At 42.8% G+C, this 575758-nt stretch overlaps 1 protein-coding gene across 2 annotated transcripts; it reads left to right on the top strand.

Moving 5' to 3' along the window:
- The first annotated feature begins 89662 nt into the window (after nt 1-89662).
- On the top strand, nt 89663-560386 carry PDE7B (phosphodiesterase 7B). Of its 2 annotated transcripts, XM_075862499.1 has the most exons (13): nt 89663-89932; nt 263125-263185; nt 487960-488043; nt 534685-534836; nt 544128-544191; nt 548743-548838; nt 549486-549586; nt 550349-550480; nt 553210-553301; nt 554613-554757; nt 555325-555421; nt 556725-556805; nt 558369-560386. In XM_075862499.1, the coding sequence occupies exons 1-13, from the start codon at nt 89912-89914 to the stop codon at nt 558581-558583; spliced, it is 1341 nt and encodes a 446-aa protein (XP_075718614.1). In that variant the 5' UTR covers nt 89663-89911; the 3' UTR covers nt 558584-560386. The 2 variants fall into 2 exon arrangements, with proteins under 2 accessions (XP_075718614.1, XP_075718613.1); XM_075862498.1 differs by lacking the exons at nt 89663-89932; nt 263125-263185 and adding an exon at nt 422990-423733.
- Nucleotides 560387-575758: the final 15372 nt, after the last annotated feature.

The raw sequence follows: 575758 nt of genomic DNA, 5'->3' as shown, positions 1-575758 counted from the left end.
TATTATTATTATTATTGTCTGTCCCTCAAAGGTCAAAAAAGACCTTTGGGGAACATTATATTTTTTTTTTACACCATCTTTTCCACTGTAACTGGAGCTGCACAGCAGCCCCAGTTACAGGGGAAATCAGCCCTCTCATAGTGACGATTGTCACTAATAGGGCTGTGCTGGGTCTTGTAAGACCCAGCAACAGTCTGCCACTAACGGTACCCGGTGATCATGTGACCAGTCACATGATCACCGGGAGGAATAGAGACAGCGCCGCTGCTGCTGTCTCTATTCCTATACACAGCGTTCATTGAACGCTGTGTAAGAAGACATCTGAGAAGACAGAAGCAGCGAAAGCTGCTTCTATCTTCTCCTCCGGGTCCCCGGCAGTCACTGACAGCCGGAGACCCGACATTCCCGCAGGTGCCGTCCCTCTTCACTTTTTTCACTGTGAACACGCATAGGCGCGCTCACAGTGAAAAAAAGCTGCATAGGCTGGGCGGGCACCCGCAGAAACGACACGTCTCCAGTGACGTGTCGTGTCCCATCCGAGGTCTCGCTGGGGCGAGACCATGTGATCGGGACACGACACGACAGTGGAGGAGGAAGAAAACGTGACGTCAGAAGACAGGTGATCGGAAGAAAAGAGCTGCCAGAACGGAGAACAGAAGCAAGATTGCACAGGTAAGTATATTAGGGAATATTTAATGTGTGTATTGTGTGTTTAACTTTTAAATAAAAATTTATCTCGGACAACCCCTTTAACATTAACTGATAAGCAGTGGCGTAGCTATAGGTGTCGCAGCGGTTGCAATTGCGACCGGGCCCTGAAGCTAGGTGGGCCCGTGGCCCCCCGCACCACTTCAATAAAAAGTTACTGTAGTAACTCGGCCCGTGGGCCCCTGTTACTCAAGTAACTGACAGTACTTACCTTCCTGGTTCCGGAGCTCAGCGGAGGTCATGACGTCACAACGCTATGCGCCGCGCACAACATTGTGATCCCGGATAGAGTCAGGACAGAACTTCAACCGCGGCTGAAGAGGAGGGTAAGATTAATATCCCTGTCTGCTGAAGCTGATTGGCGGGGTCCGACTCCAAGGAGCCGGCCAATCAGCTGTTTTGAAGGGGTCGCAGCACTCGTATGAGAGCTGCTTCCCCTTCATTCCGGTCACTTGCACACACTGTGAATACTTGTCGAAGATTCACAGTAAGAGTAAGAGAAATGAAGGGGAAGCAGCTGTCGTAGGAGGGCTGCGGCCCCTTCAAAACAGCTGTTTGGCCAGCTCACGGTAGACGGACCCCGACACATCAGCTATTGATGGCCTATCCAGAGGATAGGCCATCAATGTTTAGGGACTGGACAACCCCTTTAAGCCTACGATGTAGCAGGCTTAGAGGGCCCATGAGACAGGATCACAGATTGTGTGATGCTGTCTGCTCGGCCCTGTATCTAAGCCAACCACATGGTAGGCTTAGATACATGGCCCATGTGTGATCCTGCCTGATGGGCCCTGTATATAAGCCTCCCACACGGTAGGTTTAGATACAGGGCCCAGCACACAGTAATCTTATACTGTATAAGATTACTGTCTGCTGGACACTGTATCTAAGCCTACCTACTGGCCAATTCGCTTTAAAGGCTATGTACACCTTCGTGCGCTAAGACCTGAATCTGTCAGGTCCGCAGGACTGACTGGTTCAGTGTCAGCGGGTCCTGCGTGTCCCTGATACGCAGGATCCACCTGTAATCTATCACATTTAACTTTTCAACTTAGTTGTGATCGTTAACAGCTCGATCCTGCATGTCAGAGACACACAGGACCCGCTGACATCGAACCCGCCAGTCCTGCATACCTGACGGGTACAGGATTCCACGTAAATACAGCTGCCCTGTATACAGAATACAAAGCAGCTATATCTCAAAAAGTAAAAATAATTTTTTATAAAAACGAATTATAAAGTTGCATAAAACACACTGATAGACATTTATATACTGTGCCCATCAAAAGTGGGCACAATTCCTCTTTTTTTTTGCAGCGTTTTTTGTGTGCGCTTTTTGCAAATTTTTGGTCACGTAGTTAGAACTCCCACTGACTCTGTGAACATTTGGCGCATTTTATGCACCAAAGAATTGATCCAACTATTTTTTTACGCCACACCTTTTGTAAAAACGCTTGCATAAAAAACTAACGGCGCACTTTCCCATTGATGTAAATGGGAACCTTAATCAAGCTTTTGTGTGTGCTTTTTGCACATTTTTTGGCGCATAATTAGGACTCCCATTGACTATGGGAACATTTGGCGTGTTTTACGTGCAAAGGAATTGACTGATCATTTCTTTATTTACACGACGCATTTTTTAAAAACGTGTGTGTAAAAAAGAGCGTTGTATGTACTAACAGCGCGCTTTCGCATTTATGTAAATTAAAAGCATAATCAAGCGTTTTTTGATGAGGTTTTCGGCACGTGAAATGCGACAAAAAACGCGTCAAATAAACGCCGTGTGAACCTGTCAACTGAAAAGTCATTTACCACAGGGTCTCCCTCTTGACTTCTTAGCCATTTGGTGTGTCCTATAGCTTCTACAAGCTGCCATTGTAAAAGGACTCCCAAAATGGGAGCTGGACAATGCTCAGCAATTTGAAGACACCTTTTCCTGGCTTGAAGCCAAAAATAGGGAGGGGGTGAGATTCCCTCCCACATTTACAGTAGTTGTAGGTCAGGCTGCTCTGCCTGATTCACCGTGCTGTAATTCTGAGAAATGCTCCCTCTGGTGGCCAACATAGGAAAACGTCAAATTATTATTATTATTATTATATTTTTTTGTAAATTTTTATTAACAAGAACAGTAATAATACATTAGCAGTCATGCGTCAACAGTAACAGCATTATATACAGCATTTCCAATATAACATCATACAGAAATATCCCAACATTGCATCCCAACCCCTGCACAGCCCCCTATCAGTATCAGTCATTTGTACTGATTATCACAAGACCCCACAAATCCCTATCTATTCTCCATATATGCAAGCAACCTGATTACCATGTCCTACCCCTCTCTTTGCCACCTCCTGCCTGAATGTATCTCCCTTGGCCACCTCGCCCTTTGTATCCAACTTTAGTTTTTTCAATGGGAAGAGGGTCATGTGACACATCAAACTTATCGAGAATTTCACAAGAAAAACAATGGTGTGCTTGGTTTTAACATTACTTTATTCTTTCATGAGTTATTTACAAGTTATGGGTGACATTATGGGTGTCAGGTCCGAGCATTCCTAGATGAACAGTTTCCTGGAAAGTGGATTGATCATCGTGGGCCAGTTGAATGGCCCCCTAGGTCTCCCGATCTGACCCCCTTAGACTTTTATCTTTGGGGTCATCTGAAGGCAATTGTCTATGCTGTGAAGATACGAGATGTGCAGCAACTGAAACTACGGATACTGGAAGCCTGTGCTAGCATTTCTTCTGCGCTGTTGCTATCAGTGTGTGAAGAGTGGGAGAAGAGGGTTGCATTGACAATCCAACACAATGGGCAGCACTTTGAACACATTTTATAAGTGGTCAGAAACTTGTAAATAACTCATGAAAGAATAAAGTAACGTTAAAACAAAGACACCATTGTTTTTCTTGTGAAATTCTCGATAAGTTTGATGTGTCACATGACCCTCTTCCCATTGAAAAAACTAAAGTTGGATACAAAATGGCCGGCTTCAAAATGGCCGCCATGGTCAATACCCAGCTTGAAAAGTTTCCCCCCTCCCATATACTAATGTGCCACAAACAGGAAGTTAATATCACCAACCATTCCCATTTTATTTAGGTGTATCCATATAAATGGCCCACCCTGTATATTAGAAACCCCCAAAAAGTCACCCTATTTTAAAAACTTCACCCCTCAAAGTATTCAAAACAGCATTTAGAAAATTTCTTAACCCTTTAGACTTTTCACAGGAATTAAAGCAAAGTAGAGGTGAAATTTACAAATTTCATATTTTTTTGCAGAAATTTATTTTTAATCCAATTTTCTTTATAACACAGAAAGCTTTACCAGAGAAATGCAACTCAATATTTATTGCCCAGGTTCTGCAGTTTTAGGAAATATCCCACATGTGGCCCTAGCGTGTTACTGGACTGAAGCACCGGCCTCAGAAGCAAAGGAGCACCTAGTGGATTTTGGGGCCTTATTTTTATTACAATATATTTTAGGCATCATGTCAGGTTTGAAGGGCTCTTGCGGTGCCAAAACAGTGGAAATCCCCCAAAAGTGACCCCATTTGGGAAACTACACACCTCAAGGAAATTATCTAGAGGTGTAGTGAGCATTTTGACTGCACAGGTTTTTTACAGAAATTATTGGAATTAGGCCGTGAAAATTAATATCTACATTTTTTCATTTACACAAGGACTAAAGGAGAAAAAGCACCACCAAATTTGTAAACCAATTTCTCCCGAGTAAAACAATACCCCACATGTGGTAATAAACGGCTGTTTGGACACACGGCAGGGCTCAAAAGGCATGGAGCACCATTTGGTTTTTGGAGTTCACATTTAGCAGGAATGGTTTGCGGAGGCCATGTCACATTTACAAAGCACCTGAGGGGACAAAACAGTGGAAACCCCCCACAAGTGACCCCATTTTGGAAACTACACCCATTGATGAAATTATCTAGGGGGATAGTGAGCGTTTTGACCCCACAGGTTTTTTGCAGAAATTATTGGAATTAGGCCCGGAAAAAAAAAATCTACATTTTTTCAAAGAAAATGTAGGTTTAGCTAATTTTTTCTCATTTCCACAAGGACTGAAGGAGAAAAAGCACTGCAAAATTTGTAAAGCAATTTCTCCTGAGTAAAACAATACCCCACATGTGGTCATAAACAGCTGTTTGGACACACGGCGGGGCTTAGAAGTGAAAGAGCGCTATTTGGCTTTTGGAGATCACATTTAGCAGGAATGGTTTGCGGAGGCCATGTCACATTTGCAATGCCCCTGAGAGGACAAAACAATGAAAATTCCCAAAAAGTGATTCCATTTAGGAAACTACAACCCTTGAGGAATTCATCTAGGGGTGTAGTAAGCATTTAGACCCCATAGATGTTTCATAGAATTTATTAGAATTGGGCAGTGAAAATAAAAACAATCCTTTTTCTTCATTAAAACGTAGCTTTAGCGCCAAATTTTTCATTTTCTCAACAAATAAAGGAAAAAAAAGAACCCAACATTTGTAAAGCAACTTCTCCCGAGTACGGCAATACCCCATATGTGGTCAGAAACTGCTATTTGGGCACATGGCAGGGCTCAGAAGGGAAGGAGCGCCATTTGGAGTGCAGATTTTGCTGGATTGGTTTCTGGGCACCTGTGGGACCAAAACAGTGGAAACCCCCCAGAAGTGACCCCATTTTGGAAACTACACCCCTCAATGCATTTACCTAGTGGTGTAGTGAGCATGTTAACCCCGCTGGTGTTTTGTAGAAATTAGTGTGCACTCCATGTTGCAGAGTGAAAATGGGATTTTTTCCATACATATGCCAATATGTGGTGCCCGGCTTGTGCCACATAACAAGACAGCCCTCTAATTATTATGCGGTGTTTCCCGGTTTTAGAAACACCCTACATGTGGCCCTAATCTTTTGCCTGGACATACGACAGGGCTCAGGAGTGAGAGAGTACCATGCGAAATTGAGGCCTAATTTGGCGATTTACAATGTATTGGTTCACAATTGCAGAAGCTCTGATGTGAAATAATAAAAAGAAATCCCTGAGAAGTGACCCCATTTGGAATCTGCACCCCTCAAGGCATTTATTGAGGGGTGTAGTGAGCATTTCACCCCACAGGTCTTTTCCATAAATGAATGTGCTGCAGATGGTGCAAATTAAAAATGTATATTTTTCCCTAGATATGCCATTTCAGTGGCAAATATGTAATGCCCAGCTTATGCCACTGGAGACACACACCCCAAAAATTGTTAAAAGGGTTTTCCCGGGTATGACGATGCCATATATGTGGAAGGAAACTGCTGTTTGGGCACGCTGTAGGGTTCAGAGCGGAGGGAGCGCCATTTGGCTTTTGGAGAGCGGATATTGCTTGGTAGTGTAATGAAGGGGGTAGGAAAACAGACAAGTGAGCCCTAATCTACCCGCCACTCAGTCCCTGCCTACTTGCAACGACCCGCCCTAGGCGATGGGGTACAACTGGGTGACGTTCCCTACGCTCAGTAAGTGCACGACAGACAAACAGACAAGGGTACACAAAGCTAAGGGAAATGGGGCAGTTGCCCACGGCAACACCGTGAGCAACAAGAGTGGTGAACGAGCCGAGTCAAACCAGGAGTGTACGAGGTACCAAACGCAGAGCAGGAGAGTAGTGAACAAGCCGAGTCAAACCAGGAGTGTACGAGGTACCAAACGCAGAGCAGGAGAGTAGTCAGTAAGCCAGGGTCAGTATGAAGCAGGGTCAAATAGTTCAGAAGCTGCAGCAGGGCCAGGAAACCAAACGAGAAGAATCACAAGCACGGAGGAACAGGAAAGGCAGGTATAAATAGACATAAATGGCCAGGCTGTGATAGGCTCTCCCACTCCTAAGCCTGCCATCCTGAGTGGTGGAAGATGGAGTCAGTCTCACAGACATAGAAGCAGGTGCAGACTGATTACCTATGGGCGTTGACACAGAAGCTGTGCCTGGCAGATCCTTTACAGTACCCCCCCTTTTATGAGGGGCCACCGGACCCTTTCTAGGTGGACCTGGTTTATTGGGGAAACGAAGGTGGAACCTCCAGACCAATACCCCAGCGTGAACATCCCGGGCGGGTACCCAAGTCCTCTCCTCAGGCCCGTATCCTCTCCAATGGACCAGGTACTGGAGGGAGCCTTGGACCATCTTGCTGTCCACAATCTTGGCCACTTCGAATTCCACCCCCTCAGGGGTGAGAGGTTTCCTCGAGGGAGCCAAGGACGGGGAGCAGCGTTTAAGGAGGGAGGCATGAAACACGTCGTGTACTCGAAAAGATGGGGGCAACTCCAGTCGGAAGGAGACAGGATTGAGGACTTCAATGACCTTGTACGGCCCTATAAATCGGGGAGCAAACTTCTTGGACGGGACCTTAAGGCGCAAGTTCTTAGACGATAGCCACACCAGATCCCCGACCATAAACAAGGGGTTAGCAGAACGTCTTCTATCTGCCTGAGTTTTTTGTATGCTCTGGGACGCCTCTAGGTTCTTCTGAACCTGAGCCCAGACTGTGCACAGTTCCCGATGAACGACCTCTACCTCGGGATTGTTGGAACTACCAGGTGAAACGGAGGAGAACCGTGGATTAAACCCAAAATTACAGAAAAAGGGGGAGACCCCTGACGAGTTACTGACCCGGTTATTAAGGGAAAATTCAGCGAGGGGAATGAATGAGACCCAATCATATTGACAGTCAGAGATAAAACACCTTAAATATTGTTCTAGAGACTGATTAGTCCTCTCAGTTTGGCCATTAGTTTCAGGATGGAAGGCAGAGGAGAAGGACAGATCAATCTCCAACTTTTTACAGAAGGCTCTCCAAAACAATAAAACAAATTGTACACCTCTGTCCGAAACCATATTGACAGGGACCCCATGGAGACGCAGGATGTGTTTGACAAACAAGGTAGCTAACGTCTTAGCATTGGGTAGTTTCTTGAGGGGCACAAAGTGGCACAACTTACTGAAGCGGTCTACTACAACCCACACCACCGACTTGCCTTGAGATGGAGGCAAATCGGTGATAAAATCCATGGAGATATGGGTCCAAGGTCTCTGGGGAATGGGCAAAGAACGTAGTAAGCCCGCTGGTCGGGACCTGGGAGTCTTGGACCTAGCACAAACCTCACAAGCGGCGACGTAGGCCCTAACGTCCTTAGGCAACCCAGGCCACCAATAGTTTCTGGCAATGAGGTGCTTGGTACCCAGGATGCCTGGATGACCAGATAGTGCGGAGTCATGATTTTCCCTAAGTACCCTTAGCCGGAATTGCAGGGGAACAAACAGCTTGTTCTCAGGAAGGCTCCCGGGAGCTGAACCTTTATCAGCCGCAATTTCAGAGACTAAATCAGAATCAATAGAAGAAATGATTATACCTGGAGGCAAAATACAAGCAGGATCTTCCTCCGAAGGAGGGCTGGCCATGAAGCTACGCGACAGTGCATCAGCCTTAATATTTTTAGACCCAGCCCTATAGGTAACCAAAAAGTTGAATCTGGTAAAAAATAACGCCCATCGAGCTTGTCTCGGGTTTAGCCTCCGGGCAGATTCTAGGAAAACCAGATTCTTGTGGTCGGTAAGGACCGTTACCTGGTGCCTAGCCCCCTCCAGGAAGTGGCGCCACTTTTCAAATGCCCATTTAATGGCTAAAGAGTTCGCGGTTGCCAATATCATAGTTACTCTCAGTGGGCGAAAACTTCCTGGAGAAGTAGGCACAGGGACGGAGATGGGTGAGGTACCTGGTACCCTGGGACAAGACAGCCCCCACTCCCACCTCGGATGCATCAACCTCCACGATAAATGGCTCCATTTGGTTGGGCTGAACCAGCACCGGGGCCGAGGTAAAGCACTTCTTAAGGACCTCAAAAGCCTGGACAGCCTCAGGAGGCCAGTGGAGGAGATCAGCACCTTTGCGAGTGAGGTCCGTAAGAGGCTTAGCGATGACCGAGAAGTTAGCAATAAATCTCCTGTAATAATTAGCGAACCCCAAGAAACACTGTAACGCCTTCAGGGAGGCAGGTTGGACCCATTCCGCCACAGCCTGGACCTTGGCGGGGTCCATGCGGAATTCATGAGGAGTGAGGATTTGACCCAAAAATGGTATCTCCTGCAACCCAAACACACATTTTTCGGTCTTCGCAAACAGTTTGTTTTCCCGAAGGACCTGGAGCACCTTCCTGACATGCTCAATGTGGGAGGACCAGTCCTTGGAAAACACAAGTATGTCATCAAGGTACACTACAAGAAATACACCCAGGTAATCTCTTAAAATCTAATTTATGAAATTCTGGAAGACCGCGGGAGCATTTCACAACCCAAAGGGCATGACGAGGTATTCGAAATGACCTTCGGGCGTGTTAAACGCAGTCTTCCACTCATCCCCCTCTTTGATACGGATAAGGTTATACGCCCCCCGTAGATCAAACTTAGAGAACCATTGGGCCCCCTGAACCTGATTAAAGAGATCAGGAATCAAAGGAAGGGGATACTGATTCCTTACAGTGACCTTATTCAAGTTACGGTAGTCAATGCATGGCCTAAGACCACCATCCTTCTTCCCTACGAAGAAGAAGCCAGCACCTACCGGAGGAGTAGAGGGGCGAATGTAACCCTTGGCCAGGCATTCCTGGATATACTGTCTCATCGCTTCACGTTCGGGACAAGAGAGATTAAATATCCTACCCTTAGGGAGCTTAGCTCCTGGTACCAAATCGATAGCGCAATCGTATTCTCTATGAGGAGGTAACACTTCGGAGGCCTCCTTAGAGAAAACATCAGCGAAGTCCTGAACAAACTCAGGTAGCGTGTTCACCTCCTCAGGGGGAGAAATAGAATTAACAGAAAAACATGACGTCAAGCATTCATTACCCCATCTGGTAAGCTCCCCAGTATTCCAGTCAAACGTGGGATTATGCAACTGCAACCAGGGAAGGCCTAAAACCAAATCGGACGATAATCCCTGCATCAACAGTACAGAGCACTGCTCCAAATGCATGGAGCCAACAAGGAGTTAAAAAAACAGGGGTATGCTGTGTAAAATAACAACGTTATAAAAACGTTCAAGTTGTCGTTCCCTGAGACTTCGGTCAAGTCGTACCGCTAAAGCCATAACCTGGTCTAGGGAGTCAGAAGAGGGATAGCTAACTAGCAGGTCTTTCAGGGCGTTCGACAGACCCAACCTTAACTGGCACCTTAAGGCAGGGTCATTCCACCGAGAAGCTACGCACCACTTCCTAAAATCAGAACAATACTCCTCAACAGGTCTCTTACCCTGACGTAAGGTCACCAGCTGACTCTCGGCAAAGGCAGTCCTGTCAGTCTCGTCATAAATGAGTCCGAGAGCAGAAAAGAAAAGATCAACGGCGGAAAGTTCAGGGGTGTCAGGAGCCATTGAGAAGGCCCATTCTTGGGGCCTTTCCTGGAGCCGGGACATAATTATACCCACCCGCTGGCTCTCAGAACCTGAGGAGTGAGGCTTTAAGCGAAAATAGAGCCTACAACTCTCCCGAAAGGAGAAAAAAGTCTTCCGGTCCCCTGAGAACCGGTCAGGCAACTTGAGGTGGGGTTCAAGAGGTGAGGTGAGGGGCACTACCATGGTAGCATCAGACTGGTTGACCCTCTGAGCCAGGGCCTGGACTTGTAGGGAGAGACCCTGCATTTGCTGAGCCAGGGTCTCAAGGGGTTCCATAGTAGTGTGAGGGACCAGGGTAGACTAGGTATATAGGCTTGTGATTATGTAATGAAGGGGGTAGGAAAACAGACAAGTGAGCCCTAATCTACCCGCCACTCAGTCCCTGCCTACTTGCAATGACCCGCCTTAGGCGACGGGGTGCAACTGGGCGACGGTCCCTACGCTCAGTAAGTGCATGACAGACAAGGGTACACAAAGCTAAGGGAAATGGGGCAGTTTCCCACGGCAACACCGTGAGCAACAAGAGTGGTGAACGAGCCGAGTCAAACCAGGAGTGTACGAGGTACCAAACGCAGAGCAGGAGAGTAGTGAACAAGCCGAGTCAAACCAGGAGTGTACGAGGTACCAAACGCAGAGCAGGAGAGTAGTCAGTAAGCCAGGGTCAGTATGAAGCAGGGTCAAATAGTTCAGAAGCTGCAGCAGGGCCAGGAAACCAAACGAGAAGAATCACAAGCAAGGAGGAGCAGGAAAGGCAGGTATAAATAGAGGGCGGGAGCTAGCTCCGTCTGGCCAGGCTGTGATAGGCTCTCCCACTCCTAAGCCTGCCATCCTGAGTGGTGGAAGATGGAGTCAGTCTCACAGACATAGAAGCAGGTGCAGACTGATTCCCTATGGGCGTTGACACAGAAGCTGTGCCTGGCAGATCCTTTACAGGTAGTAGTTTTGTTTGAGTATTGCTGGTGTTTCTGTTTATAATGTGGGGGTACATGTAAGCTGGGCAGAGTACATCAGGCGCATAGTCAGGTGGTATAATAATGGGGTAAAAAAACAATATAATGATCCATAGATGTGTGTTACGATGTGAAGCAATCCTTTCTGCACAGGCCGGTGTCACACTGATATATGGCGTCCTTTCTTATCCCCCTTTTGGTCCACACTCCGCACCTTTGCAGTTTGGGGAATTTTGCTGGGAAAGTGTTGTCCTGGTATAATGCGGGCACCGGCGCTTCCAGCTTGTTTGGGCCCTCCCTTTCCTGGTTCCCTAATTTTTGGTCCTTGATAAATCGCCTCTTCAATCAACTTCATATTTTTTATTTCCTGACTTATTGGAGCCATAACTAATTTTATGTTTTCATAGACGTAGTTGTATGAGGGCTTTTTTTTGCGGGACAAGCTGTAGTTATTATTGGTACCATTTTGGGGTACATGCGACTTTTGGATCACCTTTTAAATTATTTTTTGGGAGCCTAGGTAAACAAAAAAACGCAATTCTAGCATAGTTTTATTTAGTTTTTTTTTATACAGCGTTCACCATGCGTTATAAATTACATGTTAACTTTATTCTGCGGGTAAGTACGATTCCGGCGATTCCTATTTTATAGGACCTTTTTATGTTTTGCAACTTTTTGCACAATAAAACTACTTTTGTAAAAATAATGTATTTTTTCTGTCGCCAAGTTGTGAGAACCATAACTTTTTAATTTTTTTGTCGATGCAGCTGTATGAGGGCTTGTTTTTTGCGAGACGAGCTATAGTTTTATAGGTACCATTTTTGGAATACGTGCGACTTTTTGATCATTTTTTATTCCAATATTTATAGGTCAAAGTGACCAAAAAACAGAAACTCTGGTATAGTTTTTTACGTTTTTTTTATGTGGTTCACTGTGTGCAATAAATAATATAATATTTTGATACCTCAGGTCATTACGGTCGTGGCGATACCAAATACGTATGGTTTATTATTTTTTTTCAATAATAAAAGGACTTGATAAAACTCAATCCCCCTTTTACTCTTATTTTATTACTTGCAACTTTTATTGTTTTCAAACTTTTATTTTTTTCACTTTTTTTTTACACTTTTTTTATACTTTTTTTACACTTTTTCTCAAGTCCCACTAGGGGACTTGAAGGTGCAGCTGTCAGATTAATTTTTTTCTAATACATTGCACTACCTACGTAGTGCAATGTATTAGATCTGTCAGTTATTCACTGACAGCAAGCCGGGCGGATCTTGACCGGTTTCCGTGCTAGGCAGACCAGGAGGCCAGTATTAGGCCTCCGGTCGCCATTGCAGCCACTGGAACCCCGGCAATTTCATTGCTGGGGTTCCGATGAGCTGCAAACACCTTAAGAGCAGCGATCGTGTTTGAGCGCTGCACTTAAGGGGTTAATGGCGGGGATCTAAGCTAATTTCCGTCCCCGCCGTTACAGTCGGATGTCAGCTGTAAGATACAGCTGAGAACCGACGATGATGGCACCGGAGCCGGTGCCAAACATTTGGCATATGGGTACGGCAAAATGCGGGAAGTCAATGCTTTCCATGGCGTACCCATACAGCAAATGTCGGGAAGGGGTTAAGAAATAATCTCTTATTATCAGCTTTCTCCAGTTGGTGATTTCTCAACAGTGTCTGAGCCTCAACCCAATTTCTAAGTGAGTCCTCTGAACTCTCTTCCTCATGTCTCCCTTCCGTTTCTGCCACCCGTTCCAGCAGTTTTTAAAATGGGTTGATTTATAGGGGTTTTCTGATATATATGGCTCTTAAAGCTACTTCAGAACTGAACTGGTCCATAAAAAAAAGGCTTTTTAAATTTTTTCTTGAAAATGGGAGACATTGGTGCTAAAGTTCTGAGCCTTGTAACGTCCTAAAAAAATAAAAGAATGTTTAAAAAACTATGGCAATCTAAAGTAGACATATGGGAAATGTTAATTAGCAACTATTTTATGTGGTATTACTATATGTCTTACAAGCAGATACACTTAAATTTATAAAACGGCAAATTTTTGCACATTTTGGTGTTTTCCCACAAATAAACACTGACTGTATCGACCAAATTTTACCACTAACTTTTAAAGTACAATGTGTCACGAGAAAACAATCTCAGAATCGCTTGAAACAATAAAAGCATTACAAAGTTATTACCCCAAAAAGTGACACATGTCGGATTTGAAAAAAATGGCCTGGTTCATTAAGCGAAAACAGGCTGTGTCCTTAAAGAGGCTCTGTCACCACATTATAAGTGACAACAGGGCGTGTTTTCACTTTTTAACCAAGTGGGCGTTGTCAAGAGAAGTGTATGACGCTGACCAATCAGCGTCATACACTTCTCTCCATTCATGTACTCAGACATCATGATCTGTCACTTACGCACACATTAACGTTACTGAAGTGTCTCGAGAGTGAATAGACATCACCTCCAGCGAGGACGCGATGTCTATTCACAATCCCGACACTTCAGTAACGCTTGTGTGGGACTTACAGCACAGCACATCGAGATCACACTTGCTGTCATTAAGTCCCACACAAATGTTACCGAAGTGTCGGGATTGTGAATAGATATTGCGTCCTGGCTGGAGGTGATGTCTATTCACTCTCAAGACACTTCAGTAATGTTAATGTGTGAGTAAGAGAGAGATCACGATGTCTGAGTACATGAATGGAGAGAAGTGTATGATGCTGATTGGTCACTGATTGGTCAGCATCATACACTCCTCTGTACAACACCCACTTGGTCAAAAAGTAAAAACACGCCCAGTTGCCTATTATGAAAGTCATTGGCATAAATCTAAAATAGGTCATAACTCTGTCAAAATTGATCGTTTTCTAAATAAAAACCACTGCTGTGATCTACATTACAGCGCCGATCACATTATGTAGAAGATAGGGCACTTATAATCTGGTGACAGATCCTCTTTGTGGGGTTAAATGTCTCCTGAATTGTCCTTCTGCACCTTAACAATTTTAATATTTTTTTGAACATAAAAAAAACTATTATTAATAGGTCTAATAAGTTCAGAATCTTGGAAATTTTATTATTTTTAACTGTACTTTCTATTGGCAGAAAAATAGTGCGTAATTGAATTAGTGAACCAAAAAGTAAACAGAAACATGGAAAATCTAATGTTTGCCAAATCTGATTGCTGAAACATTCCTAAGGTGACAGAGATGAAGGGATTTTCTTATCTATTTTCTTGGGTATTTATATCATAATAATCTACAAGAAGAAGCCAATTTATTTTGCAAGCCTGTCTGGGCAGAAATAGATCCTTACATTCATAATGAAAAAAATCCATATTTAACCAACATGTAGCCCTTCAAAAAAGTCAGGAACTAAACTAGGACTCAGATCACATGATACAAAAAGATCAGTTGTCGGAAATATTGCTATAAATGTCACCGGGATTCATTGAGAATCTATAAAGTCTATCGGGGAGATCAACTGGCCCTCAACTCCCACCAGTAGATATCTGGGCAAACAAGGATTTCATGACGGATTTTAACATGCCTGATTCTTTTTCCCCCGGGATATAAGCAGCTTATGACCTTCTCCCTGGCAGTAGACATGCACGCTCGGCTGTCACAGAACAGTTGAAATCAGAACTGATGTGCTACAGAACTTGTATATGTGTGTAGCTCCAGCCTAAAGCTGCGACTGGAGAAGCACCTGGGCAGTGTTTATTGTATGGACAGTCTCAGACAAGTAAGCTTGCAATACTATCATAGTTGTCATAGACCTCTTAGTGGCTTTGCTCACTAGGATCCTCCATGCATGATAACTAACTGATTATGATTACTCCGCATACATTTGTTTACTTTGACCTTATAAGGCTTTTTCTGATCAGAGTCAAAAGTTTAATAAAATACACTGTTTTTCAATCTTGTCAAAGAACAGAAGATGAAAAAGTACAGGAAAAGTCATGGAGGTTAAATACTTTCTATAGCTATGGCATACTTTGCAGGTGTCCCAGATCTGGCCAGACAGTTACATATTTCAGGAAGCCTCCCCATCCTACCGATCCTCACCCATCCTACTATGAAGGTCCTGATTGCCAGGAGGACTCAGACACCTTCTCTATAGTAATAAAAATTTATGTCCATGAAACTTACTAGCTTTTCTGACTGCTGCCAGCAGAGGGTAGTATCACTCTCCTCCACAGTGCGGAAGTGTGCATTTTCGTGTGATAGCAATGAGACCCAAGTAAGTGCTGGCTACTCTGCGCTGGAGTCAAATGCACCAAATCTATTAAGACATCTCTTAATAAATTTGGCGCATCTTTGCTGGTCCATGCACCAGAAAATTAAATCTACACCTGCTATATGCTCATTTCTGGTGTATATTATAGTAAATCTGGAAGTCTGTGGAAAGCCATGGCCCTCCCGCTAAACCCCACCCAATCGAAAATGGCAAAAAAAGTCACAAATTATTGAGCAACTCTGGCATGCACCATAATTTGCAACTTTTTAACGCCGTAAAACTGTCAATAAATTCCTTCCTGTTTTTTTTCTAAACCCTTTGTCCTATGATTCAAATGAATATGCTGTAAAGTAGAGATTTTCTAATATGATATAGACCAATGTGATTTCCAGTTTATTTAATACTGGAGAGACAAATAATTTTTCTCCATGGTGAAAGCAGGTAAGCATCAGAAATGATTTGTTCACCATGTATAATTAATTAGATTATTTAACCAATTTTGATGGTCTATCAGTTTTTTTTCTAAAACATGCTTTTCATTTTCAAACTGCATTTATCCAAAATGCACAGTTTGAAAATGATCCCAGTCGTTACCCGGAAGTGTCGGCTGTAACACACAGCCGACACAGTCATCCTCAGCCCGTGAGCCTGCTCCATACTCCCCCACCCGACGTGTGCCGTATATATTACTGAAATGAAACAATTTCAACAATAACAGTTCAAAAACTTGAACAGGCTGCAAAATATGTTGTGAAAAATGATTAGAACAGACGCGCACTGCACCGACTGCACATGAAGAATTGATTTTACAAATACTTTGCTCTTTGTCCTTCAGCTAAATCAGTGAAAAGGTTTAGAGGAGTTTTCAAAAACAAAAACTGCTGTCTAACAAGATGTGGCGACCCAAGGAAAAAGCCTTGAGACATAACATTTCAATCAGTAAAAATGGTCAATGTGTTCAACGTTATCTGACCCTGATTTATATATAACACCCGTATTCTGTAATCAGTTACTGCTTTGATGTAGATATGTTTGGTTAGGTAATCTCACAGTGGTGGTTAATGCTAAAAAGTCTACTATATCACAAGGATGAAAAGAAAATTAGTTGTTTTTTTACCAGCCTTTGCATGGCCACAGTAAGTGGTAACCAACTACTTATGGGGTAGTATATTCATATATATTTTAGTTTTAAATATTCACTTGCAAAACTTTTGCAGCACATAACTTTAATCCCTCCAGGACAGAGCCTGTTTTGGCCTTGAGGACGAAGCCGATTTTTTCAAATCTGACGTGTCACTTTATGTGGTAATAACTTGGGAATGCTTTTACCTATCGAAGTGATTCTGAGATTGTTTTCGCATGACATATTGTACTTTATGTTAGTAAAAATTTGGTCGATAAATTCAATATTTGCGTGTGAAAAAGACAAAAATTTTGCGAAAATTGTATGTATCTGCTTGTAAGACAGATAGTAACACCACACAAAATATTTACAATTTCATATATCCCATATGTCTACTTCATGTCTGCATAATTTTTTGTACATTCTTTTATCTTTCCAGGACGTTACAAGGTTTAGAACTGTAGCAGCAATTTCTCATATTTTCAAGAAAATTTCAAAAGGCTATTTATTCAGGGACCAGTTCAGTTCTGAAGTGGCTTTGAGGGACTTATATATTAGAAAGTTTCCATGAATCACCGCATTTTGAAAATGACACCCCTAAAAATATCCAAAACAGTATTCAGAAAGTGTTTTAAACCTTTAGGCGTTTCTCAGGAATTAAAGCAATGTAGAGGTGAAATTTACAAATGTCATTTTTTTTTACCAAAATTAATTTGTAATACAGTTTTTTCTGTAACACAGAAGGTCTTACCAGACAAACAAAACTCAGTATTTATTGCCCAGATTCTGCAGTTTTAGAACCATGTCAGGTTTGAAGAGGTCTTGTTGTCACGTTGGGTTCGTGGACCAACTGGACCGTACCGCCTTGGCGGTATGGCAGCTGGCCAACAGGGCGCATGAAACAGTCTATAGTTCATAAAGGGTACCTGTGGCAGCTCGGACAGTAGCAAGGCAGGCTCGGCTGGGACTAGGCAACAGGCAGACGTCGGGTGTGGGGTAGCAGGACAGGCGTGGTATGCAGCACAGCACGATTACGGCTCAGCACGGCACTTGACCAGGATTGCACGGGATACAGGATACAGGTGCAGGAAACACTGGGAACTGGAAGACACTAGGAGACCATTTTCATAGACAAACTAGGATACGAAAAACAACGCTCAGGCATGGGAGGAAGGGGCAGGGACCTTCTTATAGCCCAGGGTGCTCTGGGAGCAATCAGCTCAATCTCCCACCTGTGTGCACTTTGGCTTCTTAAGTCTGGACTGAGCTCGCGAGCGCACCCTGACGGTCAATGTGGAAGAGGACGGCCGTATGTGCAGACATCTCTGGAGAGAAGGGCGTCGACTGGATGGAAGAAGTTCGCGACCACGGACGTTACAGTATCCCCCCTCTTACGCCCCCTCCTCTTGGGACCAGAACGAGAGGGAGACCTCTTAATGAGAATAGGAGCATTGAGGTTCTCTTCTGGCTCCCAGGACCTCTCTTCTGGACCAAACTCCTTCCAATCTACTAAATAAAAGGTTCTTCCTCTTAATTTTTTAAGGTCCAGGATCTCCTTAACCTCGAAGGTGTCTGAAGGACCACTGGAGGCAACCGCAGGGCTAGGAGTCTTGTTCAAGCGGTTTAGAACTACCGGCTTCAGGAGGGAGACGTGGAAGGAGTTCGGGATCTTGAGGGTAGGAGGCATCCGATTCTTGTAGGTGACAGGGTTGATCTGCTGTAGGATCTCGAAGGGTCCAAGGAACCTGGGAGCACATTTGTATGATGGCGCCCACAGTCGAATATTCCTGGAGGACAGCCAGACCTTCGTGCCAGGGAGAAACTGAGGAGGTTCTCTTCTCCTTGTGTCCACCAGTTTCATCCTTGTTTTCATCCTCCTTGTGTCCATCTTCCATTTCATCGAGTCTGCTGCCAGATCTGCAGAAAGTCCCTAAAAGCAGTGTTAAAGCTGCTGGTACCTCGGATGTATCAGGCAACGGGAGAGGAATTCGTGGGAGTTGGCCATAGACAATAAAGAACAGTGTATTCCTTGTGGACTGGCTGGTGTGATTATTGTATGAGAATTCAGCCCACGGGATCAACTGCAACCAGTCATCATGCTGCTTGGAGATGAAGTGGCGTAGGTAGTTCTCCAAGATCTGATTGATCCCCTCGACCTGACCATTGGACTGAGGATGGTAGGCAGAGGAAAAGTCCAACTTTACACCTAGTAGTCCGCAGAGGGCTCTCCAGAACTTTGAGGTGAACTGAACCCCCTGATCAGACACAATATTCTGCGGAAAACAGTGCAGGCGGAAGAGGTTTTGGAAGAAAAGCTTGGCCAGTTGAGGAGCAGAAGGAAGACCAGTCAGAGGAACGAAGTGGGCCATCTTCGAAAATCGATCCACCGCCACCCAGACAGTACTGCATCCAGCAGAGAGAGGCAAGTCAGTGATAAAGTCCATAGCTATATGCTGCCAGGGAGCATCGGGAACAGGCAATGGCTGGAGGAGGGCAGCAGGTCTGGAGTGAGCAACTTTGTTAGCTACACACACTGAGCAGCAAGAAACAAAGTCCATAATGTCCTTGGGAAGCGTGGGCCACCAGAAATGACGGGCAAACAGATCTTGGGTCTTACAGGTGCCCGCATGACCTGCCAGTCTAGAGGAGTGTTCCCAGTGGAGGATTCTCCCTCTGTCAGCCAGGCGCACAAAAGTCCTCCATGGAGGAATGTCACAAACTTGCAGGGGGTTGACAGAGACAATGCAAGACAGATCAATAATGTTCTGTGGAATTTCCATGGTGTCTTCTGTCTCGAAAGACCTGGACAAGGCATCGGCCCTCACATTTTTGTCAGCCGGGCGATAATGGAGCTCAAACTGGAACCTGGTAAAGAACAGCGACCACCTTGCCTGATGAGGATTCAGACATTGGGCTGTCTGGAAATAGGTGAGATTCTTGTGGTCCTTAAAAATTAGGATGGGATGATCTGCGCCCTCTAGTAGATGTCTCCACTTCTCTAGGGCCAATTTGATGGCCAGTAACTCTCGATCCCCAATCGAGTAGTTGTGTTCTGCGGAAGAGAAGAGCTTAGAGAAATATCCACATATTGACTTGCCCTTGGAACCTCTCTGGAAAAGGAGGGCACCAGCACCGACAGAGGAGACATCCACCTCCAACGAGAACTGTAGAGAAACATCTGGATCATGGAGGATAGAGGCTGACGTGAAGGCACTCTTCAGGCTACTGAATGCGGACTCTGCCTCAGGAGTCCACACCTTGGCGTTCATGTCCTTCTTGGTGAGGTTAGAGATAGGAGATGTCAGTTAGGAGAAGTTTCGGATGAACTGTCTGCGAAAGTTGGCGGATCCCAGAAAGCGCTGTATGGCCCTAAAGCCTTGAGGGCGTGGCAATTCCAGAACGGACTTTACCTTTTCAGGATCCATCTTGAGACCCCTATTCGAGACAGGGTAGCCGAGGAAGGGTAGGGCATCCTTTTCAAACACGCACTTCTCCAACTTGGTGTACAGACGATTCTCTCTTAACCGCAGCAAAACTTGACGGACATGTCTCTGATGAGTCACAGGATCTGGAGAAAAAATCAAGATGTCATCAAGATAGACCACAACACAAACATAGAGGAGGTCACGGAAAATGTTATTAACGAACTCCTGGAAGACCGCGGGAGCATTACACAGGCCGAAGGGTATTACTAGATATTCATAGTGCAGTCTTCCATTCATCACCCCGGCGAATCCGGATTAGGTTGTAAGCCCCACACAGGTCTAGTTTGGAAAAAATCTTGGCACCACATATACGATCAAATAGTTCTGAGATCAATGGCAATGGATACTTATTTTTCACCGTGATCTGTTTGAGACCCCGGTAGTCGATACAGGGACGCATAAAACCATCCTTTTTCTTGATGAAAAAGGAAGATCCCCATATGAAGCCCCTCTCCAAGTTCTCTTTAACATAGGTGGACATGGACAGTGTCTCTGGTAAGGAGAGAGGATATACCCTACCATGGGGAAGGAATGCACCAGGAATCAGCTCGATAGGGTAGTCATACGCCCGGTGTGGGGGCTACATCTCCGCCTCCGTCTTGCTGAAGATGTCCGAAAATGCAGCATAATGACCAGGCAATCCTGCCAATGACTAAGGCAGAGGAGGCGGAGCCGAACGAATCTGTCCCAGGCAACGGTTGTGACACTTGCGGCCCCACTGGAGAACCTCTCCAGAGTTCCAGTCCAGGACTGGGGCAGGTTATCGGAGCCAAGGCAGGCCCAGCAGCACGGGGTTAACGGCCTTGGACAAGACAAAGAACGATAACAGCTTGGAGTGGAGAGCTCCCACTTGGAGCCTCAGCTATCACTGGGTCTGGCAGAGGTAGTCCATTTACCGATGCAAGCGTCAACGTCCTCTCCAGAGTGGTAGTAGGTAATTGAAGAAGATCCACCAGGTCTCTAAAAATGAAATTAGCAGCGGATCCAGAGTCCAGATACGCAGAGACCCAATGCGTTTTCTTGCCAGACACTATGGTCACGGGTATGGACAATTTAGACAGAAGTCCTTTTTTACCCAAGGTTGTCTCTCCTAGCAACCCTAGGCTTTGGGACTTTTGGGGACACAGACGCACAAGATGGCTTCCGAGGCCGCAATACAGACAGAGTCGCGAAGTGCGTCTACGTTGTCTCTCCTGGGTACGAAATAGGAAGAAGAGGCAGTCTCTCCTGGGTAGATAGCTTACAGTGGTCCATCATCACAGACTCCTAAGGAGGATCGACATCTGAGGACAGCAGGGGTTGCTGCAAAGTAGGGGCCAGACTAGGAAGGCCTCCCTCCCGACGAGCTGGGTAGACGGTAAGTTCATCCTTAATCTTAGGCCACAGTCCCTGCCTGAATATAGCCAGCAGGGCCTCATTGTTCCACAACAGTTCTCCCGCCAGGGTGCGGAAGTGGATGGCATACTCGCCCACAGAGGTGTCTCCTTGGCGTATGCTTTGCAGGGAAGCTAAGATGCAGATGAGACTCGTCCAGGCTCCTCAAACACCATGCAAAAAGTCCGGTGGAAGCCCTGGAAGTCACGGGTCTCTGGTCCTTGTCTCTCCAAAATAGGATTCGCCCATGCAAGGGCCTTGCCAGTGAGGAGAGAGATGATGAAAGCGACCCTTGCGTGATCAGACGAAAATGCCCTTGCATACAGGGTGAAGTGGATCTGGCACTGGTTCAAAAATGCACGACAGGTACCTGCGTCTCCATCATAGCGGTCAGGATGTGGCAAAGAAAAATGGGGATCAACACTGCTAGGAGGTGTAGTCTGAAGATCAACACTGCCAAGTGGTGTAGTAAGAGGAACGGCAGCTTGTGCCTCCTGCCGATGTGCGAGAATGTTCAAGGCTTGGTGGAGTTGGTCCTGTCGAGACCGGAGGTCCAGCATATCCGCCCGCATCTCTTGTGACGTCTTGGATCGACCAGCGAGGTTCATGAAGTGAGCGTACTGTCACGTTGGGTTCGTGGACCTACTGGACCGTACCGCCTTGGCGGTATGGCATCTGGCCAACAGGGCGCATGAAACAGTCTATAGTTAATATAGGGTACCTGTGGCAGCTCGGACAGTAGCAAGGCAGGCTCGGCTGGGACTAGGCAACAGGCAGACGTCAGGCGTGGTGTAGCAGGACAGGCGTGGTATACAGCACAGCACGACTACAGCTCAGCACGGCACTTGACCAGGATAGCGCGGGATACAGGTACAGGAAACACTGGGAACTGGAAGACACTAGGAGACCATTTGCATAAACTAGGATGCGACAAACAAAGCTCAGGAGTGGGAGGAAGGGGCTGGGACCTTCTTATAGCCCAGGGTGCTCTGGGAGCAATCAGCTTAATCTCCCACCTGCGTGCGCTTTGGCTTCTTAAGTCTGGACTGAGCACGCGAGCACACCTTGGTGGTCACTGTGGAACAGGACGGCCGTATGTGCAGACATCTCTGGAGAGAAGGGCGTCGACTGGATGGAAGGAGTTCATGGTCCGCGACCATGGACGTTACACTTATGGTGCCAAAGCAGTAAAAAAAAACATTTTGGAAGCTACACCCCTCAAGGAATTTATCTAGGAGTATAGTTAGCATTCTGACCCCACAGTTTTTGTGCTAAATGTATTTTAATTAGTGTGTGAAGATGAAAATCTACTTTTTTTCTGAAAAAACTTAGAACAAACAACAACATTTGTAAAGCAATTTCTCCTGATTACGGCAATACCCCATATGTGGTAATAAACTGCTGTTTGGACCCACAGCAGGGCTCAGAAGAGAAGGAACACCATTTGGATTTTGGAGTGCTTATTTTGCTGGAATAGTTTTCGGTGCCATGTCGAATTTGCAATGCACTGGAGGGACCAAAACAGTGGAAATCCCACAAAAGTGACCCCATTTTGGAAACTACACCCCTCAAGGAATTTATCTAGGGGTATAGTAAGCATTTAGAACCCACAGGTCTTTTGCAGAATTTATTAGAATTAGGCCGTGAAAACTAATATCAACATTATTTCCACTAAAATGTTGATTTTTGTTTATTTTCACACAGATCAAAGGAGGAAAAAGCACCCCAACATTTGTAAAGCAATTTCTCCCGAGTACGGCTATACCCTACATGTAACCATAATTTTTTTCACCACAGAATGTCGTGAGCTGCGGGCCCCCCTCTCGTCATGGGGGCCGTCGAACCTCCCGCGCGCGCGCACAAGGAACCTCCCGCGCGCGCGCACAAGGAACCTCCCGCGCGTGCGCACTCGCGAGCGTCCGCGAGCACGCACCCACGAAAGCCCGCACTCGAGACCGCCCGCGCGCGCACCCGCGAAAGAACGGAAGCGCGCACCCGCGATCGCCAGCGCGCGCAGCCGCGGACACACACATGGACACAACTTACCTGGAGCCTGGAGGTGAAGGACTGGACGTCTGGACCGAAGACATCGCCTGAAGAGGACTGGAGTGGGAGCAGCTCTTCAGACATAGTGAGTAAAGTGTCTGAGAGTGCTGTTTCTGTATGGCCCTGTTCACACAGAGTATTTTGCAGGCAGAAAAAAATCTTACAGAAAAATTCCTTACAGAATTTTGAGGCAGATTTTTGACCTGCCCACACTATCTTGCCGCGTTTTTTTGCTGCGTTTTTTGCCCGCGGCGATTGAGGACAGCAGACAAAAAACGCAGCGAAAAATGCATTTTCTGCCTCCCATTGATTTCGATGGGAGGTCAGAGGCGGAACCGCGGCAAGAAAGGACGTGCTGCTTTTTCTTTTTTCCGCGACTGGCTCCCATTGATTTCAGATTAAATCAATGGGAGGCGGTTTTGGAAGTTGTTTGGTGCGGATTCTGACGCAGTGTCCGAGTCAATATCAAGGCCCAAAAGCTGCGTAAAACTCACGACATGTCCTATATTTGTGCATTGTTCGCGCATCACGCACCCATTCAAGTCAATGGGTGCGTGAAAATCACGCCCAACACTTCCGCAGCAGTATAAACTATGAATGAAAACAGAAAAGCACCACGTGCTACAAACATACAAACAGAGTGTCATAATGATGGTGGCTGCGCGAAAATCACGCAGCCGCACATCATATGCTGCTGACACACGGAGCTGTTATGGACCTTTTGATCTCAATGGTGACGGAAACATCGCTAATGGTTTCCGTTCGTCACCATTCCGGCTGGTTTTCGGACGGAATCAATAGCGCAGTCGACTTCGCTAATGGTGACGGAAACGGAAGCTGTGCTGTCACTTTCACTTTCCGTTGCGGGGTTCACCCGACGGAAACCTCAGACGGAACCCCGGAACGGAAGTGAACGGTGATGTGAACAGGCCCTAACACAAAAGTTTTGTATTTTTTTAAGCTGGTTCACAAAAAAAAATAATTCCAAATTCTACTGGACCAACTGCCTATTTAGAGACCGGCAGCAGCTCCAGGAGCGACATCATAAGGAACACACTAGGCGGATATGCTGAGTAAAACTACACAGTTTATCCGCCCCGGTAGCCGCAGGGAATTCTGCCAGCAAAATTGCACCAAATAGTGGAGCAGGTTTGGTGAGGCATGTCCGCTGCGGGAATCCTGCAGGGGAAAAAAAGTTTAGACTTGCCCCGGCCGTAGTCCTGGTGACGCATCTCTCTCTTCTGAACGTAGCCCCGCCTCCTGGGATGACGCTGTAGACCATGTGACCGCTGCAGCAGTCACATGGGATGAAACGTCATGACTGGAGGCCGAGCTGCGCTAAGAATAGAGGATCGCGTCACCAGGACTACGGCCTGGGCAAGTCTAAACTTTTTTATAAATTTAAAAAAGTGCCTCTTTTTTGTTTTCTCATTTGTGATTTTTGCGGCAGAACCGCAGCATTTCCGCAACAGAGGAGCAGCGATTCCACAGAATACATTGACATGCTGTGGCTTAAAAAGCCGCACTGCAGGTCCATTTTTTTTGCAGCGTGTGGATGAGATTTGTTCACATCTCATCCACTCTGCTGTGACTGTGATACGCTGCGGATTTTCCACAATAAAATGTGTTGCATAAAATCTGCAGTGTTCATGTCTAGTGTGTTCCTACCCTAAGGCCGGATTTACACGAGCGTGTGCTTTTTGCGCGCGCAAAAACGTGGCGTTTTGCGCATGCAAAAGGTCCATAACAGCTCCGTGTGTCAGCAGCGTATGATGCGTGGCTGCGTGATTTTCGCGCAGCCGCCATCATTATGACACTCTGTTTGTATGTTTGTAGCACGTGGTGCTTTTCTGTTTTCATTCATAGTTTATACGGCTGCGGAAGTGCTGGGCATGATTTTCACGCACCCATTGACTTCCATGGGTGCGTGATGCGTGAACAATGCACAAATATCGGACATGTCGTGAGTTTTACGCAGCGGACTCACGCTGCATGAAAATCACTGACAGTCCGCACGGCCCCATAGACTAACATAGGTCCGTGCGAGGCGGGTGAAAATCACGCGCGTTGCACGGATGTATTACACGTTCGTCTGAACAAGCCCTAACAATAAGGCCCAGTTCACAGAGGTTTTGGGCCTTGATATTGACTCGGACACTGCGTCAGAATCAGCACCAAAAAACTTCCAAAACCGCCTCCCATTGATTTAATCTGAAATCAATGGGAGCCAGTCGCGGAAAAAAGAAAAAGCAGCACGTCCTTTCTTGCCGCGGTTCTGCCTCTGACCTCCCATCTAAATCAATGGGAGGCAGAAAATGCATTTTTCGCTGCGTTTTTTGTCTGCTGTCCTCAATCGCCGCGGGCAAAAAACGCGGCAAGATAGTGTGGGCAGGTCAAAATCTGCCTCAAAATTCGGGAGTTTTCGAGTGCGCGCGATCGGTCGCACGGGCGGCGGTGTTTGACGGCCCCCATGACGACCCCCATGCTACCCAGGGCCGCCATCAGGGGGGGTATTAGGGGTACTGATGTGAGAGGCCCGGCCAAACCTAATTGAAAGGGGGGCCCGCAGCTCATGACATTCTTTTGGTGAAAAAAACAGGCCCCATTGCAGGGGCCTGTTTTTTTTCTACCAAAGGCAAGTCGCGGCAGTTTGCCGGGCCCCCCTTTCAATTAGGTTTGGCCGGGCCTCTCACATCAGTACCCCTAATACCCCCCCTGATGGCGGTCCTGGGTACCATGATATAGTGCTGGACGGAGTACCGTTAACAGGCGGTGCCACGGTAGGGGGGCCCAGAAAATTTAGCTGTAGGGGGCCCTGAAATTCCTGATGGCGGCCCTGCCTATGTGCACCGCCCCCAGTTGGTGTTTAGTAACCTCGTATGCACCGCAGATGCACACTAAAATGTTTAGTTAAGAATTGTTTTAGGTCACATATACGTGGTAACAGTTTGTATTATAGGACTTTCATGTTTGCATTGCACACTGAGCACTTCATAATTGATTTTCTTTTATCGGCACACCATACAAAAAAGGTTGCCTACCCCTGTCAAAATGCATCTTAATGCCATCTGTTCCCCAGGTGAGTGACGTACATACGCCCAGTTGTCCACATGATGCTCATGTGCCCTTTGTAGGTGCTTTTTGCGGTGGACATGGGTCAGCATGGGAACTCTGGTCTGCAGGTATTTAGCACCAAATACAGAAAGCTGTGATGCACAGTGTGTTCTGACACTGTTCTATCATAGCCATAATTTACTTTTATAACAATTTGTGCTACAGTAGCACTTCTGTGGAGTCGGACCAAAATGGGCTAGCCTTCGCTCCCCATGCACATCAATGAGCCTTGGGCGCTTACGACTCTGTCGCCGGTTCACCAGTTCTTCTTTGAATCACTTTAGTATGTATCAACTACTGCATACTGGAAACAAGGCCGCTCAAATCCTTGCCCATTTTTCTTGCTTCCAACATATCAACTTCAAGAATTGACTGGTCACTTGCTGCCTAATATATCCAGCCCCTTGACAGGTACTATTGTAGGGAGATAATTAACCCCTTGGCAGTGGCGTCACTAGGCATTTAGAACTAAAAAGTCAACTGCCCCGAAACTCTGGCAAGCGCCTTAAAAAAGAAAAAAAATTATATATATTTTCCTCTAACGCACTGGTGCTTCCGACTTGTGGCAGCAGTGCGTACCTCCTCTCCGGCGCTTGAGGTGCCACGGCTCACCGCATAACACGCAGGCTGCAGTGATGGGAACAAGCGTCCACTCCAGTCACAGGCAGCATTCTTCCTTGAAAAAGAGAGGACAGTACTACTTGCTTGGTACTTTAGATTATATTTTTTTGTGTGACCTCATCTATGTCTATCCGCTGCCCATGCACAGCTGAATAAAATGATGGCATAATAAATGTTCATGAGCTAATTACTGGTTAATAAAAAAAAAATTGAAGCATACTGAAACTGAATATGAAAGGGGTTATTCAGTCCCTAAAAATTAATGGCCTTTCCTCAGGATAGGCCATCAATAGCTGATGGGTCGGGGTCCGACTGCCGGGACCCCCACTGATCTGCTGTTTTGAAGGGGGTGCAGCGCTCGTTTCTAGTTGCTCACTGTAAATCGTCGTCGACAGACATGTAGCAGGGATTCACAGTATTACAGCCTTCTCCTGGACCCCGCACCGATCGGCTGCTCTGGCTGCCTCCGGGCACCGGATGTCCATGCCGGAAGCTGATGGAATAGCAGCCGAGCTATTCACGGAATAGCGGCTGAGCTTCAGTACTGCTGCTCTGCTCCTGTTCAAGTGAATAGGAGCATACCTGCAGTTTTGCAGCATGGCCGCTATTCAGTGTACGGAGCCATCTCCGGAGCCGGCTCCGTCCGTACACTGCATACTGTGCAATAACATCCTGTGCCCGCAGGCAGCAGGAGCAGCTGATCGTGCGGGGTCCAAGTGTCGGATCCACACGATCATATCCTGTGGATAGGTCATCATTTGTCCGTTCGTGGACAATCCCTTTAAATGTTATCCCCTAACCACAGAATAGGTGATAACATGCTGATCGGTGGGGGTCCAACTGCTGGGACCCCATCGATCACAAAAGTCTGTTCCTCCAAATGGAGCTGCGGTCGAGCATGCGCACTGCTGCTCCATTCATTCTCTATGGACTCGGCTATCTCCAGGAGTCCCACAGACAGTGAATGGAGCGGCAGTGCGCATGCTAGACCGCTGCTCCCTTCGGAGGAACGGTCCCACATAGCCGGGTCTCTATGCGGCCGAAGCCCTGCTCATTTGCTGTGGTCAATGGTTGCACCATTTTGCCTGGTTTTGCTGGCAAAAACATGCTGCCATTGACCACAGCAAGTGAACAGGGCTTCGGATGCATGTAGACGCCGCTATGTGGGACTTTGCCATTAGGGCTCCCACACACGTAGCAGATTTGTTGCGGATTTCAGCAGTTTTACATTGAAAAGCGTGAACTCGTCAGTGAACATCCGGAACAGAATGAGCAAATCCGCAGCATGCTCTGTTTAATGTGCGGAAAATGTTCAGCAGCATGTGGAGGACATTTTTCATATCTCCTTGCCTGCAACAGTCTTTCACTGCGGATTTTCCTCCCTCTAAATCCAGATGAAAAATACGCAACAAATTTGCTACATGTGGAGGGGACCTTACTGTTTTTGGGGTAATATTGTCCTGACCTTATAGACAGAAAGTGTCATGTTGGGATTATATGAGGTGAAGATGTCATTGAATAAAGTGTGTAACTCATCACTAAAACACGTCTAAACATACATGTCTTTCTTCACATCAGCGCTGAATTGGAGCCCCTTCTTTTGTGTTTCCATAGTGATGTGACGGCAAAAATAGCATAGTTTGCAGCGTTATTCTTGCCGTCAAGCAAAATCTGATACATGATGGAACATTACATGTTAAGTACAAAAGACATGCCCCTAATGTGAATAGCGTTTAAGGCTCTGCTCACACTGGTTTCATGGCTACTGTGTTTACAAGATATATCTTTTATATTGGATGAGTCAGTTTTTAACAGATCGAATAATGCAGCATTCCACACTACACGAAAACCTAATGGAAAAGAGCTAAGGCACATATGAACAGAGCCAAACGCTAGACCCACTATATATTTTTTTTAAACGAAACACAGTTTTTCCCATTGAATTCAATGGGCAGATGTTTGTAGGTGTTTAGCTAGCCTTTACACCCCGAAATATGCCTGAAAACTCTGCCTGTGAACATACCCTAAGCCTATCATGTATGATACAGTCTGCTGATACAATTTATCCAATTCTATCCAGTGGTGTAACTATAGGGGCCTCAGTCTTATGGATATGCTATCTCCGGTATGTATGTAAAAATATTTTTTCGGGGGGGGGGGCGGAGTCTCAGGGCTTGTGCCCCATATCTTTTAAGACCCTAGCAAGGCCCTTGCCCTTTGGAGCCGCAACCATTTTTAGTTTTCATTTTTCACTCCCCACATTCCAAGAGCCATAACTTTTTTATTTTTTCGTCAGTGGAGTGGTGAGAAGGCTTATTTTTTCCAAGAGAAGTTGTAGATTCTATTGCCACTATTTAAAGTAACATATAATGTACTGGGAAACTGAACAAAAATTATTTGTGGGGAGAAATAAAAAAAATAAAAAAAGGCGTTTGTTTTTTGGGTTTACGTCTTTCACCGTGTGGTAAAAACAACATTATTACGTTTATTCTGCTGGTCAACACGATGACAGCGATACCAAATTTATGTTGTTTTTATTACGTTTTACTACTTTTATAGAGAGGAACTGTTTGTTAAAAAAAAAATTGTTTGGTGTCGCCACAATCTGAAAGCCGTAACTTTTTTATTTTCGTCGATTGATCAGTGTGAGGGCTTATTGTTTTGCATGACGAGCTGTAGTTTTTATTGGTACTATATGGTATATATGACTTTTTGATCACTTTTTGTTACATTTTTTTAGAGCTCAGGTGACGAAAAAAACAGCTTTTCTGGCGGTTCAATTTTTTTCTATGACTTTCCCAGTTAAATAATGTTACATTGTAATAGTTTAGTGTTTTATGTATGCGGCGATACCAATTTTGTTTGATTTTTTCATTACTTTAGAGGGAAAATGGGAAAAGGGAGTTTTTTTTTACTTTTAATATTATTTTTTTTTTTGTAACACTACTGAAAACTTTAACCCCTTCCCGCTCCTGGACGTACTATTAGGTCATGGTAACTATAGCGTTCGCGCTCCATGACCTAATAGTACGTCTCGGGAGTAACGGCCGTTTCGGCCGTCCTCCCGACACATACAGGAGCTGTGACAGCTGCTGTCTTGTTTAGCAGCTGTCACAGCTCCTACAGCGTGGACCGATCGCTGTGTCCCCGCTGATTAACCCCTTAAAAGCCGTGTTCTATAGAGATCGCGGCTTTTTAGGGGTTAAGCTGCCATCGCCGGCCTGCTACACGATAGCGGCCGGCGATGGTGACTATGGCAACCGGACACCAAACAATGGCGTCCGGCTATGCCATAGACGGAAGCCTAGTGGGTCCTAACAACGTCAGGACCCACTATGCTTGCTGTCAGTGAGTAGCTGACAGTTCTAATACACTGCACTACGCATGTAGTACAGTGTATTAGAATAGCGATCAGGGCCTCCTGTCCTCAAGTCCCCTAGTGGGACAAAGTAATACAGTAAAAAAAAAGTTAAAAAAAGATGTGTAAAAATAAGAAAATAAAAGTTTTAAAAGTATTAAAAGTAAAAATCCCCCTTTTTACCTTATCAGTCATTTATTATTAAAAAAAAAATATATAAACAAACAAATAAACTATACATAATTGGTATCGCCGCGTCCGTAACGGCCTTAACTACAAAATTATTTCGTTATTTATCCCGCACGGTGAACGCCGTAAAAGAAAATAATAATAAACCGTACCACAATTACAATTGTTTGGTCACTTCACCTCCCAAAAAATTGAATAAAAAGAGATCAAAAAGTGGCATGTACCTAAAAATGGTCCTGATCGAAACTACAGTTCGTTACGCAAAAAAAATGTCCTCGCACGGCTTTATTGATTGAAAAATAAAAAAGTTCTGGCGCTTAGAATAAGGTAACACAAAAAGTGAATGATTGTTTACCAAACGTATTTTATTGTGCAAACGCCATAAGACATAAAAAAAAACTATAAACATCTGGTATCGCCGTAATCGTATCGCCCCGCAGAATAAAGTGAATATGTCATTTATAGCACACGGTGAATGCTGTAAAAAAAACAGAATAAAAAAATCAATAGTAGAATTGCTGTTTTTTAGTCACCACGCCACCTAAAAATAGAATAAAAACTGATCAAAAAGTCGCATGCACCCCAAGAAAACTACAATGGATTCCTCAAGGGGTCTAGTTTCCAAATTGGGGTCACTTTTGGGGTGTTTCCAATGTTTTGGCACCACAAGACCTCTTCAAACCGGACATGGTGCCTAATAAAAAAGAGGCCTCAAAATCTACTAGGTGCTCCTTTGCTTCGGAGGCCGGTGCTTCAGTCCATTACCGCCCGAGGTCCACATGTGGGATATTTCTCTAAACTGCAGAATCTGGGGCGATAAGTATTAAGTTGCGTTTCTCTGATAAATCCAATTGTGTTGTAAAAAAAAATGGAAAAAAGAGGATTTTCTGACAAAAAAAAAATGTAAACTTCACCTCTACTTTGCTCTAAATTTCTGTGAAACACCTAAAGGGTTCATAAACTTTCTATATGCTGTTGTGAATACTTTGTACAATGTGTACGTGCTACGTTGATGTGCAGGCCAGACGGGAACTTTCCTGGAATTTCAAGAGGTGATTATCAAGAACCTAATCTTTAGGGACCAAGAAGGGGGGCACCCAGTACTTCTGGAAGCTGGGCCACACGCATCGTACCAGGGCGGCAACACTTTCCAGGAGAAGTTCCCCAAACTGGCAAGAAGGGAAAAAGTCAAAAGAGGTGCAAAGTCTGCTATAAGGGATGACACAATATATCAATGTGACACGTGTCCCGAATAACCAGAGCTCTGTATGAAAGAGTGTTTTAAAATGTATCATACATCCCTTGGTTTATAATTTACCCCAATTTTACTTACCCTGATGCACTCCGCACAGCTTATCCCCCCTCGTCTTTCCCCTCTGAGCCCTGCTGTGTGCCCAGGCAGCTGATGACAGCCACATGTAGGGTATTGCCATACCCGGGAGAACCCACATTACAGTTTATGGGGTGTAGGTCTCCGGTCAAAATGCTCACTACACCTCTAGATGAATGCCTTAAGGGTGTCGTTTTTAAAACGGGGTCACTTCTTGCGGGTTTCAACTGTACTGGTACATCAGGGGCTTCTGCATACATGACTTCGCACTAGAAAATCCCCAGTAGGCCAAATGGTGGTCCTTTCCTTCTGAGCCCTCCCATGGGCCCAAACGGCAGTTTATCACCACAAATGGGGTATTGCGGCACTCAGAACAAATTGCGCAACAGAATGGCGTATTTTGTTTCTTGTGAAAATAAGAAATTTTCAGCCAAAACTACATATTATTTGAAAAAAATAATTTTGTTTTCATTCCCAGCCCAATTTAAATAAGTTCTGTTAAAAAACTATGGGGTCAAAATGGTCACAACACCCATAAATGAATTCCTTGAGGGGTGTAGTTTCCAAAATGGGGTCACTTCTGGTGGGTTTCCATTGCTTTGATACCTCTGGGGCTCTGCAAATGCGACATGGCACCCGAAAAACAATCCTGCAAAATCTAGACTCCAAAGAACAAATAGCGCTCCTTTGCTTCTGAGCCCTCCCATGGGCCCAAACAGCAGTTTATCACCACAAATGGGGTATTGCCGCACTCAGGACAAATTGGGCAACAAAATGGAGTATCTTATTTCTTGTGAAAATAAGAATTTTTGAGCTAAAATGACATATTATTGGAAAAAATATATTTTTTTTCCATTCCCAGCCCAATTCAAATAAGTTCTGTGAAGAAACTGTGGGGTCTAAATGGTCACATTACCCATAAATGAATTCCTTGAGGGGTGTAGTTTCCAAAATGGGGTCACATCTGGTGGGTTTCCATTGCTTTGATACCTCTGGGGCTCTGCAAATGTGACATGGCACCCGAAAACCAAACCAGCAAAATCTGCACTTCAAAGAACACACAGCGCTCCTTCCCTTCCAACAAAATGGGGTATTTGGTTCCCTGTGAAAATAAGACATTTTGATCACAAATGACATTTTATTGGAAAAAATGACATTTTTTTCATTTCACAGCCCAATTCAAATACGTGCTGTGAAAAAACTGTGCGGTCAAAATGGTAACAACAACCATAAATTAATTCCTTGAGGGGTGTAGTTTCCAAAATGGGGTCACTATTGGGGGATTCCTACTGTTTTGGCACCTCAACACCTCTTCAAACCTGGCATGCTGCCTAAAATATATTCTAATAAAAAAGAGGACTCAAAATGCACTAGGTGCTACTTTGCTTCTAGGGCTTGTGTTTTATTCCACGAGCACAGTAGAGCCACATGTGGGACATTTCTAAAAACTGCAGAATCTGGACAATACATATTTAGTAGTGTTTCTCTGGTAAAACCTTCTGTGTTACAGAAAAAAAATGAATAAAATTGAAATTCAGCAAGAAAAATGAAATTTGCAAATTTCACCTCCACTTTTCTTTAATTCCTGTGAAATGCCTGAAGGGTTAAAAAACTTTCTAAATGCTGTTTTGAATACTTTGAGGGGTCTAGTTTTTAAAATGGGGTGTTTTATCAGGGTTTCTAATACATAGGCCCCTCAAAGCCACTTCAGAACTCAAGATGTACCTTAAAAAAAAGGCTTTTGAAATTTTCTTAAAAATATGAGAAATTGCTGTTTATGTTCTAAGCCTTGTAACGTCCAAGAAAAATAAAATAATGTTCAAAAAACGATGCCAATCCAAAGTAGACATATGGGAAATGTGAACCAGTAACTATTTTGGGTGGTATAACCGTCTGTTTTACAAGCAGATGCATTTAAATTCTGAAAAATGCTATTTTTTCAAAATTTTCTCTAATTTGTGCAATTTTTCACCAATAAACACTAAATATATCGACCAAATTTTACCACAAACATGAAGCCCAATGTGTCACGAGAAAACAATCTCAGAATCTCTTGGGTAGGTTTAAGCATTCCGACGTTATTACCACATAAAGTGAAATATGTCAGATTTGAAAAATGGGCTCTGAGCCTTAAGGCCAAAACTAGGCTGCGTCCTTAAGGGGTTAAAGAGGCTCTGTCACTACATTATAAGTGGCCTATATTGTACATAATGTGATCGGCGCTGTAATGTAGATTTTTATTTAGAAAAACGATCAATTTTGACGGTTATGACCTATATTAGCTTTATGCTAATGAGTTTCTTAATGGACAACTGGGCGTGTTTTACTTTTTGACCAAGTGGGCATTGTGGAGAGAGGTCTATGACGCTGACCAATCAGTGATCAATCAGCGTCATACACTTCTCCCCATTCATTTACACGGCATATAGTGATATTATTACATCACTATGTGCAGCCATATAAACACACTATAACGTTACTCAAGTGTCCTGACAGTGAATATACATTACCTCCAGCCAGGACGTGATCTCTATTCAGAATCCTGACACTTCTGTAGCGTCTGTGTGAGATTTACAGCAAGGCAAACGTAATCTCGTTTTAAATGACAGGTTGCATCGTAATCTCGCGAGATTACCCTTGCCTTGCTGTATATCTCACAGAAACGCTACAGAAGTGTTAGGATTCTGAATAGACATCACGACCTGGCTGGAGGTAATGTATATTCACTGTCAGGACACTTGAGTAACGTTATTGTAATGATGGGGGTAGGGAACAGACAAGTGAGCCCTAATCTACCCGCCACTCAGTCCCTGCCTACGTGCAACGACCCGCCCTAGGCGACGGGGTACAACTGGGCGACGGTCCCTACGCTCAATAAGTGCATAACAGACAAACAGACAAGGGTACACAGAAGCTAAGAGAAATGGGTCAAACCAGGAGTGTACGAGGTACCAAAACGCAGAGCAGGAGAGTAGTGAACAAGCCGAGTCAAACCAGGAGTGTACAAGGTACCAAACGCAGAGCAGGAGAGTAGTCAGTAAGCCAGGGTCAATATGAAGCAGGGTCAAATAGTTCAAAAGCTGCAGCAGGGCCAGGAAACCAAATGAGAAGAATCACAAGCAAGGAGGAACAGGAAAGGCAGGTATAAATAGACAGAGGGTGGGAGCTAGCTCCGTCTGGCCAGGCTGTGATAGGCTCTCCCACTCCTAAGCCTGCCATCCTGAGTGGTGGAAGATGGAGTCAGTCTCACAGACATAGAAGCAGGTGCAGACTGATTACCTATGGGCGTTGACACAGAAGCTGTGCCTGGCAAATCCTTTACAGTACCCCCCCTTTTATGAGGGGCCACCGGACCCTTTCTAGGTGGACCTGGTTTATTGGGGAAACGAAGGTGGAACCTCCTGACCAATACCCCAGCATGAACATCCCGGGCGGGTACCAAAGTCCTCTCCTCAGGCCCGTATCCTCTCCAATGGACCAGGTACTGGAGGGAGCCTTGAACCATCTTGCTCTCCACCTGCTTGGCCACCTCGAATTCCACCCCCTCAGGGGTGAGAACGGGGACAGGAGGTTTCCTCGAGGGAGCAGCGTTTAAGGAGGGAGGCATGAAACACGTCGTGTACTCGAAAAGATGGGGGCAACTCCAGTCGGAAGGAGACAGGATTAAGGACTACAATGACCTTGTATGGCCCTATAAACCGGGGAGCAAACTTCTTGGACGGGACTTTAAGGCGCAAGTTCTTTGACGATAGCCACACCAGATCCCTGACCTTATGGGGTTAGCAGAACGTCTTCTATCTGCCTGAGTTTTCTGTATGCTCTGGGACGCCTCTAGGTTCTTCTGAACCTGGGCCCAGACTGTGCACAGTTCCCGATGAATGACCTCTACCTCGGGATTGTTGGAACTACCAGGTGAAACGGAGGAGAACCGTGGATTAAACCCAAAATTACAGAAAAAGGGGGAGACCCCTGACGAGTTACTGACACGGTTATTAAGGGAAAATTTGTCGAGGGGAATGAAGGAGACCCAATCATATTGATAGTCAGAGATGAAACACCTTAAATATTGTTCTAGAGACTGATTAGTCCTCTCAGTTTGGCCATTAGTTTCAGGATGGAAGGCAGAGGAGAAGGACAGATCAATCTCCAACTTTTTACAGAAGGCTCTCCAAAACAATGAAACAAATTGTACCCCTCTGTCAGAAACAATATTGACAGGGACCCCATGGAGACGCAGGATGTGTTTGACAAATAAGGTAGCTAACGTCTTAGCATTGGGTAGTTTCTTGAGGGGCACAAAGTGGCACATCTTACTGAAGCGGTCTACTACAACACACACCACCGACTTGCCTTGAGATGGAGGCAAATCGGTGATAAAATCAATGGAGATATGGGTCCAAGGTCTCTGGGGAATGGGCAAAGAACGTAGTAAGCCCGCTGGTCGGGACCTGGGAGTCTTGGACCTAGCACAAACCTCACAAGCGGCGACGTAGGCCTTAACGTCTTTAGGCAACCCAGGCCACCAATAGTTTCTGGCAATGAGGTGCTTTGTACCCAGGATGCCTGGATGACCAGATAGTGCGGAGTCATGTTTTTCCCTAAGTACCCTTAGCCGGAATTGCAGGGGAACAAACAGCTTGTCCTCAGGAAGGTTCCCGGGAGCTGAACCTTGATCAGCCGCAATTTCAGAGACTAAATCAGAATCAATAGAGGAAATGATTATACCTGGAGGCAAAATACAAGCAGGATCTTCCTCCGAAGGAGGGCTGGCCATGAAGCTACGCGACAGTGCATCAGCCTTAATATCTTTAGACCCAGCCCTATAGGTAACCAAAAAGTTGAATCTGGTAAAAAATAACGCCCATCGAGCTTGTCTCGGGTTTAGCCTCCGGGCAGATTCTAGGAAAACCAGATTCTTGTAGTCGGTAAGGACCGATACCTGGTGCCTAGCCCCCTCCAGGAAGTGGCGCCACTCTTCAAATGCCCATTTAATGGCTAAGAGTTTGCGGTTGCCAATATCATAGTTACTCTCAGTGGGCGAAAACTTCCTGGAGAAGTAGGCACAGGGACGGAGATGGGTGAGGGACCTGGTACCCTGGGACAAGACAGCCCCCACTCCCACCTCGGACGCGTCAAACTCCATGATAAATGGCTCCATTTGGTTGGGCTGAACCAGCACCGGGGCCGATATAAAGAACTTCTTAAGGACCTCAAAAGCCTGGACAGCCTCAGGAGGCCAGTGGAGGAGATCAGCACCTTTGCGAGTGAGGTCCGTAAGAGGCTTAGCGATGACCGAGAAGTTAGCAATAAATCTCCTGTAATAATTAGCGAACCCCAAGAAGCACTGTAACGCCTTCAGGGAGGCAGGTTGGACCCATTCCGCCACAGCCTGGACCTTGGCGGGGTCCATGCGGAATTCATGAGGAGTGAGGATTTGACCCAAAAATGGTATCAACTGCACCCCAAACACACATTTTTCGGTCTTCGCAAACAGTTTGTTTTCCCGAAGGACCTGGAGCACCTTCCTGACATGCTCAATGTGGGAGGACCAGTCCTTGGAAAACACAAGTATGTCATCAAGGTACACCACAAGAAATACCCCCAGGTAATCTCTTAAAATCTCATTTATGAAATTCTGGAAGACCGCGGGAGCATTACACAACCCAAAGGGCATGACGAGGTATTCGAAATGACCTTCGGGCGTGTTAAACGCAGTCTTCCACTCATCCCCCTCTTTGATGCAGATAAGGTTATACGCCCCCCGTAGATAAAACTTAGAGAACCATTGGGCCCCCTGAACCTGATTAAAGAGATCAGGAATCAAAGGAAGGGGATACTGGTTCCTTACATTGACCTTATTCAAGTTACGGTAGTCAATGCATGGCCTAAGACCACCATCCTTCTTCCCTACGAAGAAGAAGCCAGCACCTACTGGAGAAGTAGAGGGGCAAATGTAACCCTTGGCCAGGCATTCCTGGATATACTCTCTCATGGCTTCACGTTCAGGACAAGCGAGTTTAAATTAGGGAGCTTAGCTCCTGGTACCAAATCGATTGCGCAATCGTATTCTCTATGAGGAGGTAACACTTCAGAGGCCTCCTTAGAGAAAACATCAGCGAAGTCCTGAACAAACTCAGGTAGCGTGTTCACCTCCTCAGGGGGAGAAATAGAATTAACAGAAAAACCTGACGTCAAGCATTCATTACCCCATTTGGTAAGATCCCCAATATTCCAGTCAAACGTGGGATTATGCAACTGCAACCAGGGAAGGCCTAAAACCAAATCGGATTATAATCCCTGCATAAACAGTACAGAGCACTGCTCCAAATGCATGGAGCCAACAAGGAGTTCAAAAACAGGGGTATGCTGTGTAAAATAACCATTAGCAAGAGGAGTGGAGTCGATACCCACTACCGGGACAGGTTTAGGCAAATCAATGAATGGCATAGCTAGAGACACAGCAAATTCCACAGACATAATATTAGCAGAAGACCCTGAATCTATGAAGGCACTGCCGGTAGCAGACCTACCACCAAAAGAAACCTGAAAGGGAAGCAAGATTTTATTACGTTTCATATTTACGGGAAATACCTGTGCGCCCAAGTGACCTCCCCGATGATCACTTAGGCGCGGAAGTTTTCCGGCTGCTTATTCTTACGCCTAGGACAGGTGTTCACTTGATGCTTGTCATCCCCACAATAGAAGCAGAGACCATTCTTCCTGCGGAACTCTCTACGTTGTCGGGGGGACACGGAGGCCCCGAGTTGCATAGGTACATCCGAGTTTTCCGTGGAAGAGCGAAGCAACGGAACCTCGAGAGGCATCATGGGGGAGTCAGAGGGGAAAACACAAAAACGTTCAAGTTGTCGTTCCCTGAGACGTCGGTCAAGTCGTACCGCTAAAGCATTAACCTGGTCTAGGGAGTCAGAAGAGGGATAGCTAACTAGCAGGTCTTTCAGGGCGTTCGACAAACCCAACCTAAACTGGCACTTCCTAAAGTCAGAGCAATACTCCTCAACAGGTCTCTTACCCTGACGTAAGGTCACCAGCTGACTCTCGGCAAAGGCAGTCCTGTCAGTTTTGTCATAAATGAGTCCGAGTGCAGAAAAGAAAATATCAACGAAGGAAAGTTCAGGGGCGTCAGGATCCAGGGAGAAGGCCCATTCTTGGGGCCCTTCCTGGAGCCGGGACATAATTATACCCACCCGCTGGCTCTCAGAACCTGAGGAGTGGGGCTTTAAGCGAAAATAGAGCCTACAACTCTCCCGAAAGGAGAGAAAAGTCTTCCGGTCCCCTAAGAACCGGTCAGGCAACTTGAGGTGGGGGTTCAAGAGGTGAGGTGAGGGGCACTACCATGGTAGCATCAGGCTGGTTGACCCTCTGAGCCAGGGCTTGGACCTGTAGGGAGAGACCCTGCATTTGCTGAGCCAGGGTCTCAAGGGGGTCCATAGTAGTGTGAGGGACCAGGGTAGACTAGGTATATAGGCTTGTGATTATGTAATGATGGGGGTAGGGAACAGACAAGTGAGCCCTAATCTACCCGCCACTCAGTCCCTGCCTACTTGCAACGACCCGCCCTAGGCGACGGGGTACAATTGGGCGACGGTCCCTACGCTCAATAAGTGCACGACAGACAAACAGACAAGGGTACACAGAAGCTAAGGGAAATGGGCCAGTTGCCCACGGCAACACCGTGAGCAACAAGAGTGGTGAACGAGCCGAGTCAAACCAGGAGTGTACGAGGTACCAAAACGCAGAGCAGGAGAGTATTGAACAAGCCGAGTCAAACCAGGAGTGTACGAGGTACCAAACGCAGAGCAGGAGAGTAGTCAGTAAGCCAGGGTCAATATGAAGCAGGGTCAAATAGTTCAGAAGCTGCAGCAGGGCCAGGAAACCAAACGAGAAGAATCACAAGCAAGGAGGAACAGGAAAGGCAGGTATAAATAGACAGAGGGCGGGAGCTAGCTCCGTCTGGCCTGGCTGTGATAGGCTCTCCCACTCCTAAGCCTGCCATCCTGAGTGGTGGAAGATGGAGTCAGTCTGACAGACATAGAAGCAGGTGCAGACTGATTACCTATGGGCGTTGACACAGAAGCTTTGCCTGGCAGATCCTTTACAGTTATAGTGTGTTTATGTGGCTGCACATAGAGATATAGCTATATCGCTATGTGCTGTGTAAATGAATGGGGAGAAGTGTATGACGCTGATTGGTCACTGATTGATCAGCATCATACACTTCTCTACACAATGCCCACTTTGTCAAAAAAGTGGGCATTGTTGAGAGAAGTGTATGACGCTGATTGGTCACTGATTGGTCACTGATTGGTCAGCGTCATACACTTCTCTCCACAATGCCCACTTGGTCAAAAAGTAAAACACACCCAGTTGTCCATTAAGAAACTCATTAGCATAAAGCTAATAGAGGTCATAACTCCGTCAAAAATGATAGTTTTTCTAAATAAAAAACACTGCTGTAATCTACATTACAGCGCAGATCACATTATGTACAAGATAGGCCACTTATAATCTGGTGACAGAGCCTCTTTAACTACTTTAAATACTTTTTATCAGTCCCCTTAGGGGATTTGAATTAGCGATCATGAGATCACTGGTACAATACACTACAATACTATTGCATCGCAGTGTATTAGGGCACGTTCAGACATGGCGGAATTGCTGTGGAATTCCGCTGTGGACAGTCCGCAGTGGAATTCTCTAGCGGCCGTTTTTTTCATTTCTTTCTATACATTTTTACGAAAGTTAGTTCAGACGTTGCAGAAAATTACTTTGAGTAAATTAGGCTGTGGTGCAGATTTTTCCCTCTGCAGCATGCTCATTACATTGCGGAGAAGAAGTGGAATTTCGCTGCAGATTTCAGCCTTTGCACTGCAAAAATTGAAATCTGTGGCGAGTCCGCTGTGATATCTGCAACGTCTGAACATAGCCTTATAATTTTTACAGGCTCCTGTTAAGCCCTGCCAGAGGGCTTAACAGGAGACGTTGTGGATATCACTGCAGACTTACAGCAGATTTCAGTTTTTGTATTGCAAGGGCTGAAATCTGCATTAAAAATCCGCTGCTTCTCCGCTGGTGGCCATGCATGCTGCGGAATGAAAATTCTGCACCGCAGCCTAAATTCTGCACTGTTATTTTCCGCAGCATCTGAAATAAGTTACCTAAAAGGTATAGGAAACAATGGAAAAAAACGGCTGCTGCAGATTTTAATTTGGGTATATAATTATAACGGTTCTCACCGGTTTGTTCGTGGATCCTCGGTGTCATCTGGGAGATGATGCTTGGAACCCAGGCAATGCTTGGCACAGCGGGCAGAGGCGGTCGGATGGATAGGTAGAAGTCAGGACAGGCAGCAGACGTCGTAACGGGTATGGAAGCAATAGGTCAAGGCAGGCGGCAGGCAAGGATAGTCAAGTTCAGGCAGAGGTCAGCAACGGGAAATGCAGACAAGGCAGAAGGGAAGGAAACAGAGACCCAGGGCACAGGGAAACTCACGGGGAAATTGGTTGAACAAGCATGGATACAAGGAAGGAGGAACCTTAAATAGGAAGTCTTGGAATTAAGGCACGCGCTGGCCCTTCAAAACAGAACGAGTCCGCGCGCGCGCCCACTAGAGACTGCAGCCGCACATCGAGGATAACGGCCATGAAGGGAGGTAAGGGAGGTAAGGGATGCACCTACCTGACGCCGTCCAGGGCGTTTTGCGTGTACTATTTAATGAAGCTGCCAGTTGAGGACCTGTGAGGCGTCTATTTCTCAAACTAGAGACTCTAATGTACTTGTCTTGTTACTCAGTTGTGCAGCAGGGCCTCCCACTTCTCTTTCTACTCTGGTTAGAGCCTGTGTGTGCCGTCCTCTGAAGGGAGTAGTACTGTAATGGCAGGAAGGAGGTGAAGGGAACAAGTGAGCCCTAATCTACCCACCGCCCTGTCCCTGCCTACTTGCAATGACCCGCCCTAGGCGACGGGGTACAACTTGGCGGCGGTCCCTACGCTGTCTAAGTGCAAGGGAGTACAAACAGGGAACACGCAAGGGAAGGGGCAGTAGCCCACGGAACGCCGCGATGAAACGGAGCGGTGAATGAGTCAGTCAGGATTAGGATGAAGTGGAGTATACCAACGAGAGCACGGAGCAGGAAGCAAGCCAGGGGCAAAGCGAAGCAGGATAAACGGAACTGAAGCAAGGCAGAAGCACGGCAGAAGCAGGCTGGAGCAAGGCAGCAGTGGGGCCAGGAATCCAAGACGAATAACAAGCACTGAGGAAGAGAACACGGCAGGTATAAATGGACAGGGGGCGGAGCTAACTCCGACTGACCAGGCCGCGATAGGCTCTCCCACTCCTGAGCCTGCCACCCTGGTTGGTGGGAGCCGGTGTCAGTCTAAGAGGTCTGGCCTCAGGTGTCGACTGATTAATCCCGGGAGTATACCCAGACGTAGTACCTGGCAGATCCTTTACAGTACTCCCCCTTTTATGAGGGGCCACCGGACCCTTACTAAGAGGACCCGGTTTAGTGGGAAAGAGAAGGTGGAACCTCCTGATCAATACCCCAGCGTGAACATCACGAGCAGGTACCCAAGTCCTCTCCTCCGGCCCGTATCCTCTCCAATGGACCAGGTACTGGAGGGAGCCCTGGATCATCCTACTGTCCATAATCTTGGCCACCTCGAATTCCACCCCCTCAGGGGTGAGAACGGGAACAGGAGGTTTCCTCGAGGGGGACCAGGACGGGGAGCAGCGTTTAAGGAGAGAGGCATGGAAGACGTCATGTATGCGAAAGGATGGGGGCAGCTCCAGACGGAAGGATACAGGGTTGAGGACTTCAATGATCTTATAAGGTCCAATAAATCGGGGAGCAAACTTCCTGGACGGGACCTTAAGGCGCAAGTTCCTGGACGACAACCAGACCAGATCCCCGACGACAAACCGGGGGTTAGCAGAACGTCTACTATCAGCCTGAATCTTTTGTACGCTCTGGGACGCCTCTAGGTTCTTCTGAACCTGGGCCCAGACTGTGCACAGTTCCCGATGAACGTCCTCTACCTCGGGATTATTGGAACAACCAGGAGAAATGGAGGAGAACCTTGGGTTAAACCCGAAATTACAGAAAAACGGGGAGACCCCTGACGAGTTACTGACCCGGTTATTCAGGGAAAATTCGGCAAGGGGAAGGAATGAGACCCAATCAAATTGACAGTCAGAGATGAAACACCTTAAATATTGTTCCAGGGATTGGTTAGTCCTTTCCGTTTGGCCATTAGTTTCGGGATGGAAGGCGGATGAGAAGGACAGATCAATCTCCAACTTTTTACAAAAAGCTCTCCAAAATAAGGAAACAAATTGTACCCCTCTGTCAGAAACGATATTGACTGGGGCCCCATGGAGACGCAGGATGTGTTTAACAAACAACGAAGCTAACGTCTTGGCGTTAGGTAGTTTCTTAAGGGGCACAAAGTGGCACATCTTGCTGAAGCGGTCTACTACCACCCACACCACCGACTTGCCCTGAGATGGAGGCAAATCGGTGATAAAATCCATGGAGATATGGGTCCAAGGTCTCTGGGGAATGGGCAAGGAACGTAGTAAGCCCGCAGGTCGGGACCTAGGGGTCTTGGACCTAGCACAAACCTCACAAGCGGCGACGTAAGCCCTAACGTCTTTAGGCAACCCAGGCCACCAATAGTTTCTGGTAATGAGGTGTTTGGTACCCAAGATGCCAGGATGACCAGATAGTGCGGAGTCATGGTTTTCCCTGAGTACCCTTAGCCGGTATTGCAGGGGGACAAACAGTTTGTCCCCAGGGAGGTTCCCGGGAGCTGAACCTTGATCAGCCGCGATGTCAGAAGCGAAATCAGAATCAGTGGCAGAAACGATTATACCAGGGGGTAAAATACAAGCAGGATCCTTCTCGGAAGGAGGATTGGCCATGAAACTACGTGACAGTGCATCAGCCTTAATATTTTTGGACCCAGCCCTATATGAAACCAAGAAATTAAATCTGGTAAAGAATAGTGCCCAACGAGCTTGTCTAGGATTAAGCCTCCGGGCAGATTCTAGGAAAACCAGATTTTTGTGGTCAGTAAGGACCGTTACCTGTTGTCTGGCCCCCTCCAGGAAGTGACGCCACTCTTCAAAAGCCCATTTAATGGCTAAAAGTTCGCGGTTGCCAATATCATAGTTACTCTCCGTGGGCGAAAACTTCCTAGAGAAGTAAGCACAGGGGCGGAGATGGTTGGTGGGAGCCGGTGTCAGTCTAAGAGGTCTGGCCTCAGGTGTCGACTGATTAATCCCGGGAGTATACCCAAACGTAGTACCTGGCAGATCCTTTACAAGTACAGACCGTTGTAAGAAATCTTCAGTTTCTTGGCAATTTCTTGCATGGAATAGCCTTCATTTCTAAGAACAAGAATAGACTGTCGAGTTTCACATGAAAGCTCTCTTTTTCTAGCCATTTTGAGAGTTTAATCAAACCCACAAATGTAATGCTCCAGATTCTCAACTAGCTCAAAGGAAGGTCAGTTTTATAGCTCCTCTAAACAGCAAAACTGTTTACAGTGGTGCTAACATAATTGCACAAGGGTTTTCAAGTGTTTTCTAATCATCCATTAGCCTTCTAACACAGTTAGCAAACACAAAGTACCATTAGAACACTGGAGTTATGGTTGCTGGAAATGGGCCTCTATACACCAATGTAGATATTGCATTAAAAACCAGATGTTTGCAGCTAGAATAGTCATTTAGCACATTAACAATGTATAGAGTGTATTTCTGATTAATTTAATGTTATCTTCATTGAAAAAAACTGTGCTTTTCTTTCAAAAATAAGGAAATTTCTAAGTGACCCTAAACTTTTGAACGGTAGTGTATGTACCAGGTGGACAACCAGACTTTATCCCCAGGAAGGAGCTGCGGCAGTATCCTGCGTCTTTTATCCGTGTTTCTCTTAAACCTGGCTACGACTTTGTGGATGGCATCCTTGGCCCTTTGCCAAATTCGTACAAAGTCGCGGTGGACTGTGTTAGCAGCTGGAACCTCAGAGGGCACAGAGACTGGTAGGGGAATTCCGGGGTGCTGGCCATATACCAAGAAGAAAGGATAAGAGCGGGTAGATTCCCCCGTATGGTTGTTGTAGGCAAATTCGGCCCATGGAAGTAGACTTGCCCAGTTGTCTTGTCGCGGAGACACGAAATTCCTGAGGAAACTTTCAAGTATTTGGTTTATCCGCTCTACTTGTGTAAAGGATCTGCCAGACACAGCTTCTGTGTCGACGCCCGTGGGTAATCAGTCTGCACCTGCTCCTATGTCTGTGAGACTGACTCCATCTTCCACCACTCAGGATGGCAGGCTTAGGAGTGGGAGAGCCTATCACAGTCTGGCCAGACGGAGCTAGCTCCCGCCCACTGTCTATTTATACCTGCCTTTCCTGTTCCTCCTTTGCCTGTGATTCTGCTCTGCTTGTTTTCTGGCTCTGCTGCTGCTTGAACTACTGATCCTCTGCTTGTTATTGACCTTGGCTTACTGACCACTCTCCTGCTCAACGTTTTGTACCTCGTGCACTCCTGGTTTGACTCGGCTCGTTCACTACTCTTGTTGCTCACGGTGTCTCCGTGGGCAGCTGCCCCATTTCACTTGCTTCTGTGTACCCTTGTCTGTTTGTCTGTCGTGCACTTACTGAGCATAGGGACCGTCACCCAGTTGTACCCCGTCGCCTAGGACGGGTCGTTGCAAGTAGGCAGGGACTGAGTGGCGGGTAGATTAGGGCTCACCTGTCTGTCTCCCTACCCCGCCATTACATAATCACAGGACCATATACCTAGTCTACCCTGGTCCCTGACACAACTATGGACCCCCTTGAGACCCTGGCTCAGCAAATGCAGGGCCTCTCCCTACAGGTCCAAGCCCTGGCTCAGATGGACAACCAGCATGATGCTACCCTGGTAGTGCCCCCCACCTCACCTCTTGAACCCCACCTCAAGTTGCCTGACCGGTTCTCAGGGGACCGGAAGACTTTTTTCTCCTTTCGGGAGAGTTGTAGGCTCTATTTTCGCTTAAAGCCCCACTCCTCAGGTTCTGAGAGCCAGCGGGTGGGTATAATTATGTCCCGGCTCCAGGACGGGCCCCAAGAATGGGCCTTATCCTTGGCTCCTGACGCCCCTGAACTTTCCTCCATTGATCTTTTCTTTTCTGCTCTCGGGCTCATTTATGACGAGACTGACAAGACTGCCTTTGCCGAGAGTCAGCTGGTGACCTTACGTCAGGGTAAGAGACCTGTTGAGGAGTATTGTTCTGACTTTAGGAAGTGGTGTGTAGCTTCTCAGTGGAATGACCCTGCCTTAAGGTGCCAGTTTAGATTGGGTCTGTCGAACGCCCTGAAAGGCCTGCTAGTTAGCTATCCCTCTTCTGACTCCCTAGATCAGGTTATGGCTTTAGCTGTACGACTTGACCGACGTCTCAGGGAACGACGACTTGAACGTTTTTGTGCCTTCTCCTCTGACTCCCCCATGATGCCTCCCGAGGTTCCGTTGCTTCGTTCTTCCACGGAAGACTCGGATGTACCTATGCAACTCGGGGCCTCCATGTCCCCCCGACAACGTAGAGAGTTCCGCAGGAAGAATGGTCTCTGCTTCTACTGTGAGGATGACAAGCATCAAGTGAACAACTGTCCTAGGCGTAAGAATAAGCAGCCGGAAAACTTCCGCGCCTAAGTGATCATCGGGGAGGTCACTTGGGCACACAGGTAAATATGAAACCTAATAAAATCTTGCTTCCCTTTCAGGTCTCTTTTGGTGGTAGGTCAGCTACCGGCAGTGCCTTCGTGGATTCAGGGTCTTCTGCTAATATTATGTCTGTGGAATTTGCTGTGTCTCTAGCTATGCCATTGATTGATTTGCCTTAACCTGTCCCGGTAGTGGGTATCGACTCCACTCTTGCTAATGGTTATTTTACACAGCATACCCCTGTTTTTGAACTCCTTGTTGGCTCCATGCATTTGGAGCAGTGCTCTGTACTGGTGATCCAGGGATTATCATCCGATTTGGTTTTAGGCCTTCCCTGGTTGCAGTTGCATAATCCCACGTTTAACTGGAGTACTGGGGATCTTACCAAATGGGGTAATGAATGCATGACATCGTGTTTTTCTGTTAATTCTATTTCTCTCCCTGAGGAGGTGAACACTCTACCTGAGTTTGTTCAGGACTTCGCTGATGTTTTCTCTAAAGAGGCCTCCGAAGTGTTACCTCCTCATAGAGAATACGATTGCGCAATCGATTTGGTACCAGGAGCTAAGCTCCCTAAGGGTAGGATATTTAATCTCTCTTGTCCCGAACGTGAAGCCATGAGAGAGTATATCCAGGAATGCCTGGCCAAGGGTTGCATTCGCCCCTCTACTTCTCCGGTAGGTGCTGGCTTCTTCTTCGTAGGGAAGAAGGATGTTGGTCTTAGGCCGTGCATTGACTACCAGAACTTGAATAAGGTCACTGTAAGGAACCAGTACCCCCTTCCTTTGATTCCTGATCTCTTCAATCAGGTTCAGGGGGCCCAATGGTTCTCTAAGTTTGATCTATGGGGGGCTTATAACCTTATCCGCATCAAAGACGGGGATGAGTGGAAGACTGCGTTTAACACGCCCGAAGGTCATTTCGAATACCTCGTCATGCCCTTTGGATTGTGTAATGCTCCCGCGGTCTTCCAGAATTTCATAAATGAGATTTTAAGAGACTACCTGGGGGTATTTCTTGAAGTGTACCTTGATGACATACTTGTGTTTTCCAAGGACTGGTCCTCCCACATTGAGCATGTCAGGAAGGTGCTCCAGGCAAACTGTTTGCGAAGACCGAAAAATGTGTGTTTGGGGTGCAGGAGATACCATTTCTTACTCCTCATGATTTCCGCATGGACCACGCCAAGGTTAGCAGCTGGAACCTGAGAAGGCACAGAGACTGGTAGGGGAATTCCGGGGTGCTGGCCATATACCAAGAAGAAAGGAGAAGAGCGGGTAGATTCCCCCGTATGGTTGTTGTAGGCAAATTCGGCCCATGGAAGTAGACTTGCCCAGTTGTCTTGTCGCGGAGACACGAAATTCCTGAGGAAACTTTCAAGTATTTGGTTTATCCGCTCTACTTGTGTAAAGGATCTGCCAGACACAGCTTCTGTGTCGACGCCCATGGGTAATCAGTCTGCCCCTGCTCCTATGTCTGTGAGACTGACTCCATCTTCCACCACTCAGGATGGCAGCCTTAGGAGAGGGAGAGCCTATCACAGCCTGGCCAGACGGAGCTAGCTCCCGCCCACTGTCTATTTATACCTGCCTTTCCTGTTCCTCCTTGCTTGTGATTCTGCTCTGCTTGTTTCCTGGCTCTGCTGCTTGAACTACTGATCCTCTGCTTGTTATTGATCTTGGCTTACTGACCACTCTCCTGCTCAGCGTTTTGTACCTCGTGCACTCCTGGTTTGACTCGGCTCGTTCACTACTCTCGTTGCTCATGGTGTCTCCGTGGGCAGCTGCCCCGTTTACCTTGCTTCTGTGTACCCTTGTCTGTTTGTCTGTCGAGCACTTACTGAGCATAGGGACCGTCGCCCAGTTGTACCCCGTCGCCTAGGATGGGTCGTTGCAAGTAGTCAGGGACTGAGTGGCGGGTAGATTAGGGCTCACCTGTCTGTCTCCCTACCCCGCCATTACAACTTGACCATTGGACTGAGGATGGTACGTGGAAGAGAAGTCTAGTTTGACCTCCAGCAGTTTGCACAAGGCTTTCCAGAACTTGGGTGTGAACTGAACTCCTCTGTCAGAAACAATATGCTTAGGAAGTCCTTGCAGGCGAAAGATGTGCTTGATGAACAGCATTGCCAGTTGGGAGGATGAGGAAAGGCCTGAGAGTGGTACGAAGTGCGCCATCTTGGAAAAGCGATCCACTACAACCCAGATCACGGTACACCCAGCAGAACTAGGCAGATCGGTGATGAAGTCAATGGCAATGTGCGACCAGGGAGAGTCAGGCACGGGTAGAGGATGTAAAAGGCCAGCAGGTCTTAAATGGGAGACTTTATTCTGAGAGCAGGTGGAGCAGGCTGAAACAAAGTCTTTAGTGTCTTGGGACATGGAAGGCCACCAGTACTGACGGCCAATCAAATTGAGAGTCTTTTTGATGCCAGCGTGCCCAGAAACCCTGGAGGCATGACCCCAACGAAGAACACAATCCCTTTGTTTAGGGGGTACGTAGGTCTTTCCTCAGGGAATGTGTACCACTTCAGCAATACATTTAGGATCTATAATAAACTGTGGGCTGGGCTCTTGGTCTGTGGGGTCAAAACAGCGGGATAAAGCGTCAGCCTTGGTATTCTTTCCAGCGAGTCTGTAGTGAAGCTGAAAAGTGAATATCGAGAAGAATAATGCCCAGCGAGCTTGACAAGAGTTTAGGCGTTGAGCAGTCTGTAAGTATAGGAGGTTCTTATGATCTGTGTAAATGATGATGGGATGTCGAGCAAATGTCTCCATTCCTCCAGGGCCATTTTAATAGCTAAAAGGTCTTTATCTCCAATTCCAGAATTTTTTTCAGCAGATGTGAATGATTTGGAGAAAAAAACCACAGGCCACCAGTCTCCCTCTACAAGTCTTTTGTGAAAGAATGGCTCAGACTCCCACAGATGAAGCATCGACCTCCAGAACAAAGGGTTTGGTAGAATCCGGTCTATGTAGGACTGAAGCAGAAGAGAAGGCAATTTTAAGACCTTGGAATGCAGCTTCAGCCTCCGTGGTCCAGTCTTTGGCATTAACCCCCTTTTTGGTCAGAGCAGAAATAGGAGCTGTCATAGAGGAGAAATGAGGAATAAACTGGCGGTAATAATTTGCAAATCCCAGCAGGCGTTGGACAGTTTTGAGTTCTTGTGGACGAGGCCAGTTGATAATAGAAGATTGCTTGACTGGATCCATTTGAAGTCCCTGGTCGGAAATTATATACCCCAAGAAAGGCAGGCTGGTTTTCTCAAAGAGGCATTTCTCTAGTTTGGCAAACAGAGTGTTCTCTCGCAGACGCTGTAACACTTGGCGCACATGCACACGATGAGTTTGAATATTGGGAGAAAAGATTAAAATGACATCTAGGTATACCACCACACAGCTGTACAACAGATCTCGAAAAATTTAATTAACAAAGGCCTGGAAAACCACAGGAGCATTACAAAGTCCAAAAGGCATGACGAGGTATTCAAAGTTCCCATCACAAGTGTTTCCATTCGTCTCCCTCGCGGATACGGATGAGGTTAAAATCGCCAGGAAGGTCTAGTTTGGTGAAAATTTTTGCCCCCTGTAGGCGGTCAAAGAGTTCTGAGATCAACGGTAACGGGTACTTGTTCTTTAGCGTGATATTATTCAATCCTCGGTAATCAATACAAGGACGCAGGGAGCCGTCTTTTTTCCCACAAAGATAAACCCTGCGCCAGCAGGATTGGAGGACTTACGGAGGAATCCTTCCTCCAGATTCTCTTGGATATACCGAGACATGGCCTCCATCTCTGGCAAGGACAAAGGGTAGACTCTACCTCTGGGAGGCGTGGCATTGGGGACGAGGTCTATGGCACAGTCGTATGGCCTGTGAGGAGGCAGCAATTCAGCTTGTTGTTTACAGAAAACATCCGAGAAGCTTTTGTATGGAGTAGGAAGTCCTGCTGAGTTAGGTTCTGTAGGCTGAGGCATGGGTGGGCGAATAGATTGTAGACAATGCTGGTGACAGAAGTCATTCCAGCAGGTTATTTGACCTCCAGTCCAGTCAATAACAGGAGAGTGCTTCTGCAACCAAGGTAGACCTAGTAGCAAAGGGTGCAGAGAGTTCTTTAAAACATAGAAGGAGATACGTTCCTGGTGCAGTGCCCCTGTAAACAAGAGAATGGGCTCAGTGACGAGATAGATAGTCTTCTGTAGAAGCTACCCATCTACAGAAGCAATGGACAACGTTTTAGTTAGTTTTTGCACTGGGATTTGGTAACGATTTAACAAGGACTGGCACAGAAAATTCCCAGCGGATCCGGAATCTAGGAAGGCTTGAACGCAGAAAGCGGTTCCTGCAAAGGACAGCTTAGCTGGTATGGTCATCTTCTGAGAGGAAGGTATTCCACCTAGGGTAGCCTCTCCTACTTGCCCTAGGTGTTGGAGTTTTCCGGCCTCATTGGACAGTCCTTGAGGAAGTGCGTTTTACCACCACAATACAAATATAAATTAAACTTGCTTCTATTCTGGCGCTCCTCAGGCGTGAGTCCTGTTCTCTCCACCTGCATGGGTTCATCCGAACGAGAGGAAGATGAGGCCAGAAGAGGTCTTTAGAAGGTTGGTGCCAACCGTGATGTCCGATTGCCTCAAGCAGATTCTTGTTGTCTCTCACGGAAACGTATATCTATACGATTAGCAAGAGAGATCAAGTCGTCCAAGGACGGCGGAAGTTCTCGGCCAGCAATTTCATCCTTGATTCGGCCCGCCAGACTCTCCCAGAAGGTCAATACCAAAGTCTCATTATTCCACTGGAGTTCAGTAGCCAGGGTGCGAAATTGAATGGCGTATTGGCCTACTGTGGAGGTTCCTTGCCGGAGCTTGAGTAGAGAGGAAGCTGCAGAAGCGGCTCGACCCGGTTCTTCAAACACCCTTTTAAACGTGGAGAGAAAGTTCTGAATGTTGTACATGATGGGGTCGTTTCTCTCCCACAAGGGCGATGCCCAAGCCAGCGCTTCACCAGACAGCAGGGACAGGATGTAGGCCACCTTAGCCCGGTCTGAGGAAAAATTATGCGCCATGACCTTAAAGTGGATGGTACATTGGTTAACAAATCCCTTGCAGGTCTTGGGGTCTCCCTCATAGCGGGCAAGCATAGGTAAATGTAGTCCCGGACTGTAGACAGGAGCTTGCGGTGGTGCTGGTGGTATTGGAGGCGCCGGAGGCGCTAGTTCGTTCAAACGAGTGGACACATTCTGCAGTAGCTCAAACAGCTGATCTTAGCGGACTCGTTGTCTGGAAAGCTCCTGAGCCATATCAGCTATATCAGGCAAGGCTGTGTCAAGGGGATCCATGGCTTGTTCAACCTATAACGGTTATCACCGGTTTGTTCGTGGTTCCTTGGTTTCGTCTGGGAGATGGTTCTTGGAACCCAGGCAACGCTTGGCACAGCGGGTAGAGGCAGTCGGATGGATAGGCAGAAGTCAGGACAGGCAGCAGACGTCATAACGGGTATGGAAGCAATAGGTCAAGGCAGGCGGCAGGCGGCGTAACCAGTGGCGTAACTACCGCCGTAGCAGCAGTAGCGGCTGCTATGGGGCCCGCGGCATGAGAGGGCCCGTGTCACCCGCCGGCACGGGCCCCCGCTATGGCTGCTACAGCGGGACGCCACTGAACACTACGGCAGAGCAGGGAGGTATCTCCCCGCTCTGCCATTAACTGGTTCCCGACCGCTGGCTGTATTTTTACGGCTAGCGGTCAGGGTCCTTAAAACCCGAGCCATAGACTTTCTACGGCTCGGGTTTTAACTTGCTGCCCGCGCGATCGGGCAGCTGAATGTCGGGTCTCCGGCTGTCAGTGACTGCCGGGGACCCTGAGGAGAGGATAGAAGCAGCTTTCGCTGCTTCTGTCTTCTCTGATCACTTGTACACAGCGCTGAATGCGCGCTGTGTACAGGAATAGAGACAGCAGCAGCGGCGCTGTCTCTATTCCTCCCGATGATCATGTGACTGGTCACATGATCGCCGGGTGCCGTTAGTGGCAGACTGTTGCTGGGTCTTACTAGACCCAGCACAGCCCTATTAGTGACAATAGTCACTATGAGAGGGCTGATTTCCCCTGTAACTGGGGCTGCTGTGCAGCTCCAGTTACAGTGGAAAAACATGGTGTAAAAGAAAGCAAAAATATATAAAGTTCCCCAAAGGTCTTATTTGACCTTTGGGGGACAGACCATAGTAATAAAAAAATAATAAAGTAAAGTGCAAAAAAAATGTCAATAATAAATACACATAAAATACCCACCCCCAAAATAAAAGCGCTGACCCAATTACCCTAATATAGACATGTAATATATAAAAATTTACGGTAGATCACAAATAAAAGGTCTATTTTAGGGTAAAACTATGTTATTACCAAAAAAAAAATAGCTGAAATGTAAAAAAGCTTATTTTTTTACTATTATTTTCAAACTTTATGAATAAAAATTCTAAAATAGCAAAAAAGGTGTGTATAAAAACGATAAAAAATTAAACCTGCATTGTCTACGGAAAAAACGTTGCAAAAATCACGTCGTTAGCCCAACAAATAAAAAAGTTATAGCCATTTAACTAACACGTGCTAAAAATGGCTAAACGGTGTTTGGTCCTGAAGGCGCAAAATAGAGCAAAAGACATGTATCCCCTCTCCACAGGACATGTATCCCCTCTCCACAGGACATGTATCCCCTCTCCACAGGATCTCCACAGGACAGGGGATACATGTGTGATCGCTGGCATTGATAGGGAGAACGGGGGACTGAAAGTCCCCTGACGTTCTCCATCACAAACCTCGGACTTCCGGGGTCTGTGTCGGCAGCTCCGTAGAAATGAATGGAGCGCCGGTCGTGCTTGTGCGCATGCGTGACCAGCGCTCCTTTCATTTTTATTGAGCTGCGCAGACGCCGGAAGTCAGAGGTTTGTCATGGAGAAGTTCAGGGGACTTTCAGTCCCCCGTTCTCCCTATCGCTGCCAGCGATCACTCATGTATCCCCTATCCTGTGGAGATCCTGTGGAGAGGGGGGGGGGGTGGCTGTATGGCATTCCCTACAGGGGGGGAGCTGTATGGCGTTCCCTACAGGGGGGGTGTATGGCGTTCTTTACAGGGGGGGGCTGTATGGCGTTCTCTACAGGGGGGGCTGTATGGCGGTCTCTACGGGGGCTGTATAGCGTTCTCTACAGGGGGGCTGTATGGCGTTCTCTGCAGGGGGGCTGTATGGCGTTATCTACAGGGGGGCTGTATGGCGTTATCTACAGTGGGCTGTATGGCGTTCTCTACAGGGGGATGTATGGCGCTATCTACAGAGGGCGGCTATATGGCGTTATCTACAGGGGGGGGGGCTGTAAAAAAGGCACTATCTACAAGGGGGGGGGGTTGTGTGACACCCAGAGGAGGGGGGGCCCCAGTCAAAAGTTTGCTATGGGGCCCAGTATTTCCTAGTTACGCCCCTGGGCGTAACGGATATGGAAGCAATAGGTCAAGGCAGGCGGCGTAACGGGTATGGAATAAATAGGTCAAGGCAGACAGCAGGCAAGGATAGTCAAGTTCAGGCAGAGGTCAGCAACGGGAAATCCAGACAAGGCAGAAGGGAAGGAAACAGAGGGGGTATGCTCAGTTTTTCGCAGGCAGACTACGCTATTACTTCCAGCAAAACGACGAGTCCAGTGCACAACATACACAAACGGAAACCACGGGCACCGGCTCCGTCACCATTGAAATCCTCTGGTTTCCGTCGATGTCAGTTTGTGTGTGCTCAGGGTCCCGTTCTGACGGAAATCTCCGATGGAACGTCAGAACGGGAGCCTTAATGATATGTTCTGAGATATAATGAACCTTGATTTTAAAATGTACATACAATATTATTATACAAAAAGGATTATACACAATACTCTATTGTTCATACGTGCACCATTAGAAAAACAATACATTAAATAAACAGCAATCATTTATTATGTAGAAAGAAAAAGTTATTTGAGGACATTCAAATCCAAGAAAACATTGTTTAAAATGCAAACCACCAAGCACTGAATAAGAATTTATAGTATTTGGTAATAAATGCTAGGCCTATCCTAATGCTGGACTACAGTGAAGACTTTAACAGGTTACTGGGTTTACGTTTTGTAACTTGGCATCCAGGCAGTTCGCCTTCCTTTCGCACTTAAGTAAACTGTGTCCAGGAAATGGGATGTAACAGGAGAGGAAGGCAACAAAGATTCATACACCCAATAAGAATTGTGCATCTTCTGCCATGAGGTTTCTGATGTTTATGTTCCGTTCAGTACATCCAAAGCTTCCATGAAAATCTAATCCTATGTTTAGTCGATGCTTGGCAACACAAGCGAATCTAAAAGCTTTTCACCCACAGACATTCAATGATGTTTGTTTAAATGTTTAAGGACTGAAGGCCCACACATTGTGATCTGATAAACACTTTATCTGAGGGGGAGCAGTATAAATATCATGTAAGCAATGCAGCTGATAAGTACCACCAATGTTTTATACTCTGCTTTTTTATACTTTTTTTCCACACTGACAAAGAGAATTTTTTGCAAACGTATTTCCTGCTTTACATATTATAGATCAGTATTGCACAACATCCCGAAGACAAGTGCCACCCACTCAAAAAAATTATATAAAAGTATTCTCAAGTCTATGAAACCCCCTAGAGACGTGGCGTGATCCACCTGGGGTACACATACTACACATTGAGTACCTAGGTTATAGATCGCATATTATTTCCTCATTGGCTGGAATTTTTTTTTATCTATAGTTAATAAAATACATTCAAAGAAAAGAAGTTGCCTTGTGTAAAATAGAAGTGGTATATAGAATTATCATCATTATCATAATATTGCAAACATGGTGAGGCCAGAAACATACTGTACAGTTTTTTTATGCCTTTTTTTTAATGCCAAAACAGGGGGCAGACAAAAAAAAAAAGTCCTTCCTGTAGGCCAGAATCCCACACAGAGTTTTGATGCCGTTTTTAGTGCAATATGAGAGTCAAACACAGATTCTTTTGGATCTACTTCTGGCTTTGGCTCAAAAATCGGCATAATCGGTGTTTGTGTATATATGGGTGTGTTTGTGTACATGTGTATGTGTATATGTTTGTGTGTATATTTTTGTGTGTGTGTATATCTGTGTGTTTGTGTATATGTGTGTGTGTTTGTGTGTTTATGTGTGTGTGTTTGTGTATAGATGGGTGTGTTTGTGTATATGTGTTTGTGTATATGTTTGTGTGTATATGTGTGTATATGTGTGTGTTTGTGTATATGTGTGTGTTTGTGTATATGTGTGTGTTTGTCTATATGTGTGTGTTTGTGTACGTGTGTTTTTGTTTGTATATGTGTGTTTGTGTATATGTGTGAGTTCGTGTATATGTGTGTATATGTGTGTGTTTGTCTGCAGTGTGTTTTTTTTTAAACCACAGCATGTCAATTTATGCTGTGGAATCGCTGCTCCTCTGTTGAGGAAATGCTGCGGTTCTGCCGCAAAAATCACAAATGAGAAAAAAATAAGTTTTTATTTTTATTTTAAATTTATAAAAAAGTTTAGACTTACCCTGGCCGTAGTCTAGGCGACGCGGTCTTCTATTCTTAGCGCAGCCCGTCCTCCTATCATGATGTTTCATCCCGTGTGACTGCTGCAGGGGTCACATGGTCTACAGCATCATCCCAGGAGCGGGCTACGTTCAGAAGAGAGAGACACGTCGCCTAGACTACGGCCGGGGTAAGTCTAAACTTTATTTTTCCCTGCAGGATTTCCGCAGCGGACATGCCTCACGAAACCTGCACCACTATTTGGTGCGGTTTTGCTGGCGGAATTCCCTGCGGCTACGGGGGCGGATAAGCTGTGTAGTTTTACTCAGCGTATCCGCCTAGTGTGTTCCTACCCTTATGATGCGCTCCTGAAGCTGCTGCCTGTCTCTAAATATGAGGTGGGTCCAGTCTGACTGACACCTCTCCATTACAATCGCTAGGGCTTGGCGTCAGTCAGAGGTGTGCTATGTCCACTTTTGGCTGACACCAACCCCTCCAATCTATTACCCCAGTACCCAATGCACCAGGGGTACTGGGAAGAGCCTAGGACTATCAGGAGCGGCCCATCTAATGTGATGGGCAGCCGCAGGCTCGTGTTTTGCCCTTAGGATCACAACATATATTAAAAACTACACCAAACTTTCTTGTGTGAACCTAGCTTAATACTAGTTTAATCTTGAGAGGGTAAAACACTTTTGTAGCTGTCAACACTTTTTTGGTTGCTAATTGGTCATACTTCTTTATAGAGAAGACTTGCATCAGTGACATCTGGTGGATAATACACAATAATGCAGTAGTGTATTCTAGACAACTAACCTAATACTAAGAAACTAAATATTAAAAACAAAAACAATTGTAAGATGCTTGAGAATATAAAGATATATGCAGATCATTACATGAAACCTTGACACATTGACTTGTAACAAAGTTAATCCGGGGTATATTGTGTGGCATTGCAGCACTTAGGCCATGGGTTTAAATGCAAATGTTTACATTCGGCGAATACGTCCGAAAAATCTCCAAACTTCAGTAAAACCCCACACATATGCAACTGTATGCCATAGAGTTGTTTACATCATCCATAGGCTGCTTGTTTTTTTGGCCAACATAAATCTTCACAGCAGATTTTAAAAGGACACTATTTTTGACATCCGTGGGGGCTATAGAGGTATATATATATTTATATATACGGCAAAAAGAGTAGAGGCAGCACTCCAATTATGTGAAAAAAAGTGGTGTGTTTAATTCACCCCAGTAGCAACGTCTCAATCTGTCTTGATAAAGATCCCACTGAGATGGAATTGAAATGTTGCTACTGGAATGAAATAAACACAACACTTTTTTCACCTCATTGGAGTTCTGCCTCAAATTCTTTTTGTCATTGGAATCTTTGTTAACTCGTAGTCTGGGAGGATTAACTCGCACCTGACCACCGAAGCTGTTCTGCTTTCTTTTTTTTTTTCTTCTTTCTTTATATATATATATATATATATATACACATCTGAATAGGGAATAAACTGATGAAAGTCCACTGTTTTTAGGGGCAACGTTATGCGCTGATTGATTTCTTAACCCCTTAGTGACCAGCCTATTTTAGGCCCTAATGACCACGCTTTTTTTTTTGTTTTTCTATAGTCGCATTTAAAGAGCTATAACTTTTTAATTTTTTCGTCTACATAGCTGTATGAGGACTTGTTTTCTGCGGGATTAGTTGTACTTTTTAATAGCACAATTTTAGGGTACATATCATTTATTTATTAACCTTTATTAACTTTTTTGTGGGGATTATAAAAAAAACCTGAAATTCCACCATTGTTCTATGCATTTTAAATTGACGCCGTTCTCTGTGCAGCATAAATAACATGTTACCTTTATTCTATAGGTCGGTACGATTACGGCGATACCACATATGTAGAGGTTTTTTATGTTTTACGACTTTTGCACAATTAAAACACTTTTGAACTAAAATTATTTGTTTTTGCATCGTCGCTTTCCAAGAGCCGTAATTTTTTTATTTTTCCATCAATGTAGTGATTTTTTGGGCTTGTTTTTTGCGGTACGAGACGTAGTTTTGATTGGTACTATTTTGGGGTGCATGGGACTTATTGATTCATTTTTATTATGACTTTTTTGGGGGGCAATGGAAAAAAATTGCAATTTTGTCATGGTTTTTTGCGTTTTTTTTTTACGGTGTTCCCATTGCGGTTTAATTTACATATTAACTATATTAATTGAGTCACTATGGTCGCGGCGATACCATATATGTGTACTTTTATTTCTTTTTTACACTTTTACTAAATAAAACCACTTTTTATGGAAAAAAATGGTTTTATTTATTTATTTACTGTAATTATTATTAATAATCTTTATTTCACATTAATTACTTATTTTTATAGTCCTACTAGGGGACTTTACTATGCAATCTTCAGATTGCTGCAATAATGCTTTGGTATACTTCGTATACCAGAGCATTATTGCCTGTCAGTGTAAATCTGACAGGCAATCTATTAGGACGTGCCTCCGGCGCGTCCTAATAGGCATATGTCCAGGGCAGACCTGGGGGTTTTATTAGGCCCCCGGCTGCCATGACATCCCATCAGAGACCCACGATTGCATTTGCGGGCCGCCGATGGGTGACAGAGGGAGCTCACTCCCTCTGTAAACAAGTTAAATGCCGCGGTCGCTGTTGACGGGGCATTTAACGGGTTAAACGGTCACGATCGAAGTAAACTTCGATCGCGGGTGTTGGAGCAGGAGCCTGGCTGTCATCAGACAGCCGAGCCCCGGTTCCAGTCCGCATGGGACGCCCGTGCAGGACTTAGACTGGGTCACCGTGAAAAGGCACGGCCTAGCCTAAGGCCCCTTAGTGACCAACGTGAAAAGGCGTATTGGTGGTCACTAAGGGGTTAATATATCTTTATAGTCACAGCTCAATTTTTGTGATGCAGAGCTCCAAATCCCCTTGATAGCCATACAATTAAATTATAAAATTCTGCCACCTCTAAGGGGGGGGGGGGGGGGCTTACTGCTTACTGATATACATTAAAATCTGTTTTAAAACAGTATTAAAGAGGCTCTGTCACCAGATTTTCAAACCCCTATCTCCTATTGCAGGTGATCGGCGCTGCAATGTAGATTACAGTAACGTTTGTTTTTTTCAAAAACTAGCATTTTTGGCCAAGTTATGACCATTTTTATATTTATGCAAATGAGCCTTTCTTAAGTACAACTGGGCGTGTTTAAAGTTATGTCCAAGTGGGCGTGTATTGTGTGTGTAGATCTGAGCGTTTTTACTTGTTTTACTAGCTGGGCGTTGTGAATAGAAGTGTATGATGCTGACGAATCAGCATCATCCACTTCTCTTCGTTACCACCCAGCTTCTGGCAGTTCAGACACACAGCGTGTAATCGCTCATCCGACGCGATGAAGTTCCTGTGGGAGGAAGTGAGTGACGTCACAGCGTGATCTCGCGAGGACATGCTGTGTGTCTGTGCACTGCCAGAAGCTGGACGTTGTGAAGAGAAGTGGATGGTGCTGATTTGTCAGCATCATACACTTCTATTCACAACGCCCAGCTAGTAAAACAAGTAAAAACGCCCAGATGCACACACACACAATACACGCCCACTTGGACATAACTTTAAATACGCCCAGTTGTACTTAAGAAAGGCTCATTTGCATAAATATAAAAATGGTCATAACTTGGCCAAAAATGCTTGTTTTTGAAAAAAACAAAACGTTACTGTTATCTACATTGCAGCGCCGATCTGCTGCAATAGGAGATAGGGGTTTGAAAATCTGGTGACAGAGCCTCTTTAAGAAAGGCCCTTAAGCTTCCGCTATAATTATATATCATGACATGAAAGAGCACAAAATTTGGGACCTTATAAGATTTTTTTAAAAAGTATTGTCATTCAAAGGACAATCACTTTAAGGCAGGAAAAGTTGCATCATGAATACGTGAAGGAAGGGCTCATTCAACTTAAATGAGGCAACCCCTTTAACCTTGTTAGATCATACTTTGGGCTATTTCCCATCACTAAACTAAGAGAATTATTATCAGGCATGGTAGGATGACCGCTGGCTGGTGCTTTACTTTTCTTCCAACCACACATGTGATCATGGGTGAAATCAATATATCTTTTGTTCAAATTGAGCATTAATACTATTACATCATCTTTGGGATGAGTTCTGGGGCTGACTAGTTTATGACCAGGTAAGTAGGACAATAAATAACTGCAGATAAATGAACAAAGCAGAAATTAGATTGGTAACAGAAGTATACATAAAAAGAAATATGTATAATGCAAAAAAAAAACCTGTATTAAATAGTGACATTAAAGTTTTTCTCCAGCCAGAAACTGTAAACTTGAAGGTTCTTTACATTTATCAGCTATGAACTTCTTAAGTACAATAAATTGTGCTTAGGACTTGGAATTGTAAATGGAAAACCATTTTAAAGCATATAAAACGCATTACAAACTGTACAAACATATCCACAGCTGCTGCATAATAAAAAAGGTTAAGAATTTTCTGAAAACGTTATTGTTATGTAGAAGGCATGATCCAACAGGATGAGGCAACACAAATGTCATCTATGAATACTAAATAAAAATATAAAATGTAAACATAAATGTCATGTTAGAAAATGCATATTAAAAGGTAGACAAATGGTAAGATAAGGCATACGGCACATGTTCTTTCATTTGAGGCATACGTGCTTCAGCCCACGTTCAAGATAGGTAAAATGAACAAGAGGACTTGTTAAATTAGGCCCGATCAAAAGATTGTAAGAGTTATTTTTTATGTACATGTAGTATCTGCCGTCCCCTTCAGAATCAGCTTCCTCTGCTGATTCACACTTCTTCCAACATGTTTGCCATTTTCGGAAGCAGCGTGTGAAGGCATTTTGTCAGGATACGGGAACCAGTGACCATTCTTTGTCACCTTTGATACCTCTATGGTACATCTGCCCTTGTTCTGGGCTTAGTTTTTTTTGGGGATCTTTGTGGCAGTCAGATGCATGAGCCCTAACAATTTCCTAAACTACAAATTCTTTAGAAAAAAAAGCTTTTGTAGACCAAGCTAAGAAAACAAAGCGACCACTAATTTGGACAATGTTTAAATACAGCAATGATAAATATTTGTATATAATTGCTACAATAGATTTTACTACTAATGATAACATTTGAAGTGTAAACCATAATTGTTCCGACCGATGGTGGAACCATCCGCCTAATGTACCATAGACATGATAATTATCATTAATAAGAAGTAATAATAGTTTTTTATGAGGGATCATTAATTATAATCTTTATGTCTATGACCAGACTTAGGCCTCATGCACACGACCGGCCATGATTTCCGGGTCGGCCGAGCGTCGGAGTATTCTATGAGCCTAGACCGCAGAAAACGGCCATATTAAGACATGTTCATTCTTTCTGCGGTCCAGGCTCCTGGGCCATGCATGGACCATGGAAACCACGGTCGTGTGTATGGGCCCATAGAAATGAATGGGGCCGCAATTCTCCCGTGGATTTTCGGGGGAATTGCGGCCGCAAAAGCACGTTCGTGTGCATGTGGCCTTACTGTTTTGCAGTCAAGGATGTACTTAATATGTCATGGAAGGACAAAAGTATTGGGACACCTACACATTACACCTACAGGAGTTTTATGACATCCCATTCTTAATCCATATGCAATAATATGGAGTTGGTCTCTCTTTGCAGTACTACCATTTCCACTCTACTGGGAAGGCTTAATATAAGGTTTTGGAGTGTGTCTGTGTAAATGTTTGCCTATTCATCCAGAAGAACATTTGTGAGGTCAGACAATGATGTTAAACGAGAGGGCCTGGATCACAATCTCCATTCTAGTTCATCCCAAAGGTGTTTAATGGAGTTGAGGTCAGGGCTCTGTGCGGGACAGTCAAGTTCTTCTACACCAAACTTACCCAGCCATGGACCTTGCTTTGTGCACTGGGGCACAGTCATGCTGGAACAGAAAAGGCCTTCCTCAAACTGTTCCCACAGAGTTAGAAGCACGCAATTGTCTAAAATGTCTTGGTATGCTGAAGCATTAAGGTTTCCCTACAGTAGAACTAAGGGGCTTAGGCCGACCCCGTAGCATTATCCCTCGTCCACCAAACTTTACAGTTGGCACGATGCAGTCAGGCAGGTAACGTTCTCCTGGCATTCTCCAAACTCAGACTCATCCATCAGACTGTCAGAGAGAGAAGCGAGATTCGTCACTCCACACAAAGTGTTTCCACTGCTCTAGAGTCCAGTAGCAGCGTGCTTTACACCACTTCACTCGCCACTTGGCATTATGCTTGGTGATGTAAGGCTTGCATGCAGCTGATTGGCCATGGAAACCCATGCCATGAAGCTCCCAGTGCACAGTTTTTGTGCTGATCTTAATGCCAAAGAAGGTTTGGAACTCTGCAGTTATTGAGTCAGCAGAGCGTTGCAGACTTTTATTCATGATGCGTCTCAGCACTCAATGTCACTGCTCTGTAACTTTACGTGGTCTGCCACCTCGTGACTGAGTTGTTGACTGAGTTGTTGACTGAGTTGTTGTGGTTCCTAAACGCTTTCACTTTGCAAAAATACCACTCACAGTTGATCGTGGAATATCTAGGATAGAAGAAGATTCACAAACTGACTTGTTGCAACGGTGGCATCATATTACAGTACTACGTTCGAATTCAGTGAGGTCTTCAGAGTGACCCGTTCTTTCACAAATGTTTGTAAACGCAGACTGCATGGCTAGTGATTGATTTTATACAACTGCCAGAATACATTGTGCCAATTGTAAAGTTTGGTGGAGGAGGGATAATGCTATCGGATTGTTTTTCAGGGGTTGGCCTAGTCATCTTAGTTTCATTGAATGGAAATTTTAATGCTTCAGCGTACCAAAATATTCTGGACAATTGCATGCTTCCAACTTTGTGGGAACAGTTTGGAGAAGGCCCATTTCTGTTCCAGCATGACTGTGCCCAAGTACACAAAGCAAGATCCATAAAGGCATGGCTGCGTAACTTTGACGTGGAAGTACTTGCAGGGGCAGATTAAGGGTACCATGGGCCCCGGGCACTTTTTCAAGTATGGCCCCCCCCCCCGAACTCTGAAGACAGAACTCTGAAGACGCTGTACCATATATATTTGCAAATTTCTGTTCAGGCGGCCGCAGATCTAGCATGGTTTTGAATTTGCTGTAAAAGCAAAATGAGCCATACCGAAGAGGGAAAGCAGAATATTTTGAGACACTAAAGTGTTCAGGAGCTTTATAACTTTTTTATTTTTGCGTCAATAAAGTGGTGTGTGAAGGATTCTTTTTTTGCGGGAGGAGTTGTAGTTTTTATTGGCACCGTGTACAGTACCATATAATGGGTGAATTGGAGAAAACTGAGACTCCTCCATGGTTTTTTGGGTTTAGTTTTTACTGTATATATTTACCTTCTCAGACCCAGAACCAAGCTCAGTACATAAATACATCTCCAGAACCAAGCTCAGTACGTACATACAGCCCCACAACCAAGCTCAGTACATATATACCACACCAGAACCAAGCTCAGTACATATATACCACCCCAGAACCAAGCTAAGTACATATATACAGCCCCAGAACCAAGCTCAGTACAAATATACAAACCCAGAACTAAGCTCAGAACATATATGCAGCAACAGAACCGAGCTCAGTAAATATATACAGCACCAGAACAACTACAGTTCAGTACAGAGATCATTTTCAAATTCAGTTTAACCCCTGCTGTATAAATTTGTACGACATAAAACAACAGCTCCCAGTATAGCCTGAACAATGGTTAGGATATGCTGGGAGTTGCTATTTAACAAAAAAGAATGCTACCATCTGTCATCTCGCTGCAGATCATACAGTGACTACAGTACTGATCAGTCACAGGGAGAATAAATATTTACATTGTGTGACTCACAGGTGATGTCTCAGATTCTTTTTCTCCATCCGCTCCAGACTTCTTCCAGGCACGGCCCATTTCTGCAGTTTGCAGCTCAGATTTCTTCAGCTCCTCACTTTTCCAACATTTCCGCACCTATAAATGAAGATTAAATTTCTCATGATGCCACACTCTATGCTTTTAAATATAATAGTATCATAAACTGTGCCCCTGAATATAATAGTACTATACACTGTACTCCTGAAAATAATAGCACTATACACTGTACTCCTGATTATAATAGTACTATGCACTGCACTCCTGAATATAATAGTACTATACACTTTGCTCCTGAATATAATAGTACTATACACTGTGCTCCTGAATGTAATAGTACTATACACTGTGCCCCTGAATATAATACTATTATACACTGCGCCCCTGAATATAATAGTACTATACGCTGTACTCCTGAATATAATAATACTATACACTGTAATCCTGAATATAATAGTACTATACACTGTGCTCCTGAATGTAATAGTACTATACACTGTGCCCCTGAATATAATACTATTATACACTGCGCCCCTGAATATAATAGTACTATACGCTGTACTCCTGAATATAATAATACTATACATTGTAATCCTGAATATAATAGTACTATACACTGTGCTCCTGAATATAATAGTACTATACACTGCGCCCCTGAATATAATAGTACTATACACTGTACTCCTGATTATAATAGTACTATGCACTGCACTCCTGAATATAATAGTACTATACACTGTAATCCTGAATATAATAGTACTATACACTGTGCTCCTGAATATAATAGTACTATACACTGTACTCCTGAATATAATAGTACTATACACTGTACTCCTGATTATAATAGTACTATGCACTGCACTCCTGAATATAATAGTTCTATACACTGCTCTCCTGAATATAATAGTACTATACACTGTGCTCCTGAATATAATAGTACTATACACTGCACTCATGAATATAATAGTACTATATATTATGCTTCTGATTATAATAGTACTATACACTCCACTCCTGAATATAATAGTACTATACACTGTACTCCTGAATATAATAGTACAATACACTGTACTCCTGAATATAATAGTACTATACACTGTACTCCTGAATATAATATTACTATACACTCCACTCCTGAATATAATAGTACCATACACTGTACTCCTGAATATAATAGTACTATATATTGTGCTCCTGATTATAATAGTACTATACACTCCACTCCTGAATATAATAGTACTATACACTGTACTCCTGAATATAATAGTACTATACACTGTACTCCTGAATATAATATTACTATACACTCCACTCCTGAATATAATAGTACTATACACTGTACTCCTGAATATAATAGTACTATACACTGTACTCCTGAATATAATATTACTATACACTACGCTCCTGAATATAATAGTATTATACACTGCACTCCTGAATATAATAGTACTATACACTGTGCTCCTGAATATAATAGTACTATACACTGTGCTCCTGAATATAATAGTACTATACACTGTACTCCTGAATATAATAGTATTATACACTGTGCTCCTGAATATAATAGTACTATACACTGTGCCCTGAATATAATAGTACTATACACTGTAATCCTGAATATAATAGTACTATACACTGTACTCCTGAATATAATAGTACTATACACTGTGCTCCTGAATATAATAGTACTATACACTGTACTCCTGAATATAATAGTACTATACACTGCACTCCTGAATATAATAGTATTATACACTGCACTCCTGAATATAATAGTACTATACACTGTGCTCCTGAATATAATAGTACTATACACTGTACTCCTGAATATAATAGTACTATACACTGTACTCCTGAATATAATAGTATTATACACTGTACTCCTGAATATAATAGTACTATACACTGTACTCCTGAATATAATAGTACTATACACTGTGCTCCTGAATATAATAGTACTATACACTGCTCTCCTGAATATAATAGTACTATACACTGCGCCCCTGAATATAATAGTACTATACACTCCACTCCTGAATATGAGTACTATACACTGTGCTCCTGAATATAATAGTACTATACACTGCGCCCCTGAATATAGTACTATACACTCCACTCCTGAATATGAGTACTATACACTGTGCTCCTGAATATAATAGAACTATACACTGCTCTCTTGAATATAATAGTACTATACACTGCGCTCCTGAATATAATAGTACTATACACTGTGCTCCTGAATATAATAGTACTATACACTGCGCCCCTGAATATAATAGTACTATACACTGTCCTCCTGAATATAATATTACTATACACTGTACTCCTGCATATAATAGTACTATACACTGTACTCCTGAATATAATATTACTATACACTGTACTCCTGAATATAATAGTACTATACACTGTTCTCCTGAATATAAAAGTACTATACACTGTACTCCTGAATATAATAGTACTATACACTGTACTCCTGAATATAACAGTACTATACACTCCGCCCCTGAATATAATAGTACTATACACTGTTCTCCTGAATATAAAAGTACTATACACTGTACTCCTGAATATAATAGTACTATACACTGTACTCCTGAATATAACAGTACTATACACTGTACTCCTGAATATAACAGTACTATACACTCCGCCCCTGAATATAATAGTACTATACACTGCGCTCCTGAATATAATAGTACTATACACTGCACTCCTGAATATAACAGTACTATACACTGTACTCCTCAATATAATAGTACTATACACTGTGCAGAATATAATAGTATTTTACACTGTGCCCCTGAATTAAAATGTGTCAAACACTGTAAAGTAAAACACCACACACACTAACAATGCCCCCTGTAGATAGCGCCAGTTACAATGCCCTTTTTAGATAATGTCCCCTGTAGATAGCGCTAGTTACAACGCCCTATGTAGATAATGCCCCCTGTAGATAGCGCCACTTACAATGCCCTATGTAGATAGCGTCCCCTGTAGATTGTGCCAGTCACAATGCCCTATGTAGATAACGTCCCCTGTAGATTGTGCCAGTTACAATGCCCTATGTAGATAATGACCCCTGTAGATTGTGCCAGCTACAATGCCCTATGTAGATAACGTCCCCTATAGATTGTGCCAGTTACAATGTCCTCTGTAGATAATGTCCCCTGTAGATAGCGCCACTTACAATACCCTATGTAGATAACGTCCCCTGTAGATTGTGCCACTTACAATGTTCTCTGTAGATAATGCCCCCTGTAGATAGGCCACTAACAATGTCCTCTGTAGATAATGCCCCCTGCATCTTTTACCCCCAACGCTGCGCTTCTTCCCCCAGCGACGCAGGACTGGTCAGAGAGGGGCGTCATCCAGCGTAATGGCGCAGTCGACATGATGACATCATCGCGCTGACTATGTCATTAGTAAGGTTGTGTTCAGATGGCACTGGTTTCTTTGGGTGCTCGAGGTAGGGTCCCAACCCGGGTGTAGGTTAAGAATTTGTACTCGGCACACCTTGCTTGTGTTACAAAAATATATATTTTTATTATGGATGCCAGAGGCTGCATGTGCGACGTCGACGTTTCGGTCAGACAGACCTTCGTCGGGCACTAGAGAAATGTACAATTGATTAGATCATGGCATGGGTATAGGAGAACTATCACTTAAGATTTACATGATAACATCATAAAATATGTCATATAGGTGAAAAAACAGAGCGTGTAACTGGGTCAATTCAAATATAGTATACCTAACACATAGGACTATGAAATAAACGTGAAAATTAAAATCAACGATTCGTATCGTCCAAATTATGAGTTTCCTAGACAAAAGATTTCTCTCCATAGCCATATGGTACATTCCCTGATGTGTTGCATGTACCTGGGATCTAGGTCTCTGTTTCCTCCTTTTTGTTTTCGTTCTTGATTTTAATTTTCACGTTTATTTCATAGTCCTATGTGTTAGGTATACTATATTTGAATTGACCCAGTTACACGCTCTGTTTTTTCACCTATATGACATATTTTATGATGTTATCATGTAAATCTTAAGTGATAGTTCTCCTATACCCATGCCATGATCTAATCAATTGTACATTTCTCTAGTGCCCGACGAAGGTCTGTCTGACCGAAACGTCGACGTCGCACATGCAGCCTCTGGCATCCATAATACAAATATATATTTTTGTAACACAAGCAAGGTGTGCCGAGTACAAATTCTTAACCTATGTCATTAGTAAAGCGCCGAATGGGAGAAAGGGAACGGATAGTTCCCTGTCTCGCCAGCGATACAGTAAGCAATTATATCCGCATCCTAAGGATGCAGATATAATTGGGTGAGAGGTCCCGCTTTACTTCAGTTCTCTGAACCGACTGTAAATTTAACAGCCGGTACGGGAGAACTGGGCCCCCTTCCAGCCTCGGGCCCCGGGCACTTGCCCAGATTGCCCTCATTATAATCCACCCATGAGTACTTGACTGTCCCGCACAGAGCCCTGACCTCAACCCCATCCAAACCCTTGGGCTGTACTAGAACGGAGATTGTGAGCCCGGCACTCTCATCCAACATCAGTGTCTGACGTCACAAATGCTCTTTTGGATGAATGGGCAAAAATTCCCACAGACACGCTACAAAATCTTGTAGAAAGTCTTCTTTGAAGAGTGGAAGATGTTTTAGCTGCAAAGGGGGGACCAACTTCATATTAATGCCTATGGATTTAGAATGGAATGTTATAAAAGCTCCTGTAGGTGTACTGCGTAGGTGTCCCAATACTTTTACAATATAGTGTATGTAGGTCTAAGGCACATGAGAAGCTGCAGACTGTGCTCTGTGCAGCAGCATACATGTCACAGGAAATGTGAAAACTCTATTTCACTGCAGGGAGGAGCAGAGATGATTAGTTTTCAATACCCTCACATCATACTATAGGAAAAAGGAGGATTAGGGACAACAACAGAATACACAGGGAATTTCTGGTTGTCAGTGCAATCTAGACAGTTCCTGTGCAATAGCCCACGAACATATTTAGTTATTCAGCAACCTATAAAAGATAGCAGTGACATAAGACATCAGAATTGAATTGAAAGGGAATGTGTTGCCAGCAAAACATGTTTTTTTTTTTTTTAGTTAAACAATTAGTGTATAGGTGATTAAACATTGTTCTAATTTTATTTTATTTTTTTCAATTGGATTCTAATTTATAATATTTCCCATTGCTGGTCACTAGATGGAGCCATTCCCAAAATTGCAGCATTGCATGTGGTAAAGCAACCACATTGCTTTATGCTGCAAAATTGGGTAAAAAGCCCTCGCTCTAGTGAGCTCTCAGCATCCCCCCCTCCTTTATCCTGGCTAGTGCCGGGAGAAACGAGGGGTTTGAACGGTCTAACCTCCTACACTGTGTGTCGCCATTTTTTGAGCTAACTCACAGTGTATAAGGTTTACATACAGTAGTAAACACACACTGAAACACAAACATACATAGAAATCCCTTACCTGCTCCAGTCGCCGCCGCTCCCTCCGGTCCATCCGCTCCGTCTGCTGCCGCTGCTCCATGTGCACAAGTCCGGAAGCCGCGACCGGAAGTAGTAATCTTACTGTCCGGCCGCGACTTCCGGTCCACAGGAAAATGGCGCCGGACGGCGCGCATTTCAAATTGAACTGTGTGGGAGCGGCGCATGCGCCGTTCCCACACAGCGGCGTACATGTTAGTGGATGGAACGGGCCCCGTTCGCAGTCCCTATGGGACTGGAGCTGCCGTATTCCATGTCTGTATGTGTCGTTAATCGACACATACAGAAATGGAAAAAAAAATGGCAGCCCCCATAGGGAAGAAAAAGTGTAAAAATAAGAAAAAGTAACACACAAACACACAAATTAATCCAAACGTTTTTAATAAAGCACTAACATCTTTAACATATTTAAAAAAAAATTGTGGTGACACTGTTCCTTTAAAGAGGATCTGTCACTAGTTTATTAATGCCCTATCTCCTAGCTAATCTAATGGGCGCTATGATGCTGACAACTACAGTGTGATTTGTTTTCAAAAACATTTATTATTTGCAAAGTTATGTACTTTTTTCTAAATATGCTAATGTGGCTATATTTGCCAAATGGGAGTATACTCTTTCTTTTCACTCTGGGCGGTGTAATGTTTTTTGTATGACGCCGTCTAATCGTCTTACAGCTTCTCCTCCTTCCCTGCCCAGCAACACAGCGTGATCATATAGTATACGGCTTCCATTACCGACTGTGTTTTCAACTGGTGATACCTCCGGTTGTTTCACAGCTAGAACTGCGATCTTTGTGTCACATGAAAGATTAGAATCTCACTGTTCTAGGTGATCCACAGCCAGAGATATGGCTGTTTTAGGTGATCCCCCTTCCCTCCAGCCTCAGTCTCTCACACTGTGTGAAGCAGCTTCATGTTGATAGGACAGTGTCAGAGGCTGCGAGGAGGCTCCACCTCAGGAGAATCCCTGGTGTTGTCGCCCATTTGTCAAGTATAGGCTCATTTGCATATTTACAAAAAAGCTCATAACTTTTAAAATAATAATAGTTTTGGGACACAATTTTCACTAGCATTATCAGTGTGGCAGCGCCTATTAAATTAGCTAGGAGACCGGCTATTACTAAACTAGACAGATCCACTTTAAGCATGTTATCATTTTTACTATTTTTGCTGCTGAGAAAAGTGCATATGCGGTTTATATTTACTTCACACAATATTCACTTCTGTTTAAAAAAAAAAAAGTCTAAGTCTACAATCACACAGGACGGATGCGCTGCGTAGAGGTACACAGCATATCCGCCCAGGTGGCGGCAAGTAATTCCGGCCTAAAAACCGCATCCAATGTCCGCTGTGGAAAACTGTACGTTTAAATAAAACCCCCAAAAAAACACATACTTACGCTCTGACATTCTGCAGACTGTCTTTCTGGAATGACGTTTAATCCCATATGACCACTGCAGCCTTGATTGGCTGCAGCGGTCACATGGGATGAAACGTAATTCCAGGTGGCCGGCCTGGACGAAGAAGCACAGAATTCTGGGTAATTATAAGGCCTTATTCACACGAGCGTATTTCATGTCCGTGTTACGCGCGTTAAAACAATGGACATCACACGGACCTATGCAATTCAACGGGGCCATTCAGACATTCAGTGTTTTTCATGCAGCGTGTGCCCGCTGCGTGAAACTCACTGCATGTCCTATTCTTGTGTGTTTTTTGTGCATCACGCACCCATTGAAGTCAAAGGGGGGGGGGGGGGATCACAGACAGCCCACGGACACACATCCGTGCGCTGTCCGTGATTCACGCAACAGTTGCTAAAGAAATGATGAGAAAAAGAAATACACCTTCAGGTTTTTTTGCTGATGTAAAAACGTGTGAGATACGGATGACATACGCGCGTAAAAAACACAGACTTGCCCCGTACACGGATGTGACACGGAACTGCAATGCAGGAAAAACTCTGTGTTTTTTACACGCGCAAAACAGACACGTTCGTGTGAATGAGACCTAAGATTTTTTTCTGAGATGCATTTTTTGCGTCAGAATCAGCTTTTCCGCTTAAAAAAAACGCAATATCTGCTATTTGTCGGGGGTTTTACCTTTCCATTGAATAGGGAAAGCCCGCAACACAAAAGCAGAGATTACGCAAATACAGTTGATATGCTGCGATTTAAATAAACGTCCTGGAGGTCAATTTATGGGAGTTTTTCTGCTCATTATTTACGCAGTGTGTGGATGAGACCACTTTGCTGCTACTGTATTATGCTGCGGATTTTCCGCAACGAAATCTAGTGCAGAAAATCTGCAGTATTTGCGCTACGTATGAACTTACCCTAAGGCCTCATTCAGACCAGCGTATCATATGTCCGTGTGCTGCCCGTTAAATGGACTGCACACGGACTCATGCAGATGGATGGGGCTATTTACATATCCGTGATTTGTCACACAGCGTATGTCCGTTGCGTGAAACTCACTGCATGTTCTATTTTGGTCTGTTTTTGTGGACCACGTTGCCCATTGAAGTCAATGGGTGCGTGAAACACACGGACAGAACACGGACGACATCTGTGTGCTGTCCGTGTTTTTCACGCACCAGTTGCTAAAGAAATGATGAGAGAAAACAAAACAAAACAGGAACACTGATGCCACATGAAAAGCACACTGATACCACACAGAACTGAAATGCATGAAATACAATCTGTTTTTGAGGACGCAAAACAGACACGCTCGTCTGAATCAGGCTTAAGGGGTTATTCCCAAGTTGAGTCAAATTTTTCTTTTTTTACATTCTAAGCTGGAATTTAATATTAAAACATTTTCTGTGAAAATGTTTAAAAAATTAATTCCCTAACGACCTTTTTTTTACACTTGATAACTCAGCTAGTGCTGGTTATCTTTTGTAAAAAGGGGCGTGAGCGGCTCGATGTCAATCAAGCCGCTCTGAAGTGTGCGCGCTCCCGACGTTGCTAGATACTGTAGTTCTAGCAACATCGGGAGAATGTTCGTCTCAACCGGGCACGGTAAGCCTGGTTGAGACGAACACAACGTAAATGTCAACAACACTACACTATATTCACCCCGTTTCGTCAAGCCGTTTCGGCAAGTCACTCCCCCCCCCCCCCCACCCTCTCACTACATGTAATTTCTCTAGCCACCGCACGGGTGCTGCATCAGCACCCGGCGTACAACATAAAATATATATAAAAAAATAAACTCACCTAAGACGTTCCTACGGAGTTCTGACCGGTCCCGTCACTTGCCAGCTTACTGCTACTTGGCGCCGCTGGCATTCATAGTAACAATGCGGTGTGGCACAAATTACGTAATGATATCACGCTCACGTGATTACTTCAACTGCGCCCACCGCTTTATTATTGTGAATGGGAGCAGTAAGAAGAAAAGTGACGGGACCGTTCAGAACTTCGTGGGAACATCTTAGGTGAGTTTATTTATGTTTGTATGTATCTATGTGCATGTATGTATGTATGTATGTATGTTTTCATGTATGTGTGTTTGCATGTATGTATGTATATATGTGTGTGTGTGTGTGTATGCATGTATATATGTGTGTATGTATGTATGTATGTATGTATGCATGTATGTATGTATGTATGTTTGCATGCATGTATGTATGTATATATGTGTGTGTGTGTGTGTGTGTGTGTGTGTATGTATGTATATATGTGTGTATGTTTGTATGTATGTGTAATGATGGGGGTAGGGAAACGGACAAGTGAGCCCTAATCTACCCGCCACTCTGTCCCTGCCTACTTGCAACGACGTATCCTCTCCAATGGACCAGGTACTGGAGGGAGCCTTGGACCATCTTGCTGTCCACAATCTTGGCCACCTCGAATTCCACCCCCTCAGGGGTGAGAATGGGAACAGGAGGTTTCCTCGAGGGAGCCAAGGATGGGGAGCAGCGTTTAAGGAGGGAGGCATGAAACACGTCGTGTATTCGAAAAGATGGGGGCAATTCCAGTCGGAAGGAGACAGGATTGAGGACTTCAATGACCTTATACGGCCCAATAAACCGGGGAGCAAACTTCTTCGACGGGACCTTAAGGCGCAAGTTCCTAGACGATAACCACACCAGATCCCCGACCATAAACAAGGGGTTAGCAGAACGTCTTCTATCAGCCTGAGTTTTTTGTACGCTCTGGGACGCCTCTAGGTTCTTCTGAACCTGGGCCCAGACTGTGCACAGTTCCCGATGAACGACCTCTACCTCGGGATTGTTGGAACTACCAGGTGAAACGGAGGAGAACCGTGGATTAAACCCAAAATTACAGAAAAAGGGGGAGACCCCTGACGAGTTACTGACCCGGTTATTAAGGGAAAATTCGGCGAGGGGAATGAATGAGACCCAATCATATTGACAGTCAGAGATAAAACACCTTAAATATTGTTCTAGAGACTGATTAGTCCTCTCAGTTTAGCCATTAGTTTCAGGATGGAAGGCAGAGGAGAAGGACAGATCAATCTCCAACTTTTTACAGAAGGCTCTCCAAAACAATGAAACAAATTGTACCCCTCTGTCCGAAACAATATTGACAGGGACCCCATGGAGACGCAGGATGTGTTTGACAAACAAGGTGGCTAACGTCTTGGCATTGGGTAGTTTCTTGAGGGGCACACAGTGGCACATTTTACTGAAGCGGTCTACTACAACCCACACCACCGACTTGCCTTGAGATGGAGGCAAATCGGTGATAAAATCCATGGAGATATGGGTCCAAGGTCTCTGGGGAATGGGCAAAGAACGTAGTAAGCCCGCTGGTCGGGACCTGGGAGTCTTGGACCTAGCACAAACCTCACAAGCGGCGACGTAGGCCTTAACGTCTTTAGGCAACCCAGGCCACCAATAGTTTCTGGCAATGAGGTGTTTGGTACCCAGGACGCCTGGATGGCCAGATAGTGCGGAGTCATGATTTTCCCTAAGTACCCTTAGCCGGAATTGCAGCGGAACAAACAGCTTGTCCTCAGGAAGGTTCCCGGGAGCTGAACCTTGATCAGCCGCAATTTCAGAGACTAAATCAGAATCAATAGAAGAAATGATTATACCAGGAGGCAAAATACAAGCAGGATCTTCCTCCGAAGGAGGGCTGGCCATGAAGCTACGCGACAGTGCATCGGCCTTAATATTTTTAGACCCAGCCCTATAGGTAACCAAAAAGTTGGATCTGGTAAAAAATAGCGCCCATCAAGCTTGTCTCGGGTTTAGCCTCCGGGCAGATTCTAGGAAAACCAGATTCTTGTCGTCGGTAAGGACCGTTACCTGGTGCCTAGCCCCCTCCAGGAAGTGGCGCCACTCTTCAAATGCCCATTTAATGGCTAAGAGTTCGCGGTTGCCAATATCGTAGTTACTCTCAGTGGGCGAAAACTTCCTGGAGAAGTAGGCACAGGGACGGAGATGGGTGAGGGACCTGGTACCCTGGGACAAGACAGCCCCCACTCCCACCTCGGATGCGTCAACTTCCACGATAAATGGCTCCATTTTGTTGGGCTGAACCAGTACCGGGGCCGAGATAAAGCACTTCTTAAGGACCTCAAAAGCCTGGACAGCCTCAGGAGGCCAGTGGAGGAGATCATCACCTTTGCGAGTGAGGTCCGTAAGAGGCTTAGCGATGACCGAGAAGTTAGCAATAAACCTCCTGTAATAATTAGCGAACCCCAAGAAACACTGTAATGCCTTCAGGGAGGCAGGTTGGACCCATTCCGCCACAGCCTGGACCTTGGCGGGGTCCATGCGGAATTCATGAGGAGTGAGGATTTGACCCAAAAATTGTATCTCCTGTACCCCAAACACACATTTTTCAGTTTTCGCAAACAGATTATTTTCCCGAAGGACCTGGAGCACCTTCCTGACATGCTCAATGTGGGAGGACAAGTCCTTGGAAAACACCAGTATGTCATCAAGGTACACTACAAGAAATACCCCCAGGTAATCTCTTAAAATCTCATTTATGAAATTCTGGAAGACCACAGGAGTATTACACTACCCAAAGAGCATGACGAGGTATTCGAAATGACCTTCGGGCGTGTTAAACGCAGTCTTCCACTCATCCCCCTCTTTGATGCGGATAAGGTTATACGCCCCCCGTAGATCAAACTTAGAGAACCATTGGGCCCCCTGAACCTGATTAAAGAGATCAGGAATCAAAGGAAGGGGATACTGGTTCCTTACAGTGACCTTATTCAAGTTACGGTAGTCAATACATGGCCTAAGACCACCATCCTTCTTCCCTACGAAGAAGAAGCCAGCACCTACCGGAGAAGTAGAGGGGCGAATGTAACCCTTGGCCAGGCATTCCTGGATATACTCTCTCATGGCTTCATGTTCGGGACAAGAAAGATTAAATATCCTACCCTTAGGGAGCTTAGCTCCTGGTACCAATTCGATAGCGCAATCGTATTCTCTATGAGGAGGTAACACTTCGGAGGCCTCCTTAGAGAAAACATCAGCGAAGTCCTGAACAAACTCAGGTAGCGTGTTCACCTCCTCAGGGGGAGAAATAGAATTAACAGAAAAACATGACGTCAAGCATTCATTACCCCATTTGGTAAGCTCCCCAGTATTCCAGTCAAACGTGGGATTATGCAACTGCAACCAGGGTAGGCCTAAAACTAAATCGGACGATAATCCCTGCATAAACAGTACAGAGCACTGCTCCAAATGCATGGAGCCAACAAGGAGTTCAAAAACAGGGGTATGCTGTGTAAAATAACCATTAGCAAGAGGAGTGGAGTCGATACCCACTACAGGGACAGGTTTAGGCAAATCAATCAAAGGCATAGCTAGAGACATAGCAAATTCCACAGACATGATATTAGCAGAAGACCCTGAATCCACGAAGGCACTGCCGGTAGCAGACCTACCACCAAAAGAGACCTGAAAGGGAAGCCAGATTTTATTATGTTTCATATTTACGGGAAATACCTGTGCGCCCAAGTGACCTCCACGATGATCACTTAGGCGCGGAAGTTTTCCGGCTGCTTATTCTTACGCCTAGGACAGGTGTTCACTTGATGCTTGTCATCCCCACAATAGAAGCAGAGACCATTCTTCCTGCGGAACTCTCTACGTTGTCGGGGGGACACGGAGGCCCCGAGTTGCATAGGTACCTCCGAGTCTTCCGTGGAAGAGCGAAGCAACGGGACCTTGGGAGGCATCATGGGGGAGTCAGAGGGGAAAACACAAAAACGTTCAAGTTGTCGTTCCCTGAGACGTCGGTCAAGTCGTACAGCTAAAGCCATAACCTGGTCAAGGGAGTCAGAAGAGGGATAGCTAACTAGCAGGTCTTTCAGGGCGTTGGACAGACCCAACCTAAACTGGCACCTTAAGGCAGGGTCATTCCACCGGGAAGCTACGCACCACTTCCTAAAGTCAGCACAATACTCCTCAACAGGTCTCTTACCTTGACGTAAGGTCACCAGCTGACTCTCGGCAAAGGCAGTCCTGTCAGTCTCGTCATAAATGAGTCCGAGAGCAGAAAAGAAATGATCAACGGAGCAAAGTTCAGGGGCGTCAGGAGCCAAGGACAAGGTCCACTCTTGGGGCCCTTCCTGGAGCCGGGACATAATTATACCCACCCGCTGGCTCTCAGAACCTGAGGAGTGAGGCTTTAAGCGAAAGTAGAGCCTACAACTCTCCCCAAAGGAGAGAAAAGTCCTCCGGTCCCCTGAGAACCGGTCAGGCAACTTGAGGTGGGGTTCAAGAGGTGAGGTGAGGGGCACTACCATGGTAGCGTCAGGCTGGTTGACCCTCTGAGCCAGGGCCTGGACCTGTAGGGAGAGACCCTGCATTTGCTGGGCCAGGGTCTCAAGGGGGTCCATAGTAGTGTCAGGGACCAGGGTAGAGTAGGTATTGGGCTTGTGATTATGTAATGATGGGGGTAGGGAAACGAACAAGTGAGCCCTAATCTACCCGCCACTCTGTCCCTGCCTACTTGCAACGACCCGCCCTAGGCGACGGGGTACAACTGGGCGGCGGTCCCTACGCTCAGTAAGTGCACGAGACAAACAGACAAGGGTACACAAAGCTAAGGGAAATGGGGCAGTTGCCCACGGCAACACCGTGAGCAAAAAGAGTGGTGAACGAGCCGAGTCAAACCAGGAGTGAACGAGGTACCAAACGCAGAGCAGGAGAGTAGTCAGTAAGCCAGGGTCAGTATGGAGCAGGATCAAATAGTAAGAAGCTGTAGCTGGGCCAGGAAACCACACGAGAAGAATCACAAGCAAAGGAGGAACAGGAAAGGCAGGTATAAATAGACAGAGGGCGGGAGCTAGCTCCGTCTGGCCAGTCTGCGATAGGCTCTCCCGCTCCTAAGCCTGCTATCCTGAGTGGTGGAAGACGGAGTCAGTCCCAGAGACACAGACTCAGGTGCAGACTGATTACCTATGGGCGTATACACAGAAGTTGTGCCTGGCAGATCCTTTACAGTATGTATGTATGTATGTATGTATGTATGTATGTTTGTAAGTAAGTATGTATGTATGTATGTATGTATGTTTGTATGTATGCATGTATGTATGCATGTATGTATATATGTGCATGTATGTAAGTATGTTTGCATCTATGTATGTTTGCATGTATATATGTGCATGCTTGTATATATGTATGTATGTATGTATGTTTGTTTGTATGTACGTACGTATGTTTTCGTGTATGTAAGCATGTATGTATGTATGTATGTATGTTTGCATCTATGTATGTATGTTTGCATGTATGTATATATGTATGTGTATGTATATATGTGTGTATGTTTGTATGTTTGTAAGTATGTATGTTTGCATGTATGTATGTATGTATGCATGTATATATGCATGTATGTATGCATGTATGTATATATGTGCATGTATGTAAGTATGTTTGCATGTATGTATGTTTGCATGTATGTAAGTATGTTTGCATGTATGAATGTTTGCATGTATATATTTGCATGCTTGTATATATGTATGTATGTTTGCTTGTTTGTATGTTTGCATGTATGTATGTTTGCATCTATGTATGTATGTTTGCATGTATGTATGTATATATGTGTATGTATATATATGTGTGTGTGTGTATGCTTGTATGTATGTATGTATGCATGTATGTATGTTTGCATGTATGTATGTTTGCATGTATGTATATATGTGCATGTATGTTTGCATATATGTATGTATGTATGTTTGCATGTATGTATGTTTGCATGTATGTATGTTTGCATGTATGTATGTTGGCATGTATGTATGTTGGCATGTATGTATATATGTGCATGTACACTACCGTTCAAAAGTTTAGGGTCACTTAGAAATTTCCTTAGTTTTGAAAGAAAAGCACAGTTTTTTTCAATGAAGATAACATTAAATTAATCAAAAATACACTCTATACATTGTTAATGTGCTAAATGACTATTCTAGCTGCAAACGTCTGGTTTTTAATGCAATATCTACATAGGTTATAGAGGCCCATTTCCAGCAACCATCACTCCAGTGTTCTAATGGTACATTGTGTTTGCTAACCGTGTTAGAAGGCTAATGGATGATTAGAAAACACTTGAAAACCCTTGTGCAATTATGTTAGCACCGCTGTAAACAGTTTTGCTGTTTAGAGGAGCTATAAAACTGACCTTCCTTTGAGCTAGTTGAGAATCTGGAGTATTACATTTGTGGGTTCGATTAAACTCTCAAAATTGCTAGATAAAGAGAGCTTTCATGTGAAACTCGACAGTCTATTCTTGTTCTTAGAAATGAAGGCTATTCCATGCAAGAAATTACCAAGAAACTGAAGATTTCCTTCAACAGTGTGTACTACTCCCTTCAGAGGACAGCACAAACAGGCTCTAACCAGAGTAGAAAGAGAAGTGGGAGGCTCCGCGGCACAACAGAGTAACAAGACAAGTACATTAGAGTCTCTAGTTTGAGAAATAGACGCCTCACAGGTCCTCAACTGGCAGCTTCATGAAATAGTACCCGCAAAACGCCAGTGTCAACGTCTACAGTGAAGAGGCGACTCCGGGATGCTGGCCTTTAGGGCAGAGTGGCAAAGAAAAAGCCATATCTGAGACTGGCTAATAAAAGGAAAAGATTAATATGGGCAAAAGCACACAGACATTGGACAGAGGAAGAGTGGAAAAAAGTGTCATGGACAGACGAATCGAAGTTTGAGGTGTTTGGATCACACAGAAGAACATTTGTGAGACGCAGAACAACTGAAAAGATGCTGGAAGAGTGCCCGACGCCATCTGTCAAGCATGGTGGAGGTAATGTGATGGTCTGGGGTTGCTTTGGTGCTGGTAAAGTGGGAGATTTGTACAAGGTAAAAGGGATTTTGAATAAGGAAGGCTATCACTCCATTTTGCAACACCATGCCATACCCTGTGGACAGCGCTTGATTGGAGCCAATTTCATCCTACAACAGGACAATGACCCAAAGCACACCTCCAAATTATGCAAGAACTATTTAGGGAAGAAGCAGGCAGCTGGTATTCTATCTGTAATGGAGTGGCCAGCACAGCCACCAGATCTCAACCCCATAGAGCTGTTGTGGGAGCAGCTTGACCGTATGGTACGCAAAAAGTGCCCATCAAGCCAATCCAACTTGTGGGAGGGGCTTCTGGAAGCATGGGGTGAAATTTCTCCCGATTACCTCAGCAAATTAACAGCTAGAATGCCAAAGGTCTGCAATGCTGTAATTGCTGCAAATGGAGCATTCTTTGAAGAAAGCAAAGTTTGAAGGAGAAAATTATTATTTCAAATAAAAATCATTATTTCTAACCTTGTCAATGTCTTGACTATATTTTCTAGTCATTTTGCAACTCATTTGATAAATATAAGTGTGAGTTTTCATGGAAAACACAAAATTGTCTGGGTGACCCCAAACTTTTGAACGGTAGTATATGTATGTATGTTTGCATGTATGTATGTTGGCATGTATGTATATATGTGCATGTATGTTGGCATGTATGTATGTCTGCATGTATGTATGTTTGCATGTATATATGTGCATGCATGTTTGTATGTATGTTTGTATATATGTTTGTATGTATGTATGTTTGCATGTATGTATGTTTGTTTGTATATATGTCTGTATGGCCATGTATGATACTGTCAGCTGGCGCACTGTATCTAAGCCAACTTTACGGCAAGCTTCTATACATGGTATAACAGTCAGTATCACACATGAAACTGAAACTAAGCCTACGACATGTTTTATTCACTTTTTTTGTAGTGTTTTTTTTACAGGTTTGGTCGTTGGACTACGTCGGTTTCGAGGACTACTTTGATGACGCCTTTTTTTTCAACAATAAAATGGTTAATGAGGGTTGTGTTGGGGGTGCTCTATTTCAATAAAATACTTTATCTATATCTTTGTCTTTTCTTTTCAACTTTTATTACTACCACTTTAGTAATGGCCGCTGTCTGAGTGACAACATCCATTACTAAGGCGAGGCTTAGTGTTAGCTGGTGCAGAGGTTAACACTAACCACCATTGGAGAGAAGCAAGATGGGTCCAGCGCTGTGGTCAGTAAACTGGAAGCAAGTACCAAGTTTAATGGTCCTGGTTAAAAGAAATCCAAGTGTTTGGAGTCCTGGTGTGAGAAAGTGGGGGGATAGTATCCTCAGAGCCTACGCGTTTCGGACGGCTTCGGCGTCCTTAGACTTGGCTGTAATATTACAGCCAAGTCTAAGGACGCCGAAGCCGTCCGAAACGCGTAGGCTCTGAGGATACTATCCCCCCACTTTCTCACACCAGGACTCCAAACACTTGGATTTCTTTTACCAGGACCATTAAACTTGGAACTTGCTTCCATTTTACTAACCACAGCGCTGGACCCATGTTGCTTCTCTCCTGTATTTCTCTATCGTGTGCCGACACGAGGATCCGGGCGCTATCTACGACACGCTCCATAGTGTCAGGTGAGCTGGAGGATTCCTCCCTACCTCTGTTTTTTTTACTAACCACCATTATTACCCCGGTACCCACCACCACCAGGGGTGCCGGGAAGAGCCAGGTACGATCCAGTACCCGACCATCTGTTGTGATGGTCGGGCACTGGGGCGGCCGCAGGCTGGTATTATGAGGCCGGGAAGGGCCAAAAACAGTGGACCTTCCCACCCTTGTAATGCTAGGCTGCTGCTGCTGTGTTGTATCTGGCTGGTTATAAAAATAGGGGGTTGGGTACCGGGGTAATAATGGTGGTTAGTGTTAGCCTCTGCACCGGCTAACACTAAGTACCGCCTTAATAATGGATGCTGTCAATCAGCCAATTGCCATTATCTAGGCACTAATAAAGTTTAAAAAAAAAACACAAATACAATTTTTTTTTTATTGAAATAAGAAATCCCCAACAAAACCCTCGTTAACCATTTTATTAAAATGTGAAAAAACTTAGATCTACGCAGTAGTCCAAAGAATCGAAGATGTAGTCCAATCGGTACATCAAAATCTGCAACAACATCAAAAAAGAGTTATCAATGTGAACAATACCAATACTTATACTCACCTACACACATATATACACGCACACACAAACAAACAACCATACACAAACACACACACATATACACAAACACACACACACATATACACAAAGACAACAAGATATACACAAACACACACACACAAAACAGACAAACACACACACATATACACACATATAAACGAACTCACACATATACACAAACACCCATATACAAACAAAAAAACACGTACACAAACACACACATATACACAAACACACACATATACACAAACACACACATATACACAAACACACACATATACACAAGCACACACATATACACAAACACACACATATACACACATATACACACAAACATATAAACAAACACATATACACAAACACACCCATCTATACACAAACACACACATATACACACAAACACACACCCACACACAAACATATACACAAACACATATAAACAAACACACCCATATATACACAAACACAGACATAAACACACAAACACATACACAAACACACACATATACACACAAACATACACAAACACATGTACACAAACACACACACACACACACACACACACACACACACACACATATACACAAAGACAACAAGATATACACAAACACACACACACACACACACACACACACACACACACACACACACACACATAAACAGACAAACACACACACACATATACACACATATACACAAACTCACACATATACACAAACACCCATATACAAACAAAAACACACGTACACAAACACACACATATACACAAACACACACATATACACAAACACACACATATACACAAACACACACATATACACAAACACACACATATACACATATATACACACAAACATATACACAAACACACCCATCTATACACAAACACACACATATACACACAAATACACACCAACACACAAACATATAAACAAACAGATATAAACAAACACACCCATATATACACAAACACAGACATAAACACACAAACACATACACAAACACACACATATACACACAAACATACACAAACACATGTACACAAACATCCCCATATATACACAAACACACACACATAAACACACAAACACATACACAGACACACACATATACACACAAACACACACACAAACATATACACAAACACATATACACAAACACACCCATATATACACAAACACACACACATAAACACACAAACACACACATATATACACACATATACACAAACACACACATATACAAAAACACACACACACAAACATATACACACAAACATATACACAAACACATATGCACAAACACACCCATATATACACAAACACACACACATAAACATAAAAACGCACACATATATACACACATATACACAAACACACACATTTACAAAAACACACACACACAAACATATACACACAAACATATACACAAACACATATGCACAAACACACCCATATATACACAAACACACACACATAAACACACAAACACACACACATATACACCAACACACAGATATACACACACACAAAAATATACACACAAACATATACACATACACATGTACACAAACACACCCATATATACACAAACACTTACACAAACACACACATATACACACAAACACACACACAAACATATACACAAACACATATACACAAACACATCCATATATACAGAAACACATACACAAACACACACATATACACACAAACACACACACTCAAACACACACACACACACACACACACACACACAAACACAAACATATATACACAAACACATACACAAACACACACATATACACACAAACACACACACACAAACATATACACAAACAAACACATATACACACAAACACACACACACACAAACATATACACAAACACATATACACAAACACACCCATATATACACAAACACACACACATAAACACACACACATACATATAAAAACAAAAACACACAAAGACACATACCCAAACACACATATATATACCCAAACACACACATACACAAACACACACATATATATATATATATATATATATATATATATATATATATATATATATATATACACATACCTTTAGCGGTGCACAGACTTCTCCTCGCGACTGGTGTCTCGCCCTGCATCTACTGCGCATGCGCCGAGATGCGCGTTCACTAGATAAATGACATCTTCTGCTCAGGACGGAGAGGATGTCATTATGCATGCGCGGCCACCGCTAAAGGTAAATAGCGGTGCCCGGAAATCTAGACAACGCGCAAGAAACAAAGAGGGACTGACGTGGACTTCAATCAAGAATCGCAAGAAAACGACATCGCTGGGCGACGGACAGGTAATTAGAAAAATTCTTAACTTTACATGGGGGAGCTTCCTAGCTACATTTATGAAGATGGGAATAACCCTTTAAGTTTGATACAAAATTGCATGCAAGTGCTTGTTACAATGTGTGGTGCTTTTACAATCTACAAGGTTTCTGCTGTCAGAAAATATATAGGTTTTGCGTGTTCACTCACTATTGGCAGGTAGCAGAGGCATAACTTGAAGCACCTTGGCCGCAGTGTAAAATCTATAAGGCCATGATCACACGCACAGTTTTGATGCAGTTTTTTGAGCCAATCACATTAGTGGACACAAAAGAAAGGAGATGTATCAGTATTTGCTTTATATCTTTCTTGCCTTTTGTATTCACTTCCGGCTTTGACTCAAAAATATGTACCAAAAACTGCATTAAATATTGTGTGTGATTTTGCATACCTCCCAGCTTTTGAATTTGGAAAAGAGGGACATTTTAAGCCACGCCCCTAACTACGCCCAATATCCGGCATAAACACATCAAATCGCGGCCAGAACCTTCTGCAAAAAACACGCGCACATTCTCACTGCGGATCTCTAGACTGTCTGGATATCACAGATATTATGGATCCGGTTATATCGTCTTTATGTTACTTTTCCTAACTTGGAGATAACATTTGCTCATCACAACGGCAGCTGCAGGACAAACCAAAAGGCTGAGAACAATGAAAGTCAAGAGGGAGACCCTGTGGTGGATGACTTTTCAATTGACAGGTAGCAGAGTTACATGATGGGGATTTTTTTTTTCCAGTTGTGTAACTCTGCTACCGGTCAATGGAAAAATCATCCACCTGAGACCCCTGCAGATAGTGCCACACACAGCCCCCCTGTAGATAGCTCCAGATACAGCCCCCCTGTACATAGCGCCAGATACAGCCCCCCTGTAGATTGCTCCACACACAGCCCCCTGTACATAGCGCCAGACAGAGCCCCCCTGTAGATAGCTCCAGATACAGCTCCCCTGTAGATAGCTCCAGATACAGCCGACCTGGACATAGTGCCACACACAGCCCCCCTGTAGATAGCTCCACACACAGCCCCCCTGTAGATAGTTCCAGATACAGCCCCCTGTAGATAGCTCCAGATACAGCCCCCCTGCAGATAGCTCCAGATACAGCCCCCTGTACATAGCTCCAGATACAGGCCCCCTGTACATAGCGCCAGATACAGCCCCCCTGTAAATAGCTCCACACACAGCCCCCCTGTAGATAGCTCCAGACACAACCCCCCTGTACATAGTGCCAGATACAGCCCCCTGTAGATAGCTCCACACACAGCCCCCCTGTAGATAGCTCCAGACACAGCCCCCCTGTAGATAGCGCCAGATACAGCCCCCCTATAGATTGCTCCAGACACAGCCCCCCTGTACATAGCGCCAGATACAACCCTCCTGAAGATAGCTCCAGACACAGCCCTCCTGTAGGTAGCGCAACACACAGCCCCTTAGGCCTTATTCATACGACAGGGTCCGCGTATCGGCCGATAAAAACAGCCGTTTTGGGCCATTTTTCCTGGCCATTTTGCATCCGTTCCGATTCCGTTCCGGGCCGTGTTGCCGTTTTTAACAGCCGATTTTGACCCGTTTTGCATCCTTTTTTTCCCTGTCCATTTTAAAATCGGATGAATTTCATTTAAATTTGTTGCCACACATTTCCCTCTGTAGATAATGCCACAGCCCCCCTGGTAGGTAATGCAACCCAGCCCACTGTGGGTAATGCCACACAGTCCCCTGTAGATAATGCCACCCAGCCCGCTGCAGGTAATGCCACCCAGCCCCCTGCAGGTAATGCCACCCAGCCCCCCTGTATGTAATGTCACCCAGCCCCCTGTATGTAATGCCACCCAGCCCCCTGAAGGTAATGCCCCCCAGCCCCCCTGTATGTAATGCCACACAGCCCCCTGTATGCAATGCCACCCAGCCCCTGCAGGTAATGCCACCCAGCCCCCTGCAGGTAATGCCACCCAGCCCCCGGCAGGTAATGCCACCCAGCCCCCTGTATGTAATGCCACCCAGCCCTCTGCAGGTAATGCCATCCAGCACCCTGTATGTAATGCCACCCAGCCCCCTGCAGGTAATGCCAACCAGCCCCCTGTAGGTAATGCCACCTAGCTCCCTGTATGTAATGCCACCAAGTCCCCTGTAGGTAATGCCACACAGCCCCCTGTAGGTTACACCCTTCCCCCCCTTCCAGGAGATCACTGACTTCAATGTCCATATATGGACAGTGTAGTCACTGACTTCTCCTGGAGAGGAATTCCCGGCCACAGGGTCGGGGATTCCGCTTCAGAAGTGAGTGACGTCACTGTGTCCATATACGGACAGTTTAGTCCCTCACTTCTTCTGTAGCGAAATCCCCGGCCACAGGGTCGGGGATTCCGCTTCAGAAGTGAGTGACATCAGTGTATCCATATATGGACAGTGTAGTCACTCACTTCTCCTGTAGCGGAATCCCCGGCCATAGGGTCGGGGATTTCGCTTCAGAAGTGAGTGACGTCGCTGTGTCCATATATGGACAGTGTAGTCACTCACTTCTCCTGTAGCGGAATCCCCAATCCCCGGCAGGTATTTGGGGAAATCTGACTCCTACAGGGAGCAAAAAAAGACCCTCCTCCTCCTCCTCCTCACATGCACTCTGCTTTCACTCAATGTCAGAAGAAGGCAGGAGTCTTGCAGCAGCGTTCTCACTGGTGTCGATGCCAGCCCGGGAGTGGACCAGTCCAGTCACCTGACTGGTGAAGTCAGATGACAGGTCAGGTGACTGGATTGGTCCACTCCCGGGCCGGCATCGATCCCAGTGAGAACACCGCCGCAAGACTCCTGCCTTCTTCTGATCTCTGCTGCAGTCAACAGCGTTCAGCTGTTTTGATGCAGCGCCCAGCGGGACATTTTGAAGACCGATCGGTATGGCGGGACATCGGTGAGAAACCGGGACTGTCCCGCCGGAATCGGGACGGTTGGGACGTATGGATTTTGGCCTAACAGGGCCTACTTACCATGTACAATTTATATCACTGGTGTTTTCTTATGTGGCAGAAAGTCCTCTCCTAGCCCCTGCTAGGTAGTTATCCATGTATTATGATAAAGCTTTTCTAAATTTGCTATTGATTTTGAGATTATGTGCACATGTTCTCACTTGGACCTGTAAGCCAAACAATTTAATTACGCATTTTTATTCAATTATTGAGAGGAAAAAATAATAATTACTGTTGAACACAATGTTGTATGAAGCTTATTGTGACTACAAATGACAATGGTTCTTTTACAATATGGAAGATGTATATTGTCAGGTATTGTGTCGTATGCTCGTGCCCATGTTTGAGAGTAAGATATGCACGGTCTAACCATGTTTGCCCTTTTTGGAATTTTGATACTGAAAACCAGATTTTGAGTCCCTGTGATTTTTTCAAATTTGTATGAATTTGCTTTTCTGAAGCTGCACCTATATGGCGTTTATGTAGTTACCCTCTATTTTTGTATATTTTGATCACACTTTTGAATATATGTGTCATTTATTATTATTCTTTTTAACAATTTCTATAAATACAGTATATGTCAAGATACTAGGATTTAAATGTCTTAGAATGTCTTCTTTCATAAAATTGATGGTGACGGGATGGTGGCCAAATTGTGAAAATTGCCCGTCACTATATGTCAAATTATCAGAAGTTTCTGGCAGCGAAAGAGTTACAAACATTTACTGGGTATAGAAACAAAAAGTCAGTCACGAAATAAAAGAATTGCATAGTGGTGATAAGAAAGGACGTAGAGCATATAAAGAAGAGGCTGGACGCAGCTGCAGGCTTAAGGGAAGCCGACATGACCGTCCTGGTAGGGAAAGGGTTAATGTTACGAGGTCAGGGAAAGTTGAAGGAGCTGAAGGAGGGACGGGGAGGAGTTAAGGGGGGCGGGGGGGCCGTTACTGCGCTTCCCGCTGTTTCTCGGCATTGAGCCGGAAGCAGCGGGAGGAGTAACACACAGTAAGCAAAGCTCCCACCCTCCCACCCTTGTTTTGTTACTCCTTAGGTCTTATGTACGTCTGGCTATGAGCGTTGTGTTTTATTTTGTGTGCTTATTTAACATGTTTTTCTTTTTTCCGGAGTAGGTTCTGTTGTCATGGCAGCTGGCGGGGGGAGTCCTTGAGGCCAGTCAGTACAAAATGGTGGGGGGGTCGCATCGGGGGTATGCGTCCCCCAAAAAAGGTACATGGTTGAAGACTTCATCGGGTGTTATCCCTTTGAAGTGGTCTTCTGGTAGAAGGTATGTCACTTGAAGGCTTCATCGGGTGTTATCCCTTTGAAGTGGACTTCTAGTGGTCGGTATATCACTTGAGGGCTTCATCGGGTGTTATCCCCTTGAAGTGGACTTCTAGTGGTTGGAGCCATCTGCAGAGGTGAACGGTGCTTCCGAGCTGGTTTACGGCTGGAGGTAATTAGTGGTTTGCAGATGGCTAATTCGGTGTGTTCTTGAAAGGAACATCTGAAGGGGCTTCAAGGACTTCCTCTGCTCGGGTTAATGTTAACGTTTAATTGTTATTTATGATTCTGACCCATGTTGGGTCATGTGAATTATTAGGAGGAATTCTCTGGTGGATTCCTAACTAGTTATCCGAATGTTTCGGATTTAAATTGTTTTTATAAAACTGTGAAATTAATAAACGGCTGCTGTGGCCATTTCACATCCAACCTCGGTGTCATGTGTCGTTACTAAATGGGGATGGGGGATAGTATGGTTTAAGGTTAACACACGACTCTACCTAGGCAGGTCATGGCTGGTTCTTGGAAGTCTGTGAAGCAGTGGGCTCACCATGCGGGTGATAGTAAGGTATGTACAGGACACCCATAGCCGGTGTGAGAGAACATTCCTCTCATAGCCACTCTGTGAAATGAATTGTGCAGGCAGCAAGGGAGAAGAGGAAAAACTCCAAGCTGTTTGACGTCACTTTGGAAATGAGGAAACCAGCACAGAAAGGGGAGCTCAGTGCTGGGAGCTGACAGTGTTCAAGCTCATTGGTCTGCTGCTGTCTGCCAGTGGGGACTGACTCCAGCACCTCCCAGCTGTACAGCCTTCACCAATACACAGTCCTATATAGTCACTCACACTGCAGCAGCCTCAAACTAAAGTAGAACCCCCACATCTACCACAAGCTGGGACCCTCCTCTTTCTTTACTCTTTTAACCCCCTCCTTCCCATTACTATTGAATCACTCCGACACCTAATCCTGGATGCTGTGGCTGGACTCTGCAGCACATATCTACATGTACAAGCAGCATCGATCACACGTTTCAAGGCAATCGGAGGTCACCGAGCTGCAACTATGGTTAAATGTCTTGTTTAATGGTTGAGGTAGGTAGCACTTCTTGCGTTTACAGAAATATCAGGCTTCGGCAGCAAGTGATAAAAATGGATGGCATTAGTATCATTAGTTTTGTTTTTTTACATGTTGCTTTGGTCTTGCGATTTGATGTGATACAATTATATTTCCATGGTAACAGGTTTGTAGTATCTGCTGCCTTCATGTTGTCCCTATAGCAGGCAGGTTGGATTTGCCTTAATGGGAGATTTGCTTACAAGTGTGTAGACGAAATAAAAAAGTGACATAAAATGACTTCAGAGCACACACATATTACATTTAGCTATTTTTATATATATGATATATATTTTATAACAGTTAAAGATGTATTTGGCAAATATTTAGTCATTGTATATATTTCATCTTGATTTATGTGGCTAACTATATACCTGGTAAGCAATGAGTTATGTGCATGGCTAAAAGGAAAGTGATTCATCTCGTGCCCAGAATGGCTTGATTTGCCCGTCAGCCTATTTTATACAGATAACAGCGCTATTTTTATAATACTTTGAGTGGTCACGTCTGAATATGACAGTAAACATGTACTGGCCGAGTCAATGGCAGACAACACACTGGTACGTTGTGGATGAATTATGTGGGAAGTTACAGGTTTTATATATATATATATATATATATATATATATATACATATATATATATGAGAATACCACAGATACTGTTTCTACAGGCTTCAGAATGTTACTTGTTGCAACATAAAAAAAAAGACATCAAAATGACCAATTCTCCGTTATATTGCTATATTTTATTTTACTGTATTTATACATATTTAGGATGCTTTCTTTGGATCAAGTTTAGAAGATTAATCGATCCGGTCTAAATTAAAACAAAATATTATTCTTTATCCATTTTTTAATAATCTGTTTCCAGCCGATGAAAATGGTGAAATGGAATAGTAAAAATAAGAATGAATCCTTTGTGGCCTAGACAGCAATACAACATTCATCCCCCTCATGCAATGCAGAGCTTGTGGGGAGATTGCTGCAGTGTGTGAATGTACGAGGCACTGCATAGCATTAGTGAATGAGTACAACAGGTATTGGCAACTGTATACAGTATATGTGGCTTATCTATTATCTATCTATTTATCTATCTATCTATCTATCTATCTATCTATCTATCTATCTATCTATCTATCTATCTATCTATCTATCTATCTATCTATCTATCTATCTATCTATCTATCTATCTATCATCTATCTGTCTGTCTGTCTGTCTGTCTATCTATCTATCTATCTATCTATCTATCTATCTATCTATCTATCTATCTATCTATCTATCTATCTATCTATCTATCATCTATCTGTCTGTCTATCTATCTATCTATCTATCTATCTATCTATCTATCTATCTATCTATCTATCTATCTATCTATCTATCTATCTATCTATCTATCTATCTATCTATCTCTCACTATCTATCTATCTCTCATATCTATCTATCTATCATCTATCTATCTATCTATCTATCTATCTATCTATCTATCTATCTATCTATCTATCTATCTATCTATCTATCTATCTATCTATCTATCTATCTATCTATCTATCTCATATCTATCTATCTATCTATCTATCTATCTATCTATCTATCTATCTATCTATCTATCTATCTATCTATCTATCTATCTATCTATCTATCTATCTATCTATCTATCTCATATCTATCTATCTCATATCTATCTATCTATCTATCTATCTATCTATCTATCTATCTATCTATCTATCTATCTATCTATCTATCTATCTATCTATCTATCTATCTATCTATCTATCTATCTATCTATCTATCTATCTATCTATCGTCTATCTATCTATCTATCTATCTATCTATCTATCTATCTATCTATCTATCTATCTATCTATCTATCTATCTATCTATCTATCTATCTATCTATCTATCTATCTATCTATCTATCTTGTATTGTTAGAAATTATTTAATAGGATGGATGTACATTCATAACCACAGGAAGGATTGTTTTCCAACTTAACCTATTACATGATGGTACAGCAGCTGGCCCTACTGTTTTGTCTATTCTCACACTACAAATACTGTATGAAACATGTCATCATTTGCAGCATCTGCTCTTTCAACCTTTTGAGATGTGCATTTAAAAGAAGACATATCTTGGAAATCATAGAAGCATGATATTTACAGCAGAATACCAGGATAAACAACATCTATAGTGCCAGCAAAAGGCCTGTTTCTCTAAACTATAATATGGGATAATAATGACCTACAATACATTATATTATGCCAAAGGCAGTGGCCGGCCTTGAAATGCCAAGCGCTGTATTTTAGCGGAGGGCATGAAATAGCTGTTTTATCAGAAAAAGGGTTAAATCATATTTTGCTTGGAAAGGGCAATACTCTGGACTTAAAGTACTTAGAAACATGAATGAATTGTAAATGTGATGTATAATGTAATAAGAATTGTGAAAGGTGTTACGTTGCAATGCGCTGCAGTGTTTCCAAGTAGCCTTGGAGTTAAGGACTGTACATATATTATCAGGGAAAAATGCAGAGGATGTGGTATGTGCTGTGAATGGACAATTGCTATTCTGCAGTGCTTGGTAGCAAAACAGGGACTTTGTGTGTTGCTTACACATGACGGAGACTTTTACATTTCCTTGGCTCTATCTGGTGGGCTGTGTTTTTGATGAAATAATATGCTCTTTATTATTAGACTTTATATGACCTAGATGGCTGCAGATTCTATTAATCATTTGGGCTGGCGTTGTAATCTAGCATGCAGCGCCATTTTTGCGGCTCTTTGTGGTCACAGTATACCTGTCGCCTACTATAAATCATAGTCAGCCATTCTGTGGCCTAGGCTGATGTCAGTGAGAATGCAATGTGTTCACTCTCAATGAGCTAAAGATTTCACAATGGTTTATTGATGTAAAAAAAAAAAAATGAAAGGAAATCGTTATTGAAGCTAGACATTAGTTTGTCTACTAAAAGTAACCTGTCACCAGGCAGACCATTTTACTTTATGGAATCTTATAGATGCCATATAATGTTGAACTAGAGAGCACCATTGCACTCATAAGACTGAATTCACACATCGTGTATTGGTTGCAGATGTTGATGCAGTTTTAACCAAAGTCAGTATTGGACCCACAATGAAAGCGAAGTTTACGTTTTTTTATTTATATTTCCCAATTGTTTTGAAACCACTTCTGGCTTTGGCTCAAAAATCTGCAACAAATATGCAATGTGTGAATCCAGCCTTACTGATGAGGCAATTATGAGGCTGGAGAATAGCTTGCCAAATGTGCCCTCCATTCTGTAAGCCGTCTCAGTCATTCAATAGCACTTCTCTGCAGCCCTGACAACTTAGAAATAGGACAAAACTTATTTTAAAGAAATAAAGGAAAGGGATGCACGTTCTCTGGCACGGTGACGGGCAGTTCATTATTATTATTATTTATTTCCTGTTACTTGCAGTATATAGCACCAACATAACCCCGCAGCCCTTTACAGAGATTGGCACAATTCATATCAGTGCCACTCCACAATGGGGCCCACTATGTAAATTCTCTGTCTCAGTAACACACATACAAACTAAGATATTTCATAAAAAAACACAATTAACCTATGAGTATGTTTTTGGCATGTGGGAGGAACTCTAGAGTACCTAGAGGAAACCCACACAAACACTTGTAGTAATTAAGTGGGTAACCCGAATAGCCCACACTGGTTCAGCATTCATATAGAATCTTAAGAGAATATTTGTTGTCTCCACTGAAAGAAGGTGAACTGTATACTTTAACCATTTAAGGAAACAACCGAGTTTAAGCCGAAAGGATGCAGTGATTTTTTTTATATTTTTCATCATGAAAGCATCCTTTCAAAGCACAACTTTTTTTTTTCTTTTGACGTTGCCGTATGAGGGCTTTTTTTTATGGGACGAGTTGTGTTTTTTAATGGCATCACTTTTTGGGTACATATAATCTATTGAATAACTTAATTTTTTTTAAGTGAAAGGAAAAAAAAACCATTATTTTTGGGATTTGTTCTTATGGCACTCACCATGCAATATAAGTAACATGCTAACTTTATTTTGCGATTTGTCGTTATGATTATGGTGATACCAAATGTTTATAGTTTTTTTTGTTTTACTACTTTTGCACAAAGAAATACTTCTTAAAAACAAATATTAGTTTTTGTGTTGCCACAGTCCGAGAGCCTTAACTTTTTCTTTTTCCGTGGATAGACAGTGGATATAAAAAGTCTACACACCCTGTTAAAATGCCCGGTTTTTGTGATGCTACAAAATTAGTCCAAGAACTTTTTCGACCTTTAACCCCTTAGTGACCAGCCTATTTTAGGCCCTAACGACCAAGCTATTTTTTTCGTTTTTCTATAGTCGCATTCAAAGAGCTATAACTTTTTTATTTTTTCGTAGACATAGCTGGATGAGGACTTGTTTTTTGCGGAATTAGTTGTACTTTTTAATGGCACAATTTTGGGGTACATATAATTTTTTTATTAACTTTTATTAACTTTTTTGGGTGGGGGAAGAAAAAAACCCTGAATTTCTGACATGGTTCTATGCGTTTTAAATTCACGCCGTTCACTGTGCGGCCTAAATAATATGTTAGCTTTATTCTATGGGTCGGTACGATTACGACGATACTACATATGTAGAGGTTTTACAACATTTACACAGTAAAAACACTTTTGAACTAAAATTATTGGTTTTTGCATCGTCTCTTTCCAAGAGCCATAATTTTTTTCTTTTTCTGTCAATGTAGTTATATAAGGGCTTGTTTTTTGCGGGACAAGACGTAGTTTTGAATAGTACTGTTTTGGGGTACATGGAACTTACTGATTAACTTTTATTATGACTTTTTTGGGGGGCAATGGAAAAAAATAGCAATTTCGCCATTGTTTTTCGCTTTTTTTTTTACGGTGTAAATTACATATTAACTTTATGGTTTGGGACATTACGGTAGCAGCAATACCATATATGTGTACTTTTATTTATTTTATACACTTTTACAAAATAAAACCACTTTTTTTACTGTCATTTTTATTAATAATTTTTATTTCACATTACTTACTTACTTTTTTAGTCCCACTAGGGGACTTTACTATGTGAACTTTAGATCGCTGCTATAATGCTTAGTATACCAAAGCAATATTGCCTGTCAGTGTAAAACTGACAGGCAATCTATTAGGACGTGCCTCTGGCGTGTCCTAATAGGCATATGCGCAGGGCAGAGCTGGGGCTTTTATCAGGCCGATGAGTGACAGAGGGAGCTAAATGCTGCGGTCGCTATTGACTGCGGCATTTAATGGGTAAAACGGCCGCGATCAAAGTAACGTTCGATCGCGGCCGTTGGAGCAGGAGCCCGGCTGCCATCAGACAGCCCAGCACTCGCTCCATCCTGCACGGAACACCTGTGCAGGACTTAGACTGGGCCGCCGTGAAAAGGCGACAACCTAGCCTAAGGCCCCTTAGTGACCGCCGTGAAAAGGCGTATTGGTGGTCAGTAAGGGGTTAATGTCACCTATAATCTGTACAATTGTATTGAAAATTAAAACTTAAATCTTTTAGGGTGGAAAAATAAAAATAAAGAACAAAAATAATGTGGTTGAATAAATATGCACACCCTTAAATTAATAATTTGTTGAATTACCCTTTGACTTTATGACAGCATTTAGTCTTTTTTGGGTAGAAGTCTATCAGCATGGCACATTTTGACTTCGCAATTGTTGCCCACTCTTCCTTGCAAAAGCGCTCCAAATCTGTCAGATGTCGAGGGCATCTCCTGTGTACAGCCCTCTTCAAGTCCCCACAGAATTTTCATTGGGATTCAGGTCTGGGCTCTGGCTGGGCCATTCCAAAACGTTGATCCTCTTCTGGTGAAGCCATTCTTTTGTTGATTTGGAGGTTTGCTTTGGGTCGTTGTTGTGCTGAAAGGTGAAATTCCTCTTTATCTTCAGCTTTTTAGCACAGTCCTGCAAGTTTTGTGCTAATATTGACTGATATTTGGAACTGTTCATAATTCCCTCCACCTTGACTAAAGCCCCAGTTCCAGCTGCAGAAAAACAGCCCCAAAGCATAATGCTGCCTCCACCATGCGTCACTGTGGGGATGGTGCTCTTTTGGTGATGTGCAGTGTTGGCTTTGAGCCGAACATACATTTTGGAATTATGGCCAAACAGTTCAAACTTTGTCTCATCAGACCAGAACACGTTTTCCCACATGCTTTTGGCAGACTTGATATAGGTCTTTGCAAAACATAGCCGGTCTTGGATGTTTTTATTTGTTAGAAAAGGCTTCCGTCTTGCCACCTTACTCAACAGCCCAGACATATGAAGAATACAGGAGATTGTTGTCACATGCTCTACACAACCAGTACCTTCCTAGAAAGTCCTGCAGCTCCTTTAATGTTGCTGTAGGCCTCTTGGTAGCCTCCCGGACCAATTTTCGTCTTGTCTTTTCATCATGTTTTGGGGGACGTCCAGTTCTTGGTAATGTCACTGTTGTGCCAAATGTAATTCACTTCTTGATGACCGTCTTCACTGTGTTCCGTGGTAAATCTAATGCCTTGGAAATTCTTTGGTACCCTTCTCCTGACTGATGCCTTTCAACAATCAGATCCCTTTGATGTGTTGTAAGCTCTTTACGAACCATGGCTTTTGCTGTCACATGCAACAAAGAAAATGTCAGGAAAATCCTAATAGAACAGCTGAACTTTATATGGGGTTACTCGGAATCACTTTAAATAATGACAGCTGTGTACTGACTACTATTTAATATGAGTTTAAATGTAATTGGCTAATTCTGCACACAACCACATCTCCAATTATAACAGGGTGTTTACACTTATGCAACCACTTTATTGTAGTTTTGTTATATTTATTTTTCCCTTCTGAATGATTTCAGTTTGTTTTTCAATGGAATTGTGCAGATTATGGGTCACATTAACCCCTTAATGACCAGCCTATTTTAGACCTTAATGACCAAGCCATTTTTTACGTTTTTCCATCGTCGCATTCCAAGAGCTATAACCTTTTTATTTTTGCGTCGACATAGCTATATAAGGTCTTGTTTTTTGCGGGACAAGTTGTACTTTTTAATAGCACCATTTTGGGGGACATATTATTTATTTATTAACTTTTATTAACTTTTTTTGGGGGGGAATAGAAAAAAACCTGAAATTTTGCGTTTACCGTGTGATATAAATAACACAATAACTTTACTCAGCGGGTTGTTACGATTGCAACGATACCAAATTTGTATAGTTTTTATATGTTTTACTACTTTTACACAGTAAAAACGCTTTGTTTTCAAAATTATTTGTTTTTGGGTCTCCATATTTGAAGAGCCGTAACGTTTTTATTTTTTCGCCGATGCGGTTTTATGAGGGCTTTTTTTTTGCGGGAAGACTTGTAGTTTTTATTGGTACCATTTTTGAGTAGATGCGGCTTTTTGATCACTTTTTATCACATTTTTTTAAAGTCAGGATTCACAGAAAACAGCAATTTTTCCATAGTTTTTTATTAAAAATTTTTTACGGCGTTCACCGTGCGGGTTAAATAATGGAATACATTTATAGTCGGGGTCGTTACGGACGCGGCGATACTGAATATGTGTAACTTTTTAACTTTATTTTGTTTTTTTAATAGTAAAGCATTTTGTAAGGGGAAAAGCTGTGTTTTTCATTTTTTTTCACATTTTTTTTTAAATTAACTTTATTAAACTTTTTTTTAACTTTTTTACTAGTCCCATTAGGGGACTTTAATATGCGATTCTCCGATCGCTATTATAATACACTGCAATACTTTTGTATTGCAGTGTATTACTGCCTGTCCGTTTAAAACGGACAGGCATCTGCTAGGTCATGCCTCCGGCATGATCTAGCAGGCATTCGCTCCAGGTGTCAGTGGGATGAGAGGGAGCTCCCTCCCTCTCTCCAAAACCACTCAGATGCGGTGCACGCTATTGCGCACCGCATCTGAAGGGTAAAACGGGTGAGATCGATACTAATATCGATCTCACCCGGCAGAGCAGGGACGCTCCCAGCCCTCAGCTGCCTCTAGCAGCTGAGAGCAGGGAGATTTGACGCTCCCTGCTCTGTTTACTTTATCCTGATGCAGTGCCGTAAAAAGGCATATGCATCAGAATAAAGCCCGTTAGTGGCCGCCGTTAAAAGGCGTATTGGCGGTCACTAACGTTATTCATTTTGTACAGATTTTTTGACATGACAAAACCTGGCATTTTAACGGGTGTGTAGACTTTTTAAATCCTCTATAGCTTTCTGAGAGCTTGTTTTTTGCAGGATGAGTTGTGGTTTTCATTGGCACCATTTTGGGGTACCTAGAACTTATCGATTAACTGTTATTTATTTTTTGGTTGAAAGGATGAGCAAAAAACAGAATTTCTTACATAGTTACTTAGGTTGAAAAATTGCTAAATTATCTATAACCCTCAATGCCACTTGCCATTAGATAAGCTTATAGCCCTTTTTTGAATGATGTAATTGTATCTGCCATTACTACCTCTTGGGGGTAGGGAATTCCATTGTTTAACTACTCTAACTGTAAAGAACCCTTTCCTATATTGATGTCAGAAACGCCTTTCCTTCACACGCAAAGATTGTTCTTTGCTGGAAAGAACAAATCATGTGCCGGTCCTTTGTATTGACCACAAATACAGTATACACCGATCAGCCATAACATTAAAACCACTGACAGGTGAAGCGAATACCATTGGTTATCTGGTTCCAATGGCACCTGTCAAGGGTTGGGATATTTTAGGGTATGTACACATATTTTTGTCAAGCTGCGCTATTGTTTCTGGTAAAACCACAGACACACTGACAAAAACTCGAAGGAACTCATTAAAGTCAATGGGTTCCATCGGCCGCCAGTGGTATCCATTATGCATCAGAACTGGTGCTTTGGTTTTTCCATTGTTCTGTTCCGCTGAAAGAGTAGAATGATGGAAAGAGCAACGCAGGTGCGAACCCAGCCTAAGACTGACAATGTAAGTTTAAGAAACTTGGCACAAAATGTGCCTAATTTATTAAGAGGAGCACGCCTCATAATAATTAATGCCTATATCCTGCTGTCTGTGCTCTAGAAAGTGAAATCTATTAGCTCCTGGCGTAAATTCTGATAAATTTGTCGGGCTGTGGATGGCCCCATCCCGTCTGTTGAGCCCCACCCACTATTTAGAAAAAAGGTTTTTACCTCAAATTGTGATTTCTGTGAAATCTGTAACTTGAAATGTATATAAATTCCCCCCTCTGACTTTCCCTGCAGTTCTAGGGAAAAATAATGACAACTCATTGTTGTGGTCACAATATGATGTGCCAAACAACAAAATCAACACTGCTACATTAATCAAAGAGTTCAAGTGCTTAGAAATGTACTATATCTGGCTTGCCTAGAAATACCAACTTTTCCATTGCCATAAATGACAGTATTTGGATCTTCAATGACATCACCATAGAAGTTGCATCAGACCTCACTGTTTGATAGCTGGAAGGACACATCTGTTTAGACAGAAAGGCAGAACTTGAACCAAGTCAAATAACTACAGGTACAAGAATGACTAAGGCATGATCTGAGACTTGGATTCTTGATAATTCTTAAATTACAAATAACCTCTTTCCAACAGTTGGCGAAACATTGAGCAGGCTACTAACTAATGAAACAACCCAAGACAGGTCCAAAAACAGGAATATCAGAACTTTTATGATAAAAAAAGTAAATTTTTCTAAACATATTACAATATATTGATTGGTAAATATGCTTTTGGACATTTGTCATTCTTAAATGTGGCATGTCTGTTTTAGTAAATACTGTGAATATTACTACATATTGTATTCTTCATGAAATAACAATGCTGGAGTATCTTTTCTCAGTTCAGCCTCATGCACACGACCGTATTTTTTCCCACCCGTAAATACTGGCGTAAATACGGGTCCGGTGTCACACGTATTCCACCCGTTTTGCACCAGTATTTACGAACCCGTGCCCGTAAATATGGGTCCGGTGTCACACGTATTCCACCCGTATTTACGAGCACGTTTTTGGCGGCAAAATAGCACTGCACTAATCGGCAGCCCCTTCTCTCTATCAGTGCAGGATAGAGAGAAGGGACAGCCCTTTCTGTAATAAAAGTTAAAGAAATTCATACTTACCCGGCCGTTGTCTTGGTGACGCGTCCCTCCCTTCACATCCAGCCCGACATCCCTGGATGACGCGGCAGTCCATGTGACCGCTGCAGCCTGTGATTGACCTGTGATTGGCTGCAGCGGTCACATGGCCTGAAACGTCATCCAGGACGTCGGGCCGGATGTCGAGAGGGACGCGTCACCAAGGCAACGGGCGGGAGACCGGACTGGAGGAAGCAGGAAGTTGTCGGTAAGTATGAACGTCTTTTATTTTTATTTTTTACAGGTTTATACTGATCGGTAGTCACTGTCCAGGGTGCTGAAAGAGTTACTGCCGATCAGTTAACTCTTTCAGCTCCCTGGACAGTGACTATTTACTGACGTCGCTTAGCAACGCTGCCGTAATGACGGGTGCACACATGTAGCCACCCGTCATTACGAGAGCTCCATAGACTTCTATGGACTGTCCGTGCCATTATTACGGCCTGAAATAGGACATGTTCTATCTTTTTCAACGGCACGGGCACCTTCCCGTGAGAAAACGGGAAGGCACCCGTCGCCAATAGAAGTCTATGAGCCCGTTATTACGGGTCGTAATTACGACCCGTAATAACGGGAGTTTTTACGGTCGTGTGCATGAGGCCTTCCTCTGTTATTTCTCCTGGAAATGGCTGAATAAATTGGCAACTGGACGTTACCATTCCCCTTGTCAATAGGGTGTGTCCCTACACAGTCATACCTTACAGAGTATTTCCAGTTGAAATATGATTAGCCCTCCCCTCTGAAGGTGATGATGAGGGATGCGTACAAAGAGGTTTGTGAATGTATATGTATCCATGGAGATGCTGGATGTAAACATTTCAGCATCCTTACCCTCAATCTTGAGAGAGTTCTGTGTACATACTGTATATCATCTATTAATGCAATGAGCATAAAAAAAACTACTACATTTAGCTGAATCCCTATATTACAACCTATATTACAGACTGCGAGCACATTCTGTTCTTTGTTTAGTTAGCTGTAATTTTGCTATCCTAGAGATCCAGACACAACCAAAAAATAATGCAGCAATGAGATATAATTCTTTGGAGATTTTGACAAGGACACAAAGTCTAAAAAAACTCCATTAATAACCAGACTACACATAAAAGGTTATAATACTCCTTATTGTTAAAATACACAGTTTACCGCCATTACATGGAGATAACCAATACTCCATTAAGATGCCATATGAAAAATAAACTAGTGTGGGCTGGTTATGTGTTATTGTAGGTTTCCTCCAGCTACTCCCAAAGCCCAAAAACATACAGGTTAATTGGCTTTCAATGAAATTGGCTCTAGTTTGTATGTGTGAGATAGAGAGTTTAAATAGTGGGCCCCATTGTGGAGAGGAACTGATGTGAATTGTGCCAATCTCCCTGCAGGACTGATATATAAGCAACCGAAAATAATAACCTTTTTAGGTGACTGCTCAGAATAAGCTGTCATATGTGTGTACGTGAGGAATAACACTATTTCTGACTATTATATGACTTGTACATGAAATTATTCAGCAGTTTTCTCCTCTGCAGGCTCTATCTTTCTCTGAACTAGTGGATGGAGCCTAAAAACTATAATGTATTCTATATACTGCACACAGATAGAGATAGCAGAGCAGGATTCTCTTTTTCTCTATCATGTATATATAGAAGCTGCAGCAGCAGAATGGAGGACATTATACAGCAGTAAGTAGCAGTGTATCTGAGAATCCAGCACTGGGGTGATGCAGACAGAGATAGTAAGATTTCTGTTTGTTTCTCTCTGCTCTTGATTCCTCCTCCTGCTCCCCTCCCCTCTCTATAGACTTTCATGTATCGTGTCTATGTGACTCACACTCTCTCTGCTCCCTCCTCTTGCTCCCCATCCCCTCACCATATACTGTTATAGCCAGGAAGTGAAGTAACACACCCCCACCTTCTGCAGCCTGTTTGTAACCAGGGATGACCAATGCGTGACAACAGGTGGTGGAGAGCAGATTTCAGGAAGGGAGACACCTAGTGGCAGTAATTACCCACAGAATTTGCATGGATAAATTAATTACAAAGTTGCTCCGTATCAGCATACTTGCCAACTGTCCCTAATTTGCCGGGACTGTCCCGAATTTACAGAAACAGTCCCGACAAATTACTGTCCCGGGACTTGCCCGGCAACTGCTACATTCAATTGTATCTGCGTCCTCAGGGTCCCATCCCATAACAATCATGGGCCAGGTGGCACGGGACCCCTCACGCCTGGTGGAATCGCTTGCACCGGATGGGGCCCCGGTGCTAGCTACAACCATATTCACTTGTATCTGCATCCTCAGGACGCAGATACAAATGGATACTATAGGCTGCAGGCCACGTTAGGCCTGCAGCCTATAAGGCGCTTGTAAGACTCCCTGTGCAGGCCGGCATGAGGACGTTACTGCATCACGCTGGTCTACGCATGCGTCCCGCCCAGAAGTAGTGCATCACTCCGTCCTTCGTGGTACATTTGTATATTTTTTTGGGGAGGCTGTGTGGCAATATATACAAGCTATTTTTTAGGGCACTTTCTATAGGGGTGGGCTATATGTGGGACACTATATACAGGGGTGGGTTACCTGTGGGGTACCAGCAACAGGGTGGCTATATGTAGGGCACTGTCTACAGAGGTGGGCTATACATGGAGCACTACCTATAGGGGAAGCTATATGTAGGGGAGCACGGTGGCTATGGGAGCACTATCTACAGGGGGCACGGTGTGTGTGTGTGTGTGTGTGTGTGTGTGTGACAGTGTATGGTACTATTATAATAAGGGACACAGTGTATGGCGCTATTATAGTTAGAGGTGCAAGAGGTGCTGAGAATTTTAACTTCGTTTATAGGTGCAGAAATGTTTTAAAAGTGAGAAGCTGAAGACATCTGAGCGGAAAACTGCAGAAATGGGTCATGGCCGGTAGAAATCCACCATAGATGTCTGGACCGGAGGGAGAAGAAAAGAACTAGAATCTGAGACGTCACCAGTGAGTCACTTAATGTAAATGTTTATTCTGCCTCTAATCAGCACTGTAGTCACTGTATGATCTGCATCGAGATGATTATGATATGATTTATTTTTTGTGAAACAGCATCTCCCAGCATATCCTCACCATTGTTCGGGCCATGCTGGGAGCTGTAGTTTTACGCCATACAAAGCTATACGCCAGGGATTGCACTAAATTGATCTGTATTTGTCCTGGTGTTGTATATATGATTTGATCTTGCTTCTGATGCTGTATGTAAGTACTGACCTTGGTTCTGGTGCTGTATATATACGTATGAGATTGGTTTTGGTTCTGTGTATATATGTACAGAGCTTGGTTCTGGGGATGTATTTATGTACTGAGGTTGGTTTTGGTGCTGTATTTATGTACTGAGGTTGGTTCTATAGCAGGGCTATACAGCACTGTCTACAGGGGGGCTGTATGACACATTCTACAGGGGGCACTATTTATAAGGGGGGCTGCTTGTGGCACCCGGGGGGGGGGCCCGGTCAAGAGTTTGCTATGGGGCCCAGTGTTTCCTAGTTACGCCCCTGGGATGGGGTATAGATGGGGAGAGTGCTTGAAAAGCGAGAAACCAACATGTCTGTGTGTCAAATTCTACAGAGACGAGTCGTGGCTGGAATAAGTCGTCACAGTGTTCTAGACCGGAGAAAAAAAGGGGAAAGTGAACGACTCCAAGCAGAGAAAATATCACGTGTCAGTCAGTAGATATAAATGTGCTGGAATCACTTATATTGTCTGCAGAGCTCCTGTGTATAACTGGCATCTACCACTATATGGTCACTGTATGGTGGTAATATTATCTGGTCTGCAGAGCTCCTGTTCATAACTTGCATCTAACACTATATGGTCACTACATGGTGGTAATATTGGTCTTTGTATAGTGGTTTTTATTATTAGTAACAGTATGGGGGTATTATTCTGTCACTATGTGGTTATGGTGTGGAAGTATTATTCAGTATCAGTATGGGGGTATTATTCAGTGACAGTATGGGGGCATTATACAGTAACAGTATGGGGGTATTATTCAGTTACTATCTGGGTATGGTGTGGCGGTATTATTTAGTAACAGTATGGGGTATTATTCAGTCACTATGTAGTTATGATGTGGCGGTATTATTCAGTAACAGTATGGGGGTATTATTCAGTCACTATGTGGTTATGGTGTGGAGGTATTATTCAGTAACAGTATGGGGGTATTATTCAGTCACTATGTGGTTATGGTGTGGCGGTATTATTCAGTAACAGTATGGGGGTATTATTCAGTCACTATGTGGTTATGGTGTGTCTGTATTATTCAGTAACAGTATGCAGGTAATATTTAATCGGGTTTAGTGGTACGAATTAATAACTGTATATGTATATAAATAATTTTTTTGGTGTGAGAGGGGGGGACATATGCTTATATGCTTTGGGTCTTCAACACTCCTAGATGCACTAGAAATCAGTGATGCAGTTCTCTGCACATCGCCTTCTGAATTGACTGCATTATTGATTCAGTAAGGGTGTGTTCACATCTGCGTCAGGGTTCCATTGATGGCTTCCGTCAGACCTTTCCGTCAGCGGATCCCATGAACCAGAGGCCCCATAGCAACTTTTGACTGGGCCCCCCTCCCCTAAGTTCCACACACAGCCCGTCCTTGTAGATAGTGCCCCCCTGTAAATTGTGCCATATAGCCCCCTCCTGTAGACAGTGCTATACAGCCCCCCCTGTAAACAGTACTATACACCCCCCCTGTAGTTCTATACAGCCCCCCCTGTAGACAGGGCTATACAACCTCCCCATACAGTGCTATATAGCCCTCCCTGTAGACAGTGCTATACTTTCAAGTATCACAAAGAGGTACAATCGATGCGGCACGCAGCGGCAATTTTTTTTTACTTTTAAGCTATGCCTCTAATCCCACCCAATCCCCGCCCATACACACCCAGTTCAGCCCACACAGTATCATGCTCCCATAGCTACCACCAAATAGTATAATGCCCCCATACAGTATACTGACCCATAGATGCCCCCATAGTATTATTCCCACACAGATGCCCCATACAGTATAATGTCCACACAATAGCCACATACAGTATAATGCCCACACAGATGCCACCATACAGTAAAATGCCCACACAGATTCCCCAATGCAGTACAATGCCTAAACAAATTCCCCCATGCAGCATAATACCCCCATAGCTGCCCCATACAGTATAATGCCACCTATAGCTGACCACCACAGTATAATGCCCTCCGAAGCTGGCCCTGCACAATATAATGCCTCCCATAGCTGCCCCCAAACAGTATAATACCTCCCATAACTACGCCCACAGTATATTGCCCCCATAGCAGCCCCCACAGTATAATGCCTCATACAGTATAATGCCCCGCATAGCTGCCCTATACAGTATAATCTCTCATAGTTGCCCCAAACAGTATAATGCCCCAATAGTTGCCCCCACATTATAATGCCACCCATAGTTCCCCCCCACAGTATAATGCCCCCATAGCTGCCCCCACTATAATGCCCCCCTTTAGATGCCCCCACTATAATGCCCGCATAACTGCCCCCACAGTATGCCATCCGTAGTTGTCCCCACAGTATATTGATCCCCATACAGTATAATGCCCCCAATAGCTGTCCCCACAGTATAATGCCGCCCATACAGTATAATGCTCCTATAGCTGCTGCTTTATCAGCCCCCCTTCCCTACCCAGTATAATACCCCATAGTAATTACTTACCTATCCCTGTCCCCACTATGGGTGGAGGATCCTTCTCCTCCAGTCTGTGCTGTGAGTGACTCGGCGCAGACAGGAGCGATGATGTCACAACATCGCTCCTGCCTGCGCCGAGCCGCTCACGGCAGAGTGAATGCTAGAGAAAGCTCCATGCTCCAGCATTAAATCCAACTATATCAGGAAGCGGGACCAGTACGGTCAGCACTGTGTAGATACGGGGCCCCCCTGGCTTAAGGACCGGTCGCAATTGCGACCGTTGCGATCCCTAGGGCTACGCCACGGTGTACAGTAGCCTATGGCAGCTCTATCATAGAGTTCAATAGCATCTGCGTCCGAAGGATGCAGACGCTATTGAATGTGTCATCGCTACCGCTGTAGCAGTCATAGCGCTTCTAGCGGAGCCTCCAGGCATGGGGGGGGCGGTGAGGGCTGACGGCATGGGCCCCCTCATGCAGCGGGCCCTGTAGCAGCCGCTATGGCTGCTTCAGCGGTAGTTACGCCACTGCCATGAACGCAAACCAAACGGAAACCATAGCTTCTGTTTGCATTACCATTGATTTCAATTGTAATGCTTCCGTTGCAAATGGTTTCCGTTTGTCTCCGTTCCGTAAGGTTTCCATTTTTTGGACAGAATCAATAGCACAGTCGGAGACAAACGTAAACCATTTGCAACGGAAGCATTACCATTGATATCAATGGTAATGCAAACGGAAGCTATGGTTTCGGTTTGGTTTGCGTTCCTGGGTTCCTCCAACGGATCGGTCTGATGGAAGCCATCAATGGAACCCCCAATTCAGATGTGAACAGGCCCAAATTCAGCATTTAGGGCCCCACTTTTAACCTTGCCCTGGGCCACACTATGTCTAACACCAGCCCTGCCTCCTGGAGCGCCTGAATCCCCGCCCAAAGCATTGCTGACGCCTGGCTGGGGATTCCGCTGATAGAGGGAGCCACAATGGCTCTATCTACAGGGAGGGGGGGTGAGGTATATCTACAGGGGGAACATAAGGCACTATTTACAGGGGGAACATGTGGCACTATCTACAGGGGAGCATGTGGCACTATCTACAGGGCGAGCATGTGGCACTGTCTACAGGGGGAGCCTGTGGCACTATCTACAGGGGAAGCCTGTGGCACTATCTATAGGTGGAGCATGTGGCACTATCTACAGGGGGAGCCTGTGGCACTATCTACAGGGGGAGCCTGTGGCACTATCTACAGGGGGAGCCTGTGGCACTATCTTCTGGGGGAGCATGTGGCTCTAGCTACAGGGGGAGCATGTGGCACTATCTACAGGGGGGCTGTGTGTGGCATCATCTAAAGGGGGGCTGTGTGTGGCATCATCTACAGGGGGTTGTATGGCATCATCTTTAGGGGAGTGTATGGCATCATCTACAGGGGTCTGTGTGGCATCATCATTAGGGGGTCTTTGTAGCATCTATAAGGGCTCTGTGTGACATCTACAGGGGGTCTGTCTGGCATCATCAATAGGGGGTCTGTGTGGCATCATCTACAGGGGTCTGTGTATCATCTACAGGGGGGCTGCGTGGCACTATTGTCAGAGGACATTGTGATATTATCTACAGAGGGCACTGTGGCACTATCTACAGTGGGGCCATGTGGCACTATCTACAGGGGGCACTCTGATAACATCTAGAGGGAGCAGTGTGTGGTAATATCTACAGGGAGCAGTGTGTGGCAATATCTACTGGGGGCAGTGTGGAGCACCATCTACAAGGGGCTTTGAGTGTGGCACTATCTACGCTGGTTTTTACACTACCAGTAGTGGTCAGCACATATTGCCTAGCCCTAGTGATAAAGTGAGACATCAGCTGCCTGTAAAAAATCAGATAACCAGAGACATAGTGGCCACCATAGTAGTTTTCAGCTAAGTAGTGCAGAAACTTTGTTTATTTTTTTGTATGCAGAAACCCTGGAAAGCCACGCCCAATTAACCACACCCACCACATAAACCACACCCCATAAGGCACACTCACAAAAGATGACACACCTTAAGTGTCCCTGGAAAATAAATTCAAATCTTTGCAACTCTGTATCAGGAATACTATTAGATCAGCATAAGTTGTTTGAAAAGTTAGTGTCCATTTAATTTCAGTTCTATTTTTAAGTTGTAAGGGCTGCAGAGAACTGCTATTGAATGGAAGGCACATTTGGCCAGCTATTTTACTGCCTCCTGATTGTCACAACAGTAGTGAGTGGAACGGTGCCCTGTAGTTAGTTCAGCATTATACGGCACCTGTAAACCTCCACAAAGTAAAAGGGTCTCCCTGGAGAGGGGTTCCTTTTAATAGATGAACAAATATTTAGATTTATTAAAGAATTCATTTTAAGTTCTTTACATCAATAAACCATTGGTCAATCTTTAGTTCATAGTGAGTGAATAAATTGCATTCTCATGGATATTAGCCTAGGCCACAGAATGGCTGACAGTGAGCTGCAAAAATGGTGCTGCATTCTAGATTACAACGCAAGCCCAAATGATTAATACAATACGCTTCCATCGATCATCCATAGTCAGATATTGAAGAGCATATTATTTAATCAAAATTGCATCCCACGAGATACAGCCAAGGAAGCGTAAGAATCTCGTAGTGCACACAGAAGGCCCAAAAACGACGCATCCGTCTTATTCCTAATTTCTTGCAGCCTTCCTCCTTCCTTATTCCTTGCAGAACACTTCTAGTTCATTAATATTATTTAGTTATCCTACATGTGTGAGTGCAAGTGGCAAGACTAGAGGTCTCTGTCCCCAAGAAAAAAGTCGACAACCAACTTTGTGAATTAACCCCAGTTTTACTGGAAGACTTCTCTTTCTGAGAGGTACAGTGGCTTTAAACCACAACTCAGAAAACAGTAAGGCTGGGTTCACACGACCTATTTTCAGGCGTAAACGAGGCGTATTATGCCTCGATTTACGCCTGAAAATATGGCTCCAATACGTCGGCAAACATCTGCCCATTCATTTGAATGGGTTTGCCGACGTACTGTGCCGACGACCTGTAATTTTACGCGTCGCTGTCAAAAGACGGCGCGTAAAATATCAGCCTCGTCAAAGAAGTGCAGGACACTTCTTTGGACGTAATTTGAGACGTTTTTCATTGAATCCAAAGAAAGAACAGCTCCAAATTACGGCCGTCAAAGACGCCTCGCAAAATGCGAGTACGAGCAATTACGTCTGAAATGACGGAGCTGTTTTCTCCTGAAAACAGCTCTGTAATTTCAGCCGTAAAGGCAGTTAGCGTGTGCATATACCCTTAAAGTCCAAATATTTCTTGTTAAGATGGCTTTCTCAGTTTTGCCTGCCGACCACTAGTTCTGCTTTTTTCCCTGATACATGTATGTACGATCTGGGGTTTTTTTTCGCACGCAGGGAGCTTCCCCTCACCTGCTCTGGTATTGCTGCGGCTTTCTGTATCACAACTACTCACGTTTAGATTTCCCCTACAGCACTCTTTATGTAGCTGGGATCGCAGTCGAGTCACGCGACCCCTCTCCCCCATGACATGTGCTCACGCTTAAAGGGGTTGTCCCAAGATTAAATGTTACCCTTAACCACAGGATAGGTAATAACATGCTGATCGATGTGGGTCCGACTGCTGGGACCCCCACCGATTATGAGAATTGGGGTCCCATTCTTCTGAATGAATGGAGTGGCAGGTCGCGCATGCGCCCTGCTGCTCCATTTATTCTCTATGGCACTGCCGGAGACCGCCGAACGCTGTACTCGGCTATCTCTGGCAGTCCCATGGACCGTAAATGGAGTGGCAGTGCGCATGTGCGACCTGCCGATCCACTCATTAGGAGGAACGGGACCCCTGTTCTCGTGATCAGTAGGAGTTTTAGATTTAAAGCAAAACATAACTGAACACACAAATTTTGGGCAGTGTCCCCCCCTCAGAGCCTTACACATGCACAGCATGTTTGAGATCTACCTTCAGATTTTCTCGTTGATCGGCGCTCGTTTACACAGCCCACGTCAGGAGCTTTAAGTGAAATCATACTGCTTGTTAAGCCACGCCACAGCCACTCCTCCATCTCCCATGCCGTTATTTTTTGGGAATAATCTAAATTCTGTATCAGTAAAGTTTTGGAGAGTGGGAGGAAACCAGAGTACCTGGAGGAAGCCCACGTAAACTAGGGGAGAACATACAAACTTAAAGAGGCTCTGTCACCACATTATAAGTGCCCTATATTGTACATGATGTGATCGGCGCTGTAATGTAGATTACCGCAGTGTTTTTTATTTAGAAAAACAATCATTTTTGACAGAGTTATGACCTATTTTAGCTTTATGCTAATGACTTTCTTAATGGACAACAGGGCGTGTTTTACTTTTTGACCACGTGGGCATTGGGGAGAGAAGTGTATGACGCTGACCAATCAGTGACCAATCAGCGTCATACACTTCTGCCCATTAATTTACTCTGCACATAGCGATATAGCTATATTGCTATGTGCAGCCACATAAACACACTATAACGTTACTGCAGTGTCCTGACAATGAATATACATTACCTCCAGCCAGGACGTGATGTGTATTCAGAATCCTGACACTTCGCTAACACAATCCCGACACTACAGCATAATCTCGTTTGAAATGACAGTTTACAGCGTAATCTCGCGAGATTACGCTTGCTGTGCTGTAGTGTCGGGATTGTGTTAGCGAAGTGTCAGGATTCTGAATACACATCACGTCCTGGCTGGAGGTAATGTATATTCATTGTCAGGACACTGCAGTAACGTTATAGTGTGTTTATGTGGCTGCACATAGCGATATAGCTATATCGCTATGTGCTGTGTAAATGAATAAGGAGAAGTTTATGACGCTGATTGGTCACTGAATGGTCAGCGTCATATATTTCTTACCACAACGCCCACTTGGTCAAAAAGTAAAACACGTCCAGTTGTCCACTAAGAAACTCATTAGCATAAAGCTAATATAGGTCAGAACGCTGTAAAAAATGATAGTTTTTCTAAATAAAAAACACTGCTGTAATCTACATTACAGCGCCGATCACATCAAGTACAATATAGGCCACTTATAATCTGGTGACAGAGCCTCTTTAATGCAGATGTTGGCCTTGGATGGAATCCAGGTCATTTTAATATTTTAAATCTTGGACAACCCCTTTAAATTCCATTTTTTATTTATTTTTGGACAGTAAAAATTGCAAGCAGAAAGTGCCTAGATATCTTGTTTTTTTTCAATATAAATTTTTATTAAAGTTTTAACAAAGCAAAATGAAAATATAATGAATTGACAAACATAGGTTTGTAGCTTACAAGGATACACACAGGAATCCCAATAGGCAGAAATGACTTGCATATAATGTACAAGTAAAATAGATTACAAAGAAATAAACAAAGAGAACAAAAGTCATGTAGAACAGTACAGTTGCCATCTCAGTCTGAACCAACAGAGCCAATCTAATCATATACATACATATAATAGGGGGTAAAGACACATCATACTGGACCAGAGAGGTGATAGCTTGAAATAGTTCTTGGCAGGGTGTGACATAATGAAGTAAAAAATCGCATGATAGTTTAGGGATACTTATTCGAGTAGAATGATATCCATACATAGTTAGGTCCAGAATTATTTGGATAGTGACACAATCTTCATGATTTGGGCTCTGCATGCCACCACATTGGATTTGAAATGAAACAACTGACATGCAATTGAAGTGCAGACTTTCAGGTTTAATTCAAGGGGTTGAACAAAAATACCCTGTGAAACGTTTAGGAATTGCAACCATTTTTCTACACAGCCTCCTCATTTCAGGGGCTCAAAAGTAATTGGACAAATTAACATTACCAGAAATAAAATGTTTTTTTTAATACTTTGTAGAGAATCCTTTGCAGGCAATGACTGCCTGAAGTCTGGAACCCATGGACATTAGCAAACACCGTGTTTGCTCCTGTGTGATGATTTGCCAGGCCTTTACTGCAGCTGTCTTCAGTTGTTGCTTGTTTGTGGGTCTTTCTGCCTTAAGTTTTGTCTTAAAGAGGCTCTGTCACCAGATTTTGCAACCCCTATCTGCTATTGCAGCAGATAGGCGCTGCAATGTAGATTACAGTAACGTTTTTATTTTTAAAAAACGAGCATTTTTGGACAAGTTATGACCATTTTCGTATTTATGCAAATGAGGCTTGCAAAAGTACAACTGGGCATGTTGAAAAGTAAAAGTACAACTGGGCGTGTATTATGTGCGTACATCTGGGCGTGTTTACTGATAGGGGTTGCAAAATCTGGTGACAGAGCCTCTTTAAGCAAGTGAAATGCATGCTCGATCAGGTTGGGATCTGGGGATTGACTTGGCCATTGCAGAATATTCCACATCTTTGCCTTAAAAAACTCCTGGGTTGCTTTCGGAGTATGTTTTAGGTCATTGTCCATCTGTACTGTGAAGCGACGTCCAATCAACCTTGCTGCATTTGGTTGAATCTGAGCAGAAAGTATATCCCTGTACACTTCAGAATTCATCCGGCTGCTTCTGTCTTCAGTCACATCATCAATAAACACTAGTGACCCAGTGCCTTTGGCAGCCATGCATGCCCATGCCGTCACACTGCCTCCACCATGTTTTACAGAGGATGTGGTGTGCTTTGGATCATGAGCCGTTCACAGCCTTCTCCATACTTTCTTCCTTCCATTATTCTGGTACAGGTTGGTCTTTGTTTCACCATGGAAAGGATTCTGCGTTTATCCACCACTGTTGTCTGAGATCACCAGTGCGCTTTTTTTTCAAGAATGTACCAAACTGTTGATTTGGCCACTCCTAACATTTGTGCTCTCTCTCTGATGGATTTCTTCAGGGTTTTTTTCAGCCTAACGATGGTCTGTTTCACTGGCATTGAGAGATTCTTTGACCTCATGTTGTGGGTTCACAGCAACAGCTTCCAAATGCAAATGCCACACCTGGAATCAACTCCAGACCTTTTACCTGCTTAATTGATGATGGATTAACGAGGGAATAGCCCATGCAGCCCCCTTTGGTCCCTTGAAAAAGAGGCAGACATATTAAAGAGCTGTAATTTCTAAACCCTTCCTCAAATTAGGATGTGAATACCCTCGAATTAAACCTGAGAGTCTGTACTTTAAGCCCATATTGATTATATAACAGTATATGGAATGTCACGATCTGTGGGTGTGTGGACCCACTGGGACGCACCGCCGTAGCGGGATGACAGCTGGCCAAACTAAAGTGTACCAAGTCAATATACATATAGTCCAAGCACAAGGGTACCTGTGATAGTCCAGGCAGTAGCAACGGCTAGGCACAGATGGGATCTTAACGGCAGGTGATGCAGACGAGGCAGATGACACCAGACGTGGTGTAACACAGCAGACGTGGCAGAACTCGACTTCAAGACTATAGCAGGCACAGGGACAACTACAGCACGGGATACAGGATACAGGTAGCAGGGCACGGGAACAGGATAACACTAAAGGACCATTTGCAAGACTAACAGAGAAATACTAACAATGCTAAGGCAAAGAGGCAAAGAGCAAAGGGGCAGGGCCCTTCTTAGAGTCCAGGGTGATCATGGGCTAATTAATGATGTTTTACATGTGTGTGCACTGGCCCATTAAGGCCGGGCGAGAGCGTGCGCGCGCACCCTACGGGACACAGCAGATTGGAGCCGGAGTGAGTGCTGGCGTCTCCAGGGGAGGAGATGTGGGCCAGCGCTCACCAGACCATGGCTGCGGCCGTTGAGGGGTGATAATCCCGACTGTCTGCAGCCATGGACGTAACGTTGGCCCAAATTCAGTATGTTTTTGTAAACAGCTAAAATGGCAAAACTATTGCCACTGTCCAAATAATTCTGGACCTAACTGTAGACCATCTGAGATTTAAAGAGGCTCTGTCACCAGATTTTGCAACCCCTATCTGCTATTGCAGCAGATAGGCGCTGCAATGTAGATTACAGTAACGTCTTTATTTTTAAAAAACTAGCATTTTTGGCCAAGTTATGACCATTTTCGTATTTATGCAAATGAGGCTTGCAAAAGTCCAAGTGGGCGTGTTTAAAAGTAAAAGTCCAAGTGGGCGTGTTGAAAAGTAAAAGTACAACTGGGCGTGTATTATGTGCGTACATCGGGGCGTGTTTACTACTTTTACTAGCTGGGCGTTGTGTATAGAAGTATCATCCACTTCTCTTCACAACGCCCAGCTTCTGGCAGTGCAGACACAGCCGTGTTCTCCAGAGATCACGCTGTGTCGTCACTCACAGGTCCTGCATCGTGTCAGACGAGCAAGGACACATCGGCACCAGAGGCTACAGATGATTCTGCAGCAGCATCGGCGTTTGCAGGTAAGTCGATGTAGCTACTTACCTGCAAATGCTGATGCTGCTGCAGAATCAACTGTAGCCTCTGGTGCCGACACGATGCAGGACCTGTGAGTGACGTCACAGATCTGCACTGCCAGAAGCTGGGTGTTGTGAAGAGAAGTGGATGATACTTCTCATCAGAACGCCCAGCTAGTAAAAGAAGTAAAAACGCCCCGATGTACGCACATAATACACGCCCAGTTGTACTTTTACTTTTCAACACGCCCAGTTGTACTTTTGCAAGCCTCATTTGCATAAATACGAAAATGGTCATAACTTGGCCAAAAATGCTCGTTTTTTAAAAATAGAAACGTTACTGTAATCTACATTGCAGCGCCTATCTGCTGCAATAGCAGATAGGGGTTGCAAAATCTGGTGACAGAGCCTCTTTAAGCGGGATATGGAATGATTGCACAAGGCTACAATTCTTTCCATGCTATAAGCAAATTGCACAGTATGGAAAAGTTCCACAATAGTGGAGAGCTAGATTTTCAGGTTTTTGCAATCATGGATCTGTGCTTAGATATCTTTATATGGCCTTCTCTAACTTTGTGAGAGTCAGTTATCTTTTTTTTTCAGTTCTTCATTCAGCGACTTAGAAGATTTTATGGCTGTTGAGTGTAAGCACAAAACTCTGAGGGGCTTGAAGGTCAAAGAAATTATAAATTTTTGGAACGGTCTACACCTGACTTGGCTTCAGGTCTAAGGGTATGTTCACACGGCAGCGTCCGTAACGGCTGAAATTACGGGGCTGTTTTCAGGAGAAAACAGCCCCGTCATTTCAGCCATAACAGCATGTGCAGGCGCTTGAACGCCGCGTCCATTATGGACGTAACTGGAGCTGGTTTTCCATGGAGTCCATGGAAAACGGCTCCATTTACGTCTGAAGAAGTGACATGACACTTCTTTGGCGCGGGCGTCTATTTACGCGCCGTCTTTTGACAGCGACGCGTAAATATACGCCTCGTGTGAACAGACAAACGTCAGCCCATTGCTTTCAATGAAACCTAGAAGCACTCCAATGATTTTTTCGAGATATTTTCAAGATAATTTTATTATGAATAATTCATACACGATATTCCTTTTCAAGCGATATTTCTTGGACGTTTCGACCTCACCTAGGTCTTTATCACAATCGCTGTAATAACATAACATGTATAACGTATGTAATGACATAATAAAATATAACGGACAACTGAAAAGACTAAACTAATGATATAAAATAGAAAAAAACCACACATAATAAACAATGTAAAGAGCAGACTAAGTCAGCAAAGCATATATATTGAAGCATATATATTGATCAATAAATCACCATATGAAGTAATGCATCAACCATGAGGGTTGTACAGACATGTATATATATTCATGCAATACAGTACTATCGCATACAGGTAAGAATAAATTTTAGATTAGAACTGTCACCTAAGCAACATGTAATGAGATACTAAAGATATTACTATGTCAGGTATATTTATAAAAGTAAGCCTTCACAGGAACTGATGATATCAATAGGGGCTAAGAAATATATCATTATCAGACCATGACCTAAACCGGTAATATTAGTCGGTGCACAGAATAAAGGTTTAATGAAGAAAGAATAGCCATTGAGTTGTAACAAGAAAGTGAGCATACCTGATAATCGTTAGGATGTGGTGTGGACGGCGTCTACCAGACGCTCTCAGATTGCAGTCTGAAAAAAGTAACCCCGAGAAGGTATTTAAATAGCGCGCGACACTGCCGGATATCCGGTGTTTGGAACACACTCGGAGTCCTGCGCAAGCGCACTACGCTCAGCTGTAAACTTGGCACGCAAACAAGGAACAAGTGTCAATATTGACATAATCGCTAATGGAAAGAAACGAAGACGCTAGCGCTGGGATACCCTAACTGGTATGTTAAATAACTCACATGATTTAGAAGAGAAATAGATACACCAAGTCTAGCTGTACTATAATATTTGAAATGAAGAAATTAAGGATGTAGGTACATTCCAATGCTCTATTAGGATGGTAATAATAAGGACTAAACAATATACAGGTAGAGTATCGTAATGAATTGGCTTGATCATAATCTATATTATGCAAAGGTGAAAAAACGAAGAAAAGAGAGGAAAAGAAAAGTAAGAAAAGTGAACCGGTTTTTAGGTACCTGTATCTGGTCATAATCGATCTCATGTTTCCTATCGTGCCTGGAAGAAATGAACATGGGTATTATATATGGAAATAAGAGAATAGACAGGGATGTAAATACTGTTCAAAACAGAAGATCATATTCCCTATTAAGACCTTTTGGTGCAAGAGTCTCCAGTGTATGTATCCAATACGATTCTCTTGTTTTTAGTAATTTAATGTGGTTACCACCCCTTCTAGGTCTGTGTACCTGCTCTATGACCTGAAATTTTAATTGGGAAAGATTGTGATTAAATTTCTCAAAATGATCAGGAAGCGGTAACCAAGTTTTTTTGCATCGTATAGTGGATTTGTGGCTGGATAGCCGATCCTTAATATGTTGTGTGGTCTCGCCTACATAGACCAGGCCACATGGACATTTGATAAGATAAACCACAAAATTAGAATTGCATGTAAAGTAGCCTTTTACCGGAAAGGTCTTATTGTGATGTGGGTGTTGAATCTTATCGCCCTTAATGATGTTGGAACAACATGCACAATGCAAGCAAGGGAAGGTACCATGACGTTTAGTTTGCAAAAAAGATTGTCGAGGAACCCTCATAGAGCTGCCAATGTCAGCTCTAATGAGGCGATCCCGAATGTTGAATGATCTTTTGGAACACATCATCACTGGACTAGAAAATTCTGAAATATCGGGATAGGCCGTGTGTAGTGTTGGCCAATGTTTCCGGATACTCTGATATAATTTGGGTATAATCGGATGGTACGTAAGTATTAATGGAAATCTGTTTTGTTTAGGTTTAACAGTAGATGATGTGGTCCTGTTGGTCATAATTGATCTATCCAGTTCCTTTGATAAAAGTGATGGAGGATACCCTCTCTCCTCAAATTTAGTGGACATTTGCTCTAATCTTGTAGTTCTTCTATCAATATTGGATACAATCCTGGACACTCGAGTAAATTGTGATCTTGGTAAAGATCGTATCATATTGCTTGGATGACTGCTATTGTAATATAGTAAACTATTCTTGTCTGTTGGTTTAGAATAAAGATCAGTAGTAAGTAATCCATCTTGGTCCTTCATGATAGTAGTGTCTAAAAAACAGATGTTGTCTTCACTATAATTCAATGTAAATTTTAGTTCCTCTCTAACCTGATTTATCTGATGAAAAAAATCGTCAAGAGATACTTGTGGACCATCCCATATACAAAAAATATCATCGATATATCTGTGCCAGCAAATTGCATGTTGTAGAAATAGAGAATTGGTATAGATGTGTTCTTCCTCAAAAAGAGCCATGTAGGCGTTGGCGTAAGGAGGTGCTACATTAGAGCCCATGGCTGTACCGCAAACTTGAACATAATAGTCATCGCCAAATAGGAAGAAATTCTCATGCAGGATTAAGTGGAGTAGTTGAAGGCACAGAGATATTGAATCGGTGTTCATCGTAGTTAAATTGAGTAAATGAGTAACTGCCTGTATGCCCCTATGATGGGTTATCGAGGTGTAGAGGCTATTAACATCTAGAGTAACTAGAATGCATGTGGGATTAACCCTTGAAAGCTCATTTACATTTCGTAAAAAATGGCCTGTGTCTAAGATGAAGGATCTAGTAGATTTAATTAGAGGTGTTAGTATTTTCTCCAAAAAAATAGATAATGGTGAGAGGATAGAATCCGTGGATGCTACTATAGGTCTGCCTGGTGGATTTTTTAAGGACTTGTGGATTTTGGGTAAGACGTAAAAGACAGGTGTTATAGGATAAGGGTTCAAGAGAAATTTATGTGTCTTATCGTCAATTGTTCCCCGTTCTTTGAAGTCATCTAGGATCACAGAGATTTTGGCCTGGATTTTCATAGTTGGATCGCTATCTATTTTAATATAGGTGTTGTTATCAGATAGTTGTCTCTCTATTTCTGTAATGTAATCCTTCTTATCCCAAACCACTATCGCCCCGCCTTTGTCGGCTGGTTTGATGACAATTTCCTTATTATCACTCAAAGTTCTGAGAGCATCCAATTCGAGTTTAGACAAATTATATTTATGAGGAAAACGTCCCAATCTATATTGGGCCAGAAGAGATGCAGTATCTCTCTTGACCAGGTCTATGAACGCCTCAGTGGCATGATAGATTTTAGGAGGAGAAAAACGACTACGGTTACGTAAGCCTAATTTGTCGATAGTTAGTGGTGTGGGACTGACTACGGATACAAGCGGATTAGTATTGACATCTGATAAACCAAAATATGTTTTCAGTCTAAGGCTTCTATAGAACCTATTGAGTTCCCGATCCAAAGTGAATGTATTGCATGAAGCAGTTGGACAAAAGGATAAACCTTTTTGTAAAACCGAAAGTTCAAACACCGGATATCCGGCAGTGTCGCGCGCTATTTAAATACCTTCTCGGGGTTACTTTTTTCAGACTGCAATCTGAGAGCGTCTGGTAGACGCCGTCCACACCACATCCTAACGATTATCAGGTATGCTCACTTTCTTGTTACAACTCAATGGCTATTCTTTCTTCATTAAACCTTTATTCTGTGCACCGACTAATATTACCGGTTTAGGTCATGGTCTGATAATGATATATTTCTTAGCCCCTATTGATATCATCAGTTCCTGTGAAGGCTTACTTTTATAAATATACCTGACATAGTAATATCTTTAGTATCTCATTACATGTTGCTTAGGTGACAGTTCTAATCTAAAATTTATTCTTACCTGTATGCGATAGTACTGTATTGCATGAATATATATACATGTCTGTACAACCCTCATGGTTGATGCATTACTTCATATGGTGATTTATTGATCAATATATATGCTTCAATATATATGCTTTGCTGACTTAGTCTGCTCTTTACATTGTTTATTATGTGTGGTTTTTTTCTATTTTATATCATTAGTTTAGTCTTTTCAGTTGTCCGTTATATTTTATTATGTCATTACATACGTTATACATGTTATGTTATTACAGCGATTGTGATAAAGACCTAGGTGAGGTCGAAATGTCCAAGAAATATCGCTTGAAAAGGAATATCGTGTATGAATTATTCATAATAAAATTATCTTGAAAATATCTCGAAAAAATCATTGGAGTGCTTCTAGGTTTTATTGATCACTATTGTGGGTCATCCAGCCCGAACCTTCATAGCACCAATACTACGTTTATAGAAGGTGTGCATCCTTACATATTTGAGAATATTCATTGCTTTCAATGGGCAGATGTTTGTCAACGCTTTCAAGCCGTATTTTCGGACGTAATTCCAGGCGTAAAACGCCCGAATTACGTCCGTAAATAAGCCGTGTGAACATACCCTAACAATTAATTAAGTTATGAAATCTTACAAAAAAAAGTAAAATCATTTGATCAACTAGAAAGGTTTCCAAGGATGTGCACATGATAAATTATATGTTTGATGTTTCTTTTCACTTTGATATATTGAACAAATAAACAGGAATGATACATAAAAATTTGCATAAGTGTCATATTTAAGCTGGTTCCCTGCAGAGTTTGTTGAAACTTCTTTTCATTTAGGAAATCAATAGAACATGTAATGTAATGATTTAATGACTGTAGGTCCCCCCTGCTAAATCACTAAAAAAATTGGATATGTTGACTACATTTAAAATTAATACAATTCATATTCCTGCTTTGTTAATGATGACAAATGTCTACAAACACAGTATAACTAGAGTATTTATCCAAGGATTTGGCAGACACATTGAAAAACTCATGTATAATTTGAGGTTTGATGTTTTGCCATTGCTTGAGGAGTTTTAGATATTAATTGTAGAAGTCTTATTAGGGGATTTCCACAGAAGATACAGTACACAACGTGCAGAACAGGTCCCTCTTATTGTTTGAAGCAAGACAAGAATAAGTGCACAAGTCAAATAATGACGCTCTTCAGGAGCAAATAAAGCATAGCAATGTCGTGCTTCAGTATAGGACTTGAAAGGTGTAACAGAAAATGATCTGGGTATTGGAAAATAAATGTTTGTTGTTATGATACAAAGCACTATAATTAGAATTCAGGATACCTGGAAATGTCATATCCTGCCCTAGTTTACACTCAGTATTAAACAGGTGTGTTTTATTGAAAAGGACTAAGGTTAACTTTGAACTCACAACATAAAGGGTAAATAAAATATTATAGAATAACTGATACATCTACCTCATGAGGGACATACTTCCAGTAAGAATGAGGGATGATGCCAATCTAATGAACCCCATCCACCTGGGAATTACAGCAATTGCAAAAGAGGCCTCTATTGCATATATGCTCTTGTCTCCTGATATTGGACGTACCGTGATAAAGAGGTATTTGCCAACTTTAGCAGCGACTCTTCTCTGCTCAGGAGCCCTAGCATCATGGGCAACCATAAATTCAATATAATCCTCAATACGATCCTATCTAGAGACAAATATTGGAGTGCGACCCTGAAGAACTTCCATAAGGAACCAATTAGTCTGCTCAAATTGAGATTGAAGTCTTTGCCTCAAGTTTAGTGATGATAAGTGGTGACCAGACCTCAAAAAACCTCTGAGTAAGCCTCTCTTTGTCTGTGAGAGCATTCAACCAATCCATTTTAAATAGAAATTAAATTTTAGGCTGAATTAAGGATAATGGTGGTAATATTGGGTGTATCCAATGTTGTAATATGCTTTTCTTAATGGCTACCGTCCAAAAACATAGAAACTTGGCTAGTCTGCTTAGACATTCGGTAACCCGCAGAATTCCATATATTAAATAAAACCCACTCCGGGGGAAGGGGAAGCGATAAGTTAAAAGTGGTATGTAAATAAATTGGTACCTCCTCTTATAAATCTTAAATTTTTGGGCAGTTCCAAAGATTATGGAACATATTAACATTGGGAACACCCCACTTAGAAACTTAAAAATAGATTCATGTGCTATCAAAAAATACTTTGCTAATCTATTTGCAAGCTTTATATGAGGCCAGTGTATTAGTTAGCTGAGAAATTCTTCACTCTTCAATCCCTTCAATCGGAATTCTGGAAACAGTCTAGCACACTTACTTGGCTATTTCCATAACTCCCATAGAACACAATGGAGAGAGAGGCACATGCGCAGCCACTTCTCCATGTATTCACTGGCTGCATGCGACGGCCAGCGGCAGGACAGGGGTCTGGGGACCCCGTGTTTTCAAAATAGGTACGGGTCCAAGAGCTGGGACCAAATGGCATATCCGATGGATATGCCATAAATGTCTAATATGGGAATAACCCTTTAATCCCGCTAATCAACTTGTATTATGATATACTGTAGGTAAATGTGCTAAAAATTCAGTATGGGTATTGCAATAAGGGTACCCAAGCATATGGTGGTTTTTCTGCAGCAAATCCACACCATTATGTTAGGTGCAGATTTTACAGCGGATTTCACCCCTTATATATTCAAACGACTGAAATCCACTGTGAAAATCCGTAACAGAATGTGCATGCTGCGATCCGCAGCATGCTCTAATTTCCATGTGGAAAATGTTCCGCAGCATGTGGATGAAGTTTCTTCATATCTTATCCACATGGCTGGTACTGTAATCCGCTACAAATTTTCTGTGTGCAAATCCACACAGAAAATCTAGAGAATTTCCATCTTGTGTTACCATGAATATATAGGACAAAAACTAGAACTTTGTAACTAGAACAGTAGAAAAGTACTCATAGATACTATACACTTAGGTCTTCATCTAACACTCGTGCCATTGTAGAACACCATGGAATTGATTAAATACTACTAAAAGGCTGAAATATTGCTTCTAAGACATCAAAACAAAGCAATCTAAAGCTATTTCTATTATTCCAACTGTCAAGAATGGGACAGTTATAAAAATCTATGTTGCTGCTAATGTAATAACCAAGGACACTTAGTGGCAGCCAAAAGTAAGATCATGTCTTTAAATGGCACTTCACGTATAACAGTTAATAATTAAAACCGTTGAAAACATTATTAATAATCTATCTTCTCTAAAGTGTCCTGTTTACAGAAACATATAGTTCTATCAAGAAACATTTCCAGTCATTAGATACATTAATACTGTAACCTTGTACTCACTAAAAAGAGATAACATACCAAAAAAATCTAAGTACAGTAACAACACCAATTTGGAAATCCCATTTATAAACCTCATTTGACCACAGATGCCTCTTTCGGAAACATCTAGATTGTTTTCCTTAACTTCCTTACTTATTTAATTGCTGAAATATTATAATCATCCTGCTCACACAGAGGTCTACAGTAAACTTCGACTACACTATCAAAGTGAAAATGAAGGAAATACAGACTAACAATGAAGAGAATAGAATAGCTACTTGTATACTTCACATAGTGGTTGGGAAGTTCAATTAATATTAGACTAGGTTGTGACGGCCCCAACAAAAATAAAATAAAAAATACCCACCACAGACATCTATTAGGCATCAACTTGCCACTTCTCTGTTGGAATAGCAGTCAGGCACAGGATTGTTGTTGGACAGAACCCCAACATCTGTGATGAGAAACGTTCTCTGAAGGTCCTCTCACCACAGAGAGAGAAAAGTGAAAGCGCTAAGCTGGGATCTTTCCCAGATTTAAAATGTTAAAGTGGTTCTCTGAAACTTTAACATTGAGGCCATGATGAAGTGGCCGCTGCTCTCCTTTCAGCGTCATGTCCCCTTTATTGTTTACATAGGTGCTGTGGCTCATCCATACAAGCAGCTGAGCGCAGGGTTTGGATTCAAATTGTTAACAACAGGTTCCCTACCTAGCCATGAATGGTATGGTTGCAGTGTACAAAACATGACAAAGAAAATGATTTCCTGTACAAGACACCGAGCAAAACAATTAAAATGCTCCAAATATACCACAAACTATGCAATTATATTTCATAGTTGTATAGTTTGTGGTATATTTGGAGCATTTTAATTGTCAGGGGCCTTGAAAGTCTGATCCCCATTCTCAAACATTGATAGTCTATCCTAAGGAAAGGTCATTAATGTTCGAGCCCGAGATAATCCCTTTAATAAAGTGAAGTTAAAGTTTTGCTATAACACCCCGTATTAGATTCTAAGCCCAAGTGCGTACCTGGTCAGTTAATTTGGGCTTAGAATCCTAGACTTGGGCTTAGAATCTTTTGTATTTATCTTTTTATGTGTAGAGAGTTGTTTGTCTGACATTTTTATCTCTTTAAAGGCAATGTAAACCTTTGAAAGTGATTTTTGTTTTAATAAAAATGTCAAGTCAGTTTGTTTGGGTCAACTTTAAAATGTATTTTTATTATAAAAAAAATGAGATACAGCTGCTCTGTATTCTGTATACAGAGCAGTTTTATCGTTCACTGAATCCTGTACCCGTCAGCTCCGTGGGACTGACAGCTTCAGTGAAAGCGGGTCAGGATCCATCTGTTATCCATCACATGTAAGTTCATAACTTAGATGTGATCAATTACAGGTGGATCCTGCATGTCACTGAACCTGCCAGTCCCGCGAAACTGATGGATTCAGGTCTTAGCGAATGATACAGCTGCTCGCTATACAGGATACAGAGCAGCTGTAACTCAAAAAATAAGAGAAAGGTGATTTAACCCCTTAAGGACGCAGCCTAGTTTGGGCCTTAAGGCTCAGAGCTCATTTTTCAAATCTGACATATTTCACTTTATGTGGTAATAACGTCGGAATGCTTAAACCTATCCAAGTGATTCTGAGATTGTTTTCTCGTGACACATTGGGCTTCATGTTAGTGGTAAAATTTGGTCGATATATTCAGTGTTTATTTGTGAAAAATTGCCAAATTTAGAGAAAATTTAGAAAAAATAGCATTTTTCAGAATTTAAATGCATCTGCTTGTAAAACAGACGGTTATACCACCCAAAATAGTTACTAGTTCACATTTCCCATATGTCTACTTTAGATTGGCATCGTTTTTTGAACATTCTTTTATTTTTCTTGGACGTTACAAGGCTTAGAACATAAACAGCAATTTCTCATATTTTTAAGAAAATTTCAAAAGCCTTATTTTTAAGGTACCTCTTGAGTTTTGAAGTGGCTTTGAGGGGCCTATGTATTAGAAACCCCCATAAAACACCCCATTTTAAAAACTAGACCCCTCAAAGTATTCAAAACAGCATTTAGAAGTTTTTTTTTAACCCTTCAGGCATTTCACAGGAATTAAATCAAAGTGGATGTGAAATTTGCAAATTTCATTTTTCTTGCTGAATTTAATATTTTTTCCATTTTTTTCTGTATTACAGAAGGTTTTACCAGAGAAACACTACTAAATATGTATTGTCCAGATTCTGCAGTTTTTAGAAATGTCCCACATGTGGCTCTAGTGCGCTCGTGGAATAAAACACAAGCCCTAGAAGCAAAGAAGCACCTAGTGCATTTTGAGGCCTCTTTTTTATTAGAATATATTTTAGGCAGCATGCCAGGTTTAAAGAGGTGTTGAGGTGCCAAAACAATGGGAATCCTCCAAAAGTGACCCCATTTTGGAAACTACACCCCTCAAGGAATTCATTTATGGTTGTTGTTACCATTTTGACCCTACGGTTTTTACTCAGCACGTATTTGAATTGGGCTGTGAAATAAAAAAAATGAATTTTTTCCAAAAAAATGTAATTTTTCATCATCATTTCTTATTTTCACATGGAACAAACCTCATTTTGTTGCCCAATTTCTCCTGAATGCAGCTATACCCCATTTGTGGCAATAAACTGCCGTTTGGGCCCATGGGAGGCCTCAGAAGGGAAGGAGCGCTGTGTGTTCTTTAGAGTGCAGATTGTGCTGGATTGGTTTTCGGTGCCATGTCGCATTTGCAGAGCCCCAGAGGTATCAAAGCAATGGAAACCCACCAGAAGTGACCCCATTTTGGAAACTACACCCCTCAAGGAATTCATTTATGGGTGTTGTGACCATTTAGACCCCACAGTTTCTACACAGAATTTATTTGAATTGGGCTGTGAATTAAATAAAATGTAATTTTTTCCAATACGATGTAGTTTTGGCTCAAAATATCTTATTTTCACAAGGAATAAAATACCCCATTTTGTTGCCCAATTTGTCCTGAGTGCCGCAATACCCCATTTGTGGTGAGAAACTGCCATTTGGGCCCATGGGAGAGCTCAGAAGGAAAGGAGCGCTGTGTGTTCTTTGGAGTCCAGATTTTGCTGGATTGGTTTTCGGGTGCTGTGTCGCATTTGCAGAGCCCCAGAGGTATGAAAGCAATGGAAACCCACGAGAAGTGACCCCATTTTGGAAACTACTCCCCTCAAGGAATTCATTTATGAGTGTTGTGACCATTTAGACACCATAGTTTTTACACAGAACTTATTTGAAATGGGCTGTGAATTAAAAAAAATGTAATTTTTTTCCAATGAGATATAGTTTGGGCTCAAAATGTCTTATTTTCACAAGGAATAAAATACCCCATTTTGTTGCCCAATTTCTCCTGAGTGCAGCAATACCCCATTCGTGGCGATAAACTGCCGTTTGGGCCAATGGGAGGGTTCAGAAGGAAATGAGCGCTGTGTGTTCTTTGGAGTCCACATTTTGCTGGATTGGTTTTCGGGTGCCGTATCGCATTTGCAGAGCCCCAGAGGTATCAAAGCAATGGAAACCCACCAGAAGTGACCCCATTTTGGAAACTACACTCTTAAAGAAATTAATTTATGAGTGTTGTGACCATTTAGACCCCACAGTTGTTTCACAGAATTTATTTGAATTGGGCTGTGAATTGACAAAAATGTAATTTTTTCCAATGAGATGTCGTTTTGGCTAAAAATTTATTATTTTCACAAGGAATAAAATACCCCATTTTGTTGCTCAATTTGTCCTGAGTGCGGCAATATCCCAGTTGTGGTGATAAACTGCCGTTTGGACCCATGGGGGGACTCAAAAGGAAAGGACCACCATTTTGCCTACTGGGGATTTCATGGTGCTAAGTCACGTATGCAGAAGCCCCTGAGGTACCAGTACAGTTGAAACCCGCAAGAAGTGACCCCATTTTAAAAACTACACCCTTGAGGCATTCATCTAGAGGTGTGGTGAGCATTTTGACCGGAGACATACACCCCATAAACTGTAATGTGGGTTCTCACGGGTATGGCAATACCCTCCATGTGGCTGTTATCAGCTGCCTGGGCACATGGCAGGGCTCAGAAGGGAAAGATGAGGGGGATAAGCTGTGCGGAGTGTATTAGGGTAAGTAAAATTGGGGTAAATTATAAACCAAGGGATGTATGATAAATTGTAAAACACTCTTTCATACAGAGCCTTAGTTTTTCGGGACACGCGTCACATTGGTATATTGTGTCCTTCCTTATCCCCCTCTTATAGAAGACTTTGCACCTCTTTTGACTTTTTCCCTTCTTGCCAGTTTGGGGAACTTCTCGGTATGATGTGCACGGCCAGCTTCTTATACCACACCGCATGGCGCTGTAGGGCTTCAGGACTTGATCTGACAAGTCCACCCCTCCTATGTACCTATTGTAGTCCAGGATGCAGTCTGGTTTGGGGGTCTCTGTACTGGTACCTCGTACAGGTACATGGGTGCCGGTGTGGCATCTCTCTTGTCCTTATACGTGACACACAATATGTTGCTGCTAGATTGTGCCCTGCTCTCACCCCTTCTCAGTGTTTGCCCTGCAGAGTCTTAGGGAGGCCTATCAGATTTCTTCTAGCAGTGCCGCATGCCACAGGATTTCTGGAAGCGAGGCACTTGAAGAGTGGGACGCTGGTATAAAAATTATCCAGGTAGAGGTGGTGCTGGGGGCTGAATACTGCTGTCCTTCCCTTCATATATCCTAAATCTGTAGGTATACCCTGATACACTCTCGCACAGCTCATACATCTTCACGCCATACCTTGCCCTCTTACCCGGCAGGTACTGGCGGAATTGAAGCCTCTGTCTAAAATGTACCAAGGACTCATCAATAGAAATACACTTCTCGGGGGTGTATGCTTGGGAAAACCGGGCACTGAAACGGTCTAATAGGGGTCTCCGTTTATACAAACGGTTAAAATTGGGGTCATCTCGGGGTGGGCACGGCTCATTATCAGTATAATGTAAGAAGCAAAGTATTGCCTAATTTATTTTTATTTTTTTTAGGTTCCAGTTCAGTTCTGAAGTTGCTTTGAGGGGCCTATATATTAGACACCCCTATCAAACACCCCATTTTATAAACTAGACCCCTCAAAGTATTCACAACAGCATATAGAAAGTTTATTAACCCCTTAGGTGTTTCACAGGAATTTAGAGCAACGTAGAGGTGAAATTAACTTTTTTTTTTTTGTCAGAAAATCCTTTTTATTCCATTTTGTTCTGTAAAACAGAAGGTTTTACCAGAGAAATGCAACTCAATACTTATTGCCCAGATTCTGCAGTTTTGAGAAATATCCCACATGTGGCCCTAGTGCGGTAATGGACTGAAGCACCGGCCTCCGAATCAATGGAGCACCTAGTGGATTTTGAACCCTCCTTTTTATTAGGCACCATGTCCGGTTTGAAGAGGTCTTGTGGTGCCAAAACAGTGGAAACCCCCCAAAAGTGACCCCAATTTGGAAACTAGACCCCTTGAGGAATCCATTGTAGTTTTCATGGGGGGCATGCAGCTTTTTGATCAGTTTTTATTCTATTTTTAGGTGGCGTGGTGACTAAAAAACAGCAATTCTACTATTGTTTTTTATTCTATTTTTTTTACAGCGTTCACTGTGCGCTATAAATGACATATTCACTTTATTCTGTGGGGCGATACGATTACGTGATACCAGATGTTTATAGGTTTTTTATGTCTTATGGCGTTTGCACAATAAAATACTTTTTGTAATAAATCATTTACTTTTTGTGTTACCATATTCTAAGCGCCAGAACTTTTTTATTTTTCCATCAATAAAGCCGTGCGAGGACTTATTCTTTGCGTAACGAACTCTAGTTTCCATCAGTACCATTTTTAGGTACATGCGACTTTTTGATCTGTTTTTATTACATTTTTTATGAGGTGAAGTGACCAAACAATTGTGATTCTGGTACGGTTTATTATTATTTTCTTTTACGGCGTTCACCGCGCGGGATAAATAACAAAAGAATTTTGTAGTTCAGGCCGTTACGGACGCGGCGATACCAATTATGTATAGTTTATTTGTTTATTTATTTATTTATTTTAATAATAAATACTGATAAGGGAAAAGGGGGGATTTTTACTTTTATCACTTTTAAAACTTTTATTTTCTTATTTTTACACAACTTTTTTTTACTTTTTTTTTACTTTATTACTTTGTCCCACTAGGGGACATGAGGGCAGGAGGCCCTGATCGCTATTCTAATACACTGCACTACATGCGTAGTGCAGTGTATTAGAACTGTCAGCTACTCACTGACAGCAAGCATAGTGGGTCCTGACTCTGTCGATGGCAGAGCCGGACGCCACTGTTTGGTGTCCGGTTGCCATAGTCACCATCCCGGCCGCTATCGTGTAGCAGGCCGGCGATGGCGGATTAACCCCTAAGAAGCCGCGATCGCTATTGAACGCGGCTTCTGAAGGGTTAATCTGCGGGGACCACCGCGATCGGTCCCTGCACATTGAGCTGTGATAGCCTGCTGTCGGAAACAGCAGCTATCACAGCTCATGAACGCGCCCCGCGTGTGTTTACTCCATGACCTACTATTAGGTTACTGAGCGCGAACGCTACAGTTAGCATGACCTAATAGTAGGTCATGGAGCGTTATGCTACAATGAAGACAGCTATGTAATGTTGTTAAAGACAAGCAGATGGAGAAATAGGCATGGTAATCCTTGGCCACGTTGAGAATGTATCAGAATTCTTTCAATACCTGGGAATTGTAAGGATCACTCTACCACTCAATAAAACATACAGTATCTGTCTACCCGATAATCTGCTCAATCTATAAATTTGTCCAATGCACGTCTATGTTTATAAACTGTCAGAATTGTAACTTGCTGTGAACGTGTCATGTAAACGCAATTTTCTCCGCTGGTATAAAGTATTACAGCTGGAGTTCAATAAGTCTCGTTGTTACCATAGTCTCAGTATTGTGGAAAACATTTATAAATTCTACAAATTATAGATAGACTATTGATCGTGTATCAACAAAATCATTGGGGCAGATTAACTAAGCTGTGTAAGGTTTAGACAGTGTAAACTTAGACCCGATATTCAGAAGATACACCAAATTTATCACAGTAGCGCATGCTGTATGATAAATTTGGCGCATCTTGCTAGACATGTTACAAACTTTTCTCTTCCTTATACCACATCACAGTTGGCTTTATTTACAACAGGTTTTTGGTGCAATTTTGGTGCACTTTCGCACATTTTAAGACATTCCCGCTTTTGAAAAAGCGTCTAGTGAGGCACAAACATCTGTTATTTTTGCCACATTTTCTTCATAAATTTGTCTAAAACTTGTTGTGACAAGAAATGCGTTACATTTTGGAGCTTTTTACAACGTCTAGACACAATCACATTAGTAAATCTGTCCTATTATCTTTAATGTGTCCCAAAGTATAAATCAAGCTGTTGTACTGTATGTATTCCATACGGTCAATCCACAAACCTAGTCCAGCCAAGCAATAGCATAGCTAAGTCTAATGCTTAGATGATGCCAATGCATGCTTCACATGCCAGCTAGGTTGCCCTTGTCTAGTTAGGTCCAGAATTATTTGGACAGTGACACAATCTTCATGATTTGGGCTCTGCATGCCACCACATTGGATTTAAAATGAAAAAAACTGAGATGCAATTGAAGTGTAAACTTTCAGATTTAATTCAAGGGGTTGAACAAAAATATCCTGTGAAACATTTAGGAATTGCAACCATTTTTCTACACAGCCTTCTCAATTTCAGGGGCTCAAGCAATTGGACAGTTTAACATTACCATAAATAAAATGGTTTTTTTTTAATACTTTTGTAGAGACTCCTTTGTAGGCAATGACTGTCTGAAGTCTGGAACCGATGGACATCACCAAACGCTGGGTTTCCTCCTTTGTGATGCTTTGCCAGGCCTTTACGGCAGCTGTCTTCAGTTGTTGCTTGTTTGTGGGTCTTTCTGCCTTAAGTTTTGTCTTAAGCAAGTGAAATGCATGCTTGATCGGGTTGAGATCTGGTGATTGACTTGGCCATTGCAGAATATTCCACTTCTTTGCCTTAAAAAACTCCTGGGTTGCTTTTGCAGTATGTTTTGGGTCAATGTCCATCGGTACTGTGAAGCGACGTCCAATCAACCTTGCTGCATTTGGTTGAATCTGACCAGAAAGTATATCCCTGAACACTTCAGAATTCATCCGGCTGCTTCTGTCTTCAGTCACATCATCAATAAACACTAGTGACCCAGTGCCTTTGGCAGCCATGCCTGCCCATGCCATCCCACTGCCTCCACCATGTTTTACAGAGGATGTGGTGTGCTTTGGATCATGAGCCGTTCCAAGCCTACTCCATACTTTCTTCCTCCCATCATTCTGGTATGGGTTGATCTTAGTTTCATCTGTCAAAAGAATGCTGTTCCAGAACTGGGCTGGCTTCTTTACATGTTCTTTGGCAAAGTCTAATCTGGCCTTTCTATTTTTGAGGCTGATTAATGGTTTGCACCTTGTGGTGAACCCTCTGTATTTGCCCTCATTAAGTCTTCTCTTTATGGTAGACTTAGATACTGATACAGCTACTTCCAGGAGAGTGTTCTTCACTTGGGTAGATGTTGTGAAGTTTTTTTTTCTTCACCATGGAAAGGATTCTGCGATCCTTTACCACTGTTGTCTTCCGTGGACTTCCAGGTCTTTTGGAGTTTACAAGATGACCAGTGCACTCTTTTTTTTTCAAGAATGTACCAATGGCCACTCCTAGCATTGAAAAAAAAAGGGCTTGCAAGTGTGTGAAAAACACATGCCACACACAAAGCACATTGATGAAAAAACGCAATGCACACGGACAGATTTAGGATTCGTTCACATCTACGTCAGGGTCCCGTTCTGACGGAAAGCTCCAATGCAACGTTACCCTGGCACAGATGTGAACGAAGCCTCATGTGCGTTTTTTACTCGTGTATATCTGTCACGCTCGTGTGAATGTAGCCTTAGACTCTGCTCCCCAGTTTAGCCCTACACCAAATCCTCTTCATCTTCTGTAGGCTGCGTCACTGCATGACAGTAACAAACTCTACGTGGCTCGTGACACACAGTTTGCACATATGGTATGCCAGTTCCTGGTACAATCTGTTACTGCTAGTGTTCCTGCCTTCTATAGACTAGGTGCTAATCTTGAGCCCTGACAGAAATTGATGAGTTAAGCTTTCCCCCAGTGTCCTGTGCACGAGAAATTACACAGGCTGAAGAAAGACAACATTAGCGGGTGCTGACGCCAGTCTTGCTATTTACTATATTACTTCTCTGTACTGTTTTTTGTTTAAAAATTACAAATGACGAACTTATAAAATAAAATGAGCGAATAGCACGATGCATCTGCTGTATTCTAGTCACATTTGATATTAGCACCAGTTATACAGACACGTTCCTAGATTAAGCCTTATTAACAAAGGGGCACCCGACGAATCTCATTGACTTATGGTTTTTGTATCACCATGGGATAGGGGATAAATGTTTGATTGCTGGGGGCCCTACCGCTAAGACCCCCACCGATCACAGCTGTTCATCGGTTGTCTCCATAACTATCATAGTGTTAGAATAGAGCGGTAGCGTGCATTGCTCGACCGCAGCTCCATTCAAACTCCTCCTCACCACTGTCAAGTGGTTTTAATGGCTGGAGCTGACAGCTCATGTGACAGCAAGGTGGCCACCTTCTCTGCTCTTATGTTTCAGTAGTGGTCCTCTTAGAAAGAACAGCCATACATCCAGTTATTTACAAAATGATCTAGGATCAGTTACATAGTTGATAAGGTTGAAAAAAGACTCCAACCTTTAAACCTACCGCGTTAATCCGGATGAAGGCAAAAACCCTCATGAGGTTGATGCCTATTGCCTCATTAGGAAAAAATTCCTCCTCGAATCCAAATATGGCAATCTGAATAATTCCCTGGATCAACGTCCCATCTCCAGAATCTAGTACTCATAACTTGTAATATTATATTTTTCATGAAAGGCATCAAGGCCTTTCATGAACTTGTTCAAAGAATCATCCATCACAACATCCTGTGGCAGAGAGTTCCACAGTCTCACTGCTCTTACGGTAAAGAATCCCCATCTGTGATGATGGTGAAACCTTTTCTCCTCTGCACGTAGAGCATACCCCCTTGTCCTTGTTACAGGCCAAGATGTAAAAAGATCATTAGAACAATCTCTGTACTGTCCAATTATAGATTTGTACATTGTTATTATATTGCCCATAAGCCGTCTTTTTTCGAAACTGAATAGCCCCAAGTTTGATAACCTTTCTTGGTACTGCAATCCACACATTCCCTTAATTACCTTGGTCGCCTTTCTTTTCACCCGTTCTAGTTCAGTCATGTCCTTCTTATACATAGTTGCCCAAAGTTGTACACAATATTCAATATGTGGTCTGATTAGTGATTTGTATAGAGGCAAAACTATGTTCTTGCTATGAGCATGTATGCCTCTTTTGATGCATCCCATGATATTTACTTAACTTCTTATGCTGCAGTCTGTTATTTATTCACACAGCACTAACTAAGCAATGGAAATAGAAAATTCCTGATAGAGACGTCAGGGAGAAAAACATGGATGCTAGATAAGAAAGATCAGAGGATTGTATTTGAAAATCTGTTGACTAAGGCCTCATGCACACTTCCTTCACCATTTTATCGGCCGTTTGTGACGGATCCGTGTGCCCGTTTTGTTATCCGTGTGGTTTCCGTGTGCACTCCCATGTGCACTCCGTGTTTCCGTTTCCAAGCGCCGAGCATGGTAGTGTCCAGGGTGCTGAAAGAGCATGGGTGTTCAGCGCTAGTCACTGTACAGGGTGCTGAAAGAGTTAATGGGCTGCATTGATCGGGAGTAACTCTTTCAGCACCCTGGATAGTGACTAGCGCTGAAGTATGACCATGCTCGGCGCTCGCAAAATACAATTCTAATGAAATAAAAAATAAAAAAATCAGTTCATACTTACCCAGAACTCCCTGCTTTTTCCTCCTGTCCGGCCTCCTGGGATGACGTTTCATCCCATGTCACCGCTGCAGCCAATCACTCGTCACCAAGACAATGACCGGGGTACGTATGAACTGCTTTTTATTTTATTTTTATCAGCAGCCTCTTCTCTCTATCAGAGCTGGATAGAGAGAAGTGGCTGCCGATTAGTGTAATATCTCTAATGTACTTCTGCCTGCCTGGCCGTTGCTAGACAACGACTCTGTCACACACGGACGGCACACGGATGCCTTCCGTGAGCCTTCAGTTTTTTTGATGGCCCCATTGACTTGCATGGGTCCCACGGTCACGGAATCTCGCACCAGAGTAGGACATGCTCTACATTTGTCGGAACAAAGCAACGGGACCGTCAAAAAAACTGAAGTGTGCATGGCCCCATTGAAATAAATGGGTCAGGTGCTAGCCGTCAGAAAAACGGTTAGCACCCTGAAGGAAAAGACTGAAGTGGGCATGAAGCCTTACGGAATTACAGGCAGGAGCTGGCGGGTTTCTTCAATTACATAGCATTTGCAATGGAACTTGAATTAACTCCACCATGTTGGATAGGAGTAATGTTATTTATCCCAGTCTTTTCTAAAATAAATTGGGGTTAAAAAAAAATATATATATATCTCATTATGCAGAGTAAGGTGAAGAAAAAAAGTTCCTATGTGGGTCGCTCCCGTTGGAGATTTATGCACAATCACGATAATAGAGGATCCATTTTATATCAGTGTTTGTCATACTATATGTTCGTTCAGGATAAATAAGAAAAAGAAACTCATCCTCTATTCTCGTGATTGTGCATATATCACCAACAGGAGCGCCCCACATAGGAGATTTTTTTTCTTTACCTTACTCTGCATTCATTGGATGCTGGGAGGATCCCTATTCCTAGGGAACAGACACCCAGAGTCAGCTCCGGAGGCCATCAAACCACGGTGAACAGAGGTCCACTACGACCCGATAGGGGAAAAAGTTGAGTTGTGCCGACCATCCAGCACAAGCTCATCAGGTGAGCCTTTATGTTTCACCACTCACCAATTGCACCCACGTTTCAAACGTTAATACCCTAGGGGAGCACCGTATTTGTCCCATTTTTTTGTCTTTACTAAGCTCAATGTTCATTATGCATTGGGAATATGCGGAGCCTTGTGAATTCACAGTGTTCAAAGTTACAAACTTAAGAGTGTTGCTATTGATCGCCATACTCAGCTAAGCATGAATGATTTATGGGAAAAGCTACTTGTACTGTCATAGATGAAACAGATGGAAGGAATTAGCTTTTTTCTATCGTATCGAGCCTGGTCCAGACTGCGGACAACAACATCATTTTTTTTCCTCATGACAAAACTTTCAGCACAAAATGTGTTGTGGATGTTGTGGATGTGTTGCTGTGATTTGCAGAACTGGAGACACAAATATTCCCTGACGTGCAAAATATTGAGTGAGAACACTTAGATTTCTTTATCTTTTTCTGACCTTATGTAGCTAAAGATTTCCAGTTTATTGTAGTTTTAGTTTAGATATGGGCACTCTGGAATAACATGTTCTATATTATGCAATGAAGCAGGCTGGGCTAAAAAAAAAAATATTTTGATTTCTTTCTTTGGACATACATTTTACCAATGTAACTGAATGGGAGTAAGTTAAAATTTAAAGTCGCCAGATTCCTTGATATGATATTTTATGGAATAATTATAGACACTTTGCTGTATTTAAAAAAGAAAAAAAAAAAAGTAATAAAATTATGAGGAGAATAATTAAGATAAATCATTAGTCTGTATGGTACTTGGTGCACTGTAACATACTGTGCCCTAGAATCATAACACTGGAACTCCTAATGGTCCTGGCTGGGTAACAGTCTGTATCACAGCCCAGAGCTGTATTCACTGTCTTGCTGGTTGTTTTTGCAAACAGCCAACAAGCTTATCAATAGTCATTTAATTCCTAACAGGTTAGCTGAGCTAATGTAATACAATTGGACAATTCATTTTTCCTATATCAGATGACTGTACAGTTTCTGGAGCAAAGATAACATTTCAGAAATTATGAATTACCAGAGCAAGCTCTGTGCAATCAATTGTTAACCCATCTAGCAGATTTCAGCTCTGAAGTCAGCAACATTGTGAATGCAGTTTAGGACTATAATACAAGCTTTAACTTTGGATCAGTTCAAGATAAGTAAATCAATATTACAAAATTACTCAACTTTATGTAGCCTACGAGTAAATTTTAGAATAGTGCTAAATGTAGTCAAACAGCAGCAGGAATTTTTGTTCAGGTGGTATAGGCTAGATAAACACTGAAGTAGCCTGTGAACCGCGGTAAAGCGTCAATTTTACCGCAAAATGCGGGTGACTCAATATGTGTTGCCATGTGGCTCCCACCTGAACAAGCAATTACATGGAAAAATGCAGATAGGGCAGCCCTATATGTTCTGTGTGAAGTAGTATAACCTCCATAACTTTATAGCTTTTGAGTTGCCTAACACAGAGTGAATAGTTAATGAAATAAGACTAAAAAAAACAAAAACATGTGATATCCTTGGAATTGCAGCGAATGCTTAAACGGACAAGGTTACTGAGGATATAAAGATAATGGATATTGTGTAAATGGTACGGTCCTTGAAACATTCTGGAAAAAGTTCTAACCTCTTCCATATTTACTCTGGACTTTAATGTGATCACTGGCTTTAAAGCAGTCCATAGTTAAAGAGTGCTATACTTTTTAACCCCTTCCCGCTGGATCACGTACAGTAACGTCATTAAAACTGGTGTCTTACCGCATTTTCACGTTACTGTACGTCATGGAGATGAAGCTGGCTCAGGAGCTGAGCCAGCGGCATCACCGCCGGGTGACAGCTGTATGTTACAGCTGGCACCCTGAGGTATCGGGCAGGACCGGAGCTAGCCTCCGATCCGACCGATTAACCCCTCACATGCTGCGTTCAATAGAGATCGCAGCATGTGAGGAGTTTATAGCCATCGGCACCCCAGCAACGTGATCGCTGGGTTGCTGGTGGCTGCAAAGTCGATCGGAGGGCTAATGCTTACCTCCCGGTCCGGCAGTAACGGAATCCTCCTATGCCCCGTCGTCCACGGGGCCCAGGAGGCTTCCGGTACCATCGGCAAGATGGCGCCGTCTCAGCTTCCGGCTCAGAAGCTGAGCCGGCGTCATCAGCAGTGGGTGTCCGCTGTATGTTACCCACATGTGGGGTATTGTTTTACTCGGGAAAAATTGCTTTACAAATGTTGTGGTGCTTTTTCTCCTTTAGTCCTCGTGGAAATTAGAAAAAATTAGCTAAACCTACATTATCTTTGAAAGAATGACGATTTTAATTTTCTCGGCCTACTTCCAATAATTTCTGCAAAAAACCTGCGGGGTCAAAATGCTCACTATACCCCTAGATAATTTCCTCAAGGGGTGTAGTTTCCCAAATGGGGTCACTTTTGGTGGATTTCCACTGTTTTGGCACCGAAAGAGCCCTTGAAACCTGACATGGTGCCTAAAATATTTTCTAATAAAAAGGAGGCCCAAAATCCCCTAGGTGCTCCTTTGCTTCTGAGGCCGGTGTTTCAGTCCATTGCCACACTAGGGCCACGTGTGGAATATTTCTAAAAACTGCAGAATCTGGGCAATAAATATTGAGTTGCGTTTCTCTGGTAAAACCTTCAGTGTTACAAAAAAAATAGATTAAATATGAATTTCTGCAAAAAAAAAATGAAATGTGAAAATTTCACCTCTACGTTGCTTTAATTCCTGTGAAACGTTTAAAGGGTTAAGAAACTTTCTAAATGCTGTTTTGAATACTGTGAGGGGTGAAGTTTTTAAAATGGGGTGACTTTTTGGGGGTTTCTAATATATAAGGCCCTAAAAGCCGCTTCACAACTGAACTGGCCCCTGTAAAAATAGCCTTTTGAAATTTTCTTGAAAATGTTAGAAATTGCTGCTAAAGTTCTAAGCCTTGTGATGTCATAGAAAAATAAAAGGACGTTCAAAAAACGATGCCAATCTAAAGTAGACATGTGGGGGATGTTAATTAGCAACAATTTTGTGTGGTATAACTGGCTGTCTTACAAGCAGATACATTTACATTTAGAAAAATGCAAATTTTTGCAATTTTTCACAAAATTTTGGTGTTTTTCACTGGTAAATATTGCATTTATCGACCACATTTTTCCACTATCATAAAGTCCAATGTGTCACGAGAAAACAATCTCAGAATCGCTTTGATAGGTAAAAGCATTCCGGAGTTATTACCACATAAAGTGAAATATGTCAGATTTGAAAAAATGGGTCTGGTCCTGAAGGACAAAATGAGCTTGGTCCTGAAGGGGTTAAACAAAGTTGCCTAGACGGTTTTTGCATCAGATGATGTAAATGACTCATCCAGAACACAATATAAATTCTTGCATATTTATTATTGTGAGCACTTTATTATTTGCTTAAAAATATTTAGAAGAACTATAAAACTAGAGCTTTTCTTTTGACGTGCTATGAATTAATTTTGTACAGATGTAGCAGAGCTAAGCTTGTGTTTTGGCCACAGCTAATCACAATGTATTATTTGTTGTTCACAATAGAACTGCTGGTACACTGACTGATAATCATAAAGGGGTTCTCCGGGAATTTTGTATAGATGGCCTATCCTTAGGATAGGTCATCAATATCAGATCTGTGGTGGTCTCAATCCTGGCACCCCCACAAATCAGCTGGCTGAAGGGGACATGGTGACAAACGCTGCGCTGTATTGGCTGTGCCTGGGATTGCAGCTTAGTTCTATTCACTTGTGTGGGAGTATCAGGGGTAAATCCACTCAAACACAGCAAGAAAATACAAATACCTTTTAGATATTGGCACTGGGTGGCTTCAAACCTAAAACCCCAGTGCTATAAGGTAAGAGTGCTAACCACTAAACCACCACGCTGCACCGATGCATCTCTATATTGATTCGGATTTGTTCACATCTGCGTAGAAGTCCGGAGCCTCCGTGGCAGATTCCATCAAGTTTGACTATAAAAATGTTGCTGCATGCTGCACTATTTTCATCATCAATACAACGGACACCTCGGTGTAACCCCATGGACACCACTGGTCCAATGTTAACAAAGCCTAACAGCTATATTAAAAATGTGTTTTTTAATTTATTTTTTATTAATCCCTAAACACTTTTTAGGCAGCTAAAAATTTCCCTTCTTCTTTGGTCTCTTTCCTAAAATGGCCTGACTGCTTAGGTTGGGAGAAATTACATTGCTGACCTGGAGATTGCATAGATCCACCAATTCTGCATTTCAGTTGTCCGCTCGTGACCCTTCGGGTATGTTCACACGTTTTTTTTTTTCCGGCCGTTTTTCGGGCTGTAAACGCCGAAAAACACCTGAAAAATCAGAAGCAGAACGCCTCCAAACATCTGCTTATTGATTTTAATGGGCAAAACGGCGTTCTGTTCCGACAGGCCGTTTTTTTCCGCAGCCTTTTTTAAAAATGGCCGCGTAAAAAAAATGCCCGCAAAAAAGAAGTGCATGTCACTTCTTGAGCTGCTTTTGGAGATGTTTTTCACTGACTCTATAGAAAGACAGCTCCAAAAACGGCTGTAAAAAACGCATCAAAAAACGCGAGTTGCTAACAAAACGGCTGAAAATCAGGAGCTGTTTTCCCTTGAAAACAGCTCCGTATTTTCAGACTTTTTTGCTAAGCGTGTGAACATACCCTTCCTCTGACATCCCTTCTAACCACATTTATTATTTTAACTAAGAAACAAAACATCTTTCCACTGACCCTCTTGATCCCACTCATTTCATTCCTGCCATCAACATTTCTATTCATCATATTCTTCTCTCCTGGTACCTGCCATGCCATTTACAAAACCAACAATCAAAAATCCCCCCACACAGATTTATGTGGGCTATAGTCACAGTGGGACCCCTTATGCCTCTACTTCTTTAACACACCTAGTGTACTATGCACTAATATTGCCGCCACTGTAACAGAAAGTATGTTTTTCCTTTTTTTTTTTTAAATGATATATATTTTTCTGTTATTTTTACCAAATGATATATATTTTTCTGTTATTTTTACCAAAGAATGCCATAAAACCCTGGCGAAAACCCAAATCTGGCATTTTTATTGAATCATTTACACATCACTATAAATAATAATTTGTACAAATTGTTACAGATATATATATATATATATACATATATATATATATATATATATATATATATATATATATATATATATATATATACATATATATATATATATATATATATATATATATATATATATATATTATAACACGTTTTTTAAAAAGATGTTTGACTTAAGGCATGGTTTACACTAACCAATCTTCCTTGAGAAGAACAGATTTGTCAGTAACCAGGCTTTGTGTGCCTTTATGTAATAGGCAAAAAAACAAGTGAAACCCACACTTCCAATTTCAACTCCTTAATTAAAACACCTTTTCCAATAAGCTCTTTGAGAAGTCATAAACCTCTTCGCGCACCACAACGTACTATTGCATCGTGGTGATGTTTGGACTGTGCTCACCCACTGAGCTCGCTCTGTGCCCAGCGGGTGTCAGTTGTGTTTTACAGCTGACACCCGGGACTAATGGCCAGGAACAGCGATCGCACTGTACCTGGCCTTTTGACCCCTTAGATGCTGCGATGAAGCACAATCGTAGCATTTAAGATGTTAGAAAGAGGGAGGTGCCCCCGTCTGACAGCTCATCGGCCCCGCCAAAATGCAATCGGGTGGCGCCAATGGTTGTCATGGCAGCCCAGGGGCCTAAGAAAGGCCCCCAGGGCTGCCTTTCTTCATCTCCTGTTAAGCCCATCCTCTGGCAGGGCTTAACAGGAGCTTGTAAAAATGGCAATATACTGCAATACATTAGTCCCTAGGGGGACTAATGAAATGTGTAAAAAAAAGTTAAATAAAGTTTTAGTAGTGTAAAAAACTTTTAAAAAAATTAAAAGTTAAAAAAAAAAACTTTTCCCATTTTTCCTCTGAAGCAATGTAAAAAATAAAAAAAATATACAAAATTGGTATCGCTGTGTCTGTAAAAGTCGGAACTATTACAATATGCCATTATTTACCGCGCATGGTGAACGTCGTAAAAAGAAAAATATATAAAACGCCAGTATCGCTGTTTTTCGGTCACTTCATATCCCACAAAAAATTTAATAAAAAGTGATCAAGAAGTTTCATGTAGCCCAAAATGGTACCAATAGGGACAACAGCTTGTCCCGCAAAAATAAAGCCCTCATATTGATGGATTTCATTGCGTAATTTTGCAACTCCATTGAAGTCAATGGAGAAATTACGCCACAAGTCCGCAACAAGTCCAGTGTATGCTGCGGACACCAAATTCCGCACCGCAGCCTATGGTCCGCAGCGGAGTTGTCCGCAACGTCTGCACGAAGATAACTAAAAAGATGTGGAAACCAATGGACAGACTGTCTGCTGCGGATTTCCAGTGCGGACTGTCCGCAGCGGAATTCCACAGCAATTCCGCCACGTGTGAACGTGCCCTCATAGTCCACCACTGCGATTGGTTTCTAATCAGAAACATTGTCGTTGATTAATTTATTTGGTCATGTCATTTGGGTTCTACAGTATATAAGAGCAGACATGTTTCTTTTCTTCCCTGTAATGCTATATGCAGTAGATTCCACCATGTATGCTGATTCAGATAATGTTTTATGACTTCACTCCAATAAACAGGCACACCTGCAGCGTCTATTAAAATAATACACATTTTTTATGCCTTTGTGCAACCCTTCAGGGGGCATAGAATGCAATTTCTCAAGCACCAGGCTGTATCCTATTTATTTAAATCCACATTCCCATGAGACACAATGAGATGTTTGGCTTTAATAAGTATGCTGCAGATGTCCTGGATGCTTGACTCTATGTTCCACATCTGCTCTGTATTTGTAAAGTGAAAGATAGAAAATAAATCTCAGTGTATTATAGCCAGATATGCCTGTAGCCTGAGGTAAGATGAAGACAACCTTTAGAAAATCGAGTAGGAGAAGAAATGGTAAAATAACAAGTTTGCCAAAATCTAGAATGGGCAAGTTGTGCCTCTGGCATTCTTACATATGATTCCTACAGGTTACAATAAGCGCGAAACAAAGTTGCTTTCTTAAAGGGGATGTTCGCAGTGTACAATGCCTTTTTGTTACAAGGGTTCGTCAAAGATAAGCGATCAAAACAGGTCTGGCTGCTGGATCCCGCAGTGATCAGCAGTAATCTGTGTGGGAACATAAAGGCAGGTGTTCAATGCAGGTGCAGTACTACCACAGGGAAGATAAGGCTTTAGAGGGTAACTAAACTTTCAAAAAACTAGTCGCATGCCAGAATTTTTGATCGGTGGGGGTCTGAGCGCTGAGCCACATGTTTTCTAATCGGCTTTTCTCGGAAAGCCGTGCAATTGGTGTACGGCCTAAATAGAAAGTATATGAGCCCGTACACCAATTGCTCGGCTTTCCGAGCGGCTGTGAAAGGTATTGCCCCACCGTACCACACAGCATGCAAATATACTACTTCTTTTGAACTGAAAAAAAAAATTGTTGTCCTTCAACATTACATTCTTTTCTGGGCTACTTTGGCTTACAGCGTCAATATCCTAAGTCAGAAGTACTATAAACTAGGGCACTTATAAGGTGGCCATAAATTGTTAAGGTGGCTGTCTAGTTTGGACTAACTCTATCTAACTGGTCCATGACTATGTGCTGATTGCAGGTCGTCCTGTTTTATTCCTTGCTGTGGGTGTATGGCAAAAATTTTCGTTACATCCAGTGCCTAAAATCACATACAGACCCAAGGTCTCATTCACACATTCCTAACTTCCTCACTGCTGATCCTCAGTCTGCCCAGAGCACAAACTTTGCGGCACTTCTTGTTTAAAGAGGCTCTGTCACCACATTATAAGTGCCTTATCTCCTACATAAGGAGATCGGCGCTGTAATGTAGGTGACAGTAATGCCTTTTATTTAGAAAAACAATCTATTTTAAACCACTTTATGAGCGATTTCTAGCTTTATGCTAATGAGTTTCTTAATGCCCAAGTGGGCGTGTTTTACGTTAGACCAAGTGGGCGTTGTACAGAGGAGTGTATGACTCTGACCAATCATTGTCATACACTTCTCTCCATTCATTTACACTGCACTAGCGATATAGTTATATCACTATGTGCAGCCACATACACAAACACTAACATTACTGCAGTGTCCTGATAATGAATATACATCACTACCAGCATGGACGTGATGTTTATTCAGAATCCTGACACTTCTGTAGCGTCTCTGTGAGATTCCAGCAAGGCAAGCGTAATCTCGCGAGATTACGATGTAACCTGTCATTTCAAACGAGATTACGCTTGCCTTACTGGTAATCTCACAGAAAAGATTCAGAAGAGTCAGGATTCTGAATAAACATCACGTCCTGACTGGTAGTAATGTATATTCATTATCAGGACACTGCAGTAATGTTAGTGTGTGTATGTAGCTGCACATAAAGATATAACTATATCGCTAGTACAGTGTAAATGAATGGAGAGAAATGCATGACGCTGACTGGTCAGCGTCATACACTCCTCTGTACAACGCCCACTTGGTCTAAAGTAAAAACACGCCCTCTTGGGCATTAAGAAACTAATTAGCATAAAGCTAAAAATCGCTCATAAAGTGGTTTAAAATAGATACTTTTTCTAAATAAAAAGCATTACTGTCACCTACATTACAGCGCCCATCTCCTTATATAGGAGATAGGGCACTTATAATGTGGTGACAGAGCCTGATTAAGCTTTCTTCCAGTTAGGCTATGTTCACACACTAGACTAAAAACGTCTGAAAATACAGAGCTGTTTTCAAGGGAAAAACAGCTCCTGATTTTCAGACGTTTTTTTAAGCCACTCGCGAGTTTCGCGGCATTCTTCACAGCGTTTTTTACGGCCGTTTTTGGAGCTTTTTTCAATAGAGTCTGTGAAAAACAGCTCCAAAAACGTCCCAAGAAGTGTCCTGCACTTCTTTTTCGCTGCCGTTTTTTTATGCGGCTGTTTTTCAAAACAGCTGCATAAAAAAATGGCCCATCAGAACAGAAGGCCGTTTTTCCCATTGATTTCAATGGGAAGATGTTTGTAGGCGTTCCGCTTCCGATTTTTCTGACGTTTTTCAAACGTTTACGGCCCGAAAAACATACGAAAACACTCTGTGTGAACATACCCTTAGGGTATAAACAGCTCCTGATTTTCAGACGTTTTTGTAGCAACTCGCGTTTTTCGCAGCGTGTTTTACGGACGTTATTGGAGCTATTTTTTCAATGGAGTCAATGAAAAACGTCTCCAAAAACGTCCCAAGAAGTAACATGCACTTCTTTTTCAAAGGCGTCTTTTTAAGCGCCGTAATTTGACAGCGACGCGTAAAATTACACCCCGTGGGAACAGAACACCGTAAAACCCATTGCAAGCAATGGGCAGATGTTTGTAGGCGTAATGGAGCCGTTTTTTGAGGCGTAATTTGAGGCGTGTGAACATACCCTAACTATGCACAGACTTCCCTGTGATCATGGCACCCGGGAAGATGGGCAAATCTGTGTAAAGTAGCTGGCAATGGTTCTAACCCCATAGTCTACATATGTTTTTAGCCTTAGGGTATGTTCACACGCTTAATAAAAAACGTCTGAAAATACGGAGCTTTTTTCAAGGGAAAACAGCCCCTCATTTTCAGACGTTCTTTGAGCAACTCGTGTTTTTCGCAGCGTTTTTCGCAGCGTTTTTTACGGCCGTTTTTGGAGCTGTTTTCATTGGAGTCTATGAGAAAACGGCTCCAAAAACGTCCCAAGAAGTGTCCTGCACTTCTTTTGACGAGGCTGTAATTTGACAGGTCATCGGCACGGTACATCGTAAGACCCATTGAAAGTAATGGGCAGATGTTTGCCGATGTATTAGAGCCGTTTTTTCAGACGTAATTGGAGGCGTAAAACGCCTCCATTACGTCTGAAAATAGGTCGTGTGAACCCAGCCTTAGGCCTCGTGTACACGAGCGTGTGCGTTTTGCGCACGCAAAAAACGCTGCGTTTTGCGTGCGCAAAAGGCCCTTAACAGCTCCGTGTGTCATCACCATATGATGCGTGGCTGCGTGATTTTCGCGCAGCCGCCATCATTATGACACTCCGTTTGGATATTTGTAAACAGAAAAGCACGTGGTGCTTTACTATTTTCATTCATCCTTTTCACTGCGGTTGCGCGAATCACGCTGTTCGCACGGCAGTGCTTCCGTGTGACATGCGTGGTTTTCATGCACCCATTGACTTCAATGGGTGCGTGATGCGCGAACAGCGCACAAATATAGAACATGTCATGAGTTTTTTGCAATGGACTCACGTTGCACAAAATTCACGGACTGTCTGAACGGCCTATAGACTATTATAGGTCCGTACGACACGCGTGAAAATCACGTGCGTCGCACGGACAAATAACACACTCGTCTAAACAAGCCCTTAGGGTGTAAACATAAATGTTCCCATTCATCACAGCAAGCAGATGCCTTGAAAATAAAAAAATCTTTTTTTTTAGAAAGTTGCAGAACATTGATTAAAGAGACTCTGTCACCACATTATAAGTGCCCTGTCTCCTACATAAGGAGATGGGCACTATAATGTATGTGACAGTAATGCTTTTTATTTAGAAAAACTATCTATTTTCACCACTTTATTAGCGATTTTTAGCTTTATGCTAATGAGTTCTTAATGCCCAACTGGGCGTGTTTTTACTTTCGACCAAGTGGGCGTTGTACAGGGGAGTGTATGATGCTGACCAATTAGTGACCAGTCAGCGTCATGCACTCCTCTCTATTCATTTACACAGCAGCATCGCGTTCTTACTAGAACACAATGTGCAGCCGCATACACAGACATTAACGTTAATCAAGTGTCCTGATAATGAATATACATGACCTCCAGCCTGGACATCATGTGTATTCAGAATTCTGACACTTCTGAACCTTTTCTGTGAGAAAAATGCTCATAAACATATGATTCAAAGGTGTTTAAAGGTGTACATATCCTTTAAAGGCTTTGTAAACCTTTGAAGTGAATAGTTTTTGGGATAAATCAATGTTTTATTTGATTTTAAACAACTTTTAGGCCACGTTCACACGTGGTAGAATTTTTCCGCTGCAAATATTGGTGCAGATTCGGGGCAATTAGGGCATGACCACACATGGCGGAATTCCTCCGCAACTGTCCGCATCAATGCCGCACAGAATCTGCGTTGCAGATTCTGCAGCGGATCTGCACAAAATGTGCAGAAAATTGATGCGGACTGGCCGCTGCGGACTGCAGGAAAAGTGCTTCCCTTCTCCCTATCAGTGCAGGATAGAGAGAAGGGACAGCACTTTCCCTAGTGAAAGTAAACGACTTTCATACTTACCGGCCGTTGTCTTGGTGACGCGTCCCTCTTTCGGCATCCAGCCCGACCTCCCTGGATGACGCGCCAGTCCATGTGACCGCTGCAGCCTGTGCTTGGCCTGTGATTGGCTGCAGCCGTCACTTACACTGAATCGTCATCCTGGGAGGCCGGACTGGAGACAGACCCAGGGAGTTCTCGGTAAGTATGAACTTATATATTTTTTTACAGATACATGTATATTGAGATCGGTAGTCACTGTCCCGGGTGCAGAAACAGTTACTGCCGATCGCTTAACTCTTTCAGCACCCTGGACAGTGACTATTTACTGACGTCTCCTAGCAACGCTCCCGTCATTACGGGAGCCCCATTGACTTCCTCAGTCTGGCTGTAGACCTAGAAATACATAGGTCCAGCCAGAATGAAGAAATGTCAAGTTAAAAAAGCAAGACGCATCCGCAGCACACATAACATGTGCATGACAGCTGCGGACTTCATTGCGGAACTTTGAATCTCCATTGAAGTCAATGGAGAAATTCCGCCATGAGTCCGCCACTGCTCCGCAACAGACAGAGCATGCTGCGGACACCAAATTCCGCTCCGCAGCCTATGCTCCGCAGCGGAATTGTACGCATCGTGTAAACGAACACTGCTAAATTAAAGTGAAAGTCAATGGAGAAACGGCTCCGCTGCGGATTAACGCTGCGGAGTGTCCGCAGCGGAATTTAAGTGAAATTCCGCTATGTGTGAACCCGCCCTTACACAATAAATCTGCAGCAACATTTGCATATCTGACAGGTAATTCAGACGTTGCAGGTATAACAGCGGACTTGCCACAGATTTCAGTTTCTGCATTGCAAAGGCTGAAATCTGCAGTGAAATTCCGCTTCTTCTCCGCAACATAATGAGCATGCTGCGGAGGGAAAATTTTCGGCAACGTCTGAACTAACTTTCCTAAAAATTTATAGAAACAAATGTAAAAAATGGCTACTGCAGAATTTCACTGTGGACTGCCCGCAGCGGAATTCAACAGAAATTCCGCCACGTTTGAACGTGGCCTTAAATACATTTAAAAAAAAAAAAATGTTTTACTTTTTAAGATACCGCTTCTATGTATCCTGTATACATAGAAACTGTATCCTTACATCAAAGCTGATTCTTGCTGATGCAGGATCCAGCTAATAATGATCACATTTAAGTTCATGTGATCTTTATTATCTAGATCCTGCATGTCAGACTAAGGCCATATTCACACAAATGTGTTTAACGTCCATGATACGCGCGTGAAAATCACGCACGTTGCACGGACCTATGTTAGTCAATGGGGCCGTTCAGACATTCCGGGATTTTCACGCAGCATATGTCCGCTGCGTAAAACTCACGACATGTCCTATACTTGGCCGTTTATCGCGCATCACGCACCCATTGAAGTCAATGGGTGCGTGAAAATCACGCACGGCACACGGAAGCATTTCCCTGTGTCACGCGTGATTCACGCAACAGTAGATAAAGAAATGAAGGAAAAAATAAAAGCACTTCCTTCATTTCTTTTTCTAAACCACAAAACCGCGTGTCATAGGGATGGCATATGCGTGAAAATCACGCAGCCACGCACCATTCACTGATGACACACGGAAGTGCAACACGCGCAAAACACAGCATTTTTTGCGCGCGCAAAACGCACATGTTCGTGTGAATAAGGACTAAGATAGGACCTGCTATCAGCGGGGCCAAATCGTTTTTTACAGAAGGATACAGCTTCTTTGTATACAGGATACATAGAAGCTGTATCTTAAAAAGTAAATTGTTTTAAAATAAAAATCTATTTAACCCCTAGGCGCACCACGACGTAACTGTACGTCCTGTTGGCCAGTGTCTTAGCGTACCAGGACGTACAGTTACTGCGTGGTTCACGGTGCACACTGTTGGTGACAGTGTGCATCGGGGACCGGGAGGTTAGCTGTCTCTGACAGCTGACACTCCACTCTTGCCGGCCATCGGTCCTTTGCCGCTGATTTTGGCAATTATCCCCTCAAATGCGACGATCGATTGCGAACGCCTCATTTTTGGGGCTTCTAGCACATCGATAGACCCAGCGATTTAGGTTTGCCGCAGGGTTTGTCCTCCGTTTCTGCTATGTACAGAAGCCTATCAGGGTGACAAGAAGTCACTGAGTCGTTCCCGACAGTGTGCATCGGGAACCTGGTGCTGACACTCCACTGTTGCCGATCAGTGGCTAATCGCCGCTGATTTTGTCAATTAACCCTTTAAATGCGGCCGCATTTAGGGGGTTTGTAGCACATCGGCAGCCCCCATGCAATTGTGGGGGTTGCCAATGGTTGTCATGGCAACCGGAGGCCAGACAGGCCAGACAACAGCCTCCGGGTCTGCCATGTACGGAAGCCTATAGGGAACAGCCTCTGGCTGGTCCTCATAGGCTTACTGGCAGTGACTATGACATCACACTGACAGTTGCAATACATTTATAAAAGTGTAAAAATAAGTTTTTTTCCCCTAAAAAATGTCATTTATTATAGGAAAAAAATGAAAACGTTAAAAAAAGTACACATATTTGGTATCGCTGCGTCTGTAACGACCCAAACTATAAAGCTATAATGTTATTTTTCCTGCACGGTGAACACCGCAAAAAAAATAGACAAAAAACAATGCCAGAATCACTATTTTTTGGTCACCACCCCTCCCAAAATATAGAATTAAAAGTGATCAAAAACTCACATGTATCCCAAAATAGTACCAAAAAAACCTACAAACCGTCCCACAAAAAACAAGCCCTTACACAGCTTTGTCGATGCAAAAATAAAAAGTTATGGCTCTCAGAATATGGTGACACAAAAAATAAATCATTTTATAAAAAAAGTGATTTTATTGTGCAAACGCTGCAAAACAGAAACAAAAACTATATACATATGGTATCGCCGTAATCGTACCGACCCGCAGAATAAAGTAAAATGTAATTTATAGCGCACAGTAAACGCCGTAAGAAATAGAGCATTTAAAATGCCAGAATCACTGTTTTTTGGTCACCTTAGCTCTAAAGAAAATTTAATAAAAAATGATCAAAAAGTTGTATGTACCAATAAACTACAGCTCGTCCCGCCAAAAATAAGCCCTCACACCACTCAATCGACCAAAAAATAAAAAAGTTATGGCTCTCAGAATGTGTTGATACAAAACAATTTTTTTTTTCTAACAAATTGTTTTTTGTTTGTAAAAGTACTTGTAAAGGATCTGCCAGACACAGCTTCTGTGTCGACGCCCGTGGGTAATCAGTCTGCACCTGCCCCTATGTCTGTGAGACTCACTCCATCTTCCACCACTCAGGATGGCAGGCTTAGGAGTGGGAGAGCCTATCACAGCCTGGCCAGACGGAGCTAGCTTCCGCCCACTGTCTATTTATACCTGCCTTTCCTGTTCCTCCTTTGCCTGTGATTCTGCTCTGCTTGTTTCCTGGCTCTGCTGCTGCTGCTTGAACTACTGATCCTCTGCTTGTTATTGACCTTGGCTTACTGACCACTCTCCTGCTCAGCGTTTTGTACCTCGTGCACTCCTGGTTTGACTGGGCTCGTTCAGTTTTTACTGCACGGTGAAAGCGGTAAAAATGAAACCCAAAAAACAATGGAAGTATCGCAGTTTTTTCCAATTTCACCCCGCAAAGAATTTTATTTTCAGTTTCCCAGTACATTATATGGTACTTTAAATGGTGTCAATAGTAACTCCTCCCGCGAAAAATAAACCCTCACACCACTCTATTGACGGAAAAATAAAAAAGTTATTGCTCTTGGAAGGCGGGGAGTGAAAAACAAAAATGAAAAAGCTAAAAAAAGTTCAGTCCTGAAAGGGTTATTTAATTTCTCATAAAAAAAAATGTATTACCACATATGGGGTATTACCATACTCGGGAGAAATAGCTTTACAAATGTTGTGCGGCTTTTTCTCCTTTATCCTTTGTGAAAATGAAAAAAATGCAACATTTTATTGAACAAAAATGTTCATATTCATTTTAACAGCCTAATAAAATGAAAAAATAGGACATGTCCTATTTTTACAGAAACTTTCTACGGCCCGGACACCTTCCCGTAAATATACGGGAAGGGGTCCGACGGCCATAGAAATGAATGGGACCATAATTACAGACCGTAATTACAGATGAAGTCTATGGTCATGTGCATGGGGCCTAAGGCCTTATTCAGACGAACAAAATGGTCAGACACCAGTGCCGTCACTATGATCCACACAAGAGGGGGACTTGATATGTGCACTCAAGTGTATGCTAGGTGCCCCTGCTGTGAATGAATGTACACCTCTGAAGATACATCTACATAACTAAGGGATGTTGAAACGCGTTAGGTGTCTCACAGTAATTACATTAGAGAAATCACTTTCTCAACTCTAATCCAGACAGGGTACAGCCGGATTCGTTCTGTTAATCTAGGTAGGGATAGTGCAATACTGTGGCAGGCTGTATATAGCACTCTAACCTTGCTGAACTGTGCCTAGATTGTTCCCTGCGTGGTTAGCCTGATTTTATGAGGTTTTGGCTATGTTAGCCCATTTTTAAATATTAACCTAATTAAAGAAATTTTAGCACACTGACCCATTCATTTCTATGGGGCCATGCACACATCCGTTTTGTTTTGCAGATCCGTGTGTCCGTTCCGCAAATTATAGAACAGGTCATGTCCGTTTTTGCGGATCAGTCTCGGCCATTCTATTCATTGGTCCGTTAAAACTACGGACCACACACAGGAGCCATCCGTGTGCGGTCCGTGTTTTTCGGCCTTATAAAAGGCCATGAATGTGTGCTTGAGGCCTTATTATTTTATCTTACCATCTCTTTGCATAGGCTCCCTGTTTGTTTTTAGTGAGTGTTCTATTATTACATAAACAGACTATATTATATGATTGAAGGTCATGAAAGTATTTACTAAGCAGTGGGAAGATGTTATAGCATATTAGGTCAGTTACAGATTAGACTTGGATAATACCATTACTGAGTGTTTGTAAAATGGACGGTAGGAATGTACATAGTGTACAGAATGATGATGTCCCATATTAGTAGTTGAAAATTCTGGCCTGTCACTAGTAAACTATACTAGCCCTAAATCCAAATATCCTGGCCAAGGCAGAGTAAAGTGTTGGCACCCACTGGCACTCAGGGCACATGAACTTCCAGCTATGCCCCTGCATAGAGCAGTTTTCTTTGGATCTCCAATTTGTATATTTACCACTGCAATTTGTCCTAAAGGCAGGCCATGTGATGTATCTTTTCACACTGCATTGTTGTCTCTGTTTTGATGTATACTTCGTTTAACGTATTTTGACATGCCCCTGACGTATACGTTAAAACGAGGCTGTGATGAATGCCTAACAGTGGCGTCTGTCACTCATGAGCTATAATGATATCCGTTTAATGAATAATTTATGAACTGTCAAAACCCTTTTCATGACGTGTCCGTTAAACCTTATAGCCTATGGGTGACGGATGCCGCTGTTATGCATCCTCAGAAAAAGCATGGTTGAACAGCAGCACACGTCTCCCAAATTTCAATCAATATGTTCTTTTATTGGTCAAACATCCAGTAAAAAATGGCAACCTTTCGACCCTTGAGAATTGGAGGGTCTTTCTCAAGGCTTGACTAAGTCTCCTGCCAGATATGAATAAATATCATAAAAGAAGAATTGGCTGCAGGGACCTGAGTCATGGCTGGCACAGGAAGAGGAACTCGAGGATGCTGGCTGTACTCGATGTAGAAGGGAGACGAGGCAGTAGACTCACTTGTGTAATTATTGTACGAGAACTCCGCCCAAGGCAGAAGTTGCACACAATTGTAGTGTTGGGCAGAAACAAAATGGCGGAAATAGTTCTCCAAAACTTGATTGGTCCTCTCCACTTGACCATTGGACTGCGGGTGATAGGCAGAGGAGAAGTCCAGATTTACATCTAACAGGTTGCACAGGGCTCTCCAGAACTTGAATGTAAACTGTACTCCCCGGTCCGACACAATATACAGGGGAAGACCATGCAGGCGGAAGATGTGTAGAATAAATAAATTTGCCAGGCGAAGGGCAGACGGAAGACCAGTTAGTGTGAACGAAATGTGCCATCTTTGAGAAACTATCCACTACTACCCAGATTGTATTACATCCAGCAGAAGAAGGAAGGTCAGTGAAGAAGTCCATCGTAATATGCTGCCAAGGAGCATCAGGGACAGTCAGAGTTAGTAGCAGACCAGCAGATTTGGAGAGGGTAGATTTGTTCGAGGCACAATTCGTACAAGAAGAGACCTAGTCCGAAACATCACCACGCAGAATGGGCCACCAATAGTGACTAGCTATCAAATCCTGTGTCTTCCAGACACAAGAGTGCCCAGCTAGTTTAGAGTTGTGGCCCCAGCAGAGAATTTTCCTCCTGTCAGCAAGACGGACAAAAGTCTTTCCAGGCAGAATGTCTTGGATTTGAAGCAATAATCCTAGAAGGATCTATGATGTATTGAGGGATCTCCTCAAAGTCATTGGTTTAGAAGGAGCGAGATAGGGCATCTGCCTTCACATTCTTGTCTGAAGGACGGAAGTGAAGCAAAAACTGAAATCGGGCAAAGAACAACGACCATCTGGCCTGGCGTGGATTTAACCGTTGAGCCGACTGTAGGTATGTGATGTTCTTGTGGTCAGTATAGATGATAATCAGATGACTAGCACCCTCCAGCAAGTGTCTCCACTCCTCTAAGGCCAACTTGACGGCCAGCAATTCCCGATGGAATAGTTGCGATCTGCTGGGGAGAATAATTTTGAGAAGAAGCCACAAGCCACCATCTTGCCTTTGGAACTCTTTTGGCACAGTAGTGCTCCCGCTCCATGCATGAAAAAGACCCATTCATGGGTTGAAACGTTGCAAGTCTTTTTATGCTTGGTGAATAAATCAAATACACTTAATTGGATTATCTTGAGTGCTGCAGTTCATTTCTTTGATTGCATATTGATTGTCTCCCTTGGACCTGAGATTATTTACTGCGCACACCACCCATGTTTGGGGAGTTGTCCTTTCCCATTTTTTTATGGCTCTGCTGCTGTTTTCCTGAATAGCACCTACGGAAGAGGCGTCCACCTCCAGAAGAAATTGCTGAGAAGCATCAGGGTGATGGAGAACAGATGCTGAGGGAAAAGCGCTCTTGAGCTCAGTAAACGCTTATTCTGCCTCCGGAGTTCAGACCTTGGCATTCACCCTCTTTTTAGTGAGGGCCGAGATTGGACCAGTCAGAGATGAGACGTTTGGGATGAACTGCCGATAGAAGTTTGCAAATCCCAGAAATCGTTCTATGGAATGAAGACCCTGAGGTAGTGGCCACTCTAAGACGTATCTCACCTTCTCTGGATCCATCTTGAGACCCCAGTCAGACATGATGTAGCCCAGGAAGGGCAAAGAGTTTCTCTCGAATACACATTTCTCGAGTTTAGCATATAGACGGTTTGCCCTTAACCGCAAGAGGATTTGGCGAACGTGCTTCTGATGTGTGAACAAATCAGGTAAGTAAATCAGGATGTCGTCCAGATAGACCACCACACAGACATACAGTAGGTGTTAAGGATCTGCCAGGCACAGCTTCTGTATCCACGCCCATAGGTAATCAGTCTGCACCTGCTTCTATGTCTGTGAGACTGACTCCATCTTCCACCACTCAGGATGGCAGGCTTAGGAGTGGGAGAGCCTATCACAGCCTGGCCAGACGGAGCTAGCTTCCGCCCTCTGTCTATTTATACCTGCCTTTCCTGTTCCTCCTTGCTTGTGATTCTTTGTTGGTTTCCTGGCCCTGCTGCAGCTTCTTGAACTACTTGTTCCTGCTTCGTATTGACCCTGGCTTACTGACTACTCTCCTGCTCTGCGTTTGGTACCTTGTACACTCCTGGTTTGACTCGGCTCATTTACTACTCTTGTTGCTCACGGTGTTGCCGTGGGCAACTGCCCCGTTTCCCTTTGTTCTGTGTTTCCTTGTCTGGTTGTCTGTCGTGCACTTACTGAGTGTAGGGACCGTCGCCCAGTTGTACCCCGTCGCCTAGGGCGGGTCGTTGCAAGTAGGCAGGGACTGAGTGGCGGGTAGATTAGGGCTCACTTGTCTGTTTCCCTATCCCTGTCATTACATAATCACAAGCCCATATACCTACTCTACCCTGGTCCCTCACACCACTATGGACCCCCTTGAGACCCAGGTCCAGGCCATGGCTCAGAGGGTCAACCAGCCTGATGCTACCATGGTAGTGTCCCTCACCTCACCTCTTGAACCCCACCTCAAGTTGCCTGACCGGTTATCAGGGGACCGGAAGACTTTTCTCTCCTTTCGGGAGAGTTGTAGGCTCTATTTTCATTTAAAGCCCCACTCCTCAGGTTCTGAGAGCCAGCGGGTGGGTATAATTATGTCCCGGCTGCAGGAAGGGCCCCAAGAATAGGCCTTCTCCTTGGCTCCTGACACCCCTGAACTTTCCTCCGTTGATCTTTTCTTTTCTGCTCTCGGACTCATTTATGACGAGACTGACAGGACTGCCTTTGCCGAGAGTCAGATGGTGACCTTACGTCAGGGTAAGAGACCTGTTGAGGAGTATTGCTCTGACTTTAGGAAGTGGTGCGTAGCTTCTCGGTGGAATGACCCTTCCTTAAGGTGCCAGTTTGGGTTGGGTCTGTCGAACGCCCTGAAAGACCTGCTAGTTAGCTATCCCTCTTCTGACTCCCTAGACCAGGTTATGGCTTTAGCGGTACGACTTGACCGATGTCTCAGGGAACGACAACGTGAATGTTTATGTGTTTTCTCCTCTGACTCCCCCATGATGCCTCCCGAGGTACCGTTGCTTCGTTCTTCCACGGAAGACTCGGAGGTACCTATGCAACTCGGGGCCTCCGTGTCCCCCCAACAACGTAGAGAGTACTGCAGGAAGAATGGTCTCTGCTTCTATTGTGGGGATGACAAGCATCAAGTGAACACCTGTCCTAGGCGTAAGAATAAGCAGCCGGAAAACTTCCGCTCCTAAGTGATCATCGGGGAGGTCACTTGGGCGCACAGGTATTTCCCGTAAATATGAAACGTAATAAAATCTTGCTTCCCTTTCAGGTCTCTTTTGGTGGTAGGTCTGCTACCGGCAGTGCATTCGTGGATTCAGGGTCTTCTGCTAATATCATGTCTGTGGAATTTGCTATGTCTCTAGCTATGCCTTTGATTGATTTGCCTAAACCTGTCCCGGTAGTGGGTATCGACTCCACTCTTCTTGCTAATGGTTATTTTACACAGCATACCCCTGTTTTTGAACTCCTTGTTGGCTCCATGCATTTGGAGCAGTGCTCTGTACTGTTGATGCAGGGATTATCGTCCGATTTGGTTTTAGGCCTTCCCTGGTTGCAGTTGCATAATCCCACGTTTGACTGGAATACTGGGGAGCTTACCAAATGGGGTAATGAATGTTTGACATCATGTTTTTCTGTTAATTCTATTTCTCCCCCTGAGGAGGTGAACACGCTACCTGAGTTTGTTCAGGACTTCGCTGATGTTTTCTCTAAGGAGGCCTCCGAAGTGTTACCTCCTCATAGAGAATACAATTGCGCTATCGATTTGGTACCAGGAGCTAAGCTCCCTAAGGGTAGGATATTTAATCTCTCTTGTCCCGAACGTGAAGCCATGAGAGAGTATATCCAGGAATGCCTGGCCAAGGGTTACATTCGCCCCTCTACTTCTCCGGTAGGTGCTGGCTTCTTCTTCGTAGGGAAGAAGGATGGTGGTCTTAGGCCATGCATTGACTACCGTAACTTGAATAAGGTCACTGTAAGGAACCAGTATCGCCTTCCTTTGATTCCTGATCTCTTTAATCAGGTTCAGGGGGCCCAATGGTTCTCTAAGTTTGATCTACGGGGGGCGTATAACCTTATCCGCATCAAAGAGGGGGATGAGTGGAAGAATGCGTTTAACACGCCCGAAGGTCATTTCGAATACCTCGTCATGCCCTTTGGGTTGTGTAATGCTCCCGCGGTCTTCCAGAATTTCATAAATGAGATTTTAAGAGATTACCTGGGGGTATTTCTTGTAGTGTGCCTTGAAGACATACTTGTGTTTTCCAAGGACTGGTCCTCCCACATTGAGCATGTCAGGAAGGTGCTCCAGGTCCTTCGGGAAAACAAACTGTTTGCGAAGACTGAAAAATGTGTGTTTGGGGTGCAGGAGATACCATTTTTGGGTCAAATCCTCACTCCTCATGAATTCCGCATGGGCCCCGCCAAGGTCCAGGCTGTGGCGGAATGGGTCCAACCTGCCTCCCTGAAGGCGTTACAGTGCTTCTTGGGGTTCGCTAATTATTACAGGAGATTTATTGCTAACTTCTCGGTCATCGCTAAGCCTCTTACGGACCTCACTCGGAAGGGTGCTGATCTCCTCCACTGGCCTCCTGAGGCTGTCCAGGCTTTTGAGGCCCTTAAGAAGTGCTTTATCTCGGCCCGGTGTTGGTTCAGCCCAACCAAATGGAGCCATTTATCGTGGAGGTTGACGCGTCCGAGGTGGGAGTGGGGGCTGTCTTGTCCCAGGGTACCAGGTTCCTCACCCATCTCCGTCCCTGTGCCTACTTCTCCAGGAAGTTTTCGCCCACTGAGAGTAACTATGATATTGGCAACCGCAAACTCTTAGCCATTAAATGGGCATTTGAAGAGTGGCGCCACTTCCTGGAGGGGGCTAGGCACCAGGTAACGGTCCTTACCGACCACAAGAATCTGGTTTTCCTAGAATCTGCCCGGAGGCTAAACCCGCGACAAGCTCGATGGGCGTTATTTTTTACCAGATTCAATTTTTGGGTTACCTATAGGGCTGGGTATAAAAATATTAAGGCTGATGCACTGTCTCCATGGGGTCCCTGTCAATATTGTTTCTGACAGAGGGGTACAATTTGTTTCTTTGTTTTGGAGAGCCTTCTGTAAAAAGTTGGAGATTGATCTGTCCTTCTCCTCTGCCTTCCATCCTGAAACTAATGGCCAAACCGAGAGGACTAATCAGTCTCTAGAACAATATTTAAGGTGTTTTATCTCTGACTGTCAATATGATTGGGTCTCATTCATTCTCCTCGCCGAATTTTCCCTTAATAACCGGGTCAGTAACTCGTCAGGGGTCTCCCCCCTTTTCTGTAATTTTGGGTTTAATCCACGGTTCTCCTCCGTTTCACCTGGTAGTTCCAACAATCCCGAGGTAGAGGTCGTTCATCAGGAACTGTGCACAGTCTGGGCCCAGGTTCAGAAGTACCTAGAGGCGTCCCAGAGCATACAAAAAACTCAGGCAGATAGAAGACGTTCTGCTAACCCCTTGTTTATGGTCGGGGATCTGGTGTAGCTATCGTCAAAGAACTTGCGCCTTAAAGTCCCGTCCAAGAAGTTTGCTCCCCGGTTTATAGGGCCGTACAAGGTCATTGAAGTCCTCAATCCTGTCTCCTTCCGACTGGAGTTGCCCCCATCTTTTCGAGTACACGACGTGTTTCATGCCTCCCTCCTTAAACGCTGCTCCCCGTCCTTGGCTCCCTCGAGGAAACCTCCTTCCCCCGTTCTCACCCCTGAGGGGGTAGAATTCGAGGTGGCCAAGATTGTGGACAGCAAGATGGTCCAAGGCTCCCTCCAGTACCTGGTCCATTGGAGAGGATACGGGCCTGAGGAGAGGACTTGGGTACCCGCCCGGGATGTTCACGCTGGGGTATTGGTCAGGAGGTTCCACCTTCGTTTCCCCAATAAACCAGGTCCACTTAGTAAGGGTCCGGTGGCCCCTCATAAAAGGGGGGGTACTGTAAAGGATCTGCCAGGCACAGCTTCTGTATCCACGCCCATAGGTAATCAGTCTGCACCTGCTTCTATGTCTGTGAGACTGACTCCATCTTCCACCACTCAGGATGGCAGGCTTAGGAGTGGGAGAGCCTATCACAGCCTGGCCAGACGGAGCTAGCTTCCGCCCTCTGTCTATTTATACCTGCCTTTCCTGTTCCTCCTTGCTTGTGATTCTTCTTGATTGGTTTCCTGGCCCTGCTGCAGCTTCTTGAACTACTTGTTCCTGCTTCGTATTGACCCTGGCTTACTGACTACTCTCCTGCTCTGCGTTTGGTACCTCGTACACTCCTGGTTTGACTCGGCTGGTTTACTACTCTTGTTGCTCACGGTGTTGCCGTGGGCAACTGCCCCGTTTCCCCTTGTTCTGTGTTTCCTTGTCTGGTTGTCTGTCGTGCAATTACTGAGTGTAGGGACCGTCGCCCAGTTGTACCCCGTCGCCTAGGGCGGATCGTTGCAAGTAGACAGGGGCTGAGTGGCGGGTAGATTAGGGCTCACTTGTCTATTTCCCTATCCCTGTCATTACAGTAGGTCTCGGGAAATGTCATTCACAAATTCCTGGAACAGCTGGAGCGTTACATAGTCCAAAAGGCATCACAAGGTATTCATAATGGCCATCTCGAGTGTTAAACGCGGTTTTCCACTTGCCACCCTTGCGAATACGGATCAAGTTATAAGCTCCGCGTAGATCCAGCTTTGTGAACACCTTGGCCCCACGAATTCTATCAAAAAGTGCGGAGATGAGTGGTAGGGGGTACTTATACTTGACCGTAATTTGGTTCAAACTCTGGTAGTCTATACATGGGCGGAGATCCTTTTTCCGTCTTTTTTTTTAACTAAGAAGTATCCGGCTCCTGCCAGGGAGGATGATTACCGAATGAACCCTCTTTAGAGGTTCTCCTTAACGTAGGTGTTACGCCCATGGCCAGGGGTCGTCGTTCAAACTCACCCCTTGACGATCCCGGCCATGAACAGCTCTCTTCTCGGCGTCCCGCACGTGCACGGCCTCAAAGGGCCAGTACGCGTTTAGCTGTCTAATATAAATTATCAGTCCAAATGGCTGCTGGACTATAAAAAGGGGCTCTGCCCACTGGTTACTTGCCTGAGCGTTGTTGTATACCCTAGTTTGTCTTGCAAAAGGTCTCCCAGTGTGTTCCAGTTCCCAGTGTTACCCGTTCCTGCTGCCTGTACCCTGTATCCCGTGCTATTGTATCTACAAGTGAAAGTCAAGTTGTGCCTTCCCGCTGTATCCGCAGCGTCACCTGCTGTGAAAGTCAAGTCAAGTCATGCTCCCGCTACTGTCTACATTGCCTCAGGTACCCGTTCTGAACTATAGACATTGTTTTGTACCTTGTTGGCCAGCTGCTACTCCGCTACGCGGTTCTACCTAGTAGGTCAACACCCCATGCCGTGACAGTACGCTCAGGCCATGGACCCCGCTGGCCAACTCAATAGCCTGTCATTCTCCCAAGCCATGCAGGCAGACCTGCAGGATCTATAAGCACGACAGGTTCAACTCATTGTGGCAGTAGACTCCATGGCACAGCATCTTGGTGCGCTAGTTACTTCCGTCACCACTCCAATTCAAGATCCTCCGATCGACCCACCTGCTACACCTCCTGGCAGCCCCAGTTCAGACTCTCGGTTCTCGCTGCCATTGCCACCTCGGTTTCATGGAGACGCAAGTTCGTACAGGGGGTTTCTGAATCAATGCCAAATCCACTTCACTCTGCACGCCCGAGCATTTCCTTCGGACGGAGCCAGGATCGCCTTCATCATATCCCTACGCGCCAGCAAAGCCCTGGCGTGGGCGAATCCAATCTGGGAACGACAGGGATCCGAGACCAGAGACTTCCAGGGGTTTGTGCGGTTGTTCCGTTCCGTATTTGAGGAGCCTGGACGAGTCTCATCGGCAGCCACTGCTATCTTTAACCTGCGTCTGGAGGTCACCTCCGTGGGCGAATACACCATCCTGTTCCGTACTCTGGCAGGAGAATTATCCTGGAACAATGAGGCCTTGGTAGAATCCTTCTGGCATGGCCTATCGCCTGAGTTCAAAGACGAACTGGCTGCTCGAGATCTCCCAGCTGCTCTGGACGACCTGATTCTACTGGCTACCTGTGTGGACATAAGGCTCAGAGAGAGATCCCAAGAGATTCTTCAGGAGAAACGGCTTCCTAGACTGGCGCCCAACTTCCAGCAATCCCTCTTGCCTTGTTCTTCTGCTGCGCCTGAGGTTTCGTTGCAGGTGGATCGGCTTAAACTGTCCAATCAAGAAAAACAGCGCAGGCGCACCTCTGGACTCTGCCTATATTGCGACCACGCTGGCCATGTCGTGCGTCTGTGTCCCCAGAGGCCACAGAAACCCCAATGCCTGGGATTGGTTGGAGAGACAACCCTGGCGCTACTGCACTTAATAGAGAACTCTCTTCCAAGCTGTTTATTCCTGTGACCATCATCGCTGGCGAGAGACCTCATCCAGTCTCTGCCTACCTGGACTCTGGCTCCGCAGCCAATTTCATCTGTCAAGACCTCGTGGATCTTCTTCAATTGCCTACTGTTTTGTTGGAGAGACCATTGATCATTGCCTCGGTAGATGGACTGCCTTTGCCTGACCCAGTATTGTCTGTGACCAAACCTTTGAGGCTCCAAGTGGGAGCTCTTCATTCCGAGTTCATCTCCCTGTATGTCCTGTCCAAGGCCGTCAACCCCTTGCTGCTAGGTTTGCCTTGGCTCCGTCTTCATGCCCCAGTTCTGGATTGGAACTCCGGAGAGGTTCTTCAGTGGGGTCCCAAGTGTCTAGACCGCTGTCTGGGTCATGTCCATCCATCCCAGCCTTCTCCGCATCAGTCATTGACAGGGTTGCCTCCTTGTTACTCTCAGTTCACTGATGTCTTTGACAAAAAGTAGGCAGACATATTGCCACCACATCGAGAATAAGACTGTCCTATCGACTTGGTTCCTGATTCGTCCCCTCCTCGCGGTAGAGTATACCCTCTCTCCTTGCCAGAGACCCAGTCTATGTCGGCCTACATTAAAGAGAATCTGGAAAGGGGCTTCATATGAAAGTCCTCATCCCCGGCCGGAGCCGGGTTTTTCTTTGTCAAAAAGAAGTATGGATCTCTTCGACCCTGCATTGACTACCGGAGTCTCAATCAGATCACGGTGAAGAACAGGTACCCTTTGCCATTCATTTCTGAGCTCTTTGATCGTAAGGCGAAATTGTTTTCCAAGCTTGACCTGCAGGGGGCTTACAATCTAATCCGGATCCGTCACGGAGACGAGTGGAAGACTGCATTTAATGGACACTACGAATATTTGGTCATGCCCTTCGGCCTGTGTAACGCTCCCGCAGTATTTCAAGAATTTGTGAATGACATTTTTCGTGACCTCCTCTATGTCTGTGTTGTGGTGTATCTCGATGATATCTTGATTTTTTCCCCAGATCTTTTGACTCATCAGGGACATGTCCGCCTGGTGTTGCTTAGATTAAGAGAGAATCATCTTTACGCCAAGTTGGAGAAGTGCGTGTTCCAAGAGAAGTCTCTACCCTTCCTGGGCTACATCATCTCTGATCAAGGTCTCAAGATGGACCCTGAAAAGGTTAAGGCTGTCCTGGAGTGGCCACGTCCCCAGGGCTCGAGCGCCACACAACGCTTCCTGGGATTCGCCAACTTCTACAGACTGTTCATTCCCAACTTCTCTTCTCTGACAGCCCCATCTCCACCCTCACTAAGAAGGGTATGAATGCCAAGGTATGGACTCCAGAGGCGGAAATCGCATTTGAAACCTTAAAAAAGGCCTTCACATCTGCCTCCATTCTGCACCATCCTGATGTATCCCTACAGTTTTCATTAGAGGTGGACGCCTCCTCTGTTGGTGCCGGTGCACTATTGTTCCAGAGGGGTTTGAAAGGCAAGACGGTTGTATGTGGTTACTACTCCAAGCTGTTTTCTTCTGCAGAGCGCAACTACTCGATTGGAGATCGGGAGTTACTGACCATCAAGCTAGCCCTGCAGGAGTGGAGACACCTACTGGAGAGCGCAGCCCATCCTATCCTGGTCTTCACGGAACACAAGAACTTGACCTACCTACAGACGGCTCAACGGCTGAACCCTCTGCAGGTTAGAGACATTCCCCCAGGTAATACTTTCGTACGGCTGGCAGGCAGAGGAAGAATCCTACGCTGGGGTCACAATTCCAAGCTGGCAGGACACGCGGGTGCCCGTAAGACCCGAGACCTAATTGCCCGTTATTTCTGGTGGCCCACGCTGCCCAAAGACATCATGGACTTTGTCTCCTCCTGTACGGTGTGTGCAGCCAACAAAGTTGCCCACTCCAGACCAGCCTGTCTGCTCCAACCACTGCCTGTGCCCGATGCCTCCTGGCGGCATATTGCTATGGATTTTGTTACAGATCTGCCTCTCTCTGTGGGATGCAGTGTGATCTGGGTGGTGGTGGATCGTTTTTCTAAAATGGCTCATTTTGTTCCTCTGACTGGCCTGCCTTCTGCCGCTCGACTAGCTGATCTCTTCATGCAACACATCTTCCGTCTGCACGGATTACCCCTGCATATTGTCTCGGATCGAGGGGTCCAGTTCAACTCAAAGTTCTGGAGAGCACTCTGCGGCCGACACGGTGTAAAGTTGGACTTCTCCTCAGCTTACCACCCTCAGTCCAATGGACAAGTTGAAAGATTAACCAAATTATGGAGAACTACCTGCGGCACTTTGTCTCCAGAAGACATGATGACTGGGTGCAGCTGCTCCCGTGGGGCGGAGTTCTCTCATAATAACCATACCAGTGAGTTCACCACCTCCAGTCCGTTTTTCATAGTCTACGGCCAACATCCTCGAATACCCCTGCCCGGCTCTACTATGTCTCAGGTGTCTGCAGCTGACTCTACCTTCAGGAACTTTCTGCAATTATGGCAGCCACGATCTTCTATTCTGCTGGCGGTGGACCGCATGAAGAGAAAGGCAGACACTAGAAGACGAGAACCTCCCCAGTTTCTTCCAGGTACTAAGGTCTGGCTGTCTTCCAGGAATATCCTGCTCCGGGTGACATCTTGCAAATTTGCTCCCAGGTTCCTTGGACCCTTCGAGATTCTGCTGCATATCAATCCTGTGTCGTACAAGCTTCGACTACCTCCTACCCTCAAGATCCCTAACTCCTTCCAAGTCTCCTTGCTAAAACCTGTGGTTCTGAACCGCTACTCCAGAACTCCTAGTTCCGCAGTGGCTCCTGGCGGTTCATCCGGAACTTTCGAAGTGAGGGAGATCCTGGCCACCAAGAAAGTAGGAGGCAGGACGTTTTACTTGGTGGATTCGAGGGGATTTGGTCCAGAGGAGAGGCCTTGGGAGCCAGAGGAGAACATCGATGCTCCTGTCCTCGTGAAGAAATTTGTTTCCCGCTCTGCTTCCAAGAAGAGGGGGCGTAAGAGGGGGATACTGTTACGCCCATGGCCGGGGGTCGTCATTCAAACTCACCCCTTGATGATCCCAGCCATGGACAGCTCTCTTCTCGGCATCCACTCCCTCCAGGGAGACGCCAGCACTCTCTTCTGGGTCCTCGTACTGTTTCCCGCAGGGCGCGCGCACGGCCTTAAAGGGCCAGTACGCTTCCAGCTGTCTAATATCAATTATCAGCCCAAATGGCTGCTGGACTATAAAAAGGGGCTCTGCCCACTGGTTCCTTGCCTGAGCGTTGTTGTATACCCTAGTTTGTCTTGCAAAAGGTCTCCCAGTGTTTTCCAGTTCCCAGTGTTACCCGCTCCTGCTGCCTGTACCCTGTATCCCGTGCTATTGTATCTACAAGTGAAAGTCAAGTTGTGCCTTCCCGCTACATCCGCAGCGTTACCTGCTGTGAAAGTCAAGTTGTGCCTTCCCTGTGCATCCGCGGCGTCTCCTGCTGTGAAAGTCAAGTTGTGCTCCCGCTACTGTCTACATTGCCTCAGGTACCCGTTCTGAACTATAGACAATGTTTTGTACCTTGTTGGCCAGCTGCTACTCTGCTACGCGGTACGGCCCAGTGGGTCCACACCCCGCGCGATGACAGTAGGCAGACATGGCAAGAGTCTCTGGCAGGGAGAGAGGATACACTCGACCTCGAGCTGGCGAGGCGTCAGGAAGTAATTCAACAGGGCAGTCATAGATGCGATGGGGGGGGGAGCCTCCTTACTGAAGACCTCTGCAAAACTGCCATATTGTTACGGAAGATCGGAAAGTGACTGAGGCAGTGGAGGCAAAACAGGACGAACCTGTGGGAGGCAGCAGGCAAGGCATTTGAGGCCCCATTGGAGGACCTCTCTGGAACTCCAGTCCAGCACCGGAGCATGTAGGCGGAGCCAAGGCAGGCCCAGTAAGACAGGGTTGGACTAGGAAGGTGAACTGTTCCGAGTGAAGGACTCCGATTTGTAAGGTCAACGGTTTAGTGATAGACACAATAGGATCGGGCATTGGCAGTCCATTCACAGAGGCAACAGCCAGGGGTCTCTCCAGAAGAACTGTGGGTAGGTGTAGATGATCCACTAAATTCTGCTGGATGAAAGTTGCATCTGCCCCGGAATCAAGATAGGCAAAAGGAGGAATGTGATGTCTCTCCAGAGATGAGGGTTACATGTATAGATAATTTGTAAGAGGTTTTGACATTTGGCGTTGTCCCCCCTAGAGTTGCCTCTCCAACCAACCCTAGGTGCTGGAGTTTCCCGGCTTCTCTGAACATTGGCACACGAAATGGCCCTTAAGGCCACAATACAGGCATAAACCAGAAGAGCGTCTGCGCTGTTGCTCCTGCTTAGACAACTTGACTCTGTCTACCTGCATCGGTTCTTCAGATAGCGCAACATGGGAAGGCAATAGTGGTCTCTGGGCCGAGGGTGCCAGTCTGTGAAACAGCCTCTCCTGCCAAACTTCCTGAGTGTGTTCCTGAATTCTCATGTCGACCCGGGTGGCTAACAGAATTAGAGCATCCAGGGTAGAAGGAAGGTCGCGGGCTGCTAGCTAGTCCTAGATGTGAGAGGACAATCCCTGCCAAAAGGCCGCCACCAACGCCTCGTTGTTCCATGCCAACTCTGCTGCCAGGTTACGAAAAGAGATAGCTTATTCTCCTACTGTGGAGCCTCCTTGTTTGAGGGTTAGCAGAGTGGCTGCTGCAGAAGATGTTCAGCCCGGCTCCTCGAACACGGCACGGAAAGACTGCAGGAACAAGGCTGGGTCTGAGGATTCAGGTCCCTGTTGTTCTAAGATGGGGTTCGCCCATGGGAGGGCCTTGCCAGTGAGGAGGGAGAAAATAAATGCCACTTTGGCCTCCTCAGAGGGGAAGAGATGAGCTTGTAGTCTAAAATGAATGGTGCATTGATTGATGAACCCCCTACAGGCTCTAGGGTCACCATCATAGTGAGGAGGAAGAGGCAGTGAACTGTGAATCCAGAAAAAATAGGAGGAGTAACGGACAGTGGAACGGCAGCAGTCTCTGGTAGAGGAACCGGGGGTGGAACAGGGAGTTGATCCAGTCGGACCATGATGGAGTTTACAGCCTCAAGGAGTTGATCCTGATGTGCCTGTAAGTCATGCATATCCGTCTGTATCCTCTGAACTGCGGTCTTAGGCTGGCCAGCGGGTTCGATGGCCTGAGCATACTGTCACAATCCAGGGGTATGTGGACCCACTAGGGCGCTCCGCCGTAGCGGAGAGGCAGCTGACAAACTCACAGTCTACGCACAAAATCTATGGTAGGAGTGCAGCACATGGGTACCTGGGATAGTCCGGATGGTGGCAAGGGCTCTGGCACAGATGGGGCTGGACGGTATCCAGAAGGACAGGCAACAGCCGATGTGGAAAATTCCAGCAGGCAAGGTAAGATACGGCTCAGGTACTACACAGGCTCGGAACAAGGCACAGCACTTGGATACAGGATATAGGAGGCAGGACAAGGAAACACTGGGAGCAGGAAAACACTAAGGGACCGTTTGCAATACAGACATGGGAAAACGACAACAACGCTCAGGAAGGGAATGGAAGGGCAGAGCCCTTCTTATAGTCTAGGATGGGCAGGGCCCTTTAAGGCCGGGACCGTGCACGTGCTCACCTTTTCAGTGGGAGCAGGTCCAGCCGGCCGCGAGTGCTGCCGTTTCCTAGGAGGGAGACGCCGGCAGAAGGACAACGGACTGTGGTCGCAGGCGTCGCCAGGTAAGGAACGGCGGCGGTCCGTGACCACGGCCGGGACACAACGTAGGAACCTTAGGATGTTTCCAATGCAGGAGTATAGTTTTTTAACATAAAATAATAGGAGAATCATGAGAGATCTAACAGCCACAGTTTTTATAACTTCATCCACAAGTAATAAAAGACAAGTTCTGGGTTCAAGTAAACGAGGGAGTCCTACTTTAAGCTCAAGAAATTCCACCACTTTAGTCCAGAAAGTATTAATAATCGAACACTCCCAGAACATATGTAGGAAGGAGCCCTCAGCCCCTTGGCAATGTGGACAGACAGGAGTAGATATACGTCCCGTCCTAAATAATTTGGAAGATGTGTAATAGATTTGGTGGAAAATTTTAATTGAATAAGCTAGACTCTTGTAGATATTAAGGGACCTGTTAGAGCGGATAGCATTTCCTTATGATCGCCTGTAGATACAGAGGAAAGAGTCTGAGACCCAGGGCTCATTGGTCCAGGGCTCTATCAAGTTTATTGGAAGATACAGTTAATAGTGGTCTATAAAGTATGGAAAATGGTTTAGCCAATGTCTACTGCGTCAACTAATCCTCCACCAGGGATGTACATAGTCTGACATTATATACTGCAAATTACGACCAACGAGCGTGTTTAAGTTGGAAATAACGGAACCTGAGATGGGTCGGGATCTGGTTATTGGACCGGAGTTGTGCAAAAGTAGCTACTTTATCTTCCACTACCACATCCTCCAAGGTCAATAAAACCCAGGGTTGCCCACTCACAAGGGTTAGGAATTCTTCGTAACTGTGGCAGGCCGTAAGGGGCCAGTGCACGCACATAAAAATAATAATCTAATAGCCCATGATCATCCTGGACTATGAGAAGGGCCCTAACCCTTTACTCCTTGCCTGAGCATTGTTGTGTTTACCCATGTTAGTCTTGCAAATGGTCCCTTAGTGTTATCCTGTTCCCAGTATTCCCGTAACCCACTATCTGTTTCCTGTATCCCGTGCTACCTTTGTTCCTGTGCCTTAGAAATTTGGAGTGATGTTGTGCCGCCGGTCACGCCTGCTGTGTTACACAACGCCGGGTGTCTGCTGCCAAGGTCGGATCTGAGCCTAGCCGTTGCTACTGTCTGAAATACTACAGGTACCCTTGTGCTTAGACTATATATACATTGACTTGGTACACTGTTTGTCCAGCTGCTATTCCGCTACGGCGGCATGGCCCAGTGGGTCCACATACCCACAGATCGTGACACATACGCATCGCCAGAATTTTGGCAAATATTATTATATCACAATTAAGGAGTGAGACCAGAGTCTCTAGGATCTTTACAGGGCTTGGGGATCAGCACTATAAGAGCCTCTCTCATAGAAGGGGGAGGGTAGTACCACCACTGAAAGATTGAAAAAGGGTAAGCAAATGTGGGGCTGTCAGGTCAACATGCAATTTATACCATTCTATTGGCAGACCGTCCAGACTCAGGGTTTTCCTGTTTGGAAAGGAGCTCTGTAATTTCCCCTATGGTCAGATCAGCTTCCAAAAAATATGCCCCCTTTTGGAATTATTAGCTACAGTACTCTCTTTACAGAACAACATAGTTAGGAACATGTTCCATGATAAGGAGTAATTTATTTTGGTTATATTTTCTTACAGCATAGGGAGATACATCCATGACGTTCTAAGCAGGCAAAGACGTTTTCCGGTTTGTCCAGGAATATTGCTGAGCCATTGTGCACCAATCTGAGCTTTGTGGGGTAAACCATAGAATACACGATATGTTTCTCCCTCAAACATTTCTTGGCCTCCGTTTTTGTACTTACGGCGAATAGTCGGGAAAGACTCACATCTTAGTTGGTGTGTTTCAAAGGCCCCTGTTTTCTCGCAAGTTCAAGCAGTTTGTCTCTGCCTTTGAAATTCAGAAACTTGGCAATGAAAGTACGTGGCGGTGCCCCAGGTGGAGGAGCTCTGGTCGGAAGCCGATGTGCACGTTCCACACAGAACATAGCAGAAAAGGCAGTATCCCCAAATGTTGATTTAAGCTAATTCTCCAAGAATGTAGAAGACCTTCAGGCAGACCAACAAAACGGATATTACATCTACGCAGATCGTTTTCCATGTTGTCGAGTTTAGGCCACCATGCAGACTGTTGTGTTTCTAAGGAGTCGACCCTCGATCTCAGGGTGGTCACCACATCTTCCAAGTCAGAAATACGCCTCTCAGACTCAGTGACTCTTTCACGTAACGTGTGTACATCAGCCCTGAGTAGACCAGTAGTCCTTCTGAATTTTCTTAGATAGAACAGTACGGGATTCCATAATAGCCTTCAGCACTTCCAACATGGATAGTTTAGGAGGGAAGTCAACAGGTGTGGAAGGAGAGGTGGAGGCCTCAGAAGGCCACGATGCGCAGGGCCCAGATGCAGAACCAGTGGATTTATCCATTTTGTCCATAATTTTAGATTGTTTGAAGGGGGCCATTGTGGGATTACCCGAATTAGCAAATTTATGTAAGAGCAGATAGATAACTCAGACTAGTACACAGCCAAACATACGTTACAGAATTATAGGCATAGGGAAGGGTAGAGATCTGCCATGTGTCACATTATATCCAGATTACATTTGCGCTGTATATGGAGGGACAGCAGGGAGGTTGTAGCATACCTACAATGTCATCAGCAGCCAGCTGCTAAAGTCACTCACCACTTGTAGCGCCAACGAGGAGATGCAGATGAAACATGGAACCCTCAGGAAAATCTTTCTTAAAATGGCGGCTGTGTTCTCTAGAGCAGAGCCGTAGCTAAAGGCTCATGGGCCCGGGTGCAAGAATTCAGCTTGGGCTCCCCTACCTCCCCAACACCACCATCACCAGACCCCTGCGCACGCCTATGTCCAGCCACCTTGCCCAACCGCCCCATAGTATAATTCCCCCATACAGTATAATGCTCCCTTAGCTGCCCCACACAGTATAATGCCCCCATAACTGACCCATACAGTATAATGCTCCACATAGCTGCCCCCATACAGTATAGTGCCCCTCATATCAGCCCCATACAGTATAATGCCCCCATATCATCTCCCCATACAGTAGAATACCCCCCCATATCAGCTCCCCATACAGTATAATGCCCCCATATCAGCTCTCCATACAGTATAATGCCCCTCCATATCAGCTCCCCATACAGTATAATGCCCCCCATACCAGCCTCCCATACAGTATAATGCCCCATATCAGCTCCCCATACAGTATAATGCCCCTCCATATTAGCTTCCCATACTGTATAATGCCCCCATATCAGCTCCCATGCAGTATAAAGCCCCCCATATGAGCTCCCCATACAGTATAATGCCCCAAATATCTGCTCCCCATACAGTATAATGCCCCCCATATCAGCTCCCCATACAGTTTAATGCCCCCCATATCAGCCCCATACAGTATAATTCCCCCATATCAGCTCCCCATACAGTATAATTCCCCCCATATCAGCCCTATACAGTATAATTCCCCCATGCAGTATAATGCCCCCCACCTTATCAGCCCCATGCCATATTAGTCCCCCATACAGTTCAATGCCCCCACCATATCAGCCCCCATACAGTATAATGCCCCCCACCATATCAGCCCCCCATACAATATAATGCCCCCCGCCATATCAGCCCCCCATTCAGTATAATAGTATATAGCTGCCCCATAAAGGATAAATCCTTCTTAGCTGTCCCCATACAGTATAATGCCTCCTCAGCAGCCCCCATACAGTATAATGCCCCCTTAGCTGCGCATAGTGCCAGTGCCCACATATAAAGTGCCAGTGCCCACATAGATAGTGCCGCACTGCCCTTATAGATAGTGCCACACACAGTGCCGCTGTAGATAGCGCCACAGTGTCCCTTGTAGATAGTGCCACAGTGCCAATTTAGATAGTGCCACATCCCCTTAAAGATAGTGCCACAGCCCCTGTAGATAGCGCTACCCACCCCTGTAGCCATTGGGACTCCCTCTAAGGACGGAATCCCCAGCCAGAGAATCTGCCACATTGTGGTCAGGGATTCTGCTCCAGTAGAAGCCCCTGACGTCACTGCCCATATATGGACAGTGACGTCAGGGGTTCCCTCTAGGTGCGGAATCCCCGACCAGAACATCGGCAACACTCTGGTCATGGATTCCACTCCAGGAGTAGCCACTGATGTCACTGTCTGTATATGGACAGCGACGTCAGGGATTTCCTCTAGGAGCGGAATCCCAAGCCAGAGCGTCTATATATATGAACAGTGACGTCAAGGGCTTCCCCGGCCTTAGCGCTTAAATTAGCACTGTGCCCGGGGACACAACTGTACTAATGCTGAAGCAGCGAGCTCCCTGCTTCAGCATTGGGTCCAACTTTATCTCCGTCCTGAGGACGCAGATACAGTTGACACCGGTGAGTATGGGACATACCACCGGCTGCCCGATACAGCGGGACACTGCCCGAAATCCGGGACTGTCCCACTGAATCCAGGATGGTTGGGAGGTATGTGTGGACTTGCTGTCCTCCTTCACATACACTATAGTAACAAATACTGAATTTTTCAAGATTTCAATAACTCTTTTTATTTTTCTTGGTAAAATAGAGAGATGTCACGCCAAACCTTTAACGTTCAACCTTAGTTTTTATTTCAAGTCTTATACTCAGTCATACAATACTAAGGTTTGTCATGAATGGGCAGCATGTAAACTTTTTCTGCATGTTGGAAACTCAAGTACAATACCAATCTCCTCTTACAATTGAAATGTATTTTCTCTTCAAACAGACAAGTATCTATGTGTAAAGTTTTTATATATATATAACAGCGAATGTGGTTCCGGTGCCGACATGTGAAGACTCAGGAGACGAGTGCTCCGTCGCGGCCTCCCTGAATCTCAAGCTCCTGTGACTTACAACGCAGAGATAACCACTGGGGTTGCTTACCCCAATCCTGCAGAGGAAGACATCGATATCTACCGGAGGGATATCCACATCTCGGGGGAGACATGTCTCCGATGACCCGCATTGACAAGATGGCAGCAAGCCGCTCGTCTGCCAGTAAGGAAGAGTCTGAAGACTCCAAATCCAGTGTGCAGCATCTTCACATAGATTATAAAAAAACTGGCTATAAAAGTCGCTAGACGGATTTTTCCGGATTTACAATCTACATTGGCTAAGACTATAACTGATTCTCTTCAGACTTTGCAATCGGAAGTTACTGTACATGCCACTAGACTAGATGAGGCAGAGCATCGCATTTCAGCCGCTGAAGATGATATGGCGAAAGCACATACGCATATTAGAGATCTGCTGAGGGACAAAAGCCGTATCATGGAAAAGCTTGATGACCTAGAAAATAGGTCCAGACACAGTAATTTAAGACTCGTGGTTCTTCCGGAATCTGTGCCTGCCAGTGCACTGTTTCACATATGTGCGGTACAAATACCTCTCCTTCTCGATTTAGAGGGACCATTTAAAGTTGAACGAGCACATCGCCTGGGACCTGACACTTTGCAGTGAACCAACACGCTGCAGACTAGGAGTCAACTTGACAGACCTCGCCAAGTCATCATCAAATATCTGGACTACTCTGAAAAGGAGGCCAACTTGAGAGCTTATAAAAGAGAGGCACATCCCCTACACATTGAGGGGGTCAATGCACTTATTTTTGGAGATTACTCTATTGAACGCACACGCAAACGCTGAGCGTTCAGTAGGAATTGTACAGTGCTCCATCACAATAAATGACACTTCCAGCTTCAGTATCCTGCAACATTCCACATTACCAGACCGGATGGCGCAACACAGACCTTCAGATCCTGAAGAAGCGGAGACACTGCTATCGGATCTTTTGGCCGCTCCATCATCTGGAACTTACGCTACGGCTGCAAGAAGTAGAACGCGGTCCACAACTGCCGCCATTACAGCAGCGAAGACACCCTTGAAACAGCGCTGATTTTAGGACTTTAGGATTTCTTCCACTGCCATATCTTTCCTCACTCCCCCCACTATCTGGAGGACTGGTTCGGCTGTTTAATTGCCTTATGACACTATATCCGATGTATAGTCGTCCTCCGCTCTGTCGTTATTACAGGGTACGCGACTGAGTATGGCTGTTACACAAAATGGATACTGTAGTGTCTTACCTTTTATTCTACATAAATACGGGTCTGGGAAATTATCATACCTGCTTTATTTCATTGTTTGATTGGTAATTGTAAGAGTAGACATGTCGGGTTCTGTTTAACAATTGCTGGTATGACTCTCTCTTCATTACAAATGGCCGCATGGGTACTCCGCATGTTGGAAAAAAGTGAAGTCCATTCATGATAATTTCTCTTCTACAGGAGATTTGCAGACTTACTGTTATGGTTAATGTTTATTATTTTATGTTTCAAATGATTGTATGTATTCATGGACAAATTAGTCAAGATCGCAGATTCTTATATTTTTGCCTATACCTCATGTTATGCTGGGAATGGACAAGACTCATGAGCATTAAAACGTGTATCACTATATTCCCCCCATGAAGATTGTGACATGTAATGTTAAGGGGTTACTGTCTCCGCACAAACGCTCTATGGCACTTAAATACTTAAGGTATCTGGGGGCAGACATTGCCCTTCTCCAGGAGACTCACTTACGTGAAAGTGATTTTTTTAGGGTGAAAAAATTATGGGTGGGAGAGGTTTCAGGCTCAGCTTCTGCTGATAGAAAAGGTGGAGTTCTTACACTTATGAGCAAATCACTATCTTTCCAGGTGAAATAACAACATGCAGACACAGAGGGTAGGCTTCTCCATACTCTTTTAGAGACCTCAGCGGGGGAACTTAGCATTTACAACATTTATGGACCGAACGGGGATAACAAACATTTCTATGTGGCTTTAGGGTATGTTCACACGAGGTCATTACGTCCGTAATTGACGGACGTATTTCGGCCGCAAGTACCGGACCGAACACAGTACAGGGAGCCGGGCTCCTAGCATCATAGTTATGTACGACGCTAGGAGTCCCTGCCTCGATGCCGGACAACTGTCCCGTATTGTAATCATGTTTTCAGTACGGGACAGTTGTCCCGCAGCGAGGCAGGGACTCCTAGCGTCGTACATAACTATGATGCTAGGAGCCCGGCTCCCTGCACTGTGTTCGGTCCGGTACTTGCGGCCGAAATACGTCCGTCAATTACGGACGTAATGACCTCGTGTGAACATACCCTGACAGATCCAAATTGCCCTTGACAATGTCCAAAACAAAATTGTTGCGGGAGATTTCAATACTGTGTTGTCACACATGGAGGATAGGAAGTGTATGAGAACTTCTGCATTGACAGTGAGAGCATCGGATAAAATATTGCAATCTTCCACCTCAGATCTGCAGCTAGTTAATATATGGCGGTCCTTCTATCCGGGTGGGCGGGAATATACGCACTACTCCCATGCTCATGGGTCTTGGAAGAGGATTGATTACATCTTGGCGGGGACCTCACTACTACCTCGCAAAACAAAAATTATAGAAAAAAAATTACTCAGAAACAATATCAGGACAGTAGTGCAGCACTTAGAGAAGCATACAATAATTATATTTTACAACCTTCATTGACCACGTTACAGGAATGGAAAGTCACTAGGTCGAAATTTGAGTTATGGCTCGATCGCAGGGAGCGTTTTAATCGTTCAGTAATGGAGGCGGAGTGGTTTACATTTGGTAACAAATCTGGGAGGTTGCTTGCTAACCTGGCTAAGGGAACTAGACCCTACTCCCATATAACCAAGCTAAAGGATAACACTGGCACGGTTCACACTGACCCATCACAAATAATGCAAACTTTTGAGCAGTTTTATAAACAACTATATACTGATGACACCCCGTTTCATAAAGATCTTAGTTGTCAATACCTCCAATCCTTAGACCTACCAGTTACCTCTCCCGCACAGCTAGATACTTTAAATGCAGATATCATAGAAGAAGAAGTCTTGTGGACAATCCAAGCCCTTAAAAACAATAAGTCGCCGGGACCTGAGGGATACTCAGCTAAGTTCTTCAAGGCCCTTCGACAACACATCACACCTGTGCTAGTAGCTTATTTTAATTCCATTTTGCATGGAGCAGTTATACCTCCAGCAGCTAAATTGGCTGTAATGCCCGGGTAGGGAGACAGATAGGTGAGCCCTAATCTACCCGCGACTCAGTCCCTGCCTACTTGCAACGGCCCGTCCTAGGCGATGGCGTACAACTGGGCGACGGTCCCTACTCTCACTATGTGCACGACAGACAAACAGACAAGGGTACACAGAAGCTAGGGGAACGGGGCAGTTGCCCACGACAACACCGTGAGCAACAAGAGTAGTGAACGAGCCGAGTCAAACCAGGATTGTACGAGGTACCAAATGCAGAGCAGGAGAGTAGTCAGTAAGCCAGGGTCTATATGGAGCAGAGGACAAAAGTACAAGCAGCAGAGCCAGGAAACAGACAGAATCACAGGCAAAGGAGGAGCAGGAAGTGAAGGTATAAATAGACAGAGGGCGGGAGCTATCTCCGTCTGGCCAGGCTGTGATAGGCTCTCCCACTCCTCAGCCTCCCTGCCTGATTGGTAGAAGGAGGGGTCACTCGATCAGACTTAGGAGCAGGTGCAGACTGACTAACCACGGGCGTCGACACAGAAGCTGTGTCTGGCAGATCCTTTACATTGGCATACATAAGAGTGCTTCCTAAACCTGGCAAGGACCTCTTATTACCCTCATCCTATCGCCAAATATGCTTAATTAAACAAGACCTAAAACTCAATGCAAAAATATTTGCCAAGCAACTTTCACATATACTCCCTAACCTAATATATCCAACCCAAGTGAGCTTTGTACATGGCAGGGCAGCAGTTGCTAACATCAGAAGAGTCTTGACAGTTCACAAAAATCCAGCATCGATCAACCAAACAATATGCATTGATAGCTTTAGATTCCGAAAAGGCCTTTGATAAAGTTAGATGGAAATGGCTGGATCTAGTGTTTGACAAATTTGGCCTAACTGGTAGTTTTAGAACATTTCTCTCATCACTCTACAAAGAGCCGCGAGAAGCTATATATTCCTCGGAATGTAGATCATCCTTCTTTCCTTTACAGAAAGGTACCAGACAGGGCTGCCCCTTATCCCCTTTGTTGTTCAATTTGGCTCTGTAACCTTTGGCATATAATCTGGAGAGAACTTCCTTATTTCAAGGCATACAAGTGGGATCTCAAGTGGTGCGTACTGCCCTATTCGCTGATGATATTTTACTATTCATGTTGAATCCTGCTAAACATTTACAGAACGTGTTCCAACATCTTGGTGATTTCGGAAATGTCTCAGGATTCAAAATGAATCCCGAAAAATGTGAATTTCTTCATTTATTCCCCATTACAAACTTGGATTGACAGGCTATTGAGTTGGAGGGTCTGAAACTTGCTCATACTCACCTAACTAACCTGGGGATTAAAATAGGTAAAACCCCTACTTCCATATTGTAGCGCCCATGGCCGCGGGCCGTCGGGTTCACTCACCTCCCGACGCCCGCAGCCATGGATCTGTGAGCGCTGGCCTCCGTCTCCCTCCTAGGAGATGCCAGCGCTCACTTCCGCTCCGTCCGGCCGGGTCCCGTAGGGTGCGCGCGCACGCTCGCGCCCCTGCTCTTAAAGGGCCAGCGCGCGCACATGAAATCAATGATTATTAACCCACGTGATTCCCTGCTCTATAAGAATGCCCCAGCCCTTCTGATCCTTGCCTGAGCGTTGTTAGTCTTTCCCTGTCTGTCTCGCAAATGGTCCCTTAGTGTCTCCCGTTCCTGCTGTTACCCGTGCCCTGTTACCGTTCCTGTATTCCGCATTGTTCCTGTGCCTACCCGTGTTCAAGTGTCATCTGCCACGTCAAGTGCCATCTGCCACGTCAAGTGTCATCTGCCACGTCAAGTGCCATCTGCCACGTCAAGTGCCATCTGCCACGTCAAGTGTCATCTGCCACGTCAAGTGCCATCTGCCACGTCAAGTACCATCGGCTCATCGGATACTGCCCGCCACGTCTGGCGCCACTTTCCGCACCTGTCTCCATCCGTGCTGAGGCAACAGTCACCGTCCGGACTATTACAGGTACCTAAACATTACTGTCTGCTATCTACTTTCACATAGACTGTGACCTGGTCAACTGCCTCCCCGCTACGGCGGAGCGGCCCAGTGGATTTTGGGGCCTCCTTTTTTTTAGAATGTATTTTAGGCACCATGTCAAGTTTGAAAGGGTCTTGTGGTGCCAAAACAGTGGAAACCCCCCAAAAGTGACCCCATTTAGGAAACTACACCCTCAAGGAATTTATCTAGAGGTATAGTTAGCATTTTGACCCTACAGGTTTTTTTGCTAAATTTATTAGAATTAGGCCGTGAAAATTAATATCAAAAATGTTTTTCACTAAAAAGTTGATTTTTTTTCATCCTCACAAGGGATTAAAGAGAAAAAGCACCCCAACATTTCTAAAGCAATTTCTCCTGAGTGCGGCAATATCCCACATGTGGTCATAAATGTTTTGTTTTTTTTCCATTAGAAATTAATTAACCCCTTCAGGACTGATCCATTTTTTGTTTTTTCATTTTTGTTTTTCACTCCCTGTCTTCCAAGTGCCATAACGTTTTTATTTTTCTGTCAATAGAGTGGTGTGAGGACTTATTTTTTGTGGGAGGAGTTGTAATTTCTATTGACACCATTTAAAGTACCATATAATGTACTGGGAAACTGAAACAAAATTCTTTGCGGGCTGAAATTGAAAAAAACTGTGATCCCTCCATTGTTTTTTAGGTTTAATTTCTACGACTTTTACCGTGCGGTAAAAATGACAACTTAACTTTATTCTGCGGCTCAATACAATTACGGCGACACCAAATTTATCTATTTTTTTTTTATATTTTACTACTTTTACAAAGAAAAAACTATTTTTAAAAAAAACAATGTTTTGTTTCACCACATTTTTTGGTCGATTGAGCGGGTGTGAGGGCTTATTTTGCATGACAAGCTGTAGTTTTTATTCGTACCATTTTTTGGCACATACAATTTTTTTATCACTTTTTATGACTTTTTTGAGAGCTAAGGTGACAAAAAAAAAAGCGAATTTGGCGTTTTAAATTCTTTATTTATTACGGTGTTCACCATGTGAGTTAAATAATGAAATATTGTAATAGTTCTGACTTTTACGGACGCAGCGATACAAATTTTGTATATTTTTTTATTTTTTACATTACTTTAGAGGAAAAGTGTTTTTTTTAACATTGAATGTTTTTTTTCACTACTAATAACTTTATTTAACTTTTTTCAGTCCCACTTGGGCACTTAAACCAGCGATCGTTAGATTGCTGGTGCAATACACTGCAATACTAATCTATTGCCGTATATTGTCATTTTTACAGGCTTCTGTAACAGCGCGATTGCTGTTCCTGTCCGTTAGTCCCGTGTGTCGGCTGTAATACACAGCTGACACCCGCAGCATATGGAGCAGGCTCAGTGCGTGAGCCTGCTCCATACATCACCTCCCGCACCACGACGTGCTATTTTCCACGGATATACCATTTTAGTGCACAATATGTTGTGCCAGTTTGTGCCACTGAAAACAAATACCTCATAAAATGTTAAGCTGGTTCTCCCGGGTATGGCGATGCCATATACGTGGACATAAACTGCTGTTTGGGCACGCCATTTGGCTTTTGGAGTGCAGATTTTGTTTGGTACTAGTTCTGTTTGGGGTTTTACTGGTATTTCAGTGTATAATGTGGGGGCATATGTAAGCTGTGTATATCAGGGTATAATAAGAGGGTACAATAATGCGGTAAATAAATAAAAAAAAAAAAAAAAATTTCTCCAACGAAGCGGTGTTAGGGCTTATTTTTTGCAGGACAATCTGTAGTTTTCATTGGTACCATTTTGGGGTGCATGCGATTTTCTTTTTGGCAAGCAACATGACCAAAAACAAACAATTCTGACAATGTTTTTTATTCTTTTTTTCACAGTGTTCATCGTGGACTTTAAATGACAATATTACTTTATTCTGCGGGTTGATACGATTACGGCGATACCATATGTATATAGTTTTTTTATGTTTTGCAGCGTTTGCACAATAAAATCACTTTTTTTAAAAAAGAATTTATTTTTTGTGTCACTATATTCTGAGAGCCGTAACTTTTTTATTTTTCAGTCAAAAAAAGCTGTGTAAGGGCTTGTTTTTTACGGGACGGGTTGTAGTTTTTATACATACTATTTTGGGGGACTTTTTTTTATCACTTTTTATTCTGTATTTTGGGAGTGGTGGTGACTAAAAAAATAGCAATTCTGGCATTGTTTTTTATTTATTTTTTGCTGTGTTCACAGTGCGGGAAAAATAACATTATAGTTTTATAGTTTGGGTCGTTACGAACGTTGTGATACCAAATATGTGTACTTTTTTTAATGTCTTTTTTTCCTATAATAAAATACTTATTCTAGGAAAAAAAGCAGTTTTTCTTTTTTAACTTATAACTGTTATTTTTACACTTTTATAGACCGTTTTTATTAACTTTTTTTTTCCGTCCCACTAGGGGCCTTGAAGACCTGCAGCACTGATCGCTGCTAAAATACATTACACTACCTAACTGTATTCTAACTGTCATTGTGACACTGATAGCAATGCTGATAGGCTTCCGTACATGGCAAACCCGGCGGCCATTGTCTGGCCTTCAGTTGCCATGCTAACCATCGGCACCCCCCGTGATCTTATCGTGGGGTCTGCAGATCTGCTACAAACCCCTTAAATACGGCAATTGCAATCGATCACCACATTTGCAGAACGACACACTACCGTGGAGCAGCTCACCAGGAAAATCAACCAGGGGGCTACCAGACCTGTGTCTAAAACAACAATTCAGCGAACCCTACTGCGTATGGGGCTTTGAAGCGGACGGACGGTCACTATGCTAACAAAGGTGCATCGGAAAAAAAGGCTTCAATTTGCTTGGCAGTATCGGAATTGGACCACCGATGATTGGCAAAGGGTTGCTTCTCCGATGAGTCACGTTTTCTGCTTCATCAACAGATGGACGTTGGCTTGTCAGGTGAGAAACATCAGAGAACAAACACCCAGAAGAGGCTGGACGCAGCCGCAGGGTTAAGGGAAGCCGGCATGACCGTCCTGGTAGGGAAAGGGTTAATGAGGTGAGGGAAAGTTGGGTTGGAAGGAGCTGAAGGAGGGACGGGGAGGAGTTAAGGGGGACGGGGGGGGGGCTGTTACTGCGCTTCCCGCTGTTTCTCGGCATTGAGCCGGAAGCAGCGGGAGGAGTAACATAGAGTAAGCAAGCTCCCCGTTGCCCGGTTTTTAGAAATGGCAGAAGCCATTATGTTAGAGCGGCTGCGGGCCGCTGCTGTGCACCACGGTCCCGGATGGCTAGAGGAGACCGTGGCTGCAATAACGAGGATCCCGGACGCCGTTTCGCCACGTCGGGCACGGCGTTCGGGGTCTGTTGAAAGGGACAGGCTCCCCTCCCCCGGCCCCCTTACGAGCATGGCTATGGCGGCGGGGGGGGAGTCGGCAACAACCGCTCCTGCGCTGGGCAGGCAGAGAGCGGTGCCAGGGGTGACGGCGATGCAGGCTGGGTCGACCCGTCCCTCTCGGCGGTCCCGACCTCCAGAGCGCCTCAGTCCGGAGGTAGTCCCGCGGACACGGCGTCGCAGAGGGAGCCCGATCCCGGACGCTGCAGGCCAGGCAGCTGGGAGGACCGCCCCTTCCCAGGCCCTGCGTCCTGGCAGGAATCCCAGGCCGCGACGGGGTCCGGCGGTAAGCAGGGAGTCGCAGGCTGGGCTCCCTGTCACCCCTCCCCCATCAGATGGAAGACGTGGAGAGCAAGGTACGGCCGCCCCGCATGGTGATGTTCCGGCCAGGGGGCAGGCTTCGTCAGGATCGTCTAGACGGACGCCTAGAGCTGCAGCGACGTCGAGGCAACAGGTCCGGTCGGAAGTCTGGGTCCCGGCGGTCGGGCGGCAGGTTGCCGGCCCATTGGTCAGCGCGTCCTCGTTGGGAGGGACAGTCGTCGGCGAGAGAAGAACTGGAGGAAGGTGAACTGGACGTGTATCGTCGAGGTCAGGATGGTCCGGCTGACGGGAACACAGCGCCTGTGCAGCCCGGTGAGTGTATAACTCCATCATTGTCTTATCCAGCGATTTTTATGTCGGGTGTCAGCGGGGGGGGCCGCTAGCATTGCATCGGGGGCTGGTAGTGGCGCGGGCGGACGCGACGGAGCGGGTTTGGCAGATTTAGTGTGTTGCTTACGGGAGCTGGGGGGCGCCTGGATAGGGCCGCGGCGCCGGTAGTAACGGAAGTGTCTCCTGCGATAGTTTGGGAAGGCCCCAGGGACGTGGGATCGTTACAGGCGCGTCCTGCGGTGGCGGTTAGAGAGGCGGTCGCGGTGTCGGTACAGACCGAGGCACAGAAGGACGGCGATCGAGTGCGTATGGACGATCGTGCTCGGGGGGAGGTGTATGTTTGTTTTGAGGGTCCGTTGGGTGCGCATTTAAAGCAGGAGGTGCGCGATCGGATCTGGAAAGACGAATATGTTGAAATTTTTTCTCTCTTGCCGCTGGCTAAATTTAATTTGGATAAGAGCAAGCGGGAGGAGAGTAAAAAGGACGAGGAGGAACGGCGGCGGTATAGGCTGATCCCGCAGACGTTCGTTAATTGGTCGCAGGCGTTCGCCATATTGGCTAGTGTGATAGGGGAAAAGGCGCCGGAAAATTGTTCGGCGCTGTTTTGTTATTTTGATGCCATTGGGGAGGCTCATAGGGCGTATGGGGGTCAGGCGTGGCTGCGATATGATGAGCAATTCCGTCAGCGGAAGGCGGTTCGGCCGGCGATTCGGTGGGACCAGAAGGATATTGCTCTCTGGTTACGGGTTACGGCTCCGGTTAGGCAGCCCTTTCCCGGGAGCGGTGGCCAGGGAGGCCAGTCTAGTCAGAGTGGACAAAGCGGCGGGGGAAAGGCGGGGTTTTGCTGGCAATTTAATGAAGGTCAGTGCAAGTTCGGGGCCACGTGCAAGTTCAAGCACGTGTGCTCCGAGTGTAATGGTGCATCACACGGGGCGGCAAAATGCCTGCGAAAAAAGAGGTCAGGGAACCAGCACGGGACTGGTCAAGGGGGTGTCGCCGGTGAGGGTGGAAAGGATGGCCCCTTATCTAAATGAGTATCCGGATAGGGCGGCAGCTAAGTTGCTTTATGAAGGGTTTCGTGTTGGGTTTGTTATTCCTCCACCTCCTTATGAGGTTCCGGTTACGCGGAGGAATTTAAAATCGGCTTACTTGCATGCGGAAGTCGTGTCGGAAAAGTTGTTAAAAGAAGTTTCGTTGGGTCGCATGTCGGGGCCATTTGTTGAGTCGCCGGTAAAAGATTTAGTTGTGTCCCCTTTGGGTATTGTCCCTAAACGCGAGCCCGGAAAGTTTCGTTTGATTCAACATTTATCGTATCCCAAAGGTTCGTCGGTAAATGACGGGATTGATCACGAGTTGTGTTCCGTAGTTTATACCTCATTCGATAAGGCGGTGGGGTTAGTGCGGGCTGCGGGCCCTGGGGCGCTGCTAGCAAAAACTGACATCGAGGCGGCGTTCAGGTTGTTGCCGGTTCATCCAGAAAGCCAACGGCTGTTGGGTTGTTTTTGGAATGGGGCTTTTTACGTGGATCGGTGCCTTCCGATGGGGTGTTCCCTTTCTTGTGCATACTTCGAGGCGTTTAGTAGCTTCGTGGAGTGGGTAACGAGGGGGGCATCCGGGGTCGACTCGTTGATCCATTACTTGGATGATTTTTTGTGCGTTGGCCCGGGGGGTTCGCCGGTTTGCGGTAATCTGCTTCATGCTCTACAGAAGGTGGCGAGGGATTTTGGGATTCCTTTGGCGCCGGAAAAAACGGAGGGCCCGGTAGCGACGATTTGTTTTTTGGGAATCGAAATAGACTCGGTGGCAATGGAGTGTCGTCTCCCGGCGGATAAGTTGGGTGCTTTGAGGCTGGAGGTTCGACGGGCTTGTAGAAGGAAGAAAATGTCGCTGAGGGAGCTTCAGTCGCTGCTGGGGAAGTTGAACTTCGCTTGCCGGATTATGCCGATGGGAAGGGTGTTTGGTAGAAGGTTGGCGGCGGCAACGGCGGGAGTGCGTGCGCCGCATCATTTTGTGCGGCTCAAGGAGGAGCACCGAGCTGATCTTCAGGTTTGGGATGACTTCTTGGGCCAGTACAATGGTCGCTCGCTATGGATGGCCCCAGCGCAGGATACGAGTGATTTGAATATTTTCACGGATGCGGCTGGGGCGGGTGGCTTTGGAGCTTACGGGGGAGGTCCGTGGTGCGCAGGTCAATGGCCGGCTAGCTGGGTGTCCAGTGGACTCACGCGGAATCTGGCCCTGCTCGAGCTGTTTCCCATCGTGGTGGCGGCTACCATTTGGGGGGACAGGCTCAGGGATAAGAAGGTCCGTTTTTACTGCGACAACATGGGGGTGGTGCTTGCCATTAACAACATCACGGCGTCTTCTCCTCCGGTAGTTCAATTGTTGCGACATTTAGTGTTGGTGTGTTTGTCGTTGAACGCGTGGGTGGTGGCGGTGCATGTCCCGGGTGTACGGAATTGTATTGCTGATGCTCTTTCTCGCTCGCAGTGGGACCGGTTTCGGCAATTGGCCCCGGGAGCGGAACGTCTCGGTTTGGCTTGTCCGGAGCATCTTTGGGATCTGGTATCGGTCCCGTAGAGCAGCTGTTACAAAGGTCTTTGGCGCGCACGACGTGGAGTGCTTATGCTGCTTGTTGGAGGCAGTGGGAGGAGTGGGTAAGAGAGTTGGGTGACGTCAATACGGATAGAGACAGGTTGGTGGCACTTTTGTATTGGTTAGGGGATGCCTGGGAGGCGGGGTTTTCAGTAGCGAAGGTGAACCGGTTCATATCTGCTGTGGCGTTTGGGCTTAAGTTGCGGGGCTTGCGGGATGTATCGAAGGAATTTCTGGTATCGCAGGCTTTGAAGGGGTTGCGCAGAGGTAGGGTGGAGGCGGATAGTAGAAGGCCGGTGTCGTTTGCTTTGCTTGGCTCGTTGGGGGGGTTCATTAGCATCGGTATGTCGTTCTTCAGATGAAATGGATCTGTTCCGGTTGGCTTTTTCGTTAGCGTTCTTCGGAGCATTTAGAATAGGTGAGTTGGTGTCGCCAAGTACTAAACAGGCAGGGGGGCTGAGATCTGGGGAGGTGAGCCTTTTTGCAGATCGGCTGGAGGTATGGTTGCGTAGATCTAAAACTGACCAAGTAGGGAAGGGTAAACTGATAGTTTTGTTCGCTCTCCCGGGGTCGGTCATGTGTCCAGTGGAGTGCATGCAGGGTTTTACGAGAAACAGGGGGTCTCCAGATTTGCCTTTGTTACGTCATGAGGACGGGTCGTTTTTGTCCAGGTTTCAGTTTGGAGCTGTATTTAAAAAATGTTTGACGGCAGTGGGGGTTGCGGCAGGCTCATATTCATCTCATTCCTTCCGGATTGGCGCAGCAACGGAAGCGGGGCGCTGGGGGTTGGATGACGAGGGGGTGAGGCGTATTGGTCGTTGGGAGTCTAAAAGGTTTAAGTCCTATGTCCGCCCCCATATGTTGTAATTTTGTTGTTTATGTTTGAAAATGTTATATGGTGGTGCCTAACTGTGTTTTCCGTTTCAGATTCGCCTCCTTGTCTGGTGTGGTTGATGGGTCATTCGTACGTGCACTGGGGGGCTTTGAGGGCGGACGTCCGCCCGGATGGTCGCCAGTTGCGCATTCCGCGACAGGATGCGGTTGTGCATTGGCTGGGTTTTAGAGGTATGTCTTGGAACAGGGTGTTGGCGGAATTCCAGACATATGTGCGGCTTGATAGGGTTCCGGAGGTTCTAGTGTTGCACGTGGGTGGGAATGATTTAGGAGTCCGCCCTTTTCGTGAGTTGGTGCGGGATATCAAACATGATATGTTGTGTTTGTGGGTATCTTATCCCAAGTTGGTGATAGTGTGGTTCGGACATAGTCCCAAGAAAGCTTTGGCGGTTAGCTAGATCGGTGGAGAGAGTCAATAAGGCTCGCATAAAAGTTAACCGGGCGGTGTCTCGTTTTGTGGCAAAGAACGGGGGCATTTGCGTGAGGCATAGGGATTTGGAGTCAGGAGTGGGGAATTTCTGGAGAAGTGACGGGGTTCATCTGACCGAGGTTGGCATTGATCTTTGGAGTTTGGCGATAGCAGAAGGCATAGAAAGGGCGGTGGTGGTGTGGAGGAACTCACAGGCTTAAGGTGGTCAAGGCCTGTTTCGCGGTGGCGGGGGGAGTCCTTGAGGCCAGTCAGTACAAAATGGTGGGGGGGTCGCATCGGGGGTATGCGTCCCCCAAAAAAGGTACATGGTTGAAGACTTCATCGGGTGTTATCCCTTTGAAGTGGTCTTCTGGTAGAAGGTATATCACTTGAAGGCTTCATCGGGTGTTATCCCTTTGAAGTGGACTTCTAGTGGTCGGTATATCACTTGAGGGCTTCATCGGGTGTTATCCCCTTGAAGTGGACTTCTAGTGGTTGGAGCCATCTGCAGAGGTGAACGGTGCTTCCGAGCTGGTTTACGGCTGGAGGTAATTGGTGGTTTGCAGATGGCTAATTCGGTGTGTTCTTGAAAGGAACATCTGAAGGGGCTTCAAGGACTTCCTCTGCTCGGGTTAATGTTAACGTTTAATTGTTATTTATGATTCTGACCCATGTTGGGTCATGTGAATTATTAGGAGGAATTCTCTGGTGGATTCCTAACTAGTTATCCGAATGTTTCGGATTTAAATTGTTTTTATAAAACTGTGAAATTAATAAACGGCTGCTGTGGCCATTTCACATCCAACCTCGGTGTCATGTGTCTTTACTAAATGGGGGTGGGGGGATAGTATGGTCTAAGGTTAACACACGACTCTACCTAGGCAGGTCAAGAAGAGGCTGGACGCAGCCGCAGGGTTAAGGGAAGCCGGCATGACCGTCCTGGTAGGGAAAGGGTTAATGAGGTGAGGGAAAGTTGGGTTGGAAGGAGCTGAAGGAGGGACGGGGAGGAGTTAAGGGGGACGGGGGGGGGCTGTTACTGCGCTTCCCGCTGTTTCTCGGCATTGAGCCGGAAGCAGCGGGAGGAGTAACATAGAGTAAGCAAGCTCCCACCCTCCCACCCTTGGTTTGTTACTCCTTAGGTCTTATGTACGTCCGTCTATGAGTGTTGTGTGTTATTTTGTGTGCTTATTTAACTTGTTTTTCTTTTTTCCGGAGTAGGTTCTGTTGTCATGGCAGCTGGCGGGGGGAGTCCTTGAGGCCAGTCAGTACAAAATGGTGGGGGGGTCGCATCGGGGGTATGCGTCCCCCAAAAAAGGTACATGGTTGAAGACTTCATCGGGTGTTATCCCTTTGAAGTGGTCTTCTGGTAGAAGGTATATCACTTGAAGGCTTCATCGGGTGTTATCCCTTTGAAGTGGACTTCTAGTGGTCGGTATATCACTTGAGGGCTTCATCGGGTGTTATCCCCTTGAAGTGGACTTCTAGTGGTTGGAGCCATCTGCAGAGGTGAACGGTGCTTCCGAGCTGGTTTACGGCTGGAGGTAATTGGTGGTTTGCAGATGGCTAATTCGGTGTGTTCTTGAAAGGAACATCTGAAGGGGCTTCAAGGACTTCCTCTGCTCGGGTTAATGTTAACGTTTAATTGTTATTTATGATTCTGACCCATGTTGGGTCATGTGAATTATTAGGAGGAATTCTCTGGTGGATTCCTAACTAGTTATCCGAATGTTTCGGATTTAAATTGTTTTTATAAAACTGTGAAATTAATAAACGGCTGCTGTGGCCATTTCACATCCAACCTCGGTGTCATGTGTCTTTACTAAATGGGGGTGGGGGGATAGTATGGTCTAAGGTTAACACACGACTCTACCTAGGCAGGTCAAGAAGAGGCTGGACGCAGCCGCAGGGTTAAGGGAAGCCGGCATGACCGTCCTGGTAGGGAAAGGGTTAATGAGGTGAGGGAAAGTTGGGTTGGAAGGAGCTGAAGGAGGGACGGGGAGGAGTTAAGGGGGACGGGGGGGGGCTGTTACTGCGCTTCCCGCTGTTTCTCGGCATTGAGCCGGAAGCAGCGGGAGGAGTAACATAGAGTAAGCAAGCTCCCACCCTCCCACCCTTGGTTTGTTACTCCTTAGGTCTTATGTACGTCCGTCTATGAGTGTTGTGTGTTATTTTGTGTGCTTATTTAACTTGTTTTTCTTTTTTCCGGAGTAGGTTCTGTTGTCATGGCAGCTGGCGGGGGGAGTCCTTGAGGCCAGTCAGTACAAAATGGTGGGGGGGTCGCATCGGGGGTATGCGTCCCCCAAAAAAGGTACATGGTTGAAGACTTCATCGGGTGTTATCCCTTTGAAGTGGTCTTCTGGTAGAAGGTATATCACTTGAAGGCTTCATCGGGTGTTATCCCTTTGAAGTGGACTTCTAGTGGTCGGTATATCACTTGAGGGCTTCATCGGGTGTTATCCCCTTGAAGTGGACTTCTAGTGGTTGGAGCCATCTGCAGAGGTGAACGGTGCTTCCGAGCTGGTTTACGGCTGGAGGTAATTGGTGGTTTGCAGATGGCTAATTCGGTGTGTTCTTGAAAGGAACATCTGAAGGGGCTTCAAGGACTTCCTCTGCTCGGGTTAATGTTAACGTTTAATTGTTATTTATGATTCTGACCCATGTTGGGTCATGTGAATTATTAGGAGGAATTCTCTGGTGGATTCCTAACTAGTTATCCGAATGTTTCGGATTTAAATTGTTTTTATAAAACTGTGAAATTAATAAACGGCTGCTGTGGCCATTTCACATCCAACCTCGGTGTCATGTGTCTTTACTAAATGGGGGTGGGGGGATAGTATGGTCTAAGGTTAACACACGACTCTACCTAGGCAGGTCAAGAAGAGGCTGGACGCAGCCGCAGGGTTAAGGGAAGCCGGCATGACCGTCCTGGTAGGGAAAGGGTTAATGAGGTGAGGGAAAGTTGGGTTGGAAGGAGCTGAAGGAGGGACGGGGAGGAGTTAAGGGGGACGGGGGGGGGCTGTTACTGCGCTTCCCGCTGTTTCTCGGCATTGAGCCGGAAGCAGCGGGAGGAGTAACATAGAGTAAGCAAGCTCCCACCCTCCCACCCTTGGTTTGTTACTCCTTAGGTCTTATGTACGTCCGTCTATGAGTGTTGTGTGTTATTTTGTGTGCTTATTTAACTTGTTTTTCTTTTTTCCGGAGTAGGTTCTGTTGTCATGGCAGCTGGCGGGGGGAGTCCTTGAGGCCAGTCAGTACAAAATGGTGGGGGGGTCGCATCGGGGGTATGCGTCCCCCAAAAAAGGTACATGGTTGAAGACTTCATCGGGTGTTATCCCTTTGAAGTGGTCTTCTGGTAGAAGGTATATCACTTGAAGGCTTCATCGGGTGTTATCCCTTTGAAGTGGACTTCTAGTGGTCGGTATATCACTTGAGGGCTTCATCGGGTGTTATCCCCTTGAAGTGGACTTCTAGTGGTTGGAGCCATCTGCAGAGGTGAACGGTGCTTCCGAGCTGGTTTACGGCTGGAGGTAATTGGTGGTTTGCAGATGGCTAATTCGGTGTGTTCTTGAAAGGAACATCTGAAGGGGCTTCAAGGACTTCCTCTGCTCGGGTTAATGTTAACGTTTAATTGTTATTTATGATTCTGACCCATGTTGGGTCATGTGAATTATTAGGAGGAATTCTCTGGTGGATTCCTAACTAGTTATCCGAATGTTTCGGATTTAAATTGTTTTTATAAAACTGTGAAATTAATAAACGGCTGCTGTGGCCATTTCACATCCAACCTCGGTGTCATGTGTCTTTACTAAATGGGGGTGGGGGGATAGTATGGTCTAAGGTTAACACACGACTCTACCTAGGCAGGTCATGCAACAATTGCCAGAAGAACACAAGCTGGTGGTTTCAGTGTTATGGTCTGGGGATTTTTTTCATGGCATTCTCTGGGCCCACTCATCCATGTGGAAGGCGCTCTGAACCAATTTGGGTATGAATCCATCGTTGCAGATCACATCCACCCATACATGCTGTTTATCTTCCCTGGGGCAGATGGAATCTTCCAGCAAGACAATGCGACATGTCACACGGCTAGAAACGTCCGACAGTGGTTGCAAGAGCACAACCAAGACTTACAAGTACTTCGCTGGCGCCCTAATTCCCCAGACTTGAACCCAATTGAGCATCTGTGGGACCACCTCGATTAGCTTGTTCGCTCTATGGATCCTCCCCCACGCATCCTCCAGCAAATGAGGGATGCACTGCAGTCAGCATGGCTTCAGATATCGCAGACAACCTACCAGCACCTTATGGAGTTACTCCCAGCCCGTCTAGCTGCTATTCGTGCTGCACACGGTGGTTACTCTGGATATTATCTGGAGGTCAGAATAATGTGATTTGACTGTGTGTGTGTGTGTATATATATATATATATATATATATATATATATATATATATAGAGATAGAGAGAGAGAGAGAGAGAGAGAGAGAGAGAGAGAGAGAGAGAGACAAAAAAATGTTAACCGCACAGTCAGTTCATAAAGATGAAGGTGCAAGCCCGCGAGGGACACGACCAAAGTCACCCAAAATGTATATTCCAAGAATCAGGCAGCACTCCAGGGATGTAGCAAAGATAGAAAAATGTGCTTTAGTCCATCTGTCAAAACAGCAAAGTTTCAACTCTACCATAGAGCCTTTCTCAAGCTTGAGCTGAAACGTTGCTGTTTTGACTGATGGAATAAAGCACATTTTTCTATTTTTGCTACATCTCTGGAGTACTGCCTGATTCTTGGAATAGAGAGAGAGAGAGAGAGAGAGAGAGAGAGAGAGAGAGAATAATCCCTTTCAAGCCATGCCTCTTACCCCGCCCACACACACCCAGTTCAGCCCACACAGTTTACTTCTCCCATAGTGCCTCCCACAGTATAATGCACCATAGAACCCCACACACAGTATAATGTCCTATAGCTGCCCCCTACACAGCATAATACCCCATAAATGCACCCATACATTGTAAAGGCAACACAGATGCCCCCATACTGTATAATGCCTACAAAATTTCCCCCATACAGCATAATGCCCCATAGCTGCCCCATACAGCATAATGCCCCCCATAGCTGCATCCATACAGTATAATGCCCCCCATAGAGTATAATACCCACACAGATGCCCCCATACAGTGCAATGCCCACACAGATACCCCCATATGGTATAATACCCCCATAGAGTATAATGCCCCCTTAGCTACCACCATACAGTATAATGCCATATAGTGCCTAATAAAAAATAATAATAATAAATTCATGGGCTACATTCTGACGATGGTTTTTCATGGCTGTTTTGCATCATCCTGTTTCCAAATATTCATCCTTTTTCAGTCAGTCTGTCCGTTTTTAATGGCCGTTTGCTATCCGTTTTTCATGGCAGATAAAAATCGGGATATATTTAGTTCAGGGGTTTTCGTCCCAACCCCCCGAAAACACCACAATGTCCATGTAGATAGTGCCGCAATGCCCCTGTAGATAGTGTGACAGTGTACATTGTAGGTGGTGCCCACATAGATAGTGCCAGTGCCCACATAATGCCACAGTGCCCACTGTAGATCGTGCCACAGTGCAAACATAGTGCCAAAGTGCCTACATAAAAAGTCCCAGTGCCCACTTATAAAGTGCCACAGTGCCCATGTAGATAGTGCCACACACAGTGCCCATTTAGATGGTGCCACAGTGTGCCCTGTATATAGTATCCATATAGTGCCACAGTGTCCATGTAGATAGTGCCACACACCCCTTGAAGATAGTGTCGGCAACGCTCTGGACAGGGATTCTACTCCAGGAGGAGCCCCTGACATCACTGCCTTATATGGACAGAGATTTTAGAGGCTTTGAGATGCCGGAATCCACTCCTGAAGGAGCCACTGAAATTACTGTCCATATATGAAGAGTGACATCAAAGACTTTCCCAAGTCTGGAGTCCCCGGCCAGAGAGCTTGCAATGCTCTGGCCAGGGACTACATAGTTGAAAGCCCGAAGGCACTGTCCATATGTATACAGTGACATCAAGGGCTTTCCCAGCCTCAGCCCTCAAAGTAGCGCTGTACTCGGGGAGTCCTAGATGAGTGGATGAGATCCCCCTGCTCCACCGCACTGTACTATGAGTGGCTGAGCACATACAGGAGTGATGACGTCAATGCATCGCGCCTATCTGTGTCGAGCGGCACATGGCCACTTTACACAGTCAATGCAGAAGCAGGGAGCTGACGGTTCCTTGCTTCAGCATTGGGTTCAAATGTATCTGCGTTCTGAGGACGCAGATACAGTCGACACCGGGACATATCATGGGCCGCCCGGGACAGTGGAACACTGCCCAGAATCTGGGACTGTCCTGCTGACTCTGGGTCAGTTGGGAGGTATGCAGGATCCACTATTCATAATAGACTGACACTCATAATAGCAGTCATCTCATTATCATCACTTGCAGGATTACACTGAAAGGTAACTCCTTTTTATAGATAACATAGGATCCACCTATCATAATAAACTGACCCTTCCTGTTCTGTAGAGATCACTTCTCAATAGTCATCTCATTATCATCACAGCCAGGATTACAATGAAAGGTAACACCTCCCTATATATATTACTCAGGATCCACTATTCATAATAGACTCACACTTCCTGTTCTGTAGAGATCACTTCTCCGCAGACATCTCATTATCATCACAGCCAGGATTACAATGAAAGGTAACACCTCTCTATATATATTACTCAGGATCCACTATTCATAATAGACTGACACGTTCTGTAGAGATCACTTCTCAGCAGTCATGTCATTATTACCACAGGCAGGATTACAATGAAAGGTAACACCTCTCTCTCTCTCTCTCTCTCTCTCTATCTCTCTTTCTCTTTCTCTTTCTCTCTCTCTCTTTCTCTCTCTCTTTCCCTCTCTCTCTCTTTCTCTCTCTCTCTCTTTCTCTTTCTCTCTCTCTTTCTCTCTCTCTTTCTCTCTCTCTTTCTCTCTCTCTTTCTCTCTCTCTCTCTCTCTCTCCGGATCCACCATTCATAATAGACTTACACTTCCTGTTCTGTAGAGATCACTTCTCAGCAGTCATCTCATTATCATCACCGGCAGGATTACAATGATATGTTACATCTATATATAGATAACTTAGGGTCCACCTATCATAATAGACTGACACTTCCTGTTCTGTAGAGATCACTTCTCAGCAGTCATCTCATTATCATCACATGCAGGATTACAATGATATGTTACACCTATATATAGATAACACAGGATCCACCTATCATAATAGACTTACATTTCCTGTTCTGTAGAGATCACTTCTCAACAGTCATCTCATTATCATCACAGGCAGGATTACAGCGAAAGGTTACACACACACACACACACACACACACACACACACGCGAATTACAATAAAAGATAACACTTTACAGTATATATAGAAAAACAGGATTCAAAATTGACAATAGGTGATTGACACAGCTCCCCTCCTATCTCTTCCTGCCCTATGACCTCTGCACAGGTCACAGAAAACTCTCCTATAGAAGTCAATGGATCCCCTCCTGATCACATATTCCTATTATGGTTCATGTGGCTGCTGTAAAGCATATGGGCGGGTTCACACATAGCGGAATTTCACTTAAATTCCGCTGCGGACACTCCGCAGCGTTAATCCGCAGCGGAGCCGTTTCTCCATTGACTTTCACTTTAATTTAGCAGTGTTCGTTTACACGATGCGTACAATTCCGCTGCGGAGCATAGGCTGCGGAGCGGAATTTGGTGTCCGCAGCATGCTCTGTCTGTTGCGGAGCAGTGGCGGACTCATGGCGGAATTTCTCCATTGACTTCAATGGAGATTCAAAGTTCCGCAATGAAGTCCGCAGCTGTCATGCACATGTCATGTGTGCTGCGGATGCGTCTTGCTTTTTTAACTTGACATTTCTTCATTCTGGCTGGACCTATGTATTTCTAGGTCTACAGCCAGACTGAGGAAGTCAATGGGGCTCCCGTAATGACGGGAGCGTTGCTAGGAGACGTCAGTAAATAGTCACTGTCCAGGGTGCTGAAAGAGTTAAGCGATCGGCAGTAACTGTTTCTGCACCCGGGACAGTGACTACCGATCTCAATATACATGTATCTGTAAAAAAAGATATAAGTTCATACTTACCGAGAACTCCCTGGGTCTGTCTCCAGTCCGGCCTCCCAGGATGACGATTCAGTGTAAGTGACGGCTGCAGCCAATCACAGGCCAAGCACAGGCTGCAGCGGTCACATGGACTGGCGCGTCATCCAGGGAGGTCGGGCTGGATGCCGAAAGAGGGACGCGTCACCAAGACAACGGCCGGTAAGTATGAAAGTCGTTTACTTTCACTAGGGAAAGTGCTGTCCCTTCTCTCTATCCTGCACTGATAGGGAGAAGGGAAGCACTTTTCCCGCAGTCCGCAGCAGCTAGTCCGCATCAATGTACTGCACATTTTGTGCAGATCCGCAGCAGAATCTGCAACGCAGATTCTGTGCGGCATGGATGCGGACAGTTGCGGAGGAATTCCGCCATGTGTGGTCATGCCCTATCTCTAAATGCTGTTAACAGCAGCTCAGGCAAGATGTCTGCCCCTATAATCCTGTACAGGAAATAAAATATCTGACATTCGATTTTTCCATATTCCCAAAAAATTTTATGCATTGTTTCTGCTTCATAGCAATTCCAGCTATACTGCTTTTTCCCTTTCCGACAGTCAGTGTTTGTGGGGGATGTTAGCTTTGATGCAGTCCAGATGTTGTCCTGTTTATGCTTATGAAACACTAAGGCAATATTTGCTTTTCAGAAGCATTCGTAAATACACTGAATCTTCTCAAAGTTTCATCAAGTACAATTGACTAGAATATTTAAATTACAGCAGTTTAAGAGGTTTTACCATAGTAAATATTTATCACCTATCCACAAGACAGGTGAATATTTGATCGGTGGGGGCCAATCACTAGGACCCCCACCGATCACGAGAAGGGGGTTACCTTGCTGTTCCTGTGAGACCTCTATAAATTCAGCGGCATTCCGCATACTGGGGCACTGCTCCATTCATTTTTATCAGGCTGCCGAGCACTATCTTCGGAAGCTCCAAATAAATAATTGGGGGGGCGGCCGAGCATGGGCATCTGCACCAATAGGTGATAAATATTGGTGCAGATGACCTGTCCTGACATACAAGCTGTATCTTAAAAAGTAAAACAATTGAATAAAAATCTATTTAAATGTTGTTTAAAATCAGATAAAACATTTATTTTAAAAAAAAATTACTTCAAACGTTGCCTTTAAAGAAGTTTGTCACTATAGTTTCTATAAGAGGGTCAAACAATGTTATTTTCTCATGTTAGCCCAATCACCATGCAGTTTATTTATTTGTCCTAACTTTAATTTTTTTTCTTTGATTGAGCAGTGGGAGGGCTTATTTTTTTGGTACATATGACTTTTTAACCACTTTTTAAAAATAAAAAAAAAAGTTGTAGCACTAAGTTGACCAAAAAACAGCGATTCTGGCCTTTAATGATTTTTTTTTACTGCATCCACCGTGTGAGTTGAATAATGTTATATTGTAATAGTTCAGACTTTTATGGACGTAGCAATAAGGCAATGCAGAAGTAAAAAAATAAAATAAAAATCTTTAAACTTTATTTAACTTTCTTTTTTTTAAGCTTTTTATTAGTCCCCCTAGGGGACTTGAACCAGCTATCGTCGTCGCTGGTTCAATACACTTAACAGAGGGCTTAACAGAGGCAGAGAGAATTCTGGAAAGCCACGCCCACTAGTCACATCCACCAGAAAAATCATGCCCCCATAAGACACACCCACGAAAGACACCACACCCTAAGTGTCCCTGAAAAAAAAATTCAAATGTTGGCAACTATGTTCGCTGTGTCTTTAAGTGTGCTGTTATGCTGCCTATATTTTGTGCCTTTGTTCTGCCCCCTCTAAAGGAGGAAAGGCCTGCCTGGGCTATTACTCCAGTCTGGTCTGTGTACATTATGGTGTGCTGCTGTTTAGTCCCTTGCAGCCGCAGCAATTTTCCCTTTTCGTTTTTCCTCCTTATCTTTTAAAAACCATAACTTTTTTATTTTTCCATCAACATAGCCCTATACCAAATTTACATTGTTTTTGTTTTTTGTAAATTTGTTTAAAAAAGTGTGGCGTTATATTCTGAGACCCATAACTTTAATTTTTGCATTGATAGGGCGGTGTGTGGGCTTGTTTTTTTGCGGGGCGAGATGTAGTGTTTATTGTTATTGGTATTTTGCAGCGCATATGACTTTTTGATCACTTCTTACTCCATTTCTTGCAGAGCTAAGGTGACTAAAAAACAGCAATTTTGGCTTCTTTTTTTTTTTTTTAAAGCGTTCACCGTCGGAATAAATAATATTATGTTGTAATAGTTAAGACTTTTACTATAGCGACAATAACAATTATGTTTATTTTTTACATTACTTTAGTGGAAAAAATTAGAAAAGCGAGGTCTTTTGAACTTTTAATATTTTTTTTGTACATTGCTCAAAACTTTATTAAACATTTTTTTTACATTAGTCGGTCTAGGGGACTTGAAAAAGCGAATGTTATATTGCTGGTACAATACACTGCAATACTTATGTATGATGGAGCGTTATAGAGCTGTGTGATAAGCTGCACGATGATGATGGTTGCTCCTGGGTCTTTTGACCTAAGGCAAGTTGCGGGTGACAGACAGGAGCCTCTCCGTGGTTGAGTGCAAGAGTCGTGTGAGCAGTGGTGGCTACGGACAGAAGCCTTGCTACTAGTACTGCAAAAAGCAGGCAGTAAGCCAGTAGTGGCCTACTAGGTCCAGTATAACCAGACCAACCCCTGTATTAGGGAGGGCTACCCTTGCCCCTGTCCGTTACAGCAAGCAAGCCAGACATCATCTGGCTGAATTGTGTCTAAAAATATGACTCGCATATTGAGAAGTGAACTTTGTATTTTTCCTACTGTGGCCGTTTATGCTAAAAACTCCGGCAGAGTAAAGTTTGAGTTTTGCAACCAATCTCCTACTTCATACCACCTTTGCCGTGACACAGCTGCAAGGGTCTTACATCATCCAAGCCCCCACCGTACAAGCGAATATACAAAGTTTATATTATTTTCCTAAATTGGTTGGGCCTGTTATATTAGGATCAGTTTGTAATGCTATCTCCAGTGGTTCCATCGCCAAGCCGAATAGTGCAGGAGAAATAGGGCAACCCTGATGCATTCTTTGCTTTATTGCGATGTGAGTGCCGGCTGAGGAGGAGTCACATTTATTAAGTATAAAGTATGTAAATTGTTCAAATGTTGCCACAAATCTACACCTGCTTATAACAGGTATAGCTTTGTTTTTCTGCCTCCCTGCAGAATGCGCCAAATTTAAAGAGGCTCTGTCACCAGAATAAAAATGCTCTATCTCCTACATCAGTTTATCGTCACTGGAATGTAGTTACTAGCAATGTGTTTTTATTTTAAAAACGATGTTTTTTAACAAAGTTATGGCGTTTAGAACATTTATGCAAATGAGGTCCTTAATGCCCAACTGGGCGTTTTTTAATTTTCAACCAAGTGGGCGTATGACAAAGAGGTGTATGACGCTGGCCAATACGCATCATGCACCTCTCTGCCTTACACCCAAGCTAGATTCACTGAGCAGCGCGGTCTCGCAAGACCGCGCTGTGACGTCACTTCTGCCCACAGGTCCTTCATCCCTGCGTCTGAAGACAACATCTTTCGTCTCCCTCCAGGCCGATGAGAAGTCCCAGTCGTCTGATCGGTAGTAGCAGCAGCCTGGAGGGAGACGAAAGATGTTGTCTTCAGACGCAGGGATGAAGGACCTGTGGGCAGAAGTGACGTCACAGCGCGGTCTCGCGAGACCGCGCTGCTATGTGAATCTAGCTTGGGTGTAAGGCAGAGAGGTGCATGATGCGTATTGGCCAGCGTCATACACCTCTTTGTCATACGCCCACTTGGTTGAAAATTAAAAAACGCCCAGTTGGGCATTAAGGACCTCATTTGCATAAATGTTCTAAACGCCATAACTTTGTTAAAAAACATCGTTTTTAAAATAAAAACACATTGCTAGTAACTACATTCCAGCGCCGATAAACTGATGTAGGAGATAGAGCATTTTTATTCTGGTGACAGAGCCTCTTTAATAAGAGGCGTGCACCTTTTAATAAATTTTGTGAAAATAACGGCAACTATCTCCTTTACTAAGACTGGCATTAGATATGCCAGTCTTACTAAATGTAGGCCAGTGAGTCATGTAAATTTCTGTTTTTTTGAGTCAGATTTCAATATTTGTCATGGTTGCACCAGGTTTAAATAGTTTTCTTTTGCAACAACAAAAAAATTTGGTCAGCAAGACAATCTCTGATGCTGGCCATACACAGGAAATAAGGTTTGTTCAGCTGACCGCTATCTCTCTGAACGCTCACAAAAACATACAAGCTTGGCTGGGCCGAGCATCATGTTAATTTCAGCGGGGAGAAAGCCACTCCCAGACAGTTATGGCAGCGGCTTATCTAGTACAGGATCAAGGCATCAGAATTTCAATCAAAATGTGGTCAAGAGACAATCTGCTCCCATTCACATTAGATCATCGGACAATGCCCATGGCAGGTTCTCCCGACTTTTATTTCACGTGGACAGCTTTAGATCAGTTTTAGATGGTTATAATAAAGTCCAATTTTGGCGTCCAAATTATGACAGCAACACATGGATCACTTGCAGTTGTACTGAATGCACTTAGATCACCTTAGAACGCTGGCTGATGAACCACCAAAATTTGGATGTGGACACACTGACCGATAGGTCTGTTAACCAATATAGTCACTTTGTTACAGCAACAAATAACTGTCAATGTAAAATATCCTTTTATAGCAATTGCTGCTGCATATATGTGTGTCTACCTTTATTTTTAGTTGGATTTTTTATTAAATATGTTGCTGTTGGAATTACCTAATATTTCTCTTGATATCCCTCCAAGTTTTTTGTTAGATTGCTCACAAGCAGTACAAAATTTGCATGAATACTGCCAGTCCTCCTTGGGGACTGAATGAGTCTATACTGAAACATCTCCAATTGCTTTCTCAACTAACCAAATAACGACTGTTTAAATCCAGACTGGACACATCAGCGGGGATCTCCTGAACTGGTATTGCTGCACACATGAAAAGGACTTCTCTGGTTCTTTATAAAAGAAGTTTAATCAACTACTCAAAAATGCAACTTTATAATATACATTGGGGAAGATTTACTATTGGTGTTATGCCAGATTTTTGGCCTGAGTTGTACCTTCTTTGAGGCGCAAGTCAATTTAGACACATTTAACAATTAAATTAGCCAAGAAAATAATGAACAGGTGTGTGCTACACATTTGGCAAAGGGGCGTGGCTTGGCGAGAAATGGGGCGTGATTCCAGACCCATTTATTTGATCTTTCTACATTCCGCAAATCCCCCACAATCAGTATTCGTTCCTCTGCAATTAACTTAATTCATTTCGGCAGCCGATATGCTATTTCACAAATAAATTGACAACTGGGTGATCTCCACCTCCTGGCGTCAACTGGGCATGAACCTAAGCTCCTCTGTCAGGGGTTCCCATTAAAAAGAAAAATACAATTGTTGCAGGAGATGTTGCGTCTTAGAATTAAGGCTGATATTTAGAGCCGTACTCTAGGAGAGATCAATTTTAAAGATGCTGTGGGCACTAAAACAATGCAGGGAAATATGGGAGTCTGTTAGATACAACTGAAGGTCACATGCAAAGGCCGAATATTTGTAGTGGCAGCCCCCTAATTCTAGACCTAAAAAATTTTGGATTCAGTCAGATCAAGTTCAAGAGGTGCTCCATCAGTAGAACATAAAGGGGAAGAATGGAGACAACCCCATCTGGTGACTGAGATTCATATAGAGAACAAGGAGGCGGCCAAGCATTGCAGGGTCTAAGAAGATGTGTGTCATGGTGATCCTCATATCGCACGAGTCCACCCAATCGAAAGCCTACTCGACATCAAGCAAAAGAAGCATCAGAGAAATGCGTTTTTTTTTGTGCATGATGTATGACAGAGAATGTCTTCAAAGTATTATCTCTGGCTTCCCTCGATGGATCGAAGTCCACTTGATCAGGGTAAATAGCTCCAACCAGAACACCCCCCAATTTGGCATCTGTATTGATCAGAGATATGGTGCAGTACTGAAGCTCGCAACAGAGAAGCGGATCATTGACCTGATTCAAAAATGACCGTAATGTGCTATAACAAAGAGGGGAAATGGAGTCCCCGGAAAAAGTGTTGAAAATGAAAAGGAGAAGTGGAGCTAGGTACCAGATAGGACATTATAAAATTGTGAAGTAAATCCAAAAGTACCAGGACTTTTACCAGAATGGGAGTTTTTAATAGAATCACCTCTGAAGCTAAATAGGCCTCTGTAGTGGTCAATAAATCAGGTGCAAGTCTGGGCAGAACAGAATCTGCAAGGTAGTAGGTAACGTCTCAATTATTTTGGATATCAAAATGGATGTAGAATCTGAGGGTGTCTTATCTCATGTGTGACCTCTGTTAACCGATTCGAAAAGAGATTCTTTATGCCTCCTTTCCTACAATTTTGGGCGCAACAAGAGGAACACAATTCCGTGGTGCTTACGATGGGAGACTAAAGTGTGATTGGTGGAGGTATTAAGCAGAGAATTAAGAGATAGATTAAAATCCCCACATAGAATGAGCAAGCCTTGCATAAACTGCGTAAGGTCACCCGACTTTTTAAGCAAGAATAGGACCTGGTTGTTGTTCTAAGAACAAACATTGGCTTTAGTTTATATCTGTTCTCAAATTTTGCTCTTTACATTAAGATAGCACGTATCTGAGTCTGAATTCACATGAAGATAGTATATGGCAAAGATTACCTTCAGGATTAGAAGATTACTTTTGCATTGATTTCTCTTTAGAATTGAAATGCTATTATTTAGATAGTATAGATTGGGGGAATTTTACACTTCGCATATAAAGACTAGTGAATGTGGAAGGACACAGGGGTAATGTTCGCAGACCTACTGTAAATAATGCAGCAGTTGCGTTCCTTTATCATCTTCATGTGCCCAGGTAATTATTGCATGCCATCTACTACTGCTGCACACTTCCAATGCTTATCCAGAAACATTATGATTGACAACTTGAGATTTCCTGCAGTTGGCAAACTAAATAATATCTTTTAATATCTCTGCAATGATGTGACTAGGTAGTTGTGACCCCTACTCATTTGCATGTGTGTAGGCTGACTTGGCCTCTTTGAAGAGATGGGAAGATATGGTGAGTGGGAGTTAGAAATGATAGACAATAGATAAATGCTTACCACACAGAGGCAGAAATATGATTAATACTTTTAATATGTCATTCAGAGAATGGGTATTCATAGCTATGTAGTTTTCTTTGCCTATCTGTCACACTGCAAAATGTGCTGGGTCTAAAATGTTAAAGCTAGAAAGTCATTTTTGCATTTCTTGAAAAGATTTCATGTTTTAATTGTGCATTGAATCGACATATACTCAAATAAATGAATGCATGAATTAATAAATTATTTAATGTATTTATTTTACATTTTTTTACAAAAAAAAATATCTTTCTCACCGCAGCTGAACAAAACAAGTCAAAGTACAAAAGTTGGGCTTACTCAAGAATTTACAATGGAAAGGAGTGGCACTCTTTGTTTTATTAATCTTGGCCAACCCAATAATTGTTAGGGTATGTGCACACGCTAGCTGGCTTTTACGGCTGAAATTACAGCCTGTTTTCAGAAGAAAACAGCTGCGTCGTTTCAGCCGTAAAAGCTCCTCCTCGTAATATACGAGGCGTCTGTGACGCTCGTATATCTTGAGCTGCTCTTCATTGAGTTCAATGAAGACCGGCTCAAATTACGTTGCAAAGAAGTGCCCTGCACTTCTTTGCCGAAGCAGTCAGTTTACGCGTCGTCGTTTGACAGCTGTCAAACAACGACGCGTAAATTACAGGTCGTCTGCACAATACGTCGGCAAACCCATTCAAATGAATGGGCAGATGTTTGCCGACGTATTGTAGCCCTATTTTCAGACGTAAAACGAGGCATAATACGCCTCGTTTACGTCTGAAAATAGGTCGTGTGAACCCAGCCTTAGGGTATGTTCACACGACCTATTTTTAGACGTAATTCAGGCGTTTTACACCTCGAATTACGCCTGAAAAGACGGCTCTATTACGCCTGCAAACATCTCTCGATTGCCTGCAATGAGTTTTACGGTGTTCTGTTCCCACGAGCCTTTAATTTACGCTTCGCTGTCAAATACGACACGTAAAATGATGGCTCGTCAAAAGATGTGCAGGACACTTCTTGGGATGTTTTTGGGCCCGTTTTCTCATAGACTATTGAAAACAGCTCGAAAACGTCCGTAAAAAATGCAACGAAAACTCAGCGAAAAACGCAGTGAAAAACGCGAGTTGCTCAAAAAACGTCTGAAAATCAGGAGCTGTTTTCCCTTGAAAGCAGCACCATAATTGCAGATGTTTTTTGTTAAGCGTGTGAACATACCCTTATAGTATTATGTTAGAGTAGTAGTCGAGCAAAACTATTCCCAGTTATACAATACAGTTTTAACAAGTAACAGGAAAACATTAATTTAGTCATTTATCTTTCAATCTATTTACACAATGGTTTTTGCTACATTTGATAGTTTTTGTTCATATTTTGCCAACAATCTCTGCATGTAAATGAGCCTTAGGTCTCCTTCACATGGACGTGTTACAGCGCCGTGCATGAGCCACATATATCTAGAGTCAAGGAAGGTATCGGATTCTGTCTGAGGAGATCAGAAAAGCCTCTTGCATAGAGCCATAATATGCCAAATGCAGATATTGTAGAAATGCTGTACAAATACTTAAAGAGGCTCTGTCACCAGATTTTGCAACCCCTATCTGCTATTGCAGCAGATAGGCGCTGCAATGTAGATTACAGTAACGTTTTTATTTTTAAAAAACGAGCATTTTTGGCCAAGTTATGACCATTTTTGTATTTATGCAAATGAGGCTTGCTAAAGTCCAACTGGGCGTGTTTAAAGTAAAAGTACAACTGGGCGTGTATTATGTGCGTACATCGGGGCGTTTTTACTTCTTTTACTAGCTGGGCGTTAGGAATGGGAGTGTATGATGCTGACGAATCAGCATCATCCACTTCTGTTCGTTAACACCTAGCTTCTGGCAGTGCAGACACACAGCGTGTTCTCGAGAGATCACGCTGTGACGTCACTCACTTCCTGCCCCAGGTCCTGCATCGTGTCGGCCACATCGGCACCAGAGGCTACAGTTGATTCTGCAGCAGCATCAGCGTTTGCAGGTAAGTAGCTACATCGACTTACCTGCAAACGCCGATGCTGCTGCAGAATCAACTGTAGCCTCTGGTGCCGATGTGTCCTCGCTCGTCCGATACGATGTAGGACCTGGGGCAAGAAGTGAGTGACGACACAGCGTGATCTCTTGAGAACAAGCTGTGTCTGCACTGCCAGAAGCTGGGCGTTCTGAAGAGAAGTGGATGATACTTCTCTTCAGAACGCCCAGCTAGTAAAAGAAGTAAACACGCCCAGATGTAACACACATAATACACGCCCAGTTGGACTTTTACTTTAAACACGCCCAGTTGGACTTTAGCAAGCCTCATTTGCATAAATACAAAAATGGTCATAACTTGGCCAAAAATGCTCGTTTTAAAAAAATAAAAACGTTACTCTTATCTACATTGCAGCGCCGATCTGCTGCAATAGCAGATAGGGGTTGCAAAATCTGGTGACAGAGCCTCTTTAAATTGCTATGTGTTAACATGTGCCGAGATTTTAAGGTGCAGTACAGTATTCTGCACCGAAATATGTGACAGATCTCACAATAATCCCCATCCCATGCATGTGAATAGGGTTCTCGCAACCCCATTCACATGCTGTGGAAAGTTTCTGCGCATATTTTCGTCTGCGACGCAGAAAAAAATAAATCAGCTGCGGAAAGTAGCATGCTACTTATGTCCTCGAATTTCACACTGAAAATCCGAGGATTTGCCTCCATTGAATGACAATGTGGCTAATCCTTATGTGGATTTGCTGCACAATACATGTGGGATTTTAAAGTATTGTGTGTGCGCGGGGCCTTCATAGATGGGCTTTATATGGAGAGATAAATTAAACACCAACATAAAATTAAATTAATTAATTAATTTACCACGGTTGACAGGTTTTGAGCTTGGGTATTTCTATGAGAAAATAAAAAAAAATGAACCTGGAGAATATTGCTTTACATTTAGACGCAATTTTGTTTTGCTGTTGCCGGTTGCATAACTGTAATGCCACATGATAGGACGTAACCATGGATAATACTTGGAATTTTGGTGCACAACACCATCTTTACTGTTGGGTAAGCCATGGATACCAATAGTGCATGCTGCATCCATCCAAGTTGACTACTGTGGCTGTAGGAAGCGCACGGATTCATGGGTGGAACAGAAAATCAGTAAATTTGTTGCATTTAGCAGAGTTCTTAGTTCACTTTGCATTTCGGTCATTCTACAAATAAAACCTTTGAGTTGTTTAAAGATTTTTGAGTGGTCGTGGAACGGAATGTTTCTATCCCTTTAAAGAGGTTTTCTCACAATGACAACCCATGTCCATATGCCCTCTTAGGGATATAGAAGTCTGCTTTGGCAGACCTGGCCTGTACATTCACTACATGGACAGCCATTGGAATGTAGTTCTACAATTCCCTTGCAGTGGCTACAAAATGTACAGTATGCTCAGATACAGCTTCCTCCTACGATCACAGTCGGATTCTGCTGCGTTCACATCTGCGTCAGGGCTCCGTTCCGATGTTCCGTCTGAGCTTTCCTTCGGAACGGAGCCCTGACTGACACAAAAGGGAAACCATAGGTTTCCGTTTCCATCACTATTGATTTCACGAATAACTCTATTTGTAACAAGTTGTACTATTCTGTGCAGACCATTCCTAATGACAAGAATTAATCATAAGTATTTTTTTTTAAACCTTTGCTTGATTTAATTGTTTTGACAGAAAGCCAGACTGAGACATCATTTTAGAGGTAAAGGAAACAGATTTTATATATTGTAAACAACAGCTCTTCGGTTAATATAAGTAGCAGACAAAGGCGTGATACTCCGTGTTGTATTAGGGATCCTTACCACATGGTATCACTCCACATCTGTGGGCCCATACTGTACCTCTGTGTGCCTCGGATTTTACACGGAGGCAGATGGATTTTTTTTCGAACGGATTCCATGAGAAAAAATATTGTGACATACATCATCGCATGCCATATTACAGAAGTATTATCCCATAGAAGCATTGCTACTAAGGAACACAGTGTGCTTATGGGTCCGTAATAGGAGTACAGTGGTAGGTTTTGTTCTGTTTTGCATGCATTTTTAGTGCATTTTTGGAGGGAGAACATCTCAGCATGTGTGGCTGCCGCACTAAGGAAACAAACTCAAAGACGCAGCAGCCCTCTGCTGGCACTAAAAGAAAATGCAAACATTAAATATATGGATTATTTATTACAATATTGCTATATTTACTATGCTTATAAATGTAGAGTAAATTATTATATATTGTACAGGTATAATGCTTAGTGTAGAGACCCATGTGTATGAAGTAGCCTTGTCGTGGCAGATGGGCTCACAAAATTTGATCAAAATATGCGCTAAGAACCTCACATTTACAGGTATAGTAAATATAGCAGTAATGCAATTTAAAATAATCCATATATTCAATATTTGCATATATCTTATATTATATATATATATCTTTGTGTTTATTTGCTATAGCATTGCAATCACAGCAGATTAGCAATTGCACATTTATTTCACTTTGTTAGGCCCCATGCACACGACCGTAAAAATCGCCCGTAATTGCGGAACACAATTACGGTCCGCAATTACAGACCCATTCACTTCTATTGTCCATGGACACCTTCCCGTTTATTTACGGGCAGGTGTCCGGGCCATAGAAGTGTACTGCAAAATATAGGACATGTGCTATCTTTTGCTTTTTATGCTTTGTTTGGGAGCATTGGCCGAAAATGCGGGCGCTACTCGCAGCCACCCGTGCCCGCAATCGCGGCCCGTGATTATGGGCACAACCATGTGCATGAGGCCTTAGGCTTCATTCACATCTGCGTTGGGACTCAGTTCATGGGTTCCATCTGAGCTTTCTGTCAGGGGAGCCAATGAACGGAATTCAAACTCAAACAACTGGAAACCATAGGTTTTTATTTGCATCACCGTTGATTTTAAAGGTGACGAATCCAGTGCAAATGGTTTCCTTTATGTAAGGGTTCCATTGTTTTGACGGAATCAATACTGTAGTCGACTGCGCTATTTATTCTGTCAAAACGACGGAACCCTTACACAATGGTGATGCAAACGGAAACCTTTGGTTTCCATTTGTTTCAGTTTGAATTCCATTCATGGGTTCCCCTGAAAGAAAGCTCAGACGGAACCCAGGAACGGAGTCCCGACGCAGATGTGAACAAAGCCTTAGGAGGTGCTGACTAACTTTATCTTTTGTACTTTACACAGGCCTCATGCACACATCAGTATTCTGGTCAGTATTCTGGTCAGTATTTTGCTTCAGTATTTGGAAGCCAAAACCAGTAGTGGAACATAAACAGAGAAAACCTATAATTGAACGTTTTGCACCTCTTCCGTGTTTTGGACCCACTCCTGGTTTTAGCTTCCAAATACTAAATCAAAATAGTGACCAGAATACTGATGTGTGCATGAGGCATAAGGAGCCATAAAGCCTCCGTGCACTCCTGTACAGGTAAGTTATACTTACCTGGTCCCCACCATTCTGTAGATTCATGGGGATTTTCCACAGAGGTGGCTTCTACCCCACATCTGCGTATTGAAGTCCCAAGCAGCGGTTGTAATGAGCTGCCTGGGAACCTGTACAGGAAATAGCTCTCTGCACTTGTATCATTTTATTTCTACCTAGATTTCCCCCTTAATTTTTTTTTACCAAAATATAGCAAAGCAGACTAAAAATATAGCCATTTAAAAAATGTGTGTGTGTTCCTGGTAGGAGGTGAGCGGAGCCAGCCACAGCTCTTCCATAACAGTGCCAACCATAGTGCTCTCATAATCAGTGGCAGTCACAGTTAAGCTTCTCTAAGGTTGATTTGAAAGAATGAAGAAGAGACAGACCGGCATCACCATTTATGGCTCATCTCAACCTTTTCCAACTGAAGCCGAGAGAACTCAACAGAAGCTGAAGGAGCACAGTGCTCTGCCAAGCACTTCAGGCCACCATTTTAGATATTGGTTGGGGTCCCCAAGTCCAGATCCCCTCCAATTAGAACTTCCTTATGATCTGTATAACTTGAGGTGTGCTTTGAAACCTCTCCAGATACCGGTATGATTTGCCACTCATGCGAGGGGTGGTATAGAGTCAAATATACTTTTTCTGTGCCCTCATAGCGCAAGAACATTGCTTCCTTTTACCAGCACAGTAAATGTAGAGAAAAGGTCAAGAATTAAAAAAACCATTTAATATATAATATGTTTACATGATATGCATTGCTGCAGTCACAATTGGATACTACTATGGCATTCTACAGTTTTGATTCTTGGATTTTTATTTGAGTTTGAGATTTTTAGAGAATGCCAGATCATTCTGGAGAATTCTGAACCTGATTGTATTAATAAACTTGTACTTAATAAAACAAACCTATTCAGTTATAACTTATATGGTATTTCTACGTTCAATTATCCATTTACAGCGCAGTCATTTTCATGTAGGAATCTAGTTCATAGTATCTTGGTTAAAAGTTGCCTTGGATACAGAATTATTGTTTTGGAACAACATGGAGTTCATACAGTCAGTTTAACAAGATATCCTCAATACCTATCTGGGTAGTTTTAGAGAGAAATAGGCACCTGTTTGAGAAGATTCATGTGACTGTATCTGGTTACCATGGAACTTTCAGCAGTAGGACAATAACTACTTTTAACTAGTATGGTGTTCACAATATAGTTCCAGTAGTATGGAATGAGTTCCCGGAACAGTCCCTAATATCAATTTTGAAAAAACCTGCACATATAAAGCACCAGAAACGTTAGCTCAGTAGTGAGGAAGTCTAAGATCAGTGCAAGCGGAAATAAGTGCTAGTCTTAGGGATGTGGTATGTACAGTTCTGCTGAACTTGGCGCCACAGATCCTCTGGAACCTGAAGCTTGTGACCACCATGAATATTGTCATGGCACGGGGTGTGGACCCACTGGGCCATACCGCGTAGCGGGCCAGCAGATGGCCAAACAGGTAGAGTACAAAGTCTATAGTCCAGAAAGGGTACCTGAGACAATGTAGACAGTAGCGGTGATTCAGGCTGAAGATAAGGCTCCGGCAGTAGACGGACACCCGGCGGGGTGTGACCCAGTAGATGCAGCGGAAGACACAACTCGACTTCAACTCTAGACGGCACGGTAGCACGGAATACAGGGTACAGGCGCAGGAAAGGGTAACACTGGGAACTGGAAAACACTAGGAGACCATTTGCAAGACAAACTTTAGGTACACAACAATGCTCAGGCAATGATCAAGAGGGCAGAGCCCTTTTTATAGTCCAGCAGCATTCTGGACTGATTGTAGACTTCCTGCAATTGTGCGTGCACTGGCCCTTTAAGGTACGTAGCCAGGAAGTGAGTGCCGGGGTCTCACAGGAGGGAGATGCCGCAGAGAACTCACGTGTCCATGGCCGTGGCGGGTAAGTGAGAACGACGGGCCGCGGCCATAGATGTAACAAATATTAATTGTATAGGAGAATTATTTAGACATTATAAAGCATTATTATATATTAGTTTAAAGCTGTTATTTGGTCTCTGTATGTTGTTATTATGCCAATTTTTACACCGTATGACGGTACACCGTATGTAGGATATCGTACAGGACACCAACAAAACTAAGGCCTGCCTTGGTAGAAATAAAACCATACAATTGGTAACTGACCAGTGTTGATTTTCAGTGACCAAGTCATTTCCTTTACTAAAATTATACAATCTTCTCCACTCGCCCCCCCCCCCCCCCCATTCTTTAGCCCTCATTGTGTAAAAAAAACAACTTTGTACACTGGTAAGTAATGATTAAATTGTACCAATAGTTATGTTAGTGGCCACCTCTTAACGGTGACGGCAGGAATGCAACTGAGAAAGATAACCATGCTGAAGTCACCAGTCTTGTCATGTTGAACTGAGCTTTTGATTTTAAACTTATTTTATTTCAATGCTGCTGTTCTTTATTTCACACCTTATAGTGTTACTCATGCTTTTTACTTTGTACACCTATTGATTGAATGATCAGAGAGCATTTACACAAGCAAATTAAATTGGAGGTCTATCCTATGCTTACGGTTTTAAAGTAGTAGGGTGTATATAATCCATAAAGCCTAAATATTGCTGATGTACGGATAAGATTCACACCAGAAGCAGTGACTTGGATTTTCCGTAACTCAATACCTCATGTCAGAAACCGGACTTGAAAGCTGCTATGACTTAACGGATCTGTAGCATATAAATTTACACACACATTATGCAATATATATGTAGATGTCCGTCCTTTCCGAATCAACAAAGCTGACATGAGAATTGTAGTATTTATAGTGCTAGTGTATGTACATGCAGCATGGCATAATGTATTCATGGAAATTAAATTCACCCTGGACGACAAAATACGCATTCGTCTGATTTATACAATAAAGACACTTGATTTTTATTTATATGTCATTTACATTTCCATGTCCACAGAAGCATAACTTGAAGTTCCTGGGCCCCAATCCAAAATTTATAACAGAGCCCCACCTACCATATATCATTTATAATACTAGTGTCTTCGTATGCAACTTTTGGTCCCCCTCAGGCTCAGGGCCTGGGTGCGACTGCTACCTCTATAGTTACGCCCTGGCATATCCATGAATACATAATTCCTGCCACATAAACATTCACTTGCACTGTAAATACTACAATTATCATGTTAGCTTTGTTGATTTTAAGCTCGAATCTGGAAAATATGGACATGTACATATGTTTGTAAAACGTGTGTGTATATTTATATGCTCCATATCCGTTAAAACCTGTTTGCTCACCACGACATACTATTGCGTCATTGTACGAAGGGTGATGTTTGGAGTGGGCTCACCCACTGAACCCACTCCGTACACAGATGTAGGTGTTACAGCTGATACCAGGGACTAACGGCCAGGAACAGCTATCGCACTGTTCCTGGCCGTTTAACCATTTAAATGCTGCGATCAAGCATGATCGCAGCATCCAAGACGTTAGAAAGACAACTCACTGCCCCCCAAGACGCGATCGTCGGGGGGGGGGGATATGCTGCTGGTTGTCATGGCAGCCCAGGGGCCTATTGAAGGCTGCCTTTCTTCATCTCCTGTCAAGCCCTGCCTCTGTATACTGCAATACATTAGTATTGCAGGGTATTGTACCAGCGAACTAACAATCGCTGGTTCAAGTCCTCTAGGGGGACTAATGGGATGTGTAAAAAAAAAAGATGTATAAAAAAAATAAAAAAATAAAAAAATACACAAAATTGAAATTGCTGCGTCTGTAAAAGTCAGAACTATTACAATATAGCATTATTTAACTTTTACGGTGAACGCCGTAGAAAAAAATATATAAACCGCCAGAATTGACAGAGTTTTTTGGGTAACTTCATATCCCACAAAAAATTTCATATAAAGTGATCAAAAAGTCTCATGTAGACCAAAATGGTACCAATAGAAAATACAGCTTGCCCTGCAAAAAATAAGCCCTAGTAGAATAGAGTTAACATGCCATTTTCACCATATGGTGAAAGCCGTAAAAACAAAACCCCTCAAAAAAATTTAGGAATCAAAGTTTTTTACCTATTCCACCCCACAACTATTTTTTTTCCTGTTTCCCGATACATTATATGGTACAATATATGTAAAAAACTACAACTCATCCCGCAAAAAACAAGCCCTCATATGGCTATATTGAAAGAAAAAGAAAAAAGTTATGGCATTTGGAACGTGGAAGGAAACAAATTCAAACGAAAATCCCAAAAATGGCTGCGTCCTAAAAGGGTTAAGTCATGGCAGCTTTCAAGTACAGTTTCTGACGTGAGGAATTAAGTAAGTGGAGCAAGGTACCAGGACGAAGTGAAAAGTTTGTTAAGAGTCAACAGGGGGAAATATTCAAGTCTCCAGTATGATCTATTCTGCTGCGGATTCCCTTTGGAAATGCCAAAGATTTCGCACATTGTATAAAACGGTCGCAAAAATTGCAATATGTTATTTGTTGAGAGTCTTCCCTCCACATTGAATTCAAGGGGAAACCCGCAACAGAAAAACATTGATTCTGTAGCAAAAATTTACCTGCTGCAGATGAAAAAACTGCACCGCAGGTCAATTTATGAACGTTTTTCGGTGGATTTTTTTTATGCAGCATGTGGTTTGTTCAAATCTCATCCACTTTGCTGCTACTGTAATACGCTGCAGGTTTTGTGCAATGAAATCCGTTGCGGAAAATCCGCCGTGTTTATGGTACCTGTAAACCGGCCTTAGGATGGATTTTTTTTATGCAGATTTACTGCACATTTTTCAGAGGTGATTCACAGGTGGAACTATTTTGTCAAAGAGCTAAGTGCTCCTAATACATTCCTAACTACTGCATATTGATCGTAGCCACATATCCACATTTATTCAGATCAGTGACCTAACCAATTGTACTGGTCAGATTTCCATTTACAACTTTGATGTATGACTTTCCCATTTACGGGCCAGGTAGCCATAGGCTTAATCTTTTTGCCGAATACAAAGCATCTTCCCAGCATCTTTATTTGCTCTTATTAGTGGCGGTACACCATTTCCTCATTCTTTCAGCCATGACTAAGGACGAGGACTCCGTCTGAAACGCGTAGGCTACACACCTATTTCTTCTTCAATACATCCACCTCACCCGTTGTGGGAAGTCTGTCTCCCGGTTTTTACATTTATTCAAATAAAATTGGAACCAGATTCCATTTTAAACCTACTATTGGATTATTTTGCATAAATTGTGCGCTGGATCTCATCCACTATTTTCTACTACACCATTTCCTGATTGGTCCTTTTTGGTGCCCTCTAAAGCTTGCTAGGATGTGGAGAGCATGTATTGGTCATCAATAAAAAAAAACTTGGTATACCATTGGTAACTCCATAAATTATAGACTTGCCAGTGATATAGCAAGGTTTGTTTATTTTTCCTATTGATGACTACTTTATGAGGTGGTCTTGGTTAACAGTTTCTGGTCCTACCATTGCTGTAAACTTTGATATTTAACCCTTTATTGGGTAGTGGATAACTAATCAAGTAACATTGGCTTTTTATCCATCCTATCTATGTATGAAATGATGTGTCTTTGTCTTTTCAAAACTCTAATTCTGATGATACATGTGAATTAATAATACAGAATATAAGATGGTTTGTTGACTCTTTAAGCAAACTTCTCAGTTCTTCCAATATTTCATTTGGTAGAATCAGAAACTTATTTCTATCTGCTATTCCCTTGAAATTAGCAGTGACATTGCCATCATCTAGTTGCTTGAAAATCTCATAAAAATTGTTCTATTTAAGCAATTTCTTTTTTTAATTTCAACTTTATGGAAATTCTGAGCAAATTTAATAAGTAGTACCTACTTTTTTCCTCCATAGAGTAACATCAAGATCTCTTGAAGGAGATAATTTTCTGATTATTAAAAAAGTCTCACTTCAAAAAAGTCTGTATGGCCCTAGTTATGCAACCTCGGTGTGTTGCCATGCAGGCTCCTTCAGGTGCCATATGTACCGAGCTATACTCCCCTATATTCAATGCTTCTAAGGGGGAATACTATACCTCTGTACATACGGTGTTTAATGTGAAATGTGGCCTTAATATTTTTTACTGTCAGATTAAGTTGAAGATTAAAGGCTATGTACATGTATAGAAGATATATTGTTCCGCCAAAGCCGATTCCGTCAGTTCAGCTGAAATGACGGCTGGTCCTGCTTTTTTCTGACACTCAGGATTCATCTAATAATGATAACATCTAAGTTCATCCAGTTCACCAGCTTTTATCCAAGATTTCAGCTCAGCTTAACTGGTGGCCGTGGCCTTATAAGAAATATACAGCTTTTTTTTATACAGGATACATAGAAGCTGTTTCTAAACCCCTTACCGACATACCGCGTACTAGTATGCGGTAGCCATTATGGAGATGTACTCAGCGGGTGATGGCTGTGTTATACAGCCGACACCTCACTGCAACGGGAGGATTCAAAGATTACTTTCATTCCACCAGTGTAACACCTTAAATGCCACTGTAAGGCCTCATTTACACGAGCGTGTGCGTTTTGCGCGCGCAAAAAACGCAGCGTGTTGCGCGCGTTGGCATTGCGTTTTGCCTGCGTATACGCAGCGTTGTTGCGTTTTAAACGCGCGCACGACTAGCGTTTGCAACGCGCGTCAAAAACGCAGAGGAGATTCATGGCAAGCCAGCCTACAAATAGGCCAGCTGGCCCAACCCCTCCTTGCTGGGAGAAGCAGGTTTAGCACCTTAATCTCCGCCTCTGCCGAGCTCGTCGATGTGTGGAATGTGGCTTTGGCATTATGTCGCGCAGGTGGCGTGTCTTTGGGACGACAATGCAATTGTCCATGCAGAATGTGACACGTGTTATAGAATTGTGTGTTGGTCTGCATAACTTCTGCTGCATTAATGATGCTACCTTTGATGCAGCAAATATCCTTACAGATGCAGGCAGCAGCCTCAGTGTCCCGGTTATTCCTCTCGGCCGATCTCTCTCATCCTGCCTTCGCATGAGGGATACTTTGGCGGCATATTTTGAATGTCGATCTGGAGCCGCACCGTGGGTGCGTGATGACCTTTGAAGGGTTCTCTGTTGTTTGTCGGCTTCCCTACACACGTCACATGTGGGCTGGGGTTTTTCTTTTTTTCGTGGTTGTTGTTGGGTTAGGGACTTGCAAAACAAGAGGAGTCTTGACGCGGGCTGCGACCTTACATCTGTCGGGGTTTGAGCAGGACTTTCGAAAGTTGGCAACCTTCTTTCTGGAGATAGAATGTTGTGTGGGCTAAAGTTTGGAAAGGCCAATTGCTAGTGTACATAGTTTGCCTCGGGGCCCATGACAGCACCTAAACGTCCGCACCTCTTGCAAACCATATCAAACCCCGAGTGATTAACTAAAACCTCATATCACGTGTGTATGCATTGTACCCAAATCCCAGAGGTTTGCGAGGGTATAGGCCAAGGAAATGTGGCCCAAACATTGTGTGGAGGGGTATCAATGAAAAACAACACGAAATATAACCATTCAACATTCAAGTTTTTAATACAGGGTTTTGCAAAAGCCCAAAAATGTATCATCAAACAAAAAACACCAACATGGTGTATAATATAGATCCAACAAAAAAAGAGGACGGCGAGTTGGCATCCCTGCACCAAAAAAGACTGTGGCGTCACAAATTCTGGCCTCCAACACACTTAAAGGTGTTGGTACTGGTGGCCCGGGGATGAATAGGCCTGCATTTCAGCACCACTATGCTGGACCTGGAGCTGTGTAGGTTGTTCCTCGGCAGCATAGTGGTGCTGATGTTGCCCGGGGTATGTTGGGCCAGGGAAGTGGGGAGCCATAGGGCGCATATACGGATGCGGGCGTTGCATCTGGGGGCCTGGGTGGAATGGGCCCGGCACCTGGGGCGTGGTGGCCGGCATGGCTGAACTGCGCCACTGTTCAATGGCCGTGAAGCACACGTTCGGATTGTGGGGCGGTCTGGAAGCGTCGATCAACGTCACGATCGACGCTTGCAGACGGCCCATACGGTCCATGGGGACCAGCCGGAGGAGGGGAACGATGCTTCGGCCAAAGGCGTCGTTCCCGTCCTCATCAGCGGCTCGCCTTAGATACTCCAGGACCCGGGCATCTACTTGCCCCGCTGCGGAGGCCTGTTGAGCACGGGCCCGGCGAGTGCGGGCACGCACGGGGCGCTCCTCTGCCGGAGAGGCGACGGCCCGTGCAGACTGGCCAGGGGCGGGCTCCAGGGGTGTCGGCTCTGGGCTAGGGGGCAGGACAGGGGCAGCAGGAGGTTCCGGCCGAGACTCGCCCACGTCTGTCTCTTCTGCGGTATCCTCCAAATTGTCTGTGGTTCTAGAATGAGGAAATTACGTTTTAACAGAATATATAACAATGCCTACAACAACACGATGGCAAACAGGACATGGGCGAACACACATTAGACACATGCAATGGCAGAAACTCTTACGTGCGCATCTCCATGATGTCCTTCAAGAACATCAGCTGTTGGGTATACATATAGGGTCGCTTGCGAGATGCGCCATCCCCGCTGCGTCCCCTTTCACCCATTTCACGCCGGAATTGGTCACGGCAGCTCCGCCACCGTGTTTTGATCTCTTGGACTGTTGGAGTTAAAAAACAGATATCATGCCATCAGAACTATGACCTCTCACTTAAATGAAGGGCCCTGCACTGCCAATTACGTGGTACACGGTGATGCGCCTGCTCCACAAAAGTTTCTCGTGAAAATGCGCAGAAGACACATACAGGGCCCCAGTTCTTCAAAAGGGATGACATGCTTTGCCAGAAAATGCCTGGTACTCACCCAACCGACTGCGGTCACGGGTTCGGCCACTCTCCCACTCCTGGCCGAACAGCTCCTTTGCCACCTCCTCCCAGGCGTCCTCCTTGGCCGTCCGGTTGTGGTACGCCTCCGAGCGAGTGTCCCAAATTTCTGGATGTCCCTGGACCAGGACGAGGAGGCGCTCCACGTCCATCCCACGCGGCATGGCAGCAGATGTTCACAGTGGAAGATACCTTCACAGTCTCCAGTCACTAGCCCTGCCCACTCGCAGTGGAAACTCAAGCACTTCCTGGTTTTTGTTTGCTTTGTCCAGCTTTATAGACTGTTTTTCATGGACATAACAAGTGATGCGTGATTTTCGCGCATGCAACGCAGGAGCGTCCGTGTGTCATGCGTTGTTTTCACGCACCCATTGACTTCAATGGGTGCGTGATGCGCGAAAAACGCACGATTATAGAACATGTCGTGAGTTTTACGCAACGCACGCGCACTGCGCAAAAATCACGCATCGTCTAAACTGCCCCATAGAGTAATATAGGTGCGTACGACACGCGTGAAAAGCACGCGCGTCGCACGCGCGTATATTACGCTCGTGTAAATGAGGCCTCAGTATTAGTATTGCAGTATTAGTTACATTAGTATTGCAGTATATCATGCAAGCTATCCAACGATCGCCGGTTCAAGTCCCCTAGGGGGACTTTTAAAAAAGTAAAATGCTGTTAAAGTGTAGCTAAACGCTTGACAAACTTCTGACATGTCATAGTTACATGTCAGAAGTTTGGATTGGTGGGGGTCCGAGCACTGAGACCCCCACCAATCGCTAGAACGAAGCAGCTTCATGTCTGTTCGGCTTTTTCCGGAAAGCCGATGTATCGTAGTATGAGCTCATAGACTTTCTATTGAGTCTGTACACCGATACATTTATTTCTGGAAAAAGCTGAACAGACACGAAGCGGCTGAGCGCTCACACGAGCGCTTCAGCTGCTTAGTTCTAGTGATTGGTGGGGGTCTCAGTGCTTGGACTCCCACCAATCCAAACTTCTGACACGTCACTATAACATGTCAGAAGTTTGTCAAACATTTAGCTACACTTTAAATAAAGATTTTTATAATGTTCCAAAAAAAATAATAATATTAAAATATAAAAAAAAAAAAACATTTTTTCCCTTAAGCAATGTTAAAAAAAGAAAAGTTAACATAACTGGTATCTTCGCGTCCGTAAAAGTCCAAACTATCACAATATAGCTTTGTTTAACCCGCTCGGTAAACGCCGGGAAAAAAAAATATATAAAACATGAAAATTGCCGTTTTTTTGGTCACCTTAGCTCTCCAACAAAAAGTAATAAAAGGTGATCAAAAAGTCGCATGAATCCCAAAATGGTATGGGTGAAAACTACAGCTCGTCCGGCAAAATTTAAGCCCACACACCTATACATTGATGGAGAAATAAAAAAAAGTTATGGCTTTCAGAATATGGCAGCACCAAATTTATATTTTTCTTAGCAAATAGACTTATTTTTTAAAAAAATGGTTAAACATAAAACAAAACATAAAAAATTTGGTATCGCCATAATCATATCTTACCTGTAGATTAAGGTGAATATGTAGTTTTTACCGCCTGATGGACGGCGTACAAACAAAACCCCCCAAAATATGGTGTAATCACAGTTTTTTGCCCATTTCACCCCACAAATATTTTTTTTTCAGATTCCCAGTACATTATTCAGTGCAATAAGTCATGCCATGAAAAGCGACAACTTGTTCCGCAAAAAACAAGCCTTCATATGGCTATGTTGACAAAGAAATAGAAAAGTTATGGCTTTTGGAAAGCAGGGAGGAATGAATGAAAATGAAAGAACTCAAATAGGCCTGGTCTTTATGGGGTTAAAAAGTAAAAAAAGTTTCAATAATCAATTAAAAAATGGTTTCAGATCACATAGACATTGTTGAAAAAAAAATGCTTCAAAACGTATACTTAGCCTTTAAGCTTTATTTAAATAAACCAAGAAAACTCTTTTAACAGCCTTTTTTTATTGATAATTTAGATTTTAATTTAACTTTATAATCATTACCTGATTTTGATATAATATTTAAAACAGTCCTCAAAATGATACTTTTGCAACAGAAAATTTGTGTCACAACTCTGGGGGTATGTGGACCCACTAGGCCACTCCGCCTGAGCGGAGTAGCAGCTGGCCAAACCACAGTCAATGTAAGTCTTTAGAAGTAGAGTACCTGTATAGCAGTCCTGACAGACACATGGCATAGAAGACACTTAAGCACAAATTTCTCTTGGTGTGGCAGATGACGCTTGGCATGGCAGATGACATTTGGCGTGGCACAGAGGAAGAACTCGACTCCAAAACCAGACTTCGCTCAGGAACAAAAACAATTACTGGACACGGGATACAGGAAACAGGATACGGGAACACTGGGAACAGGATAGAGCTAAGGGACCATTTGCTGACGAATATGGGTAAACACAACAACGCTCAGGCAAGGAGAGGAAGTGCAGAGCCCTTTTTATACTCGAGGGTGAAAGGGATTGAGTAGGAAACTTTTTACATGTGCACGCTGGCCCTTTAAGGCTGGGGACGAGCGCGTGAGCACACCGTAGTGGAGACAGAGGAACAGTGCAGTAACCAACAATGCAGTCAACTCTGACTTGCGGTCGCGGCTGCCGGTGAGTATAACGTGCCAGTGGTCAGTGACCTCGGGCCCAACAGTACCCCCCCTTACACCCTCTCTTCTTATGTCCAGAGTGTAAGAGGAACTTCTTGATGAGAGCTGGGGCATTGACGTTTTCTTCTGGCTCCCAACACATCTCCTCAGGACAAAACCCTTTCCAGTCCACCAGATAAAATGTCTTTCCTCCTACCCTTTTGCAGTCCAGGATTTCCTTCACCTCGAAAAGGTCAAAAGAACCGCTGAGAGCAACTGTAGAACCATGAGATTTGCTGTAGCGGTTCAGGACGACAGGCTTTAAGAGGGACACATGGAACAAATTGGGGATTTTGAGATTAGGAGGCAGCCTAAGCTTATAGGACACAGGGTTGAGTTATTGTAACACCTCGAAGGGGCCGAGGAACCTGGGAGCAAATTTGTGCGAAGGGATCTTCAGATGAATGTTCCTAGAAGAGAGCCAGACCTTGACTCCGGGGAGAAACTGAGGAGAAACCCTTCTCTTTTTATCGGCATATGCTTTAATGCTATCCACTGCATGAAGAATCGCGGACTTTGTTTGCTGCCAGATGTGAAGAATAGTCCCGAAAGAAGAATTGGTTGCAGGCACTTGAGACATAGTTGGCACTGGGAGAGGAACTCATGGGTGCTGACTGTAGACAATATAGAACGGTGAGGAAACAGTAGACTCACTAGTATGGCTATTGTAAGAGAATTCCGCCCAAGGCAGATGCTGTATCCAATTGTCATGTTGGGCAGAGACATAATGACAGATATAATTCTCTAGTATTTGGTTGATCCTTTCCACTTGATCCAAAATATTACACAGGGCTCTCCAGAATTTAGCCGTGAACTGTACACCCCGGTCAGAAACAATATGAAGAAGTAGTCCATGTAGACGAAAGATGTGTTGGATTAACAGATCTGCCAGACAAGGAGCTGAGGGAAGGCCCGTTAAAGGAATACAATTTACCATTTTAAAGAAACCATATACTACTATCCAGATCGTAGTACATCCAGCAGAAGGAGGAAGATCAGTGATGAAGTCCATAGCAATGTTTTGCCAGGGGGCATCAGGCACCGACAGAGGTTAGAGCAGACCAGCAGGTTTAGATGAGAGGACTTGTTTAGGGCACAATTAGCACAGGAGGAAACAAAGTCCAAGACATTTCTAGGTAGTAACGGCCACCAATAATGACGGGCAAGTCCCAAGTCTTGCGGGCACCAGAATGCCTGGCCAGTTTTGAATTATGCCCCCAGCAGAGAATTATTTTTCGGTCAGCAGGATGGCCAAAAATCTTTCCAGGAGGAATGTCCTTGATCTGCAGAGGATTGACAGCATTAATATGTTGAGGTTTTTCTTCTGAGTCGTCAGTTTCAAATGACTGAGACAGGGCATCGGCCTTAATGTTTTTGTCCGCAGGGCGGAAATGAAGAAGAAATGTGGCAAACAACAGTGACCATCTAGCCAGACGAGGGTTCAGTAGCTGTGCAGACTGCAGATATGTAAGATTTTTGTGATCGGTGTAGATAATGATGGGGTGAGCAGACCCTTTTAGTAGGGGCCTGTAGTAAGATACTGTCTTACCCTTAGAATTCTTTTGGAACAGGAGTGCTTCAGCACCAATGGAAGAGGCATCAACCTCCACAGAAAACTGTTGCGTAACATCAGGATGATGATGAAGAACAGAGGCAGATGTGAAGGCACTCTTCAGGTTGGAAAATGCTGACTCTGCCTCAGGGGTTCAGTCCTTAGTGTTCACTCCCGTTCTGGTAAGAGCCGAGATGGGAGCGATAAGGGACGAGAAATTTGGGATGAACTGACGGTAGAAATTAGTCCAAAAAAATGTTTGTATAGCTCAGAGACCCTGAGGACATGGCCACTCCAAGATGCGCTTCACCTTTTACGGATCCATTTCAAGACCACGATCGGAGACAGTATAGCCCAGAAAGGTCAATGACCTCTTTTCAAATACGCACTTCTCCAGTTTGCGTATAATTTATTCCCCCTTAGCCACAGCAAGACTTTGCGTACATGCTTCCAATGCGTCTTCAGATGGGGTAAATCAAGATGTCATTCAGATCACCACCACACAGACATACAGAAGATCACGGAAGATGTCGTTCACGAATTCTTGAAATACTGCTGGAGCATTACACAGTCCAAAGGGCATGAGAGGATACTAGTTGTGACCGTCTCTGGTGTTAAATGCTTTGTCACCCTTTGTGTATTCAAATGAGGTTATAGGCCCTGTGTAGATCCAACTTAGTAAAAACCTTGGCTCCACAAAACCTGGTCAAGAGCTTGCAGATAAGTGGCAGCAGGAGGTACTTGTTTTTTACCATGACTTGGTTTAACCCATGGTAATCAAGGCATGGTCGGAGTGACCCATCCTTTTCCTCCACGAAGAAGAATCTGGCTCAGGCTGGTGAAGAAGACTTCCTGATGAACCCTCTCAACAGGTTCTCCTTGACATACTCTGACATGACCTGGGTTTCAGGCAAGAAAGCGGGTACACCCATCCACAAGGGATTGAGGCTCCAGGGAGCAATTCTATAGGGCAGTCATATGAACGATGAGGATGAAGAACCTTTGCCTCGTTCTTGCTAAAGACATCAGCGTAGCTGGCATACTGTGGAGGCAATCCTGAGAATGACTGACTGAGGTAGTGGAGAAAGGACGGGACGAAAATGAGGCAGGCAGCGGTGCAGACATCAGGATCCCCACTGGAGTTCCTGTCTGGAATTCCAATCAAGGACTAAGGCATGCTGGCAAAGCCATGGCAATCCTAGAAGGAGAGGGTAAATAGCTTTAGTTAAGATGTAGAAGGCAATTAGCTCCGAATGAAGAATGCCTATCTGTAGTGGCTTAGTAATGGACAGAATAGGGTCCAGCAGGGCCTTTCCATCAAATGAAGCAACCGCCAGAGGTTTCTCCAGAGTTACAGTGGCCAAGTGAAGACGATCTACCAGGTTCTGCTGGATAAAATTTGCAGCCGCTCCGGAATCCAAGTAAGCAGGCACACTGTTCGATCCTTCACTGGTGACAACTGACACAGAAATAGAAAGTTTGGGAGAGAATTTAGTGGTAGAGGGAGATTCACCTAGGATTGTCTCTCCAATCAAACCTAGGTGCTGGAGTTTCCCGGCTTTTGAGCGCATTGGCACACAAAATGTCCCTTGTGGCCACAGTACAGACACAGTCCAGTCGATCGTCTGCATTGCCATTCCTGGTCGGATAATCGGAGCCTATCGACCTGTATAGGCTCCTCTGAAGGTGCAGTAGGAGACGGTAGTAGCGGCCTTTGATATTTTGGTGCCAGTCGACAAGACCTCCTCTCCCGATGGACTTCCAGAGTTTGCTCTGTGATTCGCATATCGATCTGGGTTGCCAGAAGTATTCAGGCATCCAAGGTAGCAGGAAGTTCTCAAGCTGCCGGTTTATCCTTCATATGAGGAGCAAGACCCTGCCAAGAAGTCGCCACCAAGGCCTCATTATTCCACGCAAGCTCCGTCGCCAGCGTACGGGAGATGGTTTACTCCCCCTACAGTTGACTCCCCTTGTTTGAGGGTCAGCAGTGAGGCACTTTTGGAGAATGTTCGACCCGGTTCCTCGAACACTGTATGGAAAGTCTCTAGAAACAATGGTAGATCAGAGAATTATGGGCCTTCTCGTTCTAAGATGGGGTTCGCTTTGCCAGCGAGGAGAGAAATAATAAAAGCTACCTTGTCCTCATCTTAGGGGAAGAGACTGGCACATAACCTAAAGTGGATTTTACATTGATTGATGAAGCCTCTACAGGCCTTAGGATCCCCATCGTAGCGAGGCAGGAGAGGTAGTGAAATTGTAGACCCAGGGCAGGCAGGAGGGGTAACAGGTAGCGGAACAGCGGAAGCAGCAGAGGAGATGCAGTAGGATGATCCAAACGGGTGATTATCGAATTTACTGCCTGAAGGAGCTGATCCTGGAGTGCCTGGAGGTCACGCATGTCCGTTTGCATCACCTGGTCCGCCGTCTTGGGTTGACTAGCGGGATCCATGGCCTGAGCATACAGTCTCGACTCTGGGGGTATGTGGACCCACTCGGCCGCTCTGCCGTAGCGCAGTAGCAGCCCGCCAAACCACAGTCAATCTAAGTCTTTAGAAGTAGAGTACCTGTATAGCAGTCCTGACAGACACGTGGCGTAGTAGATACTTTGGAAAGATGACACTTGGCGTGACAGGTGACGCTTGGCGTGACAGATGACGCTTGGCGTGACAGGTGACACTTGGCGTAACAGGAAACACTTGGCATGGCAGATTAAGTACTCGACTCATACACTAGACTTTTCCCAGGAACAAGGGGATTGGGTAGGGAACATTTCACATGTCCGCGCGCTGGCTCTTTAAGGTCGGGGACGAGAGCGCACCCTAGTGGAGACGCCAGCAAGCTCTCTATGTCCTGCGGCTGCCGGTGAGTATAACGTGCCGGCGGTCAGCGACCACGGGCACAGCAATTTGTCTAAGTATCAATAATTTTTAATATTAGTTTTTTTATTATTATTATTATTAATATTATTATTAATATTATTAGAATCTAGTGTAGGTAATTTGAAGATTACAAATCCATTTAGAACATGGTGTGGCATTAATTTGGCACTTTGAGTCTTGGACCTGCAGCAAACATTTTGTACAGCATGTTATTCTTGAGATCCTATTATATGAAATATAAACACAGCCAGAGGTACTGCATGTTCCCAATATTCTTTCTTTTTATAAATGCTTGTTAAAAAATGTGGAGTCAGTAACTTGTAATGATTAATATACTTGGTATTTTTTTTACTAAAATGTAAAGCTAGCATGGTTGCTTACATTTATACAACTCTATGGAATGTAATTACATGGCCTGTTGAAATTATGTTAAAATCAATTAAAAATGTTTTATACATATTCATTCTCAGTACTTTAAGGGTGAGTTCACACAGAGTTTCTTGACACATTTTTTTTGACATGGAAACCGCGTCGGAAAACACGCCAAAAAAAGGCCAAAAATGTCCCCCATTGATTTCAATAGCAGACGGGAATAAGAAGCGACATGCCCTATCTTCGGGCATTTAAGTCTCTGACCTCCCGTTGACATCAATGGGACGCAGAGAAACCATATTTCGTGGCATTTTTTCCCATCGGCGCTCAATGGCCGCGGGTGAAAAATGCAGCGAAAAACGGGGCAAACGGCATGCAGGCAGATCAAAATCTGCCTCAAAATTCTAAACGGAATTTTGAGGCAGAATTTTAATCCTGCAAAAAAACTCTGTGTAAACAGGCCAAGTGGATTTGTTGGGTCTACTATGCTATCCTGAGGGATTTATAGTTTTCTATTATTTGATTCAGTATTTTCATGTAAAAAGCTGTCTAAATGCAGCCAGATTTCAAAGAGAAAGTCTGAGTCCTGCTTCTCGCTGCTCACACAATGATTGACAGCTTTCTCTGTACACAACTCACACAAAAGTAGTCTGTATGGGCGAGGGAAAGCAGTTTCATTCATAAAGGAACATTAAAATGTATAGCTATGTGTTTGGAAGGGTCATTTTTTATTAAAGTGACCATGCCCATGCCATCTAAACTTGCCAGAAACTTGATATGCCCTGTTTACACTTAGATTTTTTGCAGGCAGATCAAATTCTGCCTCAAAATTCCAAACGGAATTTTGAGGCAGAATTTGATCTGCCTGCACACCGTTTGCCGGGTTTTTCACGTACTTTTTTCGCTCGTGCCCGTTGAGCGCCACGGGCAAAAACGCTGCGAAGTATGCTTTCTCTGCCTCCCATTAATGTCAATGGGAGGTCAGAAACGTAAACGCCTAGAGATAGGGCATGTCGCTTCTTTTTCCCGTGAACGTTTTTTTTGCTCGCGGGGAAAAAAAACGCCTCCGCCTCCCATTGAAATCAATGGGGGGCAATTTTGCACGTTTTTTGATGCATTTTCCGACGCTTTCATGTTTGCTTGAGTAAGTTAAACAGACATAACTCAAAATTAGCATTTTTCTAAATTTAAATGTATCTACTTGTAAAAAAGGAATAAAGAAGAAAAAACACCCCAACATTTATAAAGCAATTTCTCCCGATTACGGCAATACCTCATATGTGGTAATAAACTGCTGTTTGGATTCACAGCGGGGCTCAGAAGCAAAGGAGCGCCTTTTGGATTTTGGAGCACAGATTTTGCTGGAATAGTTTTTGGTGCCATGTCATGTTTGCAATGCCCTGGAGGGACCAAAACAGTGGAAACCCCCCAAAAGTCACCCCATTCTGGAAACTAAACCCCTCAAGGAATTTTTATAATGGTAAAGTTAGCATTTTGTCCCAACAGTTTTTTTACAGAATTTAGTGGAATTAGTCTGTGAAGATGAAAATCTGCTTTTTTTCGTAAAAAGCAAAATAATTTTTTCATTTTTACAAGGAATAAAGGAGAAAAAACACCCCAACATTTGTAAAGCAATTTCTTCTGATTACGGCAATACCCCATATGTGGTAATAAACTGCTGTTTAGACCCACGGCAGGGCTCAGAATGGAAGGAGAACCATTTGAAGCACAGCTTTTGCTGGGAAGGTTTTCGGGTACCATGTCACATTTTCAGAGTTCCTGAGGTACCAGTACAGTGGAAACACCAAAGAAGTGACCCCATTTTGGAAACTGCCCCCTCAAAGAATTTATCTAGGTGTGTGATCACTTTTATGACCTCATATTTTTTGGGGCTGAATTTAGTAGAAATCTGCCATTAAAAATAAAATGTTCAATTTTTCAGAAATGCGTCATTTCTAGGACAGATTTTTCAGACACAGCATGTAAGTGTAGGAAGACACCTCAATGTTTATTGGGATTTTTCTTCTGAGTTTAGAAATAGCCCCAAAGTGGTCTAAATATTTTGCCTCGACACTAAGCAGTGCCTGGAAGTGAAGAAGCACCACAAGGGTTTTGAGGCCTTATTTTTAGCCACAAGCATAGGCCTGAAAAAATTGTGCAGATCATACACATTTGTTAGAGTATCAGGTATTCATCTAGGGGGTATATTGAGGTTTTTTTTTAGAGTGTCCAATGATAAAAATGGATAAAAGACCAGAATGATAAAGGAAGGGGTGGGGGTTTTAAAATGATAAAATTTTTAATCCAGGGAGGTGTGGTAGATGCGGAAGCTCTCCTTCATGCACATTCTGGGTTTAGATGGGCAAGTGTCGCACTGATATGTGGTATCCTTACGGATACCCCTTTTTGTGCAGACACGGCACCTTTTCTGTGCCCTGCCTTTTTTTTGCTGTAGCAGGCACTTCAAAAGGAAAGTGCTGCCTAGGAACAATTTGGCAAACATTACTTGGAGCAGCAGACGTGTCCTCCACCTCGTCTCCAAATAAAACAAAAATGTTATAATTTTCTCTTGGTACTCCAAGTATGTACCCGGATTGCCAGCTTTCCTAAAAATTAAAAAGGAGTTATATAGTGCCAGCTGGACAAGGTACACTGCCGATTTCTTTTACCAGATTTTACTCTCTCATGGCACTATATTTGTTTCAACACCTGATCATTCAGGTCAACCCCCCCCCCCCCCCATGAATTTATTGTATGCCTGAATGCAGGGGCGTAGCTAAAGGCTCATGGGCCCCGATGCAAAAGTTCTTATTGGGGCCCCCCCCCCCGCAAACTCCTCATGGCCGACGGTCCGCAGCTTTCAGCTGCATCGCTGGGTCTCCTAAGTGACCCAACAATGCAGCACTAGCAGCCGGGGCGTCACTAATGTTGGGTTCACACACCCTATTTACGGACGTAATTCTGGCATTTTAGCATTGAATTACGTCGAAAAATGCGGCTCAAAAGCGTTGGCAAACATCTGCCCATTCATTTGAATGGGTTTTACGATGTTCTGTGCCGACGGTCTTAAAAAAGAGGCCCGCATCAAAGAAGTGCCTGTCACTTCTTCAGACGTAAATGGAGCCGTTTTCCATGGAAAAACAGCTCCAATTACGTCCGTAATGGACGCAGCGAAAGACACCTGCACATGCCATTACGGCTGAAATTTCCGGAGCTGTTTTCTCCTGAAAACAGCACCGTAATTTCAGCCGTAATGGACGCTGCCGTGTGAACATACCCTCAGGGCTTAAAATATCAGGGGAAATAGCCCCAATACATATGTGTCCACCCCCAAAAAAAAGTGTGTATAGGAGACAGCATAGCATATCTATAGCACTACGACCCTATAAACTATGGATAGGATTAGATACATTGGCTCAGCAGACAGTATCACACATGATAGGATTAGATACAGTGGCTGAGCAGACAGTATCACACATGATAGGATTAGATACAGTGGCTGAGCAGACAGTATCACACATGATAGGATTAGATACAGTGGCCGAGCAGACAGTATCATACATGATAGGATTAGATGCAGTGGCCCAGCAGACAGTATCACACATGATAGGATTACATACAATGACTCAGCAGACAGTATCACACATGATAGGATTAGATACAGTGGCTCAGCAGACAGCATCACACATGATAGGATTAGATAGTGGCTCAGTAGACAGTATCACACATGATCGGATTAGATATATTGGCTCAGCAGACAGTATCACACATGATAGGATTAGATACAGTGGCTCAGCAGACAGTATCACACATGATAGGATTAGATATAGGGCCCAGCAGACAGTATCACACATGATTGGATTAGATACAGGGCTCAGCAGAGAGTGTCACACATGATAGGATTAGATACAGTGGCTCAGCAGACAGTATCACACATGATTGGATTAGATACAGGGCTAAGCTCGCTGACATTGCGGCTCCAGCGCTGGACCCAGGAAAGGTAAGAATAATAATTTTGCTTCTTTATGTGTTACTGATTATTTTTGTGTGTTTGTGTTTTTTTTACAGGTTCGGTTTTTGGACTTCGGATACGAGGACTTCAATGACGGCGTTTATTTTATTCTCAATAAAATGGTTAATGAGGGTTGTGTTTTTATTTCAATAAAATATTTTTTCTATGTGCTTGTATCTTTTTAAACTTTATTATCACCGCCTTAGTAATGGCCACTGGCTGATTGACAACCTCCATTACTAAGGCGGGGCTTAATGTTAGCAGGTGCAGAGGCCAACACTAACCCCCATTATTACCCCGGTACCCACCGCCACCAGGGGTTCTGGGAAGAGCCGGGTACGAATCAGTACCCGTCCATCTGTAGTGACGGTCAGGCATCGGGGTGGCCGCAGGCTGGTAGTATTAGGCTGGGGAAGGCCAAAAACAGTGGCCCTTCCCACCCTGGTAATGCTGCCTGCTACTGCTGTGTTGTATCTGGCTGGTTATGAAAATTGGGGGGGACCCCACATCGTTCTTTCCAATTATTTTTTATTTCATTTTTTTTTAAATGACGTGGGGTCCCCCCCATTTTTCATAACCAGCCAGATACAATAAAGCAGCAGCAGCCTAGCATTACCAGGGTGGGAAGGGCCACTGTATCTGGCCTTTCCCCTCCTGATAATACCAGCCTGCGGCCACCCCAGTGCCCGGCCATCACTACAGATGGTCAAGTACTGGATCGTACCCGGCTCTTCCCAGTACCCCTGGTGGCGGTGGGTACCGGGGTAATAATGGGGGTCAGTATTGGCCTCTGCACTGGCTAACACTAAGCCCCACCTTAGCAATGGATGCTGTCAATCAGCCGGTGGCCATTACTAAGGCGGTAGTAATATAGTTTAAAAAAAAACACAAAGACATAGAAAAAATATTTTATTGAAATAAGAAAACCCACACAACCCTCATTAACCATTTTATTGATAATAAAAAAAAGTCGTCATCGAAGTAGTCCTGGAATCTGCCGTAGTCCAACGACCGAACCTGTAAGAAAGCACACAAGAAAAACCGATTAGTAACACGTGTTAGGCTTAGATACAGGGCCCATGTGTGATACTGTCTGTGGGACCCTGTATCTAAGCCTACCACAACGTAGGCTTAGATACAGGGTCCAGCAGACAGTAATCTTATACAGTATAAGATTACTGTGTGCTGGGGCCCTGTATCTAAACCTACAGTGTGGTAGGCTTATATACAGGGCCCAGCAGACAGGATCACGCATGGGCCATGTATCTAAGCCTACCATGTGATTGGCTTAGATACAGGGCCCAGCAGACAGCATCACACAATCTGTGATCCTGTCTCATGGGCCCCCTAAGCCTGCTATATCGTAGGCTTAGGGGTTGTGCAGTCCCTAAACATTGATGGCCTATCCACAGGATAGGCCATCAATAGCTGATGTGTCTCCCGGGACCCGCAAATCAGCTGGGATGTGTCTCCCATCAGACAGGATCACACATGGGCCATGTATCTAAGCCTACCATGTGATTGGCTTATATACAGGGCCCAGCAGACAGGATCACGCATGGGCCATGTATCTAAGCCTACCATGTGATTGGCTTAGATACAGGGCCCAGCAGACAGCATCACACAATCTGTGATCCTGTCTCATGGGCCCCCTAAGCCTGCTATATCGTAGGCTTAGGGGTTGTGCAGTCCCTAAACATTGATGGCCTATCCACAGGATAGGCCATCAATAGCTGATGTGTCTCCCGGGACCCGCAAATCAGCTGTTTTGAAGGGGCCGCAGCACTCGTACGAGAGCTGCTTCCCCTTCATTTCACTAGTCGCACACGCTGTGAATCGCCGACACCGATTCACAGTGTGACTGGAATGAAGTGACCGGAATGAAGGGGAGCAGCTCTCGCACGAGTGCTGCGGCCCCTTCAAAACAGCTGATTGGCGGGTCCCGGGAGTCGGACCCCGCCAGTCAGGGTAAGCTTACCTTCCTCTTCAGCCGCGGCAGTAGTTCTGTCGTCTCGATGCTGTGCGCGGCGCATAGCGCTGTGACGTCATGCGCTGCGCACAGCGCTTGACGTCAGGACCTCCGCTGCGATCCGGAACCAGGAAGGTAAGTAAAGTCTGTTACTATAGTAACAGGGGCCCGCGGCCCGAGTTACTATAGTAACTTTTTATTGATGTGGTGCGGGGGGCTGTGGGCCCCCCTGGCTTCGGGGCCCGGTCGCAATTGCGACCGCTGCGACCCCAAGAGCTACGCCAGTGCCTGAATGCACACAGGCTTTATCGTGGATGATGTGAATCCACGTGTGGGGACAGGGGTGCAGCTGGCGTCATGTATAGATGTCAGCATACAGACCTCTTGTTTGTCTGTAAATTTGAGACACATGATCCCATCCTGCAGCAATGCCCTGCTTTCGCCAATTTGCAGGGATTGGCTGATGAGGGTCTTGGGAAGGTGCCTCTGATTTTTTTGTCCCACATGCCACTGTTTTTTTGTCTTTTAGACAGTTGTCCAAGTACAAGTTGTACCCCTGATCAAGCAGTGGGTGCAGGAGGTCCCACAATATCTTCCCTGTTGTGGACAGGACGGGGGGGGACAATTTGGGGGCTGTATTGTCCTGTTCTTCCCCTCATAAATCCGGAAAGCGTGTGTGTATCCGGTGTCCGATTCACACAGCTTGTACATTTTTATCCCGTAACTGGCGTGCTAATTTGGTAAATATTGGCTAAACTTCAGCCTGCCCTTCAAGTGCACCAGGGATTCATCTATATTTTGGGACAAAATGTTAATGAGGGGCCTAATTTTAAATAGTCGATCGAAGTTTAGGTCATCCGCAGGGGGGCATTGTGAATTGTCACTAAAGTGAAGAAATTTATGGAGGGCCTCAAAGCGGGATCTGGTCATAGTATTGCGGTATAGCGGACAATATTAGAGAATGTCCGTGGACCAGTAGGATCTCACTTCAGGCTTTTTAGTGAGACCCATGTTGAGGACTAACCCCCAATACTTGTGCATTTCTTCACAATTAGTCGGTTGCTACCGATTGGCCTGGGCATGAAAGGCGTTGGGGTGTTCCGAAATATACTGCTGGGCGTAAATGTTAGTTTGATCAACCATGAGCTGGATCAAGAATAATTTGAAAAATTTGTCAAGAATAATTTGAAAAATCCAATAATAGGCAGCCCTTCTGTCTGTATGTGAATGCCTGCCGCAGCAGTAAATTCTGGGATTTGGGGGGTGTAATTGACCTGTACCAGGGTCAGGCAGATCTGCAGTTTCAGAGTCAGGCAGAACCTGGGCACTAACCCTCCTGCGACTACGAGGAGGTTCCTCACTGTCACTGGAGGAGGAGGATGAGAGAAAGAACTGTGGTTCCTCACCACTCGCTGAGTCCGTATCGGACGCCATCATGGCATACGCCACTTTAGCGGTGTAAAGTCTCGCTGCCATTTTGGGTATGTGTGTGTGCGTGTATATATATATATATATATATATATATATATATATACGTAGTGTTTACACACACGTAGCTCAGAGAACTGTAACAAAGTCTAACAAAGATTATTTTTTTTCTTTTATAGCACTTAGTAAAACTTACTAACGGACACTGAGGCTGACTGACTCGGACGCTACGTATTGACACGGACAATGGATTGACGCTGACTAACTAGTGACGTGACTGACAGTAATGGATTGACGCTGACTAACTGATGCTGACTAACTGACACTTACTGACAAGTGATGCGACTGACAGTAATGGATTGACGCTGACAACGGATTGACGAGACTGACAACGGACACTGACTGAAACTGCCTAACTGACGCGACAAATTGGCGTAGACGAGCAACTACCTACGAACTAAATCAAATTATTATTTGTGATCAAAAAAGAAAAAATATCTCCGTAATACACTGGGAGGCGGTGGGGAACAGGGGAAGTGAAAATTATGGGTTATTCACTATTTTCACTAACTACACGATACAGGCTCTGATCTCTCCAACTACTAAACACCAACTAAGAGATCAGAGCCTGTATCCTGTATTTTTCACCCACCCTGCAAGAAAACTCACTCTGATTCGTGGGTCTGAACAGACCCACCAATCACAGCTCTCGCCGGCAATGGACCAATAGCAGCAGTCCATTGCCGGTCACATGGGACATGGGGGAGGGGTACAGGAACAGTTTTGAAAACTTTTCATAACTTTTCCTAACTTTTATGGAGGATGGGTGGATCATTTTTTACCCCTCCCCGGCTAAAAGTGCACTGTGATTGGTGGGTCTGAACAGACCCACCAATCACAGCTCTCGCCTGCAATGGATCAATAGCAGCAGTCCATTGCTGGTCACATGGGACATGGGGGAAGGGAGGGGGCTTTTGTAACCGTTCCCGGACTTAACTACGAGTCCCGGGAACGGTTTTTAAAACTTTTTACAGTTAAAACAATGTGATCGGTGGATCTGTACAAATCCACCGACCACATCGATCGCCGGCATCGGACCGCTAATCGGGGTCCATTGCCGGTGACTCGGGAGTGTTAGCTGTCAGGGACAGCTTCTATCCCGGTTGCCGGTGCACACAGCCACCGGCTGTGTACACCGAGAACCATTCAGTAACTGTACGTCCTCGTGCGGGAAGTATCCTCCCGCAACGACGTACAGTTACTTACTCGTGCGGGTAGGGGTTAAAGTCTGTTCCACGCTGCCAACATTTATATACAAGGCATCAGCAGTTGGAACGTATATAGCCATATGGCTGTTGTGAAGGGGTTAAGGAATAACATAGGGACTCTTGTTTAAGCCTTGTGTATACCGGTTTTAGTTAATGTAATATTTATGGGATGTCTGCCATCTTGGTTCTTTCTTCCCCTCTGATACAGTTCCCCTAATGCAGCCCACATTTCCCGATCATGCCTCTGGCTTTGCAGAAGCAGAGGGGGAGGAGTCTAATCACACTGCACTTGCTCTACTCTTAGTCCTATCTAAGTGCAGCAAGGCATAGATCAGTGACAGACCTTCTGTCCCGCAACTACAGAGTGTATCCTATGTGATGCAGCTCAGCCTGTCTCCTGCTTGTGTCAGTTTTTACACAGGAGACAGTGGGAAGCAGCATCTCATAGAAATACACTAGACTCTCTGCACACAGCACACATAGATATTATAGACAGTTACTGTGAGCCAAAGGAGATTTATAGCTTTGCAGCTAATAATTGTATGGACTAAGAGTAGAGCAAGTGCTAATATATCACTGTACTTTTGCTCCCTTAGATAGGGCATAAATAATCTTTTTAATCATGGAAAAATCTAGCAGTTTTGCCGCTATTTTTTTAAAAAGCACAGCAATAAAATAGAGCTTTGACCACAACATGAGAACACAGCATTAGAGTTTGTGTAGGTGGATGGAAAATTATATATCTATATACGGTAATCCCCAATCTAATTTGCATGCAAAAATTGGTTGGTACATTGCTGTAGTTTTGACGTTTCCTTAACATATCCACCTGTCAACGTAGACATGTGCAGTATGCATAAACTCATCACATTTTGCAGAGCACATTTTGTTGGCATAAGGGGTCTGCTAAAGCATGCATTTTAGTTGCAAATTTGAATTTATGCTATTTTTGTTTATAGTCACAGTTTGATGCAAAGTCGTGTGAAGTTGGCTGTGTGTATAAAAGTGGACAAAGTTAATTGAAAGCGGACAGGGTTGCTAACAGCTCGTGAAGACAACTGCAATCGTCAGGTTGTCTGCTTTCAGGAAATATATAGCGTTTGGGGGGTGCACGCACAATAAAAGGTGTGTAATCCCTGTATTTTACATAACGTTGGTCTCTTTAATTCTGGTGATTTTAGGAAGATATGTCTATGTAGACATAGGCATAAGTGGTATGTATTCACTCTGCACATTTTGAACTTTTATTAAGGATGTGTGGGAATCTAATTTTCTGCTTGGGTCACACTTTTAGCCACAAATATAAAAAAATTACACTTTGACACAAAATTGTATTATGGTGCCTGTGTGTATAAAGTGCTGAGTGGCATTATGACAATTTGCCAGGTGTCTACTTTCAGAAAATGTATAGGCATGGGGTTTATTATGATTTTTTTTATTTTGTAATTTAGGTTTTATTTTGACCTCAATCCTAGCTGCACAAAATGTTGTGACATCATGTCCAAGCAATTACGTGACATTATCAAGTGAATGTATCATCCATGTCCTCTTGCTCGGTATATACATGAATATGCAAAAATATGTTATTTCCATATGGGACAAGTCAGTAACAACACAGATCATGTTAAACCACAAAATGCTTTCAGAAACCTGAAAGAATGCATTTTGCACGGGAATTATGCGCTCATTCAATGTGTCACCATCATGCAGAATGGTTGTTATTTCAAATCCATGGAAATTGTGTCTTTCTCCTAATTTCTATATGCCTATACTTATCTGCTGTTACACCTACCCTAAACAATTCTGTACACTAAGGGAGAAAGATCATCTTGAAGCTAAAACAGGGACCTTTGTATTATGTCATTATTATATGTTACACGTTGGATAAAGTACACATTTTGGTATCACTTTATAAAAAAAAGTTTAGATTGATTTTTATACTATAGAAATTATTATGATGAGGATTATTATGGTGACAAACAACCAATTAGGAAACTTTTTTCAATTGATCAATACTTTAACTGCTATCATAACCAACTGACCTCTCCTGGTTATAGTACAGTATATACAGTACCTGTTCACATGGTTATTTCAAGTAATGATTCAGAATCCCAACTTATTTTCTCACATTTGCTACCATTAAAGTCTAGCTAAATGTTCGACAAACTTCTGACATGTCATAGTGACATGTCAGAAGTTTGTATTCGGTGGGGGTCCGAGCACGGAGACCCCCACCAATCACTAGATCGAAGCAGCGAAGCATTCATGTAAGCGCTCAGCTGCTTTGTTTCTGTTCGGCTTTTTCCGGAAAGCCAATGTATTGGAGTACGGGCTCATTGTCTTTCTATTGAGTCTGTACACAATACATTGGCTTTCCGGAAAAAGCCAAACAGACACGAAGCAGCTGAGCGCTCACAGTAGTGCTTCAGCTGCTTCGTTCTAGCGATTGGTGGGGGTCTCCATGCTCGGACCCCCACCAATCCGAACTTCTGACATCTCACTATAACATGTCAGAAGTTTGTCGAACGTTTAGCTACACTTTAAGTTAAAAAATAACTATAAAAAATATCTCCTGACTTCCAGACACTTTCTTTGGCTCATATAACAATCATTTCTCGAATCGCCCAGCATAAAGCAATTATTGGCAACAGTTTATGCTTCACAGGTCCAATTGCTGCCATTTTTACACAAATGAGAACAAAAGTGAAATCCTAAATCGTCCTGTTTTGTAAAGAAACTTTTTTTGATATCTTGTATATTTGCTTTAGATGATACAATTTGTATGGCAATAACTGCATAGAATGTTCTGAAACTTAAATGTACAATGTTTAAAAAACAGGTATATGGTGACAGCTGCCTATAAAGTTTCAGGGTTTCAGATGAAGACATCCCACAGTGCAAAATGCGTAATGGAATCTGAGTTGTTGCAATGTATATAGCGTTGTTATGGTCAAGTAAAAAAAGACTGAAAATGGTTATTCAAGTTTGTCCTGTATACATAATATAAAAGAAGTGCAGTATAGATATATATGTTAGGAAACGTCTGTCACTTTTAGGTTGCCATGACTACTAGCCAAGCTTCTCGTGGCTCTGGTTTGAGACGCAGAGATATCTTATTTCTCTTTCTGCAACCTATCAGGGCCAAGGGTGGAGTATTTGAGTCTGTTCAATTTATTCTTTGTTGCTTTTGATTTTCTTGTGAATGCATGTGTCTGATCAAGCTCCTGGTTACACCCTGAATCACCTTGACTACTTGGACTTTGGCTTTGTCTTTGGATTTACCCCCTGCTCACTGATTTGGATATTCTGCTCACGGCTGGTTTCGACCTATGCAACTCTTTTAGTTTCTCCTGGTTTGAACTCTACTTGTTGACCACCCCTCTGGCTTTTCTGGTCGTCCGTTCTGGTAATGCCTGCAAGTGAACGTCCTGTCCAACACCTTATTCTGTAAAAGCAACCTGGGTTCTATGCGGCCAAATCCAACCTGCCTTAGACTCTGCTGACCTCTGGTGACGGACTTGAGGTAGCGGATTTACTTTTGTGCTTGATCCAGACAGTCACCAGCTGCCTTTGGGGAATTATTCGTATAGCAATTGCATAAACTTTCACTCTGGGAAATTGCTCAAGTAGTGGTTCCTTGACAATATATGTATAGACGTGATAGATTGATAGTTCTGCATAGTAGTAATATAAATGACATAGACTATACCAGCACACCACATAAAAGTAAGTGAACATACTGTATGATTCCCAAACCCTTTTTACCAATGGTGCGGTCCTCTAATTCTACCACAATAAATGTGTCAAACAAAAAGAAGTCTTTAACCTATTCCGGACATCCTCATATATATATATATATATATATATATATATATATATATTCTAAACAGTCAGTAGGAATACTGGTAGAGGGTAGGTATGTGCCACTGAGATTTCTTATCTCAGTGGTGTAAATCTCTGGGAAGTTCGTTGCTCAGCAAGGTTAGTTGGTGAGCAGGAGTTTTTTTAGGCTGGATTTCAGGGTCCGGGATTTAGGAATGGCTGTAGAGATTCTGGGTGGGATGGCCATTCCCATACCTCCACTCCAGGTTTTGATTTCTAGGTTCTGAGTCTCAGCTGGCCCTGATTAAAAGGGAAGCTGACAGTGTGAAGAGAGAGAGTGTGTTATTCCTCCAGGGAGACTGCTATGACCGAAGCACCTAACAAAGGGGATTTGCACACAAAGGTGGTGGCTGCTACAGGGTGAGAACTTTAACCCCTAGGCGCACCAGGACGCAACTGTACGTCCCTGCTGCCAGTGTCTTAGCACACAAGAATGTACAGTTACTGAGTTTTTCCCGGTGTACACTGTTGGCGACAGCTGACACTCCACTCTTGCCGACCAGCGGTCCTTTGCCGCTGGTTTCGGCGAATTAAGCCCTTAAATTCGGCGATCGGGTGCGATCACCGAATTTTGGGGGTTTCTAACATATCGGCAGACCCCGGTCCGAAATCGCAGGGTTTGCCGATAGTTACTATGGCAAACGGGAGCCAAACAATGGCTTCCGTGTCTGCCATGGACGGAAGCCCATCAGGACCAACCTTCGGCTGGTCCTGATAGGCTTCCTGTCAGAGTGACAGGAAGTCACTGTGTCGTTCCCGATGCACACTGTCGGCGACAGTTTGCATCGGGAACTTGGAGATCAGCTGTCCCCGACAGCTGACACTCCAGTGTTGCCGATCAGCGGCTCATCACCTCTGATTTCGGCAATTAACCCGTTACATGCGGGGCTCGATTGTAGGGGGTTTGTAGCACATGCTTGTGATGGCACCCGGGGGCCAGACAACGGCCCTCGGGTCTGCCATGTATGCCAGCCTATGAGGATCAGCCTCTGCTGATCCTCGTAGACCAACTGTCAGAGTGACTGTGACGTCACACTGACAGTTGGAATACGTTACACTACCTAGGTAGTGTAATGTATTCTAGCAGCGATTAGAGCTGCAGGTCAAAAAAAGAAAGTGTAAAAAGTAAAAGAAAAGTTAATAAACAAAAAAAGAAAGTGTAAAAAGTAAAAAAAAGTTAATAAAAATGTTTTATAAAAGTGTAAAAATACGTTTTTGTTTTCCTATAATAAGTCATTTATTATAGGGAAAAAATGAAAACGTTAAAAAAAAACAAGACCTCCCACCGCTTTTTTGACGAAAAAAATTAAAAAAGTTACGGCTCAGAATAGCGTGCCCCAGAAAATAAAATTGTTTTATAGAAACGTCATTTTATTGTGCAAACGCTGCAAAAAACTATACACATATGGTATCGGCGTAATCGTACCGACCGGCAGAATAAACTAAAACATAATTTATTGCGCACGGTGAACGCTGTAAGAAATAAAGAATTGAAAGTGCCAAAATCGTTGTTTTTTGGTCACCTTAGCTCTAAAAAAGATCTTGTGGGGTCAAAATGCTCACTATACCCCTAGAAAAATTCCTTCAGGGGTGTAGTTTCCAAAATAGGGTCACTTTTGGGGGGTTTCCACTGTTTTGGTCCCTCTGGGGCGTTGCAAACCCGACATGGCACTGAAAACCATTCCAGCAAAATCTGCGCTCCAAAATCCAAAAAGCGCTCCTTCCCTCCTGAGCCCTGCTGTGGGTCCAAACATCAGTTTACGACCACATATGGGGTATTGCCATAATCGGGAGAAATTGCTTTACAAATGTTGGGGTGCTTTTTCTCCTTTATTCCTTGTAAAAATGAAAAAATTCTATGTTTCCACAGAAAAATAGGTGATTTTCATCTACACAGACTAATTCCACTAAATTCAGCAAAAAAACTGTGTGGTCAAAATGCTAACTATACCCCTAGAAAAATGCCTTGAGGGGTGTAGTTTCCAAAATGTGGTCACTTTTGGGGGGTTTTGACTGTTTAGGTACCACAAGACCTCCTCAAACCTGAAATGGTGCCTAAAATATATTCCTAAAAAAAGGAGGCCCCAAAATCCACTAGCTGCTCCTTTGCTTCTGAGGCCGGTGCTTCAGTCCATTAGGACACTAGGGCCACATGTGGGATATTTCAAAAATCTGCAGAATCTGGGCAATAAATATTGAGTTGCGTTTCTCTGGTAAAACCTTTTGTGTTACAGATTTTTTTTTATTATTAAAAATGAATTGCGGCAAAAAAAATGAAATTTGTAAATTTCACCTCTACTTTGCCTTAATTCCTGTGAAACACCTAAAGGGTTAAAATACTTTCTGAATGTGGTTTTGAATACTTTGAGGGGTGCAGTTTTCAAAATGGGGTGATTTATGGGGACTTTCTAATATATAAGGCCCTCAAAACCAATTTAGAACTGAACGGGTCCCTGAAAAAATGGCCTATTGACATTTTCTTGAAAATATGAGAAATTACTGCTAAAGTTCTAAGCCTTGTAACGTCCTAGAAAAATAAAAGTACGTGAAAAAAAAATTATGCAAACATAAAAGAGACATATGGGGATGTTAACTAGTAACTATTTTGTGTGGTATTACTATCTGTTTTACAAGCAAACACATTTAAATTTAGAATAATTGTAAGTTTTTCACAAATAAATATTGAATTTATCGACCAAATTTTTTCACTAACATAAAGAACAATATGTCACGAGAAAACAATCTCAGAATCGCTTGGATAGGTAAAAGCGTTCCGGAGTTATTACCACATAAAGTGACACATGTCAGATTTGAAAAAATTATCTGTGCCACAAGGCCAAAACAGGCTGTGTCCTAAAGGGATTAAAGACTGTTTTTCAACAAAGTAATATTGTTATGTTGGTTGCTTTACCCAGTGGATGCAAACTCTGTACAAAAAGGATCTGTTTGTTTGGTGCAAATAAAAAGTACCCGCTGTATCTATTTTACCCTGTTTCCGTGTGTGTGACTGCCCAATACAGCAACCCAAGGGGGACGCCAGCTCACAATATATATATACACACGGTGGAGGGAAAGTATGGAGCAGGCTCACGGCCTAAGCCCACTCTATAAGTTGCACGTGTTGGCTGTATGTTACAGTCGACACTTTAGTGCAACGAGAGGAATGCTGCAGTAAATAGCGACACCGGCATCTAAGCCATTAGAAAAAAGGGGGTGGCCCCGTTCAACAGTTAAGCGCCCCGCAATGTGATCATGAGGTGCCGGTGGTTGTCATGGCTGCCTAGGGGCCTAATAAAGGCTCCCAGGTCTGCCATCTTTTTGCTCCTATTAAGACCTGGGCTTAATAGGAGCCTCTAAAAATCACAATTTACTGCAATATATTAGTCTCCTAGGGGGACTAATTAAAAAAAGTAAAATACAGATTAGATAGATAGATTATAAATTTCCACACGGTGAGCGCAGTAAAAATATAAAAAATGCCAGAATCGCTGTTTTTTTAGTCACTTCATCTGCCACAAAAAAATTAAAAAAGTGATCAAAAAGTCTAATGTACCCCAAAATGGTACCAATAAACAACTACAGCTCGCCCTGCAAAAAATAAGCCCCCACACCACCCATCACTGTGTCGACACAAAATGTTATTTTTAATAATGACTTTTTCCTTGTAAAAGTAGTAAAACATAAAAATAACTATAGAAATTTGGTATCCCCTTAAACGTATTGGCCACAGAATAAAGTTAACATGGAATCTTTTTTCCAATTCCACTCCACAAAGAATCTTTTTCCAGTTCTCAGTACATTATATGGTTCAATAAATTGTGCCCTGAAAAACTACAACTCATCCTGCAAAAAACAAGTCGTCATATTTCGACTAAAAAATAAAACTATATAGACAAAAAAAATAAAAACGATGTGGCTTTTGAAGGCGGGGAGGATAAATGAAAATGGAAAAATTAAAAATGAGGCAGAAGGGGTTAAACTTGTACTCAAAAGGGTATTAAAACAAATCTATATAGTGACCTATCAGCATATATGGATGACAATAAACTACTTGTCATCTTATTTATATACCATATTGCCATATTTAACGTGAGCCAGGCCTTCAAACGCATGACATTTTTAAATCCTACAAAAAAAAAAAACAATAGGTTGACCTTTGTAGAACCGATATTTATATATTATGGAATCTTACAAACAGCAATTCCATACATTATTCTTATCAGAATCATTCCCTTTACAAATGGAAACATTCTAATAATACTATAGGGATGCCACAAGCAACTCATATTCCAATATACTTTCTTGTCAATCCATCAGACAACACAAGGCTGCTCTATAGTCACAAACAGGCAGCCTGCATTCTGTAATGAAGAGATTCTTATAATAGAGTGTGTAATATGCTTTTGCAATTCCCTAATATATGGGTACGATGATCAAACATCAGCTTTCATATATAGAGTCATAAAAATGTTGGGAACACAATTGATAATATAAGACATTCACCCAGAGTACCTAGGGCAGTACAAAAGTTACATATAAAGCGACCCTCCAGTCCCGGGACAACATTTTAAATATGGTGTATATGGAGTAGTAATATCTGATGTGCTGCAGTTGCCCCCCTCTGCCATGGATCTGCCATATTAGGGTCCCTACTGTGCTGCCCCAAACGGGCCACAGCGCTTCTTAGACTACGAGTCTAAGACACTCCCTCTGTTCTTGGATTGGCCAGAGCTGCTAATTTGATCAGTTCTGTCCAATCTGCGATCAGAAGGAGTTTCTTAGACTCAATCGGAAAAGTCCTGGGACAATTTTGAGACAACATAGAGGGAATCCTAAAACGGCGGATCCATGGCAGAGGGGGGCAACTGGAGGGCACCAGGTAATATTACTCCATATACCCAATCAAATTTATATATTTGTCTTGAGACCGGAGGGTCGCTTTAAGCACCTTCCCCTTATTAAATGTATCCTTACTTTTTGTTCTATATATAACCTATACATATATTTTCTTCTGTGTTTTTAGTCATATGGGGGTGTGTTCTCCACGAGTATGCCCTTCTTTTTATATATAGTATGTAACCTTTCCAGTTGAAAGGCTATGCAAGATATTTTTGTCACATAAACATTTACCTCTTGCCATTCCTTATGTTTTCTTTCAATAGTTTGACTCTCTTCTGAAATAACTTTCTGAATACCCCCCCCCCCCCCCCCCCCAGGTACCTTTAAGTAAGAGAAGATTCTTGTTTGAAATAATACACTAGCTTGGTTTATATCCTGCATCTGATGCAATGCAGCATAACAAAACTTCCCCTCCTGATCAATATATTGCCAATACAAAAACAGATACAGGGGTAAATTGTTAAAAAGCATTTCCATGCAAAACATATGTATAGATGGATGTAATTAACTCCTCTACAGAAATACAATGTTAGGGACTATAAACTATATCTATCTGTATCTTAGATACTGCAGCCTTCATCTACTAGTGATATACTGTACATTGTACAGAATTAAAGAGCTACGGTATTTGAAAGAACCGCTACCTAGAAGTTATTGGCATTTTGTGTTCCAATTCAAAATGTGTGCTTAATATGTGTGCAAAATGTGTGCTTCCGGCTTAATGTACACTATTGTAGCCACATTTCAAAAAAAATCAAAAAAAATCAAGGTTTTATGTGGTTTTGCTTTTCAGATACAGCTTATATGTATCCTGTATAAAAAGAAGCTATATCTTGCCATCAGGTCAGCAGGACTGACGGCTTTGGTTAAAGCTGGTCCATATGGAATCCAGCTAATAACTATCACATTTAAGATGATGAACGTAGGACAAGCTTTCTGCCGAGCCATCAGTCCCGCTGACCTGACAAAATTAGCTTCGTAGGCAAGATACAGCTTCTATGTATACAGGATACATAGAAGCTGTATATGAAAAAGTAAAAAATCTTTTAATAAAAATCTATTTAAAAGTCGCATTTAATCAAATAAAATTCAGTGACTGCAGAAAATGCCCTAAAACAACAAAATAACCTATACTCACCTGATAGACCCGCTGCGCACCACTCTTTGTTGCACCGCTGAGGCCAGTGATTGGCTGCAGTGGTCACATGGGGGTTTACAGGCACGTCTTTGCTGCATTTAGATAAATAAAGAGCACCCGGGACCACCGGAGTCGCGGAGCTGGAGTGGCAGTGGGTCTATCAGGTTTGCATATGTTATTTTATAAGTTTATGGCATTGTCTGCATCTGTTATTGTATAGATTGAGAATATGTTAACATAGCAGGGGCGGACATCGACCGCAATGGGCTCCTATGCAAGTGTGTTGGCCCCCTCCCTTCAATTCCGGCAAAAAACACCCTAAGGAATATACAGTATGCACCAATCAGCCATAACATTAAGACTACCCGCTCGGGAAAGGAAAAAAGGCTGGGCCCCATATCAGTCTTTTGAGTCCTATCCCCCCTCGAGAAAGAACATTTACCAGCTCTATGTAAAAGTCTTTCATTGCATTTCATTATCAGACCAGACAATATAAAAAAAACAAGACCCCAGATCTCAATATACCAGTCTCTGGTTTTCTTGGTCCTCCTCAATTCTGGGCACCAGAAGATCAGAATTACAAGTCCAAGGGCATATCCACCCCACCCCACAATTTTTTTTTTATTGCAGACAGTATAGCTAAAAGTCAACTTATAGAACATATGAAGGGTTTTCGATACAATGTCTCAGCAGTACACTGTCCCTGAAAATTGCTTAAATGATTAAAATCAGCATTATGGTACCTGATGCCTGCATTAGCCCTGCCCCCAAATAATCTGCCCATCATAATCTGCAATGTATATATATGATATTTTACCTCTCATTAATACAGTAATGTGCGTACCAAATAATACCACTATACAAGGACCAAATACCTCCATACCATGACTACATATATCTACCACAAAGACGAATACCAATAATGTTACAATACAGTGCCCATATATCAGTTCCATGCCAGTTTTACACAGTCGCTCTATGGGAATGTCTTCTCTTGTTGTAGTTATTTACTTTTCCTTTTCTCTCCATTCAACCCAGACTGCCATGACAACTTCTCCCGACCACGACTCCTCTTCCCTTTTCCAGCGCATCCTTACCCTGTTCAGAATCTTCCTATCCTGCTACTGTCTGTCCTACTGCTGCAAAAATAGTACCACACTCAAACAAATTGTACTCCACACTGTAATAGTGCCCCCTTAGTACCCCACACAGTAATAGTGCCCTCTTAGTGCAGTACTCAGTAATAGTGGCCCTCACATATTTATGATGCCCCTTAGGGCTCCCTTACAGTGATAATGCCCCCTTAGTATCCATCGCACAGTAAGGATGCCCACTCACAGTAATTATGACTTTTTAGTGCTCCACACATAGTAAGGATTCTCCTTAATGCCCGCACATAGTATGGATGCCACCTTACGGCCCCCACATAGAAATAATGCACTCTTCGTTCCTCCTTCACAGTAATGATACCCAAAGTGCTCCCTTCACAGTAGTGATACCCCTTTAGTACCCCTGTGCCCACCACACAGTAGTAGTGACCCCAACAGTAGTGATACCCTTAAGTTTCCTTCACACAGTAATGATGCCCCTTAGTGTCTCCTCACATATAAATAGTGCCCCGTAAAATAATACTCACCTAGCCCCGTTCCCACAAAAAATGGAAACGCTCACTCTTCAAGCCCCTTCTGTGCAGTGTAGTCAGCTGCTAGGCACAGATAGGCATGATGTCACTGTATCGCGCCAGCCTGCACCGACATCAGGGCTCAGCAGGGGTGGGATTCAATTTTTAACAACAGGTTCCCTGTTTTGTGGACAAAGACATACGCGCAGCGGGGGGTTCACAGTGTTTTGTGGTGTATCGCGCCATTGAAAATTATTCTAATAATAAAATAAAACAGTTACGATATTCCAAATACCCCCTACATTAAAGTGAACTCTAAATAAAGAAAATTCCCTGTCCAGAATGTTTTAGTGTGGATTGCCACACTATGCATATAATAACATAAGCGTACAGACCTATAGCTTATAGACATATATGCGCACATTCAATATCTTAAGCGTGCTCAGCCCATTTAGTTAGGCTGTGCACATGAGAAGGTTGGACGACCGTGTGGCATGCACAGTAAGCCACGACGGATCTGGGAGCTAATGCACAGATATGGTGCCAGGACCAAGCTCAATACATATATGCTGCACCAGAACCAAGCTCAGTACATATATACAACACCAGAACCAAGGTCAGTACATATATACAGGACCAGTACAAAGCTAGGAACATATATACAGCACCAGAACCAAGCTCAGTACATATATACAGCACCAGAACAAAGTGAAGTACATATATACAGCACCAAAACAAAGCTCAGTACATATATACAACATCAGAACCAAGCTTAGTACCTAAATACATATATACAGGACCAGAACAAAGCTAGGGACTTATATACAACACCAGAACCAAGCTCAGTACATATATACAGCACCAGAGAAAAGCTCAGTACATCTATCTATCTATCTATCTATCTATATATACATATACGTTTTGAGCTTGGTTGTTCTGATATATATGTACCGAGCTTTGTTCTGGTGCTGTATATATGTACTGAGCTTGGTTTTGGTGTTGTATTTATGTACTGAGCTTTGTTGTAGTGCTGTATATATGTAATAAGCTTGGTTATGATGCTGTATATATGTACTAAGCTTTGTTTTGTTGTTGTATTTATGTACTGAGCTTGGTTCTGGTGTTGTATATATGTACTCAGCTTCGTTCTGGTGTTGTATATATGTACTGAGCTTGGTTCTGGTTCTGTATATATGTACTAAGCTGTGTTGTGGTGCTGTATATATGTACTGAGCTTTGTTCTGGTGCTGTATTTATATGCGGAGCTTGGTTCTGGAGTTGTATATATGTTCTGAGCTTTTCTTTGGGGTGGTATATATGTATTGAGCTTGGTTGGTATGATGAATATAACTCCAGAACCAAACTCAGTACATATATATACAGCACCAGAACCAAGCTCAGTACAGAGATAATTAGCAAATTTAGTTTAACTCCTGCCATATAAGTTTGTACAGCATAAAACTACAGCTCCCAGTATAGCCAGAACGATGGTAAGGATATGCTAAGAGTTGTGGTTTCACAAAAAACAACGATACACACATCATCTCGCTGCAGAACATACAGCACTGAGCACTCACAGGGAGAACATTTACATTTAGTGACTCACCGGTGATGACTTCTCAGATTCGTTCTCCTTACTTTTCCATCTGGTCCAGAACTCCATGATGCCTCCTGGCCATGACACGTTTCTGCAGAAATGGGTGAATTTGCTGCTCAGATGTCTTCAGAAGCTCACTTTTTCAACATTTCTGCACCTATAAACGAAGGGCAAATTCTTATGGTACCACACTCTATGCCCCCAAATATAATAGTATCATACATTTTGTCCCCGAATATAATAGCGCTACACACTGTGCCCATGAATATAATAGTACCATACACTGTGCCCCTGAATATAATAGTACCATACACTGTGCCCCTGAATAAAACTGTGTCAAACACTGTAAAGTAATGCACCACACACAGTGCCCCCTGTAGATAGTGCTCCCAGTAGAGCCCTATATAGATAGTTCTCCCAGTAGAGCCTTCTGTAGGTAGTAGCATTCCCTGTAGATAGTGCCCCCTGTACTGTTCCCTGCAGACAGGGCCCCCTGTAGCATTCCCTGTAGATAGAGCCCCCTGTGGCATTCACTGTAGCGTTCCCTGTAGATAGTTCACCTTGTGGCATTCACTGTAGCGTTCCCTGTATAGTGCCCCCTGTGGCGTTCCCTGTAGATAGAGCCCCCTGTGGCGTTCCCTGTAGATAGAGCCCCGTGGTGGTCCCTGTAGATATGGCCCCATGTCGCGTTCCCTATAGTTAGGGCCCCCTGTGGCATTCCCTTTAAATAAGGGCCCCTATATAGTCCCCTGTAGTTAGTGTTCCCTATATAGTCCCCTGTAGTTAGTGTTCCCTATATAGTCCTCTGTAGTTAGTTCCCTATATAGTCCCCTGTAGTTACGGTTCCCTATATAGTCCCCTGTAATTACGGTTCCCTATATAGTCCCCTGTAATTACTGTTCCCTATATAGTCCCCTGTAGTTAGTGTTCCCTATATAGTCCCCTGTAGTTACTGTACCCTAAATAGTCCCCTGTAGTTACTGTTCCCTATATAGTCCCTTGTAGTTACTGTTCCCTACATAGTCTCCTGTAGTTACTGTTCCCTACATAGTCCCCTGTAGTTACTGTTCCCTATAATGTCCCCTGTAGTTACTGTTCCCTATAATGTCCCCTGTCGTTACTGTTCCCTATAATGTCCCCTGTAGTTACTGGCATTCACTGTAGCGTTCCCTGTATAGTGCCCCCTGTGGTGTTCCCTGTAGATAGAGCCCCCTGTGGCGTTCCCTGTAGATAGAGCCCCCTGTGGCGTTCCCTGTAGATAGAGCCCCGTGGTGGTCCCTGTAGATATGGCCCCATGTCGCGTTCCCTATAGTTAGGGCCGCCTGTGGCATTCCCTGTAAATAAGGGCCCCTATATAGTCCCCTGTAGTTAGTGTTCCCTATATAGTCCCCTCTAGTTAGTGTTCCCTATATAGTCCCCTGTAGTTAGTTCCCTACAGTCCCCTGTAGTTACTGTTCCTTATATAGTCCCCTGTAGTAAGTTCCCTATATAGTCCCCTGTAGTTACTGTTCCCTATATAGTCCCCTGTAGTAAGTTCCCTATATAGTCCCCTGTAGTTACTGTTCCCTATATAGTCCCCTGTCGTTAGTGTTCCCTATATAGTCCCCTGTAGTTAGTTCCCTATATATTCCCCTATAGTTACTATTTGCTATATAGTCCCCTGTAGTTACTGTTCCCTATATAGTCCCCTGTAGTTAGTTCCATATATAGTCCCCTGTATTTACTGTTCCCTATATAGTCCCCTGTAGTTAGTGTTCCCTATATAGTCCCCTGTAGATAGTATTCCCTATATAGTCCCCTGTAGTTACTGTTCCCTATATAGTCCTCTGTAGTTACTGTTCCCTGTATAGTCCTCTATAGAGAAGGCCCCCAATGCTGCCCACAGTAGAAGGAAAAGGGAAAAAAAACACATTATATTGTTACCCGTCCTGTTCCCTCGCCATCCTCCAGCAACACCAGTCCTCCTCCAGCGGAACGGTGCAGTGGCGTGATGAAGTCATGTCGCCGACTGCATCATCTCAAAAGCGCCGAATGCCGAAGCATCATGTGCCTCGCCAAGGCAGCGCTAGGCTACTCAAGTGTATCCGTGTCCTATGGACGTGGATACAATCGAGTGCAGAGGACCGGTTCCGGCTTCCCGCTTCACCCGGGACTGCGAACCAGATGTAATTATAACAACCGGTTCAGGAGAACCGGCCGAATCCCACCTCTGCTCAGTAAGTGAATGGTGGAGCAGGGAGCTAACGGTTCCCTGCTCCACCATTTGATTCAATTGTATCTGTGTTCTGTACTTTTTACTGATTCACTCTTCATAATACAAAATGCGTTAGAGTATTGAATTTGTGAATAACAGATAGTAGAATAGATGCAGAAACATTTAATATGAATGTTGTACTTAGACGGTCCTAATAAGACTATTGTTGGTCAAGTTGAGATATACCGTAAGTCTCACTCAGATTCCCCCCTTGTCCACATAAAACAAAATAATTTATTATATTCTTTTTTTTACAGTGTTCTACGGTTATAGCGCATAACTGTTTATATTACGTAAATTTCAAAGTTCAAACACATAGCAATGGACCTCTAAAGTTAGGATACCGTCCAGAGGCGATTATAGCATCTTAATCAGTGGTTGATAATGAAAATCCTCCTTAATGCGGAGTGAAAGCCGAACCGACCTCATTGTCTTGTAACATAGATGTAGGTAAGGTTTCTAACAATGTCTTACAAAATGGAGATTGCGGTATGTGGTTTTCCTGTGATGTTCCACACATTTTTTAAGTAGAGTTATATGAATATTTAATTACATTACCTATAAGCAGTGGATATGTCTGCTATAATGTGCATTTCAATGAATAATTAAAATAAAGCCTATTAAGCTTTGTTTTTGAAAAATGACATAAATTACCCCTGTTGTATTCCTTTACATATTTACAAAAGATTGTTATATAATGTAATGCCTACTCTGTTTTACCCAATAGGTGTATCCCTGCAAGCATCGAACAATAAATATTTGTGTCTCATCTTAGCCTAACTTTAAGAAATGCTAATATTTGTTTCACTTTTATTAAAAAGCAATTGAGTCGAACAGTTAATGTATTCAAACACGTGTCACACGCGTATCGGACAAATGTCTCACACGCGGCACTCACACATAGGATGGGTAATACTCGTGCACCACTCACACATAAGACACATGCCGCACATGAATCTCTCACACATAGGACACAAGTTAGATATGCGCCACACATCATACAATACTAGCCGTGTACTCACCACTCACACATGGGACACATGCCGCACACGTGCCATTCATACATACAGTGGGACACATGCCTTAAATGCACATAGAACACAAGTCTCACAAACACCACTCACACACTGCTACACATTTACAAATCACACATTCATGTCACCCATGCCCCAGTCAAAAACTGGACACGTCACATTACATTTAAATTACTTTAACCATTGGAGTACAGGTTTCTAATTTATTTTGGTCACTGCCCTCATGATTGCCTTCCAGAGATACTCACAAGTACTTATTGGCTTCTAGGCTGGCCTCTAACATTTATTGAACTGGTCATTTGTTCTTTTTTTTTTATACCCCAGTGCATAGCTGTAACTATTTCAAAACGGAGTTCAGCCATATTTGTCTAGCTGAAATTACCCTAGAATTATCATTGTACGTACGTGCACCTCCTTGTAAATCCTGAACTATGCTTGTCATTGTATGACTTTTGAACTAAAAGCATGATGGTTCTGCTTTTTTGTATGTTGTACAGTGTCACTGTCTGTCATGTGGTAGCTGCCAACTGCCCATCCAGTCCCATCACACTAAAATCACCAAGTATCCCTATGAACCTTATCACATGGGTAGCATTGCCTACTAAAATGTCTAGGAAAAGATGCTATGACTTTTGTACTGAAGTAAAACACTTCAAATCAATTCTTAAAGGGTTATTTCCATCTTATAAAGTGATGGCATATCGCTAGGATATGACATCACTTTATAATCGGTAGAGATCCGACCTCTGGGACCCCACCAAACCTGAGAATGAAGGGGCCACAATTCTGCAACCGTTGGCTTATTTTTCCTGCACAACAGCGCTCCTGGCCACAAAGCTGTGCAGGGAATTGTAGCTGATCCCATTCACTTGAAGCTAATTTCACACAACTTTCTAGAGCTGTTAAAAAACAAATATACATTGGACAAGATGTAATTATCAGTTACGTAACTAGGCGGAGACTGGTGAGGCATGTGGACCAGGCGCTGGGTACCAGGGAAGGCACCAACAAGCCAGTCTTCCTTGATCAGGGTATTTAGACTGAATTTTTGCCCCAGGAGAAGGAAAGCCTAGCTCCAACATTGACTAATTACTATAAAAGGAGCCTGGATGTTGCTGCCTTCAATGTAAATGCATAAAACTATTTCTGGACTGATCAACATCTTTAGATGTCGGGCTGGTCCGCATAAGACTCTGCAAAGATGGAAAAATTCAAACGTTCTGGCACTTGAAATGCGATAGTTAAAAAAAAAAAAAACACTGCGACCTAAAGGCCAAAATACGCCTCTGTCTCTAAGGTGTTAATGTCGAAGTTTGTTTTCTTATTTAGACTTTGAGTAGATATATTGTTGAGTAGATAGTGAAACATTAGCCCTTTTCTTAATGATTATATCAGTAAATATGTATGCATAAACATTGAATATATTTTAGTTACAACATTATAATATATCCAAAATAAATATCATGACCTAATGGGTAACCTTAGTGTTTCAGATGAATACAATGTGTTAGTAAATGTAAAATGAAGCATGGGCTTATTTTATCCGATCAAACCAGTATTTTTGGAAGTTCAGTGTAATTCCTTTATAACAAAGCTCAATTTGTTTTCCATATTTTATACTGACATCATATTATTTTGTGCTACGTTTAAAAATACAATAGTTTTTGTGCTTCATAATAGTTGGATAAAAAATGTATATATTAAATAAATACTAGTTCTAGGTTGCCTGATGTGTTCTAAGCTTACTTGCCTAGAAATATTTCTGCAGGCTATGCTTACAATTTACCTATGCTTAGTCATTGTTCTGCTGTTTGCGCACTTTATTTTATACTGCACCTGAACTTTCCAGTGGATAGAGAAGTTCAGAGAGGACTCTCAACAACAGTCATGATACTGTAGCTAAGTAATAGGCATACCAATTGAGTAATTTCCTACAGTCAATTATAGTTTAGTCATTGTAAACAGACTGTACAAGATATAAGTAAGTTATGCATAGGCAAAATAACACATTATAAATGTTTTTATGTGGCTATATGCCATAGGAAAATTACAATTCTACAAGGGTGTGTTCAGTGTAAGATTATACGATGGCTTGTTGATATTGGATATAACATATCAGAAGTAGTTTAGTATGAATACGTAGAAGCGTGTTTCCATTGTAAGAAATAATGTATTGTGAAAAGGATACCTGTAAATTGCTAGACTGCTGATAGCGGATCTCCACCATGATCTTTTTGTCTCATAACACTTCCCTTTTAACCAAACCTCGTAAATAAGCTAAAAACAGTAATTGGTGGGTAAAGGTCGGCCATAAATTTAATTAAAGATTTCTCATACAACCATTAGTTGGTAAAGATTGTAAATCCATTACACAACAAAACTTGAAGCATTATGGCGGCCACCAAACTCCCAGCAGACTAGTCTACCTGCAAATATTCTCCAGCTTTATGACCACCACGGGTCGTCGGTTGTGGTTTAAATTTTTCAGAAGAAGTGTGACATCACAAAGTAATATGAATATAAGGGTATGTTCACACGCTTAACAAAAAATGGCTGTAAATATAGAGCTGTTTTCAAGGGAAAACAGCTCCTTATATTCAGCCATTTTTAAATTAGCTAACGTTTTTCGCTGCGTTTTTTACGGCCGTTTTTGGAGCTGTTTTTCTATTGAGTCAATGAAAAACGGCTTCAAAAACAACTCAAGAAGTGACATGCACTTCTTTCTCGCTGGAGTTTTTTAACGCAGCCATTTTTCAAAACGGCCACGTAAAAAAACGCCCTGTATGAACAGAACGCTGTTTTTCCCATTGAAATCAATAGGCAGATGTTTGGAGGCGTTCTACTTCCAATTTTCGGCTGTTTTTCGACCATTTACGCCCCGAAAATCGGCCGGAAAATAAGCCGTGTGAACATACCCTAAGGGAGGGTGGGCAGTAAGCTTTACTGAGGTACCTGTAGAAGAGTAAGAGGAGGACCAATCCCTTTAAGTATATACCCTCCTGTAACAACCAAATTGTGGATGGGGAGGAAGGTGTCTAGAAACACAGAATGCACAGCACCATCTAGAGGAGTAGGACCCACTAATACACTGGTAACAGGGAGGGTTGGAATACATAGAAACCTAAAGTCATACATAATTTTTAAATGCAGTAATTATTTAATTTAAATGTTCCCCATCTGGCCACATAAGGCAACTGTTGTCCCCCTCTAATTGCCTGTGACGGATGACTATGTATGACTACGCCCGCCATGCCTGAACAAAGCATGATAGCCTGAAATTCTCTACTGCCCACAGTCCTAAGCACCCTCCAAAACAAGCCTAGGGACTCTTCTCGTACCAAACTAACTCAACACAAGCTCCGGAAAAAAAATAGGAATCCATTCCAAATAGGTTTTCATTAGAGTAAGTAACTCTGCCATACGGAGGAAGCAGATGTCATTTTTCCCCAGCATGAATGACCAACGCCCCTGGAAACCCTGTTAATGCCGATAGCTTCGGGAAAAACTGAGACCAGCATGGATTCCTGGTTCCTCTCCACTGGACATTGACATTCTGAAAACCAATACTCCAGGTACCAGGTCTGCAATCTGAACGGTTTAAAAGACATATTAGTGACCTACCAATCAAATGGATGGGCGGAATCTGAAAAGAAAAGGCACTAGAGCAACAACTCAGGAGAGATATGCAACAAATAACAGGTAGACCACCCATCTATCAAAAATGTAAACCTCGGCATTAGATTAACCTCCTCTGGCTGTTTCTGTGTCAGCACCAATACGTAATAAATGGGTTCCAGACTCTGGAAGAGGAAATCCAGCCACAGAATAATACTGATAGACAGATTAAAATTTGTATCTGGTAAACAGAGATCCATCAATGTAGGATAAAAAAAAAAAAACATGCTTATGCACCCCCAAAAACTCAGACACAAACTTTTCCAGACAAATAGGGCCACAGAAAGTATGCAGGGAAAACAAGGGCCTCTGCCAAAACAATCTGTCTTAGAGCAGCGAACCCAGAGGTGAACAGACCCATGGGCCAAAACCATATCATCCAATAGAAGCCCTACAGTCCTTGTGTGGGATGCCGGAACCAATTCTTCAATCCCAATGCAGAAAAAAAGGCTAGACTGAAACATGTACTGAATAAAGTAGTCCCAAATTTGGAAAAGACCCGAGCAGTAGCTTAAAGTGAAAACTAAACCCTGCCAGCCGTCTCTCTGCCACTACACTAGAAATACCTGATTCCCGCTGGCAAACCAGGTTATCCAACGCTTCAAATGCGCATGATCCTCTTCAGCAACTCTCTGACAATCTGTAAAACAAGGAAACACCTAGAGCAGCAATCGGGCATAGTCACTAGACTTGAAACCAGGAGATGCCAGGAACAGAGTCCAAGAGTAGCCAGTCAGAACCAGGAGATATCAGGAGCAGCATCCAAGAGCAGGTGGATTCACTTCACATTATAGAGGTCTTTGCACAGGCAGGTACAGGTGACATGAAGCAGGACTGGTACAAAAGCACAGCAGGAGATCCAACACATTAACCAGGGGTAAATACCAGAAGCACTGGTATCAGGATCTAGAGGCAAAAGGCAGAATAAACCAGACTGACCAGGGCCACATTCATGAACAATACACGATCCTCAAGTAGGCTGATAGGACACATAGGGTTTAAATATCAGAGTTTATCAGCAGCATACAATGGAACAGCAAGAAGTTCCAAAGCAAAAGAGTACAGCATAGGAGGGGTTAATGACTTTAGCTGCTGCAGGGTGTGGTTGTATAATGTACCTGAGTATAGCTGAGGCAAAACAGGTAATGTAGCAGAGCTGACCTTAAAATGAACACTCAATCCTGCCAGGGAAAAAACAATGTTGCCAGCAGGGAAAAGGTGAGCAAGAACGCATTTTGTCTTTTGCTGGGCATGCGCAACGGAGGGCCACATGAGGACAATCGCAGGATGAGCATTCGTGTTTATAGTTACACAAGCCATAGGATTTACAGTGCCCTTCATTAAATAACCAGCAGGCCCCGGGGCGCCGGATGACCTCTGACCACGGGGATGCCAGGGCATTGGAGACAAGCCATTGACAAAGTAAAAAAGTAAAATTAAGGTTTCCTGAGACTTTGTATTTAATCCGTTAAAAGTCAAGATAAAGATGGCTACATCTGTATCTAATTTCCATAGTTCCCTTTTTTGCCTCAGGTTATAACTTGTAAATCCATAGTAAGTACACCTAATGCATTATATATACTGTACTGTGATCAACACCTTAGTGACCACATATTTTAGGCCTTAACCCCTTCCCGCTTTGGCCACTTTTGACCTTTCAAATCTGACATGTTTCACTTTATGTGGTAATAACCTCGGAATGCTTGTACCTATTCAAGCGATTCTGAGATTGTTTTCTCGTGACACATTGGACTTTATGATACTGGCAAAATTTGCTCGATATATTCAGTATTTAATTGTGAAAAACACAAAAATGTAGTGAAAAATTTCCAAAATTAGCATTTTTCTACATTTAAATGTATCTGCTTGTAAAACAGACAGTTATACCACACAAAAGTGTTGCTAATTAACATCCCCATATGTCTGCTTTAGATTGGCATAGTTTTTTTTAACGTCCTTTTATTTTTCTAGGGCGTTACAAGGCTTAGAACTTTAGCAGCAATTTCTCACATTTTCAAGAAAATTTCAAAAGGCTATTTCTACAGGGGTCAGTTCAGTTGTGAAGTGGCTTTTAGGGCCTTATATATTAGAAACCCCTAATAAGTCATCCAATTTTAAAAACTTCACCCCTCAAAATATTCAAAAAAGCATTTAGAAAGTTTCTTAACCCTTTAGACGTTTCACATGAATTAAAGCAATGTAGAGGTGAAATTTACAAATTAAATATTTTTTATTTTTTTTGCAGAAATTCATTTTTAATCAATTTTTTTGTAACACAGAAAATTTTACCAGGGAAATGCAACTCAATATTTATTGCCCAGATTCTACAGTTTTTAGAAATATTCCACATGTGGGTAATGGGCTGAAGCACTGGCCTCAGAAGCAAAGGGATACCTAGTGGATCTTGGGGCCTCCTTTTTATTATAAAATATTTTAGGCACCATATCAGGTTTGAAGGCCTCTTGCGGTACCAAAACAGTGGAGATCCCCCAAAAGTGACCCAATTTGGGAAACTAGACCCCGCAAGGAAATTGTCAAGGGGTATAGTGAGCATTTTGACCCCACAGGTTTATTGCAGAAATTATTGTAAGTAGGACGTGAAAATTAAAATCTACATTCTTTCAAAGAAAATGTAGGTTTAGCTTGCTTTTTTTCATTTCCACAAGTACTAAAGAAGAAAAAGCCCTGCAACCTTTCTAAAGCCATTTCTCCCGAGTAAAACAATACCCCACATGTGTAACTAAATGGCTGTTTGGACGCACGGCAGGGTTTAGAAGGGAAAGAGCACCATTTGGCTTTTGGAGCTCAAATTTAGCAGGAATAGTTTGCGGAGGCATTGTCGCATTTGCAAAGCCCCTGAAGGACCAAAACAGAGAAAACGCCCAAAAAGTGACTCCATTCACAAAACTACACCCCTTGAAGAATTCATCTACAGGTGTAGTGAGCATTTTGACCCCACAGATGTTTCATAGATTTTATTAGAATTGGGCAGTGAAAATAAAAAAAATCCTTTTTCTTCAATAAGACGTAGGTTTAGCTCAAAATGTTTCATTTTTTTCAACAAATAAAGGAAAAAAAAAACGCAACGTTTGTAAAGCAATTTCTCCCGAGTACGGCAATACCCCATATGTGGTCATAAACTGCTGTTTGTGCACACAGTAGGTCTCAGAAGGGAAGGAGCGCGATTTGGCTTTTGGAGTACAGATTTTGCTGGATTGGTTTTTGGGCGCTATGTCGCATTTGCAAAGCCCCTGTGGGACCAAAACAGTAGAAACCTCCCAGAAGTGACCCCATTTTGTAAACTAGACCCCTCAAGGTATTCACCCAGGAGTGTAGTAAGTATAACTTTTTCATGTTTTACAACTTTTTGCACAATAAAATAACTTTTGTAAAAAGAATGTATTTTTTCTGTCGCCATGTTGTAAGAGCCATAACTTTTAAATTTTTTCATCTACGGAGCTATAAGAGGACTTGTTTTTTGCGAGACAAGCTATAGTTTTTATGGGTACCATTTTGGGATACATGTGACTTTTTGATCACTTTTTATTTAAATTTTTGGAAGACATAATGACCAAAAAAACAGCAATTCTGGCAGTATTTTTTAGGGTTTTTTACGGCGTTCACTGCACAGGACAAATAACATAATATTTTTATTGTTCAGGTCGTTACCGACGTGGTGATACCAAATATGTATGGTTTTATTATTTTTTTCAATAATAAATGTCTTGATAAGGGAAAAAGAGTGATTTTATTTTATTACTTGAAACTTTTATTTTATTTTTTACAACTTTTGTTTTTACTTTTTTTACACTTTTCTTTAGTCCCACTAGGGGACCTGAAGGTCTAACTGTTTGATTGATGTTCTATTACATTGCGCTACCTATGTAGTTCAATGTATTAGAACTGTCAGTTGTTCAATAACAGCCAGCCAATCAGGCTCCGCCTCTGGTCGGGGCATAATCGGCTTCCGTAATGGCAGAAATAAGGCCATTGTTAGGCCTCCTGTTGCCATAGTAGCAGTCGGCAGCCTTGCCATTGCATGGCAGGGCTGCCGATTTGCTACAAACCACTAAGATGCAGCGATCGCTTTGGATCGCTGCATCTATGGGGTTAATGGCAGTGATCGGAGCTAGCTAGTAACATACAGCGAACACCCACTGCTGATGAAGCCAGCTCAGCTTCTGAGCTGGAAGCTGACCCAGCACCATCTTGCAGATGGTACCAGAAGCCTTTTAGGCTCTTCCGTTGCTGGCAGACCAGATCTGAGGCTATCTCCGGTCCTAGCCGTTACATACAGCTGCCACCCGGCGGTGATCATGCGGGCTCAGCTCCTGAGCCCGCACTATCACCGCGACGTAATGGTACTGCGCTTTGTGGGAAGCCCTGCCCGACAGCGCTGTATATAAACCGCGTATGTCGGGAAGGGGTTAGTGTCCAAACGATTTTTTATTTTTGTTTTTCAATCGTCGCATTCAAAGAGCTACAAATATTTTTTTCAGTCAACATACTGTAGCTGTATGAGGACTGTTTTTTTCATGAAAAGTTGTATTTTTTAAGGGCACCATTTTAGGATACATATAATTTATAAACTTTTTTAAACTTTTTGGCGAGTTATGAAAAACCCCAGAAATTTCACCATTGTTTCTTGCGTCTTTATGCCATATACCATGTGGTATGAATAACATAAGAATTTTATTCAGCGGATCGTTACGATTACGGCAATACCAAATGTATATCTTTTTTTATGTTTTACTACTTTTGTACAATAAAAACTTTTTTTTAATTATTTGTTTTTTTTGTTGCCATATTTTAAAAGCTATTACTTTTTTATTTTCCCGCTGATGAAGCATAAGTGCTTATTTTTTTGCAGGACAACTCGTAGTTTTAATTGGTACCATTTTGAGATAGTCTTTTTGATCGGTTTTTATCACATTTTTTGGAAGGCAAGAAGGACAGAAAATTCTGGCATTGTTTTTAATTTATTTTTTACAGCATTTACCGTGCGGGTAATACAACATAATAGTTATATTGTTCAGGTCGTTACAGGCGTGGTAATACCAATCATGTGTAGTTTTTGTTTTTTTAAATCGTTTTTTTAGAATACAAAAATTGACATCCCAACAATCGTGTCGCCGGTGTGTCGATGGGGTGAGGGAGGGAACACCCTACCTCTAAACCCACTTAGATGCAGTGTCACTATTGCCTGTGACATCTAATGGGTTAAACAGGCGGTATCTCGTTGGCTAGAGCAGGTGCCCGGCTGCCTTTAGACAGCCTGACACGGCTCTAGCTTGCAAAGTAAACCCGTGCTCGTGCTAGGCTTATGTCACAACGCGGTGAAAAGGTGGCGCTGTGGCGTACGTACCCTTAATGACCACTGTGGAAACACGTAGTGGCGGTCACTAAGGGGTTAAAGGGTCCCACACTATATTTTGCTTTGTATGTCGGACAAAGGATCAAGAACTGAATCCCCTGTTATAGTGCTCTTGATACAAATTGTTCTCTCCTGGGTCTATAGTAACCCATTTTTTTACTTTGTATACAAGGCATAATACAAGGCAGATGAAATACAGTTTGGGACCTAGTCACTGCCCCTTTAAGATTAGCATAGCAATTTCTGCATTCTTATTTTTTCATTTTAGAATGTACGTGTACAAATATTAGGTAAAACCCTTGATATAGTCTTTAAATGATTATAGTATTGCTATTCTAAACCGTTAAAAGTGGCATACTGACGTATACCAGCCTGACGAAGGCCATAAAGATGCTCTTTGGCCTCTGTCAGGTGAATAGGGGTCTATGGATACATTTGGCATATACGCATACACCAAGCGAACACTGCAAACGCTGGGTGAATTCAGCCTTAGGGTATGTGCACACGACCTATTTTCAGACGTAATGGAGGCGTTTTAGGCCTTGAATAACGCCTGAAGAGACGACTCTAATACGTCTGCAAACATCTGCCCATTGCTTGCATCTTACGATGTTCTGTGCAGACGAGCTGTCATTTTACGGGTCGCTGTCAAAAGACAGCGCGTAAAATGTGCAGGACACTTCTTGGGACGTAATTGGAGCCATTTTTCATTGACTCCATTGAAAAACAGCTCCAATTACGTCCGAAATGGACGTTGGGAAAAACGCGTGCACTTGTAAAAACGTCTGAAATTCAGGAGCTGTTTTCGCCTGAAAACCGCTCCGTAATTTCAGACGTATTTTGCGTTGCCGTGTGAACATACCCTTACTTTATCCTGTACTGTTTTGTAGTGTTAATGCAAAATCTCACAAGCTGTTTGGGGTATTAGGAGAAAAACTATTTCTCTACTGTCTGTAAATTGGCACTTCTACACGTTTCCTTCAAATCCCTATACATGTTATTTTTTGCACTAGCTATGCTATTTTGCATTTAAAACGTAATAAATACAAATTTCAAGCAAAGTTTTTGCACTGACTGCTTTGGTTTAATGGATAAAAGTTTCTGTTGCAGGGGTTAAATCTGTGGTATTTTATTTGGTATTTTGTGGCCATGAAAAATACATCCTAAGAAGCTTTGTTCTGTTTAAAGCCTTTCAGTTTTATGTGTGTTTTTTTTTATGGGGGCATGGATTAAATGTCCCTTTGAAACGGCTTTAGTATGAAATTGCATATAATTAATAGTTATGGATTCAGAAGCATCACGAAATACTAAAAGTCTAACATAAACAGTATTTTGTTCCGTATAAATATCGATTTGACCACAGGCTGGATGACTTCCAACAGATTCCTTATACAAGGATGTGTTGAAGGTTTGTGATACCAGGTTGTGTGTTGTGTTGACATTAACAACAAAATAGCCTTACATTGCTGTATAACATCATATTTGATATATGATGGTGACATATTTATGTAGATAATCACCAATGAGATAATACAGTCATGAATGTCAGTCCTGAGAGGATTTTTTATTTTTTTTTCATATTCAAAGTTTTTATTGGTTTTGAAACAAACAAGTATAAAACACATTTGGAGGGAGGGTCTCCACACAGTGAAAATTAAAATAAAATAACAAGGGCAAAGCCCAAACAAGAGGGTGGACATCACATCCCATGATTAGCGGCGGTATACATCAGCAGCAAGTGTAAACATAGTGCACAGGAGCATTGCATAAATATGAGACAGAACATTTCGGTCTCCAACATAACATAAAGTATAACTGCATCCTATAAGCGTTATCACAGGGAGCGAGGCACCCCACACACTTAGACAAGAGAAGGGAGAGATAGTAGGGATATGGTAAGGCCCAAGTCACGGCGAGCCTGGACTCAATCTCCGGAATATTATGAGAAAGAAGCAGCGAGAGCAGCTAACCACACAGAACCTCAAGTGCTACCACCACAGGCGAAAGCACATAAGCAGGGGGGGGGGGGGATTAGGTTTCAGGTCACAACATTCAAATATGTGGGAGAAGAGAGGAATGTGATCCAATGAGACCATGTAGACGTGTATCGTGTAGAAGCGGCTGGAGAATGTGACAGCAGCTGTTCCATTCTCTGTATCAGAGCAACCTCCTGGAACCACTCATCCAGCGTTGGGGGGGACCACCTTTTTCCACTTGCGTGGGATAACCGATTTTGCAGCCTGAAGGAGGTTGCAGATGATTTTTTATCAGCTACACTCAGGGTCATAACTTAAAACTAACAGGCTCATAAAGAGATGTTGTGTACTACGCGTCTCACCACTAAAATCCAGTCACAAAGGACTTTTAATATATTTTATATGGCACATATACGATATTATGGACCAGAATTGCATGATAATCTACAAAAACAGCATTGTGTAATCACTATGTCGACTTAGGCCATGTTCAGACGTGGCAGAATTTTTCCGCTGCTAATGTTGGTGCAGATTACGCAACAAATCTGCACCAACATTTGCATATCTAACAGGTAACTCAGACGTTGCAGATATCACAGCGGACTTGCCACAGATTTCAGTTTTTGCATTGCAAAGGCTGAAATCCGCAGTGAAATTCCGCTTCTTCTCCGCAATGTAATGAGCATGCTACGGAGGGAAAATTCTGCACCGCAGGCTAATTTCCACACAGTTATTTTCTGCAACGTCTGAACTAAGCTTCCTAAAAATGTATAGAAACAAATGTAAAAAACGGCTGCCGCAGAATTCCACTGCGGACTGTCCGCAGCGGAATTCAACAGCAATTCCGCCACGTCTGAATGTGGCCTTAGTATTAACATAATCCCCACTGATAACCAGCAAGCAATAGCAATGAGTAAAAGGACTGCAGGCAATGCTCAGTCTGAAACTGCACAGATGAGAGCATTTAGGGCATGACCACACATGGCGGAATTCCTCCGCAACTGTCCGCATCCATGCCGCACAGAATCTGCGTTGCAGATTCTGCTGCGGATCTGCACAAAATGTGCAGTACATTGATGCGGACTAGCTGCTGCGGACTGCGGGAAAAGTGCTTCCCTTCTCCCTATCAGTGCAGGATAGAGAGAAGGGACAGCACTTTCCCTAGTGAAAGTAAACGACTTTCATACTTACCGGCCGTTGTCTTGGTGACGCGTCCCTCTTTCGGCATCCAGCCCGACCTCCCTGGATGACGCGCCAGTCCATGTGACCGCTGCAGCCTGTGCTTGGCCTGTGATTGGCTGCAGCCGTCACTTACACTGAATCGTCATCCTGGGAGGCCGGACTGGAGACAGACCCAGGGAGTTCTCGGTAAGTATGAACTTATATATTTTTTTACAGATACATGTATATTGAGATCGGTAGTCACTGTCCCGGGTGCAGAAACAGTTACTGCCGATCGCTTAACTCTTTCAGCACCCTGGACAGTGACTATTTACTGACGTCTCCTAGCAACGCTCCCGTCATTACGGGAGCCCCATTGACTTCCTCAGTCTGGCTGTAGACCTAGAAATACATAGGTCCAGCCAGAATGAAGAAATGTCAAGTTAAAAAAGCAAGACGCATCCGCAGCACACATGACATGTGCATGACAGCTGCGGACTTCATTGCGGAACTTTGAATCTCCATTGAAGTCAATGGAGAAATTCCGCCATGAGTCCGCCACTGCTCCGCAACAGACAGAGCATGCTGCGGACACCAAATTCCGCTCCGCAGCCTATGCTCCGCAGCGGAATTGTACGCATCGTGTAAACGAACACTGCTAAATTAAAGTGAAAGTCAATGGAGAAACGGCTCCGCTGCGGATTAACGCTGCGGAGTGTCCGCAGCGGAATTTAAGTGAAATTCCGCTATGTGTGAACCCGCCCTTAGAGCCATGCATCTGCGCTGCAATAGATATGAAATTGCCGTACTGCAATATCACATCCCGAGTTACCCATAGTTACAGCATTGTGTTACAACTCTCTGCATAAGTTTACATATGAAATGGCCAAAAAGTAATATTGCCCACACCCTGCTATAGAGGTGGTGAGATGACAGGTAGACAGAGCCTCTGTAAAATCCAAATCTGACAATGTACACCTGTAGTTCTCATCTATACTCCAATAATAAAAAATAATTTAATAAGTTAATTGGCTTGCTATGAAATTTGCTCTACTGTGTGTGTCCTTAATATGGCATCAATAAAAAACTATCCCTCCGATTTGAGACGAAAAATTGTTGGATGCTCGATTGGATGCAATATTACAGAGGTATTCCCCCTAGAATCAAAGTTTCCAGGATATAAAAGCTCCATAACATGTTGCTGTACAGAGACACAATATGGCAGCACACAGAGTACCTATGGCCCCATAGAGTAGGCTCTGCTATATGTATGAGAACAAATAGGTACAAATCCAATTCCTAAATATGCAACCATGATGTTTTATATGCAATTTACAATTTATTTATTTCAGCGGTATATATAACATACAATTCTACATTGTATACATTTCTATGCTTTGTCATATATAAGTGATAATGATAATCATCAAATACAGACAAGTATTCAATGCTTGAAAACTATCGTATGAAAGACAATTAAAAATAAAGGAGAATATACAATCAATGGTGGCTAACCAAATTCCACCATGTATTGAAGGATAATATACAGTCTGGCATATATCTCCAGATGTACAATAAAGGAGAACATTTCACGAGAAAATGTAAAAATTTGTTGTTTTTTTTCAATTTGTCACACTTATTTCATGCTTTGTGTTTTTCATAGTGTAAATTAACTTTTCATACAGTATATTTTCATTTCTTAACCGCATCAGATTACTGATTAGCAAGTCAAAATTATAATATACTTGGCAAAAACAATTAAAATGATTTGATTTTGAAATTGTAGATTTGTTTCCAGTTGATAATAAAAATACTGCACTGTCTTGAGGAGGAAATAGCGATACTTTTGAACTGTGAATATATGCAGTAGTTGTTTCATTCCTTTAATGTTGTTGTTTCCATTGATGAAATACTTAAAGGGGACTAGAAAAAAGGGTCTGCTGTTTTTCCATTTCAATGAATGAAGCTGAACTGCAATGCCACACACAGCCCATGGACGGATGTGGTACTGATTCTGGAAAAACAAACGATTCTTTTTACTAGTCCTAGTCCAAGAACTCTTGTAAAGCCTCATGAAAAAGTAAGAGAAATTAGGATATATTCACATGTGGCAGATTTGTTGAAGAAATTTCTGCGACTCAAAATCCATTCCGTATACAGTATTTGAATGGAGTTATTTCTGCAAACTTAATTCAAATGAATGGTACGGTGACAGAAACGTATGCAACAAATCTGCAGTTTGTGAACATAACCTAACATTAAGAATTAACAAAATGAGATGTATAATGGTTAGTGAACATTTTCAATACAAACAATTATTTGTGTAATCATTTTAAAAAAATGTTTAAATAAAAATATGTATCAGTGTGTTTGGTGCAACTTTCTAATTACTTTTATTTTAAAAAAAAAAATCTTTTTGAGATACAGTTGCTTTGTATCCTGTATACGTCACTAGCACCAGGTTTTCGGGGCCCAAGCCCGGATCTTTGGCATGGTTCCCCAGATCCCCGGGCGACTGCCACATAATGACGTAGCTATAGGGGTTGAAATTGCAACCGGGCCCCCGAAGCCAGGGAGCCCCCCGCACTACATCTATAAACAGTTACTATAGTAACTGGGGCCTATGTAATAAACTAACAGTATACTTATCCTCCTCGTTCCCGAGCTCAGCGGAGGTCCTGACGTCTTCTCGCGTTATGACGCTGTGCGTGTGATCCTGTGAGCTGTGCCCTGTATTTAAGTCTATCACATGGTAGATGTAGATACAGGGCCCATGTGTGATCCTGTCTGATGGGCCCCGGATCTAAGCCTACCACATGTTAGGCTTAGATACAGGGCCCCAGCAAGCAGTAATCTTATACTGTATAAGATTACTGTCTTCTAGGGACCTGTATCTAAGCCTAACATATGATAGGCTTAGATACAGGGTCCAACACACAGTGCCACACATGGACCCTGTATCTAAGCCTACCACAAATGTTACTAATGGTTTGTTTTTTGTGTTTGTGCTTTTTTAACAGGTTCGGTTGTTGGGCTACATCATATTTGAGGACTATTTCAATGACAGATTTTTTTCATTTTCAATGAAATGGTTAACCAGGGTTGTGTGTTTTTTTTAATTTCAATAAAATATTTTTTCTATGTCTTTTGTATTTGTCTTATTTTTAAAACTTTATTACTAAAAAAAACAAAAAAATAACCATGTGGGGTCCCCGCCATTTTTCATAGCCAGCCAGATACAACATAGCAGCAGCAGGCGAGCATTAGCAGGGGGGTAGGCCCACTGTTTTTGGTCCTTCCCAGTCTAATAATACCAGCCTGCGGCCGCCCCCGTCCCCGGCCATTACTGCAGATGGTAGGGTACTGAATCGCATCCTTGGTGGCGGTTGGTACCGGGGTAATAATGGGGGTTTGTGTTAGCCTTTTCACTGGCTAACATTAAGCCCCGCCTTAATAATGGATGCTGTCAACCAGCCCGCGGCCATTACTAAGTCGGTAGTAATAAAGTTTAAAAAAATACAAGGACATAGAAAAAACTATTTATTGAAATAAAAACCCACCACACAATCCTCGTTAACCATTTTATTGAGAGTAAAAAAAGACCGTCATTGAAGTCCTCGAATCCGAAGCAGTCCAACAACTGAACCTGTAAAAAACACAAACACACACAAAAAATTTGTAACACATAAAAAAGCAAAGCAATTATTATACTGGGTCCAGCGCTGGAGCAGCAATGTCAGCAAGCTGGGCCCTATATCTAAGCCTATCCTGTGTGATACTGTCTGCTGAGCCACTGTATCTAAGCTTATCATATGTGATAAAGTCTGCTTAGACACAGCATCCAGTTCTGACGAGCGGTGTAGCTATAGGGGCCTTAGTCTTATAGATATGCTATCTCCAATATGTATGTAGAAATATTTTTTCTTTTGGGGTGGGAATAAACATGTCTTGGGGCTTGTGCCCCTGATCTTTTAAGACCCTAGCAACGCCCCTGTCTAGCGCTGTGACCTGAATCTGTCAAGTTTGCGGGACTGACGGGTTCAGTTACAGCCGAGCCTGCGTGTCTCTGACACACAGGATCAAGCTGTTACCGATCACATCTGACGTATACAAGAACCTCTCTATTGTAAGTAGATTTAGCAGTAATGCATATTTATTTATATTTAGTGGCTTAGGTGGCATTAGTGTTCGCAGTGTGCTGTCGGCATTTTCTTGTGTGCTATATCACTAGTATACGCCACCACTTTAAGATCGCGCGGGATCGACTCGGGGCCCATCACCAATCCTGAGAATGAAGAGGCTGCAGTTCTGAATTAGTGCCGTTAGTTTACGGGATCTTCACTGTTTTTCAAAATAAATAGGGTTGTGCTGCTGTTCCCTGCACAGCAGCGCTGCAGCACCTTTATTCTCAGGTAGGGGGGGGGGGTAGGGGGCTGATCAGAAAGAGATAGCATGTTTTAGTGACGAGATGGAAAAACCCTGTTACTATATATATATATATATATATATATATATATATATATATATATGTATGTATAATATATATGTGTATAGAGCATTTTATAACAGACATACTCTTTTGTCCTTTCAGAGGTCTGGAGAAATCCCGTTTGATAACCAAGATCAGAATGCCAAATGTGTGTGCATGCTAGGTAAGAGGTCTTTATTTGTCTAATGTAAATGCTGAATGTCATGGAGCTTCACCACTGTATTTCTGGTGAGTGTGAAACGAATACAGTAATTATGTTGCTCAGTTTTCATTCACAAAATAATCCTATTAGTTTTGGCTGGAAACACAAAGTTTAAATATTTTTATATACTGAAATACTGTTTCTAAAAAATATGTATATACAATAAAATTTGAATTAGGCCATTAAATTGATGTCAAAAGTGCTTTTTTTCATGTGCCTAGAATCTTGTTGAATATTGGGCTGGAAGATATTTGTGGTTTGAATCCCAATTCCCATAAGCCACGTGAAAATAGTTTCTTGGCGTCCTCTGTACAGCAACCATTGCAAGGACGTTCACAGCGAAGACATTATTGGCATGAAGCAATAAAGCAAACATTGCAAGAAAATAAACTCCTTATTATGACTTTAGCTGCTTCTTACAGAATGTCATTCCATGAAAAAGCTACCGTCTTATTCTCTTACTGTCTTGTTCACAGACATGTCTACAAGTTGTAGACACATCAATATTGTCTTTTGGCAAGAAACCGCCTGCCTAAATTGTTAACATAAAAAATCGGCATGTTTAAATGAATAGATATAGCTATTCGGTACTATGCTATCTAGGTTAAGGGTGGAAAGCTTTTTGGGGTTTAATGATCACATTGTTAGATCACTACTTAAAGGGATATTCTCATCTTCAACAACTATGGCATATCCGCAGGATATGTCATAATTGCCTGATAGATGCGGATCCCAACGCTGGGACCCTCACCTATCGGGAGAGGGGGGATCCTGCACCACTCAGGAAATCATGGCTAATCCTGGTGATATACCATAAATGAAGTCAAAGGACCAAATATGCTAGGCGCTGCTGTACTAATTTTGTGTATTGAATGAATTGAGAAACAGACTACGCGTTTCGACGCAGGACATGCGTCTTCATCAGGCCATAAATATACAATGTTTTTTTCTCCTCCTCTAGTATAAACCATAAATGTTCATGGTGGGAATATCAATTTAGAAAGTCCTTAATAAAGCATAAGTCACTTAAAGTACAGTTCATAAACGTAGTTTACTATAAAAACATGCATCACATCCTATCATAGCCAAAGCATTATAACACAACTTACTGTAAACAAGTATTGCACGTTATAAGAAAGAACAGCTAGCAGACTATCCCACTTCTGTGATCGCACCACATGCTGCCTATGCTACAGCACCAATACTTTCAGCAGGGGTGCAGCAAAAGGCATCTGTAAAAGATCTGGCAGACACAACTTCTGTGTCGACGCCCATAGGTAATCAGTCTGCACCTGCTTCTATGTCTGTGAGACTGACTCCATCTCCCACCACCCAGGATGGCAGGCTTAGCAGTGGGAGAGCCTATCGCAGCCTGGCCAGACGGAGCTAGCTCCCGCCCTCTGTCTATTTATACCTGCCTTTCCTGTTCCTCCTTTGCTTGTGATTCTTCTCTGTTGGTTTCCTGGCCCTGCTGCAGCTTCTTGAACTACTGATCCTCTGCTTGTGATTGACCTTGGCTTTTCTGACCACTATTCTGCTCTGCGTTTTTGTACCTCGCTCATCTCCTGGTTTGACTCGGCTCGTTCACCTCGCTTGTTGCTCAAGGTGTTCCCGTGGGCAACTTCCCCATTTCCCTGGCTACTTTGTACCCTTGTCTGTTTGTCTGTCGTGCACCTATTGAGTGTAGGGACCGTCGCCCAGTTGTACCCCGTCGTCTAGGGCGGGTCGTTGCAAGTAGGCAGGGACTGAGTGGCGGGTAGATTAGGGCTCACTTGTCTGTTTCCCTACCCCGACATTACAGCATCACTACAGAACCTTTACATGTGGAGAGACCTCCTTAGCTTAGATGCCCAGAAAAACTATGCTGATGCACCCATTGAATACCTCATTCAGGGAGCCAATTGTCATTAGTGTATAACTTTATGGTGCTCTTATAATAATAAGGTTATAAAGATACTCCATGATTCCTCTGGGCCAATCAGCTGAGCTTAGTAGACTCTCTGGTGGGTACAACAGCTTTTGGTTAAAGAGATCTTTCTCCATGACAGATTTTCTTTAATGCTTTAGGAGCTACAAAGGCAGTATTCATATGCCGCAGATTTGGTCAGTATTTAGCATCAGTATATTAACCCCTTCCTGACATCCACCGTATAAATACGGAGGGGGCTGGGACTGGGGTGGAACGTATGGAGCTGGCTCAACCCTGAGCCTGCTAAATAAGTTACGTGTCTTGGCTGCATGTTATAGTGGACACATCACTGCAACGAGTAGTATTCCGCTTGTTTAACCCTTTAGATGCCGTGGTCAATAGTGATCATGCCATTTAAGCCATTTAAAAGAGAGGAGGTGGCCCTATCTGGCGGCCCATCGCTATCACGCCCCCCCCCCCTCTCCCCGTGGCAAGATTACGGGGTGACGATGGTTGTCAGTATGCGTGTTCTGAGCTGATGGCACTGATGGACATCTTCTGATTTCGAAGGGAAGTAAGCATGATGTGTCTTTGATCTGTTGCACTAAGTTTCTTTGGCCGATCGCTGCGTCTACGGTTTTCAATGTTGCCTGTTTCTTTGTGCTTCTTCAAAAGAGCCTGAACAGCACATCTTGAAACCCCAGTGTGCTTTGAAATCTTTGCCTAGGAGAGACCTTGCCGATTCAGTATAATTACCTTGTGTCTTGTTGCTGTGCTTAGTCTTGCCATGGTGGACCTGTGACTGAGTTTTTCCATGGTCGTGTGCAGGTGGCCTAAAGGTATCAGAAAAAGATGGATACATTTCCTTTCTTAGGCTCATTTCACACTGAATTTTTTGGCACTGATTTTGATGTGGAAACCGCATTGGAGTCGAGGTAAAAAAAAAATGGTTGAAACCGCCTCCTATTGATTTCAATGGGAGCCATTTTTTCCCCTGAGTGGCCTTTAGCCGCCTCATGGGGAAAAAAAAGCAGCATGTTCCACCTCTGACCTCCCAATGAAATCAATGGTAAGCAGAAAAAGCGAATAACGGCTGCGGCAAGAAAGTGCAGGCAGGTCAAAATCTGCCTCAAAATACCTGAAGCAATTTTGAGGGAGATTTTTTCTGCCTGCAAAATCCTCTGTGTGAACAGGGCCTTATTTGTCAACTCAAAAAAACTGAGCCAAAAGCTGCTTTAAGGCGGGGTTCAAACGGGTTGGATACGCTGCGTAAAAACTGTGCAGCGTATCCAACCTGGAACCCGCAGCACCTTCCGTCTGAAAAATCTCGATGTGGTGCTGTTTTTCAGACGGAATTCCCGCTGCGGAAAGTAGCGCTTGAATAAAAAAAAATACCATCGATACTTACCCCCTCCCTCTTCTCTGCTGCTGCAGCCTGTGATTGGCGGCAGCAGTCCCATGGGATGAAACGTCATCCCAGGAAGCCGGACTGCAGGAAGCAGAGCGCTATGGGTAAATATGATTTTTTTTTCATATAATCTAAATCTCATCCACTTTGCTGCTACTGTAAATGCTGCAAATTCCATTATGGAAATTCCGCAGCGTTTACGCTACGTGGGAACCCGGCCTAAAACTGTGTGTGATCCTGGCTTTATACAATTAAAGAACTCTGTTAATTACCTAAATCTCATTTTTGTCCTCTCACTATCCACATTTAAAGCCAATATATAAAAATAAATAATTTCTGCCATATCCAAACTCCACTGCTCTTTTTATCGCTGGAAACAGAAGTGCACAGATGACAGTCACTGAATGTCTACACCAGCAGATACGTCACCTGCTCACTGTGGTATCTGTTTCTTAACAAAAGCTTGAACACATTCAGGCCGTGTTTAGAAAAACAGTTTATTAAAAAAATATTCATCATAGTGTGTGAGGGCTCCATATTGAATAAAGTAATGGGTTGCTGTTTAGATTAATAGTTGCTTATAGAGATTGTATTAGTTGTTTTATTGTAAATTACTTCTAATTATTGTTTTAATATGTTGTTGTTCACATGTAAATTCTTCAAAGATCAAAACAAATGCTCTGAATTGCTTTTGGCTTTCTTTTTTGATTATACTTATCCGTAGTATTTTAAGTTTTGTTTCACTAGATCTTTTATCATTTACTTACTTAGTCTATTTCAACTTTTATAAGATGACACGGTTTTATTTTCACTGTAACTTCAACAGGTGCTCCTCGTTCCAGGAGCGGAGTCCAAGAGAGTGCTCTGGCTGGGGACTCCGCTCCTAGAGAGATTCCCTGACGTCACTGTCCATATATATACAGAGACGTCAGGGGCTCGCTCTAGCAGCGGAATCCCTGGCTAGAGCGCTCTTATTGAGAATTCTGCTCCTATTGCGAGCTTAGGGGGCACTAGCTATGAAGGGGGGGGGGGGGTCTGGTCCTATCTAAAGGGGGATGATGCTATCGACAGAGGGTGATGCTATCTACAAGGGGGTTGCGCTATCTACAGGTATGGCGCTAACTACAGGGCGGATTGTGCTTTTCTACACGGGGGATGGTGCTATCTATAGGGTTGATGGTGCTATCTACAGGAGGGGATGGTGGTATCTACAGGGGGTAGTGCTATCTAGAGGGGGTGTTAAATCACTGTCAGTAATTCTCAATTTCCGTTAGTTTTCCCCAACATGTGTAGTTAAGATTATTTTCACTGATTTTCTGACCTGTTTAAGGGATATATAAATTGTCAGTCAACGCTTCACTGCCAATGTTTGTATCATAAGTATGTCGGCTTATACAAGATAAATTATACAATGTATCAAGAATATGTGTCTAGTGTTTTCGCACTTTGCATTGACACAAAATAAATTAATCTAGTGTGGTAGGTAATAATGCTAAAAAAAATAATATATCACATATATTTATGTCCAGTTTGTACCTTAGTTACTATCTATTTTTATTTGTTTTTATATATGTTTGTAAACTGGACATAGAATATCAGAGATATAGGTGGGGCCCAATAGCCACACCTATAGAGATCTGCACAAGGTAGATAGATTCAATCCAAGTCCAGCACATCCAAGTTAGGTGCAAGGAATATTGTTCAAGTGCTAAGACCCTTAATTCCTATCCTACCCACTATTAGCCCTATGCGTTTCTTTGCTATCTATTTCTGCCACAAATCTTCAGGGGCCTACAGCAATCATTCTATTAGATCTTCTAGCATTCTAGAAGTCTAAGTGTACAATGCACTGAAGGCAATCATGCTAGGAGCCCGGATGCCTGCACTGAGTTCGGTCCGGGACTTCCGGCCGAAATACGTCCGTCCATTACGGACTTTAATGTGCTCGTGTGAACCCAGCCTTACAGGAGCAGATCACCTTAACCAAATGGATCAATACATCAGTTGTACTGTAGATATATATTTGTGAACTTCCTTTTCAGAGCACGGACAGTGACAGCACATAATATAAAGCTCACAATATAAACCAGCAATCCAAGTTGCTATAAAAGTACTCTGTTTTTTATTTATAGGATATCTTTTATAACCAGAACTTCCCCCAAAAATCATGTTTATATACTGAACTGTGAAGATGCTCTGGGTAGGAATCTTGAAATCAGTAAAAGTTATGGAATGTACAAGTGCTCTCACTCATAGATTTCCATAACCATTGACTTCTTCGGGAAGGTGGCTGAGCAATTTACAGTTATTTTTGAAAACTGAGGTCCGTGACCCTCTTATCCTTGAAATTGGGGGGATCTTGGCTGCCAGATTCCCACTGATTTTACTATTATGACATGTCTAATTGACATTAAGTCGAGCAGAAGTCTATCGCAACCAATCAGATCAGTGTTATAATTTCATAAATTGTGCTAGAAATATAAAATCAGAATTTTGACTTACTTTGTCTGCAATAGTTTTCATAAAACAAGTCTATAGAATGATCAAACATCTCAATATTAATCTTAATAAGTACAGTATGTAATTTAAAGAGGCTCTGTCACCAGATTTTGCAACCCCTATCTGCTATTGCAGCAGATAGGCGCTGCAATGTAGATTACAGTAACGTTTTTATTTTTAAAAAACGAGCATTTTTGGCCAAGTTATGACCATTTTTGTAGTTATGCAAATGAGGCTTGCAAAAAGTCCAAGTGGGTGTGTTTAAAAGTAAAAGTCCAAGTGGGTGTGTATTATGTGCGTATATCGGGGCGTTTTTAATACTTTCACTAGCTGGGCGCTCTGAAGAGAAGTAACATCCTCTTCTCTTCAGAACGCCCAGCTTCTGACAGTGCAGATCTGTGACGTCACTCACAGGTCCTGCATCGTGACGGCCACATCGGCACCAGAGGCTACAGTTGATTCTGCAGCAGCATCAGCGTTTGCAGGTAAGTCGATCTTAGCTGGGCGTTCTGAAGAGAAGAGGATGTTACTTCTCTTCAGACCGCCCAGCTAGTGAAAGTATTAAAAACGCCCAGTTGTACGCACATAATACACACCCACTTGGACTTTTACTTTTAAACACACCCACTTGGACTTTTGCAAGCCTCATTTGCATAACTACAAAAATGGTCATAACTTGGCCAAAAATGCTCGTTTTTTAAAAATAAAAACGTTACTGTAATCTACATTGCAGCGCCTATCTGCTGCAATAGCAGATAGGGGTTGCAAAATCTGGTGACAGAGCCTCTTTAAGCCTTACTTGGACTTGAAATGGGCTAGTATCATAATGACCGTGGCTATGTTCGGCCCATACTTATGAGAATGTTGAAATGGAACAGTAGACTGAGATTAACTTACAGGCCAAGCCTTTTCACATGATACACAGTATAATATGGCAGTCAACCAAACCACAGGTCTTTGGGTGAACAAGGGACAGGGTTATTTAGGCTACTCATATTTTGTACTTAATAAATAATTAGGCTCTAATACTAAGTCCACAAGCATATGTACATTGCAAATTAGGGTTAGAAGCATTAAGAAGTGTGTGTGTGTGTGTGTGTGTGTGTGTGTGTGTGTGTGCGTGCGTGCGTGCGTGCGTGTGTGTGTGTGTGTGTTGCTTTGCCTTGCTACGCTTGCTTTATCCCCCTGACATGGCAAGTAGGTGGATAATATAGAATGATGCTATCATTAGTTGTGACATATCAAAACCATGCATTGTTATGAATACTGAGACAGACCACAAAATGACTGTGGAGCGTAAAGTAAGGCTCCTCTTCTTCTATAGTCAGTAAATGTAAAATCTACCATATTTGTAGCATATATTTATTACCATTTCTGCTGCTATTACTTATTTTGACATTTTGTTTTACTCTGTTTTATTCAGAAAAAAAACTTGCAACACGGAAACCATCAACAGGCATGTTAGCTGATGACAGCTGATTTTATTATTTGTTACTTTTTTGTATTTTGGTTACATGAATGTCTGTTTAGCCTAACAATATCAGATATCTGTATGTTAATGAGCCAAGCTATTGTAGATATTCAAGCATTAACAGTAAGGCCACACAGCAGCGTTGACACGGTCGTGATGTGGGTGACAGGCAACCCTAAGCCCTATTTGGCATGGCTGTGAAATTAGTCGTTAACGGCCAGGCGTTGGTGCAGGTAAAAAGGCTGTTTACCTGCAAAATCGTGTGGCCGTAAAGCGTAAATTTAATGTCCACACGATTTTGTTGACAGTTTCCAGGTAGTAACAGTAATCTGAACTGAATAGAGTAAAAATGGACTAAAAGACATATATATATATATAAATAGTAAAAGACGATACATTACACAAAAGCTAGATTTTGCTTATGCCACACACAATATCCTAAATGTCTGTGTACTCAGTAAAATGGCTATAAGTTATGGCAATGTACTATTCTTTGCTTCTTTTTCATTTAAGATGATGCACTCTGCTTGGGTATGCAGCTTCTATTTCCTCGAGCATCTGATGATTCTGTAAAATAGCTTATATTGTGCTAATAATGTAACATGTAGGTTTGCTGCTCTATTTTATTTTGCTTCTCTTCACAGAAGGAAGAGGTGGATTTAATGTGTGTATGGGTTTCTGACGTCAGTAAAGGAATGTGGGAATCCATTGCTTCCCACATTGTTAGTGCAGACTAGAAGCAAGCAGCAAGCGCAAACGCTGGTCTAATGAAGAGTTCTTTGTGTGTCAGTGTTGCCCTTGCAGTGAACTGATATTAGTGGGCTGTTGTTTAATTGTTATCCTCTTTGGCAATGAACAGAACTGCAGTACCTCCTACAACTAAGATAACACCACGATTACATTATTGCCTCATTAAATACGGTTATTGTAGTTTTGTCTATAGCATTATATGTAACTGTAAATAATATGCTTATAATATTCCATATAATAATTTAGTCCAAACACAGTTTCAGATTCGAAGGTCATATAACACATGCACAGGGCCGATTCTAGCTTTTCTGCTGCCTCAGGCGCCCCCCAGATGTTGATTGACATCCCTCTGGCTGTTCTACATCACTAGCAGCCTCTTCCAACTCTTGTGGATGCAACATTGCCTTGTACTCCATTGGCATACGTGGTGCAGCAATGAAGTCAGGCAGAGTACATCTCGCTGCACGGTGCATGCCAAAGTAGTACAAGGCAATGGCGCATCCTAGAAAGTTGGAGGAGACTGGTACTGAGGTTTAACAGCCAGGGGGATGTCAATCAAGCATGGAAAGTTAGGTTTAGAGGCAGGACTATGTGACTCTTCAGGATAATGGCACCGCCCTGTGAGCATTTAATGAGTAATTAACATGCAGCGTGCAACGTTTTAAAAGTTGATTTTATAGATTTTGCTGCATCTGAAAAAAAACATACAGGGGAATGTTTGGAAATATTGTCAGATCATGTATTACCGCATGGTTTCGGTTCAAGGGGTTAAAACTACCAGACAGGTTCCCATTAAATATACAATGAATTGAAAAGAATTCCATCTTCCCTGCAATTTTGTTATTAAAAATATATCATATATAATTACAGCTCCAGAACCAAGCTCATACATATATACACCACCAGAACCAAGCTCAATACTTATATACAACCCCAGAACCCATCTCAGTACATGAATACAGCACCAAAATCAAGGTCAGTACATAAATACAGCACCACAACCAAGCTCAGTACATAAATACACCACCAGAACCAAGCTCAGTACATAAATACAACACCAGAACCAAGCTCAGTACATAAATACAACAGCAGAACCAAGCTAATACATAAATACAGCATCAGAACCAAGCTCAGTACATAAATATAGCTCCAGAACAAAGCTCATACATATATACAACACCAGAACAAAGCTCAATACTTATATACAGCACCAGAACCAAGCTCAGTGTAGCGTCTATGGCTGCGGACCGTCGGGTTTACTCACCCCTGGCGGCCGCAGCCATGGATCTGTAAGCACTGGCTCGCATCTCCTTCCCAGGAGACGCCAGTGCTCACTTCCGCTCCGGTCCGCTTGGTCCGGTAGGGTGCGCGCGCACACTCGTGCCTTAAAGGGCCAGCGCGCACACAATTGGAATCATCATCATCAACTCCTCATGATTCTCTGGGCTATAAAAAGGGCCCTGCCCTTCTGATCCTTGCCTGAGCGTTGTTAGTATTCCCATGTCAGTCTTGCAAATGGCCCCTTAGTGTTATCTCGTTCCTGTTGTTACCCGTGCCCTGTTACCTGTATCCTGTATCCCGTGCTGTTTTCTTGTTCCTGAGCCTGTTAGTGTTGGAGTTGTGTCCCACTGCATCTGCTGTCGTCTGCCACGTCCTTTGTGTCCTGCCACGTCCAGTGTCATCTGCCACATCCAGTATCATCTTCCACGTCCAGTGTGATCCGCCACGTCTGACGCAACCTGCTGCACTTGCTATCATCTGGTACGTCTGGTATAACCTGCTGCACCCACCTCCAACCATGCCAAAGCCTCTGCGACTGTCTGGACTATTCAAATACGTTAGTGCGGGACTTTGTATTGCTGGGGTGCTCTGTTGCTTGGCCAGCTGCCTCCCCGCTACGGCAGTGCGGCCTAGTGGGTCCACATACCCACAGACCGTAACAGCATGCTCAGGCCATGGACCCCGCTGGTCAACCTGAGACCTTGATGACACAATCCATGCTGGCCGAGATGCAGGATCTTCAGTCACGGCAAGACCAACTCCTCCTGTCGGTGAACGCCATTGCACATCGGCTGGTTGCTCAAACCACAGTCGTCACCGCACCTATTCCTGCTGTTACTCCTGCTACACTTCCTGTCTATACCAGTGCTGATCCCCTATGCGTCTTGCCGCCACCTCCTCACTATGATGGAGACACGAGGACCTGCAGAGGATTTCTGAATCCGTGCCAGATTCACTTCAGACTACATACCAGGGACTTCTCTTCTGATGACACCAGGATCGCCTTCATAATTCTCTCTCCTTACTGGAAAAGCCCTGGCATGGGCAAATCCTCTGTGGGAACATCAGGTACCAGAGACCCGTGACTTGCAGTGCGATTTATGGACTTTCTGTTCGATATTTGAAGAACCTGGGAGAGTTTCTTCTGTTGCTGCATCCCTCCTGACCCCACACCAGGGAGACCTCTCCGTGGGCGACTATGCCATACAGTTTTGTACCCTGGCTGCTGAATTAACTTGGAACAATGAGGCTTTGGTGGCCACATTCTGGCAGGGACTGTCTTCTGGGATTAAAGATGAGCTGGCCGCTGGCGATATGCCACCTATCCTGGACGATCTCATCCTACTAGCCACCAGGGTTGACATTAGGATCCGGGAGCGTTCCTAAGAGGTTCTCCGGGAGAGAGGATTTCCTAGGCTGGCTTCTACTTTCCAGCAATCCCTACTGTCCTCTTCATTCGTCCTACCAGAGTATCCTATGCAGATGAACCAAGTCAAATTGTCTACCCTGGAGAGACAACGCAGACGCACTTCTGGACTTTGTCTGTATTGAGGCCTTCGAGGCCATATTGTTCGTTTGTGTCCCCAGAGGCCAGAGAGACCCCAGTGCCTAGGATTGGTTGGAGAGACAACCCTAGGTGGAACGGTACCAAATAAAGCATTCAGTTCGGCGAGAAAACATATCGGGTTTCTGCCTATCTGGACTCTGGGTCCGCGGCAAACTTCATCCAATAGAAGCTAGTGGATCATCTCCAGTTGCCCACAGTTCCCATGGAGACCTCTTTGGCTGTTGCCTTGTTCAATGGACTGCCTCTGCCCGATCCGATTGTATCTAAGACCAAGCCGCTGAAACTTCAAGTTGGAGCGCTTCATTCAGAACTAATTTTGTTTCCTGTTTTGCCCAAAGCCATCAATCCTGTTCTGCTGGGCCTGCCTTGACTTCGACTGCATGCCCCTGTCCTGGACTGGAGTTCCAGAGAGGTTCTCCAACGGGGCTCCAAGTGCCTCGGTCACTGTCTGTTGCAGATCAATCCTGTCCAGCCTCCTCTGCCTCAGTCATTGCCTCAGTCATTGCGGAATTGCCCCCCATTTCGCTCAGTTTGCAGATGTCTTCAGCAAGAGGGAGGCTGAGACGCTGCCTCCACATCAGACATCCCCATTGAACTGGTTCCAAATGCCTCTCTCCCCCATGGATGGGTATATCCTTTCTCCTTGCCAGAGACTATATCAATGTCGGCCTATATCAAGGAGAATTTGGAGAGGGGTTTCATACTAAAGTCTTCCTTCCCTTCTTCGTTAAAAAGAAAGACAGATACCCGTTGCAACTTATATCCGAACTGTTTGAGTGTGTACGAGGAGCCAGGATTTTTTCAAAATTAGACTTGCGTGGGGCTTATAATTTGATCCGAATCCATCAAGGTGAGGAGTGGAAGACGGCGTTCAACACCCGAGACGAGCACTACGAATACCTGGTGATGTCCTTCGGACTGTGAAACGCACCCACGGTCTTCCAGGAATTCGTCAATGATATCTTCTGAGATCTCCTCTATGTCTGTGTTATAGTCTATCTCGATGATATTTTGATTTTCTTCCCAGATCCGAAGACTCATCAGAGCTATGTCCGTCAGGTTCTACTGCAATTAAGGGAGAATCGTTTATATGCCAAGATGGAGAAGTGCGTCGTTGAAAATAATTCTCTGCCCTTCCTGGGCTACATCATCTCGGATCAAGGTCTCAAGATGGATCATGAGAAAGTAAAGTCTGACCTGGAATGGCCACGTCCTCAAGGCCTAAGGTCCATACAGCGTTTCCTGGGATTTGCCAATTTCTACAGGCATTTTATCCCAAACTTCTCATCACTGACAGCTCCCATCTCTACCCTTACCAAGAAGTGTGTGAACGCCAAGGTGTGGACTCCAGAGGCAGAGTCCGCATTTATTAGCCTCAAGAAAGCCTTCACTTCAGCCTCGATCCTCCATCATCCTGACGTGTCTCGGCAGTTTTCATTGGAGGTGGATGCTTCTTTTGTTGGTGCAGGTGCACTTCTGTTCCAGAGGAGCTCCAAAAGAAAGGCAGTAGTATGTGGCTATTACTCGAGACTTTTTTCTTCTGTAGAGCGCAACTACTCTATTGGGGATCGGGAGCTACTGGCCATCAAATTGGCTCTGTAGGAGTGGAGACATTTGAGACGGATGACACAATTGAGGGCCTTCAAAGTATCATAGACCCGTCCTGCATCGTCACTGCCAATCCTTTGCAGGTTAGAGACAATTCTCTCTGAATAAAATCATACTATACGCTGTACTCCTGAATATAATAGTACTATACACTGTACTCCTGAATATAATAGTACTATACACTGCGCTCTTGAATATAATAGTACTATACACTGTGCTCCTGAATATAATAGTATTATACACTGTGCTCCTGAATATAATAGTACTATACACTGTACTCCTGAATATAATAGTACTATACACTGTAGATAGTGCCAGTTACAATGCACTCTGTAGATAATGCCCCTTGTAGATGGAGCCAGTCACAATGCTCCCTGTAGATAGTGCCAGTTACAATGCCCACTGTAGACAATGCCCCCTGTAGATAGTGCCAGTTACAATGCACTCTGTAGATAATGCCCCTTGTAGATGGGGCCAGTCACAATGCCCCCTGTAGATAGTGCCAGTTACAATGCCCACTGTAGACAATGCCCCCTGTAGATAGTGCCAGTTACAATGCACTCTGTAGATAATGCCCCTTGTAGATGGGGCCAGTCACAATGCCCCCTGTAGATAGTGCCAGTTACAATGCCCTCTGTAGATAATGCACTCTGTAGATAGTGCCAGTTACAATGCCCCTTGTAGATAGTGCCAGTTACAATGCCTCCTGTAGATAATGTCCCCTGTAGATAGCGCCAGTTACAATGCCCACTGTAGATAATGCCCCCTATAGTTATTGCCTCCAACGCTGCCGAGAAAAAAACAAAACATTCTCACCTGTACCCGCGTCTTCTTCCAGTGGCGCAGGAGTGGTCAGAGAGCAGACGGCGTCATCCAGCGTAATGGCGCAGTCGACACGATGACATCATCGCGCCGACTGTGTCATTCGTAAAGCTCTGAAATGGGAGGAAGGGAACGGATAGTTACATTTCTCGCCAGCGCTAATGTAAGCAATTGTATCCGCATCCTAAGGATGCGAATACAATTGGGTGAGAGGTCCCGCTCACCGGTTCTCTGAACCAGGTGAACAGGGCCCCCTTCCAGTCTCGGGCCCCGGGCACTTGCCCAGTTTGCCCTTTTTATTATCCGCCCCTGTATACAGCGTATATTTGTAGGACACATAGAACAAAGAGCATGACTCATAGGGGGTAGTCTGGGAAGGGAGAATCCCTCCCTCTGATTACTGATAAGTACAGAAGAAGGTTGATTCTCTCGTGCTAAGCACGTGATCACTGAATGTTACTTGCGTAAACTGTTTTACTGCCAAAAGGAAAGACTAAGCAATCTGCAGAACAAACTGAAGGACAAAAATGAATATCATACTGTGCAGTGTATACTGACACAAAATACAAAACATGGAAATTTGAATTTATTCCTTCACAAATCCCACCTTTTGTGATAAATTAGGTTACTGAATTACCCACAAATGGAACTTTAGCTACTTCCTTCGGCGAAGGCAGAGCTTACGGAAGTGGTTTCCTTCACCTGATTCACCATAGATCAGTGACCTAATATCTCACAACAATCTTTTAATATAGGGTAGAGCTCTTCTACCAAAAGCCATTCTTATTTTACAAAAAGCATAACAATTAAAACATGTTAGTATCACAAACAAAATTATTAAACACATAAGTGGTTGAAACACATTACTTAATATTCTTGAGGCCGTGTGTGAGAACCCTGTAAAGATGTCATACCAATGATGTGTAGTGACATCCTGAAGTTGTGATGCCAAATGTGTTAAATGGCCTCCAGTAATAGTGGCTGCCATTTTTATTGTTTGTAAAGTCACATTGTATGCTGTCATCATTTTCCTCACTTGGTCAGACTCTAGTAATATTTCTCTAAGTTTATTCAGGGGCAAAGTAAGACTGTCATAGGGTAACGGTTGTGGTACCCATACTGTACTAATAATTTCTTCTAGATTAGGAAGAAACACAAGGGTTTGGTTGTTTATTTGTATGTGTGTAGTATTATACATGCATCCTGAAAAGGCACCGGTTTTACAGAAGGGTGTTTAGAGTTTCTGGTTTGTTTGTTAGTTATTTTATATATACATATATATATATATATATATGTTGTGGACTCATTTCAACATATACATGTAGGTATTCACTAGGTATTACTGTGAATGCACATATGTTGTCTACATTTTCCATTAAACAGGGTTCATACATAGAAGATTGTTGGTATACCTCTGGTCTGTTAACTGACATAAGTCTATGTTATGTGTCTTGTTGTTAACCCCTTCCCCCTGCTTGCATTCTGGGCCCTAATGTCCAAGCCATTTTTTAGATTTTTCCATTGTCACATTCGAAGAGCTGTAACTTTTTTATTTTTGCGTCGGCATAGCTGTATAAGGTCTTGTTTTTTTGCGGGACAACTTGCAGTTTTTATTGGTACCATTTGAGAGTAGATGCGACTTTTTGATCACTTTCTATCACATTTTTTTAAAGTCAGGATTAACAGAAAACAGCAATTTTTCCATTGTTTTTTATTTTATTTTTTACGGCGTTCACAGTGCGGGTTAAATAATGTAACAGCTTTATAGTCGGGGTCGTTACGGACGCGGCGATACCAAATATGTGTAACTTTTTTGCTTTATTGTAGTTTTTTTTAATAGTAAAGCATTTTGTAAGGGGAAAAGCTGGGTTTTTCATTATTTTTTTTTTCACTTTTTTTTTTTAATTAACTTTATTAAACTTTTTTTACTTTTTTACTAGTCCCACTAGGGGACTTCACTATCCTCCGATCGCTATTATAATACACTGCAATACTTTTGTATTGCAGTGTATTACTGCCTGTCCGTTTAAAACGGACAGGCATCTGCTAGGTCATGCCTGCGGCATGATCTAGCAGGCATTCGCTGCAGGCAGACCTGGGGGTCTTTATTAGGCCCCCGGCTGCCATAGAAGACACAGACACTCGGCGATTTTATCGCCGGGTGTCAGTGAGATGAGAGGGAGCTCCCTCCCTCTCTCCAAAACCATTCAGATGCGGTGCTCACTATTGTGCACCGCATCTGAGGGGTTAAACAGGTGAGATCGATACTAATATCGATCTCACCCGGCAGAGCAGGGACGCCCCCAGCCCTCAGCTGCTTCTGGCAGCTGAGAGCAGGGAGATTTCACGGCTCCCTGCTCTGTTTACTTTATTCTACAGCAGCGACGTAGTTTGGCGGCGCTCTAGAATAAAGCCCACTAATGACCGCCGTAAAAAGACGTATCGGCGGTCATTAAGGGGTTAATGGTTGGCATCAATATTGAAGTTTTCCTGTGATCTCACTACTCAACACGAGGGGCATAATTATATATTTACACAACAGAGTGGGTATTTTGACTGAATATACTGTCATTCTCCCGGTGCACCATGAGTCTTTACAGAAAGAATGGTCGGGTTCACACCCATGTAGTGTTATGTGAACTAAAAGGTAAAACTTCCATCCACTGTCTTGCATTTGTACTGAATAATTGGCTTTGAAAATCATTTTTCTGTTTCCTTCTTCCCGGGATGTAGAACCTTTTTACAGTGGCTGGCGTGAGTCCAGTTGGGTTTTCCTTCAAGTTTCACCGAGGTACTTGTGGTTAGCAACACCTTGAAAGGACCATCATATCTGGGGTCATTACTTTTTTCCTCACGTGTCTCTTTATCACAACCCACTCTCCAGGCTGAAGCTTATGAGAGCTTTCACAATTGTCTGGATCTGGAATCGAAAAGAAAACTCGAGAATGTATTTGAGTAAGGTGCCCACGTAAAGCTTGTACATAATCGGCTAACCTACCATTCTGCATTTGGAGCAACTGTGGAAAATAACATCCTAGCCTAGGAACCAAGCCAAATAAAACTTCATAGGGACTCAACCCTGTCCTTTTGTTGGGTGTATATCTCACCGAAAAGAGGGCTAATGGTAAAAAACACTCGGTCCATGGTTTCCCGGTTTCCACCATTGCTTTTTGTATTTTTCATTTTAGAGTCCCATTAAACCTTTCGACCTTGCCAATACTTTGTGGATGGTATGGTGCATGGAATGCTTGATCTTTTCCTTAAGCTGTCATGATCTGAGTCATTACCTCTCCTGTAAAGTGAGAGCCTCTGTCACTCTCAATTTCCTTGGGTACTCCATACAGGCATACCCCATCAGCCATAATTTTCTTGGCAGTGGATATTGCAGTAGCTTTGGCCACTGGGAAAGCTTCTGGCCAACCTGAAAACAAGTCAATGCACACAAGTACATATTTATAAATTCCCACCTTTGGTAATTGGATGTAATCGATCTGTAGTCTCTAAAATGGATACAAAGGTCTTGGGGTATGTTTCTGGGGTATTTTTACAGTTCTTCCGACATTATTGTGAGCGCATATCCTACATCCCTGGGTGTATATTGAGGCCATCAAGCTGAAACCAGGGGCGAACCAATTCGCTTATTTACCAAGTCACTCATGGCTATTTTTGACTGATGTGTCTTACCGTGAGTTACCTGGTGCCTAGCTCCCTCCAAAAAGTGGCGCCACTCTTCAAATGCCCATTTAATGGCTAAGAGTTTGCGGTTGCCCACGTCATAGTTACTCTCAGTGGGCGAGAACTTCCTGGAGAAGTAGGTACAGGGACGGAGATGGGTGAGGGACATGGTACCCTGGGACAAGACAGCACCCACTCCCACCTCGGAGGCGTCAACCTCCACGATGAATGGCTCCATTTGGTTATGCTGAATCAGCACTGGGGCAGAAATAAAGCACTTCTTAGGGATCTCAAAAGCCTGGACCGCCTCCAGAGGCCAGTGAAGATCAGCACCTTTGCGAGTAAGATCCGTAAGAGTCTTAGCGATGACCGAGAAGTTAGCAATAAACCTCCTGTAATAATTAGCAAGCCCCAGGAAGCACTGTAATGCCTTCAGGGAGGCAGGTTGGACCCATTCAGCCACAGCCTGAACCTTGGCAGGGTCCATGCGGAATTCATTAGGAGTGAGGATTTGACCCAAAAATTGTATCTCCTGCACCCCAAACACATATTTTTCGGATTTAGCAAAGAGTTTTGTTTTCCCGAAGGGCCTGGAGCACCTTCCTGACATGCTCAATGTGGGAGGACCAGTCCTTGGAAAACACAAGTATGTCATCAACGTACACTACAAGAAATACCCCCAGGTAGTCTCTTAAAATCAAATTTATGAAATTCTGGAAGACCGCGGGAGCATTACACAACCCAAAGGTCATGACGAAGTATTCGAAATGAAGTTCGGGCGTGTTAAACGCAGTCTTCCACTCATCCCCTTCTCTGACTCGGATAAGGTTATAAGCCCCCCGAAGATCAAACTTAGAGAACCATTGGGCCCCCTGAACCTGATTGTAGAGATCAGGAATCAAAGGAAGGGGATACTGGTTCCTTACAGTGACCTTATTCAAGTTTCGGTAATCGATGCACGGCCTAAGACCACCATCCTTCTTCCCTACGAAGAAGAAGCCAGCACCTACCGGAGAAGTAGAGGGGCGAATGTAACCCTTGGCCAGGCTTTCCTGGATATATTCTCTCGTGGCCTCACGTTCGGGACAAGAGAGATTAAATATCCTACCCTTAGGGAGCTTAGCTCCTGGTATCAAATCGATTGCGAAATCGTATTCTCTATGAGGAGGTAACGCTTCAGAGGCCTTTTTAGAAAAAACATCAGCGAAGTCCTGAATAAACTCAGGTAGAGTGTTTATCTCCTCAGGGAGAGAAATAAAATTAACAGAAAAACAGGACGTCATGCATTCATTACCCTATTTAGTAAGATCCCCAGTATTCCAGTTAAACGTGGGATTATGCATCTGCAACCAGGGAAGGCCTAAAACCAAATCTGACGATAATCCCTGCATCACCAGTACAGAACACTGCTCCAAATGAATGGAGCCAACAATGATTTCAAAAACAGGGGTATGCTGCGTAAAATAACCATTAGCAAATGGAGTGGAGTCAATACCCACTACCGGGACAGGTTTAGGCAAATCAATCAATGGCATAGCTAGAGACATAACAAATTCCACAGACATAATATTAGCAGAAGACCCTGAATCCACTAAGGCACTGCCGGTGGCAGACCTACCCTCATAAGAGACCTGAAAGGGAAGCAAGATCTTATTAGGTTTCATATTTACGGGAAATACCTGTGCGCCCAAGCGACTTCCCCGATGGTCACTTAGGCGCGGAAGTTTTCCGGCTGCTTATTCTTACAACTAGGACAGTTGTTCACTTGATGCTTGTCATCCCCACAGTAGAAGCAGAGACAATTCTTCCTGCGGAGCTCTCTACATTGTTGGGGAGACACGGAGGCCCCGAGTTGCATTGGTTCATCCGAGTTTTCCGTGGAAGAACGAAGCAACGGAACCTCGGGAGCCATCATGGGGGAGCCAGAGGAGAAGGCAGAGGAACGTTCAAGTCGTCGTTCCCTGAGACGTCGGTCAAGACGTACCGCTAAAGGCATAACCTGATCTAGGTCAACAGAGGAAAGTTCAGGGGCGTCAGGAGCCAAGGAGAAGGCCCACTCTTGGGGGTCGTCCTGGAGCTGGGAGACAATTATACCCACTCGCTGGCTCTCAGAAACTGAGGAGTGGGGCCTTAGACGGAAATAGAGCCTACAACTCTCCCGAAAGGAGAAAAAGTCTTCTGGTCCCCTGAGAACCGGTCAGGCAACTTGAGATGGGGTTCAAGAGGTGAGGTGGAGGGCATTACCTGGTTAGCATCACGCTGGTCGCACCTCTGAGCCAGGGCTTGGACCTGTAGGGAGAGAACCTGCATTTGCTGAGCCAGGGTCTCAAGGGGGTCCATAGTTGTGTAGGAACCAGGGTAAAAAAGGTATATGGGCCTGTGATTATGTAGTTCTGGGGTAGGGAGAGAGACAGGTGAGCCATAATCTACCCGCCACTCAGTCCCTGCCTACTTGCACGGCCCGTCCTAGGCGACGGCGTACAACTGGGCGACGGTCCCTATGCTCTATATGTGCACGACAGACAAACAGACAAGGGTACACAGAAGCTAAGGGAAATGGGGCAGTTGCCCACGGCAACACTGTGAGCAACAAGAGTAGTGAACGAACCCAGTCAAACCATTAGTGTACGAGGTACCAAGCGCAGAGCAGGAGCGTAGTCAGTAAAGCCAGGGTCAATATGAAGCAGAGGTCAATAGTAATAGCTGGAACAGCAGAGCCAGGAAACAAGAGAGAATCACAGGCAAAGACAAGAAGCAAATGAAGGTATAAATAGACCGAGGGCGGGAGCTACAACCGTCTGGCCAGGCTGTGATAGGTTCTCCCACTCCTCAGCCTACCAGCCTGAGTGGTAGCAGATCGAGTCACTCTATCAGACCTAGGAGCAGATGCAGACTGATTAACCACGGGCGTCGACACAGAAGCTGTGTCTGGCAGATCCTTTACATCTTTCCTGCCATGTCCGCTGTTCCTCTAAGCTGGCTTGCTTCTGTAGAACTTGTAACATTTTAGGATTAACAAAGTCACGCACATCCTCCGGGTGTAGAACAGTCATTGTGGTAGAAAGGGGGGCAGATGTTTTGGCTGCTACTTTTGCTGCTCTATCTGGTAAATCATTACCCTTGGTTTCCATGTTGTTTACCTTAGTGTGTGCTTTTATTTTTATAATGGTTACCTGAGTAGGTTCCATTAGTGCTTCCATTAAGACTTTTACCAGGTCTGAGTTTTTGATAGGTGTGCCTACTGACGTGCGGAATGCTCTAGCTTTCCATATAGAGCCATAATCATGAGCAATGCCAAAAGCATACCTTGAATCCGTATATATTTTAGCTGTCTTATCTTTTGCTAATCTACAGGCTTCTGCGAGAGCTTTTAACTCCGTTTCCTGTGCTGACATGTATGATGGTAGTGCCTCAGCTTTGTGTACTACTTGTGTAACTACTACTGCATATCCTGTATGGAAATTACCATCCTCAAAGTACCTTGAACCATCCACAAAGAGAATAAAGTCAGGGTTATGTAATGGTGAATGCTTGAAATGTGAAAAGTCCACAGTCTACTGGGCCATAAGGGCCATGCAATCATGATCTTCCATAGAAGGAAGAAATTTAGACCAAATACCTGTATCTTCTACCCCTTGCTCCAAAAGCAGTAAGGTAGCTGGATTCAGGGTGGTACATCTCTGGATGGTCACCTGCTCAGGAAGAAGCAAAGATGTCTCAGATAATCTCAGATGTAAGGTGTTTCGGCTGAACCTGTGTGAGTACTGCTGAAATGTCATGGAGGGTGAAAACAGTCACAGGGTGGTTGAGTACAAGATCAGCTGCCTTGTCCAGGACTGCCTGCACTGCTGCTATCGCCCTGATACAAGCTGGGGCCCCTCTGGCTACTGGGTCGAATCTGACAGAGTAGTAGGCAACAGGACGATGTTGTTGACCATGCAACTGTGTAAGGACAGCGCTGGCATGTCCTTGCAATTCAGTGCAGTAAAGCTTAAAAGGTTAGGCATAATCTGGAGTGCCTATGGCGGGGACTGTTTATATGGCTATTTTAAGAGAATAAAAATTGCCTATTGCCTCCCCTGTCAGAGAAAAAAGTTCAGTTTTGAGACAAAATTATTTAGTGGTTGCATGAGAGACGAAGCACTGCGGACCCAGGGTCGACAATATGATACTAGCCCTAAAAAGGTACGTAGGTCACTGAAAGATTGAGGTGGGGGTGTTGTTGAGATCACTTGCACCCTTTCAAGTGTTAGTTGTCTAATCCCTTGCGACACACAGTGGCCCAAAAATATCACTGCGGTACAACAAAACTAAAGTTCGGCTCGTGATAATTTGCAGCCTTTTTTTCGCCAAAACTGCAGTAATGACAAGGATGTTTGGATACACTGATCCTGATTGGGGCAACATAATAAATGATCGTATACATATTGAAGAAGGACCACATCGGAGTCAAGATTCCAATGTTCAAGAGCTAGGCCCATTGCAGCCGTATACATGCTATTGGCATTCTGGGCGCCTTGTTGGAGCACCTTCCATGCATACTCTTTGCCGAAATGAGTGGAGGCAAACAAGTACCAACAGTCAGGATGTAATGGTACAGAAAATAATGCATTTGCCATATCAATTACAGTAAAATGTGTGCCATTGTGAGGAATTTGGGCCAACATGGTATGGGGATTTGGCACAATCGGGGTATTAAATACAGTAGCAGTATTGACAGCTCTAAGATCATGTACCATACGATATTTGGCTGGTTCCCCTTTGTCCGTCTTCTTTTTGACTGGGTACAATGGGGTATTACATGGTATAAAGGGAAGTGTCCCTATTTGTGAATATATATATGTGTATGTATATATATAAATATAAATATATGTGTATATATATATATATATATATATATATGTGTATGTATATATATAAATATATGTGTATGTATATATATATATGTGTGTGTGTGTATGTATATATATGTATGTGTGTATGTATATATATGTATATGTGTATGTATATATATATATGTGTATGTATATATATATATATGTATATGTGTATGTATATATATATATATATGTGTATGTATATATGTATATGTGTATTTATATAAATATATATGTATGTATACATATATATATATATGTATGTATATGTATATATATATATGTATATGTATGTGTATATATATATATATATATATATATATGTGTGTGTATATATATATATATATATATATATATATATATATATATATATATATATATATGATGTGTATGTATATATATGTGTATGATGTGTATGTATATACACTACCGTTCAAAAGTTTGGGGTCGCCCAGACAATTTTGTGTTTTCCATGAAAACTCACACTTATATTTATCAAATGAGTTGCAAAATGACTAGAAAACATAGTCAAGACATTGACAAGGTTAGAAATAATGATTTTTATTTGAAATAATAATTTTCTCCTTCAAACTTTGCTTTCGTCAAAGAATGCTCCATTTGCAGCAATTACAGCATTGCAGACCTTTGGCATTCTAGCTGTTAATTTGCTGAGGTAATCGGGAGAAATTTCACCCCATGCTTCCAGAAGGCCCTCCCACAAGTTGCATTGGCTTGATGGGCACTTCTTGCATACCATACGGTCAAGCTGCTCCCACAACAGCTCTATGGGGTTGAGATCTGGTGACTGCGCTGGCCACTCCATTACAGATAGAATATCAGCTGCCTGCTTCTTCCCTAAATAGTTCTTGCATAATTTGGAGGTGTGCTTCGGGTCATTGTCCTGTTGTAGGATGAAATTGGCTCCAATCAAGCGCTGTCCACAGGGTATGGCATGGCGTTGCAAAATGGAGTGATAGCCTTCCTTATTCAAAATCCCTTTTACCTTGTACAAATCTCCCACTTTACCAGCACCAAAGCAACCCCAGACCATCACATTACCTCCACCATGCTTGACAGATGGCGTCAGGCACTCTTCCAGCATCTTTTCAGTTATTCTGCGTCTCACAAATGTTCTTCTGTGTGATCCAAACACCTCAAACTTCGATTCGTCTGTCCATAACACTTTTTTCCAATCTTCCTCTGTCCAATGTCTGTATGCTTTTGCCCATATTAATCTTTTCCTTTTATTAGCCAGTCTCATATATGGCTTTTTCTTTGCCACTCTGCCCTGAAGGCCAGCATCCCGGAGTCGCCTCTTCACTGTAGACGTTGACACTGGCGTTTTGCGGGTACTATTTAATGAAGCTGCCAGTTGAGGACCTGTGAGGCGTCTATTTCTCAAACTAGAGACTCTAATGTACTTGTCTTGTTGCTCAGTTGTGCAGCGGGGCTTCCCACTTCTCTTTCTACTCTGGTTAGAGCCTGTTTGTGCTGTCCTCTGAAGGGAGTAGTACACACCGTTGTAGGAAATCTTCAGTTTTTTGGCAATTTCTCACATGGAATAGCCTTAATTTTTAAGAAAAAGAATAGACTGTCGAGTTTCACATGAAAGCTCTCTTTTTCTAGCCATTTTGAGAGTTTAATCGAACCCACAAATGTAATGCTCCAGATTCTCAACTTGCTCAAAGGAAGTTCAGTTTTATAGCTCCTCTAAACAGCAAAACTGTTTACAGCTGTGCTAACATAATTGCACAAGTGTTTTCAAGTGTTTTCTAATCATCCATTAGCCTTCTAACACAGTTAGCAAACACAATGTACCATTAGAACACTGAAGTGATGGTTGCTGGAAATGGGCCTCTATACACCTATGTAGATATTGCATTAAAATCCAGACGTTTGCAGCTAGAATAGTCATTTAGCACATTAACAATGTATAGAGTGTATTTATGATTAATTTAATGTTATCTTCATTGAAAAAAACTGTGCTTTTCTTTCAAAAATAAGGAAATTTCTAAGTGACCCTAAACTTTTGAAAGGTAGTGTATGTATGTGTGTATATATATATATATATATATATATATATATATATATATATATGTGTGTGTATGTATGTGTATATATGTAATGTGTATGTGTACAGTATATATAATACATATAATGTATCATGAGCCAGGGCTGTAGAAACACAGCCCTGGTCATGAATACGGTTGTAAACAAAGCAGGACAATTAGCATTGCCCTGCTTTGTTTGGAAACCATGGAGACAGGAGATAGTAAGATCTTCTGACTCCATTTCAAATCTCCCGCGCGCACGGACGGTCTCGCGCACGTGCACTCTCGCGGGATTACGCGCGGGCGCTCATGGGTCGGCTGGTGATACATTATCACCATGTTAACCCATGCTAGCCGGGGGTAAGCGTCACTTGTCCCCCGCTACGAGCGTACTGGCAGGGTTAAATAGCCATGCGTCGGTATGCTCAGCAGCTGAAGCTAGCTGGGTCCGGCCACGACACCACCAATGAAGCTCACCTCTCCAGCTGGGACCTCACCTCTCTCCTCCAACGACCTGCTCCTGCTACGGCTCCTGCCTCTACTCCCATGTTCCACCAATGACTAGCTAAGTATCAGTGTAGCTATGGCTACACTTTAAACTCTCCCTATCTATCCCTGTTAACCCTTGCTTCCCCTATCCCTGAGTAATCCTTGCTGTCCCTAAGTTAACCCTTGCTTCCCCTGAGTCCCTGAGTTAACCCTGTCTAACCCTTGCGGTCCCTGAGTAACCATTGCTCTCCCTCAGTACTGTCCCTAAGTTAACCCTTGCTTAACCCATTACTGCCCTGAGTTAACCCTTACTACCCCTTGCAGTCCCTGAGTTAACCCCTTGCTGAAAGCTTGCAGTCCCTGTGAGCCCTTGCTGCCCTAAGTACCCTACAGTGACCCTTGACCTGCACATCCTCAGGTACACAGAAACCCATTCCCCTTGTTCCTCCTTATCCCGTATTAACCCTTAGTGTATAGGGAAAGTTATATTAGGAGGGAGTAGGACAGAGATAGTGAGCGTGTGAGAATTACAAGTAACTTATGTGTATTGTAACGTAACGTAACTGTATTCACATGTATGTTTAGGTAAGTGGGTGGCGGTATAATTAGGATTGTGATACCGTGTTTATACTGTACTGTGATTAGTTACTGTATTTTATATATGAGAGTGATTACTGTATGTTAATAAATATGACCTTTATTTACTATACGGTCTTATTCCCATGAGTAGCAGCAAAAGCAATTAGATCGACATTAGTATAAGGAAAAGGTAGTGGAACTAGGCATAACCCTAGTGACCCTGATTATAAAGGCGGTAGTAATAGTGGGTGTCACTAACCAGCGAATCCCGCTACTACCCCACCCACTTTAACACATGGGGAAACTATTTAAGTGAGGATTCCTGCCCGCAGAAAACCCTGAACACTAGCAGAAATGGCTTCTGACTGAGCCATGCTCAACGGGTATTGTTTCTTTTGTGGGAGTGGGTGGCCAGGTTTGAGACTAACAGTCACTGGTGGGACTGGAAGAACTCCTACATCCGTAGGACCAGCTTCCCATAGGCTAACTTGTATCATGCTAAGGAGTGTCTCCACTTCTGATGGGAACAGACATAGCATTAGAGACGACGGCCGTTCATTCCAAGGGTTAAGATCACATGAGGCAATAAGACATAATTCTTCCTCTCCCCAGTGTCCTGTCAGCTGCACTGTCCTATCTTTTAAATATTCTATACTGGCCCTGAGCCTCTGTAACAAGTCTGCTCCTAGTAAATTTACAGGGGTGGATTCGCTAGTAACGATGCGAGTGACTACAGATTTGTGAAGACCGAACGAAAGGACAACTGGCATTGTGAGGGGGTTCTGAACTACTTTCCCCTCTACGTCCACACATAGTTTTGTTTCATTAGAGATAAAATTAGTGGGTATTTGACTGGCACTTACTACAGCTCTGGCTGCTTCAGTATGAATGAGAAAAGGAATTGGCCTCTGCCCTTCTATGGATAGAGATACTAACGGGGCGGGTCCTAATTTAATGGGCAGGATTGAAATTATGGTGCCAGCTCCTGGATTGCCAATTTTTCATGATTGATACCCATAATCCTGCTCATTCGGGCGATGCCTGCCCGAGTGCTGCAGAGGAGGTTGTTTTTGAGCTCCTTCCTGTGACTGAGCTCGTGGCTGCCAATTTGGGGTCTCTAGCTCTCTTTGGGGCTTTACAATTTCTGGAAATATATCCAGGCTTATCACAATTGTAACAAATTAGCTGTTTTCGGGGTCCCCTGCCCTGTCCCCCTTGATTCTGATTCTGGGGGTAGTAGGGAGCCACTCCCGCTACAGGATTTTTCTGACTTTGTTCTACTCCTTGCGCTACTTTCATGTGGTCTCGTGGGTCTAGGCTCCTCCATTCAGGGTGGGCTACTCCTACAGCTTCTATTATGGGTTTCTGTAACCTTCCATAAAGGATAAATCCCTTTTTCTCTTCCAGTTTCTCATTACTGTTCCCGTCATCATAACATTTATAATAGAACTTTCCTCCACATTCGATTTCCCTAGCCCCTCCTCTCTGTACTTCCTTGGACACATTTTCCCAGGCATTCGCTTGCTCTGTATACTTTTTATCTTTCAACCATACTCTATGGGTTCTACATACCTCACCCCATTCATAAATATCCTCAGGTTTTTGACTGCATCTCTCCCTTCCCTTTGTTTTACTATATCCACCGGAGAAACTCCAGGTTTCTTCTTCTGGGGTGGCGGTGTCACTAAATTTCCCATCTTGGTCACGATACGTGTCCCAGCATCACCTTGCCTACTGGGAGAGGGCACACTGATAGATAATCACTTACTATCTATTTTCTAGAGTCACCCACACACATCTCTGGCCAGAGCTATAAAAGGTGGACCGGGGTAATTTTAAGAAAAATGTCTTTGACTTTCCTTCTTTCGTCTGTGAGACTCACCCACACACAAACGAATCCAATATAGCAACAAAACTCCAAAAAATAGCAATCAAAAACAACAATCCTAGCATGAGTGAGGCATGATCAAAACTCATTCTTTACTTAAAACACATTCACACCACCGTTACAGAAATCAGGCACTTTTCCTGAGGGAACAAGGATTCATGGACCGGAAAGCATTTAAGTCCCTCTTAGCAGGGGCGTAACTAGGAAAAACTGGGCCCCATAGCAAACTTTTGACTGGGGACCCCCTCCCCTGGGTGTCACACAACCCCCCCTTGTAGATAGTGCCTTTTTTACAGCCCCCCCTGTAGATAACGCCATACAGCCCCCCCTGTAGATAACGCCATACAGCCCCCCTGTAGATAACGCCATACAGCCCCCCCTGTAGATAACGCCATACAGCCCCCTGTAGATAACTCCATACAGCCACCTCTGTAGAGAACGCCATGCAGAGTCCCCCCCCTGTAGGTAACGCCATGCAGAGTCCCCACCCTGTAGGTAAAGCCATGCAGAGTCCCCCCCTGTAGGTAACGCCATGCAGAGTCCCTCCCCTGTAGGTAACGCCATGCAGAGTCCCCCCCCTGTAGGTAACGCCATGCAGAGTCCCCCCGACTGTAGGTAACGCCATGCAGAGTCCCCCCCTGTAGGTAACACCATGCAGAGTCCCCCCCCTGTAGGTAACGCCATGCAGAGTCCTCCCCTGTAGGTAACGCCATGGCGTCCCCCCTGTAGGTAACGCCATGCAGTCCCCCCCTGTAGGTAACGCCATGCAGAGTCCCCCCCCCTGTAGGTAACGCCATGCAGAGTCCCCCCCCTGTAGGTAACGCCATGCAGAGTCCCCCCCCCCTGTAGGTAACGCCATGCAGACTCCCCCTGTAGGTAACGCCATGCAGAGTCCCCCCCTGTAGGTAACGCCATGCAGAGTCCCCCCCTGTAGGTAACGCCATGCAGAGTCCCCCCCTGTAGGTAACGCCATGCAGAGTCCCCCCGTAGGTAACGCCATGCATTCCCCCCTGCAGGCAATGCCATGCAGAGTCCCCCCTGTAGGTAACGCCATGCAGAGTCCCCCACCTGTAGGTAACGCCATGCAGAGTCCCCCCCCCCATAGGTAACGCCATGCAGAGTCCCCCCCTGTAGGTAACGCCATGCAGAGTCCCCCCCCTGTAGGTAACGCCATGCAGAGTCCCCCACCTGTAGGTAACGCCATGCAGTCCCCCCTGTAGCCTGTAGGTAACGCCATGCAGAGTCCCCCCCCTGTAGGTAACGCCATGCAGAGTCCCCCCCTGTAGGTAACGCCATGCAGAGTCCCCCCCTGTAGGTAACGCCATGCAGAGTCCCCCCCTGTAGGTAACGCCATGCAGAGTCCCCCCCCAGGTAACGCCATGCAGAGTCCCCCCTGTAGGTAACGCCATGCAGAGTCCCCCCACCTGTAGGTAATGCCATGCAGAGTCCCCCCCCCCTGTAGGTAACGCCATGCAGAGTCCCCCCCCGTAGGTAACGCCATGCAGAGTCCCCCCTGTAGGTAACGCCATGCAGAGTCCCCCCCTGTAGGTAACGCCATGCAGAGTCCCCCCCTGTAGGTAATGCAATGCAGAGTCCCCCCCATGTAGGTAACGCCATGCAGAGTCCCCCCTGTAGGTAACGCCATGCAGAGTCCCGTCCCCCCTGTAGGTAACGCCATGCAGAGTCCCCCCCTGTAGGTAACGCCATGCAGCGTCCCCCCCCCTGTAGGTAACGCCATGCAGAGTCCCCCCCCATAGGTAACGCCATGCAGAGTCCCCCCCTGTAGGTAACGCCATGCAGAGTCCCCCCCTGTAGGTAATGCCATGCAGAGTCCCCCCCCCTGTAGGTAATGCCATGCAGAGTCCCCCACCTGTAGGTAACGCCATGCAGTCCCCCCCTGTAGCCTGTAGGTAACGCCATGCAGAGTCCCCCCCCTGTAGGTAACGCCATGCAGAGTCCCCCCCCTGTAGGTAACGCCATGCAGAGTCCCCCCCTGTAGGTAACGCCATGCAGAGTCCCCCCCCTGTAGGTAACGCCGTGCAGAGTCCCCCCCCTGTAGGTAACGCCATGCAGAGTCCCCCCCTGTAGGTAACGCCATGCAGAGTCCCCCCCTGTAGGTAACGCCGTGCAGAGTCCCCCCCTGTAGGTAGCGCCATGCAGAGTGCCCCCCTGTAGGTAACGCCATGCAGACTCCCCCCCCTGTAGGTAATGCCATGCAGAGTTCCCCCCTGTAGGTAACGCCATGCAGAGTCCCCCCTGTAGCCTGTAGGTAACGCCATGCAGAGTCCCCCCCTGTAGCCTGTAGGTAACGCCATGCAGAGTCCCCCCCCTGTAGGTAACGCCATGCAGAGTCCCCCCCCTGTAGGTAACGCCGTGCAGAGTCGTCCCCCCTGTAGGTAACGCCGTGCAGAGTCGTCCCCTGTAGGTAACGCCGTGCAGAGTCCCCCCTGTAGGTAACGCCGTGCAGAGTCCCCCCCTGTAGGTAACGCCGTGCAGAGTCCCTCCCCCTGTAGGTAACGCCATGCAGAGTTCCCCCCCCTGTAGGTAACGCCATGCAGAGTCCCCCCCCTGTAGGTAAAGCCATACAGACTCCCCCCCTGTAGGTAACGCCATGCAGAGTCCCCCCTGTAGGTAACGCCATGCAGAGTCCCCCACCCTGTAGGTAACGCCATGCAGAGTCCCCCCCCTGTAGATAACGCCATGCAGAGTCCCCCCCCTGTAGGTAACGCCATGCAGAGTCCCCCCCCTGTAGGTAACGCCATGCACAGTGCCCCCCCCCCTGTAGGTAACGCCATGCAGAGTCCCCCCCTGTAGGTAACGCCATGCAGAGTCCCCCCTGTAGGTAACGCCATGCAGAGTCCCCCCCTGTAGGTAACGCCATGCAGAGTGCCCCCCCCTGTAGGTAACGCCATGCAGAGTCCCCCCCTGTAGGTAACGCCATGCAGAGTCCCCCCCTGTAGGTAACGCCATGCAGAGTCCCCCCCAGGTAACGCCATGCAGAGTCCCCCCCTGTAGGTAACGCCATGCAGAGTCCCCCCCCCTGTAGGTAATGCCATGCAGAGTCCCCCCCCCCTGTAGGTAACGCCATGCAGAGTCCCCCCCCGTAGGTAACGCCATGCAGAGTCCCCCCCTGTAGGTAACGCCATGCAGAGTCCCCCCCTGTAGGTAACGCCATGCAGAGTCCCCCCCTGTAGGTAACGCAATGCAGAGTCCCCCCCCATGTAGGTAACGCCATGCAGAGTCCCCCCCTGTAGGTAACGCCATGCAGAGTCCCGTCCCCCCCTGTAGGTAACGCCATGCAGAGTCCCCCCCTGTAGGTAACGCCATGCAGAGTCCCCCCCTGTAGGTAACGCCATGCAGAGTCCCCCCCCCGTAGGTAACGCCATGCCGTTCCCCCCTTGTAGGCAACGCCATGCAGAGTCCCCCCTGTAGGTAACGCCATGCAGAGTCCCCCCCCCTGTAGGTAACGCCATGCAGAGTCCCCCCCCGTAGGTAACGCCATGCAGAGTCCCCCCCTGTAGGTAACGCCATGCAGAGTCCCCCCCCTGTAGGTAATGCCATGCAGAGTCCCCCCCCTGTAGGTAATGCCATGCAGAGTCCCCCACCTGTAGGTAACGCCATGCAGTTCCCCCCTGTAGCCTGTAGGTAACGCCATGCAGAGTCCCCCCCTGTAGGTAACGCCATGCAGAGTCCCCCCCCTGTAGGTAACGCCATGCAGAGTCCCCCCCTGTAGGTAACGCCATGCAGAGTCCCCCCCTGTAGGTAACGCCGTGCAGAGTCCCCCCCCTGTAGGTAACGCCATGCAGAGTCCCCCCCTGTAGGTAACGCCATGCAGAGTCCCCCCCTGTAGGTAACGCCGTGCAGAGTCCCCCCCTGTAGGTAGCGCCATGCAGAGTGCCCCCCTGTAGGTAACGCCATGCAGACTCCCCCCCCTGTAGGTAATGCCATGCAGAGTTCCCCCCTGTAGGTAACGCCATGCAGAGTCCCCCCCTGTAGCCTGTAGGTAACGCCATGCAGAGTCCCCCCCTGTAGCCTGTAGGTAACGCCATGCAGAGTCCCCCCCCTGTAGGTAACGCCATGCAGAGTCCCCCCCCTGTAGGTAACGCCGTGCAGAGTCGTCCCCCCTGTAGGTAACGCCGTGCAGAGTCGTCCCTGTAGGTAACGCCGTGCAGAGTCCCCCCTGTAGGTAACGCCGTGCAGAGTCCCCCCCTGTAGGTAACGCCGTGCAGAGTCCCTCCCCCTGTAGGTAACGCCATGCAGAGTTCCCCCCCCTGTAGGTAACGCCATGCAGAGTCCCCCCCCTGTAGGTAAAGCCATACAGACTCCCCCCCTGTAGGTAACGCCATGCAGAGTCCCCCCCTGTAGGTAACGCCATGCAGAGTCCCCCACCCTGTAGGTAACGCCATGCAGAGTCCCCCCCCCTGTAGATAACGCCATGCAGAGTCCCCCCCCTGTAGGTAACGCCATGCAGAGTCCCCCCCCTGTAGGTAACGCCATGCAGAGTGCCCCCCCCCAGTAGGTAACGCCATGCAGAGTCCCCCCCTGTAGGTAACGCCATGCAGAGTCCCCCCTGTAGGTAACGCCATGCAGAGTCCCCCCCTGTAGGTAATGCCATGCAGAGTGCCCCCCCCTGTAGGTAACGCCATGCAGAGTCCCCCCCTGTAGGTAACGCCATGCAGAGTCCCCCCCTGTAGGTAACGCCATGCAGAGTCCCCCCCCAGGTAACGCCATGCAGAGTCCCCCCCTGTAGGTAACGCCATGCAGAGTCCCCCCCCCCTGTAGGTAATGCCATGCAGAGTCCCCCCCCCCCTGTAGGTAACGCCATGCAGAGTCCCCCCCCGTAGGTAACGCCATGCAGAGTCCCCCCCTGTAGGTAACGCCATGCAGAGTCCCCCCCTGTAGGTAACGCCATGCAGAGTCCCCCCCTGTAGGTAACGCAATGCAGAGTCCCCCCCCATGTAGGTAACGCCATGCAGAGTCCCCCCCTGTAGGTAACGCCATGCAGAGTCCCGTCCCCCCCTGTAGGTAACGCCATGCAGAGTCCCCCCCTGTAGGTAACGCCATGCAGAGTCCCCCCCTGTAGGTAACGCCATGCAGAGTCCCCCCCCCCGTAGGTAACGCCATGCCGTTCCCCCCTTGTAGGCAACGCCATGCAGAGTCCCCCCTGTAGGTAACGCCATGCAGAGTCCCCCCCCCTGTAGGTAACGCCATGCAGAGTCCCCCCCCGTAGGTAACGCCATGCAGAGTCCCCCCCTGTAGGTAACGCCATGCAGAGTCCCCCCCCTGTAGGTAATGCCATGCAGAGTCCCCCCCCTGTAGGTAATGCCATGCAGAGTCCCCCACCTGTAGGTAACGCCATGCAGTTCCCCCCTGTAGCCTGTAGGTAACGCCATGCAGAGTCCCTCCCTGTAGGTAACGCCATGCAGAGTCCCCCCCCTGTAGGTAACGCCATGCAGAGTCCCCCCCTGTAGGTAACGCCGTGCAGAGTCCCCCCCTGTAGGTAGCGCCATGCAGAGTGCCCCCCTGTAGGTAACGCCATGCAGAGTCCCCCCCCTGTAGGTAATGCCATGCAGAGTTCCCCCCTGTAGGTAACGCCATGCAGAGTCCCCCCCTGTAGGTAACGCCATGCAGAGTCCCCCACCTGTAGGTAACGCCATGCAGAGTCCCCCCCTGTAGCCTGTAGGTAACGCCATGCAGAGTCCCCCCCTGTAGCCTGTAGGTAACGCCATGCAGAGTCCCCCCCCTGTAGGTAACGCCATGCAGAGTCCCCCCCCTGTAGGTAACGCCATGCAGAGTCGTCCCCCCTGTAGGTAACGCCGTGCAGAGTCCCCCCCTGTAGGTAACGCCGTGCAGAGTCCCCCCCTGTAGGTAACGCCGTGCAGAGTCCCCCCCTGTAGGTAACGCCGTGCAGAGTCCCTCCCCCTGTAGGTAACGCCATGCAGAGTTCCCCCCCCCTGTAGGTAACGCCATGCAGAGTCCCCCTCCTGTAGGTAAAGCCATACAGACTCCCCCCCTGTAGGTAACGCCATGCAGTCCCCCCCCCCCTGTAGGTAACGCCATGCAGAGTCCCCCACCCTGTAGGTAACGCCATGCAGAGTCCCCCCCCTGTAGATAACGCCATGCAGAGTCCCCCCCCTGTAGGTAACGCCATGCAGAGTCCCCCCTGTAGGTAACGCCATGCAGAGTCCCCCCCTGTAGGTAATGCCATGCAAAGTCCCCCCCCCTGTAGGTAACGCCATGCAGAGTCCTCCCCTGTAGGTAACGCCATGCAGAGTCCCCCCTGTAGGTAACGTCATGCAGAGTCCTCCCCCTGTAGGTAACGCCATGCAGAGTCCTCCCCCTATAGGTAACGCCATGCAGAGTCCCCACTCCCTGTAGGTAACGCCCTGCAGAGTTGTGCCCCCTGTAGGTAACGCCATGCATCCCCTATCCACAGGATAGGGGATACATGTGTGATCGCTGGCAGCGATAGGGAGAACGGGGGACTGAAAGTCCCCCGAAGTTCTCCATGACTAACCTCTGACTTCCGGCGTCTGCGCAGCTCAATAAAAATGAAAGGAGCGCTGGTCACGCATGCGCACAAGCGCGACCGGCGCTCCATTCATTTCTACAGAGCTGCCGACACAGACCCCGGAAGTCCGAGGTTTCTCATGGAGAACTTCAGGGGACTTTCAGTCTCCCGTTCTCCCTATTAATGCCAGCGATCACACATGTATCCCCTATCCTGAGGATAGGGGATACATGTCTTTTGTTTAATGGCAGAGCAGGGAGATACCTCCCTGATCTGCCGTAGTGTTCAGTGGTGTCGCGCTGTAGCAGCCATAGCGGCTGCTAGCGGAGCCTCCGGCCATGGTGGGGGCCCGTGCCGGTGGGCGACACGGGCCCCCTCATGCCGCGGACTCCGTAGCAGCCGCTATGGCTGCTACGGCGGTAGTTACGCCACTGCCTCTTAGCTTATGTCTCCCACTTGTCCCCGAACTTAGTGTAAGACAGAGAAGTTGCAGAGCAAAGTTGGAAGAATAAAGGCTTCTTACCTTATGCTGCAGCAATGGTCTGCAAGTTCCTGGCTAGCCACTGAAGGGTGTTTGGAGAGTCAGGGGAGCACTAAGGTGCAGTTGCCGGTCCCTGTTAGGGCGCCAATTTCTGTGATCGCAACGGTACCACTACGCCTTAATTTCTGTGGGTTCCAAATTAGAAGAAGGTATATACGTGCTCGGAGAGTCAATCACGCTAAGACCAAGTTCTCAAAAGGAAAGACTCCACTTTATTATTATATACAGCGTATATTTATAGGACGCATAGTACAAAGAGCATGACTCATAGGGGGTAGTCTGGGAAGAGAGAATCCCTCCCTCTGATTCTGATAAGTACAGAAGATGGATTCTCTCGCACGTGATCACTGAATGTTACTTGCATAAACTGTTTTACTGCCAAAAGGAAAGACTAAGCAATCTGCAGATCTTTTGCAAAACAAACTGAAGGAAAAAAATTAATATCATACTGTGCAGTGCATACTGACACAAAATACAAAACATGGAATTTAGATTTTTTTTTTTTCCCTTACAAAGTCCGGGGAATCTGAAAATATGCGCCGAGCCACACAGACCGGAGGAGAAGAGGGATCTCCTCCACTTGTCGTTGGAACAGGGTTAGAGGAGTATGTATTTTATTATTTTTATTATGCACTATTGGGGCTGTGAGGGTGCATTATACTGCGTGGGGGCAGCAATAAGGAGATTATACTGTGTGGGGCCAGCTATAGGGGCATTATAATGTGTGGGGGCAGCTATGGGGGCATTATACTGTGTGAGGGGCAGTGTCAGGGGATATATTATATACAGTAGTATACAGCAGGCTCAGGGGATCTACAGGGTGGGCCATTTATATGGATACACCTAAATAAAATGGGAATGGTTGGTGATATTAACTTCCTGTTTGTGGCACATTAGTATATGGGAGGGGGGAAACTTTTCAAGCTGGGTGTTGACCATGGTGGCCATTTTGAAGTCGGCCATTTTGTATCCAACTTTAGTTTTTTCAATGGGAAAAGGGTCATGTGACACATCAAACTTATCGAGAATTTCACAAGAAAAACAATGGTGTGCTTGGTTTTAACGTTACTTTATTCTTTCATGAGTTATTTACAAGTTTCTGACCACTTATAAAATGTGTTCAAAGTGCTGCCCATTGTGTTGGATTGTCAATGCAACCCTCTTCTCCCACTCTTCACACACTGATAGCAACACCGCAGTAGAAATGCCTCCCGATCTGACCCCCTTAAACTTTTATCTTTGGGGTCATCTGAAGGCAATTGTCTATGCTGTGAAGATACGAGATGTGCAGCAACTGAAACTACGGATACTGGAAGCCTGTGCTAGCATTTCTTCTGCGGTGTTGCTATCAGTGTGTGAAGATCCGTCTGATTCTCTTCCTGATGATCTAGCAAACATCATCTATCCAAACAGTATTCTGGTCACTACCCTTGTTACTCCTGAAATTCCTCCCAGACGACTTTCCTTTGCACCTCCTAACATTCGGCGGAAGGTGTTATTTTGGGCTCATTCGTCACAGTTTTCGGGACATCCTAGAGTCAAATTTAACAGTGAATTACTCTCACAATAACTCCTGCTCAGGGATTTACTACCATCTGGTAGTGGTGGATCGCTTCTCTAAAATAGTTCATTTTGTACCACTGTCCAGTTTACCCTCAGCTTTTTGGCTGGCTAAGATATTTTTCAAGAAAATATTTAGTTTCTATGGATTTCAAGTTCACGTTGTCTTCAACCATGGAACACAGACTGTTTCCATATTCTGGCGGGCACTACGTAAGGCCTTGAAGATCTCCTTGAACTTTTCCTCTGGGTATCATCCTCAGAGCAACACTGAGATGAAACAGATCAACCAGGTGCACAAGCAGTATCTCTGATCTAATGCTAATGCTCATCAGGATAATTGGTTATTGCTGATTTAGCGCTGCATCCCCTTCAATGTTTTTCTCTGACAGCGGCACCCTGGCCACCCGCTGTGTAGGGAACTGCAGCATGGCCCCATTCAAACATAGAAAGGGTTGCAGCTCTAAACTAGTACTGCGGCCCCTTTATTCTGAATGGGAACAGAATCCACCGGTCAACTAAAGATATGTGTAGAAAAGGGCTTTAGACTGCAATTATTGCAGTGACATGAATGGTCAAATACAATGCATCCAATTATATATACCTTTATTGTAGTCAGTTCTTAGGTATAATTAGGTGACAATCATTTAATAGATATGCAATATCTATATGTGACATTATTCATTATACACATTTAGTCATATTAGTGACTTTCGTATTCATAAGGTCCAATGTTGCTATAATAAAAAATAATGCATAATCCTAATAATGCTACCGTGTTTCCCCGATAGTAAGACACCCCCGATTGTAAGACGTATCGGGGGTTTCAGGGGGGGTCGGCTAATATAAGCCGTACCCCGAAAGTAAGACATATGTCTTACTTTCGGGGAAACACGGGGGTATTGCCGCCTCCTGCCCACTTCCGCGCCGCCCCCCTCTCCATACGTCACCGCGCCGAAATACGGTAATGCAGGATAAAAGTTAAAGAAATTCATACTTACCCGGCCGTTGTCTTGGTGACGCGTCCCTCTCTTCACATCCAGCCCGACATCCCTGGATGACGCGGCAGTCCATGTGACCGCTGCAGCCTGTGATTGACCTGTGATTGGCTGCAGCGGTCACATGGCCTGAAACGTCATCCAGGGATGTCAGGCCGGATGTCGAGAGGGACGCGTCACCAAGGCAACGGCCGGGAGACCGGACTGGAGGAAGCAGGAAGTTCTTGGTAAGTATGAACGTCTTTTCTTTTTTTTCCAATATAAGACATACCCCGAAAGCAAGACATAGTGGGGCTTTTGGGGATAAAAAGAAAGTAAGACACTGTCTTCAGTGTTTTATTATGGGAAACTTGGCAAATAGGGAAGTATTGAGGTTACCATAATCCTGCAATTTTGCTGTGGTGAGAACCTAGCCTAACACACATATATCAAAGCATCCACTAATAAATAGGCTGAACTTCCTAGTTTATTTTCCTATGCGCAGGTGTAACCCCTATATTTATTGGCTATGTGTGCATTGAAACGGTAAAGGGTGATCATTTATCCATATGCATGGGGATGATCTTTTCTTACATTGTAGTTCATTTTTAAACCATTCATGCTTATTGAAAGTAGATCATTTATGCATACATACATACATACATACATACATACATACATACATACATACATACATACATACATACATACATATTATAAATTGCTCCCTGATTTCTGTTATTTCAAGTCTCCAGCTATGCTAAAAACTTACACCAAGATCACAGAAGTGGTAAATGCTGCCTAACTCAAGCAAAAGCTAGACAGTGTGTGACTTAAAAATTATATAACCTAAGAAAACAAACCAATGTGAACAACATAATGGGTTCCTTTATGTCTTGCTTCTTACTTGACCTTAAAATAACAGGCGATAATTTGAGATATACTGGAAGTACCCACAAATGGTAGTCCAAAGACAGGAATAAAGAAAAAACGTAAAGGTGGCATAGGTTGAATAGATTGGGCATCAAAAAGAGTGTGTTATAATATGACAGGATGAATTTGTACTGAAGGAAATATTCTCAAGGGTGTTACTTCCTTTAGAGTCACCAAGCATAACTAACAACTGAGTATAGAAAGCCTAGATTTAAGATTAGCTAAGGCTGAAAGTTTTCTGGTCTAGAAAATACAAACAAGGAAGAGTAAGTAAACAGTTGAACAAGTCTAACAGCACAGATCATTTTTGAATAAGTAAAACATTTCCAGTAAATCATGTCACAGATCATAGTAAAGGTATGTTCACACGCACTGTTTTCAGACGTAATTCGGGCGTTTTGCGCTTCGAATTACGCCTGTGAAAACAGCTCTATTACGCCTACAAACATCTGCCCATTGCTTTCAATGGTTTTTACGATGTTCTGTTCCCACGAGGTGTTATTATACGCATCGCTGTCAAAAGACGGCGCGTAAAAAGACGCCCGCAAAAAAGAAGTGCATGTCACTTCTTGGGACATTTTTGGAGCCGTTTTTCATTGACTCCATTGAAAAACAGCTCCAATAACGTCCGTAAAATACGCTGCGAAAAACGCGAGTAGTTACAAAAACGTCTGAAAATCAGGAGCTGTTTTCGCCTGATTTTCAGACTTATTTTGCTAAGCCGTGTGAACATTCCCTTACTGTATTTTTATATAATACTACTTTCTATCTAAAAATTCTTAGAAGTACTGCCTGTAGATGGAATTTAAGTTGAAAGACATTTCAGAAATTAAACTACTTACATAAATAACCCCTTAAAATCAGATATTGAAAGTTAAATTAATGTAATTTAGACTTTTTTTTAGTTATCGCTTGTGCCCGACACATTACTATCCTCCGCAGTCCAGAGAGCCAACTGATGTAAAAAATAAATAAATTACTCATCAGACTAGGCCAATTTCTTTTATTGCTCCATGGTTTCTTTCTAATGCTCACATGCCCATTGTAGGCACTTTGGGCATTCTGACCGGTCTGTGGCTATGCAGCACCAAATTTCAGCAAGCTGCGATTCACTGTGTATTCTGATACCTTTCATAGCTAGCTTTAAATTATTCAGCATTTTGTGATACAGTACCTCTTCTGTGGAATTTAACCAGATAGGCTAGCCTTCGATCTCCCACGTATCAATGAGCCTTGGGCACCCATGACCCTCCAGTTGGATTACCGATTGTCCTTCCTTGGACCAATTTTGGTAAGTACTAACCACTGCATACCGGAAACACTGCACAAGACCTCTGGAGATGCTCTGACCCAGTCAAGCCTTCACAATTTTGCCCTTGTCAAAGTCACTTAGGCTTACCCATTTTTCCTGCTTCCAACACATCAGGGGAAATTTATTAAACAATCTAGGTGTAAGAAATGTTGAAATTTAAGCGGAAAATAGCTTTTTGCAGAAATCTTTTTTCAGCTTTTTGGTTTTTCCTCCTCCACCGCTACTTTCAATAAAGTGGGGGGAGGTTAGCTGAAGGGGCGGGGCCACCACAGCCCAACTCATTTACTATAATTTATGCCAGAAGCTGGCGTAAATTATAGCGGTAATCTACGTCAGTGAAAGTGATAAAAAATGATCAAAAAGTCGCATGTGCTCCAAAATTGTACCGATACAAATTACAAGTCGTTATGCAAACAAAAAACCCTCATACAGCTGCATCGGCAGAAAAATAAAAAAGTTATGGCTCTTCAAACATGACACAAGAACACAAAACACATAATTTTGAAAAAAAAAAAAGTGGTTTTACTGTATAAAAGTAGTAAGACATAAGAAAACCATATGAATTTGGTATCATCGCAATCATAATGACCCTCTGAATAAAGTTATTATGTTATTTATACCACACGGTAAACGACGTATATTAAAGACGCAAAAAAAGAGTGGCAAAATTGCTGGGGTTTTTCCTATTACGCCCCAAAATGGTGCTATTAAAAAATACAACTTATCCTGCAACAAACAAGTCCTTATACAACTATATCGATGCAAAAATAAAAAAGTTATAGCTCTTTAAATGTGACGATGGAAAAAACTTAAAAAATAGCTTGTCATCAAGGTTTAAAATAGGCTGGTCACTAAGGGGTTAAGCCCTAATAAACAAAGCCCTGTAAGTACTTCTAGAACCATTATAATGTTATAAAATTTATTTTTTGATGTGTAAAACGCATAAAAATTATGTTTATTGATAAGATACACCTGTTTGGTCCTTTAACCATCACTGTTTATGAGGGCTATGCTGGATTTATAAGTTAAATGTGCATTTTAGAATTAATTTAACCATATTTTTCCATTCCACAGGAAACCAAAGCTTGAAGTAATATGATTTAGACTCTAATTGGTAAGAATAAATGCAGCAGCAGCAAGTTTGTGGGTCTAAATGACCCACGTCCAGGCCGCACATTATTGTGTATAGAATATAACGATCTATTAGAAGTGGCTAGAAAAGTATGAGGTTAGGTAAGGATAAAAGTGTAGGAGGGAAAGAGACTCTCAGTCACAGAATTTACAGTAAATAATGTTGCCAACCAACTCAATAAAGAAAAAATTACTATTTACATGTAAAAAGGGCTTAGTTTATAAAGTAAGTAGTATGGATAAAAGAGCACCTGGCATTTGACACTATTAAAATAAATGATTTCTCTAAGTTGTTCAGTATTGCATTGAGTTGTTTCTTCAAAAAATTGAGACTGTAATGAAAATGTCTAAGGCTGTGCAATATTGTCCCATATTTTTGGTGTCATGAGCATTCCAGGTACCTGTTCATAATTTGGAATAGTTCACGAGAGTCCATGATTGGGTAGCAGGGGAAATAAAAAGGTTATAGACACAAAACTCCAGTACCCTCTGATGAAGGGAAACTAAATGGGCACGGGGTTTGCTGCACATGGGACGTATACTACATGTGGTATCACAGCATTTTTGCTTGAAATATAATTGATGGTAATACCGTTGTTCTGCACTTGTACTTTACTTTCGCTATAGTATGTGGGTAGAGATGAGTTAAATTGTACTGGCACTTAATAATTATATATTGATGGCTATATATATATATATATATATATATGTGTGTATATATATATGTGTATATATATATATGTGTGTATATATATATGTGTGTATATATATATATATATGTATATATATATATATATATATATATATATATATATTATTTTTTTTTGCAGCATGGAATGAATTTATATTTATGCAAACTGCACTTGTACTTTCATTACTTCTCCTTTATAGATATATTTCCTCCATTGTATGGCATAGTTTTAATGAATTGGTCAGCATTTTTAATTATGAATTTTTCATTTATAATGAATAATGAAGAGGAAATATGATTTACAATTTGTGATGGTGCTGCTGATTTTTCTAGATATTATACATTTTTGGTGCAGATTTCCACACTGTGGTTACAATTTCCATTCACACAATGCAGAAAGAGTCTGCACAGATTTTATATTAGGGTAAACTGATTTTATTTGAAAATATTGAGATTTTCATACATTAACTTGAAATAGAAAAACACAACTGTGATGAAAACTGCAAGCAATAGTTAAGCTCCCTAAACACTTTAGATAGCTGCGGGCCGAACTATTCCTCCCAAATCCGCTATATACATGGACGCTCAGCTCGACCTAGCTTGCATGTATTGTCAGTGGGGAGAGAGGAATACATTTTCAGAGTAAGTCTATACCCCTATTTACAGTGAATCTCTGGGAAATGTATTTTTTACGCAAATATATATTTTGGTAACAGATGCTTTTTTAAAGAAAGATTTTTTAAAGGGTTTGTCCAGTTTAGGAAACCCATTTTCATATAACCTTTTAGGAAATTCGGAGATATGGAGTTGGTCCTATGTTCAGGATTCTCATCTCTTGGCCAGAGTGGCGAGCAGTCACAAAGAGTGTCTCTCACTCTGGAGGAGCTGTCCGGTCCTGCATTACACAGACAGCACAATAAATTAATGGGCACTATGTAACACCTAATTTCCCCTGTGGTGGCACTGCAGTGAAATCAAACACTTCCTGCCATGTCTCCTTACAGATAACCGCTGATTACTGAGGATCCCAGCAGGGGGACAGTCTTTGATCCGCATATTGTCAAGAGATCCTTTTAATAAGTAGGGATTGTCAACAGTGGACATCTCCAATAATAGTGTTAATTTTGTTAATGGAGAACTAAGATATTACCTGTACTGTATTGTGTATTTTTATATACACTTTATTGGAATTTTAGGATTGGCTTGAATTTGACCTTGTAACAGCGGGGCCCTATACATTTGGAATTTAGCCCAACTCCACTTCAGCAGTATATACATTCTGTTACTTCAGAAGTACATACATTCAGTTCATTAAAAGCTTAACGTTGTTTTTTTTACTCCGCTTGTCCATGGTACATTATCATCCTTATTTTGGTCTCCCTGAGATGCCCATTCAACTTTCCCCTTTTTCTTTCCCTATACCCCTTTTATCATCCATAATGATCAGTAACTGACCCTCACCTTGAGTGCAAGTGGGCCAGCTTGTCATATCTCTTCCCCAGAGCAACTGCTATGCCTGCTACCCTGGTAGCTGCTCCCCATGATTTCAACATTTGGTGTATCTAACATTAGAGCCAGCCAGGGGCATAGCTAGGGGGGGGCAGGCGGGGCATGTGCCCCGGGCGCAACTAGTTTGTAGGGAAGGGGGGGGCGCCGAAGAGCAGCTGATCGCTGCTGATAGGCGCCCCGTATGTCGGACACCTGCAGCAGCTTTAGGAAGAGCCAGGAAATTACACAGCGGCGTTCTGACTGGGGTCTGTGACGGCCAGGGAGTGGACCAGTCCAGTCACCTTACCTGTCACCTGACCTCAGTCAGTGACATGAGGTCAGATGACTCAGGTCAGGGGACAGGTCCACTCCCGTGCTGCAGCCTTCCAGCTCTGCCTCTACTCTGTGCTCTGCTGTTACAGCCGACAAGCAGAAGAGGAAGCTCCGCCCACAGCCCGTCCTGACCTGTCAGCAAGGAGACATGGTGAGTGTCTGTGTGTATATGTGTGTGTAGTGTGTATACAGTGTGTGTCTCTGTCTTAGTATGTGTATATGTTACAGTGTGTGTGTGTGTGTGTGTGTGTGTGTGTGTGTGTGTGTGTGTGTGTGTGTGTGTGTGTGTGTGTCTCTGCATGTGTTTGTCTCTTACATCTACTACATTATCTGTACTCGGAGAGTTATCAGTGTGTTACCTGTGGTGTTACATAGGACTGCAGGTAACACTACTACATTATCTGTACTCAGAGTGTTATCACTGTGTGTTATCTGTGGTGTTACATAGGACTGCAGGTAACAATACCATCTATATTTAGAGAGTTATCACTGTGTTATCTGTGGTGTTACATAGGACTGCAGGTAACACTATCATCTGTATTTAGAGAGTTATCACTGTGTTATCTGTGGTCTTACATAGGACTGCAGGCAACATCTACCACATTATCGGTAATCAGGGAGCTATCACTGTGTTATCTGTGGTGTTACATAGAACTGCAGGTAACATCTACTACATTATCTGTACTCGGAGAGTTATCACTGTGTTATCTGTGGTGTTACATAGGACTACAGGTAACATCTACTAAATTATCTGTGCTGTGTACATATGTGCCTGTGTGCGTATATATGGGTCTTTTTGTGAATGTGTCTTTGTGCTTGTATATTTGTGCCTTTTATTTATTTGTATATGTTCCTGTCTGTGTATTTCTGTGCCGGTGTGTGTGTGTGTGTGTGTGTGTGTGTGTTTGTATATGTCTGTATTTCTATATATTTACCTGTATGTATATATTCCAGAATGTGTGTATGTATATTTGCCTGCATGTCTAAATATCTGTCTTTATGTATGTACAGTATATATGTTACAGCGTGTCCATATATGTGGTTAATTTTTGGTTTGTGTAGGGGGCGGCAATAGAGAGTCCCGCACAGGGCGCCATCCAAACTAAGGCCCGCCCTGGCTGTCACCAACCCTAGTCAGAAGGAACTCCGCCACTGCCTGCGCCGCATGACCTCCTCGGCTCCTCCGGTAAGTCACATCAGGCAGAGCGGAGAGTGGTAGCGGTAGGCTACCGCTCACCGCTCTGTTCACAGTGTGGCGCTAAGTACAAGGGGGGGGGAGTGTGGTACTATTTAAAAGGTGGGGAATGCGGCACTTTTTACAAGAGGGGGGAAATGTGGCGCTATTTATAAAGGGGCAGCGGGCTGTGTGTGGCACTATTTACAAGGGGGGCTGTGTGGCACTATTTACAAGGGGGGCTGTGTGGCGCTATTTACAAGGGGGGCTGTGGCACTATTTACAAGGGGGCTGTGTGTGCGCTATCTACAAGGGGGGATGTGTGTGGCACTATCTACAAGAGAGGGGCTGTGTGCAGCGCTATCTACAAGGGGGGATGTGTGTGGCACAATCTACAGGGGACTGTGTGTGGCCTCTTTAATTTATTTTCTTTTAATTTATTTTTATGTTAATTACATTATAGAACTAGATCGCTTGTAAAATGTAGAAATGCTTTTATACTCGAGTTACATTAAAAAAATTGTGAAAACCAATTACACCTCGTTGATTGGTAGAGAAAGCAAACATGGCGAGGGAGAAGGAGATGTCGGGAAATAAGTTGGGGGGGGGGCCAATCTGAATCTTTCCCCCCGGGTGCAGGAGAACCTAGCTACGCCTCTGGAGCCAGCTATGATGATGATATAGAGGCTGGCATGAGTTGACGCTTTCAGAAACACAGCTTCTTCTTCTTATTCATGTTGGATATAATAGGATGTGATGAGTTCTACATTACTCCATTCAAGGAACATAGAATGTGTATGCAATATGTATCTCTTCAGATAAACCCAACCCCTGCCACCTTGACTAAAATGGTTAGAATAAGCAATATCATCAATAGTATTCATAGAATTCATAGTTTCATTACAAGAGGTCAAATATGCTGATAGCTGTGACTCTCTGTGGTTAGAGTTGAATTCCCAGTAATCCAAATTACATTTAATGGAGCATGATTATTTCTCCAAATATTTCCAGGAATGTGGTTTCATTCAAATGTGTTTCTTATGTCAGCAATATTACTGCTACACCAAAGCAAATGTTTTCCTAAACTTTCTTAGCATATTGATGTGCACTTTTCATGTCTCTAAATAAGAAATGTAACTTATTAGTAAGAGGCAATGATTAGTAAATTGTTTGGGAAACATCCTTATTTAGCTGTTCACATATAAAGTAGGGAAATGTTTTAAATTGGTTTACATCAAGGAGATTTCAAAATATAGCAATTTAGACTGGAGACAGCAGGACATTCCAGGCAAAACAGGTAGCAAAATCTTGGAGTTTTTCTTAAAATTGAAGTAACTTACATAAGATAGAGTGTTCCAAATGTAATATACAGTATATTGGTGGAATACTTGAAAAAAAATATAAGGAAAACTTACACTTACATTTTCATGGCTGGGTTCACTCAGTAGTACCCCAAATTTAATAATATACATTTCTATAAAGATTTCAATATACATTTCTATAAAGATTTCAAACCTAAATGCTGTTGTTCTTGCTGTTTACCACCCAGAAATAGTACTTTGAAATTACATATTTTATTTTGTATAAAATCCTGCCATTTTCCCAGGCTGTGAGGGGCTTAAAGGCATTGTGTTGCCAGAAAAACATGTTTTTTTTTTAAAAATTAAACATTTAGTGTGTGGGTGATTAAACATTGTTCAAATTTTTTTTATTTTTTTCACGAGTCAGGAAATATTATAAATTATTTCAAATTTATAATACTACCCATTTTTGGTCACTAGATGGAGCTATTTCCCAAAATTGCAGCATTGCAACATTGGGTTAAAAGCCCTCGCTCTAGTGAGCTCTCAGCATCCCCCCCTCCTTTATCCTGGCTAGTGCCGGGATAAACGAGGGGTTTGAACGGTGTAACCTCCTACACTGTGTGTCGCCATTTTTTGAGCTAACACACAGCGTAGTAGGTTTACATACAGTAGTAAACACACACAAACACGAACATACATTGAAATCTCTTACCTGCTCCTGCCGCCGCGGCTCCCTCCGGCCCGTCCGCTCCGTTTGCTGCCGCTGGTCCAAGTGCACAAATCCGGAAGCCGCGACCGGAAGTAGTAATATTACTGTCCGGCCGCGACTTCCGGTCCACAGGACGGCGCCAATTTCGAATTGGACTGTGTGGGAGCGGCGCATGCGCAGTTCCCACACAGACACCGTACACGGAAGTCAATGGGACGGGAGCCGTTCGCAGTCCCTATGGGACTGTGGCTGCCGTATTCCATGTCTGTATGTGTCGTTAATCGACACAGACAGAAATGGAACAAAAAATGGCAGCCCCCATAGGGAAGAAAAAGTGTAAAAATAAGAAAAAGTAAAACACAAACACACAAATGAATATAAACGTTTTTAATAAAGCACTAACATCTTTAACATATAAAAAAATAATTTGTGATGACACTGTTCCTTTAAGGCCCTCTTACGCGGCCAGTCCTGGGCTGTGTAAATGAGGGCCGATCAACGAGACAGCTCGTTCATCGGCGCTCGTTTGGTTCTGTCACACGGAGCTATGTATGGGGATGAGCGCTCATCCCCATATATTATTATCATGTTGGCAGCGCGTCTCCCTGTTTATACAGGGAGATGTGCTGCCGACAACGATAATATTTTACTTTTTTAAAACGATACGATCAGCAGATGAACGAGCGTTTGCACGTTCATCTGCTGATCGCTGCCCTTTTACACAGGGCAACTATCGGCAACGAGCGTTCTATAGGTATGACCGTTTGCCTGATAATTGCCCAGTGTAAAAGGGCCATTAGTTGTGTGCCCCATGTTAATTACCTCTCTTTACATAGATATCAGTGTGCCCCTGCCCACTGATATCTATGTAAAGAGAGGTAATTAACATGCGGCTGACTGAATTACTGGCCTAAAAAAATTTGCAGTATTACTGTAAGTGTCTGCTATCTCAATGTAGAAAATATGTAGTAACCGCAATTAACAGGAAGCACAAAGATGTTTGTAAAAGTAAGGCCTAATTCACACGAACATGTCTGTTTTGCGTGCGTAAAAAAAAGCAGCATTTTGCGTGCGTTGCAGTTCCGTGTGTGTTTGGTGCATTTTTGCGTTATTTTCGCGCGTATGCCATCCTTATGTCAAGCGGTTTTGACGTTTACAAAATAAAATGAAGGAGGTGGTTTTCTTTTTCCCATAATTTCTTGAGCAACTGTTGCACGAATCACGCATAGCACACGGATGTCTGCAATGGGTGTGTTATGCGTAAAAAACGCTTAAGTATAGGACATACAGTGAGTTTCACTCAGTGGACACACGCTGCGTGAAAAACACGGAATGTCTGAATGGCCCTATTGACTTGCATAGGTCCGTGCGATGTGAGTGATTTTCACGCGCGTATCACGGACGTGAAATACGCTCGTGTAAATAAGGCCTAATTCAAACTGCTGTTTTTCATGTCTGATGTGCATCCGTGCTCAGCGCTGCGGGATACGATGTCTCGCTTCCCCCATAGTTGAGAGTCAATGGAGGGATGCGTGATGCGTGAAAAGAACAGACAAGGGGGGTGCTTCTCCTCCTCTGCACTGTCCCGTGAGTGACTCGGTGCAGACAGGCGCGATGGCGTCACTACATCGCGCCTGCCTGCGTGAGCCTCTCACGGCAGAATGAATGCTGGAGCGAGGCTTCAGCATTCAACCCAATTGAGGTTCAGTTGGAAGCGGGACCAGCACGGTCCACAGCGGCAGTTAGTAGCGCTAGAGCGCTGCATAGTTTTTTAAGATTATGTGCGGCCCATATGATAATCCGCCATTGATGGAGGGCGTTATACTGTGGGGACAGCTAAGGGCAAAATTATACTGTGTAGAGGCAGCTATGGAGGGCATTATACTGTGTAGCAGCTATGGGGGCATTATACTGTATAGGATAGCTAAGGGGAACATTATACTGTGTAGAGGCAGCTATGGAGGGCATTATACTGTGGGGACAGCTAAGGAGAACATTATACTGTGTAGAGGCAGCTATGGATGGCATTATACTTTGTAGCAGCTATGGTGGCATTATACTGTATAGGACAGCTAAGGGGAACATTATACTGTGTAGAGGCAGCTATGGAGGGCATTATACTGTGGGGACAGCTAAGGAGAGCATTATACTGTGTAGAGGCAGCTATGGATGGCATTATACTTTGTAGCAGCTATGGTGGCATTATACTGTATAGGACAGCTAAGGGGAACATTATACTGTGTAGAGGCAGCTATGGAGGGCATTATACTGTGTAGCAGCTATGGGGGCATTATACTGTATAGGATAGCTAAGGGGAACATTATACTGTGTAGAGGCAGCTATGGAGGGCATTATACTGTGGGGACAGCTAAGGAGAACATTATACTGTGTAGAGGCAGCTATGGATGGCATTATACTTTGTAGCAGCTATGGTGACATTATACTGTATAGGACAGCTAAGGGGAACATTATACTGTGTAGAGGCAGCTATGGAGGGCATTATACTGTGTAGCAGCTATGGGGGCATTATACTGTATAGGACAGCTAAAGGGAACATTATACTGTGTAGAGGCAGCTATGGATGGCATTATACTTTGTAGCAGCTATGGTGGCATTATACTGTATAGGACAGCTAAGGGGAACATTATACTGTGTAGAGGCAGCTATGGAGGGCATTATACTGTGGGGACAGCTAAGGAGAACATTATACTGTGTAGAGGCAGCTATGGATGGCATTATACTTTGTAGCAGCTATGGTGGCATTATACTGTATAGGACAGCTAAGGGGAACATTATACTGTGTAGAGGCAGCTATGGAGGGCATTATACTGTGTAGCAGCTATGGGGGCATTATACTGTATAGGATAGCTAAGGGGAACATTATACTGTGTAGAGGCAGCTATGGAGGGCATTATACTGTGGGGACAGCTAAGGAGAACATTATACTGTGTAGAGGCAGCTATGGATGGCATTATACTTTGTAGCAGCTATGGTGACATTATACTGTATAGGACAGCTAAGGGGAACATTATACTGTGTAGAGGCAGCTATGGAGGGCATTATACTGTGTAGCAGCTATGGGGGCATTATACTGTATAGGACAGCTAAAGGGAACATTATACTGTGTAGAGGCAGCTATGGAGGGCATTATACTGTGTAGAAGCTATGGGGCCTTATACTGTATAGGACAGCTAAGGGGAGAATTATACTGTATAGAGGCAGCTATGGAGGGCATTATACTGTGTAGCAGCTATGGGGGTATTATACTGTATAGGACAGCTAAGGGGAACATTATACTATGTAGAGGCAGCTATGGAGGGCATTATACTGTGTAGCAGCTATGGGGGCATTATACTATATAGGACAGCTAAGGGGAACATTCTACTGTGGGGACAGCTAAGGGGAACATTATACTGTGTAGAGGCAGCTATGGAGGGCATTATACTGTGTAGGAGCTATGGGGGCATTATACTGTATGGGGCAGCTATGGGTGGCAATATACTGTGGGGGCAGCTATGGGGGACATTATACTGAGCAATTACAAGAGCTGCAGGTCCAAGGGGGAGGAGCTGTGTAGCACAATATACAAGGGGGGTGGCGCTATGTGGCACTATATACAAGGGGGGATTGCGGTATAGCACTATATAGAAGGGGGGAGCACGGTGTATCACTATATCTAAGGGGGTTTGCTGTGTACCACTATATACAAGAGGGGGAGGGCTATGTGATGCTATTTACAGAGGGGGGGCTGTGTAGCGCTATTTACAGGGGTTAGTGTGTAGCGCTATCTACAGGGGGCTGTGTGTGGCTCTATTTACAGGGGTCTGTGTGTGGTGCTATCTACAGGGGCTGTGTGTTTGTGGTGCTTTACTCTACAGTGTTTGACACAATTATATTCAGGGGTACAGTCTATGGTGCTATAATATTTAAGGGCCCAGTGTTTGGTACTATTTTATTCAGGGGCGCAGTGTTTGGTGCTATTATGTTTAGGGGCACAGTGTCTGGCACCATGATAATTTTATCTTTGTTTATAGGTGTGGAAATGTTGGAAAAGTGAGGAGCCAAAGACATCTGAGTGGCAAATTCAGCAGAAATGGGTCATGGCCGGGAAAAGTCGTCATGAAGTCTGGACCGGATGGAGTAGAAAAGAGGAAAAAAACTACGTCGTCACCTGTGAGTCACTAGATTTATAGACAATCTGTCATCTCTCCTGACATGTTTATTATAGGAAATCCTTGTATTTCACAAAAAGTCTTTGTGCAGTCTAGGACTGATAGACAAATAAGGGTTACTATTTCCCTTTGTCAGGAGAATGTGTCCCTACACAGTGCGATACTGTCAGCGTTGGTTGGAGACTGTCAGCCATAACTGTTTTATTTTTTCATTGACGTGGCCCTATGAGGCCTTGTTTTATGCGGGAGAAATTGTATTATTTTTTTTCATAGTTTGGAGGTATAAAAAATTTTTTTTTACAGCGTGAATATAAAAAAAAACCGATTCTCGAGGTTTTTCTTGTTTCTTTTTTAACCCGTTTACGTTTCACGCTAAATAACCCGCTAGATAAATTTTTCCGGTTAGTATGGTCTTTTACATACCTAATATGTGTAGTTTTTTTGTTTTTATTTAATGTAGCGGCAATAAAATATATTTTATACAAAATAATGACTTTTTTTTTGGACTTTTTTTTAATGCCATTATGGGATAACTTTATTTATAACTTGACACAGGCTGACACTATGACACAGGCTGCTGGTAGGGCAGCACATAGTGTGCCCGAACAGCAGGCTTACTGAACAGACAGCCCTGGGGTCCTTTGTAGGTCCCCAGGGCTGACTGCAGAGGGATTCCCCGGTGTTTGATCACGTCACCGGGTTTCCAGTGATGCGATCAAAGACGGAAGTTCCCTTTGATCATGCCGCGGTCTCAGCTCGCTGATGATCAAAGGGTTAAACAGCTGGGATCTGAATGTTTTCCGACCCCAGCTGTATTCAGCAGGCTCCTCTAAGATCAGGAGCTGTTAGTTACAGCTCCTGCTTAGAGGATGAGCGCTCACACGTGCGCTGATCAGCCTCAACTACAGCGACGCCAAAAGATGTCACTGTAGACTTAAGACATGCACCGCCTGCCATCAAAAGACGGTGGGCGGTCATTAAGGAGTTAAAGGCTATGTACATCTTTGAAATTATTATTTTATTTTATTTTTTAAATACAAATGTCTATCAGTGTGATTGGTGCAACTTTCAAAACACTTTTTATTTAAAATAGTTTTTTCTTTTTGAGATACAGCTGTATCTTGTGCTGAATCCTGTAGCTGTCAGGTTCAGTAGCTGACGGGTTCAGTGTCAGCGGGTCATACACGTAGGATCGAGCTGCTATTGATCACATCTAAGTTCATCACTTAGATGTGATAGGTTACAGGTGGATCCTGTGTGTCAGAGACACTCAGGACCTGCTGACTCTGAACCCGTCATGCCCACTGACCTAACGGATTTAGCTCTTAACGCACGATACAGCTGCTCTGTATACAGGATACAGAGCAACTGTATATCAAAAAGTAAAAATACAAAAATAAATTATACAGAAAATGATGATAAAAAATAATGATACAGAAAATAAATTATAGACGCACACTTTTGAAAAAACTATTGCTAAGAATAGCACAAGAGTATAAGAGAAGTAAAACCCAGACTCGCACTATACTTAACAAATAATTGTGTGACAGTGATTAATGGCCGGGCACCATAAAAACCAACATCCTTTATTATACATTGCACTATGCTATAATAAAATAGTAAATATACATTTTATGGAGTTGATGGCGATACACAAATCAAGAAATATATGACTATTGGTTATATAAGAACATAAGAACATGTCCTTCAAATGCTTTGAGATGAAAGTTGTGCAGATCATTGTTTGCTATAAATCTGGAATAAGAACATGTATAAAATGTATAGGATTACCCTATAAAAGCTTGAATTGTGCCTGCGATTTACACAGTTGTTGTCAGAACATTGAACTAAAACAGTGATGTTCGCATATTCGTACACATTACATATGGTGCTGCTGAAGACCCCCCACAAACCAAATAGATTAATCAGATTGGTTTTCATATTTATATTATATTATAAATCCCCATCTTAAAGGCATTTATGACAGATCCAAAGGACTCTGTTCCACCAATTTATGTCTCCCTTCCTATGGGAGTAATGGAAATAGCATAGCACAGCAAGCTTGGCTGTTTATGAAATTCCCAGCAACCTCTGGACTGATTCTGCACCTGGCTGGTCAGCCAGCGACCTCACTAGGCAGGATGGGGTTGGGGGAACCTCGTTCTGGGAATAGATGCGGGTCCCAGAGGTGAGACGCATCTATCAGACATTTATGGCATATCCTGTGTATGTCTATATGTCATAAATGTCTATGATAAGAATACCCCTTTAATTATACTGTATATATGTCTGTGTGCCTAGCAGTGACTTCAGAATAAATTTTCTATTATTTTAGAACCACTCCTATTAAGAGAAACTCTAATCAATATAGAGGAAAGCTGCATAAATAGCAATATTCTACTATAAAGCTCCACGAACTGTACACTGGGGTAAAATTCTCACTTAGGTAAGCAAGTGCTTACCTTCCTACCTACTTTTCGTTTTGTTTTTTTCTGTTTCGCCACTGCTCTTATTTACAGTCCTATTTGTTTTGATTTTTTTCATAGATTTGCCACAGATTTTCCACTAGCTTTAATAGGGAAAAGTGCAACATTAAATTAGTAGTTCAGCAGCTCAAGCATAGGCCTGCGAAGCCCCGGTATAGCAGCTGCTGGGTGACCTCACTTATAATGCAAAGTGTCTACTGCTAAAATAGTATGTGTCCCTATAATTATTAAACATTAATTACTAAAATAATTCTATCATGCTGGAAAAACTGTCCTATCTGTGGGCTTAATGTGTTAGAGCAAGAGGAGCGCAGTATATTGATATATAGTTATGTGGGAAAAGATTCAGTAGTAATTTATTGATGTAAAGTACTACTCATTCTGGGCTTAGAAGAACAGAGGGCAGTAAGTGTGCATACAGAGATAGCTGTCAATCATTAAGTAGGACCACCCACTGGACTCATAAGCCCAGAATGAGCAGAGGTTTAGATCAATCATTTACAAGTCCTACTTAATCGTTCCCCTCAAAACTATATATCAATCTGCTCAGCTTCTACCGCTCTATAATATGATGCCTGCAGATCAGACTTCCTTTAAGGCCAAGTTCAGACGTGGCAGAATTGTTCCGCTGCAAATGTTGGTGCAGATTCGGGGGGAACTACGCAACGAATCTGCAGCAACATTTGCATATTTGACAGGTAATTCAGACGTTGCAGGTGTCACAGCGGACTTGCCACAGATTTCAGTTTTTGCATTGCAAAGGCTGAAATACGCAGTGAAATTCCGCTTTTTCTCCGCAACATAATGAGCATGCTGCGGAGGGGAAATTCTGCACCGCAGACTAATTTCCGCACAGTTATTTTCCGCAACGTCTGGACTAAGTTTCCTAAAAATGTATAGAAACAAATGTAAAAAACAACTGCTGCAGAATTCCACTGCGGACTCTCCACAGCGGAATTCAACTGCAATTCCGCCACGTCTGAATGTGCCCTAAGTCTTGCTGCTGGGTGCTAGTGGCGCTGTCTCTACATCCAGCACCTGGGGCACAAGCCCCCCAAAGCTGTATCCCTGTTTTTTTTCTATTGTCTCTTGCATCGCTACCGCTACGTGTGAGTGACATATTAGCGACAACAAACTTCTAAGCACAAGAGGACTGATGTATATAATACATCTTACTTCTAACTGGGTTAATACCTAAAACTGCTTGGCATGATTAGCCGACCATATTCCTGCCTATTAGTGATTGAAGATCAGAATAGTCACAGATTGAAACTCTTCTTACATGCTACAATTTTTTATGTGATCCAATTATTTCCTAATGTATCTAGGTTTAATATCTGTATGTAAATGACCTGTAGAGATAATTTCCAGTTAATGATAATTGAAATTAATCTGACTTATTAAAAAATATGTTGTCATACAAGCCAAACAGTGGTGATCTATTTTAGTCATCAACATAGGAATGACTGACCTCCTAATGTCAGACCATAATCAACGCTATAAAAGAATGGTTTGCATCCTATAGAGAAACTCACTCTTTGTACAATAATTTGCAATCTGCATGAGAATCAGAGTTGTAATCCAAGCCTTCATACAACCTTAATATTAGATACAGTAGTTCTCCGCTAAGCAAGCTCATTAGGCTGACAGCAATTTCTCCCAGCTCCACAATTAACATGTACACTCGACAGAGTGTATATGGTGTTTTCAAGTGGGGAGAGGGGAAAAATCCACTGCCAGACATCTCTGGAGATGGCATATCTCCCACAGGAACAAATGAATGGGCATGTCTGCCTCTGGGGGGAGGAAATCGGGAGGCTCCCATACACATTAGATCGTCAGCCGATTCCGACCAAATTGGCAGGTTCAGCCAACTTTTATCCAACCTATATGGCCAGCTTTACACATTGCACCCTGCTTCAATTAGCTACACATTTTCATTATTGAATGGTTTTCTTTCATTGGGTGGACACAAGATTCATATTGTGCTGTCCATAGAATGCTTGTAGGCATTTTACTGCCTGAGGTATAACCTTAAAGGACTCCCCTCTGCCATTTTGTTATAGAAAAGTTGCATGGACGTACTTGTCGGCAGTGTGCTGTTCATTTTAACGACATAAAGCACACTAACCAATATAATTCAATGGGGCTATTCACTCATCCATTTTTTTTCACAGAGCATGTGTCCATTGTGAGTTCTCATCTCACCTCATGGATGGTGTACCCTAAGCATAGAGAGTAACACTGGAAGTATATCACATTATATGCAGCATTGATATAACAACTAGCAGTAAGTTTCTGAATTTTATGGAAAGAAATCACATTGGTGAGATAATGGAAACAAAACATCTTGATTGAACACAGTTAATTAGTAAGTTTGATAACTTTTAGCCTTTTTATGTCATGGTTTCCATTTATAGCCGAGACATGACAGGTATTACAGATCCGTTTTCAAACAGATCTCAACTAAGACTTCGTTCACATCTGAGTTGGGACTCCGTTCATGTGTTCTGTCTGTGCTTTCCGTCAGGGGAACCCATGAACGAAATCCAAACTGAAACAAACGGAAACCATTGGTTTCCGTTTGCATCACCATTGATTTCAATGGTGACGATCCGGTGCAAATGGTTTCCGTTTGTCACCGTTGCTTAAGCGTTCCGTCATTTTGACAGAAATCAATACCGAAGTCGACTACACTATTCATTCCGTCAAAACAACGGAACCCTGAAGCAACAGAGATAAATGGAAACCATGGTGATGCAAACCGAAACTTATGTTTTCCGTTTGTTTCAGTTTGGATTCCCCTGAAGGAAAGCTCAGACGGAACCCATGAACAGCGCCCCAATGCAGATGGGAACGAAGCCTTATTCTGAATCCCACTGACCTATAATTAATGGGGTCTGACGGATTTCTCTCTGGATTTCTGGTATTTTGGACAGCAAGAAAACCACTGCAGACTACTCTACACTGTCAAAAAGCAATAGAACCCAGGCGTAACAGGAAAAATGTCAATGTGAATAGAGTCTTACTTTAGGATCAGATTAGATTTATTTACTATGATAAAAGGGTGGTTAGGCTTTACTTTTTTTTGTTACAATACTTCACTGTCTTGCAAAAATGTAATAAAAGTTGTATTTTAGTCTGTGCCCCTGGAACTTTCAAAGTCAATTGGAAAATTAACATACCCAGAGGACTTAATAAACCTCTCTCTTTTATTCTGCATTTGAAACAGATCCAAATGATTTGGCATTAGAAATAAGATGTTCTAACAGGATTATGACATCATGTGGGAAGAATATATGAGCAGCTGTTGCATAAGCATTCTTGCTCAGCGGGGTCTTCACTTATCCTCACTCCTCTCTTTACAGTACTAACTCATTGGAGAGGTGTAAATAGTTGTACATGTGTATTCTTACCACAAAGAAAGCAGCTGATGCCCTCCAATATTTCCATGAAAGCATACAGTCATTATAATATTATACATTATACTAAGAGAAGCTACAATTAACATCTACATTGGTTTAACTGTTTAAATGCAAAGAAAGGAACTAAGTCCTTTCACTAGAACTTTAGTGCATTACAATTTATATTATATATGGCAACACTGTGATTTATTATACAGCTTTCCTGGTTGTAAAATAATAATTTCATAATTTAACATGTCACCACATATCTATGTACAGTATATGCAAATGTTGCATATATTCTTAGCAATAATATAACCACTGTAAAGGCAAGCAGAAGCGCAATGCCTAACTAGATTGAGTCGGACAAAGACTTTTTATGACAAAACAGAGAAATTCTTTCATGATCTGGTACTAAACCATACCTATAGTCTTAAAGAGCTGATAACCAAATACAGCCAGTCCTGTTATGAGATTCAATTGGAAAACTGATGCCGTTACACCCTAGATATAAGTTGGCCACAATGACCACTTTTTTAGCCAACAGTTGGTAGGAAATATTATATGTTTAATGATTCATAATGCCAGGCACCAGATAGATATTGTCCAAATGTGAATTTAATGTACGTAGGAAGCCAGAACTGAAAGATATAGGGTTAACTGCTCAGGTACCAGGCATAACATCTGCTATGGGGAACAGCAGCGAAGAGGGCCAACTTCCATTTAGAGACAAGGTGCAATGAGTGATCAGTGTGGATGATGGAAAAATTACAGTACCCCCCATAGTGTTGTATACAGTGGCGGTGCATATGCTTGCCCTCTATTTTATTCAACTCCTTTAAATCACAGCTGTACTGATGCGGAGGGATGGGGGACTGGGGGTGCCACATTATAGCGATTGATGAGAGTTCCAGTAGTCAGATCCCCACCTAACATTTATCACCTATTTCATGGATAACTGGAATTCTCTTTTACTGCAGGTGACTAGGAGACCAATGAAAAAAGTCAGAGGAGATGAAAATAAGTATAAGCTTTCCATGTCCTGAACTCACTTGCTTCTGAATGTAATTGTAGTAGAGTGGGACCCCATTCCAAGTTTTTCTAAGGGGGCCTATGGTTACCTCTTACTCCCCTACTGGTAGACTAGGGACTTTTTATTGATTTAGAAGCCCAGGATGTATTTCTTCTTTGTCTTGGTATATTTACCTTTCTGACAAACGTCCAACGTCGCCTTATTACCTTTTCGGTTGGATATATGGCAACCAACCAAACAGTCAATGTATGTAATTGTCAAAATGACAGTACACATTATTTTTGTCACAGTCTTCAGTAATTGCCCCAATATAATGATATGAGGAACACTCAGCTCTCAATCTCACCTAAAAGGTTGCTAAATTGCTGCCCAACCTCCTTCCTGGCACCAAGTTGATCATATTATTGTCTCTAGGCATGTATCTATGCCACGTACAAAACAAAATAAGAAATATGGCATAAGGTATGTCCAAGTATGCCTGTTCCTGTACTAAGAGTCAGGTTTTAAATTCTGACTTTCCATGGCTTATGTTCTTGTCACCATTTTGAGTCTGCCCTATATATGAGCTAGCCTTCTACCTGCTTTTTTGTATGTCACAGTTTGGGGATGTCACATAGTAATGTTCATTCTCTCTGTTAAATGGAGTCCCTTAGCCACGTAAGCAAAGACACAGGGTCCATAGAACTGTGAACAAAGCCCTGGTTTGCCCAACTGAGGGTCTGTTTACATACCCGTTTGTGATGTTCATTTAGCGTGTATGCCAAAAGAAGCTCCTGACATACACGCTAAACATGTCCAAAGGGCTCCATTAGCCCGATGGAGGCCACAAGAGTGTCCAACAGTTTATGCAGGTCTTATTTATTTTGGAATCTTTAAGTCATTTGTCCATGCTATCACAGGCTGTCAACTTGATTTTGTTTAGATCAGTTTGATGGAGTCTCAGTCAAATAACATTTATCACCTATGCACAAGATAATTATTGGTGGGAATAGCCCTTTAGACCTACTTCATAGAGTGTTTTTTGTTGTGTTTTAAAATGTATGTTAAAACGCCTGAGAATTGAAGCATTATTTTTATGGTGTGTTTTTTACATGCGTTTTTAGTGGCATTTGTCTGTAATTGTATAAAGGTTTTTTGTCAAGAGTCCTATTCTGTCCATCTTCTGTACCATAAGATTTGTTTGGCTTAGGGCTAACAATAGACTTGTATGCCTATAAGGCCTACTTTTTTTAATAAGGCAAAACTATAAGCCTGATTTTTCTTCCACTTAATTCAGACTCTTAATGCATCTGGGTTGGAAGGATTTAGCAAGATTACAAGAATTCAGGTCAGAATTACAACTAGAAGGTATCAACATACTTAGGAATTTTAGACTCACCCTGAGACTTGAGTTCTTTAGAAACAACTCGGAATAAGACTACTGAGATCTGAAATATATGTATCCTTTGCTTTTATTTGTTTTAAAGCATGTACACCTTTGGGGGTAATTTTTTTTTTATAAATACTTATATTTATTTATTGATTAAAATGTTTTGAAATTTACTTTTATTTTTTTTAAAAATCACAGTTTGGCTTCTGCAGCTTCTAAGTATCGCACGCAGAACATAGAATCTGCAGAGAGCGGTTCTGAGCCGAATCCATCAGCAACCAACAGCTCGGCTGACAGCAGCTCCTGTGAGCTCCTGATTGGTTTTTTAAGCTCCGTTTCAATCAAGTCAAAAGTGTATCCCGAGCTCACTGACGGATTCGGCTCAGAACCGTTTGCTGCAGCTTCTACGTACTGTGATACAGAGAAGCTGCAAAAGTGAAACTGACAATTTGTTTTATAAATAAAAGCCAATTATAAAAGGGATTTTAATCACTAAATAAATATATTTCAATAACAAAAATATTTTTTTCCTATTTAATATTCTAATAAATTTAAAGGGATTCAATTTGATGCATTCTAAATGAGAAAAATTAACAGAACTGAGAGAATTTAGTTATTCGAGTTACCTACATCTACTGTTTTGCTGAGGACAAATCGGGCATCATGTACAAATGCAATTTCTTCAGTTATTTATTCTGCACGACACAAGGCTAAGGCTCTGCCACTTCTGTGCTGTCATGGGGAATACATTGCACGCTACGTTGCTCTGTCAGTCTTGTGTACTGCTCAGTCTGCATAGTCTGACCACTAACAATTGTTTATAGGTGTCCCATCCAGCAGCAGGTTGAAGAACAATGAAGAAAAAACATGCAATCATGCTATGTCTCCCCTGCAGCTGTGGCCCAGGGACTGAAATTAAATAGGAAAGATATTAATAATATTAAGTACTACCGTATTTTTCGAACTATAAGACGCACCTGACTATAAGACGCACCCAGGTTTTAGACAACAGAAAATAGGAAAAAATTTCATATTTTACTTCTTTTACAAAGAAAAAACTATCGGTTAAAAAAAATAATTTGTTCAGTTTCACCACATTCTGAGAGCCATAACTTCTATTTTTCCATCATTTGAGCAGTGTGAGGGCTTATTTTTTGCGGGACGAGCTGTAGTATTTATTAGCACCAGTTTTTTGGTACATACGATTTTTTTATCACTATTTATTTCATTCTTTTTAGCGCTATGGTGACCAAAAGACCATGATACTGGGGTTCTAAAATTATTATTTTTTACGCCGTTCACTGCGTGAGTCACATAATGATATATTGTAATATTTTTGGACTTTTACGGATGTAGCGATACCAATTTATTTTATTTTTACATTGTGCTTGGGGAAAAATGGGAAAAGGTTTTTGTTTTTTTTTTACTTTTAAAAAAAATTGACACTCCTGAAAATGTATCTAACTTTTATTTATTTTTTTTACACATTTTATTAGTTCCCCTAGGGGACTTGAACCAGCAATCATTAGATCGCTGGTACAATACACTGCAATACATGGATGAGTTACGGAAACAGCGTAACTCGCTGAGCTACGATATTTCTGTAACTCCCATAGTAGTGAATGGCAGTTACAGATGCAGCGTAGCATGCTATGCTTTTTCCGTAACTACTATTGAGTTCTATGTGAGTCACGGAAACTGCGTAGCTCAGCGAGTTACGCTGTTTCCGTAATTCGACCATGTAACCAGGAAGTGGCCGGAAGACAGCGGAGCCGGGTAAGATAGAATTGGGTTTAGGGGGCCCTGTTCTAGAGATAGACCCACATCTATCTGACATTTATGACATATACTGTGGATATGTCATAAATGTCCTTAATGGGAAAACCACTATAAATGCCACGGTCGCTATTGACCGTGGCATGTAACTAGTTAAACGACCAGGAACAGCGCCATTGCTGTTCCAGGCCATTAGAGCAGCGTATGGAGTGGGCTCAGCACATGAGCCCGCTCCATACATCATCCCCTCCCCGCTCCAAGATGTGCCAGCACATCACGGGTCGAGAAGGGGTTAAGTAAGGAGCAGTCAGGGGGCCCGACTATAAGACGCAGGGACTTTTTAGCAAGATTTATTCTTGCTAAAAACTGATTCTTATAGTCCGAAAAATACTATTTTTGCATTATTATTTATACAATCAAAATTTGCTGTTAATTCCAATTCTGAAACATAATTTCAAGAAAACATTAAAGTTTTTGTTATGCTCAACTTAGTAACTTACGTCCTAGAAATAGCCATCAATAGGCCTTTGAAGGGGTAAATTGAACTAATAACAAATCAGTGCAGTAAGGTCTTTAGATCCTCCTAGTGAAAGGCTGTAGGTAGTCTGAATATTACTATTTAATGAGGTTGTATGAGATTAGGAAAAAGGTCTGCTTTTTTCCAGAAACAGCCAAACTCTTGTTGAAGGACTGTGTCTAGAATTGAAGCTTAGCTTGATAGCCATTTCTAAACTGGGCGCATCAATATGTGATGCCCATTAAACTGGTGACAGATCGTCGTTTAGATGTGATCAAGCTATGTGACCAGTGGCGTAGCTATAGGGGTCGCAGCGGTTGCAATTGCGACCGGGCCCCGAAGCCAGGGGGCCCCCAGCTCCTCGCACCACATCAACAAAACGTTACTATAATAACTCGGGCCGTGGGCCCCTGTTACTATAGTAACTGACAGTACTTACCTTCCTGGTTCCGGAGCGCAGCGGAGGTCCTGACGTCACAGCGCTGTGCGCAGCGCATGACGTCACAACGCTATGCACCGCGCACAACATCGTGATCCTGGATACAGTCAGGACAGGACTTCCGCCGCGGCTGAAGAGGAGGGTAAGATTAATATCCCTGTCTGTTGAAGCTGATTCCCGGAAGCACGCCAATCAGCTGTTTTGAAGGGGCCGCAACACTCGTACGAGAGCTGCTTCCCCATCATTCCGGTCACTTCATTCCGGTCACACTGTGAATCCGTGTCGGCGATTCACAGTGTGAGCGAGTAAGGGAAATGAAGGGGAAACAGCTCTCGTACGAGTGCTGCGGCCCCTTCAAAACAGCTGTTTGGCCAGCTCCCGGGAGTCGGACCCCGACACATCAGCTATTGATGGCCTATCCTGAGGATAGGCCATCAATGTTTAGGGACTGGACAACCCCTTTAAGCCTACGATGTAGCAGGCTTAGAGGGCCCATGAGACAGGATCAAAGATTGTGTGATGCTTTCTGCTGGGCCCTGTATCTAAGCCAATCACATGGTAGGCTTAGATACATGGCCCATGTGTGATCCTGTCTGATGGGCCCTGTATGTAAGCCTACCACACGTTAGGTTTAGATACAGGGCCCCAGCACACAGTAATCGTAAACTGTATAAGATTACTGTTTGCTGGACCCTGTATCTAAGCCTAATGGTTAATGAGGGTTGTGTGTTTTTTTTTTTATTTCAATAAAATATTTTTTCTTTGTCTTTGTGGTTTTTTTTAAAACTATATTACTACCGCCTTACTAATGGCCGCCGGGTGATTGACAGCGTCCATTGCTAAGGCGGGGCTTAGTGTTAGCCGGTGCAGAGGCAAACACTAAGCCCCTTTATTAGCCCGGTACCCACCGCCACCAGGGGTGCTGGGAAGAGCCGGGTATGATCCAGTACTTGACATCTGTAGTGATGGTCGGGCAATGGGGCGGCCACAGGCTGGTATTATCAGGCTGGGAAAGGCCATAAATAGCGGCCCTTCCCATTCTGGTAATGCTGCCTGCTGCTGCTTTATTGTATCTGGCTGGTTATGAAAAATGGGGGGGACTCCTCGTCATTTAAAAAAATAAATAAATAATTGGAAAGAACGATGTGGGGTCCCCTCCAATTTTCATGACCAGCCAGATACAACACAGCAGCAGCAGGAAGCATTACCAGGGTGGGAAGGGCCACTGTTTTTGGCCTTCGCCAGCCTAATACTACCAGCCTGCAGCCGCCCCGGTGCCTGACCGTCACTACAGATGGTCGGGTACTGGTTCGTACCCGGCTCTTCCCAGTACCCCTGGTGGCGGTGGGTACCGGGATAATAATAGGGGTTAGTGTTAGCCTCTGCACCTGCTAACATTAAGCCCCGCCTTAGTAATGGAGGTTGTCAATCAGCCAGCGGCTATTAATAAGGCGGTAATAATAAAGTTTAAAAAAATACAAGCACATAGAAAAAATATTTTATTGAAATAAAAAAACACACACATCCCTCATTAACCATTTTATTGAGAATAAAAAAAATGCTGTTATTGAAGTAGTCCTTGAATCCGAAGTAGTCAAACAGCCGAACTTGTAAAATAACACAAACACGCAAAAATAATTAGTAACACATAAAGAAGCAAAACAATTATTAATCTTACCTTTCCTGGGTCCAGCGCTGGAGCCGCAATGTCAGCGAGCTGGGCCGTATATCTACTCCAATCATGTGTGATACTGTCTGCTATGCCCTGTATCTAATCCAATCATGTGTGATACTGTTTGCTGGGCCCTGTATCTAATCCAATCATGTGTGATTCTGCCTGCTAAGCTGTGTATCTAATTCTATCATGTTGTGATACTGTCTGCTGGGCCACTGTGTCTAATCCTATCATGTGTGATACTGTCTGCTGAGCCAATGTATCTAATCCTATCCATAGTTTATAGGGTCGTAGTGCTATAGATATAGATACACACACACATTTTTTTTTAGGGGGACACATATGTATTGTGGCTATTTCCCCTGACATTTTAAGTCCTTAGTGACGCCCCCAGCTGCTAGTGCTGCATTGTTGGGTCACGTAGGAGACCCAGCGATGCAGCTGAAAGCTGCGGACCGTCGGCCATGAGAAGTTTGCGCGGGGGGGGGGGGCAATAAGAACTTTTATATAACATCACAGTTATATCCAGCTAAAAGGAAAACATTCTGTGGAATAAGCCAGGTAATTCTCTTTATGACTATGACTATGTAACTAAGCTACTGAAATACAGTAAGTACAAAGGTCATGTTAGTCTGCTACTGATAGTTTTATGAATATTTTAGGCAACATTCATATAATGTGTCAAATGTGATTCGTGTAAATCTCTGAGGTTTTACCCATGTAGGCATATGCCCACACTGTTCCCAAACACACCATGTAAGATTTAAGCTGGCTTTGTGTGCAAGTGATAGAAAAAATCCAAAGAAATATACTCTGCAAAAATTAAAATAAGTCTCCTACCACTTTATTATCATTAATTACAATTAAAAAAAAGGTTTCTAATTTCCTCAAGATGAACTGAAGAGATTAATAATAACAGCTAATAAATAAAAGATGCTACTGTTATGTGTTTATGTGAAGGTCCCACGTCCAGGAACCACACCTCTCGGGAGAAAGGGGGTCCCCTGATCCCTGTTGTGGAAGTCAAGGTGTCTGCATACAGTAGTAGACCAACTAGGAGTACATGTTCTTGCAAGTGGTGGACCCACTGATCAAACATATATGGCATATCCCATGGATAAGTCATAAATATCTAAAGTGGGAAAGTCCCTTTTAATGTGTTCCTAGAGGTACCTTTTCATGAAAGGGCAGATTGATGGGCCACAACTGGACCCTAATAAAACTGTAGGGAAAAGAACCATAAGTTTGCATTTTAAGGTAATTCAAAAATTAATTAGTTGAGTAAATCATGAAATTATTCATACTCCCATTAATGTTAATCTAAAGGAATTATTCAAATGCAATTGTGTTTCCTTAGAGCTTTTACACAAATGATGCTGTTACATTTTTTTCGCTCCATCTGTAAATATACTATCTGACCAAAAGTATGTGGACTCCTGAACATTACACCTACGGTACATGAGCTTATTGGGGATTCAATTCAAGAACAATGGGTGTTAAGTGGGAGTTGTGCCCCCTTTTGTGGCTTTGAAGGCTTTCCAGAAGATTGGAAAGTGTGTGGGTGGGAATTTGTGCCCATTCAGCCAAAAGAGCATTTCTGAAGTCAGGCACTGATGTTGGGTAAAAAGGTCTGGCTCACAATCGACATGCCAATTTATCTAAAGGTGTTTGAAGGGATTAGGGTCAGGGCTTTGTGCATGCCACTCGTGTTCCTCCACACCAAACTTATCAAACCATACATTTATGGACCTCGCTTTGTCTACAAAGGCACAGTCATGCTGACCTGAGGCGGCTTAGGGCTGAGCTGTTGTTATTACTAGACGCTTCCATTTCACCAAAAATAATGCTTACAGTTGACCGAAGAAAATCTAGCAGATCAGAAATTTCACTTTTTGACTAGAATCAAAGATAGAATCCTATGACAGCGCCAAGTTTAAATTCACTGAGCTCTGCAGTATGACCCATACCACTACTAATGTTTGTCTATGGAGATTACATGGTTGTGTGCTTGATATTATGTATCTGTGTGCAATGAATGTGGATGAAACACCATAACTCAATAATTAGGAGAGGTGTCCACATACTTTTGGCCATGTAGAAGGACATGTCGATATACTACTCTTAATAGCCAGTGCTTGCTTGTGAACCTGGCCCTTTCTATACTGGATGTCACGTTGGGTACGTGGACCCACTGGGCAAGTTGCAGGTCACAGTCTATAGTTTGTATAGTGTACCTGTGGCAGCTCGGACAGTAGCGAGACCGGCCCGGCTGGGACTAGACAGCATGTAGACGTCAGGAGTGGTGTAGCAGGACAGTGATATATAGCAAAGAATGACTTTAGCTCAGAACGGCACTTAACCAGGATAGCACGGGATACAGGATACAGGTACAGGAACGGGGAACACTGGGAACTGGGAAACACTAGGAGACCATTTGCTTAGACAAACTTTGGGTACGACAACAATGCTCAGGCATGGGAGGAAGGGGCTGAGCCCTTGTTATAGTCCAGGTGTAATGGCAGGAAGGAGGTGAAGGGAAAGTGAGCCCTAATCTACCCACCGCCCTGTCCCTGCCTACTTGCAACGACCCGCCCTAGGCGACGGGGTACAACTGGGCGGCGGTCCCTACGCTGTCTAAGTGCATGGGAGAACAAACAGGGAACACGCAAGGGAAGGGACAGTAGCCCACGGAACGCCGCGAGGAAACGGAGCGGTGAATGAATAGTCAGGACCAGGATGAAGTGGAGTATACCAACGTGAGCACGGAGAAGGAAGCAAGCCAGGGGCAAAGCGATGCTGGTTAAGCAGAACTGCAGCAAGGCAGAAGCACGGCAGAAGCAGGCTGGAGCAAGCAGCAGTGGGGCCAGGAATCCAGAAGAATTACAAGCACTGAGGAAGAGAACACGGCAGGTAATAAAGGACAGGGGGCGGAGCTAACTCCGACTGACCAGGCCGCGATAGGCTCTCCCACTCCTCAGCCTGACACCCTGGTTGGTGGGAGACGGTGTCAGTCTAACAGGTCTGGCCTCAGGTGTGGATTGATTAATCCCAGGAGTATACCTAGACGTAGTACCTGGCAGATCCCTAACAGTACTCCCCCTTTTATGAGGGGCCACCGGACCCTTACTAAGAGGACCCGGTTTAGTAGGGAAGAGAAGGTGGAACCTCCTGATCAATACCCCAGCGTGAACATCACGGGCAGGTACCCAAGTCCTCTCCTCCGGCCCGTATCCTCTCCAATGGACCAGGTACTGGAGGGAGCCCTGGACAATCCTACTGTCCATAATCATGGCCACCTCGAATTCCACCCCCTCAGGGGTGAGAACGGGAACAGGAGGTTTCCTCGAGGGGGACCAGGACGGGGAGCAGCGTTTGAGGAGGGAGGCATGGAAAACGTCATGTATGCGAAAGGATGGGGGCAGCTCCAGACGGAAGGATACAGGGTTGAGGACTTCAATGATCTTATAAGGTCCAATAAATCGGGGAGCAAACTTCCTGGACGGGACCTTAAGGCGCAAGTTCCTGGACGACAATCAGACCAAATCCCCGACGACAAACCGGGGGTTAGCAGAACGTCTACTATCAGCCTGAATCTTTTGTGCGCTCTGGGACGCCTCTAGTTTCTTCTGAACCTGGGCCCAGACTGTGCACAGTTCCCGATGAACATCCTCTACCTCAGGATTATTGGAACAACCAGGGGAAACGGAGGAGAACCTTGGGTTAAACCCGAAATTACAGAAAAACGGGGAGACCCCTGACGAGTTACTGACCCGGTTATTCAGGGAAAATTCAGCAAGGGGAAGGAATGAGACCCAATCGAATTGACAGTCAGAGATGAAACACCTTAAATATTGTTCCAGGGATTGGTTAGTCCTTTCCGTTTGGCCATTAGTTTCGGGATGGAAGGCGGAGGAGAAGGACAGATCAATCTCCAACTTTTTACAAAAAGCTCTCCAAAATAAGGAAACAAATTGTACCCCTCTGTCAGAAACGATATTGACTGGGGCCCCATGGAGACGCAGGATGTGTTTCACAAACAAAGAAGCTAACGTCTTGGCGTTAGGTAGCTTCTTAAGGGGCACAAAGTGGCACATCTTGCTGAAGCGGTCTACTACCACCCACACCACCGACTTGCCCTGAGATGGGGGCAAATCGGTGATAAAATCCATGGAGATATGGGTCCAAGGTCTCTGGGGAATGGTCAAGGAACGTAGTAGGCCCGCAGGTCGGGACCTAGGGGTTTTGGACCTAGCGCAAACCTCACAAGCGGCGACGTAAGCCCTAACGTCTTTAGGCAACCCAGGCCACCAATAGTTTCTGGTAATGAGGTGTTTGGTGCCCAAGATGCCAGGATGACCAGATAGAGCGGAGTCATGGTTTTCCCTGAGTACCCTTAGCCGGTATTGCAGGGGAACAAACAGTTTGTCCCCAGGGACGTTCCCGGGAGCTGAACCCTGATCAGCCGCAATATCAGAAGCTAAATCAGAATCCGTGGCAGAAACGATTATACCAGGGGGTAAAATACAAGCAGGATCCTTCTCGGAAGGAGGATTGGCCATGAAACTACGTGACAGAGCATCAGCCTTAATATTCTTGGACCCAGCCCTATAGGTAACCAAGAAATTAAATCTGGTAAAGAATAGTGCCCACCGAGCTTGTCTAGGATTAAGCCTCCGGGCCGATTCTAGGAAAACCAGATTCTTGTGATCCGTAAGGACCGTTACCTGGTGTCTGGCCCCCTCCAGGAAGTGCCGCCACTCTTCAAAAGCCCATTTAATGGCTAGAAGTTCGCGGTTGCCAATATCATAGTTACTCTCCGTGGGCGAAAACTTCCTAGAGAAGTAAGCACAGGGGCGGAGATGGGTGAGGGAGCTGGTACCCTGGGACAAGACGGCCCCCACTCCCACCTCGGATGCGTCAACCTCCACAATAAATGGCTCCTCTTGGTTGGGCTGAATCAGCACGGGGGCCGAGATAAAGCACTTCTTGAGGGTCTCAAAGGCCTGGACGGCCTCAGGGGGCCAATGGAGGACATCAGCACCCTTGCGAGTAAGGTCCGTAAGAGGCTTAGCGACGACCGAGAAGTTGGCAATAAATCTCCTGTAATAGTTGGCGAACCCTAAAAAACACTGTAACGCCTTAAGGGAGGCAGGTTGGACCCATTCCGCCACAGCCTGAACCTTGGCAGGGTCCATGCGGAATTCATGAGGAGTGAGGATTTGCCCTAAAAATGGTATCTCCTGTACCCCAAAGACACATTTTTCAGTCTTAGCAAACAGATTATTCTCCCGAAGGACCTGGAGCACCTTCCTGACATGCTCCACGTGGGAGGACCAGTCCTTGGAAAACACCAGTATGTCATCAAGGTACACAACAAGAAAATTACCCAGGTAATCTCTCAGGATTTCATTAATAAAATTCTGGAAGACAGCAGGGGCATTACACAACCCAAAGGGCATGACCAGGTATTCGAAATGACCCTCGGGTGTGTTGAACGCAGTTTTCCACTCATCACCCTCTTTGATACGGATAAGGTTATATGCCCCCCGTAGATCGAACTTAGAAAACCATTGGGCTCCCTGAACCTGATTAAAAAGATCCGGAATCAAAGGAAGAGGGTACTGGTTCCTTACGGTGACCTTATTCAGGTTACGACAATCAATGCATGGCCTAAGACCACCATCCTTCTTCCCCACGAAGAAGAAGCCAGCACCTACAGGAGAAGTCGAGGGGCGAATGAAACCCTTGGCCAGGCATTCTTGGATATACACCCTCATAGCTTCACGTTCAGGACATGAAAGATTAAATATCCTACCCTTAGGAAGCTTGGCACCAGGCACCAAATCGATGGCGCAATCGTAATCTCTATGGGGGGGCAACACCTCGGAGGCCTCCTTAGAAAACACATCGGCGAAGTCCTGAACAAACTCCGGAAGCGTGTTTACCTCCTCCCGGGGAGAAATAGAGTTAACAGAAAGACATGACATAAGACATTCATTACCCCATTTGGTAAGCTCCCCAGTATTCCAATCAAACGTGGGATTATGCAACTGCAACCAGGGAAGACCTAACACCAGATCAGACGATAATCCCTGCATCACCAGTACAGAGCACTGCTCCAAATGCATGGAGCCAACCAGGAGTTCAAAAACAGGAGTATGCTGGGTAAAATAACCATTAGCAAGGGGGGTTGAGTCGATACCTACTACAGGGATAGGATAAGGTAAATCAATAAAAGGCCTCTTTAGAGACATAGCAAATTCCACAGACATGATATTAGCAGATGAGCCAGAATCCACGAAAGCACTGCCCGTGGCAGACCGGCCAGCAAACGAGACCTGAAAGGGAAGCAAAATGTTATTGCGTTTCACATTAACGGGAAATACCTGTGCGCCCAAGTGACCTCCCGGATGATCACTTAGGCACGGAAGTTTTCCGGCTTTTTATTCTTGCGCCTGGGACAGGTGTTCAGTAGATGCTTGTCGTCCCCACAGTAGAAGCAGAGACCATTCATTCTGCGTAACTCCCTACGTTGTCGAGGGGACATGGAGGCCCCGAGTTGCATAGGTACCTCCGAGTCCTCCGTGGAGGGGCGAGGAGACGGGACCTCGGGGGGAATCGCAGGGAAGTCAGAGGGGAGCACATTGAAACGTTCAAGCTGACGTTCCCTGAGACGTCGGTCAAGTCGTACTGCTAGGGCCATAACCTGGTCAAGGGAGTCAGAAGAGGGGTAGCTAACCAGCAGATCCTTCAGGGCGTCAGATAATCCTAACCTAAACTGGCACCTTAGGGCCGGATCGTTCCACCGAGAAGCTACGCACCACTTTCTAAAATCAGAACAGTATTCCTCAACCGGTCTCCTACCCTGACGTAAGGTCACCAGCTGACTCTCGGCTAAAGGAGTCCTGTCAGTCTCGTCGTAAATGAGTCCGAGGGCAGAGAAAAAACGATCAACAGAGGAAAGTTCAGGGGCGTCAGGAGCCAAGGAGAAGGCCCACTCTTGGGGCCCTTCCTGGAGTCGGGATATGATGATACCCACCCGCTGGTTCTCGGAACCTGAGGAGTGGGGTTTTAGGCGGAAATACAGTCTGCAACTGTCCCGGAAGGAGAGAAACGTCTTACGGTCCCCTGAGAACCGGTCAGGTAACTTGAGGTCAGGTTCTAGAGGTGAGGTGAGGGGTACTACTAAGGCAGCGTCACCCTGGTTGACCCTCTGGGCCAGGGCCTGGACCTGTAGGGAGAGGCCCTGCATCTGCTGGGTCAGGGTCTCAAGGGGGTCCATGATAGCGTCAGCGTAGGAGAATGGTAGACTAGGTATGGGCTTGTAATTATGTAATGGCAGGAAGGAGGTGAAGGGAAAGTGAGCCCTAATCTACCCACCGCCCTGTCCCTGCCTACTTGCAACGACCCGCCCTAGGCGACGGGGTACAACTGGGCGGCGGTCCCTACGCTGTCTAAGTGCACGGGAGAACAAACAGGGAACACGCAAGGGAAGGGGCAGTAGCCCATGGAACGCCGCGAGGAAACGGAGCGGTGAATGAATAGTCAGGACCAGGATGAAGTGGAGTATACCAACGTGAGCACGGAGAAGGAAGCAAGCCAGGGGCAAAGCGAAGCAGGTTAAGCAGAACTGCAGCAAGGCAGAAGCACGGCAGAAGCAGGCTGGAGCAAGCAGCAGTGGGGCCAGGAATCCAGAAGAATTACAAGCACTGAGGAAGAGAACACGGCAGGTAATAAAGGACAGGGGGCGGAGCTAACTCCGACTGACCAGGCCGCGATAGGCTCTCCCACTCCTGAGCCTGCCACCCTGGTTGGTGGGAGACGGTGTCAGTCTAACAGGTCTGGCCTCAGGTGTGGATTGATTAATCCCAGGAGTATACCTAGACGTAGTACCTGGCAGATCCCTAACACCAGGGTACTCCAGGGCTAATTTTGAAATTTCAGGTGCACACGCTGGCCCTTTAATAGCGGGCACGAGCGTGCGCGGGCACCCTACGGGACCTGGCTGAGGTAAGCGAAAGTGAGCGCTGGCGTCTGCTGAGGAGGAGACTGGGGCCAGCAATCGCAGACCCATGGCTGCGGCCGACAGGAGGTGAGTGAGCCTGATGGCCCGTGGCCATGGACATGATACTGGATATGCTGAAATGTAAGCCACACATATAATTGTTAGGCTGGGTTCACACGCCCTATGTACGGACGTAATTCTGGCGTTTTAGCCCCGAATTACATCCGAAAATACGGCTCCAAAGCGTCGGCACACATCTGCCCATTCATTTGAATGGGTTTTACGATGTACTGTGCCGACGGTCAAAGAAGTGCCTGTCACTTCTTGAGACGTAATTGGCGCCGTTTTCCATTGACACAATGGAAAAACAGCTCCAATTACGTCCGTAATGGACGCAGCGAAAAGCGCCTGCACTTGCCATTACGTCTGAAAATGCGGAGCTGTTTTCTCCTAAAAACAGCTCCGTGATTTCAGCCGTTACGGACGTGTACATGTGAACATACCCTTAGAGTCAGCAAACCAAACACACATATGGTATTTTCACAGCTTGTAATAAACATTCTTTAATCCATTTAATATCACAATAAGGCCTGATTCACACGAGCTCTGCGCATCAATGGAAGTTTTTCACCTCCGAGGTACATCCGTGTTCAGCGCTGCGGGACACGATGTCAAGCATTCCCCATTGTTGAGAGTCTATGGAGGGATGCGTGATGCGTGAAAAGATAGGACATGTCCTATTTTCGCATGGACCCTTCACACGGTCCGTTGAAACAACGGCTGTGTGAACGGCCACATTGAATTACATAGGTCCGTGGGACGGCCGCTGTTTCAACGGTCGTCCCACGGACGTTTAACACATTCATGTGAATAAGGCCTTAGCCAGCAACTTTCATTCCATAACCACTGCCCTCCACATCACAATCAAACCATGTCTGCATTCTAAAGTTGCACAATTTGTTTTACAAATAAAAAGATGTTGTAAAATAAATGTGAAAATAAGGACATAGAGACAGAATCATTAGTAATCATGTTTCCCAGATTTGACGTTATTTTGTAGCCATATGTACACTATGACACATTCAGTAAATCAATGAAAACTTTTCAAGGCAATCACCCAATATTCTGCTACTCAGGGTGAAGTAATAGGTCTTATATGGAGATCATACCCTCTAGCATTCTCCCAGCTGCATGGGTGCAATATGTCAACGGTTATGTGTTCTGTCACATATGTTTGTCAGGCCATTGCTTCAGTGATAGTGAGAAATGTTGAACTTCGTACCCGAGTTGGTGGAGCCTTTCTTATACATTCATTATTTTCAGTGATATTATTATTTCACAGTGACGGAGAGATACTGTGTCTTAGGCTGGCCATACACATGAGATAAAAGTCAAATTCATGTGTATGGGGGCCTCATGAGGCCAGACACCAGGGGGAAGAATTGGATTTCACGAGATGGATCCTTTGTTCCTGCAGAAGATAAGCTACTGCAAGAAGTTTCTGGCAGCAACGTATTCTCCTCTCCCTATTGAAATAAACATGCTTACTTCACTTGTCAGAGTTGAGAGAAATAGCTATCAACTGAACAGCTATGTCATGCATATAGCCAGCGTTAGATTACAAAAGATGATGGTATTCAATTAATTAATAAAAACCTTTTTATATTTGCATCCCCAACCAAAAGCTGTCAAAAAACTGAAAATTGCTATTTTATAAAGTAAGTAAACACGTCTGAATACAGCATTACAGGATTTACATGAGCCTGATACACGACCATGAACTAATGTGCTAAATTCAACAATTTGCTCTCACGGTAGGTCTTCTACCTGCACTCACATGACTGTTAGGAAACTGTATCTTTCTGAATGCATGATCTGCGTTGATCTGTATTGTACAGATGAAAAAAACTGCTGGAATTGGGAGAAGAAAAAAGCAGAAGCAAGTTAAAAAAGGAAACACTGCCCATGCCGGTATCAGAACGGAGTGATACACAAACTGGTACACAGAATATATTTAACAATTTGACCGGAGAGGCAACTCAACTACTTACTTTACCTATTTTTTTTAATTTAGGGAAAAATGTTCTTTACTGAACACGGCACTGGGGCATATACAAGCGTAACCGTCAATAAAATCTATCAACGTCTTCCGCCCCGTGAAGTACCGGTATGTCATAGCAGGAGGAGGGCAGCATGGAGAAGGCTCATGGGCTGAGCCCGCTCCATACGCTGCAGGAGAAAGCTGTGTATTACAGCTGATACCTCGCACCAATGACATCGCCCCCTTCAACCGTGCCAGAGGCTGGGCTTAATAATTATAATAACAAACATAATCAGTATTGCCGTGTCCATAAATGTCTGAACTAGTACAATATAACAGTATTTATCCTGCACAGGAAAGCCAGAATTGCTGTTTTTGGTCACCTCACCTCCAAAATAAATTGAAATAAAAAGTGATGAAAAAGTCGTAAGTACCCCAAAATGATGCCAATAAAAACTACAGCTGGATCGCAAAAAACAAGCCCTCACACCTCTTCTTTGATGAAAAAATTAAAAAAAGATATGGCGACTCAAAGCAATATTATTTTGAACAATTTGTTTTTGTTTTGAAAAAGTAGTAAACCATAAAATATTTGGTATAGCCGGAATCATATTAACCAGCAGAATAAAGTTAACGATGAAGAATGTTTTACTGCATTGTAAACTTTGTAAATTCAAAACCCAAAAGACAATTGTGGAATTACTATATTATGTCCAGTCCACCCCACAAAATAATTTTTCAACGTTTTTCAGTACAATATATGGTACAGTAAAGGGTACCATTAAAAAAAGACAACTTGTCCTGCAAAAAACAAAAAGCCAGCTTTACTCCCGATGCTGCTAGTCCAACAGTATCTAGCAGCGTCGGGAGTGCTCACAGAGAGAGCAGGGTGGCTTGATTGACATCAAGCTTGTCACACCCACATTTAGAAAAGAGAAGAGGAAGTAGCTGTGTTGAAAAGATTAGCAAAAAGACACTTCTACAATGAATATAAAGGAATTATTTAGATGATTAAACTTATATTTAGGAGTATATTTAATATTGAGGAGAAAAAAAATAACACTTCGCTTGTGAAAAACCCCTCAAGGGGTTAAATAATTAGATCCTTTTCATTTATATAAATTTGGATTTCCACTCAAAACATTAAATTGGCCCTATATTAGTTAATAGCAAGTTAGAGCAGTAGCCAAAGTGTGGTTATTAGTTTCTTACTCAGATATTGGTATTTTTTCAAAAAACATTTTTTATTGCAGTGGTCATTTTTGCAAATGTGACAACAGGAATTACAGCCATAGTTTGTTACATAGTAAATGTGCTCCTTAGAAACTAATGGTAAAACTTTCATTCTGTCAATATGTTCGAACAATAACAAAGTGACAGTTCTGAAATTCAAAAGTGACAACCAATATGGCCGCACTTCCTGTTGTCACTACTGCAAACATGAGGTTGTATTGCTCTAAACCAATCCAAGTCACAGTCATAGAGACTTCTATCGTTTAAGGTCTGGATTTATGTTTAATAAGAAAAGAGTAGTAAAAGGATAAAAACAGATTGTCAGTTAATATTAGAAAAATATTGATTTCTGGCATAAAATATTTTTGGATAAATATCCGTTTTCAAAACAGTCTATCCTTAGCATAATAACATAATAAATCAAATCTGAAAAATTGTACAGTCATGATTCATGATTGGCATTCCCACCATCACAACGTTTTGTTTAAGGCAATAATTCATACCACTGCAGGACTGTCTTTTCTACTCATTGCTGTTGAGACAGGATTATGTAACTAATAAACTACACGTTCTCTCCAGTTAATTCAGTGAATATTAATTTAAGGTTGAAAATAATATGCATTCTTTTCTTGTTTTTAGCTAATTTAAGGGGTATTTAAATATACACCCTGCACCAGACATGTTCAATACGTAGATCAAGCAATCTCCAAAACTTAAAGTGGTGAAGATGATGATGACCGAATAATAATAATAATAATAATGATAATAATAATAATAATTTATTGTAGGGCATTCCGTGTGCTTTTAAATCGTATGCTCAATTACTATCCCCCTCATGCTATACCTTTACATGACAAGGAGTTCTGCCAAGAAAGCAAAAAGCTAAGCTACCTGGAGTTTTAACATCCCTCATAGTCACCTATGGTGTGTATGTGTTCTACCAAGGGAAAGTCGGTGTCATATTTCTTGACAGCTTGATACTTTATTGATAATAATTGATCTAATTAGTATTTCTTCTAACTTCTTCTTTTGTGTCTTCACTATTTTTTCCTAAGTTAACTTTCTTTTGTCATAAACTTTCTTCATATTTAACTAAAGTCCACTTGTTCTTCCCTTATAAGGGTCCTTAAGGCTTTTTTTATTTTTAATTCTGAATGGAATGTAATATATGAATCGAAGGTTAGATTTTACATGCGCTAAGTATATAGCCACTGGCTTAGTTTCTAAACTTTATGCATGTTTTATTAAAGAATCTAAAATTTCACAGCCTAGTTATCTGAGATGGCGAAGAGCTCTAGGGGATCTATCCATTAGACAAATAGAAGATTCTCTGAATATGATTATGAAGATGACTGGAAATTAGTCTTATAGAATGTTACAAATATTTCATGTTCTTTTGACTTATTATACAATGGCGCAGATGTACTAGATATAAAAATCTAAATGCTGATTTAATCCATAAGATGTGGCAATGTCCCAAGCTTCATCGATACTGGGCCCAAATAATTAAAAAGATTCATTCGTTTTTTACTAATTCATTCAATTGGAGTTGTAAATATTGTAGTAGGCAGTGAATTTGTATGAGTTTTAGCGGGGCTTAAAAGTCTGCGGATTGCCAGAAGATTAATTATTAAACATTGGAAAGAAGTGGACCCTCCTAGCATTGAGGCTTGGGTACATTCTATGAACAATTGGAGCGTGCTGGAAAATGTATGATGGAAAAACAGGGGAAAGTACAAAAAGTATCAAAAATTGTTGGTTTGACAAACATGGGAAATAGTACTACTGCCATTGAGAGGATACCCAACCCTATGAGCTTTACTACAGGCTGGGGTTACATGGAGAATTTTTGTAGTGCATTTTTCCAATTTCAACTTAAATCATGTTATAGCTGCAGTCCCCAGGAGTGTCATACAACTCAAAGTTTTCCTCTGGGATATAGCTGTCGTGCTGGTAGGTCCACAGCGCCGCTATATAGCTATAAAGTCAAGGGACTAAGGTCTGGCTACCTGCAGCCACCACTAGGCAAAGCTTAAGGCCTCATGAACACGACCGCCTGCAAATCACGGGCCATGCACATGGCTGTGTACATTCAATTCAATGAGCGTGGACCACAATATGCGGGCATAATAAGACATGTCCTATCTTTTTGCAGACCAGGCTCCCAGGCAATGCACGTTTTCGAGAATTTGTAGCATTGCTTTGAAAATTCTGTAATTTTCCTGATTTTACATTTCACAAGTTATCTTTGTATTTTCCAAGGCACAAACTGTGTGTGCCAATGTATTCTCACAATATCAGTGTATATACCTATATACAATGGTTCTCCTTGTCTGATATGCTCATTCTGTTGATATTTCTAATCATAATGTCTTCTATGATGTTCAGATTTGTATTAATAAAATTATATTACCAGTCACTGAGATTAGAGGCCTATGATATGTCACTTGGTAAAAGATTATACGGTAAAGACATGAGGTATAACCCTTTTCTAACGTGTTGACTTTCCTATGATAGCTTTAGAGCATTTTCAAATTTATCAAAACTAGGGGTAAAGGAAGAGTAGTTGCCCATAGGAACCAATCAGATTCCACCTTTCATTAAGCAGAGGTCCTTTGCAAAATAAAAGCAGAAACCGCATTGGTTGCTATGGGCAGCTACCCCAGTTTTGATAAATCACCCTCATTGTCTTGTTTTTCAGTGACAATATTCAAATCTAATTTAATAGAATAATGGAGGATGAAGGCTTAGATTATATGACTAAGTAAAACGTTATTAGAAAACCACCTGGTCCACCTGTATTGCAGGCATAGCTCTGTTCCAACATGTTGTACTTATTAATGACTACTTTTTAGGTCGGCTTTAGGGCATGGAAATTCCCATTCTAGTCTGTGGACATGTCTGTCCTTTCTTGCGCTCTTACAAACATGATCCCTCTAGTTTGCACAGTTCAAGAGTTTCTGTTTAGTAGCAACCACTTAGCAACCTGCAACTTGTATTTGCCAGTTGTCACATGGTCTATGTCTGGTGATCTTATCAACATAACTTTATAGAGGTTTCTGCATTACTTTACAAGTTAATGTTGACACCTATCCTAACATATTTTCAACAGCTTACACATGACACTATTCTTGATGACTTATCTAAGCATTTGCTTATGAGCAACTTCATCCCGTTAGCCATATATAGCAGAGCTTCTTCTGCTGAATAAAGCAAAACAACCTATAACCTACAGTAAAATGCTGATTCCGGAAAAGTATTACAATATAAATGTAAAGGAAGGTGTGCAAAGTATTATGGCTTTTTTAAAGCATTGATGGAAGAACTGAAAAATATGAGCATCAAAAATGTCTCCCCTTATATCTTTGATTAAGAAAAGCTGAAGTATCTGTTTTTGGACAAATGGTGAAGATTAATTTATTATGCCTAATTTTTGGATGGTTTTAGTCATAAAAAGAATAAAAAATGATCACCCTTCGAATGTAGCATTTCGAAATTTATGTTGGTTATTAGACCTGGTTAGTCAGATCATCTTATTGACCCAGGCAGCACATATACAGTATATAAACTGGTGACCTTTGCACTTTTCAAAAGAATACACATCATTGCAATAGATGATGGTACAAGTAAAAAATAAAAAACTAAGTGTCTGGCTATGTTTTAGAGATTTTGAAAAGTATCTGTCTCCTACATGAGATGCTGTCTTAAACTTATTATATCTATGATGGGACACCATAGGAGGCTGATTTCAAATGAAGTATTTTAATATTTATAGCTTGTAGAACATGAAAAATATATGCATAAGGATCTAGTCTAAAGTCTATGCAATGGCAGATAAACTTAAAGGAACACTCTGGTAAAAAAAAAAAAAATGAAGAATCAGCCATTGCATGGTGTTTATATGAATTCCTTACTTTTACATTGTATAGTCTTTGTGCTTTCTGTTATTTGCAGTTACTCCATATTTTTTTACATTTCAGCATCACATGACTTCTTTCTCCATTTTTTTTTAAAGCCAGTAATTGAGTCAGCCGTATGTCAGTTACCTCTCCCTACATAGATATCAGTTGGCAGGTACGCACAACTAATCCCCTTCAAGGGGAAATTAAAAGCAGCAGTTAGAAGCAATGCGTCATAGGCCAAACTCACAAAAAAATGTATTAGCAGCGGCCTAGTAGGGAACATTGTAATGGCACCATCCCCCAGTAGGGGATCTTTGTAAAGGCACCATTCAGGTAAGTGAAACTTTGGGGTTTTGTATAGTTCCATTGATGAAGCTAAAAGCTAAAAAAAAAATTTTTAAGTGACAGTTTGACATTCACAGTATTTTGGTCAGTATTTTGCATCGGTATTTGTATGACAAAACCAGGAGTTGAACCTAGATATAGAAAAAGTATGAAAGATTTGCACCTTTTCCATGTTATGGACCAACTCCTAGTTTGGCTTACTAAAGCAAAAATACTGACGACAATACTGCCATGTGAAAGAAACCTAAAGAAAGTGAATGTCTATCTAGCTGGAAACATAATGCGAACCTGGCTGTCTGCTCCATGTGACATTTAACAAGTCATTTTATCTCCATATGACCATAAAAACACATTTGTGATTTAGACTGGGATGTTAATTTTCAATAGTTAGATAAATACAATTGTAGCAATTTGATTTAGAAATTGTCTCTTTTAAAAAATATTGTATTGTTAAAGGATCCATCAAGTGAATGGGGATGGGTACAGTTCCTTGCACCGCTGGGTCCAGGAGCGCTGCTGTGCAGGGAAAATAAAAGGGGATGCAACGCTAAATCAGAACTGCGGCCCCTTCATTTTCAGGACCAGTGGGGGTCCCAGGGGTTAAACCCCACTGATCACTCACTTGATAAAATGGGAAATAACTATTTAATAGATTTAGAAAATTGTGGTTTGGGAAGGGAAATGTTGGGGGTAGGACTGCATTATAGTTTGGTCAAAATTGAAGTTCTCAATTTTGCCAACTGTAACCGTTTATGTTTGTGGTCTAGTCTATTATATTAAGGAACTACTGAAGTGCAAATTGCATAAATATGCATTCAATATATAAAATATTACCGAATGAAATTGGCAAGCTGGCAGTCCTGGCAGGTTAATGGGAAATGAAATTTAATGTTAATAAATGTTACATAATGCACCTAAACTGCTGTAGTATTATGCTTGTGTTTATTCTAAGGAATGCAACGTGGGATAACCGAGCTAGAGAAGGATTTGTATATATAGGTTACCAGTAAGCTAAGCCACAGCACACAATGCCAAGCAGCAGCAACAAAAGTATGGCTGGATTCACACGAGCATGTTCGGTCCGTAAAGGACGGAACGTATTTCGGCCACAAGTCCCGGACCGAACACACTGCAGGGAGCCAGGCTCCTGTCTCCCCGTGGAACTACTGTCCCGTACTGAAAACATGATTACAGTATGGGACAGTTGTCCTGCAGCGAGGCAGGGACTCCTAGCGTCGTACATAACTATGATGCTAGGAGCCCGGCTCCTTAATTTTTGTAAAAATGCATGTGCTCTGTAGCAGATAGCGCAGATACATTTAGTCTTTTGTTTGAGGCAGTTGCTAAGATACAATTTTTTATGTTCACCAATCTTTGGAAATTGTATAAAATGTATCCTTGTTTGTTTTGGTCAAGTCAGCTTCATATGGGTACCGAAGTTTAAATGTTTGTAATTATTATTCATATCATGTGACTCTGAACATTTGCTAAGATAATATGTTTAGTCACCAGAGTGATTACTAAAGGGATTGAACAAAACGCTTTTGCCTTCTGCATGCTTACCAGCAATTGAATTCTAAGTTGTAGGACATTTTGAACCCCACTCAAACTTCACCTTGGTAAGCCCTCAAAATTGCCTGAAAAATGGCCCTCGCAATGCAAATTAGCATAAACCCCCATCCGTTCGTGATCTGGTTCACGTAACAGCCCGGTGAAAATCGTGACTGTTGCCAAGTATGCTTCTGCATAGACATATCATGTGTTGAAATACTACTATTCTTATTTCTATTGAATACTTTTAAAGGGATTTAACATGACATTATTATAAGGCATAAACCATTCAATTTTGGATTATTAAGCAAACGGTACTTTAAAGAATAATTACTTTCACAATGATTCATATGTTTTCAGTTTTTAACCATTTTAATCCATTTATTTTAGTTGAAGAGGTCAATGTTTTAAGAAAGCATATTGTTGCAATGCCTTGAATATTGATGGAAGAAGCAGATATTATACAAATTAAAAGAGTCGAGTCCAAAAAGATGCTAAACCGTATAAAGCTTGCCTGTAAGAAATACATTCTTAATACTTTAATCTAGACAATGTGGAGAAAGTTACTGTACACTAAGAGAATATTAATGTAATATTCTTGAAGCATATGATATTACCAAGAAAATGTTACTGTAGTCTGAGTTATGGTAAACGGGCTTATCGTATGATGTCTCCAGCCACATTTTAAGCCCTAATGTGCAATGTGTCTTAGTTCAAAGGCTTGATAATATTCCTAGAACTTGCGTTACTATAGCAGCACAAATAGAACTTAAATGAATTATGAACAGTTTCCAAAGCTTTTGCAAACCAGGTAAACTTGACTGTGCCAGATGCTGAATAAGAGAAACCCCAAGTCACAATATATTAGTGGCCATGGGCAAACACAGACAACTGAGAGTTCCTTGTGGCTCCCCCATCAGTATACTTGCCACTGACATCTCATATTTAAAATTAATGATTTTCAAAGAAAATAATGGTTTGCTTATATCTCTCTGTAAAATGGCTGCAACGTCTATATTTACCCTGTACTGATGAGTAACATCCCTGGTGGTCTAGGGTGGTAAAGACGTTCGGGTAACATTCCTTGTGATGTAAAGCAGTAAAGGTGTTTATGGTTACATTCCTGGTGGTCTAGGGCAGTGAAGGGGTTTTTGGTTACATTCTTAGGGGTCTAGGGCAGTGAAGGGGTTAATGGTAACATCCCTGGTAAGATAGGGCAGTGATAGGTTAACTATACAGAAACTCCCAACATTTGCCTCCTGATTGGCGGTTCACTTTAAGCCCTGCCCCTGATCCACCCGGCAATGCCCAAAAAACATTCAGAGAATGCCCACTTTTCAGTAAATTTGCAAAAACCCTGCCCACTTTGTGACGCACGGAAAATGGGATGGTTGGGAGGTATGGGTTAACTCTGTAAAGCAGTTAGCTAACTGAGTTACTGACAGCTGCATAACTCTGTCCTAGTTCTCCTCCATTTGTGGTTAAAAACTGGTTAAAGACTGCTCAGACACAAAAGATGCTGCATCATCAGCTTTCAGCCAATCACAGAGCAGCTGAGACAATGACAGAGTCTCTGTGATTGGCTGACTGGGGTGATGCAGTGTCTGCATAATCTATGAGAGACCCATGAAGAGTGTGAGCGGGCGAGTGGGTTAGAGAAACAAAATACTTGTTTTAAAAACTGCTGTGGCAAGAACTGGCCTCTACTGCCTCTGAACCCCTGTTCAGCTGCGCAGGCTACATGTCAGCTCCTGTTCAAAACAATACCACATGCCTTTTGTAACATATCCTCCCAACGTATACCTCTGACAGAAAGCAGAAATGAGATGTCAGACATTTCTGACATATCCACAGGAGATGTCATAAATGTCAGATTGATGCGGGTCCCACCACTGGGACCCTCACCTATCTCTAGAACGGGACCCCTAAACCCCATTCTGCTGCTCTGTTTTGTCGCTGAATCATGTGATTTCCGACCATGAATTATGGAAACAGCGTAGCTCACATGCTATGCTGCTTCCGTAACTGCCATTCTCTACTATGGTAGTTACGGAAACAGCGTAGCTCAGCGAGCTACACTGTTTCTGTATTTCATGGTCAGAAATCACACACTTCAGCCACAACACATAGCAGTAGAACGGGGTTTAGGGGGCCCCATTCTAGAGATAGGTGAGGGTCCCAGAGGTGGGACCCGCATCTATTTGGCATTTATGACATCTGCTGTGGACATGTCACAAATGTTTCTGATGGGAAAACCCCTTAAAAAAAATTTAAAAAAATGCAGCGGAATTGTCTTTTTTCTGCTTTTTTGTCATAATAAAAATGAATATATATTAAATGCTATAGAATACTGTATGTACCAAAAAATTGCACATAAACAAAATAAAACTCATCCCCAAAGGGGTTAACTGGGTATTACAGTTTCATTATTTTTATAATGACAAGTTATAACATTTTCCAAAATACTTTCTGTATCAGTCCCTTATGGTTTTCAAGATCTCTGCTTGCAGTCATTTTTTTTATATAAACCTTAATTGTTTACTACCAGTGGATAAAAATCTGCCCTGATCATGTGATGGGCACACAGGTGCATGGCTTGCTAAAAGACACAGCTCTGATAACTGTACTGTAAGGCTATGTTCACATTTGCGTAGGAGGCTCTGAAGAAACGACGGACACCACTACAGAACCATGTTAAAAATCCATGGGGTCTTGCCGGTGATATTCGTCGTACAATGGATGCCGCACTCTGCTGTGGTTTTAGATATAAACAGAGCCACAATTCAGATGTTTACAGAGCTTAACCCTGAGGAGCCGCGCACCTCTGTGTCCACCACATCACCAGGACATATTTATATTTACTGGAATGACTGCAAGCTGAGATCTTGAAAACTGTGAGGAATTGATACTGAAAGTATTTTACAAAATTGCATAACTTTGCATTATGAAATGAATATGTTTTATTTACTGAAACCATAGTGCTGTTTCAGCTGGCATGCATTGCGCCCTGACAACAAATTCATCATATACTTTGTGAGCCCTTGCCTTATTACCCAACATCCTTTCCATGTTCCAATCTAGTTGAAAGCCTTTCCATCTCCACACTAATGCCGATGGTTATGGAATGAAATGCTCAATTATTACATAAGGATATGATGTTCACATGTCTACATACTTTAAGCCATACAGTGTGTGTGTGTAAGCTGTACTCTACTGTAATGATCAGGGCTGGATTATCATTTGAGCTCGAAGAGGTTCAGCTCCAAGTCCTGCTCTCCCCCTGGCTCAGAGGGGCCCCTGACTGGCCCCAGTCCGGTCCATGCTCTCCCGCTGGATCAGGAATGGCCCGCCATCTGACATGCAACGTTTAGCCAGTGGCTGCAGGCTAGCTGTGACGGAAAACCACACAGAATTGATGCTGTGACGCAGGCAGCGTGATTATATCATCACACCACCTGCATCGTTCCGAAGAAGAAGCCAAGGCAGTGACTAGAAGATGTCGCGGGAACATCGAGAGGGGAGTATTATTTACTAGGGAGGTGGCCTGGACATCATTTACTATGGGGGCATAGACATTGTGGGCATTATTAACAAAGGGGGCACAGAATTGGCATTATTTACTAAGGTGGCACAGAGTGGGTATTATTTACTAAAGGGGCAAAGTGTGGGCATTATTTACACAAGGGGCACTGCGGGGCATTATTTACTAGGGGGCACACTGTGGCCATTATTTTTTATGGGGAACAGTGTAGGTGTTATTAATTATTAAAAGGGTTTATGTGGGTTTGTTTATTATAAGGGGGCACAATGTGGACATTATTAATAAAAGGCCACTGTGAGGGCATTATTCATTATTGAGGGGGTACAGTTTGGGCATGATTTATTATTAGGGGGCACAGTATGAACATTAATTATTATTACCTCTGCTCTGGTCAGCTCTTAAAGGGGCAGAGCGTGCATAGCAAAATTCCACAAACCAATCCTTGATTGCTCCTGGACTATTTAAGGCGCCTCCTCAGTTAACCTGGTGCCTGAGAAGCTTTGGTGCAACCTGGTTGTGTCCTGCAAAGTTTCCTGTTTGCATCCTGATTCCAGTCCGCACTTGCTACCTGTTATCAGCCTGTATCCCGCTATCTGTTACCAGCCTGTATCCAGCTATTCGTTGCCAGCCTTTGTCCAGCTATCCGCTATCAGTCCGTGTCCAGCTATATGCTAACAGCAGTGGCGTAGCTATAGAGGTTGCAAAGGTCGCAACCTCTGCTGACACCCTGCTATAACGGTAGGTTACTGGAGTAAGCTCCGATCTCCACCATTAACTCTTTAGCTTTTGACTGCGGCATCTAAGGAGTTTGAAGCCGATCGTCATCCCTTGCGACGCGATTGCAGGGGTGTAAATAGCTGCTATGGAAACCAGAGGCCTAAAAATGGCAAATACGGAAGCCTATTAAGTCCCGTCCGGAGCTTAATATATCCTGTGCAGTGAGCACAGTAAAAAAAAAAACAACAACAAAACAATGTCAGAAATGCTGTTCCAAAGATTGGAATAAAAAGTAATCAAAAAGTCGCATGTATACAAAAATGGCGACAGAAAAAATACATTATTTTTACAAAAAGGTAATTCTATTGTGCAAAATGCTGTAAAACATAAAAAAGCGATATAGCGCCAGAGTCATACTGACCCGCAGAATAAAATTAACATGTCATTGGTACGGTGAACGCTGTATATAAAAAAAAAAAAAAAACTATGCCAGAATTGCCATATTTTTGTCACCTTGCCTCCCAAAAAATTGTATAAAAAGTGATCAAAACGTCACAAGTACCCCAAAATGGTCTAATTAAAAACCACAACTTGTCTCACAAAACACAAGCCCGCCCACAGCTCCGTAGACAGAAAAGCAAAAAAGTTATGACATTCAGAATATGGCGACGCAAAAACATGTTGTTTTTTTAAATATATTTTATTTTTAAAAAGTAGTAAAACATAAAAACTATACAGATTTGGTATAGCCATAATCGTACTGACTCACAGAGTAAAGTTAAGATATCATTTATACAGCACGGTGAACGCCATATTAAAAAAACTATACAGGAATTGATTTTATTTGATCACTTTGCTTCCTAAAATTTAAAAAAAAAAATTATCAAAAAGTGGCATGTACCCCAAAATGATACTAATAAAAACTACAGGTCGTCCCGCAAAAAACAGCCCTCATACATTTATGAAAAAAAATAAATTAAGTTATGGCTCCCATAAGTAAGGAAGGAAAAAAAATGCAGATATGCATGCCCGAGGGGAACATTTCATCTATTTCAAGAGGCGATTATCAAGGCCCTAATATTAGGGAATCAGGAAGGGAAGGGCTCAAACATATCCGCTGGAAGCAAGGGTGCCCGTATTATACCAGGACAACACTTTCCCAGCAAAATTCCCGAAACTTTAAGGGTGCAGATTGTGTATCAAAAGGGGAATAAGAAACAACACCATTTATCAGTGCGACACTGTGTGCAGAAAGGATTGCTACAAAGCATAACAAACATCATTCTATTATTTTATTACGCCATTAATATAGCACCTGATTATGCCCAGATATACTCTGCCCAGCTTACCTATACACCCTCAATATAAATTTAAATACCTGTAAAACAACAAACAAAACTACTACCAATCTGCGCTCCAAAAGCAAATGGTGCTCTCTTCTGAGCCCTATACTGTGCCCAAACAGCAGTTTACTTCCATATAATTAGCATCGGCATACTCCCTTTTACCAATTTTTTAAAACTGCAAATTCTACTTTGCACCATTCGCATCGCATTCATTTCTGGAAAACACCTGCTGTGTCAAAATGCTCACTACACCCCTTGATAAATGCATTGGGGTGTACTTTCCAAAATGAGGTCTCTTCTCAGGTGTTTATTTTATTATTTCACATCTGAGCCTCTGCAATTGTGAACCAAGACTTTGTAAATCGCCAAATTAGGCCTCAATTTTGCATGGTACTCTTTCACTTCTGAGCCCTGTCGTATGTCCAGGCAAAAGATTAGTGCCACATGTAGGGTGATTCTAAAACCAGGAAGCACAGCATAATAATTAATCCCTTAAGGACACAGCCATTTTTTGATTTTTAATTTTCGTTTTTTACTTCCTGCCTTCCAAGAGCCATAACGTCTTTATTTTTCCGTCACTAGAGTGGTGTGAGGGCTTATATTTTGCGGGAGGAGTTGTAGTTTTTATAATATTTAAAGTAACATATAAGTTTGTCAGGGTTCCTTTCCCTGTGATTTCACACCGAATAACCACCTCTGTAAATTTGAAACTGAGTGCATGCGTAGAAGAAATACACCAGCCAGAGAAGTGTTGTTTAACCCTTTGATCACCGCGGTCCGTGACCGTATCATGATCAAAGGGAATTCCTCTCTTTGATCGCATCACCGGGTCTCCGGTGATGTAATCAAAGACCAGGGAATCCCTCTGCAGTCAGCCCTAGTGACCTACAAAGGACCCCAGGGCTGTCTGTTCCATTTGCCTGCTGTTCGGGCAAACCACGTGCTGCCCTAACAGCAGCCTGTGTCAAAGTTACACAGTGTAATGTATTAGCATACAAGAGTATGCTAATAAATTATTAGTAAAAAAATAAAGTTATAAATAAAGTTACTCCTTAACCCCTTCAGGACTGAGCCACTTTTGGACCAAATGACAGAGCCTCATTTTTTAAATCTGACGTGTGTTACTTTATGTGGTAATAACTCGGGAATGCTTTTACCTATCCAAGCGATTCTGAGATCGTTTTCTCGTGACATATTGTACTTTAAGTTAGTGAAAAAATTTGGTTGATATATTCAATATTTTTGTGTGAAAAACACCAAAATTTAGAGAAAATTTGCAAAAAATTTGCATTTTCTAAATTCAAATGTATCTGCTTGTAAGACAGATAGTAATACCACACAAAATAGTTACTAGCTAACTTTTCCAATATGTCTACTTTAGATTGCCGACATTTTTTGAACATACATTTATTTTTCTAGGACATTACAAGGCTTATAAGTTTAGCAGCAATTTCTCACATTTTCAAGAAAATGTCAAAAGCCCATTTTTTTAGGGAACAGTTCAGTTGTTAAGTGGCTTTGAGGGCCTTATATATTAGAAACCCCCACAAATCACCCCACTTTAAAAACTTCACCCCTCAAAGTATTCAAAACAGCATTCAGAAAGTTTTTTAACCCTTTACAGGAATTAAAGCAATGTAGCGGGGAAATCTACAAATTTCATTTTTTGGGCAGAAATTCAATTTTAATCCATTTTTCCTGTAATACTGAAGGTTTTTACCGGAGAAGCACAACTGAATATTTATTGCCCTGATTCTGAAGTTTTTATAAATATCCCACATGTGGCCCTAGTGCTCTACTGGACTTAAATACCGGCCTCAGAAGCAAAGGAGCACCTAGAGCCTTTTAGGGCCTTCCTTTTCTAAGATTATATTTCAGGCACCATGTCAGGTTAGAAGAGGTCTTGTGGTGCCGAAACAAAGGAAACACCCCAAAAAATACCCCATTTTGGAAACTAAACTCCTTGAGGAATTCATCTAGGGGTGTAGTGAGCATTTTGACCTCACAGGTGTTTCATAGAATTCATTAGAATTGGGCAGTGAAAATGATAAATGACATTATTTTCCAATACCATGTATTTTTACCTCCAAATTTTTATTTTTTTCAACAAATAAATGAGGAAAAGCACCCCAACATTTGTAAAGCAACTTCTCCAGAGTACGGAAATACCAAATATGTGGTCATAAACTGTTGTTTGGGCAAGCGGCAGGACTCGGAAGGGAAGGCACGCCATTTAGCTTTTGGAGCGCTGATTTTGCTGGATTCATTTCTCGGCACCATGTCGCATTTGTAAAGCCCCTGAGGTACCAGTACAGTGAAAACCCCCCAAAAGTGACTCCATTTAGGAAACTATACCCCTTGAGGAATTCATCTAGGGGTGTAGTGAGCATTTTGACCCCACAGGTGTTTCATAGATTTCATTAGAATTGGGCAGTGAAAATGAAAAATTACATTATTTTCCAATAAGATGTAGCTTTACCTCAAAATTTTTTTTTTTTTCAACAAATAAATGATGAAAAACACCCCAACATTTGTAAAGCAACTTCTCCAGAGTACAGAAATACCCAACATGTGGTCATGAACTGCTGTTTGGGGAAGCGGCAGGACTCAGAAGGGAAGGCACACCATTTAGCTTTTGAAGTACAGATTTTGCTGGTTTGATTTCTCGGCACCATGTCGCATTTGTAAAGCTCCTAAGGTACCAGTACAGTGGAAACCCCCCAAAAGTGACTCCATTTGGGAAACTACACCCCTAGAGGAATTAATCTAGGGGTGTAGTGAGCATTTTGACCCCCCAGGTGTTTCATAGATTTCATTAGAATTGGGCAGTAAACATGAAAAAAATCATTTTTTTCCACAAAGACATAGCTTTAGGTAAAAATTTTTAATTTTCTCATCACATAAAGGAGAAAAATCACCGTAACATTTGTAAGCAACTTCTCCAGAGTACGGAAATACCCCATATGTGGTAATAAAGTACTGTATGAATACACATCCGGGCTCAGAAGGGAAGGAGCGCCATTTGGCTTTTGGAGAGCAGATTTTGCTGGATTGGTTTTTCTGCGCTATGTCGCTTTTGCAAAGCCCCTTAGGTAGCAGTACAGTGGAAACTACCCAAAAGTGACTCAGTTTGGCAAACACCCATTGAGGAATTCATCTAGGGGTGTAGTGAGCATTTTGACCCCACAGGTGTTTCATATATTTTATTAGAAATGGGCAGTGAAAATGAAAAATTACATTATTTTCCAATAAGACGCAGCATTAGTTAAAAATGTTTCATTTTCTCAACAAATAAAGGAGAAAAAGCATTTGTAATGTAACTTCTTGAGAGTAGGGAAATACCCCACACGTGGTCATAAACTGCTATTTGGACACACAGCAAGGCTCTAAAGGGAAGGAGTGCCATTTAGTATTTGGAGTGGAGATTTTATAAGATTCGTTTTTTGACACCATGTTGCATTGAGCTATAGTACCAGTACAGTGGTACCCCCAAAAAATTACCCCATTTTGGAAACTAGATCCCTCAAAGAATTGATCTAGGGGTGTAGTAAGCATTTTGACCGCACAAGTGTTTTGCAAAAATGAGTAAACAATAGATGTTGCAGATTGAAAATTGCAGTTTTCCACAAATATGCCATTTCAGTGCCCAATGTGTTGTGCCCAGCTTGCACCACCGTAGACACACATGCCATAAATTGTTAAGCGGGTTCTCCAGAATACCCCATATGTGGTCATAAATTGCCGTTTGGGTACACTGTCAGGCTCAGTTGGACCACCATTTGGCTTTTGAAGCGCAGATTTTGCTTGGTGTATTAGTGGTATTTCAGCTTATAATGTGGGGGCATATGTGAGCTGGGCAGAGTACATCAGGGTATATGTAAGCTGGGCGGAGTACATCAGGGTATATGTAAGCTGGGCGGAGTACATCAGGGTATATATAAGCTGTGCGGAGTACATCACGGTATATGTAATATGCCCAGAGTACATCAGGATAAATGTAAGCTGTGCGTAGTACATCAGGATATATGTCATCTGTGGAGTACATCAGGGTATATGTAAACTGTGGAGTACATCAGGGTATATGTAATATGTGCGGGTACATCAGGCTATATGTAAGCTGGGAGGAGTACCTCAGGCTATATGTAAGCTGTGCGGAGTACATCAGGGTATATGTAAACTGGGCGGAGTACATCAGGGTATATGTAAGCTGGGCGGAGTACATCAGGTTATATGTAAGCTGGGCGGAGTACATCAGGGTATATGTAAGCTGTGCGGAGTACATCAGGGTATATGTAAACTGGGCGGAGTGCAACAGGTCATAATAGGATGATGTAATAAATGGGGTGAATGAAGAATCCATGGATTGGTGTGGTACGCTTGGAACCAATCCTTTATACACAGGCTGGGTTTATTGGGTATTATACAAAATATCTGCGCTCCAGTGTTGCCTTATATTTGACTTCTTCACTAGCCCTATAAGCCGCACAAGGCCCTAAAGTTTCCTCATCTCTGCTGCGTCTACAGGGTCCAGCAAATGACAATGTGGGGTATTTAGGGAAATTCTACTGGACCTAAAAATTAGTCTGGGTCGTCATTTAGCATCATTTTGCACCATTGCGTTTTGAGAGTGATAACGTGTTATTTTTCCGTTAGGGCGTGTGTGAGGGCGCCTTTTTTGTGGAACGAGCTGTAATTTTTATTGGTTCCATTTTGGGTTACATGCGATTTTTTTTTTATCACTATTTATTAAATTTTTGGGGAGATGAGGAAACCAAAAAACAGCCATTCCAGCACGTTTCTTTTTAGTTTTTTTTTACAGTGTTCACCGTGCAGTATAAACAACATGTTAACTTTATTCTGCGGGGCGATACGATTACAGCGACACCAAATTTATATCGTTTTTTTAAGTTTCACTACGTTCCCACAATAATAATACTCTTTTCTAAAAAAATCATGTTTTAGTGTCGCCATATTCTGAGAGCCGTAACTTTTTAATTTTTTCGTTGATATCGCTGTGGGAGGGCTTGTTTTATGCGTGGCGAACTGTAGTTTCTATTGGTACCATTTTGCGTTACTTGCAACTTTTTGATCACTTTTTATTAAATTTTTTTTGAGACAAGATGACCAAAAAATAAAATGCGGTCATTGTTTTTTATTACAATTTTTTACGGTGTTCACCGTGCGGTAAAAATAATGTGATATTTTTATAGATCAGGCCGTTCCGAACGCAGCGATACCTATTATGTATAGTTTTTTTTCATATTTTCATGTTTTTTTAATAATAAAGGAGTTGATCAGGGAAACAGGACAAGTGTTATTTTTATTATTTATTTATTATTTATTAACTTTTATTTATTTATTTTTCTTTCACATTTTTTTTACATTTTTTACTTTTTCTTTTACACTGACCTGGGGACTTGAAGATCTGGTCTTCTGATCCCCGCTACGATGCACTGCACTACTTATGTAATGCAGTGCATCGTAACTGTCATTTTTCATTTGACAGTTAGAGTATTAGGTCCTGCCCCTGGCAGGACCTAATAGGCTACCATACCTGGGCAACCAGGAAGCCTAGTAACGGCTTCCTGGTTGCCATAGCAACAATCGCCACCCGCGATCCACCGCGAGGGGGCCCGGGGGTTACAGAGGGAGCTCCCTCCCTCTGTAAACCACTTCAATGCGGCGGACGTCATTGACAGCCACATTGAAGGGGTTAAATGGCTGCGATCGGCGGTAACAGCCATCGCAGCCATTGCAGCGGCATGTCAGCTGTGTATAACAGCTGACAGCCGCTGAAGATAAAGCGCGCAAAGCTCCTGTGCTCGCTTTATCTGCAGGGCGTAACTGTACACCCGTCTGCGGGAAATCACTTTGATTTCGGACGTACAGTTACGCCCAATCGTGGGAAAGGGTTAATGGGATTTTTAAAAAAAGAAACAAAATAAATAAATAAAAAAAGTCCCAAAAAAGTCATTATTTTGCATTAAATATATTTTATTGCCCCTACATTACATAATAACAAAAAACCTACACATATTAGGTATCTACATGACCGTAATAACCTGAAGAATTAATTTAATGGGTTATTTAGCGTGAAATGTAAACAGGATAAAAAATAAACAAGAAAAACTATGCCAAGAATCGCTTTTTCCCCCAAACTGTGGGGGGGGGGGGGGGAACCAATTTCTCTCGCATAAAACAAGGCCTCATACAGCCGCATCAATGAAAAAATAAAAAAGTTATGGCTGCTGAAAGGCAGAGAGGCAAAAACAGAAAAAATTAGCTGGTCATTAAAGAGGCTCTGTCACCAGATTTTGCAACCCCTATCTGCTATTGCAGCAGATAGGCGCTGCAATGTAGATTACAGTAACGTTTTTATTTTTAAAAAACGAGCATTTTTGGCCAAGTTATGACCATTTTTGTAATTATGCAAATGAGGCTTGCAAAAGTCCAAGTGGGTGTGTTTAAAAGTAAAAGTCCAAGTGGGCGTGTATTAGGTGCGTACATCGGGGCGTTTTTAATACTTTTACTAGCTGGGCGCTGTGAAGAGAAGTAACATCCTCTTCTCTTCAGAACGCCCAGCTTCTGACAGTGCAGATCTGTGACGTCACTCACAGGTCCTGCATCGTGACGGCCACATCGGCACCAGAGGCTACAGTTGATTCTGCAGCAGCATCAGCGTTTGCAGGTAAGATCGACTTACCTGCAAACGCTGATGCTGCTGCAGAATCAACTGTAGCCTCTGGTGCCGATGTGGCCGTCACGATGCAGGACCTGTGAGTGACGTCACAGATCTGCACTGTCAGAAGCTGGGCGTTCTGAAGAGAAGAGGATGTTACTTCTCTTCACAGCGCCCAGCTAGTAAAAGTATTAAAAACGCCCCGATGTACGCACCTAATACACGCCCACTTGGACTTTTACTTTTAAACACACCCACTTGGACTTTTGCAAGCCTCATTTGCATAATTACAAAAATGGTCATAACTTGGCCAAAAATGCTCGTTTTTTAAAAATAAAAACGTTACTGTAATCTACATTGCAGCGCCTATCTGCTGCAATAGCAGATAGGGGTTGCAAAATCTGGTGACAGAGCCTCTTTAAGGTCTTTTCAGGCCCGGTCATTAAGGTAGCAATATATGTTTGTGGTAGCAATATATGTTTAAGAACTCTGTATATCACAGTACTAGAGATAGATATTTAGGATTATACTTACCTTTTCCAAGATGGCGACGAAGGTCTCAGTTCAACCAGACGCGCTGCATCAGATGACCTTTCTTCCACAGTTTTTCCAATCTATCGTATGATTGGTGAGTAGTGGAACCCGGAAATGAGGATGTGATCATGCGCTGTGGGTTTTCAACAATGCCGAGATCTCGGCGCGTCATGACGGTAATATTATATTACCTTTAACTTTAAAACCTGAACAGGTGTGTTGCTCGTAGCGACATGGGGTGAGTGCCAGCTATAACTCATAATATGATGATTGACACTTTATTGCACATGCATGTATTTTTTGTGACTATTGCGATATATGCTTATTTTTTATTGAACTATTGATTCACATGACTATTTTATTAATTACAGTATTTGTATGTTGTACTACTACATTAGACTTTGCACTTTAAAACTAATCATGTTTGATTATCATACATTGCCAATTTGTACTTTTGCACACTATTTGAATGCTTGAAGCACACATATTCATAGCTTGAAAATGCCTTCAATGGGAAGGTGAAACGTTGCCTGTATGCTGGGTGAATACATTTTAGAATTTTATACCACTGGAGTGCTGCCTCTTCTTTTGGATTGTGGTTGAACTTGTGAGGGATCATTAGCATAAATAGAACCAATGGGGCTTAAGCACGTCCCACATTTTTACAGAGAAAACTTGTAACTCTTGTGTAATAAAGGGCAGTTGCATTTCCTATTTCACTGAGAGAGGAACTGTACCAGCTGGGGTCCGAATGTTTTCCGACCCCACCTGTGTTCAGGAGCCTGCTCTGAGATCAGAAGCTGTTCGTTACAGCTCCTGCTTAGAGGATGAGTGCTCACACGAGCGCTCATCAGCCTCATCTACAGCGACACAAAAGACGTCGTAGACTGGGGACCTGCACCGCCTGACGTCAAAAGATGGGGTTAAAAAAACAAAAAACTTTTTGTTAAAAAAAAATCGTTTTGTTTCACCACATTCTGAGAGCCATAACTTGTTTATTTTTCCGTTCATTGAGCGGTGTGAGGGCTTATTTTTTGCGGGACTAGCTGTAGTTTTTATTGGCACCATTTGTTGGTACATATGACTTTTTGATCGGTTTACAATTTCAATTTTTACGGCGTTCACCGTGCGCGTTAAATAACGCTATATTGTAATAGTTCAGACATTTACGGACGCAGCAATACCAATTTTGTTAACTTTACTTAAGAGGAAAAATGGGAAAAGGTTTTTTTTTGAACTTCTTCTTTTTTTTTCACTACTAAAAACTTTATTTAACTTCTTTTTACACATTTTATTAGTCCCCCTAAGGGACTTGAACCACCAATCGTTAGATCGCTGGTACAATATACTGCAATACTAATGTATTGCAGTATATAGTCATTTTTACAGGCATCTGTTAAGCCCTGCCACAGGCAGGGCTTAACAGAAGCAGAGTGAAGGCAGACCTGGGGGCCTTCATTAGGCCCCTGGGCTGACATAACAACCATCGCCACCCCCAGATCTCGTTGCGCCTCAGATGCTGCGTTCGTGATTGACTGCAGCATTTGAGGGGTTAAACAGCAAGGAAGAGCGCGATCGCTGCTCCTGGTTGTTAGTCCTGGGTGTCGGCTGTGAAACACAGCCGACACCAGAAGCATATGGAGCGCGCTCCAAACATCACCCCCTGCACCAGTATGTGCCGGTGCATCATAGTGCGCTAAGGGGTTAAAGAGCTTTCTTTTCATGGTGGCACAAGCTGGGCACAACATATTGGAGACTGAAATGGCATATTTATGTAAAAATTGCTATTTTCACTCTGCAAGATCGAGTGCACACTAATTTCTGGAAAACACCTGTGGGGTTAACATGCTCACTATACACCTAGGTGAATACCTTGAGGGGTGTAGTTTCCAAAATGGGGTCACTTCTGGGGGGTTTCCACAGGGACTTTGCAAATGAGGCATAGCTTCCAGAAACCAATCCAGCAGAACCTGCACTCATAGCCAAATGGCGCTCCTTCCCTTCTGAGCCCTACTGTGTGCCCAAACAGAAGTTTATGACCAAATATGGGGTATTTCCGTATTTTGTACTAAAGCTACATCTTTGTGTCTTTGTGTCAAAATGCTCACTACATCCCTAGATGAATTCCTCGAAGGGTGTGGTTTCCCAAATAGAGTGACTTTTGGGGAGTTTCCACTGTACTAGCACCTTAGGAGCTTTGCAATAGCGACACGGTGCTGAGAAACCAATTCAGCAAAATCTGCGCTCCAAAAGCCAAATGGTGCCCCTTCCCTTCTGAGCCCTACCGTGTGCCCAAACAGTAGTTTATGACCACATATGGTGTATTGCCATACTCTGGAGAAGTTGCTTTATAAATGTTGGGGTACTTTTTCTTCTTTATTTGTTGAAAAAAGGAAAAGTGTTTGTTTTTTTTAACTTCCCAATTCTAATAAAATCTATGAAACACCCATGGGGTCAAAATGCTCACTACAACCCTAGATGAATTCCTCAAGGGGTGTAGTTTCCAAAATGTCACATTTGAGGAGTTTCCACTGTACTGTTACCTCAGGGGCTTTGCAAAAGCGATATGGTGCCAAGAAACCAATCCAGCAAAATCTGCCCTTGAAAAGCTAAATGGCGCTCCTTCACTTGTGAGCCCAAATAGCCCTACCGTGTGCCCAAATAGCAGTTTATGACCATATATGGGATATTACCTTTAAAAATGTTGTGTAAATTATATTTTTTTCAGCTACAACAATATCATGTTGGAAAAAAGTTAAACCTTTTAATTTTTACGGCAAAATTCCAATAAAATCTATGAAACAGTGTGGGGTCAAAATGCTCACTACACCCCTAGATGAATTCCTTGTGGGTGTAGTTTGCAAAATGGGGTATTTTTGGGGTGCTTCCTTCGATTTGGCACCACAAGACCTCTTTAAGCCTGATATGGTGCCTAAAATATAATCGAATAAAAATCTAGGTGCATTTTTGCTTCCAAGAACATTTTTTTAATCCATTAGCACACTAAGGCCACATGTGGGATATTTCTAAAAACTGCAGAATCTGGGTGATAAATATTGATTTGTGTTTCTCTGGTAAAATCTTCTGTGTAAGGCCCCATGCACACGACAGCAAAAAACCTCCGTTTTTGCGGACCGCAATTGCGGTCCGCAAAAACGGAGCCATTCACTTTCATTGAACACTGACACCTTTCCGTAGCACTACGGAAGGGTGTCAGTGCCGTGGAAATGTTCCGGGAATTATGGAACATGTCCGTTCTTTCGCATTTTGCGGGCCGTGCTCCCATACTTTTTATGGGAGCACGGCCCGAAAATGCGGCTGTCAGTCAGCGGCCGGCCGTGCCCGCAATCGCGGGCCGTGATTGCGGGCACGATCGTGTGCATGGGGCCTTACAGAAAAATATGGATTAAAATGGAATTTCTAAATTTGTACATTTCATCTCCCTTTTGTTTTAATTCCTGTAAAACTTTGTTAGGAAACTTTGTAAATGCTGTTTTGAAAACTTTGAGTAGTGCAGACTTTAAAATACGGTGATTTATGGGGGTTTCTAATATAGGCTCTTCAAAGCCACTTCAGAACTGAACTGGTCCCTAACAATAAGGGCATGACCACACATGGCGGAATTCCTCCGCAACTGTCCGCATCAATGCCGCACAGAATCTGCGTTGCAGATTCTGCAGCGGATCTGCACAAAATGTGCAGAAAATTGATGCGGACTGGCCGCTGCGGACTGCAGGAAAAGTGCTTCTCTTCTCCCTATTCAGTGCAGGATAGAGAGAAGGGACAGCACTTTCCCTAGTGAAAGTCAAAGAAATTCATACTTACCGCCCGTTGTCTTGGTGACGCGTCCCTCTTTCGGCATCCGGCCCGACCTCCCTGGATGACGCTCCAGTCCATGTGACCGCTGCAGCCTGTGCTTGGCCTGTGATTGGCTGCAGCCGTCACTTACACTGAAACGTCATCCTGGGAGGCCGGACTGGAGACAGACGCAGGGAGTTCTCGGTAAGTATGAACTTATATTTTTTTTTACAGATACTTGTATATTGAGATCGGTAGTCACTGTCCCGGGTGCAGAAACAGTTACTGCCGATCGCGTAACTCTTTCAGCACCCTGGACAGTGACTATTTACAGACGTCTCCTAGCAACGCTCCCGTCATTACGGGAGCCCCATTGACTTCCTCAGTCTGGCTGTAGACCTAGAAATACATAGGTCCAGCCAGAATGAAGAAATGTCATGGTAGTAAAAACAATACGCTCCGCAGCACACATAAGATCTGCGGACTTCATTGCGGAATATTGACTCTCCATTGAAGTCAATGGAGAAATTCCGCCATGAGTCCGCAACCAGTCCGCCACTGCTCCGCAACAGACAGAGCATGCTGCGGACACCAAATTCCGCTCCGCAGCCTATGCTCCGCAGCGGAATTGTACGCATCGTGTAAACGAACACTGCTAAATTAAAGTGAAAGTCAATGGAGAAACGGCTCCGCTGCGGATTAACGCTGCGGAGTGTCCGCAGCGGAATTTAAGTGAAATTCCGCTATGTGTGAACCCGCCCTAAAGGCTTTTGACATTTTCTTGAAAATGTGAGAAATTTCTGCTAAACTTATAAGCCTTTTTGCATCCTAGAAAAATAAAAGGATGTTCAAAAAACAATGTCAACATAAAGACATAGACATATGGGGAATGTTAATTAGTAAGTATTTTGTGTGGTATAACTATCTGTCTTACAAGCAGAGAAATAACAATTTAGGAAAATGCTAATTTTTGCACATTTTCTCTAACTTTGGGTGTTTTTCACAAATAAGCAATGAATGTATCGACCAAATTTTAAAAAAATGAGACTTTCAGGAAGGTCAAAAGTGTCTGCAGCGGGGAGGGTTTAACTCATTCAGGACCGAGCTCATTTTGGCCTTCAGGACCAGACCCATTTTTTCAAATCTGACATATTTCACTTTATGTGGTAATAACTCCGGAATATTTTTACCTATCAAAGCGATTCTGAGATTGTTTTCTCGTGACACATTGGACTTTATGATAGTGGAAAAATTTGGTCGATAAATTCAATATTTACCACCCAAAATTGTTGCTAATTAACATCCCCCACATGTCTACTTTAGATTGGCATCGTTTTTTGAACGTCCTTTTATTTTTCTATGACATCACAAGGCTTAGAACTTTAGCAGCAATTTCTCACATTTTCAAGAAAATTTAAAAACGCTATTTTTACAGGGGCCAGTTCAGTTGTGAAGCGGCTTTTAGGGCCTTATATATTAGAAACCGCCAAAAAGTCACCCCATTTTAAAATCTTCACCCCTCAAAGTATTCAAAACAGCATTTAGAAAGTTTCTTAACATTTTAAACGTTTCACAGGAATTAAAGCAACGTAGAGGTGAAAATTTCATTTTTAATCTATTTTCTTTGTAACACAAAGTTTTTACCAGAGAAATGCAACTCAATATTTATTGTCCAGATTCTGCAGTTTTTAGAAATATCCCACATGTGGCCCTAGTGCGTTAATGGACTGAAACACAGGCCTCAGAAGCAAAGGAGCACCTAGAGGATTTTGGGGCCTCCTTTTTATTAGAATATATTTTAGGCACCATGTCAGGTTTGAAGGGCTCTTTTGGTGCCAAAACAGTGGAAATCCACCAAAAGTGACCCCCATTTGGGAAACTACACCCCTTGAGGAAATCATCTAGGGGTATAGTGAGCATTTTGACCCCCCAGGTTTTTTGCAGAAATTATTGGAAGTAGGCCGTGAAAATGAAAATCTACATTCTTTCAAAGAAAATGTAGGTTTAGCTAATTTTTTCTAATTTCACAAGGACTAAAGGAGAAAAAGCACTGCAACATTTGTAAAGCAATTTCTCCCGAGTAAAACAATACCCCACATGTGGTAATAAATGGCAGGGCTTAGAAGGGAAAGAGCGCCATTTGGCTTTTGGAGCTCAAATTTAGCAGGAATGGTTTGCGGAGGCCATGTCACATTTGCAAAGCCCCTGAGGGACAAAAACAGTGAAAACGCCAAAAAAATGACTCCATTGAGAAAACTACACCCCTTGAGGAATCCATTTAGGGGTGTAGTGAGCATTTTGACCCCACAGGTGTTTCATAGATTTTATTAGAATTGGGCAGTGAAAATAAAAAAAATCCTTTTTCTTCAATAAGACGTAGCTTTAGCTCCACATTTTTAATTTTCTCAACAAATAAAGGAAAAAAAGAACCCCAACATTTGTAAAGCAACTTCTCTGGAGTACGGCAATACCCCACGTGTGGTCATAAACTGCTGTTTGGGCACACGGCAGGGCTCAGAAGGGTCGCTATGTTGCATTTGCAAAGTCCCTGTGGGACCAAAACAGTGGATCCCCCCCAGAAGTGACCCCATTTTGGAAACAACACCCTCAAGGTATTCACCTAGGGGTGTAGTGAGCATGTTAACCCCACAGGTGTTTTGCAGAAATTAGTGTGCACTCGATGTTGCAGAGTGAAAATGGGAATTTTTTCATAGATACGCCAATATGTGGTGCCCGGCTTGTGCCACCATAACAAGACAGCTCTCAATTATTATGCAGTGTTTCCCTGTTTTAGAATCACCCTACATGTGGCGCTAATCTTTTGCCTGGACATTCGACAGGGCTCAGGAGTGAAAGAGTACCATGTAAAATTGAGGCCTAATTTGGTGACATATAAAGTATTGGTTCACAATTGCAGAGGCTTTGATGTGCAATAATAAAAGAAACCCCTGAGAAGTGACCCCATTTTGGAAACTGTACCCCTCAAGGCATTTATTAAGGGGTGTAGTGAGTATTTTCACCCCACGTGTCTTTTCCATAAATGATTGCGCTGCGGAAGGTACAAATTAATTTTTTTTCCCTAGATATGCCAATTCAGTGTCAAATATGTCGTGCCCAGCTTGTGCCACTGGGGACACACACCCAAAAATTGTTAAAAGGATTCTCCTGGGTATGGCGATGCCATATATGCGGAAGTAAACTGCTGTTTGGGCACACTGTAGGGCTCAGATGGGTGGGAGCACCATTTGGCTTTTGGAGCGTGGAATTTGCTTGGTAATAGTTTTGTTTGGAGTATCACTGGTGTTTCCGTTTATAATGTGGGGCATATTTGAGCTCGGCCGAGTACATCAGGGGCATAGTTAGGTGGTATAATAATAAGGTAAAAAAAATAATAAAATGATCCATAGATGTGTGTTACGCTGTGACACAATCCTTTCTGCACAAGCCGGTGTCGCACTGATAAATGTCCTTCCTTATCCCCCTTTTGGTCCACACTTCGCACCTTTGCAGTTTGGGGAATTTTGCTGGGAAAGTGTTGTCCTGGTATAATACGGGCACCCTCGCTTCCAGCAGATATGTTTGGGCCCTCCCCTTCCTGGTTCCCTAATTTTAGTGCCTTGATACATCGCCTTTTGAAACAGAAGAAATGTTCCCCTCGGGCCGGCACAACTGGATATTTTTCTTTCCTGACTTATTGTGGCCTTAACTTATTTTATTTTTTCATAAACGTAGTGGTATGAGGGCTCTTTTTTTAGAGGACGAGCTGTAGCTTTTATTGGTACCATATTGGGGTACATGCAACTTTTTGATCACTTGTTATCCTTTTTTTGGGAGGCAAGGTGACAAAAAAACAGCAATTCTGGCATCGTTTTTTAGGGTTTTTTTAAGGTTTTTTGGAAAGAGAATGTATTTTTTCTGTCGCCAAGTTGTGAGAGCCATAACTTTTAAATTTTTTCGTCGATGGAGCTGCGTGAGGGCTTGTTTTTTGCGAGACGAGATAGATTTTATAGGTACCATTTTTGGATACATGCGACTTTTTGATCACTTTTTATTTCAATTTTTGGAAGACAGTGACCAAAAAAACAGTAATTATGGCAGTGTTTTTGAGTTGTTGTTTTTTACGGCGTTCACTGCGCTGGATAAATAACATAATATTTTATAGTTCAGGTCGTTACGGTCGCAGCGATACCAAATATGTATGGTTTATTATTTTTTAAAATAATAAATGACTTGATAAGGGAAAAAGGGCGATTGTGTTTTATTTTATTACTTTTATTGTATGTTTTACAACTTTTATTTTTACTTTTTTTTTACTTTTTTTTTTACACTTTTCTTTAGTCCCACTAGGGGACTTGAATGTCCAACTGTTTGTTTGATGTTCTAATACATTGCACTACCTATGTAGTGCAATGTATTGGAACTGTCAGTTGTTCACTGACAGCAAGCCGAAAAGGCTCCGCCTCTGGGCGGGGCCTAATCAGCTTACGTAATGGCAGACAGGAGTCCATTGTTAGGGCTCCTGTTGCCATAGTAGCAGTCGCCAGCCTTGCCATCGCATGGCAAGGCTGCCGATTTGCTACAAACCTCTAGGATGCACTGATCGCAATGGATTGCTGCATCGAAGGGGTTAATGCCAGGAATCGGAGCTAGCTCCGGTTCCTGGCGATAGATCGGGGGGTCCGCTGTAACATACAGCGGACACCCACTGCTGATGACGCCGGCTCAGCTTCTGAGCCGGAAGCTGAGCCGGCGCCATCTTGCCGATGGTACCGGAAGCCTCCTGGGCCCCGCCGACGACGGGGCATAGGAGGATTCCGTTACTGACGGACCGGGAGGTAAGTATTAGCCCTACGATCGCCTTTGCAGCCACCGGCAACCCAGCGATCACGTTGCTGGGGTGCCGGTGGCTAAAAACTCCTCACATGCTGCGATCTCTATTGAACGCCGCATCTGAGGGGTTAATCGGCCGGATCGGATGCTAGCTCCGGTCCTGGCCGATACCTCAGGGTGACAGCTGTAACATACAGCTGTCACCCGGCGGTGATGTCGCTGGCTCAGCTCCTGAGCCAGCTTCATCTCCATCACGTACAGTTACGTGAAAAGGCGGTAAGACACCAGTTTTAATCACGTAACTGTACGTGATTGGACGGGAAGGGGTTAAAGGTTGTCGCGTAGGTGTGTATGTTTATTTACAAACTCTGCTCTATTAGTGTGATGCCACAGTAGTGTTTATATATTTATAGACTGCGGTCTATTTTGATGATGTTACAATGCTAAGTGTGTATTTGTCACGATCTGTGGGTGTGTGGACCCACAGGGCCGCACTGCCGTAGCGGGATGGCAGCTGGCCAAACTACAGTGTACCAAGTTAACAACATATATATAGTCCAAGCACAAGAGTACCTGTGATATTCGAGACAGTAGCAAAGGCTAGGCACAGATGGGGTCTTGACGGCAGTAATGCAGATGAGACAGATGACACCAGACGTGGTGTAATACAGCAGACATGGCATATGGCAGAACTCGACTCCAACACTATAGCGGGCACAGGAACAACTACAAAACGGGATACAGGATACAGCTAACAGGGCACGGGAACAACGGAAACAGGATAACACTAAGGGACCAATTGCAAGACTAACAAAGGAATACGAACAACGCTCAGACAATGAGCAAAAGGGCAGGGCCCTACTTAAAGAGGCTCTGTCACCACATTATAAGTGCCCTATCTCCTAAATAAGGAGATCGGCGTTTTAATGTAGATGACAGTGATGCTTTTTATTTAGAAAAACTATCTATTTTAAACCACTTTATTAGCGATTTTTAGCTTTATGCTAATGAGCTTTCTTAATGCCCAAGTGGGCGTGTTTTTACTTTCGACCAAGTGGGCGTTGTACAGAGTAGTGTATGACGCTGACCAATCGGCGTCATGCACTCCTCTCCATTCATTTACACAGCAGCATCGCGTTCTTACTAGAACACGATGTGCAGTCACATACACAGACATTAATGTTAATCAAGTGTCCTGATAATGAATATACATTACCTCCAGCCAGGACGTCATGTGTATTCAGAATCCTGACACTTCTGAACCTTTTCTGTGAGATTTCCAGTAAGGGAAACGAAATCTCGTTTACATCGTAATCTCGCGAGATTACGCATGGCTTGCTGGAATCTCACAGAAAAGATTCAGAAGTGTCAGGATTCTGAATACACATGACGTCCAGGCTGGAGGTAATGTATATTCATTATCAGGACACTTGATTAACGTTAATGTCTGTGTATGTGGCTGCACATCGTGTTCTAGTAAGAACGCGATACTGCTGTGTAAATGAATGGAGAGGAGTTTATGACGCTGACTGGTCACTGATTGGTCAGCGTCATACACTCCTCTGTGCAACGCCCACTTGGTCGAAAGTAAAAACACGCCCACTTGGGCATTAAGAAACTTATTAGCATAAAGCTAAAAATCGCTAATAAAGTGGTTTAAAATAGATTGTTTTTCTAAATAAAAAGCATCACTGTCACCTACATTATAGCGCCGATCTCCTTATGTAGGAGATAGGGCACTTATATTGTGGTGACAGAGCCTCTTTAAGTCCAGGGTGATTATGAGCTAATTAGTGAATTAGTGATGTTAAACATGTGCGCGCATTAAGGCCGGGCACGAGCGTGTGCGTGCACCCTACTGGACCCAGCAGGGTGGAGCGGAAGTGAGCCCTGGTGTCTCCTGGGGAGGAGATGCGGACCAGCGCTCATAAGTCCATGGCTGCGGCCGTCGGGGGGTGAGTAGTCCCGACAGTCCGCGGCCGTGGATGTTGCAGTATTTATAGGCTGTCCTCTATTGTGGTGATATCACAATAGTAACTGTGTGTATTTATATGATGTTCTCTATTATGATGATGTCGAAATACTGTTTGTGTATTTATAGACTGTGATGTATTATGATACTACAATTGTGTGTTACGATTCATAAGTTGTACTTTACTGTGGTTATGTCATAATAGTGATTATGTATTAATATGCTTTGATATACTTTGATGATGTCTCAGTAGTGTGTGTTATTGTGTATTTATAGCTTATGACACCATAGTGTAAGTTTAAGTATGTATAAGCAGCTTTCTATTGTGCTGATATTACATAAGTACGCTTGCGTGTTATTTACAGGTTACATTCTATTTGTGTAATGTCATATTAGTCTATATGTATTTATCAGCCGTACCTTATTTTGTTGATCTCACGATAGTGTGTTTTTGTGTGTTCATATGCTTTTCTGTCTTGTAATAATGTCACAGTATTTTGTGCATTCTATGCTGGTGACGTCACAATACTGTATGTGTCTCTGCATATTTATAGGCTGCGACAGAGCTGTAACTTTAATGTCCAGGTTCCCAATGCAATATCTATTAGGTTATGTTCACACTGAGTTTTTTGCAGGCAGAAAATTCTGGCTGGAAAAACCAGCTACGGTTTTTTTGAAGAGGTTTTGCACCACAGGCGTTTTTTGCCAAATTTTTTGCCAAGTTTTTACCTATTTCTTCAAAAGGCAAAAGGAAAAACCACAAGCGTTTTTTTACATAAAACACATAAAAAAAACGCGTCGGGCGTTCCGTCTCCCATTGATTTCAATGGGATTTTTGAGGCAGAAAACGCCTCAAGATAGGGAATGTCACTTCTTTTTCCCGCGAGGGTTTTTTTACTGCTCGCGGGGAAAAAACGCCTCCACCTCCCATTGAAAACAATGGGAGGCAATCTCGGAAAACGTGTCAAAAAGCTCAGTGTGAACAGTCCTACTTCTGCCATGTTCCGTATAGAATATCTGTGTATTCTTAGGCTATGTTCACACGGGCTATTTTGCCGAGTTTTTTGACGCGGAAACCGCGTCGCAAAACTCGGCAAAAACGGCCCGAGAACGCCTCCCATTGATTTCAATGGGAGGCGTCGGCGTCTTTTTCCCGCGAGCAGTAAAACTGCCTCGTGGGAAAAAGAAGCGACATGCCCTATCTTCGGGCGCTTCCGCCTTTGACCTCCCATTGACTTCAATGGGAGGCAGAGAAAGCGTATTTCGCGCTGTTTTATGCCCGCGGCGCTCAATGGCCGCGGGCGAAAAACGGAGCGAAAATCGCCGCGAAAATCTGCGTGCAGGGAGAGGAAAATCTGCCTCAAAGTTCCAAACGGAATTTTGAGGCAGATATTCCTCCCCCAAAATACTCCGTGTGAACATAGCCTTATGTGTCAGGCACCAGGGGCTTGGTTGCAACTGCAACCTCTGCAACCCCTATCTCTACAGACAGAATAATGTGTCAGAATAGTGTGTGTATTTATAGGTGGCGCTCTATTGTGATGATCTCACATTTATTCATGTTCTGTATTTAATACGTACGTATGGATTTCATAAGTAGAGACATATGAAAGTTAAAGATGTTTTAAAATAAATAATAATCCCACAAATGTGTGTTTGTATTTATGCTACACAAGTGTGTATGTGTGTATTTAAAGTCTGTGCTGTATAGTGATGATGTCAAAATAGTGTAAGTGTCTTTGCATTTACAGGCCAAATCTACTGTGACAATGTCCAAAAAGTGTGTGTGTATATATACAGTATATATATCTATCTATATATATTTATAGATATATCTATCTAGCTATATAGAAAAAATGTCAGCCGCACAGCCAAAATAGTAATGGTAGGGGGTGCAAGCCCGCCAGGGACACGACCATGGTCGCCCATATGTATAAATCCAGAAAATCAGGCAGCACTCCAAAGATATTGCAAAAAAGGTTAAGAGTGCTCTATTGATCCATCAGTTAAGTGCAACGTTTCAGCTCTACAATAGAGCCTTTCTCAAGCGTCTTTGTTTGCTCTCTATATATATATATATATATATATATATATACATATATATATATATATATATATATATATATATATATATATTGATAGATAACTGCTAAGATAGACTGCCCCTGTCACCAGGCAGACTACAAGGGACCAATCAGAGCGCACCCTTGTTGGCGATCGGTCCATTGGTTAGTCTGTAGACTAACCAATCGGAGCTCTAATGTGAAGAAAAATGTGTTTACAGGCTCTGATCTCCTCTGTTGGTGTGTGACAGTCAGAGAGAGCAGAGCTTGTATCGTCGTTGAGCTAGTGAAATACAAAAAAAAAAAACAATTAACCCCGTGATCACAGTTCCCCCACTGTGATCACTCCCCTACCTCTCCCATTGTATAAGGGAGCTGTTTTTAAAAAAAAAAGTAGACAGTAATTTAATGTTATGCTATGTTTACCTCCGCATCGGGCTCCATTCATCGGTTCCGTTCGACCTCTTCGTAAATCCAGTGCACTAGTTAGAAACCATCTTTCATAGTCCACTGCCATTGGTTTCTAAGGCTTTGTTCACATCTGCGTCGGGGTTCCGTTCATGGGTTCTGCCACACCTTTCCATAATGGGAACCCATGAACGGAAAGCCGAACGGAAACCATAGCTTCTGTTCGCATTACCATTGATTTCAATGGTAATGCTTCCATTGCAGCTGGTTTCCATTTGTTTCATTCAATAAAGTTTCCGTTTTCTTCGTGGAAACAATAGCGTAGTCGACTATGTTATTGTTTCCGCAAAAAAATGGAAACTTTACTTTAGTCAGTATTAATTAGTTAGTGTTGGTCAGTGTCAATCAATCAGTTAGTGTTGGTCAGTGTCAATTAATCAGTTAGTGTCAGTCAGCGTCAACTAGTCAGTGTCAGTCAGTGTCAGTTAGCGTCAGTCAACCAGCGTCAGTGTCAGTCAGTTAGGCCTCATGCACACGACCGTAGCCGTGTGCACGGCCGTGATTTTCGGGTCGGCCGGCTGCGGACTGTCAGCGGACTGTCAGCCGCAGGCCGCCCACACATGCACATGGCCGCGGCCATTGTTTTCAATGAGCCCGGACCGCAGAACCGGGCCATAATAAGACATGCCCGTTCTTTCTGCGGTCCGGGCTCCCGGGCCGTGCATGGACCGCAAAAACTACGGTCGTGTGCACGGCCCCATAGAAAAGAATGGGGCCGCAATTCTCCCGTGGATTTTCGGGGGAATTGCGGCCGCAAAAACACGGTCGTGTGCATGAGGCCTTAGTGTGAGCCCATCAGATTGTCAGTATGTGATTGTCAGTCAGCGTCTTTTTGTCTGTGTAATAGTAAGTTAGTTCGTTTTAGTTAGTGTTAAGTGTCATAAAATAAATTTTAGTGTACGTTAGTGTTAGTGTTTTCGTGTTTTATGTAAAAAAAAGTTCTATATTATAAATTGTTTTGTATATAGCTCTCTACAGTATACATATATACATTTACTGTACATATAAAATAAAAATGCCCTGCAGAACATATACTGCAGAAGCGGCATATGAGATACTCGAATCGGACACAGAGAAAGCGAGTGATGTAAGATCCGATTTTGCTCTGTCCTCCTCAACTGAAACTGAGGGACCTCCTCACAGTCGCAGGAGGGTTAGCGTTCAGGTTACACCTGCAGCTGAACCTAATTGGTTGACCCCAACCTCCTACACACCCCAAGTACTGGACTTTATCGCTGCTGCAGGGGTCCAAGTCCAGACAGCAGGGCTGTCAGAAATATAATTTTTCCAGCTGTTATTTTCTGACAACCTTGATGAAATAATTGTTGAGCAGACGAATTTATGTGCTGAACAATTTGTTTTAATGCCAAGCCAAACAGGTGGCATCCTACCAATACAGCAGAAATGCTGCAATAAAAAAACATCACTGAGGGTCTTTTGGTCCACTCATGTGCTCTACCACTGCCCCTTATACCGCACTACAATGCCCAGGGCTCGTTTTGATGCAATTCAAAAATTCATTCATTATAATGATTATTCCCAGTGCCCCCCCCCCCCACCAGGTGACCCCAATTTCGACAGACTTTACAAAATTAGACCCCTTATTTCTATTTTGGCCCCAAAAAATATCTACCTCATATGCCCCTAGACAACAAATTGCCATTGACGAGTCCCAGGTGCATTTCAAGGGAAGGGTGAGATGTAGGCAGTATTTGCCCAACAAGCGTGCCAGGTATGGCATAAAAATTTATAAGTTGTGTGAGTTGGAGTCGGGCTACACACACAATTTTAAAATTAATGGGGAGGGACAATCAAATTCAGCCCCCAAACTGTCTCCTTCATCCTGACCGCAACCGAGAGGATTGTGTGGGACCTCCTGCACCCACCATTTGATCAGGGGTACCACCTGTACCTTGACAACTGGTACAAGAGTGTACCCCTGTATAAGTCCCTGGCGGAGCAAAAACCGGGGGCACGTGCGAAGGTCCGCAAAAATCAAAAGCTCCACCCAAAGACCCCTTTAAGTCAAATCCTGCAGATTGGAGAGAGACGGGCACTCCATAGCGAAGGGGTACTTTATTTTAAAATACAGGGATAAAAAGGATGTCTTGATGCTGACATCCATCTATGATGCTACCTGCTCCCTTGTCACTGTGCGTGGTGCAACATCCACCACCACATCACAGCCTGTGTGCATCCAGGCATATAATAAATTCATGGGGGAGTGGATTTGTCTTACCAAATGCTTAAACTGTACAATGCCGTACGGAAATCAAAAATCTGGTACTTTATCTAAATGGCATTGTACAACTCCTTTGTCATCTACAGGAGCAATGGTCATGACCGAACATACCTGGAATACCAGGAAAAGGTAATAAAATCCCTTCTCTTTGGTAATGTGGGAGAGGTAGGAGAAGCTTCTACCTCTGCAAGTGATGTCCCCAGGATAGTTCCAGGGCAGCCCTTTCGTGGTGAAGTGCCACCCACAGAGACAAAATGCTATCCCCAGAAGAGAAGTGCGAAAACTGTCCCTCCCACCCCGGACTGTGTATAAAGGAGTGCTTCAGCATATTCCACATCTCTCTCGAGTACTAAATTTTATTTTCATCCATCCCTTTCATTTACAATTTTCGCCCCTTTCATTTATAATTACTGTTTCACCATTTAAAAATTGGACTCTAAACATTCCCCATAACAAAACTAAAAATTCTCATTATACCCGTAAATGACTACCTAGGATTTGTAATATGCTGTAGTATCTGCACGATTTTTTAGGCCTATGCAAACATGACATGTGCCCAAAAATCATCCAAGTAAAATAAGGCCTCAAAATCCTCCAATACATTCAGGCCCTGCCATATGTCCAGCAACAGCAGATTAGGTCCAATTTGAGGCTATTTCTAAACTCAGAAGTAATAGCCTAATAAATGTTGAGGTTCTTTTCTTCACTTGCATGCTCTGTGTCTGAAAAGTCTGTCCTATAAATGAGGCAATTGTGAAAACATTTAAAATATTATTTTTCATACCAGAATTCCACAAGATTCTGCAAAAAACTATGGAATGAAAAAAATGATCACACCCCTAGATAAATTCTTTGAAGGGTGTAGTTTTCAAAATGGGGTAATTTCTGGGGGTTTTCTAAATTTTCTAAACCATTGTGATATACCCAAAAAGTGAGAAAAAGGATTAAAAATTGTTGTCAAAATCTAGTAGACAAAGGGTAAAACAAATTTAATAACATATTTATACAATATACTGAATATATATGTTCCATGTTGGAGTTAAAAGTAGAAAAAAATAAATAAATTTTTACGTTTCTAATACATAAATGTAAACCGTATTGACCTAAATTTTACATCAAAAGAAAGTACAATATGTGATGAAAAAACAATGTTAGAATTGTGACACATAAAAGATTCTAAAAATCTGGCTTCGTCCTAAAGCTCAAAGTCCTGAAAGGGTTAACTTGCTCTGTTGTAATGATGTCAGACAAGTATGTTTGTGAATTTATAGGCTACACTCTATTGGGATGATGTCACAATAGTGTGTATGTATTTAATCTCTGCCCTCTGTTATTATTATGTCCCAATATTAAGTATTTATTTATAGGCTGTAATGTGTACATTTCTATTTATTGGCCACTTTGCATTGTGATAACGCCACGATATTCTAAAATGTCCTGTAGTGTGATAATGTTACACTGAAATATTTTGTGTTTACCATTTGAGCTGTATTTTAATAATTTCAAAATAGTATTTGTGTATTTATTGATTTCCCTCTATTGTGATGTCACAGTATTGTGCATTTATTTATGAACTGCATATTCTCCACAATATTTTTAGATAAAATCAGATAAGATCACAATATTTTTTGTGTATTCATAGGCTGTGTTTGATTGTGATGTCATCATTTTGTTTTTCTGCATGCGTAATTGTCCTTGCTATGCACAGGATAATTTAAGGATTAATTTTTGGGCTAAGCATTATGAATTGAGCGAACAACCTTAAAATAGAACATTAAAAATCATCTCTGATTTTAAACAATAAAAAAAATCTATGTGACCTTCACCACCCTCAACCCAACCCCCCCCCCCCCCCACCCCCAAAAAAATAATAAAAAAATAATGGAGACTTAGAAATAAAAAAAAAAAACATATTTAGAATGCAGCATGTTAAAAGGTAGAATCTTGGTCTGGACCCAAAACACACTTAGTAATACAAGGGTTAAAGCTGGCTATAGAATGAAATATATGTGAAATGACAGAGCATATGAAGTCCTTTTATTTACTAATGTGATCACTGTTAACATTTAGTCGGGGACTATGGCTACTGTATTTGTTAACATGTCATTTGTTAGAGCAAGCATCTGTATGAGGTTGGTATGTGTAATTAATTTATGTAGAAGGTATTTTCATATAACTGTTGTTAAGGGCCTGTTCACATCACCGTTCATTTCCGTTACGGGGTTCCGTCGGAGGGTTCCGTCGGGTGAACTCTGCAACGGAAAGTGAAACTGACAGCACAGCTTCCGTTTCAGTCACCATTGATCTCAATGGTGACAGAAACATCGCTAATGCTTTCCATTCGTCACCATTTTGGCTGGTTTCCGGTTTTCCGACGGAATCAATAGTGTAGTCGACTCCGCTATTGATTCCGTCGGAAAACCGGAAACCAGCCGGAATGGTGACGAACGGAAAGCATTAGCGATGTTTCCGTCACCATTGAGATCAATGGTGACTGAAACGGAAGCTGTGCTGTCAGTTTCACTTTCCGTTGCGAGGTTGACCCGACGGAACCCCGGAACGGAAATGAACGGTGATGTGAACATGCCCTAATTGGTATATTCACATTATATGCTGGATGAAGGTGCCCGTATACCCAGCGGTAGTGTTTTGCAGATGCAAAAACCACGGCACAATGCCGTTTATGGCCACCCGACTTGTGGTTTTAATTTGTTTTACTTGCAAAAACCACTTTGAAAAGCCGTGGTTAATCACGTTAAAATCACATGCGTTCTTGCCACATGTTTTTTTGCAGTGTGGCACACGACTGCTAGTTGTACAGGCACCTTGAGGAGATGTTGTTAGGTACCTGCCAAGTGCATAGTTTCCTTTCTTTAAATCCTTGTGCAATGAATGTTTACAAATTACAGTTACTGAAATATATCTTCTAAATCACTGTGTAGTCTGTAATATACTCATTTTCTAAGAAGTGATGATCAGTTAAGCAGGAATGTTTTCCAGTTGAGAGGTTGCTGTAGTAGTTGACCTCTTTTAAGGTAAGGGTGTGTACATTTCTGAATTGTTACAGAATGGACTACAGGAAATGGTGGAGTTACGTTATTGAGCGCTCAGTTGTCTGCTTTACTGTATGTGTAATCATTTACAACATATTGATTAGCTATGATCTACTGAACATGTAAACATCCTTGATAATCTAATCGGTTATCATGACTTCTGGAATAACCATGACCAGTGTTTTCTCTGGTTTATACCAATAATTATATTTTTTGTACAGACGGAATAAAGTCAGAGTGAAATACCTGTCTATACACAACCTATCGGATGGATCTTTGTAGTACAAGATTAGAGGTGAATCAGAATAATATGCATTAAAATATCATGTCTTTTATCACATATGAATATAAGTTACGAACTAGCTTAAAATGGTGGCTTTTTCTATATCTAATTCTATGATTATGAACATATTAGCAGTTGCAAGGTAGAAATGAGAGAAAATAGATGGTGGATGATGGTCAGTCTTAAGGGTATGTTCAAATGCAACCAATTTGCTGTGGATTTTCAGTGCAGATTCTACATGGAAAATCCACAATAAATCAAAGTACAATAGAACTGAATGAGGTTTAAAAAAAAAACAATTCACATGTATTTTCATCTGCAACAGAATCCCCATGTAACACATGTGGAATCTGCAGTGTATAACCAAATTGAGACTAGAGGGCCTTTTACACGGGTCAATGATCGGGCAAACAAGCGTTCGCATGAATGCTCGTTTCCGATCATTGCCCTGTGTAAACAGAGCAACGATCAGCCGATGAACGAACAAACGCTCATTGATCGGCTGATCGTATTGTTTATGCAACAATAAATATTATCGTTGTTGGCAGCACATCTCCCTGTGTAAACAGGGAGATGCGCTGCCGACATGATGGAAATGCATGGGAACGAGCAATCGTAGTAACGAGCGCGCATCCCCATACATTACCGATCATATCTCCTTGTGAAGGGAGCGCCGATCAATGAGCTGTCTTGTTGATTGGCAGTCGTTAATTCTGGCCAATATTAGGCCGGTGTAAAAGGACCTTAAATGGAATGTGTCGCTAGAAATTATTTTTATTTTTTTTAGTTAAACAGTTAGTACATAAGTGATTACACATTGTTCAAATTTGTAACAAATTTTCACAAGTCAGGAAATATTATAAATTAGATTCTAATTTATAACATTTCCATGTGCTGGTCACTAGAGGGAGCAATTCCCAAAATTGCAGCTTTGGCATGTGGTAAAGCAACCTCATTGCTTTATGCTGCAAATTTGGAGAATACACACTCGCTCTAGTGTGCTCAAAGAATCCCCCCTCCTTTATCCTGGCTAGTGCCATGAGAAAGGAGGGGGTTGAATGTTCAAACCTCCTACACTGTGTGCCGCCATTTTTTGAGCGAATGCACAGTGTAGGAGGATTAGATACAGTATACACGAACATACACAGACATAATTACCTGCTCCTGCCGCTGTCTCCGCTCCCTCCGCTCCCTCCGCTCCTAGTCCTTGCTTCCCAACATATGGACGGAAGTCGCGACCGGAAGTAGTTATCTGTCCGCGGCTTCCGGTCCACATGAAAATGGCGCCGGATGTCGCTCGGCCGAAGACCTTCCTTTTGGACAGTGTTCCCACACAGACGGCGTACGCTATAGTGAATGGAACGGCTCCCGTTCACATTCACTATGGGGATGTATGTGCCGTATTCTATCTCTGTATGTGTTGTTAATCGACACATACAGAGATGAAAAAAAAAATGGCAGCCCCCATAGAGAAGTAAAAGTTAGAAAAAATAAAAAAGTACAACACAAAAACACAAATAAATAAAATTTATTTTAATAACATACTAAATGCAAAAACATATAAAAAAACAATTTTTCGTGACATCTTCCCTTTAAGAATTTACCCTACAGCATATGGGACATCAAGAACAGTGTGTTGTGCATTAGACGATACAGACATCAGAGGGCATAGTTGACCACCAGCTGAGTGAGGAGCTCAGCATGGAGCTCCTCTCTGTAAAAACCTTTACCAGGGTGCCAGTAATTGTGACCATGCCAATCATTAAAGGGGGTTTCCAGATAATAAAAATGTATGGCCTATCCTCAGGATAGGCCATCAATAGCTGATGGGTCGAGGTCCGACTCCTGGGAGCCCCGCAGATCAACTGTTTTGAAGGGGGCCGCAGCAGTCATACGAGCGCTGCTTCCCCTTTATTTTTTCTTGCTCACTGTGAATGTTCGACACGCATTTAGCGGCGATTCACAGGTATTGCAGCCTTTTCTCCCATTCACTTCAATGAAATTTGCTCAAGAATTGTAAATTTAAAAAAAATCAAGTATTTATTAAAACAGACATGTCAGGAGAGGTGCCAGTTCCTCTTTAACTTGGCTGTTGGCCCTTTTGCCTACAGGGCCCTTGTGCAGCTTCACCGGCTGTAAATATGTTATGTCTGCACCTAGTATTGTGCCATTTCACACAGAAAGTGAGATTGCGAAGACGAGTACAGAGCGCCAATATTAGCAAGTCGCTAACGTTGTTAAGACTTGCATTTATCTTTTACAATAATCGGGTGTTATTTTCTGTAACTGCAGTTGTTCATGTGTTCATCTGTCTTTCCTCCGCTCATGCTGTTTCCATTACAAACGACAGGCAAATGTCTGTTACGCGAGTGGATGTACTGCCGACAAAGGGTATTTTTTAAGTTCGCATAAAAGATGTGATCAACGACAAATGAGCAAATTATCAACCATTCACTTGGTGCACATGTTTACACTGGACAATGATCACTTGTTTGATCTTATGATTGTTCGGGCAATTATCAAAATATGTAAAAGGCCCTTTACTTGCAGATTTAGCAATTTTGAAGACTGGGTGCAAAATTCTTTAAACAATCTAATTTGGATTTGTTTAAAGAGGCTCTGTCACCAGATTTTGCAACCCCTATCTGCTATTGCAGCAGATAGGCGCTGCAATGTAGATTACAGTAACGTTTTTATTTTTAAAAAACGAGCATTTTTGGCCAAGTTATGACCATTTTTGTAGTTATGCAAATGAGGCTTGCAAAAGTCCAAGTGGGTGTGTTTAAAAGTAAAAGTCCAAGTGGGCGTGTATTATGTGCGTACATCGGGGCGTTTTTAATACTTTTACTAGCTGGGCGTTCTGATGAGAAGTATCATCCACTTCTCTTCAGAACGCCCAGCTTCTGCCAGATCACGCTGTGACGTCACTCACAGGTCCTGCATCGTGTCAGACGAGCGAGGACACATCGGCACCAGAGGCTTCAGTTGATTCGGCAGCAGCATCGGCGTTAGCAGGTAAGTCGATGTAGCTACTTACCTGCAAATGCTGATGCTGCTGCAGAATCAACTGTAGCCTCTGGTGCCGATGTGGCTGACACGATGCAGGACCTGTGAGTGACGTCACAGATCTGCACTGCCAGAAGCTGGGCGTTCTGAAGAGAAGTGGATGATACTTCTCATCAGAACGCCCAGCTAGTAAAAGTATTAAAAACGCCCCGATGTACGCACATAATACACACCCACTTGGACTTTTGCAAGCCTCATTTGCATAACTACAAAAATGGTCATAACTTGGCCAAAAATGCTCGTTTTTAAAAAATAAAAACATTACTGTAATCTACATTGCAGCGCCTATCTGCTGCAATAGCAGATAGGGGTTGCAAAATCTGGTGACCGAGCCTCTTTAAGCAAATGTACTAAACAGTGGACTCAGTGACCCAAAAATGGTTCTATTATATCACTCAGTCATATAATCAGATTAGAATTTGGCCATGAATGGTAAATTACGTAGGTTCTAGGCACGTGTTGGAAAATCTCAATGCAGGCCTTTTGGTGAGACGTCTATTTATGGCAAACGAAAGACAGTAGGTCAATCATTTAATGGATAAATATCCATCAACCATACACTAAAAACGACATCATTGACTCAAATATTGTTTAGCTCCATGGGAGCTTTATGGCATCCTCTTCTTGTAATAGGCTTCTCCTTCTTGCTCAAACATGTTTTTTATTTTATGTTTGTCTCTTTTATTATATGCCTTTCACAATTTTTTAATCCAGTTGTTAAGCAGTTAAAGGGGATGTATCACCTATAGTTCTATCCCAATTAAAACCAAATAGTGAAACATAATCTTTTTTTTTAATCCGTTTTTATTTTTGGATTTTACATATTTTTCTTAGATTTTTGAACACCATTATAGGGGCAGCCATTTTGCCTGAGCGGCTGTTCACAGCATTTATGGATATGCTTAACAGCAGCCACATGGAACATAGGGACCTGCAAATAGGAGGGGACCCATTGACTTCTATGGGAAAGTTTACTAGGCATGCTCCATGACCTGTGTGGAGGTCATTGTGCAGGAAGGGATAGGACGAGAGCCTTGTCAATCACCAATTGTGAATGGTGGATCCTGTGTTATATATATATATATATATATATATATATATATATATATATATATATATATATATATGTGTTATCTTCAGTGGTGGATTAAGTAGACCATGGGCCCTGGGCTGTTACCCATAGTTGGGCCCCCCTTCTCCACCGCCGCCTTATAACTATTGTTAACACTTCCTTTTTGTCCAGACATTAACAAATTGGTGTTACTACTCCCCTTGTCAAAAGGCTGTGTCCCCACATACTGACAGTCTCCAACCATCGCTGACAGTATCGCACCGTGTAGGGACACATTCTCCTGACAAGGGGAATAGTAACACTTATTTGTCTATCAATCCTGGACTGCACAAAGACTTTGTGAAATACAAGAATTTCCTATAATAAACATGTCAGTAAAGATGACAGATTGTCTATAAATCTAGTGACTCACAGGTGACGACGTAGTTTTTTTCCTCTTCTCCATCCAGTCCAGACTTCATGACGACTTTTCCCGGCCATGACCCATTTCTGCAGAATTTGCCACTCAGATGTCTTTGGCTCCTCACTTTTCCAACATTTCCACACCTATAAACAAAGATAATATTATCATGGTGCCACACACTGTGCCCCTAAATATAATAGCACCAAACACTGCGCCCCTGAATAAAATAGTACAAACACTGTGCCCCTAAATATTATAGCACCATAGACTGCGCCCCTGAATATAATTGTGTCAAACACTGTAGATAGCACCACACACAGCCGCCTGTAAATAGCGCTACACAGTCCTCCCCCTCTGTAAATAGCATCACATAGCCCTCCCCCTCTTGTATATAGTGCTACACAGCAATCCCCCTTAGATATAGTGATACACAGCACTCCCTTCTATATAGTGCTATACAACAATCCCCCGTTTTATATAGTGCTACACAGCGTCTCCCCCCTTGGACCTGCAGCTCTTGTAATTGCTCAGTATAATGTCCCCCGTAGCTTCCCCCACAGTATAATGCCCTTCATAGCTGCCTCTACACAGTATAATGCCCTTCATAGCTGCCTCTACACAGTATAATGCCCTTTATAACTGCCTCTACACAGTATAATGCCACCATAGCTGCGACACTGTATAATGCCCCCATAGCTGCGACACAGTATAATGCCTCCATAGCTGCGACACAGTATAATGCCTCCATAGCTGCGACACAGTATAATGCCTCCATAGCTGCGACACAGTATAATGCCTCCATAGCCGCAACACAGTATAATGCCCTCATAGCTGCTACACAGTATAATGCCTCCATAGCTGCAACACAGTATAATGCCTCCATATCTGCGACACAGTATAATGCCTCCATAGCTGCGACACAGTATAATGCCTCCATAGCCGCAACACAGTATAATGCCCTCATAGCTGCTACACAGTATAATGCCCCATAGATGTGACACAGTATAATGCCCCATAGCTGCTACACAGTATAATACCCCCATAGATGTGACACAGTATAATACCCCCATAGATGTGACACAGTATAATGCCCCATAGCTGCTACACAGTATAATACCCCCATAGATGTGACACAGTATAATACCCCCATAGATGTGACACAGTATAATGCCCTCATAGCTGCTACACAGTATAATGCCCCATAGATGTGACAAAGTATAATGCCCCATAGCTGCTACACAGTATAATACCCCCATAGATGTGACACAGTATAATACCCCCATAGATGTGACACAGTATAATGCCCCATAGATATGACACAGTATAATTCCCCATAGATGTGACACAGTATAATGCCCCATAGATGTGACACAGTATAATGCCCCATAGATGTGACACAGTATAATGCCCCATAGATGTGACACAGTATAATGCCCCATAGATGTGAGTGACACAGTATAATTCCCCATAGATGTGAGTGACACAGAATAATGCCCCATAGATGTGAGTGACACAGTATAGTGCCCCATAGATGTGAGTGACACAGTATAATGCCCCATAGATGTGAGTGACACAGTATAATGCCCCATATGTACGTACCTAATAAATAAAAAACACATAATTACTTACCTATCCCAGTTCCCACGACGGTGGGGGAAGCTTCTCCTCCTCTGCACTGTCCCGTGAGTGACTCCGTGCAGACAGGCGCGATGACGTCACTACATCGCGCATGCCTGCACCGAGCCGCTCACGGCAGAGTGAATGCTGGAGCGAGGCTCCAGCATTCAACCCAACTGAATCTGCGTCCTGCGGACGCAGATTCAGTTGGAAGCGGGCAGCGCTGCATAGTTTTTTAAGATAGTGTGCGGTTCTGGCTGCGATGGGCCCCCTGTCAGCCTCGGGCCCCGGGCAGGCGCCCGAAACTCCCATATTATAATCCGCCATTGTTTATCTTTCATTGTAATCCTGCCTGTGATGATAATGAGATGAGTGCTGAGAAGTGATCTCTACAGAACAGGAAGTGTCAGTGTATTCTGATAGGTGGATCCTGTGTTATCTATATATGATCTCTGCAGAACAGGCAGTGTCAGTCTATTGTGAGGCTCAGTGAACAGTGTAAAAACGTTACGATTTTAGGATTATTTTATAATATAGATAATGACATAGTGTTAAGGATCTGCCGGGCACAGCTTCTGTATCCACGCCCATAGGTAATCAGTCTGCACCTGCTTCTATGTCTGTGAGACTGACTCCATCTTCCACCACTCAGGATGGCAGGCTTAGGAGTGGGAGAGCCTATCACAGCCTGGCCAGACGGAGCTAGCTCCCGCCCTCCGTCTATTTATACCTGCCTTTCCTGTTCCTCCTTGCTCGTGATTCTTCTCTGTTGATTTCCTGGCCCTGCTGCAGCTTCTTGAACTACTTGTCCCTGCTTCGTATTGACCCTGGCTTACTGACTACTCTTCTGCTCTGCGTTTGGTACCTCGTACACTCCTGGTTTGACTCGGCTTGTTCACTACTCTCCTGCTCTGCGTTTGGCACCTCGTACTCTCCTGGTTTGACTCGGCTCGTTTACTACTCTTGTTGCTCACGGTGTTGCCATGTGCAACTGCCCCGCTTCCCTTTGTTCTTTTTTCCTTGTCTGGTTGTCTGTCGTGCACTTACTGAGTGTAGGGACCGTCGCCCAGTTGTACCCCGTCGCCTAGGGCGGGTCGTTGCAAGTAGGCAGGGACTGAGTGGCGGGTAGATTAGGGCTCACTTGTCTGTTTCCCTATCCCTGTCATTACATAATCACAAGCCCATATACCTACTCTACCCTGGTCCCTCACACCACTATGGACCCCCTTGAGACCCTGGTTCAGCAAATGCAGGGTCTCTCCCTACAGGTCCAGGCCCTGGCTCAGAGGGTCAACCAGCCTGATGCTACCATGGTAGTGCCCCTCACCTCACCTCTTGAACCCCACCTCAAGTTGCCTGACCGGTTCTCAGGGGACCGGAATACTTTTCTCTCCTTTCGGGAGAGTTGTAGGCTCTATTTTCGTTTAAAGCCCCACTCCTCAGATTCTGAGAGCCAGCGGGTGGGTATAATTATGTCCCGGCTCCAGGAAGGGCCCCAAGAATGGGCCTTCTCCTTGGCTCCTGACGCCCCTGAACTTTCCTCCGTTGATCTTTTCTTTTCTGCTCTCGGACTCATTTATGATGAGACTGACAGGACTGCCTTTGCCGAGAGTCAGCTGGTGACCTTACGTCAGGGTAAGAGACCTGTGGAGGAGTATTGCTCTGACTTTAGGAAGTGGTGCGTAGCTTCTCGGTGGAATGACCCTGCCTTAAGGTGCCAGTTTAGGTTGGGTCTGTCGAATGCCCTGAAAGACCTGTTAGTTAGCTATCCCTCTTCTGACTCCCTAGACCAGGTTATGGCTTTAGCGGTACGACTTAACCGACGTCTCAGGGAATGACAACGTGAACGTTTATGTGTTTTCTCCTCTGACTCCCCCATGATGCCTCCCGAGGTTCCGTTGCTTCGTTCTTCCACGGAAGACTCGGAGGTACCTATGCAACTCGGGGCCTCCGTGTCCCCCCAACAACGTAGAGAGTTCCGCAGGAAGAATGGTCTCTGCTTCTATTGTGGGGATGACAAGCATCAAGTGAACACCTGTCCTAGGTGTAAGAATAAGCAGCCGGAAAACTTCCGCGCCTAAGTGATCATCGGGGAGGTCACTTGGGCGCACAGGTATTTCCCGTAAATATGAAACATAATAAAATCTTGCTTCCCTTTCAGGTCTCTTTTGGTGGTAGGTCTGCTACCGGCAGTGCCTTCGTGGATTCAGGGTCGTCTGCTAATATCATGTCTGTGGAATTTGCTATGTCTCTAGCTATGCCTTTGATTGATTTGCCTAAACCTGTCCCGGTAGTGGGTATCGACTCCACTCCTCTTGCTAATGGTTATTTTACACAGCATACCCCTGTTTTTGAACTCCTTGTTTGCTCCATGCATTTAAAGTAGTGCTCTGTACTGTTGATGCAGGGATTATCGTCCGATTTGGTTTTAGGCCTTCCCTGGTTGCAGTTGCATAATCCCACATTTGACTAGAATACTGGGGATCTTACCAAATGGGGTAATAAATGCTTGACGTCATGTTTTTCTGTTAATTCTATTTCTGCCCCTGAGGAGGTGAACACGCTACCTGAGTTTGTTCAGGACTTCGCTGATGTTTTCTCTAAGGAGGCCTCCGAAGTGTTACCTCCTCATAGAGAATACGATTGCGCTATCGATTTGGTACCAGGAGCTAAGCTCCCTAAGGGTAGGATATTTAATCTCTCTTGTCCCGAAGGTGAAGCCATGAGAGAGTATATGCAGGAATGCCTGGCCAAGGGTTACATTCGCCCCTCTACTTCTCCGGTAGGTGCTGGCTTCTTCTTCGTAGGGAAGAAGGATGGTGGTCTTAGGCCATGCATTGACTACCGTAACTTGAATAAGGTCACTGTAAGGAAACAGTATCCCCTTCCTTTGATTCCTGATCTCTTTAATCAGGTTCAGGGGGCCCAATGGTTCTCTAAGTTTGATCTACGGGGGGCGTATAACCTTATCCGCATCAAAGAGGGGGATGAGTGGAAGACTGCGTTTAACACGCCCGAAGGTCATTTAGAATACCTCGTCATGCCCTTTGGGTTGTGTAATGCTCCCGCGGTCTTCCAGAATTTCATAAATGAGATTTTTAAGAGATTACCTGGGGGTATTTCTTGTAGTGTACCTTGATGATATACTTGTGTTTTCCAAGGATTGGTCCTCCCACATTGAGCATGTCAGGAAGGTGCTCCAGTTCCTTCGGGAAAACAAACTGTTTGCGAAGACCGAAAAATGTGTGCTTGGGGTGCAGGAGATACCATTTTTGGGTCAAATCCTCACTCCTCATGAATTCCGCATGGACCCCGCCAAGGTCCAGGCTGTGGCGGAATGGGTCCAACCTGCCTCCCTGAAGGCGTTACAGTGCTTCTTGGGGTTCGCTAATTATTACAGGAGATTTATTGCTAACTTCTCGGTCATCGCTAAGCCTCTTACGGACCTCACTTGCAAGGGTGCTGATCTCCTCCGCTGGCCTCATGAGGCAGTCCAGGCTTTTGAGGTCCTTAAGAAGTGCTTTATCTCGGCCCCGGTGTTGGTTCAGCCCAACCAAATGGAGCCATTTATCGTGGAGGTTGACTCATCCGAGGTGGGAGTGGGGGCTGTCTTGTCCCAGGGTACCAGGTCCCTCACCCATCTCCGCCCCTGTGCCTACTTCTCCAGGAAGTTTTCGCCCACTGAGAGTAACTATGATATTGGCAACCGCGAACTCTTAGCCATTAAATGGGCATTTGAAGAGTGGCGCCACTTCCTGGAGGGGGCTAGGCACCAGGTAACGGTCCTTACCAACCACAAGAATCTGGTTTTCCTAGAATCTGCCCGGAGGCTAAACCCGAGACAAGCTCGATGGGCGTTATTTTTTACCAGATTCAATTTTTTGGTTACCTATAGGGCTGGGTCTAAAAATATTAAGGCTGATGCACTGTCGCGTAGCTTCATGGCCAGCCCTCCTTCGGAGGAAAATCCTGCTTGTATTTTGCCTCCAGGTATAATCATTTCCTCTATTGATTCTGATTTAGTCTCCGAAATTGCGGCTGATCAAGGTTCAGCCCCTGGGAACCTTCCTGAGAACAAGCTGTTTGTTGCCCTGCAATTCCGGCTAAGGGTACTTAGGGAAAATCATGACTCCGCACTATCTGGTCATCCAGGCATCCTGGGTACCAAGCACCTTATTGCCAGAAACTATTGGTGGCCTGGGTTGCCTAAAGACGTTAAGGCCTACGTCGCCGCTTGTGAGGTTTGTGCTAGGTCCAAGACTCCCAGGTCCCGACCAGCGGGCTTACTACGTTCTTTGCCCATTCCCCAGAGACCTTGGACCCATATCTCCATGGATTTTATCACTGATTTGCCTCCATCTCAAGGCAAGTCGGTGGGGTGGGTTGTAGTAGACCGCTTCAGTAAGATGTGCCACTTTGTGCCCCTCAAAAAACTACCCAATGCTAAGACGTTAGCTACCTTGTTTGTCAAACACATCCTGCGTCTCCATGGGGTCCCTGTCAATATTGTTTCTGACAGAGGGGTACAATTTGTTTCTTTGTTTTGGAGAGCCTTCTGTAAAAAGTTGGAGATTGATATGTCCTTCTCTTCTGCCTTCCATCCTGAAACTAATGGCCAAACTGAGAGGACTAATCAGTCTCTAGAACAATATTTAAGGTGTTTTATCTCTGACTGTCAATATGATTGGGTCTCATTCATTCCCCTCGCCGAATTTTCCCTTAATAACCGGGTCAGTAACTCGTCAGGGGTCTCCCCCTTTTTCTGTAATTTTGGGTTTAATCCACGGTTCTCCTCCGTTTCACCTGGTAGTTCCAACAATCCCGAGGTAGAGGTCGTTCATCGGGAACTGTGCACAGTTTGGGCCCAGGTTCAGAAGAACCTAGAGGCGTCCCAGAGCATACAAAAAACTCAGGCAGATAGAAGACGTTCTGCTAACCCCTTGTTTATGGTCGGGGATCTGGTGTGGCTATCGTCTAAGAACTTGCGCCTTAAAGTCCCGTCCAAGAAGTTTGCTCCCCGGTTTATAGGGCCGTACAAGGTCATTGAAGTCCTCAATCCTGTCTCCTTCCGACTGGAGTTGCCCCCATCTTTTCGAGTACACGAGGTGGCCAAGATTGTGGACAGCAAGATGGTCCAAGGCTCCCTCCAGTACCTGGTCCATTGGAGAGGATACGGGCCTGAGGAGAGGACTTGGGTACCCGCCCAGGTCCATCTAGAAAGGGTCCGGTGGCCCCTCATAAAAGGGGGGGTACTGTTAAGGATCTGCCAGGCACAGCTTCTGTATCCACGCCCATAGGTAATCAGTCTGCACCTGCTTCTATGTCTGTGAGACTGACTCCATCTTCCACCACTCAGGATGGCAGGCTTAGGAGTGGGAGAGCCTATCACAGCCTGGCCAGACGGAGCTAGCTCCCGCCCTCCATCTATTTATACCTGCCTTTCCTGTTCCTCCTTGCTTGTGATTTTTCTCTGTTGGTTTCCTGGCCCTGCTGCAGCTTCTTGAACTACTTGTCCCTGCTTCGTATTAACCCTGGCTTACTGACTACTCTTCTGCTCTGCGTTTGGTACCTCGTACACTCCTGGTTTGACTCGGCTTGTTCACTACTCTCCTGCTCTGCGTTTGGCACCTCGTACTCTCCTGGTTTGACTCGGCTCGTTTACTACTCTTGTTGCTCACGGTGTTGCCGTGGGCAACTGCCCCGCTTCCCTTTGTTCTGTTTTTCCTTGTCTGGTTGTCTGTCGTGCACTTACTGAGTGTAGGGACCGTCGCCCAGTTGTACCCCGTCGCCTAGGGCGGGTCGTTTCAAGTAGGCAGGGACTGAGTGGCGGGTAGATTAGGGCTCACTTGTCTGTTTCCCTATCCCTGTCATTACACATAGATAATATAAAATCACTGCTAATTCTTAAAAAATATGTTCAACATGAAACTTGATTCAAACAATATATTATTTTCTAAAGACACATTCCCTTTAAGGGCATTTTACATGGGGTGATGATCGACTGTACGATCATTCGTACGAACATTAGTTACCAACACATGCCCATCAATCAAACGACTACCAATAAAACGCTAGTTTATCGTTGATCGCATCTTTTATGTGGGCATAAAAATAAACATACGAAGAGGCGACAACAAATGAAAAAAAAAAAGAATTGGACAAAAATGGAAACAAGTTTCCTTAAAACACTAGCACCGGACTACATGTATTACCAACCGAATGTTGTGAATTTAACAGAACTAGAACTTAGTGATGATGGCATAAGGTTTAAATTATAGAATAGTGGAAAAATTCCATTCATTTGCGTTCATCAGTGATTTGTTTCAATTTAAATAAATTTTATGCAAGACTCTGGATAACACCGTTACTCTTGAATATGCGAGGAAAGCATATAAAATACCGATCATCATAGGACCTTTACAGTTTAGTGTAAATAATACCTATGATGAATCTAAAAACAGTATATTTTGACATTGATGGAATTGTCAGGAGAAGAATACACAAGTACAAACAGAGATATAGTTAAAGTTTGTGAATTTTCTAGTGGCTTATAATCTAATTTCACCACCTGGCGGGCGTTTTGATCTATTTACAGCACACTTATAGAAGGAGAATAAATCACTTATTTATCCAAATACTGATCCCAATTTTAGTGAAGTTGAATCAAAAAGCTGTGATAACCTGATAATAAAGTAAGCGGACAAAGGGGGCGGACAAAGGGGGGAAGCGGTATTACTCTGAAGCTGAGGGACAACTATATGATACTTCTGTTTATCCATAGTTACTATCTGATCCTAACACAAATTTCATTTATAGACACTATTGCGCAAAAGTGTTGAAAGAGGTATACTCTCTAAACATATGGTTGAAAAATTGTTTCCTCCTTACTCACAAAAGCATAGTTGGCATCTCCTTCCAAAAAAGACATAAAACTTTAGTCATCTCCTAGTCGCGCTTTTGTGGCAGAAGTTCGCGCTATTACCGAACCCTTATCTAAATATGTTGACCTGTTGTTACGCCCTCTGTTGAGGTATATGCCCTCATATCTTATGGATACTGAACCAATGATTTTTTTTTATTGGCTCTGAAGAGCTTTAGGGCCTGTTCACATCACCGTTCATTTCCCTTCCGGGGTTCCGTCGGAGGGTTCCGTCGGGTGAACCCCGCAACGGAAAGTGAAACTGATAGCACAGCTTCCGTTTCAGTCACCATTGATCTCAATGGTGACGGAAACATCGCTAATGATTTCCGTTCGTCACCATTCCGGCTGGTTTCCGATTTTCCAACGGAATCAATAGTGCAGTACTTGGTAAGAAGGCTTCAGTTTTGCCTCAAAAGATGTCAAAAGTCTCCTTGATGCTAGTATCCATTCTATAAGTCCGGTCCTGTTGAGTGCTGGTAAAAGCAAGGGATACACAGGCTTTATATGTGATGTTTAAATGTTATCCTAACCCATAATGCATAAAAGTTTTGAGAAAAATGTTTTTTTTTTAGAAAAATGGGACAGGGATGGGGACGGCCATTGCATTTACGTATGACAATATTTTTTTTTTGGAGCTTTTGAGAGTAGTTACAAATTCAAGCAGAGTAGCCCCTTCATATAATACATCAAATAATTTTTGAGGTTTCTAGATTATATTTTTTATAATTTGGTTTAGTTCTGAATCACAGTTTACAGGATTTGTTACATATGTTAACAATTCAAATTCCATGAACATGAGGTTCACCTCAAAATTCAATGAGCCACAAATTGAATTCCTAGATGTGTTAGTGACAGTTTATACAAAGGATTACTGTTTTGCCAAAGGCAAAAAGAAGCCCTATTTTCCAGCTACCTAAAACATGGTATAGCCTAAAATATAACCTTTATTAATTATTTAAATAAAACATAAACCAACACAATAATAAAGTAGTCAATGTGAGATGGCAGGATAGGGTGAGTAGGCTATTTGCCGAAGTATACTGAGTTAGCGCATGGAGAAATCTACTAACTGGCGTTTCTAATTAGCCCCAGAAACCCCAGAAGATGCTACATATGTAGTGAAACATGCCGGGGGGGGGGGGGCGGGCTGTGTTTTGACTTTTAATTTCAATGTTTAGCTGGCAGTGAGATAGAATTTACTTTACATTTAGACAGTGTTAGCACAGCGTACTGCAGCCACTGGCTGTTGACACTAACATTTCTCCATGCACTAACTCAGTATACTTCGGCAAATAGCCTACTCACCATACCCTGCCATCTCACATTGGCTACTTTTATTTGTGTGTTGGTTTATGTTTTATTTAAATAATTAATAAAGGTTATATTTTAATCTATACCATGGTTTAGGTAGCTGGAAAATAGGGCTTCTTTTTGCCTTTTTTTCAAAACAGTAATCCTTTGAATTTTCTATGTGCCCGCCGGCTACCAGGGTCTCTTATAGTGTCTTAGTGACAGTTTATAGTGACACTGTGTTCACTTCTGGATATAGAAAACTGATAGTGACAAATCCGCTATAACATTATAAGAGTTTTTACCCACATCACGTAATAAATGTTTATTTCATATGGCGATTTATCTGTTTTAGGAGAATAAACAGTAGTGATGACTGCTTTTTGCAGCAAGCAAGAGGAACTAAAAGGATGGCTATTGCAGAGAGGTTACCCTGCCAAATTATTGGATTAAGTCTTTATAAAGGCACACAGACATAGTCAAAATGATCTGCTGGATAGGAGAAAGAGGGAGAAGAGATTTACCCTCTCCTTCAAGTACAGTCTCCTTGCCCCTGTTATCAAATCAGCTATTTATAGACGAAAAACAGAAACACAGCACACATAGTGCATCAAACAATACAAGATGTATATGCTCGAAGGTGGTCATAGCTACTGACCTGATAATGTTGTGCTGGAAGCACAACGTCCTAAAAGACTTGGGTTTTTATCCAATTGTTGACCCGATGGGCAGTCGGTCTCAAATGGTTGCCGCCTAGGATCCGGTCTGGTTCAAAATTGTCCAGAAATATCAAGGAGATGTTCGAAAGTGAAGAGTCCGGATAGTCACCCTGGCGCAGCCGGCATGAGAAGATTATTTTGCTCCGTTTGAAATGAACGGACGGTCTCCGTAATTAAATTACTAATTTATTAAATATATTGTACATAAAACACAACGCGTTTTGAAGCCGAACTGGCCTCTTCATCAGATGAAGCACAAATCATAAAATTGTCAGGCAAGAATACGCTTTATATAGAGGGCCAAGGAGAAGATGACCGATCTAACGATTACTAGTCTGTGTCTTCTCGGTTGAAAGGTCAGAAGGTAGAAAACCGGAGAAACATCAAAGGCCCGGAAATGGAGTAAAAATAGTATTATGGCTACGCATTAAAAGTATATTGTAGTAACTAAAATTATATTGTAGTACCTAAAAATAAAATCAAAATCTTAAATGGTAATATATGGTCGATCCATAAAATGTTCAAAAATTAGTAAAACTATTTTTTCGAAAAAGTCAAGTGGCAAAGAGGGCCATAAAATGTATAGATTTAAAAAAATATACATATGATTCAAATTACCTGAAATTTTCATTTCCTGGAGTCCGTAGGCAGCACACTTAAAGGGAATGTGTTGCCAGAAAAACATGTTTTTTTTTTTAAAAATTAAACATTTAGTGTGTGGGTGATTAAACATTGTTCAAATTTTTTTTATTTTTTTCACGAGTCAGGAAATATTATAAATTAATTCTAAATTTATAATACTACCCATTTTTGGTCACTAGATGGAGCTATTCCCAAAATTGCAGCAGTGCAACATAGGGTTAAAAGCCCTCGCTCTAGTGAGCTCTCAGCATCCCCCCCTCCTTTATCCTGGCTAGTGCCGGGATAAACGAGGGGTTTGAACGGTGTAACCTCCTACACTGTGTGTCGCCATTTTTTGAGCTAACACACAGTGTAGTAGGTTTACATACAGTAGTAAACACACACATACATTGAAATCTCTTACCTGCTCCTGCCGCCGCGGCTCCCTCCGGCCCGTCCGCTCCGTCTGCTGCCGCTGGTGCAAGTGCACAAGTCCGGAAGCCACGACCGGAAGTAGTAATATTACTGTCCGGCCGCGACTTCCGGTCCACAGGAAAATGGCGCCGGACGGCGCCAATTTCGAATTGGACTGTGTGGGAGCGGCGCATGCGCAGTTCCCACACAGACGCCGTACACGGAAGTCAATGGGACGGGAGCCGTTCGCAGTCCCTATGGGACTGTGGCTGCCGTATTCCATGTCTGTATGTGTCGTTAATCGACACAGACAGAAATGGAAAAAAAATGGCAGCCCCCATAGGGAAGAAAAAGTGTAAAAATAAGAAAAAGTAAAACACAAACACACAAATGAATATAAACGTTTTTAATAAAGCACTAACATCTTTAACATATAAAAAAATAATTTGTGATGACACTGTTCCTTTAAGAGTTAAGCTACTTCATCTGACCGGATAGAAGAGACATATTACTCAGCAGTAATCAATTAAACAAATAGGAGGTCCCATGTAGCCTTAAAAAGAGCCCAAATTCCTTCAGAAAGCGTAACGTATGCAGCAGTATATATATATATATATATATATATATATATATATATATATATATATAGGGTGGGAAACTTGTGCTGCCTACGGACTCCAGGAAATGAAAATTTCAGGTACGGCAGCACACTTAAGGGACTTAACAAGCAATGAGAATATGGGGGGTTTTAAGCTTTGGATGCTCCCACTAGTATTTTTTTGCCAAAGGCAGAACCTTCAGAAGAAAATAAGTCAAGCCTATAATGTTTAGTGAAGGTCGAGGAGAAGACCAAGTGACTGCTTTGCAGACTTGGTCTAAGGGGACATGGCATCTTTCTGCCCATGATGTGGATGTGGATCTGGTTGAGTGGGCCTGAATATCTAAGGGGGACTCTAGGCCTTCCAATGAGTAGCAGTCCCTGATGATTTCTTTGAGCCATCTAGCTAGTGAAGCTTTGCTGGCTTTTTTCCCCTTATTTGGCCCTTGGAATTGGAGAAACAGACCTTTGGATTGTCTAAAGGGGGCCATTATTTCTAGATACGCAAGTAGGGACCTCCTTACGTCTAAGCATTGTGAATCAATAGGGGTATCAGAGGCTGAGTCTACTGGTAGGACTGGCAAAACCATCTCTTGATTCAAGTTGGAGCTCGATGGTACTCTTGTAAGAACCCTGGCATTGTTCTAAGGATAACACACTCTGGTAAGATCCTAAGATAAGGCTCTTTAAAGGACAGAGCTTGCAACTCGCCAACCCGCCTTGCGGGGGTAATAGCTATCAAGAATAGGGTTTTATATGAGAGAAGCTTAAGGCTTATACTATGAAGTGGTTAAAATGGCGCACGGCTGACGTGCTTCAAAACAATGGGCAACTCCCAAGGCTGAGGATTGTGATAGTATAGCCTTAATTTCTGGTTATAAGTGGATGGTTGGAGAACCTACCCTCTGATTTGGCATTAATGGCCGTCAAATGCACTTTTAAAGTATTGGGCTTGAGGCCTTTCTGGTATCCCTCTTGTAGAAACTGCAATACTGTGGACACTGTATGTGGAAACCTGTCATTATCCTGACGCCACTTAGAACATATAAGCCATATTCGAGAATATATTTTCATCGTACTGGGTTTTCTGAAGGCTAATAAGGTATTGACTACCTCATCAGAGAAGCCCTTATATTTTAGAGACTGTCATTCAGTTTCCATGCCATTAACTGTAACCTAGTCTACCTAAATGGAGAACACCATAAACAAACAGATCCCTGAATACATTAGTAACCATGTGCCATACCTAGTGCATCGTATCTATAGGGACCTAGGCATAAAAGCCCATAATGAACATGGTGGTAACGGTGAAGCCCGCTGATAACTAGCAAACCCTAAAAATTGGAGTCTGGCACACAAAAGTAAATTTATTGGACAAATAAAATAAAATAACACACGTTTAAAAACAGAGATGATTTCCACAGTGCGGAAAGACAACCAGATTTGTACAAAAGGAATAAGGTAATCCAAATGCCACAATGTGGCCCCAAGAAATCAAAATTACAATATGTTGGAACAATATCCTGTATATGTAGATAATAACTGACGTGGTAAGAGGACCTGCTCAGCAAGCAAGTGTGTAAACTCACAATAGAATCACTATACAATCAAACAGATGGTAGAAAGTGAGTGTGTACTGATACTATAATATGCATCAAAAATAGACTATCATATGGGGCACCCAGGATAATACCTGTGCTCATAATAAGCATAATACCTGTATAGCTATATAATCAAGTAAGAGAGAAGAATTATATATCATATAATAGGATTACATGCTGAAAAGGAACTCTTACCCATCACATAGGTCACCGTCTCTGGAGTCAACCCCGACGCGCGTTTCGGCCCTCAAGCCTTCGTCTGGGGGTATTCCTTTTGTACAAATCTGGTTGTCTTTCCGCACTGTGGAAATCATCTCTGTTTTTAAACGTGTGTTATTTTATTTTATTTGTCCATTAACTGTAACCTGCCTAACGTGGGATGAAACCAACCCTCCTGTAGCAGGAGATCTGGACGTAATGGAAGTTTCCAGAAGTTGCCGTTCGAGAGTTTCAACACGAGCGGAAACCATGCCCTTCTGGGACAATGAGGAATGATCGCTATGGCCTTCACTTTCTCATCCCTTATTTTCCTCAACACCCGATGAATGAGAGGAATGGGGGGAAAGACATATATGAAGGTCTTTTTCTAACTCCATGATAGACTGTCTATGGCATATGGGTGATCCAATCTGTTGAGGGAGCAGAACTTCCTTAATTGGCATTCTTTTCGGTCACCATGACGACTAAAGATGGTTTGCCCATCTTCCTGGTGATTTGAAGGAAGACTTCCGGATTCAAGCTCCACTCTCTTGGGTGAATCCGCTTCCTGCTCAGCCAATCCGTTTTCAGATTCCACACTCCTCGAATGTGGACTGCGGAGACTGATCTCAGATTGCGTTCTGCCCACCGCATAATCTGACTGCATTCCTTTCTGAGGGAATTGTTTCTGGTGCCCCCCTGCTTGTTTACATAAAACACTGCGGGGAGGATATCCGACTGAATTTGGATATCGTGACGATGGAGCACAGTCTGAAAGTGTAATGGGGCTAGTTTGATCGCCCTGATCTCTTTCATGTTGGATGAAAGGCAGCTGTCATATTTGGACCATTTCTTTTGCACCCATGATGTTCCCACATGTGCACCCCAGCCTGAGCCTGAGTCATCCGTAGTGAGGAGTATCCGATGAACTGGCCTCAGAGCTCTGCCTCGATCGAGATGGTAGGGTACCAGCCACCACTGGAGGTCCCGTTTCACATCCGGAGACACTGATATTAAGGTGTCGAGAGACACTATTCTCTTGTCCCAACTTTTTAGTATGTTGTATTCGAAGTACAGTAAAAAATAGTGTAGTACCGTGTTAGCCAGAGACAATATGAAATGTTAAATACTTTTGTGTCAAAAAAGACAAAAGTATAATAGGTATGATACCTTTATTGGCTAACCATAAAAGTTCTATATGCAAGCTTTCAGAGCGCAGAGGCTCCTTCTTCAGGCAGTTTACAAATGAATGACTTAGAAAAAAGCACAACATTTAGATGTTACACAAAGACAATTAGTACATGAAGTGATATATCATTAAGATAAGCCGGGGCAATAAAACTGAGGTTATAGGGGTGATGACTTAGGAGTTAAGGCATCTGGAGTCAGTCTGATGGGGGACGTGACGTGTGTCCATGTAGTGGCTCATAAATCCTGGTGTTAGATTGAGGCCTTGTGTCAATGACTGGAATTTTATCATCATCTTGAATTCCCAAATTTTTCTTTCTCTGTTGTTTTTAAAATGACACTTCAGAATGAGTACCTTTAAATCTGGCAAAGTGTGATTAGGTCCAGAGAAATGTTTTCCCACGGGTGTATCCACCTCCTGTTTTATTGTATGTCTGTGAAGATTCATCCAGGTTTGTAGCTTTTGTATTGTTTCTCCAATGTAGATTCCTTTATTGATGCACCTTGTACACAGGATCATGTAAACTACATTGGAGGATGTACAGGAGAATGTGCCAGTGATTTTATAGTCCTGCTGCGTGTTTGGTATCTGGATGGTGTTAGATGACAAGATGTTGGTACAGGTCTTGCATTTTCTACTGTTGCAAGGAAAAGTGCCAGTCTCTGATGGTGGTGAGAGGGCACTTCTGACCAGGAGATTCCTTAGGTTTGGTGGCTGTTTGTAGGCAAGGAGTGGTAAATCTGGCAATTTGTAGGCAAGGAGTATGTTGTATTGTAACATTCGGATGTGTGCCCTTGCCCAGGGCACCGCCTTGATAGATGATGTTAGAAGGCCTAACACTCTCATGGCCTGATGGATGGAAGAGGGACTCAATGATAAAAGTCGTTGAACTCTCTGACGGATAAAATATATCCGGTCGCTGGACAGTGTCTGTGATATTTTTTGTGTCCACCATGAAGCCTAAGTATTTCAACTTGGTGCATGGTGTCAGATGAGACTTCTGGAGGTTTATGATGAAACCGTGTGAGATGAGCATGTCTAGAGTGACTTTTAGGTGTTTTATAAGCATATCTTCTGACAGAGCTCTCACCAGCCAATCGTCCAGGTACGGACATACGTAGATCACTTTCATGTGTAGTACTGCAGGTAGTACCACCGATACCTTCGTAAACACTCGGGGCGCTGATGTTATCCCAAAGGTCAGGCAGGTAAACTGAAGATGCAAGACTTGATGATGAACAAGAACTGCTACCCGAAGAAATTTCCTGTGTTTCTTCAGGACCGGGATACGAAGGTATGCATCTTGCAGATCGATAGTGGCTATAAAATCTCCTTCTTGTATAACATTTTTGACTGACTGTATAGATTCCATTTTGAAGTTTTTCTTTACAAAGAACTGGTTCAGATATGTTAAATCTATCACTAACCGCCACAAAGATAGGGGAGTACTCTCCCCGACCCTGCTGATGATACGGGACTTCTTCCAATGCTCTGTTCCTTATGAAGTCTTGAAAGAGACTGAGAACAACAGGATTTCTTCCCCTGTTTATACAGAATTTGTTTTTTGGAATGGTGTTTAGTTCCAACGAGTAGCCATTCTAGATGGTGGATCTGACCTAGGAGTCTGTGGACGTTTTTAGCCATAGGTGAACAAATTTTCCTAGTCTTCCACCTACTGGAACTCCACTCCCTTGGCATCATAAGTTAGGATTTCTTTGAAAGGATGAATTCTTCCTGAAGGAGGGGTTACCCTCTTGCTTGCTTTTGAATCTACACTGCCTGTCACCCCCACAAAATATTTTTGACCCTTAGGGGACCTTTTGGAATGGTTTTGAAAGGTTTTAAATGGCGGCCTCTTTGGAGGACGTCGAAAGGAAACCCCTTTTTCATCATTTAACAATTTAAGGATGTCTTCCATCTGAGGGCCGAAGAGCAAAGAGGGATGTAATGGTAGGGAACAGAAATGATTCTTGGATGGCACGTCCCCTGTCCAAAGGTTTCTAGCACCATATTAGAGAGAGCAAGGAATCTAGAAGAAAACTTCAAGACATCCAACGGCTCGTCACACAAAAACTCTGCAGCCGCTTTCATGAGAGGGATATTGTGTAAGATCTTCTCTCTCGGTATGCCTTCCTTCAGATCTTGAGAGAGCTGACTAAGCCATGTACGAAGGGCTCTGGAAACTGGGATGGAAGCTGATGCCACTTTACACGCCGCAACCGACGATGAGTAGGCTTTTTTTAATATAGAATCCGCTCCGCGATCCATTGGATACTTTAAGAGTGAGGATTCCTCTGAAGGAAACACATATTTCTTTGATAATCTGGCGACAGCTAGATCATTCTTGGGCGGAACATCCCAGTTAGAACTGAACTTGGGATCTGTTTTGTAGGTGTGTTTAAACCTCACCCCTTGATCGATACGTCTCTCTGGCTTATCCCAATCCTTCTGGACCCAGTTTTCTACAATCAGACCCAATGTCTGTAACCTTTCAACCGAGAAGTCACAGACTAGTAATCGTTAGATCGGTCATCTTCTCCTTGGCCCTCTATATAAAGCGTATTCTTGCCTGACAATTTTATGATTTGTACTTCACCTGATGAAGAAACCAGTTCGGCTTTGAAACGCGTTGTGTTTTATGTACAATATATTTAATAAATTAGTAAATGAATTACGGAGACCGTCCGTTCATTTAAAACGGAGCAAAATAATCTTCTCATGCCGGCTGCGCTAGGGTGACTATCCGGATTCTTCCCTTTCGAAATTCTCATTCAGTGAAAAATGGCGCCTAGTTGAAGAAGATCCAGATTTATAATAGATTATTGTAAAAATAACAACTTAGTAATATTTAGACTTAGTCATATTTAAAAGATGCTGTGGAACAAAGCAGGTTTTTTCTATTCCTGGGACCACTTGGTTAGACAAGATGATCCTAAACGGAAATTTTACATGTGGTCAGTGCACTTTTTGTGAATATAATCTTAAAGCTAAATTATTGGAATTCAGGGTGTTCTCCGATGTGGTGAGGCAGTTTATAAATTGCAGAACTTAATTTATTGTTTCTATAATTTCTTGCCCTCGTGGCTACTTTTATATTAGCAATGCCATTTGTTGCTTGTACAAGAGGTTCAGGTAACATAGTTACATAGTACGGTTGAAAAAAGTCCATCAAGTTCAACTAAGAGATGGGAAAAAGGGAAGGGATGAAACAATAACTCTACACATTGACATAGGTGCTGATATTTTTCGTTCTAGGAAATTATCTATGCCTATTTTAAAGCCATTGACTGTTCCTGCTGTGACCAGCTCCTGCGGTGGGCTATTACACAGATTCACAGTTCCCACAGTAAAGAAGGCTTGTCGGTTTTGGAGATTGAACCTTTTTTTCTCCAAAAGGAGGGAGTGCCCCCTAGTATTTTGAGGGGGTTTTACATGGAATAGGTTTTCACTATATTTCTTGTATGGGCCATTCATATATTTATATACATTAATCATGTGTGTCCCCCCCCCCCCCCCTTAGTCGTCTCTTTTCTAGGCTGAATAGGTTTAATTCCTTTAATCTTTCCTCATAACTTATTCTCTCCATGCCTCTTATTAGTTTACTTGCTCTTCTTTGTATTTTTTCCCACTACATGGCATCCTTTTGATGAATTGGATCCCAGAAATTAACTGCATATTGTAGATGCGGCCGCAATAATTCTTTGTTAAAGAGGCTCTGTCACCAGATTTTGCAGCCCCTATCTGCTATTGCAGCAGATCGGCGCTGCAATGTAGATTACAGTAACGTTTTTATTTTTAAAAAACGAGCATTTTTGGCCAAGTTATGACCATTTTCGTATTTATGCAAATGAGGCTTGCAAAAGTACAACTGGGCGTGTTGAAAAGTAAAAGTACAACTGGGCGTGTATTATGTGCGTACATCGGGGCGTGTTTACTACTTTTACTAGCTGGGCGTTGTGTATAGAAGTATCATCCACTTCTCTTCAGAACGCCCAGCTTCTGGCAGTGCAGACACAGCGTGTTCTCGAGAGATCACGCTGTGACGTCACTCACAGGTCCTACATCGTGTCAGACGAGCGAGGACACCGGCACCAGAGGCTACAGATGATTCTGCAGCAGCATCGGCGTTTGCAGGTAAGTCGATGTAGCTACTTACCTGCAAATGCTGATGCTGCTGCAGAATCAACTGTAGCCTCTGGTGCCGACACGATGCAGGACCTGTGAGTGACGTCACAGATCTGCACTGCCAGAAGCTGGGCATTGTGAAGAGAAGTGGATGATACTTCTATACACAACGCCCAGCTAGTAAAAGTAGTAAACACGCCCCGATGTACGCACATAATACACGCCCAGTTGTACTTTTACTTTTCAACACGCCCACTTGTACTTTTGCAAGCTTCATTTGCATAAATACGAAAATGGTCATAACTTGGCCAAAAATGCTCGTTTTTTAAAAATAAAAACGTTACTGTAATCTACATTGCAGCGCCGATCTGCTGCAATAGCAGATAGGGGTTGCAAAATCTGGTGACAGAGCCTCTTTAAGTGGTAATATTATATCACTGTCCCGTGAGTCCATGCTTCTTTTAATACACGGCAATATCTTGCTGGCCTTAGAAGCAGCTGATATACATTGCATGCTGTTATTTTGTTTATTATCTACAAGTACACCCAGATGTTTTTCAACAAGGAACTCTCCTAGTATAGCTGTAAATGATCTGCCAGCCGCAGCTTCTGTGTCGACGCCCGTGGTTAATCAGTCTGCATCTGCTCCTAGGTCTGATAGAGTGACTTGATCTGCTACCACTCAGGCTGGTAGGCTGAAGAGTGGGAGAACCTATCACAGCCTGGCCAGACGGAGGTAGCTCCCACCCTCGGTCTATTTATACCTTCATTTCCTGCTCTTCCTTTGCCCTGTGATTCTGTCTGGTTTCCTGGCTCTGCTGTTCCTGCTAGTACTATTGACCTCTTCTTCAAATTGACACTGGCTTTACTGACTACTCTCCTGCTCTGCGTTTGGTACCTCGTACACTCCTCATTTGACTCGGCTCGTTCACTACTCTTGTTGCTCACGGTGTTGCAGTGGGCAACTGCCCCATTTCCCTTAGCTTCTGTGTACCCTTGTCTGTTTGTCTGTCGTGCACTTATTGAGAATAGGGACCGTGGCCCAGTTGTACGCCGTCGCCTAGGATGGGCCGTGCAAGTAGGCAGGGACCGAGTGGTGGGTAGATTAGGGCTCACCTGTCTGTCTCCCTACCCCGACATTACAATAGCTCCCTCTAGGACATATGATGCATGCAGGTTGTTGGTACCCAGATGCATAACTTTACATTTATCTACATTAAACCTCATTTGCCAAGTGGATGCCCAAACACTTAGTGTGTCCAAATCTGCTTGTAATTTATGAACACTGACTGAACTATATTACATAGCTTGGTTTCATCTGCAAAAATGCTATTAATCCCATCCTCTATATCATTAATAAATAAGTTGATTAATAGTGGTCCCAGCACTCAACCCTGGGGTACACCACATATAACTTTGTGACACTTTTTTTGTCTTATACTCCTGTATTTAGTCCCTCAATAGCCCCTCAAACATTTTTCCCACAATGGATGTTAAGCCTACTGGTCTATAATTACCCAGGGATGACCTAGAGCTCTTTTTGAAAATAGGCACCACATTTGCCCATGTGCCAGTCCCATCGCACTATACCAGTCACTAGAGAATCTCTGAATATTATGAAGAGGGGAACAGAAATAACTGAACTAAGTTCTTTAAGAACTCTTGGGTATAACCCATCTGGTCCCAGGGCTTTGTGCATATTTATTTTATTTGACATGAATCATATCTACATTCAGCCGATTCAGTATATCAACTGATATATTAACAGCACTGGCATCGGCTACATCAGATGCTCATTCTTCTGTTGTATATACAGAGCTAAAGAACCCATTTAGTAAATCTGCCTTCTCTTGATCCCCTGTAACTAACTCCCCATTACCACTATTTAGGGGCCCTACATGTTCAGACCTTGATTTTTTTGCATTTATATATATTTGAAGAATTTTTGGGGATTTGTTTTACTATCCTTGGTCACCCGCCTTTCATTTTGTATTTTTTCTCATTTTATTTATTGTATTTGTTTACAGATTTTATTAAGCTATTTATAATTTTTCAAAGGCTGCAGATGTACCCTCAGATTTGTATTTTTCAAATGCCCTTTTTTTGTCTTACATTGCCCTTTTTACAGAAGGTGTAAGCCATGCAGGGTTTCATTTTAGTCATTTATACTTGTTACTTATAGGAATACATTTTGCATTATAAATACTCAAAGTGGATTTTAAGATCTCCCATTTATTATTTGTACCATTATTTGACATTCGTTTTTCCCAGTCTATATCCTGAATTGCAGCCCTCATCCTGGGGAAATTAGCCTTCTTAAAATTAAGTATTTTTGCCCTCCCAGCCTGTGTTTGTTTTTTACAGTATAAGTAAAATGCAACTATATTGTGATAACTGTTACCGAGGCTTTCACAAATAGTGACATTCCCAACAAGCTCTGCATTGTTTGAAATGACCAGATCCAACAGAGCGTCACCTACGGTCGGGTCCTCCACACACCGGGACATAACATTTTCCTGCAACAGGTTGAGGAAATGTCTCCCCTTTGCAGTTGTAGCAGAACGATGACACCAGTTAATATCTGGGTCATTAAAATTTCCCATTATCACTCTAGTACCCACCTGTGCAGCCCGCTCCATCTGTTTATATAGCTGACTTTCCATCTCCTCAGTTATATTGGGGGGTCTGTAGATTACACCAAATATATATATTTTTTTTTTTCCAGTGTTTAACTCCCTTTATAATTCCACCCACAAGGTTTCAACCTCCTCACAATCTTCACCCACTATTTCCTCTTTCACACTGGCATTCATATCACTTCTCACATACAGACATACACCACCGACTTTCCTATTTGCCCTGTCTTTTCGAAACAGTGTAAAACCCTGTAGATTTACAGCCCAGTGATGAGAAGAGTCTAGCCAGGTTTCAGCAACACCAACTATATCAATATGTTCCTCCAGTACCAAGGCCTCAAGCTTCCCCATATTGCTTACTAGACTTCTGGCATTTGTGAACATACACTTTAACTTGCATTTCGATTTTTCACATTCAGTATCAGAAATGTGATTATTTGACATTATTTGGGCATTTTTATCTTCAATGTTGTTTTATAACAAAAGGATCTCCTTATCCTGTTGTGTAGTCCTCTCCCCACGTTCTATTTCTCCCCCCATCAATATAGTCTGACCCCTCTCTAACCTAACTACCCCTTTATTTTCTACATTGACCTCCCTCCTCAGCCCTAGTTTAAATGTTTGTACCCCCAATGAAAAGTCAGCCCAGTGCTCTAGGAACCCAAAGCCTTTTCTACACCAAGACTTCAGCCATACATTTAACTCCCTGAGCTCCTGCTGTCTTTCCTGTGATGTGCATGGCACAGGCAGTATTCCAGAGAAAAATACCTTAGAGGTCCTTACATTATAAGTTTATCTCCACAGGAGAAGGTTCACCGCACCTCATTAAACAACTTAGAGATGTTAACATGTAAAACACCTACGTGTTGAGATACAGTATGCCGGGATTGAGCACGTTACTGTTCTGCAGACTGGAGGTGACTGGCATAAAATTCTATTAAGAAAAGAAGCAAAGTGGATCAAACGTTCTCATGCTTGGGTGCCTTGGTTTTTAATAATAAACAATCCAAGTTATCTTTCTGTGATTAACCCCTTCCCGATAATTGACGTATCCATACGCCAAAGTCGGGTAGGGGAAGTATGGAGCGGGCTCACGAAGTGAACCCGCTCCATACGATGCGGGTGTCGGCGTGATCCCGCTCGTTTAACTCGTTAAATGCTGCGGTCAATAGGGCTTAATAGTTGCCTGTCAGAATCACCATATACTGCAATACATTAGTATTGCAGTATATCGTGCAAGCGATCTGACGATCGCTGGTTGAAGTCCCTTGGGGAACTAATAAAAAAAAGTAAAAATTAGTTAAATAAAGTGTAAAAAAAATAATAAACATTTTAAAGTTCAAAAAACCCCCCTTTTCCCATTTTCCCCCTAGAGCATAGTAAATAAATAAATAAATAAACATAATTGGTATTGCCGCATCCGTAAAAGTCTGAACTATTACAATATGTCATTATTTAACCCGCACGGTGAACGCCGCTATTTTTTGGTCACCTAATCTCCCACAAAAAATTAAATAAAAAGTGATCAAACCGTCGCATGTACACCAAAATAGTATTATTAAAAACTACAGCTTATCTCACAAAACATAAGCCCTCATACCACTTAATCGACTGAAAAATAAAAAAGTTATGGCTCTTAGAATTTAGCGACACAAAATACATTTTCTTTTTTACCCTTAGGTTTTTACTTGTAAAAGTAGTAAAATATAGAAAAAACTATATATATTTGGTATTGCCGTAATCGTATTGACCCACAAAATAAAGTTAACATGTTGTTTTAATTGCACAGTGAATTCCATAAAAACGGCATGCAAAAAACCATGGAGGAATCGCTGTTTTTTTCATTTTCTACCCCACAAATATTTTTTTTCCCGTTTCCTAGTACATTATGTGGCAAAATAAATGGTGTTACAAAAACTACAACTCGCCCCGCAAAAATCGAGCCCTCAAAATACTATATCGATGGAAACATAAGGACGTTATGGCTTTTGGAATGTGGGGAGGAAAAAACTAAAATGAAAATCTGAAAAAGGGCTGCGGCGGGAATGGGTTAAAAAAAATTAGCTTTACCATGTGTTATGCTTACTAATGTGATTAACAGGATTGTACTGTGGAAACTATGGCGATGGAGCACACTAATGTCATCACACATGAGGTCTGGGGAAGCGCAAAACGGTCTTTACCTAGTCACATGCTGCATTGTACGCCCACTGGTTTTATACTATTGGATTGAAATTAAAGCCGCTGAGTGACGAATCTTCTATTCTACCTGTTGTTATGGAGACTGCAAATAAATCCGCAACCTCAAATCCCTCACAACTCTGATCGACAGAGCCCAAGGCTACTCTAAGGTTTTCGCCAGAGCCGACCGCAAGGTGGAATGGCCTTTGCTGCATAGAACCCAGGTTGTCTTGGCAGAGTTCAGTGTTGGATAAGAGGTGCAATGCAGGCAATACCTGAACAGGATAACCAGACAGCCAGAGAAACAGAAGGTTCAAAAGAGTGCAAAAGGATATCAGGTAAAGCAGAGGTCAGAACCTACCAGGAGCAGATAATCAAAATCTGTATACAAAGAGTTATCCAATTTCACGCTGAGGTCAATGTCCAAGAAGTCCAGAAGTCAAAGGTAAAGGGTATAGATAAGTAGCTTGATCAAAATGCCTGCAGACAGAAAATTTACAAGCAAAGAACAGGTGGAGGAAGCCAGGTATAAATACAAGCCTAAACCTGATAGGCAGAAGGACAGAGAAAAGAGATAAGCTCAAAGTAGCTAGAACAGTAGTCATGGTGATCTTAAGGGTGCAGAGGTTTTCCTAACACCTGTATGCTAAAGTTGGAATGCTGGATCATAACTGAGCATCACCAGTCTTAAACGGGTCTCAACCCAATTTTGCCGGTACACCGACCCTGTTCTATTTCCCTTTTTGCATAAAAATTAAAATTTCTTGTCAGTACATACATTTGTGTAAACAGGGAAAATGCTGTCGACAATAATGTAAATTGTATAAGAAGGGGTTCAAACAAACGATGACATTATCGTTAGTCCCCGATTTTTGTCCAGTGTAAACATGTTTTTCACAGAAATGATATCACTTTAAACCAAAAGGTTTTTTTTGGGCACAGGGCGATTTTTCATAATGATGACCTATCCACAGGATAGGTCATCAGTATATGAGCGGTCGGGGTCCGACACACGGACCCCGCACCGATCAGCCATTCCGACTGCAACTGGGCACCGGATGTCTGTGCCGGAAGCAGATGGCTCCGGCGTTTTGAATAGGAGCAGAGCTGCAGTACTGCAGCATGTCCGCTATACAGTGGTCGGAGCCTTCTGATTTCAACACCAGCCACTGCATAATATCTGGTGCCTGGAGGCAGCCAAAATAGCTGATCGGTGCGGGGTCTGGGTATTGGACCCCCACGATCATATATTGATGACCCATCCTGTGGATAGGTCATCAGTATGAAAAACCTCCCTGTGCCCAGACACCACTTTAATGATAGTGGTAAAATTGGTTGTTTGGAATTTTTAGAACTTGTGTCAGTTCCATCTCAAATGACCAAATGTTCGACTGTAAGGGTATGTTCACACGACCTATTTTCAGACGTAATTCAGGCGTTTAACGCCTCGAATTATGCCTGAAAAGACGGCTCCATTACGCCTGCAAACATCTGCCGATTGCCTGCAATGGGTTTTACGATGTTCTGTTCCCACGAGCCTTTATTTTACTCGTCGCTGTCAAAATACAGCGCGTAAAATGACGGCTCGTGAAAAGAAGTGCAGGAGCCGTTTTCTCATAGACTCTTTTGAAAACAGCTCCAAAAACGCGAGTTGCTCAAAAAATGTCTGAAAATCAGGAGCTGATTTCCCTTGAAAACAGCTCCGTATTTTCAGACGTTTTTTGCTAAACGTGTGAACATACCCTAAGTGTTAGATTGACATCATAGCATATTTTTATAATTATATTGAATCTTAAAAGCTTAAAGTTTATTTCACAAGTGGAATCAACACCCTAATATCAGCTCTGGTAAGTCCTGCATAGAAGAGTGTTATAGATTTACCTGGTTGTTCCCCGTATTTCATGTCTGAAAACGTTGGCTCAAGTTTTTTTCTCTTTTTGCAAAACCACTGTAACGTAGCAGAAATCTCTGTGGTTGTCACCTGTTGAATTATCTAGAAGGAAACATAATCCTGTATTCAGTTCTACAACAAGACACTTGTAATGATAAAACATTGAGAGTCTGAAAATCAGACTTTGTGGCAATCAATAGAATTACCTATCTACTGTATACTTTTAGAAAGCTGAGATATCCTGGCACTGCAGAGGAATACATCCAAATGCTACAACATACTAAACACGCCAATTTGTACTTCCAATCAAAATTCAAAACTTGACTGTGTTCCTGAATACTTATGTGCAATATCTATTTGTAGTCTCTCTATTGTAAACCCAACTGCTTGTGCTTCAAATTTCTCCTGCCCTCAGTGCCTGCGACCAGAAGACATGATCTGACAGCTACCATTTTCAGCTATATTAAAGAGAACCTGTCACTAGGTCAAATAATGGTCCACTGTTGTATTGGCTCCGACTATGCAAATTTTCTGTAGTTAGCCAAAAGGGCGTGATTTACCCTCAAGCTGCCTTGCACTGATTGGTCAGCAGTAGAGGCAGGGAAGCTAGCTCCACCCCATTGTCTAACTACAGCAAATTAGCATAGAGGGAGCCAACACAACAGTGGGCCATATCTCTGGAACGGGGAGGGGGCGGAAAAAAAAAAGTGTGGAATTAGGAAGACAGAGCTATTTAGGTAACTTAACCAGTTCAACATTTATGACCTAGTGACAGGTCCTCTTTAACTCTCATGGGCTGTTTTTGTTTTTTGTCAACCCCAAGGCGTAACTCCCAATTCCTCCCATGTCTCCTTTCTAGTCAATCACAGTAACAGGACTTTCCACTCCGATCCCTTGCATTGTGCAGAGCCATGCTTGACTGCATCTATAGCTGGCCATGCTAGCTGCCACTTTTGTGTCGGTGTATATAGCAAGGCATGTGCCTTGAAGCATGTTCCGCTCACATCTCAATATTTTCTTCAATACATATTATTTTGATACCTTTCTCATTCTATATACTATACTATACTACAGAATTAGTACATTTGTGACAGCAAATGACCTGTTAGTAGAGTATTAGGCAACAGACCAAATGTATTTAGGAATATGAGGAATCTTGTTCTTCCACTTTATGGTAATTGCAGTAGTAACGTAATCTGTTCAGATAGTAGACCAATACTAATGCTCTTGTTTATTTTAAAATACCTTCCCCTGCTTCAGGCTTTAACAAGCCTATAATTTTCTCCTACTGCACCTTAAAACGACAGTGTCTTGATATTTCACATTGATTATCTATGCATTGTGTTTAGGGCCGATTCTAGCTTTTCTGCTGCCTGAGGAGAAAATTGAAAAGGCGCCCCCTCATCCACAAAAAAATCATAAGGAATCCAAGTAGCCAACCACTATTGGATCAATCACAAATGGAAATGAATGAATGATGATGAAAGATAAAGTCCACCATCCAGACTTCTTTTTAATGAATTCTCCGTAATATAAATAGAAAAGAAAAATAGATCCGGAGTTTTTTGTATATAAAATATAGCTTTTACTTGTTTCTCTTAAAAAATTACTTTAGAAAAAACACAATTGTACAGACAATATATAAAAAATGTACTGAAGTTTTGATGCTCATTCAAAGCCTGTATCCAGTATCATGAGGTGATACGACATTAACAGCAGTTCATGCGTGTATATAATGAATAAAGAGTGTTCATCAATTTTCGTGTCTAGAGATCCTTTAGTGACTGTTAATGTCGTATCACCTCATGATACTGGATACAGGCTTTGAATGAGCATCAAAACTTCAGTACATTTTATATATATTGTCTGTACAATTGTGTTTTTTCTAAAGTAATTTTTTAAGAGAAACAACTAAAAGCTATATTTTATGTACAAAAAACTCCGGATCTATTTTTCTTTTCCACAAATGTAAATTGCAATAAAAAAATTCAAACTATGAAAATAAAAAAAATGTTCATACAGCTAACTATTCTTTTTTTGGTAAGTTCTGCTGGACTGTTTGGACTAAGTCGGAGATGCGTTGGACTACTTAGATGATCTACGTTTTGTTTTTTTAAATAAAATAGTGAAAGGGTGTTGTGTGAGGGAGTTTTTATTTCAATAAAAAATGTTTTCTTTTGTCTCTGTTTTTTAATACTTTATTAGCACCTTAGTAATGGCCGCTGGCTGATTGACAGCGGTCCATTACTAAGGCTGGGGTTTAGTGTTGGCCAGTAAAAAGGCTAGCACTAACCCCCCATTTTTACCCTGGTACCCATTGCCACCAGGGGTACTAGGAAGAGTCTTGTACGATCCAGTATCCGACCATCCGCAGCCGGTATTATGAGGCTGGGAAGGGACAAAAACTATGGCCCTTCCCACCCTGGTAATGCTAGGCTACGGCTGCTTTATTGTATCTGGCTGGTTATGAAAAATGGGGGGACCCCACGTAGTTTTTTTTTTATTATTATTATTTTTTTTAAATGACGTGGTGTCCCACCCATTTTTATTAACCAGCCAGATACAATAAAGCAGCCACAGACTAACATTACCAGGGTGGGATGGGCCACGGTTTTTGTCCCTTCCCAGCCTGATAATACTAGTCTGTGGTCGCCCCAGTGCCCAGCCATCACTGCAGATGGTCGGGTACTGGATCGTACTTGGCTCTTCCCTGTAACCCTTGTGGCAGTGGGTACCAGGGAAATAATGAGGGGGTTAGTGCTAGCCTTTTTACTGGCCAACATTAAGCCCTGCCTTAGTAATGGATGTCGTCAAACAGACAACTGCCATTACCAAGGTTGTAATAAAGTATTAAAAAAACACAGAGGCATAAGAATTTTTATTTATTGAAATAAAAACTTCCCCACACAACCCTCTCCGACTACTTTATTTAAAAAAAAACAAAAAAAAAAACAAAGCGTAAATCATCGAAGTAGTCCAACGAATCTTTGATGTAATCCAAACGGTCCAACGGAACCTGCAAAACACAAAACCAAAATTTGCGATATGACAAATAAAAAAAATCTATACTCACCCACGCAGTCTTCTGTCTTCTTTCTTCTCCCCTATGCTGTAATAGAAACTAGACGTCAATGAACTCTAATTTCTATTGTGGTGCACAGGACCTGGAAATGCACCAGAAAAATTCATAGATATTAATAATTCTGGCGCATCTGGGAGGTCCTGTATGCCACAAAAAAGCTAATGCAGGGACTCCTAATAAAAATTATAACACCTTTCCTTTAAAGGGTAACTAAACTTTAAAAAAAAACTTCTGAGATGTCATAGTGACATGTCAGAAATTTTGGTCGGTGTGGGATCCAAGCACTGAGACCCCCACTAATCTCTAAAATGAGGCAGAAGGGCTCTGGTGAGCACTATGCCGCTTAATTTCTGATTGGCTGTTCTCAGAGTGGTGTACGGGCTCAATAGAAAGTCTATGAACCCGTAAACCAACTGGTCCGCTTTCCGAGAAAAGCTGATCAGAAATGAAGAAGCACAGCTCTCACCTGAGTAGTTTTGACACTTCATTTTAGCGATCAGTGGGGGTCTCAGTGCTCGGACCCCCACCAATCAAAACTTCTGATATGTCAGTATGACATCTCAGAAGTTTTTTAAAAGTTTAGTTACAGTTGAAGCAGTCAAACAAGATGCTTAGACCCCCCTTGCACTGTAATAACTACTGAGGGTGCTATGGGGGAACTTATACTGCGAGGGGGGTCTTATCATCTGACTGCTGAGGGCTCTATGGTGAAGGATTATACTGCACTCAGCCTCCTTCCCCCACTAATTTAAAAGTGATCGGCCAACGGTAGGGGGGAGGTTTATACTGCAAGGTGGGTCTAAGCATCTTGCTGACAGCAGAGGGCTCTGTGGGGAGAATAATCCCCTACATAGAGCCCTCAGTAGTTACTGTACTGCAAGGGGGGGCTGTCTGAGCATCTAACTGATTGCTGAGGGCTCTGTGGGAGGGAAATTACCCCCCATAGAGCCCTCTGCAGTCAGTCAGATGCTCAGACCCCCCTACAGTTATTTGGCCCCTATCCTGTTATTCAGGAGACTGCAGAGCTTGAAGGGGTATTTCCATCTTCAACATTTATAGCATATCCACAGGTTATGCCATAACTGTCCTATAGATGCGGGTCCAACCTCTGGGACCCAGAACTATTTATATTACGGGGCCCTCTGATCGCGTCCTACCTTTTTCCGCTGTGACTTACCTAAGTTGGTGCTCGGCCGCAGTGTTTGTACGAACGATCCCACCAGCTACATAAAAGACAAAACTGGCCGATCAGGGAGTCCACTTTATAAAGAAATTACTCCCTTGGGGCTTGCGCACAATAGCAAATGATTGGCCAAATTCAGCTAATCATGCCATACACAAGTAGTTTCAGCTGACAATGCCAGAAATATTCCATTCAATTTTGGAAATGACGGTCAGCCGAATTGTCAAAAATCGGCCATTTGGTGGACTTTTCTCTTATGTGTATGGCCAGCTTTCGGATGAAACTAATTACCAATGAGTATATTATACAGTTTTATAACACGTTCAAGGATGTATAACAAAAATATATTGTGAACTTTGTCCTGTTTCTTATACATTGTTTTATTTGTAGTAACAAGTCAATTCAATGCTGTAAAACTAATTTCCTTTTCCATTTCAGAATGTGCACATAGAACTGGATTATTTTACAACCTCCCTGAACAGCAGAATTTGACAATAGGCAAATTACTACATCCACACAGTCAGAACCCTACTAAGCAACTTGTTTTCTCTTAGGAATGGTATTTGAACATGTTAGGCTAAGGCTGAGTTCACACGACCTATTTTCAGACGTATTGGAGGCATTTTACGCCTCGAATTACGTCTGAAAAAACGCCTCCAATACGTCGGCAAACATCTGTCCATTAATTTTAATGGGTCTTACGATGTACTGTTCCAACGACCTGTCATTTTACGTGTCGCTGTCAAAAGACGGCGCGTAAAATAACAGCCTTGTCAAAGAAGTGCAAGACACTTGTTGGGACGTAATTGGAGCCGATTTTCATTGACTTCAATGAAGAACAGCTCCAAATTACGTCCGTAAAAGACGCGGCGAAAAACGCCAGTACATGTATTTACGTCTGAAATTCAGGAGCTGTTTTCTCCTGAAAACAGCTCCGTAATTTCAGACGTAAATGCAGTTATCGTGTGCACATACCCTTACACTTCTTTCACACGACCGAGCTCGGGCCGTGAAAAACAGTCCACGTGTCGGCTGCATTTCATGGCCCAACTGCGGTACAGGTGAACGGGACTATTGGCATCATAGAAATTGTATGATGCTAGGAGTCTCTGCCTCCCCACGGAACTGCTGTTCTATACTGTATAGATTTTGTTCAGTACGGAACAGCAGTTCCGTGGGGAGTCAGAGACTCCTTGCATCATAAAATGTTTATGATGCCAGTAGTCCCATTCACCTTTACCGTGGTCGGGCCAGGAAATGCGTCAGTTTTTCATGGCCCAAACTCGGTCATGTGCAAGAGGTGTTAGGGCATGAGCGTTAATTCTGGATAGGCTGGAGATAACGAGACATGTGCCGTATAATGCCCAGAAAATCACCTACAAAACTTTTATTGGAAATCTTTGTACACAGCGTTGGGGAGGACAGGCGCATCTGCGCTGGAACGCCAGGGGATCTGTCAGGGGAATAATGCATCTTTTTTGTTTTCTTGGAATCCTTTACGCCAATTGGTCAAATTTTTTATAAACTGTTGTTGTATGCAGTGTAATGATATGGCTGATATGTGTCTCCAGTTGAAGCTAAAATTTATTAGGAGTCATCAGAAAAATTATGTCTAATTCGCAATTTCATGTCGACATATTGTACCCTACAAGCAGTACAGGTTATGAAATATACAACATACAACGTCTTGCAGTTAGCATACTGCTTCACATTGTAGGTAAAATTATTTGAAAGTGAACCAAACTGTTGTGACACCTGTAAAACTTGGCAGCAAATATATTTTTTATGGCCACATTTCTAAGTACGTTGTTTCCTGCAGCAAAGTGCCTCTAAAGAGGCTAGGAGACAGCAATTGTCCTAGAGTGGGAGCTCTCTTTGGCACACATTTAATGCCAGTTTTAAGTTAATCCCTTTAATTCTGATCTTGGTGGAGAATAGGAATACGTTTATGGACAATTTTGCATTAAAATTAAACCACAGAAGGGGGAGCAAAAACAAAAGATGTTATTTATTGATCTTGTGGACAGTATTGTATATGATTTTCCTATGATTATTTTTTTCAGCCAAGAAAAGAACTTGCAGAACTTGACAGCTAATAAATGCTATATAGACTAGAATAACCATATATAACACTGATTCTCAAAGCGTCTCATTTAAATGAATAATAACCTTATGATTTGTAGATACAAATAATAATAAAATGTATCACACATGTACCAACAATGTCTGTAGTATAGAACCCAATACACTACAGTAATAAAAATGCTCTGGGAATAAGAGCAATAACCTACCGTGGGGCCCTTGTGGTTAGGGTAGCTTGAGTAAAATAACATTGCATAATGATGTTAACACATATTTAAATATTTAACCCCTTAAGGACCAGGCCTATTTTGGCCTTAATGACCAAGCATTCTTTTTAGTTTTTTCCTCCCCGCATTCTATGAGTCATAACTTTTTTATATTTATGTCGACATAGCCATATGAGGTCTTGTTTTTTGCAGGACAAGTTGTATTTTTTAATTGCACAATTTTTGGGTGTATATATTATATTGCTTAACTTTAATAATTTTTTTTAGAGAAGGACTTGAAAAACAACAACTATTCTAGCATTGTTTTTCATGTTTCAAATTGATGCCGTACACTATGTGGTGTAAATAACATGTTAACTTTATTCTATGGGTCAGTATGATTACGGCGATAGCAAATATGCATTGGTTTTTTATGTTTTACTACTTTTGCACAATTAAAAAAATTATTATTTTTTTAAATTCTTTTGTTTTGGATTTTCAATAATAAAGTGCAAACAAAGGGAAGTATACATGTCCGCTCACAGGCCATCAGGTTATAAATGTGCAGATTAAGATTCGGCAACAGAAAATTGGAATAAGACAATATACGTCAACATAACAAAAAAAATGTCGGCTATCTAAACATAATGACAGTAGTTATAATACAATACTTGTGTAGAACATCCGGTACAGTAATACAAGAAAAGAAGTGGAGAACGTATGAGAAGGAAGGAATAAAGCATGAGGAGGAAGGAGGGGAAAAAAAAGAAGGGGGCATGAGAAAAACATGTTATCCAGATCCAGATTGAGTGGTATCAAGAGACACTAATGACTTTGAATTCCGGAGAGGACTAGAACCTAGTCTAATGATACCAAGTTTTAAGGAATTTATCATGGAAGCCTCTCATAGAAGCAGTAAGATCCTCTATTCTCATAATCTCCTTTATTTTACCGAACCACATAGCGATTAACAGAGGGTTGGATTGTCTCTACAGCGCAGGGATACAGGCTCTGGCTGCATTCACCAGATGACGCACCACTGAGCATTTATATGTAGACAGAGGGATGGAGCAGGAAAACAGCTGGAGAATGAGAGAGTGTGAAGTCCGTAAATTTAGAGGTTATGCGCCACACTTATAACCACAAATCAGCCAACTTCGGACATTCCCAAAAGGTATGTAAGATGGTGGCTACATGTTCTCCACATCTCCAACACAGAGGGGAGACAGCAGGTATAAAACTATGCAGGAAGGCACTCTAGTCCTGCCTCCTGGAATCTACTTGCCATGAAAGATTTATGAGTCATGGTGTATAAATGATCATTTTGTTCTGTGGTAAAAATTAAGCCTAGATCTCTTTCCTATCTCAACAAATAGGAGGGCGTAGAGATATTGGGTGGGGAAATTAGAAGGACATAGATTTGGGATAATGTATGGCATGTCGTTCCCTTTCCAGTGAAGAGGTGTTCAAAGGGGGTATTGTCTCGAGGGTACTCTAAAGGGGTTGGTAATGACATGAGAAAATTTTGTAGTTGGGTAACCTGCCAAAAGATTAAGGGTCTGACAGATATGTTAACATTTGACTAGACATCCAATTTCAATCCTGCAAGAAATGAGAAGCATGTCCATTATCAGCCAATATTCAACATTGAAAGGGATCGTGTTCTCCTCCAGGAGGGAATGCAGGGTTGCCTAGTGTAGGAAACAGCGGAGATGGTGAACTATCCTTCCGTGGGAAAATTCGTGAAGCGACCACTAAGGTGGGCTCAATGGTCGGGAGCGTCCATGCTGACAAGGGGACATAATTGCCTAGCCAGGGGGTTACCTGCAGTGTAGTAGCAAGGAAGGTTTGCTCCATAGATATCCATTGTTTAACATCACTATGCCTACACCAGTCAATGATCCGCAATAAATGAGAGGCATGATGGTACGAGGCAAAATCCGGGAGGCTACCACCCTCACATTTGGTTCGGAAAAGCAGAGAGCGGGCAATACGAGCCAGTTTCCCCACCCATATAAATCTGTTTAGTATGGATAACAATGTTTGGAAAAAGGGACGGGGGATTTGGATGGGCAACGCTTGGAAGAAGTACAGGTTCCTAGGAAGGATGTTCATTTTAAAAATTGAGCACCGACCAAACCAGGTAATCCTGTCGTCCAGGATTCTAGTTCACTCTTTATGCGTTGAAGAAGAGGAGGGCAGTTTACCGCATAACGGCGAGATAGATCTCTGGTGAGCAGTTTGCCCAAATATTTAAGGGAATCTATCGCCCATTTAAAGGAGAAAGACTCAGTCAAATCAGCTACTAGTGATTGTGGCAGGGAAATATTAAGAGCCTCCGATTTTTGATAATTAATTTTAAAGTTGGAACACCCGTTATGTCATGGTTGGAGCGCACATGACACTTTTAGTGCCCATGCCAATTCTTCCAGTGACATAGGGGCCTCTAAGGGTATGTCCACACAGCCTATTTTCAGACGTAATTCGGGCGTTTTATGCCTCAAATTACGCATGAAAAGACGGCTCCATTACGCCTGCAAACATCTGCCCATTGCTTGCAATGGATTTTAAGATATTCTGTTCAGACGAGGTGTAATTTTACGCGTCGCTGTCAAAAGACGGTGCGTAAAAAGACGCCCGCATCAAAGAAGTGCAAGTCACTTCTTTGGATGTTTTTGGAGACGTTTTTCATTGACTCCATTGAAGAACAGCTCCAATTACGTCCGTAATGGACGCCATGAAAAATGCGAGTACTTGCAAAAACGTCTGAAATTCAGGAGCTGTTTTCGATGTAATTTGTTAAGACGTGTGAACATACCCAAAGGCATCAAGTGCATCCTGAGGGATACATTTCATACCTGAGGCCTGGAGGTAGGAATTAATCCTCTCCTGATGGGTCTTCCTATCGAAAGCCACAGGGAAGATTATAAGTGATTGATAATAGGCACGCAAAGCCTCCGTTATGTCATGGGGCAGGTGTAGACGTTGATCTCAGGATGTGGTAATATGAGGGATATATTTGCAAACCCGTGTCTTCCTAAGTGCCGGCGCCAGTGTTTATTGCTAAATTCATAAAAGTGGTGCCTGCATTTAGCCAGTGAGGCCATAGCCTTCGAAAGGCACAGAGATCACACCTTTACCCGCAGCTGCCCCAGCTGCGCCCCATGCCCCCATCCAGGGAGGCCTTATGGGACTGTTCCAGAGTATGTATATGGGATAATAGGTCAGTCAGGTGTGCTGTACCTTCTCTTTTTAGCCCGGGACCAATTCTAATGAATGAACTCCATATAACACATTTATGAGCCTCCCATGTACAAAGCAGATCACCTTCTGGGGTGACATTAGTAGTAAAATATTCCTGTAGTTTTCCGTGTTCTCTGTTAAGACCGTGGGATCTTGTAAAAGCGATTAATTAAAGCGCCACTGCCATGCATGGGGGTAAACCGTGGGGAAAGAAAGAGTTAGTGTGATGAGGGCATGGTCAGAAAAGGTAATATTGTCTATAGTCGCTGTTGAGAGGCAGGACAATTGCGTATGCCGGAGAAAAAAATACTCAATTCTAGAATACGAGTTGTGTGGGGCGGAAAAAAAATGTATAGTCCTTTGTCGACGGTAGGAGGAGACGCCATGCATCAACCAATTGATGTTCATGTAGTAACCCATGACGGCGGCGATGGGCGGACCTAGACAAGGTAGAGTGTCCGTGTGAAGAGTCTAAGAGGGGCTCAAGGGGTAAGTTCATGTCACCTCCCAGTATTAGAGTGCCTTCCAGAAAGTCATCAAATTTCGCCAGGGCCCTTTCCAAAAAGGTGACCTGTCCAGAATTAGGGAGATTAAAAAAGGCCAGGGTGGTCAGAGGGTTAGCTTACCTTTCGCAAAGAGATATCTACCTGCTCCATCAATGCAAGTCTTGACGTGTTCCCAGGGCATATAGAAAATGAGATATGGATCGATACGCCGTTTGTCTTAGAGTCCGGAGACACGCAATGGTAGCCATCCAGAAAATGGGCATCCGAAAGTTTCGGTTTACAATCAGCACGAAAGTGGTACTCCTGAAGGAAGGCCACCTGTGCTTTTTTTCTTCCAAAGGAGACAGAGATGAAGGATCTTTTTTTCAGGTATATTCAAACCCTGTGCATTGAGAGAGACAATAGTAACAGTAGACATGTTGTATAGCAAAAGAAAAAAAAAAAAAAAAAGGGGTGGAAGAAGATAAGAAAAGAGGAAGAGGTACAAGAGGAAGAAGACAGAAATTGATACACTTCAAATTATAAGCGGAGCCCAAATCTCCTCAAAAGCTTTGTGGTTTGTGTCTCCCAATAGAGAAAAAGTCAGTGCAAAGAAGACACAAGAACACGGGACCCTAGTGGGGAACGTAGAATGACAGCGATGCAAAAATAAACTTAATACCATGCCGGGGGGAGGTTTGTTTACAAATCAATGTGACCAACAGATGGAGGAATCCCCAGAGTTTGCCCAGAAACCTGTACATCAATGGCATCACTGTAAATGGACGCAAAACTGACACACCTGTCAGGACAGAAAACTCGAGGTGTCCCGGTTGGTTGAGAAATACTCGAGTCAGTGAAAGGGAGCTAAAGTAGAGTCTCAGGAGAGGTAAATATCAAGGGGAGGAAAGAGTGTGTCAAAACAATAGAGGACCCGGCTCCAATATATAAGGTGTTAGGTCCTGGTTGCCCCTCAAATATGACTATTTACACCATATGCACCTGAGCTTCCAGGGGGGGGGACTATAACGAACAACATAAACAAAAGGCACACAATGCAAGTATAAGTCAATGCGGACAGTATACGGAAGATCAGTCTCTGTGTGGAGAACGTCTCACTGGTGTCCGCATTCCGCCAGGAGCGTCTCTTGGGTGGAGCGGGATTAAACAAGCAGGATAGGGAAACGAGCCACCTCTGGGAATGAGCGAAGATGGTGGTGCAGACCAATCCGGTATCATGACTGGTGGGGTCTCCAAGAACCGGAATGCCCCTTCCAGATCGTGCATGGATCCAACAGCATAAGAATGACCCAGCTTTGTGAGTTGCACCAGTAGATTTGGTAGCCTCCAGCAAGGGGTGCAAAGCTCTGCGCATATATAGTGTGAGCCAAGAAACATCAGGTAGAATGGTGACCTCCGAGACATTATAGGTTACCGCAGCTTTCTCCCAAGCTGTCCTTGCAATGTCCTCCTTCTGCTTGTAAAAATGCACTCTGAAGATCACATCACGTGTACGGTTGGTGTGTCTTGTCCTTGGGCCCGCCAGTCTGCGTACTCTGTCCTATTCAATGGCCATATCCCGTGGCTTATCCAGCATCTTGTTAAAAATGGTAGACACTGTGTCGTGGAGGCATTCCGGGGACACAGATTCCGAGATGCCCCTCAGTTTCAAATTGTTACTTCTCCCCCTTTTTTCCACATCAAGTCGCAAAGAAAAGTCCCGCATTTGGGCTGTATGGGTTTCCAAAGTCCAAGAAAAAACTGAGATGTCCATAGAGTTCACAGAGTTTTGCCGTTCCAATATAGAAACACGCTCAGCAAGTGAATGAACATTATGGTTAACTGCCTGAATGGCCTTTTCCTCGAGGCGGGAAAGCTGCGATTCTAGGTCTGACCTTGTGGGTAAGGCACTCACCATTTCCCACAGTTCCATAAGGGTACGGTCCATGGAGGGTGGTGGACCGAGGGAGAAGGCAGGATGATGGTTACCTCCGTCTGAGGGGGAAGAGATGGGATCTCTGAGGATTGCGGGAGTCCCTTCGCTTAGCTGGGACAGATCCTCTGGGAGAGGTGGCGGGGAAAGATGGGGCTGCCATTATAGCCCAGCGTTTGATGCCTTGCGGTCAGCATCCCGCTGTGAGTCACACTGGGTGGTAAGCGGAGGGCAGTGTCCCGCGGAGACTGACTGGTGCGACTGGAGCAAGGCCCTCACATACCTCGGGATCCAACATGTCCAGCAGTGGTGAGCGACCACCGTCACGTGGCCTCCAGGAAGAGCAGTCAGGGGCCGAAAGTATATGAGCCAGCGGTGGAGTGTGGATGAGGACTAGCGTTGGGGCGGAGGAGCGCTGCTGAGATGGCTGATCTGGCCTCAAGTGGAGGAATCTGCCGATGGAGGACGTACAGGGGGTCACAGAAAGACTCCTGCTGTTTCTCCCCCTCGTCATGGCGTGTAGAAACAGGGTGAGTGAGCTCCTTTGCAGGTATTCTGAGAGGTGGGGTCCGGAGCAGAGAGAGTGTGCGTCCTCACATCGTCATGTCAAAACATTGCCCCCTAAAACACTTTTAAGCAAAAAAATATTTTTTTGAATCGCCACTTTCCAAGAGGCATAACTTTTTATTTTTTCAGTCGATGTAGCCATATGTGGGCTTGTTTTTTGCGGGGCAAGATGTCGATTTTCATTGGTATCATTTTGAGGTACAAAGGACTTATTGATACATTTTTATTTTATTAAATTTTTTTGGTGGGGGGAATGGAAAAAAAAGCACTTTCGCCGTTGTTTTTGTGGGTTTTTTTTTTACAGCTTTCACCCGGCGGTTTAATTAATGCGTTAACTTTATTATTTGGGTTGTTACAATCGCGGCGATAGCATATTGTAGCACTGTGCTGATCTTTTCCTCCTGAATATTGTTCCTGTAGCATGGAGATCGCTGTTTTCTTCGTGCACCTGGGAGGGTGAGCTGACATTTCTACTTTATTTATTAATACCATATATGTGTATTTTTTATTTTATTTGTTTACACTTCTAGTAAATAAAACCACTTTTTATGGAAAAACTTGGTTTTATTTTTAATAAACTTTAAGTTTTCTTTTTTTGTTTTTAATCCCAGTACGGGACTTTACAATACAATATTCTGATCGCACATATAAGGCTTTGGTATACTTGGCATACCAAAGCATTATTGCCTGTCAGTGTAAGGCTATGTTCACACAGCGGATACGCTGCATAAAAGCACACAGCATATCCGCTCTGGGTGCTGCAGGGAATGCCGTTCGAAGAACCGCACCAAATTGTGATGCAGTTTTTCAGCCAGAATGTCCGCTGCGGAAAGCAGCACATAAAAAAAATAATTCATACTTACGTAGCTATAGCGACGCGTCCCTCTGTCATCCTGCAGGCCGGCCTCCTGGGATGACGTTTCGTCCCACGTGACTGCTGCAGCCTGTGCAGGCTGCAACCTTCACATGGGATGAAACGTCAACCGAGGAGGCCAGCCTGGATGAAGAAGCACAGAATTCTGGGTAAGTATAAGATTATTATTTTTTTTTTTAATTTCTGAGTTGCGATTTTTGCAGCGGTATCAAAGCTTATCTGCTACACAAATTGCAACATCTGCTATTTGTTACGGGTTTTAACTCCCCATTGAATTCAATGTGGAAAACCTGCAACAAAAAAGCAGCGATTACTCAAATACAATTGACATGCTGCGGATTAAAATACTGCACCACAGGTCAATTTCTGAGCAGTTTTTCCACTCATTTCCGCAGTGTGCGGATGAGATTTGTTCAAATCTCATCCACTTTACTGCTACTGTATTATGCTGCGGATTTTCCGCAACGAAGTCTGTTGCGGAAAATCTGCAGTATTTACGCTTTGTGTGAACTTACCCTATAACCGACAGGCAATCTATTAGGCCATGCCTCTGGCACGGCCTAATAGGCATATAGCCAGGGCAAGCCTGGGAGCCTTTATTAGGCCCCCGGCTGCCATGGCAACCCATCGTCGATCGCATTCCCCAGCCGCCGATCGGTGACAGAGGGAGCTCCCTCTGTCAAACTACTTTAATATTGCGGTCGCTATTGACCATGGCATTTAAGGGGTTAAACAGCAGGGTTGGAGGTTTCTCCAATCCTAGCCGTTGCAGCAAGAGCCCGGCAGTCATTCACAGTGGGGCTCCCACGGTGATTGTGCGGGCACAGCTTTTGTGCAATCACATACATGCACGGCGGAATGCGCGGGTGGCTGCCTTTCTATGCCATGCATGTACGTGATTCCACGCCAAGGGGTTAAAGAGGATCTGTCACTAGTTTATTAATGCCCTATCTCCTAACTAATGTAATAGGCGCTATGATGATGACAACTACAGTGTAAATTGTGTTTCAAAACGTTTATTATTTGCAAAGTTATGAGCCTTTTTCTAAATATGCTAATTTGGCTATACTTGCCAAATGGGAGGTTACTCTTTCTATTCTCTCTGGGCAGTGTAATATTTTCTATATGACGCTGTCCAATCAGCATCATGCAGTTCTCCTTCTCCCAGCCCAGCGTGATCTCAGCTTCAATCGCGAGATCATGTTGTGTTGCTGGGCTGGGAAGAGGAGAACAGTATGAGGCTGATTGGACAGCGTCATACAGAAAACATTACACCGCACAGAGTGAAAAAAAAGAGTAACCTCCCAGTATAGCCAAATTAGCATATTTAGAAAAATGCACATAACTTTGCAAATAATAAAAGTTTTGAAAAAAAATGAAACCATAGTTATCAGCATCATAGCGCCCATTAGATTAGTTAGGAGATAGGGAATTAATAAAATAATGACAGATCCCCGTTAGTGACCACCCATTCTTTTTTTTTACGGCGGCCACTAACAGGCTTTGATCCGATGTAGTAGCCTTTTTACGGCGCTGCTTCGAAATAAGTAAACAAAGCACGGAGCAGTTAAATCTCCCTGCTCTCCCGCTCGTTTAACCCTTAGATGTGGTGCTCAATAGTGAGAGCCGCATCTGAGTCGTTTTGGAGGGAGGGAGGGGTTCCCTCTCTCACCCCACCGGCACCCTGCTATAGGATCGCAGGGCGTCGGTGTCTTCTATGGCATAAAGGCCCCCAGGTCTGCCTCTAATTAATGCCTGCCTGCCTGCCTGCCAGAGGCATGGATTAGCAGATGCTTGTTCATTTTACATGGACAGGCAGTAATACACTGCAATACAGAAGTATTGCAGTGTATTATAAAAGCAATCGTTGGATCGCATAGTGAAGTCCCCTAGTGGGACTAATAAAAAAGTAAAAATAAAGTTCATAATAAATAAATAAAAATTAAAAGTAAACAAAATTTAAAACCCACTTTTTTCCACTTACAAAATCCTTTATTATGAAAAAACAAAAAAGGTAAAAAAGTTACACATATTTTATATTGATGCGTCCGTAACGACCCCAAATATAAAGCTATTACATTATTTAACCCGCTCAGCGAACGCCATAAAAAAATATATAAATCAATGCAAGAATTGCTGTTTTCTGTGCATCCTGCCTTAAAAAAATGTGATAAAAAGTGATCAAAAAGTCAAATGTACTCCAAAATGGTACCAATAAAAACTTCAAGTCGTGCCGCAAAAAAAAAACAAAACCTTCATACAGCTGCATCGGTGGAAAAATTAAAAAGTTACGGCTCTTCAAATATGGGGACACAAAAACAAATAATTTTGAAAAAAAGGGTTTTTACTGTGAAAAAGTAGTAAAACATAATAAAACATCAGATGTTTGCCAGTATTCTATTACAAATACAAGTCTATATATATTGCCCATCAATGTTGCAGATACAATTGCAGATGGGATATAACAGTATAACAGTTCCACTGTTATATTAATTATCAATATGCATGGTATATGAGTTATCCATATTAATCCATTGGTTCCTGACTTGTATATAATATAACACTGTAAATTGGTTGCATTTACCGATCGCTATAAGGTCTTGTAAGTATCTTGCCGCTACGCAGTGGCTATGGGAGCAAGCCACGATAACTAACTACTCATCAATTGTTTCATTGTTACTCATTGTTTATTTCCAGAAGATAATAATTTGTATCGGTCATGTGATTAACACACAAGGCAGAATTCTTATAACGGTATCTGTAATCGGTCCTGTACCTGTGTGCCCATAATGCAACAGTTTTAAGCTATGTTACTTCTAGACAACCCCTTTAACAGAAGTAAGACAAGAGTTTCACATGTTGTTTAATGCAAACATTCAATCATTACAATTATTTTACATAACTGGAAAAAAAATCACTGCAAAATATACTAAAGACAAAGAGAAAGGTCCTAATGTTGAATAATTATGACATTAGTTGTCTTCCCTGTGGGATCTCTTTATGTCCGTTCCTACTTAGCAAAATGCTGATCTTAAAGGGAACCTGTCTGCAGAGTAGTTGCCCATCGGACACGTCCGACCGAGTCCGGCAATTAACTACTGGGTGAATGTGCACAGGGCGTTTTTTGCTAGGCAGAAAAAATCTGCCCCAAAATTCCTTCTTTTGAAGTGCAATTGTTTTTTAATGGTTTTTAGACACTATTTTCAGATTTGTTTTTGGATTTATTTTATACCTTTATTTAGACTTTTTTTTATTTTATTTTTTAATTTTACAAATGCAAAAACGTTGGGCATTTTTTTTGTTAAAAAAACGCTCTTAGATAGGGCATGACCCTTTTTTTTATGTGAGCGGACAAAAAACACCCGGGAAAAAAAATGGAGGTAGATTTTGGCAATTTTTTGGTGCTGATTCCGACGTGGTTTCCATATCAAGATCAGTTAAAAAACACAGGGCCTTAGACTACATACATTGGTGAGAATTACAGCAAAAAAACGCAATTTACATGCAACATGTGAATACACTTTTATACTTACAGATGATCTTTTCAGGCTAGGAAAAAGTCCTTGTTAGCATATGTTTACATTTCACACTTTTATTTTTGTTCTTTTTTTCATATGAATTATTACATTACCAATTACTGTTTTGAGCCAACAGAACAAAAATTGAAGGCAAAAATGACTAAAAAAAAATTAAAAAAAATTCAGCATTAAAAACTGTAACGGTGAAAAAAAAAATTTGTGCCTTTTTTTTTTTATTACAAATCCCATAGACTTGTATGGCTTAGTTTAAGGACAGGTACAGTTTTCTAAAACTTTTAGATAAGACAAGCTAATCTTCCCAAAGAAAATAAGTCTGCAATATGTTTTATTAGGCCATGTGCACATGTGGCAGGTTTGATACAGATTCTTGATGCACATTCCGAGTACAGATTTACTACCTCCAAGTGTGAATGAATACAACATATTGCGGACAGTCCCATCTTGACAACCACTGGTCTGAGGACCCGCTGGCGATCAGTCAAACGTGGTATCTCATGGGGCCATTTAAATGATAGTGATAGTCCTTCAGTGCGGGGGCTCTCCACTCTGGCTTATACTAGGTGTCCTAAATGGGGGGCCGCACTATATGAAAATCCATTTACCCTAATAGGGCTAAGGACAGGGCGGTTGTCCTAATATTCTACCGTATGGGACTTGTCCGCAATAGTTTTAGAAAACTAGAGGGACACTTTTAAGAGTTGAAAAATAATTTTGAATACATTGCTATTATGAGCAAGTACTACAATTGTCTAGGCTATCTGTGTCTGAGGTAAAACATTGAGCTATATAGTTGTGTACCAACTGTCCACCATATTTCGTGAAGAAGTTCACCTGTGTGAAGTGATTGCAGTCCCTGCAGCCCGGTATAAGCAGAGTGCCCCTCAGTTGCCCCTCCTGTCCTTTGCCCTGGTATTATATCCAGCATGTAGGGGAAGACAGGAAGAAGAGCTGGTGATGTGCTGGGCTTCTGTCTGCAGCTGTGATTGACTTCTCCCTGACTGTGAATCACTAGTGTTCCTCTACATGCAGCATATCTCACCAGGATGGCCACACATACATGTGTGTGACTGAAAACACGACAGAGGTCATTACATGGCACTAGTGCCCTTGTGACAATGCAGTGAGAGAGGAAGGAAGAGCTGGCTCCCTGCCAGCACAGGAGAAGAGGCAGCTGTTCTGTGAAGCTCCTTTCTCAGGCAGTCAGTCTCTGGCTGAACTGCTGGGCACATCGTGTCCTGGGCACCTACTTCTGCGTCAGCTCCACTGGTGAAGATCCTAAAAGCTGCTCTTGAGGGGAGAAGACATGACACAAGACAGAAGCAAGGGGGAGCGTAAAGCTGAGGAGTCAGCCCCCTGCCGGGACCGTGTTATGTGCGTGAAACCGATTTCATAGAACTCCTATTCCCTGCTGAGGAGTCAGTCATAGCAGCCCCGCACTGCAAGCGTTAACCCGGAGGCTGTCACTGTGTGGGCTTCCTCTGAAGTTCTGTATACGGAGTGACGGTCTCTGTGCGCTCCACTCCAGGGCAGGATGCCAGTGCTGGATCGATGCTATAACGCGGCAGAGAGCTGGAGGACAGGTGAGGTGCTGCTACCGACCTACATGGGTAGTCTGCCGGCTTACCACTCGGGAAATCTGGGCTGTGAGCTACCGGAAATCATAGAGATGGTGAAACTGCTATGGAAGTCAAAGAATGGTATCCAGAGTGTGAAGCAGAGGGGTCTCCTGGCCAATGAAGATGCCCTGGGGGCATTACCAGGTAATAATACCGGCTGTACTTACCAACAAGGTAGATGTCCTGATATTGCAGGGGTCACTTCTTTATACTTTCTACGTAAAAGAATCTATATATAACGTGTGTCGATAGATAGATATGAGATAGATAGATAGATAGATAGATAGATAGATAGATAGATAGATAGATAGATAGATAGATAGATAGATAGATAGATAGATAGATAGATAGATAGATAGATAGATAGATATGAGATAGATAGATAGATAGATAGATAGATAGATAGATAGATAGATAGATAGATAGATAGATAGATAGATATGAGATAGATAGATAGATAGATAGATAGATAGATAGATAGATAGATAGATAGATAGATATGAGATAGATAGATAGATAGATTAGATAGATAGATAGATAGATAGATAGATAGATAGATAGATAGATAGATAGATAGATAGATAGATAGATAGATAGATAAATATGAGATAGATAGATAGATAGATAGATAGATAGATAGATAGATAGATAGATAGATAGATAGATAGATAGATAGATAGACAGACATTTATATATCCTTATGCTATCAATTTACTATTATACTATTAGTATTTACCATCCGTAAGTATGGAACAATTGCCAGTTTGCTTTAGTTTCGGGAATCTATTTTACATAGATTTTTTTAAAAAACTTTTTTCTCTATTTAAGGGATTTTGTTTGTAGATCAATTCATTTGGAAACAAAAATATAACAATAGGATAATTGTTTCCCTATGAAGAATATATGCTTGTCCCCCCTTTAGATATAGGGACCGATGTGTGAGAATAATTCCTTAGTACAACATTATGGAAAATGTTGGCGCTATATACATGAAAGCTAGTGATACATATTCATTTATTATTAGTACCTACAAATAGCATGACACATCCAGGTTACATTACACCCCCAACCCCCTTCCCCATGTGGATTAGGTGCCCTCAATTTGGCTTACAAGCACTAAATGAAAACTGGATTGTTCCTATCTAGTCTGATAAAAAGCTAAAACACATAACAAGTTATGTTAGGAGTAGAGAAAACAATAACATTCTAGTTATATAATATTATAAATATTGAAAAAGGGACACAAATGATAGCAAAACCCTACAGGACAAAAAAAAACAAGAAGTGAGGAGGTAACAAATGTCAGAACAACGTTTTCTTATGCTTAAAGGCATCAAAGTATGGTAAAATGCGTAAGTGATGGAATGGGAGTCCCGAACATTGGAGATTCTCTAGTTATGGTATAGCTGCAGTCTATTTTTATTTATTTTTTTATTTTTTTTAGATGGCAGAGGAAAGGGCAACTGTTTATCCCACATCCGTTCTTCTTTACTTCATCTGCCTATACAAAATGAGCACATATTCTTGGAGATGGGCCCACCACAAGGTCACGATAGTTTGAGTTCTCGTACTATTCTATGGGCCCCTTTATACTTCATCTGGGTTGTTTTTCTTTATTAAAATGAATAAACGTAAAATTAGTTTTATGATCTATACGTATGAATTCCTAAGCTGAATAAATTACATGTCACGGGACCATTTCCAGTAGTCATCATTACATTTCCTGTTTGTGCTGGCCAATATCGACTGTCTCCATATCAGAGGTAGGTTGATATTGGGGATCTTTGGGGTGTATACACCTGTGTTTTTTAACCGTTTAGGTTAAGACATAACTAGCTGTTAAAATCACATTGTTTATGGCTATGACTAATGCACAACCCAGTTATCATGCAAAGTTCTCAAGATGTTCTGCAATCTGCCTTGACTGACCATGGAAATCCATGTATAATTGATAAATATAAGTTTCATAGCTCACATGACTGTGTCTCCCTGGATTGATAATCTTCCCTACGCTGATGCACTTTTATTGCTTAAAGGCTATGCTTTTTTTTTTTCTAATAAAAATGTGTATCAGTCTGATTGGTGCAACTTTCTAAATACTTTTTATTAAAAATAATTTGTACTTTTTGGGTTATGAACTTAGATGTGATCAGTAACAGCTTGATCCTTCCTGTCAGAGACACGCAGGACCCGATGACACTGAACCCGTCAGTCCCGCTGACCTGATGGATACAGATTTCACCACTAGATACAGCTGCTCTGTATACAGTATACAAAGCAGCTATATCTAAAAAAGTAAAAAATAATTTTTAACACAAAGTATTTAGAAAGTTGTACGAAACACACAAATAGACATTTTTATTAAATAAATAAAAAATTATTTCAATGGTGTACATCGCCTTTAAGCTTTAGCTACTTATGACTGGACATGAGGATCCGTGTTAATTCTCTAACCTCTGAAAGGAAATAATCAAACTGGCCATAGTGTTGAAGATTTTTTACTTTGACTGGTCTTGTTATCATGTTTTGTATTTTTTTACTCAGTGCATGAACTACGTTTCCCTTGATGCTTTGTATGGCCCACATGAATGTAGTATGGGACAGTCCGCCATTCTTTGCTCTCTTCTTCCTCTGTTTGGCTGCCAGTATTTCTTCCTGGCAAGTGGATCCATAGAAACCAAAAGCTTATCATTGTCTGACCACAGCACCGAAATTCTTGTATTCTTTTATCCTTATTTTAGATCTTCAAGCGGATGACAGATATATTATATGGATGTCACAGTATTCTCAATTCATAATTATGGAGATCTATATGTGAAATATAAGTGTTCTGCATCATCATTACTTAGAAGAACTCTTAGCAGTTGTGATCTGATCCCGCTGTGTATCAGTGGATGTCTTCAGGGTTCAGGATGATACATGCAGTAGGCAGTAGCCGTCATGTATTATTCTCCTACACTTATATTATTTACCCCGTACTCGGAAGTCCTGATCACTAGTTACGATTTCTTCACTAGTAATTTCCTCTGCGTTAGTAATAACAAGGTTGTGGCATGATTAAATGAACTTTTTTCTGCTATGGTTTCTAAGGCGAAATAAAAGGAATGATTTATAGAGATAGGAATGCAACAGTTTCATGGGGTTTACATTTAGTGATCTGTCTCTTTAGGTCTGTAACCTACATTTATTTTCAATTTCATTCTGCATTCTTTCAATACCTCAGGATATGTTTTACTACAACTGTCCATCAACGTACAGAGCTAGGTTCTTTTACATGGAAAGCGGAATCATTCTAGATCAGGGGTCTCAAGCACGCGGCCCCTGGGGCTGTCATCTGCGGCCCGCGGGACACAGAGCCGCTAGTATCGGCTCTGCTCCGAGACTCTGGAATTCCCTGACATCGCTGTCCACATATGAACAGCGATGTCTGGGGCTTCCCCAGAGCCGGAGTCCCGAGCAGAGCGCTGGTGTCGGCTCTGCTCCGGGACTCTGTGGAATTCCCTGACATCACTGCCCATATGTGGACAGTGTGTCAGGGTCTTCCCCAGAGCGGAGCAGAGCGCTGGTGTCGGCTCTGCTCCTGGACTCTGTGGAATTCCCTGACATCGCTGTCCACATATGAACAGCGATGTCTGGGGCTTCCCCAGAGCCGGAGTCCCGAGCAGAGCGCTGGTGTCGGCTCTGCTCCTGGACTCTGTGGAATTCCCTGACATCGCTGCCCATATGTGGACAGCGTGTCAAGGTCTTCCCCAGAGCGGAGTCACGGGCAGAGCTCTATTATCGGCTCTGCTCCGGGACTCTGGGGAAGCCTCTGACATCGCTGTCCATACATCGACAATGATGTCAGGGGCTTCCCCAGACAGGAGTCCCAGTGATGTCAGGAGCCCAGCTGGAGTCCCAGGAAGAGCCTACTAGCGCTCTGCCCGGGACGCCAGCTCTGGGGTTGCCCCTGACATCTCTGTCTATATATGGACAGTGATGTCAGGAGCAGAGCTGGAATCCCAGGCAGAGTGCCAGAAGCGGCTCTGCTCCGGGACGCCAGCTTTAGGCAAGCCCCTGACGGCACTGTGGCAGCATCTGCGGAGGGCACTGCGGCAGCATCAACGGAGGGCACACTGCGGCAGCATCAACGGAGGGCACACTGCGGCAGCATCAACGGAGGGCACACTGCGGCAGCATCTACGGAGGGCACACTGCGGCAGCATCTACGGAGGGCACACTGCGGCAGCATCTACGGAGGGCACACTGCGGCAGCATCTACGGAGGGCACACTGCGGCAGCATCTGCGGAGGGCACACTGCGGCAGCATCTGCGGCGGGGAACACTGCGGCAGCATCTGCGGAGGACTCTGCGGCAGCATCTGCGGAGGACTCTGCGGCAGCATCTGCGGATGACTCTGCGGCAGCATCTGCGGAGGGCTCTGCGGAGGGACTCTGCGGCAGCATCTGCGGAGGACTCTGCGGCAGCATCTGCGGAGGGCTCTGCGGCAGCATTTGCGGAGGGCTCTGCGGCAGCATCTGCGGAGGGCTCTGCGGCAGCATCTGCGGAGGACTCTGCGGCAGCATCTGCGGAGGACTCTGCGGCAGCATCTACGGAGGACTCTGCGGCAGCATCTACGGAGGACTGCGGCAGCATCTGCATTTAGCGACACTTAAACTGGAAAGCTGGATTGTTGAAACAAGCACGTGGAGAAATATCTCAAATTTTAAACCTAGCAGTATTATTATAGTAATATAGTGTTATTATACAAAGACGTCTGTCTACACAGCTAGAGATTTGGGTAAAATCCAAAATATACCGATGTAGCCGTCGTTATCTTGGATTTTAACACATTAAATATACTGTGTCAAGAAACTTTAACTTAACTTTTTCAATGGCTTTTGTTGTGCGATATCACGCTGCAGCAAGTTATCAGAATCAAGATAAACTTGGCTACTTCTGTAACCATAAAGATGATTTAAAGTTTTTTTTTCTGGGAGACAACCTCTTTTATATAATAGGTTGTATAATTTTACAACACAAGTTTTGCTGTTGTAATAAAGATTATTATGTTTTAGTTTGTTGCTTTTAGTGTCTTCTACTTTTGACTTCGTTCCCACTTGCATGTTAGGAAGTCTACTTGCAAAAACGTCACTAAAGTAGGAAAAGACGCAACTCCATATGCTCATTCCATTTGGTTCCGTTCTTTTTTGTTTGTCACTATAATGCATGTCATGCTGTGGTCGTAATTTAATGTAATGCATTTTTTTCTGCCACCCTTGCATAACCTCTGCTCTGTCCACGACCTTCTCCTCTCTACTGATCACCTCTGCCCAGGACTTCTGCCCAGGTCTTTTCTCATGATCCAGAGGAAGGCAAACACACCACCCTAGCCAACTGTAGCCAATTTTGCTTCGTGACCCCACATGGCAGTCAGATAATTTCCCTGGATCAGTTAAGCCTCATTCATCGCTATTAATTCTAACTCACAATGCCATTAGTTGTGACATATCTAGCTCTGTTTAACCCTTTCAGGACCAACCTAATTTTGGCCTTCAGGACCAGCCCTATTTTTTCAAATCTGACATGTGTCACTTTATGTGGTAATAACTCTGGTATGCTTATACCTATCCAAGCGATTCCGAGATTGTTTTCTTGTGACATATTGTACTTTATGTTAGTGAAAAAAAATTCGTATTTATTTGTGAAAAACGCCAAAATATGGAAAAAATTTGCAAAGATTATGATTTTTCTAAATGTAAATGTATTTGCTTTTAAAATAGATAGTAATACCACCCAAAATAGTTACTAGTTAACATTTTCCATATGTCTACTTTATGTTTGCATTGCTTTTTGAACGTCCTTTTTTTTTCTAGGACTTTACAAGGCTTAGGACTTTGGCAGCAATTTCTCACATTTTCAAGAAAATTTCAAAAGGCTTTTTTTTCAGGGACCAGTTCAGTTCTGAAGTGGCTTTGAGGGGCCCATATATTTGAAAACCTTAAACACCCCATTTTAAAAACTGCACCCCTCGAAGTATTTAAAACAGCATTCAGAAAGTTTTTTAACCTTTCAGGCGTTTCACAGGAATTAAAGAAATGTAAAGGTGAAATGTACAAATTAAATTTTTTTTTTTGCAGAAATTCATATGTAATAAAAAAAATTCTGTAACACAGAAAGTTTTACCAGAGAAACGCAACTCAATATTTATTGCCCAGAGTCTGCAGTTTTTAGAAATATCCCACATGTGGCCCTAGTGCGGTAATGCACTGAAACACCGACCTCAGAAGCAAAGGAGCACCTTGAGGATTTTGGGGCCATAAACACACTATAACGTTACTGCAGTGTCCTGACAAAGAATATACATTACCTCCAGCCAGGACGTGATGTCTATTCAGAATCCTGACACTTCGCTAATACAATCCCGACACTACAGCACAGCAAGCGTAATCTCGTTTGAAAGGACAGTTTACAGCGTAATCTCGCGAGATTATGCTTGCTGTGCTGTAGTGTCGGGATTGTATTAGCGAAGTATCAGGAGAATGAATACACATGACGTCCTGGCTGGAGGTAATGTATATTCATTGTCAGGACACTGCAGTAATGTTATAGTGTGTTTATGTGACTGCACATAGCGATATAGCTATATCGCTATGTGCTGTGTAAATGAATTGAGAGAAGTGTATGACGCTGATTGGTCACTGATTGGTCAGTGTCATACACTTCTCTCCACAACGCCCACTTGGTCAAAAAGTAAAACACGCCCAGTTGTCCATTGAGAAAATCATTAGCATAAAGCTAATATAGGTCATAACTCTGTCAAAAATGATAGTTTTTCTAAATAAAAAGCACTGCTGTAATCTACATTACAGCGCCGTTCACATTATGTAGAAGATAGGCCACTTATAATGTGGTGACAAAGCCTCTTTAAAGAGACAGTCACAAAAAAGACATCCTACATAGGACTAGATTGTGCTGAATGAGCAACAGGAACCTTTGCAATTTTTTTCAGTGCATACAACACATATTCTGAGGAAGTGTTTAGTGTAAATATATGACTTATAAGAACAGATTGGGCAGTGGTATCAAGCCATATGATGAAACTGAGCCAACATATTGAGCCATTATTTTGCTATCATGTCAGGCATATGATGAATCTTTTGTAATTACTGTACATCGCTTCATAACATGTGCTTGTGAAATATGTAGGTTACACATCAATGCTGAAAAAACGACCTTTTATGTGTATAAGCAGCTATATTCTCTCACATGAGTGCAAAATGATGTGGATTTGCCAATATATACATTTCACGTAGCTCTGCTATCTGCTCCAGGATTATGAGCAGCATCTATAAATAGTAGGATATGTTTGATGGGCTATGTACTTACATTCTGGAACACACAAGGCCTTATGCATATAGTACGGAGTCTAGAATACATAAGACTTATATAGGTCTACATTAAACGATTTGTAGTCATGTCAGACATGTGTCCTTGTCTGCCTTCAAATGAAAAAGCATAATTTATATTGACACAGGATATATAGCCTGCACGCACACTACTCCAGACATATTGACCACTCACATTTTTGAGCTGCCTGTAAAAAAATTGTTGTTTGCAGACCATAATTTGGGGAGAAACATATAAATTGTGGGAATGTAAATTTTAAAGTGCAATATGGAAGAAATTGCGCAAAGTCTGAATGGTCAGGATATGTGTGTCTAGTACGACTGGCTTTGTTCATCATAGGGACTTTTACATATGGCTCTAAACCATGATAATACTTGCAGATGTTTATTTCATTACATTCAACAGGAGAAAGGCAGCAGTCCAATTTTCCAAATTTGGCCAATATGAAAGGGTTTATATTGACTGTCCTGAACCAAAAGCATCTTAGGGTGTGTTCACATCAGCGTTTGGTTTCGGTTGATGGGTTCCGTCAGATCTCTCAGTCGGAGAAACCCATCAACGGAAAGGCAAACAAAAACCATAGCTTCCGTTTGCATTACCATTGATTTCAATGGTAACGCTTCCATTGCAAATGGTTTTGCGTTTTCTCCGTTACGTAAGGTTTCCGTTTTTTTTACGGAATCAATAGCGCAGTCAAAGTGCATTTGTCACCAGAATATGCGGCACTAGGTAGGTGGGGCATATAACAGGGACAGGTCTGTTCACCTTTAGGCCAAAACAAAGCAAAAAATATTGTGCCATTTGGTTAATGGGAGTGATAAAAAATACACTGGACTCATAGTTATGAGGAGATGCTCTCCAGCTGGGCAGAAACATAGCAGCCGGCTTATAACGGAACTTATAACTAGTTTATTATTTGATAGCTCCTATTACCCAATCGCCACAATATTTTTGTTGCGCCATTTTGGCTAATAGGAGAACAGACCTGTCCCTGCAATATGCTGCCCTTACCTAGGGCAGCATATTGAGGTGACACATCCACTTTAAGATTTACTGATGTAGTGACTGAATGCAGACGTTTATTTGACACTTCTATTACTATATTATTTATCTGCAATCGTTTCCTATAAACATTATTGTATATGATTTATTCCAAAAAATGCTTCCCGATGACTTTACCCTTTTGATTAAATAAGACAACAATAGGAAAGAGTATTTAACGCTCTTTGTAGCACTATACTCCCCGCCGCTCCATATTTACCGGTCACTGCCACTGACTGCTCTGCTTATTATTATGTCAGCCATCACGAAGAGAGACTGCTTCGTGGGTAGCGACCTGGGGTTCCCCTGTTGCGAAGTCCACATCCCTGTACAGGTGTTAAAGGGTAAAAACTGGGGGTTCACTTAGATTCTGCTCCCCAGAGTATCCCCAAGTCAAATCCTTTGGTGACAAAAAGGGTTCACACTCAGCTGACCGAGTTACAGACCATTTCTCAGGCTTTGTAACACTCCAACTGACTACTTTACACTTTATTGGGGGGGGGGGGGCATTGTTTACTGACGTCCTTTCAGAAGGCTCTCCATGGATGAATGAGACAAATCCACCGTATGCTGCCTATACAGATTAGCTTAGACACTGAATTTCAGCATTATTTAAATTATTGTATAAAATGTAAAGATAATTACACTTTCATTTGTTATTTGGAACCAACCAATTATTACCCTGAATTGCACACATAGGTTAAAGGATTATCCACTTTCAGCAAATTTGTATAATTAAAATCTGTACTAATCCCTCACAGTTTTTAAGATCTCTGCTTGTAGTTATTCAGTAGGAACATTCATTGTTTACTTCTGGTGGATAAGATTCTGTCCATGGTCATGTGATGGACACACAGGTGCAGAGATCGTTAGAAGGCGTACCTCTGATACACATACTGTAAGTGAACTATCAGTTACAGTTTAGTGTCATTAAACGTAATTAAAAAAAGTCACCTTCTTGCATTGCTGCATGCTCCAGTTTGCTCACGTCCCCATTGTTCACGCTTTTGGTGGTGGACAGAGATCAGCATGGGCACCCTGACCGGTCTGCGGCTATGCTGCCCCAAACACAGCTGCTATGCATTATGTTTCCTGGCACATTTCTATCCAAGACAGCAGTTTTTCTGCAATTTGTGCTACAATAGCACTTCTGTGGGATCAGACCAGGCAGTCACTCATGAGCCTGTTGCCAGTTCCTGGTTGTTCTTCCTTGGCCCACTTTTGGTAGGTAGTAACCACTGCATACCGAGGACACCCCACAATACCTGCCATTGCTCTGACCCATTTATCTAGTCACCACAATTTGGCCCGTGTCTAATCGCTTGCCCATTTTTCCTGCTTCTAACACATCAACTAAAAGAAATGGCAGTTCACTTGCCTAATATATTCCACCATGACAGGTGCCATTGTATCCAGATAATCAATATTATTCACTTCACCTGTCAGTGGTTTTAATGTTATGGCAGGTCGGGATATATCTATATACATATCTGCACATCTTTCATTCTTGCTATACGTTTTGATGTGAGCTAGGGCTTAGTATAGAAGTCTGCATTTTTTTTCTAGCCTTACAATGTTATAAATTAGTTTTTATTTCAAGTAATTGTATATATAGGGCGTACTGATGTATATACATCTTAGCTCTATTACCATATAAGTGTTTCTGGAGTATGTACTAACATCCTGAGAATCTAAGTGGCCCGAGTTTAGAGAGTAGGAAGCTGTATGTTAGTGTTTATATCTAAGAAGAACTGATGTTTTGCAGGTGAAAGGAGATCCTGCATATGAAGATGTGTTTAAAGCACACTTGAAGGATTTGGGAATAATGATGGAGTCACATTGAACTTGCAGGGTTGTTATGTCACAATATTCAGAATCCGAGATATTGCTGAGGACATTTTGGGAGACACAAGCTTGAATATTACATGCAGATCTAGGTTTTCTGACACAAAGCCAGCTTTAATGTGAGATAATAATATACAGGGTGGGCCATTTATATGGATACACCTAAATAAAATGGGAATGGTTGGTGATATTAACTTCCTGTTTGTGGCACATTAGTATATGGGAGGAGGGAAAATTTTCAAGCTGGGTGTTGACCATGGCGGCCATTTTGAAGTCAGCTATTTTGTATCCAACTTTAGTTTTTTCAATGGGAAGAGGGTCATGTGACACATCAAACTTATCGAGCATTACACAAGAAAAACAATGGTGTGCTTGGTTTTAACGTTACTTTATTCTTTCATGAGTTATTTACAAGTTTCTGACCACTTATAAAATGTGTTCAAAGTGCTACCCATTGTGTTGGATTGTCAATGCAACCCTCTTCTCCCACTCTTCACACACTGATAGCAACACCGCAGAAGAAATGCTAGCACAGGCTTCCAGTATCCGTAGTTTCAGTTGCTGCACAGCTCGTATTTTCACAGCATAGACAATTGCCTTCAGATGACCCCAAAGATAAAAGTCTTAGGAGGTCAGATCGGGAGGCATTTCTTCTGCGGTGTTGCTCGGAGAGGGGATAACGGCAAAGAACTTTTCACAGCATCGGCCAGTGAGGGGGGATTAAAGTTCAATAGGCAAAATGCTGGTGATAAGTTCCCTTTAAAGAAAGCGGTGATGAATTATGATTTGTTTGTTTGGAACTGAAGGGGTGCATCCACATGCCGTGGATTTCCAATTTGGATCACCAAATCTGTAGCAAAATTTACATGTGTTAAAGGGTGAAATCTGCAACAGATTAGGCATGCTGCAGAATTGAAAATCCAGAGCGTACCCTGATTTCCCAGCAAGTTTTTTCTGTTACACGTGGATGGGGTTTTCAAATGTATTGTACTGCAATTCCACCACGTCTGAACATGGCCAAGCAGAACATTGCAGCGCCTGAACATTTTAAGTTAGGATGAATAAAACAGCACCTATATATTAAAGGTCATTAGGGCCTGGGGTAATTTGGACCTGCCTTGCTTTCGTATTTTTACAACCACACCTGTTTTTCTGCCAAAGTACAGATATATAACTGTCATTGTAAGTGCCAATTGCCAGATAATTAGTGACTACGTGGTTTTGTGGGCCTGCTGGAAATGTGCATTGTAGTAGTGTAAACTGTACTTGCAGCTCCAGCCTGCTGATCCTTTAGGATCACTGCTCCATTATTTGTAACACATTTACATTTATCTCATAATTGGCCTTAACTTATTGTGTAAGGATTATGGGGATGTCTGGTCTATCTACATTCCATAAAAAACTATAAAACAAGACCACATTTCACTACTGCAGAGCTAGTGGATTCAGTGACTGTCTTTCTATATATGATGTAAAAATAGACACATTTATATATCTTTTATACTCTCCGGAAAGATTTATGTAACTTTTCTACTCTCCGCAAAGATTTCTTTCCATCAGATTCTAGACCCAAATGTTAGCTCTTAACCATAGTAACATTTTGTGTTTTCTTACTGTTACACAAGTAATAAACTTATTCTTTGTATAATGAAAAGTTACAGTTTCCCAATACTTTTTGTATAAATTCCTCATTGAAACTTTCATTGTTTATTACCAGTGGATACAAATCTTTCCTGGTCAAGAGATGGACACAGGGGTGTACGGCTCCTTAAAGTTTAGGTGGGCTTACACATTAGATTAATGCAGGATCATTCGACCATCTAATGTGTATGGGGGCTTCCCAACTCCCCCCACCCCATGGCTGATTACGTGGGGAGCAAAGTATTGGGGCAGTTGGATTTCAACATGCCTTTGTACTTAGGGGAGATAAGCTGCCGTCAGAAGTGACAGGCATCGGCTTACTCCCCTCTCCCCATTCAGAATACATGCATTATCTATCTTAGATCTTAAAAACGGTGAGGAATTAATACAGAAAGTATATTGGAAAATGCTTTCACTTTTTATCATACAAATAATAATCTTTATTTTCTGAAAAAATATTAATACCCATTTGAGGTTTTTATTCTAAACCAAATGTATGTTAAAATGTAATGCTATAATTTATTATCATCTTTATATGTATCATATTTTGACTTATAGAATAGTTTACCCCAGGAAGAAATCCAATTGGTGTTACAGTTTAATGGTAGGAACACAAACGGCATAAACACTGCAGATTTTCCGCAACTGATTAATTGCGGAAAATCCGCACTGTATTACAGTAGCAGCAGTGTGGGTGAGATTTTCGTCCCCACACAGCAGAAAAAGCAGACGAAAAACACACATAAGTTGACCTGCGGTGCGCTTTCTTCAGCCCCAGCATGTCAATTTATGCTGCGGAATCGCTGTACTTTTGTTGCGGGTTTTCCCCTTTGAATTCAATGGAGGGCTTAAACCTGCAACACACAGTAGTAGTAAATTTGCGGCGGAATCACAGTGATTCCGACGCAAAAATCGCAAGTAAGGAAAAAAAAGTTGTACTTACCCTGGGTTCCCTGCTTCTTCTCCAGTTCGGCCTCCTGGGATGACGTTTCATCCCATGTGACTGCTGCAGCCAATCACAGGCTGCAGCGGTCACATGGCCTGCAATGTCACCCCTGGAGGCCGGACCACGCACAGAAGAGAGGCAGGGGGTAAGTATGAACGGTTTGGTTTTTTTTCCGGTGCTGCTTTCCGCAGCGGAAATTCCGCCCAAATAAACGCACCACAACGTGGTACGTATTTCTGACGGCATTCCCTGCGGTGTTCAGGGCGGATACACTTTGCAGCTTGACGCTGTGTGTGTTCCTATCCTCAGGCTATGTGCAACTTCTACTTTAGTTACACCGTCTTATAGTTAAATCCCGTTCAACCCCTATAACTAGTTGTGTTGTGGAATAACTTGTACGGCACTTTCCTACTGTTGTAATTGGTCGCTATTAAGTGTAATAAAGATGAATTCCCTCATAAAGAAATCGGCTCGGCACTAGAATGAATAGGTGTTCATAGGTATTCTATAAAGCTGGGCTCATTATGGTTAAGGATGTATGTGTTAGCTTTAGCACAGCAAGTCAATATATTAAGTCAACATTTTGGAGCAGGGAAGAGGGAGAGCAGTGTGCAACACTTCCTCAATCTACTGGGTTTTCAGATGACTGGGTACTTTCATTTGCCGAAAAAGTGTTACATAAACAGTAAGTATGAGAGAGTACTATGTTTTTCACTTCTAATATGTTTTTTTGCAGTGATTTATCTTTTACTACATGCAAATAAAGCTGAACCACAAAACATGGCATATTGAGTACCATGTAATTTTTGGGCATCTTATTATCACTATGTAAGCAGAGCCAGTTCTCTGTTTTGCTGTTCTATGTATAATAATTATATTTAACTTTTACATTTCATAAAGAGGACCTGTCCCCAGGGCGCCAGTGGATCCTCTAGTTGGTCCAGACTCTGACACAATAATGGACCCCAAAGTTCCATTAGTAGACAACCCCATATGGAGTCAATCACTTGCCACAAGGGTATATTTATTATTGGCTGATTCAGAAATAGTTTATTAGATATATTGATGATATGTCCTTTGTGTACAATAATAACAACAACGTTTACCATTCATTTTTAAGTGTAAAGTGAATATTATTTTGTTAATAATCTTATTTCATTCTATACAATATTATTTTGATAATTGGATATCGAGGATATTTTAATGAGTTGTGGCATTTTGAGTTGAGTTGTGACATTGGCTATTATATTTTTGTTTGCCTGTTACGGCCAATATTACTTTATTTATGGCCACAGACAGTATAAGCACTTTTACCTTGAGAACAGTAGACAGAGAACTAAGATTAGAAATATAAAAATATTGGATCCATCTTGGTTTACGATATATGTGGGTGTATTAGACCTTGTACTGTTGAAGGAATTCTAAACATTTTATGATAAACAGGATGAAGAGAATTTTCTCATGAGCAATTTTGCTTTATATTATTTCAAATGTCTTTCAGACTTACCACTGTAACTTTTCCATACGTTAGCTGTGCAGTAGTCTTCCTGCATAGCAGGGTAGTGTTATCCATGGAAGGCAGTATTTAGTCCTATAATCTGGTTCGATGCAGCTGGCTCTACTGCAAGCTATACACTTAGAATATTTTTAAGGAATCAGTAAATCCAGTAGTGAATCTTTATGCTTCATAGCACCTGAATATATTGTGCAGCTTTTGATGGACTGAGCTGAACAAGTTGCAGTGCATACAAACATTCCTAATTTTTACTTTAGGGAGCCTTGATTCCTCTATTTTGGGTTTTGTAAATCCCTTGTATTTCTTCAAGGTATAAGGCTCCATGCACACGACCGTATTTTTCATCAGTAAATACGGACAGTAATTACAGATCCATTCATTTCTATTGGCCACGGACACGTTTCAGTATTTTTACTGATGGGTGTCCGTGCTGAAAAAATTATAGAACCTGTCCCATTCTTGTCTGTAGTTACGGCAAGGACTATCCCATAGAAGTCTATGGGAGCTTCCGTAAATACGGACGGCAACAGATGTGCATCCATATACTGTGATTGTGGGCACGGCCGTGTGCATGAGGCCTAAGTCATGACTTGCACAGACCAATCAGATGAGTCAGTAGGAAGCAGGTTACACGTGATCAGTTCTTGTAGGCCACATATTTTCAATAATGTTGTACATTACAAAAATAGAGTAGACAGATCCATATAATAAAGAGCATCTATAAGATACTCAAAGTAATGTGCTCTAGTGGGGGCTATTCACGTCCTGTTCAGGGTTCTTCTTTAAAATGTGTGTGCTGTATGCTAATTACGGGGCTTCCCATCCTGATTGGCTAAGAGGCAGCATGAGGTTGCAGCTGTGACTCATTCTGGCACACAAGCTCCATGGCTATGTGGACTACGTGGTTGGCAACAGATTCCGCTGAAGCACATTACTATGAGCATCTTATAGATGCTCTTTATTATTTGGTGGCAGAAAAACCTTAAAGGCCCTGTTCACACAGAGTTTTATGCCGAGGCAAAAAACGGCCGAAATCGCCTCTCATTGCTCGCGGGAGAAAGAAGCGACATGCCCTTGTTTCGGGCGTTTCCGTCTCCTAAAGGAATTTTGAGGCAGATTTTTCTGCCTGCAAAAATCTCTGTGGGAACAGGACCTAGGGGTACCCACACACATAGCTGATTTTCTACAGCGTATCCACAGCATTATGGCAGCGTTTCTACAGCAAACTCTGCACATGTTACGTGCAGATTTTGAGACAGATTTTGCTACGGACTTCATCCTTTTACATTGAAACGGGGGAAATCTGCAGTGAACATCCAGAACAAAATGAGCATGGTGTTGATTTGAAAACCTGCAGCATGCTTCTATTTCCGTGAGGGAAAATGTTCAGCAGCATGTGAATGAGATTTTTTTTAAATCTCATCCTTCTGCCTGCAACAGTCCACGGCAGATTTTTGCCTGCAAATCCGGACCGAAAATCTGCAACAAATCTGCTACGTGTGCCCCATAGGGGGCCCATTACCTGCAACAGTCTCTGGATACTCAGCTGTGGGTTCTAATCTCATGAGTTGAGTCTATAGTTTACAGAAATCGATCATTTAGTCTATAGCAGTGTGATATAATAAAGCAGGGGTCTCAAACATGCGGCCCCTGAGGCTGTCATCTGCGGCCCGCGGGGAGAGGAGAGAGCACACAGAAGGAGGAGCGCTCTGGTGCTCCTTAATGACGTCAGTCCTTTTCCCGCGCTGTCAACGCATTGGTGGTAGGTGAGCAGTGGCCCGACAGTCCCCTGTAGTGCAAACTCCTGTAGATAGCGCCCCACACACCCCAATTTTAACAGCGCTACACCCCTCCCCCCACTCCCTGTAGATAGCTCCATTGAGGCTCCCTCCAGGACTGGAATCTACAGCCAGAGCACTGCCGACGCACAGGCCTGGGATTCCTCTTCTGTAGATAGCGCCCCACACACCCCACCCTGTTGACAGCATTGCACACTCCCTCCATGTAGGTAGCTCCATTGGGGCCCCCTCCTCGACCGGAATCCCCCAACATCTACAAAGGGCACTGTGGCAGTATCTACAGAGGGCACCATGGCAGTATATACAGAGGGCACAGTGGCATTATCTACAGAGGGCACTGTGGCAGTATCTACAGAGGGCACTATCTACAGAGGGCACTGGGGCAGTATCTACAGAGGACACTGTGGCAGTATCTACAGAGGGCACTGTGGCATTATCTAGAGGGCACTGTGGCATTACCTAGAGAGCACTGTGGCACTATCTACAGAGGGCACCCATGGCACTATCTACAGAGGGCACTGTGGCAGTATCTAGGGGGCACTGTGGCAGTATCTACAAAGGGGCTGCCCAATATTGACATTCTTGTGTCTGCCAAACGCTGGAAACTGAGCAGCCAGACTTCATTTAGCGACACAAACTTGTTGAGGAATTTGATGTGGTATTGTTATAGTAGTTAAAATAACGAATTGGTTAACAATAATCTTGTCTTGTATCAAATTTGAAAGTAATGCGGCCCGTCAACTTCCCATTTTTTCTATGTGCGGCCCATTTACCTGGCCGAGTTTGAGACCCCTGTAATAAAGCATATTACATTTTCATTGCATCCTGAAGTTAGGATTTGTTTATTTACCTCACTTTGCCAGGATAACTACTAGAAAGAAATATGTGAGCTTGCTGTTTTAGCCTGTAAGGAAAGCTTTTTAAAGTGTACACTTTCCCTGGTGACTGACCTTTCAAGTGAGTGCATGTTTTAGCGCCAGTGATTTGGATGTTGAAACTATGAAACGTTCTGCCAAATAGATCGACCTTGACTAAATCGCCTGCTCGTCACTGCCCTGTGATGTCAGACTGTTCATTGCAGACATGTATTTGGAGCCACAGAAGAAAAGTTCATGGGAGTTCACATCAAACGATTGTAAATCCATTGTGCCTTTAGAGAAATTTATACAAAATAAACAGGCAGTGGGAGAAGACATATTTCATGTCAGAGTGTCCTTTAAGGGGATTTAAAACTTCAATGACAGATATCTGCACTTCATCAAGCTACTTTTCTAACTTAAACATCAGTTAGAAATTTGGGGAGCGTTTATCTAAGCCAGCTGGATGAGAATGGGAGAAATTATACCGTACAGTACATGTTCAGATATTGAAATTCCCGCAGTTTTGTATTCCCTATTATTTTTGACAGTGCTTTGTACACCTTTGACATCATTTTTATTTTTTAATAAAATTGTTCATCGGTGAATGGGTCTGTAATTAAGGTCCCTAATTTCTACGGTCATGTGCATGGGGCCTAAGACCTGAATCCGTCACGTCTGTGGGAATGTTGGGTTCAGTGACAGCGGGTCTTGCATGTCTCTGACACGCAGGATCCACCTGTAATCCTGTTATGAACTTGGATGTGATCGGTAACAGCTCAGACCCGCTGACAATGAACCTGTCTGTTTGGGGACCTGACAGATAAAGGTGGTAGCGCTGGATACAGCTTCTCTGTATACAGAATACAAAGCAGCTGTATCTCAAAAAGTTAAAATAATTTTTAATAAAACATATTTAGGAAGTTGCACCAATCACACTGATGCACAATTTTATTTTAATTAATGTCAAAGGTTTACATAGCCTTTAGGCCCAGTTCACAGAGTTTTTTGTACGCTGATTTTGACGCGGTACCCACAACGGAATCAGCGCTAAAAAAAACTCCTGAAACCGCTGCCCATTGATTTCAGTGTTAGGCGGTGGCGTTTTTTCCCACTGCGGCTTTTAGCTGCTTGCGGTAAAAAAAAAAAACCGGCATGCCGCGGTTAGTCCCCTGGCATTCCATGTCAATGGGAGGCAAAGAAAGCATTTTTCATTTTTTGCTGCATTTTTTGCCAGCAGTGCTCAATGACCAGAGGCGAAGAACGCATCGAAAATCTTTTTTTGCGGCAAGGAATTACAGACAGGTCAAAATCTGCCTCAAAATTCCTGAAGGAATTTTGAGGCAGATTTTTCTGCCAGCAAAAAAACTCAGTCTGAACAGGGCCTTAAAAGGAATGCGTTCTCAGACAATTACATATTGTTTAAATCAAGTTTTTACGTTAAACATACTTTTAAAGAATTTTTGGTAGTGTTTAATTTTCTATGTCATTATCTATCATAAAAAATTATCCTAAAATCTTGCAATTTTAACGCTGGCTACTTATACCCCTTACACCGGCCGATTTTGTCCGGTGCAGCGAGCTCCAATCAACGAGACATCGTTGATCGGCGCTCGTTTGCTCCTGTCAGAAGGAGCTAGGGATGCTCGTTACTCCTATCGCTCGTCGCCATACATTATTATCATGTCGGTAGCACTTCTCCCTGTTTACACAGGGAGATGTGCTGCTGACAACGATAATATTTTACTTTTTTAAAACGATACGATCAGCAGATGAACGAGTGTTTGCTATTTCATCTGACGATCTCTGCCCTGTTTACACAGGGCAATTATCAGCAACGAGCGTTCTATGAACGCTTGTCTGCCCAATAATCGCCTAGTGAAAAAACGCCTTTAGCCTCATAGTAGACTGATTTTTCCAGTCATCTTATTATTATCACAGGCAGGATTACAATGAAAGGTAACACCTATATATAGATAACACGGGATCCACCATTGACAATAGGTGATTGACAAGGCTCCCCTCCTATCCCTTCCTGCACAATGACCTCGGCACAGGTCACAGAGCATGACTAGAAAACTCTCCCTTAGAAGTCAATGGGTCAGCTCCAGACTATTGTTTCCTATGGTCCATATGGTAAATGCTGTTCACAGCAGCTCAGGCAAGATGGCAGCCCCATCATCACACAGAAAATAGAATAAAAAAAATCTATAATCAAAAAATAAAAACAGATTAAAAAAAACTATACGGCAGATTCACTTTTCAAAATGCACCAAAATTGTGTCTCAAATTGAGCCAGAATTTTGGTGTACATTCTGTGTACCACATTTATTAATTGTTTTAGACACTTTCTTCAACGTGCTTAATGAGGAGACGTGGTTTATCAGGAAAGGGGGCATAGTCTAGGGGAAAGCACGTGGCTTGAATTGTGACACTGTGCACCAAAAAATGTGACAAAATATTGGTTAAAACTGGTGTAAATTAAGCCAATTAATAGATGATTGAGGAGAACAGAAAGTGTCTAGCATATTCAGCTAGAGGCACCAAATTAATCATACAGTATGCATACAGATGGCAGCCCCATCATCACACAGAAAATAGAATAAAAAAAATCTATAATCAAAAAATAAAAACAGATTAAAAAAAACTATACGGCAGATTCACTTTTCAAAATGCACCAAAATTGTGTCTCAAATTGAGCCAGAATTTTGGTGTACATTCTGTGTACCACATTTATTAATTGTTTTAGACACTTTCTTCAACGTGCTTAATGAGGAGACGTGGTTTATCAGGAAAGGGGGCATAGTCTAGGGGAAAGCACGTGGCTTGAATTGTGACACTGTGCACCAAAAAATGTGACAAAATATTGGTTAAAACTGGTGTAAATTAAGCCAATTAATAGATGATTGAGGAGAACAGAAAGTGTCTAGCATATTCAGCTAGAGGCACCAAATTAATCATACAGTATGCACCACTTTGATAAATTTGGTGCATTTTCTGACTGATTTGATAAATTGATGCTGTTCTAAAAGTGAGACAATATTAATAAATCTGCCCCAAAATGTTTCACTATGTGGTTTCAATTAGTAAAACATAAATATCCCCTTATCCGATTTTGGCCTTGAGGACAGAACAATTTTTTTATATTTCCCTCTTTGCATCCCGACGCTCATAACTTTTTTATTTTTTGTACGATATAGTTGTATCAGACTTTGTTTTTTGCGGGACGAGTTGTACTTTATGTAGGTACCATTTTTTGGTACAAATACATTATTGTTTAATTTATATACATTTTTATTTTGGCGAAAATGCAGAAAAAAAGTTCCGCTGCAGTTTTAATATTTTTTTTTTGCACCATACACCGATCATCATAAATAATCGTATACATTTGTTGTACGGGTTGTTACGGTCGTGGCGATACTAAATACGTCTATATTATTTCATGTTTTGGGAGTTATATTTTAACCCCTTCCCGACATTTGCCGTACATGTACGTCATGGAAAGTACTGACTTCCCGCATCTTGCCGTACATGTACGCCAAATGTTTGGGACCGGCTCAGAAGCTGAGCCGGTCCCATCATCACCGGATCTCAGCTGTATCTTACAGCTGACATCCGACTGTAACGGCGGGGACCGAAATTAGCTTCGATCCCCGCCATTAACCCCTTAAGTGCAGCGCTCAAACGCGATCGCTGCACTTAAGGTGTTTGCAGCTCATCGGAACCCCAGTAATGAAATTGCCGGGGTTCCGGTGGCTGCAATGGCAACCGGAGGCCTAATACTGGCCTCCCGGTCTGCCTAGCACCGAAGCCGGTCAAGATCCGCCCGGCGGCGGAGCCTGATCGGCTTCCGTAGCTGTCGGCAAGATGGCGCCGGGTCAGGAGCTGATCCGGCGTCATCAGCGGTGGAAGTCAGCTGTACTGTACAGCTGACATCCACCTGTAACGGCAGGAACCGGAGCTAGCTCCGATCCCTGCCATTAACCCCTTCGATGCAGCAATCGAAAGCGATTGCTGCATCGTAGCGGTTACTAGCAGATCGCCAGCCCTGACAGGCAATCGGGACTGGCGACTGCTGTTATGGCAACAGGAGACACAATGGTCTCCTGCTCTGCCATTACGGAAGCCGATTTAGGCCCCGCCGGGAGGCGAAGCCTAATCGGCTTGCTGTCAGTGAATGACTGACAGATCTAATACATTGCACTACATAGGTAGTGCAATGTATTAGAAAAAAAAAAATCTGACCGTTGGAACTTCAAGTCCCCTAGTGGGACTTGAGAAAAAGTGTAAAAAAAGTATAAAAAAGTGTAAAAAAAAGTGCACAAAATAAAAGTTTGAAAACAGTAAAAGTTTCAAGTAATCAAATAACACACAATCCCCCTTTTACTCTTATCAAGTCCTTTATTATTGAAAAATAATAATAAACCATATGTATTTGGTATCGCCACGACCGTAACGACCGGAGGTATCAAAATATTATATTATTTATTGCACGCGGTGAACAGCGTAAAAAAAACCGTAAAAAACGTTACCAGAGTTTCTGTTTTTTGGTCACTTTGCCCTACAAATATTAGAATAAAAAGTGATCAAAAAGTCGCACGTATCCAAAAATGGTACCTATAAAAACTATAGCTCGTCCCGCAAAAAACAAGCCCTCATACACCTCCGTCGACAAAAAAATTAAAAAGTTATGGTTCTCACAACTTGGCGACAGAAAAAATACATTCTTTTTACAAAAGTAATTTTATTGTGCAAAAAAGTTGTAAAACATGAAAAAGTTCTATAAATTAGGTATCGCCGGAATCGTACTGACACGCAGAATAAAGTTAACATGTAATTTATAACGCATGGTGAACGCTGTATAAAAAAAACCCGAAAAAAGCTGTGCCAGAATTGCGTTTTTTTGTTTACCTGGCATCCCAAAAAATAGGATAAAAGGTGATCAAAAAGTCACATGTACCCCAAAATGGTACCAATAATAACTACAGCTCGTCCCGCAACAAACCAGCCCTCATACCGCTACGTCTATGAAAAATAAAATTAGTTATGGCTCCAATAAGTCAGGAAATAAAAAAATATGCAGTTGTGCCCGAGGGGAACATTTCTTCTGTTTGAAGAGGCGATTTTTCAAGGACCTAAAATTAGGGAACCAGGAAAGGGAGGGCCCAAACATATCCGCTGGAAGCGACGGTGCCCGTATTATACCAGGACAACACTTCCCAGCAAAATTCCCCAAACTACAAAGGCGCGGAGTGTGGACCAAAAGGGGGATAAGAAATGACACCATTTATCAGTGCGACACCGGCCTGTGCAGAAAGGATTGCTTCACAGCGTAACACACATCTATGGATTATTTTATTGTTTTTTTTTACCCCGTTATTATACCACCTGACTATGCCCCTTATATACTCCGTCCGGCTTACATATGCCCTACATTATAAACGGAAACACCAGTAAGACTCCAAACAAAACTACTACCAAGCAAAATCCACGCTCCAAAAGCCAAATGGCATTTCCTCCCATCTGAACCCTACAGCGTGCCCAAACAGCAGTTTCCTTCCACATATATGGCATCGTCATACCCGGGAGAACCCTTTTAGCAATTTTTGGGGTGTGTGTCTCCAGTGGCATATGCTGGGCACGACATATTTGCCACTGAATGGCATATCTAGGGAAAAATATAAATTTTTAATTTGCACCATCCACAGCGCATTCATTTATGGAAAAGATCTGTGGGGTGAAAATGCTCACTACACCCCTTAATAAATGCCTTGAGGGGTGCAGTTTCCATAGTGGGGTCACTTCCCAGGGGTTTATTTTTATTATTTCACATCTGAGCCTCTGCAGTTGTGAACCAATACTTTGTAAATCGCCAAATTAGGCCTCAATTTTACATGGTACGCTTTCACTCCTGAGCCTGGTCGACTGTCCAGGCAAGAGATTAGGGCCACATGTAGGGTGTTTCTAAAACCAGGAAACCCAGCATAATAATTAGAGAGCTGTCTCGTTATGGTGGCACAAGCTGGGCACCACATATTGTCCACATATCTGTGGAAAAAATCCCATTTTCACTCTGCAACATCGAGTTCACACTAATTTCTACAAAACACCTGCAGGGTTAACATGCTCACTACACCCCTAGGTAAAAGCATTGAGGGGTGTAGTTTCCAAAATGGGGTCACTTCTGGGGGGTTTCCACTGTTTTGGGCCCACAGGCGCCCAGAAACCAATCCAGAAACATCTGCACTCCAAATGGCGGTCCTTCCCTTCTGAGCCCTGCCGTGTGCCCAAACAGCAGTTTATGACCACATATGGGGTATTGCCGTACTCGGTAGAAATTGCTTTACAAATGTTGGGTTCTTTTTTTTCCTTTATTTGTTGCGAAAATGAAAAAATTTGCGCTAAAGCTACGTCTTATTGAAGAAAAAGGATTGTTTTTATTTTCACTGCCCAATTCTAATAAATTCTATGAAACATCTGTGGGGTCAAAATGCTCACTACGCCCCTAGATGAATTCCTCAAGAGGTGTAGTTTCCTAAATGGTGTCACTTTTTGGGCGTTTTCATTGTTTTTTCCCCTCAGGGGCTTTGCAAATGTGACATGGCCGCCGCAAACCATTCCTGCTCAATGTGATCTCCAAAAGCCAAATAGCGCTCTTTCCCTTCTAAGCCAAGCCGTGTCTCCAAACAGCCGTTTATTACCACACGTGGGGTATTGTTTTACTCGGGAGAAATTGCTTTACAAATTTTGTGGTGCTTTTTCTCCTTCAGTCCTTGTGGAAATGAGTAAAAATAAGCTAAACCTACATTTTCTTTGAAAAAATGTTGATTTTTATTTTCAGGGCCTACTTCCAATAATTTCTGCAAAAAACATGTGGGGTCAAAAAGCTCACTATACCCCTAGATAATTTCCTCAATGGGTGTAGTCTCCAAAATGGGGTCACTTGTGGGGGGGTTTCCACTGTTTTGTCTCCTCAGGGACTTCGTAAATGTGACATGGCCTCCGTAAACCATTCCTGCTAAACTTGAGCTCCAAAAGCCAAATAGCGCTCTTTCCCTTCTCAGCCCTGCCGTGTCTCCAAACAACCGTTTATTACCACATGTGGGGCATTGTTTTACTCGGGAGAGATTGGTTTACAAATTTTACGGTGCTTTTTCTCCTTCAGTCCTTGTGGAAATGAGAAAAAATTAGCTAAACCTACATTTTCTTTGAAAAAATTTAGATTGTCATTTTCAGGGCCTATTTCCAATAATTTATGCAAAAAACCTGTTGGGTCAAAACGCTCACTATACCCCTAGATAATTTCCTCAATGGGCGTAGTTTCCGAAATGGGGTCACTTGTGGGGGGTTTCCACTGTTTTGTCCCCTCAGGGGCTTTGTAAATGTGACATGGCCTCCACAAACCATTCCTGCTAAACTTGAGCTCCAAAAGCCAAATAGCGCTCTTTCCCTTCTCAGCCTCGCCGTGTCTCCAAACAACCGGTTATTACCACATGTGGGGTATTGTTTTACTCGGGAGAGATTGGTTTACAAATTTTACGGTGCTTTTTCTCCTTTAGTCTTTGTGAAAATGAGAAAAAAAATCGCTAAACCTACATTTTCTTTGAAGAAATGTTGATTTTAATTTTCACGGCCTACTTCTAATAATTTCTGTAAAAAAGCTGTGCGGTCAAAATGCTCACTGTACCCCTAGATAATTTCCTTGAGGTGTGTAGTTTCCCAGATGGGGTCACTTTTGGGGGATTTTGACTGTTTTGGCACCGCAAGAGCCCTTCAAACCTGACATGGTGCCTAAAATTTATTCTAACAAAAATAAGGCCCCAAAATCCACCAGGTGCTCCTTTGCTTCTGAGGCCGGTGCTTCAGTCCAGTAGCACGCTACGGCCACATGTGGGATATTTCCTAAAACTGCAGAAACTGGGCAACAAATATTGAGTTGCATTTCTCTGGTAAAACCTTCTGTGTTATAAAAAAAATTGTACTAAAAATTTATTTCTGCAAAAAAATATGAAATTTGTAAAATTCACCTCTACATTGCTTTAATTCCTGTGACATGTGTAAAGGGTTAAGACATTTTCTAAATGCTGTTTTGAATACTTTGAGGGGTGAAGTTTTTAAAATGGGGTGACTTTTTGGGGGTTTCTAATATATAAGGCCCTCAAAGCCACTTCACAACTGAACTGGCCCCTGTAAAAATGGCCTTTTGAAATTTTCTTGAAAATGTGAGAAATTGCTGCTAAAGTTCTAAGCCTTGTGAGGTCATAGAAAAATAAAAGGATGTTCAAAAAACGATGCCAATCTAAAGTAGACATATGGGTGATGTTAATTAGAAACAATTTTGTGTGGTATAACTGCCTGTCTTACAAGCAGATACATTTAAATTGAGAAAAATGCTAATTTTTGCAATTTTTCGCTAAATTTTGGTGTTTTTCACAATTAAATGCTGAACATATCGAGCAAATTTTGCCAGTAACATAAAGTCCAATGTGTCACGAGAAAACAATCTCAGAATCGCTTGGATAGGTGAAAGCATTCCGGAGTTATTACCACATAAAGTGACAGATGTCAGATTTGAAAAATGAGGCTCGGTCAGGAAGGTCAAAAGTGGCTAAAGAGGGAAGGGGTTAAAAAGTTTATTTATTATAAAAAAATTGTGTTTCTGTGTATTCATTTACTTTTTATTTATCTATCATTAATTTTTTTTTACATTCAATTAACTTTTTTTTGTAATCCCATAAAGGGATTTTTCATTTTGATTTAAAATTTTGAACTGTAATGTACTGGCATATAGATCATTCCTCAGTATGCCCTAACAACAGGAAATATGTTCAGACAGCCCTGGGGTCCTTCAATGGACCCTGGGCTGTCTGGCTATACAAGTTATGGGCTTTGATCGCGTCACAGTTATTTTCTGTGACGCGATCAAGGTGCAGTCCCCCCTCCCTGAATGGCGCAATCAACTTTTGTCATGGCATTCAAGGGGTTAACGGCGGAGAGAGGCTGTTTCTCCGATCTCCGCTGTTAGAGCAGGGCCGTGGCTGTGTATTACAGCCGTTGCCCTGCTCTCAATCGCGCGCAGAGACGGCTCTCACACACTATGAGAATAATCTCTAGAATGGGGCCCCTAAACCCCGTTCTACCTCTGTGTGTGCCGGCTGATTTCCGACCATGAAGGTGAAAACAGCGTAAGCCCCATATAACTGTATGGTAGTTACGGAAACAGCGTAGCTCGCATGCTACACTGCTTCCGTAACTGCTATTCACTACTATGGGAGTTACGGAAACAGCGTAGCTCAGCGAGCTACGCTGTTTTCGTAACTCCCGACCATAAAGTCAGGAAGTGGCCTGGAGTCAGCGATAGCAGACAAAGGACCCGCATCCATCTGACATTTATGACATATCTTTAAAGGTTAACTAAACTTTCAGAAAACTTCTGACATGTCATAGTGACATATCAGAAGTTTTGATCGGTGGGGATCTGAGCACTGAGAGCCCTACCGATCGCTGATATGAAACGGCATAAGCTCTCGGGTGAGTGCTGAGCCGCTTCGTTTCTGATCGGCTTTCCTCGGAAAGACGATGTAACAGTGTACCGGCCCATAGACTTTCTATTGAGTCTGTACACCGTTACATCGGCTTTCCGAGAAAAGCAGATCAGAAACCAAGCAGCTCAGCACTCACCCGGGCGCTTCTGCTGCTTCGTTTTAGCGATCGGAGGGGTTCTCAGTGCATCACTATGACATGTCAGAAGTTTTCTGAAAGTTTAGTTACCCTTTGAAGCTATCTTTCTTCTATAGTTTAGAGCAGTATAATACTGTCTAGTAAGTGCGGAATGTAAACTGTTGGGCAAGTATCCAAAATAATACTTCAGAATGTACATTCAGGGTGTGTAGCACGATGCCTTCCTCTACAGTGCTGATGAGTGTTTCCTGACAGTAATAGCTGAATTACATTCTGTTATTGGCGGCCACCTCCAATAAGTGGAAGAGTCACATGACTCTCACTATCATACCTACACTCGCTAGTTAACAAATATATGAAGTAACCCCTATGTGAAGTCTGCTCTCTATGAGTTTATAAAACATTTATATTGTATCTGCATAATGTAAAATAAACTTGTTGAAAATAAAAAGAAATAGGACCTTCCAGGAAAACTTGATTTAATACAAGCCAAATAAACTTTCTATACAGAATTTTTATTCTTGACAAGTCTAAATTCCCTTTCACCTACGGACTTTATGTGAAATTATAGCATATAATAGAATATTGAACATACAGTAGAGTTAACCCATTAGAAGTGGGGGCCCCCGTAATGGATCATGTAGAAATGGAGCCATAATGCCAGTTTGAGCTTTACTTTAGGCTCTGTTCATTGTTGTTACAGACAATTGGTGAAATTTTTCTATCTCACACAAGAACTGTAGTGACTCTGTCTTATAGGGTTCTTTAGCTGCTGGGCCCCTGCTCAAGTTTGTGTCTCAAAGCCAGTTCTGTAGCTCTGTTATTCCATTAAAATGTCCTTAGAAATTTAACAATAGTTATTGCGGGAGATTTATTAATGTCCTAAAATTTGGCAGGATAAAGTTAGACCAGACAGGTAAAAACAATAGAGCACGTTGTATGATAAATTTGGCGCAACTTGCTAAACATGTTAGACACTTTCCTCTTTCTTATGCCATCTTTTGGCTGACGTGCTTAAGACCAGTATTTTGCGAAGAAAAATGTTGCATGACATTAAGAAATATGGGCAAATTTTACAACTTCTCTTAGTAATGGCCCTTTTTCTAGACACTTTTAGAAATTGTCAAAAAAGATACCAAAATGTCTATAACGCATAATAAATTCGGCCCAAGCCACGTACACCAGTTGTTTTTTTCGAAACAAAATTTGGCGCATTTTGCTGAGTAATTCTCCTACATGTGTATTTTATTTTGTAGTAGCAATAACATTTTCTTTAAAGTAATACACCTTCACTGTACTGTATATTTGAAAAAGCAATTCTGCAAGAAATCCTCAGATGATGTTTTTAAAGATGTAAACAGTTGATGACGGTGGTGATCCTGTCAATAGCTCCCAAGATGCCGGCGGTCATGTGATCTCCCCACATAAGCATGCGCAGAAACAGGACATTCTGGTTCATGTATATACGCATGCAGTAAACACGTTGAGCGCCAGTGCAGAAGAGCAGACAGCCTTTCACAGGTTACACCTCGGAACCAGGGGTAGCAGGGGACCTTCAAATGCATCACATGGGTAAGCAATGGGTGTATTTAAGGGTGACTCTGTCTCAACCCAGCAGTTTAGGGCATTTTAGAAATTTGAGCAGAAAGTGGCCAACCCCTTTTAAGGGCATGTTAACACAGCATATTTTCAGACATGTCACTTCTTTCTTCCATCCTTAGGCCCCCTGCACATGGCTTTTCCTCGTAATCGGACAGTCATCTGCATTTGTGGGCCTTGCTCCCATTATAAAGTATGGGAGCACAGTCCGCAAAATAAAAAAATAGGACTACTTTTTGCAGGTCATTTCTACTGCCCGGACACCTTCCCGTAAATATACGGGAAGGTGTTCTTGGGCAATACAAATGAATGGGTCCGTACTTGCGGATCAAAATTACGGTCGTGTGCATGGGGCCTAAATGTCCATTACTATTTAATCACTATTACTTAAAGAGACTATGTCACCAGTTTATAAATGCCCTATCCCCTACCTAATCTGATAGGCGCTGTAATGTAGATAACAACAGTGGTTTTTATTTTGAAAAACAATCATTTTTGAGCAAGTTATGAACAATTTTAGATTTATGCTAATTAGCTTCTTAATGACCAACTGGGTGTGTTTTTACTTATTACCAACTGGGCATTGTACAGAGAAGTGTATGACGCTGACCAATCAGTGTCATACACTTCTCTCCATTCATGTCCATTTGTACTCAGCACAGCATGATCTCGCAAGATCACTCTGTGCTGTCACATACACCCACAGTAACTTTACTGAAGTGTCTTGAGAGTGAATAGACATTGCCTCCAGCCAGGATGTGATGTGTATTCACACTCCCACACTTCAGTAAAGTTTCTGTGGGACTTACTCACAGCACAGCGTGATCTTGCGAGATCACGCAGGGAATGACAGCACAGCAAAAATCTAAAATTATTCATAACTTGCTAAAAAATGATCGTTTTTCAAAATAAAAACCACTGCTGTTAGCTACATTACAGCGCCGATCAGATTATGTAGGAGATAGGGCATTTATAATCTGGTGACAGAGCCTCTTTAAGACTTTTAATCTTGATCTTTTACCTTTTATATACTACAGTAAATAGCAATCTGTGTTAGGCATCTCTTGCCGTTTTAACACTTGCCACCTGTTCGGGCGTGCAAATTGTGCAAATGACTAAGATATAGGATATAAGGATGTGACTGATGCATTCACAATTGGACCGGATTACTTACATTGCACACATTCTTTCCAAGTGTAAAATGCGTACCCCCTAATTTAACTACTAAATACGTGAGGAAATGGCAGACGTGTCTGGTGTTTATAGAGAAGTATATATTGTAAAGTCTTACTAAAATGTGCTCGCTTTACAAGCTAATCATGTAGCATCGAAAGTCTTGCCAAAAGATAAAGACAGAGGAGTTATGAAATATCTCTGGAAAAGCAGACTTGTTAAATCATTCAAGGTTGTGAAGCTCATCAAGCAGAAGTAGCAATCTGAACAAATGTGTGTGTGTAATCTCAGGGTTACTCTATCTACTGCATTGACGCAATAAACCTTCAGGGAGGATCAAGCACATTTAAGAAATTCCAATGGACAAATTGTATTGGGAAATGTCAGGGAAGTACAAAATAATCCGAGTGATAAAGTTATGTACATGTACTATATGCATATAGTGAAGTGAATTATACTGTGTTCTAAGCACTACTATGATTAGGTAAAATTTAATTATGACAAATGTTTAATTCTTATTTGGCATGTTGCTTGGAGCACCCTGTAATTATCTTATTTGGCAGTGTATATTTATCATTATACTCATGTTCAGGGTGAATGTAATTTCTTATACACTGGTGCTCAAAATTTAAAGGAATACTCTGGTAACTTATTTTTTTTTATCGTGGCCCCCGTTTGGAAAGTACACCAGGTAAAAAGTAAAGCAGGTCATTCTCTTATTTGGCATTTTGTTGCCGAAATATTTTCCCCAATCCTGGCCACCGTTACGTTATGTCACCACAATGTGACTGCCCGATTCCTGCAGAGTCTGCTGTGTGGACCCCAAGTCACTTTCACTTTGCATTCCTATAAGATTCTCATTCTGAGTCTCATAGGAATGCACAAACGTACAATCCCTATCACTGTCTAGTGTAAATATGCCCATCAATCATTTAGCAAACGATATGACGCTTGTCGTTAATCGCATCTTTTAGGTGGGCATAAAAATTATCGCTTGTCGACTGCACAACCCCTCGTGTAAACAGGGAACGGGATGCCGACAATAATATAAAGGGCATGAGAGGGGGTTCCAACTTACGCTTTAACAATCATTCGTTCAGACCGCCTTATAATCATTATTAGGTGAATTTGAAAGTAAACGAGTGCCGATCGACTTCCTATATCGTCGATCATTTATCTGACCGTATGAAAGAACTCTTAATGTTATCTTATTTTGACATTTTTAGGTCACCCATTGATCTTTACAGCTTCTCTGTTGTGACGCTGATAGTAGACCTCTGCCAAAAAACAGTGGGATTTTGATAAGGAGAAATGCATGAATACCCTTGACTAAACAAGTACATTTGCAAACAAAGGAACTAGTGTCCAAGAAACTATTTACATAAGAAAAAAATATTTAAATGAGCTAAACACAAAAGGCCAATGTAAGGACAACGATAAACATGTATCTATTACCAGAATAATTTTATGAGATAGAAGGAAAATCTATATGTTGAGGAACCCAGAACATTCCAGTGCTGCCAATCAAAGCACTTCTTCCTTTATGGTAGTTAGATATTTTTAATCCAAATCATTTTGCTTCTGTTTTGTTTTCCATTAGAGATAGCACTTCCAATGCCAGTCTGAGGGTTTATTCAAATCTGCGTCGGAGGCTCATTTAGGACCATCCATTCCAGATTTCTTTATTTTTGCAGGCAAAATTACGAACAACATGATGGAAATCTGTTGGAACCCATTAAAGTCAATGGGTTCTGTCGGCGGCCGTTGGCATCCATCATGCAACAAAGCCGTTGCTTCTTTTTTTGGTTGTTATGTTAGCATAATGGAGCAGAGCATCGGAAATCCATAACGTAGATGAGAACACAGCCTATATTGGCTTCTTTAAAACGTAGACTCTGTTCACATCTACGCTACAATTTCCAGTATTCTGTTCCATTACAGGAACAAAATACAGGACAAATGGAAGTGTCGGATCCGTTGCATGATGAAAACCAACGGCGCCCCATGGAACCTGATGAAATTAATGGGTTTCAACATACATGCTGCGCTATTTTGTCCAGAGAAAATGAGGGAATCTAACGTATCCGCCAACGCAGATGGGAACAGGGCCTAACCTATACAAAAACACTTGTTTTGCTTGTTTTTATAATAAGAAATGTAGCACAGTCACACTAGCACAGAAGAATGCACGTTGAGAAATAAATATTACTGGATTATTGACACCAATATTAGATTCCATGGCAATTTTTGGGTTATTATGCATTATGGCAGCACCTTCTATCAGAAAGTTTGCCAGTGTTTGTAAGTAATATGAATCATCAGTGACACTCCAGTTTTCCTCTGAAAGTGTAGAAGGTTGTTATTACTTATGAGCACATGATGAGTTGTTTTCCATCAGCAATCAAAACTGTCCTGAAGAAGACAGTATGCACCTTCTCCGTACTTGGGGACATTTTGTCCTCCCCTCCCCCTGCATATTTTATAATATAAGCAGATTTTGTAGAAATCTAGGACAGATGTAAGTCATAATCATGCATAAACAGAGACTCATCCATCAGCTGAATTGTATTTATAGTTGGTACTGCCATAAGCACATTTTCCCTCCAAACCTTTCAATGAGACTTTGTATGCACTTTGCACTGATTATTTGCAACTTGCTATTTCTATTTGCCCGTAAGTGAGATGGCATATATTTATTAATTTAGTGGTCAGAATGGTACTTATTCCTGGTATTATTTGGGCCTATTTAACTAGACTCCTGACTCGGACCACTGCTTGTGTTTATCTCCCCTTTGATCTTAGCAAATATCCCCACCAGAATTTTTTTCTCTTCATTTGAATGTAACCATTCTCCTCCATCACAATCTACTTCTCTGCTATAATCATTTCCTCCTTTGTTACTACTGGTCATTTAATTCCTGTCTTTCTACAATTATCATTAAAGTCAATATCTATCCTTTTAAGAACAAAAAGTTTCTGTCAAGCTTCATATCTCATGGAACTTCAGTCTTGGTCACATTGTTTTCTCATTTTATAAGCATGTTTCTTATGCTCTACTCCTATCTGATATCTTCCTTCATGTCCCTGTCAGTCAATGGGACAGCCCTCTCTCTGCCACCCCCCTTCTGCTTCTTACTGGGTGCAGCGAGATATATACAGTCTCTACATGTATAGCAAGATACAAGCAAGGTCCACACTGTACAGCAATGTTCACACCATGGAGTGCAGTAAACTGTAGTTCTGTGGAAGGACCTGGCAGGGCCATACCTAAATAATTCCTATTGAAGTGTCTGCAAAAATCAGCAGAGCTCACTGCCTAGATCAAAAGCATTTAGAACAACAGGTTGGATACAAGATTTTTTTTTAATAGCACTTTTATTACAAGCCTGTAAGGCTTCGTTCACATCTGCGTCGGGACTCCATTCATTGGTTCCGTCTGAGCTTTCCATCAGGGGATTCCATGAACGGAATCCAAACTAAAACAAACGGAAACTGATGTTTATGTATGAGTAAAAATACTTTGGCAAGGATTACATTCCTATTCTTTGGATTCATTGTGTAAATCTTCTTACACCTTTACCCCCTCTTACCCTCACCCTCACCCAATCCCAATCTGGGACTGTTTTAGAATAGTGGCTCAGTGGTTAGCACTGTTGCCTTGCAGCACTGGGGTCCTTAGTTCATTTCCAGCCAAGGACAACGTCTGCATGGAGTTTGTATCTTCTCCCTGTGTTTATGTGGGTTTCCTCTAGGTACTCTGTTTTCCTCCCACACCCCAAAAAACATACCAATAGGGAATTTAGATTGTGAGCCCCAATGAGGACAGTAAGTAAGGACCTTTGAACAGCACTGTGAAATATGTTGGTGCTATATAAGTAACAGAAATAAATAGGCGACGACGTACAACTGGGCGATGGTCCCTACTCTCAATATGTGCATGACAGACAAACAGACAAGGGTACACAGAAGCTAAGGGAAATGGGGCAGTTGCCCACGGCAACACCGTGAGCAACAGGCGTAGTGAACGAGGTACCAAACGCAGAGCAGGAGCGTAGTCAGTAAAGCCAGGGTCAAAATGAACAAGGTCAATAATAATAGTAGGAGCAGCAGAGCCAGGAAACAGGAAAGAATCACAGGCAAAGACAAGCAGGAAATGAAGGTATAAATAGACCGAGGGCGGGAGCTAGAACCGTCTGGCCAGGCTGTGATAGGTTCTCCCACAGCCTGAGTGGTAGCAGATCGAGTCACTCTATCAGACCTAGGAGCAGGTGCAGACTGATTAACCATGGGCGTCGACACAGAAGCTGTGTCTGGCAGATCCTTTAGGGCATGACCACACGTAGCGGAATTGCTCTGGAATTACGCTGCGGATAGTCCACAGCGGAAATCCGCAGCATACACGTTTTTCCATTGCCTTCCACAGCTTTGTGGTTGGGTTCGTTTACACGTTGCAGACAATTCTGCTGCGGAGCATAGGCTGCGGAGCGGAATTTGGTGTCCGCAGCATACAATGGTTGTTGCGGACGTGTAGCGGACTTGTTGAGGACTCATTGCGGAATTTCTCCATTGACTTCAATGGAGAGTCAAAATTCCGCAATGAAGTCCGCAGATGTTATGTAGATGTTATGTGTGCTGCGGAGCGTATTGGTTTTCCTAACATGACATTTCTTCATTCTGGCTGGACCTATGTATTTCTAGGTCTACAGCCAGACTGAGGAAGTCAATGGGGCTCCCATAATTACGGGTGACTACGTGTGTGCACCCATAATTACGGGTGACTACATGTGTGCACCCATAATTACGGGTGACTACATGTGTGCACCCATAATTACGGGTGACTACGTGTGTGCACCCGTAATTACGGGAGCGTTGCTAGGCGACGTCAGTAAATAGTCACTGTCCAGGGTGCTGAAAGAGTTAAGCGATCGGCAGTAACTGTTTCTGCACCCTGGATAGTGACTACCGATCACAATATACATCAACCTGTAAAAAAAATAGAAGTTCATACTTACCGAGAACTCCCTGCTTCTTCCTCCAGTCCGGCTTCCCAGGACGACGTTTCATTCTAAGTGACGGCTGCAGCCAATCACAGGCTGCAGCGGTCACATGGACTGCCGCGTCATCCAGGGAGGTCGGGCTGGATTCCGAAAGAGGGACGCGTCACCAAGGCAACGGCCGGGTAAGTATGAAATTCTTTTACTATCACTAGGGAAAGTGCTGTCCCTTCTCTCTATCCTGCACTGATAGAGAGAAGGGAAGTACTTCACCTCAGTACGCAACGGCTAGTCCGCATCAATTTAATGCCCATTTTGGGCAGAGCCGCAACAGAATCTGCAACGCAGATTCTGTGCGGCATTGATGCGGACAGTTGCGGAAGAAATGCGCCACGTCTAGGCATGCCCTAACAGATCACTAATGTTATGAGGTTACATGTGTTGCCCATTAGATTCAACATGTCAACATGGGCTCTAATGTTTTGTTCTACAGGTTTCATTGTTGGTCAGGCAGTGATGATTGCTATTCTTTCCCTATGACGGAATGTGTGTTTTTCAAAGTATAAATGATCCACAAGCTTAAAGAGGCTCTGTCACCACATTATAAGTGCCCTATCTTGTACATAATATGATTGGCGCTGTAATATAGATTACAGCAGTGTTTTTTTTATTTAGAAAAATTATCATTTTTGACGGATTTATGACCTATATCAGCTTTATGCTAATGACTTTCTTAATGGACAACTGGGCGTGTTTTACTTTCTGACCAAGTGGGCGTTATAAAGAGAAGTGTATGACACTGACCAATCAGTGACCAATCAGCATCATACACTTCTCCCCATTCATTTACACAGCACATAGTGATCTAGCTAGATCACTGTGTGCAGCCACATACACACACATTAACGTTACTGAAGTGTCCTGACAGTGAATAGACATCACTACCAGCCAGGACGTGATGTCTATTCAGAATCCTGACACTTCGGTAATGTTTGTGTGAGATTTACAGCAAGGCAAGCGTAATCTCGCGAGATTACGCTGTAAACTGTCATTTAAAACGAGATAACGCAAGCTGTGCTGTAAATCTCACACAAACGTTACCGAAGTGTCGGGATTGTGAATAGACATCACGTCCTGGCTGGTAGTGATGTCTATTCACTGTCTGGACACTTTAGTAACATTAATATGTGAGAAAGTGACCTAGATCACTCTATGCTGTGTAAATGAATGGGGAGAAGTGTGTGACACTGATTGGTCAGTGTCATACACTTCTCTCCACAACGCCCACTTGGTCAAAAAGTAAAACACACCCAGTTGTCTATTAAGGAAGTCATTAGCATAAAGCTAAAATAGGTCATAACTCCGTCAAAAATGATCGTTTTTCTAAATAAAAAAACACTGCTGTAATCTACATTACAGCGCCGATCACATTATGTAGAAAATAGGGCATTTACAATGTGGTGACAGAGCCTCTTTAAGAAATACCCTCCACACCACATCCTTTTGCATGTTCTGGCTCTTTATAGGGGTTTCCAAAATATATCAGGTTTGTACTTTACTAATAGAAAGTATGTTTTGTGTAATTTAGGGGTGTACTATCCTGGAGTGATATAACCTCATTCAACCAGCAAATATGAACCTAGATGCAGCATTTGGAGACCATGTCTTAGGGCTCATTCAGACGAGGGTGTTCCTCGTCTGTGCGCTGTACGTTAAAATAACTCACAGCACCCAATCCCATTAATTTCAATGGGGCTATTCAGACATGCGTGAGTCTTCACGCATCAAGTGTCCGTTGCGTGAAACTCACTGCATGTCCTACATTGGTGCATTTTTGTTGCCCATTGAAGTCTATGGGTGCCTGAAAACCATGGACAAACGACATCCGTGTGCTGTCCCTGTTTCACGCATCAGTTACAAAGAAAGGCGGAGAAATAAAAAAGTGCTTGCACAGATGTGGAAAACGCAACGCACACTGATGGCACACAAACATGAAATGTAGGAAAAACGCTGCGTTTTTACACGCGCAAATCGGACATGCTCGTCTGAATGTATTCTTAGTATTGTCGCTCTCCTGTTTTTCACTTTTAATAACAGTTGCCATAGTACCTGTAGCGCACTTTTCAGTATAGTGGAGACAGGATGCTGGGTTTCCTATACATATTCAGAAGCATACAGTAAATGACTTCTTGCACTTCCATATTGTGATTCTGTTTTTCTTTCAGCAAATGTTTTCCTGCATTATAATTTATGGTTGTGGAAATAAAGATGGGGACATTTATAATAATTGCATATGATCATAAAACAAAGGCTGGCACTAAGTATTTGTTTTGAGAATAATTCCTAGCGTGTAATGGTCAGCGCTTGCAAGATTTCAGCAGCTCTAATGGCTAACAGAAAAAGTAGAAAGTCAACACGTTACAGGATTTCCTTTACAGTCTATCTCAAAGGCCAGTTTTATGCTGCGCTACAGACATACCTCACACCCGACCCTATTGAAACGGAATTTTCACTTGTCTTGTAAATAATGTTGCGCAGGTCATTTCCGTCGTACGTGTGGATCCTCTCTTTGTTTTCAGTTCACTGTCTTAGACAGTCATCTAATGACATACAAATATTACTTGAACTATGAAGGAGCCAGGAAAGCAATTTGTAAACATGGATGCACGCAAGCACGCATCCTCACATCTACATCTGTAAACAGTATCTTGTTATTTACAGATTTATTATATTGGCCATATTTCTTTGTACAAATTCCGCATATATGAGTTTTAGTTCTTCATGTTGGTTACAGGATGATTTGAAAACTGAGTGATACATGAACCAGCAATTTAAGTATTTTATGCTACCTTCAATAGAAGAATACATGAGGTCAAATTATATTATTGAAGCTCTAGTGCCTGTGTGTACTAATGTAAATCAGCTTACCAAGCGCCTACTCTAGTGGTATGATTGTGCTAATACACAGCATACAGATTAAACAAGCAGAAATGCAGTGTAAAGCTGGGGGATTCCCAAACAATAATGCATAGCTACTCTCTAATTATTTAGGGCTGTAAAGCACCCAAGCCTGGAAAAAAAACAAAAAAAACAGCCAAATAGCAAGTTAGTAGAACACACAATTTAAACCACATTTGCATTCGCTTTGAAGCACAACTTCAGGTTGTTTGCAATGATCTGAAACTTTTTTCTCACCCCTATGTTAAATTTACAGTGCTTTATTGTGTATCTCACCTTGGAGAGCTATTTTCTTATCCCTATGCCTGACATGGATAGAGGAAGATGGTCACTAATGGATTTTTTTCTTGACTTACAAAATAGTGTTTCTGTAGGGTGTAAAATAGTTTGTAGTCCTGCAGAGTCACTATTTTGTTTGTCTTGGAAAGAAATTCAGTGGTGACTGTTCTTGCTCAACAGGGAGACACAGCTGAAGCAGCCCTAACGTTAGCTTCCTTATTTTTTAGGGTGGTGTGCTTAAATTCTATTTACACCTTTGAAATCATTTTTGTGTTTTTGTTTTTTTTTTAAAATAAAGATGTGTATCAGTGTGTTTTGTGCAACTTTCTTAATAGTTTTTATTTTAAAAATTGTTTACTTTTTGAGATACAGCTGCTTTGTATTCTGTATACAGAGCAGCTGTATCTTGCGCTGAGACCTGAATCCATCAGGTCAGCGGGACTGACGGTTTCAGGGACAGCGGGTCCACCTGTTACCGATCACATCTAATTTACTTAGATATAATCAGTAACAGCTCGATCCTGCGTGTTAGAGACCCGCTGACACTGAACCCGTCAGTGCCGCTGACCTGACGCATACAGGTTTCAGTGCTAGATACAGCTGCTCTGTAAGCAGTATGAAAAGCAGCTCTATCTCAATAAGTAAAAATATTTTTAAAATAAATATTTTTTTATAAAAAACTATTTAGGAAGTACACCGATATGAGAATAGTGGATTAGAAGCAAAGGGGCTTAGTGCTCACCGCTTCATTTTAGCGATCTGTGTGGGTCTCAGTGCTTGGACCCTCACCGATCAAAATTTCTGACATGAAAGTTTAGTTACACTTTAATGTTCTATAGTTTAGAAATATTTAGAACTTATAATTGTGGCGCGCGGCCAGCGCTGCAAGTATGAGTCCAAGTATATTCAAAGCATGATTGACACTTTTCTCCCTATTCCTGTGCATAGGGATAAAAAGTGTCAAACAATGACTGGAGGGCGGGGGAAGCGTGAATATATGAACATGATGGCCTCATGCCGAATGTATGAATTCTAAATACTCAATAGCTACTCAACATTAATAAGTAAAAGAACGCTGAAATCATTGTGTCTGACACTTCTTTATGCTGCCCTCTGACAGGGCAATATAAATATCTGACTGATCCACTTTAAGAACTGAGTGTTCTAAGCTGCATAGTAAAAAAGTTATAACCACAACCTACAAATACAACATCCATAAACATGACTATAATAGCAGACTATAATAGCTTTTTATTGTGCAGATTACGTATATTGTACATCCTCATTCAAGAAACATATGTATTTTCACTTAACTGGTTTTAAACAAGCTATATATACAGTCATAGAATGAGTATAGATTACATGATTCATTGAGTGTTTGGTAGAAAATCGATATTATTAGCAGTACTTGTATTAGAATGACACACTTCATAGATAGTCATAGCAGACCCCTTGGGTTGCTGTTTTTGTGCTTGATAACTATTTTACGCCTGCAGAAAAGAGACATGAATAATGACAGGCTGCAAACACCGGTTTTGAAATGTTATAAAATTAAGGTAGTTGTGGCTTTAACGTTTTCCTTGAGTTGAAAAAAACAGAAGAAGAACATTTGAGAAATCACCCAGTTAGCAATGCCACCCACATTTCAAGTCAAATGCCACAATTTCAAAGGTTTACATTTGTATAAGGTGTTGCAAATAACTGCCTACATGCTATGTAAATAGAACTTACAACGATGTTAGTGTATTAAATCAGGAAGCCTTGCAGCATGCAGCGCTCTATATATAGTATTTACTGAGATGGCTATTATTTCTTACTGATTAATATCACCAAACACAATGCCACAATTGAGGGCACACAGTTTAGGGACTTCATAACTAGGTATGTCTGTGATGTGGCTACCACTGTGGGTGGTTTGCCAGCAGCTAACATTTTTCATCTAGAGAAACTATGCAAGGGGCTTATGCGATGGACATATTGTTGAAAATCTCTGCCCAACAAAGAACTTCCTAGGTAATTTTCATCATACAAAACAATATTGCAATAGCCATAAACTAACAAAATGTGCACATTTACATTAAGAGATGGTTTTTAATTATTAAGTAATGTCTATGGCCAAGTTTTAACTGTATGAATTAACTGGGAACACATGTCCTTCATTTATTACATGGTGTTACATTGGGTGTGTGGACCCACTGGGCCGTAGCGCCTTGACGTTATGTCAGCTGGCCAACAGGGCGCAGGTCACAGTCTATAGTTCATATAGTGTACCTGTGGCAGCTCGGACAGTAGCAATGACAAGCTCAGCTGGGACTTAGGCAGCAGGCAGACGTCAGGCGTGGTGTAGCAGGACAGACGTGGAATACAGCAGAGCAAGACTACAGCTCAGCATGGCAATTGACAAGGTAGCACGGGATACAGGATATAGGTACAGGAACGGGGAACACTGGGAACTAGGAAACACTAGGAGACCATTTGCTTAGACCAGGGGTGGGCAAACTTTTTGACTCGCGGGCCACAATGGGTTCTAAAATTTGACAGAGGGGCCGGGCCAGGAGCATTTGGAGGGAGTGTTTGGGCCGGATATACTAAAGCATTAAATGTAGTGTGTGCAAACCTCATAGCACAGTAAGAACACTACAACCCAATTTATTAACTGTCTTTCAAATGTGAAAAATAGCCCTTATCAGTTAATAAATTTGTCTCAAGGAATATGCAAGATATGGCATTTACATACTATTTCGCAGATACTGGGAGAAGGAAATGTAAATAGATTAAAATAACATACGCACTGTGATTTATCAAGAAAAAAGTTCTGTTGACTCTGTAAATTAGCTGCCAACCTCTGAGCAGTAGCCGCCCGTTCTTGTGTTGACTGCTTGCTAGCATAGTTTGCATGCTTCGTGGCAAAGTGAAGGGCTTAATGGTGACGTGAAACGAAGTGAAAATTAAAGTGAAATAAAGAGAAATACGCGCCACATTAACCCCTTAATGACCGGGCCATTTTGCACGTTAATGACCAAGGATTATTTTTTGTTTTTCCACGGTCGCATTCCAAGAGTCGTAACTCTTTTTTTATTCCGTCGACATAGCCGTATAAGGGCTTGTTTTTTCCGGGACGAGTTGTATTTTGTAATTGTACCATTTTTAGATGCTTATAACATATTGATTAACTTTTATTAACTTTATTTTAGGAGAGAATTGAAAATAAGCAGCTATTCCAGCATTAATTTTCACGTTATAAATTTACGCCGTTTACTATGCAGCGTAAATAACATGTTAACTTTATTCTATGGGTCGGCACGATTACAGGGATACCAAATGTGTAAAGGTTTTATATGTTTTTTCTACGTTTGCACAATAAAAACCCTTTTAGAAAAAAATTACTTGTTTTTGCATCGCCGCGTTCCAAGAGGCGTAATTTTTTTATTTTTCCGTCGATGTGGCCGTACGTGGGATTGATTTTTGCGGGACAATGTGTAGTTTTCATTAGTACTATTTTGGGGTACATAGGACTTATAGATGAACTTTTATTTTATTTTTTATGGGGGGAATGGGAGAAAAGAGAGAATTTTGCCGTTTTTTGCGTTTTCTTTGGACGCCGTTCATCCGGCGGTTTAATTAATGTGTTCATTTTATTGGTCAAGTTGTTACGATCGCGGGGATACCATATATGTGTATGTGTGATTTGTTTTGACCGTTTTATTAAATAAAACCACTTTTTGGGGCAAAAAAGTAGTTTTATTTGACTTTGACTGTAATTTTTTTTATTTTTTTTTTCACAAACTTTATTTAACGGTTTTACTTTTTTTTTTTTAGTCCCACCAGGGGACTTCACTATGCGATATGCCGATCGCATATATAATGCTTTGGTATACTTCGTATACCAAAGCATTATTGCCTGTCAGTGTAAAACTGACAGGCAACCTGTTAGGTCATGCCTATGGCATCGCCTAACAGGCAGATGCTGAAGACAGACCTGGGGGTCTTTGTTAGACCCCCGGCTGTCATGGAAACCCGACGGCGACCCGCGATTTGTTTGCGGGGGCGCCGATCGGGAGACAGAGGGAGTTCCCCCCTCTGTCAAACACATTAAATGCCGCTGTCACTGTTGACAGCGGCATTTAATGGGTTAAACTGCCGGAATCGGCGCGTGCTTCGATTCCGGCAGTTGCAGCAGGAGCCAGGCTGTGTATAACAGCCGTGCTCCTGCCGCTGATCGCGTGGGTAAACTGTCAGTACCCGCGCGATCACAGGACGGATATATCCGTCCTCCTGCGCGAACTAGCAGCTGCTGAGGACGGATATATCCGTCCTTCGGCGTTAAGGGGTTAACAACGGTCAATGTGTTTTGAGTGCGCCATCTATTGGGAAAACGTGGGCATTGCAGGGAAAGGGGAAAAAAAAGGAGGTTTTTACTATTATTTGGACAAGTTCGGCGGGCCGGATTAAAAAGCCTAACGGGCCGTATGTGGCCCGCGGGCCGTAGTTTGCCCATGTCTGGCTTAGACAAACTTAGGGTATGACAACAACGCTCAGGCATGGGAGGAAGGGGCTGGGCCCTGCTTATAGTCCAGGGTACACTTGGGCTAATTTTGACATTAAACTCTGGTGTGCACGCTGGCCCTTTAAGAGCGGGCACGAGTGTGCGCGCGCACCCTACGGGACCCGGCCAGCGCTCGCAGTCCCATGGCCGTGGCCATCAGGAGGAGAGTGAGCCTGATGGCCCGCGGCCATGGACATAACACATGGTTTTTACTATTACCATTTACTATTTTATACTTATGAAATTACAGTACTTAATTTATTTCTTTTTTTTTAAATATACACTACCGTTCAAAAGTTTAGGGTCACTTAGAAATTTCCTTATTTTTGAAAGAAAAGCACAGTTTTTTTCAATGAAGATAACATTAAATTAATCAGAAATACACTCTATACATTGTTAATGTGGTAAATGACTATTCTAGCTGCAAACGTCTGTTTTTTAATGCAATATCTACATAGGTGTATAGAGGCCCATTTCCAGCAACCATCACTCCAGTGTTCTAATGGTACATTGTGTTTGCTAACTGTGTTAGAAGGCTAATGGATGATTAGAAAACACTTGAAAACCCTTGTGCAATTATGTTAGCACCGCTTTAAACAGTTTTGCTGTTTAGAGGAGCTATAAAACTGACCTTCCTTTGAGCTAGTTGAGAATCTGGAGCATTACATTTGTGGGTTCGATTAAACTCTCAAAATGGCTATAAAAAGAGAGCTTTCATGTGAAACGCGACAGTCTATTCTTGTACTTAGAAATGAAGGCTATTCCATGCGAGAAATTACCAAGAAACTGAAGATTTCCTACAACGGTGTGTACTACTCCCTTCAGAGGACAGCACAAACAGGCACTAACCAGAGTAGAAAGAGAAGTGGTAGGCCCCGCTGCACAACTGAGCAACAAGACAAGTACATTAGAGTCTCCAGTTTCAGAAATAGACGCCTCACAGGTCCTCAACTGGCACGCAAAACGCCAGTGTCACTGTCTACAGTGAAGAGGCGACTCCGGGATGCTGGCCTTCAGGGCAGAGTGGCAAAGAAAAAGCCATATCTGAGACTGGCTAATAAAAGGAAAAGATTAATATGGGCAAAAGCACACAGACATTGTACAGAGGAAGATTGGTAAAAGGTGTTATGGACAGACGAATCGAAGTTTGAGGTGTTTGGATCACACAGAAGAACATTTGTGAGTCGCAGAACAACTGAAAAGATGCTGGAAGAGTGCCTGACGCCATCTGTCAAGCATGGTGGAGGTAATGTGATGGTCTGGGGTTGCTTTGGTGCTGGTGAAGTGGGAGATTTGTACAAGGTAAAAGGGATTTTAAATAAGGAAGGCTATCACTCCATTTTGCAACGCCATGCCATACCCTGTGGACAGCGCTTGATTAGAGCCAATTTCATCCTACAACAGGACAATGACCCAAAGCACACCTCCAAATTATGCAAGAACTATTTAGGGAAGAAGCAGGCAGCTGGTATTCTAGCTGTAATGGAGTGGCCAGCGCAGTCGCCAAATCTCAACCCCATAGAGCTGTTGTGGGAGCAGCTTGACCGTACGGTACGCAAGAAGTGCCCATCAAGCCAATCCAACTGGTGGGAGGGGCTTCTGCAAGCATGGGGTGAAATTTCTCCCGATTACCTCAGCAAATTAACAGCTAGAATGCCAAAGGTCTGCAATGTTGGAATTGCTGCAAATGGAGCATTCTTTGACGAAAGCAAAGTTTGAAGGAGAAAATTATTATTTCAAATAAAAATCATTATTTCTAACCTTGTCAATGTCTTGACTATATTTTCTATTCATTATGCAACTCATTTGATAAGTATAAGTGTGAGTTTTCATGGAAACACAAAATTGTTTGGGCGACCCCAAACTTTTGAACGGTAGTGTACATTTTTCATTGTTTTTGAATTTCATCAATAAAAATACTTCTCAGTGCAAAACAAGTAACAAAAGACTGACAGAATGAACAAGGTTACATACAGTATCAATAGGGATCAATCCAGCCAAAACAGCACAAATAAGCCAGCTAGTATGGCCGACCTATAAGGGTATGTGCACACACACTAATTACGTCCGTAATTGACGGACGTATTTCGGCCGCAAGTCCCGGACCGAACACAGTGCAGGGAGCCAGGCTCCTAGCATCATACTTATGTACGATGCTAGGAGTCCCTGCCTCGCTGCAAGACAACTGTCTCGTACTGAAAACATGATTACAGTACGGGACAGTTGTCCTGCAGCGAGGCAGGGACTCCTAGCATCGTACATAAGTATGATGCTAGGAGCCCGGCTCCCTGCACTGTGTTCGGTCCGGGACTTGCGGCCGAAATACGTCCGTCAATTACGGACGTAATTAGTGTGTGTGCACATACCCTAAGGCAGATTCACCAAGTCATGAGACCTGTAGAAGCCCCAACTGAACGTAGTGGCAACTCCGATCTAGCCACTTACTGGAAGATAAACCTAGCTGTAGGTAAGTAAATTTGGTTCTTAGCAGTCCAGAATCCGGCAGCTGTACTATATTGTGGAGTCACTCCAGGAACTAAGAGATGGCTACTCCTACATACCAGTTAGAAACTGAGGGGACTTCTAGAAAGTTGCCACACTTACCTTCTTGAAACTTCCACTCTAACCAGACCCTAGGCCCTACTTAATTGAAAACAGAAAAAAAGAAGGAAAGCAGCCCAACTGCACACCTTAATATTTATTTCCAGTCACTTGGTAAGAGACCCATGCCATTTTCTGACTCCCGTTGATAGTGCTGGTTTTCATAAATAGGCCCTTATCCCAATTCTGGAGGTGACAAAACCCCAGCTTCCAATAATTCAAACACACTAGACCGTTTATCACCTACTGTCTGCAGCAGAAATTTATTGGCACCTAAATTCCCCCAGTCCCGAAAGTACTGAAACTGTGAGACCAGGAAATACTTTCTCCAGTCTGGAAGGGCAAAGTAACCTTTATTTGCTGGATAATTAAGGGCATAGTATTTAATGCATTTTTTTCCCTTTCCAGATTAAGTTATTAACAATGGCTTCAAGTGTTTTATCCAGAAGCCAGATCGGGCAGTTAGCAAAAAAGTGTAATACTTTAGGTAGAAAGATAATTTTCACCAGTGCTATTCTAGTAGCTCTAGTCAAGGGTAGTTTATTCCATGCCCTAACTTTCCCTCTCAAATATACAAACAGGGGAATTATATTCAGTATGATATGATCTTCTGGCATTCTAGAAATTTTTACGCCTAAATAGTCTAATACTTCAACTGAATCCAAGGAGTAAGCGATATCGGCGTTTACCTCAGCCGATATATTTAACAGGCTTGATTTTTGCCAATTGATTTGAAGACCGGCCAGGTCACCAAATTTTTGATATAAGCGGACTACATGATCCACTGAGGCTAAATCCCCTATAAACAGGAGAACATCATCTGCATAGAGCGAAACTTTATAGATCTTATTCCCAAATTGAAAGCCCACTAGATTTTCAGCCATTCTGATCTTCATGGCTAAGATCTCAATTACCAGAGTAAATGAAAGGGTTTCAGGGGACAACCCTTCCGTACCCCTCTTTCAAGGTTAAAATAAGATGATTTATGACCGTTCAGGCCCAATCTGGCCTACCGTTGTCTATATAATAGTTTGATCCAGTTTATGAATTTTTCCCCGATACCAAAGCGTCCCAATGCCCTGATAAAGAAGCACCATTCCACAATATCGAAAGCTTTCATCGCATTGATTGAGAGAATGGCCCCACCCCTAGCGTGCATTTTCCCAAACGGCAAGTTAGCAAAAACTTTATTTGCCATAACACGGATCCGGATGGATTATAATATTCATTACCTTCATCAGTTTGCTGGCCAAAACTTTGGGCAGAAGCTTGACCTCGGCATTCAGCAATGAAATTGGCCAGTATGATTCAAGCAAAAGAGGGTCCTTATCTTTTTTTGGGGAATAACGATAATATTAGTACTCTCGATAGATTCGGGAAGTCGACCCCTATCATAGGCCAAATGTAATGTCTCAGATAAAACAGGGATTAATTTATCATTGTATAGTATATATAATTGGAATGGAATCCCATCCACACCTACCACTTTATTGTTAAGCGTTTCCTGCAATCCCCCCTCCAATGTTATCGGATCGTCTAGCACTGACCTATCACCTGACTCTTTTAACCTTGAACAATATAGATCTTGGTAAGATACCTTAAATTCCTCTATCAAAACAATCATATAATATAATATACCTTCCCTCTATGTCAATAAGAACATCATAAATTTGAGCGTCTACTTTCCTATATATTAATATTGAGAAAGAGGAGCAGACCGAATGATATGACTGGTATATCAAGCCACGCTGAATTTTATCTTTAACCAGATGGGTCTCCTGAAGGCAAATTATTGCTGGAAGATAATTCTTGATTATATTAAAGATGGCGTATTGTTTTAATCTTGCAGCGGCCCCCCTAATATTCCATGACACTATTTTCAGCATGGTTCTTACTTATATATGACCATGAAGATAAATGAAGAAAAGAGAAAAAAAAAGGATTTCTCCTTCTCTCTATCCCCCCCCCCCCTCCGACGACATACATCCATAAAACCCCACACATAGTTCACTAATGCACCAACTACCACTGCACCAGAAAACTCCCAATCAATCATCTCTCCCTTTCAACTCCCCCCCCCCCCCCCAGAGCACAGAAGAAAAAAAAGACAGCTAAATTAAGTCACCACTAGGGGAGCTATTTTGCCTATAGTGATAATAAGAATCAAATTCAAAGGCCCTTAGAGTCTAGCCCAGGGGTGGGCAAACTTTTTGACTCGCGGGCCACAATGGGTTCTAAAATTTGACAGAGGGGCCGGGCCAGGAGCATTTGGAGGGAGTGTTTGGGCCGGATATACTAAAGCATTAAATGGAGTGTGTGCAAACCTCATAGCACAGTAAGAACACTACAACCCAATTTATTAACTGTCTTTCAAATGTGAAAAATAGCCCTTATTGCGCCATCTATTGGGAAAACGTGGGCATTGCAGGGAAAGGGGGAAAAAAAGGAGGTTTTTACTATAATTTGGACAAGTTCGGCGGGCCGGATTAAAAAGCCTAACGGGCCGTATGTGGCCCGCGGGCCGTAGTTTGCCCATGTCTGGTCTAGCCCTTGGACCGCTTCTTTTGCGGTTGTGAAAAACAGAGCAGTTCCTTCATAAAGAAGTTTACGTTTTGCCGGAAACAAAAGCGAGTACTGAATATTCGCCTTCATCAGCCCCCTCTTGACCTCCAGGAAGCTCAATCTTAGCTTATTTTTTTTTGCCACAAAAAAGTCCACTAAATAGAGACACAGGCATCGTTATAAAACAAATCTCCCTTCTTCCTTTTTCCCGAAGGATCGCATCTCTATCTTGGTAGCAAAATAGGCCCAGAAAAAGCACCTACTAATCTAGGTCTGACCGGGAGCCGGTGGGCAAACCGTTCCCAGATCTACGTTGGGGATTGCCCTTATCAGGCTGTTTTTTAGCTGGCATATTAAAAGTGTTAGCTTTTCCCTAGTTTCCTTTTAGATATGTACAAGGGGAGAAAAGTTCCCTCTCCTTACTCTTACTTTTTATTCAATATTCCTTTGCTCCCACCTCATAATTCTTCTCTAATAAAGGTTTACCTATGGCAAAACCAATCAATAGCATTGATACACATTCTGAGAAGAAATTTTTTCACAAAGGAGTTACAGCAGTACCCCCACAACAAGGCTGGTATAAGGCAGAAAGAAGAAAATTTAAAGAAAAAATACCTGGGCTAGCCAGGAACAATCTCAGCCCTCCAGAAGTCCTCAGGTCTGATATATCTGACGTGTCTAAGTTGGTTAATGAGCCTTTGTGCTAGAGAAAAGGTACTGTTGGAGAATGCAGTCACGAAAAATATAGCAGTAAAGGAGCTCGGCAATGGAAGGACTCGGCAATAGAGAAACACGGCAATGGAGGAACTCGGCAATGAAGAAACTCGGCAATGGAGAAACTCGGCAATGGAGAAACTCGGCAATGGAGAAATTCGGCAATGGAGAAACACGGCAATGGAGAAACACGGCAATGGAGGAACTCAGTAATGGTGGAACTCGGCAATGAGGGAACATGGCAATGGAGAAACAAGACAATGAAGGAACTCTGTGATGGAGGAGCACAGCGATGGAGGAACTCAGCAATAGAGGCACTCAGCGATGGAAGAACTCAGAGATAGAAGAAGCGGTGGATTAACTCAGCATTGAAGGGAGCTGGAGGTGAAAAGTGAAAGTGCTTTGCTTCTGACATTGCATTTGCTCATTCAGGGAAGCAGAGCCTCCTCAGCAAAGTTAATGTCCCAGGTTGCCCCAGGTTGACGGAGAGTAGAGCCTGATATTGGAAGAAGGCAGCTTCTTCAGAAGGTAGGCAAAGCCAGAATGCCTAGCATGGTGAGCAGTGGAGCCGACCTCTCCTTACCCTGAGGCTGTAGTGACACAGTGGCTCAGAGGGTCACATCTTCATAGCGCTCATGGTGCCCTGCCCGGCATCACAGCGTTTCACGCTGTACTCCAACAAGGGGGGGAGGAGATGAGAAAGATGACGGGAGCTTGCACATCTGCTCATATGACCGACCACGCCAAACTTGATTTATTTCTAATGATTGTAGATACACTATATGGACAAAATAATTGGGACACCTACACATTACACCTACAGGAGTTTTTATGACATCCCATTCAAAATCCATAGGCATTAATATGGAGCTGGTTCCCCCTTTACAGGTAAAACTGCTTTCACTCCTCTGGGGAGGCTTTCTATAAGATTTTGGGGTGTATCTATGGGAATTTTTGCCAATTATTTTAGAAGACCATTTGTGAGGTCAGACACTGATGTTGGATGAGAAGGCTTGACTCGCAATCTCTGTTCCAATTTATCCCAAAGCTGTTCAATGGGATTCAGGTCCGGGCTTTGTTCGAGCTAGTCATGTTCTTCCATACCGAACTCATCCAACCATGCTTTTATAAACCTTCCTTTGTGCACTGAAGCACAGTCATGCTGGAACAGAAAAGGGCCTTCCCCAAAGTTGGAAGCATACAGTTGTCCAGAATGTTTTGGTATGCTGAAGCATTAAGATTTCCCTATACTGAAACTAAGGGGCCTAAACCACCCCCTGAAAAACAACCCCATAGCTTTATCCCTCCTCCAACAAACTTTACATTTGGCACATTGCAGTCAGGCCGGCATTGTTCTCCTGGCATTCGCCAAACCCAGACTCGTCTATCAGACTGTCTGGGTTTCCACTTCTCCAGTGGTAGCGTGCTTTACACCACTCCATTTGGTGCTTGGGATTGTGCTTGGTAAGCTAAGGCTTGCGTGTATTTGGAAACATTCAGTTATTGAGTCAGCAGAGCATTATGCACTATACGCCTCAGCACTTGGCGACCCTGCTCTGTAACTTTACGTGTCCTGCCACTTTGTGGCTGAGTTACTGTGGTTCCTAAATGCTTCCACTTTGCAATAATACAACTCACTGTTGATTGTGGATTATGTAGGGGGGAAGAAATTTCACAAACTGACTTGTTGCAATGGTGGCATCCTATTACAGTACCACGCTGGAATTCAGTGAGCTCTTTAGAACGACCCATTCTTTTATAACTGTTTGTAAAGACAGACTGCATGTCCAGTGCTTGATTTTATACATCTGTGGCAATGGGAACTGACTGAAACTCCTGATTTCAATGATTAACCCCTTCCCGCAAATGGGCGTTATTGTACATCCTTTTTAGCGGTGCGTCCCCGCAAATTGGAATACAGTAACGTTCTGAGGATGAAGCGGGCACAGGAGCGGAGCGTGCTTCATCTTCAGGGGGTGTCGGCTGTAATGTACATCCCACTGTAACGGCGGCGATCACAGTTATCTTCGATCACCGCCGTTTAACCCCTTAAATGCTGCTGTCAATAGCGACAGCGGCATTTAAGTGATTTACATAGAGGGAGGGGGCTCCCTCTATACCCCGTTGGCCCCCCACAAAAAATCTCAGGGTGCTAATGGTTGCTATGGCAACCAGGAAGCCTAGCGACGGCTTCCTGGTTGCCAGGTACAAAAGCCTATTAGGTCCTGCCCAAGGCAGGACCTAATAGGCTTAACAGTCAGTTGTAAAATGTTACAATACACCCACCTACATAAGTAGTGCAGTGTATTGTACTGGGGATCAGAAGATCAGATCTTCAAGTCCCCTAGTAAGTGTAAAAAAAACAGTGAAAAAAGTTTTAGATAAATATACGTTTTACGTAATAAAAACAATAATGGCCCTGTTTCCCTGCTCAAGTCCTTTATAATTATAAAAAAACAAAACTATACATAATGGTATCGCTGCGTTCGTATCGGCCTGACCTATAAAAATGTCATATTACTTATCTCGCACGGTAAACACCGTAAAAAAATTAAATAAAAAACAATGGCAGAATTTCCTTTTTTTGGTCACGTTGTTTACAAAAAATGGAATAAAAAGTGGTCAAAAAGTCGCAAGTACCAAAATGGTACCAATAAAAACTACAGTTTGTCACGCAAAAAAAAAAGCCCTCACACAGCTCCGTCGACAAAAAATAAAAAAGTTATGTCTCTCAGGATATGGTGACGCTAAATCATTTTATTTAGTAAAAAGTGTTTTTATTGTGTAAATATAGTAAAACTATATAAATTTGGTATTGCCATAAACATTTCGAACTGCAGAATAAAGTAAACATGTTGTTTATACTGCACAGAGAACGCCATTAAAAATTTATAATAAAAAGTTAAAGAATTTCTGTTTTTTGTTCTCCTCACCTCCCAAAAAAATATTGAATAAAAACTGATCAAAAAATTGCATGTACCCCAAAATGATACCAATAAAAACTACAGCTCTTCCCATGAAAATCAAGTAATCACACAGCTCGTCAATGGAAAAATAAAAGTTATGGTTCTCGCAACGCAATAAGGAAAAACGACAACCCAGACTAATTTATATGTGCAGCAGTTCTTCACCTAAAACGCCACGTGATCATTTGCTAGCCCCCCTGTGAGACCCTGTAAATGCAGCGGAAACTATGACATTTTGGGGTCTGTGCTACATATGGGGCTAGCGAAGAAGTTAAAGATTAGGCAATGCTGGAGTGCAGATATTTTGTACAATACCACGGACGCCCTTTAGAAGTGCGACTCCTGCACCCAAAAATCTGGCCTGTGCATAAAGGATTGGTTCAAAGCGTACGTCACTATCCATGGATAATTAATTTTATTATTCATTTACCCCATTATTACATCATCCTATTATGACCTGATGTACTCCGCCCAACTTACATATACCCTGATGCACTCCGCCCAGCTTACATATACCCTGATGTACTCCGCCCAGCTTACATATACCCTGATGTACTCCGCCCAGTTTACATATACCCTGATGCACTCCGCCCAGCTTACATATACCACCACATTATAAGCTGAAATACCAGTAAAACCCCAAACAAAACGACTACCAAGCAAAATCTGCGCTCCAAAAGCCAAATGGCGCTCCTTCTGAGCCTGACAGTGTGTCCAACCAGCAGTTTATGACCACATATGGGGTATTACTGTACTCTGGAGAAACCGCTTAACAATTTAAGTGTGTCTAAAGTGGCACAATCTGAGCACAACACATTGGGCACTGAAATAGCATATCTGTCGAAAATCTGTGTACTAATTTCTGCAAAAACTTTGTGGTCAAAATGCTCACTACACTTCTAGATGAATTCCTGGAGGGGTGTGGTTTCCTAAATGGGGTCACTTCTCGGCAGTTTTTACTGTACTGGTACCACAACGCAATGCTACATGGCGCCAAAAAAATATTTTGTAAAATCTCCACTCTGAAAACTAAATTGCGCTTTTTCCCTTTAGACACTTGATGTGTGTAAAACACCTAAACAAATCTATAAAACACCTGAGGGATCAAAATGCTCACTACACCTCTAATTTAAGGGGTATAGTCACCAAAATGGGATCACACCTGGGGAATTTCTACTGTACTGGTACATCAGGGGCAAATGCGACATGGTCCCCAGAAACCAATTCAGCAGCATCTGAGCTGCAAAATCCAAATGGCGTTGCTTCCCTTCTGAGTCCTGCCGTGGGTCCATACAGCAGTTTATTACCACATATGGGGTATTGCCGTAATCAGGAGAAATTGCTTTACAAATGTTGAGGTGCTTTTTCTCCTTTATCCCTATAAAAATTAGAAAATTCTTTGTTTTTTTCAGAAAAAAAGTAGATTTTCATCTTCACAGACTAATTCCAATAAATTCAGCAAAAAACATGTGGGGTAAAAATGCTAACTATACCACTCGAAAAATTCCTTGAGGGATGTAGCTTCAATAATAATAATAATAATAATAATCTTTATTTATATAGCGCCAACATATTACGCAGCACTTTACAATTTGGAGGGAACATGAAGCAAACAATATCAGACATTACATAGTGACAAAGTTCATTTACAATTCAAACCTGGGGAGTGAGGACTCTGCTCGCAAGAGCTTACAATCTATGAGGAAATAAGGGAGACACAAAGTGTAACAGTGTTTGTTCTGTACAAAAGTCCAGCCATTTTTTATACACATGCGGTGGTAACATAAAGCTGCATGAGCCGGTCACCAGCCAGTATCCGTGTATGACGGACATGAAGACATAGCTTCCAAAATGGGGTCACTTTTGGAGGGTTTCCATTGTTTAGGTCCCTCCAGTTCATTGCAAACGCGACATGGCACCACTGTCGTGGGTCCAAACAGCAGTTTATTACTACATATGGGGTATTTCCGTAATCGGGAGAAATTGCTTTAGGGGTGTTTCCACTGTTGTGGCACCAAAAGACCTCTTCAAACCTGACATGGCGCCTAAAATATATTATAATAAAAAGAAGGCCACAAAATCCACTAGGTGCTCCTTTGCTTCTGAGGCCTGTGTTTCAGTCCATTAGCACACTAGGGCCACATGTGGGATATTTCTAAAAACTGCAGAATCTCGGCAATAAATATTTAAATGCATTTCTCCGGTAAAACCTTCTGTGTTAGGGTATGTTCACACGTAGTCAACAAAAACGTCTGAAAATCCAGAGCTGTTTTCAAGGGAAAACAGACCCTGCTTTTCAGACGTTTTTTGACCAACTCGCATTTTTCGCGGCGTTTTTCGCGCTGTTTTCGCAGCGTTTTTTACGTCCGTTTTTGGAGCTGTTTTCATTGGAGTCTATGAGAAAACAGCTCCAAAAACGTCCAAAGAAGTGTCCTGCACTTCTTTTGACGAGGCTGTATTTTTACGCGTCGTCGTTTGACAGCTGTCAAACGACGACACGTAAATAACAGGTCGTCTGCACAGTACGTCGGCAAACCCATTCAAATGAATGGGCAGATGTTTGCCGACGTATTGGAGCCGTATTTTCAGACGTAAAACGAGGCATAATACGCCTCGTATACGTCTGAAATTTGGCCGTGTGAACATACCCTAACAGAAAAAAATGTATTACAAATTAAGTTTGGCAAAAAAAAAGTTACATTTGTAAATTTCACTTCTACATTGCTTTAATTCCTGTAAAACGCCGAAAGGGTTAAAACACTTTCTGAATGCTGTTTTGAATACTTCGAGGGGTGCAGTTGTCAAAATGGGGTGTTTTATGGGGGTTTCTAATATATGGGCCCCTCAAAGCGACTTTAGAACTGAACTCGTCCCTGAAAATATAGCCTTTTGAAATTTTTTTAAAAATGGGAGAAATTGCTGCTAAAGTTCTAAGCCTTGTAACGTCCTAGAAAAATAAAAGTATGTTCAAAAAACGATGCAAACATAAAGTAGACATATGGGAAATGTTAACTAGTCACTATTTTGTGTGGTATTAATATCTGTTGTACAAGCAGATACATTTAAAATTAGAAAAATCATAATTTCTTAAAATTTTGGTGTTTTTCACAAATAAGCAATGAATTTATTGACTAACTTTTTTCACTAACATAATGTACAATATGTCATGAGAAAGCAATCTCCGAATCGCTTGGATAGGCAAAAGCATTCCAAAGTTATTACCACATAAAGTGACACGTCAGATTTGAAAAAATGGGGCTAGTCCTGATGGCCAAAATTAGCTTGGTCCTGAAGGGGTTAATAGGTGTCCCAATACTTTTGTCCATTTAGTGTATATTTGACATTTTCTCTTCCACCAATCTGGTGAACGTACATAGTAATATCCTACACATTATACATATTATTTAGGCAATACCCAGACTTGAAATGGCTGATTCTGATTGCTGAGTATAACGATCATGTGTTATTGTGACAATTCAGGAATCACAGGTAACCTTTGTTGGAGACAAAGTAGAAAATAAAATGAAATTTGCAGTTTGTATTTCAATGGACTTTGAGTCTAATGATCCACATGACGAACAATTTTGAGAATTATAAGTAGTAAGCTACTTCAGAGGAATAATATTTACTGCATCTATAGTGAAGTTATATGGGCACAATCACGTCATTCCATTTCACTTTATGACACTTTCGAGAGTTGTGAAGTTTTGCCTATAAAGTAGAACCAAAACTCTCCTGTAAATATTTAACCTGTTTTTGAATGCCAGAACAGACCCTACTATTTATTTCTATGTCAGTCCATAATTTTATTGTATATGTTCAGCAGTTGACCTTTAAAGACCCATGACACAATGGCCCATGCAAAACACTTTCTGCACACTGTCAAATAAGAAATTGTCAGATACTCACCCTCTGAACAGCCCCACGCTCCTACGCTGAGGCCCCGTTTTCCATGACTCTGGTCCCGAAAGCTCCTGCAGCAGTCACGTGCTGTTTATCAGTCACATGCAGCTGCAAACATTCGCTGGCCTCATCATGTGCCGTTCCTGGCAGCATCACCGCTGAGGCCAGCAATTGGCTGCAGCGCACGTGACTGGTGAATGGCACAAGATCGCTGCAGGAGCTTTTGGGACTTGAGACACGGAGAACGTTTCCTCAGCGCTTAAGAGGAAGGCACTTCCGGGGGTAAGTATCTGCCAGTTTATTATTATACACCATCCTATGGGCCCTGCCCAGCTGCCGATTTTAAAGAGTCCTGGATAACCGGAGATGTGGACAAGTAGTGCTTTTGTCTCTTTGCGAGTTGTCTATCAGGTCAAGGGCAACAACTTATGTAGTGGTAGGTGGTGGTCTTGTTCAAAAGAGAGATGTTATGTGTTTTTGAGGGTTCTCATTTCTACTGTTTGGATAACAGTGGCATTTCGGAAGCAATGTAATAGGTTGGGATCTGAAACAGATAACTCTGTTTAGGTGATACATAACCACTACAAGATTGCTGGTTTGGACAAATTAATGTGTTGGCGAATACACTGGGAGACTTTCACGGCTTATACGCCAAATGTAGGGTTCAAGTATGATGTAAACAGGGCCTTATATTGTCTAATATTAGAAGAGTCTCTACTTCCTTTTATTTCCTCGCACTTTTTTTCAAAAATATTCCCAGCTGTGACTGGAGACAGATCTGTCCAGGACATATCCATGTACATTGCTGCCTGAAAGGAAAAATATATATTTCATATACTTCACAGAGATTTGTTTCCCCATCTCCTGTGGTGGTAGACTGTAATATCCTTCCTTGTCATGTCATTTCTCCCATGAGTGTGCAAAACAGGGGAATAGCTTTATAATAGGATCAACCTTTGTTATTTTGTCACAAAAAACATTAATATAATTTATTTTCATGAATAAATTGACTTTCACATTGAATTCTGAAATGAACAAACTTCTATCCACAACCTTATGTAACGTGTCAGTCATATTAAAAGAATAGTACATATTTGCTTGTGATGTAGGTGTATATTCAGATATTCAGCATGTCCTTACAGCCCTTACATGTTTGTGTGAATGGATGCACGCACATCTCTACAGGATCTGGGCTCTGTGTTTTATGACAGAGCATTAGAAAGTTTCAGCACTTTATAAGTGCAGTCCCAGAGAGTCCCTTTAATACTATGTGTAACGGCCATGGCCGCGAACCGTCATTCCTACTCACTCCTCGACAGCCGCGGCCAACACTCTGTGAGTGCTGGCCAGCATCTCCTTCCTGCGCATACGAGGAGCCAAGATTTTTTCTAAACTAGACTTGCGTGGGGCTTACAATTTGATCCGGATTCGCCAGGGTGACGAATGTAAGACTGCATTCAACACTTGAGATGGGCACTATGATTACCTGGTAATGCCCTTCGGTCTGTGTAACGCTCCCGCGGTCTTCCAAGAATTCATCAATGATATCTTCCGGGATCTCCTCTATGTCTGTGTTGCAGTCTATCTCGATGATATTTTGATTTTTTTCTCCAGATCTTACAACTCATCGGAGGCATGCCCGTCAAGTTCTGCTGCGATTAAGGGAGAATCGTCAGTATGCCAAGCTGGAGAAGTGCATTTTTGAGAACAATTCTCTACCCTTCCTGGGCTACATCATCTCGAATCAAGGCTTCAAGATGGAACCTGAGAAGGTAAAGTCTGTCCTGAAATGGCCACGTCCTCAAGGCCTGAGGTCCATACAACTTTTTTTTGGGATTCGCTAACTTCTAAGTGCAGTTTATCCCAAATTTCTCTTCACTAACGGCTCCCATCTCTACGCCCACCAAAAAAGGTATGAACGCCAAGGTGTGGGCTCCAGAAGCAGAATCTGCATTCAACAGCCTTAAGAGTGCCTTCACGTTGGCCTCAACCCTCCATCATCCTGTCGTGTCTCGATGGAGATGGACGCCTCCTCTGTTTGTGCAGGTGCACTTCTGTTCCAGGTTCGCTCCAAAGGGAAGGCAGTGGTATGTGGTTATTACTCTAGACTTTATTCTCCCGCAGAGCGCAATTGGACATCGGGAGTTACTGGCCATCAAATTTGCTTTGGAGGAGTGGAGACATCTACTAGAGGGCGCGGCTCACCCCATCCTGATATATACCGACCACAAGAACCTCACTTATTTCCAGTCGGCACAACAGATCAACCACCATCAAGCCAGGCTGTCGCTGTTCTTCACCCGGTTCCAATTTGTGCTCCATTACCGTCCTGCTGACAAAAATATGAGGGCCGATGCCCTATCCAGATCATTTGAGACAGAGGACACCAGGGAGTCCCCGCAAAGTATCATTGACCCGTCCTGTATTGTTTCTGTTAATCCTCTGCAAGTTAGAGACATCCCTTGGCCCTTGATTGAAAATAAGTCCTTATGACCTTCACATATGACTAGCCATGCACCCTCTTTTCCTTCCGGTATAGAGCATAGCACAAAAAACTCCAAAACCTGATGATACAACTGATCGCGTGATCTTATGGGATCAGTTTTGCCTCTGCATGCAACGTTTCTCTGTCCGATTATGGATGACGGACAGGTGCATAAAGTGCACAACTTTTTCATAAGTTGTGACCGGCTCAGACTCTGGCTGCACACAACTGTTATGCTCACATCACGTTTTTTCCATCCGTTGGAGAGGCTGCAATGTATCCCTCTGTATTGGCATACGTGGAATATGTCGCTAGTACTCCCCGGACAGAGCGCTACCTGAAGCACTGTGCCTAGTGAAGCTCCTGACGTTACCGTCCATTGTCAGGAGCCTTACAATGCCGGAGCTCCCAGCCAGAGCAATGGAAGCTCTCTGGCTGAGGACTCCGGCCTTGGGGAAACTCCTGATGTCACTGTCCATATATGGACAGTAATGTCAGGAGTTTTACAATGTTGGAGTCACCAGGCGAAGCATCAGAAGCGCTATGCCCCAGGACTCTGGCCCTGGGGAAGCTCCCCGACGAATACATTTATCATTTACCGGTGACAGATGCCATACAGTGTCATCCATCACCCATAGGTTCCCATGTAAAAGGAACGTATACCAAGCAGTATACTTTTTTTGGATTGAATAGTGTAGTCTACTTACGATATTCCATCCTTTAAAAAAAAAAAGGTATATTGACGTATACCAGCCAGACGGAGGCCGAAAGGTCACACATTACAGTAGAGATAAGTTACAACATGCAGAAAATAAAATCTGCTATCTTAAAGAAGGTTGCATAGTGTCACGATCCGTGGGTATGTGGACACACTAGGCCGCACCGCCGTAGCGGAGTAGCAGTTGACCAAACAACAGCCCTAGTACAAGAGTACCTTTAATAGTCCAGACAGTAATGGAGGCTCAGCACAGATGAACTTGCAGACACCAGACGTGGTGTATATCAGCAGGCGTGACAGGTAGCACAACACGACTCCAACACTCTAAGGCACAGGAACAAATATAGCACGGGATACAGGATACAGGTAGCAGGGCACAGGAACAACGGAACAGGATAACACTAAGGGACTATTTGCTAAGAATAACATGGGTAAACACAACAATGCTCAGGCAATGAGTGAAAGGGCAGAGCCCCTTTTGTAGTCCAGGGTGATCATGGGCTAATAAGAGATTCTTTTCATGTGCGCGCACTGGCCCTTCAAGGCCGGGCGCGATTGCGCACCCTACCGGACCCAGTGAGGCAATGCGGAAGTCAGTGCTGGCATCTCTTAGGAAGGAGATGCCGGCCAGCACTCACAGAGTCATGGCCGTGGCTGTCGAGGGGTGAGTAGGAACGACGGTCTGCGGCCGTTACAGTATCCCCCCTCTTGCACGCCCTCTTCTAGGACCAGAGCGAGAGAGAAACTTCCTAATGAGGGTAGGGGCATTAAAGTTTTCTTCTGGCTCCCAGGACCTCTCCTCAGGACCAAACCCTCTCCAGTCCACCAAATAGAAAGTTCTTCCTCCTACCCTCTTGCAGTCCAGGATCTCCTTCACCTCAAACACGTCAGATGAACCGCTGGGAGCCATTGCGGGACCAGGAGTCTTACTATAGCGGTTCAAGACCACAGGCAGGGACACATGAAAGGAGTTGGGGATTCTGAGGGTAGGTGCCAGCCGAAGCTTATAGGAGACCGGGTTTATTTGTTGTAGTATCTCAAATGGTCCAAGGAACCTGGGAGCAAGCTTGTAGGAAGGCACCCTTAGGCGAATATTCCTTGAGGACAGCCAGACTTTGGTACCCGGCAGATACTGAGGCGGTTCTTTTCTCCTAGTATCCACTTCTCGCTTCATGCGATCGACTGCCTGCAGAATAGAGGACCGGGTTTGCTGCCAGACCTGTAGAAAGTCTCCAAATGCAGAGTCAGCTGCGGGTAACTGGGATGTACCCAGAACAGGAAGAGGGATTCGTGGATATTGGCCGTACACAATGTAGAATGGTGTGAAAGTGGTGGACTTATTTGTGTGGTTGTTGTAAGGAAACTTGGCCCATGGAAGAAGCTGTACCCAGTCATCATTCTACGTGGAGATGAAGTGGCGAAGATAATTCTCCATGATTTGGTTAATCCTCTCAACTTGGCCATTGGACTGGGGATGATAGGCTGAAGTAAAATCCAACTTCATGTCTAGGAGTTTACAGAGGGTTCTCCAGAACTTCGAGGTGAACTGAACCCCCCGATCAGACACGATATGAAGTGGTAAGCCATGCAAGCGGAAGATGTGCTGGATGAAGAGGTTAGTCAGTCGAGGAGCAGAAGGTAGACCGGTCAGCGGGATAAAATGAGCCATTTTCGAGAACCGGTCCACTACCACCCAGACCGTATTGCATCTTGCTATATGCTGCCAGGGGGAATTGGGCACAGGCAGAGGTAGGAGCAGGCCGACAGGCTTAGAGTGAGCAACTTTGTTGGAAGCACACACAGTGCAGGACGAGACAAAGTCCACAATATGTTTGGGCAGCGTGGGCCACCAGAAGTGACGGGCAACTAGATCTCGGGTTTTACGAGCACGAGCGTGCCCAGCCAGTTTGGAGCTGTGCCCCCAACGAAGGATTCTCCTCCTGTCTACCATCCGCAGAAAAGTCCTCCCCGTAGACTTTTCTTTGGATTAAACACTGAAAACTTATGGGCCATATGTCTTTGATAGGGAGGCAAGGTTCAAGGCCTATGTCCCTGGGAATCACTATTGGGTGGTAAATGTGGATGATACTACTATTGTATTAAAATAATGCATAAAGTGTTGTTAGCCTTAATACACTACAGCAATGTTAAGACAATTTTTCTCTTTATAAAAGCATTAGAAGGGAAACTAGTTCATAATCATCACTGTATCCTGTCTGTTGCTGTCTGTATGGTTTTCTTGTTTCCTGTTCTCAGTGTTTGTGGAACCTGTACATTGTTTCCTTTCTTCTTTCTTAAAAAATTGCGGAATTAATATTGTCCTTTTATATCTATAAATTCTACAATGAATTTCATAGTTAAAGAGCTTCATACCCAAAATAGCAGATATCATAAATTTTTGTTGTATTGCGGTTTACTAAACATATATTATATAGGTGCATAATAATGCATAGATTGCTAATACGGTGCCTGCAATTGTAGTTACTTACATGCTATTCTGTATACGCTCTCATCATTGTTTTTATATTACTATATACAAGAATTTTCTTTTCTTATGTTTCATTATATTTGAAATTATTATTTATTGTTATATTTTTTTTCACATCTTATTTGTAGCTAATATGTATCACAATCCTATTTCTCTTTCTATTCATTAATTTTTTCTTTGTGATTTTTTATTATTTTGAATTTTAATTGTATCCAATGTCTTGCGAGTTTCTCTTTGCTCCTATACTCTACTATGGATGGGCACTATCCCAATTTATAAATTTTTTACTCATTGCTTTCCAAATTCCATCCCTTCTATTCAGCTACATTCATGTTATTACGGGATCCATTTCTATGCGTCCATAGGACCTGCCATATTTATGCATTGTATTTGTTTCCAACATTTACTCATGGAACCCTCTCTATATGTTTTGCATGCTCAGGTCTAATTTGGACCCTTAGGGGTTACTTTCTCACATGCATTGCTGATTGCTGTGGGTGTTACTTTCTAACTATACTACCCTAAACTAAATCCTGGAATTTATATTGACGAGGCCCGCATTGCATACGAACATCTGCCATGAATAACAAAACACAGATAGTGTTCGAAACGCGTAGGCTTTTGGCATTTGCCACTTTGATACCACCTCGATACTGCGCTCCTTTTTACTATTTAATTTTCTATGTTAATAAAAGTGGGAACATTGATCCCTTTTTATCATCAAACTACGCTTGATCATACCTTCTTTTTCTTCATCATAAATTTTTTACCACATTCCAGAATTGTTAATTTACAGCTTCACTAATACATCGGGGTGGAGCCATGCTTATTATGGGCTAACTAATGTTTGGTTTTATTTATTTATTTGCATTAATACTAATGTACTTATTATACAATACATAGCAGATTTGAAGACAAGTGATCAGGGTGATCGATGTTTCGTTTTTGGCTCTTTATTATATGGTCTCAAACATACTCATATTAGATTGTTTGTGTCTCATACAAAGTTCAGTTTTTCATGCAATCCTCTGTTGTCATAAATAAGAAATAATTATTCATTTAAATGTTCAATTCATCACTTTTCTAACTTATACTTGAATAGTGTGTGCTGTTCAATAACATTGCCAGACTTATATATTAGACCTTCTACCATTTTTTTGTACTTTTTTCTTTTTAATACACTCCTCAACATTGAAATTGCAACACCAAGAAGAAAAAGTTTTGGAATCACAGGATCGATAGACATGTTAATGATATGCAAAATATACCAAACATCTTGATGTATTCAGTATCGAATATGAGCGCCACGTGCAGAAATACACACGCTTACATGCCTTGGTATTCTATCAATGAGGTTATTAATGTTTTTTTGAATAATTTTATGCCACGGTGAATGCACTTGGGCACGCAAATCATTAAGATTGGCTGCTGGCAGCCCCCTTTGCAATTGCTGACCAATAACGTCCCAAATGTGCTGGATGGGAGACAATTCTGGAGACGCTGCAGGCCATGGTAGCATGTTTAGGCCACGCAGGCTGCTCACAGCAGCACGAGCAACATGTGGCCTGGTGTTGTCCCGTTGAAAAACGGCTTTAGAGAAATGTCCATACCACTGATTCCTCGATCAAATCAATTTAACGCCGAGCTGTTAGTGTACCTGAAATTAAGACTAGAGGGGTCCAGCTACCATACCTTATGCCACCCCACACCATAATCCCGGCAGTAGGACTGGTGTGACATTTCCTTGTGAAGGTCTCTTCAGGGCCTTGCCCACGTGGTCTCTAGACCAATCTGCAGCTGTCATTGCGTCCCAGACAAAAGCGATTTGCATCTCTGAAGAGGGTAGGCCTCCATAATGTCTTGCTGTGCACCATGATAGTCTTTTAGATTGGTGACGTGTGGTCAATGGAACACCAGTAGCTGGACATCTGGCTCGTAGCCCAATGTCGCGCAAATGCCTTATGATGGTTTGTGTCGACACTGGTTGCCGCCCTAATCATCCCACACCACTTGATCCGATTTTTGAGGTTTCATGTGGCTAATAAACTTTGCTTTCAATCTGGCTTTTATGCCCCTCCCATGTGCCACAGACTGGAGCTAGGTGCTTGAAAATGTGATCATTTGCAGATCTTAATGCCACCTGCTCTTTCCTCAATTTGCATAACCTTACGGCTTGCCCTTCTTGGTGTTGCAATTTCAATGTTGAGTAGTGTATGAAATACATTCCATGCAGAAAATTCCAGAAATGGACTGTAGTATGAAATCTCGTGTTGGTGGAATTTATAAATGTCCCTAATAGCAGCATTTACATTTATAGTACAGTGGTACTGTCTGGTGCACTGCACTCCTGAGAGCTGTCACTAGACAACAATAACACCGGACAGAAACTCTTCCCAACATCTGGAAGGATTTTTATGGTGGAAATGTCCATCAGATCCTAGTGAATGATTTTTCAAGCCACCGATCATTCCATAGAGGTTTGAAAAAAATCGTTCCATGTAAACCTTTACTTGCCTACATTGAAATCCAATTTTGCTTTTGACACAAAAGATTTCAATATAGACTGTTCATATAGCAGAACATTATCATTAATCGGTGTTCACCAATTGGGAATGATGATATTAAATGGTCCTATGACAAATATAAGGTTTGTAGGTTTATATAACAGTAAAAAAAACAGAATCATCACACTGTTGGACACACAGACATAGGTTAAATTAGTTTCTAGAATTTGGATATCTTTTAACTTTATTAAAATATGACTGCATGCTTTCTTGTAATAGGTATTTTGTGTTTGGGTGAGGCTGCACGTTTTTGCAGGTGTATGAACTGTAAAACCCATGTGGCAAAAAATGCATATTGTAAAACCACACAGATTTTCAGTAATACAGCATGCTGCTGCAGTTATTAGTTGTTCCTTGGCTAGGGCTGGGCAATTATGACCTTAATCAGAATCACCATTAATTCAACATGTAACCTCGATTACAATTAATGAACGATTATTTAGGCCACACCCCTTATTGCATACCATGCCCCCTGTTTGCATGCTACGCCATTGAATTAATATTTATCCCATGAGTATGCTGTATACTACTGTATATAATATACCACCTGACACTGCCCCCACACAGTATATTGCCCCCATAGTCCTCCCCATACAGAATAAAGCCTCCATAACTGCCCCCTCGCAGTATAATGCCCCATAGTTGCCTGCACGCTGTATAATGCTCACATAGCTGCCCCCACACAGCCCCAATAGTGCCTAAGAAAAAAAATATTATACATACTCACCTAACCCTGTTCCAACGACGAGTAGAGGAGATCCCTCTGGTCTTCCGGACTATGCAGCTCGGCGATGATGTCACTGCCTTGCGTCCGGTGATACATAGTGAATTGTAGAGCAGGGACCTTACGGCCCACTGCTCTACCATTGGATTTAACTGTATCTGCGTCCTGAAGATGCAGATACAGTTGAAAGCGGGAATAATCATTTATAACAATGAAATGCACAAGATGACGTCAATTAATTGCGCTGAGTTTCGCTTTACATTTTTTCATCCGATTAATTGCCCAGCCCTTAACCTTGGCCACTACGTGGAGCCTCACCCTTCTTCATGGTCTTCTGTAATGGGAAAATTAAAACCCTTGTTATTCTTTTTATTGCTACAGGAGATGCTCGAGTGAGAGGTCCATCAGGAGTTCTCTCTGAACGCCGTGGCTCATACCCTTTTATTGATTACCGGCTCCTGAGCAGTAAGTATGGTTTACATAGTTAAATAGTTGATAAGGTTGAAAAAAGACACAGGTCCATTAAGTCCAACCTATTATGCTGCCATGTTCATCCAGAGGAAGGCAGAAAACCCTATAAGACGGATGCCAATTGCCCCATACAAGGGGTAAAAATTGCTTCTTGAAGAAGGTTTGGACCCTTGGTAGTTGGCAGGTCTAATACAACAAATGAACAACAAGATGCCAGAGGCAGAAACGACCTTATTTCCCAACTACCAATAAATTGTATTTATAATCTTTAATGTGCTATTACAGCAAACAGACATACAGACAAAACCAACATAAATGGTAAAATTTCAATGTATGGATAGGGTCAAATAGCCGTTAGTAGTTATACCAATGTGCACAAGTGCATGCCGTTTGAATAGTCCCTGTTGGTAACAGTGTGCCGATTGTATGGGGGCTACTGGCGGCGCGCCGATAAACTCTCAATATTATGGGAATCCTCAGTGACGTCTCAAGGGGGGGGTGTACACAGGTTGGACCAATGACAGTAAGAGTGGGTGGGAATCAACGAGCCACCGCTTGAGTGGCAGTTAAGACTGCCAATAGAATAGTAGATGGCCCGAGTGTCTAGATAAGAACGTCCACACATGCGCACTGGGGCTAAGTTAGCACATGTATCGATAGAGACACTCTCAAAGATCGCTAGGTGTGTGATTTCCATTCACACCAGCTCAGGGTGCGAGGTGGCTGACATAAGAAACAGCCATCATGCTGCAGTGATGAACAACAGATATGTGGATGAACATATGAGCCACTCATTAAAATCAGCAGCCAGTCATCTAGGTAATAAAAGTCTGTCATATAACAGTAAATGCCAATGACGATGTGTAACAATAGAATACTGAAGCATAGATAGAGGCTGCTGGTGTCTTAACTGTCACTGCAGGGTGCAGGGACGACAAATCACACAGCTGTTGTGAACTACAGGAGAATAATAGGGTGGTACGATCGTTGTAGCAAAGGTACTGCAGATCCAAATGATATATTCACATATACCTTGAGAGGGCTCACAAATAAATCCACACTAAAGCAAAGGTTATATTGAATGTGCTCGAATAGTTTATCTGGGCAAAAATCGATGCCCCCTGGACTGATATAAATGGTTCCCTTGTCAATGAGTTCAACAAGGATTGAAGAATACCCCAAATGAGACAGGGAGAGTCAGAGTCCGCCAGAACTCAAGAAAAGATCAATGTCTGTAATTAAATCTAGTATATGAAATGTAATAAAGTAAAAAATGTAGAGACGACTAAATAAATAAAAAAATAAAATAAAAAACAGATTATGGACGTGTACCACTATAATAGTGGCACTAAACACGATAAATTGATATATCGGTCTCAGAGGAAAGCCGTAAATGTAAAGCCTTCATTAAGACCCGAAGGGCTAAGAGAGTGCAATCGATGAATCCATCGTGCCTCCTCTTGCAATAGCATCCGGTCTAGATTACCAGCTCTTGGTCCCAATTTGATCTGAGTGATGCCCCAGAACTGAAGTAGCTTCGTATCACCACCATGTAGTTGGTGCATGTGTCTGGATAACGTAGTATCCTCTTTGTGGTTAATAGTGCTAAGATGCCTCGAAATCCTCCTTCTTAATTCCTGTATGGTTTTGCCCACGTATAATTTGGGACAGGGGCATTTCGCTATGTATATTACCCCGCTACTCTGGCAGTTAATAAACTGCTTGATGGTATAAACTTTCCCGTCAGATGGATTTATGAAAGTTTTTGTCGTGGGCATGAGAGGACAAAAGGAGCAACGACCACATGGATGGGAACCCCTGACTGGAGATTTTAACCAGGTTTGTTGAGACTTACTTATGGTGGAGTAATGACTATGTACCAACAGTTCTCATAGGTTTTTGCCTCTACGATACGTAATACTTGGAACTGCAGAAATGACTTTTTTAAGGTCTGGGTCAGTAGTAAGTATTGGCCAATGTTTTTTAAGGATGTCCACAACTTGAGAAGAGCAAACATCATAAGTACCAATGCAGCGTATGGCACTGGATGACTCAGTTTTAACGGGATTGATCCCGTTACCCTGGATCAAATTCTGTCTGTTTGTTGCCCTAGCCCTAGCATAAGCCCTGTGTAGCCACTTTTTTGGATAACCACGAGCCACAAATTTATTGTATAGTACATCGCTTTCAATCTGAAAAGAATGTTCGTCAGAGCAATTCCTCTTGGCTCTCAAATATTGCCCTATCGGTATACCTCTTTTAAGGGTAGGTGCATGATGACTCTCCCAATGTAAGAGACTGTTAGTGGCAGTGGCTTTACGAAAAATATCTGTGTGGACACTGCCGCCAGGGTCCAAGGAGATCTTAAGGTCAAGAAAATTGATCTCGCTCTTGTGTGTTTCATGAGTGAATCTCATGCCAATATCATTATTGTTAAGTGTCAGAACGAAATCATTAAATAAATCAGTGTCACCGTCCCAGAGGATGAGAATGTCATCGATGAATCTCCCCCAGAACAGGATATGTGATGTGAAAATATGTAAATTATCAGTGAAAACAATGGTGTCTTCCCACCACCCTAGAAATAAATTTGCATAAGTGGGTGCACATACAGTCCCCATGGCCGTGCCTTTAATTTGTTTATAGTACTTTCTATCAAAAGTAAAAAAGTTGTGCGTGAGAAGAAATTGTAGCAGTGATATAACGAAATCATTGTGTAAATGAAATTGAGTGCCTTTAGTGCTAAGAAAGTGTTTAACTGCATTTAAACCTAACTGGTGCTGAATGTTAGTGTATAGTGATTCGACGTCAATAGTGGCAAGTATAGTGGTTTGAGTGACATGGATCTCCTGGATCCTGGCGACAGTGTCCTTGGTGTCCCTTAAAAAGGAGGGCAAAGAGGAGACGAACGGTGACAGGATTTCGTCCACATAGAGGCTTATCCCCTGTGTGAGATTGCACAATTGGTCTCCCAGGAGGTGGACGTACAGCCTTATGGATTTTTGGCAGGGCATAAAAAGTTGCTATGGTCGGACTAGGGTTATACAGTCGTTTGAATTCATCCATAGTTAGTAGGTTATTGTCTTTCGCCTCCGAGAGGAGGAGATGTAGTTCGACCAAAAAACGGTCAGTAGGATTGCCTGTCATTATGACATAGGTGGTGGTGTCATCTAGTAGTTTATGGACCATTTGCGTGTAGTCTAATCGGTTCATCACAACTACATTTCCTCCTTTATCAGAGGGTTTTAGAACTATCTCGTTGTTATTACATAAGTCATCCAGTGCCAATTGTTCGCTAGCACTGAGGTTCCCAAAAACCCTAGATCTATCATTTTTTAGTTTCCCCAGATCATTACACACCATCTTGACAAAAATGTCGATGTGACTGTACTGGGAAAATGGCGGAGTAAGTTTTGATTTTGGTCGTAAAGAAGAGAAGGGGCCGGTAGCAGTCACAGCTCCAAATTCATTTTCCTCCAATAAAGTTTCAAGATCTCTTAGGGTTTTAAGTTCCTCATGGCTATATGATGTGCCGTCTCGAGTAATGTTTTTAAACAATCCCGTTAAAACTGAGTCATCCAGTGCCATACGCTGCATTGGTACTTATGATATTTGCTCTTCTCAAGTTGTGGACATCCTTAAAAAACATTGGCCAATACTTACTACTGACCCAGACCTTAAAAAAGTCATTTCTGCAGTTCCAAGTATTACGTATCGTAGAGGCAAAAACCTACGAGAACTGTTGGTACATAGTCATTACTCCACCATAAGTAAGTCTCAACAAACCTGGTTAAAATCTCCAGTCAGGGGTTCCCATCCATGTGGTCGTTGCTCCTTTTGTCCTCTCATGCCCACGACAAAAACTTTCATAAATCCATCTGACGGGAAGGTTTATACCATCAAGCAGTTTATTAACTGCCAGAGTAGCGGGGTAATATACATAGCGAAATGCCCCTGTCCCAAATTATACGTGGGCAAAACCATACAGGAATTAAGAAGGAGGATTTCGAGGCATCTTAGCACTATTAACCACAAAGAGGATACTACGTTATCCAGACACATGCACCAACTACATGGTGGTGATACGAAGCTACTTCAGTTCTGGGGCATCACTCAGATCAAATTGGGACCAAGAGCTGGTAATCTAGACCGAATGCTATTGCAAGAGGAGGCACGATGGATTCATCGATTGCACTCTCTTAGCCCTTCGGGTCTTAATGAAGGCTTTACATTTACGGCTTTCCTCTGAGACCGATATATCAATTTATCGTGTTTAGTGCCACTATTATAGTGGTACACGTCCATAATCTGTTTTTTATTTTATTTTTTTATTTATTCACTCGTCTCTACATTTTTTACTTTATTACATTTCATATACTAGATTTAATTACAGACATTGATCTTTTCTTGAGTTCTGGCGGACTCTGACTCTCCCTGTCTCATTTTGGGGTATTCTTCAATCCTTGTTGAACTCATTGACAAGGGAACCATTTATATCAGTCCAGGGGGCATCGATTTTTGCCCAGATAAACTATTCGAGCACATTCAATATAACCTTTGCTTTAGTGTGGATTTATTTGTGAGCCCTCTCAAGGTATATGTGAATATATCATTTGGATCTGCAGTACCTTTGCTACAACGATCGTACCACCCTATTATTCTCCTGTAGTTCACAACAGCTGTGTGATTTGTCGTCCCTGCACCCTGCAGTGACAGTTAAGACACCAGCAGCCTCTATCTATGCTTCAGTATTCTATTGTTACACATCGTCATTGGCATTTACTGTTATATGACAGACTTTTATTACCTAGATGACTGGCTGCTGATTTTAATGAGTGGCTCATATGTTCATCCACATATCTGTTGTTCATCACTGCAGCATGATGGCTGTTTCTTATGTCAGCCACCTCGCACCCTGAGCTGGTGTGAATGGAAATCACACACCTAGCGATCTTTGAGAGTGTCTCTATCGATACATGTGCTAACTTAGCCCCAGTGCGCATGTGTGGACGTTCTTATCTAGACACTCGGGCCATCTACTATTCTATTGGCAGTCTTAACTGCCACTCAAGCGGTGGCTCGTTGATTCCCACCCACTCTTACTGTCATTGGTCCAACCTGTGTACACACCCCCCTTGAGACGTCACTGAGGATTCCCATAATAGTGAGAGTTTATCGGCGCGCCGCCAGTAGCCCCATGAACCCCTGAGGACGCTACATAGTAGCGAAACATGTCGGGGGGGGCTCTCTGTTACATTTTAATACATGCTGGCATTAGGGAAATCTAGCAATTTAACAATTTAACTGCCTAGAAGTCCGCTAGTGGTGTCGGTGTTTGCTGTATCCGTCTATCTGCAGACACAGACGATAGACACACGTGTTCACTGCTGCATATATTGCTTATACAGTCGGCACACTGTTACCAACAGGGACTATTCAAACGGCATGCACTTGTGCACATTGGTATAACTACTAATGGCTATTTGACCCTATCCATACATTGAAATTTTACCATTTATGTTGGTTTTGTCTGTATGTCTGTTTGCTGTAATAGCACATTAAAGATTATAAATACAATTTATTGGTAGTTGGGAAATAAGGTCGTTTCTGCCTCTGGCATCTTGTTGTTCAAAATTGCTTCTTGACTCAATTTATGGCAAGCAGAATAAATTCCTGGTTCAACTTGCCATATTTTTAATTAATATGTGCAATTACAAAATGCAAGTGTTGCTCAAGAAAGTAGGTAACCCATTTTCAGTATCCATACCTTCAATTCATATTCACCAGTAAAATATTCTTAATGCATCTCCAAGTGAGTCATTCAGCACATAGCTCTGCAGGGAACTATGGAGTAATGCTTTATAATATTTAATGAGCAAGTCTATGTATTAGACTATGGAGCAGTTTTTTGGCTGGGGCTGAACACCTACTAGAAGTTTAACAATTGCTGAGATTGCAGTCATAGTGCAATTTTATATTTCATTTTAATGCTAGTTTTAGCGCTTATGTAGGGGCTTCATCGGCATGGAGAATTCTAAGGGCTCGTCCCCATGCTGCGGAATTGCCGTGTTTTTTCCGGACGGAATTCCGAACGGGAAAAACAAAGCAGAATACAGTAGCAGCATAGTGGATGACATTTAATAAATCTCATCCACATGTTGCGTAAAATTCCGAGCTGAAATTGACCTGCGGTGCGTATTTTTTGGACCGCAGCATGTCAATTCCTGCTGCGGAAAGTGGACAGAATTGCTGCGTTTTTCAGAGGAGATGTCTCCATCGTCTAACATTGTGAAAAATGCAGCAAAATACGCTCCATTTTTACTTATTTCTTCAACAGGCAAGGGGAAAAACTGCGAGCGTTTTTTACATAAAACGTGTAAAAAAAAAAAAAGCATTAAAAAAGGCGTCGGCCGTTCGCTGCATTTTTTCCATCTCCCATTGATTTAAATGGGGTCTTTGAGGTGGAAAACGCCTCAATATAGGGCATGTCACTTATTTTTCTCACGAGCATTTTTTTCTGTTCGCGGGAAAAAAACGCCTTCACCTTCCATTGAAAACAATGGGAGGCAATTTCGGCCATCTTTTTCAGCGGTTTCCGCGGCAAACAAAGTGTAAAAAAGCTCAGTGTGAACAGGGCCTTAGGGTATGTGCACACACAAAATCAAAAACGTCTGAAAATACGGATCTGTTTTGAAGGGAAAACAGCTCCACATTTTCAGACGGTTGTTAATCAAACTCGCGTTTTTCGCTGCGTTTTTGGGGCTGTTTTTCTATAGAGTCAATGAAAAAGGGCTCCAAAAACATCCCAAGAAGTGACATGCACTTGTTTTTCGCAGGCGTCTTTTTACGTGCCGTTTTTGGAGTAAAAAAACGCCTTGTCGGAACAGAACACCGTATTTCCCATTGAAATCAATGGGCAAATGTTTGTAGGCGTTCTGTTTCCGCTTTTCAGCAATTTTTCTGAACGTTTGCGACCCGAAAAACTGCTAAAAACACTCCATGTGAACATACCCTTAGTGTTAGGAAAATGCAACATCCAGAAGCTGCAGTTTCCCCATTACTTTCCTCAGAATTTGCTATGACTCTGCAAACAATCAGGACCCTCACTAGTTTTTGCCACAACATTAATTTCAGGCAACCATTGTTGTCTTTAGTCGTTGCTTGTCCAACAATACATTTTAAACACCAGTTAAACTAGTCATAGTTCTAACTAACACAAAATATTTGAAATCGACTGTCACAGCAAATGAAACATCTCTAGGTTCCTGAACAACCTTTCTACACATTCACAAGATACCCTCATGGCACAAATATCCTGCTGTGGTATGAAAATGTGAATCCCCTAAAATACATATAGTACATGTCAAACATTTTCGTTACTGTTTTTATGCAGTTTTCTACCATGTGGGTTTATCGTAATTTAATAATCTAGACAGGTACAAGCATGGACATTTGTCAGGGATTACTAAGAAGTGACTATGAATATAATTTTTCGTCTGTGCTGTCTGTCCAGCATATATGTCGGTAAATGCTCTCCACATATATTTGGAAAACATATCCATACTGTATAATTGGCCCATTGTATATCCTTTTGTAATATGTTTAGACATACAGTACCGCTAGTATACCACTTTTATCACTGTTTTAAAAAAAAGTTTACTGTGCCAAATATGTTTTAGTTTTTTACAGTGAGAGTAAAAGGTGTACTTTACATTAATAAATACAACATTTCTTAACTCCTTAATGACCACCCACCATCTCTTGACAGCAGGCGGTGCAGGTCCTTCGTCTACAGCGACGTCTTTTAGCATCACTTTAGAAAAGGCTGATGAGGCCTCCTGTGAGCGCTCATCCTCTAAGCAGGAGCTGTAACTAACAGCTCCTGAACTTAGAGAAGCCTCCTCAAAAAATTCGGACGCAGCGGTGTAACCCTTTTTGTCTGTGACTGTGGCATGATCAAAGGGGACTCCCCTCTTCAACGGTATCCCGGTGACGTGATCGAAGGCTGTGAAATCCCTCTGCAGTCAGGACCTAGAAAGGACCCTAGTGCTGTCTGTCTACACTATGTGCTGCCCTAACAGCAGCCTGTGTCATAGTGATACAGCGTAATGTATTCGTTTACAGGAGTATGCTAATACGTTTTAAGTAAAACATAAAGTTGTAAATAATGTTATCCCTTAACCCTTTCCCGTCACTAATCTGTAGATTTACGTCGGGAAAGGGTACTTAAATATGGCACCCGCTCAAAAGCAGAGCGGGCGCCATAGTCGCCGGGTCTCTGCTGTGTTACGCAGCAGGGACCCAGCAGCAATGCTTGCATTCAGAAAAATTTCTGATAGCAAGCATTTAACCCGTTAGATGTGACCACCGGCATCTGAGCGGTTTTTACTGCCCCTTTCACTATAGAGCTGGTCACCAGCTCCCACACGGCGAGATTGCGGGAGCCGGTATATTACTCTAGCAGCTGGGAGCCTTGTGAAAACTCCCATCGATGCTATAGGAAGATTGCGAATGAGATCCACCTGTGCCAGGTCTCAAGAGCAATGCACTGATTTTGCCATAGACTGCAATATTGTGATATTGCAGTCTATGTCATAAGCGATCTAATGATCACAGGTTCAAGCCCCCTAAGGGGGGGCTAAATAAAAGTAAAAATAAAAAGTTTTAAAAAAAATATAAAAACTTAAATCACCCCCCCCCCCTTTCCCTAGATCACATATAAAAATAAATAAACAATAATAAACATAAACGGTATCCCCACGTCAGAAAATGACCAAACTATAAAAATATAAAAATATTTATCCAACGTCGTAGCGGGGATAAAAGGTCAAAATGGCCGAATCACAGATTTTTTGCCACTTCAAACCCCAAAAATGTTTTAATAAAAAGTGATCTAAATGTCTGACATTCCCCAAAATAGTATTAATAAAAACGACATCTTTCCACGTACAAAAATTCATTATTTTGCATAAAATATATTTTATTGCCCATAAATTACATAAAAACAAAAAAACTACATATATCTACATGACTGTAATAACCTGAAGAAGTAATTGAACAGGTTATTTAGCATGTAACGTGAACGAGATAAAAAATAAACAAACAAAAAAAACAATTCAGAGAAATCACTTTTTCCTATATTCATGCCATAACAAAAATGATCTAACTTACAGAGTGAAGGGGTTAAGATGCTTGTATGTACTGCTAAAGGATAGATGTTAGCTGTACTATAGGCAATGGACAAGATGGTAAAGTATAATATTAGCATGGTAAAAGTAAACTAATATTATGTTTGAAAAACAAACAAAACTCCTATTTACTATATCAGGGCAATGCTGTCACGTTTACAGAATTTGCTTGAAATAGTTACTATATTATTTTTTTTCTAGATTGATTAAATAAGCTTATCAGAGAATTATCTGGTCTTCTCACCTAAGTCCTAGGCCAAGACTAAGTCAGAAGTTGATTTCAACCTTAGTTGACGTCATCACGTTCAGTCACAGCAGTGGAAAATAATGAACACATTGTCAGTGTTACCATAGCAACTTTTTTCCTAGGTGACACACTGAGATTACAATGTCGCTAGAAAAAAAGACTTCTCTTTAAACCTTTGTAAGAACTCCTACATTTGCCAAGCTGTGTCCATAAATTAAATCTTTCCACATGTAGCTATTTATTTACCATCCTGTCAACTTTTCCTATTATTCCAAAAAACTAGAAAAATATTTGAATATCTTGTACGATTGTTTTCTTACTTTATTGATCACAATTTTAAAAATGTAAAAGCAGTTCTGTTTATTCAGAAAATTGTGCTAAAATTAACCGAAATGTCTTGGATTTACATATTGCAGTTGTTGCTATGATTGTGAATTTCAGATTGCTGCATAATTGTTATTTTTAAATATTCATTTCCATCGGACTTGATCATTGTCCTGCACAAAAAAGTTTTCACACATTCAGTATAACTATAGTAATGATGTTAAAGAGTATCTGCACTTTCAAAAAAACTTTTGATATGTCATAGAGACATATCAAAATTTGGATTGGTGGGGGTTTAGGTGCTGAGACCCCCACCATCGCTGAATCGAAGGTGCAGAAGAGCTCATCTGAGCGCCCTGCACCTTTGCCTGTGATCGACCCTCCATGTTAGGCTGAAAATGGGCTCATACACGTTCCATGTGAGTCGATCGCAGCCGCAGGCGCAGAGTTCTCAGCTGAGCTCTTCTGCACCATTGTGTCAACCATGGTGGGGGTCTCAGCACCTGGACCCAAACCGATCAAAGCTTCTGATATGTCTCTGTAACATATCAAAACTCTTCAAAAGTGCAGTTACTGTTTAAACATTGATGGAGGGTAAACTGGATTATGGGGAATATCATCACTTTTATTCTTCTTCTCCCCATCCTTGCAAAATATCTTTGTATGTAAATGTCCAGTTTAGAGATGAATGTCTCAAAGATTTTTATGAATCCCATCTGTTTGGAGTCTAATTTATGGGTAAACATTATTTTCAAAAGTCTATATAACTTCGAGTTATTCACATCTAAGTTATTTATAGCTTTGCCACAGGAAATGCCATAATTGTCTGATAGATGTGAATCCCAATTCTGAAACCCACCCTTAACTCCAGAATGGGAATCACTAGATCCCCTTACCCTCTGATGACTGGTGACATAGCTGTGTCCAGCCTAGGTACAGAATCAATGGAGAGGTGACCGCACATGTGCACTGCTCTCGTCATTGATTTCTATGGGAGTTGCCGAGCAGGCATTACAAAGGCCCCTGACCTGACTAAAAAAGGTTTGCATAATGTATTCACATTTTTTTTGCATGTGTGTGCCACCCCAGTCATTGCCGTTAAACAGTAGATAGAAAGTGTATGATATTTTATCATCAAATATGCCACATATCACCACTGTAGTATTGTCATGGGGCCTGTGGGATAATCTGTCTCGGTGCCAGCAGGGTGTGGCGTGGAACCACTTTGTTACAAAGGGATTCGACAAAGGGCTAAACCAATGAGCAGAGTCTAAGGGAACCCCTGGTATTGACCCTTTAACCCATATACAGTGATCTGGACTTCGCTGCATGGTTGTCACAGCACGGGGTGTGGACCCACTGGGCCGTATCGCGTAGCGGAGTAGCAGCTGGCCAACAAGGTACAAAACAAGGTCTATAGTTCAGAACCTGAGGCAAATGTAGACAGTAGCGGGAGCACGACTTGACTTTCACAGCAGGTGACGCCGCGTATGCAGCGGGAAGGCACGACTTGACTCTCACTTGTAGATACAATAGCACGGGATACAGGGTACAGGCAGCAGGAACGGGTAACACTGGGAACTGGAAAACACTGGGAGACCTTTTGCAAGACAAACTAGGGTATACAACAACGCTCAGGCAAGGAACCAGTGGGCAGGGCCCCTTATTATAGTCCAGCAGCCATTTGGGCTGATAATTGATGTTAGACAGCTGGACGCGTACTGGCCCTTTAAGGCCGTGCACGCGCAGGCGCGCGCGCCCTGCGGGAAACAGTCCGAGGACCCGGAAGAGAGTGCCGGCGTCTCCCTGGATGGAGCAGGCGCCGAGAAGAAAGGCGTCCATGGCTGGGATCGTCAAGGGGTAAGTCTGAACGACGACCCCCGGCCATAGACGTAACAGTATCCCCCCTCTTACGCCCCCTCTTCTTGGGACCAGAGCGGGAAAGAAACTTCTTCAAGAGGACAGGAGCATCGATGTTCTCCTCTGGCTCTCAAGACCTATCCTCTGGACCAAATCCCCTCCAATCCACTAAGTAAAACATCCTGCCTCCTATTTTCTTGGTGGCCCTCACTTCGAAAGTTCCGAATGAGCCGCCAGGAGCTACTGCGGAACTAGGAGTTCTGGTGTAGCGGTTCAGAACCACGGGTTTTAGCAAGGAGACGTGGAAGGAGCTAGGGATCTTGAGGGTAGGAGGCAGTCGAAACTTGTACGACACAGGATTGATCTGTAGTAGAATCTCGAAGGGTCCAAGGAACCTGGGAGCAAATTTGCAAGATGCACCCTGAGCTGGATATTCCTGGAAGACAGCCAGACCTTTGTACCTGGAAGAAACTGGGGAGGTTCTCGTCTTCTAGTGTCTGCCTTTCTCTCATTGCGGTCCACCGCCAGCAGAATAGAAGATCGTGTCTGCTGCCATATTTGCAGAAAGTTCCTGAAGGTAGAGTCGGCTGCAGGCACCTGAGACATAGTAGAGCCCGGCAGGGGTATTCGAGGATGTTGGCCGTAGACTATGAAGAATGGACTGGAGGTGGTGGACTCACTGGTATGGTTATTATAAGAGAACTCCGCCCACGGGAGCAGCTGCACCCAGTCATCATGTCTTCTGGAGAGAAAGTGCCGCAGGTAGTTCTCCATAATTTGGTTAATCCTCTCAACTTGTCCATTGGACTGAGGGTGGTAAGCTGAGGAGAAGTCCAACTTTACACCGAGTAGGCCGCAGAGTGCTCTCCAGAACTTTGAGGTGAACTGGACCCCTCGATCCGAGACAATATGCAGGGGTAATCCTACGGAAGATGTGTTGCATGAAGAGATCAGCCAGTCGAGCGGCAGAAGGCAGGCCAGTCAGAGGAACAAAATGAGCCATTTTAGAAAAACGATCCACCACCACCCAGATCACACTGCATCCCGCAGAGAGAGGTAGATCTGTAACAAAATCCATAGCAATATGCCGCCAGAGGGCATCGGGCACAGACAGTGGTTGGAGCAGAGCAGCTGGTCTGGAGTGGGCGACTTTGTTGGCTGCACACACCATACAGGAGGAGACAAAGTCCATGACGTCCTTGCGCAGCGTGGGCCACCAGAACTGACGGGCAATTAGGTCTCGGGTCTTACGGACACCCACGTGTCCTGCCAGCTTGGAACTGTGACCCCAGCGAAGTATTCTTCCTCTGTCTGCCAGCCGTACGAAAGTTTTTCCTGGAGGGATGTCTCTAACTTGCAGAGGGTTAACAGAGTAGATGCAGGAAGGTTCGATAATATTCCGTGGGGACTCCACAGTGTCCTCTGTCTCAAATGACCTAGACAAGGCATCGGCCCTCACATTCCTGTCGGCAGGTCGGTGGTGGAGTTCAAACCGGAACTGTGCAAAAAACAATGACCATCTGGCTTGACGAGGGTTCAGCCGTTGAGCCGTCTGTAGGTAGGTCAAGTTCTTGTGGTCCGTGAGGACCAGGATAGGATGAGCTGCACCCTCCAGTAGGTGTCTCCACTCCTGCAGGACCAGCTTGATGGCCAGTAACTCCCGATCTCCAATCGAGTAGTTTTGCTCTGCAGAAGAAAACAGCTTGGAGTAGTAACCACATACCACCGTCTTGCCTTTCGAACCCCTTTGGAACAATAGTGCACCGGCACCAACAGAGGAGGCGTCCACCTCTAATGAAAACCGTAGGGATACATCAGGATGGTGCAGAATGGAGGCAGACGTGAAGGCCTTTTTTAAGGTTTCAAATGCGATTTCCGCCTCTGGAGTCCATACCTTGGCATTCATACCCTTCTTAGTGAGGGTGGAGATGGAGGCTGTCAGAGAAGAGAAATTGGGAATGAACAGTATGTAGAAGTTGGCGAATCCCAGGAAGTGTTTTATGGCCCTTAAGCCTTGGGGACGTGGCCACTCCAGGAGATCCTTGACCTTTTCAGGGTCCATCTTAAGACCTTGATCAGAGAAGATGTAGCCCAGGAAGGGTAGAGACTTCTCTTGGAACACGCACCTCTCCAACTTGGTGTAAAGATGATTCTCTCTTAATCTAAGCAACACCTGGCGGACGTGGCCCTGATGAGTCACAAGATCTGGGGAGAAAAATCAAGATATCATCGAGATACACCACAAAACAGACATAGAGGAGGTCACAAAAAATGTCATCCACAAATTCTTGAAATACTGCGGGAGCGTTACACAGACCGAAGGGCTTGACCAAATATTCGTAGTGTCCATCACGTGTGTTAAATGCAATCTTCCACTCGTTTCCCTGCCGGTTCCGGATTAGATTGTAAGCCCCCCGCAGGTCAAGCGTGGAAAAAAATTTTGCCCCCCGTATACGATCAAAGAGCTCAGAAATCAACGGCAAAAGGTACCTGTTCTTCACCGTGATCTGATTGAGACCCCGGTAGTCAATGCAGGGTCGAAGGGATCCATCCTTCTTTTTGACAAAGGAAAACCCGGCTCCGGCCGGGGATGAAGAATTTCGTATTAAGCCCCTCTCCAGATTCCCTTTAATGTAGGCCGACATAGACTGGGTCTCTGGCAAGGAGAGAGGGTATACTCTACCGCGAGGAGGGGACGAATCAGGAACCAAGTCGATAGGACAGTCGTATTCTCGATGTGGTGGCAATATCTCTGCCTCCTTTTTGTCGAAGACATCAGCGAACTGAGAGTAACAAGTAACAAGGAGGCAACCCTGTCAACGACTGATGAAGAAGGCTGGGATGGATGGACATGGCCCAGACAGCGGTCAAGACACTTGGGACCCCACTGGAGAACCTCTCCGGAGTTTCAATTCAGGACTGGAGCGTGAAGACGAAGCTAAGGCAAACCCAGCAGCACGGGGTTGATGGCTTTGGACATGACATACAGGGAGATGAGCTTGGAATGAAGAGCTCCCACTTGGAGCCTTAAAAGCTTGGTCACGGACAATACTGGGTCAGGCAAAGGCAGTCCATCTACCGAGGCAACGATCAATGGTCTCTCCAGCAAAACAGTAGGCAATTGAAGAAGATCCACGAGGTCTCGACAGATGAAATTGGCTATGGAGCCAGAGTCCAGGTAGGCAGAGACTGGATGAGGTCTCTCGCCGGCGATGATGGTCACAGCAATAAACAGCTTGGTAGAGAGTTCTCTATTAAGTGCAGTAGCGCCCAGGGTTGTCTCTCCAACCAATCCCAGGCATTGGGGTTTCTTTGGCCTCTGGGAACACAGACGCATTACATGGCCAGCGAGGCCGCAATATAGGCAGAGTCCAAAGGTGTGCCTGCTCTGTTTTTCTTGATCGGAAAGTTTAAGACGATCCACCTGCAACGGAACCTCGGGCGCAGCAGAAGAACAAGGCAAGAGTGGTTGCTGAAAGTTGGACGCCAGTCTAGGAAGCCATCTCTCCTGAAGAATCTCTTGGGATCTTTCTCTGAGCCTTATGTCCACATGGGTAGCTAGTAGAATCAGGTCGTCCAGGTCAGCTGGGAGATCTTGAGCAGCCAGTTCGTCTTTGATCTCAGGCGATAGGCCATGCCAGAAGGATGCTACCAAGGCCTCATTGTTCCAGGACAATTCTCCTGCCAGAGTCCGGAACTAGATGGTGTATTCGCCCATGAAGGCGTCCTCCTGACGCAGGTTAAAGATAGCAGTGGCTGCCCATGAGACTCGTCCAGGCTCCTCAAATACGGAATGGAACAACCGCACAAACCCTTGGAAGTCTCTGGTCTCGGGTCCCTGTCGTTCCCAGATTGGATTCGCCCATACCAGGGCCTTGCTGGCGAGTAGGGATATAATGAAGGCGATGCTAGCTCCGTCCGAAAGAAATGCTCGGGCGTGCAGGGTGAAATGGATTTGGCTTTAATTCAGAAACCCCCTGCACAAACTTGCGTTTCCATGAAACCGAGGTGGCAATGGCAGCGAGAACCGAGAGTCCGAACTGGAGCTGCCAGGAGGTGTAGCAGGAGGGTCGATCGGAGGAGCTTGAATTGGAGTGGTGACGGAAGTAACTAGTGCACCAAGATGCTGTGCCATGGAGTCTACTGCCACAATGAGTTGATCCTGTCGTGCTTGCAGATCCTGCAGGTCCGACTGCATGGATTGGGAGGATAACAGGCTCTTGACTTGGCCAGCGGGGTCCATGGCCTGAGTGTACTGTCACGGCGCGGGGTGTGGATCCACTGGGCCGTACCGCGTAGCGGAGTAGCAGCTGGCCAACAAGGTACAAAACAATGTCTATAGTTCAGAACGGGTACATGAGGCAAATGTAGACAGTAGCGGGAGCACGACTTGACTTTCACAGCAGGTGACGTCGCGTATGCAGCGGGAAGGCACGACTTGACTCTCACTTGTAGATACAATAGCACGGGATACAGAGTACAGGCAGCAGGAACGGGTAACACTGGGAACTGGAAAACACTGGGAGACCTTTTGCAAGACAAACTAGGGTATACAACAATGCTCAGGCAAGGAACCAGTGGGCAGGGCCCATTATTATAGTCCAGCAGCCATTTGGGCTGATAATTGATGTTAGACAGCTGGACGCATACTGGCCCTTTAAGGCCGTGCACGCGCAGGAGCGCGCGCCCTGCGGGAAACAGTCCGAGGACCCGGAAGAGAGTGCCGGCATCTCCCTGGAGGGAGCAGACGCCGAGAAGAGAGGCGTCCATGGCCGGGATCGTCAAGGGGTAAGTCTGAACGACGACCCCCTGCCATAGACGTAACAATGGTTATCCCAGTGTGCTATCCCCAGAGAAGTCTCCCTTGGTGATGGCCAATGTAACAGGTGAAGTGCAAAAAGTATGGCCAGTTATAGCAAAAGGTCTAGGCATGCGGCAAAGTTCGTAACGGGTCACTTAGCAAGTGGTCAGGGCAGGTGGCAGAGGTTCATGATGGGCCACTAGCAAGAGGTCAGGGCAGGAGGCAACCAAGGATGGTCAGAGGTAAAGGCAGAGATCAAACACAGGTAATCCAATATACAATATAGTAAAGGTACACTAGGAACACTAGAAAGAACCAAATTGCTCTGGCAAAGAGCAAAGGAAGAGGAGGACCTAAAATACTCAGGGAAAGCTTGGTGAATTAATTAGGTGCGCGCTGGCATTTTAAGAGGGCGGGAGAGAGCACATGCACTAGGACCTAGGGTAGAGCGGCGGCGGCGGCGGCGTGGGAGGCCGGAACATAGACCTCAGAGAAGAGGAGCAGTGCAAGCCAAAAGAAGGATGTCGGGAGCAGGTAAATGAAGTATGGTGGTGTGGAGCGGCGGACATAACAATTATCTTAGCGTCTATAATGTATATTACCATACTTCGAAATTTAAATTATTTTTTTTTTGCAAGTACCTGAAAGAGAAACTGGAAAACATTTTTTAGAAATTCTAAAATGTAATTTATATATAAGACTAAAGAATATGTGTTTCTTTTATTTTCTGTCAAATTAAATGAATGTATTTGAACCCTCATGATTCAAGTTAAAGTAGAGGTTGCTGGCTTTAGATCACAATCTCTGTAAGTCATGGGTGGAACTATCCCTGTATTTTTGCTTTTTAAACATTTTTAAAATTAACATGGCATGATTCCCTATGTTTTTGTGATAACATAGTAGATATTTGCCAAGTTCACCATTGACCTATTGTCCGATGCAACGGGAAGGGTGTTCTAGAGATAGTATTCCGGATACATCCCATACACTGAAAAGGCAAAAGGAGGAGATATAGGGATGTGATTGTGAAAACAATAAGAAGGCTTTTTTGACATTTGTTATCTATTTTCAGTACAGAAATAATTTTAAGTACTAATCCCAGAGACAATGCATTATGATGATTATAATCCTTTATGGCCAGAAAAATCTCACATTATTATTTTTTTTAGCTTTAACTACTAATTTAATGATTTCGTGCAACATAGTTTTAGTATTTTTTTGTGTTTTATAATTAACTGGAGAAGGAGGCAGAAAACAAGTCATATATTGTTTGGTTATGCCACTCAAGTTGCTGTTAAACAATCGATAAATCCACATAAATATAGCAAATGCCCTTTGACTGCAAACAGATGGAAAAATGTTTAAGATGGGAGTGAGGTTACTAGGCTATGGATGAAAATAACATGGTAGATAAATATGAACGCTTTAGCACAACAGTTGAAGATTTGTAACAGACCTTTTTCTATGTGTACATTTGTACTTATTGAAAAAAATAATGATGATTAAAAAGATTCATTAGTGTTACACAGCCATTATTTTGGTTATATACAGTGCCTTGCAAAAGTATTACCCCCCATTGGTGTGTTTCCTGTTTTGTCGCATTACAACCTAGTATTAAGATAGATTCTACAGTTTATTTTATGTGATGGACCTGACCCAATAGTGCAAATTGTTACACTGGAATATAAAAAAACCTTGCTTTAAAAAAAAAAAAAAAAAAAGTTGTGAGTGCATAAATATTGCGCCCTTTGCTATGAAACCCCTACATAAGGTCTGGTTAAGCCAATAAACTTTAGAAGTCACATAATTAGTTGTACAAGGTCCCTTGTATGCAATCAAAGTGTCACATGATCTGTCACATGATGTCAGTATCAGAGGCGTAGCTAGGGGTCTAGCACAGGGGGGGCGAAACAGATCTGAGTGGGCCCCAACCCAGTAGCCCCCCCCCCCAATGCATTTCTACAACTGCAGAGGCACATAATAAATCATAGTGGTTTAATTCTGAATGAGCAAGAGTGCTGTACTGTATACGCTGCTATATTATCCATGATAATTAAAAGTTTGAGAACAGTATAAAAGGCCATCTTAAGTACATTACACATGCATAGCCCCGTTTAAATGCTATCTACTACATTATGCATAAGCTGGGCATGACATATTTGCCACTGAAATGGCATATCTGGGGAAAATTTTCATTTTTACGTTGCACCATCCGCAGCGCAATCATTCATGAAAAAGACCTGTGGGGTGAAAATGCTCACTACACCCCTTAATAATTGCCTTAAGGGGTGTAGTTTACAAAATGGGGTCACTTCTAAGGGGTTTATTTTATTATTTCACATCAGTGCCCTGCAATTGTGAACCAATACTTTGTAAGTCGCCAAATTAGGCCTCAACTTCGCATGGTACTCTTTCACTCCTGAGCCCTGTCGAATGTCCAGGCAAAAGATTAGGGCCCCATGTAGGGAGATTCTAAAACCGGTAAACACAACATAATAATTAGAGAGCTGTCTTGTTATGGTGGCACAAGCTGGGCACCACATATTGGCATATCTATGGAAAAAATTCAATTTTCACTCTGCAACATCGAATACACACTAATTTCTGCAAAACACCTGCGGGGTTAACATGCTCACTACTCCTCTAGGTGGATAATTTGAGTCATATAGTTTCCAAAATGGGGTCACTTCTGGGGGGTTTCCACTGTTTTGGTCCCACAGGGGCTTTGCAAATGCGACATAGCGACCAGAAACCAATCCAGCAAAATCTGTACTCCAAAAGCCAAATGGCGCTCCTTCTCTTCTGAGCTCTGCCGTGTGCCAAAACAGCAGTTTATGACCACATATTGGGTATTTCCGTACTCCAGAGAAGTTGCTTTACAAATGTTCGGGTTCTTTTTTCCCTTTATTTGTTGAAAAAATTAAAACTTTTGAGCTAAAGCTACGTCTTATTGAAGAAAAAGGATTGTTTTTATTTTCACTGCCCAATTCTAATAAAATCTATGAGACACCTGGGAGGTCGAAATATTCACTGCACCCCTAGATGAATTCCTCAAGGGGTGTAGTTTTCTAAATGGAGTAACTTTTTGGGCGTTTTCACCATTTTGGTCCCTCAGGGGCTTTGCAAATGCGACATGGCCTCCGCAAACTATTCCTGCTAAATGTGATCTCCAAAAGCCAAATGGCGCTCCTTCACTTCTAAGCCCTGCCATGTGTCCAAACAGCAGTTTATGACCACATGTGGGGTATTGTTTTACTCGGGAGAAAATTTCTTTACAAATATTGCAGTGCTTTTTCTCCTTCAGTCCTTGTGGAAATGAGAAAACATTAGCTAAACCTACATTTTCTTTGAAAGAATGTAGATTTTAATTTTCACGTCCTAGTTCCAATAATTTCTGCAAAAAACTGTACGGTCAAAATGCTCACTATACCCCTAGATAATTTCTTCAAGGGGTGTAGTTTTCCAAAATGGGGTCACTTTTGGGTTATTTCCACTGTTTTGGCACCTCAAAAGCCCTTCAAAACCTGACATGTTCCCTAAAATATATTCTAATAAAAAGGAGGTCCAAAATCCTCTAGGTGCTCCATTGCTTCTGAGGCCGATGCTTCAATACATAAGAACACTAGGGCCACATGTGGGATAGTTCCTAAAACTGTAGAACCTGGGCAATGAATCTTGAGTTGTGTTTCTCTGGTAAAACTTTGTGTTACAAAACTGAACTCGTCCCAAATAGGCTTTTGAAATGTTCTTGAAAATTTGAGAAATTGCTGCTAAAGTTCTAAGCCTTGTAACGTCCTAGAAAAATAAAAGGATGTTCAAAAAATGATGCCAAACTAAAGTAGACATATGGGGGATTTTAATTAGCAACAATTGTGTGGTATAACTGCCTAACTTACAAGCAGATACATTTAAATTTAAAAAATTGCTCATTTTTGCAATTTTTCACTAAATTTTGGTGTTTTTCACAATTAAATACTAAATATACTGAGCAAATTTTAACAGTAACATAAAGTCCAATGTGTCACGAGAAAATAATCTCAGAATCGCTTGGATAGGTAAAAGCATTCCGAAGTTATTACCACATAATGAAACATTTTAGATTTGAAAAACTAATATTGAATGGCGCCTTACTTAAGCAACATAATGCTATATTCCACTCCACATCTAACAGAGATATGCATATTAGTGCCATGTCCAATGCTTATGCTGTGTGCCCATAACTCAAAAAAGTCATGGGCTCGTTTTGGTCAACATTTGCTCTCAATTGTCAGATAGTACAATTCTATTGGCCAAATGAGGAAATCCTTATACTGCAAATCAGTCACTATAAGGGTATGTGCACACGCTAGCTGCCTTTTACGTCTAAAATTACAGACTGTTTTCAGGAGAAAACAGCTCCGTCGTTTCAGACGTAAATGCTCCTCCTCGCATTTTGCGAGGCGTCATTGACGCCCGTAAGTTTGAGCTGTTCTTTATTGAATTGAATGAAAAACGGCTCAAATTACGTCCAAAGAAGTGTCCTGCACTTCTTTAACGAGGCAGTCATTTTACGCGTCGTCGTTTGACAGCTGTTAAACGACGACGCGTAAATGACAGGTGAATGGATGGGCAGATGTTTGCCGACGTATTGGAGCCGTATTTTCAGACGTAAAACGAGGCATAATACGTTTACGTCTGAAAATAGGTCGTGTGAACCCAGCCTTAATGTAATACCAGGCACAGTCCAAGAGTTTCTGGAAATCAAGCAGATTTAATTTTTCTGATATGCAGCCACAACTTTAGAGGGAGCATTTTTAGGGCTCATGCACACGGCAGTATTAGGCTATGTTCACACAGGGCGAATACGCTGCGTAAAAGCACACAGCATGTCCGCCCTGGGCGCCGCAGGGATTCGGGCGGAATGTCCGCTGTGGAAAACTGCACGTAGAAAAATAAATAAACGTTTGACACATATGTAGCCATGGCGACCCATCCCTCTGCCGTCCTGCAGGCCGGCCTCCTGGGATGATGTTTCATCCCATGTGATCGCTGCAACCTGTGATTGACTGCAGCGGTCACATGGGATGAAACGTCATCTCAGGAGGCTTAACTGGATGAAGAAACATGGAATTCTGGGTAAGTAGAAGATTATTTTATTCTCAGTTGTGTTTTTTGCAGTGGAATCACAGCTTTCCCGCCAGAAAAAAAACCGCAACATCAGCTATTTGTTGCAAGTTTTACCTCCTCATTGAGTTGAATGGGGAAAACTCACAACACAAAAGCAGAGATTACACAAATACAATTGACATGCTGCGGATTAAAAAAAACGCACTGCAGGTCAATTTCTGAGCGTTTTTTCCACTTCTCATTTGTTCGAATCTCAACCACTTTGCTGCCACTGTATTATGCTGCGGATTTTCCGCCACAAAATCCGTTGCGGAAAATCTGCAGTATTTACGCTATATGTGAACTTACTCTTAGGGCTCAGTTTTGTATTGAGCCATATAGGGCTGCCATGAAGGCACCTGACCGTGTGCATGAGCCCTAAGGGAAATGTTTATTTGCTTGGCTTTCATTTAAATAATTGCTGAATGGTTACTATATAATTATATTTAAAGGGGATTTCCAGTTTTATGTAAATAAAGCTAAATCAAGGTACACTTTTGTCAGTTGGACATGATCTACAAAAGTACTAAATACAGTTTTTCAGCCTCTGTATATAAACAATATTTGGCAAAGACAGAGATCTTGAAAATGGTAAATAACACTTTAGAATTGTGTAACTTTTGCATTATACAATGAATGAACATTATTTACATCATGCTGGAAAACCCCTCTAAGACCCTGTTCACATTTTGTTTAGCATGTTTACTAGGAAAGCTTCTGACATACACGTTTGTGTCCATAGGACTCCATTAGCCCGACAGTGGCAAAAAGAGTGTGCTTTTGGCCTCCATCAACTGGTATTCGTCAATGTACTCTTTTTTTGGGGGCTATAAAATAGATTAGCAGACACCGCTTTTCCATACAACGGGATCTCACAAAAAAAAATTATATTGCACGGTATACTTTTTTTTAACACGGAAGACCATGGGTGACATGTGCCACTGTATGGCAGATGTCACAGGCATCCGTTAACCATATAGGTTATGGGCTTTCCAATAGCTTTTAATGACATATACTGTACGGTAAACAGATGCCGTAATAGTCTATGGGTGACGAATGCCACTGTTAGGCATCCGCCACATCATACGTTTAACATACACCGCATTCCAAATTATTATGCAAATGTTATGCACAACAGAGATCAAAACATTTTAAAGGTTGTAAAGAGAACTAAAATGGTAATTTGTTGAATTTGCAGCATCAGGAGGTCATATTTACAGAAATCAAAAGCTCTTTCAATAAAAAAAAAAACTTAACAGGCCAAGTTAAAAGTTAACATAGGACCCCTTCTTTGATATCACCTTCACAATTCTTGCATCCATTGAATTTGTGAGTATTTGGACAGTTTCTGCTTGAATATCTTTGCAGGATGTCAGAATAGCCTCCCAGAGCTTCTGTTTTGATGTGAACTGCCTCCCACCCTCATAGATACTTTGCTTGAGGATGCTCCAAGGGTTCTCAATAGGGTTGAGGTTAGGGGAACATGTGGGCCACACCATGAGTTTCTCTCCTTTTATGCCCATAGCAGCCAATGACACAGAGGTATTCTTTGCAGCATGAGATGGTGCATTGTCATGCATGAAGATAATTTTGCTATGGAAGGCACAGTTCTTCTTTTTGTACACAGAAGAAAGTGGTCAGCCATAAACTCTACGTACTTTGCAGAGGTCATTTTCACACTGTCAGGGACCCTAAAGGGGCCTACCAGCTCTCTCCCCATGATTCCAGCCCAAAACATGACTCCGCCACCTCCTTGCTGACGTCGCAGCCTTGTTGGGACATGGTGACCATTCACCAACCATCCACTACTCCATCCATCTGGACCATCCAGGGTTGCACGGCACTCATCAATAAACAACACGGTTTGAAAATTAGTCTTCATGTATTTCTGAGCCCACTGCAACCGTTTCTGCTAGTGAGCATTGTTTAGGGGTGGCCGAATAATAGCTTTATGCACACTTGCAAACCTCTGGAGGATCCTACACCTTGAGGTTCGCGGGACTCCAGAGGCACCAGCAGCTTCAAATACCTGTTTGCAGCTTTGCAATAGCATTTTAGCAGCTGCTCTCCTAATCCTATTAATTTGTCTGGCAGAAACCTTCCTCATTATGCCTTTATCTGAACGAACCCGTCTGTGCTCTGAATCAGCCACAAATCTTTTCACAGTACGATGATCACGCTTAAGTTTTCTTGAAATATCCAATGTTTTCATACCTGGTCCAAGGTATTGCACTATTTCACGCTTTTCGGCAGCAGAGAGATCCTTTTTCTTTCCCATATTGCTTGAAACCTGTGGCCTGCTTAATAATGTGGAACGTCCTTCTTAAGTAGTTTTCCTTTGATTTGGCACACCTGGCAAACTAATTATCACAGGTGTCTGAGATTGATTACAATGATCCAAAGAGCCCTAAGACACAATACCATCCATGAGTTTAATTGAAAAACTAATAATTAAATGTTTATGACACTTAAAGAGGCTCTGTCACCAGATTTTGCAACCCCTATCTGCTATTGCAGCAGATCGGCGCTGCAATGTAGATTACAGTAACGTTTTTATTTTTAAAAAACGAGCATTTTTGGCCAAGTTATGACCATTTTTGTATTTATGCAAATGAGGCTTGCAAAAGTCCAAGTGGGTGTGTTTAAAGTAAAAGTCCAACTGGGCGTGTATTATGTGCGTACATCGGGGCGTTTTTACTACTTTTACTAGCTGGGCGTTCTGATGAGAAGTATCATCCACTTCTCTTCAGAACGCCCAGCTTCTGGCAGTGCAGACACAGCCGTGTTCTCGAGAGATCACGCTGTGTCGTCACTCACAGGTCCTGCATCGTGTCGGCCACATCGGCACCAGAGGCTACAGTTGATTCTGCAGCAGCATCAGCGTTTGCAGGTAAGTAGCTACATCGACTTACCTGCAAACGCCGATGCTGCTGCAGAATCAACTGTAGCCTCTGGTGGTGCCGATGTGTCCTCGCTCGTCCGACACGATGCAGGACCTGTGAGTGACGACACAGCGTGATCTCTCGAGAACACGGCTGTGTCTGCACTGCCAGAAGCTGGGCGTTCTGAAGAGAAGTGGATGATACTTCTCGTCAGAATGCCCAGCTAGTAAAAGAAGTAAAAACGCCCCGATGTACGCACATAATACACGCCCAGTTGGACTTTTACTTTAAACACGCCCACTTGGACTTTTGCAAGCCTCATTTGCATAAATACAAAAATGGTCATAACTTGGCCAAAAATGCTCGTTTTTTTAAAATAAAAACGTTACTGTAATCTACATTGCAGCGCCGATCTGCTGCAATAGCAGATAGGGGTTGCAAAATCTGGTGACAGAGCCTCTTTAAATCCAATGTACATAATAATTTGGAACACGGTGTATACGTTGAGAGCTTTTCCCTGCGTAAACACGGAGCATAGACCACAAAACGTGATGTGAAGAGGACCTAAGAATGGTCCTGGACCAAATCATTCAGTACATTGATAGAGGTTCCAAGGTCCCACTTCTCGTATCCCTGATGCCAAAAGCTTTTGTTATTGGAATGTCCCTTTATTATTTGGACTTCCATGGATATGCTTGCCATGGACTGAATTCAGATTTGCTAATTTTTTAGCAATATTGATACCAAAGCTCAGAGGGGCACATTTACTAAATTAAATCGGACAGAAAAGTGGCATAATGTGAATAAAAATGTCACATGATATGCACCATATTTCTGAAAGTCTACAGCCATTTTGAATCCTTTGACGTATATGATAGATTTCATGTGGCAAAGGGATGTGGCTAAATAGTTTTTAGTTACGCCAAATTTACTATTGACTTGGGCTATTTTTTGGCAGGGAATACTGTTTTAGGTTGGGCCAATTATATTATGTAGCGTTGCCATTTTGATAAAATGACAGAGTTAAATGAATCATCTTGTATTTTGTCTGTTCCTATGACACTTGATAAAAGTGCCAACAGTCCATGAAATTAATGGAGAAATCCGCAACGAAACAGCAACAAGACTGGAAGTTTTTCATTTCTTCTGGGTTTTTTTTGTATAAGAAAGGGATATTGGGTATAAGTGTTTGGAGGTTTCTAATTTTAGTTATGTCTAAGGCTGGGTTCACACGACCATGTTACGTCCGTAATGGACGGAACGTATTTCGGCCGGAAGTCCTGGACCGAACACAGTGCAGGGAGCCGGGTTCCTAGCATCATAGTGATGTACGATGCTAGGAGTCCCTGCCTCGCTGCCGGACAACTGTCCCGTACTGTAATCATGTTTTCAGTACGGGACAGTTGTCCTGCAGTGTGTTCGGTCCGGGACTTGCGGCCGAAATACGTTCCGTCCATTACGGACGTAACATGGTCGTGTGAACCCAGCCTTATTGCTTTTAAGTTGAACCATTTGGTTTTCAGTCAGGACAACCATTCTCATAGGTTCAAAAAGTTACTTTTCTAAATCCACTCATTGTTACAGGCGCTGAATTTTTTTTTAATTTGAATTAAACACTTGTCAATTTTTCATGTTATAATAAATAATGAGCGCTTGCAGGGTTTTCTTTTTTGTCCCCGGCAGTTTTATGAAGCACTGAAATATTTTTTGTAGATCAATCATTTCTACCATAAGCTCAAATAAATCAAAATGTCTGTCTGTTCTCTTGAGTTTCAGCTGGTATATTAATTCCAGATAAGAATAAGTTATATAGTAAACCATGTGGGATTTAGGTTTTTCTAAGTACAAAATGTTTTTCTGAAATGTTCTTGTTTAGGGAAATCGGCAAAGCTTGAATAGGCATAAAATTATAGCAGATGGACAGAATATTTAGTGGCACATACACCCAGGACCGCACCGTCCATGAGGCGTGATGAGCATCTTGCCTCAGGCGGCGGCCTGCTGCCTCTCTTGGGGGGTGGCGGCGCCACTTAAACCAGCCGCTGCTATCCCCTCCTGCACTAATTGTAACTGCATCTATATGACGCAGATACAATTCCATGCATAAGCGCTGAATTTCTGGGCACGTTCCGTGCCTGACCATTCAGCACCTTACAATGACGCTGATTGTCAGGGCCGAATGACTTGCACTCCAATAAGCGCCTTTCAACGATGCAAGCAGCGTGATGATGTCATTGTGTCGCTTGCATCATTCAGTCCCAGCAGACCTGCTTAGAAGAGAGCAGGTCTGCATAGCAACCGGATGGCACAGGAACGGGATCAAGGTGAGTATGTAAAGATGTTTTTTTCTTTAAAAAGTGTGCAAAGCATTATCTACAGAATGGGAGGGGAGGGCTATATGTTGGGCACAATCTATAGAGGGGGCTATATGTAGGGAACTATATACAGGGGGCTATGTAAGACACTATATACAGGGGGCTATATGTGGGGCACTATATACAGGGGGCTATATATGAGGCACTATATACAGGGGAGCTATATGTGAGGCACTATATACAGGGGAGCTATATGTGAGGCACTATATACAGGGGGGCTATATGTGGGGCACTATCTACAGGGGGCTATATGTGGGGCACTATCTACAGGGAGAGCTATATGTTGGGCACTATCTACAGAGAGGCTATATGTAGGTTGGGATGCACGATGCATCAAAACTTCAATAATGTTTCGATACCGTGCACCCCCAAACGGTTCGATACCGTTTTTTCATGTATTTTGATACTAAGCTGTGTGGCGGCTATAGTAACACATGAATTTATGAGAGTGGGGCTGTGTAATACAACCATTGTCCCACTCCTGAGTCCTGACAAGTGCGCGCGTCAGCATGAGGTGATGGGACTAGCGCCGGACTAATGAGTGGCGGCACTGACGACTAAACATGGCGGGCGCACTACAAAACACCCCCATGTTCTGTCCTCAGTGCCTGCGCCAGCCGGTATTACACAGCCGCAGCCCCGCTCAATTACGGCGGAGATCAGAGAAACCTCTCATCTCCGCTGTTATTCCCCTGAATGCTGCAATCAAAGCTGACCACAGCATTCAAGGAGAAAATGAGAAGGGGGGATGTGACGCGATTGAGGGACATACCATATATTGGCAGACAGCCCAGGGTCCATTGAAGGACCCCAGGGCTGTCTTACCATATTTCCTGTTAGGGCATACTTGGTATGTCCTAACAACTGTCTGTGTACTATACGTACACAGGCTAATGTACTGGCATATAGATATAAGCCAGTACATTAAAGTTTAAAAATAAAGTAAAGACATAAAGTAATATTAAATAAAAAAAATACATACACCTTTTTTACAAAAAAATATTAAAATAAGTCTCAATACATAAAATATACACATTCGTATTGACGCGGCCGTAATAACCTGCACAACAACTTTATGACTGAGAAACCTGATGGGGTTAATTACTATTAATGTGAGGCACATTCAAAATTCATCACACCTTGTGCCTCACATCAGAAAATAGAAGAACTTTTTTTTTTATTATTATTGTTGGCAAAGTATCGTTTTGGTATAGAATTCGCAATACTAATATAGTATCGGTATCGAAGTCCAAATTCTGGTATCGTGACAACCCTATATGTAGGGCACTATCTACAGGGAGAGCTTTAGGTGGGTTACTATCTACAGGGAGATCTATGTTGGGCACTATCTACAGGGGTATCTATGTAGGGCACTATCTATGGGGGGGCACTGTCTACAGGGGGATCTATGGGGGCACTGTCTACAGGGAGCAGCGTGTGTGTGGGACACAGTGTATGGAGCTATTATAATTAGAGGTGCAGTGTATGGCACTATTATATTTATATTTAGGGTGTAGTGTGTGACATCATGAGAATTTTATCTTCGTTTATAGGTGCAGAAATGTTTGAAAAGTGAGAAGCTGAAGACAACTGAGCGGCAAACTGCAGAAATGGGCTGTGACTGCGAAGAGTCCTCCTAGAGGTCTGGACCGGATGGAGACGAAAAGAGAAACAGAACAACTAGAATCTGAGTTAGTCACCAGTGAGTCACTTAATGTAAATGTTTATTATGCCTCTAATCAGTAATGTAGTCACTGTATGATCTGCAGCAAGATGATGTTTGGACCATGATGGGAGCTGCTTAGCCCTACGCCGTACAAACCTATATGGCAGGGGTTGCACTAAATTGAGCTGTATTTGTGCTGGTGTTGTATTTATGTATGAGCTTGGTTCTGGTGCTGTGTTTACCATATGTACTGAGCTTTAGTGTGGTGTTGTATATATGTACTGTGTTTTGGATCTGGTGCTGTATTTATGTACTGAGTTTTGTTCTGGTGCTGTATATACGTACTGAGCTTTATTGTAATGTTGTATATATGTACTGTGCTTGGTTCTGGTGTTGTATTTATGCGCTGAGCTTTGTTCTGGTGCTGTATATACGTATGAGCTTTGTTCTGGTGCTGTATATATGTACTGAGCTTTGTTCTGTGTTGTATATATGTACTGAGCTTGGTTCTGGTGCTATATATATGTACTGAGCTTGGTTCTGGTGCTATATGTACTGAGCTTGGTTCTGGTGTTGTAATTATGTACTGAGCTTAGTTCTGGTGCTGTATATATGTAATGAGCTTTGTTCTGGTACTGTATATATGTAATGAGCATGGTTTTGGTGCTGTATTTATGTATTGAGCTTGGTTCTGGTCCTGTATATATGTTCTGAGCTTGGTTCTGGTGTTGTATTTATGTACTGAGCTTGGTTCTGTTTTTTTATTTATGTACCGAGCATTGTTCTGGTGCTGTATATATGTACTGAGGTTGGTTCTGGGCAGTATATATGTACTGAGCTTGGTTCTGGTGTTGTATATATATGCTGAGCTTAAATCTGGTGTTGTATATATGTACTGAGCTTGGTTCTGCTGCTGTATATATTATGAGCTTGGTTCTTGTGCTGTATATATGTACTGAGCTTGCTTCTGGTGCTGTATATATGTATTGAGTTTTGTTCTGGTGCTGTTATTATATAGAATATATTTATAATAACAAAATTGCTGGGCAGCTAGAATTGTTTTCAATTCATTGTTTATTTAATGGGAACCTGACAGGTAGTTTTAACCCCTTGAACCTCCACCATGCGGTAATACATGACCTGACAATATTTCCAAACATTCCCCTGTATGTTTTTTTAAGATGTATCAAAATCTATAAGATCAACTCTTAAACCGGCCGAACACTATATGCTAATTACTCATTAAAAGGTCATTGGGTGGTGCCGCTATCCTGAAGAGCCAAGTAGTCCTTCCCCCAAACCCACCTTTCAATGTTTGATTGACAACCCCTGGCTATTATACTTCACTACCAGTCTTCTCCAACTTTCTTGGATGCGCCATTGCCTTGTACTACTTGGGCATGCACCATGCAGCGAGGTGTATTCTGCCCAGCTGCACCGCACATGCCAGTACAAGTCAACGGCGCATCCGCAAGAGTTGGAGGAGGCTGGTAGTGATGGACAACAGTCAGGGGGATACCAACCAAAATCTGGGAGGCACAATTTAAATTTTCGCCTTAGGCAGCAGAAAAGCTAGAATCGGCCCTACATACATCCTCACTATCTGGGATTACTTAAAAAAACATGAGAGCTAAATGCTTACTTTAGATGAGTCCTATGATACTGGGATCAGCCATGGTCATTCTAGAATGAGAAGTAGGGCCCATGAACATGGCATTGGTGCTTGCATGGACCCCATCTGTGCACACAACACATGGAGTCCTCCTGTGACTCCATAAAAAAACGGTATCCTCCCTAGAAACAATGCTATTAGAGGAGAATAATATAGAATGGAATTTGTTTCTTAATGTTTCTCGTGGAATTTGTATGAAGAAAACCTTTGTGTAAAATCGGAGATAAAGTACATTATAAGCCTTTAGGCCGTATTATGGATCTATACAACAGGAATCCGTATAATACCCCATAGTGCCTCCCACACAGTATTATGCCATATAGCTGCCCCCATACAGTATAATGCCCACACAAATTCCCCCATAGAGTATAATGCTCACACAGATTCCCCCATACAGTATAATGTTCACTCAGATGCTCCAATACAGTATAATGCCCACACAGATGCCCCCATACAGTATAATGCCCACATGAATTCCCCCATACAGTATAATGCCCCATAGCATAATGCTCACACAAATTCTCCCATACAGTATAATGCCCCATACCTGGCCCCACACAGTATAATACCTCATAGTGCCTCCCACACAGTATAATGCCAAATAGCTGCCCCCACAGTAAAAATGCCCCATACAGTATAATGTCCCATAGATGAACCCATGCAGTATAAAGCCAACACAGATGCCCCAAGCAGTATATTGCCCACACATATTCCCTCTTACATTATAATTCCCCTTAGCTGCCCCATACAGTATAATGCCCACACAAATTCCTCCATACAGTATAATGCCCACACAAATTCCTCCATACAGTATAATGCCTACACATATTTCCCCATATAGTATAATGTTCACTCAGGAGGCCCCCATACAGTATAATGCACACACAGATGCCCCCATACAGTATAAAGCCCACACGAATTCCCCAATAAAATATAATGCCTCATAGGTGCCCCATACAGCATAATGCCCGCATAGCTGCCCCATACAGTATAATGCCCCCATACAGTATGCCCACATACAGTATAATGCCCCCATATATGTCCCCATACAGTCGAATGGCCACACAAATTCCCCCGTACAGCACAATGCCCCCATAGTTGCCCCCATACAGTATAATGTTAAAACATATGACCCCATACTGTTTAATGCCCACATACATGCCCCATACAGTATAATGCTCACACAAATTCCCCCATACAGTATAATGCTCCCACAGTTGCCACTATATATTATAACGCCCCCACAGCTACCTCATACAGTATAATGTCCCTATAACTGCCAAAATAATGTATAATGCCTCATAGCTGTACACAGTATAATGCCCCATTGCTGTTCCCATACAGTATAATGCCCCTTAGCTGCCCCATACAGTATAAAGCCCCCTTAGCTGCCACCATACAGTATAATGCCCCCACAGCTGCCCCTTACAATATAATGCCCCTATAACTGCCCCATACAGTATAATGTCCCCACAGCTGCCCCTTACAATATAATGCCCCTATAACTGCCCCATACAGTATAATGCCCCCACAGCTGCACCTTACAATATAATGCCCCTATAACTGCCCCATACAGTATAATGTCCCCACAGCTGCCCCATACAGTATAATGTCCCTATTGCTGCCCCCATACAGTATAATGCCCACATAGCTGCCCTATAGAGTATAATCCCACCCATTCCCACGACGATGGTGGAGATTCCTCTGCTCCGCCTCGCTGTGCTATGAGTGGCTCGGCGCAGACAGGTGCGATGACGTCACCTGCCTGCGTCACCTGTCCCGAGCAGCTCAGGGCCGCTTCACACAGTAAATTTTGAAGCAGGGTGCAAACGGTCCCTTGCAACAGATACAGTGGGATACTGGGACATACCACTGGCAGTCCGGGACAGCGGGACACCGCCCAGAATCCGGAACGGTCCTGCTGAATCCGAGACAGTTGGGAGTGATTCAGAAATGTGAATACAACCTAATATGTATTTTCAACTGGCCAATGATATATACATTATGTAACTGTGACTACATCTACAGTGCAGCTTTTCACTGTGAGTTTTATCTGTGTTCTTTGTACATCCCATTCTCTTGATTTGCTTTCAATGTCTGTACTTACCTGAGAGACCGTAAATTTGCAGGAAGCTAGTTAACTGAGGTTATGCTACTTCCTCACCCAGTCTTACATATTTTAGTATATAATGATGTCTAAAACCAAAAAGAAAGAAACAAATGTCTTCACAGTTCCTTTTCTAGTCCCCAATATTCTTCCTGTAAAAGTAGAGTGGCCTGTTCTCATAGGATTTTACCTTGTCAAAACAGCAATTGTGAAGTTCAGGCTACAACGACGACAGTGTTACAGCTTTGCTTTGCCTGAAATAAAATGTAAATGAACCCAAGCTGATCAGTAAATCTGTGAGGACCTCTCCCAGAGAAGAACTGTATGAGGTGTAGTGATCTGAGATCATGCAATACAAATCCACAACTGTCAGGACTCAGGTTTGCAAGGCAGAAGTGAGCTGCCTTTTGGACAAGATATGAATACAAATGTCTTTCTGTGGAGCTGCAGGTCTGAATTACAATGTATCATGGGAAATCAAGTTGTTATAATAACCAGGGGTCGATAGGAACAATAGACATGGCCTGCATGTAAATCACTCCTGCCCTGTCTTTTCTTTTCCCTGACTTCTACAAATATTTTACATTTCCTTTAATTTTTAATAAGTAGTATAAGTGAAACATACAGTAAAGATCCCACACAATGGACATGAAAGTGTTAAAAACATAATATAATTAATGGAAAACTAATGGTGAGATATTAAAAATGAGTTTCCAAATCACCATATTTTCTCTCCAAAGTATAGTATGTCCTAGTATTTGCTGTTAGTAAGTATTTATTACTGCTGCTGATTATTTCAGTTATTAGCCCAGCACTAATATCCTTTACCTACTTGGAATTAAAAATATTTCTTCCATGCTTTCCGGATGTTTCAGGGATTCATTGTTCAAAATAGATCTATTACTTGACCTGTTCTGACATTACTGAACTTCCTGAGGTGTTGTCTACAATAGTATCAAAATTGACATTCTGGAACCAATATTAATACAGTTGGCTCCACACACTGGCACTGAATCATCCCAGCCCATAGTTATGAACGAATAATCAAAAGAAAACTTGCTCCTTATCGTTCCTCTCTGCTGCTGGTTAAATAAATGAAGATCCAGGTGGACTACCATGGGTAGAGATACTTGCAACGCGTTTCGACCCACACACTGGGGTCTTCATCAGGCATGTTTGTAGGTTGAATCGCTTTGCAAGTGTTTTAATTTAAAATAAAAGTATCCTTACTAGGGCTGGGCAATTAATCAAAAAATAATCAAAATCGAAATTCAGCGCAATTAATCTTGCGAATTTCAGTTTTATCAATTATTTTCTCCCAGTTTTTAAATGTATCTGCATCTTCAGGACACAGATACAGTTGAATCCAATGGTAGGGGCAGTGACGTCATCGCGCCTGCCTGCGCCGAGCTGCACAGACCAGAGGAGCAGAGGGATCTCCTGCACTTGTCGTTGGAACGGGGTTAGGTGAGTATGTATAATATTTTTATCAGGCACTAATCGTGGCAGCTGTGGGGGAATTATATAGCGTGGGGACAGCTATGAGAGACTTTATACTGTGTGGGGTGCAGCTATGGGGGCAGTTATGGGGCATTAAACTGTGTGAGGACAGCTATAGGGGCATATACTGCGTGGAATTCAGTTATGGGGGCATTATACTATGTAGAGGCAGCTATGGGGGCATTATACTGTGTGGAGGGCATTTATTGGGGGCACTATACTGTGTGGTGGGCAGTTATGGGGAGCATTATACTGTGTGGTGGCAGCTATGGGGGGCATTATAAAGTGTGGGGGCAGCTATGGGGGCATTATACTGTTTGGGGCAGCTATGGGGGCATTATACTGTGTGGAGGGCAACTATAGGGGCATAATACTGTGTGGAGGGCAACTATAAGGGCATTATTATGTGTGGGGGCAGCTATTGGTGATTATACTGTGTGGGGAGTATTATGGGGACAATATACTGTGTGGGGCAGTGTCAGGGGGTATATTATATACAGTAGTATACAGCAGGCTCAGGGGATAAATATTAATTCAATGGCGTAGCATGCAAATAGGGGTGTAGCATTCAAATAGGGGTGTGGCCTAAATAATCTGTAATTAATCGTAATCGCGCTTACATGTTCAATTAATCGTGATTTTGATTTAGGTCATAATTGCCCAGCTCTAATCTCTACCTAGTAGTCCGTCTGGATCTACATTTTCTTTTAACCACTAGCACCAAGAACCGATAAGGAGCAAGTTTTCTTATTATCAATTGTATATATGTCTATTCCACTTCAATACTCTGTGGTCAACGTATCATTTTTATATCCATGAAAATAATGCACACGACCGTAATAGAGCTTCCATAGAGATGCATGAGCCCTCTACTGTATCTCCATATGCTTCAGATTCCATATAGAGACACGCACAGTTCTTTTCTATCGGATTACGTACAAATCCAACATCCAACAATCCAACATCCAACATACGTGTCCTGTTATCCGCTGGCAGCAGCTACTCTCACCGGTGGAGTAGCGCAGTGGGTCCACAACCCGCTGGTCATTACAAGCCACACTGTAAAAAAGAGAAACATGCCTTCATATATATGATGTTTGTACAAATGAGTCGTAAAAAGAGATGACAAGTTCAGAGATTTACACTGTATAACGTTGAGAGTTGTGTGCTTACATTTTGTTTGTCTTTAGGCCAACCTTAAGTAAATCGTCCAATTTCCTGAGCTCTGAAAACAAACCATGAGTCAGGAACAGTTGTTTTAAATCTGGACACTTGTTATATTCCTTCAGCTCCATTCCGTAATAGGGATGACAAAATGCAATGTTAACCCAAGCAGACAAGCAGTGTGAGTTGATGTATATGTTACTATAAAATATTAGCCTAGCAAACTCTGCACTCAGCCTGCTCTAGCTAGTAATATCCAGTTTCAGTCCGAGGTTGAAGAAGGGTTCAGACTGGTTACCACATACCATGAGAATCTTATTTTCATCAAATCTAACGTGATGGGAATTTAAAGCTCTCCCACCTTCTCATACTTGATAACACACATTTTCTGTGAGTAGAAAGAGGATGCTGGCAATGGCTTCCACATGGGATTATGTAAAAAACAAACAAAAAGGCTGGTATGTTCAGGGACAGGTCCCTTGATAAGGCACGCAACATTAAACTTCTCCAACTGTGAAACTAATGTATCAAATATGTTTTCCAGTCTTTAAATAGACTGTTTAAAAGCACAGTTTTTCCCATTTTAAACTAAAATTAATGTTGTTCAGTCTTTTTACATATGTGGAAACTTCAACATGGCTGGCAGCCAAAGTGGGCCTTGCTGCTCTTCAAAATTGTCTACTTGGTATACCATTACCTTACTTTATGTACTGTATGTAAGTAGTTAGAGTCAGGCTACATACTCTATATTGATAACGGTGATCCCAAGATATAAGGCTCTGTTCACACTTACTCTACGTACTGTTATTTCTGGGTTCTTTTAGCAATTATGGTCTAAATAGCGTAGTGCGTATAACCTTAGACATGATCTTTAAAGGGGTTTTCCCATCAGAGACATTTATGATCTATCCACAGGATATGTCGTAAATACCAGATACATGCGGGTCCCACCTCTGGGACCCGCACCTATCGCTAGAACGGGGCCCCCTAAACCCCGTTCTAGCTTTATGTGCTCACGCTGCAACCCGGCCACTTACTGATTATATGGTCAGGAGTTACGGAAACAGCGTAACTCGCTGAGCAATGCTGTTTCCGTAACTCCTATAGAACTGAATAGTAGTTATAGAAACAGTGTAGCTCGCATGCTAAGTTGCTTCCGTAACTGCCATTTACTACTATGGAGGTTACCGAAACAGCGTAGCTCAGCGAGTTACCCTGTTTCCATAACTCCTGACCATGTCCCGACCATGTATTCAGGACGAGGCCGGGAGTCAGTGTGAGCACAAAAAGCTAGAAGGAGGTTTAGGGGGCCCCGTTCTAGAGATGGTTTTAGGGGGTTCTAGAAACAGGGTTAAGGTGGGAGCCACATCAATCTGACATCTATGACACATCCTGTGGATATCAGCACACGTCTCCAAATCTTCAAGCCAGGCTTGAAAAAGACCCCTCACTCACTATGGGTCGAAACTTTGCCTGTTTGCCGTAAGATGTTTTGACAATAAAACCTTTTTGAAGATTTGGTGACGTGTGCTGTTGTCCTACTATTTCTTCTGGAATTCGCATTATGCCAGAGTGGGTATGCCTGGCTTGACAGCGTGCACCGCACCAGAAACTCGGGACTTGTGCTGCTTCATTTTCTTTTACTTTGGCTTAATATCCTGTGGATATGTCATAAATGTCCCTCACGGGAAAACCCCTTTAAATGTCCAATTCTCTATTTGACTGAAATTGTAGGGGTAGCTATGGTTGGTCAATAAAGCTTTTTTTTAATGAAGAAATTTCCTATTTCAATAGGTGCTCAAACTCATGACATCGGGACTAGAACTACAACCTCATAAAATAACTTTTCTATGGCTTCACTTGGTGGTTTTGGCATAAGATGGCAGTACATTCTGTAAAAAAAAAAAAAAGTCTTCCTTAAAAAAACCGAATTGTAATGTTGTAAGGTTGTAAAGTAAGTTGTACAGTTTTTTCAAAGTATATCCCTACATAAGAGTAAGTTCAAATGGGTTGGAATTTCTGGAGAAAACTCTGCAGCAAGTCCAACCTAGATACGGCAAGACTATAAAAAAAGACTATACTTACTTCCCCTGGAGATGCCGTAGCGACAAGTCCCTGCTTCCCTGGCTGGTCTGCGTTGAGCCTGCCTCATGGGATGGTGTCTTGTCCCTTGTTAAGCTGCAGTTTGTGATTGGTTACAGCAGCCATATGGTTCGAAACGTCATCTCAAAAAATCCACACCTTAGGTCAATTTCTGCATGGAAATTTTCTGCAGCGTGTGGATGAGATGTGTTAAATCTCACCCACTTTGCTGCTACTGTAATACGCTGCAGATACTGTAATACGCTGCAGATACGGTAATACGCTGCAGATACTGTAATACGCTGCAGATACGGTAATATGCTGCAGATTTTCCACCCGCAAATTCAGACAGAACATTTGCAGCAATTACAACACGGTTGAACATAACCTAGAAGCCACTCTTATAAGTGGATGACACATTTAAAAATTGCATCTGTATGCATGCTATACAGTGAGACAGTGGCTCTCCTCCAATCAGGATTGCTGAGAGCACTCAGAGTTCTCATGTACACTACACTTTATGGGCATCTTATTGATTTCCTTGCTTAAAGTGACATAGTCTCATAACAGCAACACTTTAACTTGCAAAGTTAAAAAGCGTTACTTAGGCTCCATTCACATGACTTTTTATATTTAGCGTGTACACCAGGAAAGTTCCCGATAAACATGTCCGCAGGGCACTATTAGCCCAACAGAAGACAAAAGAGTGTCCATTTGGCCTCAGTCGGGCTGGTATATGCCGGGATAATTTTTTTTTAGATAGATTGTTGGTAATGTATGCCACTGTATGGCATTCGTCACAGGCATCAGTAAACGTATTCTTTTAAAAGCGTTTCAATCGTTTTTCATGACCTATACATTAAACAGATGACAAAATAGCCTATGGGTGACGGATGTTTGTGACGGATGCCTAACAGTGGCATCCATTCTCCATAGGCTATTATGACATTAGTTTAATGTTTACATCATAAAAAGGTCCTGTTGTATACCCTAAACAAAGGCCAAAAAAGGTGATGTGAACAGAGCTATATGGCCGTGGGCCGTGATGTGAACAGGGCCTTTATGTGAACATAAAGACACATTTATAAAATGCATTGGATATGATGAGGATTGACTGATTAAGGAATCAGCCAATCCTCATCATATCCAATGCATTTTATAAATGTGTCTTTATGTTTTTTAGCAGTAAAAATTGCCATAAGAACACCGTTGAAGTTCTGAAATGTTAATTCCCAATCGGCAATTAGCAATCTTTGTTTTTGGGATTGGGTGGACTATGGAGTATACAAACACAAAATTGCCGATGGCAAATGAAATAGCCCTTGTTTCCCAGGTACCTATTGAATACTGTAGGTGTATGAATATATAACTTTTATTATTTTAATTTTAGAAGCAAAATGAACACAGGAAAATTTAAAATTCCAAAAGCAGTCTGATTAGTGGTAAAGTTAGATTTTAGTCTGTCAGATCTCACTGTAAACTCTATGAATTACAGTCAGGATAGTAACGTGCCATGCAGTGAAACAAAGCAGCGGCTCGCCAATATCAGATATAATAGAATTAAAATAAAAGTAGCCTCCCAACATGTTTCGCCACTTCTGTGGCATCCTCAGGGGTATAGGGGCTAAATGGACTATGGAGTATATGACCTTGCTCTTTCGTTTTCTTTTCTATATTTATTGATTTATTTTTGTTTTCATCCTCTCTGTATTCTATCACGTAAATAACATTTGATGCATAATGAGAAGCGAATGCAGAAAAGAATATTGTGTTTACTGATGATCCTGTCATGGTGGAAATAAAAAATCTGAAAATGTATGTACTGTGTTACAGTACTTTTCACTTCTACATCAATTGTCACACTCCTGCCTACAACGTTGTTTGCACCTATGTGTTCTCATGTTCTTCCATTAAACATTATTGAAATAATAAATGATTGATGAATGTATTGTATAAGAGACAGAATGAAATGCAAAATGACATGATGTGTCAGTGTCTTAAATACTACACTACGTGCATAACATTTATTAGAATTATTACTTTTTTATTAAAAGTAACTATAAATTAGTTTTACCTTAAAGGGGTTGTCCACTTTGGTCAGTGCCTTTTTGTTATAAGGGTTCCCTGATGATAAGCTGATCACAGAATGTTCCAGTTCTGGAAGCCACAGTATTCAGCTGTGAGGGAATACAGTATCAAGTGTTCACTTCAGGGGAGAAAGCAGTATTAGGGTATGTGCACACGTAGTGACCAAAAACGTCTGAAAATACAGAGCTGTTTTCAAGGGAAAACAGCCCCTGATTTTCATACGTTTTTTGAGCAACTCGCGTTTTTCGCGCCATTTTCGCTGCGTTTTTTACGTCCGTTTTTGGAGCTGTTTTCATTGGAGTCTATGAGAAAACAGCTCCAAAAACGTCCAAAGATGTGTCCTGCACTTCTTTTGACGAGGCTGTATTTTTACGCATTGTCGTTTGACAGCTGTCAAACGACGACGCGTAAATTACAGGTCGTCTGCACAGTACGTCGGCAAACCCATTCAAATGAATGGGCAGATGTTTGCCGACGTATTGTAGCCCTATTTTCAGACGTAAAACGAGGCATGACACGCCTCGTTTACGTCTGAAAATAGGTCGTGTGAACCCAGCCTTAGTGTTTAATAACATGGTGCGGCTAAATCACATTTTTTGGCATGATTTTCACTAAACCAAAGAAATATTCTAAAAAAAAACACAAATTGTTTGCAATCCCAATTAATGCACACAGAGAGAGAGAGAGAGAGAGAGAGAGAGAGAAGGCTCTTTATAGCCGCCCTCTGCTCTTGTTATTTAACATAAATTTGCATAAAGATGTGTCCACAAAAACAAATGTATTTTTATGTTCCTTTAATGTCAATGACAAATTAAAAAAAATTGTCCATAACGATCAGCCATAACCAGTTTTTTCCTCCAATGGCAAGTAATAAAAAAAACATACTGAAAAACTGATCACAACTAATGACTGGGGCAAACTGATCTTTTGTGCATCAGTTATCTATCTGTCAGCTGTCAACTTAAAGCCCTGTCCACATCTGCATTCATATTTCAGTTTTTCTGTTCTGCTGTAGGAACAGAAAAACAAAAATCACAGCAGTGGCGGATCTGTCACATGACTTGTATCAGTGGCGCCTGACGGACCCCATTGACTTTAATGGGGTCCGCTGGTTTCTGTCACGGTATCCGTCTTCTACCTGTGAAATTGTTTCTGTTATTTTTTCTGAAATCCTAATAGACCCTTTAAGACACATGTGAAAAAAGCCTTAGGCCCCCTATACATGTTTCTGGCAGTACAGTGTTGTTTCCCACCGGAGTGGTTCAGAAACACTGTAGGGAAACTAATGCCAGAACTGTTCCCATGTAGCGTTTTTTTCCGCCTATGTCAGGCTGTGGATATCGAACCTTGCACAAAAATTTCATCAGTTGTGTACAGCTCAGGCATAAAACAACTGGCTGGACACAACTGATATATGTAAACACAGCAGTATTATACGGATTACAAAGAGTACAGCGGGGCCGGTCACATGACAAAAGTCGTGTCGTCATAAAGGAAAACTGTGCAACTAGACTTTCGGTCCCCCGCCAGTGCTATATAAATCTATTAAAATCTCATCAGCACAACGGGGGACCGGAATGTATATTAGCTAGTGTACTTACATAGTGGACTGAGTACACTTTTAATAGTTTTCGGTCCCCACATAACCCCTTTAATTCAGGAAACAAAATGTACAGCAGAAAAAAAAATACTATAAACGTATCCCACAGTTAACGCATAACATAGTTATGTATATATGTATAACAAAATCTAGGATTACATGGCCAGCTCATCTACTCAAATACATTTTTATGGGTGTCAGCAGTGCAGGGCTGAGTCCAGGCTGCCAGTTGCTAAGCATAATCTATGTTAAAGTAAATAGAAGATGAACACTAACTTTAAGCTGTTTCCCATATATCATCATATGTACATCCCTTTATTTATACTTATTCTTGTGTAACTGACCGATTAGTATTATACATTACTTTTATAAGATTTGTGATTTTATTAAATTGGGAGATATTGTACTGAAAAACGTACCCGGTCTGTCCATGCATTACATGGGTGGCCATTTATCTGAATGGCTGGCATGCAATGCCACATTTACCCTGTAGTGGCCACTGCAGAGGAAATTTGTGCCTGGCATCAACTTCCTGGCTGATCGCCAGAAGCCGACTTCTTTTCAAAACGACATTGCCTTCATGAGACAGACCTTTTATTGGACAAAGAAAGGCTTTTAAAGCAGTGTCGGGCTGAGGTTTCTTGAGCCCACTAAAGTGCCCACAGAACATTTGAAAGCCCATTTTTAATTTCCTCGTAACCTTTGTTGTTATCATTGCACAGACGGGACATGTCATTACTAAGGTCTAAAGGCCCTTTTACACAGGCCAATTATCGGCCAAACAAGCATTCATATCAACGCTCATTCCGGATCATTGCCCTGTGTAATCATGGCAACGATAAGCCGATGAATCAGCAAAGGCTCGTTCATCGGCTGATCATATCGTTTATGTAGCAGAAATTATTATCTTTGTCGGCAGCACATCTCCCTGTGTAAACAAGGAGATGTGCTGCCGACATGATGGTAATGTATGGGAACAAGCGATCATCGTAATATAGCTTCTTGTGAAAGGAGCAAACGAGCGCCGATCAACAAGCTATAAAATGACTCTAATAGTTTATTTGTGAACTAAACTGTAAGAAATAGACCCTATTGGCAAGTGATTAGATCCTAATTCAGCTCCCAAGGGGCCATCTTCTGCTGAACCTTTTGGGGCCCGCTGTATTAGAGGCCCATTAGTGTGTCTGATCCTGGGCCCACCAGATGGTTCTCTGGTATGATAGTGGGCTAGTCTAACCCTGCCCAAAAAGTGACCTGACCCGATTTTCAATTTAGTGAAGGACCAATGACAGATGGCCTATACGCAGCCATGAAATATGCCACTTTGATTCTTTATCCTATAATATTTTGTAAACATCATCTTAACCTGCATGCTGATGTTTTTTTGCAATTTATCCCTTTTGAAATCCCGTTATCTCTGTGGCAGTTATTATTTTTATTTTTTTGTCATATCACCAGTCATATATTTATCACCAGGGTTTGCCAACCTCCGCAACAATTTTTTCTGGACAACTGAACCAAAAATCTCAGACGGCCTAAAGTTTTTACATATACCCTGACCAATTATAGAGACCATGCTTACATATCACGTCCTCATAACACCTTCAACATAATGCCCTTGAATCACAAAGACCCTAAAATCAAAAGGGTTGTCCAGTACGTAAAATAAAAAAAAATCTGTCAGCAGCAAGTGAAAAAAAAACACATAAATCACCTGTTAAATCCCAGAGCCACGTCAATGTTTTGTTTACTAACATCACCGATGTGGCCATTGATTGGCTGCTGGTACGGCACATCATCATTGCTGCCATATAAACAAAGACTGACAGGGCACGATGGCAATATCATTATAAACCGATCCTGAAATCAGGGAACAGTGGAATGCCACAAAAAACTTTAGAGGTATCAAAACGAGTGCAAAGGAAAAGTGGTGTCATTGTCCATGGCAACCTATTTAGATTCCACCACTCCACTTTTACTATTCTCTAGTTTAGATGCATCTCCGCCAATCTAATAATACCTCACTGTGAGTGCTGCCACATACACATTGACTGACACATGTACACATGCATCGGAGCTATATCACGCAGGGCACACTGTGGGTACTAGAGCCCCTTAGCAGTGCCATGTAATAGTAGACTATGTGGCACTGGATACATATCAGTCATCAGGATCCAAAATAAACCTCATGCTGCCCCGACATGCCCTGGGTTGACTTACAAGGAATGACTGAGCTAACGGGCACTCACAGGCTACATTGACAATCAAGGCTAGTGCAATAAGCAGCTACATCATCCTTCTACTGGCACACATAAACATACTAATACCTTCCGCCTCTTCACTGTAAGCTGCCCGCCATTACATATGGATGGTGGGCAGGCCTGGGTGGCAGCGGTAAACTTACAAGGAGAGCAGGGATTGGCTGAGTGAAATCGCCATGCTCTCAATTTAGTATCTTGACTTGCGCTGTGCCTTTGTCCTTCCCTATCCTGCTGACTGCCTCAAAGCCCCAAATTCTGTGTTTTTACTGTGCATGACATGTTTTGCTGCATAAGATGTGCAATTTTTTATATTTTTTTTGTACTGTCTGTAAATTTACAGATGGTTGGCAACCCTGTTTACCACAATGCTTTTTTTTTTTTTGTCTCTGGAAATATATACATATACATTTAGCCATCTTCATAAATCTAATAACTATTTTCCTTAGTATGAATACAATTAAAATACGTGGTCAGGAGCCAGATAAAATGTAAATGTACTGCAGTTTTGGGATTTAAAGGAACTACAACTGAAAATACTCTATATATGATATAAACAAAGTATTGACTAATTTTTCTCTCATTATCACAACAATACCCAGAACGATCTAAGGCCTCCTTCACATTGCGTTATGGGAACTTTTTTCACCCTGAAGTGGGGGTTAATATGCTAACATCCCAATTCACTCACACATACATATTAAAAGATATTAGTACATTTAACAGTTGTTTCAGGTTCTTGGGAACCGTACTCACAGCAGCGAATAGCATAGGTTTTTGTGCCCTAATCCTCCCTATAAGATACACTTTCGACAGGTGAACAACTAGGGCCCGCTGCCCCTTTTTTTTCCCCTTTCCCTCTCCTCCTCCTTACACCTCTATTTTCTACCCCCCTTTTGGCACTTTTATCATCTGTTGAAGATATTGTTTTGCTTATTCTCTCTGTAACCCTTGGAACCACAAGCTATGTCGTTTATATGATGTTAATTTTATTACAGTGTGCTATGGCTTTTTCTTTTATTGTGCTGTTAGGCTATGTTCACTTCTCCACTGTGCTGGATTCTCAGCTATACTGCTGTAGGTTGTCCTCCATGCTGCTTCTAAGGGTGTGCTACAGAGAGATAGTGGACCAGGATGTTCTGTGCTCTGTGTGTGCTGTGTAAGAAAGACATGAGAGCCATTAGGCTCTACCCACTAGCTCAGGGAAAACTGAGAATTGAAGATAAAGCTTGCAGAGGGGAAAACTACTAAAAAAATAAAACCAATATACAAGACATAAAATGGCCAGAAATAGTGTTATCCCTCATGTACACACATATGACATCTTATTCTGAAAAGTTAGGTATGCTTTAAAATGCCTTACCAAATAAGCATTGATGCAAATGAAAGCCGTATCATTTTGCCATTGTATAAAGCATTAGTCAGACCCCTTGTAGGATAGAGTACAGTTCTGGGTATATGTAAAAATTATATTACGGGGCTTAAAAAAGAATAGAAATGACTAATCCAGTCAATAAAATGAACAGTGTTTTCACAGCCAAGTCTATTTACCCACATGTACTTCAGATGCCAAGCACACATTCAAGAAGGAAATATAGGTTCCAATTTGAAGAAGTGCATTTTAAATGGCATTTCCATCTAAAACAGCAAAAAAATGAAATATCAAATTAAATCCATCTATTATCTTCTGTCACGCCGCTACATTTCTTTGTTTATTTGGTTCGTGAAGTGTCACTTCCTATAAAAACTAAAATTGGAAAAATTTGTGTCTTGGAAACAGCACACAGACGATGCTTCAATGCAGAAAAGATTTAGTAACAGCAAATAATAGGTAGCATAAAATCTTACCAATACAAAGGTGAGAATCACTATCTAATTCTGAACGAGTGTGCAGAGCCTAGCTGCTGTCATCTCTTCTATTCACTGCATGCAGAGAAGAGGAGAATCCTGCTCTCCTATCTCTATCACATATATAGAAACAGCAGCAGCATGGGGGACATTATATAATAGTAATAAGCACTGAACCTGTGAATCCAGAACTGTGGTGAAATAGAACACTTACTAGAAGTTGCAGCATCATGGGAGACATCATACAACAGTAATGAGAAGTATAGCTGTAAATCCAGCACTGGCGTGAGGCAGAACACATACCAGAAGCTGCAGAATCTCTGTGTGTATCTCTCTGTCACTCTGCTCCTCTTCCCCATCCCCTCTCCATAGACTTTTATGGGCAACTGTAACCTGATCCCTCAGTGAGGAGACAGAAAAAGCAATAAATTCAGAATGAGTGAACAGTTAGGAGGGAGGGGATGAAATAAGCCTAAGCAAAAAAAAAAAAAAAAAAAGAGGCATTTTTCTCAGATATATTACAAAGTTTCTTATGTCCGTTTATACTATTGATTTATACACAGTTTGTTGAAAAGTTAGTGACCATTTAATATTATTTTATTATTGTATTTTTAGTACAAAATGTCATATTAATAAATGTGATTGTGAATTTTTATGCACAGTGTGTAGTGCGAACATTGGTGTAGTTGTATGATGCACAAACAAGACCTATTCACCTGAATAGGAGTAGAGCTGCAGTACTGCAGCTCAGCCACTATATTGTGGCCAGAGCCATCTGCTTCCGTCACGGACATCCGGTGCGGGAAGGCAGCCAAAGCAGCTGATCGGTGCGGGGTCTGGGTGTTGGACCCTCACTGATCATATATTCATGACCTATCCCGGCAACCCATTTAACTCAGACTAATAGATTTGGACCCCAGACCATACCCTAAAATACATACAGGCCCCGGACCTTCTAAACTATTGGAGTCCCCAGACCAGACCCCCCCTAAACAAATAGTACAGACCCCAGAACAAGCACCCTAAATAAATAGAGACCTCGGACCAGACCCCTAAATACAGACCCCAGACCTGACCCCTGAAACGAATAATGACCCCAGACCTGACTCCCTAAATACAGACCCCCTAAACTAACACCGACCCCCTAAATATAGACCCCTAAACTAATACAGACCCCCTAATTACAGACCCCAGACCAGACTTCCTAAATACAGACCAAAGGCCTCTTAAACTAATACAGACTCGGGACCTTTTAAACGAATCCATCCCCCTTTACTTAAATAGAAGCTTACAGTCTTCTCTATGGAGTCTTGCTGCTGTACTAGAACCTGCTTACATGGTCATGTGACCTGCAGGTCTCTCAACAGTAACAAGAACTGCAAACATAAGGTCATCTGATCTTATGTCTGCAGGTCGTTTTGCAGGACATACACAATGCAGTATTGTCACATTTTTTGCCACGATTTGCAGCAAAAAAATGTGACAAAACTGCAATGTACTTTGGGCAGCCATGGGCCCACCGGGAGACTCGTGCCCCGGGCTGCTGCCAAATATGCCTCTATGATGATCTGCCACTTGTGTCAGTCGATTGCTACCTCTGCATCCTTTATATCTACATCCCTACAAGCTATTTAGTTTACATTACATTTTTTTTTTGGGGGGGGGGGGGGTTTCTACAAAACTCTTTCTTTTACAATTGCCTTTGAAGAAACCTGTTGGTCAGAGCAGGATTATCAATGCAGATATTATTGTGCGAGGTAAAAATATAATCAGGGATAAGGTCATCTCTTTTCTTTTGTATATCATGATTGGATTTGTGTTGTTGCAGATACAGCACACTCAGGAGAAATTGGCACAAAGAAAAAAGTAAAGAGACTCTTGAGCTTTCAGAGATATTTTCATGCATCAAGGCTTCTGCGTGGAATTGTGCCACAAGCCTCACTGCACTTATTGGATGAAGACTATCTTGGCCAGGCACGGGTAAGCATAAATAAATGCTCTATATACACACGGTGCTAACAATGAAATCCCTGAAAACATAGAGGATGTACATAACACTCCTCTGCTTACTACAAAATAAACGGTCACATTTTCTTGCGAAAACTTTGCTCAAGTGTCAACATACAAAGTTAAGCAACTTTGTACAATTTTTTTTTTCCTTATTTTGAAACACTTTTTAATTACAAGATGTTTTATTGGCAGATCAGACAGAAAGGTACATTTTTAATTTTACTAGCCTGCAGTTACTAGAGAGCAGTGCATTGTGGGAACTTAAATGACAGCAGGTCACTTTACTGACAGCGGAATGGAGCTAATCCACTGCTTGGACCTAATGAGACAAGCAGAATTTTAAATGAGTTTTGAGAACAGTTCTGTGTATGTATGAAAGCAGAAAGCAATATAAAATATCTTAAAATAAATCAATGATATAATATTATATTATCATACATTGTGATATGCCTAGTTCAGGGCCTGAGGGGATGATGCACAACAGAGATTCCCTATTTGGTGTTCTTTAATTCCTTGAGTCATGTACTGCCCACTCAGGCCCTGAACTAAACATTTCACAGTGTATCAGTTTTGCCAGAAGTGTTCCTTTAACCCCTTAAAGGGTTTTTCCCGAATAGATAATTATTACCTATCCACAGGAGAGATGATAATTGTCTAATCCCCGCTGGCACCCCCACCAATTATGAGAACCCTCTGTTCATCCTCACTGCTTGACCACAGGGAGGAGAAGCATGAATGGAGTGGCGGTTGAGCACACACCCGCCATGGGACTGATGGAAACTGCCGAGCGTTGTAATATGCTGTTTCTGTAATTTCCATAGACGTTAAAGAGGCTCTGTCACCAGATTTTGCAACCCCTATCTGCTATTGCAGCAGATAGGCGCTGCAATGTAGATAAGAGTAACGTTTTTATTTTTAAAAAACGAGCATTTTTGGCCAAGTTATGACCATTTTTGTATTTATGCAAATGAGGCTTGCAAAAGTACAACTGGGCGTGTTGAAAAGTAAAAGTACAACTGGGCGTGTATTATGTGCGTACATCGGGGCGTTTTTACTTCTTTTACTAGCTGGGCGTTAGGAATGGGAGTGTATGATGCTGACGAATCAGCATCATCCACTTCTGTTCGTTAACACCTAGCTTCTGGCAGTGCAGACACACAGCGTGTTCTCGAGAGATCACGCTGTGACGTCACTCACTTCCTGCCCCAGGTCCTGCATCGTGTCGGCCACATCGACACCAGAGGCTACAGTTGATTCTGCAGCAGCATCAGCGTTTGCAGGTAAGTAGCTACATCGACTTACCTGCAAACGCTGATGCTGCTGCAGAATCAAATGTAGCCTCTGGTGCCGATGTGTCCTCGCTCGTCTGACACGATGCAGGACCTGGGGCAGGAAGTGAGTGACGTCACAGCGTGATCTCTCGAGAACACGGCTGTGTCTGCACTGCCAGAAACTGGGCGTTCTGAAGAGAAGTGGATGATACTTCTCGTCAGAACGCCCAGCTAGTAAAATAAGTAAACACGCCCAGATGTAACACACATAATACACGCCCAGTTGGACTTTTACTTTAAACACGCCCAGTTGGACTTTAGCAAGCCTCATTTGCATAAATACAAAAATGGTCATAACTTGGCCAAAAATGCTAGTTTTTAAAAAATAAAAACGTTACTCTTATCTACATTGCAGCGCCGATCTGCTGCAATAGCAGATAGGGGTTGCAAAATCTGGTGACAGAGCCTCTTTAAATAGAGTGGCAGCATGCTTGCTTGACCGCCACTCCATTAAAAATTCTCGCGATTACTGGGTCCCCAGTAATCAGACAATTGTGTATAGGTGAGAATTTTTTATTTTGGAAAAACCCCTTTAACGCACTATGACGTAACTCTACGTCATGGATTTCTTTACATTGAGGCACCATGACGTACAGTTATGTGATCACGTAGGCATAGAATCTGTGCCAGTGTGATTATCACAGGAGCCTGGCTTTGGAATACTATGTTTTCCAAAGCATTATAGAAGCAATTAAGTGATTGCTGCATCAAGTACTCTAGGAGAATCCTGCACTCATATCGCTATCACACACACACACACACACACACACACACACACACACACACACACACACACACACACACACATACATATACAGGGTGGGCCATTTATATGGATACACCTAAATAAAATGGGAATGGTTGGGGATATTAACTTCCTGTTTGTGGCACATTAGTATATGGGAGGGGGGAAACTTTTCAAGCTGGGTGTTGACCATGGCGGCCATTTTGAAGTCCCACACTGGAAGAACGGTGCTGCTTTTACTTTACTAGCTTATATATATATACATATAGAAGCTGCAGCAGCATGGAGGACATCATACAGTAGTAATGAGCAGTGTAGCTGTGAATCTAGCACTGGGGTGAGACATAGCACAGACTAGGAAGCTGCAGCAGCATCCCTGTGTGTGTCTCTCTTTAACTCTGCTCCTGCTCTACTCCTCCCCTCCCACTACCCTCTCCTTAGACTTCTATGGGCAGCTATAACCTGATCCCTTAGTGAGCTGATAGTTCGACTCATCTTGAGGAGACAGGAAATGCAGTAAATTCAGACAGAGTAAACTGTTAGGTGGGAGGAGCATGATAAGTGTCAAAAGAGGAAAGTTCCTTATATTCGCCTGTACTATTGATTTATGCAAAGTTTATTGAAAAGATAGCGACAATTTAAAGAGTGACTACACTTTCATCAAAATTTTTATATGTTACAGAAACACATCAAAAGTTTGGATCGGTGGGGGTCCGGGTGCTGAGAGCCCCATCGTTGCTGAAATGAAGGTGCAGAAGTGCTCAGTTGAACACTTTGCACCTTCTGCTGTGATGAGCGCTCCTGGTCAGGCTAAAGACAGCTCTCATAGAAAGTCTGGCAAAGCTTAACAGTAGCCTGTAGAAATGACAATACACTGCAATACAATAAAATACACAGCAATTAGGAGGTCTAATATAAAGTGATTAAAATAATTAAATAAAGTTTTTATTAGTGTACACAAAAACTAACATTATTAAAGTTCAAAATACCCCCTTTTCCCTCTAAAGTAATGTAAAAAAAAAAAGTCCAAACTACTACAATATAACAATATTTAACTTTTCTGGTCATTTTTGCATTACATTTTTTTTTAATAAAATGTGATCAAAAAGTTGTATGCACCAAAAAATTGTACCAATAAAAACTACAGCTGGTCACGCAAAAAATAAGACCGCACACCACTCACTCGACAAAAAAAACAAACATGACAGCACAACAATATATATTTTTTAACCCCTTCCCTCTTTGGCCACTTTTGACCTTCCTGACAGAGCCTCATTTTTCAAATCTGACATGTTTCACTTTATGTGGTAATAACTCCGGAATGCTTTTACCTATCCAAGCGATTCTGAGATTGTTTTCTCGTGACACATTGGACTTTATGTTACTGGCAAAATTTGCCCGATACATTCAGTATTTAATTGTGAAAAACACCAAAATGTAGCGAAAAATTGCAAAAATTAGCATTTTTCTCAATTTAAATGTATCTGCTTGTAAGACAGGCAGTTATACCACACAAAAATGTTGCTAACTAACATCCCCCATATGTCTACTTTATATTGGCATCGTATTTTGATCATCATTTTATTTTTCTAGGACGTTACAAGGCTTAGAACTTTAGCAGCAATTTCTCACATTTTCAAGAAAATGTCAAAATGCTATTTTTACAGGGGCCAGTTTAGTTGTGAAGTGGCTTTGAGGTCCTTAGATATTAGAAACCCCCAATAAGTCACCCCATTTTAAAAACTGCACCCATCAAAGTATTCAAAACAGCATTTAGAAAGTTTCTTAACCCTTTAGACGTTGCGCAGGAATTAAGGCAAAGTAGAGGTGAAATTTACAAAGTTCATTATTTTTTTCCAGAAATTCATTTTGAATCCATTTTTTTTGTACCACGGAATGTTTTACCCAAGAAATGCAACTCAATATTTATTGCCCAGGTTCTGCAGTTTTAGGAAATATCCCACATATGGCCCTAGTGCGCTAATGGACTGAAGCACCGGCCTCCGAAGCAAAGGAACACCTAGTGGATTTTGGGCCTCCTTTTTATTAGAATATATTTTAGGCACCATATCCGCTTTGAACAGGTCTAGTGGAACTAAAACAGTGGAAACCCCCCAAAAGTGACTCCATTTTGGAAACTACACCCCTCGAGGAATTTATCTAGGGGTATAGTGAGCATTTTGACCGGCCAGTTTTTTTGCAAAAATTTTTGGAACTAGGCCATGAAAATGAAAATCTACATTTTTTCAAATAAAATGTAGGTTTAGCTAATTTTTTTTCATTTCCAAAAGAACTAAAGTAGAAAAAGCACCACAACATTTGTAGAGCAATTTCTCCCGAGTAAAACAGTACCCCACATGTGGTAATAAACGATTGTTTGGACACAAGGCAGGGCTTAGAATGGAAAGTGCGCCATTTGGCTCTTGGAGCTCAAATTTAGCAGGAATGGTTTGCGGAGGCCATGTCGCATTTGCAAAGCCCCTAAGGTGACAAAACAGTGGAAACCCCTAACAAGTGACCCCATTTTGGAAACTATACTCCTCGAGGAATTATCTAGGGGTGTAGCAAGCATTTTGACCGGCCAGTTTTTTTGCAAAAATTTTTGGAACTAGGTCATGAAAATGAAAATCTACATTTTTTCAAATAAAATGTAGGTTTAGCTAATTTTTTTTCATTTCCAAGAGAACTAAAGTAGAAAAAGCACAACAACATTTGTAGAGCAATTTCTCCCGAGTAAAACAATACCCCACATGTGGTAATAAACGGCTGTTTGGACACACGGCAGGGCTTAGAAGGGAAAGAGCGCCATTTGGCTCTTGGAGCTCAAATTTAGCAGGAATGGTTTGCGGAGGCCATGTCACATTTGCAAAGCCCCTGAGGGGACAAAACAGTGGAAACCCCCAACAAGTGACCCCATTTTGGAAACTATACCCCTTGTGGAAATTATCTAGGGGTATAGTGAGCATTTTGACCCCACAGGTTTTTTGAAGAAATTATTGCAAGTAGGCTGTGAAAATGAAAATCTAAATTTTTTCAAATAAAATGTAGGTTTAGCTAATTTTTTTTCATTTCCACAAGGACTAAAGGAGAAAAAGCACCATAAAATTTGTAAAGAAATTTCTCCCGAGTAAAACAATACCCCACATGTGGTAATAAACGGCTGTTTGGACACACAGCGAGGCTGAGAAGGGAAAGAGCGCCATTTGGCTTTTGGAACTCAAATTTAGCAGGAATGGTTTGCGGAGGCCATGTCGCATTTGCAAAGCTCCTGAGGGGACAAAACAGTGGAAACCCCCAACAAGTGACCCCATTTTGGAAACTACACCCCATGAGGAAATTATCTAGGGGTGTAGCAAGCATTTTGACCAGCCAGTTTTTTTACAGAACTTATTGTAAGTAGGCCGTAAAAATGAAAATCTACATTTTTTCAAAGAAAATGTAGGTTTAGGTATTTTTTTTTCATTTCCACAAGGACTGAAGGAGAAAAAGCACCGCAACATTTGTAAAGCAACTTCTCCCGAGTAAAACAATACCCCACATGTGGTAATAAACATCTGTTTGGACACACGGTAGGGCTCAGAATGGAAGGAGCACCATTTGGATTTTGGAATGGTTTCTGGGTGTCATGTCATATTTGCTGAGCCCCTGTAGTACTAGTACAGTGGAAACACCCCAAAAGTGACTCCATTTGGGAAACTGCACCCCCTGAGGAATCATCTAGGGGTATAGTGAACATTTTGATCCCAAAGGTTTTTTGCTGAATTAATTAGAATTAAGCCATGAAAATGAAAAATAATTTTTTTTTCAAACAAGATGTCGTTTTAGATACACATTTTTCATTTTTGCAAGGAATAGAGAAGAAAAAGCCCCCCAACATTTGTAAAGTAATTTCTCCCGAGTACAGTAACGCCCCATATGTGGTTATAATCGGCTGTTTACGTATACGGGAGCATTCAGAAGAAAAGGAGCGGTATTTATCTTTTGGAGCGTAGATTTTGCTGGAATGGTTTGCGGACGCCATGTTGCATTTGCAAAACCACTGATGTACCAAACAAAAGTGACCCCGTTTTAGAAACTACACCCCTAAAGGCATTTATCAAGGGATGTAGTGAGAATTTAGACTCCACAGGTGTTTTTCAGAAATGAATACGCAGTGGATTGTACAAAGTGAAAATTGCAATTTCTCCACTGATCTGCCCATTCACCGCACAAGATGTTGTGCCCCTAGAGAATCTTACCCCATAAAATTGTTAAGCGGGTTCTCCCGGGTATGGTAATGCCTTACTTGTGGCCATAAATTGCTGTTTGGGCACACTGTAGGGCTAAGAAGGGAAAGACCGCCATTTTGAGCATGGATTTTGCTTGGTAATAGTTCTGTTTGGGGTTTTGCTGGTATTTCCGTTTATAATGTGGGGGCATATGTAATCTGTGCGGAGTATATCAGGGGTATATGTAATCTGTGCGGAGAACATCAGGGTATATGTAATCTGTGCGGAGTATATCAGGGCATAATAAGAGGGTATAATAATGGGGTAAATAATACAATTATTCATAGATGTGTGTTACGCTGTGAAGCGATCCGTTATGCGCAGGCCGGTGTCACACTGATAAACGGTTTTCTTTCTTATCCCCCTTTTGTAACACTCTTTACACTGCACCTTTTGGGGACTTTCTCTCCTTCGTAGTTTGGGAAATATTACTGGGAAAGTTTTGCACTGGTATAATACGGGCACCCCCGCTTCCAGCGGATGTGCTATGTCCCTTCCCTTTCCTAGTTCCTAAATCCTGGGGCCCTGAAACTGAAGGAATGTTCCCCTCAGGCCTGCGCATTGAGATGTTTTTCATCACCGCATTACTAGTGCCATAACTTTTTTATTTTTCAGTTGATTGAGCGGTGTGCGGGCTTGTTTTTTGCGAGACGGGCTGTATATTTTATTGGTACCATTTTAGAACACATACGACTTTTTGATCACTTTTTATTTCATTTTTTGGTAAAGGAAATTACCAAAAACAAGCAATTCTGGAATAGTTTTTTATTGTTTTTTTTATCGGCATCCACAGTGCGCCCTAAATTACATGTTAGCTTTATTCTGCGGGTCGATACGATTACGGCGATACCAAATTTATATAGTTTTTTTTATGTATTGCGGCTTTTGCACAATAAAATCACTTTTTTTATAAAATCATTTGTTTTCTGTGTCGCCATATTCTAAGACCCATAACTTTATTATTTTTGCGTGCACAAAGCGGTGTCAGGGATTATTTTTTGCGGGACGGATTGTCGTTTTTTATTAGTACTATTTTGGAGTAAATGTGACTTTTTGATCACTTTTTATAGCATTTTTTGGAAGGAGATGTGACCTAAAAACAAAGATTCTGGCGTTGTTTTTCATGTTTTTTTTTTACCGCGTTCACCGTGCGGGATAAATTACATAATAGTTTTGTAGTTTGGGTCGTTACGGACGCGGCGATACCAATTATGTATAGTTTTTTGATTTTTACGGTTTTTCCCATAATAAAAGACTTACTATGGGGAAAAAGTCAGTTTAGCTTTATTTTTATTTGAAATGTGTGTGTTTTTATTGTTTTACCACATTTTTATTAACTTTTTTTTACTTTTTTTAATTGTCACACTAGGGGACATGAGGGCCTGATGCCCCGATCGCTACTCTAATACACTGCACTACATACGTAGTGCAGTGTATTAGCGCTGTCAGTTATTCACTGACAGCAAGCCTATGAGGACACGCCGCAGGCGGGTCCTCATCGGCTCCCGTACAAGGCAGACTCGGACGCCATTTTCTGGCGTCCGATTGCCACAGCAACCCAGCGATTGCATCACTGGGTTGCCGATCGGGTGAAAACCTATCAGATGCTGCGCTCTATTGAGCGCAGCATCTGAGGGGTTAATCTGCCGGATCGGAGAATAGCTCCGGTCCTGGCAGTTACAGGAGGGTGCCAGCTGTATAATACAGCTGTCACCCCGCGGTGATGGTGCCGGCCCTGCTCCTGAGCCCGCACCATCACTGCGCCGTATATATACGGCGCTTTGCGGGAAGCACCTCCCGACAGCGCCGTATATATACGGCGGATGTCGGGAAGGGGTTAACAAAGAGTTTTTTCTTTGTGAAAGTAGTAAAACATAATAAAAACTACATAAATTTGGTATTGTATTGCCATAATCGCATTGACTAACAGAATAAAGTTAAGATGTGCATTGTAAAAAACGTAAATGTGAAACCCAACAAATTATTATTTTTTCAGTTTCCCAGTACATTATAGAGTACTTTAAATGGTGCCATAGAAACTACAACTCCTCCTGCAAAAAATAAAACATCACTCCATTGACGGAAGAATAAAAAAGTTATGGCCCTTGGAAGTTGGGGACTGAAAAAGGAAAAAGAAAAAAAGAAAAATGTCTGTGTTGCCAAAGAGTTAAATATAAATAGAGACATTCTGAACCATCCAGCATGCAACAGACACAATTCAGTGCCTTTTCTGCTCTAAGCAGTGATGAAGCAAGCTTGCAGGGATAGGGGGTAGTTCCCTTGGTTGGAGGATCACTGATCCACATGTTTAGAATATAGAGTAACAGCAGCCAACTCTATATGGTCAAGACCCAACGTCCAAAGAAAAGGATGCATAGTCTGTTTGTCCAAAAATGACGTGCGATGACGTGCTGGATCATGCTCACTTCAGTTTTTTTCGTCAGGGTGTTATCCGTTGTTTTAACTGATAGCACCCTGACACATTCACTTCAATGGGGCCATGCAGACCTATGTTGTCTTAATGGAACTGTGTGGCCGTTCCCTCAAAAATAGGACAGGTCCTACTCCTGCCCGTTTTTGACGGAACAGCCTCTGCCTTTTCATTGATTTGGTCCGTGATACAACGGATTGCACACGGAAGCCATCCGCGTGCAGCCCGTATTTCACGGAACCGTCATTAGCGGCCGCACAACGGCCGACAGAATTGTGCATGCCTGTCTTATGCACCTGACTGGATGCTGTCTGCTATCTTTTTACTGATCCATATGTTTATGTCATGAATTGTGTTGTAGTGAGATCAGAACTAGCTTTACATTTCACTGATTTTACAGGCATCATTTATGTCTTCATTCATATATTCTAAAATGTATAGCATATTAAATAATTAAGCTAACAATACGTTTTGTTTTATCAACAGCATATGTTATCTAAAGTGGGGATGTGGAATTTTGACATTTTCCTCTTTGACCGCCTGACAAATGGTAAGCAGTACAGTAATATGCACATGCTGTAACCTTGTATTACTTCACGTATACAGCAATCTGGAGTGGTGAATTTCTAATACTAATGGGACATGTGTTGTGTTTTATACATCACTGGTCTTTGCAATCATATTTCTATAACATTGGTACCAGATTGGTTTGCAATGTCCATATCGGAATTACAGTCCTAGCTTTGCACATGTTAAAAATGTCTAAGATCTTATCCATGACTAGGTGGTCATAGAGAGATCACTCAGCATCGAAAATGGGGATTACAATCCATAATATAACAAAATATATTCAGCTTGATTTTTCAACAGATGGTGATTGTTAGAACAGATACTTATGCAGAATTATCAACCATGTGCTCCTTAGGAACCTACATAGATCATCTATAGGGCTCTTATAGATTATCGCATGAGTATTAACTCTTAAAATGCTCAGAAATGCTTGTTAGGGTAGAGAACTAGTCTCATATAATATACAGAAGATACAGTATGTATTAAAGGGTAACTGAACGTCCAACAAACTACTGACATGTTATAGTGACATGTCAGAAGTTTTGATTGGTGAAGGTTCGAGCACTGAGACCCCCACCAATAAGGGTATGTGCACACACACTAATTACGTCCGTAATTGACGGACGTATTTCGGCCGCAAGTACCGGACCGAACACAGTGCAAGGAGCTGGGCTCCTAGCATCATACTTATGTACGATGCTAGGAGTCCCTGCCTCTCCGTGGAACTACTGTCCCGTACTGAAAACATGATTACAGTACGGGACAGTTGTCCTGCAGAGAGGCAGGGACTCCTAGCATCGTATATAACTATGATGCTAGGAGCCCGGCTCCCTGCACTGTGTTCGGTCCGGGACTTCCGGCCGAAATACGTCCGTCCATTACGGACGTAATTAGTGTGTGTGCACATACCCTAACTAAAACGAAGCGGCAGAAGTGCTCGTGCGAGCCCTGAGCCGCTTAGTTTCTGTTCGGCTTTTTCAGGAAATCAATGAAGCGGTGTACGGACTCGATAGAAAATCTATGGGCCCGTACATCGCTGCATCGGTTTTCCGGGAAAAGCCGTACAGAGTCGAAGTGACTGAGCGCTCACACAAGCGCTTCAGCTGCTCCGTTTTAGCGATTGGTGGGGGTCTCAGTGCTCGAACCTTCACCAATCAAAACTTCTGACATGTCACTATGACATGTCAGAAGTTCATTGAATGTTTAGTTACCCAATAAGCACAGGAGATAATTTGGACAATTTACACAAAGATTATTTATTAATCAAAGACATTGACACATTTGTGTGCAGTGGACCCGTAGATACATTTGTGCAAGGGCAGGGCTATACTGAGTGTCTTTTTTATATTAGTGCTCAAATAGAAGTGGTTCATTTTAAGGCAGTTGGGTAGATTTATGGTTCATTTTTAAAAGGGTGAATGTGACATGGAAAAGGACTTGGGGATATGTAGCAAATGTACATATAACTAGTCAGATCATACAAGGACTATAACAAGGGACATCCACTCTTTAGTGTTTCTCAAGGTTTCTAAGCCAAGCACTCCCTACTCAAATAAAGGACATCAAAGTACCTGCAGGGCTATGATCATACGCCATCCTGCAAATTAAAAGAACAGCATGAAGATAGAACGAGAAATGGTGTGTACTTACTAGGGTAAGCTTAGCACAGGTTAAAAACCGAGGGTCTAGAGGAAAGAAGGTTTCAACACAAACATAGCAGGGGATTCTTTCCTGTAAGAGCAGTGAGACTGTGAAACTCCGCCAGAGGATGTGGTCATAGTGAATTCACTTAAAACATTTTGGCTTTGTAGATAGAAATAATATCACAGGTTATATGTACTAGATTACTGGACATGGTTTGTTGATCCAGGGATGGTATATACTATAGACTGTAGCCATATTTAACTTAATAACCTCTCAGTAGGTAACTTTGAAATATTAAGATGCTGTGCCCTGCGATAATGGGAATAACTACGATTTAAGCAGGGTAAATACCTAGTGAAGTTCACACAAAGTCAAAGTTTGTTTATGCCAGAGAGAAATTATACTGAATAAATACCAATTGACCAGGGTTTTATCCAGCCAAGATCGTATATGTACCCAGTGAGCCTCACTTATTCAAATAGGTAAGGAGACAGAACGAGCACCATTGTAACTCCTCATTCTTGCTTTTTCTTTATATATGACAATATTTTGAAGCATACCCCTTCCTCAGGCTTGTAATAAAGGCACACAGAAAAAAACCATAAAACCATTTTTTTTTTCATAAAAAGTGGATTTAGTAAAGTGTAAAAAAGAAATAAAAACGACACATATATGTTACGCTGTTTTTTTCCCAATCTTCTGCAGAAATAATTTTTTCCCAGTTTCCCAGTATATTATATGGTACAATAAATGGTGGTGTGAAAACTAAAACTTGTCCCGCAATAACAAGCTGGAGGAAAAATGGCAAGGCGTTAAAGTGGGCACAATATGTCATCATATAAAGGGAACTCAGATTTACACCAAGGAATATTATACATGCTCCCGTAAAAAAGTTGTATACAAACGTCAGCTTACATGTGGACAAGCATCAGTCAGCTATTTGGCTATTAAGGGCACGGCCAGACATGGCGGAGTTTTTCCACTGCAAATGTTGGTGCAGATTTGGGGCAATTACGCAAAGAATCTGCACCAACATTTGCATATTTGACAGGTAATTCAGACGTTGCAGGTAACACAGCGGACTTGCCACAGATTTCAGTTTTTGCATTGCAAAGGCTGAAATCCGCCGTGAAATTCCGCTTCTTCTCCGCAACAGTCAGTGCATGCTGCGGAGGGAAAATTCTGCACCGCAGCCTATGGTCCACAGCGGAGTTTTCCGCAACGTCTGAACTAACTTTCCTAAAAATGTATTGAAACAACTGTAAAAAAACGGACTGTCCGCAGCGGAATTCCACAACAATTACGCCACGTCTGACCATGCCCTTAGTGAACAGGTACGAAGTCCAAAGAAATGAATGGCCTATCCTCATGAGCTCCGGAGTCCGACTTTCGGTATCGTATTGTATCATAATCGTTCCGTAATCATGTTCACCCGTAGAATAAAGTGAAGTTGTTGTATTTACCGCACCATGAAAGACATAAAAACGAAAACCCAAATAACAAATGTTGGAATCTCTGTTTATTTACAATCCACTTCACAAAAACTTTTTTCGTCCCGCAAGAAACAAGCCCTCATACGGTTATGTTGACAAAAAATAAAAAAAAAGTTATGCCTCTAAAGCCGGATTCACACGAGCGTGTCCGTTTTGCGTGTGCAAAAAACGCTGAGTTTTGCGCGCACAAAAGGTCCGTGTGTCATCAGCATACGGTGCGCGGATGCGTGATTTTCGCGCAGCCGCCATCATTATGACACTCTATTTTTATGTTAACAAACAGAAAAGCATGTGGTGCTTTTCTGTTTTCATTTATAGTCTTTACTACAGTAGCTCGCATCATGCGCAGCACCCGAAAGTGCGTCCGTGTGCCGAGCGCGATTTGCACGCACCGATTGACTTCAATGGGTGCGTGCAGTGTGAAACACGGGCAAATATAGGACATGTCATGAGTTTCACGCAGTGCACATACGCTGCGTGAAAATCACTGACAGTCTGAACGGCCCCATTCACTAACATAGGTCTGTGCGATGCGCGTGAAAATCACTGACAGTCTGAACGGCCCCATTCACTAACATAGGTCCGTGCGATGCACGTGAAAATTACGCACGTAGCACGGACGTATTCTACGTTCGTGTGAATAAGCTCTTAGAAGGCGGGGAGGGAAAAACAAAAACGAATAATGGCCTGGTCTATAGGGGGTTAAAATAGACTATGACAGTATTACGCTGCCTGAGGAAGGGGGACGTCCCGCACAATGTCGCCTCAGCGTGCACCTGTGCTCACTTCCCTCCAGGAGCGTTTCCATATGGATAGAAGACTTGAACTATTGAATCACTGTGAATGCTAATTCTGTGATGTATGTATCCACATGTTGTATACTTCAAAATATTGGCATATATATATATATATATATATAAAAAAAAAAAAAGGAAGTAAGAGAAGTTACAACCGACTCATTCTGTTTCTGTACCAGAGAGAAATTGTATACGTACCAATTGTTTCCAGGTTCTGTACTCAAAAACCTGGAGCTCCTACTTGAGAGCTATTGATTTTTTTACTGATCCGCATCTCTGCAAGGAACATAAAGGACTGTCAGTAACCTTATTACCTTTCTGCCAATTGAAGAATGAAAAGGCTTTTGTGGTTCACCACATTCCCATATTTTCCTTATTCACTGGCTCACAGTCAGTTCTGGAGACAGCGCTTGTGTATTATAGTGAAAATGTCAGCAATAAAAAGGTGAACAATCCTGCACCACAGGTACCAAAAGAGAAAAGGACTACAGTTATAAATAAGAACCCCCCCCCCCCCAACCATGCTTATTAAGTACCAGTGAAAAAGTTTTATTTTTATATTGCTTATAACTAACTCAAGCATTTTCACTTTACCAGGTAACAGCCTTGTAACACTGTTGTGTCATCTCTTCAACGTCCACGGGCTTATCCATCATTTTCAGCTTGACATGGTGAAATTGCACAGGTTTCTAGGTATGTTGATTTTAATAAACACTTGTATTTCCCCATGAAATAATTATTTTTTTACATTTTTATACATTTTTAAAATGTATTTATTTTTATATTTTAAAAGATAAATAAATTGACAATTGGGTGTTACCATTACCCTTGTCATGGATGTTGCGATTAACCTTCTCATGACATGCCGTACACACTCTCCCAGTGTTAGAGGACAAGGATAATGGCAAGGCCTAGTTGTCAATTTATTCATAGATTTCCAGGAGGAATAACAGGGGAATGGCACAACGCAGAGTTCTAATAAACGATGCTCCAGAAGTTTATAGTAAAACTAGTCAGGAGAGCTGGGAGACAAGGTGCACTACAAACTAAAACATTTATGAGAAATATACCAGAAGATTAGTCATGAAACAACGGTCTCAAAACAGAGCTGGATCGTGAAAGCAATTATATATGTGTGTATATATATATATATATATATATATATATATATATATATCTTTATAGAGTATCTTAAAATAATTGTTCACACTTCTAGTTTCTCAGAACCACCAGGGTTTTGTTGGTGCCATCCAGTGGAGAAATTAAACATTTAGCTACTTTAATACGAATGTGTATGACTCATTGTTTAATACATATATTTACTTGGTAATTGTTTTTAGTTCTGGTTCAGGAGGACTACCATAGCCAAAACCCATATCACAATGCTGTCCATGCCGCAGATGTCACACAAGCTATGCACTGCTATTTGAAAGAGCCAAAGGTATGTATGTATACTCTATGTGTGTTACTCAATCCACATAATATTACACATGCAGTTTATATAATATAAACCATTTTCCCAAAATCATTTCCTGTAACTTCTTACTGTTTTTAACATTGCATTCACTTTAAAGTGTAATTAAACTTTCAAAAAACTTTTGACATGTCATAGTGACATGTCAGAAGTTTTGATTGTGGGGGTTCGAGCACGGAGACCCCCACTGATCACTAAAATGAAGCGTCAGAAGCGCTCAAGTGAGCACTGTGCTGCTTAGTTTCTGATCGGCTTGTCTCGGAAAGCCAAGCGAGTGGTGTACAGGCTCAATAAAAAGTCTATGAGCCCGCACATCAACTGCTCGGCTTTCCGAGGAAAGCTGATCAGAAACTAAATGGCACAGCGCTCACCCAAGCACCTCTGCTTCTTTGTTTTAGCGATCGGTGACGGTCTCAGTGCTCAGTGTGTCTATGAGTTATGTAGCCTAACAAAGATGGCTGGGTTTACAGTTGTGGCCATCCCTGGAGACAATTGCAGGTTTCTCGTGTAAATTTACACAGTCTGCACAGTTAATGTATATGACTTGTTTTTCCACTAGGTTTCTATAGGTATGTCAATTGTTTTCCCTAAAGATACTTGGTTATATTACTAAAGGGGCTAGCTGCAGAGGTTGCCGTGTCTATATAAATCCACATTGCCATCATGACTTCATCTAATGTCCTTGTAGCTGCTGTCTGTAGAAAGTAAACATTTGCTTACGTCACACAGCTTGCTAGCTACCTAAGTCCTCTGGATATAATGCTCGGGCTGCTGGCGGCAGCAGCACATGACGTGGATCATCCAGGAGTAAACCAGCCATTTTTGATAAAAACTAAACACCATCTCGCCAGCCTGTACCAGGTAAGAAAACATGGGTTCCGTGTGAATGGCTTTTTATCTTTTTGAATATCCTTACATTGATATCACAAAGTATGGTGTAAGAAAAATGAATAAGCAATCATAATTTTTTTTATATACGCCTTAGCAAAAAATGGATACAAATGTAGGCTATTATGTACAAATCCTCTGTACACTGCTTCTCACGACAGGTTATCTACACATTGTACATCATAAGCAATGTAGAGTAAAAACAAAAAGTTTTGCATACTGTTTATATTTTTATACTCCATTTGTATAACAGAAATACTATAACAGAGCATTAAAGAGATCAGATTTCTGTTGCAGATCAGCAAAAGATTTTATCGCAGCAGAGTCCAGCACACTGGCCTAGTCTGACAGATGTTTGGTTAGACTAATGCCCTAAACTAATGATTCAATGGACAATAGCGTTCAGTAGTCTATCGATGACCTGCAATCTGCAGCACTATTCTTGCTGTCAAAAATATTGGAACCCCCAACAGGCCCCATTTAAGTCGATGTTCCTCAGAGTCTGTTTGGCTAGTGTGAACAGAGTCTTCGATTAGTCACTGAAAAATGTAAATGTGGTTATTGTCTATCTACAATGTTACCAACTAAGATTGAATCCTTTGGTCACAATTCAACTGAAAAATTCATATGACATAAGCAGCATAATTTTCTGGTAATGAGCCAAGCCTGGACAAAGAGAAACCATAACCACGTTTGACCAGTGGTGACATATATGTCACTTCACAGCATGACATTTGTATCGTTAGTTGGCTATAACTATGTATATCATCCATGCTGACATTTCTCCCAGCTTTAACTATTCATTGTTGGAGTTCCTCCTTTAACCTCTTAACGACGAAGGACGAAGGACAGATATATCCGTCCTATGCAGGTGTGAGTTCCCGCGTAAGGACGATGTCCTCTGATCGCTTGGGTACTGCCAGTTTACATGCGCAATCAGCGGCAGGAGCACAGCTGTTATACACAGCCTGGATCCTGCCGCAACTGCCGGTGGATTGTCATGCGAAATACACGTTAAAACCACTTAGAAAAAGTGTCCCATTGATTTTACCGGGAAACCACCGTGCATGAATTTTCCACGCATGGAATTGTAAACTGTTGCGTGGAAAAAAAGAAGTGATGTGGTCATTTCTTGATGCTAAATTCTCGTCGGGTACGCACACGCAAATTAGCCCCTTTGAACGAGGCTGACCTACGTGCGGATCCGCGGTAGATAAAACTGCAAATACTCGGCTGCCTTTATGCTGCAGATTCTCGCCCAAATCAGCGTCAGATATTTCTGTTTGAAAAATCTGTGGCCTGAACATAGTACAACTTGTATTTTATGCATTTAAATCCCTTGTCATTTTGTGCTTAGGAGTCCAGTGAGCGGTTCTGCTGACAGCCATCTCTGTATACATACCCATACAGGGAGGGCTGTCAATCACTGAATAGGATTCCCCACTGGACTAGTTTGGCGGGGGTCCGACCACTGGGGCATTTATCCGGTCTCCCCCCAACTGCATGACCACGATGTGCTTGGCTGTATCTGTAATTCTCTTATCACAGTTGTGCTGTTGGGAGGGATTGGGCCCCCCTAATTTTGGTGATTGTTGGGGGTCCAAGCATTCAGACTCCCACTGATCTAACATTCGTCACCAATGGATAGGTGATAATAGTTTATGGCCAGAATATCCTTTTAAACTAAGGTCCCTTTCACAGCAGCATTTCCCTTGAACATTTGACGTATGTGTCGGGAAAGCTTCCAGTGCATAGGTCAAATGCACCCATAGGCTCTTATTATACTGACGGAGGCCAAAGAGAGTCCTTTTGGCCTCCACCAGGTGGTATACGCTGACTAAACTATTTATATTCAAAGGCATTCCACAAGAAACGTATACTGCACGATATACTTTTTTTTTTTAACATGGGGGCCTATGGGTGGCAGATGCCATTGTATGGCATACATCACAAGCATTTGTTAAAGCTTTTCTATAGATTTTCAGAACTTTAAATGGATGTAGTAATAGCCTAGGGGTAATGGATGCCTGTGACGGATGCCTAACAGTCCCATATGTCACGCATAGACTATTATGGGATCCCTTTAAAGGATACATCGTGAAAAAGTCCTAATACAGTCTATGGTGAGGAGTGCCACTGTTAGGCATCCGTCACTGCCTCCATTTAATGTATACGTTGGGAGCTTTCCTGCCGTATAAGTCAAACGTAAGCCGTGAATGCAGTGTGAAAGGGGCCTAAGATTTAACTTAGGATCACATATAGCATCCATTGTTATCTTTAGAGGAGAAAATTGCATGTGACATTGCGATCATCACAGAAAATGTTTCAACATCCTGCAAAAATCGCATAATGAGTCACATGCAAGTTTTTCCCCACAATTTACCGTCTAACCCTAACATCCTTCTTGTATGAGTCACTGAAAATGTGATTAGAAGTCAGTAATTTTTGATGAAAAAATATTTATTACTATCGATTACAATTGGTTTATGATATTTTGACCTTATATTTAACTGGGTAAATTCTATTAGAACATTGGGGTCGTTCATACAAAGACATACCCTGTCCATGGCAGAGTGGCTCGTTGGTGAATGCCTTGCCAATCCCCACCAGCTACGCGACTAACTAGATACTAGCTTACCACAGATTATTGATCCCCTGTGATTTGACAATACATATTTATTTTAGTGTGTTTCCTCCTACAGAACACATCTGTTTTAGAGAACCATCACTGGAGGTCCACCGTTGGCATGCTGAGAGAATCAAGGCTATTTGCACATTTGTCAAAGGAAATTACGTAAGTATTATGAAAGACAAGTACTCTGATAATTGTATATTTCTTGAAAAAAAAATGTGTATATTCTATAATGTATATTCCGTAAAAAAAAAATCGTGACTGCAACATGCTCATTCTGTCATATATACGGTATATCATTCTCATATTTAACTTTACAGGGTGTTGTTGAGAGTAAGAAAAAATATACTTGCAGGAAATATTGAGTAAAGGAAAGACATGACCTTTCCATATTTTATGGAGAAAACAAGAAAGAGAGAACATGTGACTAAATTCCTTTTATTGCAGTATTAATAAAATGCCAGTCTAGTTTACTTTTTGTACAATGTGTCTAATAAAGCTTCGCAGAAAGACTTATGACTCTTAATGAAAAAAACATAAATGGAAATATACTGTAGAATTTAAAAAACAAAAGTTGTCCATGATTAGAAATAAGGGTCTGCTTTTTCCCCAGAAACAGTTCTACTCCTGTCCATGGACTGTGTCTGGGATTGCAGCTCAGCCCCATTTAAGGAGTAACTACACTTTCATCAATCTTTTGATAGGGACATATCAAAAGTTTGGATCGGTGGGGTCCGGGTGCTGAGATCCTCACCATTGCTGAAACGAAGGTGCTCAGCTAAGCTCTTTGCACCTTCGGCTATGATCAGCGCTCCTGAAGATGGTTCACATAGATGTTCTGTAAGAGCCGTCTTCAGCCTGACAAGGTGTGCCGATCACAGCCGAAGGGGCAGGGCGCTCAGCTGAGTCCTTCTGCCACTTCTTTTCAGCAACGGTGGAGGTCTCGGCTCCCGCACCCCCACTGATCCAAACCTTTGAGATGTCTCTATGACATCTCAAAAGTTTGATGAAAATGTAGTTACTCTTTAAGTGAATGCTGCAATACAAGACACAGTCCATGGAGAAAAATGTATGAAACCATAGTTTTTAGTTACATCATTTAAAGTAGAAGGTCCTTGTGTAGTGGTGTGGGGATCATCCTGACAGAGTATGGCAATGCACAATGTCACAAGTCTCATGTTATCTTGGAATGGTTCTTGAAATGTGATGGCAAATTTACAATATAGGCTGAAAATATCTTGTTTTTGATGAGCTGGAACAAGTTGTGCAGAGTAAAGCTACACAAAGCCATTACACAGCAGAAGCCTCACTGCTACACATTTCAGAATCCATGCCACAACACATGGGGGTGTCCAGCATAATACTAGTCAGTATACCAAATAAATTGCTACTTCACACACGGAGACACAGGCTTTGTTTTGGTTGTGTTTCTTGCATCTCAACAGTCACCTTAACCCTTTGGTATTATTTCAGGCTGGATATTGAACAGCAGTTGGGTTCTTTAATACTATCGACAGACATCAATCGTCAGAATGAGTTTCTTAGCCGTTTTAAAGATCACCTTGACAACAAAGATCTCATCTTGACAGATTCAGACCACCGGCATTTTATGTTACAGGTAAAAATAAACTGTTTATAGCCTAAACTCCCATGCACTGGTCCATAAACGAACAGTCTGGCTCCTGTTATGCATTGCATTGCCAGCTAGACAGTATTTAAATAAAAATCTCTATTTATGTTAAAAGGACACAAAAGTAGATATAATATTATAAGAATGATATCTTATTGGCTATCCAGAAAAAATTGAATCGCAAACTTTCGGGGAACACAAGCCCCTTCTTCAAGCAGGTTTACAATGGTTAGACGATAAGATATCATTCTTAAAATACTTTTGTCTTGTTTGAAAAAAGTACTGTGTGGCTAAGTGTTGATATATGTGGCTTGAGCATCATATAGACATTTATTTAACTGTACAAATTTTTTCACATGGTGAACACAAATGTTAAACAGCCAACTGGTGCAAACTGTGAACAATTCAGAGCATCAGAGTATAGAATACCCTGGCAGAAAGAATAGGATAGGACAATACATTTAGTTACATTAATTGTATGTACAAAAGTAATACCTGACAGATGACTATCAAGTATTATAAACCTCATTGTTACTGATCTGAATGCATTTTCAGATTGCGCTGAAGTGTGCCGACATCTGCAATCCATGCCGTGTGTGGGAGCTGAGCAAGCAGTGGAGTGAGAGAGTCTGTGAAGAATTCTACCGACAAGGTTAGATATTGCCAGTTCATGCATCAACTTAGATGGAGGTTATGGTTATGTGTCTGGCACTTACTGGTATACTATGACCGTCACTTCACTGTGTTTGGCACACTCACTTTGCCATTTCTGTATAGAACACATGGAGTTTTATAAAGCAGCAGGGGGTATCTTGGACTTCACACAACTCTATCTGACCATGTACATGCTGTCCCAGGGTGCCATACTAATGATCATGGAGGGTCCCAGCAGAGGGTCTCAACCGATAAGAGGGCCCTCACTGAAAAGAGAACCGGATGGCTTTCCTGGCATGTATTCTTTAGTAAATACTGCATTCCCAATAAAATAACAATTCTGCAGCATGTTTTCTTACAATTCATTGTGCGATGTTGTTCCTCCTGGAAATGTATGAATAAATTGACAACTAGGTGTTACCATTCCACTTGTCAATGGGGCGTGTCTCTACACAGTCTGATACTGTTATCCCTGTTTGGACTGTATCTTTGGCATGTATAATGCAGTAAATAAACTGGCGATCAACTTCATAGGCACTGAAGTCTGAAAGGATACCATACTATCATATCCTCCAACAAGCTGCAGAATACATGCCACTGAAACCCTCTTTTTACCCACACAAATAAAAATGGTCTTGTGTGCCAACTGTCCTTAATACACATAATGTATCAGAACACTGTAGTAATTACATTATTAAATCTGCCCCAGTAAGTTCATAGTGCATCATGTGTTATTTTCCAAAATAGACAATAAGGTGGTGAAGATCAGATAATGATGAGTCATATTGTTTTTTTTATTTTGTAATATTAGAGAACCAAAAGCATAGCATACAATTTTTTTCGATCAATGATCTTGACTAAAGAGCAAACTAATTCAATCAGATACATTTTCTCATCCGTTTAAATCCTATTGAAATTCATAGTATCCGTCAAAGGATACATTGGTTAAAGTTCTATAAAAACCATATACATGTCAAACCCAGGCTTATTGAAAAACTATTTTTTTTTTAATAAATCAAGGCCATAACACTATATGTGGGAATGTAGAAATACATATCTACCTGACCAGTGTCTCACTAATTCACTAAATTACCGTTTGTGGTTGCATTTCAAAGTCAAATTGTTTTCTACTTTATGTATCTGGAAGGGATGAAGGACAGCACATGCTGCCTATTAAATACCTCTTTTACGGCTGTGAATTTCATTTCTAGAACCTAGACGCTAACTGGGCATGTAATATGTATGTAGTTAGTAGGGCAATGGCTGGGAAGTAAAATGGATTTTTTTTATCTGCTTCCTAGGAGACCTTGAACGGAAGTTTGGCCTAGAAATAAGCCCACTTTGTAATCAACAAAAGGACTCGATACCCTGTATACAAGTTGGTAAGCGCACTTATTATCAAATCAATATTATCTAAACAGTACTGGTATGTTACAGAGTAACAGAAGATAATATGTTGATTTTACAACCGTCATCTTTATTCTCTTGACATAGTTCAGGAATTACTAATGAAAGAAATTGAAAAGAATAAATGTTATAAAAGTATGCAAAGCTTTATGGTATGAATCAGCATTTCCTATTTTTGGAACCATTTAAAATATAATAAATAATAAATGTATATGTATAAATATATATATATATATATATATATATATATATATATATATTAAAAAAAAGTTTCCTCAACTCAAGCTTCCGTAGAGTAGTATTAGCCTATATTCATACAGAATTGGTACACTTTTTTTTAAGCCCCCACCAGGAGTGGTTCCTAAAGAGAGCACATTTATATAGGAAAGACTAAGGGTGCAGTCACACGCAGCAGATTTTGTTGCAGAATTTTCTGTGACTAGAAATCCGTTCCATTCATCTGAATGGAACTAATTTTCAGTCGCAGAAGTTTCTGCAACAAAATCTGGGGGAAGCACTATCTTCGGCAGCCCCATAGAAAGAAATGCAGCGGTGGCCGAGCATGCGTAGTACTGCTACATTCATATGGGGCTCAGAGGAACGGAAAGATAAGCCCGTTCTCATAAACGGAGGGGGTCCCTGCGGTCGGTCTCCAACCGATCAGATATGTATCACCTATCCTGTGAATAGGTAATTAGGTAATAAATATTGATTATGGGAAAACTCCTTTAAGCTAGGTTCACAAAATGCAGTTTGGTGCAGTTTATGATGCCTTTCTTGTAGCCAAAGCTGGGAGTGCATCATAAGGGAGTAGAGGTATATAGGAGAGACCTCTACATCCCCTCTTTTTTTAAATCCACTCCTTGCTTTGTTTGAACTGCACTTTGTGAACCTAGCCTTATACTAAATATATATATATATATATATATATATATATATATATATAACATCTCAAAATAAGGTCCCTTGCACGTCATGTATGGGCTTTTCGCTCTCCCATAAGTCCTTATTTTTTTTTAGCAAAAGCAGGTTCAGGTCTCGGCACAAGTTATAGGAATACTTCCCCTCTTTTTTGTGCCCAGTTCCAAACCACCTTTCAATCCAAAAAGACATATGGGAGAGCGAATCTCCTGAACGTGATGTGCAAAAGGCCCAAGAAGAATGGACACTAAACTTAGACAATCTATGAAAAAGGAATCTACATTGAAGGATTGCCTGTTTTTGAGGAGATCACATTTGCTCTAATAAATTAGGGGTCTTAAATTACTCCACTCCATTGTGGCTATTAAAGGTGGGTACCGATTGGATGATGCCTCTTTATGACGAGCAGGGGACCCGCTTCTTACAGGTCATATTGACAAATGTTTTTTTTTTATAAGAAATCGCTTTTAAAGCTACAAATGTACAAAAATGACAAAAAATGTATTGTTTTAAAAATAAAAACAATGCTACATTGTTGTCTTACTAATATAGGTCCACATATACATTTTTGCCAAACTTAAATATAAACTTACATACTTATTTTCAATTGTCCTTAGGCTTTATAACCTACCTTGCAGAGCCACTGTTTGTGGAGTGGGCAAGATTTACTGGAGACACTCCTCTATCGGTGAATATGCTAAATCACCTCAGGAAGAACAAGTCCAAGTGGAGAGCCCTTTTACATAAGCTGCGTAGCAAGAGCAATGATCAACTGGGACCAGTAACTGAAGGAAAAGAAGACCAAAAGTTTAGTGAAGGTGGAGCCCCCTAGAAACCAGCTCTTCTTTGGTCATTGCTGCCTTTTTCCTTAGCTGCTTTCAATGAAGAGGGATTCATCTCAATCTCCGGTAGGCTGTTGTTGCTGTTCACAACAAGTCTAGAGAGGTCAGAAGAAAGCAGAGTATAGTAATTCGGGGTAATAGTGGTTACCTACTGCCCAGTCTGGTGTCATGTTATATCAGCCTTTCCAGCATTTCTCACCTATCTCCGTCTGGGCAAGACCAGCACTCTTATTTCCAGTGATCAAACTGTCTAGAAGGCACAAGAACACCGGGAAAGGTGGATTCTCCGGAATGAACCTTGCAACTAGAGGATGCCATATCCAGACTAATGTAGCCGCATATAGCACTTTTGTACTGCATTTCAAAGCTTAATGCAAGCTACCCCCGACCTCTCGAGTGACCTCCAACCATGTTCACTAAATACAAGTTAATGAACAAAACCACAACAGAATGGGGAGAAAAACACCAGCATCAACTGGACTCAGAAGAGAGCTATCTGACAAGACAACTTTATAATATTATGTAAAGTATCGCAAGCAAGATATTCTCTTTATTTTTACTTTTTATATTGTCTAGATCAGAACAAACAATTTGAATGAAGCACTATTCACACTACCCTACAAATGTACAGACACTTTTGAATGGTTTCACACCACTTTGGATTTAACAAGCGCCTCCGAGTGAAAGGAGAGTTTGAATAAATTGTTGTCTGGACTTGTTTGGCTTTTTACAACTCTCGGCCTATGTATCACAAAGGATTTATAAATGTAATTACAGAAGATGTATTTTTTGCATCTGCTCTATTTTCTGTAAATACGGAGCTACTGATCCCCACACCAAAATACTGATGAGTTGTAAAACTGCTACCTGTACAGATTTTGGCACTGTGAATAGAAAACTGTTACTTTTAACAAAAAATATATATTCTAGCATCTGTAAATATGGTACATAGATTGTTTCTAATAGAGCGCTCATTTACAGATAAAGGCCTTAAATTTGAACTTTTATGTTTCAATCGTTGTATTACCCACTTAATTCACGAATGCCTTTGGTCAAACCTGGACAGTTTCTCGAAGGATAGTCATTATAAAAGCAAACACTTATTTACTAGTATTAGTTCAGGATGTACACTTGATCATAGCAATCGATCAGCATATAGACTGTATGTATCTACAGCAGGTTAAGAAATGAAATTAAAGAGGCTCTGTCACCAGATTATAAGTGGCCTATCTTCTACATAATGTGATCGGCGCTGTAATGTAGGTTACAGCAGTGTTTTTTCTGTTGAGTTATGACCTATTTTAGATTTATGCTAATGACTTTCTTAAAAGACAACTGGGCGTGTTTTACTTTCTGACCAAGTGGGCGTTGTGGAGACCAATCAGCGTCATACACTTCTCCCCGTTCATTTACACAGCACATAGTGATCCTGCTAGATAATGATGTGCAATCACATACACACACATTAACATTACTGAAGTGTCTTGACAGTAAATAGACATCACTTCCAGCCAGGACACGATGTCTATTTACAATCCCGACACTTCGGTAAAGTTTGTGTGGGATTTAATGACAGCAAGCATGATCTCGCGAGATCACGCTGTAAATGACAGCTTACAGCGAGATCACGCTTGCTGTGCTGTAAGTCCCACACAAACGTTACCGAAGCATCGGGATAGTGATGGCTGGAGGTGATGTCTATTCACTGTCAGGACACTTCAATAACGTTAATGTCTCAGTAAGTGACAGCACATAGTGAACAACGCAGGATCACTATGTGCAGAGTACATGAATGGAGAGAAGTGTATGACGCTGATTGGTCACTGATTGATCAGCGTCATACACTTCTCTTCACAACACCCACTTGGTCAAAACATAAAAACACGCCCAGTTGTCTATTAAGAAAGTCATTAGCATAAATCTAAAATAGGTCATAAAAACACTGCTGTAATCTACATTACATCGCCGATCACATTATGTAGAAGATATAATAATGTGGTGACAGAGCCTCTTTAAGCCTAATTGGTTATAGGGAGTTGTATCATTGTATCCTAAAGCAATGATAGTAAGGGCATGTTCAGACGTGCCGCTGCAAAAGTTGCTGCAAATTCACGGCAATTACACAATGAATCTGCAGCAATATTTGCATATTTGAAAGATAATTCAGATGTTGCGGATATCACAGCGGACTTGCCGCAGATTTCAGCCTTTGCTGCGGAAAATTCTGCACCACAGCCTATCTTCTGCAACGTTTTTTTCCGCATCTAAAAAAGTATAGAAACTGATTGAAAAAACGGCCGCTGCGGATTTCCACTGTGAACTGTATGCAGCGAAATTCAATAGCAATTCCGCCACTTCTGAACATGCGCTAAGGGTCCTCTTACACAACCTGACATGGGCGGTGTAAACCAACATCGATCAATGAGCTGTCTCGTTGATCGGCGCTCCTCTCACAAGGATCGTTACTACGATCGCTCGTCCCCATGCATTACTATCATGTTGGCAGCACGTCTGCCTGTTTGCACAGGGAGATGTGCTGCCGGCAACGATATTTCATTGCTGTGTTTGCTCGTTCATCGGTTGATCGTTGCCGTGTTTACACAATGGTTGGGAACGAGCGTTCATATGAATGCTTGTTTAGTCGATAATTCGCCAATGTAAAGGGCCTTAAGGCCTCCTGCGCACACATTTTTCTGGAGATTTAAACTGCATCAAAAAAGGCTTCTAAAAAAGCTAGAGTAATTAAACTGTTAGATGCGTTTTTTTAAGCCGTTTTTAGTGGTATTTTTTATGTGGTGTCATTTTGTACGTGTTTTTTTTCTTCCTTTTTCGAAGTACTATAGATAAAACTACGGGGAAAATGCCTGAAAAAAACGCCATACTCAGAGCATGCTACGTTTGGAAAAAAAACGCCACTTAACACAACATTGTCTCAAAAGTGTTACTAACCAAAACACAGTTGTATGTAGTGCATTTTATATTTTACTATACACTTTAATGTAGCATCTGGCCACACTAAAAACACAACAAAAAACATCGCAAAATCCAGCCTAAACAAGCTGAAATGGAACTTCACAGTCATCCCACAGGATTAGGTTATATACTAAAAGTGGATGGATCTCAATGATATATTAAGCTAGAGTTGTCCTTGTAATAGGGTATTGTACAGTTCCCAAGCCACATAGACCTTGAAATTCCTCAATGTAATGCAGCTAATGTACATTGGAAACAAAGATTACATTTTATTAATACCAGCCTTCAACTGCAAGCCAAACACAAAAGAGCAAATGTATTAATAAAACAGCAGGGATTAGGTTTTTTTTTTTTATTCTTTGGTGATTAATTTATACACTTCTCTCCACAACGCCCACTTGGTCATATAGTAAAACATGCCCAGTTATCCATTAAGAAACTCATTAGCATAAAGCTAAAATAGGTCAAAAATGATCGTTTTTCTAAATAAAAAACACTGCTGTAATCTATATTACAGCGCCGATCACATCATGTACAATATAGGCCACTTATAATGTGGTGACAGAGCCTCTTTAAGTGAGGTCTGTGAGATATTCTTTACAATGTCCCACTACCCATGGAAACGTCTAATAAAAGGCACAAGTTCTATGTCAGGTCTGACCTGGTCACATTTGGAACAAGTATGTAGTACATCAAATATGGAACAAGTAACTCACAACTGTTTTCAGGATCTTCTTGCGCCAATTGATAAATCTGCATCACATTGATAAATATACTTCTATTACCACTGTGAAATCTGCATGAAATATTATTGTGCTTTAGTCTGGAGCTCTCACACTATTTGGACTTGTTCACACAGTACAGATTTGCGGCAGATTTTGTATGTATTTTTTTTATCATAAAAAAAGGAATGGAACCTAAACGGAAGAAATTTATATAAAGCAAGGCCTTATAGGTTTGCTCTCCTGGATCTAAGGAAAATCTGCAGCTAACCCGCACTGTGTGAACAAGGCCTAAGGCAAAGTGTGCTACAACTTCAGAATACACCATGCAGATCCAACACTGTTTGCGATCATGAAGTTTCTGTAAACCATAGCACTATGTGACTTCAAATCCAAATATTTCCCATCCATAGAAAGAGATTGAGGGAGGTGAAGCATCTGCATGTATGGAAAAGCCTTCTATTGCTTGATTCACAGTATTAAATATACAGTATATCTCTATGGTCTGATAGGGAACCATTATTGATGTTCAACTGTGTGATTTGCTGTTTCTCCGCCATAAATTAATAAATACTAAAGGGAGGAAATTACATTAAATTTAAAGAGAATCTTCTCCCAGTTTTTATTTTTAATCCATCCCCTCAAACCATAAAGATATGATTTGTAGTCAATGGGCAATGCTTGCCACACTGGCAACTAGTAGATTTACAGCTCTTAAGCCACCCATACAGATTAGATTAATGTCAGCAAATCCCTTAGATATCTGCAGAATTCACGGACAATTTCATGTGTATGGGGGCTTCCCAACTGCCCCTTGATGACAGAAGTTGGGGTATAGGATTGGACATGCCCAATCTTTTTGTTGTGCCAGGAGATAAGTCCCTGCCAGACACACAGGTGTAAATAAACATTCCCACCTAACACTCACTGGCTTTACAATAACTTGACCATACATCATCCAATATTACATCGCATATTGGCTAATAGTCCTGATACAGGGGGTGATGGGCTCACATGTGAAAATATCTTGTAGAAATTGTGAGCCTTGTTACTATACACAAATAAAAATATTTGTTACTGGTATACTTTGTTACTGGTCATCTTCCAATTGCAAAACCATACTACAACATAAAGTGTTGAATAAACACCATTAGTCCAAGCTGCATAATCTATGTATAATGATGTTCCAGACCAAAACATACAGGGAACAACCCGAAATAATAATTCACGGCTTCTTTCATCTAATAGCAATAAAATACCTTGCACCATGCTGCTGTGGGTTGTCTGTACCGATGGCTGTGAGGGAATACTGTAAACTCACCTTACATCCTTCAATAATAGCTATATATATATATATATATATATATATATATATATATATAACCTGTAGGCATTGGGCGGTAAAAAGGCGCATTGAAGCCTTTTGGATGTATGACATTTGATTTGATCAGGGGTATCCTTGTCTGGTTAATGAACCTATTTTCTATGCCCTATTCGGGCAGTTAGGGATGATAGAGGGAAGTCTCGTGTTTTGGATCTCAGCCGGAATGTAGAGGAGCTACAGTGCAGGACACGAACAGCCTAATGAGTTCAATGGGCACCCTGTAATGCTTCATTTAATTTCACCGGTGGTTGCACTGCAGGGGAATCGAACACTTGCTGCCTGGTTCCTCTGCAGATTACAGGTGATTGCTGGAGTCGCAGCACCGATTTTCAGGGGACCCTTCTAACACAACGGGATTGTCAAAGATGAACATTCCCTTTAAGTGTATTAAAGAGATTTGATCAAACCACAACTATGATATGAGAAAATCTAAGCATATTAGATGCATTTACAGTTTTGTGGATTACCATGCAGATGCTAATTTACTAAACCAATCTGCTATGGTTTTTTTTTAGAACCTATTGGCCTTGAAGTCCTCTTAATACAACATCCTTAAAAAATTATCTGAATGGAAGGATGGGTGGAAATAGTCTGATGGTCTAGCACTGTCTTAACCCAATTATCAAAGGGCATAAAGAGCAGGAATATTAGGATAGTGACAATGCTTTACTTTCAGAAGACTATACTGTATATAAATTTTCTACAAGTTCTCTTAGAACTAGGAATAACACAAGTTCTCTTAGACAAGCATAACTAATGATAAATAATAGTGGATTATCACTATAGGCCCACTAAATAGATTTCACTGCTGGAGGTTACTATATGTATGTTTTTAAGCTTTTTCATTGGGCTCTGTACATAGTGTGTATTGCATTTTATGTAATATAGGTAAAGTCTATGTTTAATACAATTTAACTACAATAAACTTATGTTTAATAAGTGCCTACCTATTATGGGGACACAAATCTCAATGCATCATCAGTAGAGTAAATCCCTTTTTGTATTAATTTAGTTTGTGCCCTTACACTATGTAAGGGAGGCCTTACATTTGTGGATAGCTTGTATCTCTTATGTTGTGATGTAAACCACAGGAGAAGCATTGTTGGAGATCTACCCTAGCTACACAGGTCTATTAAGGGTTGTAAAAGGGTACATACATGGGCACGTTAGTGCCACACAGGTAATTTTTAAACCAAATTCTGTAAATTGTAATGATGTTGTTATAGGTCATCTGAACTGTATTCACTACACCAGCTGGATGCACACCACCGGAGGAGACATTAACACAGTATTCATACACATGCATAATTGTAGAGACTCCACCCTTTTCTTTAGGAAAGGCTTAAAAAATTTGCGGCAAATTTTATTTTTGTGGCAGATCTAAAGAAAAAATGTTTAACTTTCTGTGCAATGTGATTGGTTTAATATAATTTCATTTGAAATTATATAATCATTTAATAATTAAATACAATTGTATTAGAATTTAGAATGTTTATCCATCTTTAACTTAGAGTCTACACGAGACTCTAGAGTCTGAGACAATATGGGCTGTTACAGTCTACCCGAGGAGTTATCCTTTTGCAAGTCGTACATGTTACTTAAGAAGGGCTAGACTATACTCAGTGGCTGATAGTTCTCTCTGACCAGGTTTAGACTACGAAGGCAAAAAAAATCTTATTTTTGTTAAAAAAAATAATAATAACTACTTAGCAAATCAATGTTTTACCTTTTTGTGGCATTTAATCTATGAATAGCATAGGTAATACTATCACCCTATAGTAATATATCTATAGGGATATACTTAAATCTGAGTTGTTGAGTCTGTTTTTGGGGGGCTAAAGGGGTTATGTGGGGACCGAAAATTAATAGCAGTGTACTCACTGCATTATATGAGAACACTCGCTAATATACATTCCATCCTCCGTCACTCTGATTGAGATTTTAATAGATTTTTACAGTGCTGCCGGGGACCAGAAGTCTAGTGGCACGACTCGCCATCATGTGACGCCGCTGTATTTTATATAATCGCTGTACTACTGCTACTGCTTGTACATAAAGTACAGCGTGGCCGGTGACATGAGGAAGAGTCGTGTCATCATGAAGTTAGCTGCTGCCACTAGAATTCCTGTCCTTTGGTAACACTGTAAAAATTAAAATCTCATAATCAGCACAACGGGGGACCGGAATGTATATTAGCGAGTGTACTCACATACTGCAGTGAGTACACTGCTAATAATTTTCGGTCCCCACAATAGCCCATTATGGGTGATAAAGGGAAGCAGCAGCTGTGTTGCCTAAAATACTTGACGTTTCAATGTAAATATAACTACTAATTTAACGATACCATAATATAATGTTATTATTGGAATTATTTCTTTCCACATCAACCCAACACAGCTGTAAGGAATTTCTACTGAGGGTGCCCTGTAGAGCCCATCAGCAAAAAAGGCGCCAATTCTGTAGCCTGTATTACTGACCTGCTCCAAATGCTGATGTGGAACTCATCAGATGTTAACAGTTCTGTTTGTAAAGGGAACAATTTCCATAATATCACATTAGGGACTTGCTCACAATGCATTTCTGTGATACATTCTTTAAACTGTACCTTCACTCATATGTTAAACTGGCCATACACGTAAAGATTTTTGCCAGGATATGACAAGCAGTCAATTTTTTTTTAAATCAGAACAATGGTCATGAAGGGAACATACTTGAAAAGATATTTCCCACCATACCAACGATTTTTCACTTGGAAAATAAAATGTGCGCTACCCGTGCTCTATCGGACCTTATGCTCAGCAGAGACAGTGGGCAGACCATGCTGCTCTCTCGCTCTCTCTCTCTCTCTCTCTCTCTCTGAAACACTGCAAACAATGTTATTGAAGCATATTACAATATTATAGACCTGATTATTCTTGTCATATTTTAGTACACTTTAAATTGACTACAATTTCGAGCTTCACTTTAATAAAACAGTATTTTTTGTATATATTCTTTGTACGATTGCATATTTGTATAATTTACATTTATTAAAAAAAATTAGACTACCGCCCATTGTTTCCTTCAGACTATAACGGAATTGCCCAATAGCAGGGTGATGTTCTTCTAATCTCTAATCTAATAAATAGATTAAAGGTTGGCTTTCATACTATGATCTTGCATGCAGTTTGACTAATCTGCCCACATTAATCAACATTCTGTCAATTACCCAGAGCTATAATTTTCAATTAAAGATATTTACTGCCAGCATACTGTATTTTTAACTAACCTGAAATGCTAAATGTGTTTGTCCTCAGATAGACCCGTTGCGGTTTTACAGAGCGTAAGAGTCCATGTACTTGGCTTTGGCTGTACAGTGCCACAGACTCAATATTATAGACTTGTAGAAACTTGGGCAGATTTACGAAGACTGTCATTTCATACACCAGTCTTAGCTTTCTGTTCCACTGGAGTAAGATGTGACAGACTTCCCTTAATAAATAAAAAAAATGGTATGCTCACCTCACCATTCCTCTTCACTTCTCCCCACCAGGTCCCCTCAGGCTCTTACTACAGGCTGCGGCTCATACAAGATCCTGACGCCGAGCAGCATCAGGGTCATATATATGCGACGCAGCACTCAACGGCCTGACGCTGCTCAGTGTCAGGACCTTGTATAAGCCATGGCATGCCAAGCGAACCTGAGGGGAACGATGAGAGAGGTAGTATGATGGGGGGGTGGTCTGATTAGGGGAGCAAGGAACGGGGCCCAACTTGGAACTCTGACTTGCTACGCCACACAGAGTGAAAGCTACGCCAGCTAGTAGTTGGTGTGGATTCTGCTATAATTTATGCCAGTTTTCTGTCGTATATTATAATAAATTTGTTAGGCTGTGGTGGCCCCTCCCATTTTGTTAAGTGACGCCTCCTTTTACAAAAGGCGACTTTTCTTTCTGGAAAGGTTAATAAATTCCCCCCACTGTGTACAGCCATGTGGGGCCTAACCTAGAAACAATGTTTATAGGGTAGAATAACTCCATAATACAGCATCCGCGTAGAAAATCAGAGGTATAAGGAGGTATAATATGGGCACATAATAGGCTATGGGTGCCTTATTATAGATCTGTACAACACATATACGGTATGTAGTATGAAAGTGTGCTTGGACCCTAAAGTTTTAAAATGTTTTTATCATTCACCATCATAGATCATTCACCATCATAGAAATAACCTTGACTCCCAAGGTCAAACATCTCTATAAAATTCACTTCAATCATATAAAATTCACAACAATCATACTGAATGTTATAACAGAATTATTCACATCCTATGGAAAAATTGCTTCATGTCCACATTGTACAATTGTATGCAATCATAATAATCAGATTGCATGTCAGATCCTCACAAAATCATAGCTTGAAAACGAGCCTAATTGCACAGTATTTCCTCCCCATATTCCAGCATCTGATATTCTGTAGTTAACGGAGAAATTTTTCTACTACACTAAGTGTATACATTATTGCAGTACAAAGAAGTGGAAAAAAATAGAAGCAAACAGCATAGTATGTGAAATGCTTTAAAGAGGCTCTGTCACCACATTATAAGTGGCCTATATTGTACATGATGTGATCGGCGCTGTAATGTAGATTACAGCAGTGTTTTTTATTTTGAAAAACAATCATTTTTGACGGAGTTATGATCTATATTAGCTTTATGCTAATGAGTTTCTCAATGGACAACTGGGCGTGTTTTACTATATGACCAACTGGGCATTGTACAGTATGTGTATGACACTGACCAATCAGTGACCAATCAGCGTCATACACTTCTCTCCATTCATTTACACAGCAGATAGCGATATAGCTATATCGATATGTGCAGCCACATAAACACACTATAACATTACTGCAGTGTCATGACAATGAATATACATTACCTCCAGCCAGGACGTGATGTTTATTCAGAATCCTGACCACTTCTCTGCACGTCTCGGTGATTTACAGCACAGCAGGCGTAGTCTCGCGAGATTACGCTGTAAACTGTCATTCACAGCGAGATCTCGCTGTGCTGTTCTGTAAATCACAGAGACGCTACAGAAGTGGTCAGGAGAATGAATACACATCACGTCCTGGCTGGAGGTAATGTATATTCATTGTCAGGACACTGCAGTAACGTTATACTGTGTTTATGTGGCTGCACATAGCGATATAGCTATATCGCTATCTGCTGTGCAAATGAATGGAGAGAAGTGTATGACGCTGATTGGTCACTGATTGGTCAGCGTCATACACTTCTCTCCACAACGCCCACTTGACCATATAGTAAAATACGCCCAGTTGTCCATTGAGAAACTCATTAGCATAAAGCTAATATAGGTCATAACTCCGTCAAAAATGATCGTCTTTCTAAATAAAAAACACTGCTGTAATCTACATTACAGCGCCGATCATATAATGTACAATATAAGCCGCTTATAATATGGTGACAGAGACTCTTTAAGCTGGAAGGTGAGGTTCATAACCTAATTGGCAATTCCTTGAAATCAAGAATAGAACACTTGTTTGAAGTGTTTAAGGTGGTGTACCTGCATACCGGTCAGAGTGGCCACAAAAACCGCTGTCTACTGACAAAATCACCTACAATGGGCATGTGAGCATTAGAACGAGACATTGGAGCAATGTAGGGTGGTCTGATGAATCAGGTTTTCTTTTACATCATGTAGACGTTCGGGTGCATGTGCACCTGGGGAAGAGATGGCACCAGGATACACTATGGGAAGAAGGCAAGCTAGCTGAGGTGGTGTGATGCACTGGGCAATGTTTTGCTGCAATAACTTGGATCCTGGCATTCATGTGGATGGTACTTTGCCATGTACTACCGACCTAAAAATTGATGCAGACCAAGTACACCCCTTCATGGCAACGGTATTCTCTAATGACAGCAGCCATTTTCAACAGGATATTGTGCCATACCACATTGCAAAAAAATTTAAGGAATGGTTTTAGAAACATGACAAAGAGTTCAAGGTATTGACTTGGCATTTCAAATCCTCAGATCTCAATCCAATTGAGTATATGGGGGATGTGCTGGAAAAATAAGTCTGAATGTTGCAATTTACAGGACTTGTAGATCTGCTGCTAACATCTGGGTGGCAGATACCACACAACACCTTTAGAGGTCTTGTGAAGTTGATGCCTCGGCGTCTAAGAGCTGTTTCTTAGTACGAGGGGGACCTACACAATATTAGGCAAGTGGTGCCAAACAAAGTCATTGAAATCTACCAGTCGGGAAAGGGTTAAATAGCCATTGCTATGGCTCTGGGATTCCAGCATACCCCCAGTGGGAGTCATTATCCACAAATGGAGATAACTTGAAACAGTGGTGAACCTTCCCAGGAATGGCTGGCATACTAGAATTCAGAAGACCGCATCCAGGAGGTCACAAAAGAACCCAGACGAACATCTAAGGAACTCGTTTGCCTCAGTTAAGGTCCATGTGCAAGATTCCACAATAAGAAAGGCACTGGGCAAAAATTACATCTATGGAAGTATTGCAAGGTGCAAACCACTGCTGACCAAACAGAATACAAAAGCTCATCTCGGGCAGTTCATGGTCTCAAACCCTCCAATGTAGCCGAATTAAAACAATTCTACAAAGAGTGGGCCAGAATTCCTCCACAGCGATGTAAAAGACTCATCGCAAGTTATTGGAAATGTTTGATTGCAGTTGTTACTGCCAAGGGTTGCACAACCCGTTATTAGGTTTAGGGGGGCAAATACTTTATCACATGGGTAGTACAGGTTTTGAATAAATATTTTATTCTCAATAAATGGAATGATCATTTAAAAAATGCATTTTATGTTTACGCGTGTTATCTTTATCTTATATTAAAATTAATCGGAGGATCTGAAGTATTTAAATATGACAAATTAGCAAAAATAGAAGCAAGCAATTGAATGGGAAATTTTTTACAGCATTGTATAATGATTGACAGCGATTAACTCCTCACGTGTAGGCCGCAACAGTATAAATACTCAGCATTATCTGTATATAGACACCCTGTTCATTAAACAGAGCAGCATGTTCACTATATACATTGTACAGGAGCTCTGCATCAATTGACATTATACATATTAAAAATAAAATAAATCAGTGGTTTCCAATGCCAGTAAACGAATCCATAACAATGCAAGTTTTTTTTTTAGAGCCTTCCTACATTAGTGTAGGGTTTTAGTCAGTGTAATACTCATTGTTTTTAGATGGTCCATGAAGAAGAATGCCACAGAGTCACATTGTACTGTTTAATTGTATACTGATTGACTTTAATTTGTTCCGTCGACTTTCCATCGGGGTGTCCGTCGATTTACCAGAAACAATAGCAAAGTATGCTGCGCTATTGTTTCCGGTAATTTCTGCCGGATCTTCAACAGAGGCCCATAACAGAGCCTCCAATGCAGATGTGAACAGTCCCTTAGAAATTTTAATGCCCAAACAAATAATAAGTGTTAATAATACATCATTATTTTATTGACAAATAGAAAACCTGTTATTCCTCCATGGATAAGGGTTTTATGTAAATATCTCCAATTAGTTAGCCACCATTTTACGGTTTATACTACATTCGGCTTCTTCACAGGACTATAATGTCCTTTCGCTAGTTATTAGACAAGCCTTTTTCCTGCAGTAAAAGGAGTTTCCAGGACTGTAATAATGACGGCCTATCCTTAGGATAGGTCATCAATAACTAATTAGAAGTGGGCAGAACTCCTGGCACCCCTGCCAATCAGCTGCATGAAAACATTATTCACTTAGGCACTGCACCGAACACTTGAATGGGTCTAAGCTACTGTGAGCTGCAATACGAGGCACAGCCACAGCCAAATGTATGAGCTGTGCCTGCATAAACAATGAAGGTGCTCTTATAAAGCTAATAGGCAGAGGTGCCAGGAGTCGGACCCCCACCACTCAAATATTGATGGCCTATCCTATGGATAGGCTATCAATATTACAGTCAAAGGTCTAAAATATATAGTCCTGTAGGTGAATGTATGGATCAGGCTGTGACACTTGAGGATAAAGGAGAAATTATGACAGATTTTCCTTTCTGCCAGTCAAAGTGTATCATTTTAAAGTTTAAATAGGAATAGCTTTTAATGAGAGAATGACGTTAAACATAAGGGCAGCAAACTTTCAGCACTTACTTTTCAGCAGGATGAAAATTGTCAGATGAAATTTCAGCATCCTGTCATCAAACACTGCGATGTAGCCAGGACTGGAAAAATTTCACAACTTTTTGACTGAAGGACATACAAAAAAATATAGTCTGTGGTCTTGCAGAAGCTCATGATAATAAGGAATGCAGCCATAATGGTTCAAGCTGCATATGCCTGTAGGGTGGCCTTGTTATATGGGATAGAAACTTACCAGCCTTGTTTATGTCTGCCGCTGACTAAAATTGGATCTGTAAATTTTTGAATGCTTGCCATAACATGTAATAAAAAACAAGGGTGCCCAAGGAAGGGGCAGAGTCAAATTCCTAGTTTTCCTGTCTGCCAGTTCTCATCTGTTCTTTGTTGTTGAACTAAATCTCTCAGCAGGTTCTGAGAGTTAATCCTTTGGATAAAACGTTCCTGGATTTAAGTTTTCCTGTCAAAATATGTGGGCAGAGAAAATGTTTATGTGAATGTAGCCTATAAAGTGTTTTTGTCTCAGTGAAGTTATTACCACCTTATGGGCTACCTTACTGTGTAATTATTTTAAAGTAGATCTTATCACAAAATACCGGTGGTGGCCAGCTAACAGAAGTGAAGAGCAAACAATTATAGTCATTTCTAGCAGCAAAACTAAGTGACTGGAGGAAAACATGTCTTGTTATCATATCTGAAGAGCTGAAAGGTACATATGCTCAATGGCGTACATAAAAGAGAGGGTGTCTTATAGCAAAGATCAAAACGGGCTCCCCTTTATGGTGCAGGGTTTTGCCATACAGGACAGAAATTTCCCCCTCCACACTCTTTCCACATAACTTGAGCCAATTCCATACCTGCTTGTTTGCTAACAATGCAGTTCCTCTAGAGAAGGGTGTTCTGCACAGATTTTCGACATTCAGAGGCACCCCCTCTTTCCAAGGGCCCTATAAGCAGCCGCATTTTCTGATTCTATGGAGTGTATGCCCTTGTATATACTAGAGCAGGGGTCTCAAACTCGGCTGGGTAAGTGGGCCGCATATAGAAAATAATTGGAAGTTGACGGGCCGCATTACTTTCAAATTTGATACAATACAAAATTATTGTTAATGAATTAGTTATTTGAACTACTATAATAACACTAAATTCCTATAATACTAATACTATATTACTATAATAATACTGCTAGGTTTAACATTTGAGAGAATTCTCCTCGTGCTTATTTCAACAATCCAGCTTTCCAGTTTAAGTGTCGCTAAATGCTGTCCGGCGTCTCAGTTGGCAGCGTTTGGCAGACACACATGTCAAGATTGGGCAGCCCCTTTTTAGATAGTGCCACAGAGCCCTCGGTGGATGCTGCCGCAGTGCCCTCGGTGGATGCTGCCGCAGTGCCCTCGGTAGATGCAGCCGCAGTGCCCTCTGTAGATGCTGCCGCAGTGCCTTCTGTAGATGCGGCCGCAGTGCCCTCTGTAGATGCTGCCGCAGTGCCCTCTGTAGATGCTGCCAGTGCCCTCTGTAGATGCTGCCACAGTGCCCTCTGTAGATGCTGCCACAGTGCCCTCTGTAGATGCTGCCACAGTGCCCTCTGTTGATGCTGCCAGTGCCCTCTGTTGATGCTGCCAGTGCCCTCCGTTGATGCTGCCACAGTGCCCTCCGTTGATGCTGCCACAGTGCCCTCCGTTGATGCTGCCACAGTGCCCTCCGTTGATGCTGCCACAGTGCCCTCCGCTGATGCTGCCACAGTGCCCTCCGCAGATGCTGCCACAGTGCCCTCCGCAGATGCTGCCACAGTGCCCTCCGCAGATGCTGCCACAGTGCCCTCCGCAGATGCTGCCACAGTGCCCTCCGCAGATGCTGCCACAGTGATGTCAGGGGTTTGCCCAGAGCTGGAGTCCCAGAGCAGAGCTGCTTCTGGCACTCTGTCTGGGATTCCAGCTCTGCTCCTGACATCACTGTCCATATATGGACAGAGATGTCAGGGGAAACCCCAGAGCTGGAGTCCCGGGCAGAGCGCTAGTAGGCTCTTCCTGGGACTCCAGCTGTGCTCCTGACATCACTGGGACTCCACTCCTGCTCTGGGGAAGCCCCTGACATCATTGTCGATGTATGGACAGCGATGTCAGAGGCTTCCCAGAGTCCCGGAGCAGAGCCGATAATAGCGCTCTGCCCGGGACTCCGCTCTGGGGAAGACCCTGACACACTGTCCATATATGGGCAGCGATGTCAGGGAATTCCACAGAGTCCCGGGGCAGAGCCGATACTAGCGCTCTGCCCGGGACTCCGCTCTGGGGAAGACCCTGACACACTGTCCATACATGGACAGCGATGTCAGGGAATTCCAGAGTCCCAGAGCAGAGCCTGTACTAGCGCTCTGCCCGGGACTCCGGCTCTGGGGAAGCCCCAGACATCGCTGTTCATATGTGGACAGCGATGTCAGGGAATTCCAGAGTCTTGGAGCAGAACCGATACTAGCGGCTCTGTGTCCCGTGGGCCGCAGATGACAGCCCCAGGGGCCGCATGCGGCCCGCAGGCCGAGTGCTTGAGACCCCTGTACTAGAGTTTCGAGTTTAAAATGGTGTTCAAGACAAACCCTTTGCCTTTCACCAACAGATACTTTAGTGCATTTTTAAAAATGTTTTATTGCTGTTTTCCAATTGGGCAGCCCCCAATAAATACTGTACCACAGTCATCCATGTTGTTTTGCGTACATTGTAGAATGCAAGTATCCATGTTTATTTTTGATATTTCATAAAGTTTTTGAAGAATATAGTTATTGGTCTTAAAGAAACACTCCCGCTAATTTTTTTGCATACATCATGCTAACTTACCAGTAATATTCTAGCAGTATCATGTGTTACTTCCCATCTTATTTGCCATGTGAACCGTCTGACCAACAAATATAGACCATGCTCTCATGTGTAGACAGGAGGTCATTTTATCCTGGACATCATTTTATGTCTGACATCCTGTGAAATACAGGATTACATCACCACCTCTCCAATCCCTCCCTAATGGGAGTTTTGAGTACTCTCTCCCACCCAGCTCCCTCATGCATGTAGTGCTGCTGAATTCTGATAATTTCTGCCCTATCTAAGGGTGCAGGAGTGCAGTGATATAATAGGTCCATACAAAGATTAACTGCAGTTATAAACCTCCCCTGACTCACACTAACTGTCTAAACTATCTGTGTGCAGAGAGTCCAGTGTATTTCTAGGAGATGCTGCTCTTCGCTGCCTCATGTGTAAAAACTAACATAGAGAAACCTATAACTAGCAGAAGGCAGAGAGAGCAGTGTGAAGCTGCATCGCATAGGACACACAGAGTGCAGTCTGAGGACATAAGTTCTATGTCACTGATCTATCACTTGCTGCACTTAGATAGCACTCAGAGCAGAGCAAGTGTAGTGTGATGAGACTCCAGCCCCTCTGCAAAGCCAGAAGCATGATGGAAAATGTAGGCTGCAATAGGGGAATCACATTACATGGGGAAAAAGGAACCGAGATGGCAAACAACCCATAAATGACACATTAACTAAAACCAAGGAACCTCTACATTATTTTTGAATAATAGACTATACTGCACTATATAGCAAAAACAAATGGCTGTCGTGAAGCATATCCTGTTATTCTTGTACAGAAAATCACATACTTGTATAAAACACAATTATTGTAGAGCATTTCACGTCACATGAGTCCAACTGAGAAGAAAACATTGTGTAACAATGTGGTGACTGCTATGCAGTAGTGCCAAGAATTAAATTACAGACTTAACTGTATCTTTCAACAATACGGCTGTAAAGTATCGATCAAGTCACATGACAAGTAATAAAAGCATGGGAGGATTTTTCTGTGGGGTTTGTTATTCATTTGTTTAAAGGAGTGATGAAAGTTGAGTTTTGTTTTGAGATATCTCACTTAATTT

Source organism: Rhinoderma darwinii, chromosome 4 (assembly GCF_050947455.1).
Source record: "Rhinoderma darwinii isolate aRhiDar2 chromosome 4, aRhiDar2.hap1, whole genome shotgun sequence".
NCBI lineage: Eukaryota > Metazoa > Chordata > Amphibia > Anura > Rhinodermatidae > Rhinoderma > Rhinoderma darwinii.
The sequence above is the reverse complement of the archived record's forward strand: the minus strand, read 5'-3'. Positions and strand labels throughout refer to the sequence as shown.

Bases quoted from the DNA above. Each gene is read 5' to 3' on its own strand.
- PDE7B (XM_075862498.1), top strand. From the start codon at position 423,505: ATGCCAGTGCTGGATCGATGCTATAACGCGGCAGAGAGCTGGAGGACA. The intron at 550,481-553,209 runs GTAAGAAAACAT...TTCCTCCTACAG, and splicing joins ATCTCGCCAGCCTGTACCAG to AACACATCTGTTTTAGAGAA. The intron at 554,758-555,324 runs GTAAAAATAAAC...ATGCATTTTCAG, and splicing joins ACCGGCATTTTATGTTACAG to ATTGCGCTGAAGTGTGCCGA.